At 45.7% G+C, this 569,603-nt stretch overlaps 10 protein-coding genes across 35 annotated transcripts; 3 read left to right on the top strand and 7 right to left on the bottom strand.

Moving 5' to 3' along the window:
- Positions 1-11,037: 11,037 nt before the first annotated feature.
- EFHD1 (EF-hand domain family member D1) lies at positions 11,038-51,469 on the bottom strand. The gene is made up of 4 exons (XM_084778582.1): positions 51,047-51,469; positions 26,504-26,651; positions 20,703-20,837; positions 11,038-12,185 (listed from the first exon to the last, which is right to left on the bottom strand). Exons 1-4 carry the CDS (start codon positions 51,349-51,351, stop codon positions 12,051-12,053), a joined length of 723 nt encoding a protein of 240 aa, XP_084634708.1. The 5' UTR covers positions 51,352-51,469; the 3' UTR covers positions 11,038-12,050.
- A 24,311-nt stretch (positions 51,470-75,780) lies between these two features.
- On the bottom strand, positions 75,781-104,322 carry EIF4E2 (eukaryotic translation initiation factor 4E family member 2). Of its 3 annotated transcripts, XM_084780458.1 has the most exons (8): positions 104,167-104,322; positions 98,140-98,254; positions 94,883-95,017; positions 89,633-89,737; positions 87,917-88,069; positions 87,690-87,826; positions 81,472-81,550; positions 75,781-75,830 (listed from the first exon to the last, which is right to left on the bottom strand). In XM_084780458.1, the coding sequence occupies exons 1-7, from the start codon at positions 104,184-104,186 to the stop codon at positions 81,505-81,507; spliced, it is 711 nt and encodes a 236-aa protein (XP_084636584.1). In that variant the 5' UTR covers positions 104,187-104,322; the 3' UTR covers positions 75,781-75,830; positions 81,472-81,504. The 3 variants fall into 3 exon arrangements, with proteins under 3 accessions (XP_084636584.1, XP_084636585.1, XP_084636583.1); XM_084780459.1 differs by lacking the exon at positions 81,472-81,550; XM_084780457.1 differs by lacking the exons at positions 75,781-75,830; positions 81,472-81,550 and adding an exon at positions 85,883-86,145.
- Positions 104,323-106,736: 2,414 nt separating this feature from the next.
- On the bottom strand, positions 106,737-112,564 carry CHRNG (cholinergic receptor nicotinic gamma subunit). 2 transcript variants are annotated; one of them, XM_084779040.1, is made up of 12 exons: positions 112,456-112,564; positions 112,144-112,283; positions 111,853-111,897; positions 111,606-111,715; positions 110,844-110,999; positions 110,039-110,136; positions 109,093-109,293; positions 108,780-108,894; positions 108,448-108,562; positions 107,607-107,820; positions 107,303-107,436; positions 106,737-107,019 (listed from the first exon to the last, which is right to left on the bottom strand). In XM_084779040.1, exons 1-12 carry the CDS (start codon positions 112,508-112,510, stop codon positions 106,846-106,848), a joined length of 1,557 nt encoding a protein of 518 aa, XP_084635166.1. In that variant the 5' UTR covers positions 112,511-112,564; the 3' UTR covers positions 106,737-106,845. The 2 variants fall into 2 exon arrangements, with proteins under 2 accessions (XP_084635166.1, XP_084635167.1); XM_084779041.1 differs by lacking the exon at positions 107,303-107,436 and having other exon boundaries at positions 106,883-107,019.
- Positions 112,565-116,479: 3,915 nt separating this feature from the next.
- CHRND (cholinergic receptor nicotinic delta subunit) lies at positions 116,480-124,762 on the bottom strand. 3 transcript variants are annotated; one of them, XR_014778606.1, is made up of 13 exons: positions 124,627-124,762; positions 124,243-124,388; positions 123,811-123,855; positions 123,404-123,513; positions 123,078-123,233; positions 122,745-122,857; positions 120,383-120,583; positions 119,802-119,913; positions 119,605-119,719; positions 118,238-118,442; positions 118,032-118,150; positions 117,116-117,359; positions 116,480-116,803 (listed from the first exon to the last, which is right to left on the bottom strand). XR_014778606.1 is itself a non-coding variant. In XM_084778997.1 (12 exons), the coding sequence occupies exons 1-12, from the start codon at positions 124,676-124,678 to the stop codon at positions 117,177-117,179; spliced, it is 1,557 nt and encodes a 518-aa protein (XP_084635123.1). In that variant the 5' UTR covers positions 124,679-124,762; the 3' UTR covers positions 116,480-117,176. The 3 variants fall into 3 exon arrangements, 2 of the variants coding, with proteins under 2 accessions (XP_084635123.1, XP_084635124.1); XM_084778997.1 differs by having other exon boundaries at positions 116,480-117,359; XM_084778998.1 differs by lacking the exon at positions 124,627-124,762 and adding an exon at positions 124,521-124,604 and having other exon boundaries at positions 116,480-117,359.
- Positions 124,763-126,112: 1,350 nt separating this feature from the next.
- PRSS56 (serine protease 56) lies at positions 126,113-131,000 on the bottom strand (the record flags this gene model as incomplete). 2 transcript variants are annotated; one of them, XM_084778996.1, is made up of 13 exons in its annotated part: positions 126,113-126,559; positions 126,891-126,997; positions 127,316-127,378; positions 127,475-127,639; positions 127,728-127,907; positions 128,050-128,212; positions 128,446-128,588; positions 128,809-128,968; positions 129,053-129,152; positions 129,526-129,715; positions 129,819-129,872; positions 130,226-130,333; positions 130,898-131,000. In XM_084778996.1, the coding sequence occupies 13 exons, from the start codon at positions 130,998-131,000 to the stop codon at positions 126,356-126,358; spliced, it is 1,740 nt and encodes a 579-aa protein (XP_084635122.1). In that variant the 3' UTR covers positions 126,113-126,355. The 2 variants fall into 2 exon arrangements, with proteins under 2 accessions (XP_084635122.1, XP_084635121.1); XM_084778995.1 differs by lacking the exon at positions 130,226-130,333 and having other exon boundaries at positions 127,316-127,639; positions 129,819-129,875.
- Positions 131,001-157,975: 26,975 nt separating this feature from the next.
- On the top strand, positions 157,976-166,457 carry ECEL1 (endothelin converting enzyme like 1). Of its 5 annotated transcripts, XM_084780956.1 has the most exons (19): positions 157,976-158,056; positions 158,274-158,507; positions 159,225-160,109; positions 160,682-160,750; positions 160,870-160,980; positions 161,067-161,159; positions 161,341-161,465; positions 162,142-162,364; positions 162,678-162,776; positions 162,940-163,014; positions 163,128-163,231; positions 163,499-163,557; positions 163,636-163,687; positions 164,266-164,333; positions 164,486-164,610; positions 164,928-164,993; positions 165,430-165,525; positions 165,801-165,877; positions 166,024-166,457. In XM_084780956.1, the coding sequence occupies exons 3-19, from the start codon at positions 159,324-159,326 to the stop codon at positions 166,121-166,123; spliced, it is 2,328 nt and encodes a 775-aa protein (XP_084637082.1). In that variant the 5' UTR covers positions 157,976-158,056; positions 158,274-158,507; positions 159,225-159,323; the 3' UTR covers positions 166,124-166,457. The 5 variants fall into 5 exon arrangements, with proteins under 5 accessions (XP_084637082.1, XP_084637084.1, XP_084637083.1 ...); XM_084780958.1 differs by lacking the exon at positions 158,274-158,507; XM_084780957.1 differs by lacking the exon at positions 157,976-158,056 and having other exon boundaries at positions 158,175-158,288.
- An 11,286-nt stretch (positions 166,458-177,743) lies between these two features.
- On the bottom strand, positions 177,744-211,240 carry LOC311596979 (intestinal-type alkaline phosphatase). Of its 10 annotated transcripts, none has more exons than XM_084780944.1 (14): positions 202,900-203,016; positions 200,446-200,596; positions 196,119-196,288; positions 189,620-189,703; positions 181,201-181,317; positions 180,970-181,085; positions 180,610-180,784; positions 180,360-180,532; positions 180,039-180,173; positions 179,885-179,957; positions 179,627-179,761; positions 179,361-179,552; positions 179,033-179,146; positions 177,744-178,946 (listed from the first exon to the last, which is right to left on the bottom strand). In XM_084780944.1, the coding sequence occupies exons 3-14, from the start codon at positions 196,177-196,179 to the stop codon at positions 178,570-178,572; spliced, it is 1,752 nt and encodes a 583-aa protein (XP_084637070.1). In that variant the 5' UTR covers positions 196,180-196,288; positions 200,446-200,596; positions 202,900-203,016; the 3' UTR covers positions 177,744-178,569. The 10 variants fall into 10 exon arrangements, with proteins under 10 accessions (XP_084637070.1, XP_084637071.1, XP_084637068.1 ...); XM_084780945.1 differs by having other exon boundaries at positions 196,119-196,247; XM_084780942.1 differs by lacking the exons at positions 189,620-189,703; positions 196,119-196,288; positions 200,446-200,596; positions 202,900-203,016 and adding exons at positions 210,630-210,726; positions 210,816-210,897; positions 211,105-211,240.
- Positions 202,730-208,241, top strand: LOC311596980 (intestinal-type alkaline phosphatase 1-like). 3 transcript variants are annotated; one of them, XM_084780953.1, is made up of 14 exons: positions 203,214-203,469; positions 203,819-203,855; positions 204,747-204,843; positions 204,930-205,046; positions 205,160-205,275; positions 205,497-205,671; positions 205,740-205,912; positions 206,149-206,283; positions 206,377-206,449; positions 206,553-206,687; positions 206,773-206,964; positions 207,179-207,295; positions 207,386-207,687; positions 208,111-208,241. In XM_084780953.1, exons 1-14 carry the CDS (start codon positions 203,414-203,416, stop codon positions 208,117-208,119), a joined length of 1,734 nt encoding a protein of 577 aa, XP_084637079.1. In that variant the 5' UTR covers positions 203,214-203,413; the 3' UTR covers positions 208,120-208,241. The 3 variants fall into 3 exon arrangements, with proteins under 3 accessions (XP_084637080.1, XP_084637079.1, XP_084637078.1); XM_084780952.1 differs by having other exon boundaries at positions 207,386-208,233; XM_084780954.1 differs by lacking the exons at positions 203,214-203,469; positions 203,819-203,855; positions 204,747-204,843 and adding an exon at positions 202,730-202,830 and having other exon boundaries at positions 204,899-205,046; positions 207,386-208,233.
- Positions 211,241-216,386: 5,146 nt separating the features above from the next.
- LOC311596154 (alkaline phosphatase, germ cell type-like) lies at positions 216,387-219,544 on the top strand. Of its 2 annotated transcripts, XM_084779356.1 has the most exons (11): positions 216,387-216,542; positions 216,623-216,739; positions 216,855-216,970; positions 217,138-217,312; positions 217,392-217,564; positions 217,801-217,935; positions 218,051-218,123; positions 218,300-218,434; positions 218,515-218,706; positions 218,817-218,933; positions 219,021-219,544. In XM_084779356.1, the coding sequence occupies exons 1-11, from the start codon at positions 216,479-216,481 to the stop codon at positions 219,311-219,313; spliced, it is 1,590 nt and encodes a 529-aa protein (XP_084635482.1). In that variant the 5' UTR covers positions 216,387-216,478; the 3' UTR covers positions 219,314-219,544. The 2 variants fall into 2 exon arrangements, with proteins under 2 accessions (XP_084635482.1, XP_084635483.1); XM_084779357.1 differs by lacking the exon at positions 216,855-216,970 and having other exon boundaries at positions 216,412-216,542.
- Positions 219,545-240,780: 21,236 nt separating this feature from the next.
- DIS3L2 (DIS3 like 3'-5' exoribonuclease 2) lies at positions 240,781-558,198 on the bottom strand. Of its 4 annotated transcripts, none has more exons than XM_084779161.1 (22): positions 557,912-558,198; positions 522,847-522,994; positions 522,166-522,323; positions 514,064-514,117; positions 507,154-507,255; positions 483,332-483,373; positions 449,867-450,092; positions 426,254-426,354; positions 423,168-423,415; positions 399,194-399,367; positions 357,603-357,682; positions 331,232-331,344; positions 316,299-316,406; positions 304,376-304,609; positions 272,058-272,137; positions 246,889-247,072; positions 246,193-246,279; positions 243,877-244,024; positions 243,229-243,359; positions 242,992-243,096; positions 241,876-241,977; positions 240,781-241,274 (listed from the first exon to the last, which is right to left on the bottom strand). In XM_084779161.1, exons 2-22 carry the CDS (start codon positions 522,896-522,898, stop codon positions 241,134-241,136), a joined length of 2,670 nt encoding a protein of 889 aa, XP_084635287.1. In that variant the 5' UTR covers positions 522,899-522,994; positions 557,912-558,198; the 3' UTR covers positions 240,781-241,133. The 4 variants fall into 4 exon arrangements, with proteins under 4 accessions (XP_084635287.1, XP_084635289.1, XP_084635288.1 ...); XM_084779163.1 differs by lacking the exon at positions 557,912-558,198 and adding an exon at positions 557,176-557,681; XM_084779162.1 differs by lacking the exon at positions 557,912-558,198 and adding an exon at positions 540,752-540,833.
- Between the last annotated feature and the right edge of the window lie 11,405 nt (positions 558,199-569,603).

The following is a 569,603-nucleotide window of genomic DNA, read 5'->3' as shown; positions in this document are numbered from 1 at the left end:
AAATTTTTTTTGAGACAGGGTTTCTTCATGAGCCTTGGCTGTTCTGGACTCGCTTCGTAAACCAGGCTGGTCTCAAACTCACAGCAATTCACCAACCCCCTCCACCTTCCCAAGTGCTAGGATTAAAGGCATGTGCCACCATGCCTGGCCCAGGGAGGCAGAGGCAGATGGATCTCTGTGAATTCGAGACCAGCCTGGTGTACAAAGTGAGTCCAGGGCAGCCAAGGCTACACAGAGAAACTCTCTCTCAGAAAAACAAAAACAAACAACAACAATAACAAACAAACAAAAAGGACTGGCCTATAGGCGAGTCTATAGGACATTTCTTTTCTTTTCTTTTTTTTTTAGCCTTGGCTGCCCTCGAACTCATTCTATAGAATAGGCTGGCCTCAAATTCACAGAGATCTGCCTGTCTCTGCCTCCTGAGTGCTGGAATTAAAGACATACTGCACCACGCCCAGCTAGGATATTTTCTTGATTGACAATTGATATGGAAGTGCCCAGCCCATTGTGGATGGTGTCAGCTCTGAGCAAGGTGGTCCTGAGATGTATAAGAAAACAAAGTGAGCAAGCTAAGAGAAAAAAGCCAGTTATCATCCTTCCTCTATGGGCTCTGCATCAGTTTCTGCTTCGAGGCTTCTGCCCTGTTTGAATTTCTGCCATGACTTCCTTTGATTATGGGCTGTGATGTGGAACTGCAAGCTGAAATAAAGCCTTTCCTCTCCAAGTTGCTTTTGGTCATGGTGTTTTATTACAGCAATAGAAACCCTAACTAAGACAGATAGCTGGCATCAAACTGGGTATGTAGCCAAAGATGGCCTTTAACTACTGATCCTCCCACTTGCTGGGATTAGGGACACGCCATTACATGTCAGTGCTTACTCACCCTCCTTCTCATTGTTTTGGTTTATTTGTTTGGAGACAAGTTTTCCCTAAGCAGCACTGCCTGGCTCGGAACTCACTATGTGTGTGATGCTGGCCTTGAACTTGAAGCTCTCCACTGACGCTGAGAGTCATGAGCCACCATGCACGCACAGTACCAGATCTTTGTCACTATTACGAAGAACATCAGTGGTGGTTGGGTGTAAGCGTATCTTCTATTCTCCCGATGTAACTGTCATCTTGGAGGCTAATTGTCTCCTTCAGCTAACCTAGGCCTAGTCCTGGAAGCTTCTAGCCACCAAACAAACTAATTTAGGCCTAGAATGTTTCAGCCTCTGAGACTTACTGCCGAATAAGCTCACCCTGACTAGCTCTTTCTGAATTCTGGCTGACTGGTTTAACTCAGCTGTTCTGGCTCAAAATTCCTCTCCTCCCAGCACTCGGGGAGGCAGAGGCAGAGGCAGGTGGGTCTCTGTGAGTTCGAGGCCAGCTGGTCTACAAAGCAAGTCCAAGACAGCCAAGACTACACAGAGAAACCCTGTCTTGAACCAAAACAAAACCACTCCTCTCCAGGGTGACTGACTCAAACCGCCTTCTCTCTCAGCCTCTGACTGAATTGCTCTGCTTGGCCTCAAACTAACTCTAGCACTCCGTTCTAATCTTCTGGTTCCTTCTCGTTCTCTGGCTCATTCTGTCTTTACCTGTGTCTAGCTTTTTCTCTTTTCAGCCTGCCTCTGTAAAACTTGCCACTGAATTCCACAAACTTAACTACCACAAGTTCAACTCCGCTGTACTGCCTCTTGACTCACTGACTTAACCAAGGTCAAGTCACAGAACTAACTAGAACTCAGAGATCTGCATGCCTCTGTCTCCTGAGTACTGGGATTAAAGGTATGTGCCACCACCATACCTGGACCTAAGTTTTTCTGTACCTAGAACTTGTTCTAAAACAGGCTGGCCATGAACTCAGAGATCTGCCTGCCTCTGTCTCCTGGGATTAAAGGCGTGTCTGTATTCCAGCCAGATCACAGAAACCTAGAAGGTCTTTGGATGTGATCTCTTGCCAGAGCAGCCATGTTCTGAATTAAACTACCTCTGCAGGTGGGAAATGTAGCTCAGTCAGTAGAGTGATTGCCTCACAATCACAAGCGAAGCATGACAGTGCACACGTCTGTAATCCTAGCATTTGAGATGTGGAGGCAGGAGAATCAGAAGTTGAAGGTCATCCTTGGCTACATGTCAAATTTAAGACCAGCCTGAAATACAAAAATCTCTATCTTGAAAAATAAAAATAGGGGCTGGAGAGATGGCTCAGAGGTTAAGAGCACCAACTGCTCTTCCAGAGGTCCTGAGTTCGATTCCCAGCAACCACATGGTGGCTCACAGCCATCTATATAATGTGATCTGATGCTTAGGTGTACATGCAGGCAGAGCACTGTATACATAATAATAAATATGTAACTCTAAAAAAAGAAAAGAAAAACAAAAGTAGTGGGAGTTATTATAGTTTGAAAGCAATCTCTACTTACAGACTTATGGTTTTTTTGTTTTTTGTTTTTTTGTTATTGTTTTTTAGAATAAAAAACATAAAGAGAAAAAACTTACTATCTCTCCTCACCCTGCCTATGGGACAATGGGGGGTCTCTTTTCATTGCTTTCACTTGCACGACATTCTGCATATTTGAACAAGGACAATAGCTCCTGCATTTTCAGCACTACTCTGTCCTGGGGATACAGCAGTTACCCCCCCCAAACCAACCTGGCTGCTGTTCTTGTAAAGCTTTCAGTCTTCTTGGGCAGAGACATGATTTATGCCCTTCATTTGTCCTACAAACAAAGCATATAACACTACCACATATTTTGCTGTACCCCTGACTCTTCCCCAAGATACAAGAAGTCTATGTCCATTTATGTGGACAGGCCGCCCGCTTGCTGTCAAGGGTCTTCCTGTTAGAAAGAACACTGACTGGGGAGAAGGTGGAGATGGGCAGTAGAGGGGTGGAGATGATCAAAATGCATTGTTACACGTATGAGCTTATCAAAGAATAAATTAAAATAATAGACTTTGTTGTTGTTGTTTTTTCGAGACAGGGTTTCTCTGTGTCGCCTTGGCTGTCCTGGACTCACTTTGTACACTCAAACTCACACCAATCCGCCTGCCTCCCGAGCGAGACTTTTGTTTTGTTTTTGTTTGGTTTTTCAAGACAGGGTTTCTCTGTGTAGCCTTGGCTGTCCTGGACTAAGTCTGTAGACCAGGCTGTCCTTGAGCTCACAGTGATCTGCCTTCCTCTGCCTCCTGAGTGCTGGGATTCAAGGCGTGCGCCACTACTGCCTGGCTGAGACTTTTTTTTTTTAAGAAAGAGACAATACTATATACGTGCTCTTAAATATATTTCATTTTCTACTTTTACTATTTACCTACAGGAAATAGTCCAAGGTCCAAAGTCATGAAGAAAGGCGGGATCAGCTATGCTCACTCTTATCTTAAGCACCAGGAAGGCTGGGGCAGGAAGACTGTGAGTTCCAGGCCAGCCTTGTCTATGCAGTGAGACCCTGTCTAAAAACAGCAACAACAACAACAAAACCCCATGGGTGCCTCTGTGGTGGACACCTGCTACTTTCAAGAAAGCAATATTGTTATTGGAGGCAGCAGCACCTGGGCGCACCTGTTTACCCTTTACAGAAGGAAAAAAAAAAAATCCCAACGCTACTGCTCAACCTCAACTCCTGAGCACATGACTGGCCTTAGCCTCAGAGTCTGGAGCTGGAGTAAATGACCCGAAGAAGCACAACACCACGGAGTTCTGAGCAGCCAGGACGGCACTATCCTTGGCTGGTTCCCAGGCTGTGTGCTCTTGGCCCGGGTCCTAGTTGGCTGGCCCTGTGCCCATTTTCTTAGCTCGATACTCACCCCCCCCCCCCCCCCCGCTAGTTGTTCTGGGAGCTCATCAATGTCCTCTCAATCGATTCTTTTTCCGTTCCAATCAGTCTGGTTTAGATTCTGTTACTGGTGATACAGGACTGGTTCTGTAATGGTTAGCTCCAAGAGGGCCCCTGCTGCTGCTGCTGCTGCTTCTCAGGACACCTGACCTGTGTAATCAACAGGATGCTGGGGGGAATGACAGTGTGCTTTCTGAAGCTACATCTTAAAGTCCGTAGTGACTTACACTTTCCTCCCTAGAAGTACTTGGGCTGGGTTGATATCCACCCCAGTCAGTGTTCTTTCTAAAAACCTTGATGGCAATCAGGCAGTCTCTCCACAGGTGGATCACGCATCCACACGAACAGACATTGAAAGCAAAAGACATCTTGTTGTGGTATTTGGGGTGGGGGAGGGGTGAGGGGTATGGAGAGTGCTTCGCTGTGTTGGGAAGACACTGAAGAGACCAGTGAAGTGTCCTGCCAACAGCCAGCAGCACCAACCTTTAAACCACAGGAGTGAGTCACATTGTCAACAGCTTCTCCAGCCCCAGTGCTGCCTCCGGGTGACAGCACTCCACTTGGCATTTTAACTGCAGCCATATGAGAGACTCTGAGTCAGACTCAGCCAATTAAACTGCTTCTGAGTCCCTAGCCCTCAAATACTCTGTGAGCTGATAAATGTTAATTATTATTTTAAGCCATCAAGTCATCAGACGGCTTGTTAATGCAGAAATAAGTAATAAGACAGATAGAAATTTCAATGTTAGAAAAAAATCACTAAATTGTCAAAAAGACACTTGCAATCCTGGAGAGATGATGACTCAGCAGTTAAGAGGGTGTGCTGCTCTTCCAGAGGACCTGAGTTCAGTTCCCACCACCCACGTTGCGATACTCAAAGCCACCTGTGTCTCCAGCTCCAAGGGATCTGATGCCCTCTTCTGGATTCTATGGGTACTCTCCCACACTCATACACAAACACACATACATACACATTGTTTAAAAATAATTAAAAATATAAGCCAAGTATGGTGGTGCATGCCTGTAATCCCAGCATTCAGGGAGGCAAAGGCAGGTGGATCTCTGGGAGTTCAAGGCCAGCCTGGTTTATAAAGGAAGTCCAGGAGAGCAAGGGCTACACAGAGAAACCCTGTCTTGAAAATAATAATAATAATAATAATAATAATAATAATAATAATAATAATAATATATAGGTGGATCTCTGGGAGTTTGAGGCCAGCCTGGTCTACATGCTAGTTCCAGGACAATCAAGAATACATAGAGTGGCTCTATCTCAAAATAATAAAAACAATAATATGAAAAATAAAAATAGCCAGGCAGTGGTGGCATACGCTTTGAATCCCAGCACTCAGGAGGTAGAGGCAGGTGGATCCCTGTGAGTTTGAGGCCAGCCTGGTCTACAATGTGAGTCCAAGACAGCCAAGGCTACACAGAGAAACTCTGTCTCAAAAAAAAAAAAAAAACAAACAACAAAAAAAAAACACCCAACCAAACAAAAAACCCCAAACAAACAAACAAACAAAAACCAAAAACCAACAGCAGTGGATATAAACACATTTTTGTTCTAATCCCAAATGTGGGATAGGGAACAGACTTATGAGAGAGCAGGTGATGTTTATCTACTTTGAGGTCAAACCACCTCATGTCGGGGCTTGGTTTTTGGCAGCTGAAAAACATCCTAGTACAGACTCTAAGAGGAGATGTGTGTGTGTGTGTGTGTGTGTGTGTGTGTGTGTGCACGCGCACACACCCAAAACAGGAGGCTGGGCTTTTGGGGTCTTGGTAGTGTTTGGCTGTTCATTGCTGCATTTCAAGATGCTCCAAGAGAGAATCACTCCAGCAAAGGCTTTGAGGCTCTGGGCTCTGGCTGCTGTTCCAGGTTCCAGCAGCAACTTTGGTGGAATTGCTGGTCTGCTGAAATCCTGCTGACACTTCGCCAGGGGAATCGCTCTCAGGAACTGAATTCAACAAGGTCTACTTCTCCTGTTCCCCTAAATCTCCTTTCTCTCCCATCGAGCGTAGGTAGGTTGGAAGGGAGATATAAGCATTTAAAGAACCCCAATTAAAGAGGGTTTGGAAAAGTTGGAGCCTACAATAGCTGGCCAAGCATGGCGGATGACTAACTGGTAACCCCAGTCTTCAGGAAACTGAAGCAGAACAGATCATGAGTTCCAGGCCAGCCTGGGCTATCTAAGAGTTCCAGGCCAGCCTGGGCTATCTAAGGAGACCCTATCTTGAACAGATGAGCAAAGCAGGCAATAGCAATGTATCCTGTCACTGGTAACACATGGCAAAAGGGACTGGTTTCTGAAAGAAGAAGAGAAACTGACCTTCAATCAGGTCCTGCCAGCCTACTGTGGTAGCTCACACCTGTAATCTCAGCACTTAGGAGGCTGAAGCAGGAGGATTGCCATGAGTTCAAGGCCAAATTGGATTTTAGTCTCATTAGCTAGATGGGTGGGTGGATGAATGGAAAGACAGACAGTCAGACAGACAGGTAGACAGATAGACCCATCTTCTGAACCCACCTTCATAGAACCCTAAGCTGGTCCTCTAGCACCCCACACCTATCACAGAACCTGCTAGAAAACTGTGACATGACTTAGGCCAGGTGGACAGAGAATCTAGCCTAACACACAGGTGGAGTCATCCAAGAGACAAAGCCACAGTATCGGGTCACATGATCAGGCCCAGAGGGATAAACAGTTGTCAGCTGCACAGGACATGGCAGCTAAGTTGACAGAGAAGGGCTATCTGTTCTCCCACCAAGCACCACAACAGACCAGAGAAGCTGGTAAGTGGACACCTGGCCTTGGGGCAAGGACAACAGCCAGGACTGAACTTTCCTAGGCCTAGGACCTAAATGTAGAGACCTAAAGCCCAGGAGGAGATAGAGCAGTGTGGAGGATGGCAGAAAGAAAGGGACTCTTACATTGTGAATACTGATCGAGGCGTGAGATCTGCCTGGTAGTTAATCATTCCCATTTTACAGGTAAGAATATGGAGGCTTAGTAAGGCCTGAGTCACCACTGTTTGAGTTTAAATCTCATTACATCACACAGTGACTCCTGGGCAGGGGCAAACAAAAGAAAACAAACAACCCCCCCAAAAAAAACCAAACCAAAAATAATCTCTTAGTCACTTTACTCCCCACCCTCAATGCCCCCCCCCCTTGTTTTTTTGAAATAGGGTTTCTCTATGTAGCCCTGGCTGTTCTAGACTCACTTTGTAGACCAGGCTGGCCTTGAACTCACAGAGATCCTCTTGCCTCTGCCTCCCTGAGTGCTGGGATTACAGGGATGTGCCACGGTGCCCAACTACTTTTCCTCAAAGAAGTGGCTTGGCAGTCAGACATGCAGTGTCTGCTGCCCTCACTCACTCACTCACTCACTCACTCACTCAGGGAAGGGCCACCTGTCAAAGGCCTGCCTGGGGTTTGACATGGTTTGAGTATGAGACTTGGTCCTCAGTGGGATGGTGTTGAGGTTATAGGGCCTTTAAAATGCAGACATGGCTCAAGAGACGGGGTTGGTGACTGAGAGCACTGGGTTGCTCTTGCAGAGGACACTGGTCTGATTCCCAGCAACCCATGCGGTGTTTCACAACCATCCACAACTCCAATCCCAGGAGATACAAAGCTTTCTTCTGACTTCCAAAGATACCAGGTACACAGGTGGTATGCATGCATACATACATACATACATACATGCAGGCAAAACATTCATACACATAATTGCAAAGTGTGTGGCTGAGGCTAGAGGTCATTTGGTAGAGTGCTCACCCTGAATGCTCAAAGCCCTGGGTTTGGTCACCATCATTACATAAACCAGATGTGGTGGCATATGCCTGTAAGCCCAGCACCTTGGAGGTAGAGTCTAGAGGAACAGGAGTTCAGTGTCATCTTCAGCAACATAGGAAGTGCATGGCCAATCTGAGCTACATGAGACACACAGACAGACACACAGACAGACAGAGACAGAAATGGGAAGGCCTTAGGTCATGAGAGCCCAGCGTTCTGAAGGGATTCACATCTTCCTCCAGGGGCCCATTAATTTGTTCTCCTGAGAGAACTGTTATAAGAATAGTAATTGTACCTTTCCCCCTCACTCCGGAAGTCCTATGTGGCCCAATGATTCCTCTAATGCACACGCAATCTGGCTATGCTGATAGTCTCCTGGGAGGGCCTCAACAGCGTGGACTGACACCAACACTATACTCTTCTTGGCTTTGAGTATTTCGTTATTATGACAACAGGTGCTTGGGCACTCTCTGACATCAGCGATGAGGATCCCGCCTCGCCTCTCCATCTATTCGACAAACTTGGCATATCTTTGTGAAATTTACACACAAAGCTGCCAGTTAACATGTTAGGCCTAAAGCAGCAGGCAGGGGAGACTTCCTGCCCATGCAGAGGTCCATGGTCCCGGGGCAGTTTGATGGCTCAGCAAAGCAAGGTGCTTGCTGCCAAGCCTGACAAACTGAGTTCAAGCCCAGGGACCCACATGGTGGAAAAGAGAACTGACTCTTGCAAGTTGTCCTCCAACACACCAACAGACACACACTGGAAAAAAAAAAGCAAAAAACAACTATGTGGGTTTTTTTTTTAAAAAAGAGATTCGTAGTCCTAACAGGAAGGCAGAAAAGTAGAAGAATCCTGAGGAATTCAGGATTACAACAGAGAAAGTCTCAAGGTAAAAAGGGAATCCTACGGTGTTCCTTAACTGCCCAGGAGCATTAAGAAAGCTTCTTGAAGCCCTGCGTGGTAGCTGGTAGAGCAAGCCTTTAATCCCAGCATTTGGGAGGCAGAGGCAGGTGGATAGCTGTGAGTTCGAGGCCAGCCTGGTCTACAAAGGGAGTCCAGGACAGCCAAGGCTACACAGAGAAACCCTGTCCTAAGGTGGGGGGGGGGGGGGACCAAAAAGAAAAAGAAAGAAAAGCAAGCAAGCTTCTTGAAGATACTCTGCACTGAGTCAACAAGGAGAAGTCAATTGCTACTGGGAGGGGGAGGGGTGCAAGCAATGGGAGGAAACAGTTTGTGCAAGGCTGGAGGTGTGGCTCTTTACAGGAACCTCTCCTTCATTTCAGTCCTAGGCCTTGGGGTCCCAAATGGGAGGGAGGAGGGTAGTAGACAGGCCAGGTGAGCCAGGGTCGAAGCTTGAAAGGAGATGCTAGGAACCTATTTGCATTTCAGAGAGAGTCCCAGCTGAACAGTGGAAAAACCAGTCAGGTCACTGCAGAGCCCCAAGGAAGAACCAGAAAGGGGTTGGGTTTTGGCCTTGGCCCTGGAGATGAAGGCTGGGAACCAGAGGTGACAGCTATGAAGGGAACTTCTTCAGGACACGGAGTGTGGACCAAGCGGGCACCCTTGCTCTTTGTGGTCACCTAGCTCAATCTATGTCATCTTCTGCCCTAAGAACACTTGTGGGACATTTTGTATCACTTGAGGGTTTTAGCTCATACTTTGGGTGTTTTTACAAAAAGACTTTTTTTTTTTTCCGTTTGGCTTTTGTTTTTATCTTGGTTTTCTGTTTGTTTTGTTTTCGTTTTTTGAGACAGTGTCTCATGTAGCCCAGGATCCCTCAAACTGGCTGTCTTAGGGTTTCTATTGTGATTAAAACACCATGATCAAAAACGACTTGGGGACAAAAGGGTTTATTTCAGCTTATAGGCCCAATCACCGCCCTCAAAGGGCAGTCAAGGCAGGAACCAAAGCAGAAGCCATGCATGGGGTACCGCTGACTGACTTGTTGAGCATTGCTCACTCAGCCTGACTTCTTACCCACTTCAAGGCCACACTTCAAGGCCACCATGAGCTGGGCCTTCCCACGTCAATCACAAATTAAGAAAAATGTTCCACAGGCTTTCCTGGGCCAATCTTACGGAGGCATTTTTCTCTTTCCAGTTATGTCTAGAAAAACTTTTAGGAGCTGGTTCTCTCCTTATACCACATGGGGCCCAATGATTGACCTCAAGTCACCAAGTTTGGCAGCAAGCAGTTTTATCCGCTTTGTGTCACCAGCCCTAATTTTCTTTTAATGTGGGGGTGGGGGGAGGGGTGGGGGGTGGGGTGGACATACATGTGCTCAGGCATGCACATGGAGTCCAGAGGACAGCCTGAGGGAGTTGGTTCTCTCCCTCTATCTGTCGGTCCTGGGATCAAACTCAAGTGGTCAGGCTTCTTGCTGGGTTTTTGTTTCCGTCTTTTTTTCAAGACAGGGTTTCACTGTGTAACATAGCCCTGGCTGTCTTGGGACTCACTCTGTAGACGAGGCTGGCCTTAAACTCACAAAGATTTGCCTGCCTCTGCCTCCTATGTGCTGGGATTAAAGGTGTGTGCCACCACTGCCTGGCTTTGTTGTTTGATTTCTTTGTTGTTGTTGTTGTTGTTGATGATGATGATGGTCAATGTACATTTTTCTTTTTTAATTTTAATTATTTACTTTGCATAAATTATATCCCAAAGTTTCCCCTACCTCCGCTCCTTCTATCTGCCCCCCACCCCATACACACACAGCCCCTCTCTCTTAGATCTACTTTTTCTGTTTCCCTTAAAAACAAAAGCAAAAAAGAACAGGCCCCTAGGGACATCAACTGAGCAGGGCATAACAAATTACAATAAACCCTCATAGTAGGAGGAAAAAGGTCAGCGATACCTCCCACACCCACTGTTACGGGGTCCCACAAGAACACCTAGCTATGCGAACATATGTATATGCAGAGGAAACTAGCTCAGAGTCACACAGGGTTCTTGATTGCGACTTCGGTCTCTGTGAGCCTCTATGAGCCCTGCTTACTTGATTCTGTGGGCCGCGTCCTCATGGTGTCCTGGACCCCTCTAGTTCCTAGACTCCTTCCTCTTTGGATCCCTCTTCTTTGGGTTTTCCCTGGCTTTTCCTAAAACAAGGTCTCATATAGCCTAGCCTGACCTCAGACTCACTCTACAGCCAAGGATAACCATGAACTTGAATTCTTCTATGTTTTAAAATGCCGGCATTACAGGAATGCACTGCCCATGACTGTGGTGCTGGGACTGGGGCTTCATGCATGCTGGGCAAGCACTCCGCCCACTGAGCTACATCCCAGGCCCCACCCATCCTGTTCCTAGTTCTACTCCATATTTCGGGAGCTCATAACAGAAGCCCAAGGCTGAACTGACCCCATAGAAAACACGCTCTTCCATTAAAAAAAAAAAAAAAGACCAAAGGCAGGCTGGTGTGAAGGCAAAGACCGTTTGCACATTTTATTTCAAAGGAAAATCTGTAAGATAGAAGGGCATGTTTTCTTTATTGTTAAGGCAAAAAAAGAAGTAATAAATATGTCATTAGGACTTTCTGTTTGTTTGTTAAAAAATACAACCCTCTGCTATTTGTGAGAAACCCCAAGAACTTACAAGGTACAAAAATCTGCCCCGTAGGTGACAATACTCTTTGGAGCTGATGCCAGACACAGGAAGGTTGTCATCACTTCAGAGATTTGAAGAGACCTTGGATGAGTCACTTGAGAAATTGTAGGGGTCCTCACTGATTTGCATAGGGTTAAATGACAGATATCCTTTGCTCAATATTACTACTTCTAACAAGTCTTTCATTCTTACAGTAGGAGTAGGAAAATGGCTGAAATGGGAAGAAAGGGATGGGGGGGGCGATGAGAAGGTGGGTATTGTTAGGGGCCAGGAGACAACAGTTGGAGCTAGTCCCCAGTTGGAGAGGGCATAGGTAATGACCCTCAAGTCCTACCATCACCCTCGGATGGAAGAGGGTTAAAAAGAAGTTAATGGACTCTAAGGACAGGAAGAGGCACGCTGGCCAGGAAACAATACAAGGATCACGGGGGGAAAAAAAAGAGAAGATGAGCAACATGTCCTCTGAGGACCATAGATGGACAGAACTCGCTGACGTAGAACTACGCAGGGGCAAGGATAGTTTCCAAGAAGAAACAAGTCTCGGCTGCAGATACCGGCAGAGGAGTGACGGCTGGAAAGGATGAAAACAGTCGCTGGTTATCCAGAAGCACTAAGAAACAGGCCTGGGGCCTTGAGGGGAAGGTCATCCAGGCAGAGCAGCCCTGGCGCCTTGAGGGGGAGGCCAGTCAGGCAGAGCAGCCCTCGGGCCTTGAGGGGGAGGTCATTCAGAGAGAGGGCAGCAGGGATAAAAATGTGAAAATCCCGGTCAGCTCCTCCAGCGCGGCGGTAAGGCACTGCTGTGGGCGTGGGTTGGTCAGGCAGCCTGCTATGCACTGAAAGCAGCCCTGAGCTCCCGGAAAGCTGCCTGGCGGAGCCTCCTGGCCTCCTCCTCTCGTTTTCGCTCATCTTGCTCAGCTTTTAACTCAGCTTCGAATTTACTGGAGCATGCCAAGGCCTGGGCCTAGTAGAGAAACAGCAAACAGATAAAACCGTGAGGGCAGGGAAGGGTAAGGGGATGCTGGTACCCCAAAAGCCTTTGCCGTGGCCATGCTGAGTAGGCTGGCTGGTTAGCTGGCTAGGGAGGCCAAGAATCTGTATACAACACTGTGCCTGGCTTCTTCTTTTTCAGGTAGGTTCAGGGGATTGAACTCAGGTCTTCATGCTTGCAAGGCACATGCTTTGCCAACTACATTGTCTCTCCAGCCCTATATACCACTTTCTATGGGGGGGGGGGGAGCATGTAACATTTTTACGTCCAAGGTTTCTGGAACCAACCCCCTTCATGTACACAAAAGGCCAACGACATCTTCAACTCCCCAGCTGCACTTCTGCCTGGTACACGAAGCACATCTGCCCACACCCCTCAGTAAGGCCTACTCTCGCTGACGTGATTCAGTAAGAAATCTCTTCAGTCTGGAGAGAAGCCTTGGTAGTTAAAAACACTTGCAGAGGGCCAAAGATCAGCTCCCAGCACCCCCATGACAGCCCATAACCATCCAAACCTCTAGTTCCAAGAATTCTGGAAACCCTCTTCTGGACTCTGCAGGCATGTGCTGCACACGTATGCAGGCAAAAACACTCACACAAATAAAAACAATCTTAAAAAATATAATTCTTTGTTTTGAACAAATTTTTATTTTAATTAATTTATTTATTATGTATACAATGTTTTGCCTGCATGTACACCTGAATGTCAGAAGAGGGCACCAGACCTCATTATAGATAGTTGTGAGCCACAGGTGGTTGCTGGGAATTGAACTCAGGACCTCTGAAAGAGCAGTCAGTGCCCTTAACCTCTGAGCCATCTCTCCAGCCCAAAATATAATTCTTAAAATACAAAAAAATCCCTCATAAGGATAGTTGCTAACACTCCTGGGACTTGGGATTTCTGACCAGAGCTGGGTCTTCAATGGCTTCCTTCCTCATCTCTCTCACTCTAGTCACCGGTTGCTCCCATCTCTGCCTCCTTCAACTGGAAGAAAACAGAAATGTCTTTCCGCTACCAACTGTTTCAAAATTTTAACTTGTCTGAATCTGTAACCAACTGCACCAAAAGCAAATGGTGAGTAGTGAAGGGGCCATCACCTTCTGCTTGTCTCATTACATTTTCCTGTCATCTGCCAGGCCTGTGTCCTCAGTGTGGGAATGCTGGGTAATGGCGTGATGACTCTGAACAGCTTCCTGGCTCCATGTGTGTCCGCTGTCCACTGAGAGCTTGAACTCAGTCTCAGTGTGAAAATTTACACCATGTTAAACAGCCGGCTCTACACATTTAGTCTACATGATCTTGTCATAATGCACCAGGGAAAATGTTTAAAATGCAGGTAAGGCTTGGGGTGGGGGTAGGGAGAGTTGGGGGATGGGGGGTAGGGGATGGTTGCACAAGCCTTTAATCCCAACACTCAGGGAGGCAGAGACAGGCAGATCTCTGTGAGTTTGAGGCCAGCCTGGTCTACAAAGCTAATGTAGGACAGCCAGGGAAACACAGAGAAAGAAAAGCTGTCTTGAAAAAAACAAAAATAAAGCAAATAAACAGGGCTGGAGAGATGGCTTAGAGTCAAGAGAACTGTTTGTTCTTCCAAAGGTCCTGAGTTCAATTTCCAGCAACCACATGGTGGCTCACAACCATCTATGAGATCTGGTGCCTTCTTCTGACCTGCAGATGTACATGCAGGCAAACCACTAAATACATAATAAAAAAATAAACTTTATTTTTTGCATTTTTATAAATAAGCTTTAAATAAACAAATAAAATCCTGCAGGTTAAGGCCAGGCGTGATGGCGCATGCCTTGAATCCCAGCGCTCAGGAGGCAGAGGCAGGCAGATCACTGTGAGTTCAAGGTCAGCCTGGTCCAGGACAGCCAAGGCCACGCAGAGAAACCCTGTCTCGAAAAAACCAAACCAAACCAAACAAACAAAAAACAAAACCTGCAGGTAAAACTTTAAATGTGTTGTCTGTTGCCTTTACACTATGAAGTGTCCCAAAACACTGAGAAGATGGTCTCTTGGTACTTGAAATCATTAGTAAGAAATTGCCCAGCAAGTCAAGCAATGAAGCTGAAGTTTTTCTCCTCCTCCCTCCCTTCCCCCTCTGTCTCTGCCTGTGTGTGCCTCTCTGCCTCACTTCTGCGGCAGCGGTGCATGTGTGTGGAAGTCAGAGGGCAGCCTCAAGTGCTGGCCTTTGCCCTCAGCTTGTTGGAGACAAAGTCTCTTTCTTGTTCACTTCTCTGTATCCAGGTTCCCTGGTTTGCCGCTTTCTGGGGATTGCTTCTCCCCGCCTTCTTGTCACAAGAGTACTGAGACTATAGATGTGGGCTAACGTGGCCTGCTTGACAAGGCTTCTGGGGATCTGAACTTGGGCCCTCAGGCAGCAAACACTTTAACCACTGGGTTATCTCTTAAGCTTCCCCTCCCCCAAGGTAAAAGATCTGAGTGCACTTCCTGGTTTGAAAACCCACCAATCCCTGGGTTTGCTCCAAGCTCAGGACTTGAAATCCCACCAATCCTCACCCTGGAAAACACACACACACACACACACACACACACACACACACACACACACACACACACACACACACCTATATAACCCTATCTTTTGCTCAGTCTCTGAAATAAACCCTGGGTCCTTCCCAATAAATCTCTTGTGTGAGGTTTGTTGTGCTGGGCGACGTTGTGGTATTCCCTGGCGCCTGACTGCCAGTATGGTTTTGCCCTCAGAGCTGCAACACGTCCATCCAGGACGCCCTTTCCCATAGAGGTGTATCACACACACACACACACACACACACACACACACACACACACACACACCCTGAGACACAATCACTATGTAGCTTTGACAGACCTGGTACTTGCTATGTAACCTGGGATAGCCTCAAATTTGCAGCAAACCTCCTGCGTCAGCTTCTTAAGAAAACAGGATTACAGGCACGCACCATCACACCCAGCCTGAGGTTTCGGCATTCATTCTTTCACTTTTTTTCTTTAAGAATTATCTTAAACTATGAATATTAAATATTGAAACTATTTTAAAATTATATTTGTATGTGTTTAAGCATTTTGCGTGCATGTAAGTCTGTGTGCCCACCATGCACGCCTGCTACCTGCAGAGGCCAGGAGGAATTAAAGCTACAGGCTGTTGTAAATGGCTGTGTGGGTGCTGGGAATCAAACCCAGGCCCTCTGGAAGAGCAGCCAGTGTTCTTAACCACTGAGCCATCTCTCCAGATCCAAAAACTACTTTCACTTGTGCATTGCAACCACAAGCTGGCAAAAGTCCAGAAGAAAAAAAAAAGCACCTCTCTGTGGAGAGGTGGAGTCTGTGGAGTCTGATGAACGATATAAAGCATTGTATTTATAGAAGGTATAACAAAGAAGGAGAAAGCAGTGGTTAAGAGCACTTGCTACTACTCTTGAGGTCCTGCATTCAATTCCCAGTACCCACATGGCAGCTCACAGCTGTCTGTAACTCCAGTTCCAGAGGATGCGACATACCCTCCCACAGACATACATGCAGGCAAAACACCAATGCAAATAAATACATTTTTTAAAAGGAGCAAGCATATGTAGTGTGTGGCTTTAACACAGGGTATCCTGTAGCCTAGACAGATCCTGAGTTCCTCACATAGTAGACAGGGGCCTTGAACTCTTGACCTTCCTACCTCAGCCTCCTGAATGCCACGATTACTAGTATGGTAGTTTGTTGCTAAATGTTTACCAAGGAACCACTGTCAAAGCTTCGACATCCTTGTCTTCAAGATGGGACAACGGTTGAGTCTGTTGTCAAATGCCTGGACTCCCAGCACTAGGGTGGTGATAGTAGGAGGGTCAAAAGTTCAAGGTCAGCCCAGACCACAGGGACTGTCTCAAGCCCAACACACACACACACACACACACACACACACACACACACACACACACACACACGGGACCATATCAGGTACCTCCGGGTGTTGGTGTATGAGGCTGAAGCATCTCAAGAGGGTCTGAGGCAGCACACACACTCCCCCTCCCCACCATTCCTATCTAGGACAGCAGGAGAGGGAAATGTGCCATCTCTCCACCCAGGAATCTTTTATCTCCCCCACCACAAAGTTCATCTGCTCTCTGGGTTCTATAACCCACTCCTGACCCTAACCCCACCCCTCCATGTCCTATCTTCTCAGTCATCTTGCTTTGTATTTCCACGTTTCCTAGACTGCCTCTCACTGATATGAAAACATGCTGGCTTCTCTCAGAAGCTGCAAAGTTAAGAAAAAAATGTCCTTACTTGGCCTCAAGCTAACCCTCTCACCTGTCCAGGCATCTGCAATGGACACCTGGCTCCCAGGGTTCCTCCTACCAGGTCTGTTCTTGTCCAATCCCAGTGCAATCAGCTCACGGGGTGGGGGGGTGGGGGGGGTGTTGAATCTGATCCCTTAAACGCCTCTGCTGAGGGTGTGCCAGATGGCTGGCTGCCAAATTTGGCATCCCGAGTTCAATCTGTTGGACCCACGTGGTGGAAGCAGAGAACCACTAGAGCTGGAAACATGGTTCAGGGGTCGGGAGTACATACTACTCTTCCAGATGGACCTAAGTTCGATTCCCAGCACCCACATCAGGAGGCTCAAAACCACCTGGAAGTCCAGGGACACCTGATACCTCTTGCCTCTCTGGGCACCTGCATGCATGATCACACCGACGGGTACAGGTGGGTACAGGAAATAGAAGAATAGTTTCATGATCCATCCTTACAGCAAGACACACAGACCTCTAAGGAAGACATTTTCATAGCCTCCCCCTGGAAGCCCCTGGAGGCCACTTTCACGTGGCCATGACTGAAGGACCCTTTGCAGCCATTACCATAACTGTCAAATCCGTGCATGCCGTTGCTGTGCCTGAAGTTATCTTGGACTTCACACCAAAGCCCAGTTTATTCACTTTTCCTCCTCAGTCTACTCCCACTCTGGTGAGGGGCTGTCCCAGTAGAAAAATCCCAGCTCCCCTCCTCAACGCATGCCTCATGTTGGTCTTCCCAAAACTCCCAATAGGGTGGGTCACAAACACTGTAGTTCTAAAGTTGTGTGTCTTTGTGTTGTCCCTGGTCACACTGTCACAATGCTTGACAAACTGATATTCCTCCCCACGCACCTGTGGAAACCTCACCAGGTGCATCTGCCCTCCTACCGTCAGACCTGCTCAAGCACCTCTGAGTGCTCGCCAGGCCTGGCAGCTGTGCAAGCCTAGCCTGGCTGTACATGACACTACCACCAGGGGTTCTGGATTGACCACTGTCTCCTGACAACGCCCCCTCCCCCCCACACCCAAACAAGTTTTTAAAGAGCCCTGGGTTGGGCCTGGGAAGTTGTTCTATAGATGTCCCTCAGCCTGGGGGTTATATCCAGGGACCATGTGATCTCAGAGTCAGTACCTCATGACAAAGGGTAGGAACTGGTGGCCCATCCTAAGTCTCCAGACTTGCATCTTGGCTTGCTTTCCAGCTGTGGCACCAGCCCTGCCCCCTCACACACGCCCACGTCTTCCCTAGCATCCAACCCCACTCCATGCCTTGGTGCCTTCACTTGCAGTTTCCCATGACCAGAGCACCTCCCATCCTTGATTACAAGGTGAATCCCCATTCATCTTGGAACATCTGTCACCAGTGTCATCTCCTTTATGGCCTCTCCCAAATCCAAGCCAGGCTTCCCTGCATTCATCATTCATGCAAACCTTTATTGAGGGCCATTACACACCAGGCGCTGTAATTACAAAGATAGCACGCCTACTCTGCCTTTGAGTCTAGTTGGGGAGGCAGACATATAAACACAGCAAGTAGGAAAAAGTTTATTGGTTTTTTTTTTTTTTGCGTTTCATCTTTTCTCCTTATAAAAATAACTCACACCAATTCTCCAGCACTTTAGAAATATAAAATGAGTCCCTTGACGTAATGATTACTAATACTTTCCTTTCTTACGCAATTACCTAGGCTGTTTTCAGTATTTACAATCAGGTGTCACATATTATTTTGCTTGATTTATTTTGGGCATCTGTCTACACATATTAAACAGCCTCATCTTAATCGCTGATGGCCACAAGGTGAGCAAACATATGGCCACACCATGATGGACACATCTCTGACGATGGAAGTCCAGGTTGTGCCCAGTTTCCTTCTACTCCAGCAGTGTTATAAGAAAATCCTTGCCAGAAAAAAAAAAAAAAGAAAAGAAAAATCCTTGCCAGGTATGCAAGTGCCTCAAAAAGGAGCCGTTCCTGAGGCAGAGTATTAACTGCTCCACAGACAGACCAATCAATACTCTCCTGCAAGTGTCCAAGAACACTTGGAACGGACACAAAATGGTGCCACTTGCACATGGAATGCAGGTACTAAGGAGAGGGGCCTTTCCAGGCCTGGTTAGCCAGGAGTGGGCTGCCCTAGGAGGTAGGTCCAAAGGGAACAGAGTTTTCTTCCTCAAGCAGAGTTCTTCGGGGAGAGCTCTGGGCAAAAGGAGCTACAGGTTCTGAGAATTGGTTGTAAGTATTTCCAGCAACATCTGAAAGACTGGATGAGGCTGGAGCAGGGACCACATGCAAGTCCTGCATGCACAGATTATACAGTCACAGAGGGACTCGTGGGCTTTGCTTAGGGCACTTGGCCCAGTGCACCACTGCAGTGAACTGTCCTGCCGCTCTTAGGCCTCAACCCTAGGACCTCCCCAAGGAGTCTCAAGAGATTGCAAATGTGACAGTACTGATGGCTAAAAAGACTAGATCACAGAAGAAGGAACCCCTTCTTCGTCTCTACCCCCTTGTGTCAAGGAGTCACTGGCTTTCCTCCCCGTATTGTGTGGGCCACCTGAGGAGGGCAACTGTCCTGTTCCCGTCCTCCTGGGTTTCAGAAGTCAAAGCACCAGCTTGTCCTTGCCAACACAGCCTATCTCCAAACAGCATGATAGAGATAGTAAGAACAGAGTCCTGTTTAGAACTCTAAGGAGGCCAGGATGTCACCAAGGTCACACTGGCCTTGGGCAAGCCCCTGGATGAAACTCAAAGTCCCCCAGAGGCTGGAAACTGCCTCAAGCAGCATGCAATCCTTGGCTAGCTTGGATGCCATGCTGACTGCTCCTCACAAGTGCAACTATACATCCACACTCACTTAATCCTGTTGTTACCTCAGCTGTGCAAACACAAACAGGGCCAGAGCAGCAAGTGATGTAAGTGCAAGAGGCAGATCTACTCTTGGATTATGTGGTGGGGAGGGTGTACTCCCTTCACGGCACCCTGTTCTGCTGGGCAGCAAGGTGTGGAGGGCTCCCCTGTCTGAATGTCTGCAGGTGTGCTCTGCAAGAGACAAGGATACCACAGCTAGCTTTGGGGAGGTATCTTGGTGTTCAATGTGAACTTCCAGGGCTGTGGGGCCTTCCCATACCTGGACCACTTTCAGTGATGCAAACATTGATGTGGGGCAGGCTGTAGCACTGTAGCCCTCTTCCCTGACTCTTCTACTTGTCTCTAACCCATATGGTTGTTTTGTTTTGTTTTTTTTAAGATTTACAGAAATAATTTATTTTTATTTCATGTACATTGGTGTTTTGCCTGCATGTATGTCTGGTGAGTGTGTTCGGTCCCCTGGAACTGGTGTTATAGACAGTTGTGAGCTGCCCTGTGGGTGCTGGGAATTGAACCTAGGTCCTCTGGAAGAGAAGTCAGTACTTTTTTTTTTTTTTTTTTTTTTTTTTTTGGTTTTTCGAGACAGTATAGTCAGTGCTTTTTAACCGCTGAGCCATCTCTCTAGCCCCTAAGATTTGTTTTTACTGATATTCATTTTAAAGTGTGTGTATGTGCTGGGGGCATGGTGGTGCACACCTTTGATCCTAGCACTCTAGAGGCAGAGGCAGGCAGATCGCTGTGAGCTGGAGGCCAGCCTGGTCTACAAATTGAGTCCAGGACAGTCTGTACAGAGACACCCTGTCTCAAAAACCTACAAAAAAAAAAAGGTGTGTGTTGTCCATGTCCATCCACAGAGGCCAGAAGAGGGTGTCAGACTCCCTGGAACTGAAATTAGAGAAGTTGTGAGCTGCCCAGTAAAGGTGCTGGGAATCAAACTCCAGTCCTCTGCAAGAGAGGCATCGCTCCAGCCCTCCAGGCCAATTGTTTATGCTATAAAAAGGGGGGAGCTACAGAAACAACCCAACTAGTTGTGGAGACAGAAAGGAACCCTTAGCAAAGTCTATATGGAGAGTATGTCTCAGGGCCTGGGACCAACAAACCCTCTGGAGCCTGTGAACAGGTGTCTTCTGTCCTGTGTCTATTTCCAGACAGTGTGAGGACACACCCTCACTTCCAGACAGTGTGAGGACACACCCTCACTTCCCAGGATGGGTATGGACCGCACAGCCTTGTCCTGAGGGAGCTAATGGGTCTCGGCACAAGCAGTGCCTGCCACAAGAGCAGGGTAAAAGAAGAGTGGTGACTGGGTAGGAAAGGAACAGGCTAAGTTTACCTTGGCTTCGAAGAAGTTCTTGGCACCTCTGACACCCTCCAGGGCAACATCGATCTCAGAAAGCTTGGCCAATGCCAACAGCCCACTGTCCTCCTGCAACTCACCAGCAGCGGCCTTGTGAAAGATGAGCAGGAACTGCGGGCGGGAGGACGGCAAAAGGATTATTACTATTCTACGGTTCTGTTGCTTCCCCGAGGCATCCATACCCCACCCTCTGGCCCCAGCAAACGACATCTTGCCAAGCATTTGAAAAGGGTGGGATTTTTGTCAGGCGGCTGTGGCGCACGCCTTTAGTCCCAGCACCAGGGAGGCAGAGGCAGGCAGATCTCTGTGAGTTTGAGGCCAGCCTGGTCTACAAAGTGAGTCTAGGACAGCCAAGGCTACACAGAGAGACCCTGTCTCGGGAAAAAAGGAGGAGGAGGAGGAGAAGAAGGTGGCGTTCGAGCCCGTTGAGCTAAGAGTTATTGGCAGCTATAAGCTGCCTGATATGAGTACTAGAAAACAAACTTGGATCCACTGCAAGAGCAGCAAGCATTCTTAACCATCTCTCCAACCTGGAAAAGGATGTTTATGTCTATGTGGAGACTTATTTTGTCCCTTACCAAATCATTAAAACCAAAAACACAGGGTTAAGGGCATAGCTCAGCGGTAAAGCGCATGGTTGGTATGTATAAGGATGTGAGTCCAATCCCTAATACCAAATAATCGAATTAAATATTGTTCTCTTCCATCCATTAATGCCCCTGTTGGGAATTTATCCCTTTGAAACCCCTACAGTTGGACTGCAGATTAGCCCATTTCAAAGAAAGCCTTGTGTTCAGACTCTAGTAAATACTGCATAAAATAGATATGGTGGATGTAGGCCTGTAATCCTTACATTTATTAATTTATTTTCTTGTATTTTTCTCTTTTTTGAAGATTTATTTATTATTATGTTCTGCCTACACATACACATGTGTGCCAGATCAGGGTACCAGATTTCATGATAGGTGGTGCTGGGAACTGAACTCAGGACCTTTGGAAGAGCAGCCAGTGCTCTTAACCTCTGAGCCATCTCTCCAGCCCTGGCCTGTATTTATTTCTTTGAGACAAGGTCTTGCTATGTAGCCTTGGCTGGACTAGAGCAGGCTATATAGGTCAGGAAGGCTTCAAACTCATAGAAATCCATCTGTCTCTGCCTCCTGAGTATTGGGATTGAAGGCATATGGCTAGCTCACACTTATTTGTTTGTATGAGTATAGGCAGGCACATTCCACAGCATACATGTGGCAATCAGAGGTCAACTCTCAGGCATCAGTTCTTGCCCTCCACCTTATTGAGGTAGGGTGTGTCTTGTTTCTGCCACTGCTGTCTGCTTAAGACTAGCTGGCCCTCCAACTTCCCTGCCTCCCATCTCCCTGTAGGAGCGCTGGGATTACAGATATATGCAAATACACTCAGTTTTCTACACATGTTCTGGGGCTTAAACGTCAGCTGTCAGGCTTACACAACTTGTACAGCTGGAGCACACGTGGAGATCAGAGGACAGCCTGCCAGAGTCAGTTCTTGCCTTCCACCCTGTGGGTCCCTGGTTTTGAACTCAGGTCGTCAGGCTTGACATCAGCTGTCTCTACCCACGGAGCCACTTCATCGAGCCTGCTTATTATTTTTGTTTGCTGTTTTTTGAGACAGGGTTTCCCTGTGTAGCCTTGGCTGTCCTGGGGACTCACTCTGTAGACCAGGCTGGCCTCAAACTCTCAGAGATCTACCTGCCTCTGCCTTCTGAGTGTTAGGATGAAGGGAATTCAACACCACATTGGCTCTGCTTATTAATTTTGAGATTCGAGGGTCTCACTATGTCACTGGTCTCAACTGATATTCCAGGTTGGCCTCCAGAGTAAGTGGGACCACCGGTGCTTGCTGCTATTCCTGGCTTCTTTATAGCATTTTTAAATTAAAAAAATTTTTTTTCTGGACTGGGGGGAAATGTTTACATAAAGTCTGTCAAATTCTTTCTTTCCTCTTACCACAGGCAGGCCTAGGACAACCTTCCTCAACACCAAGGTTACATAAACAGTCAGGTATGTTTCTGCCTAGTATTTTTATGGCTTTTTTTTTAATCGCGTAAATATTTAATCTCTGAAATGTATTCTGTTCTATTGGGAGGGTAATCATTAACCTTATTTTCCTCCAAATAGTTAGTAAGACCCACATTTATTGTGTAATCCAGTGTCTTCTTCCACATTTAAAACGTGTGACCCGAACAAAGTAATCTTTGAGGGCAATTGTGTAAAGGCCTCCACAGAGTAAATTCCTAAACCCCAGTCACTCTTCTTCCTACCCTTCTCTCCCAGGGTTACTTTCTGATTATTTAGTTCCCTTCTTTGTAATTTTTATAAAGCTAGCACGGCGGCTCATACGCATATGTGACAACAGCATCAGGAGGCTGAGGTAGAAGGACTGCCCACAGTTACAGGCTAGCCTGGGCTATGGTGTGAGACTCTAGCCCCCGACAAATAAAAAACCCTAGGAATTAAAAAAAAAAACAGTTAATACATTTATTTTGTATATGTGCATGCCGAGGTGTATGTGTGGAGGTCAGAGGAGACTCCGTTGGTTCTCTTTTACCACGTGAGCCCCAGGGATTGAATTCAGGTTGCTAGGCTTTGCCCCCACAAAGGGGCAAAGGGGGAGGGGAGACATGCAGCCGTGATTAGGAGCACTTGTACTTTCCCAGCACCAACACAGTGGCTCATCTATAGCTCCGGGTCCAGGCTCCAACAACCTCTTCTGGCCTCTGTGAGCGCTGGGCATGCGTGTGGTGCACATACATACATGCAAAGCATTTATACACATAAAATAAAATAACTTTTTTAAAATTACAAATCTATCTGCCTAAGACCCCGCTGTGCAATATCTATGAATACCATCATCCCCCACTTATAAACAGATGGACCCCAACCACCAAAAGGGGTTTCTCCAGGCTTTTAGCATTTACAGAAGGAAAATGTCACCTTTCCACCGCTTGTTCAATAGCCACCTTCCCTAAAGAATGCCTTATCTGAAAGACAGACACCATGACAATAGGCTCCCGGGGGTCCCAGCTCCCAAAGCTGTAGTCACCGGTGAACGCTAATCCAAGGGAGGAAGTGAGATGTGCAGACACTTGTGGCTTCTCTGAGGTCCCCCGGGGCTGTCTGGGATTAACACAAGTGCCGCGCTCAGCCACCTGTAGCTCCCAACTCTCTCACTAGAGGCCAGCAAAGACTCGCCTTGCAGCCCTTCTCAGAGCCAGCACGTTGGCTGGAGTGAAAACAAGCCAGGCCCCCAGGCCAGGAGGGTGGGGACAGTGGTGGCTGCTGAGGTTCTCAAGACTTTGGCACTGCAGATGTGAGCTGTGGATGACATAAATGCCTTCCCCGTCAGTACCTGGCTCGCACTATGCTTGATCTCTAGGCCAAAAATGTTGAGAGGTGGTAGCCTTAAGAAGACAAATAGGGCCGGGCAGTGGTAGCACACACCTTTAATTCCAAGCACTAGGGAGGCAGAGGCAGGCGGATCACTGTGAGTTCGAGGCCAGCCTGGTCTACAAAGCGAGTTCAGGACAGCCAAGGCTACACAGAGAAACCCTGTCTCAAGGAAACAAAACAAACAAAACCACAAATAGACCCCTGAAAGGGAGGATGCTTTTTTCAGGGTCTGCGTATCATGAAGGGAGCTTAGTTGTTCCCTGTCCTTCTCCCACCATGATGCTCTCTCCCACCCCGACCCCCACCCCCCATACTTTCTACCCTGAGTTCGAGCAGCACACAGCCTGCGCCAGGAGCTAGGCAGAGACCAGCACCACGCCCTTGGACTCCAAGAACTGCAGGCCAGACTTCTTTTCTTTCTAAATAATCCAGGCTGGGACGTTCTGTTACTCCGACAGACACCAGGCTGAACACCTAGCCAACCTTAAAGCATTTCATTTACTGGAGGTCCCCACGAGGAGCTGCCTTCCACAGCAGCACTTCTCAGCGACCCAAGGAGACTACTCAGGAAAGGGGGCGTGTCGTCCCAGCTCAGCATCCAGGGATTCTCCGTTCCCCAAGACTCAGTTTCCTCCCCTCTAAAGTAGAAGGAGGGCTAGTGTCACTCTGAGTGTGATACCCCACGGCCCATGTGTTGGAAGTTGCCCTCCGACCTCCACAGGTGTGCTGTGGCACCCATGTACCCCTTTCCTCAACAGAAAACAAATAAATACAACAGAGTTTTAAAAGTTGAAGTGGAGGGGGATGGCGTTGACAGATGCAGACGGGCATTGTGAGCCTGAGGCATGAGCAAACCCCTCGGGCCTTTCCACGCACTGTTTGCTCTGAGCCCTGAGGTCCAAGACTGTACAAGCTCACTTTGCCAGTTCAAAAGATGACCGACAGCATCCCCCCCCCCCACCCCCGCCATAACTCAGGGTCTCCCAACCCCAGGCAGCCAAAAAAGAAAAAAAAAATCCAGTTCAACTCGAGCACATCCAGCATAGCAGGCACTCCCATTTTACCCATTACACCCGCTCACTACCCCGGACGGCAACTCCTTCACTGCCCAACCTTGTTTGTTTTTGTATTTATAGTCCACAAAGACTGGCATGGTGTTGAGTTGGAAAACGTCCAAGCTCTGACTCTGGGGAAAGGGGGGGGGGGGTGGGTAAGGAGAGGTCGAGAACAAAGAGAAGGCAGAGGGAGCTAGCACAGCTCCGAAGCTCCTCAAGTCGCAAGCCCATCTCAGGCCATTTTGGGCTGAGACTGAGGGAATTTTTAACTTCATGACTGTGGCTAGAGCTGACTATGTGAGAGCTCTTCATTTGTAAGTGGTAGACGTAAAGTTCTTGTTTTAGAACAAAGGAAGTAACTCGCTATGAGGAAAGGGGTGTGCCAAGAACCCAAGGGTGGGCTGACCAGATGGCTCCACAGGTCAAGATGCTTGCTGCCAAGACTGACGACCTGAGTTCAAGGCCTGGACTGACATGGAAGGGGAACACTGACTCCTCCAAGTTGTCCCCTGATCTTCACATATCCGCAGAGGCATATATGCCCCCATACAATAAAGGTAAAAATTAAAAATTAAAAAAGAACTCCTAAAAAAAAAAAAAAGAACTCCTGGGGCCGGCTGTGGTGGTACACGCCTTTAATCCCAGGACTTGGGGAAGCAAAGGCAGGTGGATCTCCGTGAGTTTGAGGCCAGCACACACACACACAAAGCCCAAACAAAAATAAAAAAAATTTAAAAAACCTACATAAAGCCAGGCATTGTGGCACACATCTGTAATCCCAGCACTTGGGAGGCAGAGGCAGGTGAATCATTGTGAGTTCGAGACCAGCCTGGTCTAGAAAGCAAGTCCAGGATAGCCAATAGCCAAGGCTATACAGAGAAACTCTGCCTTGAAAAACCAAAAAAAAAAAAAAAAAAAAAAAAAAGCTTACATAAGAGGTCAGGCATAGAGCCGCATAGGCAGAAACTCATAGCAATCCTCTTACTCCGGCCATCATGTACTGGGATCACACACATAACTACCACAAAAGATTATTTTTATTTTTATTTTTTGAGTCAGGGTCTTATGTAATTCACTATGTAGCTGAGGCTAGCCTTGAATTCATGATCCTCCTCTATCTCTTGAGGGTTGAAATTATAGTAGCATGCCACCCGCACAGCTTACAGCTTAAAAGATATATTAAAAAGCTAAGCTGAAGATTAAATAGCCAACCAAAGAGCATTCTCAGGAGGCAAACCCATTAGCACTCAGGGGCTGTGGGCCAGGGCGGTCCTCCCAGGCTCGGCAGGCCAGATACCTCCCGGAAGCTGAGCTTGCCATCGAAGTCTTCATCCACCTCCTTGATCATCCTCTTCAGGCCCAGGTGGGTCTGGGGGGCCCCCAGCTTCTCCATCATGAGCTTGAGCTCCATCAGGTCGATGAAGCCATCCCTGCCAGCGTCATACCTGCATGGTCCAAGGAGGCAAGATCAGGACAAAGTGAAACCTGTTAGTTTCCCAGTATGACTTTTTTTTAAAGAAGATTTTTTATTTATTACGTATATAGTGTTCTCCCTGTATATATATCTACACACCAGATCTCATTATAGATGGCTGTGAGCCACCATGTGGTTGCTGGGAATTGAACTCAGGACCTTTGGAAGAATAAACAGTGCTCTTAACCTCTCAGCCACCTCGCCCCCAGTATAACTCTTTTGGTTTCATCTACTAAAAAGGAACTCAACTGTCTCCTGCTTTGCAAGGCTCTTCAGACTACTTCACCATAAGGGACCTCTCAAGGCTACCTCATCAGAAGAGGCTCCCTCTTTTAGTTAAAAAAAAAAAAAAAACCCCAACAGTCTGTCCTTGTGCTTTGCACACTCAAAATGGACTTCGTTCAAAATGTTGATTTTCGTGTATTTTATCTCCTTCAATTTAGTCAACCAACATGGACCCAACCCTTGCAAATGCTGGACTGGACTCTAGGAATATATAGTGGTGCATTCTCTGAAACCCAACACATGCTACACTGAATGATGTACCATTCTGGTGGTCACCCTCCTGGTGTCTCTGCCACACCCATTCCTGGCAACCCCCTCACCCTCCTACTCTTCTGTCTTGTTCGGTTGGTCTTTGAAAGCTGCGTTCCAGCCCACGGTTGGCTGTGAAGTGGGCGTGGTCTCGCCTCGGGGCCGTGTGCTTCTACTTCCAGGTCTGAGTAGTCACAGCTGTGTGAGTGGCTGCTCTCCCCGTGTAGCTGGCCCCTCTGCCTGCTGTCACTCTTCCCATGGACCCTTGCCTGGAAATAAGGCCGGTTTCACGAAGTGAGAGGTCTGTCTTTGACCCCTTCTCCTTGGGCCAACACTCAAGGAGGCAGAGGCAGGCGGATCACTGAGAGTTCGAGGCCAGCCTGGTCTACAAAGTGAGTCCAGAATAGCCAAGGCTACACAGAGAACTGTGTCGGGGGATGGGGTGGGGGCGGGAGCAAGGAAAATATCAGAGGTCCCTACACTCTGGAGGCAGAGGCAGACATATCTCTATGAGTTCCAGGGACACCCAGGCCTATGTAGAGAGACCCTGTCTCAAAACACAAATAAGATGAATAATAAAAAAAAAAAGAGGCTTGGGATGAAACTCCAGGATGGAAACTTGCTTAGCGTTAGGCGGGAGGCCCCAGTTCCACAGCCCAGGACCACACAGGTACACAGAAACAAGCAGCAAGAGTCCAGGGACAGATGAGCTGGTAAGCACAATGGGCCCCCCCATGTAGTGTAGTGTGGAATAAGCTCCAGCAATAAAAACAGAGGATGCGAAGCCGGGCGTGGTGGTGCACTCGGGATAAGGACAGGGCCAAGTTTCTGGCGTCACACTGTGTTCACGCTTAATGCCCCGTATCTGTGTCTACATAAGTGGTTAAAATGCTCATTTTCCTTCCTTTGCCTTTTTATTTTTATTATTTCTAATTATGTGCACCCATATGGATCTGTGTGTGGGTATGTGCACGTGAGTGCAGAGGCCCCCAGGGCCCAGAGGGTTCGGGAGATGGAGTTACAAGAGGTTGTAAAATACCTGATGTGGGTGCTGAGAACCAAATTTGGGTCCTCTTAAGAGTGCAGTGCTCACTCTTAACCACTGAACCATGCATGGGTCCAGCCCCTCTGTGTGTCTTCCTCCCCTTCCCCCCATCCCCCCATGTGTGCGCATATGCTCGCTCACATTTAGACTGGGTTCTACTCTGTGGCTCAGACAGCCCTCAAATTCACTCTGACCCTCCCAAGTGCTGGGTTACAGGTGTGTGCAACTATTCTACCTCCAAGTGGTCATTTTTTGTTATGCACACTTTACCATATTTTTTTTTTAATTCTATTCAGTCTTTTTCACTGTCCATCTGACCCCCCACCCCCATAAAGAAAAAGCACTTCTGTAGAGAACCACCACTGTTCACTAAGAAATGCAGCCTGTGGGCAAATGGAAATCTAAGCCGTGGGCAGTGGTATTTAAAGTCCACATTGTCGTGCTGAGGAAGGGCCCAGGACTCCCTGACACACTGACACACTCCGTTCTAGCCACAGTGGCTTACTCAGGCTGTCCCACCCATTGCTGACACAGGCACCCCTCCCTCCTCGCCTCTGTAGCCTTCCTGTTCCCCAATAGCATCCATTGTTATGTCCTCCTCTGGTGCCAAAATTCGCTGCCCTCTTCTATTGGCTATTTTTTCCTCAAGCCCTCTGAGTTCCCACTGGGCACAGCCTTGCTGCTGGAGGAGTTACTCTACAAAGGACACAGGCAAGATCTCGGTGTCACTGGTGGATGACCTCTGAGAACCCCTTAATATGAATGATCCATGTCTGGAAATTAACAGGGTGCCTCCAGGTCTCCAAATGGCCCAGCCCAGGACCTTGAGGAATCAAAGGATGATGTGTGAGTGCTTAATAACGCAGGTCCCCAGGCGGCCAATGCCTGGAATCCCAAACACTCTAGAAGTAGGAATATTCCAATGAGTTTAAGACCAACCTGGGATACATAGCTTGAGACTCTATCTCAAAATAAGGAAATAAACAATGATTTCCATGGTTTTGCCAGAGCCCAGTGTAAGCCTCATTTGCCTAAAATCAAAGCTTTGGGGCTGGGAACGTAACTCCATGGTACGGCCCTTGCCAGCACTGTGTGAGGCTCTGAATTACCCTTCTAGAGCCAGAGCCATGAAAACAGATGTTTGAAGCTGGGAGCAGTGGCACATACCTTTAATCCCAGCATTTAGGGAGGCAGAGGCAGGAGGATCGCTATGAGTTCGAGGCCAGCTTGGTCTATAAAGCGAGTCCAGGACAACCAAGACTACACAGAGAAACCCTGTCTCGAAAAAACAAAAAAGAAGCCGGGCGGTGGTGGCGCACGCCTTTAATCCCAGCACTCGGGAGGCAGAGGCAGGCGGATCGCTGTGAGTTCAAGGCCAGCCTGGTCTACAAAGTTAGTCCAGGACAGGCAAGGCTACACAGAGAAACCTTGTCTAGAAAAACCAAAAAAAAAAAAAAAAAAAAAAAGAAAAAAAAAAAAGAAAAAGAAAAGAAAAGAAAAACCAAGGAAAGAAAGAGATGTTTGAGCTATTTCCCCACCCCCTTTTTTGTTATCATAAATGAAGCCACTTAGGGGCGTGGCACAGTGGTTAAGGGCATGCATTGTTTTTGCAGAGGATCCAAGTTCCCAGCACCCACAGCAGAAAGCCTACATTCCTCCTTTAATTCCAGTTCTGGGCGACCCAGGACCTTCTTCTGGCCTCTATGGATATGAGCACACACGTGGCAGGCATGCACATACCAATAAGTAAAAAATAAGCTGTAAAAACATGAATCTTAAAACAGAAACTCTTCAGAAGTCTAACCCGTTTCTTGGAAAATGATGCCGTGCTGGAGACACCGTATGCTTGAGAACAGGGGGAGTGCAGGCTGGTGCTAACCTGGAAGCTTCATCCCTTCCCCTACCGGCTAGCTTTCACAGTGCTGGAAGGTTCTACGGCAGCTAGCGGGAGAAAAGGAATTATCAGTCTTACTCGACTGAGATCGAGTTAAATGACCTGCCTGGCAAGACTTGCCCATTAGTGCAATAGTGGCACACATGTATGGGAGTAACCAACCACCTTTTCATTGGACTTTTGGGCCCATTCCACAGGTTGAAACCTGTAGCTTAGCACCGTTATGTGGGCCAAGAACCTGTGGCTAAATAGGCCATGGACCCTAGGGAGAATTTGCTATGATCACTCTGCAAAAATGTACATAATATTAAACTGACTCCTAATGATGTATTGTTATACCCCTATCTTAGCGTTATCAGCAACTGCCATCAGGGAAGCTTCTTCTTGCAGTAGATGGTGGTTAACACAGAGACCTGCAACTGATCAAGGAACACAGTAAGAGACTACAGAATGCTCGGTCCTAAATGGGATCTCTGCATCACACCCCCTCCTCCCAAGGCTCAAGGATCACGGCAGAAAGATTGTTAGAGTCCTAGGGAATGGCTGACTATAAGGGAACACTGGGTTTGGACACAGCAGCGGGGAAGCTGTGCGTGTGAACTAAGGGTATTTTAAGCATCATGAATAAGACCTATGCAGACTCAGGCCAGACAAAATTCCAGCACAGAGAGGAGAGGTGGCCATGAAATACCATCCCTAACTAAGGAGGTGTTGGCAGTTGATAGCTGATAGTTTTCCTTAAGGGTGCGACCCCTGGCAGGTAGATCTGTCTACATATCCAAGACCAAGAGCATATGGGCAACATAAACTATACTTGTACTTGGATTAAAAAAAAAAAAGACACAAAGTTGGCTGGGTAGGGAAGTGGATCTGAAGGAGTTAGGAGAGGGAGTAAATATTATCAAATGTGCCAGGTGTGGTAGCACACACTTTTAATTCCAGCACTCAGGAAGGCAGAGGCAGGCAGATCTCCGAGTTCCAGGTCAGCCTGATCTGCAAATAGAATCCAGGACAGTCAGAGCTCTGTTACACACAGAAACCTTGCCTCAAAAGACAAAACAAAAAGCCGGGCGTGGTGGCGCACGCCTTTAATTCCAGCACTCGGGAGGCAGAGGCAGGCGGATCGCTGTGAGTTCGAGGCCAGCCTGGTCTACAAAGTGAGTCCAGGACAGCCTAGGATACATAGAGAAACCCTGTCTTGAAAAAAAAAAAAAGACAAAACAAAACAAAAATCAGAATGCGTTGTACTAATAAAAGTGATCCTGCTTTGACTCTTGGCATTCAAGTGCCCCTGTGTTCCAGTTTGCTTGGGTCTATGCCCCAGGTGAACTGCTGGGATGGCATACACTCGCCTACTTTTGAAACACAGATATCAAGCTGGTCCACTAGAAAACCATGGCCACCCTGAGGCCACTGCTCAGGTAAGCATGGCTCCCCATCAGGTGCTTGTGGGAGAGACTCAGGGGTGCATTTGCCTGAGTCATATCAAGGGAACTGTCTGTTTCTGAGCCATCCAGGGAAGGGGGTCTCAGGTCTTGCTGCGGCCTATCTGTCAGGGAGAATCTAGGCCCAAAACACCTCACTGAGTTGGTCCAGTTGAGATGGCTCAGTGGGTCAAGACCTTGTCATAGAAGCCTGACATCCCAGAAACTACGTGAAGGTGGGGGAGAAAGCCGACTCTTCCAACTTATCTTTTGACCTCCACATGAGTGCCACACACATGCACACTCATGTGCACACATGTACACACACTGAACACTAATAAAACAAAAGATATAATAAGGAGGGAAAGGAAGGAATAAGACACAGTGAGAGTCCAAGGTTCTAAGCCGAGAGTCACCATATAACCCATTCCAAAACAATTCCACTTCTTTTTCATTTTTTTTCATCTCTCAGTACTGCAGATCGAACCTAGGGCCTCACACACAGCCGGCCAGTGCTCTGCCACTAAGACACATACCCATCCCTCCTTTTAAAAAAAAAATACTTTCTGGGGGCTGGAGAGATGGCTCAGAGATTAAGAGCACTGACTGCTCTTCCAGAAGTCCTGAGTTCAATTCCCAGCAACCACATGGTGGCTCACAACCATCTATAATGAGATCTGGTGCCCTCTTCTGGCCTGCAGGCACATATAGGGGCAAGAGTACTGTGTACATAATAAATAAATAAAATATTTACAAAAAAACTTTCTGTGAACAAAGAAGCAATATCTTCATACCTTAACCAGATACTTGTATTTGAAGGCGCACCACAACACTCCCTCAACAGTTAAATGGTGGAAGGACCCCAAGTGTCCATCAGTCCATGAGCGGATATGGAAAATGGGGTGGGGATCCATGCAACAGGCTGAAAGGGAAGTTCTGACCTTGATGAACTTGAAGTAATTTCAAGAGCTATGTGAATTAACTCACGCTAAGTGAGACAAGGTGTAGGACACAACACTGCAGGACTCTACCTCTGTGAGGCACCCAAGGTGACCAAATTACAGAGACAGAAGCCCTGTGGGGGTGGCCAGCATCTAGGGGAGAGGTGAGGAAGATTTAAAAAGCTCACCATGTTGTGGCAACGGCCGCAGTACAAATGGACCTAACCCACTGAAGTGAGTGTTTAAAGCCAAGACGCTTACCTACAGTGCAAAAGGCCCTGAACTTGATCCCAAGGTGGGTGATGGGGGGAGGTTAAATTTCATATGTACCGGGCCAGCCTCTGAGCCAAACTGCTCCACGTTTATGAGTTCAGGCGGGCCTGCTTGCAAACTATCATCCAGCTGGGCTTGTGGACCATCCCCTCATAGAAACAGGGTGGGAGGGTCGCGGCATTGGCCATTAGGGAGTGGCACTACTTGACAGGGATCAAGAGGTATGTCCTTGTTGGAGTTAGGTGTGGCCTTGTTGGAGGAAGTGTGTCACTGGGGGGGGGGGTTGGGCTTTGGGGGTCTTAAATGCTCAAGCCAGGCCTACTCCCCTCCCCCTCTCTTTTCCTGCTGCCTGTCTATCTGGAAGTAGCGCTCTCAGCTACCTCTCCATCACCATGTCTGCCTGCACGCCGCCATGCTTCCTGCCGTGATGATAATGGACTAAACCCTCTGACCTGTAAGCCAGCCCCAGTGAAATGCTTTCCTTTATAAGAGCTGGCGTGGTCATGATGTCTCTTCACAGCAATCGCACGTTGACTAGGACATGAGACCTCACGTGGGATATCCCGCTACTCCTTTAACCAGTTGTGTGCTGTTATTCTGCCTGCCCAAAGGGGCTAGAATCCACAGAAGTGAAAGGAGTAAGGGACAGGGATCCGCCTACATAGCCACGCAGAAGCCTTCATCCATTCTGACTGCAGATCTTTCAGTGGGTCACCCAAACTTGCGCCCAGACGCCCTCACCCATGGGCAGCGAGTAACCCTAATAAACCCATCGGTCACCCATGATAAACTTTTGTCCTTGGGATACAGGGTGCTGTCCACAAGCCCAGCTAGGGGTGATCTTTACATGCAGGCCTAGCTGAGCTCATGGAAATTCTCTTAGCTTTCTCTCACCACAGTTTGGCTCAGCAGTTAAGAACACCACTATGCTACCCTTGCAGAGCCCAGGGTTCTGTTCCTAGCTCCCACACAGCAGCTCACAATCACCTCCAACTTCAGTCCCAGGGGATGCTCTGCTAGCTTCTGAAGGCGTTATACACTCGAGGCGCACAGATATAACACACCCATACATATACGTTTTTAATAGAAAAAAAAAAAAAAAGATAAGGTCACCTGGGTGCAGGAGCACACGCCGTTAATCCCTGCATTCCGGAGGCAGAGGCAGGCAGATCGCTGTGAATTCCAGGCCAGCCTGGTCTACAAAGTGAGTCCAGGACAGCCAAAGCTGCACAGAGAAACCCTGTCTGGAAAAACCAAATGGGGGGGGGGGGACAAGATCCTCCCCTCCACTCCCAGACCAACTTTTTAAGTGTTGGCTTCAGACAGGGCAGAGTCCAGCAGTGTGACTTTGGATATCTGTTGCACAGCAGAGAGTCCAGGGGGCTTTGGCCACAGTCAACAGTGCCAAGGGAGGCTACAAAGTCCTAAAACCCCACAAAGGCAGCCACCCTCTCATCACTCCCATGATGCTCTGGTTCCACCCTGTGCAGACCCTGAACTCCTGAGAGGCTGAGACAAAAATCCCATTCAGAGACAGCGGTAGCCAGAACCTAGGGAGGGGGGGCTAAGGGGGGGGGTGGGTATCTGACAGGGAAGCAAAGAGCTGTCTGCAGATGCTGCCCCGGAGCCCAAAGGTGACAGGAGCGTCTCTGAGAGCTCTTGAGACTGACCCTGCAAACCTAATCTCTTACAAACAGGCTAGAATGGGATGTCTCTGTTACAAAGAGCCCTGGTCAAAAGCTTCTACAGTGTGGAACTTTCCAGAACCCTGTCCATAAGGTTATGTGTCCAAAGCTTACAAGAGGGAACCAGATCACTCAGGTTTATCCCAAGCTCACAACCTTCCACATCTGGGGATTTTCCATGGGAGAAGGTGGCAATACTGTACGAGGAGGGTTGGGCCTTAGGCCTGAGGTTGTGCTTCACTGTCAAGGCACCTGCTTTGCATGTACCTACCAAACCTTAAATTCCACCCCCGACTACACAGAAAAGGCAGGGGAAGTGGCCTAGTTAGGGCCCACTAAAGTAACTTTGATGCCGAGATGAAGAGAACTGTCTTCTGTCCTCTGTTCACACTACGCATTCCAACATTTACAAAGAAGCCTGGAGCCACGGAGGATAGTGCGGTCACGGCAGAGTCAGTCCGGGCATTAACACAGAGGGTCCAATGCTGGTTGAACAGAGGAGGGGAAGGAGCAGCTGAAAGGAATAGGTGTAAGCAGAGGGGTGTGCTGGAGGATGGGGGTGATAAGTAAAGGTCAACAAACAAGGCAGAGACTTGTCTTCAGCCACTGGGGGGTGGCGGGGGGAGCCTTCCCCATGCTCACCTAGAGAGAGCTGCCAATGAGGCCGGTCTGAGCAGGGGCTCCCCATTAGACACAGAGACTGGCTCAGTAAAACAGGCCTTCTGTCTCCTCTGGGATCCTGACCTGGAAAATCTTCTAACAGACCCGAAGTCCGAAGTGCCTTCTAGGTCTAACAGAGAACTCACCTAGTTCAGAGAGGGCCCCGGGAAGCACTAAGCTCAGGTTAACACAATACCAATTTATTTTATAATTGTACGCACTTGCACATATGTGTGTGTGTGTGGGTGTATACATATCTGTGTGTATGATGTGTAACTTAGAAGACTGTATCGGGGGTTAGTCGTTGCTTTCCACCCTGTTTCGGGCAGTTGCTAACATTGGTCCCTGTGTATGCCAAGCTAGCTGCATGAGTGTTTCTGGGGATACCCCTGTGTCTCCACCCCCCCCCACCTCACAGCAGGAGGGCTATGGCTTTATATGGATCTAGATTCAGTTCCTCACATTTGTGCGGTGAATGCTTTATGCATTAGCCTCTAAATTATTTATTTTATTTTATTTTTTAAAAATTTATTTAGGGCTGGAGAGAGATGGCTCAGTGGTTAAGAGCACTGTCTGCTCTTCCAGAGGTCATGAGTTCAATTCTCAGCAACCACATGGTGGCTCACAACCATCTATAATGTGATCTGATGCCCTCTTCTGTCTGCAGATGTACATGCAGGCAGAGCACTGTATACATGATAATAAATAAATCTTTTTTAAAAAGAAAAACAAAAAAAAAATAATAAAATAATTCTAAAAATTTCTTTAATTTTGGCCGGGCATGGTGGTACATGCTTTTAATCCCAGCACTGGTTAGGCAGAGGCAGGTGGATCGCTGTGAGTTTGAGGCCAGCCTGGTCTACAAAATGAGTCCAGGACAGCCAGAGCTACACACAGAGAAACCCTATCTCAAAAAACAAAAACAAAAACAAAAACAAACAAACAAAAAAAAACCAAAAACAAACTAAAAATTATTTTTATTTTATATGCATTGGTGTGAAGTCACATCCCCTGGAACTCAAGTTAAGGCACTTCTGAGCTGCCAGGTGGGTGCTGGGAATTGAACTTAGGTCCTCTAGAAGAGCAGTCAGTGCTCTTAACCACTGAGCCACCTCTCTGGGACTTCTCCCCTCAACATTCTTTTTAAATAAGAGAAGAGAGTAGGGCACGGGGATACAAATCTATAACTATAATCCAACAGCTGGGAGGTAGAGGCAGAGAGATTAGGAACTCAAGGCTGGGGCTATATCAAGAGCTGGAGGCCAGACTGAACATAACAGAGACTCAGTCTCCAAACCAAAAACGATGATTAAAAACTAAAACAGAAGGGGCAGGGAGCTGAGATTAGAGTTCCAGCCCCTTTGTAAAGTAAGTGCTGGGAAGCAGAAGGCCACCACCTCAGAGGGTTATCCCAGGCAGGAAGAGAAGACAGAGAAGCAAGAGTGGCCAGACTCTGCTCTGTGGGAGGCCACCTGATTGACACCGGAATAAAGCACTCTGTAGATGTGAAGGGGGTATCTCTGAAACCAAGACAGCAGGGAAGAAAAGAGGCAGCAGCCAGCTGCCCTTCCCCGCCCAGGTGCTCAGTCAGGGCTGCCCTCTTTGTTCCTGCTAGAAACATCGGCCTGGTGGCATCTACTGAAGTCCCGGCTATAAAGTGACCACATCAGTGACATCCTCCTCCCCTGTGGAGCTTCAAAGTGACCCTTCACAGGAGCCTGTCTGCAAGTCACTTCCTTCAGAGACGGGGGTTTTCAAAGCGGGAGCAACAAAACTTCACCAGGCTGCTTTCATTTTCCCATTTTATCTGTTCCCTCAAAGTGGGAAGTGACTTAACCAAGCTTCGTGGTACCAAAAGGGGACTCAAGACAGCAACTCCAACTGCTGTTTTGCATGTGTCATCTCAGTGTAAGCCGTCTGGTCTTTGGGACGACCCTGTAACAAATTAATAATAGCTGCTTGCCCTCCCTGTTAATTAAGAGTTCACTGAGGGCCCTACCTCACTGGGGGAGGCAATTAGTGGCCTCACTCAATGGATGATGAAAATGGCCATGTGGATCTGAATTACGCTAATGGGCCCTCTCCTCCCTCCTCTATTCTATTTTTGGTTGTGAGCCTAGCCTTTAGCGGCTGAGCCATCTTTCCAGCCCCCTCTCTCCTCTCTTTTTCCTCTCCCCTCTCTTCTTTTTTCCCTCTCACCTTCCTCCTTAAGATTGCCTCACTAACTAGCCCAGGCTAGCCTCAAATTGGTGGGTGAGCCCCTTGAAGCCCTTCTGCCGCTGTTTCTTGAAGCTTCCATCTAGATGCGTGACGTTTCCCATTTTCTCTGTCCCTTCCCTCTTCACAGGCTCTGGGATCTGATGGGCGTGGACTCTAAGCCCTCCAGATGGCTCTGAAGACCTGGGCACCAGCCCCACCCTACTAGGCACCTGAGAGATTTGACCGTCTCTGTGGAGAAAGGCAAAGGCACTATGACGGGTGCCTGGGGCTCTTTTTAGGAAGGAGTCACTGCCCACAGACAAGACAAGGCAGTAAATGGCTTCCAGGCTTCTGCCGCAAAGAGATGCCCATACTCATCTCGGTCCCGCCTTCACCATCTCTGGCATTTGAAATAAAGGCAACCCACTGCCCTGGCCCCTGCTCTGGGTCTGAAGAGACTGTGCCAGCCCACTGGGGACAAGGGCAGGGTCCCAGAGCCACCGGCAAAGGTTCTCTGCCGTTTGCTGCTTGTGCACCAATGAAGGCTAAGTGAGAGAGGCAGACAGTTGGTTCCTAGTGTCCGCCCAATTCTGGACACCTCCTCCTCGGCCCATGAATTGCTTATTCTTCTAGGCTGCATTGCACAGAGCCCCTGGGTTTTCTTGGTTTTCACCTCACCAGGATAACCCTGACATTAATGAAGAAAGAAAGAAGCCACATAACCTTTGTCCAGAGGCTGCGCCATCAGAAACTCCCCAGAGACCGCCCCCCCTTCTCAGGAGGGTGGTGGTGCCCAAAAAGTGCCTTGGAGGTGGGGGTGGGGGTGGGGTGGGTGGGCCCTGTGTCTCAGCAAGGACAACCTTTTGACACTGCAGCATGATGTCATCTACAAAGTCATGCTTGAGAAGCTCGCAATCAAGTTACAAAAATAATTGCTCCCTCCCTGCAAAAAAAAAAATCTGTTTTAAGTAATTTTATGATTTTTTTTTTCTGTTGGGACACATTCATGGCTTCTCTTTGGGGTGCTTGTGGCGCACAGGGTACACCTGCACACCTGCAGACGCACAAGCACACCTGCAGACACACAAGTGCACCACACAGCCAGGCCTTGGTAGAAAGGCGTGTCTTTTCAAAGGAACAGAGCCAGGAAGGCAGGAGAACAAGAGCACTGTGGGATTGTCACAATCGCTGTCTGCCCCAGTCCAGCTGGAGAAGAGCCTGTGTGTCACCAGCTCCTGTGTGACCCCAAAGTCAGGGAGGGCACTGCAGGCTCCACCCCCCAGCAGGTGGTCATCCAGAGGCCCAACCTGATGGCCCCAAAGGGACCAGTCTAGATTAGCCTCGGGGACTTCTTGAGGCCACAGGCCCAGAGTCCGTCTATCCAGTTCTCTGGGTCTTCCCTAGCTATCGCATCACCTGTTCTTCCAACCTTCCCAGCCACAGGAGGCTGGGCAACCAGACTGCCAGTGTGTTAACATGGCCTCCAAAGGCAGGGTGCTTACGGTTAGAGCAGCCCTGGCTCTCGGGGGGCGAGTGCAAGGACAGAGTTAAGACACAAAACCTCAGATGTTCAGGCTGCTCAGGGCCACATCTGTCCCACAGCTCTTGGCTTTTTTGAGCTCCCAATACTCCCTCAATCACTAGGCTCAGATGTACTGGGGCCTCTCTCTCCAGGGCAGAAGGGAAACACAATGGCAGTCCCAGAAGGGATGAAGACACACGGAAGGTGGCGGTACAGAGAGTCACTTGCCGCACAGGACCCAGCAGAGAGGCAAATGTGCAGAGAGCCCAATAAGGGGACTTCTGTTGCCACATGGTCTTGGGGTACCAGAATATTCTGAAAAGGGAGAGGCAGGCCAACTCTGCACAAGGCCATCTGGAGGACCTGTGGTCTCCTCAGGGAAGGTGGCACCATCAGACGTCTGTCTCAGGAAGCCATTTCCTCTGGGTGCCAGCACAAGATAGACTTTTGGAGGGCATGACCCAGCTCATGAGGATATGCATTCCTAGCCAAGACTGGGGGAGTTGGGGAGGGTGGCCTGGATGCGTTTTAGTACAAAGCAGTTTCACCTGCTCTCACACAGCCAGTGCCTTGGGGCTCACTTCTGGCAAAGTCTGTTCCTTTTCTGGTCAAAGATCAAATTTTTTTTTTTTTTTAAAGGCTGCAGAAGACCACTGCAGGCTGAAAACCTTACCCCTTAGTTAGCCACAGCACTCTGTGCTTCTGCATATTGTGCCTAGAAATCTACAAAGAAACGTAGGAAGCAGGAGGAGCTGGGGGCCACCCACACTATCCCATGGTACTCACTGTGCGCTCATCACTCTGCAAGACTACTAGCAGTAGCTGGGCCTTCAACATTAACAGCTTCCAGCTCAGCTTTATCCAAGTGCATACAGTGACAGTGCACCCACCGCCCATGCTAGGAACTGTCCCGCGGGGTTAAAAGGAGAGGGCAGTGGGTGATCACACAGGATAGCCACTCGGTACACCAAAGTACCCAAGCTTCCTGTCCCCAAACTGGCCTCTGGGTGCTGCCCTGACTCACACAGCAGAGAAACCTCCTGTGGGGAGGCTATGTGTGAATTCTCCCACTGATATCAGGTATATAGTGTGGAAACAAGGTACGGGGGCCTCTAGGGCCACCCTAGGGGAGCATGGCAAAGACCTAATAAGTTAGCCACATGAACTGCCTCTCATGAAATGCCAAGGACCTGTCAAGATGGTGCAGAGGGAACTTCCCTGGGAAGCTAGCAATGCAAATGTGACTGGGCACAATTCGGCCTCAGTACGCTCTTCCAAAGGAAGACATGGGTTCCTGGGGGTCACTGGCTCAAAGCCCAGATACCATCATGTGCTTGTTTCTCCAGTCATCCAATCCTTTCTTTTTCCAGATGTTGCCAAGATTACAGGGAAGGGGGCTCAGCAGTTAAGAGCACATCCTTCTCTTCCGAATGACCCAAGTTTTGGGTCATAGAACCCCAATCAGATGGCTTAGCAAGGCCTGAAACTCCAGCCCCATCTTCTGGCCTCTGAGGGTATGTACACGCATGTACATACTCCCCCCCACATAATTAAAAATCACAAAAGAAGTTCTTAAGATGGCGCATGCCTTTAATCCTAGCACTCAGGGAGGCAGAGGCAGGCGGGTCGCTGTGAGTTCAAAGTCAGCCTAATCTACAAAGCAAGTCCAGGACAGCCAAGCCTCTACACAAAGAAACCCTGTCTCAAAAAACCAAAAGAGAGAGAAAAAAAATTTTTTTCAGGAAAATAAGTGTGGACAGAGAGAAAAACAAACAAACAAAACAAAACAAACTAACAAAAAAAAAAAAAAGGAAAATAAGCGTGCTGCACCCAGCACACAGAAAGAACTCCCTTTGTTAGTGACCAACTATTACTCCATGAGAAGGAAGACCCTAATCCCAGGTCCCTTTTGAAAGGGGTCTGAGTTGGCACAGGCAGGCTGGCCTGTAGTTTGGTACAGGGAACAGAAAACAAACAAACAAACAAACAAACAAACAAACACCCCCAGAGGTTTAGAGTTCCAGGTGAGTCGTTCAGAAGAAAAGGCACAGATGGAGAAGGCCGGGGCTCTGGTGGCCCTGTAGGATGCCAGCCTGGAGCAACCCCAGACCGTGGGGTGGGAGGGTACAGAGGGAAAGCTTGGGGCCTTTTCTCTCTTTTTGTTGGTCACCAGCCGTTAGCTCAGGGTCCCTCATGCAAGTTAGACAAGCGCTCTGTCACTGAGCTACATCTCCAGCTGGTCTTGAACTCAATTTGTAGCGCAATCAGGCTCTGAACTTGAGAGCTTCTTTTTGTTGTTGTTGGTGGTGGTGGTGGTGGTGGTGTGTGGGGGTGGGGGTGGGGGTGTGCCTTTGTTTTATTTTGAAACAAGGTTTCTCTGTGTAGCCGCAGGCTGTCTCCTGGAACTCTCTGTAGACCAGGCCGGTCTTTGACGTGAGAGATCCGCCTGCCTCTGCCTCAGGAGTGCTGTGATTAAAGGCGTGCACCACCACACCCACCTGGCCTTGGCTTTGGAGGAACTGGGTTTACAGGCCTGATCTACCACACTCTGTTCAGAGGGCTCTTCCTACCAGACTGGCCGAAGGAGAGGGCTGTGCTTCAGCCTAGAGGCGTCCCGAGGGGCTAGGCCCTAGGATAGAGATGTTGGAGACTAAGGGGACAACACCCCTAAACATTAGAGGCTTTCCAGGTTCCTTTAGGGCTCATCAGGCAGTGTCCACCCCTCCTGATTCCCAGGCCTTGAAATTCACGAAGAAAAGAGCCTGGGGAGGTACTGGGTGAAAGATAGCACTGCAGCCAGCTGGGGATGGGGGTGGGGTGGGGCGGGGCTTGGAGACAGCCAAGGGCCACAGCCCAGCTTAGGTGTAAGGTGAGGACTAACTTATGGCTCCAAACGGGAAGGGAGCAAGACCCAGGCTGCCATCCTCCTGTCCCCAGCCTCAGTGACCATATCTGCTCCGCACCTCCCTCCCAACAAGACCTCTTTCCGTGTCCCCTTCTAGGCTGGCACCACCTTAAACCCAGCAGCCTTCAGTGTCTAGAGCACCCAGCTAGAACCAGTGACCTAATTAAGGCCCCAGCTGCACACTCAGTGGTCACGCGATCTTGGGCACAACCTGAGAAGTGGTCATTTGCCTTTTTCCACGTCTCACTTACAGGTGTGTGCCTGAGTGGGTCAGTGGCTCTGCTGAAGGGAGCTGCAGGACCCCGCACCACAGGTTCAAGTTACTTCCTAGCAGTGCATAGGGTCCTCATGCAGCTGTAGCCGACTGAGCCCAGAACCTCTCTGGAGACGAGCAAGGCACCTGCTGTGTCTGTGCCCCATGAGGCCAGCCAAGAAGACCACAGAGAAGTGTTGGTTACACTCAACCTCAAAGAATTAAGTTAGTAGAATGCTTACCTAGCACGCATGACACCCTGGGTTCGGTCCCTAGCACCACATAAATATGGCACAGTGGCATCTATCTGTCTATAATCCGAACACCTCCACCCGGAGGGAGAGACAGGAGTATCAGTATCCTTGGCAACATACCAAAGTGAGGGCAGCCTGAAATGCATGGGACCCTGTCTTTTTTTTTTTTTAATTATTTTTCTTTTAAAACTCTAGGCAGGCGGTGGTGGCACACACCTTTAATGCCAGCACTGAGGAGGCAGAGGCAGGAGGATCTCTGAGATCAAGGCCAGCCTGGTCTCTATAGTGAGTTCCAGACCAGACAGGACTGCATAGAGAGACCCTGTCTCAAAGAGCAAACAAACAAACAAGATATATATATATATCTGACTTCCCAGGAGGAGAAGGAGGAGGAGGAGGGGAGGGAAGAGACAATAACAGAAAGATCCAAGTATTGTTGGCTAGAAGCTGATTAAAGGCCACCGCAGAGCCTATGGGGAGATTAGCCCAGTAAAGGCAGGGATAGGCTCCAAGAACTCCTGAGAGAAGGTCGGGGTGGGCCTTCATGGTTAGTGACGAGGAGTCTGGGCTCTGTTTCACAAATATTTTACACTGCCTCTAATCTGCAAGGACCTCCGAAAAGGGAAGCGGGCAATGAGATCGGAGTTCAGGCAAGGTCCCTGTGGCTACGACACGCAGGATGGATGGATGGACGGGGCCAAGTATGACATGAGGTGGGTGGTCCAGTGGGACCTGGAGTTCAGGCAGTCTGCAGAGGCAAGACGTGCGGCAATCTGTGTCAAGGGTGGCTGTGGTTTAGAGCCTGGGGCCTGGAGTAGAAGTGATACTAAAGGAAGCAGGTCTTGATACAGGGGACCATAACGCAAGCCATCTGGGGTTAAACTATGCCACTTACAGGGCCAGTCAGTCCTCTGGCCTCTCCGTGAGTCCATTTCCTTGCGGCTGGCACCCAATTCAGAGCACCCAAAGGAAGGAGTAAGTCCCCATGTGTGCGTGACCACAAACTGAGTCTGTATACGACTCCTGTGCACAGAGCACCGCTGGGACCTCCCAGCACTCAGTACCACTGGCTACTCCGCAAAGGGAAGCCTGAAGCACTTAGGGAGGGGCAGAGAAAGGCACTGCCAAGACCAAGCTGGGCAGGATCCAGGGCCAGCTTCCCCCAAGGGCATGACTGAACTCAGCAGGTCCCCATGGCCAAAGAGCTGGGGCTGTCAGCAGTGAGGTAGTTTTGGCAAGAACTTGTCCCCAAGGCACAATGGGTACACTGTAAGCAGTGTGGCAGGGAGGAGGGAGGGGAGAGACTAAGGGGGGGCGGGCTGGGGCGCTGTCCTGGTGTTTCACCATCAGGAAGGGTTGGAAGGACCAGCACACAACAGCCCGAAGGTCCCGAACATTGTTCTCCTGTTTCCTACGGTCCTAAGCCAAGTTGGCAGTAGGCTGAGGGTGGGTCTGTGACCTAACGCTGGCCTTGGGTAGGGAGAGCAGGCGGCCACCACACCCACCAGAGATGAGGGTCACTAGATTGGAATCAGACCCTAGCACAGCTACAGAGAGCCCCCTGACACTCCAGTAGGTCTCCACCCTGTCCCCCACCCTGTCCCCAAGGCCCTGCTTAGCCTAAAACCAGAAGGAAGTCTGCTGCTATCACCGGCAACTAAGCCCTAGCTTTATCAAACAAACAAACAAACAAACAAACAAACAACCCAGTCTTCATTCAGAAGCAAGGGACTGATTCCAGGCTCAAACAAGCAAACAAACGAGGCCGGTGTGATGCCTCAGCAGGTAAAATACGTCTCATGCAAGCCTGAAGATCTGAATTCAATCCCCCGGGACCCACATACAAGTAAAAAGAGCGAACCGACTCCTTGTCTTTTGACCTCCACACGTGTGTGCCACACACACAATGATAATTTGTTTCAGAAGTAATTAAAACAGCCCAGGAGTTGAGCGTCCCTCAGTGGTAAAAATACTTTCCTAGCACATACAAAGTCCTGGCCTCTATCTTCAGCACCTGGAAACAAGACACAGACAGGCAGATAGACACACACACACACACACACACACACACACACACACACACACACACGACTACCTACACAAGGCCTTTAAGCCTCCAAGCCAAGGGTTAGGGACCTTCCTAGGCGGCAAACCCACAGGCCACTGCTCTTCAGCAGGACAAGTCCCATCGCTGCAGGTTGACTCCACACACTGCTGGCTTTCAGAGGGGGAGGAAGTCAGAGGCATGCCCCCCCTCCTCAAAATGCACTTGGTACTAGAACAGAGAAGGCTGAGGGTGAAAGGAGGCAGGGAAAGGGAGGAGGCATCCCCAAGAGCAATTCTCAAGGATAGGAGGCAGGCAGGAGAGGATGTGGTCCGTCACCCAGGGCCCTTTGAAGCCAGAGGAGTGTGGTGGTCACCTGAAAGAAGGCTCAGAAGATGGCGGCCATAACATCCCACATAGCCCCACCCAGTAGCCCGTATTCTAGCCTGCCCCGTGACCTATACCCACAGGCAAGCAGAACAGCCAGGAGACTGCCATGGATTGCAGAGACAGACATGAGTACCCCAGGAGAACAACGGACTCCCAGAGCCACCCTTCCCCTTCATGATAGGATTCTCCATGACCCATTGCCCTTGCTGCGCATGCCCACACTTCCCTCTCTGAAAAAGTCTCAGCCAATCTAGAAGAGCTGAGGCTGTAGCTTCATGGTACAGGGTATGCTGGACACGCACAGGCACGAGTTCTAGCCCCAGAACCAAAACTAAGAAAGGAAGAAAACCCGGTCATCTACACCCCGCATCCCCTTTCTTCCTCCTGCCCTGTCTCCTGCTAGGCAGACTAAGGAGGCAGAAAATGAGGCAGGAGAGATGATGGAAGTCTACATCTTTAGTGGCCAGTGATGTCCTGGTGGTGGGGAATGTGGCCTTGGCAGGGCATCATGACATCAGCATTTCAGATTCTTCATAAAAACCGGCATCCTGCTGGCCAACGCTAGAGTTCCCACCCTCTCTTTGGGGAGTTGAAACCCAAGCTCTCACTGCTGTGTTGAAGAGATAAACCGGGGCTGCATGTTAAGCTGCTGTGCTTGGGCCCTGCCTGCAAGCGGCTGAAGTGACTGTCCTCATTACCTCCCCATTGCCAGGGGCCTCTGGAACAGCCTGGGTAATTAAAGTTTCCTGTCTAACCTTGACTGCACAGCCAGCTCTGATCACATTTCAGCCGCGCGCACACACTATAGGGTCAGTTTCTTCTGGGCGCTTCTCACCCTTCCTTTAAAATCAGGCCACTATTCCTCCGGCTCCAGCTATCCAATGACACATTTACACGCTTGGAAACAGAGGCAACTAGCTCTGGCCAGGCTGCTGATGCCTCTGGCTTCCCACACTCATTAGAAAGTTGTCTTTCTTCTCCGGTGCACCATTTAGGACTCAGGACACTTGACACCTACTCCAAAAACTGAGCAAGCTCCCCAGGGGGCGCGGGCGGGGAAACCACCCCCCTACCTCCCTACCCTTCCTCACTCACCCCACCCCCAAGCCAAGCTTTGAAAAACGCAAGGAACCCTTATGCCAAGTCATTTAAAACAGGAAAATAAAATATAAAAGACCGGAGAATTTTATTTTCCTTCTGCATCTGAGTGAATCTATCCAGCCTTGCTTCCTGACAAAGAGTGGTTGGGCTTTGTGTGTGCTGGACTAATCAGGTTACACCCTGCAAAGGGGCCTGGGGAGAGAAGGCGACATCAGAATGCACATCTAGAAACTACTGAAAAGTGAAATTCTGGCAGGCCGGCTGAAGCCAGAGCTCTCCTGGCACAGGTGGGGCTGGGCTCCCCCGGCTGGCTTTTCTACAGGACTTCGGGTTTTGAGAAGGCTAGTGTGTGGGCATGGAGGTGGGCTGCTGGGGCATAGCGCTGGCTTTAGGTAAGTCTGAGATTCCTGCCTTCCTATAAAGCTCAGGTCCTCCTTGGAAGCCTCTCTCCAGAGTGTTTTGAGTACTGAGTGGCTTGTCTCGCTCACTCTCCTGCGTTAAGTAGTGCCCCCTTTCCCCCTTTTCATATCCACTCAGGAACGCCACAAAGTGACCTTGGTTGGAAACAGAGTCTTTGCAGAGGTAATAAGTTAAACTATGATGAAGTTGTTTTGGGTTAGTCAGCGACTGGAAGCCTCTGAGCAGACAGACGGACAGGCAGATAGATGGATGGAAAGAGGGGGGACAGGAAGATTCCCTCTCACTTGGAGCCAGCAGCAGAGCAGGCATCATGCAGCCAACTCCTGTCCTGCAGGCTTTCAGAGCTATAAAGAATGAAGTGTGGCTGCCTTCAGCTACCTACAGTACTGAACTGAGTTCTGTAGTCATCTCAAGAAAATCTGTGAGTAAAGCCAGGTGTGGAGGCTCATTTCTGTAATCCCAGCACTTAGGCTGAGGCAGGAGCCTGGCTTTGAGTTCAAGGATTCAGAGTGAGACACTACTTGCAAAAGCCAAAATAATCATTAAAAACAATAAATAAATATTTGAAAGTCAGTGGCTAAAACCAACCCAGGAAGCCTTCCCAGCAAATGTCAGAGAACTGCTTCCCACATAACACAGGAGAAGACTGCCCCACCTGGCAGCAGAGTACTGAACCTAAACACAAAGGATTTTTAAACCAGCTGCCCAAAGGAACTCTCCTGGGATGGGAGGGAGGGGAGGGAGGGGAAAAGAGGGGAGGGGAGGGGAGGGGAGCGGAGGTTTGAACCTCAGAAGTCCCACTACAATTTTCTATTTTCTTTTAAAAGTCATGCAGAAGGATTGGAGTGTGGCTTGGTTGGTAAAGTACTCGCCCAGCATACACAAAGCCTTGGGTTTAAACCCCGGTGTTGCACAGATGGATATGGTGGTGTAAGTCTGCTATCCTGGCACTTGGGAGCTAGAGACAGGAGGATCAGAAGTTCAAAGTCACTGGGTGTGGTTGTGCATGCCTTTAATCCCAGCACTTGAGAGGCAGAGGCAGAGGATTGCTGTGAGTGCGAATTTGGGACAGCCAAGGCTACAAGAGAAACCCTGTCTCGAAAAACAAAACAAAAAAGAAGAAAGAGAAGGAGAAGGAGAAGTAGTTCAAAGTCAGCTTTGGCTACCTCGTGAGTTCAAGGCTAGCCTAAGATATATGAAATTCTCTCTCAAAGAGAAGAAAAAAGGGGGGCTGGAGAGATGGCTCAGAGGTTAAGAGCACTGACTGCTCTTCCAAAGGCCATGAGTTCAATTCCCAGCAACCACATGGTGCCTCACAACCATCTATAATGAGGTTTGGTCCCCTCTTTTGGCTTGCAGGCAGAATACTGTATACATAATAAATAAATAAATCTTAAAAAAAAAAAAAGAAAGAAAGAAAGAAAAGAAAAGAAAAAAGTAATACAGAGCCAAAGGGGCACACACACACACATACTTCTCAACACGTGGAAGGCCGAAGCAGGAGAGCAATGCCATGAGTTCCAAACCAGCTCGGTTATTCTGTTAAAAAAAGAAGACAAAACAAACAAACAAACAAAAACCCTATCTCAATAAATAGAATCAAGCAATACTGTAGGCAGAGGAAAGAAACTGCCTATAGACAGGTGGCATGGCCAGGCCAGAGCAGATCTGCAAATCACCAAGCCCCAGTGGCTTCGACAGAAGGGTGGAAGGGGGCTCAGGGCCTGCGCTTGCCTGGGAAAGGGCAGTGGTGCTCAGGCACACACCTGTAAGTGCACACAAATACCAGCTGATGGAATAGACAGAGGGGAGGACTCCAAGCCAGCTGGCCAGCCCGAGGTACCTCTGGACCCTTCAGAAAGTGAGGTCAGGGCTTTGTGTCCCCCTGGGCCACCAGGCTGGATGAGAGCTAAAACCAGCGTATATTAGGAGAGTCTAGACAGTGAAATCTCCTAGACGTGGAGGCCCTGACTGTGGGGGAAGAGAGGATGAAGTTGCTGCTGCCTCAGGAATGGGAGACCCAGCAGAAGCACCTGACGGAAAAGCGAACTCAGCTGGGGATATCAGCTTTATTGCTGGGTCTCATGGATCCTGCCTGAGGAAGGACTGAGCTGAGCAAGCCCTGTTTCTATTAGGCATGGGGAGCCTGAGGTAGGTAGGGAGAGCTGGGTGCAGATGTGGGAAAACATGTGCATCCTTTGGAGAAAGGGAAGGCACCAGGCTCAGTCCTGGCCAATGAGAGCAAATGGATTCACCCTGAACAAGTGGCTAAGAGCCCATTAAAAATAGTAATCTCTGTCTCTCTGTCTCTGTCTCTGTGTCTCTCTGTGTCTCTGTCTCTCTTTCTCACACACACACACACACACACACACACACACACACACACACACCTAAAAAGGGTACATACAAAGGCTGCTATGACTACTTTTCTCTCTGAGCTTCTCTGGACCAACTGTGGCCACATCTTCTGCAACTGCAAGGAGCCATCTGAGAGTAAGAACAGAAAAGAAAGGACAGGAAGATGGCTTAGAAACCAAGGGCTGCGCTGGCCTTGTTGGTGTACACAAGTAATGTCAACAGTCGGAAGCCCAGTCTGGACTACAGAGTGAGACCCTATCTTGGACAGAAAGAGAGGCACCGGGGACCAGCCTCAGCTACATAGTGTACTCGAGGCTGGCTTGGGCTATATAAGATGCCATATAAATCAAGAAACAGAGAGGGAGGGAGGGAATGAGGAAGAGAAGACAAATGAAACACCACTGACGACTTCATCACCCGAGCCTCACAGATCCGGCCACACCTGAGGCAGGCGCTGGCTTCGTTTTAGGAGCCAGATCACTTCCCTTTGTTGTTTATGCGAAGTTTTATTGCAGGTGAAAAAAGCTCTAACCCAGAATTCAGACGGACAGTAGAGCTCTGTGGAAACACCCTGCACAGTTTGAGCTGTCAGCTCTCCGGGGACTCCCCGGTACATACACACTGTCTTCCCCTTAGCTTGACGCTGGAGCAATGCCTGCTCTTTGCCAGGACCAGCATTGCTCCGTCCCACAAGATGGATGGATTTTATGCCTCTTAGGCAGTGGACAAACTTACCCTTCCTAAGTGTGTTTCCCAGTAAAAACAAAATCTGGAGAGACCATAGAGCAAGGTGAGGAAGAATTTGCCAGGACGGGAGGCACTGATACACCAGGGAGCATCCAGGCTAAAGCAGCCATCCCCCTCAAATGTAAAACCCACAGAAAACAGTGGGTGTGGGGAGGGGATTGGGGCGGGATGTTTGTCTGTCAAGCCAGTGTGTCTTCCTTGGTTTCTCCTGCCTTCACCCCAGTCCCATTCTTTGGTCCCAACTCCACCTTCCTCAGTTGCCCAAATCCTGCTCGGAGACAGGGACTGAGAGAGGTGGTGAGTGTTGCAGGTGCCAGCTCTTTGGACCTGGGAGCATGCGTAGCAGAGGCTGTAGCGCCTTTAAATAGAGCCTCCTTGCGGGAGGGCAAACACATTCCAAGCGCACTTAAAGACGCCCAAGCATGACCTGGCCAGCGGCCTTCGCTCCCCCAGCCATTTTTCCGGACCCGGCCCAATTCTGGAAATAATATTAATAGCTTAGTGAGGCATTTTTGGTGTACAGATTACTTTGTGGCCTTAAAAGGCAAAGGTGGGGCCCGGCGAGTTGTTAAGCATTTGCTACCAGGTCTGACCACCTGAGTTCCATCCTGACACCTACAGGGTGGAGGGAGAGAACGGATTCTCACAACTTGTCCTTTGACTTCCATGAGTGTGCTGTAGCACTTCCTCACACATGCACACTCACAGTAAATATGTTTTGTTTTGTTTTGTTTTTTTTTTTTGAGCCTGGGTGTCACTATGCAGCCATGTCTGGCCTCGAATTCTCAGATAGCATTTGCCTGCCTCTGCTCCCCAAATCCAAATGGGACTAAATGGGAGTGTCACCACTTAGAAAGAAAGCCCAAAACTAAAAACAAAACAAAGAAGAAGAGGAGGAGGAGGAGGAGGAGGAAGAGGAAGAAAAGCTAGGGTCTTTACTGCTTCTTTCCCACTTCAAGTGGGAGAAATGAGGCCAGGGAAGAGACTTCTCCCGCGCCAGGCCACCTATTGGGTCTCTGCACTCCACTTGCATCCCAGTGACTAGCAGGAGGCACCAGTCCCGAGCCAGCCGCTCTGCAACTCAACCGGCTGGAAAGGGTAATTGAATAGGCGATGCCCCCAGGAGGCTCCTGGCCCCGCATTGGTCTAGGAGACTTCCTCGTGTATTCCGAGTTTAACGCAACCAAGTTCACAGCCTTGGTTCATCTCTCAGACTCCGTGAGGAAGACAAGGGCCAACTTTCTCCTTTGTTTTAAAAGATAAAAGGACAATCCAGCTAATTTCTCCCTTGAGGCTTGATAAAGTTAAGGCTGGCAGCTGAGATGCACCTCGGCCTTGCTTCCTAGAAGTTGCTCGGAGCAAATCTCTGGAACTGTGAATGGAGGGGACGGGAACGGGGTGGGAGGGCGCGGGGGAGACAGGGGCTGGGGGGGAGGGCAGGGGGTAGGGGCAGGTTCCGCTCTGAGGAGCAGGGGACTCAAGGAAGGGGGCTTTTTAATGGGAACTTCTGAGCTCCGCCCAGGACAGAAGGCCCCTAACCTCACATCCCCCAAAGCGCGTTATGAACTTGGTGCGCACGATCTCGCTGCGCTGGGCCAGGCGTTCAGTGCACCCAGGACGCCTGTACCTCCTTCCCGCAACTTCCCACCCGCGGCGCGGCAGCCCCTGACTCTGTTCCCGATCTCCCGGTCCTCGGAGACGCAGGACCACCGCTCACATTTTGAACATGCTCTCCAGATCCTTGATTAGGCGGCGGCTGAACTCCGGGAACTCGGTGTAGGGGTTGAAGACCTTGGAGCGGCGGGACCGCGCTGCGCCTAGGTGGACGTCTAGCCTGCGGCTCAGCCGGGCGCTCAGCTCGGCATCCGCGGTGCCCACGGGCGGGTGGGCAAGCGGTACGGGCTCACCGTACCCTTCTGGGACAGCGCGGGGTGTGGGCTGGAAGCCGCCCAGGTCGGTCTCTGCCGGCGCCTCTAGTCTCAGCCGGCGCTGCAGCTTGCGGGCCAGTTCCTCGCCGGACATGGTGGCGGGCGGTGGTGGCGGAGCTGGGATGCGCGATTCGGCACGCGGACGCAGAGAGCTGTGCGCTCTTTACAGGCTCGTGGCTTTGTGACGCTTGGTGAAGACATTCGGGACCCGGCGGTTGGGTAGAACAGCAGGTAGGCGGGGCGGGCGGGGCGGGGTGGAGCTGCGGGGTGGAGCGGCTTTAAGGAGGCGCGGGAACAGTGGGACCGACCCCCTGCCAGACCGAGGACAAGCGAGTGTCTGCGCATCCTAGGGGTCGTGTCTGCCCAGCCCTCCCAGAGGCTGGGGACTGGATCCTGCTCCGTCCCCCAGTCTAGTCTTGAACCCTGAAATTAACTGACCTTGCGGCCAGAATCCGCCCTCGGGGATCTGGGGGACCTCGCGGTCCCCTGGAGACCTGTAGCAAGGACCGGGGAGTTAAGTTTGGCAACCGTTCAGGCAGTTCCATTCTCTTCCAGAAGCGCTCCAACTTGGGAGCTCTCGGCCTGGGACCTGCTTTGGTGAGAACTGGGTACTCCTGGTGACATCTCTACACCCCTACGTGTGTTAGCGACAGTCATCGCCTTGAGGGCCCGGATTAAGAGATGCCCCCAGGCAGAGCAGAGCTACTTTTCTGTAGCATTGAAATGTTCCCACAACAAACTAAAAATATTAAACACAAATAAACAAATTGAGAAACAAAAAACCTGAATCCTGATATCCCGGAGGAAAGAGACCTATACAGTAGGTATCTTGGCTTTTTCATTCTTAACTTTTTTTCCCCCTTTCTTTTAGAACAAGCGATTGAAGTAAAAACAAGTAGAGCCGCCATCATTCTCCCTAAGGAAAGATGTGGTGCAAATGGAGGTTACATCAGCCAAACGTGGTGGAGAAGGAGCTTGTAAACACAATAGTGGCTACACTAGGGACCAGCTCTGCATTTGTGGGCTGAGGACTGGGGTGTGTCTGTGGTGAGCCTGGCGGTGTGTGCCTCAGAAATGGATGATCTGGTAGCTTGTGCATCTTAAGGGCCACAGGGGAGATTCAGAGCCTGCGTGTGCTCTGATGAAAGCATAATTTGATTAGCTGGGCGAGGGGCACATGCTTATAGCCCCAGCACTTAGAAGACAGAGACAAGAGAATGCCAGGGCCGGAAGCCAGCCTGGGGTTCCTATCAAGACCCTCTGTTTGGAAACAAAGCAAAAAAGAAATTAATGGAGGGTGTGTGGCTCGCGGGCGGAGTGCCAATGCTGAGTTTGAGAGAGGGCCTTTGTTTAATCCCTAGCATGCACAAAGTAAAATATGTGTTTCTTTTTTTAAAGCTGTTCAAGAAAATGTCATTAAATAAATGTACTTTTCCTGGGCATAGTGGCTCGTGTGAGCCTGTGATTCCAGCACTTGGAAGGCTGAGGCAGGAGGATCATAGCAGCTTGGTTGGACTATATTTATACAGTAAGATCCTCTGCTTTAAAAACCAAACATGGAGCCAGGTGCTGTGGAATCCCAGCACTCAGGGAGACAAGAGGCAGGAGGATCTCTGTGAGTTGGAGGCCAGCCTGGTCTACAAAGTTAGTCCAGGACAGCCAAGGCTACACAGAGAGACCCTGTCTCAGAAGGAAAAAAAAAATCAAACCAAAAACAGTTATGTGGTGAACAGCCATGAGAGGGACAGCTCAGCAGCAGATCTTCGCGCTTGCCATGAAGGAGAGCCAGGGTTCAAGATGGAGTGTGTGTAATGGTTCAAAAAGCCATTGGGCACCCGGCAAGATGGGCTGGTAGGTAAAGGTATATTGTGTGACAAACTTTTCCTGGGGAGACAAAACACACTCATCTACTCGTCCTAGATAGGGAACCCACCACAGACCAGATACCAGCAAGGTTCAATTTGGTGAATCAATGGGTTTTATTGGAGTTACTTACAAGAGCAGAAATGACTCAAAAACAACGGCATCACCGACGCCCACCCTAGCATGGGTGACACAAAGCTGGGGACCTGGAGCACACTGCCCAGCACAACAGGCTGGACAATGTCCTCTCCAGGTGCCTCCGTCTGTCTAAACCTCTCCTAGGCAGCTGTTCTGATCTGACTCCTCTGCAGCTTTTCTCCTCTGTGAGTCTTCCTTGAAGCTCAGCTTGTCCGAGTCTTGGTAGCAAGGCTCATCTGAGAGCCTTCTTTGTAGCTGGGCTCTGTTGACTCTGGCAGGGAGGGGTCTAGTGAATCTAGTCAATTTCAGGGAGTTCTTGAACCTATCTTGTTGTTGCTTACCTCTCCCGGCAGGAGGAGCTCCTGTGGAGGGTGAGGTGTTTTGATCTTGAAGGAGACTGTCACACAAGGTGTTTGCTGCCAATCCTGACAGCCTGAGTTCCATCTCCAGGACCCACCTTGTGGAAGGAAAGAACCGACTGCAGAAAGCTGTCCTCTGACCCTCACGCATATCCACCGTGGCAAGCACCCACCCACCCACATACATACACAAAGGAATATAATTTTGTGTTTTGGAGGCTAGGTCTCACTATGTAGTTCTGATTTTTTCCCATAACTCACTATGTAGACCAGGCTGGCCTCAAACTCACCAAGACCTCGCTGCCTCTGCCTCCTGAGCACTGGGATTTTTTTGTTGTTTTGTTTGTTTGCTTGCTTTATTAGACATAGCTGAAGAGATAGCTCAGTGATTAAAAGCTCTAGCAGCTGAGGTCCCTGGTTCAGTTCCCAGCACCCACACTGAGTGGCTCACACCCACCTACCACTCCAGTTCCAGGGGATCCAACATCCTTGCTCGCTTTTGTGAGCAGCCCCCCCCCACATCCATACACACACACACACACACACACACACACACACACACACACATACACACAGATAAAAGTGAATCTAAAAAAGAAAAATAGAAATGCCATGAAGAAACATAGGGAGGGTTTAATGTTTTGCCTAGCGCAGTTGTGACTTGATTATATCATTCCATGATCTCATTTATTTTGCTAATATTTTTCTGGAGTGGCTGAGTAATTTCTCCATTTCATAGGAAAAATCAATTATGTTTCTTATTCTCTCTCTCTCTCTCTCTCTCTCTCTCTCTCTCTCTCTCTCTCTCTCATTTTTAGACAAGGTCTCATGTAGCCTAGGCTACTCTCAATCTTCTATGTAGCCAAGGATAGCCTTGACCTCCTCATTCTCCTGCCTCTACTTCATGAGCATTGTAATTACAGGCCTGCACCACCAAGCCCAGTGTAAAGCTTGTTTTAACTCCAAGGCCAAGGCCCAGTTAAGTTTCTACGTAACAAGCCATCCCCAGACTCAATGGCTTCAGACAACAATGGTTACTTTGCTCACACATCTGCACTTTGGGCAGAGCTCTGTGGAGAAACCTCAAATCTATTTCAGTTAGTATATACTAAGACAAAGGATGGCGCTTGAGGGCTGGCTCGGCGGTTACAAGCACTGGCTACTCTTGCAGAGGATCTCAGTTATGTTCTCAGCACCTTTGGGGGTGGCTCCCAACTGCCTGTGACTCCAGTTCCAAGGGATCTGACACCTCCTGACCTCCTCAGGGACCCATGCCCCGGCTCCAACCTACACACAGTCATACACAATCTTAATTACTAAAAATAAGTTTAAATAAATAAAGGACCGAGGAAAACATCCTCTGGTACCTTGGAGATGACATTTGAGTAATGATCAGCGGGAAGTGAGGGGGCCTAACAGGTGTGGGCTTGCCATACCAGTCGTTTGGAAGTAGTTGGCATCAAAATTTCCCCTTCGGTGCAAGCACACTGTTCCTCACAGTTGTGTCCTGTTTCTGACAGCTAGCCGGCCTTGCACCCGTGATACTCCTGGGCCAGCCCTTGAGGTCCAGAGCTGGCTCAGCTGCAGCAGAAGCCTCTGAAAACCGGACACCCAAATGTGGAAGCAAAAGTTTGGGGGCTCTATGCCTCAGACCTTCTAGGCCGGGTTAGCAGGTTTCAATCCCCAGAGATGCACATCTTCTGTAGATGCTCTGGCTATCTACAGCTGTGATCTGGGAGCCTAGGGACCACAGGACATACCAAGGGCCTAGTGCAGACCCAGGCTACCTGGGTGACAACAGCTGTCTTAGAAAGCCAAGAGATTCTGGGATGATGCTAAAAGAAAAACATGGGTCAGGCAGCAGTGGCTCACACCTTTAAGCACAGCACTCAGGAGGCAGAGACAGGTGGATCTCTGAGTTCAAAGACTGCCTGGTCTACAGAGAGAGTTCCAGGACAGCCAGGGCTACACAGACAAACCCTGTCTTGAAAGAATGAATAAAAGAAAGAAAGAGGGAGAGAAAAGAAGAACATGGAAAAACTCTTTTGAGGCATGGCCTCGCTGTGAGGCACAGCCTCTTGGCTTAGTCTCCCAGATGTGGAGATTACAGACATCACCACCACAGCTGGCGTCTTAGCTGGGTCTCTATTGCTGTGATAAAGACACCACTATTGGAAGCAATTTGGGGAGGAAAGGGTTTATGTGGTTTATATGCCCAAGCATAGTCCATTGTTGAGGTAAACCAAGGTGGGAACTGAATTGGGGCAGGAACCTGGAGGCAGGAACTGAATCAGAGCCCGAGAAGGAGTGACGCCACTGGCTTGCTCCTAGGGGCCACATGCCCAGCCATGGCGCCAACCCCAGTAAACGGGGTTTTCCCACATCAATCATTAATTTTTTTAAAAATGCCCTACAGCTCTTCCCTACAGGCAATATGATGGAAGCATTTTGTCATTTGAAGGTCTTTCCAGATGACTCTAGCTTGTGCCGAGTTCACAAAAAAAGGAACAAGGACAGATAGTCAGCAATGCCCTTTCCTGTCCCTCGCCTGACACAGCTCTTCCTGCAGCCTGGGCACAGCTACAGGAGGGTCCCAGCCCATTTCACAGCCGTTCCCTCAGGATCCTTCTCCTGCTCCCTCATCCTCAACCCTGTTAACCAGCTGTAGGTTCCAGCACCTAGGGTGGTTCAATCCTCCCCACCCCCTTTCCTCCCCTGAACCAGGCTTTCCCAGGTATAGCCTAGCTGAACAGATGATAAGGTCGTCATCTTCATCTCTGTCCACCTGCACACAGCACTGATGGTCAGACCATCTAACAGAAGTCTTTTTAAAAATTTTATTTTACTTTTGGTTTTTTGAAGTAAGCTATCACGTATGCCACACTGGGCCTCGAACTTACTGTGTAGCTAAGGCTGGCCTTGAATTCTTCCTGCTTTGCCTTTACTTTCTAAGTGCATGGATGACAGATGTTTTCCATCATCCTCTGCTGAGTATGTTAAACTTTCTAGTACCCAACGTAAAAGGAAGGTCTGAATGAAGTTCATAGCTTAGTGAACGCTTAGCATGCACAGGTCCTGGGCAGACCTCCAAGGCCTCCAGCAACTCTCTCTCTCTCTCTCTCTCTCTCTCTCTCTCTCTCTCTCTCTCTCTCTCTCTCTCTCTTTCTCTCTCTCTCTCTCTCTCTCTCTCTCTCTCTCTCTTTCTCTCTCTCTCTCTCTCTCTCTCTCTCTCTCTCTCTCTCTCTCTCTCTCTCTCTCTCTCTCTCTCCTCTCCTCTCTACATACACACACACAGACACACACACCCTGATGAAAGTAATTTTAATATATTTTATTTTATTTAACCCAGTATGTGCCCAGTAGTATCATCCCAACATGTGGTTGTTATGGAAGTTTTGGGTTCTCAGTTATGTAAACATGTTTTTGTTTTAATCCCAGGTGTGGGATATGAGGGTGGATCCAGACTGTCCAGCGCAGCAGACAATTGGCCTCGTGCTGGTTTTGAGAGGGGCTCTTTGCCAGCTGCAGATAGTTCAGTTCTGAGGACTCTGGAGAGGGAATAAATGCCAGATCCAGAGAAAGACTGGGGGTTCAGAAAAAAAGTGCTGTTGTCCCTCCCTGCTGCTCCCCTGCCCCCTGCTGCTCCCCTGCCCCTGCTGCTCCCCTGCCCCCTGCTGCTCCCCTCTGCTGCTCCTGCTTGCTGTTGATGCAGTTGGATGAGACGTTGGAGACAGCCTGAAATGAGGATTGGATTTACCCCCAAGGAACCCGAGGACCCTAAACATCAGGAAATAGCCAAAAAGAACTACACCCCTTCTCCCTCTAGCCTTTTTTCCCCTACCTTGTGTTGGGGTGTTGGAAGGGATTGGGGTGAAAAAGGGAGGAAGAGCTATTAAGAAACCACAACTGACCGTGGCCACAACCTCAGATGATTGTTTCATTGATGGAAAGATGATTAACATCACACATAGAATCGGTGGCAGCCTTTCCTTGTGTGTGAGTCAGGCTAGGGCTTCAGGGAACGCTAGACAAGCACTCTACCAGTGAGCTGATCCTGCCCCCCCTCCCTCCTTGCCTTCATATCTCTCTCTCTCTCTCTCTCTCTCTCTCTCTCAGAAACAAAACAATAAAACCAAAACCCAACCAACAAAAATAGGGTCTCATGTCACCCACAGTGGCCACAAAATTACTATGTAGTTGAGAATGACTTAAATTTCTGATCCTCCTGCCTCTGTCTCTCAAGTGCAGGGATTACAGGGATGTGCCGCTTCAATTAGCCCTTTTCTTTCTTTCCTTCCTTCCTTTAAGTGGCATTTGGCACATTCACACCATCGTGCAAATCCCACTTCCTTGTAGTTCCAAAAGGTTGTCATCACCCAGAAAAATACTTGCATGTCTTAGGACATCATTTCACACGCCAGCCCTCCAGCTGTTTCTATCTCCACAGATGTGGTTGGTCTATGTATTTCATTCAAAAAGATTCACGGCGCATTTGAACAGGTGTTTGGCTTCTTTCACTTTCTAAAATCATCTGCAAGGTTCACTGTCTGAAAACTACAGGAAAAGAAGACACCGGTCTTCAGGGGTTCTCTGTGTAGCCCTGGCTGTCCTGGAACTCTCTTTGTAAACCAGGCTGGCCTTGAACTCACATCCACCTGCCTGCCTCTGCCTCCTAAGTGCGTGGTGTGCACCACCATGACATGAGTCTTGTGACCTCAGTTTCTTCAACACATGGAACTGTTCTTGGGATGTGCCTTCGCCCCCGTCCTAGGTGTGGTGGATAGGAGTGAGTTTACTTCCGATTGCTTGTTATTGCTTACTGCTGTTGTTCCAGCAAAGGTTTATATGCCTCTATGGAAAAGCATGGGTTTTTTTTTTTGCCACACGCAGCTTGCCCTTGTGATTGTAGACTTTACTCTTGTGATTCTTCTTAACCCTCAAAATGAATTGTCAGATGCTCTGAATAAAGTTGGCTATTGCATGAGACTTTCATCCACCTCCTTTATTGGCTCCATTCCCCCAGGTCCCATCATCTCTAGGTGGTGACAGTTCACCTAGGTAGTGTATGCAATAGGTGCTCATCTCTCTCTCTCTCTCTCTCTCTCTCTTGTGGCAGAATACTTTTCCATTGGACGAATGTAGCATCATTTATTATTTGGTGGGATTTTGGTTTATTTTCACCTCCTAAATACAAAGAGCGAGGCTTCTATGGAAGTTCATGTTCCATCTCCATGTGGACGTTCAGCTTTGATTCTCATGGATCTGTATGATTTGCTAGGTGAGACAGTGTTCCTATACTCAGCCTTCTTAGGGACTGTTGAGTTGTTTCCCACAGCAGCTTCACGTGGTATTGTGGTGGGTCTCTAGAGGAACTGGGATGCACAGAGATGCCGAAGAAGAGGTTCCTATGAGAACTGGTTCCGGAGATCGTGGGGGCTGAGAGGTGGGCTGACTTGCTCCCTGGGAAATCAGGTACCGGGTGGGATTCTGTCCCAACGTGAGGAGCAGGAGCACTGAGGATGCAAATCCCAGTGTGAAGGAGGAGACAGACGAGAGGAGGTGGCCCAGCTTACTGAGGCAGGAGCGATTCGTATTGCCACCTCCTTCAAAGGATGCTACCCATATTGGGGAGAGCAGTCCTAGTACAGTTAGGCATGAATATTTGAAAAACTTCACACAAATTCACAAAGAGGAGAAGAAATGTTTAAAAATAATTAGAGCTGGGGCTAGAGAGATGGCTCAGTGGTTAAGAGCACTGCTTACTCTTTTTAAAGGGCCTGAGTTCAGCTCCCAGCTCCCAGCTGTCTGCAACTCCAGTTTCAGGCACACACACACACACACACACACACACACACACACACACACACACTCACATAGACACAAATAAATTAAAGTATATATAACATGAATTTATATTCAGAGCTATAAGATTGTCAAAAAACATGAACATTAACTGAAATGAATGAGCTACAGGTAGTGTTAATTAACTGACAAAATCCTGCTGAGCATAAAACTTACAAAACAATAGGGCTAAAAACTTAAAAAAACAAGCCAGGCTTGGTGGCGCACGCCTTTAATCCCAGCACTCTGGAGGCGTGGGCAGGCAGATTTCTGTGAGTTCAAGGCCAGCCTGGTCTACAAAGTGAGTTCAGGACACCCTGTCTTGGGAGGAAAAAAAAAACTACAAAAAAAATAGGACGAGTAAGGAGTAAGGGTGCAGTTTAGTAGCAGAGCATTGGCTTAACATTCAAAGTCCTGGGTCTGGCCCCAAGCAACACACACACACACACACACACACACACACACACACACACACACACACGGTGGGGGAGGGGGAGAGGGGAAAGAGGAGGAGAAGAAGGAGGCAGATTTCCCAGCATGCACCAAACAGAAAGGCGTGTACTGAAAGGCAGACACCAAACCAGAAACAATGCACATGCCTGTTAATGAATGGTAAAACTCATACAGTGTGATTCTATGCAGCTGTGAAAATGAACACATGGAAACATGACTAATTCTCATAAACGTCATGAAGGCAGATAGAAAAGAGCCCAGAAAGGCATCCTGAATGTCTGTGTAAAGTTCACACCAAGAGAGGAATGCTAGAAGGTGGGGATAGCACGTGTTGAGAGATGGGCGTGGAAGCCGGCGTAAGACAGGGGTGTATGAGAGTCTAGCACTATGTTCGCCCTCCCTCCCTCCCCCTCCCTCCCCCTTCCCCTCCCTCCCTCCCTCCCCCCTCCTTCCTTCCTTCTTCCTTCCTTCCTTCCTTCCATCCTTTTTGAATACAGACTCTCATTACTTAGCCCAGGATGGCCTCAAACCTGTGATCCTCCTGCCTCAGCTTTCTGAGAACTGAGATTAGTTATGACTTCCATGCTAAGATTCTGTGTGGCTTGGACTGCTAAAGTTACCATCTGAGCCATCCAATGCAGGAGCCACCGTGGCTGGCGCCTACAACCCCCATACTTGGAAGGCTGAGACAGGAGGATCAGGAGGAGTTCAAGGTTATTTTAGGAGACACAAAACATTTGAAGCCAGCCTAGGCTCCGTGAACCCCCCCCCCAATCACATGAAACCAGCAATTCCTTGCCCTCTTCCCCTGCCCACATCAACTGATTTTCTATGCAGTCACTAGAAATTTGACTATTCTACGTTCCTCACATGGGTTACCAGACTCCAACAGCACCCGTCCTTCCAGAATCTACCTGGTTTCTCTGAGCTGAGGTCATCATGGTTATCCCTGTTGTAGCCTTGTGTCAGGACTCCTTTCCCTCTAAGATGGCGATAACACCACTGTGTATGTGAACTGTGTTTTGTTGGTCCAGCCACCTATCTGTCCACAGAGCACCTTCCTCCTGGTGGCTGCTGGGAAGGTGGTTTGCCACAGAGTGTGTGTGTGTGTGTGTGTGTGTGTGTGTGTGTGTGAAGCCACAACAAATGCCTGGTATGATGCTGTGCTTTATTAAAAGAAAACGACCGTGCTATTAAAAGAAATTGTGTCATTCAGCAAAGCATTGCTTCAAAGAGTAGAGACATACAGACTATAAGAGAATACAGCCTCGTAACCTCTTCTCAGGAGGAACCTCTGCCCGCCCCACCCCCTACTCTCCGCCCCCCATCACTGTATAGCCTGACAGCACCACCCTGGGCCAAATCTAGACAAACAGGCCTGGGCATGGACAGACAGGCACAGGCAAGCTGCAGCAGGAGCCTCGATCTATTTAAATCCAAAGCCTAAGCCTGTGGTGGTCCATGGCTGTGGCTATGGGAGATTGCCTCAAACACATGCAGGCCAGCAAACCCCCCGCAAGGACTAAAGCAGGTGAACTGTGGTGAACATGTGTGATGGCAGCCTTGGCCTGGATGTGCATCTGCTAAAAGCTGCACATGGTGCTGCATCTACTGCTTGTGTAACAAGAGCCGCATCACACACATCTAGCTCTGCCTTTACATAGAGACTGGGCCATTAAGCTAGAGCTAAGAGCTTCCTTTAGATCGCAGGGAACCAATCAGCTGAACCACACAGAGTTAATTGTTTACTTGGAATAATTAAGACAACAAAGAAGAAAACAGAGATGGCTTAGCAGTTAAGAGCCCTTGCTGCTCTTGCAGAGGTCACGAGTTTGCTTCCCATCCCCCACATTAGGCGGCTCACAACTGCCTGTAACTCCAGTTCTGGAAATCCAAAGTCTTTGGCCTCTGTGTCTGTGTTTCTCTCTCTCTCTCTCTCTCTCTCTCTCTCTCTCTCTCTCTCTCTCTCTCTCTCTCTCACACACACACACACATACCCGAGACTCACTCTGCTGGGCCACAAGGGCACAAGGCAGGGCTTCCATGAAGAGGCCAGGGGACCAGGATAGGCCTCAGAGGTTGTAGAGTCCCTCGCTCGCTAGCTTGGCGAGAGCGAGCCTTCCACTCTTCTGTATAAGTAGAGTCACGCAGATGCACTTCTCCAACGTGGCTCCTTCCTCTCCCTGAGGAACAGCTTCCTGTTGGATGGATATACCACAGCTCGCTTATTGCTTATTGTTCATGGTGAGCACTGGAGCTGCTTTTAGTCTGGACTGTTACTAGCAAGCTGTGGTGACAATTGCTGTCTGTGGCTTTGTGTGCAGGTTCTGTTAGTTACTGAGAGGAGGGCAGCAAAGGTTCTAAATATTATGCTTCCATTTGGAAAAGTCCCACTTCCTCATGTGTGACACTTTCAGAGGTTTGTGGCCCAGGGCTTTAGTACAAGGCAAGTGCACTCAGGCCTACACCTAGCCTCTTTTTCTCCCTATAAAAATACAGACTGCTAGCTGGGTGTGATGGCGCACACCTGTGATCCCAGCACTCAGCGAGGCAGAGGCAGGTAGATCTCTGTGAGTTCAAGGCCAGCCTGGTCTACAAAGCAAGTTCAAGATAGCCAAGGCTACCAGGAAAACAAAACTAAAAAAAAGAAAGATACAAACTGCTTCATATATAAATTCTCATAACATCCTTGCTCAGGGATCACGCTAATCTTTTCTGTGTTCTAATTTTAGTATTTGAGCTCCTGAAAAGCACTGCCTGGTAGTATCTTGCTATGTAGCCCAAGCTGGCCTTAAATTCTCCATTCTCCTTATAGCTCACTCTGTCTGTCTGTCTGTCTGTCTATCTATCTATCTATCATCTATCTATCCATCCATCCACCCCCCCTCTCTCTACCCCCACCTCTCTGATAAGGTCTCTGGTAACACAGGCTGGCCTTGCATTTCTGATCTTCCTGCCTCTACCTCCCAAGTGCTAGGATTACAGGTGGGTCATCCGTGGCCAGTTTACCGTGGCCAGTTTACGTGGTGCTGGGGAACCAGAGCCAGGGCTTTGTTCATACGAGGCAAGTAATTGCCAACGGAGCCACACCTTCAGCCTCACTGTGGTTTTGAACAGCATTTCCCAGTGACCAGTGACGCTGGTTAGTACTTCATTTGTCTGTTAACCCTCCATGAATCTTCTCTGGCACTGTGTTTGTTCACGTTTTTGGGCCCACTTCTGATTGCATGGTCTCTTACCGAGATGTAAAAGTTCCTTATATAATTCTGGCACAAACCCTTTGGGCATTTGCTATTGGCCTGTAACTTCCCTTTGAATTTATTCTTAGTAACTTCTGAGGCTCATGCTTGTTTTCATGTCAATAAAAAGCTCAAAGAGGAAGAAGCCAGGTACATGGGTACCTCAAGCCCAGCTGACTTAGAAACTTCAACAGAACAAAGCTGAGATGACGTAGACTCCATGATCTCATTACCAGCTGGTGTCACTGTGCCCAAATATTGACTAGGCTGGGCAGGTGAAGAGGTGGGAGCAGGCTGGCATCAGATAGGCCCACTGGCTCTCTTCCTGAAGGGAAGCTGAACTGGGGAACCAGTACTAACCTGGGGGAACAGAGCCACCAGGAGGTCTGACAGGTCTGACAGGAGGTCCATGGTGGCTGCTGTGGGGAACAAGCTGCCAGGAGGACCCCAGGCCATGCAAGCTCTCAGCTGGCCCAGTTCCTGAACGTCTGAACAGGCTTCCTATTGGCAGTGCCCCAGTGTCTAGAACAGTTTTCACCTAAGGGATGTCAGCGTTAGCCCTGAGGTTGGGAGAAAATTGCCCCACCTGAGGTGGGGGAGGCTGAGGGGGCTGTGTCTGCTGTTGAGTAGTCACCAAGTCTTCTGCCTGCCTTAGGGCTCACAGCTGGGCTGAGTCTTCATTCTCTAGACAGCTGGAGCCCCTCGCTATGAGAGGGCTTAGCACAAAGGTAGCGTGGGTAAGGTGTGGGCGCACAGTCCCCCTCTCAAGATTCAGGGGGACTAAAGTATTGAGCTGTGGCCTTTCTTCCTCAGACTCACAAGGGACATCTCAGAAATTCCTCTTTGTGCTCTTTCTCCTCCTCCTCCTTGTCTTCCTTTAGGCTTATTTATTTTCAATTTATATGTTTGAATGTTTTACCTGCATGTATGTCTGTGTACCAGGGATGTGTCTGTCTGGTGCCTGAGGCCAGAAGAGGGCATCAGATCCCCTGAAACTGGAGTCACAAATGTATGTGAGCTGCCATGTGGGTACTGGGGAACCGAACCTAGGTTCTCTGTAAGAGCAGCAAGTGGCATCTCTCCAGCCTTGACACTGTTGTTTCCTGAGGCCCCTGGACCCACAGCAGGCAGGAGCAGGTTCCCAGCTGGCCAATGCCATCCCTGCTCTCTCAGTTTCTTCCACCTGCTGGGCACCTTGTCCATCTCCACCTGCTGAGCCTGACTGGGCTTAACAGCAGGACCCTGCAAGCAGCTGGTGACTCCTTAAGAAGCAGACAACAGCATAGGGGCCTTAACTCACCTGCTCCCTGGCCCTTGGTGGTCTCTGGTGGCACCTACAGTCTCTTTCATTGAATAGGTCTGTATGAAAAATAGTAATTTAAAAACAAAACCTGGCCAGGCATGGTGCTGCACACCTTTAATCCCAGCACTCGGGAGGCAGAGGCAGGTGGATCACTGTGAGTTTGAGGCCAGCCTGGTCTACAAAGTGAGTCTAGGTCAGCCAAGGCTACAGAGAAATCCTGTCTTGAAAAAGCAAAACAAAAACCAAAAAAACAAAAAACCAACCAAACAAACAACAAAAAAACCCAAACCACACAGGAGTATTAAACACACACACACACACACACACACACACACACACACACACACACACACATCTACAACTGCCGATCCTAGAAGGAGGTGAAGAAGAGAAAAGAAGCCACATAGGCCTGGCTGTCCAGAGCCTACTATGTCCTGGAACTCACAAAGAGCCTGCCTCAGCTTAAAAAGTGTGGAGGTTACAGGTGTGCGCACCATGCCCAGCTATACACATAATGTATATTAATATAATGCGGATGTAGCTCAGTTGGTAGGCTGCCTAGCACACAAGAAGCCCTAAGACTGCAGACTGAGCAAGGTGGTGGGCGTCTGTACTTCTAACACTAGGGAAGCAGAAGCCTCAGAAGCTCACAGTCAGCTTTGGCCACATAGCGAGTTTGGGGCCAGCCTGGGCTACAACAGACCTGTTTCAAAACAAAGCACGGCAAACGGTGCCCCTTGCTATGTTTTTGCTTTGTTTTGCTTTTTCAAGACAATGTTTCCTTGTGTAGCTTTGGCTGTCCTGGACTCCCTTTGTAGACCAGGCTGGCCTCAAACTCACAGCAATCCACCTGCCTCTGCCTCCTGAGTTCTGGGATTAAAGGTGTGCACTACCCTGCTCGGCTCCCTTGTTATGTTTTGATGCCCTAAATCTGAGACTCAGAACTAACCCTTCGCACTCCAGCCTCTCCTGGCATGTATGTGGTGGATGGCTCTCTGCCTGGGACCCACTCCTTCCTCTCTGGGCTTATTACTCTGTGTGGGGGTTGAGAGGTAGTCAGTGTTTTGAGCCCTGTTCTCTTACCCCACGGAGAGTTGAGTGGGCGACATGTGCGCCGCCACCACAGTGACCATGCTGATCACCCAAGACGTGTCTGCATGAAGCCCTTCCTTTGGGAGGCAGACCCAGGGGTTCCCCCGCCACCCACCTGCAGAGGCAACTACAGGTGCTTCAGCGGCCCACCTGGACTGTGCACCTGCTGAAGAACCGCAGGGGAACCCCTAAAGGGGAGTGCGTGCTGTGCGCTGTGTCCGGCCCCTGCTGAGAATGACCGCCGGCCTCAGGCCCACGCCCATGGGTGAGAGTGTTTCCATCCTGGAGATGACAACCAGGTTTGCTATCAGGAGGGATGCAAGGGCAGTAGGTGTGGGAAGTGGAAGGCGAAAGAAACCCAAGACGTCTTCCCTGGTCTTCCCTGAGTGACACATCTGTCCCTCCTACTGGGGGAAAACTTAGAGGGGCCTTCATGAAGTCACCTTGGATCCCTGATCCCGAGCATAGTGCCTGGCACATGTGAGCACTGAAAAATAATCCAACAAAGGTGAAAAGTCAAGAATAGTTGAAGTGAAAATTTATTCTGGGTGGGCCTATAATCCCAGCATCTGGGAAACCGAGGCAAGGATTTTGAGTTTCAGGCCAGCCTGCATTACCTTGTCTCAAAAAAATGTATATTTTACTTAATCTTAGCTCCCCTCTGAGCCCCTTACAGAGGCTGATGATATAACTTAGAGGTAGAGCACATTTTTAGTCTTTGGTTCAATGCCAAATAACAAAGATTCCAGAACATGTTTGCCTAATGGACACTTAAGATTTAAAAATAAATAGGAGGGGGCATTGAAGAAATGGCTGATGGGGTAAGTGTGCTCTTCTAGAGGGCCTGGGCTCAGGTCCCAGCGCCCACATTGGGCTGCTCACAACCTCCTGTGGTGAACTTTAGGGACCCAGTGCCCTCTTCCAGCTCCCTTGGGTACCTGGGCACACAGGGCATGTACACACGGAACACACAGGGGCACCCAGGGCATGTACACACGGAACACACAGGGGCACACAGGGCATGTACACACGGAACACACAGGGGCACACAGGGCATGTACACACGGAACACACAGGGGCACACAGGGCATGTACACACGGAACACACAGGTAAAAGTCAATCTCTACAGATAAATAATTTCTGATTACTTCTAAAGATCTATTTACTTTTATTTTATGTGCATTGGTGTTTTGCCTTGCATGTATGTCTGTGTGAGGGTGTTGGATTCCCTGGAACTGAAGTTATAGACTGCCATGTGGGTACTGGGAATTGAACCTGGGTCCATTGGAAGAACAGCCAATGCTCTTTACCACTGAGCCAGCTCTCCAGCCTCTAATTTCTGATTAAAAAAAAATATTTATGTACTTATTTATTTATTGTATATGATAATGCACACCAGAAGAGGGAATCAGATTCCATTACAGATGGTTGTGAGCCACCATGTGGTTGCTGGGAATTGAACTCAGGACCTCTGGAAGAGCAGACAGTGCTCTTAACCTCTGAGCCATCTCTCCAGCCCAATTTCTGATTTTTTAACATTAAAAAAGGATTTATTTATTACATGTACAGTGTTTTGCTTGTGTGTACGCCAGAAGAGGGCACCAGATCTTATTATATATAGATGGCTATGAGCCACCATGTGGTTGCTGGGAATTGAACTCAGGACCTCTGGAAGAACAGACAGTGCTCTTAACCTCTGAGCCATCTCTCTAGCCCCTAACTTCTGATTTTTAATAGCAGAGCTTCAGTCATGCTCGTGCATTAAAGGTCCGGTCAGTCCATTTTCTAGTATCATGAGCTTGTGCTTCCTGGTTTTTTGCTTTTTGTTTTTTTTCTAGTTACCCTGAAGTCCCCTCCATTCACTTTCCTTGTTCTACTTATCAGCAAAAGCATCCCCCCCCCCCCCCCGCACCCTGCCTTTTCCTCCTCAGGTAATTGCAAAATTATTTCACTGTTTATTTTTATGTAAAAAAGCAAGCAAATTAAACAAAACAAAAAACAAGGTGCTGGAGTGTCGTTTTGTAATAAAGCGTTTGCCTGCCATGAATGAAGTTCTGAGATTGCCTCAAAAGAAGACTGAACTACAGCCAAGTGTGGTGGCTTAAATCCTAGCACTCAAGGAGGCAGAGGCAGGTGGATCGCTGTGAGTTTGAGGCCAGCCTGGTCTACAAAGCGAGTCCAGGACAAACCAAGGCTACACAGAGAAACCGTGTTTCGAAAGGCCAAAAAGATTGAACTAATGTTATTTTTTAATTAGCAAAGTCAAAAATGCCTTCCAATAGTGGTGGCACACACCTGCCATTTCGGCACTTGGGAGGAGGCAGCACAATGACAGAGTTCAAGGCCAGCCATCTTCTACCACTTAGTGAGTTAGAGGGGAGCAAGACCCTACCCCAAAACAAGAGACAGGAAGGCAAGGATCGAAGGAGAGGGGAAGAGAGAACGTTTCTGACAGGGCCTGCTTCTGTGAAAATGGAGAGATCTGGTCCTCCCCTGATTTGAAGTCCAGGGTCAGAGTGGATGTCCAGGGATGCACCAGCAATGTCCCCCATTTCCCCAGGCGACCCCCGGCTTGGGGCACAGAGGATTAAGGTTAGAAAGCCGCCCCATTCCTGGACAGGTAAGATCCATTGCAGATTTCACTACGCCGCGGGAAGGTTGCAGGCTTTTCGGACTTCATGTTTTCAGAGTCTCTCTAGAATACTGGCCTGAGCAGACCCAGCCTTTAAAACGGTTGCAAACTGACTGCCCTGCGGGAACTGAGGTCGCGGAGTGCCCTCTAGTGGACGTAGCCGGGCACGACCGCGTGCCAGGTTGGGAACTGGACCAAAACCAACCTGGGCTGAGAAGGGGGCAATACAGACTTTGTCAAAGGTCTTTAAAGAGCACCGGCTGTACTTTGTTTGCATTTTGTGCCTCCCGTCGAAGGCGATGCCCTCCGCGCCACAGTTCTTAACCTGAAGAGAGACGCGGAGAGCAGCGGCTGAGCTATCTGTTCCCGCAGCCAGTGCGCTTCCCGAAGGCCGAACAGGAATACTTGCTTTATCTAAGACTGAACCAGGGGCTGCTTCCTCACGACTCAGTCTCACACTAGGCCTCAGTTTGTACTTTCTGAGGGAGATGATTTTACACTCACAAAAATTCAACATGCACTGCAAAAAAGAAAAAAGGAAAGAAATGGCAAGGAAAAAAAAAAGACGGGGCAGCAAGAAGACATCACAGGAGGCCAATGTCACCTCTCTGGAGGAGGTGACATTGTAATTGGGCCTGGTGTGATAGCTTTGGTAATAAGGTCACACCGCAGAGCTGACCCATTGTTGGGGGTCACTAGCAGCAGCTCACTGCTCGGTGGAAACGGGAAGCAGGCATCGAGACAAGAGGATGGATTCTAGTTCCAATTTCCACTAAGGAATGCTAGTTGAAGATTCATTTTAAATGGAAATTTGTAAAATTTGCCCTTGTTGGCCTACTTATAGCATCTGTTCTACAGACTAAGGCCATTTTCTGGTTCTTCCTCCTATGTCAAGGAATTTTTATTGGATACCAAACACTGTGAAGTTTATGGTTTTGGCAGGTGGACTATGCAGTGTGTCTTTAAAGAGCGTCGGGGCTTTTATGGCAAGCAGACCCTTCACTTCCAAATTGCTCTAGTCTTTTGAAGACTTGTTTTCAAACCTTGCAGGGGGCGGGATCAGGAACAGCCTTTACTTCTTGGGTAATGTCTGCTCACTTTCAAGGTGTGGCAGCACCTTGTCACTGTGCGCTGGCTGACTCTGGCCTCTGGGAAGGGAGCACTTCTCCCTCTTGTGAGCACTTCCGTCCATCCTTCTTGCCATTGGCTCTTGTTGGCAAGGTCTTCTCTCTTCCCAGCAGCTGTGAGGTTGAGGCAGGAGGACTGCTGAGAGTTCAAGGACAGCCTGGTCTCCATAGTGTTCCAAGCTAGTCAGGGCTACAAAAGAGACCCTGTCAATTAATAGTGACAATGGTGATAATTAATCCTCTGCATACAGGCTCTATTATGTAGCTCTGGCTGTCCTGGAAACTGATATGAAGACCTGGCTGGCCTTGAACTCACAGAGATCCACCTACCTCTGTCTTCTGGGTGCTAGGATTAAAGTAATGCCCTACCACACTCAACCTACAAATAAAAATTATTTATTTATTTATTTGGGTTTTTTGTTTGTTTGTTTTTTGTTTTTTGTTTTTTTGAGACATGGTTTCTCTGTGTAGCCCTGGCTGTCCTGGGATTTGCTGGCCTTGAACACAGGGAGATCCACCTGCTTCTGCCTTCCAAGTGCTGGGATTAAAGGAGCGTGCCATCACCACTTGGCTCAAATAAATATTTTTTGCAAGTAAAAATCAAACTGCCTCAGAAAGAGAGCATGCAGAACAATCCCACTGTTGACACTGGTAAGTGTATAAAGCCGCCCATCTCTACCTTAATGTAGGCTTTAAACATCTCATGCGCACAGCTGCTCTTAGCTTGAGAAACAAGCACAGAAAGAAGGCGGCTAGCACACTTTCTGAAGGGTTCCCTTCCACCTGTCCCTGTTAATTGTAGCCACAGGATTGGGGATCTGTGCTTTAGAGCACCTGACCTTTTGATGGGTCCACCTTGTTCACACAGAAAGAATCCATACTGGAGCCATGAAAACTAATAGAAGAGCTGGCATGGTCCTTGGATTTAGTGAGACAAAGAATAAACACTAAAATCATGACCTATAATCATGCTATAGGATCAGTGAATAAGCATGTCAGACTGACGCCTGCTGTAAGCAGGTGGTGGTCAGTTTGTATTGGATGTTTGATACAAGTAGCTTAAGTCTTTCCTTGCAGGTGGGGAGGTTGAGGCAGTCTCTGTGTAGGCCTGGCTGCCCTGGAACTTGCTCTGTAGACCAGGTTGGTCTTGAACTCAGAGATCCACCTGCCTCTGCCTCCCAAGTGCTAGAATTAAAGGTGTGCACCACAATTCCTGGTTAGCCATTTTAATACGGTAGTGAGGAGGTAGAATTTTTAAGTTATCAGTGTTCTTAATTCAGTAAAACAAAACAAAAACTACTATACAGTACAAAAGAATAAACAATAATTTGTCACAAAGGAACTTTGTGACCTTACAATCATAGTTTAAAAAAAATATTACAGCTAAGGGCTGGACAGACGCTCAGTGGTTAGGAGCGCTCACTGTTGGTGCACCTCCTGCGATGTGTTGATGAGTGTGAGCCGGCAGGGATCCATCATACCACGTCTGGAGTGCTCCAGCCATCCCCACCCCCTGCCAATGGCCAGCAACTACTCATTTCCTTCCTGTGTCCATTGCATTTTCTTTTCCATAGTGTCATGGAGTTGTAAGAGCATTCAAGGGACCGCGTCTTTTTATGGTTTGTTTGTTAGCATTTTTCTCTTTATTGATGAATTGTATCTCATTATGTGGATCTATCCGTTTTCTCTAATTTGGGGACTTTGTTTCGTTTTGCTTCAGAACGGTCTCACTGTGTAGCTGAAGCTATCCTTGCCTTTGTGATTCCCCTGCCTCGGCTTTCTGAGTTCTGGGATTAAAGAAAAAACACATCCTGCAGTTGGGCACAGTGGTTCATGCCTGGAATCACAGCACTTGGGAGGCTCAAACAAAAAGGTAAGAGAGTCAAGGCCAGCCTGGGTTACAGCAATACCCTGCCTCAAATGAAAAACAAACTCTGGAAAGCCATTTAGAGAGGGGAGACACACCTTGTTGAGGGCGGGTGGGGGGAGGACTGGTTGGGGGCCAGTCTGATGAGCAGGGATGCTTGCAGAGGGCGATCCTGTGGGCAGCTGGAGTAGGCAACGACCCGGCTTAGGAGGACAGGTGTAGCAGGTGCTGGAGCTTCTGACATCTGATGTTGCTCCTTGTTGTCCTGAGCCTTTGAGACTTCCGGCTGGGCTTTTAGGAGCCACACACCATCCCTTCTCTACCTCATCCTGGCAAGCAGTTAGGAAAGGCTGGCCAGAGGGTCATCCTTTCACCTGTCTGATACTACTGAACTTTCAAGTAGCAGGTCCATTCTAAACCCCTCAGATACCACAGCTGGATGAGGCTTCCAAAGCCATCTAGTTCACCTTTTTGACTGCTACTTGGGACTCCCTTGGCAAATCCCCAGTAGGTGATCTGTGCTGTTGTTTCTCCCAGGCCAAGCCACCCTCTTCATTTTGTTTTGTTTTGCTTTTTGAGACAGGGTTTCTCTATGTAACCTTGGCTGTCCTGGACTCGCTTTGTAGACCAGGCTGGCCTCGAACTCACAGAGATCCGCCTGCCTCTGCCTCCCAAGTGCTGGGATTAAAGGTGTGCACCACCATGCCCAGCTCACTCTCTTCATTTTTTAAAAAAGATTTATTTATTTATTACATATATAGTGTTCTGCCTAAATTACATGTATGCGTGGACACCAGATCCCATTAGAGATGGTTGTGGGCCATCGAGTGGTTGCTGGGAATTGAACTCAGGACCTCTGGAAGAGCAAACAGTGCTCTTAATCACTGAGCCATCTCTCCAAGCCCCGTCTTCATTTTTGACAGCTCAAATGCTGAGGAAGTTTTTCTGGAACCTAAAGCCTTCCCTCCTCCCTGTAGGATGCTGTTTCCCTACAAAGCCGCTCCCGTGAGCAGCTAGCTGCATAGCATTTGTTTTATTTGCATTTTTCTTGCAGTTTTATTCTTGGTAATAAAAGTTATGTTAGAACCCCCTCACCCCCAAGTAGTTTCTTCTCCGAGTCTCAACTTTTCATATGAGCTAAGTTCACAATCTTAGTAAAAAAAAGTCCCGGCCTTCGACGTGTCCTGATTCAGACGTCGCAAAACACTAACACAGGTCCACTTTTCCATCTAGACTCAGTCTCTTCGTCCTGGAAGCCGTCAGAATTTCCAGGTTCCAAGACTGAGCAGAGTTGGGGGCTCCAGCCCAGAACTCAGCTTCACAGACCTCCCCAAACTCCCGCCTTGCCAGGATTAAGGGAGTAAATTCTGCACAGGCATTTATAAGCCGTGCTCTGGCACTGGTCCCCTTCTCCAGGCCAAGTGCAGGGGCCTCAGAGGCACTTAAATCTCCTGGAGCACTGAACAGCCCTGCACAGTTCAGCAGACAGTATGCGCAAGCTTCCCAGTCTGCACTTAGGAACAACCCCATTCCTTCCGTATTTTTCTCTTTGTTGATGAATCATATTTCTTGGGATCTTTCATCTCCCAGGTTCTTTGAATGTCTTTCTGTCTTTACCCCAGTATTTCTTATCCCCAGTTAAGGATAATTAACAGCACTTTCCTGATGTTAAATATGTAATCTGAAGGTGCATACACCTCTAACCCCAGCAGCGAAGAGCCAGAGACATGAGATTCATGTAAATTCAGGGTCAGTCAGCCTGGCCAACATGGTAAGATCCTGTCCAACAAACAGTAACGAAAATGTAAACTGAATTCTGGCAATGGCTAAAGCTAACTAGAGGGCTGGAGATGTGGCTTAGTTGGAAGAGCACTTGAGTAGCACGCACGCAGCCCTGGGCTGCCCCAGCACTGCACAGACCTAGAACGAAGGAAGAGGCCTGTGTCCCAGCATTTAGAAGACAGAGGCCGGAGACTCAGACGCTCCAAGTCAACCTCTACGACATGTAAGTCTGAGGACACCCTAAGCTACATGGAACTGTTAAAAGACTCTTTCATACTGGAGCTGTCAGTGCTGTTCGCATCGTCTATAACCCCACACAGCCCTGGAATGCACTGCAAACAGAGACTAGGACAGAGCTGGTACCAACCTCCCACCCTTGTAGTAACAAGACACAGCCTGCTCTTGCTGATACTTTCCATTTATTACTGCAGTAGACAATCCTCTCAAAGTGCAACGCTACACCACTGTCACAGCCCTGCTCCTTCCCCTCCAGCAAATACTTGGAAATTCATTCTTGGAGCAAAGACAAGCTTTTCTCTGGTTGAAAAGTATCCCCACTGCCAGTGTCACAGGGAAACACACACACACACACACACACACACACACACACACACACACACACACACACACACAGGCTCTTAAGAGGAGAGGGCCATGGAGGCAGAAGGGAGACCAGCACAAACCTGACTCTCCCTTCTCTAGCAGCAACCTGTCATGCTGGTCACATTGGTTCTGGCAGGCCTCAACCTGTTCCGAGAACAGCTGATACCATAACCATAGCCACGTGGTACCTCAGCCTACCAGAGGCCTGTGAAGTCAAAATAAGTGGAGATACTTCTCCAGCTAGTTTGGGAAAAAAATGAGTGGTTTGAGTAAACTGACTAGTCAATTTCCCCCTAAGCTGTTAGGCAGAGCACCTGGAAGAACACTGGGGTTGAGCTGCTGCCAGACTGTGAGAACCCCTCACTCTAATGGGAGCAGGGACCACATACTTTAGATGCGAGGGAAAAAACCCAACTGTCAAATACTAAGAGGGTGGGGAAAGACAAGCAGCTCTAGAAAATTCAAATATCTAGGAGATTCAAATATCTGAACAAAAGATTTTTTTTAAAAAAAGCAAAACATCTAACCATTAGGCCTGACACAGGCCTCACTCAGACACTGTACACACACACACACACACACACACACACACACACACACACACACACACACACACACACACACACGAGAGATGCCCAAAGGAAGGCAAGTCCAAATGTCTGCTCTTTGGAATTTTTGAGGCGACCTGCGCATAGGCCAATGTGAGGCCTCCTGCCTTAGTCAAGCCTCCAGAGGCAGCCTCGGCCTCCTTGACAGCCAGTGATGCTCTGGTGTTGTGGAGCCCTTCACAACCACCCCAGAATACATTCTTCAGATTCCTGGAGTTTCCATCACTGCTGGACTTTCTTCTCAGATGGCTTCACCCACAGCACAAACACCTTTCCTCTTGGCCCCCGCACTCTGTTCTTTAAGGAAAGGCATCCCCAGACAGCAATGACTGGAGGAGGAGTTGGAAAGAAGGAAGAGTATGATGGATACAAGGAGATGCTGTCACCTTCAGAATTCCTGAGACCCGTGCTGAGGAAGCCCAGGCTTCAGGGATATGCTATAGAGGCCTTAATTTAAGGTACTGCCATTTCGGCTCACAAGAGCCCAGTACACAGGGCTACTTGAAATTGCTGCAGCTGCCCATTTCTTCCTTGATCTTGGGTGCTTTTTTGATCTCTCTGGCCTCAGGCTCCCAAAGTCAGATGACTCAGCTTCTCTCATGAGGCCATGCCTGCAGGAGCCTTTTGCATATGGAGGATCTGGACAGTTTGCTTACATCCAGGTGTTGAGGACCAAAAGTCTTTTCCAACCACAGCTGACGGACACAGCCATCAAATAAAAGCATCCAGCAAGGCTGCCACTTCTTCAGATGTCCATTTCAGCACTGTGGGACCTACACACTAAGTGTTAATGTGGCACTAACCAGTGGCAGCTTCCTCTTCCATGAGGGACATGCAAGCCCCACAGACCATGCTCAGCACACAAGTCCCACTTGCACGTGAGGCTGGTTTCAGTCACCGCCCTTAGCCCCAACCCTACACATAGGACCTGCACTATAATCTATCTTCTGATTGAACTGCACTCTTCTCCAGCTCTTTACAGGGCAGATACCTAGGTTTCATCAGCAAAACCTGTCCTGGCCAGGATCACAATTTAAGTGCCACAGTGCCTAAGAAGAGTCCCCACTAGAGGTGTAAGGCGCAAAGGACACAGAATCCTAGGCTCTCATCATATCCTAACAGATGTTCAGAGTGGTGGACTTGGGGGAGAGGAACACACAATAACTTAACAGTAGAGCTGGGAGAGGTATTTGGATCTCTTCAACTCTAAGCAGAGGCTGTGCCTGGATGTGCAAGCATTCATAATACTGATAACGCTCAGCTCAGACCCAACACAGGGCACATACACGTGGTCGGTCATCAAGTCCTTTGAACAGCAGGAGAGTACAGCAGGATGCCACAAGGCATCTGGACAGCACACACCAAGAAGACAGCTGCACTCCCACACAGAACCCCACTCAGAAGTGTTTGTCTATTACAAAGTCACATTTTCCCCATTCTTCCCGCTTTATACGGTCAGCAATGCTGGAAGGTGTCTAGCGGAGTCCGTCTTCCAGGAACGAGTGCAGAAAGGGAGCACGTGGCTTAGGCACACCCCTTTAGTGAGCAGACAGGACTGCCTGAGCCTCACATCCATTTCAGACAAACACACAAACAGAAAAGGATTATTGCCAGCTTGTGTACTTTCACAATGTGATTTTTGTATTTCGAAAGCTTGAATTGTCCCTGAAAGAGAAAATGGGAGAAAATAGAGTATTCAATACATGGACCACCTAGGTATAAGCACACACATACGGGGCAGGGCCTGACCAGCTCTCCAGCTCTCCATGACCAGCCCTTCCCTGCCAATCTAAAGCCAAATGGCAGCCTGCAAATCCCTGTAAACACTTCCAGCCTGTTGCTTGGCAAGGCAAAAGGTTAGTAACTCCCCCAGTGCAGGTGAAGTAGTAATGCATGCATTCTCACAATGGGACACTGCAGCTGTAAGGAGAATAAAAGGAGAAGACTTCTGCTAATATGGAGACATCTCCAAGAATAGACAGTCTCTGGTACACAACAGCCATCTCCAATGAAGGTGGAGGAGAAAAGCTACATATGAATTCATTTGCCTGTATATAACACTTTAAGAAAGGCTGAAACTAACAGTTATATATGGTAGGACAAGGACCCAATGGCCGGTGGGCAGGTGAAATGGGAGAGAAGACACGATCAGACCATTCAATAACAAATCCAACCCTACCCACAAGCCTTGTTTAAAACCAAACTGCATCTACACAGAGTGTCCTCTGGTCTGAAGTTTTTTCCTGAAAGAGGAACATGGGAACGTAAGGTGCTCCCAATATGTGTCTTATGTGCCTTCTACTGGGTGCAAGCATCCCTGACCACCTTTCTCACACTAAAAATCCAGCCACAGCTCAGCGGGTCCTATCACCCAAATCTCAAAATCTCCTTGGTTTCCTTGATGGGACTTTAAGGTCCAATCAGCTACTGCCCTAGCCCAGGGCTTTGTGTTTACATGAAGCAAACTCTCATTACTCAGGCTTCTGAAGTCAATAACCTTTTCATTTTAAAGAGACACTGCAGTGCTGTGGCCTTAACTGATCTTCCCTAACACTGCTACATTTAACTGGGCAACTGGTCTAGAGTAAATAAACAATGAAGAGGGTGTTTGTTCAGGCTGCCACCGGGCAGTTCCCTCCCGCTACTGGCAGCTGGAAGCAAGCTGACAGTGGCCATGAGCTCCACAACTAGATATCAACTGTTCTGTACACCAAGAGATGGATGAGCTGCTCCAGGGAAACTTGCAAGAAACTGATGTTATTTCCAAAGCTCACTGGCCCCTCTCTGACACACATGACCCTGTGGCTCATTTATCAACTGTTTTCATCTATGAAGCTGAACACAAGGCTAACTGGGAACCATCTTTTAAGTGGTATGCAAACCTTTCATAAAGACAGATTCCTCTGTCATCACAGAGGCCAACAAAAGATGCTAAGGATTCCTAACAGTACCAAAGAGGAAAGCAGGAGGAAGTGCTGTGTCACTAAGTCTGTGTTTCAGACCACACTGCTTCTATACATGCCACATGCTGAAGCAACCATACAGGACGTTTGCTGTGCTCTACCTCTTCCCTCTCAGTGCCACATCTGTGCCCAGATAAGGCTCAACAGAAACAAATCTGCTCTTGTGAGAAAGATGAACAGAAAGGCGGGCCAGTGGAAAGTGACAGGACTCTCCAACCCAGGAAGAGAGGCACAAGTCTGTCCTAGATAAGGAGGCGGGTATCTGAGGCTCTGGACCCAGGACAGCTGTGGGGCAGGAAGAGGAGCTCAGGAAAGTACTGACTGATGCTGTGCAGGCCCACTGCAGAGCTCAGCTCCACTTTCCTTCAGCAGTCAGGTATTGCTGGACTTCCCATCAGGGCCTCGACAGTCAGAAAGCCTAAGCAGTCCGTCCTATCACTTGACGGTCCATTGGCAAGATGGAAAATAAAGAATAGAAGAGCCAGAACCCAGGAGACCCTTCCCAGTTATCTGACAGGAAAACAAAGAGCAATGAAGGTAGGCGGCAGGCTCGGCCAGGGCAGGCTGAAGCGGGTGGAAAGTGGCAAGGGCCTATAGCTGTAGTCCAGTCTTTTTAAACACAGTAACAGTTTAGAACATTTAGTGCCAAATTTAGTCTGAGGCATCAGGCACAATGGCACATGCCTGTAATCCCAGCACTCAGGAGACAGAGGCCAGCCTGGTCTACAAAGTCAGTCTAAGATAGTCAAGGTTACACAAAAAAACCCTGTCTTGAAAAATGAAAAAAAAAAAAAAAGTACTCTGAGGTGTGTTTTTCCCTAGACTAGCTAAGAACTACATTCAGTCAGGTCCTAGCTACAGAACAAGAAGTTAGGTAACAGAGAAAGAAGAGAGTGGACAGGAAGTGTCAGAGGCTGTCAGTGGCCTCTTCTCCCTAAATCAGCTTGTCCTTTTCTTTACCTTGAATTGGAACTTGCTATGTAGACCTTGCTGGCCTCAAAACTTGTGATCCTCCTGCCTCAGTCCCTGAGTGCTAAGATTACAGGTGAGCACCATCACACTTATCTCTGTGCTTCTGCTCTTTTAAAACTAACCAGCCAACCAACCACCTGAACAACAACAAACCAGAAGCTAGTTTTGATGGGATGTGCTCAGGGCACCTCGGAACATGTAGGGCATCCGAGGCCCCAGGCCCATAACCCTAGGGGAAATCCTTCTGAATTGTTAAGTTATGCTGTTTTGAGATCTCAGAAACACCAGACCCCATTCAAACCGGTTCCTAAATTCCTATTCCCAGTGTGAAAACTGTTGCCTAAATACTCTCAAATGACTTTCTAGTTTTCTTTGCTTCAAAATGGTCACCTTTAAATTCAAGTTCTAACTTTGGAAACAAGAGGCTAAGGCAGGGGCTAACTCCTTTGGATAAAGGGGCAAAATAGTTCCTCAGAAGGATGTTTTCCTCTCTGGGAGTGTCTGTCTATACACCTGTGCTCAGTGGTGGCACCAAAGTGTGCCTGGGCCACCCAAGACTCTGCTCTGGAAAGCTGGCTTAGGAGAGAAGCTCATCATGGCCTACTACCCTGCTTGACCCTGGCCTCACCCCCGGCGTCTGCAGTTTACCCTGGTGGGCAGTTTTGGCTTCTTCTCTCCCTGAAGAGTCAGCACAGTTGTAAGATCTTTCTAGGTTCAATGGGAGTGCCTTCTAAATCTCATCTCTTACTAACCCACCATGACAGCAGCACTGACCAACGTCACACCCCCTTGTTCTGTCCATGTTAGCCCAGTCATTAGGTAACTAGGACCCTCTCCTACTGACTTAGTGGTAATTTCACTAAAAGTCATGGCTCCATAATGAAAGTTAAATAAAATCCCTAGACTATGTAAACACATAAAATAGGTAATTTGGGGAAAACATTTGTGATTTAAGATGTATGCATGTATTGTTTTGAGACAAGGGCTCATGCAGCACAAGTTGGTTTTGAGCTTGCTATGTAAGAGACAATGACCAAGCGCTATAGTTCTATGTACGAGCTACTATCTTCATTTTTTTCTTTTCTTTTCTTTTTTTTTTGCAGAGGGCGTGGAAAGACACAACCCATACAAACCTTGAAATTCAGTACTCCTGCCTCTGTTCGTATTAGGACTATAGGTGTGTGACACCCTGCCCAGGTAGAAATTTTGTTGTTGTTGTTGGTTTTTCTGAGACAGGGTTTCTCTGTGTTATCTTGGCTGTTCTGGACTTGGTTTGTAGACCAGGCTGGCCTCAAACTCACAGTGATCCACCTGCCTGTCTCCCAAGTGCTGGGATTAAAGGCACACACCATTATACCTGGCTCTGCCCAGATAGAATTATTTAAACAGAAGTTTTTCTATCAATTTTCTCTACAGAACATGATCTATTTGTATCAGGAAACAATAAAGCAAGAAAGGGACAGAAGGCTAGCTAAGGTGTTGTGCGGCAGGTGTCTGCGTCCTAGGATGCCACTCTCACCTAAAGCAAGACCCAATCAGTAGAGGTGACATATGAGGCCCTTTCAAGCTGGGTCAGATAATGTGGTAGCCTTTTAGGTTTAAATTAGAATGTTCCTCAAAGCTCCTAAACCCATGGACAGCAAGTGCTTGAGGAAGACCAGAAGGGTTACAAATAGAGAAAATCTACCATGGTAATTATGCAGATACGACCTCTCCAAATAAGTCAAGGGTATTTTTCTTGGAATAATTTAGTATGTGTTAAGGAAGGAGTCATTTTAAATTTCTAGTTTAAAGACTTTTTGCAGGGCTGACAGCAAAGGAGGACATATAAGACTGCACCATAAACCAGGCGGGCCTTGAACTCACCGTGTCACTTGGGCTGATTGCAAATACTTAGCAATCCTCTTGCGTCAGCTTTCTCATTGCTGAGAGTATAGGTATAAATCACTACCCCTGGCCAAAATTTAAATTAAAGCAGAATCAAACTATAAGGTCAGGGTGGAGAGAGGGAGCTCAGTGTGGTAGCTCATGCCTATGATCCTACCCCTCGGGAGGTAGAGGCAGGAGGATCAGGATCAGGGGTTCAGGGTTATCTCAACTACACAGTGAGTTCAAGGCCAGCCTGGGCTACATGGACCCTGTCTCAAAAAACAAAAACAAGGGCTGGAGAGATAGCTTAGTGGGCAAAGTGTTTGCTATGCAAGCATAAGACTTGAGTCTGAATTTTCAGAACCTATAAAAAGGCCAGCAGGATGGTGCAAGTCTGTAATCCCCATGCTCCTACCTGGGAGGCAGATACAGGGAAATCTCTGTAAGCTCTTGGACTAGCAAGCTTGGTATATGCAGTGCTGAACAACAGAAAGACACACACACACACACACACACACACACACACACACACACACACACACACACACTCACTCACACACACATACACACACTCACACCCACCTCCTATTTAAACAAAACAAAACAAAACCAAAAAGGGAGTTGGGAACACCATCTACTTTCAGGAACCCTCCAACAGGTCACCCTAGATCACACTGGACCACAGAGCACCCAGATGTGCAGTCACCTGCGCCTATTCCTTAAGAGTCACCTCATTTGACTCATCTGAGGGTGGCAGGTCCCCTTGTCTGGAAAACCTTCATTTCCTTCCTGGGGGAGGGCACTTCTGAAGCAGCTATCACAGAGGCACATGGTGCTTGACATCTAGGAGGAGGCTCTCACTGGAGAAAATATTCCATTTCAGCTAAACTTACCGGGTCCCTCTGCTAGAGACAGATGTGAGCTGGACACTATCTTGATGAACTGCAAATACTCAGGCAGGCAGATGCTGGAGTTGGACCAGCCCTTCCCAACTTTGGGGCCCATCTCGTCATGTCATGCAATGGTCTCTTATAGTCCTCAAATCCATCCGTTATCTTTCATTGTGGAAACCAATTTTACAATACTGTTTCCTCACAACTGACAGGCATCATCATCAGCGAGACATCTCTCTCACCTAACCCACACAGGGGTCTATGGAACTGTCCTTTGGCCACAGGAACGTTGGCAGATGGCTTAAAAATGGCTGTATCTGAACTAAACAGGAAGATATTTACTCTCATGAAATGTTAGCATCTAAAGAGATCTCAGATCTGTTGGTGCAGAGAGCCAAACAGGAACACAGAATCATAAGGGCCGGTGAGCTATACAGGGTTAATCTTGAGACACAGGGTCCAGGGAGGCAGAGTCTGGAACTCCATGTTTCCTTGAGATGCAATGCTGGCAGAACAAGGCTGGAGGCAAACGGGCATCCCCTTGGGGAGAGGGCTCCTATGGCTGAGAGGCATGTCATGGGGTTACAGAGAAGGTAGACAAGGCCCTACCCTGAGTGTGAGAGACAGAGGGGGAGCGTCCGATCAGCGGCCGCTGCTGTTCACCAGGCCATGAAACTCCTCCCAGGCCCTGGTAAACCAGAGACAAAAAACAACAGCACATTCAGATCAAACGCTTAGAACAGAGCAGACACCATCATCCCACCTCCCACTTTCTGATGCCCTCCATGCTGACTGGAGACACAGAAGCTGGGTAGAGTGAAGCTCCCAGCAGGCTTTCTTCTTAGAGGGCAGGCAGCTGGCACTTTCAGTTTGCTGTACTTAGAAGTCTAGCCTTCACTACTCCCTTGAGGCCTCGCTAGTGTTCTTTCAACAGGGGTAAAGGGGAGGCCACAGAGGTCAGAGTTGAAGCTCAGCCATGCCCACAAATGTTTCCATCTTTCTTCAGCAAAGGGCAACAGTTCTTGCCTTTGCTACCCTGGATCCGGGAGCAGGTAGTAGAAACGCGTCTTCATTGGGCTTGACCCTGGGGGGATCCAGGTCAAGGATTCACTAGCATTTTATGATGTCTAAAGACGCAACCCAGTTATGTCATTTTCTCTGCTTTTACTTTTCCAACCTTCTAGCCTTTATAAACTTGAGATTAGTACTAAATATGTCAGGCTCTATCTGCTTCTGAAAACACCCATAAGTCTTATCTTTAGATTTAAGATGTGTGGGGTCATGGTAGCTAACATATCCTGTTAACAGAGCTCAAAACAACTTCTGTTTTTTGATGAGCATAATTTAGGAACGTAATTAGGAAGGAATTAGAAGTGTGAGTAGTGGGAGTACGCACATTCAAAGCTCACAGCACAGCCACTGTTCCACAGATAGGCCCTTTGTGGCTGCTTTATGAAAAAGGATAAAATTAGATCCTCCAGTGTTCTGGAAGCTCTCATCGCCCCAAAGCTCTCATCTGCGTCTGCCTCCCTAGTACCAGGATTAAAGGCTTGTACTACCAGCCAGCCCAGGCAATTACTCTTTTCTTGGTTTAAGGTAGCAACAGCACTGAGTGACAAAACATCATGACTCTCACTACACATTTAGTATTGTAAGTACTAAATATATATTTAATCACCAGGCATTCTAAACAGTTTTCCTTTTTTAAAAGAAGGAATAGGGAATTGGGCAAGGTGGCACACAACTTTAATCTTAGTACTTGGGAAACAGAGGAAAATGGACTTCTGTAAGTTTGAGGCCAGTCTGGTCTACATAGTGAATCCTAGGATGGCCAAGACTACATTGTAAGAACATGTCTCAAAAATAAGTAAAATTACTAATTAAGGACTAGGGCAATATATGCCCCAGTTTCACCAATATTTTCCCTCTATAGCATAGCAGCATTTGTTTTCCAGAAAAACGACTAGCTTACGACAATGACTCCAAGAAAAACTAAAGACTGTTTAAGAAGTATGCTAGAACCTGTCAATTCCCAAGCTCTTTCTGGAGGCAGTGATGAGTTGTATGCTAGTTCCTAAGGATGCTGGAGGCAGCTTCACTCTTCGCTCTCAATGAAGACAAAAGAAAACTCAGTGCTTGGATAATGACCTGGGGTCCTTTCTAACAGCAAAACTTAACTTCTACTTTAAGTGAGTTAAAAGTCAACAAGGTCACATAGCAGGGTTGAAGTTCATCTCATTTATTCTTGTTTCCAGAAGGGCCTTTCCCTACTATACTTGCCTAACAACAGTTCACTGGGTGAAGACCTGGAAGGCTCCAGAGGTCTTCCTGGTGCACTCCAGAATAAACTAAGCTCAGACATGAAGACTCTGGCTTTGGAAACTTCCTTGTACAGATTCAGGAAAAATAAAGCACTTGGCCAGGGACTTTGGTGTGCTCACTTATAGTCTCAGAGGTCAGCCAGGTATGAATTTCTGGTTACTTTCCTCCACCTGGCATTCCATGTACATTAGCTGACATCAGAACTTTCTCCTTTAAAGATGTTATCCTAACCACTGTCTTAGGACCTGAGTGTCTAGAAACAACCCGGGGACTAACACAGCCTACTCAGACTTCTGAGCAGATTCCAGTGACAGCGACAATGAGCTCTTTAAGGCCAACTGATCCCATCTCACCAGAAAGCAAATTCTCAGAACTGGGAGTTCTCATTTGTGTGTAATTTCATCTTCTAGACTTCTATAGGCATTAGTGCCTTGTTCTTAGTCAGCCTTCAACACTAGACAGGGGTTCAGCCAGATGAGCACAATCCAAGGTCAGATACTTATTAAGCGTAAAGTGGCCCAGCATCACCAGAGTTTGACTGAACTAAGACAGTGACTTGGGCGGGCCCTCATCTGTATGTCAAAGTTTAATGCTGAAATACAATGACAGTCAGACCAGGTGAAGAAAAGTCTCCTCAATTTGGCCTGTATCTCTTCTTCTCCCTTATTCTCTGCAGAAAAACCTTACCAGTCTTATCCAGCACTGTGTTCCACTATGGGAAGAGGGCTCTTTTGCCATTCCAGACCCGGGCACAAGGAATACAGCGTGGCAGCTCCAAAGAGCAATTTGCTCACAAGACAGTGTTATGTTAACTGCCTTTGTGACAGTACTACCCTGGTGGTCCTAGAATTCAGAATGTGTTATGAGGTTTCTCTTCAAGCAGAGGATGCTGTGAGCCATTTGATATAAGGCCCAAACCTATGAAAACTCAACTACAAATCTGCTTCATTAGAAGAAGCCATAGGCTCCATATGAGATGGGCATGGTGGCATACACCTCTAGTCCCAGGATTCTGCTGTGAAGTTGGGGGCCAGTGTGGACTACATGGCAAGTTCCAGATCTATGACCTGATACAAACACAAGTGAGTAGGCCTTATCTTTCTTAGGGATATAGTCAGTATCACAAAGACCAAGCTAAATGGCCTCTGTAGGGCAAGGGATACTTCATGGTTCACCCAGGTGTGCGGCAGGAAATAGCAACAGGCAGGGTGACCAGGGAAGGCTGGAAAGACAAGACAGGTAAAGGACACTAGAAACTGGCCAAAATACAAGCAAGCTGGAGGAATGCGGAATGCTTGAGTGAAGAAGCTGAGCAACTCCTAAAAACATGCCCCTCACTCATTAGCAGCCCTATCTCCAGAGTACTTGGGAGACAACCATTACTACTGGCTTTTTCTCAAGTCTCAGCAGATCTTGTTCACTGGCTCAAACAAAAGTCACAAGGAACAGGCCAGGGCAGGAGCAGTGCTGACACCTCACATGTGGCTGGGATCTGAAGGGGGTCTCAGCTCAGTCTGCTGCTGAGAGGCTCTAACTCTGCAAAGTGGCATCAAGTTTATTGGCTGATGCAGCCACAATGCACATGTACCTCACAGTGAAAGATAAGGCAAAAGGCCCAAGAAAGCCAATGTTTGACAAGTGCTCAACACACAACAGGCTTTCTGCAGTCCAGCAAATCTCTTTTCTAGATATTTCAGTCAATTTAGAGAACGTGATAAAGCAGCCACAGCACGAGCACTCCCAGAACACAGAGCCTAAGGTCTCACTGAGTTTGTGAACTTCTGGACCACACAAAGACTAGAGTTACGTCAGCCAGCTGGTGTTAAGGAATGTGCTGCTGCCAGATTGGATGAGGCATTCTGGAAAGCTCAACCTTGGAGGTACCTCCCATTCTGGCAACCCAGAGTTCATAAAAATGCTTTTTAACTTTTAGTTTTGGGGTTGTAGTTATTAACAAAGCTTGCTGAAACTCTCCAAGCAGGTTAAGGGCCTAAAAGCCAAGCTGAACGCACACATAAGCCAAAGCCATAGTGTCACAATGCTGGTACATATACTTTCAGATTACCTCAAAGGCGAATCCCCCCAAGATGAAGGCACCTCTCACCCTAGACCCTGCACAGTAACTCTAGGCTGGAAGGAATGAAGGACTCTCACCAAGCAAGACTACCAAAGAGGAAGACAATCTACTCTGCAAGAAAAGGGGGGAGGTTGCCAAGCAGCTTTGGCACCAGAGAGAATACCCCATTAGCACGAAGCAAAAAGTATGTATGTACAGCCACAGACAGACAGAAGCAGGGCTTTAGCTCCAAGCAAGAGATTTCTATGAACTAAAGGCAAATAGAAGTTAGCAAAGAAAAGGCAAGGATAACCCTTTCCAACCTTATGAGACTTTCCACTCTGGACCTGAACTCAGCAGCCACTCTGGGCCAGCTGTCAGTCTAAATGGACAGAAACTAGTATACTTGAGCACTAGGCAGTGGAGTCTTACTTTGAGAGCTAGACATCACCTTATTATGTTAGACCACAACAGTCCTGGAATAAAGTACCATATGACTACATAATGGGCTTGTGGGTATGAAGCTGCATTCCCTCAATGGCCCTGCATGGAGAAGTCTGTGTGCCATCCCTTGATAATGGCGACAGTCAATCCAAAGGCCACATCTTGATGCACCATAAAGAGCAAGAGCATGAGACAAGCTGGTTTAGCACCATTTATTTGTGATCTCAGCTGTTGTAGTAGTTGCTGCTGTCAGCCTGTTCTCAAAGGATAACATGCTCTTCCGTTCCTCTTGTCCAGGACAGAAGGGTCTTCCGGGTGGCACGCCAACAGAACAAGAGACTCCGATGACGCCAGCTTCAATGATGGTGCCATCCAGAGAGGGAGAGGGTCATGGCACATTCAATCGCGGCTTCCAGAGGTTTTGAAAAAGGAGCCTTTGGGGGCCCAGCCTGCCTGGCATTCTAGTGGAAGTGCAAAAGGTAGCTCAATGGGAGAGGAAAGAGAGTGGGGAGCAAGGGAAAGTGGCGTCTGGGTCTTGAGGAGGGTGTTACAGCTGCAGGGCAGGAGTCCCAGAGGCTCCTAGGTCCTGGAAATACTGTTTATGGGATTTCACAAGTCAAGATGAACTGCCTCCAGGTATCAGAAAGGGGAGAACAGTGGGGAGTGAATGGAAACTACTCTTTCCCTTTCCTAACCAGGTTAGATGGGAACCTAATAAACAAGAATCCTAGGGAAAGATGTAACCTTTTGAGCTTTGACTACACCTAGCAGGAGGGCAGACACTACTTCTGTCCTGCAGCAGAGAGTTAAGACACACCTTCTCTAAGAAAAACAGTGCTGTACAGGATTGCTGAGACAAGCAACCAGGGCTACAGATGGCAAATGAGTGCTGGTGGCTCCAATGAGTCAGAGGCAACCATCTGATATTGGACCTGTTCCCATGGCAGTACTCCCAGTTAAAAACTGGCACCTAGCTGGTATAAGCGAACTCCACCTACAACATCGTATGTGAATGCATGGGAAAGTCTCGCATAGTCTGCCTGCCGATGAATAAAACCACTGGGCTCACCATTAGTCTTGAATAGGAATGGCACGATGATGATATTATACTAATGATGACAGCAGTAATACTTGGTCCTGTAAGAGGTTTCCTGCCCTGAGGACCTTCAGTTACAAAGTTACCACAACCATACTATTTATTCCTGTACTCCCATCTTATAGCTGGAGAAACTGATGCAGAGTTGTAGAGACTTCCCAAAGGCACATACATACTAACTCAGGGCCACAGGAGACAATAAAGAGACCTGACTCCTGGCTGGCTGGCTTTCCTTCCAACTTTGAGACAGCCTGGAAGCTCCTCCCACACCTAGTCATAATGACCTGAGCTCATCTGTCACTGTCCCTGAAGGAGCAAGCCCTCATCAGTTATTCTCAACGTGGACAGTGGGATACAAGCTTCTTTCTCCTGTCCCCTCCCTTCTCCTCTCACAATCTGTGTAGTTCCTCTAGACTTCAATTCTATACATAGAAAGTGGAGTCACCACTGCTGATAAGAAGTCAATCTCCCAAGACAAAGAAAACAGACTAAAGCTGACAGGTTAAACAGACATGCAGAGGTGGGGTCAGGGTGGGTAGGGAAGAGGATTTTATTGTTCAATGAAATCGTCTTTAAAAGCAGCCATGAAAAACCTCTGAAAGAGCTTTGTCTTTCGTTTTAAAATAGTGGTTAGTGTTAAGAAAGACAAGATAGCCTACAGAAGTGAAGCCAGCCCAGGCAGGGAAACTGGGTTCCTGCAGAAGGGCTCTCTGCTCCATAGCACCTCACAGTAGGCCCTTGGAGCCTCACGAACAAGAACTTCAACAAGTGGCCAAAGCCCTGGAGGGGGCTGGTGTGTCCCTACTTCACAAGTCAGTGTCAAGTATGACCACATGCATCTGGGCCCAACTATGGAGCTACTTCTGCTAAGCTCAGGGACCTGTACCCCCCAGCCCCCCCAACACGTACTTGATGCTGTCGGTGTGGGTTTTGTATTCCATAATGGTGTTGGGAGGTAGGTTAAGCACGCGCCGAAGAGTATCCCGGATTCGGGCTGTGGTTGCTTGGTCGCTGGCGGTCTTATTCCATATAGAAATAATGTCCTCCTAAGGGAGGAACAGAATGATTTATCAAACCAACCAGAAGCAGCAATGAGAACAGCGGCAACACAAGAACACTGGCCCAGGCTGACTCACCTGAAAGCGGACAGAGACCACAGCCCCACAGATCTCCTCCCCAACCATGAATTGCTCCCCCAGCATGGCCAGGATGAGATTCTCCCAGCAGCGGGAAGCTAAGCCCTTCCGAAGTCGAATGATCCACTTGCCACCATTTTTATTAGCATCATCCTATAGAAAGATGGAAAGCATCAAGGTTAAATTACTGGTCCACAGTGTCATCTTTGAATACCCAAGGAATACCTTGGAAGACCAGGGCAGTACGGTCATTTTCCAGTTCAAAGGAGATAAAAAATAGGGAACAAAAGAAAAGCAAGGGGGGAAAAAAAAGGTAGGAGTCCTTGATCTAAATCATTTTTAAAACAGGTTAAAAAGAATCCACTTTTATCAGAACTATCTTACAAATCAAAGTGAAATGTCACATTTCAAACACAGATCAAAATCACCATTTGCTAAAAGCTGACCGTCCCTAAGTACCAAGTACAAAAGCCAGAAGCTCAGATCATAACTCAGACGCAATGTAGTAGAGACAGACAAATCAATTATAGTTATAGCCTACTGAGTACTACCGTAACCGTGCACACAGGATGGCGAGAGAGCATATGGCTAGAAACCTCAGAGGAACCAAATAAACTGGTCTTGAGGGAAACATTTAACTTGTGAAGCAGGTGAAGAATGCTAAGGGCCCCAGGAGGAACATGTCTACAGGGAAGGGAAGAATTTTCACATTTTCTACAACTTTTTTTTCTTAGGAAAAAATGCTCTGGCCATGGAGTAGAAGTGCTGCACAAGCACAGTCAAGTAACAGCTTTGCAAAGAGATCACAGAGCTCACTTCTGGGTCTCTTGTTACTCTGAAGGTTTTTTTCTTATACTTTAATCCTCTATCTACTAAGCAAATGCATTACATATACATGTATACACAGACATGAGTTCTATGGGAATAAGGACATTTAAAAAAGTGTTTACTGCTATAATAATACCATTTGAACGACAGTACCGATGATGGTTTGAATAAGAGTAACCCCCATAGGCTCATATATTTGAATTCATAGTCTCCAGGGAGTGGCACCATTTGAAATAATTAGAAAGATTAAGAGTGTGGCCTTGTGAGACGAAGTGTGCCATTGTGGGTAGGTTTCGAGCTGTTAAAGCCCATGCCAAGGCCAGAGCCTCTCTCTCTCTCTTTTTTTTTTTTGGTTTTTCGAGACAGGGTTTCTCTGTGTAGCTTGACTGTCCTGGACTCACTTTGCAGACCAGGCTGGCCTCGAACTTACAGCGATCCGCCTGCCTCTGACTCCTGAGTGCTGGGATTAAAGGCGTGCGCCACTACGCCCGGCCCTCAGAGTCTCTTTCTCTGCTTATGGACCAGGATATTCAGCTACTGTTCCAGTGCCTGCCTACATGTCACGATGCTCCCTACCATGAAGATAATGGACTATACCTCTAAAACTGTAAGAAAGCCCCAATTAAATGCTTTCTCTTATAACAGTTGCCTTGGTCATGGTGTCTCTTATTGCAATACAATAGTAGCTAACTAAGACAGCACCATCTTTAAAGCCACTCTGCAGTCAGAACCCATCAACACATGCATCAATGTCTTTCCTAGAGGTGCAGGCTCCTAAGACTTATCAAATAATGTTACACCTTTGAGATAAAACTCCAAAACTCTTTTAACTTTGTCAGGGCTTAACAAAATCTGCTCACAAAAGTAGCTAGAAGCATTAGTCCTTACCTCCCACATAGGCTTAATTCCTTCTTTGAAGAGATGAAAGTCACTGTGGCCTGTCAGGTCCCCAGGACGTACCATATGGCTGTAAAACTTCCAGAACTGTTCCACCTGCAGAAAGAAGAGCCAAGAGCCCATGAATTTTATCTCTTCTTTGGATGCGCACAAAGCTGTGTTACTGAGAAGAGAAACACAAGAGACACTGGGCCTCATCTATCTTCTTTGGGGAGCTCATTATGTGGAGCAGGGTAGAAAGAAGAACATATTAGAACTACCTCCTGCCTCCACCTCCCAAGTGCTAGGATTATAAACATGTACTTCTATACCTGGCTAATACAGACTAATCAAATGGGGGGAAAGTAAAACAAAATAGACACCACACAACACTTTCAATACAAGGAGACACTCTGGGGCCAGAGAGCTGGCTCAGGAACAAGTACTCTGGTTGACCTTCCAGAGAACCCAGATTCTCTTCCTAGCACTCATATGGCAGCTCATACCCATTTCTGATTCACAGACCCAGGAGCTCTAATACCCTCTTCAAATTTCTTTGGGCACTGTACACATGTGGTACACATATATGTATTTAGCTAAACACTAATACAGATAAAATAAAAATAAAATCTTAAAAAAAAATTGGTGAAAACTGCTGGCCGCCTTCAACAGCTTTGAGGAGGTAAAGCCAGCCACACTCACATGTTCCTCCTCTCACCATCCTCTTTGCACAACCGAGAACCTTCTGTCTTGAGGTGTATGAGGCACCACAAGGCCTCACTTGCATGTACTTGTAGAGTCAAACCTAGTAAGTTTTTTCTTTTTGTTTAGACAGAGTCTCACACTATAGTCCAGGCTGGCCTATGGCTAATGTTTCTACCACTCCTCTCATCTGGAAATATGTTTCCTCCTAATTTGCCTTAAATTTCTGAAGAAAACTAGATTTATATTTTTCTTTCAAATGTGTTTATACACTTGTAATTCCAGTGCTCTCCCTAGGGAATGGGGATCACTCAGACAGAGCTACATAATGAGACCTGCCTCAAAAACAAACAAACAACAAACCCCCAGGAGCTGGAAACCTAGATGGCTCAGGGGTTAAGAGAACTCATTGTTCTTCCTCCCAGAGGATCCGAGTTCAGTTCCCAGCACTCACATTGAGTGGTTCACAACAGCCTGTAACTACAGCATCAGAGAATCTAATGTCCACTTCTAGCCTCTGTAGACACTTAGCAGACGCAGACACAGACACACACAGACACACAGACACACACACACACACCCCTGTGATCTACAGAAGACAGGGTAGGAACTAGCAATAGGGAGGCACTTTAGGATGTAAAGACATGGAGAGTAACTACCCATCGTAACTCTCCACACCACACTCAACAAGACTGCATAGCAGGAAACAACTGCTGGCAGATATTCAGGCCCTGTTAATTCTGCATAACAAGAGAAACTGACCTCCTATGACATGAAATAGTTGTTCTCTCCAGCTGCCTCCCTGACAGAACATTTCACATTTCAAAGTCAGAACTAATGCCACCTATAGGGTTCTAATGGAACACCTCATGTCTGCAACTGCTGAGTCTATCTGTACATATGGTAATTTGGAAGATAACAGTGAGCAGTAATCTAAACTTTTATCTACCCTAACAACTGAAAAAACTATGTAAATTCATGAGTACCAAGGCTCACAGTGAATTAGGATGGAGGGGTGTGGTGGGGACAAAGTATATTAATTCTTTAGGCAAGAATCAGTTTGACGGTTCAGTCTCTTCAGATCTTACAGGCAAAATATACAAATCTGTACCTAAGCCAAGAGAAAGATAAAATAAACAGCTTAAGAAAGAGTGTTAAGGGGGCTAAGAGAGGTGGTTTAGCAGTTAAGAGCACTGTCTGCTCTTTGAGAGGTCCTGAGTTCAGTTCTCAGCAACTACATGGTGGCTCACAACCGTCTATAATGAGATCTGGTGTCCTTTTCTGGCATGCATGTGTACATGCAAATAGAACACTTTTTTGTTTGTTTGTTTTTTGAGACAGGTTTCACTGTGTAGCCTTCTATTTTGTTTTTAAAGGTTTCTTTTCTTAGCCAGGTGGTGCTGCACGCCTTTAATCCCAGCACCTGGGAGGCAGGGGCAGGCGGATCTCTTGTGTTCAAGGCCATTCTGGTCTACAGAGTGAGTTGCAGGCTAATCAAGACTACACAGAGAAATCCAATCTCAAAGAAAAAAAGTTTCTTTCCCTTTTCTCCCCTCCCTTTTTAGAGACAGAGTCTTACTATGCTGGCCTAAAAGTCACTATGTAGACCAGGCTGGCCTTTAACTCACCAAGCTCTTCCTGCTTCTGCCACTACATCTGGCCTACAGGTTTATTTTTCACTTTTGTGTATGTATATATATTCACACATGCTTGTGGGCACCCACAGAGCCCAGAGGACATTGGATTCCCTAGAGCTGGAGCTACAAGTGGTTATGGATGCTGGGACTCAAAACTCCAGTTGTCTGGAAGCATAGCAAATGCTCTTAACCATTGAGTCATCTTTCTGGCCCCAAAAGATGTCTTTTCAAAGGTTCTACTTTAAGCCAAAAATACTTTTTACTGACTCAGAGAAGAGGCGCAGAAAAGACCTCTAAGAGCCACTGCAGCTTCTTTTCTCATCATACACTCGAGGGAAGTGCCTCCAGGAGTCCATCCAGTACAGAGCCAAGGACCAGTACAGATGGTGATACTGTTTGTTTTGAGACAGGGTCTTGCTAGACCTCAGCTTGGCTTGGAACTTGTGATTCTTTTGCCTCAACTTCCTGTGAAATCACAGCCATAAGCCACATTCCTAGCACTAGAATACTGCTCTTGCAGTTTCCAGCACCCATGTCAGGTAGCTCACAACTTCCTGTAATGCCAGCTCCCAGGAATCAGATACCTTCTGGCCTTGCGGGCATGTGCATATGTGCACAAATACACACAGATACATACACATAACTTAAAATGAGATAAATCTTAAAAAAAAAAAAAGACATCTTTCAAAAATTAGTGCTTTTTTTATTAGTATGCGCATGTGTGCCCACAGAGACCAGAACTGCAAGATGCCTCTGGAGCTGGGGTTACAGCTGCTTGATGTGGGTGCTGGAAATTGAACTCAGGTCCTTAGGAAGAGCAGTATGTGCTTTTGCTTTTAACAAATGAGATATTTCTCAAACCCATGTCCCCCTTTGTTTTGTTTTGTTTTTTGAGATAGGGTTTCTCTGTGTAGCCCAGCTTCTCTAACTCTTTAATGTTATTTTATTTTTAAGATTTATTTATTTACTTTTTTTATGTATAAGAATGTCCTATTTGGCTGAGTGTGGTGGTGCACACCTTTAATCCCAGCATTCGGGAGGCAGAGACAGGCAGATCACTGTGAGTTCGAGGCCAGACTGGTCTATAAAGTGAGTCCAGGATAGCCAAGGCTACAAAGAGAAACCTTGTCTCAAAAAACCAAATATAAGAAAAGGGGGAAAAAAAAAAAAGAACACTAAAACTACTGCTTTGGGTTTGAAAACGGCTTCATGTTATCATTACTTCTTAGAAGGAATTTAGTGTCACAGACCCTTCCTTTTTATTTATTGCATATACAGTATTCTGCCTGCATGTGAGCCAGCAGGCCAGAAGAGGGCACCAGATTTCATTAAATGGTTATGAACTGCCATGTGGTTGCTGGGAATTGAACTCATGACCTTTGTTTTTTTTTGTTTTTTTTTTTTGAGATAGGGTTTCTCTGTGTAGCCTTGGCTGTCCTGGACTCACTTTGCAGACCAGGCTGGCCTCGAACTCACAGCGATCCGCCTACCTCTGCCTCCCGAGTGCTGGGATTAAAGGCGTGCGCCACCACGCCCGGCAAACTCATGACCTTTGGAAGAGCAGTCAGTGCTCTTAACCTCTGAGCCATCTCTCCAGCCCCTCACAAGCCATTTCTTAGTGCTGTGATTTATGAAGCAGGCTTTAGGCTTTATCATTTGTCCAGGGAGTGCTGAGGGTGCGGATGACAAACTTAATACTAAAAGGGAAGAAGAGGGTATCAGATCACATTATAGATGGTTGTGAGCCACCATGTGGTTGCTGGGAATTGAGCTCAGGACTTTTGGAGGAGCAGTCAGTGCCCTTAAGCTCTGAACTATCTCTCCAACCTCCAAACTCACAATTCTTTTTCTATATAAGAGAGTAATTTAATGTCTTCACAATTCTTTTTCTGTATTCTATATAAGAGAGTAATTTAATGTCTTTTCCAGTTCCTTCTCTGATCCTAATGTTTAACCAGTTGTACCTAACAGCAGCTGCCACTGTAGATGGAAATTAGTCTAACATTCCCACACAACAGACTGTGATGGTTTCTGTGCTAGAAACCAATGGATAAGCTGGGTGTGGTAGATCACATCTGTAATCCCAGTACTTAAGACAGGACTGTGGCAAGATCTCAACCAGCCTGGGGCTACCCAGCAAGACCTGCTCTTAGAAAACTGATTCTGCACAGAGACTGAACACAGAGCATACAGGGTGTAGGAAAGCCTTTGTTGAACAAGATAACACTGGTGTTAAGTTGTAGTCAAGGTCTCCAAATATAGAAATGTAGTAAAGAGCCAGGAGGGAAGGTGAGGGTGGGCTTGGGTGAGAAGGAGCCTGAGCACTCTGTACTGATGCCATCCACAGAAACAATTTTATCAGAATCCAATTTCTTTTTCTTTTTTAACGATTATTTATTTATTCAATGTATATGAGTGCTCTGTTTGAATGTACACCTGGCATGCCAGAAGAAGGCATCAGATCCCAGTAGATGGTTGTAAGCCACCATGTGGTTGCTGGGAATTGAACTCAGGACCTCTGGAAAAGCAGACAGTGCTCTTAACCGCTGAGCCATCTCTCCAGCTCCTCAGAATCCAATTTCATGAGGACAGATAGGATATATAACATTGTCCCTCTTATGACACTTTGTATATGAAGACTGAATAAATATCTGCTGAAATAAAAAAAAAAACCCTCAAATCATAACTCTGTATTCTACCATTCTGATCAAAGCTGCCATTCCCACACTTATATTACCTACATGTTCCCTAGGGACAGCTAACGATTAACCTAAGAACAGAACAAACATGACCTTGGGAACACACCTTAGCCAAGTAAGGAAACCAGAATGTTTAACAGGTTATTAGGAAGGTAGATAAACTGCAGCAGAAATGCAGGTAGGAGTTCCATACCAAGGAATATTTCCAACAACTAAGTACTCACAGAGGCAAAGGTGCCAATCTGCTTGATGTTCTGCTCGTAGCTCTGCGAGCTGGTGGGCCGGCCAGGGGTTCTTCTAGAGTACCAAAAGGTGTAGTTGTACTGCAGGGGATGCTCTGCTGGACCAGGGACAACAGCCTGGCCAATACAGAAGGCAAGTTAATGCATGGCACGTGTCACAATGCTGAGAGCACAAACATTTTATTCTATTGTTCTTTTATTTAAGATTAATTTTTGTTACCTGCCCGCCCCTGCCCCCGTGTTGTGTGTGTGTGTGTATGTGTACATGTACTTGTGCATGTATATATGTGGGTGCTTTCAGAGGCCAGAAGAGGGCTTGTTAGCTAGCTGGCATGAATGCTGAGACCAAAACTCTGGTCCCCTGTAAGAAAAGCAAGTGCTTTTAATCACTAAGTCACTTCTTTAGCACCTTTTTTGTTTTGTTTTAAATTGTGATTATTATTATCATGTATGTGTATGAAAGACAGAGTGTGGGAGCATGTATGTCATGGTGTATGTGTGGAAGTCAGAGGGCAACTTTCAACTTTCGGGATTAATTCTTCCCTTCTTACTGTGGGACCCAAGGATTGAATTCATATCATCAGGCTTGTGCCTAATGGGCCATTTCTCTGATCCCTAGAAACATTTTATAGTGCCACTGCTACTAGATTTGGTGGCACAAATCTTTAATTTCAGGACTGGGAGGCAGAGGCAGGCAGATCTGTGAGTTTGAGAACACACTGGTTGACAGAGCTGGCTAGTCAGGGCTAAACAAGCAAACAGTGGTTTGTTTGTTTTTTTAAAGTGTAGTTCCTTACCACCTCCACAACTGAAAATAATACCATTATTTCAATTACTTGCAATATTCTGGAGCCTGATTATATAGTGCATTTAGTGGTTAGATGATTCTAAGCTGCTGTAACACAACTTTCTGCCTTTCTTATAAAACCACTGGCAAGCCAGGCGTGGTGGCGCACGCCCTTAATCCCAGCACTCAGGGGGCAGAGGCAGGTGAATCACTGTGAGTTTGAGGCCATCCTGGTCTACAAAGCAAGCCTATAAAAAATAAAGCACTGGCATTTATTATCTCAACCTATTTTCACTACAAGTACTACCCCTCAACATTCATTATTAAAGACTGGCAAATTGCTTAACTTGCTTGTGCCTCAGCTCCCTGTCTGCAAGACGGAGAAAATAACAATAGCCACCTCAATGGGTCACTGTTAAGAACAGTTGAACTAGCAGCATGAAGTGCTTGGGCACTGCCTAACAGAGTGCATGCTCAGCGAACACAGGCCCTTATTCACTGCTTCCTCACCTTTGTGACTTTTCCTTCCTTCCTTCCTTCCTTTTTTGGAGACAGGTTTTCTCTGTGTAGTCCTGGCTGTCCTGGAATTTACTCTGTAAACCAAGCTGGCCTCAAACTCAGAAATCTGCCTGCCTGCCTCCCAAGTGCTGGGATTAAAGGTGTGTGCCATCACCTCCTGACACCTTTGTGACTTCTTAACAACCTGGCAGAAAATGCTTATGTTTGGCAAGTATTTGGGATTATCAGATAAACAGTGCTATAATGCTGAAAAAACTTGATTCATTTATCTTCCATTCCGTAAATTCTATCTGAAGCCACTTTTTTTTTTTTTTTTTTTTTTTGAGACAGGGTTTCTTGGTGTAGCCTCGGCTGTCCTGGACTCACTATGTAGACCTGGCTGGCCTCAAACTCACAGCGATCCACCTGCCTCTGCCTCCCGAGTGCTAGGATTAAAAGCATGCGCCACCAATGCCTGGCCTGAAGCCACTTTCAATGTGTATTACTGTTGACTGAGAAGTCTAAAGCAGTAATGTATATGATTTGAGTTACTGAGTAGCCTTTAAAGCAAGTCCCAGTTGAGAACCCTGAGTCCTCCATCTCACACGAGGATACTGTAAAGCAAGGCAGCACCCTAAGACTTCACAAGAGGAAGTTCTAATTTCCAAAATAAAATCTAGTCATTCTACCAGGTTTTTAAATCTTGTAATTACAGATGCACACTAAGGATTTCATTGTAATATTTCCATACATGCATCCACCAGGCTTTGGCCCCACCCAGTGACCCATGTCCTCTTTCTTACCATCTCCACACATTTCACTCTGTTTTTAGTGCTAGGGATTGAACCCAAAGCCTTATATCCTTTTGTAAAAGTAACTTTTATTCTCCTGGCTCAATTGTTGTCTGGGAGGCTAATTGCCCTTCTGCTAACCTAGGCCTAGTCCTGGAAGCTTCTAGCCTCTGTACAATCTAATCTAGGCCTAAAATGCTTTTGGCCTCTGAGACTTACTGCCTAATAAGCTCATTCTTATTTGTTTTTCTGAGCTCTGGGCTGGCTGATTCAACTCAGCTGTTCTGGTCCAAACTCTTCTCCCATCTGACTTATTTAATCTGGTTTCTCTCTCGGCCTAGAATTGTTCTGCTTGGCTTCAAACTAACTCAGCTCTAATCTGCTCTAATCTTGTGACTTCTTCGCATTTTCTGTCTGCTTCTGTCTTCACCTGAGTTCTCTCTCTCTGCAACCCATCTATTACCGTCCTGGTAAAAACTGCCTCCTCTCTCTGTAAAACTGTCTCTTAAGTATCTTCCCTTTCCTTTCTCTTCTTGTGCTAGTTGGGTGTATCCTATTCTGTCAAATCTTCTCTTATTTGTCACTTTTTCTGCCACTCAATTAGACATCACTTTCAAACATGGGTGCTTCCTTCTACAAACTAACTTTACCTTTGTTTGGTATTAAAGGCATGTACCACCACGCCTGGATCTAAGTTTTTCTTTACCTAATACTTGCTCTAAACCAGGCTGGCCTTGAACTCAAATCTGTCTGCCTCTGCCTCCTGGATTAAAGGCGTGTTTGTATTCCAGCCGGATCACACAGACCTAGATCTTTGGATATGGTCTCTTGCCAGCTGTATCACATAGACCTAGAAGCTCTTTGGATGTGATCTCTTGCCAGAACAGCCATTATCTGAATTAACATTCCTCTACACCCTCCCATAGAGTGATACTCCTAGTCCCACAATCTTTTTGTGTATATGTGTTCATGTGTGCACAAGAGCACATGGAGGGAAGGCATCTCACTAGCCGCCCCATAACCTTGTTTTTAGAACAAATCAGAGATTCCAAAAGAGTACTTGCAGCCAAGCTAATCTGCTATCTTCAGATAAACAGACTCCATGAGATAACCAAGGCTCACATGCAAAAGCAACTATACCTGTATTATAACCGAAAACATACCTTCCTCTTGCCACTGCTCTGGCTCTTGTCCCGTTCCGTTTTTTCCTTCTCACCATCTTTCTGTGTGCTGTTTTCTTCATTCTGATCATGGTCTCCACTGTCATCATCTTTTAAGCTACACGGGAAAGCAAAATAATGTCATTCCACAACAAAAGTATTCTTGTACCTAACAAAACCACAAAGTCTTAGAACTACCATGTAACTAGCCCAAAGTCACCCAAATCACAGGCCAATGAAATTTATCTGTGAGAAAGGCAAAAGGGAAATCAAACCAAGAGAACTAAATAAAAACTATTAAATCAGCTAACCTGTGAATTCCAGCAGGCTCTCAGTTTCCCAACAGCAGCATAAAAAAGCAGTTTTAAAGGGTAGCTTTTGTTGTCAAAAACAAGCCAGTTATGCCCTCTACTTCCCACCTCTCTTCTAGCTGTCCTCCCGCTATACCTTAGGCCAATCTATAAATGGGTCGGACACAAATCTCTCCTTTCCACTTTCTGAATGAGAATCCATTATTTAATCTGCATCCTTAAGACCCTCAACCGTTAGCTGGACGTGGTGGCGCATGCCTGCAATCCCAGCACTCAGGAGGCAGAAGCAGGATCATTGTGAGTTCAAGGCCAGCCTGGTCTACAAAGTGAGTCCAGGATAGCCAAGGCTACACAGAGAAACCCTGTCTTGAAAAACTTAAAAAAAAAAAAAGACGACTCTCAACTGTAAACCTCCCATTAGCTAATTAGCTATCCTCTAGAGTCAACTACAGCACAAAGTGCTCTACAGAAGAGTTTAGAGGTTGGGTCTTGTCCAGTGCCATACTCCTCTCCTCCCTAGCAACTCTTCCCACTGGAAAACACCTTGCCTCCAGCCCAAGGTGCCATTTGTTTCTTCTTCAAGACAGAGACAGAGGGCTTCTTCAGAGCAATATCATACATCATCTCAGTATCACTGACACCCAAAGCAAGATGACACTAACTAAAGGTTAAATGAAAAGGAAAAATAAAAGGGATGTGGTGTCTAATAAGCAGAGTCAAATGTGAAACCTAAAACATACCAGATGCAGACAAAAACAAACAGTTTAGTACACGAAGTGTGCCATTTGCTCAATCTGCTAAGGTAGCTCAGTGGATAAAGGTGCTGGAGGCCAAGCCTACAGACCTGAGTTCAATCCCTGGACCCTACATACACACATGAGAACTTACTCCAGCTCAGTTGTCTTCTGGCCGCTCTACACATAGAGAGGGGAGAATGGCATTCACTCTAGAATCAGACCATTTACCATAGGTTTTCCCCAGAATCATCTTTTGGTTTCTATGGCAGTGTGTTTAGAATAGAATCAGGCATTTTCAAGACAGCTGCTGGAAGCACCTCAGTTGTAACTCAGACATTACCCTATACAGACACAGAACTAAGGTATACAGTGTTTTGCGTTTAGAAAGTTGTGGGGGTGTTTATTTGTTTGTCTACAGATATTTAATGCCTAACACATAAAATGCACCTATAAATATTAGGATGGATAAGCTCGTCATGTCTTGGGATGCCTGCTTTGCCTATGTGGCAGCCATATTGCAGGAGATACTCAGGTGATCATTTCCTGTGATACAGACCTCCCCATCCCCACCCTGGTCAAGACCCAACTAGATAAGGCACAGGAACAAAGAGCGTCCAGGCAGCCTAATAACCTATGCCTCAGACCCTTGTTCAAAATACAGATTCCTCTCTCCACAGTGATTTCATCCAGGAAAACAAAGACCAAGGAATCGGAAGCTGGAACAGCTTTAGGGTCCATGAAAGAATCAAGACTCAGGAAAGAAGGGGCAGCCAGTCCAGAGGAGAAAGAGAAAGAGAAAGAGAAAGAGAAAGAGAAGGGACTGATGAGCACAGCAAGTGAAGAGGAGGTGTGGTGATGCAGCCATCTGCCTGGTGTCTCAGAGGCATCATCAGGGCTCATAAAACTTCCTTCCCCTTGATTAAACTTGAATTGTTTAGTTTCCTTTTCAAAACGAGGAGATACAATATATAAAGCCTCAACTTGGTGCAAAAGCCCATTCTGTTTGCATGTCCCCAAAATATCTCCTACCCATTCCCAACAAGCCCCTCTACTCCTGCTGTGCCCACCAAAGTACAGTTCCCAATCTCTGCCTACTCTACCATTTTCAGCATGTGGTCACGCCTCCACTCCTGGTTTACAGCTCTTCAGGACTCACTGTCTCTTGGAAACAGTCCCTAATCTCTCCCAATATAGGTTAAACCAAACCTCCCTTCTGCTCTGAATAATACGAACATCTAGATTTCGTATACTGTTAAGGCCAATTTTCATCTTCTGATCAAGAACATCTCATGGATTTCTCTACTCCTTTAGCCCCAGACAACTTCCCTGTGTACAGGACATGCTGTGGGGACACATGCCCTAGTCCTTACTACATACAGCCTCTGAGGTTCAAGAAGGACAGTCATCTAGGATCTCTCATCTTTGCCCCAAGAAAAATGTTGTGTTCCTTCTTTTCTAGTGGTTTTCTTTCAGTCACTACTAGGAAACAAAAAGAAAACAAAAACAATTAAGGCAGAGAAAAAAAAAACCCAATGGTATTATCATTTAGAGGCCATCTTGGACCCCTTTCTAAGCCAGCAAATATGAACCATTTTGTGTCTTTATGATCTGGCCTTTGCTTTAGTTTTGGTGGCTTTGGTAATGGAACCCAGCACCTCCTTCATGGGAAGCAAGGAGTTTGCTAAACAACAACACCCATCCTCCCTCTCTTTCTGGCCTTATGAGAAAGGGTTTCTCTGTGAAGCCCTGGCTGTCCTGGAACGCAAAGAGATCCACCTGCCTCTGCCTCTAGTGCTGGGATTAAGGCCACCACACCTGGCTTGCTTTTACTTCTTGAAGACACTGCTCTCTGCACCTGCACCTAAGGCAAGGGGTTTATAATGTGCTTTTTAGAAGCTGCTCTTCCCAGCCTGAAGCTAGATGTGACCAAGGCACAGTCCACACTGCAGCAGGAGCACTCTATGACTCACGCTGCTCAATCATGTCGACACTAAGTGACATGGGTCAGCTCTCCAAGCTTCTGTCCAGGTACTTCCCAACACCCTCTGAAATAAGCTAATTTTTTGCAGGTAGAAAATTGATCTAATTCTCCACTATAGCTCAAGCACCAGGCACAAACATAAAATAAACATGTTTAATGAACAGCTCTCAAAAAAACAAAATGATACTAAATTAAGATAGTTTAGAAACACTTTAAAAATAGGCAAAAAGCTAATGATAGAAAGGGACCCATATAATTCAGGGACTACATGAAGCCTGGCCTCTAAAAACCTAGGACCTGAAAACCAAGTTTACCATAGTTGGGGCTGCAGTTTTTGAGAGGGCATCTTAGGTTCCACGTGTTAGTAACACGAAAGGCAATGAGCCCTAGCCGCTTGGTGAGTCTCATGACCACCCTTTAAAGCTATTACCAGCTCTGATTACACTCACAGAAGCAGAGCCCACATATTAAAGGAGGTTAGAGCTCCTTTTTAATCTGTGTCCATCAGATCACACTACTGCACTCACTGGAGACTGAACTTTGAGAATGATTCTGGGAAATTTCAGGGAGATGTGATAAAGAGTGCAGATGGCAAATATGGAACAATACTACAAACTGCAGAGTTTTCATGTGACCAAACTAAAACTAGGGACAAAGGTATTATCTTTTAATTGCTAATTTCAAATAAAAGCAAGCTTTTTTTCCCCCTACAAAGTTAGAAGGCAGGCGTTAAAAGACCCTACTCCTTACAACAGCTAATAGTCACAAGTAAATAAAACCACCAGGCAAAATGTTGATAAAGAAACTCATGAACAAAGCTGAAGAGCACACCCGAGCTGGCCTTTTAGGCTATCTTGCACCAGTTGTTTAGCTGTGGAAAGCCTCATTTTCCTTAACTGTAAGATCTCTTTTGCACGCACGTCTTTAATCCCAGCACTTGGGAGGCAGAGGCAGGCGCATCGCTGTGAGTTCGAGACCAGCCTGGTCTACAAAGTGAGTCCAGGATAGTCAAGGCTACACAGAGAAACCCTGTCTCAAGAAATCAACCAAAGAAAAAAGAGATCTCTTTTGCAGAGTTATTATGAAGACGACAGTGGGAAATAGAGGGCAATATACACATAATGGGAAAGCAGAAGTGGGAGCAACTAGAAGAAAGGACATCAGCCAGAGGACAGGTACTGTGGGGGAATACAGTGGGGGACAAACTTCATAAATACGAAGGTGTCACAATGGAACCTGTTACTTTCTATGCTAATCTAAAATAGTTTTAAAAAAATCTACAGAGATGCCTATGGTGATCATAATGAGACTGGCCCCCATAGGCTCATAATTTGAATGTTTTCTGACTAGGGAGTGGAACTGTTTGAAAGGATTACTGTTTGAAGATTAGGAGGGGGCCCTTGCTGAAGAACACGTGCCTTAAGAGCTGCCTTGGCCATGGTATCTCAAGGCCAATATGACTATCCTTACTCAAGACAGATGACTTAAAACTATCTTCTTGGGATGCAGTTTGATTTGTTCAAATAAGGAGAGAAAGGGTGGCAGGGCTGCGGGTGGGGGCTAGGTACTGCAGGGCTTCTGATGGGAGATCAAGAGCGTCCCTCTCCTGCTGGGCTCTGCAAAACAGCAAGACGAAGAAGACATCAGCTTGTCTCAAGAACTAGAGCTCACTCGGCCACCATGAAAAACCCCAAGAGCTGCCCTGGCTGCTGGAATCTCAATCCCGGTACTTCCCGAGGATGCACTGTAGAACTCGCTGTATTGAAAAACAGCAGCTTTGCCATCTATCAGTGGTTGCATTTGACCTCCACACTTCAGTCTTAGCATTATTTATTATTTATACACATTCTGCTTGCATGTGTGCCTGCCTTCCAGAAGAGGGCACCAGATCTCATTATAGATGGCTGTGAGCCACCATGTGGTTGCTGGGAATTGAACTCAGGACCTTTGGAAGAACAGTGCTCTTAACCTCTGAGCCATCTCCGCAGCCCCCGGGCTCAGCATTTTACACAGTGCCTCTAGGCACTGTAGAGTGTGGGCTGGTCCTCCCAGCCCAGTTCTAACCACTAGAGAGGTTAAAAGCAACAGTTCAGACTGGAGAACTTTTGTACTGCCAAACAGCTGGTGAGCCTAAAACTAAAACTGTAGGTCTCTCAATGGGAAGACGATAAAGAAAGGAAAGGAGGGAGTACTATAATCTATCGGAATATACAATTCTTGTGACATGCTAACTTAAGTGCTGTTAGATGAAACGAAAATTATTTTTAAATGCAGAAAGATATAATCGTTAAGAGGGGAGTGCCCCTCCCCCCACCGAAAAAAACCCACACTTTTATTTCTCTGCACTTCCCAACTGTCGCTGCTGGAGTAAGGGATGAGAGTGGATACTTGGAAAGAAGGCAGGGGAGGGCAGCCACTAAGAGTTGGAAGACAGGAACGGGTAGGGAAAGGAAGCAGGAAGAATCTCAGATGAAAAGCATTCCGTACTCGAGAGGCCACAGTACTCATCGCGGCTGCCCCATTACCTCATCGCAGCTGCCCAACTCTACGACACGGGCTCTGTTACCGTCCCCGCTTGCAGAAGACAAAACCGAGGTTCAGAAGGGAGAGGTGACCTTCCCAGGACGCAGAGCGAGTGCGGGAGGGAAGCCGCGTTCAGAGGGAAGGCAGCAATGCTGCGGAAACACCCGAAGCGCCGAGGTCCCGCCCCTCCACGCCGCCGGCAGCCCGCACCCACCAGGGCGGGGCGTCCGAAAATCTCCTTCCGGGCGGCGCGGCCTCCCCTCCCCTGGCCCGCGCCGCGCCGGGGTCCAGCGGCTCAGGGGTCCCGGAGACCTCGGCCGCACTCTTCCGGCCCCGTCGGGCCCGCGGGCGCAGGGACGCTCGGGGCGCAGCGGCCCGGGAGCGAGCGGCTCGTCTGAGTGCGCGCCCGGCCCCGGCGGGAGCGGTCCCGGGGGACGGTTGGGGGAAGGGGCCCCGGGGGCGGCCACGCGCCACTCACGCGTCGAACTTGTTGTTCATCCTCTCGCCGCCGCTGTCGCCACTGCCTCACGGAGTGACTTCCGCTCTGCTCGGTCCTGTCCCCAAAGGCCCGGCTACTTCCGGTTGGCTAGGCGCTCAGCGGAACGTCGGCGCGCAGGCCCTACGCCGGGCCGTTTTCCCAGACGGGCAGCCCAGTAAGGCTGCGCGCCCCGAACAGTCTGGGTCTAGTCCCTCTCGGCCACCTTGTGGCGTCATGGCTCGCTGTTTATGCAGCCGGCCATCTGCTTTAACCTCACAGTGGCTTCCAGGAGAAATGTCAGGCACAGTAGCCCTTAGTAAGTGGTACCAAGTGGTCATCTCTGAGAGCCGATCCTTTGCTATTGGTTTATTGAGAGGACGAGAAAGTCCAAACAAATTTGTAATCCTGACTCTTGGAAAGTGGAGGCAGTAAGATGCAGACCAGCCTGACCAACATAGCGAGTTCAAGGGCAGTCTGGGATACATGAGACCCTCCCTGCCTTGGTTGAAGCAGGGGTGGGGTCGGGTGGTGACGAACCAGGGTAACAAAAGGCATTTACTGAGAACTGAGATGGTCTCACTCATCAAATTACCTCCTCAACTGAAGTCTTTGCTCCCACATTCCTAAGGATTGTACAAAACATCACATGCACAGGAGTAAATAAATTCCCTGGTTGGTGTCATAAATCCAAAGCCATCAGCTGCACAATTTCCTGCCCCGTCTGCTGAACATGTTCCATCGTTAAAAATGTATTTTGCATCACCAGTAAGGAGAGGTAGGAACTGATGTCCGTGCCTGTGTTTATAGGTAAGGAAACACTCCCTCCCTGGACTGGGCAATAGTGGCCCCCTGGTCACTCAGCAAGGCCATGTTTTTCTCCCCAGGGTTATCCTTTTTCCTGATACACTACCACCGGAAGCTGGGGGAGCTCTCCCTTTGGTCTTAGCCCTTCAAATACCCTTCTTTTGAGAAGAGAGGGAAAGAAAGGTGCACTTGCAGGGCTAGGAATCTTTCTTACAGTGTCTTAGATTGGGTCAGAGGTGGGACTTTGGATCCTAACGGAGCATTCTAGGGAATTCTTATCCTGGATCTCAGCTTGCTCAAGTGAAACATGGGTCAGGTGAATAGTGACTCTTGCCTGTCCATAATGTGAAGACTTTCTAACAATGGACAAAAAGATAACACTCAAGAAATTTTTTGGTTTTGTTTGTTTTGGTTTGGTTTTTGGTTTTGTTTGTTTGTTTGGTTGGTTTTTTGAGACAGGATTTCTCTGTGTAGCCTTGCCTGGCCTGGACTCATTTTGTAGACCAGGCTGGCCTTGAACTCAAAGCAATCCACCTGCCTCTGCCTCTCAAGTGCTGGAATTAAAGGCGTGTTCTACCATGCCCACCACTCCTTTTTAAAAAATATTTAAAATTATTTACATGTACATTGGTGTTTTGCTTGCATTTATGTCTGTGTGAGGGTGTCAGATCCCTGGCACTGAAGTTAGTTAGTTGTGAGCTGCCATGTGGGTGCTGGGACTTGAACCTGGGAGAGCAGCAAGTGCTCCTATCCATCAAGCCATCTCTGTAGCCCCGAGTACACCTTGTTTTTAAGGTTTATTTTCATTTTATGTATATGGGTTTTCTGCCTGTGCTCATATCTACACTATCTACACGAGTGTATTGCAGAAGCCACAAAAGAGAGTTAGATCACCTGGAACTGGAGTTACAGCTGGACGTAAGCTGCCATGTGGGTGCTGGGAATCCAACTCAGATCCCTTGAAAAAAAGATATTCAGAGTCCTTAACCACTGAGCTATCTCTACACCCCACCCCTCCTCCTCCTCCTCCTCCTCCTCCTCCTCCTCTTCCTCCTCTTCTTCTTCTTCTTCTTCTTCTTCTTCTTCTTCTTCTTCTTCTTCTTCTCTCTCTCTCTCTCTCTCTCTCTCTCTCTCTCTCTCTCTCTCTCTCTCTCTCTCATTCTAGCTGGCCTCAAACTCACAGAGATTGTCTTGTCTCTGCCTTCCTAGTGCTAAGACTAAAGGTGGGCTCCACCACACGCAGCTCTGGTTCTCTTCTTTTAAGAGACTCCACATCTCTTACCACCCTTTTAGAGAAAGATCACAAGAGGGAAGATGATAGAGTTGGAGAGATAGCTCAGTGGCTGACAGCACTTGATGCTTGCGGAGAGGACATGAGATCAGTTCCCAGCACCCACCCTCTGGTTGCTCTCTAGCACCTATAACTCCAACTCTAGGCTTCTGATGCCCTCTGCTGGCCTCCAACAGGTACCCTCGTCTGGGTGCACACAACCCACTCCCAATACATACATATATGTAGCTAAAAATAATAAAAATAAATCTTACAAAAAGGCAGGAGGGAATTCTCAGACCTCAAAAGGTAAGACCTTCCCCAGCCAATGGCATCATGAAAAGCAGAGTCCTTGGGGCTTCAAAGTGGCTTTACCAGTGGTGCTCTGCTGAAGTGAGAGGAACACAGGAGGTGGAGGACTGGTGCCAGCCATTGCCACAGAAATGTCAGTCCCAAAGTCATGCACGACCACACCCATCACCAACCACTCCAGAACTCCCTCTCTGTCTCTTTATTTCCCTTGTCTCCTCCCAGGAATGTTTGGGTACTTTCCAAGGAGCGCTCCCGAATACATCAACAGCAGGACCCAGGAGTGATTGGTTCGCTCAGTCTGGCAAAGGCAGGTAGGGGCGGGGGTCTCCAGGGAATGGCAGGTCAGGCACCCGATTGTAGTGGGCCATGAGGAAGATGCCAGCGGTGCCACAGATGAACAGTGAGAGCATGGCTAGGAAACAGACGCGGTCCAGCACTCGGCCCACCAGGAACCACTCCTCATTCCCCTGAGGGCAACAACAGATTGTGCAATAGGGGGGTGACCGGGGTAGCCGCTAGCCTGGCCCTTGCTTTCACTGTTGGGTCCCCAGCTGGCTTCCATTCTCTATTCTTCAGTCTTTCCCCCTCTGTCTAGGTACCGGCCAGTCTTCTTTCCTGGCTTCTGTCCTGGTGGTCCCCCCTCCGTCCGCTTCCCAGCTCTGCTTTTTTCCATCCATGAAGCTAAACCCAGCACCCATTCACCCTGTTCTCACATTACGCTTGGGTCCTCTCCCACCCTGCCCTGCTTACACTATCAAAGTGACTCTGCTGCTGTCTGGCCCGGGCCATGAGGTTACAGGCTTCCACACAGGCTTGGATGGCTGGGGAAGCTTGCTTCAGGCTGCCACAGAACTCCTGGCTCTGCCTCGGTTCTGGACCATTCTCTGATGGGGAAACAGAGTCAGTGGAAAAGAGCAGCCAGGGGTGTGGCTTCTTTCCAGAGACCCAGCCCCCTCTCTCCAACTTGAACACTTGCCCAGCACTTATCTGCTGTGCCCAGCTCCAGCTGCACTCGCTGGTCAGGATTGTTCCAGTGACACCCCTTGGGCCTCACCTAGTTTCTCCAGTACTGCCTGCACCAATCCGTTGCGCTGCCTCTGCCTAAAGAGGAGTTCACTTCGGGGCAGACAGGGACCCCCTTCCTCCCGGTTCACGATGGGCCAGGAGGAGGAGCCATTCTGGAGCGGCAGCCGGGCATCCTGGACAGCAGCAGGGGCCAGTGGGCGCACATGCATCCGTAACAGCTGGGGCAGGAGCCGCAGGAATACCTGTAAAGGCGTGGCTGTGGTAGGGCCTGTTTGGGCAGCCAGACCATGCTTGGGAATACAAGCAGGAGCATGAAGGCAATGCCTTAGGGGCAGAACTGGGTCCTGGTACAGCTTGACTACTTTTTTTCTGGACACAGAACCTGGGCCCCAAGCTTTTGCGACCTTCAGGTTCACCAGAGCACTTACTTCAAACAAATGGACTTTAACTCTCTGCTCCCTGCTAGAATAGCCTAGGCTACCTGGCATATACCTAGGGAATCTACATTTGTAACAGCATTCTCAGCAGCCTGCTGCAGGCGGACTGCAGAGCACACAGACAGCTGGGACAGAATCCTCTCTCTGCTTTCTGGGAACTGGGTAACATTGGGTAAGCTGCGTAACCTCTTTGTCCCCCCCCCCCCTCTTAAATGGAGTCAATGCACACCAATACCCATTTATGGGGCTTTAAAAAAGTTAGCACATGTAACATTCTCTGGGCACTGATATTTTCATTTGGCAGCCTTAGGCCTGAAGATACATATGTCATAGGTGTGCTGCTGAATTTGGGGATGGGGACAGAGATGTGGAGGGGTCACATGTTATTGGGAAGGACAGATGGAATGCCTGAGTGGCAGGGAAGTGTCTTGCCTTGCGGACCCCCCGGGCCATGGAGTGCGTGTGGGGGGACCTCAAGGACACGTTGAGCACGACCACAGAGTTCACGACGATGAGGATGGTCACCACCATGAGGAAGGTCAGGTACCTGTCCAGGGTCAGGCAGGCAGGAGGCTGAATGTCCCTTACACACCTCAGACCCAGGTGCCACCCACCCTGCTTCCCTTAGGTTCCCTGGTGGAAGGTCATATCAAAAGCCCCAGGAGTGGAAGGGCTGTGCTGGGGATAGAGCTTAGCAAGGCCATGGGCTCGATCCCCAGGAAAGACGGTGGGGGGTGGGGAGCAGGTGTGAGGAGCAGCCTTACTTGCTGATGAGCGGCACTGCCTGGGAGGTCTCAGGCACCTTCTTGGCCACGAGGAAAAGGAAGACAGTCTGGGCCAGGAGCACGTTGATGGCCACTGTGCATTTCTGGCCGCCCGCTGCCCATGACCAAGATGCCCTCAGAACAGGCCCCCACCACATACACACCCACACCCACACCCTGAGGAACCCCCTTACCCTACAGGAAGCCCATTGTCCTTGCCCTAGGATTGTGGTGCCACCCTGGGCCATGAGCAAGGCCTGCCCTGGCCTCCCCATGGGCCTCTACGCTGCTGCCCTCCCCCAGGCCCAGGTACCCTTGGCAGGAAGGAAGTAGATGAGGATGGCGACAGAGGAAATGAGCACACAGGGGGCGATGATGTTGATGACGTAGAAGAGGGGCTTGCGCTGGATGAGCAGGTAGAACACCACCTTTTGATGGCCCGCTTCCTCTGCTGGTGCTACAGAGTCCAGTAGCATCTTGGCCGGTCGATGCCGGATGGCCCATTCTCCATTCTCTGTGGTGAGCACAGGGGATGTGACCTGGGTAAATGAATGGCCTGAACAACCAAGTCCCAGGGGCGGCGTGTGCTTTATTAAGGGGGTAAGCACCAGTATGCAGAGACACAAGCGGAATGGGAGACTGACTATCGATTCCTCAGGCCCGAATTAGAGTAAGTATTGTAGGAAAAGTCAGAACTTGCCTGGATCCTTTTTGTGTGTGTGTGTGATATATGAGTGCATACATATGTGCACATGTATGTGTCTATATATTCACATGTGTGGGGTGCATGTGTATGTGTAGATGCATGTGTGTGTGTGTAGACATGGAAGCCAGATGTTGTGTGTCTTCTTCGGTCACTCTTCACCTTTTATACTGAGGCAGGGTCTGTCCCTGGGACTCTCTTGTTTCTGCCTGCCTTGTGCTGGAGTTACAGGTAGGCTGCCACTCCTAACCAGCGTTTATGTGAGTTCTGGGGACCTGAATTTTGGTCTTCATATACGTGCCATAAGTGCTTTATCCCAGGGAGCCATCTCCCTAGCCCTCCTGCCTTTCTCTTTAAAGACCGTCTTACTGCATAGCCCAAGCTAGCTTCAAACTTTCCATCCTCCGGAGGGCTGGGATAGTATATGTGTGCCACCGTGCCTGGATTTCCGTCGGGATCTTTTGGAAACCATATACTATAATCCACCGTGGTTTTCATATCGGAGTGTATGGGACAGCACGGCCCTGATCTGTCAGGGGCTCCCAGCGGGGGTTACCTGTGAAAGCCTCCGGGTCAATGAAGATCCACTCAATGGCTTGCCCATCTTCCTGGCTCAGCTGCAAGTTGATCTCACTGGTGCTGTAAGTCTGGGACCTGTGGGTCAGGAGTGGAAAGTGAAGCCAGGGAGACCTGCTCGTGAGGTCACAGACACAGTGGTCTGAAGGCAGCTGTGGGCACCGGGCTCTGACATACACAGTGTGATGCTCTGAGTCTCCCATCAGGCCTTGGTAGGTGGCAGCATGCGGGACGTGGGGAACACTGGCTCTTTGGGGGCTCAGTGTGCTACTGCCTGGCCAAAGGCTTCAGGGCCACCCTGTCTCTCCCACTGCCACCAAAGACCATAGGGCAGAAAGACTAACCTATCATAACAGGACACCTGGAGTCCTGCCAGCTCCTCCCAAGACCTCCCGTCACTGCTTATGGATGAATAAACCGCGACCCAGAGGTGTCAGATGTGGCTCGGGTCACATGCTGGCTTAGGCCAGGCTTTTCTTTTCCAGGACAGCCTGCCTGTGTACGGTTCTATGTGTGTGCAGGTATGCCTGTGTGTTCTTACCCACATACTCTAGACATCTGTGTCTCCCCTTGGGACACAGACAGGAAGCTGGAGCAATGACAGAGGACGCGTGAGAGGACACATTCAGGTGTCTCCCTCAAAATAGGTACAGGTGATGGATCCAGGCCACCGGCCTTGAGGTACCTCCAATGCTGGTCTCCTGCCTCTATCCAGCCCTGCCCTCCCCCCCACCCCCCAAGCCACTGGCTCCCTGAAGCTCCCCCGACTCCATCAGTGGTCTCACTGGAAGACGAGTGAGCAGTTCTGCCAGTCGAAGGGGAAGTAGGTGACAGAGACGGAGCAGGCGGAACGGAAGATGGCAGGTGGCAGCCAGTAGATACAACCGTTGGGGGACACAAGCACGTTGCAGTAGAGGGCCACCTCGAAGACACCGTCCACACTGTGTGCAGAGGGCAGAGTACAGAGCACAGAGCTGGAGGCAGAGAGGTACCACAGCCCCAAACTGTCTGTCTGCTTTGCATGGATGGAATCTGAGCGCTACCACACTCCTGATTGGCCAGCGTCTACTATCACCCCAAACAACCTCCAGGGCATCTCCACTCCGGACCTGAGATGAGTACAGAAGTCTGGAGGAGACAGTGCCCCCACAACCACCCCCATAATCTCTGCTTCTCTTTCTCCATATTAATAACTACAATTATGGCAAAAATAGCTAACACTATCAAGCTCTCATGGAGTGCCCGACTCTGAATGAACCATTTTTGTGTGTCTGACCTGATGATCTCTAATCATTTCTTTAGCTGTTAAAATTGACTCCAGGTTACAGGGATGGGAAACTACTCCCCACCCCCGCCCAGGGGGCTAACACATTACAGGAGGCCAGGAGGACTAGACTCAAGTCTCGTGGGCCCAGGCCAGTGTCTGTACTTGAGTCCCACCCTCAGCCTGGCACCCTGCAGTACCCTGCTCTCCTGTTCTTTCTCTAACCTTCCTCGTCCTGCTGGACCCCGGCATCCTTCATTTCCTACCCAAGCCCTCTCCTCACTTGTTCTCCAGCACGATATCCGGCCGCCAGACCATAGTGGACGGCACCCTCAGTATCCACAGGCCTTCATAGTCTTGCGGGTCCCAGCGCAGGCGATAGTCGCACCATTGCTGTTCATGAAGAGGCAGTTCCTTTCTGCCCTGAGCTACACAGGGCTGGGGAATGGCATGCCAGCAGAGAGGGCCCAAGGGGTGGCGGCGAGGGGCAGCCGCAATAAGCAGGGAGATAAAGCAGGTGGGCGGCTTACCATCTCTATCCAGACATTAGTCGTGAGGGCCTCCTCTCGCTCGTTCTGGCGTGGGTACAGACGAGAGTTAGGCTAAACCCCTGAAATCTCCCCTCCAGAGGTACCAATGTCTCCACCAGACACAGCTGGACCCACGAAGCTCTCAGCCTCCCACCTCATAGCCACAAGGATTTCGCGAGCCCTGTCCTCCCTGCTGTAGGCCCTCTGCTGTTCTGGGTACTAGAGTTAGATTCTATCTGCCCCCCCCCCCCCATAAGTCTAGGGGCCTGATGATGCCCAACATTTCCCCACCAGGGAGATGAGGTTGGTCAGGGTAAGCTTCAGGCTGACGTTGACCACGTCTGAGTCTCGCTCGGCGGGCCGCAGGTGGGGGTCGTAGTTTCGCATCAGGTCGGCAAGCAGGCGCTCCTCTTGGTTGCGGCTCCGGGCCCCTACAACAGACAGAGCGTGGGAGGCACAGAGGGGCAAAGTGGAGACTCAGTGGGGCTGGGGCTAGGGAGAGCACAGATAGCTCCCAGACCCTCCATCCGCTGTAGCCTTGCACTCCCGATCTGTCCCTTCCGTGGCTCCCAACCTTACAGTCTCAAATCCCTAATGCCTCACCCAGGCAGATAGCCAGCAGCTGCAGGAGCAGCCGAGGTCCCTGGCCCCCATGCATGGTGCCTCAGTTCTGCCCGGTGATGGGTGGGACAGTAGATTTGCAGGTCCTGGGGGCGTGTGGGGGTGGGGTGGGGGTGGGGTGGGCTGGAGTGTCATATGTCAGCCTGCATTCCCATCCTAGCCATCCCTGCCAGCTCTAGCTGGCCCCACCAGCTGTCTGACCACAGCATTGTCAGCTGTTCCCAGGATGTGTACAATGCTGGGCTCAGATTACCTGGGCCAGCCATGGAATTAAGGACCCATTGAAGATGGGACACTTTCAAAACTGTCTCAAACAGAGACAACCCACTCTCAAACTTAGTCGCTTCAGATCTACACCTGTTTTTCCAGCTAGGAGACTCAGCAAATACCCAAGGACAGATGGGTATGGCACAGAGGTGGTGCTGAGGAGGCCGGTAGTGATTGATGAGGCACTTTCATTCTGTCTTGTGTGTGTGTGTGTGTGTGTGTGTGTGTGTGTGTGTGTGTGTGTGTGTCTGTGGTTTGACCTGAGGCTCTCCGTGACTTTGACTCACTCCCTCAAGCCTCTCCCACAACGTCTGGTGCCTCTGTGGTCGCTCTAGTGGACCAAGACACAGGAAGCAAGCATCTACAGGGTGTCTAACTGTTGACAGTGTCATTTCCGGTTTTCATTTGCAAGTGGGTAGGGCTTCATCTTGGGAGGCCTGCGACCTACAGGCCACAGGTTGTAGGAGGCTGCAAGTGTATTGAAGTCTATGGCACTGACTATCTCCGGACCATGGCAGCTTTTCCTGTGGCCTGAGACAGGGGACACAGACCTAACAAGCTTTAGGGGGGGCGCTGAGAAGGATATGGAATTGGGGGCAGTGCTTGTGATCGGGCCAGCTGTGTACAGTAGCTTGTCAGTGGGGCTGCAGTTCATAAAATTATCACACAGATAGCCGTAGGTCCTGTGTAGGGTTGGGGAGACCTAGGGATGTGCCCAGTTGCTTAGGAGGACTCATGGTCCACTGAGGCAGACAGGCTAGACTTGAGGATGTGTCCCCCAGAGCCAGAGGAGGAGAGCAACAGGGGAAGGGAGGCCAGGGGAGTGAGCCCCATCTACTTCTAGGCTTGTCACCATCAAAGGGCAGGGTTGAGACTGATCTGGGAACAGGGACTTGCTGCTGGCTCTGTCAATACTTGGGCCACCTGTCATGTGGCCAGCTATTCCAAGCAGTCTGGTCAGCGTGTGTGGCCCCTAAGTGCTACCACATGGGCAGCTGTCTCAGGCAGGGTTAGGGTACTGGACACCTCTGAATGCCTAGGGAAATATAGCCCCAGCCCTAGCAGATGTCTGTGGTGTTGTAGTATGTTTTAGAAACAGGAAGTCAGGCTCAGAATCCGGCCCCCAGAAGGGCCTCAAGTCCTTTACATCCCACGAGAACTCTATGGGTGGGGGCACGGAGTGGTGGCGGCACCCGTCTTCTTTCATAATTCCTCGCTTGACCCCCTACCCCCACCCCCACCCCGTTTTACTCAATTACCTTGGGGGTGGCTTGTTCTTGGTGTTAGATCTGCTCTGGGCCCCTGTTTCCTCTGAAAGCAGCAAGGCTTCACTAACTAAGAACCTCGGAGACCCAAAGCCTGGATGGCCCAAAGCCAGAAGTTCCTTTCTACCTCAGAAGCCTCTGGTCCTCCCATTTGCTCTCTGGTGTCCCCCAAATGCACTCCCCTATTCTCCCCTTTGCATGTCTCCGACTCTTAACTCCCATCCATCTACTTTTGCCAAAGACCAGGCCTGGTCCCTATGGTGAGGAAGTGTTGTGAGCAGTGGCCATCCGCCGTGCCTCTAGTCCCACCCATCCTTTCCTTGCCTCAAGTGTCTGGAAGAGAAAAGGGAGTGTGTGACCTCTTTCCCTTCTTGGCATGTTCTGTGATGGCCCCTTACCCTCTCGGTTGCTGTGGTCACCAGCCTGGCTTTCACACAGTGCTGCTGGAGATCAAACCCAGGGCTTCGTGCACACTAGATGGTTGCCCCACCAACGGAACTTACTGCTCAACAATAAAGGGAGTAATAAATGGCCAACCTTGTTCCTTCCAGAACATAGACGTAAGGCACAAGAACTGTAGCAGCTAGCTCCCGACCCAAGGCAGCAAACATGAGTAACAAGGCCAGGGAGATATGGGAGTCAGTCTAGGTGAGCAGCCAAGAATTTGGGTGTCTAGTTGCTTCCCCCCGCCCCCCACCCCCCACCAACTGAACCAGTGTAACCATCTTCACATCTAAATTCTTCCTAGGTGAGGACACCGGCTCACTTAAGCTGTGGCTCCGACTCACTGCGTTTTGTCCTGGGAGGCAGGTCCACTCCTAACAAACGTGCTCCCCACTGAGAAGATTGGCAGCTCTACTGACAGAGGGGTACAGGGTTATCTGACTGGGAAGCTGCTTAGGAAAGTGATATCCTGGTCCAAAAGGAGATGGGGCTCCAAGTCAACCATAGAGGACTGGTCCTGACAACACCTCAGGGAGCTAATGAGCTGTGCAAAAGGTATTCTTGGTTGCGTGTGGTATTTGGGGGTTTGTCACCTCTGGAGAGTCCACAGTCTCCTTAGCTGGGACAAGGACGACCCTACAAGTCGCTGGACTTGCTACATGCCAGCAGCATCACCACATGCCAGGGTTCCAACAGTGCCCCTGAGTGGCAGAGAGAAATGGCTAGCAAGGGCAGATGAGGCCCCTTCTCCCAGCCCTTGTGTCCAAAGATGACTGGGTAATTCTGGGGAGTCCTGGACTCCTTGCTTATCTGGTAGGTGTTGGATGAAGAAGCTGTTTTTTCTGAACTTCACCTTGAATCTGTAGACAGTAACTAGGGTCAGTTTTGGCTTGACACGGGTTTTCCTTTTCCTCAGACACATCTCAAGATCACTCACTGCTGTTGGGACCAAATGGCATCACCACTTCTCTCTGAGTAAATAGTTTGAGCTGTGAAGACTTTATATCTGTAAAACGATGAGGTGAACAATTGGGCCACTGGTCCCCCTGATCTTGACTCCTTTCTGTCACAGGACTAGGCTGGGATGCAGGAGTCCTGGGCACATACCCTTCTCACCCATGTCCTGCAGCCCAAGCCCGCAAATGCAGCCCTGGCTCAGAGTTCCCGAAAGTTCCTAGAACACAGGTACTTTTATACCAACAAGCAAACTCAATGTTAGCAACAACTGTGAGCGAGGCTTACTGCACACACCGTGCAGAGGAAGAGACTGAAGCTAAGGGTTGGGATACAGCTAATTGATGGGAACACTTGCCTTCCACGCACAGGCCTGTGGGGTCCATCCCAGCTATCATAAGAGAAGCAAAGTCAAGACTGCAGCAGGAGTGATGGGTCCTTGAAGAGCATACCGTGAACGGAAGCAAGTGCCACAAAATCTGTGCTCCCAAACACATTTATTATCCCCCACAATTCCTGAGGGTCCAGAACCCGGAAGCAGCTAAGCTCTCATCTGGAGGTCCCACCAGGGCAGAAAGGTCCTCTCTCTCCCCACCCATGTGGCTGTTGTTAGGTGGACCCTTCTGCAGATCCTCAGCACCGTAGCTGGCTTTCCAAAGAGAGTGGCAGAGTGGGAGGGAGATGCCACTCTGTGTGTGTGTGTGTGTGTGTGTGTGTGTGTGTGTGTGTGTGTGACTATGTAGCCCAGACTGGTTTCACACTTACAAAGATCTCTCTGCCTCTGCTTCCTAAGAGCTGGGGTTAAACGCATGTGCCACCACCACCCAGCAAGAGCAGCACCATCTCAGAAGCTGTTCTTTGAAGGACCCTAGCATCATTTCTACCCCATTTTACTCTTACTGCCAAGTGCACAGTGCAGGGACTGTTTCAAGGTGTGAACTGAGAGGTAGGATTTGCAGGTTACACTCAGGCGTGCTCTCGACAGGGCCTGGGGTAGGTCTGAATGGCCCCTTCCTTTAGGATGGGGTCGACGGCTGTGGTCAATAAGAAAACCGAATACACATTTAAATTTGAACTTCAGGCGAACAACGGATAGTTCTTTATCACAAGTGTGCTCAAATATTGTGAGGCAACCCTGGTTTAGGCAGTCCGGAGAGAAGAAGAAAAAAACTTGGGAGTACTTTACAGGGGCTGGGTCCTGGATGTGTGTGACTCACGCTGATGGGACTTTAACTGATAGTCCCATGATCCTCCACGCTAGTCTCCAGCTTCTCAGAAGGACCCAGACAGAATGACAAAGGAATCGGGGCTGACAAGATGACAATCTGGACAGTCCAAAACCGTAGACGACCTTCTTGCCCTGGACAATGGAGAGGAGGCCTCGGGTGGGACCTGGGAGCCTGAGTTTGAGTGGGTGGGTGAGGGAAGGAAGGCAAGGAAACAGGAGGTTCAGATTCTGACTGGAAGGGAGCAAGGCAGAGACGCAGCTCAGATGGAAGGACCCTCTTCCCAGTCCTGGTGTCATTTCATTGGCCCTTGAGCAAGACCCTTGCCTCTCCCCACACCCCTGGGGCCTCCTTCCTACCACATCCACTCTCAGCCCATCTCAAGTGTCTCCCTCCTTTATTTAGAAAGGAATTGCTCCCGGGAGCCGGCCTCTCCCTCCTATGACCTCAGTCCAGCCACACAGTGCCAGGCAGGCCCCAACTCACGGACAGGAACAAATTGCTATTCTCAGACTGTTGTCTGCCTGGCTGTCCACTCATGCCTGCCCTAGATGAAGCGCTTGTCTTTCTCGTCGTAGGAGAATGGGTCTCCAGGGAAAGGCTGGGGTGGAGGCTGGTTGTAGACACCCTGCAGGAAGATCCAGGCTGTGCCCACTACCATGACGGGTGTCACCACAAACAGGCAGAGACGGTCCACTGTGCGGGCCACCTGGTTCCAATTGTCCTTCTCCTACAAGTAGGGTCAAGACACCATGGGGTGAGGGAGGTTCTCAGGATCACACCCCTAAGCTAGGGACCAGTAATGGAGGCACTTAGGGTTGGTTTATATGTGTGTGTGTAGTCATCTCAGGCTTGCATCAGTGGGGGTGGGGGGTGGGGGTCAGGACATGCTGCCATTGCTCCTAGTAAGGGCCCACACCACTCAGGGGTGCTTCTAGCCACATGGATACAATGGGAGGACTGTTAAAAAGTTGCCAAAGAGTTGATAACCCAGTATGGCTGCCTTTGAAAGGCCCGATGCTTGGCTGGGGGTGTCACTCAGCTTTCCTAGTATACATAAAGCCCCAAGTCCAATCCCTAGGGCCACAAAAGTAACATAATAACAGAAGAAATAGTGACACTGTCTGGAGTATCTGAGGAGAAAGAACAGACCCTAAGAAAGACTTAGAATGTCCTGATCCGGTAGGGCTGTGTCTGTGTGTGACCCTGAGCTTGGCCCAGTGTGATGCTGTGAGGCTTCATGAAGAAATTTTGCCTTCCTGGGAGAACTCATGACAAGGGACCCTTACCCATCATGCATCTCTTCATCTAAGCAGGCATGTGTACATGCGGGGAAGACAGAATTCACTTGATCAGTAGAGTACTTGAGCATCTGGTTCCATGGGAAGCTCAGGTCACTCACCTCATTGTAACTGTTCTGGTCCCTCATATGGTTGACAATGAAGTTTGCCCCATCCACAGCTGGCTTCAGCTCATTGAAAAGCTCCTGTTGGACTTGCTCAGAGCTTGCTGGGGGCTTGCCTGTAGACACGGGCCAGAGGCAGGAGTGATGCTTATCCATGCTCACCTCCCACGTACGGGCCAAGCTCCAAGGCTACCAGAACTCACGGGCTGTGGTGAGGCGCCGGGCCAGCCCGTGCCGCTCTGACTGCTTCTCAAACATGAGGTCACTGCGGGACTTGAGTGAAAAATACTCCTCCGCCTTGGAGATGTACCCCAGGGAGCTGCTCCTCCGGATGACAGCCCTGGGGCCTGGGTCTTCCTCTCCCGGGCGAGACATGAGCAGGAGCTTGGGCAGGGTCTCCAGGAAGAACTTTGGCAGTCAAGGGGACACAAGGGAGGCCATTTCAGAAATGTGGAGTCACCTCTATACATTATGATGACCTGGTTGCCAGGGTCCCAAGGCTGACCCCATCATCTGTTTCCCAGATCCCCCCACTGACTGGCATAGAGGATGTTTTCAATGGTCCCTCATTACTCACAGTAATAGAAGAACTCAGTCACTGAAAATAAATCTTAAAAACAAAAAGGAGCTGAGGATGGGGTACGTGTCTGTAACCCCAGAATTCAGAAGGCAGAGGCAAGAGAATTAAGAGTTTGAGCATACACTTTATCACTGAGCCACACCCCGGCCTCCTTCTCCCTCTTCCTTCTCCATGAGTCAGGGTCTCATGCATCCCAGGACAGCCTAGGTCTCACCAGGTGACTGAGGGATGACCTTGAATTCTGATCCTCCCACTAGGATCCTAGGGCTGTGCCACCAGGCTGGGTTCCCATTTAATATTAGGCCTTGGGCAAGCTAGCACTATACGAACTAGCCATCACTCATGCCCCCCTCTTTTTTTTAATGAGTTGTATAGTAAGACCCTGTCTGGAATAAGTAGAAGCCCAAATATTGAGCTCAGTCTTTAAACAATTAAAGACAAAAACCATTAAAGACCTATAGAATCATCATTAAAGACCTATAGATTCTTTGTTGAAGATCTATAGAGTTGTCGCCCAGAAGATGACTTGTTCCAGCAGAGCCTGTTGGCCCTCAGTGGCTCAGTTCAAAGATAGCCTCGTCCCAAACACCCTGTCCCCTGTGTCCTCACCTGCTTACTTTTTACTTTAAAATTACATTTGTTTATGTGCACATGTATGTGGGTATATATGTGCTTGGGTGTACACATGCCACAGTGCTCTTGTGGAGGTAGGGGGCATGCTGCAGGAGTTGGTCCCTACCCCCTTAAATCACATGGGTCCTGGGGGATCAAACTCAGGTGATCAAACTTGGTGGCAAGCACTCCAATCCACTGACCCATCTATCTGGCCCCTTATTTTTTTTAAAGCTTAGTGGGGCTAGGGATTGAACTCAGGTCTTCACTCTGTACAGCAGGAACAGCGGTTCTGCGCCCAATGCTTCTGAGCACACCCATTGCTCTCATCGATCCTTCTGCCCAGGACTTGGTTTCCATCTTGGGTCAAAAGCTCACCTTCTTGACTCCCTCAGACAGCACGTGGGTGCTGGGCGTTCGGAAGTGGATGTTGAGCACGATGACACAGATCACCACCACCATGGTAACCAGCACCATGCCGAAGAGCAGGAACCTGGGGGCGCACACCGTGCCTGGAGCAGGGGACCGAGGGCAGAGGCAAGGGCAGGGCTGGGTGTGGGCAGGGCTGTACTCACTTGCCTACCAAGGGGATGGCCATGGATGTGGCAGGCAGCCTCTTGGAGATAAGCAACAGGAAGACAGATTGGGCCAGGAGCACTGAGATGGCCACTGAGGTCTTCTCTCCACCTGGGGAGTCAGACCTAGCTGGAAGCTCACGCTTAGAGTCCATAATGTCCTCCCCTCCCATGGTGGGCCCTGCTGCCACTGTTCAAAATACCATGACAAGAATCATAGGGTATGGCATCGCATGCCTGGGTTTAAATCCTGTCCCCATAGTTTATTAGCTGAGTGATCTGGAAAAGTAGCCTAACCCAAGCTCCCTGCCTGTTTCTCAAAAACATCTGGAGCACAGCACTGGGTCAGCGATCAACATTAACTGTTCTGTTTGCCAATCAAGAAAGCTCCCAGGCACCCTGGCAGAACCCCAACGTGCACTTCCTAAACCAAAGAGCAGCCAGGGCTGCCCGCCATTCCTGCCTGAGTTCTTATACACAGTCATTTCTCCCTTCACCATGAAGAGAAGGGGCAGGACCGGAACACCTGTGCTAGGTGGCCTTGGGAGCCGGGGAGCCAGGGAACGGGGCATGGGGCTCACAGTCGCCTGGCAGGTAGAAGACCAGGTTGATCATGAAGGAGATGAGCACGCAGGGAACCAGGATGTTAATGACATAGAAGAGTGGCTTGCGGCGGATGATGAGGTAGAAGGTGACGTCTTGGTGGCCGGTGCTGTCCATCGGGACACTCAGGTCCACATTATTCTTGGCTGCTCGGTGTACTATTTCCCATTCACCATTCTCTGAGGGAGGCACAAGGACAGTCTGGGATCAAGGTGGAGGAGGGGAGCCCATAGGACTAAGGAGCCTTGGGGCAGAGTGAGGGCCTGGGATGCAGCAAAGCAGACCCCTCTGCTGTCTGAGGGAGCTGAGGCACGGAGAAGTCTTGGGTGCTGTGGGGTCTGTCTAGGGGGTTGGGCTAGCAGGTTCAGTCTCTGAGGAAGAAGTTTTTCTCTGACTTTTTGTGGTTCTTTTATGGTCTTTGTTTTGTTTTGTTTTGTTTCTCTCTCTCCTTGGTTCAAATAAGGAATATGTTTTGGCTTAAAAGCTGTCACAAGGGGCTGGAGAGATGGCTCAGCAGGTAGAAAAGTCCTGGGTTCAATTCCCAGCACTCACAACCATCTATAACTGTAGTCCCATGGGATCCAATGCCTTCTAGTATGGAGATGCAAATTCAGACAAAACTCCCAGATAAGTAAAATAAATAGTAATAAAAAAAAAAAAAAAAAGAAGAAGGAGAAAAGAAAAGAAAAAAGTGGGCCTGGAGAGATGGCTCAGTGGTTAAGAGCGCTGCCTGCTCTTCCTCAGAGGTCCTGAGTTCAATTCCCAGCAACCACACGGTGGCTTACAACCATCTGTAATGTGATCTGATGCCCTCTTCTGGCATGCGGTATACATGCAAATAGAGCACTCATATACATAATAAAATAAATAAATAAAATTTAAAAAAAAAAAAAAAAGAAGAAGAAGCTATATTAGATCGCTGTGAGTTCGAGGCCAGCCTGGTCTACAAAGCAAGTCCAGGACAGCCAAGACTACACAGAGAAACCCTGTCTCGAAAAACCAAAAAAACCAAAAACAAGACAAAACAAACAACAACAAAAAACAAAAACAAAAACAAAACAAAACAAAAAACAAAAAAAAAAAAAGAAAGAAAACAAAAAAGAAGCTATAGTAATTGGGTTGTGTGGCAATTAAAGAGAGTTTTTTAAAATCACTGGCGGGAGCCTAGGAGTTAGAAGGAGAGGACTCCATGAGATGGAAGGTGTCTGTCAGGCTCGATGACCTGAGTTCAATTTCTGGGAAGGAGAGAACTGACTCGTGCAAACTGCCCTCTGACCTTGACAGATGTGCCATGGCATGCATGTGCGTGCTACACACACACACACACACACACACACACACACACACACACACACAGACAGAGTACTTTGTTTTAACTAAAATGCTCTTGGCCCTTGAGTTTGCAGTTCAAGCTGATATCATTGTGCAGTCAAGGCTGTCTCTGAACTCCTGATCCTCTTACCTCAGCCTCTGAAGTACTGGGATGACAGGTGTGCACCACCCCGCTTTTCTTTTTGTGTTGTCGGGTGTGTGTGGGGTGTGGGGTGTAGGTCAGAGGACAACTTGTAGGAGTTGATTTTCTCCTTCCACCATATGGGCTCCAGGAATTAAACCCATGCTCTCCGCTTTAGCGGCAAGTGCCCTTTACTCGCTGAGCCCCATTTATTTTTATTCGTTTTTGAAACAGGGTCTCGGTGTGTAGCCCCGGCTGGGCTGGAACTCCCTGTGTAGACCAGGCTGGCTTTGAAATTGGGGCAGTTCTTCTGTTTCTGCCTCCCAAGTGGCGAGATTACAGGTATGTGTTACCACACCCCTTTGAGTTTGCCTTCTAAGTTAAAAACCAAAGCTCTAGTGTCAGCTCTTGGCCATCCCTCCTTGGCCTAGATCTTAGGGAGAACCTTAGGTGAGTATAAGACCCATCTAGGGTATCCCTGCCCTGAAACCAGAAGACACGCCTCTTCTGCTATACAGGACTGAGCAGGGAGCCCCACAGAACTGAGCTAGTCACAGATGGGGTTGGTGGTGGCACACACCCATCCATGGGACCCCCCCTAACCACACCCCTAGGCTCTCCAGGTGCAGGAAGGCCCGTTTACATCTGCATCAGCCACATCCATCCTCAGGGGCCCTGCCATCCTCACAAATATCTACTGTGTGTGTGTGTTGGGTGTAGTGGTGCTTCTACTTTTGGAGTCTCTGTAGGTGTGCAGGCTGCATACCTGTCCCTGCCTGTATGTGTGCTGGTGCCCCCAGCTGTGAGTGTGTGGGGTGCTGGTGTGGCTGTGTACATCCAAGGATGTGTGCATCGTCAGGGCTCACCCACCATGGCTCCTGAAGTACCTGTGAAACCCTCAGGGTCAATGATGATCCATTCGATGGGGTAGGTACGGCCATCTTCCTCCTCCTCCTGCTTCAGGCTAAGTGTGATCTCCTTGGCTGTATACTTGAGTGAACTGGAGAGATCAATGGGCAAAGAGTGACCATGAGTCTCTGGATGGGGCTTCTGAGGGCAGGAGGTTGCGGCGCAGGGGGAAGGGCTAGTTGGGAAAGGATCTGGTCTGAGAAGATTTTTGGTCAGCATGGGACCAAGGCCCCTGTCTGAGAGCATTTCCCTCACCGCCTCCTGCCCCCTGGCTGGGTGCCCTGGACCAAGAGGCATTCAGGTGGACGCACCTGAATTTGAGGGAGCAGTTCTGCCAGTCAAAAGGGAAGTAGGTGACCGAGATGGGGCAGGAGGAGCGGAAGATGGCGGGCGGCAGCCAGGTCACGTAGCCCGAGTTGTAAACAAGCACATTGCAGGCGTATGAAATCTGGAAGGAGCCATCATTGCTGTGGGATGGGGGGGACCATAATCATTGTGTGCCCTGGCCAGGCAGGGACTGGCAGGACTGGAGGAGCCAGGAGAGAAAGGACAGGCAGGCAGGGTTGGAGGTGCAGGCTGAGGGGATAAGGGAGGGAAACAGGACAAAGCAGGGAGGTCTGGGAGGCTTCCTCTCAACTTGTTCTCCAGCACAATCTCTGGTAGCCACACCATGTCCGGGGGCAGGCGCAGGACAGTGATGTTCCCAAACTCATTGACATCCCATTGAAGTCGGCTGTCTGTCCAGGCCTACAAGTCCGGAAAGAACATCAGGAGTGGGCTCTGCCTCTGTCCACCCTCCCCAGTGGTCCTCACTTCTCTAGGGAAGACAAAACAAAGCCTGAGAGTTGGGACAGAGTGGCAGTTCTAGCACAGAGGAACCCTAGCCTTCAAGGACATGTCCTCGGCGCTAGCAGAGGCCTGGGTGGAAGAGGGCAGCTGGGGTCCGTGTACTCAGGCTCTCCCAATGAAGTGTCCGCAGGAGCTTGTGGATCCCCACCGGAAGTGAGCACAAGGGGCCCGGAGCCTTTGGCAGGGTGTCCTTACATGATCTATCCACACGTTGGTGGTGAGGGTCTCTTCCACTTCTTTCTGTAATCAAACAAGAGAATTGTCCCCCAAATGGTCCCAACAAAATTTCACCCAAACTCAGTCACCAGGCTCCAGGGGACCATGGCAGCTGGAAGGACCAGGGTCTCCAAGAGCAACAAATTGAGGTGGGTCTGCAGACTACAGAAGCAGAGGGCAGGAGGCTGCTGAAGTGGGGCCCGGGAGGGCACAGGGACGAGCAGTGACAGTTGGAAGGCACAGCTCAGATGGCTTTGGGTAGCTGTAACTCCATAGCGCCATCCGGTCTGGGGACTAGTTCGGTAGGTCTCACGGGGAAGAAGAGCTGGTCAGGCTGAGGAGGCCTTTGAGCAACTGTCCCTTCTTGCCTTCCTCTCCCCAGCCCGGGCCATCCCAGGAAGGTCCACTCACCAGGGAGATGAGGTTGGAGAGGGTGAGACTTAGTGCGACATCCACTCTGTCCTCCTTCCGAGCCACTGGCCGAAGTTCTCTGTCGTAGCCCTTCTCTTTGAACAGGTGCTGGATCAGCCGGTGCTCCTCATTCAGGCCCCAGCTGCCTGGGAGGGGTCGGGAAGGAACAAGGTACTAAGTCACCAGACCCGGGAGGGAAGCTTCCCTATGGTCCCGCTGGGTCAGCCCTGGGCTGGGCAGAGCACAGGGAAGTCAGTTGCTTCCTGGGAGTGGGATACCTGGGGTTAAAAAGGGCAGAGTGGGAAGTAGGGATCATTGCAGGGAGGGAACCATGCAGTGGGGAGCCCAGAAGGCCCCCAGGAAGGGAGTCATGTCCACCCTTACCACACACAGCAAGGGCAGCCAGCAGCCCCAGTGTGGGCAGAGGCCCCGCCATCCCCCACCTCGGACTGGGGCTTAGGTCTTCCCTTCAGCCAGTTGGCTACGGAATGAGGCAGGCTAGGGGACAGGTGCTGGTGGCTTGGGGTGTTTGGAAAGAAGAGGCCGGAAATGCAATCTGATACTTCAAGGCTGGTGATGAGGGGGTGGGGTTTGCCAGCTAGGGCAGGAGCCCAAAGCAGGGATTGTCAGGGATAGCTGGGAGGGTGGGGGCTGGGAGGGTGGCAGAGGATGGGGGACACATGGTGTGTGTGTGTGTGTGTGTGTATGTGTGTGTGTGTGTGTGTGTGTGAGTGTATGTGTTGGTAGCCTTGATAGGGTGGTGACACATAGGCCAGTTGCTGCCACTTGGGTAGTAAAAGACATGTTAGCAGCTGTCCTGCCTCTAGCTCTTTTGTGTATATGGTATATGTGTATGGTGTGTGTACACGTGTCTAGTTATATACATACACATGCGTGTATGTGCTTGTGTATGGGCCAGTGGAGATCAAAGTCTATAGTTCTCAATTTTGTCTGTTTTTTATTCTATTCTATTTAATGTGTGTGTGTGTGTGTGTCTACATGCCACAGTGTGTGTGGTCAGAGGATAACTCACACAGAGAAACCCTGTCTCAAACAAACAAACAAAACAAAACCTATCTGTGTGGGAAGGATTGTAAGCTTTGTCACAGGTGAAAGCAGTCTTGGTGGGCTTTGCCCTTGGACACACCACGGTAACTCCCTGAGATTAACCTTGAGGTAGACTGGGTGGAGCCATCCTGGGCCTGGAACTCAGGAAGGGGACAGAGGGACTCCACTTGGACTATTGTGTTTCTAATCGACCCTCAATGGGAGAGGGAGACCGCCCCTGGCACATGAGAGACCGGCAGGCAGAGAGGACAGAGAGGAGCAGCAGGTTGAGACCGGGCTTGAGCGCACGTGGATCAGGAAGAGGATCAGCGAACAGGCCAGAGACACCTAGGGACCCATCCTGTGGACCAGATACTGGAAGGTTCACTTTTGTTTCCCTTTAATCTTTTTTCCCTTTTGTGTAAGCTAGTTGGGTTGTATAATAAAGTTTAATTGTTAAGAAACAGAGCCAACATACCTATCTATCTGCTATCTATTTATTCTGTGTGTGTGTGTGTGTGTGTGTGTGTGTGTATGTGTATTCATTTCATGGCACATGCCTGAGAGTCAGAAGACAACTTGAAGGAATTCTTTGGAGGAGGGTTTCATTTTGTAGCCCAGGCTAGGCCAGAGCTCACTATGTAGTCCATGTTAGCTTCAAACTCTTGCTTCAGTCTCCAGAGTGCTAGAACTGCAAGCAAGAGCCACCCTTCCTGCTTCTGTGTGGTCTCTGTTAACTGTTTCCAGAGGCCTGGCCCCTGCCCTACCCTTACCTAATGACCACTCCTCCTCATCCCAATAAAGCTCCAGATTTTATGCAGATTATAAATAACATTTATTAAAGCAGCTGTGAGTGTCTGGTGACACATTTGGGAAGACATGTGAGGTCTGAGGTCCAGGACCCCCCACTCTCTCCACACATTACAAGATCAGCTGAAATAGTGAGAGCTTGTCATATCTCACATAACCTCGTTAGCCTCACAGGATAAGGCTGCCTGGCGCAGGGAACAGGAGGCTGAAGTTGGTTGTGGTACCCCTTTCCTGGCCTCTGGGGTTCCAAACCCATTCAGGGTCCCTGGGGCTCTCCTGTCAGGAAAGCCGAGCGGAAGGCCTTCAGGGCCTGCACTAGTAGCCGAGGGAGACTATGAGCCAGCGTAGAAGGCTCCAAGCCCACCAGGCCACTGAAGACCACACGCTGGTCCCCCAAGCCGGCCCTCACCCAAGCTTTGAAGAGCCCAGTCAGTGTCTTGGAGCCCAGATCCGCCAGCACCTGCAGAGGGAGGTCAGGATCCAAAATAACACTCCGGAGGGTTTTTGACCTGGGGGTCATTTCTTCCTCCCGAAGCTTAGGAATCCACTTAAATCCTTGCCCCGCCCTCTTCCTGTCATGGCAGCCCACCTAATTTCCTGATCATGTGAATGACCACATGAGCCCCTCCATTCTTACCTCTCAACTTTTCTCTCTTCAGAGTCACCTCTTATCCCAGCTCCCCCGCCCGCCCCACGCAAAAGCTGAATGCCCCTGTCCAGTCCCTGCTGGCCTTCGGTCAGGTCAGCCTTCACATGTTGCTGTGAAGGATCTTGGGCAGCCTGAGACCTACCTCGTGAAAGTTCATGGCCAAGTGCTCAGTCGGGATCTGTAGGATCCAGGCGTGTGCTCGCTGAATAGCTGCCAACTTCTGTTGCAGAGGCTCCAGGCCAGGGCAGCCTACAAGAAAGGGGAATCCCCCACAGGATCAGAAAACAGACGGTAGAGGGAGCTAAGGGCAGATACCCCTGACATCCACTGCGTGCTCCAGATGGGGAAACTGAGGGTGGCAGAGGTTCCGTGTTCATGCAAGGTATAGTGCCTCTATTTGACACCAACAAGGGCTCGGTGCCACAAATCTCCCCAAAAAGCCATCTGTTTCCCAGGGAGAGAGGCAGTGAGCAGGTTTTCTCTGTTGTCATTTGGAGTTTTCTAGCAGAAACCCGTTTCAGCCTTTTGGCTGCTTCTCTCCAGAAGGCCGGCAGGGAGCGACATTACCCTTTGTTTCCTTGCGCCGCTCCGGCTTTGGCTTCTGGAACCACGATTCTGCAACTCGCGATCCTAGGGTGGAGATCGTGGTGTTATGGGGCACGCCTGGGCAAGAGAACAGGACTCCGCGACCTTGGGACCAAGGCTTGGTTGGGGCACCTGGGATACCTGAGTACAACCGCTGTTCGCGGTCTTTGTGGCCAGGAGGCTCCCGGAGTGACGGAGCGGAACGAGCAGGCGCGGGGACTCCACGCTGCAACCCTGGCCGAGGGCCCAGAAGCTCCTGCGCGCCCCGGAGCAGGCCGAGCAGCGTGTGCGCCAGTGACCGCAGCTCTACGGGAGGGGACAAAGGTGTAAACTGTCCGCCCGGGCGTGGGGTGGGGCCCGGCCCACTAGTCAAGCCGAGGACAACCAGACTGACCGCACCGTCGCCGGCGCTGCAGACACTGTTGGAGCGCCAGTTGGGCACAGGAGCGCTCCGACCTCCTGCACCGGCGCGCGTAAAAGGCGCAGAGCTCTTGGGTGTCCGCAGAGGGCTCTTCCTCACGCGGGTCCCAAGCTAGAAGTTCTCTGCAGCTAGGCTCGCGAGTGGAGGGGGCCGCTGCAAGCAGATGCCAGATCACCCCTTTGTATGGGGCCTTACAAACCACCTATCCGCCGCGCTTCCATGGAGACCAGAGCAGCGGCATAGAAGCTGGCTTGCTCAGAACTGTCCGAGGGACCATTGGCAGGGGGATGCTCACCGTTCATCTGCTCCTGTAGCCAGTCTTTGAACACGGCCACACGGGTGTAGACCCCAGGCTTCCCTGGCTCCCCACAGCCATCCCCCCAAGAGGTGACTCCAAAGAGGACCTCTCTGGGGTGCGGGCCAGACTCAGAACAGGTTAAAGGGCCTCCGGAGTCACCCTAAGGGACCAGAGCCAACAGAGAACAATACATTCACCATGCCTCTGTATTATACCTGCCTAGCACCTGGTGGAGGCGGTGGCTTTGGCTTCTGCGCTTTCTACTTGCTTTCATTTTAATAAGGAAGGTTTAGCGGTTGGTAGGAGCCGTCAGCTAGACTCCAAAGAGAAGGGGGGCTATCTTGTCAAGGAGAGAGGCGCATCCAGGACCCCCCTGTCAGTTTGAGTTCATACCTGGCATGAGTCGATGCCCCCAGCCAGGTAACCAGCACAGAGCATGGTGCTGGGACGCAGCCCAGGCCCCAGGGCCTTTTGACAGGTGTCTGCACTGAGCAGAGGAACGCGGGCCTCCCTCACCGCCTGAGACTCAGGCCCATCTACAAGAAAGAGTGTAGAGGGCAGGGGTTTGGAGGGTAGAGCCTTGAGCCTTGAAATCCCCTCCCCCTTTCCCTTTTTTGCTTTCTTCCGGTTTGTGAAATGGAAGATCATCTTAACCTCCCCAAACTCAATCTTTCACCCACCCCCCAACCCCCACCCCTGCCCCCACTGATTCTTCCACTACCACTTGCAGCTTAGCCAGGCCTTAGCTGGTAGTACCTTCGAAGAGGGCTCCCCAGCCTGCAATGGCGCAAGGGGTGCCAGCCGGAGGTTCCCGAGAACCCTGGGGTAGGCAAACGGGGCGCGCCGGCCCCTCTGGGCTCACAGGCGTCCACAACTGTACCAAAGCCAGGTCATTGTGAAAGGTCTGCGGGTCAAACTAGAGAGAGGTGGCAGTCCAAGGTCAAGGAAGAAGGTTGGCTGTGCAGTTCCCAGCTCTGAGGACACAGGCATAGCTTCTCACCTTAGGGTGGGGCAAGATGCGGTTCACCTGCACTTCCACCGCTTGCTCCCCCTGGGGCCCCTCGGCTAGCATCACAGTCCACAGAAGCTCATTCGAGGCACTGTAGAGCAAGCAGTGGGTGACACGCATCAGGGACAGAGGTGTTGCGAGGCCCCTTGGAGGCCCAGTCCCTCATGCACCCACACCGTCCTGTGAGCCTGCAAATGCTGTGATCCTAGGGACAGAGAGGGAGGCCTGGGAAGGGGTGGGTCCTCACAGGGGGAAAATCCACAGTGTGGTGCCCTCCTGCTCTGGGTACTCTCCCCACCCCCCCACCCCCGCACCCCCCCCCCCCACCGCGCCAGCATTTTGAGGCCCGAGGCTAGGAGCCAGCTTCCCCTAGGGGGCAGCAGAGACCGGCTCTGCTCTCCTTTGGTCCATGGGTGCCAGAGTCCCTCGGGATTGGGTAGCCCTGCTGTGCCTTTCCGACGTACCCGGCGAAGCAGTGTGCAGCCGTGAGCACCCAGGACGAAGCCACCAGGACGCCGCCACAAAGAGGCAGACCCCCAAGTTGCAGCCTCACTAGCCAAGGCCAGGCCCCGGACGGAGCCGTGCTGCCTCCAACTATGCGGCCGTGAGCTCGGGTCACGTTGGCTACGCCCTGGCTCCTTTCGCCACATGGTCCTAGAATGGCCAGAAACTGTGTCATGAAGGAAAAGTTTTAGCTGTCTTCACAGTGAAGCCTACTTCACCCTCAACCCTGCTCCTTGGAGCCTTTTAGTCTCACCTGGCTCCGGTGGGTCCTGGAGGAGCGGGGCTTGAGGTCTTGGGCGCCCAGGTCCTGCTGGGAAACAAGTTTTAGATTCTCACTGCCGCCCTCTAGCGGATCCTCTACCCATTTGCTGGGCCTGAGCCCGGGCTCGTCTCTCTACCACTCCCTTCCCTGGCCCACCTTCTAGCACAGGGGAACTGTTTGAACAGCCGGGGACCTGCGACCACCTGAGCGCATACTGTCCCCCACCTCCCTGCTATGCCTGAAGTTTGCATTCCCCTTCCACTTGGACCTTCAAAAACAGTCTGACCCCAAGGAGGATGGAATCTTAAAAATAAGGGCTGGCCACGGACAAGAGAACGAATCCCGTGGAATAGTGTGAGCCTGCTGGGGCATGGGCAGGGCAGCCCTGTTGGTACAACCTTGGCAGTCATGCAGCCTGTGCCGGATCTCCATCAACACACGCTTTATGGCCCACTGGGCGCTCCTCTGGGCAGCCTGCAATGCCTGAGTCCCCTGGGCAGACAAAACTGCGTGGACATGGGACACAAAGTCACATCTCCTTGGCAGAGAGCCCCAGTCTACTCTCCCTGAAGCCTGTCTGAGGCGCCTGTAGCATGGTAGGAGGCTAGGTTACTAGGGTGGTAGAGAAAGTGAGGCCGAGCCCTCAGGGCAAGTGGTCCCACGCTCAATTGAATTGGGCTGGAATCTCTGAAAGGTTTCTTCTTTCATAGAGGAAACCCGATGCCCACCGTCACCCGGTGAATGTGGCTGAGATATCCATTTTCTGGCCTGCATTACCAAAGCCTACAGCCCTGAGTCTTCTAACTCTGTTAACGTAGAATCCCTTGGCAGCGAGCCCTTACTGTTTTTGCTTCCTGGGGGAGGACATCTGCCCCTCCTCTCCTTCCTATATCCCTATATCCCGGTTCCAGCCCCCCCCCCACCCCCCCACCCCCCGCAAGCAGGTCAGCAAAAGGGACACAGGCCCTCATAAGTTTGAATGACAAACTCATTTTCCTTGCCCTATCCTTGACCTCATTTTCTCTATGCCCCTCCCATTGCAGTGGCTTCCTCAGACAAGCCCGGCTCACCTTGCAGGGTGCTGGGGGACAGGCGCATGTACAGTGGATGCCCATGGACAGTCTGGGAGTCTGGGGACAGTAGCAGCAACAGCAGCAACATAGCCAGCAGCATGGTGACCTGGGGGCCAAGGCAGGAGACCCTGTCCTCTTTCTTCCTGAAGTCCACCCTCTCCTGTGGTTCTTCCTGGGCACAGGATTTGTGTCCCTCCAGCCGCTCTGACCGTGATGTCTTACACTAAATTACCCATTTCTAGTTAGTGGTCTGCACCTCACCTGGCCCTCACCCCTTGGGAGCCCTCAGGGAAATGGCGCTCAGGGCTATATAGAGGACAGAGGGGGTGTTTTTGCGTGGGAGGGCAGCCAGGGCTGGGGGGGAGAGCGATGAGGTAGTGGGCTCGACCCTCACCTTTGAAGTCTCATCGTCCCAGCTTTGAGTCCCCCGCCTTCTGTCAAAGCAGCTCTTGTTCTGCGGCTGCTTCAAAGGGGCTTAGACGGGGAAGGAGGGCTGACGGTTGGGCTGGGGGCCAGGCAGAGAGAGACTGGTGGGCAGGGGCTCGGAGGGGGGGGGTTCCCCATCTGCTTCTGCCACCCTGGGGAGTTCACCGCTATGCTGGGGCAGGCACTCTTGCAGGGAGGAGAGCAAGAGGTAGGGGTGGGTGTCCTGGGCACTCTTACCCCCTAAGCAAGCCATTGAACTCCCAGCCCCTCTGCCCCTAATTGCTTGGCAGTGTCCCTCCTCCGTGTGGCCGTTTCTAAAGATGATCAAAGTATTCTAATTTGCTCTGTAATTGCCGCACTGGGGTAGCGGGAAGCGGCAAAATCGGGAGATGAAAGGCCCCACTGTGGCCCAGTTCGGGGAGCACAAGACCCAGCAGCTTCTGAGTCTCTCCCAGACCCCTGTTCCTGCCCGCTCAGTCTGTCCAGCATTGTTTTCAGTTGATGTGACCCTGATCTGGCAGGAGAGAGTCTTGAGAGAAGGGCCATAAATAGGCAGCTGTCCTGATATTCAGTCGCCACCTGGGGTAGGGCTGGGCCTTTGGGTAAAAACAAAACAAAACAACCCTTGGCACCTTGATTTATGCCGGTAACAAGGCCACTTTGGTTAAGGATTTAAGTACAGGAATTGGGACATACTGTGGCCAGGGGCTATGTTCTCTTCAAACTCTCTGTTACCACTACGAGGCATTCGGGAAGCGAGGGGGGGGGGCAGGGGGGATGCTAGGTACAGACTGTGTAAATTTAATGACACCAGGGATTGGGGTTAGCTATGTATTTCATAGAGATAAATCTTATGTGGTCTCCAAGTTCTTAGCAGAGAGGTATGGCTCCCGTGTGCCGGTTGTAGCCTGGCCAGGCCAGAGTGGCCAGCATAGCCCCATCTTTCCTCACCATACTCCCCCATAGTCCAGTCTGATGGCAGGACCGGGGTAGACCCTTCTCTCACCCACACAGCACAGGGCAGGGCCTGGAAAAATCATATCATTTCCGATCTGGCCCCTACAAATTGAGAACTCTCCCCTCCCCACCCCCCACCCCACCACCTCCGGCCCCCAGTCAGCACTATCTGCCCTTCTGGGTTTGGTCATTAGCCACTTGTCTGCGTAAGGAGCAGTGCTTGTCTGCCATCCCAGTGCTGTCCCCAACACCAGTGCCGAACCTGACGCATACTGTGATGAGCAGGCAGGCTCCTGTCCTTGCTTTGAAGTATCCTTCTTTCTGGCCACAGCCACCTCTCTAAGCCCTTAGTTTCTTGGGCAGTTACTTAGAGTGTAAGGATGGTCTGCATTATGTACATAGCTGGTCTGCTGCAGGAAAGAATGTGGGGTGGTGATGCCGAGAAAGGAGGTGACAGAACAGGAAGATGAGAAATCAGGGGCCACAGATATCATTAAAGGTCCCTCTGGGTCCCTTCTGCAACCTGCACATCACTCCCAGCAATGAAGCAAATCAGGACATAACAGCAGGAGGTGGGGAAAGCTGTGTGCTCCGTGGCTTTCAGCTGCAATCCTGTCCTGTATCTGGCAGTGACTGCATGAGGAATGGTGTCTCCCAATCATAGGCCCTCAAAAAAAAAATTCCTGGTGTGATGGTGCACACCTGTAGTCCCAGGAGGTGGAGGCAGCGTGATTGTGTGACCTCAGGACTTGGAATCTAGCCTGGGCCACAAAGCAGGGACCACATCTCTTTAATAAATAAAATAAAAGGTTGTTTCTCCTCCTCTGTTCCAAACTCAGAGGGAGAGGAGTTTCCATTACTGAAGGCCTTAAAATTAGAAGACTAGACTCTGACAGCCACATGTTAGGCTTAGACACTTGGTACCAATACACCAATTAAAGAGACAGACTAAGAGCTGGAGAGATGGCTGAGTGGTTAAGAACACTGTCTGCTCTTCCAGAGGACCGGGGTTCAATTCCCAACACCCACATGGCAGCTCACAACTGTCTGTAACTCCAAGATCTGACACTCTCACACAGACATAGATGCAGGCAAAACACAAATGCACATGAAATAAAAATAAATAATAATTAAAAAAAAAACAGAGAGAGAGAGGGGGGGGCTTATTCATGTGGTCACTTTGGGAAGGGGGAACAAATAAAGGTCCAATGACACCACACCCCCCACCACCACTACCAAGTCTGTCTTGAGGAATCTTCATATGAGAATTAGGTTTAAATAGAGGGTAAATTATTCATGACTGAGCAGTCCTAGTCAAGAAGTGGGTTCTGTCCCTCACTGATCCACCGTCAGGAGAATATGAAATCTCTTCCTGGGAGATAAGGTTCTCCCTTGGCAGGGACAGAGCAATCTTTCTCTTCTCCCAGGATGAGGTTCCTGGAAATTTTAATTCTCAGGGGTAAGATGGTATTTTCTTTCAAGAGTCTCATAGCCATATGGAGAGCCACAAGTCTTCCTCATCCCCCCGAAGGCAGAAACAAGCCCTTAGCTCCAGTTCGCCCACTCTAAAAAGAGGAAGGGAGAGAGAGGAGGGACGGAACCTTCGATGTATCTAGAAAGCCTTAGTGGGTTCTCAGGAGGCGTCTGTGGGTTCAGGTGAGGAGGAAAGGACTGGGGGTGGGGAAACACAGGTGGGAGGGATGGGAGGAGTGGAAGGAAGGCCCAGGCCCTCCCCCTAGAGGCCAGTGATGCACCCTCCTTACCGATCTGCCCTGGTCACAGAAGGACCGCCCCTCCCTGCATCACAAAGTCCCCTGACTGTGGAGTGCATTTAGTCCCAGCCTAGCATCAGGAGGCAGAGGCAGGCTGATCCCAGTGGGTTTGAGGCCAACCTGGTCTACATAGCGAGTTTCAAGCCAGCCAGTAATATACAGTGAGACCTTGTCTCAAGACAAAGAGATGTGCTTCTTGACCTCCATGTTCTTTCAGGAGAAGGAGCAGAAGGGGAACAGGAGGATGGACTTGCTTAAGAACTCCCTAAGGCTGTCTTTGTGGGGCATTGTCCCTCCCTCCCTACTACAATAACGCCTGCATTGGCATCACCAGGCCTGATGGGCATAGCGGTGGCTAGGAACCAATGAGAGACTGACATCAGAGCCTCCGTGGGATGAGAGGCCACTCAGCTGTGACTCAGAGCTCAGGCCTGTGCGTCTGACTGTACTCCAGGGTGAGCTTTTCTGAGTCACTTCCTGTTGGGGCTCAAATCATGCCCCCAAAAAGATAGGCTAGAGTTCTAACTCCCTCACTCCAGGATGTAACCTTATTTAGAGTATGCAATCATGAAGACGTTTGGCTGCTCAGTCCGAAGTGGCATAAAGACAGAGGTCATAGGACAGAGGCTGTGTGGCGGTGCAAGCAGGAACTAAAGGGATGAAGGCCTAAGAATGACAAGACTCCAGAAGAACAGGGAGAGAGGAGGAGCAAGGGGACAGGTTGCTGGCAGCAGCCTGAAGAGAGCAGGGCCGTCCCGAGCCCTTGATTCAGAGATGTGGCTCAGTGTCTGTTCTAGGCCCCCAATGGGTGCTATGTGGCACCAGCCTGTCAAGGATGGATGCTCATCTGGGAGGATGGACCAATATCTGCCCTATCAGGAAGATTAGCAGAATTGACACAAGTTAAGTCTTCTTGCAAGGGGCTAGCAGGGTCATCGCTCCGGGGCTCAAGGGAGTCTGCTTACCTGAATGAACTGGGGAGGCAGCAAGGGAAATGTGGCAACCCAGAAAAGAAAAGGGGACATGGGTGGTGGTAATGGGAGGGGGCTCTCCAGGGGGTTGGGGTGGCCTGACTTTGGAGGATGGCTATGAGTTAGTTCCCTTCAGTTTGCCAGCTTCGAACTCTGACCTTCCCAATTCCCCTAGGAGGGACCTGGGGGAGTGCTGTCTGAGAGTGGGGCAATGCTAAAGCTGGGCTTCCTGCTACAGGCTTCATGGGCTGAGAGCAGGGTATTATTGGGATTTTTCTGCAGGACTCAGTGGCTGGGCAGACCCTACCTCTCCCTTCCTTTTTGCCAAGGCTGGCCTCAAACCTGAAGCAATCCTGCCTCAGCCAGCCATACGGACATATCCAGACACCACCCACATCACTGCAGGCCACTGTCCAACTTGTGATTGGAAGGGGAAAAAAAAAACCATTTCACAGGCAGAATTCAACCTTTTTCTTCTCCCTTCTTCCCTCCTCCTCCTCCTCCTCCTCCTCTTCTCTTTTGGTACTAAGGATTGAACTAGGGCCTTGCTTATAGTAGGCAAGTTACTTTCCCACCAAGCCACATCCCCAGCCTTCTGATTGCGTGCTTCTCTCTCTCTCTCTCTCTCTCTCTCTCTCTCTCTCTCTCTCTCTCTCTCTCTCTCTCTCTCCCTGGACTGGCTTCAAACAGGATCCTCAGCTATATGCCATGCCTACTACTCTCTCTTTACTTTTGGTTTTGAGGTGGTCAGTGGTCTCACTAATTTGCCTAGTCTCTTCGAACTCATTCTGTAGCCCAGGTTGGTCCCTTTTAGAGTTGCTTTTTCCAGGTACTTTGTCAAAGAGGAAAGTAACAAATTCCACCTCCTGTATAATATGTTTTTCTTTATCAGGATTCCAGATCTTTTTGTTAACATTAGAATTTTGTTGCTGTTGTTTTGATTTCTTGAGACACAGGCATACACGACAGTCCAGTCAAACTCACTGTGAAGCCCACACTCACCTCAAACTCAAAGCAATCCTCCTGTCTCAGTCTTGTGAGTGTTGAGATAACAGAGGTGAGCCATTTTGTCTGGCTTAGATGATCTTTTTAGGAGAAGAAATCTCTGGGGCTGGGGAGTGTTTGCCTGGTATGTGCAAAGTTCCGGGTTTGACTCCCAGTACCACATAAAGTGGGCCCAGGAGAGTCCTCCCAGCACTCAGGACATGGAGGCAGGAGGATCAGAAGTTCAAGGGCATCCTCGTCTACACTGGGAATTTAAGGCCTGGTGAGTCTGCGATCCGTGAGTCCCTGGGTGTGTCTGTGAGTTGGGGGGAGGCTGAGAAGAGACACACGAGTCATGAGGCTTGCTCCAGGGTCACTTCTGCACATTCTTTCCACATAAATTATAATTAAATTTCATCAATTCTATTAAAAATCTCCAGTTAGAGCCCTTCTTATAACAATATTAATTTCTATCAGTTTGTCTCTAAACTTCTATCTGCATCAATGCAAAATGAGATTTCTGGAAATAACGGCCACTCATTAATATTAATAATGCTTAATTTCTTTCTTCTCCTTCTTCTTCTTTTTTTTTTTTTTAAAGACAGAGTGTCACTGTGCAGCTCAGGCTGGCCTCACACTCCAGGTCCCCTAGCTCAGCTTCCCTCCAGGTGCTGGGGGGACTACAGGTGTGCACGCCATCCAGCCACAAGCGCCTTCGCTTCCAAAGCTGAGAGTTACCCTTACTTCAATTTTAAACTACTCATGTGTGCTTCCCTGCACTGCTGATGGTGGTGTTTTAAAAACCAGCAGGTGCCCAGGCACGGTGGCACACACCTGTAATCCTAGTACTCGGGGAGGCAGAAGCAGGTGCATCTTTGTGACTTTGAGGACAGCCTGGTCTACAAAGGGAGCCCAAATATTTATTAATGTCAAACACTGACCCAACTTCACGAAGCTCAAGGTATTATAATGTATTAAGCCCCCAGCACAACTGTTTAAGGTTGGTACCATCTCTAGAGGAGAGGACATCAGATCTGATTGTGCCTGCTCCCGAAGACTTCCGTGGCCACTGCACCTCCTCATTCTCACTTGTCAGGGATTTCCTGGGGTACCTACACAAAGGTGGAAGGTTCTAGAAAGGAAGGATTAGAGTCCACGCTCTGCCTCCTTCTCAGTGATGAATTTGGCAGTGAGGAGAAGAGGAGTTGGATGGAGAGAGAATTCAGGGAGCTGCAGTGGCATCTGGGGGCCAGGGCCTGAAAATGGCAGGTGAGATGCTGAGGGACTAGGGTCCTGGAAGGAAGAGGAAGAGAGACCCCAGGGCTACCACATTTTCTTCAGTGTCTCTTGGAAATCTTGTATCCCTGATTGCAGAATAGGGAAGAAATGACGGAGTATGAAAGCTGGTGGTCTGGGACTCTTCTGGAAGAGTTCCAGACACTCTCTCCTTTTGTTTCCAGTTTCCAGGCATGGAGCTGGAGAGGCTGCATCTATATCAAGGGCCCCTCTGCAGGCCACACCCAACTCTTGCTTAGAGCATCAGGCCCCGCCCCTAAGGATCAAGAGAGGCAGGTATCCAGGGCATGGACCAGAGATGAGGCCAGGAAGGTGTGTGTGGGGGGGGTGGGTGGGGGGGGTGGGTGGGGGGGACACACAGCCAACAAATCCCTAGAGGCAATTACAGAGAGCAAGGCAGGAAAGGGTGCTCTTGCTCTGCCGGCTGCAGCCACTATTCTTACACACACACACACACACACACACACACACACACACACACACACGCCAACCCATTTGCTGGGTAATGGCTTTGCAACAGCAGGAATTATCTGCAGCATTAGAGGCAGCCCTGATAGGTGGGGGAGGGGTGGGTGTTGCCTCTTTGCCTTGGTTTTGGGGATCCCAAAGGAACAGATAGTTGCTTGTCAATTAGGACCTGGCACTGAAGTGCCAGGGAGTCTTGGGGATGGGGTAGGGGATGCTACAGAGGGCTTGGTGAGGGAGAGGGCCAGCCCCTGCCCCTCCAGCCCACTGCCCCTCCGTTCTGTTTCAAGGCCTGTAAATGGGAGGATAACCGGGAGGAGGACTGACTCAGGATGTGTGGTAGCCTAGGTAGCCTAGCTTTTGCTTGGCCTCAGGATCTTTTTCTAGAAGCTCAGCCTCAGGCTGGCATACCCAGTCACCAGAAAGGGAAGGAGGGAGATGAGAGGGCACAAGAGGACCCAGAAAGGTGGCCTGGAGCTATGCATGTGGTGGGGGTGGCAGGCTTTGCATTAGTTGCTTGTTCCCTCCAGGATGGGCCTGGCAGTGTTGGGAGGTAGCAGCTCAGAGGAGGGACAGGGTCGGGAACCTAGACACTCCCCTCACCCCCAGTCTGGATCTCCTGAAGTGTCAAATTGAGGATTGACACTTCCTATGCCCAATTCTTTAGTCATCTTGGAAAAGATGATGGACAAGACCCTGGGGATCATCAAGTCCATGTGGGGGTGGGGCTGGTCCCTGGGTTCCCAGTGTCCTGCTCCAGGGCTTGGCTAGGTCTGGCATCTTCCATGGGGACGCTGGCTTCTGAGTCATGCCCATCACCCTGACAATAAAAACCAGGCTCCGTGACTCTGGCAGCAGGGGAGCATCCTGCCCACCTGCAGGCACACCCAGATTGCATTTACTGAAATAAATTGCTGGAGAATATAAATCCTGCACACATGATTAATGGGAGGCAGGGAGGGAGGCTGGCAGCCGCCATGAGGAAGAGCCCCTGGGAACAGAGTGACACTCCAGGCACAGAGCCAGCACAGATGCAGGGCCTCCGGGAAGGGGAGCCGGCAACTGTGTTACCAACCGCTAGGGTCACTACAGAGCTACACAGCCACTGTACAGGGGACCTGGCCCCAAGACTAAAGCCAGCCCTACCCTGGCTCCCATCAAGGCTGGTGGTACAGAGGAGCCCACCTTGAGCTGGGAGCTGAAAGCTGGAATAGATCTTCAGCTGTTGGGGTGTGTGTGTGTCCCTGAATGCCTGTTTGGGGGGGGTTGTAAAGGGAAGGTCTCAGGAGGGGTAGGGGGGCATCGAAGATCTGGTCATCTGTTAAGCTCATCAACAAATCACTTAGGTTCCCCCAGCCTCAGGCTCCACATCTGTTCAATGGAACTAAGCCCAGTCACTGGGCTGGTGAAAGGTTCAGCAGTGTCCCCTGTGCAAAATTCCCATGAGGGTGTTGGACATATAGGCGACCATCTCAAATAGCAAATGTCAGGATTACACAGCTGTACCACCATATCCAGCTTACAAATACTTAAAAATACAAAAATTTTAAGGGCTGGCCACATGATTGAGTGGGTAAAGGCAACTGCTTCCAACCGGAAGGAGCACAGTTCCATCCCTGAGACCCACATGGTAGAAGGAAGGGACCTGCACACCAACTGTGTATGTTGTCTTCCGACCTGTACACAGTTGATGCTACTCACAAATAAAAACGTGTTACTTGTTTTTTGTTTTTAAATTCAGGAGCTGTTTCCCCCTGGTAGTTTTCAGGTGGAATCTCCACCAAGATTGAGGCAGCCTAAAGAAAGCCTGGTACGCGGTGACTGTTCTCTTTGCAGGCCCTGACCTCCAGCCCGGGTGGCCCAGGCCTCAGCGTTAATGCGCCGGATGAGTCTGAACAAAGCAGGCGTGGGAACCGTTGCTCCGTGGAAGCCTGGGATGGGCTGAGTGAGGCTCAGCAGCTGTGGCCACGACCAGAGCAAACCAGGCACTGACTGACCGGCAACGGTAACTGTGCTCAAACTAAGGTTGAGAACTCCGGCAGGTGGCAATGCAGGGTAAGAGTGACCTTAGTGGGAACTGGAGATGCACTGGTGACAGGCTCATCTGTGGGACTTTCGCCACACTGTAGCCCGCTCAGCGGTGGGAGCCTAGCTGAGGTTAGGGAAAGTAACATTGGGTGTGAAAAGTAAGGGTCGTCCTGAGAGGCTCAGGGACCCTGGGTTGCTCAGAGGCTTTGATCCTCCAGACGCAGACCTTCCTCGTCTAAGCGGCCACGAAGGAGACCTGAAGGCGCGGGGCGCCTCCTGGTGGTTCTGTTTGAGAGATGCAGGCGTCGCAAGAGGCTGGGAAATCCCGGGCTGTGCCGCCTCAAGGTCTGGAACTGCGTCAAGACTCAGGACAAACCCGACGGGTCAGAGCAGGAGTGCCTTGAAGGTGAATTTCAGAAGTCCCTCCTTCTATGTCGTCTCCCCTCCAGGGGCTCCTGCAGACCTAAGCAGCAGAGGGGCAGCTACTCTGCCTCGAGATCTCCCAGGGCTGCTTTTCTGTGCTCTAGTACCCTAACACTGGACTTCCATTTTCAAATCACCCACTATCCGGTCAAGTGTAGCTCTGCTGGAGCCAGCTTCCTGAGGGTATAGGACACATTTCCTGTTTTCCCTCTGTCTCGGGAGCACTGAGGTTAACGGGCATGTGCCACCCACACTCAGTTTATGAGCTGGTGATGGAAGATAACCCAGGGCTTGGAGCATGCTTGTAAACCACTCTACCAATTAAGATGCATCCTCTATCTTTGCAGGGTACCCTGTTCAACGCGTCTTAAAGGCTTTGAGTCTGTGACATCAGAGGACTGCGCCAAGTAGGTTTCACCCAGGAAACTGGGAGATGCTGGACTGGGGTGACAGGCAATACCCATCAGTGGTGGTAGCTGGTTTTCACCTGTGATAAGATCCTAGACTTAGGATAAGCGCCGCCCATTCCCAACCCGTCTCCATCCCCCCCATCTTCCCAGCCCTCCACCTCCCTTCGCCTTTCTAGTTCTGCCTGATCATCTCCACTCTGGGAGGCCCACAGCTTTGGTTCTCTTGCAGTGTGTGTCCCTGCAGGCATAGAGAAGAGGTTGAGGGCATCAAAGCTTCAAAGCTGATGGCTGGCTTCTGGGTGACCTCTGTGACCTCATGAGGTATTTAAATTGCCCACTCCACTGAACTTCATAGGAGGCCCATTTTACAGACCAGAATACTGAGGCACAGAGCGATGGATGCTTTCCCAGGTCTGAATATGAAGACCCTCCCTCTGAGGGAGAAAAAATGGTGCTTGCTGGGACTCCCTCTGGGTTTCATGTTGGTTACGGAGACATGGTAGGAAAGAAATTCAGTGTTCACTTATGAAGTTTATTGAACCAGCCCATTCTAAGCGTCCCACAATGGGAGGGAGTCCCTAAAACTGAGCCACGATCACTAGGCTGTGCAGATGGGGGCCTGAAGGAGGCACAGCAAGGCGGTTACACACCCTCCTTGAGTCTGGCACAGGGATGGAACACCAGTGGGGAAGGCAGGCTCAGGGTGCCAAGGGAGCTTGAAAGGCAGAGAGAGTGGGGTCTCCCCCTGGGCTTTTCTGGAGCCCCTTCCGCTGTGTTCCGATAGCCTCTGTCTGTTCTGCACTCCAAACCTTGCTCACCACCTGACTCCATCTCCTCTCCCAGAGACCTCTCTCTCTCTCCCCCTAGCCAATCCTATTCAGAGACCCATTGCTGGCAGCCAGCATCTACTGAGGAGGGACCACAGGGTGTCTGTCCTAGGTACTGGCTCATGGGGACAGGGCCCCCTCCCCTTTAGTCTGGCAGCCAACACCACTTCTGCTGGAACTGCCAGGTTCACCCAGTGTCCTCCAAGAACTAAGTAGAGAGGTGCCAAAGGACAAGGCACGATGCCCTGCCTCCAGGGGGCGTTCTCCAGACAGCAAGGGCTACAGTGGCCACCAGGAGTCTAGACGCCCTTGGTGGCCAGCCTGCTCCTTCAGCCCCTTCGTACCCATGGGTTTCTTCTGTTCCCCCAAGTCCTGTCTGTCTGCACACTCTTTCTGCTACCTCTGCCTGGAGTTCTGTCTCCTTGTCTCTCTGACACTGTCCTCTGTCTCAGTGACCCTCCCTTTGGTGCCTTTCACTAGCCCCTTCCCAAGGTCCCTTAGGAACCCTCACCCCCTGGCCTTCCTAATGCTCAGACCTTTCCAGGGCTTCTTCTCAGAGCTATTCCCTGTTTTGCAGAGGCGGGGAACACGTCTCCCCCCCCCCCCCATCCCCGGCCAGGCCTAATATCTTAATGCAAGGCCATTACTCACCAGCGTCCAGGCAGGGCAGGCCTCTCCCCTCCTCGTTTGTCATCCAGAGTGAAGCCTCTGTGCTGTTCCTCTGGGACCAGATTAAGGGACTGACAGGCTGGATGAGCAAATTTAGTTGCAGCACGCCCCCGCCTGCCTCCTCACTCCTCCGGCCACAGCCTTCCATGCTCTGGGTCCCCAAACCGTGGCGCCAGCTTTTGATAGGAGGGCCTGGGGACAGTTTTATTTCTCCTTTTGTTCCTCCAGTGCCTGGCAAGGGGTGAGGCATACAGACCCATGATTCTGAGGAGGGGAGGGGACAAAAAGCTGGATCCACAGTGGTCTGGACTTTTGTGGGCTGGAGAGCATCCAAGGTAAAAAAAATGCAACGAACGCTGATGGTCCTTAGAGCCTGCCAACCCTGTCTGAAGCCTGGAATCCATTCATGCAATGCTCACAATGCTATGTGAAGGGTACTGTTACTGTGCCCACTTCATACAGGCTCAGAGAGCCTACGTGACTTGTCTAGGGTCACACAGGGACGTCCACCTATCAGGCTTAGTGCTTCGTACCTTTGTCGGTTTTCCAACACTGTCTGTGGGAGAGGGCCTAGGGTGCCTCCATTTTACCCAGCTCTCAGTGGTTTTGCCCTACCATAGTCCCGCCTTGCATTGCTCTTGCTTCCCTGGGAAAGGGCGCTGTCTATACTATTGGCCAATACCAACCATGGAAGCAGATGTATGAGGCTTCCTAACCTGGCTTGTCTTACCATTCTGCTGCATCTGAGGCACACATCCTCATGTAAGGTTCTTGGTCCATAATGCCACTACACACCCCTTTCCTCTCACTCCTTAGAACCTGCTGCCTGAGCTCCAGAACTAGAGCCCAGAGCCCAGAGCCCAGAGCCCAGAGCCCAGAGCCCAGAGCCCAGAGCTGAATGCTGAAGGTTGCCTCCACGTGAGGGGTAGGGAAGGAGCCAGGAAACCTACCTGGAGCCTTCCTGTTGCTGTCTGGACACCAACTCTTTCCACCTTCCCCATCTGCCTAGTTCCCATAGTAACCACCAGTTTGCTGTCTCCTAGCAACTAAGTGGTCCTTGGAGGGGGGCGGGGGCAGAGCAGCAGAGTGATTGACATTTAAGGCCAGAGCAGTTGAGTTCAAATCCAGGCCATGGCGTATTGCAGCTGTTGGGGTCTTCGGCCAGCCACGTACCCTCCCTGGACCTCTGCTTTCCCATCTGTGAAGTGGGAGACTGTTGTTCAAGGATCAGGCACTTAGCTAAGAGTCTGAAACTGTGAAGGGCTACACAGAGGTGGGGCCTGACAGTGCTTAGTGCTAGACCCTGGCAGAAACTGAATGAGCTGAAGTGTGGCTTCCGCTTCCGGGTGTGAGCCCTTGTCTGTGGGGAGTCTTCAACGGAACAACCCCAGTTTGTCCCATCCCAGAGTCCAACTCAGGCCCTCTGGCCCTTCAGATCAGCTCATAGGAACAGGTAATGGCAGCCCCAGCCATCCTGAGGCAGAGGCAATTACCCGACCCTAGAGTTTAGAGAATCATTCTCAGAAGTTGCAGGGGAGGGGGAGGTCATGAGGAGGGGAAAGATCACACACTTCCGGGTTGGGAAAATTTTTTTTTTAGCTGCTCCTTTTGGCTTCTCTGCACTTGCAGGGGAGGAGGGGAGGGGAGGGTGTCAACATGAGAGGACGCCCTCCTGCAGAGGCTTCTGACTAGGGCAGCAATGGTTGCTCTAGCAGGGGAGCAATTAGGCGAGGGGGCGTCCCTCCAGCCCTGGTTCTCAGAGCCTGGTCCTCAGGCAGCCCCTGGGGGCGCCTGGCCCCAGGTCCTCACGGTGCAGGGGGGAAGGGGAAGGTTGAGTGGGACATTGGCCTACATTCACGCATCACTGCGTCTCCCGCACCAGCTTAGGTGAGCCCCTTGAGCGGCCCCTCCCGTATGAGCCTCCCCCCCCACCTAGCCCAGCCCCCCACCTAGCCCAGCCCCCCGCCCAGGGGCCAGGGCCGAGGTCGCTGCGGCAGCTCAGGCCGCCTGATTCAATTAACTAATTCCCGACAAGACAGATGTGCAATTCTGCGTCGCCTGCCATTAAGCGGAGATGGAGCACTCTGCGGGAGGGGGCGAAGAAGAGAGGCAGGGCGGGGGCGGGGCAGTGACGTCACAGCCCAGAGGCTGGCGTCACGGGCGCCAGGCTAGGTGTCCCGCAGTATTACTTTGTAGTGAGTCAGTGCCTGTTTCCTACACAAGTCTAGGTCTCAGGGACTCTGGGATCTAATATGGATCCATGATTGGAGCCCAGCTAGGTGGGCTGACACCAAAGGATGTCTCCTCTCTTCAGCACCCTGAGCTGTTGAATTTGCTGCTGTCCCCATTCAACCGACACCATCACCCACCCCCAATATCTCTTACTTTGGGTAGTGTTTTCTGGGGGCACATGTTGGTGACCCTGGGGGTAAGGGCTGAGTGTATGTGTGTGTGTGTTGTGTGTACACACGTGTATACACAGGACTATACCTATAAGACTTTTTAACACACACACACACACACAGTGTGTGTGGGGGCATACCCAAAGACAAGTACACCAAGGCGTCTCCTCAGCCACATGCAAGCCTTGAGTCAGACTAGGCTAGAGCTCTCAGAGGCCCTTTGCTTTGCCAAAGCCTGAAGGAGGAAGCTCAGCTTTCCTCAGTCAGACTCTAAGGAGCATTAGAGCCCAGGTTGGGGAAGGGGCAGGAGAGGGGGAAGGGAGCCTTGTCAAGGACACCAGCAAGGAAAGGGAGGGGGGAAAAATGAAGTGGAAGAAATAAAATCAAAAGGCTTTTAAGGCTGCTCTCCCCAAGCAGTTGATGTCTTGGCTGCGATTGCCGGCAATGAAATATTGTGCTCTCTGATCGCTTAATGCACAGAGCCCAGCAGCCCCCTCCCCCTCTGCAGCCCCCTCTCCCCCTCCCCTCCATGGCAAAGCAGCCTCCTTTCTCCTAGAAGGGCCCAGGGTGTGAACTGGAGTTCACTGCTGCCCTAGGAGCAGCCCTGGAAAGCTATAGCTTTTGGGGACTTTGCCCACAGCCTGGGCATGGGAGACGCTAGCTCTAGTGCCCTCTCTCCCTGCAGTGTGCTGGCTTGGGGGAATATTTTGAGATGTGAGAGCCATACCTTCCGCCAGAGGAAAGAGGAAATCAGGACCCTGTGTGGCATGTCGGGGATCCCTTCCTACAGAGCCCTTAGGGGCTGATGGTGTGGGGTTGAGGTTCTTGGGCACTGTTGATTAGGTGGGTGACAGGGGTGGGTGAACAGCTGAATGGTGTCTGTCCTGGCTTGAATCTCAGTCTTCGGTTACAGTGGAGCCCAGTGATAGTTAGAAGGCCTGGCTTTAAGCCCCAGCTCTTCCTCCTAACTCCCATTACTTTTTGGCCATATGACCTTGAGCAAACACAGTGCCTCATGCCTAAGTTTCACATCAGGAAGGATGGAGAAAATAATAGAAATGGCCTCATAGGGTTATGGAGGATTAAAAAAGGAAAATATATGCAAAGTGCTTAGCACAGGAGGGGCCTGTAAGTGGGGGTAATTATCTCTGTAATCTCCCCAATGGCTCCACCTCCCCTTGCTGGACTATGAGGCCTCAGCCTGGAGCAGGCAGAGAGGTGGGGATGCCTGCAGCCCCTTCTGGTTCCTATCCTCCGCAGCTCTCCCACCCCACCCTACCCTCAGGCAACTGTTCACTCAGTGCGCCTTTCTGTCAGGGCCGCCAAATTGGCCAAATCTCCGTAATGCTAAAAAATTGGTCCATTAGCTGGCAGGGAACATTGACAGCCGTGAGCATGACTGCTGTAGCCTCCAGGGGTGGATGGTTAGAGTGGTGGGGGCACCCAGGCTTCTTCAGGGGAGCCAGGCATGTGTGGGTGTGTATATGCTCATGCTCACATGTGTGTGTGTGTGTGTGTGTGTGTGTGTGTGTGTGTGTGTATGAGAGAGAAAGAGAGAGAGAGAGAGAGAGAGAGAGAGAGAGAGAGAGAGAGAGAGAGAGAGAGAGACCGCCCGCCCCTGCCACGGTATGCCTAACATGCTGCCGAGAGCTTTCATTATGTTGCCTTGCATAAATCCCACAATTCCTGAGAGGCTGGCCCTGTTGAGATGCCCATGCATCTGATGGAGTATTGAGGCTCAGAGACAAGGAAAGCCCCAGCTCAGCCAGTGTTGGCAGAAAGACTCCTTTCCTAGTCTCAGATTCTGCCGGCTTCCCAGAGGCCCTTCCCCAGATTTCAGTGGTCTCCAAACACACCCTGAGCTGGCTATCTAAGTCTTTATCTTGCTCCAAGGCCTGTCTCTCAGCCCTGACCTGCCTGGAAGGAGACACTGTGTAGACACAGCACCGGCACAAGTGCCTGGCCTTCATGGCGGCTCTTCTCTGCTCTCTCTCATAGTAACCACCCTCAGATCTCAGCAAATCTTACTGCTCCCATTTTCAGATGAAGATATCAAGCCTTAAAGAGGCCAAGTAAAACCTGTTCACAGCTAGTAAATGGCAGAGTTGGGATTTCAATTAGACTATTGTTACTCTGGAGCCTGAGGTGTCAGTCAGTTTTCCCCAGTGATGGAGAGTTCCCTCACTTGGGGGTCACAACTCACTTGGGGAAGAGCTTTAATCTTAAGAAGGTTTTCACTCATTCTTTCTATGGGACACACCGGGGACACAAAGACAATTGAGGCCCTTTCTTGGCTACAGGCCACGCTGCTGCACACTAGAGAGACAGCGCCTGTCCTACATTGAGACCTAGAGAGCCCCCAGCCTCTGCTCTCCATTTCTGGACCACTTATCTAGTGACCATAGTGGACAGGAGGGTGCCCAGGTGGTCATCCTTGCATTTAAGAGGGGACCACTTGCTGATGGGCCTCAGGACCCCTGGTCCTTCCTCTACCACCCCTCAAGGATCTAAAATCCTCTCACCCCAGTACTTCCAGAAAACCATCATAAGGTACTAAGCACCTGATTAGATGCTGAAGATGCAACTGCTGTCATTAGCCTCCCTAAGTGACCAATACACCAAGGCTCACAGACCGACGAGGGTGATGAGTGATGGTTGGCAGGTTGGGAGAAAAGAGTTTTCTCTTGGCCATATCATTGGCTATTGCCTGGCTGGCCTGTTAACTGCTCTCTGACCTCACTGTCTATTATAGCCTGGCTGATAGCGCTCCCTCCTGGCTGACAGGTTGAAACCAGAACACGGATGGCATTACTGGCATGGAACTCTCGTCTCCATAGGAGGAGACATGAATGGGTTTGCCTTACCCCTCTGCTCTCTACTACGTGAGGGTAGAGGAGGGAGATTGTCATGTACAACCAGGAACAGGTCCTCGCCAGAGCCTGACCACGCCAGCTCCCTGACCTACACTCCCAGCCTCCCAAACGAAGGAATCCCAGGTCCACCATGTTTGTTACAACCACCCCCAACTAAACACAGTCCACCCTCAGCTTGGCTACCACTGGGGACAGGTGCCTCCTAGAGCTAGCCATGGCTCACAAAGCAAGGGAACATGGGGCAGCCTGGCTTCCGTTGTGCTGGAGACAGGACTGGGGAGACAACTGGGTTGGTAAACTGCATGCTATCTAAACACGAGGAGCTGAGGTTCAGTTCTCTAGAACCCATGTTAAAAACAAACCGAAACCAAAAACAGGCATAGCACAGCACTAAAGAGGGAGGGGCTCTGTCTAAAAAAAACTAAGTAGGCGGGGCTAGAGAGATGGCTCGGGAGTTACTGAGCGCTCCTTGCTCTTGCAGAGGGCCTGGCTTCTGTTCCTGGCGCGCACATAAGTATCCATCACTCTAGTTCTAGGGAACCTGATGCACTATTCTGACCTCCACAGGCACCAGGCACACCCACTGTGCATATACATACATGCAGGCAAGACACCCGTACACATCAAATGAGAAAGTATGTACAACAAAAAATAAAATAGCGAGCAATTAGGGAGACACTGGGCTTCAGCCTCCGGCTTCTGCATGAGTGCATTTGTTCCTCACCTCCAAAACAAACAAAACTCTGGAGTTCAGCGTACATATTCTTTAAAATTTTTTGTTTTAATTTTATGTGTATGAATATTTTATCTGGATGTACGTGAGCCATGTGCTTGCCTGACACCTGCAGAGGTCAGAAGAGGGCATTTGATGGTTGGGAGCCACTATGTAAGTGCCTAGGGTTGAACCCAGGTCCTCTGGAAGAGCAACAAGTCGCCTTAACAAGCCACCTCCCCCCTCCCTTTGCTTGAGTATCAATGGCTTTTCTTAGGGTCCTCTCCCCCCCCCCCCGCCCCGCTCCCCTCTCCCCCACAGCTCTTGTGAGGCACAGCCAGGGGAGGGCTGGGAGCAAGGCTGTTAAGCACTATTAGAGTGACAAGTGGCTGTCTGCTAAGAAAACTGAACTAAGTACTGGGCACACACCTCCATCTCTGCTGCTTCCTAAGTATCCCTAATGGGCGTCTCCCAACCTCTCTTTTCCTTTCCCCTTGACACGGCCCAGTTCTCTGGACTGACAGTGGTGGTATGTAGCAATTATGCCTTCGAACTTTGGGGTTAAGCAGTTGAGATTCAAATCCTGCATCGGTGGCTTGGTGGGTAAGCTCCTAGGCTGCAAGGCTTGGTTTGCCCACCTGAGAAATTAGAGCATCCTTATTCTAAGGACTCAGCGAGGTTAAACGGTTCTGGGTACCAGGTGAGCCCTGGTGATGATGGTGGTGACGACACCACTGCTGATGGGACAGTGATGATGTGATGTTGATGCTGATGTCCATGGTAGAAATGATGATGAATTGTACAAAGACAAGGGTATTAGGTGAGGTGATGGTGGTACTGATGGTGGTGGAGAGGGAGATGAGGATATGGAGGGGACGATGCTATAACAGCCCCACACTGACAGGAAAGAATTGGCGGTTAGGAAGCGGAGTGGAACAGGACAAGAAACACAGAGGTGTGCCTCCTCCTCCACTAGTGAGGCCGACGTGCTGTTAGCCCACTGTCTCCAGCCATCCTAGGAGAAGGTAGGGGACCTTTTGCTTTCTCCCCTGACTCTGGCTAGGTCAGTATCTAGGCTCTGCTCTGATTATGGCCAGTGCTCTCCTCCCTGAGGGGCCCGTCAGCAGGTAACCACAGAGTCTGGGGTGACTGGCTTGGACTGATGCCTGACGGTAGGTATTGTCATGCATCTCAAGGCTGTACCCTGTCCCGTGGGGCCCCAAGGGTAATCAGGGTAGGGCTGTGGAACCCTAGGAGGAGACAGGTGTGTGCTGGATGGACAAGTTAGCTTAATGGCTTTGGATTTAGGGTCCATCCCATTTGAATCCTACTAGGGAACTGATTGAGAAGGCAGGGGCCCGTGGCTTTTTCTTCCTCTCTCCTGGGAAAATGCTGGTATCTCCACAGGAGTGGTTGTGTTTGCAAGTTGAGCAGCCAGCAAAACACCTGCATGGAGGAGACTCCTGGGGGCTGCTCCTGACTTCATTATATGGTCTTTGTTGGCTGTGGTGGGCTCCACAGACTTTGGTCTGGACTACAGTCAGGATGCTCATGGGCTGGACCAGGGGCCTCCTGGCAGGCTGGCTGGGCTCAGTGCTTTACCCCTCTGACTCCAGCATGTGCCAGGCGCCTAGCTCTCTATTGCCTCCACCTCCTGGCTTCCCCCTGTGCCCTCTCCGCAGCCTGGCGAGGGCTCTGACGTGTGAAATAAAAAGGCATTTTAATTACCTCTCAGCAAAACAGCAATTAGAGAGAATCACAGCACAACAGCAGCCCCCCTCCGCTCCCTGCACCAGGCCCGCCTTCTGCCCTTCTCTCCAGTCCCCATCCAGCGCCAAGGCTAGATGTCATGGGAAGTCCTCCAGCTCAACTCAGCGCCTCTGTTTCCTGAACCCTGGGAGGGAACCAGTGCTAGAGGTTAGGGCTAAAGAGTCCAAGTGGCTGCATAGGGAAAGCCCCCAAAGCCTAGGGCTGGCTCTTGTGTCTACACCTTAGAGACACTGTACCTGACTCTGAGGTCCAGGTGGGTACTCTGGTCTGCTCCTAGTGCCCTGGTACCAGACAGTGCTTGTGTGGTGTGAACGGCACATGAACATACTGTGTGCTAGCAGCCTGTCAGCTACCTGGGTCAACATAACCTCAGGAAGACAGCGCTGCACTGGGTAGGCAGCACATTTCCCTCAACAGGCTTTTAAAATAATTGCCTGTAACCCTGAGCTGTGGCTCTGTGCCCACTGGCCAGCCCCACCCCAGGGCTCTGCAGCAGGGGTCACATCTCTGTCCATCTGCACAGTCTGGGGCCCCTATACTACATTTTAGGGGAGGTGGGGTGGACTGGTGGGGTGTCCCTATGGGTGGCCTGAGGCTGGGGGGGTGTCGGGTGGTGGGTGGCTGATTGAAGTGGTAATTGCAGGCAGCAGGCCCGAGCTAATGCATGTTATGATTAAGCCCATTACTGAGGGAGGCAGCTCAAGCGTGGGGCGGGGGCGGGAAGTGGGGGAGGGGACCATGGGGGTGACTGACAGCTTTTCTCATGGGGGAGGGAGCAGGTGGCCATTGCTTCCTCTGCATCTCACCTCTCTCTCCAGAACTGCCTTGCAGAGAGGAGAGAGTGTGGCAAGAGAGGCACCCTTCATAGACACACGAGTCTATCGTGGGCCTAGGGTTTTAAGCCCCACTCAGGTGTCTAGAGGCCAGACTGCATGGGTGAGCAGCAATTTCTGGCCATTAATTTGGGGTTCTTGATGCTGGAAGGCCTCTGAGCATCAATGCTGGGGGCATTGTCATTGGGTTGCAGGGTCAGACTGGCTGGAGTTGGATGGGTATCAGGGACTGGTCCCATTCATCTTATCAGGTATTACAGATGCCAGTCTAGCAGCCGCATGCCAACTGGCATTGGAAGGGGTGGGCCAGCTTGCTGGGTTTCTGTCATGTGAGCATGGACGCTGATCAGTTTGTCTATGGAGAATGTATTTTAGTGTTTTTCATTGAACAGAGGCCCAGAGTAGTTACATGATTTTCCCAAGAACATACTAGATCAGACCCTGGGTAACCCTTGGGTCTCAGCCAGGCTACTGATCAGCTGTATGTGTCTTTGTGGAATTTATGCTATCTTGATTGCATTCTCTGTAAAACAGGGAATGGTGGTGCTCACTCCTGGGGTCACCCTGAGGACTGAAGAACATAGTCTAAGAGTTCAGGGCCTGTCTTAGGCTTCTGTTACTGGGATAAACACCACGACCAAAAACAACTTGGGGAAGAAAGAGTTTAGTTCACCTTATAGTCCTTCATGACGGGACATTAGGCCAGGAACTCAAAGCAGGAACCTGGAGGCAGGAACTGAAGCAGAGACCATGGAGGGGTGCTGCTTACTGGCTTGCATGCAATGGCTTGTTCACCCTGCTTTCTTACACAACCCAAGACCACTTGCCCAGGGGTAGCACTGCCCACAGTGGGCTGGGCCTTCCTGTGCCAGTCGTTAATCAAGAAAATGCCCCCACAGGCTTGCCTATGGGCCAATCTAATGGAAACATTTTCTCAATAAAGTTCTCTCTTTCCAGATGACCCTGGTGAGTTTCAAGTTGACAAACAAACAAACAAACAAACAAACCCCAAACAACTAATCAGGTTAGATCAGTGCTCAGTGCTCATATTTTAGCATTGGCTTTGACCTTTGACTTGTTCTTGTGGTAGGATTCTATGGGGTCATCAAGGTTCTAGACCCCTCGTGTCCACACACGTCTCTCCCTGTAACTCAATCAAACACACATCTGGATACTACTCTGACTAGGTTTTGAAGATGCAATGAGGATTCCAATGAGTTGGGATGGGGGAAATATTGGGTATTGAGATGAACTGACCCAGCACATGAGTCCTTCAGAGCAGAGCATTCTCTTGGTTGTTTAGTGGGATCCAATAGATGTTCAGATTCGCTGTAAAGCAGATTCCCCATTGCTGGCTTTTAAGAAGGGGGTGCTCATTCGGATTGCAGAGATAACATCAGACCCTGGGGGGACAGCCAGCCCCAAGCTAGCAACCCGAATCATCTAGCTACACGGAAGAGAATTCTGACCCATCAAGTGAGTATGGCAAAGGACCTTGAACCTCAGGGGAGAGTGATGCCTGTGGTTGACACCTTCATCTAAGCCTAGTGGGACGTTCAGCACAAAAATATAGTGAGCCGCACCTGGGCCAGGAACGTAGGGACTGTGTTCCACTGGCTGTGTTTGGGGTAGCTTGTTAGGCAGCAACAGAAAATGAAAGCCTTCTTCGGCAACAGAGACTGAGGGATATATTTTGGAGAGGGGCTTTGGAGCCACGCTGATGCCTGTATGTGACTGGCCTTCTAAGCTGGTGCACATCTACCTAGCTGATGGCTAACTCTGTGAGGCCAAAGCGCTTGCTCTAGGAGCCAGCAGCAGAGGAAGGCAGGGCAGGAACTTAGCACCAAGGCTCTCTGCTCAGAGGTCAGCCTGGAGCTGGGGGGCAGGGGAGGGGGTGTCCTGGAACCCTGCTGCTTGTTTTGAGAGGATACTGTGGAAGACCCTCGGCAAGCCCATTCCAGTCAACACCTGGAGGGGCGGGTGCAGAGCATCGAGCTAGACAGTGGACACTCATGGCATTACGCAGCTGCTCCACAGAACTCTTATCCTCCATCCATTTTTACCAACCCTCTGCCTTCCCCAAACACACATAGGCATCCTAGAAAGCCCCGCCCATGGCCAGAGCCAGGCCTATCCCCTTAAGACTCTCCGTCCCCTCCCTTCTTGCAGCTAGGCTCTCTTTCCTAAAAGGAACAATTAGTGGCTCAGCTTTAATTACCTAACAATCCCCTTCAGCGCCAATCACTTGAAATGATGATGGAGTGCTGGTGGAGGGGACCGGGAGACCCTTTGAGCCAAGGAAGGTTTCTTTTTGGGTCCCTTTGGCTGCTTTCTTGCAGTAATGGGCAGTGGCCATGGTGACCCTGGCAGGAAGGGGGTGCTTAGGTTGTGAGGTGCAATGTCACATAGTCCCTAATCCCCTGCCTTATTTCTGTCTGCAGCAAGAGTTGAGCTGGCTGGCTGGCTTTCCATCAAAATGGTGAGCCCCAGAGGCCCACCCATCAGAGCTGCATGCTTGCAAACCCGACTTCCTAATGTCAAGTCCTTTCACCCTCTGATTGATACTGCTTTGCTGGTTCTATTGGCCTAGCACAACCCTCACCCCATGCCCAGTGCCCAAACCTCACTAGGCAGGATGGATGGTGCAATGGGAAAAATCTGCCTCCAACAGACCGAGGAAGGGAGGCTGCCACTGGGAACAGAGCAAGTCACAAGAGAATGTCAGGTGGGGACAAATCCGGTACAAGATGTACCCAGAGCAACTGATGAAAGATGGCTGGGCCACTCCAGACAGGGAGATCCAGGAAAGGCCTTTGGAGGCGGGATGTCTGGACAGGAGGCCAAGGCCCTAGCCACAATGTCTGAGATTCATTCAGAGGTTTCTGGGTAAAGCCAGCCCCTAGCACTGCCCTACCTATGCTCAACACCTGCTGCTTAGGTCCTGGACCTGAGGTTAGAGCTGGACCACAGCCACCTTCAAGATGCCCTTGCCTAAGTTTCTGGGCATGGAGCTGCTCCAAAGTAGAGTGGAGGGAAGTGAGGAAGAACACGAGCAAGGGACTCACATGGGGTATGGACAAAGGCCCCAAGGATGGGAAGCGATGGGGAACAGAATCTTCAGGTTGGCTCCCAATAAATGTACATGACTTAAATGGCTTAAAGCTTTTGAAACAAAAAGATACTCAGGTATTTACTAACATAAAACATTGTTCTAGGGGTTATGGAGATGGCTCAGTTGGGAAAGTGTCCACTGTGTGAGCATGAGGACCCAAGTTCAATTCCTAGAGGCCGGGTGTGGTGGCAGCTTTGTAATCTTGGTTGCTTCCAAGGTAAGTAGAGGTGGATTCCTGGTGCCCACTTAGTGAGTCTCCATAATGGACTCAGTGCCAAGAACAGTATGGTGGGGTCTCGGGGAGGGCATACCCCAAGCCCATGGGGATAGGCCTTGTCCAGACCGCAGGACTGATGAGGCCATCCGAGAGTGTCCCAGAAAGCCAGAAAGATGACTGACAACTGGCCAAGAGGTGACAGAGGAAGGCTGTTCCATCCAGTAAGTGCGAAGGTCCTGAGGCCCAAGAGAGCCAGCTGAGTTCTGGGAAATGGGACCTAGTCAGAATTTTGCAGGGAAGAGGAACTCAGAACTGGAAGGTCAGAGAAGGACAGAGAAGTGGTCACTTCCAGGCTGGGGGTGTTGAGATCTCAGCTGGTAAGGTGCTTACCATGCAGGCTCGAAGACCAGAGTTTGATTCTAAGAACCATTTTTTTTAAAAATCTGGGTGTGGAGTCTATGCTTATAAAACCCATACTAGGAAAGAGGGGGCAGGAAGATCCCCAGGGCTTGATGACCAGCCATGTCTACTTGGTGAGCTCCAGGCCAATTGGAGACCTTGTTTCAAAAGACAAGGTGGGATAGTACCTAAGGAAGGCCACCTGTAATTGGTCTCTGGTTTACACACACACACACACACACACACACACACACACACACACACACACACACACACCCCACAGATGGGGAGGCCATTGCCTTAAGGACTACATTAAAGTGACTAAGCTTAGTCATGAGGGGTGACTGGAGGCCAATGAGAAAGCCAAGGCAGCTGCCTAGACTAAAGGATGCACAGGAAAGAATTGGAGCTTCACGTAGGAGCTCAACTAGGGACCTAAGAGAGATCGAATGCAGGTGATTCCAGGCTTCTTCAGTCTCTGTCTCTCACTCCAGCCACCAGGGAGTGACATTTCATTTCTCAAATTAAAAAGCCATTTCATGCCAGGCATGATGGTGTACCCTTTAGACCCAGCACTTGACAGGAGGCGGCAGGTAGATCTCTGAGTTTGAGGTCAGCTTGGTCTACAGAGTGAGTACCAATGCAGCCAGGGCTACACAGAGAAACCCTGTCTCGATAAAGGGGGAAAAAAGCCATTTCATAGCCAGACATTGGCTGTCTGCTCTGTGACCCCAGTTACTTAGGAAATTTGAGGCAGGAGGATCACCTGAGTCCAGGAGTTTCATACCAGTGGTAGCAACATAGTGAGACACTATTGCAATAACTAACTAACTAAATGATAAATAAAATTGAAAAACCCAGTTGGAGCTGTGAATTACTGGGTAGGCTAAACCCTGAGAAGCCAGATGACCAGGCAGTGAAAACCAGGACTTTGAAAGGTGACAGACCAGTGAGGAGCTTGGCACAGGATCCTGAAAGCAAAAGGATGGTAGGCTTTAGCTGTTTCCAGACCTCACTATGGGCCAAGGCAGGACTGATGGGCACCCTTAACTCAATGACAGAAATGACGGGAATGTGGGTCTGGGTGGTGGGTGGGGTACATGTACCCCTGGTACCCCTAAAACCTGCTGTGGACATTCATTTTCCCAAGGATAGCCATAGCCAGCAATTTTGTGCAGCCATCTCTAAGAGCCCGACCTTTCTCCCCCACCCCTCCCTGCCACACCAGCCACTAGGGAGAGTCATTTCATTTCTCAAATTAAAAATCCATTTTGTGCTGTGAATAATGGATGGATGAGCCCAGGGAGGCCGGGCGGAGGGCAGGAAGCTGGTTGTGGCCTAAGAGCCCCCACAGAACTGCTGGGAGACCAGGGTACTGGCTGGATGAGGGGAGAGGCTGGGGTGTCTCGTAGAGCTGGCACACTGCAGGGGCCAGAGGAGTTCTATCCCACTTGGTACAGAGCTGATCTGGGACTGACCTTAGCTAGGTTTTGGATTGGCTCATCTGGCCTTAGGCTATAACCCTTTTAGGGCAAGACACACAGCACCCTGGTGAATGCTCAAAAGCTGTGAGTCCTTAGTGTGAAGACTGCTGTCCCAAGGCTGTGCCAGAGATGGGACACTGATGCTCCTTTCGTAGAACCCAGATGCAGGGAGAACTTATCAGCAGAGTAGTTGGGACATGCCCTTGGCACGTTTGGAGGCAAAAGACTACTTCCGAACGCGACTCTTCTGTCCCTTGCACCCTGAGTTCGTTCTCTGGCTGCCACCTACCTCCTCTCCCCAAGCTGGGATTCTAGAGCCTCTCTTGGGGGCTCTGCTGGACTCAGCTAGGCATGGCCGTGTCCTGTCACTCTATTGCTTATCAGTTCTGGGGTCACCTAGCAATTGAAAGAGGATCTCCGATGATCTCAGAGAGCGATGGAGCAAAGGCCTGGAGTCCAGATCCCAGGGCCTCTCTCACCTTCCCTTTTCGAAGATAGACAGGAGAGAGAAAGGGTGGGTCTTTGGACCGTTTCTATGGGCAGCCTCACCATAGGACATTTCAGGGTGACAAGGACCTGGTGGTCCAAGGACCCAATTCTAAGCTGTCTCCAGCTGCCCCTGAGGTGTTGAACACAACAGGAAGCCTGGGTGGCCCAAACTGCCTGGCCAGGAGACAGATGAATGGATCGGTGGCAGCTAAGAGTGGGAGGGGTGACCAGAAAAAGAGAGTCCAAGGGCTGACCCCAGAGGAAGGAAGCAGAGGAAAGGACTGAGGACCAGGGTGCCCATCTTCCTGTGGCTGCAGGGGATAGTCCCTGGGGAAACATGTTTGCCTCTGTGCCTTCCTCGAGTAGTCAGCTTCTTGAGACAATATCCATTTTTATATTTCTTGGAAATTTCACGGCATTCATTTCGGTGGAAAATAAAAGCTGTCATTGCTGGAGAAATGATACCAATCAGGGCCTGAAAAGGCTGGAAAATTATCCTCCTGGAGATGGAATGTTGAGGGGAAAATGCAGATTAAAAGCACAAAGAGCCACTCTGCCACCGCCCTGCCCTCCCCTCCCCCTCATGGAAACACTGCATTTTGCGTAATTCCATCTCTCCTCAGTAGAATTAATTGGCGCTGAGAAGAATGCATGGGGCAGAGAAGGACCTTAGGGTGGTCAGAGTGAGCGACATCCCTGAGAGTGGGACTTTAGAGATGGAGAGATGGACAGACTGCACAGGCAGGATAGTGGTAGAAGGCTAGTGACTGGGTAGCTGGATGAAGAACAGCCCTAGGGGAGGGTGGCAGGATACCCTCCCGTACCACCTCATCGTGGATTCCATCACACGGGCATTGGCCAGTGTCTGAAATATTGCTTAGGCCATGGCTGCAAGCTGGTGCCACAGGGTTGGAATTGCTGTGGCTGCGTAGACCTCTGCCAGAGACACGGGAAGAGATGGGTAAGGCAAGGCAGAGAAAGCAGATTTTCCCAACAGGACCAGTCCTTCAGAAAGCTCCCCAGTTCTCTGTCATATGTAGCCTTCACCCTGTGGATACAGTGAACAGGCAAAGATGGTCCTGCCCCCTGGAAGGATGGAGGTCCAGCACTTAAGAAACAAGTACAACTCAAAGGGCTGGAAGGCTGGACAAATTCACCCCAGGTAGTCCCATGAGGGAAGTTGGGCAAGATTCCGCTCTTTCCAGGCCTCTTCTTGCAGCCTCCTTAGTCGAGCTAAATGAAGGGCTTTGCACCAACCAGAACCCAGACGGGGCAGGCATGAGCATGGGGTAGAAGGACAAAGAAGTCCCAGTGCTGAAGGCGCCTGGCAGAGAGCGGGGCAAGATACAGTCTCTTCACCTGCGCCTCCCACAACCCATCAGAGTCTTCCCTAGACTGAGCTTCTGTGGGCTCGGCCCAGACGGCCCTCAGGCCTCCAGATTTCTAGCTTCAGCCCCTTTACCGCAGACTGGGAGGTGGCTCCAAGTGGGGGCACCTCATCAGAAAGGACTGTGCTTCCTCCTCCCGGGACAAATGTGGACTCCGGAGTCTTGGAGCCTGAAGCAGGTGCACAACCATCAGGAGCGTATATCGGCGGGCGGTCGCCATTCCCACCTCTTCACTGCTGGAGCTGACAGGTAGCCCAGAGGAAAGCAGGGAGAAGGAGGGGTGCAGGGGGCGGGAGGAGGAGGGTGGAGCCGCCGGCGCGCCCCCTCCTTCGGGGCTGGCGGGCGGCGCGGCGCGGCGGCAGAGGAGGCGGCGGCGGGCGCACGGGAAGAGAGCGGCAGCCAGCCCAGCTCCGCTCGGGCTGAGGCCGGGCTTTGCTCCCGACCCTTCCGTCCTCGCCCGTCCCAGACGCACACCTGCCGGGTAAGTGAGATTCGGGCCCCGCTGCTTCTGAAGCCACCATCGCAGCCACCTCCGGGGCCACCGCGGCCGCTGAGCCGAGCTTTCGGCTTTGTCTGTGTCCTCCCGGCTCTGGCTCCAGCTGCGGCTGCGGCTGCGACTCCAAGACTCAGCTCTCAAGCTCCGCTGACTGCGCCGCGCGACGCAAGGGACTCGGAGCTCAAGGATGGCGCAGCAAAAGGGGTGAAACTTCGCTCAACTTTGGGTTCTGGGGAGAACCTGTTGACGCTTAGGAATGGCCCGGGGCAGTGATGGGTGGCAAATAATGAAACCAGTCTCTGGGTCTCTGTCAGAGCCGTCGGGGGTGGGGTGAGGGCTGGAGTGGGCTACTGCTTGGAGAAGGGGCAGGTGGGCTTTGGGGTTACTAAAGAGAAACAGCCAGAGGCTGTCTTGGGAGTGGACCTGTAGACTTCCCCAGGACAAAGTTTGGGTGCCTGATCGCTCTTTAGTGCGGAGAGCCGAAGGAGGCTTCAGGGTCCGCATAGAGGCGCCCCTGACCACACCTCCTTTCTCTGGCTTCTGCTTCCCCCTCCCCCACCTGGCCTTGGCTGGAGCAGATGATGGGCAAGAAAGGCAAAGGCAAGGGAAACAGGTTGCCAGTGAAAGCCCACTTTGTGCCCGGTGCTCTTTTGCTTTGTGTCAGGGCGTCCCTACTCTGCGGTGAGCAAGTGGAGACGTGGGGAAGGCAGGTTAAAAGGCTACTATTCCCGTAAGAGCTGGTGGCGGCTGAGCCCTCCTCCTTCCTTCTTCCTTGGGTGGCGAAGTGAAGCCAGGCACAGGCTTCGGTTGTGGATCCCGCGTGGCCTCCATCTTCCTAAACTAACCTCTACCTCTTGTTTTCTGGGTTCCTTCGCTTTCCAGGGCCTCCCTGAGCCTGTTAATGTTATTCCCTTCCTACAGTGGCTACCGAGGGCCATGTGGTCGCCGACTAGAAAGCCCGCAGACGGAAGAAACCTGTAACTGACCAAACAAGGCGTGTGCGGTCAAAGCCTCGGCACAATGGAGGCTCCGTATTCCATGACAGCGCACTACGATGAGTTCCAAGAAGTCAAGTATGTAAGCCGGTGTGGCACCGGGGGCGCCCGAGGGACCTCACTGCCTCCGGGCTTCCCGAGGGGCGCGGGCCGCAGCGCTAGCGGGTCCCGCACGGGGCTGCCGCGCTGGAACCGACGCGAGGTGTGCCTGCTGTCGGGGCTGGTGTTCGCCGCCGGCCTTTGCGCCATCCTGGCGGCCATGCTGGCGCTCAAGTACCTGGGCCCGGGCGCAGCAGGCGGTGGTGGAGCCTGTCCCGAAGGCTGTCCGGAGCGCAAGGCCTTCGCGCGCGCTGCCCGTTTCCTGTCTGCCAACCTGGACGCCAGCATCGACCCATGCCAGGACTTCTACTCGTTCGCGTGTGGGGGCTGGCTGCGGCGTCACGCCATCCCCGACGACAAGCTCACCTACGGCACGATCGCGGCCATCGGCGAGCAGAACGAGGAGCGCCTGCGGCGCCTGCTGGCGAGACCCGCAGGAGGCCCCGGCGGCGCTGCGCAGCGCAAGGTGCGCGCCTTCTTCCGCTCGTGCCTCGACATGCGCGAGATCGAGAGGCTCGGACCCCGGCCCATGCTCGAGGTCATCGAGGACTGTGGCGGCTGGGACCTGGGCGGCACGGCCGATCGTCCTGGGGCGGCTCGCTGGGACCTCAACCGACTGCTGTACAAGGCACAGGGTGTGTACAGCGCGGCCGCGCTCTTCTCGCTTACTGTCAGCCTGGACGACAGAAACTCCTCGCGCTACATCATCCGCGTGAGTGTGTATATCCCCTTGCCCCCGCAACCCCGGCACCCCATCTGAAACCTCCAACCCTCTGCACTGCGTGCCTCATGCTCAGTCCCTGAGTCGGAGATACTGGTTTCGGACCAAGAGGGGAACCAGGAGGAGACGGGCGCGCACGGGAGGAGGGCGCAAGTAATTTCCCTGAAGTAATTGCGGTGTTTAGCAGAACTGCGGGAGCTGCAATTCCCAACCCTCAGGCAGGCGGGGTTCAGGGAGTGGGAGCGCAAGGGCGACAGCCCTGAAAGGCTAGGGTTGGCCAGGAATTCCAGAGGCTCCAAGTCCCAGTATTAAGAGCCTCATGGTGTCTCTACAGGTGGGGAAAGTGAAGGCTGTTGGGGAAGGAGTGAAGGGTGGGTTCTCCAAGGCTTCTTCAGGCTGGGCTAACAGCAGTGAGGTTTGGTTAGCTTTTCTAGATGGAGGGAGGGGCTGGTTTTCATGGTCCCAGAACTTGTGACAATGGTCTTCTCTTCTGTAACGTTTGAGTGGGAACGCTGGAAAACTGGCCATGCGCTTCTGACCTGGGGTCCCTGTTTCCTCGCCAGATTGACCAGGATGGACTCACCCTGCCAGAAAGAACCCTGTACCTAGCTCAAGATGAGGAGAGTGAGAAGGTGCCTGGGCATTGGGTGGGGCTTCTAAAAAAGAAAAGAGCCCCTGAAAGGAGGTTGCGGGGTGAGGCGGGGAGGGGTGTCTCCCTCGCTGTAACTGAGGCGCTCTTGTCGAGGTGCAGATCCTGGCGGCTTACAAGGTGTTCATGGAGCGTCTACTCAGACTATTGGGGGCGGACTCTGTGGAACAGAAGGCTCAGGAGATCCTCCAACTGGAGCAGAGGCTGGCCAATGTGAGCAGGAGGACCTGGGAGCCTCCAGGCCTGGGATAAGGGTGGGAACATAGGTCAGGCCTGGGTCTGTCTGGTCTCCACTCCAGATCTCTGTGTCAGAATACGATGATCTCCGTCGAGACGTCAGCTCCATGTACAACAAAGTGACTCTGGGGCAGCTGCAGAAGATCACTCCCCATGTGAGTGGTCCCAGTCCTGGTGGGTGGGCAGGCAATGGGTGGTGGTGGTGGTGCAGGACAGGCATTACAAATGTCGTTAAGTATGTCCGGGGCCTTCCATGACCCTCACTGCTGGTGCGGCTTTCTTTGACCCCCTCCCCCCCCCATTGTTGTCTATTGTTTCCTGCCTTCGGCCCCACAGCTGCAGTGGAAGTGGCTGCTGGACCAGATCTTCCAAGAAGACTTCTCTGAGGACGAGGAGGTGGTGCTCTTGGCCACAGACTACATGCAGCAGGTGTCCCAGCTCATCCGCTCCACACCCCGCAGGTAAGGCTGCAGATCCCCTACCCACCCTCACCCCCCAACTCCACCTCCCTCCCTCCCTGCCCTGGCTCCTTACCTGTCTCCATCAGCACCTCAGAGCTGTCCACTTGGTGACCTTTGTAAACCCTGTCTCTGCTGAAGTCACACCGCAGGAGGCGGGTGGGAGCACTGTCGTGGGAATCCAGATCCCCTGTCGTATGCTGGGGCTCACTCCTGCCCTGTGGGAGCCTGAATAGGCTAGGCTCCCCTTGAGCTGCCCTCACCTCCTGGGATGGTGAAGCAAATAGTTTGGATGTCACTGAGGGACATGTAGCTGAAGTCATACTGTACATGGGGAACTAACTCCTGCTAGTCGCTCTACATCCAGGGAAGGGAGAGAAGGCCAGTTGGGCAACCATCTCTGAGTGCTCCATGTCCCACACGAAAGGGAAGTGGCAAACCCTGCTGGCCCACCAGGGTCAGACTTAAGAGCTCTTGCTAGCGGCAAGTCTGTATTCTGCCGTGCAGCTGGGGCTTGGGACATATTAGATTTCTGCATGTCTAAGTTGATCTCTCTCTCTCCTTAGTTGGGCAGGGTGGGTACTGAGTCCTCTCCTAGCATGGGAGCACAGGGGGGTAGGACAGTGATAACCCACCTGTATGTCTGTCTGGCCAACCCCCTGCTTTACCTGGCCTCTAGGATCCTACACAATTACCTCGTGTGGCGTGTGGTGGTGGTTCTGAGTGAGCACCTCTCCCCACCGTTCCGTGAGGCACTGCACGAGCTGGCCAGAGAGATGGAGGGCAGCGACAAACCCCAGGAGTTGGCTCGAGTCTGCTTGGGCCAGGCCAACCGCCACTTCGGCATGGCTCTTGGTGCCCTCTTTGTACATGAGCACTTTTCGGCTGCCAGTAAAGCCAAGGTCAGGCTGCTGTGGGTCTAGGGGGCGTGCGGGGGGAGGGACTTGTATGCAGTCAGCTGCAGGTGGCTTGCTCTGTCTTTCCCCCGAGGGTCTTTCTTAACCATGCTTAGGACACATGACCTTAGGACTGTATAGAATTGTGTCGGGACAGTTCCAGGCGGGGTGTGGGCTGGGGGGCTCCTTGGTGCTCAGCATGGCACCCTGTAGTGAAGAAGTGGCACTAGATAGGAATACCTTTGGTGCCAGGTGCTGGGCAGGTCAGATCTAGGACTTCCTTAGTTGACCCTTGATCCCTGACTTCTCACCCTGGAAGGTACAACAACTGGTGGAAGACATCAAGTACATCTTGGGACAGCGCCTGGAGGAGCTGGACTGGATGGACGCCCAGACCAAGGCAGCTGCTCGGGCCAAGGTGACATAGGGTCTGAGTCCAAGTTGTTGGCTCCACAGATATTATTTGTCTGCTGGGTATCTATCTAGTCTGGAGCTTTTTTTTTTCTTCCCCTTTTTGCCCTTGAGTGCCTGTCGTCTGTCTCCTGAGGCACTGGCCCCTTGCCCTGATCTCTTGCCTTCAGCTCCAGTACATGATGGTCATGGTTGGCTACCCAGACTTCCTGCTGAAACCTGAAGCTGTAGACAAAGAATATGAGGTAGGCAGGACTTCACTGCCTCCAGGTCCCGGGAAGGCCACCATCATGGCTCCTCAGCAAATGGCTTGGCCCTCCCTCAGCTCGGGGCTGAGCACTGCCCATCCCCCATGCAGTTTGAGGTCCATGAGAAGACCTACTTCAAGAACATCTTGAACAGCATCCGGTTCAGTATCCAATTGTCCGTCAAGAAGATTCGACAGGAGGTGGACAAATCCACGTAGGTGCCGGGCCCCGACCTAGGGGGTCAAAAGGAGGGGCCGTGAGGGAAGAGAGGGTGTGCTGGACATGCTGGACATGCTGGACACATGGGCCTGGGTAGAGCATGAGTGATGACGGTATGTGGTGACCTGGCCCAGGGGAGACCAGAGGATGCACTGTTAGAAGCCAGCTGTGACATCAGGGCCAGCTGGAAGGAAGCTAGGATGTGAGGGTCCTGGGGGAAGGGACCGTGTGCCTTCCGCGTGACTCTGGCCTCCGCGCACAGGTGGCTGCTCCCTCCGCAGGCACTCAATGCTTACTATCTACCCAACAAGAACCAAATGGGTAAGGAGATGTGCCCTGGCCTGCCAGGAGGTGGGTCTGGGATTGATGTGTTTCCCACTAACCATGCCTTTTTCTTAGTATTCCCAGCTGGCATCCTGCAGCCCACTCTGTATGATCCTGACTTCCCACAGTAAGTAGGGCACTTAAAAGGATACGGCTGAGCCCATCCCATCAGTCCTTGGAAGGTTGGGGGTTTGGTGGTGGGGAACTGGGTAGTTTCAGCTACAGACCCTGGGTGCCCATAGTGCCATTTCATTTCATCTGTGGTAGGAGAAATTGTAGGCAATAGCTTCCTTCGTTGTAATGAAATACCCTGACCAGAGGCAACCCTTGCGCCAAGCTTACAGCTAAAGAGGGTCCCTCTCGGTGGGAGGTCAACCCCTTACCTATTCTAGGTCCGGCTAGGTGTTTTAAAAGTGGAGGAGTATAGTGATGTTGAAGGAAGCCCCGTCCTCAAGTGAGCTCCTCGGTTTCCTTCCTGCTTCTTTTAAGTCGCAGCCTCCACCAGCTTTGTAAGATGTTATTCCCCAAAACACAGCTAGACGTGTCACTGGTCCCTTTCATGGAGTCTGTGGGAAAGCTGAGGGATGCATACCCATGATCTTGGAGATGCTGAGACCCCTGGGGTTTCCCTGGCTACCTGCCAGGGGCAATAGGAGCCTGGGCAGCAGCAGAGGGCTAGGGCCTAACCTGCTGCTGTGCGTCCAGGTCTCTGAACTACGGGGGCATCGGCACCATCATTGGGCATGAGCTGACCCATGGCTACGATGACTGGGGTAAGGCCTGAGAGGGTCTTGTGGGAGGGGGTGGAAGATAGTGGGGGGGATCACAGAGGACCAGCTGGTGGGAGAGGAGGGGCTTAGAGCCAGCCTGGCTGGAGGGTGAGGCTCAGTCTTGGTAGGCTGGCATGCCCGTCCGTTGCCCACAGGGGGCCAGTACGACCGCTCAGGAAACCTGTTGCACTGGTGGACTGAGGACTCCTACAGCCGCTTTCTGCGCAAGGCCGAGTGCATTGTTCGCCTCTACGACAACTTCACCGTCTACAACCAGCGGGTGCGACCTCCCAGCCTTGTCTTTAGTGCCCCTTTGGTGGGCCACAAGCTGGAAGCATACACATGCTCGCGCACACACATACACACATGCCCAAGTAAGGCCATGCGTGCCCCAGATGTCCAGCGTACACCAAACAGCCACATAGTTCCCGGAGACTCACACAGAAGCTGTGTGTGTGGGGGGGGGGGTGAAGGGAGGAAAAGGCTTTCCCTAAATTCCCGGGGGAAGGGGGGAAGGGCAGCAGTAGCTCAGGGCAGCCAGACCTGTGGGAGGCCAGCGGGGCCCCATGCAGCCCCCTTCCTCTTCCTTTCTGGCAGGTGAATGGGAAACACACGCTTGGCGAGAACATCGCAGACATGGGAGGCCTCAAGCTGGCCTACTACGTGAGCCACTGTTCTCTGTCTGCTGGGGGCGGGGCAAGCAGGAGCTGATGAGGGCCCCAGGCTAGGGACACGGCCCCTCCCTTCCCAGCCTGCTGATGCTATGGCCTAGGATGGGGTACTCTGGGTTCAGGGTGAGGTGGGGGGAAGGGAAGGGAGATGAAAACAAGCACCACCTTCACTGGAAGAACAAAGAGACAAAGAGGACTGCCTGGAGGGGGTGGCACAATCCTGGGGTCAACATGCCGGAAGCAGGAAGGTGGACTGGACAGGCAGGGGAACCAGCGGAGTGGATGATACAGAGCTGGGGCTGGCAGGGGAGGGGGGCTAGTCTTCTCTTGGGAGGATGACTGAGTGAAGGAGGGAGAAGGGGCGGTGGGTGTTCAGCCCAGGCAGCTCGGCTCGTCACAGCGGCTCCCTGCCCTCCGCACCCTCCCAGGCCTATCAGAAGTGGGTCCGGGAGCACGGCCCTGAGCACCCGCTGCACCGGCTCAAGTACACGCACAACCAGCTTTTCTTTATTGCCTTTGCCCAGGTGAGCTGGATGGAGAGCTGATGGGGTTGGGCGGGGCCTAGGTAGGGAACACAGCATCCACGCTCAGGCTTAGCCTCACCCAGGCCTTCAGTGGCCATCCCCGGGGTCCAGCCTGTGTCCTATCACCTGTGTCTTCTTGGAGGCGATGTCCCGTGGCTTCACTTAGGCTGGGGCCTAAGCATGGCGGGGCGGGGGGAGAAGGATAGAGATTAGGCAGTAGACACCTGCTCCATTTCCCCCTCCCTCTCCTTCCCTTTGCCCATTGGCATCCCCAGAACTGGTGCATCAAGCGACGGTCGCAGTCCATCTACCTGCAGGTGCTGACTGACAAGCACGCGCCTGAGCACTACAGGTATGCTCCTCTGCCTTCCTGGGCAGTCCCCTCCTGGTGTCTGCATGGGAGCAGAGGGACAAGAAGGGACAGGGAGTAACCTAGAAAAAATGCTGGGGGAAGGGGCTAATGAAGCCCACATTGCTGGGGTCTCTCCCCCACCCCAGGGTCCTGGGAAGCGTGTCCCAGTTTGAGGAATTCGGCCGGGCCTTCCACTGTCCCAAGGACTCTCCCATGAACCCTGTCCACAAATGCTCTGTGTGGTGAGCCTGGCCATCTGCCTGCCTACCTGCACGTCCCCACTGCCCTGCACGGATCACCTCCGCCAGCTGCTGGGGGCACCGCGAGACCCATGCTGCCTCGCTCCGGGTCTAGCTGCCTTCCAGCCCTTATGTCTTCCCACCCCGACCCTGCAGTCCTTCGCTCAAGCAAGGGCCTGGAGTAGGGGTAAGGCTGGTTTCTGGGGGTACTCCAGGGGGAGGTATGAGCTCCCCACACCTGGTCTTAGGTGGCTGGACCCCCGCTGGGGCTGGACTGTACAGGTCCTACTGATGTGTTCTTGCTGATAAGTTTGGTCAATAAAGCTGCTGTCTGTGCTATAGCTGTAGCCTCCAGACCAAGTGGAGAATGGAGGGTCTCTCTGGGTGGAGCATCCACCCCACAGCACAGCTGGGACCTTGGAGAGGCATTCTGACTCCCTCTGGTTTTGGATGCCTCTGTTTCACCTCTCTGTTAACAACTGCTTACTCCCTACCCCCCCTTTCCTCCCTGTCCTCCACAACCATGAAAGCACCCCCACTCCAGCCCTGCGGCCTTCTGATCTTTTACTTTTAGGGTGACACAGGGACTTGCTGCCAGTGGAAAGCCAGTGTCCCGTACATCCCCCCGCCCCATCCAGTGTTTTAGGCAGGCCTTCATGTCAGCTTGTCCTCTAGAAAGGTGTCCGGGGGCCCCAGGTTCTGTGGACTTCGGGCCAGCCTCCATAGCATCTGGCGTTCTGTAACTTGGAGTGAGAAATGCTATGGGAGCTAAGTAGTGCTAGGTTATTAGTGTAGGGGCCCCAGACACAACCAGTGGCGCAAGAGATACAGGAAGGATTGCCTGGGCTGGGCATGGCTCCATGTTGGGCAGCCTGACAGTTCCAGCGTCTATAAGGAAGGACGCCAGTGGGCACCTGCCTTTCCTCCCAGGACTGGCTTTTTTTTTTTCTTCAGTGGCCCCATCTCCATTTCATCACAGCAGTCAGTCTCTTATCGGCCCAGCACGCTCAGAGAATGTGTGACCAGACTCCCCAGCTTCAGTGACATTTAAAAAGTCCCAGTTATCTATCTGAGCTTGGGCTACAGTAGTGTGACCCTGATGAGGGGGCAGGCTCTGAGAAGGACCTCCCACCCCACCTCCCTGCTCCAGTGGCCAGCCTAGGAGGGACAGCTCTTCTTCCTAGTCACCGAGGATTCCCAGGTGTTGGGAAAGACTGCGGAAGGCATGCTGCTCAGTCTTGGGCACACAGCCCATCTCAGAGCTGCTTGTCAGGGACATTTTCATGACACTCCTTGGAGTTGGATCCCATGCGGAAGTGGTTTCTAGACCTTTTCTCCTGGGCTGGGTACATATACACCATGCCCCTTGGGTATCTCGGGTAGAAGGAAATTCCTCTTGCCTTGACCTATGATATATTCTGGGGTCCTGATATCTGAGACCTCCTCATATCCTAGACTCACCCCACCCTTCTGACCCGGGTCTAGATGGAATGGGGCTCCAGACTGAACCTCCACATCTTTACTAAGATTGTCCTGAATTACCCAAGTCCAGTCGCTTCCGCCTCTGTGGCTGCAGCTAAGGAAGGTCTCCTCAGGGCAGCAGCCCAAGCTCCGTCCACAATGCCCTGCTGAGAATGCCAGTGAGGTAATGAGAGAGGCTATGGATAGCCTTAGCTAGCAACTCAGGCCGCCAAGCAGGTAGCCTAAGGCCTAATGTCATTGTGTGTCACCCACTAGTTCCCACACTGTTGTTGCAGATAGCCCCTTACAAGCACTATCATCGTAACCCAGAGACACAGACATAACAATGGCTCACCTGCTGGCTTCTGAGTCCTCTTGCATTCAGGCCTCTAGATTCTGCGTCTTCTCATACGTCACATACAGCAGAGGCCATGGCCATTGTCCAGTCACCTGAGGTGAGGAACGTGCTTACATCCCCCGCCCCCGACACACACACACACACCATAGGCTCCTTTCTGTTTGCTGAGGGGGCATCAGTGCGGCTGATAGCTCTTCCAGGTCATAATGACAGGAGTCTAGAAGCCCAGAAGGGCGCTGATGGGCTCCACTGAGCTCATCTTCACAGCAGGCATACTCCAAACAGCACACTAGGGTGACAAAGGCAATCTTCCACTAAGCATTTAATAGCAGGGAAATAAAGGAGCTGGGGACAGTGCAACGGCACTTCAGCTGCCAGGCGGCCACCTGTATGCCCACGTGCCCAGGGCTGCACCTCTTCCCCAGCGATATTTCCTGAAATCAGATGCCTGGGCCCTTCTAGACTAAATCTGGTTCTATCACCTGTCTTTGTGACTGGCCCTCACGCTCAGGGGTTACTGCTGTGTGACCAGCTACCTCCTCTGTGCTCCTAGCAGCATAAGTGTGAGGCGTGCTCCTAACAATATCTCGCTGCCACGTGCCTCTCCAGTGCTGCACCCCCATAGCACCCCACCTTCGGCCCTGCCCCATCATGGCTGCCAGGTATGGTCTACAGTATAAACTAAATTCAAGGCCAGGGATGCTGCGGTATTCCTCAGGTTGGGGTTGTTGTTGTTGTTGGTATTCATTTATACAAGTAGGGAAAGATTTGATGCTAGCTAGAAAGATCTGGAAGGGACACCCTGAAGGTCTATCCCGAATGGATCCTAGGAGTCATGTGACACCCTGAAGGGCCACTGTCCGGTGCCCCTAAGGCCCAGGCTGCTCTAACACATTCAGAGGGGCCAAGATTTAGGTCTCTATATCCCTGCAGTTGACCTTCTCAGCTGATCCAGATGTCTAGCATCCTGGGGCCAAAGACTCTAAGCATCATTTATTTGTTTTTTACTATTGAATCTTATTGCAAATGTATTGGTGAGGGTCTTCCACATAAAAATCCCCATGGGGCCTTTTTCTACTCCCCTTATGGTTAGCAGTACCCATCTTTTCTGTCTCTAGTGTGCCACTCATATAAGACTGGGACAGTCCCAGACCCGCAGAAGGGACAGTTCTTGGAAATGCTGAAGGGGTGTGGCCTGTGCAGCTGTTTCTCTCCTTTCCGAGTCCTCCCGCTATCTCCCCAAGTTTACCAGCACCGCATAAAGGCTGTGTGTGGTAACACACACCTATAATCCCACCACTTGGGAAACAGAAGCTAGGGGATCAAGAATTGAGGTTACCCTCAGCCACACAGTGTATGGTTAAGGCCATCACGCATCCAAGGCCAGCAGCGGCTACATGAGACCTTGCTTCAGAAACAGAAGGGCTGAAAGGAATGTTCTCCCCAGCTGGCAAAACTCTTGCTTCAGGAAAGCGAAGGCCTCCATTTGGATCTCCAGCACCCATGTAAAAGCGGGGCCCAGTGGCATCCTTAGAACTCCACTGATGGGAAGGAAGGCAGAGAGGGGCGGAAGTCTGCAGGCGAGCCAGCCTGCCAAATATGGTGAAGTACCAGGCTAATGAAAGAACTACCCCAAAGAAAAAGAGGATGACACCTGAGTTTGTCCTCTGACCTCCACTTATGTGCTGTGCACATATGCATGTGTACCCTCTCACATGAATGCATACACACACACACACACACACACACACACACACACACACACACACAGAGAGAGAGAGAGAGAGAGAGAGAGAGAGAGAGAGAGAGAGAGAGCAATTAGCAATTTCCTCTTTTTTCCTGCTGGCTCCAAATTGTCTAGGGCTGAGCACTTCCTGCCCATCCATGGTTCTTTGAGCCACCCGGTGCCAGGGCACAGCAGAACTATGGCTAGACTTCTGAGCCCAGCTTTCCTTCTCTTGTCATGGCCTCTGTACCAGTGAGAGATTTATTTATACAGTTAAGAACTACTCCTCTCTACCCCTTAAAAGAGGAGAGTTTCCATTTGAACTCACACTTTCCCTTTGTCCTTGGCAAAGGGTCAAGGGATTTTCCATCACCTCTAAACCCACAGGACTGTGCAGGGGCCTCCTGTGAAAGCAGGACCCTCTGGGCTTTGAAATCAGCAGCCTGCTGTACAGGTTTAGGCCACTGAGCAGCAATTGATCTGCAGGAGGTGGTCCTTGGGAGAATTCATGGAGAAAAATCCACCCTAATCGTGCTATTTATAACTCCTTCATATGCTTTGAGAAGGTCCAGGACAATGAGAAACTAAGCCCATCCTCCCCGGGGAGGTCCTTGCTCTATAAGCTCACTTGTCACTGTGTTTTGACGTCCATGGATTTGTATGGCTCGTAACTGACCGAGGGACCTGGCAGCCTTGCAGAGGACGGCAGATCTCTGCCTCATCCACCAGGCAGTCATTGGGCCCCGCCTGGAGTGTCATCGGGACTGGGCACTGTGCTTTCCTTTCCCTTGGAAATAAATGGCTGTCCTGACCCCTCCTGGCCTTTCCCGCAGTCCTTGTGATGAGTTGGAGCACACGCTCTGGGATCCTTGACGCCTCCCCCCACCCCCACCCCACCCCTAGACCCATAATTTCTTCCTCTAAGGCAAACCATGGCACCCTTCCCTCATAGATGGTATACTCCACTGCCTACCAAACACCCTCTTCCTTTGTTCTGACTTTTTCGTGTGACATGAGTTGTGACTCATTTGGAGCCTCTGGGGTCTCCTGAGGTGAGGACTCTCAGCCTTTGTTTGCCTGTAACCTACCTTTGAGGTGTCTTCTTGTACGCTCCATTGGTCATAGCCCCCATACTCGGTGATCCCTTCTGCAGTCATGGCTGTGCATTGCTTTTTTTTTTTTTAAACTGTGCCTTATTTTGCCACATATTCCCAGCTCAAATCACATTCCTACCAGACACTGTGTTCAGGTGTAGCACAAATAAATCCACTTGGTGGGTCACAGCAGATGCCTTCCTCCCCACCCTTCCCACCGCTGTAATCAGAACAGGGTTCAAGGTGCACAGAGTGATGCATGGGGCACTGGGTTCAGTCCTGAGCGGGCTAGAGTCCAGCATGAGCTCATCTGGTGGACCGCAGAGCAGGCGCCTGCCTTCCAGGACCTCAGCTGCTGCCTGGATGCAGGGGCCTCTGGCAGCCGCTCACAGCTGATTCATTGGGCCAGCAGGCAGCTCAAATCCCCAAGCTGCTGTCACATGGAGCTGTAAAGGCGCATCTCTCCTTGTCTATACTTTGCATAAATAAGGAAAAATAATTCTCCCATCTTCCTGGGAGACCAAATAGTCCCAGGGGCTGCTGTCAGGGACTTGTGAGGTGGTGTCTGAAGGTGGCTCTTTGGGGGAACATTTTCCTTTCACCTTATGAGGTAAAGAGGGTCTGAGATGCCATGGTAGCCAATGGTGAGACTCTGTAAATATGATGGAAAAGAAGACAGAGTACCACGTCAGGATCTGGAGGCCCTTTCTTAAGGGCAATGTGTGTGTGTGGAGGGGGCGGGGGATGCGGGGTATCTCACTACTGGGGCAGGAGGAGGCTGTTTCTTCCTTGAAGGGCAGCTCAGCAGGTTCCTCCCCCTTTTGGTTCCCTGGCATCTTGCCAAATGCTCAGTGCTTGCAAGCCTACATCCCCAGTGGGCAAGGTTACATCAAGGGTAACTTCTAGCTGCTTGCAGGTGCTGCGGGCTGTTGTGTGTGCTACTAGCAAACATGGAGGCTTGGAACAGCAGAAATAAGTAGGCCCTGGGGCCACCTTTGATCAGGGGTGTGAGGGGAAACCCCACACTGCTTCTGTAGGCCTCTGGAAGGTCAGAGGCTGGATCATCGTGAGGAGGCCTCCATAGCTTTTCATGCAAATGCTAACGGCTAGAGGCACCTGTTTCTAGGATCGGTATCAGATGCAACTTCAGCAGCAAGGGCAAGAGGAGGGCACACCTGGCACCTGCCTGAATCCTCCCAAGTGGCTGAGGCAGCTGTGCCCATTTCTTCTCGTTGTGGCATTTTCTATGCCAGCTGTCAGTGCTTGGAAGGGTCTGTGAGCATGGGCAGGTAGTGAGAGCCAGTAGTACTTTCTGGCCCTGCCTGGGGCAGATCTGTGCCTGGGGCAAAGTCACCACCATCACAGGGAGTTATCCTGCCCAGGGCCCTGCACATTGGGCCCCTAGGGACCTGGCTAGGGAGTGCTAGGCCTTCCCAAGTGCCCACCATGTGCTACAGTATCTTGGGACATGTTTTTGTCATATGCTTCGCCACAACCCTGCACAGGAACAGTCACTCTTCATACTCAATGTCAAACTTCAGTGCTGGGGATGTGGCTCAGTTAGAGGGATATTTGCCTAGGATGCACAAGGCTCTGGGTTCAATCACCAGTACTGCATAGACCCAGCATGGTACTGCATGCCGGTAATGAGGCAGGAGGTTCAGGAGTTCAAGACCAGCCTGGACTGTGAGACTCTGTCTAAAAACAACCAAGACAAGTCAACCCCTCCCCCAAAATGCAGTCTGGAAGATATCTGAGTCAATAAAGTGCTTACTTTGCATGCAGGAAGACCCAAATTTGATTCCCATAACCCATGTAAAAAGTACATTGGTGGCCAGGTGTGGTGGCACATGCCTTTAATCCCAGCACTCGGGAAGCAGAGGCAGATGGATTGATATGAGTTCAAGGCCAGCCTGGTCTACAAAGCAAGTCCAGGATAGCCGAGGCCTCACAGAGAACCCCTGTCTTGAAAAACAAAACAAAACAAAACAAACAAAGTACATTGGTGTACACATGTGATGCCAGCTCTGGGAGGTGGAGCCAGGAGGATCCCTGGGACCACTGGCTGGCCAGTCTAGCCTACAGATTCAATAAGAGACTCTGTCTCTCAAAACAATAAGTAACAAAAACCAAACCCCAAGCCCCAAAATGTGAATGACTTCTGAGGAAAAATATATCTAAAATTCTTCTCTGGTCTCCATATGCACGTGCACACACATTTAATTGCACACACAAGTGCACCACAGCAACATGCACTCAAGTACACACACACACACACACACACACACACACACACACACACACACACACGAGAGAGAGAGAGAGAGAGAGAGAGAGAGAGAGAGAGAGAGAGAGAGAGAGAGAATATCAGTGCTCCATACTGGAAACCTTCACCTTTCACTTGGGTCCCTGTATGAAGTCACAGGGGTCCCAGAGGAAAACAAAGGGTGCCTCAAACCAGGGTGGACCCAGTGGCTCTTCAAGTCTGGTGTGTCTACCTAAGTGGATTTATGGATTATATCATCCAGCTTTAACCAGACTAATCCTCCAGGGTGGCCAAGTTACTTACAAGATCCCTGCCAGGAAACTGCAAATAGTCCTGGTGAGCCAAAAAGAGAAGAGGCCAGCAGATGCTCCCACACATGCTTGTCGGCACCAGGTCCCACATGTGAGAAGAGTGCGGGACAGCAGACACTGGGAAAGCATTTGAGGGCTGGAGACATGGCTCAGCAGAAGATGGTGCTTGTCACACCCTAGATGATCTGAGTTCAATCCCCCAGATCCACATAGTGGAGGGGGAGAACCAACTCCCTGAAAGTTGTTCTCTGACCCTCTGACCTACAACACACACACACACACACACACACACACACACACACACACACATCAAAACAAAAAAAAAAACCCCTTATTTTTAGGTTCAAGGTCTGAAGCCTTACCAGTTGAGCTATCCAGGCATTTTTTAAAAAGCAAACAATTTTTGAAGTACTGTTTGAAACACCCCGCTCCCATCACTGCTAGTAGAGCCTCAGCCCTGGGTGTCTTGTGCCTTGAGATATTCATCAACGACAGCATAAAATCCTCATGGTTCACCAGACATTTAAAAACAGCCTTCAGAATATGAAGACAAACCCCTGCAATATTTTCCCCAACGATGTTTAAAGCTATCTGCTTCTCAGCCTAGTACTTTTGATATTTCCCTAAGCAATGATAAATATTTGGAAAGCTTTTGTAAAGTTTCTTACATAATAGCATAAGACAAAAGAAAAAAAAAAAAACACCTAGCACCAGGCAAACACTTTTTCTTTCTGCTGCAGTAAAAATGGCAGAAACAATGAACAGTAAATGATCTGTCGACAAACCGAAAGGCATATCTTTGTCAGCAAATACTCCTGAAAGATGTGGGGGGAACACTGCCGTTGATTGGAAGGAATGAGTATTAGAGAAAATTACCCAGTGTGGGAGGCTTGCTATCCAGTTGACTGAAAGTACAGATGTTTCTTAGCTCAAGGTATCTGCTGGATTCTTTTCCCCATCACGAAGCACACAAACCACTTTGTGTGTGTGTGTGTGTGTGTGTGTGTGTGTGTGTGTGTGTGTGTGTGTGTGAACCACTAAAGGCAAGATACAGCAGGGAAGATATATTGCCACAGTAAATGCCTTGTTGAATAAAAGCAACGGCCTATGGGGAACATGGTAAAAGTTACACTGATGGACGAGCCACCTGGAAAGGATTTTTCAAAAGGATTCTGGGTAAACAGTCAGGGTTGAGTGCCTGCAAAACTCACCCACCCACTCTCCAGTCCCTACTTTAAACCAGCACTGCAGGCAGAAGTCTGGGCACATATCGATGTATGAGGTGTGGAGTAAGTTTATAAAAACAAGATTGTCCTGTTAGAGCAAAATCTTTGTGAGTCCTTGGTAAGGAGCTGGGGTGTGGTTTCAAAGGCTTTCTAGACGAGAGAGAATGAGTCAGGAATAATTGTGGCAAAGTCCTAGAGAGGGATGTCATGCGTCTTCCCCATCCCTTTTCTGCCATATCGCCACTTCTGATGACACAGTCTCACTATGCTGCCCTAGCTAATCTAGGATTCCTGAGCTCAAGAAGTCCTCCTGCCTCAGCCTCCTCAGTAGCTGGACCCCCCTGGCTGCCTTCCTCCTCTCCTCCCCCCTTCTCCCCCTGTCCCTCCCTCTCCTGTTTCTTCTTCTTTTTCCTCTTCTTCCTACCTTTCTTCCTTCCTCTCCTCTTCCTCCTCCTTTTCTTTCTTTCTTTCTTTTTTTTTTTTTTTTTTTTTGGTTTTTTGAGACAGAGTTTCTCTGTGTAACCTTGGCCTCACTTTGTAGACCAGGCTGGCCTAGAACTCACAGCGATCCGCCTGCCTCTGCCTCCCGAGTGCTGGGATTAAAGGCGTGCGCCACCACTGCCCGGCTTCCTTCCTCCTTTTCTTTTGCCTCTTTTTTTTTTTTTTTTTGAAACAGTGTCTCACTATATAGTCCAGGCTGGCTTATGTAGCCCAACCTAATCTTTGAACCTGTGGCTATCCTCCTGCCTCAGCCTCCCCAAGACCTGGAAATTACAAGGCCATACCACCACACCTGGCTCTTATTCAAGATTCGTGTGTTGACATTTATTAGGGCAACACAAGCTGTCTGTTTAGGCACTTGGTGAAAAGCTTGAAAAAATAATAATAAATGCGCTTTCCCTGCTTTTAGTGAGGATGTCCTCTTGTTGAAAAAGTAATAAGGGCCTGTCTTTGGATCTTGAATAATGTCTCATAGTGAAGAAAGGGAGCTTGACAACAGATTTGAAAAGGATTTTTTTTTTTTGCATTGGTGTAGGTACCTGTGAAAGCATTCATAGTGGCCTCCTCTAGTACGCTCCACCTTCTGATCCCAGAACTCACAGGCACCAAGCGCCAGAGATCCTCTTGGCTTCGTTCTCCATGGTGCTGGGGTTGTAGAGAGCTGTGAGAGCATGTCTGAATTGTCAGCTGGGTGCTAGGATCTGAACTCTGGTCCTCATGGTTGAGAAGCAAGTGCTCTCACCACCAGCTACTAGTCCAGTTCCCAAAAAAAACCTTTTCACAAAAGCTTGATTCTGTGGCCAAGTGATGTATTTTTTTTTTTTTTAAGTTAAATTATTGTTGGGCAGTGGTGGCTGACACCTTTAACCTCAGCACTTGGGAGGCAGAGGCAGGTGGGTCAATGTGAGTTCGAGGCCAGCCTGGTCTACAGAATGAGTTCCAGGACAGCCAAGGCTACACAGAGAAACCCTGTCTTAAAAAACATAAATAAATAAATAATCCCCCCCAGTGTGTGTGTGTGTGTGTGTGTGTGTGTGTGTGTGTGTGTGTGCGCGCGCGCGCGCGCGTGCATGTGCACACATGATCAGAAGAAAACATTGGAGCTCTCCTTTTCCCTATATGTGGATTCTGAGGATCGAACTTGAGCTTCTGGCCAATAAACAGGCTCCTTTCCCTGCTGAGCCGTCTTGTTGGTTGCCCAGCAATATGTGAGTAATAAAACCCTCACACCCACACCTTGAAGGTTATAAGTAGAGACCAGTCTAATCTGCTCTTTGACATGTAGGTATAATCTACATGTACCATAAAATTCTTCCCCTTAAAGCACACAACTTAGTGGTTTTCAGACTGTCCACAAAGCTGAACACCTATTAGCCAACATCTAATTCCAGAATAAGCTGGTTTTTTAAAAAACTGTGAGTTTTAAAATGAAGAGGTCTTTGGGTTTTGAGCAAATTTATAAAACATAAACGTGTAATGCCGCCCCATTGTGTTGAAAGAGCAACTAATTGACACCCAGGAAGCCAGAAATACATCAGCTGGGGCCGAACAAAAGCCCTGCAGAATTGGTGGATGGAATTTAAAAACCAGTATGATGGTTCTGGAAGCTCCACTAACGACGCCTTCTTCCATTCGGCTCCCATATTTTCATGACAGCCACTAAAATCTAGAATTGAAATAAACTACTCCAAGAGCCAGGACTTCAAGTTGGTGTTTCACAGTGTTAAATCAAGACTTTAGCAAATAAGGAAACATATTCAATCTTCCTAATATTACTAGTGGGAGCAAAGTGTGTTTTTGTGCCTTTATAAATGTAAAAATAAATTTGTAATGTTGCAGAATTTACTAGGGACCACAGATGGTTCCACCTTTATGTAAGTCTTTCAAATGCTATCATTGGGCAGGTTGGGAGGTTGCAGACCATGACTGGACGGGGGTGGTGCTCCATCAAGTTCCCAGTGCAAGTCAGAGATGATTAGGGTCTGCGCCTCACCTCCAGCTGACCAACTCTTAGATCTACCCCCTCCTTCACCCTGACAAAACAGAAAAGAAAAGATTGCATGTTTCCGGCAATAGCCAAAGTACGACACCCTGAGCCAGGGCTGGTCTGATTCCTATTCAAAGGCTTGTGACCCCAGCACTATAGACTCCAAAGCTCTTCCTCTCCTTCGACTTCCTGCCCTCGGTTTACATCCTTCATCCCAACTGCGCTCTCCGACCCTGTCATTCTAACCCCGCGGATGGCTGCCTCAGGGCCTTTGCACTGCTGTTCTGTGTTGTTCAGGCCTTCACTCTGTTCAGAATTCTTGCTCAGCTGGCTGGCTCTCCTGGGCCTGATCTCCATCATTACCCACCCCTCCCCACCTGAACCCTGTGTTCCAGACACTTCGGGCTTTCCTTCTGCAAGGAACCTACTAGAATGCTGGAAATGTGGCTCACTTATGATCCCAGCATTTGGGAGACTGCAGCAAGAGGATTGCTGCATATTTGAGGCCAGCTTCAGCTACAGAGTTTCAGGAGGAAGAGGAGGAGGAAAGGGAGGAGGAGCAGGAGGAGCAGGAGGAGGAGGAGGGGGAGGAGAAGAAATTGCTAGAGGATGGGCACGTGGCTCAGCAGTGGAGCACTTTCCTAGCAGTCACTGGGCTCTAGTGTTGAGCTGAAGAAAAAGAAAATGAGTATTGGCGTTGCATTGCACAACACTTTATTATTGGCTTGTCTCTCCCAGCCTAGACCTTGGAAGGAAGGGACTTTCCTTAGTTCAGACGTTTAGGCGCAGCCTGAGATGACCTGGGAGTGAGGTGGGGGTGCAGCTCCTTGGATTTCCTAGCTGGGTGATAGGCATGAGAGGGCTGAGTGATTCCAGAATCTTCTCTCTGTAGATTGGTATGGCTGGGCCCATGAAGGGTTCTGAGTGTGGAGCTGGTCCAGTAAGGGTGGGGAAGGACTATGCCAAAGGCCGGCTGGGGGACCCCGGACGGCAGCCTTCTTGCCAGCATAATGGCCTGAGGAGTGATGGGAGGGCAGCCTCTCTCTGGGTTCTCTTGTGCCCTTGTCCTGGGTACCCCAGAGCCTGTATGCATCCAAGCTTGTTTGAGAGAGTACCAATGGGTGGGTGCACGTTTGGTCCTCCACAAATTATTGTTGGAGCCCTCTCTTTTGTAGGGGCTGGTGGTGAGATAAAGAAAAGAGAGTCCAGACTGCCCCAAGGGGGGACAGGGCCAAGGGTGTCGTGCTGCCTCAGGAAGGAGGAGCTCTGAGCTCTGTGGGGTCTGAGGCTGGCTGCTAGTTCAGAGGTGATTGTCCTCTTGTGGTTGCTTGGGCAGCAACCCTAGGCAAGGCTAGGGGTTGAGGCCGCTGGCAGAAAGAGAGAGGGCCCTAAGGTAGATAGGGCTTACCGCCAGAATGCAGGGAGCACTAGGTAAGGGTGCAGCCAGGGGAGGGGACCGTGAGAAGTTAGTGGGAGGTCAGGGTGGGTGAGACCTGGTGGGTGGAGCCTGGATGAGCTGGAGTTTAGGACTCTGCTGTGGTCCCTAGTAGCAGCATCAGGGTTCCGGCCAGCAGCGTCAAGGCCAGCGGGCTGGTGGCTGAGCCCAGGCTACCAGCGCTGCTCTGGGCAGGGGTGGTGGTCTGGCGGGTTGTCGTGGTGCTTTTTATGGTGGGGAGGCCGGGGGTGGTGACGCCGCTTTGGCCGACAGGGGGCGCCAGGCCGCAGTCGGTGTAGGGCTCCAGGCAGCCTGCGAAGGCCATGACGTGCGCGATGTAGTTCTGCTCTTGCACTCCGTGAAGCAGGTGCGCCTGCGGGCCACGCGCGAATATAGCCACGTCCTCCCCCCCGTGGGTCTCCGACTTCACTGGCACAGCCGCCTGCTGCCGGTACGAGGGGTCATCTGGAGGGACAAGATGTTCAGGGAGAGGATCTCTGACCTGAGTGCCCTCTGCCCGACCCTCAGGCGAGCCACTCGGCGGCACTCACTGCTATCAGCGGCAGTGACGTTGGGTCTTTCGCCAGTACCAACGTAGCCTGGGCCGTTGCCATACAGGATGGAGGTGTAAGCCTTGCCGTCCAGAGCCAAGAGGGGGGCCAGCCCTGCATGGAGGAAAAGAGACACCTTGTTCTCCCAACGACTGGTGCTTAGATGATTCCCCCACCTTTTTGCCTGGCCAGTGGGTTCAGTCGCCGCTAGATCCACACATGGCTAGGTGCCCTTTCTGTCCACTTAACAGATAGAGAAACTACGGTCCAGAGGAAGTTTTGTATGTAATTTGTGGAAAAAACACCTGCCACTGTCCCCCTGACCCACCGAAGATGGAGGTTCCTCGAAGCGTGTAACCACCAAAGGAGAAGACATGGGAGTGGTCAGCGGTGACGATGGTCAGCGTGTCCTGCTCACTGGTGAGTTGGCTAGCCTTCTCGATGGCTGAGTCAAACATCACCGCCTCAGTCAGCGCCAGATAGGCTGTGCCCAGATGGTGACCACGGTCGATTCGGCCCCCTGCAGGAAGCCAGTGAGCTTGAGCCTGTCCCCTGTCCATCATCCCCTCTTTTCATGGGAGCTGGGAGACTCACCCTCCACAAAGAGGTAGAAGCCTTTGGGGTTCCTGCTAAGCACTCTCAGGGCTGCCTCTGTCATGTCCTTCAGAGATGGGTCCATTAAGGGGTCTCGTTGGATCTCGAATTTTGTGTCTACAGGCTCAAAGAGGCCTGAGGGACAAAAACAAAAAAAATGATGGTGACCACCAAGCTTGGTAGTGGAGTCAGGGAGCACATACACACAGTGATCGCCATCTGAGAGGTGTACCAGTGCAGGAAGTGTGGGGCCATTACCCATGAGGTATGTCACTGATGGGTCCAGGGACTTCTGAATGAGTTCTTCACGGTTCCAAACATACTGAGATCCCTAGAGGGTCATAAACAACTGGTAAGGCCCACAGTCCTCCCCTGGTCTCTGCCGTGCCACTGATCTTGTACACCGCATCACCTGGTGCTGGGACAGCCATTCCTGCACCAGGTTCCGGCCGTCCAGCCTGGTTCCAGTCTCATTAACATCATTTGGATACTCGGGGTCTGGGGTTCCCGCAGGAAACATGTATTTTCGGCCCCCACCAAGGATCACCTGTGGTCAGAGAGGATCAAGGAAGGTGAACTCTCCTCCTCCTTTTCCAGCCAGTCCCCAGCTCCCCAATAGGTCTATGGGAACTACCCAGCCCTCAGAGATCCTGGAAGATCCAGGGGGCTCAGTCTACAGGATGCCTGGGACCACCCCCTCCTCCAACCTCTTCCCTGCCCTTTTAGTCCTCACATTAATGTCCATGTTGGAAATGAGCTGTGTAGCAATGTCTTTGCAGCCTTCCTTTAATGCTGAGGCAGGCATGTCGGCATCCCCATACCAGTTGCGGTTCACCGTGTGAACATACGTGCCCGCTGGAGAGGCGTGCTGCACCCTGGTGGTGGTCACCACTCCTACAGATTTTCCTGAAGATGGCGAAGGTCAGTGTGAGACGTCCTGTACACCAGGCTAGCCCCTGTCCCTGAGCCAGGCTCCAACTCACCTGCTTTCTTCGCACGGTACATCACAGAGAAGACCTCATTGCCAAATGTGGTGTTGCACTGGTCGAATCGTGCAGCCGCGCTCACACCGATGGTCTTGTAGTTGGTCTTGACCCCACACAGGTAGGCGGTGGCTGTGCTTGCACTGTCTGGGACCTGTCTGTCCACACTGTATGTCTGGGGACAGAGACACCCCCAACTGGGCTCACAGAAGACATTTATTTCTTTACCCAAGCCTGGGGCCTGCCCATTATGCCAGACCCTTAACTGGGCTCCAGGTCTCCTGGGCTCCCTCTGCCAGCCTTTACCTGGGTCCTTGTCAGCTTCTTCCCTGCATCCTAGAAATGTCACCCACCACTCACCTTGGACAGAGCCATATATGGCAAGCGGTCCATGGCTAGGGGTGTCTCAGGTCCTAGGCGACCATTCAACTGTCCCTTTAGGATCCGAGTAGCTGTCACTGTGGGCAACCCCATGCCTGAAGAAGCAGAATCTGGTCAGGACTGAACCATAGGCCTGCCCGGATCCGTGAGGGGGCCCTTGGGTGGCTGGAAAACCAGAGCCTCAGGGTGGCCCAGGCCTCACACACTTACCGTCCCCCAGGAAGATGATGAGGTTCTTGGCTGATGTCTGAATGGGCTGCAGCTTTTTGGCGACATCCAGGGCCTCCTTTGCCTTTTGGTTCCAGAAGGCTGGGTCCTCCTCCTCCGCTGGCCAAGGAAATAGCAGAGGTAGGGTCAGTGTGGAGGCCCGTGTGTGTGAACGGAGTGTACATTGATGAAGAGCCACCGTTACCTGGGATGAAGCTAAGTGACAGCTGTAGCCTGAGGCCCAGCAGCAGCAGCAGCAGCACCCAAGCTCCCTGCATGGCTAGGGCCGGTAGTGGGACTGCACTCGATGAAGAGTTGGGACACCAGGGTACCAACTAATGCCCAGTCTGCCTGGACTTAAATAGGGCAAGACTTTGCTCCTAAATGAACAACCCCTTGTCTGTCCCTCCCCTGGATCGAAGTAGCCGTCCAGGCCCCACCCCTGCCCTGTGACCTTAACTAAAGCCCTGATTGCTTCAGAGGAAAATGCCAGGGTGTGTCTAACCCAGCCTGGTCCAGGGGTCCTGACAGAGCAGGCTCCACGTGTGCCTTAGGTGTCCTCCCAGGTAGGGTAGCGTGGGAGGCTACGCAGCTACCCTGTGGGCAAGGAGCGTATGCCCAGTGCTGCCAGGCTGCCCACCTACCTCTTGCTCACCATGTCCTGTATAGACACATCACTCTTGCTCCTGAGAGGCAGGATGACTAGGCTCTCAGGTGCTAGAGGCAAGTGGGCCTTGACGGATGCAGCTTGGACGAGGGGCCATTGTTTGAACTTTTGGTACCAGGAGTCACAATGACAAAGGAGACAAAGCACACTGAACGCCCTGAATGCTGTCCAGTTGGCCTCTCATTATGCTCAGCCTGGACAAGTGCTTGGGATTTTTTTTTCTCTTTACTGTTTGTTTAAAATGGGGTTGCAGACACAGCTCTATCGTCCATGTTGAGAGAGACATCACACAGCAGCCACAGACAGGAGTAACCATGTGCTACGGTTTGGATACGGCTGGAGCTTTTCCTCCACAGATGCACATGTTGCAGGCTTGGTCCCTAGTGCGGTGATGAAGCTGGAAGGTGATGGGACACCTAAGAAGTGGAAGGCAGGGGCAGCTAGGCCATTTGGGGCTATAGTCTTAGAAGGGGTTATTGTAGATTTCATGAGATCTTACTTGAGGGGGGGTTATAATGAAAGACCAAGATTGGCCTCTCCTTCATTTCTGGCTCTCTTGGGAGCCAGCAGGATGCTACCCACCATGTGATTTAGTGAAGGGGGCCCTTATGGGATTCAAGCACATACAAGAGCCAGGGTGTTGGACTTTCAAACCTACTTAAAGAAATCTACTTTTTAAATTCAATCCTCACTACTATTGCTACATTGCTATTGCAACGGAAAATGGAATTATACCCCAAGTATCCTTGGGTGGATGAATGGGTAAGCAAACAAATGGTCCATTTAAGTAATTGAATATCATTAACCCAAAAAGGAAAAGGCATCTGCCAAGGGTAATTACAGAACTCAGGAGTTGGAGGCAGGAGGATCAGGAAGAAGTTCAAGCCAGTCATGGCTTCATAGTGAGTTAGCCAATAGGATGAGTCTGTTCCATCCTAGCATGCGGAGGCAGGAGGATCTCTGTAGGTTTGAGATCTGCCTGGTCTATATATTGAGTTCCAAGTCAGACAAGGCTACATAGTGAGTCTCAGTCTCTCTCTCTCTCTCTCTCTCTCTCTCTCTCTCTATATATATATATATATATATATATATATATATATATATGTATATATATATACACACATACATAGACACATATGTATGTCAACATATATGTATATATATAATATATTAATATAAATATCCAACATGAGAAAAGAGCAAGAAGGGTGATTGGGGTGACAGCTCAGTAGCAGAGTGCTTGCCTGGCACACATAAGGCCCCTGGGTTCAAACTCCTGTACCATGGGCAAAGCTACCATGACCATCACCAAAACAACCTCAAACCAAAATCAAAGCCAAGGGATTCCTGATTCACACTGCAGTGAGGTTGAACTGTTAGAAGATCGTGCTAAGTGTAATCCGCCTACCACAAAGGCACAGACCCTGCCTCCTTGCCCTTCTCGGGTACTACCAAGAGATGTAAAATTTTTTTTTACATATGTAAGAATGGTGAGGTGCTGGAGAGATGGCTCAGAGGTTAAGAGCATATTCCGTTCTTGCACAAGGTCCAAGTTCAGTTCTTGGCTGCCGCGTCAGGACGCTCACAGCCACCTGTAACTCTAGCTCTGAGGCATCTGTCGGCTTCCTTGGACACCGTACTCACACACGTGCATACCCATTCACTCACACACACGCATGTAGTTAAAAATAAAATAAGGGGATGGAGAGATGACTGGCTGGTTAAAAACACTGCCGGTTCTTCCAGTGGACCCAGACTAGCAGAAGGCCCTGCACACATGAGCATGCACACCCACACACCCACACACTGCACAGACATACACACCCATACATATAAAAATGGGTGGTGGTGTAAGAATATCTTTCTTAAAAAAGAAGTGTAAAAAGTTTCAGTTTAATCAAGTTCATGAAAACAAAAAAGATGCTGGGGGTGGGGGGTGGGGGGTGGTGGCGCACGCCTTTAATCCCAGCACTCGGGAGGCAGAGGCAGGTGGATCCCTGTGAGTTGGAGGTCAGCCTGGTCTACAGTGTGAGTCTGGGACAGCCAAGGCTACACAGAGAAACCTTGTCTCGAAAAACCAAACCAAACCAACCAACCAAACAAAAATTAAAAAAACAAAAACAAAAACAAACAAACCAAAAAACAAAGAAGGCTTTTGGGGGCTAGGGGATGGTAGAGATGGGGGGCTTTTGCCTAACAGATTTAGTGTCTCAGATCTTCAGCACGTCTGGCCATGTGCTGCTCAACCACGTGAGGTCCTTAACACTGCATCTGTAGAGCGGATCTCTAGAAGAGCCTGTGACCTCTAGGAGAACCTGTCTGCCGCCTCTCACCAGTGCTCTAGCCACGCCCTCTACTTCCTGTGTTGGCTTGCTGTGCTAGGAAAATGAATTTTTTTCAAGTTTATCAATAAATGATTTTATGGCCATACAATAATTACACATATTTATGGGTACAATGATAATTCAATCCATGGTACAATATTAAATGAGGAAATCAGAGTAATTAGAGTTTCCATCTCCTTAAATATGTCTTTGTACTAGGAGTGAATTCTTGGCTAAAGTTCAGGGGTGACTGTCTACAGCGCAAGCTCTTAATCAATTAATTAAAATAAAAAAACAAAAAACAAACAAACCAAGTTGTAGGTTAAAGGTTCATGACCTTGCCGTGGGTGCTCAGTCTGAAAGGCTTAGCTGTGACACACACCATTTTCTTTTAAACATTTTTAGCTTCCCCTTATCCTTCTCCTCCTCCACCACCACCACCACCACCATCATCATCATCATCATCGTCATCGTCATCGTCATATCTCTCCTGCTACCTTTATATAAAGTTCCATGGATTGAACTCAGGTCCCGAAGCTTGTGTGCCAAGCACCTTTACCTGCTGAGTCACCTTGCTGGGCTCTGTTCCCCTTTGAAATTGTAATGTTGGCACAGTTGTAGATTCCTGTTTATAGTTGTAAGAAATAAGATGAGCTGACCACCAGGGGCTAAGGGAAAGTGTGGGTGAACTTACCCTAGTTTCCCTCAGCGACACAATCCTCCGACACTGTTCTCATCTGTGGATTTGTGTGGGGATGTGATGCTCTGCTTAGCCCCCCCCTTCCTTCACTTTACGCATATTCACTTTTGTCTTTAGTTGTGTGTGTCTGTGTGAGGGTGTGCGCGTGTGAGTGCAGGGGCCTGTGTAGACCAGAGGGGGATGTGGGGTCCCTCTGAGTGTTCCACATGGTTTTAAGTCACCTAAACTGGGCACTGGGTACCACCGAGGCATCTCTCCAGGCCTCTTCCTCCATGCCTTTCCCACTTTCCTTCCTTCTTAATTCACTCAGCATTGTCTCTGTGCAGCCCAGACACCTGGAGCTTGTAATCTTGCCGCAGCCTCCTGAGCGCTGGGATTACAGGCGTGTTTCACCACAGCCAGCTTCTCCCCAGCTTTATCACCTGAGTGGGTTCATGTCTCTCTCACCACCACAGCCAAGTTCCCTCACATCTCTAAACCCACAAGAGCCTTCTGCAGCATTCACTGGATTCCCCTACCCTCTTCCTCTCTGTCCCTAACCCCTGCTCCACTAATCCAACCTCCTTGTTCTAAAATGTTGTCATTTCCCAGAAATCGTGTCAATGGAACAAAATCCTTCGCATCAGATTTTTCACTCAGTGTAATTCCTTGGAGTACCCCATCCCTCTGTGTGGCTGAGCAGTATGACCCTGGATGGATGGGATGCCTTGCCACTCTCAACCCTAAAGTGTATCTGCTCTTTTCAGCCTTTCTGGAAGACTAGAGGTGATTTGGTCAATAGTGGTGCTGTCATCTTCATATGGCCTTACCTGGGCACCTTTATCACGAGTGTAGTAGCTGAGCTCCGAGTCTCTGTAGGTTTCACCAGGAAACAAGTTTCCGGGTAGCTTGACTGCCATCATAGTGTTGGCCCTGGATGGAAAAGCTTCTGACCAGTACAAACACAACAAGTGCATGATGGGATGATGATGCATGGATACTCTGTAAGCGTCCAAATAACCCCTCAAGGGATGGAGACACACCAGCTGGGTTTTACTATATTTCCCAGGAGTAAGGGCCACTCAGGAGCAAGCGCCGGTTATAAACCACTGTAGCCGACTGGGAATAGAAAACCTACAACATGTTCCCACAATTTGTACCATTTTGTCTATTCTATGAGTTACAGAGTCCAATACTTTTTCTAGCATTTATTTATTCAGTAGTTCTTCATTTTTGGCTTATTGAGACAGGTAGTTTTGACTGGCCTTGTTGGCCTCTAACTCTTGACAGTCCATCTGTTTCAACCTCATGGGTGTTGAGGTTATAAGTACACACATTCAAAGCTGGCTCAACTTATATGTTTATTTATTTACTTACTTTGAGAGAAATGGTATCACATATCACACGCTGGTGTCAAATTTACTATGTGGCTGAAGATGACCTTGAACTTCTGAGCTTCCATACCTGCCCTCCCAAGTGCTAGCTTTATAGGTGTGTGCCACCATGTCAAGTTTACACAGAAATGGGGATTTGGCATGTTAGGCCAACACTACCAACTGAGCTACATACACAACACCTACTGATTCTTTGAGAAAGGGGCTCACATTGCACAAGCCTTGTGCTTGCGATACAGCCAAGGATGACTTTGAATTCTTGATCCTCCTGCCTCCACCTCCTAACTACTAAGATAAGGATGTGCCAGCACACTCTGCCTTATTTATATGTTTTTACTTTATTTATTTCTTTGTGTGTGTGTGTGTGTGTGTGGTGCTGGGGAATCCAACCTGGGACTTTGCACATGCTGGGCAAACACCCTGGGAGGAAGTGCCTATAACAGAGTTTTAAGGACACAGGGAGTCTGGCTTGTTTGTTGTCTTCCTTTGAGACAGGGTCTCCCTACATAGCTCTTACTGGCCTGGAACTTGCAATGTAGATCAGGCTGGCTTTGAACTTACAAAGACTTGTCTGCTTCTGTGTCTCCTTAGTGTGCACCCCCACACCTGACACCATTTATTTTTCTTTTGAATTTGGTCACGGCATTCTCGTTGCTATCATTAGCAGAAATAGCCAAAAGGTAAAGAGGCTTATTTTCGCTCGAGGCGTAAGGGATGCAAACCACCATGGCAGAGAAGTTGTGGCAGAGTTTGCAATGGTAGGAATGTGTGGTAGAGGCTCCTCACATTATGGCAGGCCAAGAAACAAACAAACAAAAAAAGACCTGAATCAGGCCTGGGCTATAAGCCTCAAGTCTCACTCCATGGCCTAGATCCATTCCATAGGCCCTAAGTTCCAAAGGTTCTACACTGTCCCCAGTCAGCATCATCAGCTGAGGACCAAGTGTTCAAACACTAGTTTAGGACTTGCTGACATAGCATGAAAAAACCTGCCTGCCTAGGCCCCCCAAAACCTAAAACAAATCAGAGGTGGGGGTACAGGAGATGTGGCTCAGTTGGTAGAGTACTTGCCCATCATGCAGGGAGCCCCTGGGTTTAAGCCCCCAACACCACACAAACCCTAGGTGTGCGTACCCGTATTCTAGAACTCAGGAAACATGGGAAGGAAGATCAGTTCCCAGGTCACCCTTGGCTACATTGGGAGTTTGATACCAGCCTGGGATACAGGATACAGGAAGTAAGATAGACAGACAAACAGAAAAGAAGAAATAAGGAAGGAAGGGAGGAAGAAAGTGGGAGGGAAAATCTACTAAAATATTTTCTTGGTATTTAATAACTTGTCTTTTAGATGTGTAACCCAGGCTGGAACTCGAGCCTCCTGTGTGCTGGGATCTGGCCTGCACCACATACCTGGCCTTAATGAATTCTTGCTCTGCCCACTTTGGGTTATTGGGTCTAAACCAATTGGTTTCTTGGGAAGCACCCTGGGACTTCTCTGTGGTCCCATGGCTCCATCTTAAAGTCATCAGGAAGTTGTCATAATTTTTTCTGAGGCTCTCCTCAAGAACAAAACATGTTAGGTTGATGGTTGCTTGGGAAATTACCATGTAAACAACCATCTGTGAATGCGGAAATTCAGTTATTTCTTCTGCGTATGCTTGAAGATAACAAACTACGGTGATAGTGCACCAGACTGTCAGATCTGTATGAATTTTGTCCAACTTTTGAGACACATATTAGTAACACACTTATGCAAATTAACTCACCAGGCTTATCATTACTTCCTCCTTGACAACTTTCCCATTTAATTCAATATATCAAGTAAGCCTAATTAGTTATTGTACTTTGTCATTGTTTGGGGGTTTTAAAAAAATGAGGTCTTGACTGGTGTGGTGGCACATAGCTTTAACCCTTGACAGAGGTAGGTGGATCTCTGTGAATTTGAGGCTAGCCTGGTCTACATATCGAATGCCAGACCAGCCAGGCAAAAAGGTAGACCCTCCCTAAAAAAAAAAAAAAAAAAAAAAAAAAAAAAAAAAAAAAGAAACAAGAAAGAAAGGAAAAGGAAAGGAAAGAAAAAAGAGAGGATTAGGCTTATTATGTGACCTAGACTGGTATCAAATTCATTGTGTAGCACAGGTTAGCCCTGAACTCAAACTCCTCCTACTTCAGCAACCTGCTGGGATCCGAGGAGTGTGCCCCATACCTAGCTTAGTCTAATTAGTTCACTTTTTCTTTTACCAAATAACAACCAGCCTGTGTTATTTGAGGCCAGCCTGTCTCAAAAGAGAAAACAAAACAAAAAAATGCTAACTCTGTACACTGCTATACTGGAGGCCAAGCCTTCAATATATTATCTTTTCAGCACCTATTATTTTATGTAGTAACAGAGTCTCATGTAACCCAGGCGGACCTTCAGCTTGATGTGTAGCCAACAAAGGATATCTTGGAATTTTTAATCCCTCTGCCTCCATCTCCTAAAGGCTGGGGTTACAGGCATGTAATATAATACAGCACTCAGTTTTATGCTATCCTGGGGATCAAGCCCAGGGTTTCCATGCATGCTAGCCATCAATTAAAGTATATTCCCAATGGATGGTGGTGGCCCATGCCACCTGAGTGGCAGAGGTAGGAAGATCTCTGAGAGTTCAAGGCCTGCCTGGTCTATAGAGTGAGTTCCAGGGCAGCCAGGACTATATCCTGTCTCAAAAACTAATACATACATACATACATACATACATACATACATACATACACACACACATACAATTAAAAATAAACTATATTCCTAGCCCTTGGGACACACTGTTGATCCAACTCGTTTGCTACCAGCCATTCTCCCACTTCTACCCCAAGCACCCAAACAAACAAACCAAGAATCCTAAATAGACACTCAGAGTCACTTACAACAATTGTTCTTTGAGTATGTGTGTGTGTGTGTGTGTTTATGCAAACACACGCACACGCATGCACATGCTCCTGGTACACATTGTGGTCAGAGGACAACTACTGTAGCCATTTTTTTCCCTTCAACGCGTGTGGGTTCCAGAGTCACACTCAGGTTGTCAGGCGTGGCAGCAACTGCCTCTACCCACTGAGCCATCCTCCCTGCCCAGTCTGTATGCTCTTGGCATATGACTTGATTTGAGGTAAAGAAATTTGAAAACCAGAAAACTTCAGAGGTTTTCTGAGTTTCCCTTCACAGATCTTGTGTTATTTAGTTTTCCATTGTTAAGACAAAATAGCTGAGAAAAAGACTACTACTGCTGCTGCTGCTGCTGCTGCTGCTGCTGCTGCTACTACTGTTGTTATTTGGGGCACACTCTCACTCTGCAGCTGGGGTAGGCTTGGAACTCACTGTGGAGTTTGGACTGGCCTCCAGTTCCTGTGTATCCTCCAGCTACATCCTCCCTGGGATTAGAAGTGTGAGCAGCCACCATTCCTAGCTGGCATAGTGGAGTAAAGCTGGTCTCCTCATGACAGCCATGAAGCACAAAGGAAAAGAGAGCAAGGATGGACCTGGGGCAGGATGCACCCCTCTCATGTACACCCCCCCCCCCCAGGACCCACCTCCTCCAGCTACATGGTGCCTACCACCTTCCAGTGAGTCCATCAAATTGTGAACCCATCAGTGGATCAATCTATTGATAAGACCTCATATATAGGTCCCGCCCACTGCCTTTTACCATTGCCACACTGGGGACCACACTGCTTTCAACTCAGGAAACCTGGAGAGACACTCAAGATACATAAATCACACCCACATCGTAGCAGTATGTTTCTATTTTCTGAGATAATATTTCCACAATAAGCACTTCTATCCTTCTGTTTGCTGTTACTGTAGTGGAATACTTGAAACTGTGCTATTTTCCTTTCGGTTTTTTTTTTAAGGTAATCTAGCCTTAAACTTATGATGTAGACCATGGTGACTTCTAACTTGTGGCAACCCTCTTGCCTCAACTTCCTGAGCACTAAGGCTACAGGTATGGGCCACTACACCTGGCACCTTGTTCACTTTTTTTTTGGTTTTTGAGACAGAGTTTCTCTGTATAGTCTTGGCTGTCCTAGACTCACTTTGTAGACCAGGCCTCGAACTCAGCAATCCGCCTGCCTCTGCCTCCAGAGTGCTGGGATTAAAGGCATGTGCCACTACACCCAGCTACCTTCTTCACTTTTAATTTTGTTCCTTTTGTTGTCTTTGAGATATAGGGCCTTACATCTCATGCTGTGCTCACTCTTGCAATCCTGCTGCCTCTGCCTCTCAGTGCTGGGATTATAGGCGTGCGCCACCACGCCTAGATCCCCCAACTATTTTATTAATGAATTCGATCTCACATTTACCAATTCTTTTTCTGCCTGCCATTGGGTTAGTGGTTTCGTAAACTCACCAATTTCTGCCAAGGAGTTCTGGAAAATTCTTCTCCAGTTGGAAGTTATTAAAAATTCACATTTCTAGAATACCTCATCCTTCCCGGCAACCTTTCAGAAGACACCGCTTGAAGGTTTTAATGCATGCAGAAAGCATCCAGAAAGACACAGAATAAAGTAATTGAGCCCAAGAAAACCAGTGATACAGAAAGATCTGATAGTTCCCAATGAAAGACACTCATTATTCTTCAGCCTACAAAATTTAACGCTGCAGCCAGGTGTGATTGTATCCCCGGCCCCTGGGAGGCAGATGCATGAGGATCATCAAGAGTTCAAGGCCAACCTAGACTGCATAGCAAGTTCCAGGTCAGCAGGGGCTACATCATGAATTCCTTTCTCAAAAAACATTAACAGAATTATGACTGTTGCCAGGTGCAATGGTGCATGCCTGTAATTCCAGCATTCAGGGAGGCAGAGGCAGGCGAATCGGTGTGAGTTTGAGGCCAGCCTGGTCTACAAAGCCAGTCCAGAACAGCCACGGCTACACAGAGAAACCCTGTCTTGAAAAACAGACAAAAAACAAAACAACACACACACACACACACACACACACACACACACACACAGAGAGAGAGAGAGAGAGAGAGAGAGGGCGTTATGACTCTCATACAAATTTGGATCATATCTTAATAATGCATTCAAAACATCATTCATATAAAAATTCATTTATATAAGTGCAAGTCTTTTGTACTCTTTTAGGGACTATCTGAAAAATCCCAAAATTCCTTGTAGACAAGGGGCCTGATGAGATGGCTCAGTGGGTAAAGGCACTTGCTGCCAAGCCTGACTAATCTGAGTTCAATCCCTGGGACCCACGTGAAGGCAGAGAGAACAGATTCCACAGAGTTGTCCTCTGACCTCTACACTTGTGCTGTATGAATGCATGCGTGCATGCATGTGCATACACACACGAATTAGAACAAGGGGGAAATTTTGATTTGGGGAAGTTTGCCAAATATATGAAAATTGTAAAGCACTTAGTTAACTAGGGCCATTTTGAAAGAACACTTATGAAGAAACCTTTAGAAGAGCACTCCAAGCCGGGTGTGGTGGCGCATGCCTTTAATACCAGGGCTCGGGAGGCAGAGGCAGGAGGATCTCTGTGAGTTCGAGGCCAGCCTGGTCTACCAAGCGAGTCCAGGACAGCCAAGGCTACACAGAGAAGCCATGTCTCAAAAAACCAAAAATAAAATAAAATAATTAATTAATTAAAGAAGAAGAAGAAGAAGAAGAAGAAGAAGAAGAAGAAGAAGAAGAAGAAGAAGAAGAAGAAGAAGAAGAGCACTCCAGGCATGGTGGCATAGCCCTGTGATCCCAGCACGAGAGAAGGGTAGAAATAGGAAGATATGAAGGAGTTCAGGGCTATTCTCAGCTAGTTTATCAAATTCAAAACCAGCCTAGGCTACACGATATTCTATTTCAAAAACAAAAGCCAGCCTGCTGTGGTGGTTCAGGCTTTTAATCCCAGCACTCCAGTGGCAGAGACAGAGGCAGGTAGATCTCTGTGCATTCAAGGACAGTCTGGTCTATATAATGAATTTCAGAACAGCCATTAAAAAGACCCTGTCTCAAAGGGGGTTAAAAAAAAGCATTACACACAAAATAATGTAACCTCAAATCTTAGATTTCAGCCATTAGAAGAACACTCCAAGCCAGAGGATGGAGTGAAATCTTAGATTTCAGCCTGGCATAGTGGCGTATACATTTAATCCCAGCAGGTAGAGGCAGGTAGATCTCTGTGAGTTCGAGGCCAGCCTGGTCTACAAAGTCAGTCTAGGACAGCCAAGGCTACACAAAGAAACCCTGTCTTGAAAAACAAAACAAAGCAAAGCAAAACAAAACAAAAAAGTCTTAGATTTCTAGGCTGACTGCTTAAAAGATTAAAAAACAAAACAAAACTGTCATAATTTCCTATTCTAAGGAGACCAAACAAGTGTGGTGGGACAGGCCCATAGTCCTAGCACTCAGGAGACTGGGGATGGATGTTAAGGAGCTTGAGACCAAGTGGGTTACATAGTAAGACCCTGTCTTGAAATATAAAAATAAAGCCACTCTGAAGGCAGAGGTAGGTGGATCTCTGTGAGTTCAAGGCCAGCCTGCTCTACTGAGAGAGTTCCAGGAAAGCCAAGACCACACAGAGAAACCCTGTCTCAAAAAAAAAAAAAAAAACCAAAAAACCAAAAACAAACAAACAAACAAACAAACCAATCAAATAAATTTATGAATTAAAAAATCAGTCTTATGGGAAAGACTAGAACATAGGGTGAACAACCCCTTTGGGTTATGTGTGTTTCTTTATCTGTCCTGTGTTTCCTCAGCTCTAGTCCCTCACAAGGCCCAAGCTAATCCATGAAGCCAAGACATATATGCAAGAGGGTAATACTGGCTGTAAGCGTAACTCAGCAGCTGGGTGCGGGCACACAGAAGGAAAGCATCTTGTGAATAGTGAGCTGCTGTCATCCAGTTGCTCCTCCCCTGCCTCCTGTGGCTGAGTCAGTAGCCTGTTCACTTGCTTGCTCAGCTTCTTCCTGATTTGAGCTGACATCCCAGTAAAGGATCTTGTCCCAGGCAGTTCATAATACACACTTGATGCTGTCCCAACTATTTGTAAGCCATCTATATAAACCACTAATGCTACTATTCTGCATTAAGGATTTAGGATTAAAACACAATTTCTAGCCTAGGACTGTGGATAAGCCAGTAGAGTACCCGCCAGGCAAGCACAGGGGTGTGGCGGTGTATCCTCACAACCCCAGCACTCAGGATACAGATGCCTGAGGATCAGAAGTTCCAGGCTGTCCCCTGCCACACAGAGAGTTTGAGGCCAGCTTGAGCTACGTGAGAAGCTATCTCAAAAAGGAATGCCGGGGCCGGAGAGATGGCTGAGTGGTTAAGAGCACTGGCTGCTCTTTCAGAGGTCCCGAGTTCAATTCCCGGCACCCACATGGCAGCTCACAACCATCTTAACAGCAATTCCAGAGGATCCGACCACATCTCACAGACATATATGCAGCTAAAACACCAATGCAAATAAATAAACTATTAAAAAAAATAAAAACTTAAAAAAAAAGGAATGCCATTTATTGTTTCTTGATACGTCTTTAGAGTCTATAGTTTCCCTTTTAAAGTGTGGCTCATGGGGCTGGAGAGATGGTTCAGAGGTTAAAAGCACTGGCTGCTTTCGCAAAGGTTCTGAGTTCAATTCCCAGCACCCACACAGTGGCTCACAACCATCTATAATGAGATCTGGTGGCCTCTTCTGGCACACAAGCATACATGTGCTGTACACATAATAAAGAAAAAAATCTTAAATATATCAAGTATACTCACTTCCCTCACATACAGAGCTGTTTCTTTTCTTGTTTTTAGCTTTGTGAAGCAGGCCTTCAGGAGACTTATGCCATATTATTAGAAATCACCCTCCCATGGGCCTAAAGAGATAGCAGTTAAGAGTTGGCACTGCTCCTGCAGAGGACCCAAGTTCCCAGTATCCACAGTTGGGAGGCCCACAACCACCTGTAACTCCAGCTCCAGGGGATCCGACACTCTGGGCTCCTCAGGCACCTGTACTCTTGTGTATGTACCCACAGACAACAACAACAACAACAACAAAAACAAATAATAATAATAATAATAACAACAACAACAGTGATAATGATTATGATGAAATAAATCTTGAAAAAAAGAAATCCCCCATCCTCTTTATTTCTTTCCTTTCTTTGGAGGGGTTTGAGGTCTAACTTGGGCTTGAAACTCACTACGTAGGTCAGGCTGGTCTCAAATGCAGCAATCCTCCTGTCCCTGTCTCCCAAATGGCCATAATTTTCAAATGTGGAAACAGAATGAATTTTTTTCTTTCTTTCTGTTTGTTTGTTTGTTCGTTGTTTTAGACAAGGTTTCTCTGTGTAGCCCTGACTGGCCTGGAACTCGTTCTGTAGACCAGGCTGGCCTCGAACTCACAGAGATCTGCTTGCCTCTGCAGGCGCCACTACTGCCTGGCACAGAATGAATTTCCTAACAAATCAAAATATATTGGTCTATTTTCCATATTATAAAAAACTAAAGGGGACAGGGAGATAGCTCAGCAGGTAGAGAAACTTTTGAGTTCAGTGACCTGAGTTTGATCTCTGAGATTTGTGGGGTGGAAAGAACCCAGACCTATAAAGATGACCTCTGGACAGCCAGGCAGTGGTGGCGCACGCCTTTAATCCCAGCACTCAGGAGACAGAGGCAGGTGGATTTTTGTAAGTTTGAGGCCAGCCTGATCTACAAAGTGAGTCCAGGACAGCCAAAGCTACACAGAGAAGCCCTGTCTTGAAAAACAAAAACAAAAAACAAACAAACAAACAAACAAACCAAAAGATGGCCTCTGGACTCCACGCATGTGCTATGGCCCTGAGGCATGCAAGCATGGATACACACACAAAACCGAAGACATGTAATAAAAAGTATAAATCTTAAACTTAAGCTTAATAATTGAGGTTTAGAATGTTATTTTTGAGATAAGACCTCAAACTCAAGGAAATTCTTCTGTCTCAGCTTCCTGAGTTTCAGGACTATAGGTGCACATGATGATGTCTGGCTAGGAATTTAACTTATTTGGAAATGGCCTAGATATCTAATTAATATGAACTTAAATTGGTATAACATAAAACATTTTTGAAACTACTTGCCCAAGCTGTCATAAAACTCCTCATCCTTCTGCCTCAGCACCCTGAATCCTGGGATTACAAGCATCTTTATCTTCCTGGTTTTGGAATTTTTTAAAATTAATTTTTATTTGTGTGTGAGAACATAAGCGTGCCCATAAAGTAACTTTTATTTGCCTGATTTAATTGTTGTCTGGGAGGCTTACTGTCTGTTTGCTAACCTAGGCCTAGTCCTGGAAGCTTCTAGGCTCCGTACAACCTCACTTAAGGCTAGAATGTTTTCAGCCTCTGAAACTTACTGCTGAATAAGCTCACTCTTTCTTGTCCTTTCTGAGCTCTGGCTGGTTCAACTCAGCTGTTCTGGCTCAAACTCCTCTCACAGTTGATTTATTTAATCTGGCTTCTCTCAGTTTCTCACCGAGTTGCTCTGCTTGGCCTCAAACTAACTCTAGCAATCTGTTGTAATCTTTTGGCTCCTTTTAATTCTGTGGCTTGTTCTGCCTTTACCTTTGTCTGGCTTGTTTTCTCTTCAACCTGTCTCTGTAAAACTCTCCTGGTAAAACTGCCTCTGGACTCCACAAGCTGAACTGCCATGAACTCCACTCCACTGCACTGGCTCTCAGCTCCCTGACTCAGCTGGACTGCCTGATCAGCACTGACTAGAACACAGAGACCTGCTTGCCTGTCTCCTGAGTGCTGGGATTAAAGGCGTCTACCGCCACGCCTGGACCTAAGCTTTTCTATACTCGGAAACTTGTTCTAAACCAGAGATCTACTTACCCCTGTCTCCAGGAATTAAAGGCGTGTCCATATTCCATCCAGAGTAGCCATGTGGCTGCATTAAAATTCCTCTGCATGCAGGTGCCCAAGGAGGCCAGATGAGGGTGTTAGAGTCCTTGGGAGCTGGAACTACAATTAGCTGTGAGCCCTCTGCTGTGATAGCCAGTTCTCTGTAAGAGTTATATTCCCTCTTAATCTCCTGCCACCACTGCTGCCCTGAAAGGGGTTTGAAGCTAAAAATGCCCAGGGGTGCCCTTTGCTGCCTCCTCCCCTGGCCCTTTCATCCCTTCCTAATGCTTTACTGATGAGAAACCCTGCCCAGATGGTGAAGACTGTAACTATCCGGGAGTGGTGGTGCATGCCTGTAACCCCAGCACTTGGGAAACAGGCAGGAGGAGCTGCTGCAAGTTCGAGGCCAGCCTGGGCTATATAGCAAGTTCCATGGCAGCCTGAGTTTCAGAGGTTGACTTTGTCTCAAGGGGAAAAAAAAAAAAAAGAGGAACTGCAGGAACTGGCTTCAAGAGGCTGGGGTTCACCTCAGTGTTCCAACAGAGGAGTAAAGAAGAGGCTCATGCCCTGTATGAACAAGACTTCAGTACGCAGCCTTCCTGCTCTGCTTCATCTCCCTATAAGCCAGTGGTTCTGGTCCCTATAACCCTGTGGGTCACGACTCCTTGGGGCTTGGATATCAGATATTTACATTACCATTCATAACAGTAGAAACCTTACAGTTATGAAGTAGTAGCGAAAATAATTTTATGATTGGGGGTCACCACAACATGAGGAACTGTATTAAGGGGTCACAGCATTAGGAAGGTTGAGAACCATTGCACACGCCTGCTTGCCATACTCCCGGAGCCCTCAAATTGAGACAATGGCCCCTCTCTCTTCTCAAGATGGACAACCCTTGAACAAGCCTGATTCGCCCCTGTCAGCTCCCAAGCCCTGAACATTGGCCTTTGAGAGGCAAGCCTCTGCCTCCAGTAACATGGTGAATACGTTTATAAATTGCTCATCCCATTTATATTCAGCTCATTTACTTGTTCTTAACAATTATGTCTAAATTGCTTCTGGAAATTTCATGGGGTATTGCACAGAGCCTGCAGGTGGCCCAGCTTCTGTCGCCCTGAGCACTGCTTCATGGTCACCCACAACCAGGACACAATGCATACAGTGTATCAACCGCCCACTGCCCATGACAGCCTTTCCTGTAGGCCGCCCCCCTCAGTCAGTCAGGCTGGGAAGGACAGAGGGGTGGCCTAGGCTCCTCCCTTGGTCACAGAAATGCATGGACAGGCCTGGCATGTGAGACATGCCACATCACAGGGATGGAAAGGTCACCACCACTCTGGCTAGGCTGAGGCCCACCCTCCCCCACCCCACTGTCTGCCTACCAGACCCCCATGTAAGGATTACCCACTCATGGAAGTAATGGAGCTGTACCTCTACCTGCGGCAGAATTGTTGCTGCCATACGATCGGGGGGGGGGGGGAGGTGGGCAAAGCGGGACTGTCACCAGTCATGTGACCCAGGCATGGAGATGTAGGCAGGAGCCTAGGTGGTTCCACATGGCTGGAGGGTATCCATAGACTTTGTGGATAAAGCATCCTTTGATCACTGCAGGTGACACACAGTGTATGCCTGCTCTCCAGCCCTGCCTAGGCACATGAAGAACATTCTCAGGGAAGCCTGGCTGATCGTGATGGAGGGTGACAGTGTGACTACAAAAGAGCACAAGAGACACCTTGGGACACCTGTCAAAATAGCTAACAACAGCAAGAGGACAGTAGCAACAACAAATTAGGGTGTGACAGAATCAAAATGAGCCACTCACGCCAGCCCTTGCAAATGTTTAAGTGCTGCAGGTCATAGGGGGAGGGGCCCAATGTGAGGTGGATCCTGGGACTCTGGCTTTGATATATTTGTCAGATCCTTTGGACTCTGGTGTGGCCAGTAAACATGATTAGAGGGTTATCTGTCACTTGGGTAGCTTTCCAGATTCTACTGCAAGGACTGTGGCGCCAACAACGCTCAGTAAGTTCTCTCTGAAGGGTGAAGCTGGATCAGAACCTTTCTACTGAGTGTCTGTCACTGTGGTAAAGAGTGTCCATGTTGTCCCTGGATAAACTCCTTAGGGGTAACTGAGACCCAGTTACAAAAGTTAAGAGACTATGCCAAATGTCTGGGTAACCAACATCTCGCCCAATACAATTCTCTATAGTTATTTTTAGGCCTGGGTTAATATTTAAAAAATGTTTATTCAAAATGAAATTTATTATTATTATTATTATTACTATTATTATTATCATTACTATTACTACTACTACAATTGCATGATCTGGTCTTGAACTTCTGCCTCTTGAGGGCTAGAATTAATGTCACCATGCCCAGCTAACTTGAAGTTATTATAATGTTAATAATACCACTTTGCATCTTCATTTCTAAAAACCTTGTTCTTTGTTCTAATTGTGGAGGCTAGCAATATTTGGGAGGCTGAGTTGGGAGGGCTGTCAAGAGTTCAAGGCCAGCCTAGGTGACACAGTGAGTTTCGGGTCAGCGTGGGCTACAGAGTGAGACCCTGTCTCAAAAGACAAAAATGCAAAAATTAAAAAACAATTAAGGGACTTGAGGGACGGCTCAGGGTGGTAAAAGTGTTTGTCATTAAACCTGATTCACCTGAGTTTAACAAAGGGTCCCTCACATGGAAATGATGGACATGGCACAGGTAATCCACACCAACAGCCCAGGAGCTTAACTAATGACATGGCCAGTGCTGGCACTCCTAGGCACCCCTTCCACAGAGTAGAAACGTGTGCGTATAGAAAACTGACCCTGCACGCTCACCGACACTTTATACATGAAGGCCAAGGCTGGAAACAAGCAGCAATCCTTCAGGAAGTGAATGCTCAGTCACACGGTGATGCATCTCAGCCATGTGTCCTGGCAATGATGACTGGCCAACTCTGAGAGAATCATGTCATGTGAAAAAAGCCCTTCCAAAGTCCACAGATAGACCCGGAGGCTATAACCTACTAGAAGCAACAGACTCTGAAGGTAATGGGTCCAAATATTAGCTCTCTGAGGTAAGGGACAGAAGATGAGGTGTGGGAGGAGGAGGGGAGGCTACAGAGGAGTCTGGAGGGGAAGGAGCTGGGTGGTAACTTGAGCAGAGTGGCAGTCATATAAGTGATAAGGTTGACTAGGGTCTCAACCTCCGCCCCCCACACAAATAATTCCTGTCAAACTGGGGAAATAGGAACGACATCCATAGACAGAGTCATGGGGGAAACTGAGTGAAATGTATATGGTTCTCTCCATATCATTTATTTTAAAAAGAATATTTTATTATTTTTTATGTGTATGAGTGTTTTGCCTACATGCAAGACTGTGTACCATGTATGTGCCTGGTGCCCATGGAGGCCAGAAGAGGGCATTGGATCACCTGCAACTCAGATGGCTGTGCCCCGCTACCTGGGTGCCTGGAATGGAACTAGGTCCTCTGGAAAAGCAGCCGGTGCTCTTAGCCTGTGAGCCCTCTCTCCGACCCTTTATCTTGTTCCTTAAATGACATGTGACTCTAGGGAGTGAAATGTCTCCACAGGAAGGCAGAAGGAGAAAACCAACTCCACAAAGTTGTCCTCTGACCTTCACGTGGGCATACCCACATTTCGGCTACACACACAATAATAATAACAACACAAAATTTAAAAAGTGGCAGGTGGCTCTGTAGTAAGGTCAAAACTTCTACCAAAGCAGGATGTGCCACATCAAAGGCTTCCTGTCTGAAGACTGTGGTGTTCTGAACCTTTAATTTATAGCCTGATATAAAACTAATTAAATGATTAAGGCTTGCTCACTAGCGAGTCATCTCTGACCTTTAGTCCAGGAATTTTGTTTCCCAACACAAAAAATGCTTAAGAGACAGGAAGCACAGTTACTCTGACTCCATTGCTACAAATCAACTGATCCAACTATCCAACATCAATATCCATAATTGGTATTTGCCAATTAAAATACTTTTCTAGTGCTGAGGATCCAACCTAGGGTATGGACTCGGTATGCCAGTTATGTACCTGTGCTGAGATAGTTCCTCAGCCCCCCCTAGGCTGGTCTAGAATTTATGGCAATCCTCCTGCCTCAGCCTCTTGGGTGCTAAAGTTGTAGTTATTAGCCTCTATGCTTTGCAATAAGCACTCTGTCAACTGCTAAACCCCTATACCTCTTGACCCTGTATCATTTCTTGACAAGCGTGAAAAACAATAGATGTACCCTAACGAAGCTTGATAACACAGCATTCCGGGTGGCAGCTATGGAGGTGGTTAAATACCTGTTGTTTTGTAGCGTTGGCAACTGAACTTTGGGCTGCGAATGCTAGGCAGGTGCTCTGCTGCTGAGCTAATCCCAGCTCTATGGTGGTGGACACTGTTAGGACTCCCCCTAGGTCTTGCTTCTGTGATTTGGAATCAGCAGGCACAGATCTGGGGTAGAGATGAGAGAGAGGGTTCTGGAAAGCTCTGCCCGAGGGAAGGCAGGGGCCATGGGGGGCACCGTGGGGCAAGTGAGGGTGAGAGGAGGCTTGGGAGTTAGGCCTGTGGCCCTGGGTAGAAAAAGATGAACGTAGCTGGGGAGGAAAACTCAAAGAAGGCTCTTTTCTTTTCCTTTAATCTTTTGAAATATGTTTAAGTGTACCTAAAAGCATATACAATAAAAAATTTCACCATCTAATTGGTTTAGCTTATATTTTATTTTATTTGAGACAGGATTTTACTTTGTAACCTTTGCAGTCCTGGTACTTGTTACATAGACCAGGCTGGCCTGGCCTCGAACTCACAGAGATCTGCCTCCTCAGTGCTGGGATTAAAGTCCTGTGGTACTATGGCCACATGGGTTTTCATTTTTGCCGGGGTTTAGCTGACTGCAAGGTAGGATGACCTTGAATACCCAGTCCTCTTGCCTCTACCTCCTAACCATTCCCTAGGATTTCAATTGTTTCTAAGAATTTGACTTCCTGGAAACCTCCTACACATAGAGTTATGCAGCACTGTTAGCTGTGTGTGGGTCTGGACCTCTTATCCAAAGAACTGAAAATAATTAACTCACATGGGCTTTCCCAAGGAGCAGGATAACTTTGTTTAGGGTGAAATGAGATTAAAGAGGGATTGCCTGGCCGGGCGGTGGTGGCGCACGCCTTTAATCCCAGCACTTGGGAGACAGAGGCAGGTGGATCCCTGTGAGTTCAAGGCCAGCCTGGTCTACAAAACAAGTCCAGGATAGCCAGGGCTAAAGAAAAACCCTGTCTTGAAAAACAAAAATCAGACCAAAAGGGATAGCCTGGGCTGCCCGAGTAAGGGTACTCAACGGCCCCACTTATTGCTTGGCTTTTTACGGAGTTCCAAAGAAAAAGGAGTTGGTCACCATCTTTGTTATGGTTTCTATGGCTGTAGAGACGCATAACTACAGCCACTGCTATCAAGGAAAACATTTAATCAGGGCTAGCTCTACAGTTCAGAGGCTTAGTCCATTATCATGATGAGAAGCATGGCAGCACGCAGGCAGACATGGTGCTGGAGGAGCTGAGAGGTCTACATCTGGATCAGAAGGCAGCAGGGAGATGGAAGAAGGAGGGCAGGAAGGGGGGAAGTGGGGGAGACAGAGAGACAGAGAGACAGAGAGACAGAGAGAGAGAGAGACAGACAGAGAGAGAGAGAGAGAGAGAGAGAGAGACAGACAGACAGACAGACAGACAGACAGACAGACAGAGACAGAGAGAGACAGAGATAGCGAAAGAGAGAGACAGAGACAGCGAAAGAGAGAGAGACAGAGACAGAAGGGGGGGCGGGGGAGGGAGGGAGAGGCTGAGAGACTGGACCTGGCTTGAGCATCTGAAACCTCCAAGCCTGCCCTCAGTGACACGCTTCCTCCAACAAGGCCACACCTAATATGTCACTCCCTATGGGCCTATGGGGCACACTTTCATTCAAACCACCGCAGTACCTAAGGGGTGTAGTCTGGTTTTTTATTTGGATTATAGGTGTCAGGTCATACATTTTCCTGCTACCCATGTCCCTTCCCACAGTGCATCTGACTTTAATCATATGCACACCCAATTATGCACAGACACAATATAGGACATACAGACTCTTCCTGAAACGTTGCTTGGGGCACAGTTTAGTTTTACTGCATGTGTACCCAAACCCGTTCAGGCCAAGTTGGCCTCTACTCTTCATGCCTAGGAATGTTGGAGAATACACTTGAATACAAACTTGTCTGAATTTGACTGTTACCAGTGGCAGGAAACTTATACGATTGGTCAAAGATGGGAGAACTTGCAGGCCAGCACAGGCGGGGTGTCAAGGGGTTCTGAGGGTTCTAGCAGGCAGATTGTGCAGAACCCACAACCCACCTAACTCCTGCTTCTTCACACTCATGAGTACTGGATTATCACTGTGAACAACACATCTTTTTTTCCTTTCTGCTGCTACTTTTGTTTGGTTTTGTTGAGATATGTCAATTGTATATTATAATGGTTTCATTATGACATTTTCATATGTGTATACAATGTATTTGATCAGATCCCTGCCCCCCCCCCCCCGCCCTTTTGAGGTAGATGACCTCTGCTGTGTATATGGAGTACATTTTGCTTAGCCATTCATGCATATAAAATGCTATTACAACAAGAGTCTTCTCCATTGCCATAAGAAGAAGCCTGGAGGTGGGTAACAAATACTGAAAAGAGGGTCACTTAGCTCAAGGATTCGGAAGGTCAAGAACTGGCGCTGACCTCAGCTCTGTTCTGCGAAGAGCCCCCTGGGGATGTCACAGGGCACATGGCAGCACAGTGCTCTACTGCATGTGAGAGGAGGCTCACAAGGAAAGCTGGGACCCAGAAAGGGCTGGGGCTCTGGTCTTACTTTTTCATTATGCCATCATAGCAGCACCCTTCTGGGTCCCAGGAGAACCACATTAACCTCTTCAGAGGACAGCGATCCCACTGACTCAGCCACCATTCACTCCTCTTCACCTGCCCCCCCACCCCCCCAACCCCCGCCCCAAGCCCAGCCTCACACTTAGGACTGGGCTTGCAACACCTCAGCCTTGGTGGGACACATCTAACCCGATCTAAGCCATAGTATGTGCTCCCTGACTCTTGGTTGCCGTGAGTCATGTGACTGTCAATCTTAGGCCAGAGGTCTAGTTGTCTGAAACACTGCCTTTTTTAAAAATCTATTTCTTCTAGCATTTGAAATATTCTATTTTAAATTATGGCCGTGTGTGGTGTGTGCAAATGAATTCGGATGCCTGTGGACACTGGAGGCAGTAGGTCCCCTTGGAGCTGGAGTTACAGAAACTTGTGAGTCACCTGACACAGGTTCTGGGAACCGAACTTGGGCCCTCTGCAAGAACAGTAATCACTCTTAAACTGAGCCATCTCTGCAGCCCCACTGAGCCGGCTCTTACATTTTTATTAATTTACAAAGCGGTTTTAAGATGGCATGTTTTCACACAACATTTGTTTTATTTATTTCTCCCCTTTCTTCCGCATTACCTCCCCCTCCCCTGTGCCCTCTCACCCCCAGTGGTCCCCTCTCCACTCCTATGTCACAAGTGACACTTTTAAACTTTGCTGTTTAATTGAGACAGTGTCTCCTTAAGTTAGCCCAGGCTATCCTCAAACTCAATCCCCGTTTTTGACTCCCCAGAGCTGAGATTACGGACAGGTGCTGCTGTAGGCAGCTGGTAAGGCCTCTGCTTTAATTCCTATTCCTATCTCTCTGAAGCATAACTGCTAAATTGTAGAAATACTTTTGAACCTGCCTCTTACTCCTTATCAGAGGCTGCTTGGGTGTGCCCAGGGCTGGTGGATAATACAGTCACCCTCAGGCCCCATCTACCTGCCTGAGGGAACAGGGGTCACTCTTACTGACACAAGCTTGAAGTCTGCTCTGAAAAAATGCAGCCAATACCACATCTAGTCCAAGACAGCAGTTCCGCTCCATCCTGCCACACACATAAAAGACAAACACTCAGGGATCTACAGGGCAGGCCCAGCACACTACCAATAACTGAAGACATGGACAAGGGTGCCCCCTTAGGTAGTGCCATCACCACTATTTGTCCCACATAGCAGTCACTTTGAGGCCACATTCTGAGTGTGCCACCTGCCTTAGGCAAAGCTAGTGAGAAGGCAGTTATATTGGTAGGGTACTCAGGCCACTCTCTGTGTTTCCTTCACTTTTACAGTGAGCATCCTGGATCCAGGAAACTAAATCCAAGTCCTGGCTTAGGCTGGGTGCTCAGAATCCCATTTACGTTCAGCTCCAGCTCCCTCCCAGGGAGTGTGAGGAATTCCTGACAAGACAGCCACAAGAAGTGGGTGGCCCAGCAGCACACAGCACAGGTTTCTCTTCCAGGATCAGTTGCCCCTAGCCTCCCATCCAACCTTCAGGAGACACAGGATCCCTGGCCTAGCCACACCCTGAGAGCCAGACTTCAGTTCACAGGACAGAGGTGGGGCCAGGGTGACTTTGCATCTAGGGGAGGGACGTGAACCCTTTACAGCCATGGACAAAGTCCTCCTTTCACTCGAGCCCAGGCAGGCAAGCTGTAGCTGGTACCTTGGTTTTCTAGCTGGGCAGCCCACCAGTAGTCCCAACCATGCAGGGAGTCTCGGTGCTGCTGTTGGTTTTGGGTCTCAGGATACATATGTCCTTTGGCGACATCCCAGGTAAGAAGGCTTCTTTCTGACTCTCACAGAAGGACTAATCTGTCACCCACACTAGGACTAACATGGCTCTACTTCCTCTTGGCCAGAGGAGGAGAAGAACCCAGCCTTCTGGAACCAAAAGGCAAAGGAGGCCCTGGATGTCGCCAGGAAGCTGCAGCCCATTCAGACATCAGCCAAGAACCTCATCATCTTCCTGGGGGATGGTGAGTGTGTGAGGCTTGCCCACCCTAAGGGCCTTACAGTCCAGGCACTCAAGGCCACTGATGGGTCCAGAAAGGCCTGGGAGCTCAGGCTTAACCAGGTTCTGTTCCTTCAGGGATGGGGGTGCCCACAGTGACAGCCACCAGGATCCTAAAGGGACAGCTGCAACAACATTCAGGGCCTGAGACACCCCTAGCCATGGACCGCTTCCCATACATGGCTCTGTCCAAGGTGAGTACTGGAACATATATCTGGGATGTGGGATGTTTGGGGAGGGGGCTTTGGGGAGAGGGGGGAGGGAGGAAGGGTGCAGCAGCATTAGAGATGGCTGGAGAAGGAAGAATCCAGAAGAACTGGAGCCCAAGTTTACAACCAGGACTGGGTGGACATGTCCCAGAAGCAGGGACAAATGTCTACCAGTAGCACACAGCTGAGAGTATCTCTGTCACCAGACATACAATGTGGACAGACAGGTCCCAGACAGTGCAGGCACAGCCACCGCCTATCTCTGTGGCGTCAAGGCCAACTACAAGACCATTGGTGTGAGCGCGGCTGCACGGTTCAACCAGTGCAACACCACATTTGGCAACGAGGTCTTATCAGTGATGTACCATGCAAAGAAAGCAGGTAGGTTGGTGTTGGGCTTGGGAGCTATGGCAGGCCTGGACCACTGGATGATCTTCCATCATCTGCAGGGAAGTCTGTGGGAGTGGTGACCACGACCAGAGTGCAGCACGCGTCTCCAGCTGGCACCTACGCACACACGGTGAACCGTAATTGGTACTCGGACGCAGACATGCCTTCTTCTGCAGTACAGGAGGGCTGCAAGGACATTGCCACACAACTCATCTCCAACATGGACATCGATGTGAGCTCCAAAAGCCAGGGGGAGGGTTGGACTGAGGGGTGAGCCTTAGACTGGCCACAATCTCAGGCATAAACAGACTGAACTCCAGGTCCTCTGGAGTACATGTAAGGGAGCATGTGGACCGTCCAAGAGAAGCATCCCCCCAGGCATGGTGTGGACACAGAGGGCTGTCTTTCAGGAGCAAGTAGAGCGCTCATAAAGCCTTAACTCTACCTGTGCTGGTTCTCTGACCAAAGGTGATCCTCGGTGGAGGCCGCAAGTTCATGTTTCCCAAGGGGACTAATGATCCTGAATACCCAGCTGACCCTAACCAGGCTGGAACCAGGCTGGATAACAAGAACCTGGTAGAAGAATGGCTGGAAAAACACCCGGTGATGTGGGCTCCAGGGCAGGGGTCAAGGCAGGGCCTAGGGCAGCACTGTGCCTCTCAGGGCTATGTGCTAAGACTGGCTGTGTCCCCATAGGGGGCCCGGTATGTTTGGAACCGTCAGGAGCTCCTTCAGGCGTCCCAGGACTCAAAAGTGACTCACCTCATGGGTACTACCTTAGCCCTGCCCTGCCACCTCTCAGATGGCCTCCATTGGAGCCTCCCTCCCCATTTCCCAACTTGGTGGTCACCATGAATTCCTGTGCCCCTCAGGCCTCTTTGAGCCGACAGAAATGAAATATGACATCAATCGAAACGCCTCAGTAGACCCTTCCCTGGAGGAGATGACAGAGGTGGCCGTGCGCCTGCTGAGCAGGAACCCGCAGGGTTTCTACCTCTTCGTGGAAGGTGAGCGGTTGTACCTGACGGAAGAGAGGAGGGGCAGGAGTCCAGAGCAAACTAATGTATCTCCCACATCACTGGCTTCCTGCAGGGGGGCGTATTGACCAAGGCCATCATGCGGGCACAGCTCACCTGGCACTGACTGAGGCTGTCATGTTTGACTTAGCCATTGAAAAGGCCAGCCAGCTCACCAGTGAGAAGGACACACTAATACTCATCACCGCTGACCATTCCCACGTCTTCGCCTTTGGTGGCTACACATTGCGGGGGACCTCCATCTTTGGTAGGACAAGGGACAGTGTCAGGTGATGTTGCCTCAGGGCTATGGGGCTAGATATCGCTAGGCCTCAAATTTCCTCAACTGTCAAAATGACACACAGAGCACCTGCCGGGTAGGGATCTGCGAGAATTTAACCATTGAGCAGGCAAAATGAGCTCACTCGCCCACCAAAAGCTGCAGTCAGTATGAGGACAAGATGTCTCCTTCCTCCATGCAGGTCTGGCCCCACTCAGTGCTCTAGATGGCAAGCCCTACACTTCCATTCTCTATGGCAACGGCCCAGGCTACGCACTTAATTCAAGCACCCGGCCCACTGTCACCGAAGCTGAGAGTGGTAAGTGCCACAAGGTTGCCTAGCTGGGGCTGCTGGCAGGGGAGACGAGGGCAGATGGATGCTACTCCCCTGAACACTCTGTCTCTCTAGCTGAACCCTCGTACAGGCAGCAGGCGGCTGTACCCCTCTCGTCAGAGACCCACGGAGGGGAGGACGTGGCGATATTCGCGCGTGGCCCGCAGGCGCACCTAGTGCACGGAGTGCAGGAGCAGAACTACATCGCTCACGTGATGGCCTTCGCAGGCTGCCTGGAGCCCTACACCGACTGCGGCCTGGCGCCCCCTGCCGGCCAGAGCAGCGTCACCACCCCTAGCAAGACTGAAGTCACAAATGGTGCAGCTGGCCAGGCCACTGTCCTGCTGTCCCTGCATCTACTAGTCAGCATGCTGCTGGTAGTAGGGACTGCCGTGGTGGCATCCTGATGGTCAGGTCCCCTGCTGGGCTTCTCTGCTTGTTCCCTTCACTCCCACTAATTGTTTCCTGTTCTCTGTCAGTTCCATGTTCACAGTTCTCCACCCTAAGTTTTCACTGATTTTTTTTGCACCCCAAGTTGGTAGTTCTTTTATGCAATGTTGAGACATCAGCTCAGCCCTCAGCTCTAGGAGCCACCCCTGAGAGAACACTCTGGCCTTCAGAATTTGCTTCAGGCTTCTGCTTCTCAACGGCTGCCTTTGCAGGGGGAGATGCCAAATGGTACCTGGAAAGCTGAGGGCCATTGCTGTCCCAGACTCCCCTTCACACCATCACCCTTCATAGGGACACAAGTAACTTAGCTTTTCAGGCCTTGACTGGTCCCTATGCTCTTTCCATGACAGGAAATCTAAGCATTGTTCAAGGAGGCTGTGGGGTCTCAGCAAGCAGCCCAAATCAGCCCTTGGCCTCCACCTCTATCCACCTCAGGCTGCATGAAGATTCCGCACAGAGACTATTTCCTACCCTTGGGGTCGCCAATCCTTGAAGAGACATAACAACAATAAAAGTAACTGCAACATAAGGCGATGTGTCCAGTACTTTGTAGTAAGAAAAGCCCTGGATGCCTGGGGTGCAGGGTACAGGTGGAGAGGTGGGTAGTGCAGATTAGGATGTCAGAGAGGCCATCTAAGGAGGGGAGAGCTGGGTGAAAATGGAAAAAGTGGAGGAGTCACAACTTCCAGGCTCCGCTTTCTGATCAAAAGCTTGGCCACACACGGCTCAGTCCTTCCCTAAGGCCCTACCACATAGCTGGCTGGAGAGGCAGGGTGGGGATGGGGTGGGGCAGGGGTGGGGCAAAGAGGTCCGGTGAGCGCAGCCAGGGCCTGCAGTGTTGGCAAAGGCCCCAGCTGAGCCTGGACTTGAGAGCTGCAGAGAACCAAGGGGCTCCCCGATCTAGGTGGAGGCCAGGAGAGGCCTGGGAGACTAGTTTAGCATCTGTCCTACCCCTGAGAGTAGCTGTTGGCCTGGTCATGGTAGACCTGGTGCCAGTTCCTGGAATTCATCACTATCCTCCATGTCTCAGGCTCAAGATGGATGGAGACCAGTTAGCTCTCCCCAAGGTGGTCACGCCTGCCCTGGAAAACAAACATCCAGACTCTTTACCATCCCAGGGTGCAAGGACAGCTCAGGAGGACCCCAGCCTTTCCAGGCTCCCATGGCGCAACTGTGGGCATGTGACCAGAGGGTCTGGTCCCCACTGCAGTGCTCCCTGTAGAGATGGGAATTTGAAGGTCACCACATAGACAGCTCTAAGATGCTGGTGGAGGGGCCCCGAGGCAAGGAGCTGGGAGTGCAGGAGTGGGGGTCTGCAACCTCACCCTGGGGTGTGGAGGATGAGCTGGGACAGCTGCTGCAGATATTTCATAGCTAGCAACACCTCCTTGTCCTAAGAGAAGGTCTTCTGGAAAATTGGATAACAGCCACTTCCATTGCGGCTGTGGGCTGAGGGCAGGAAACAAAGGACCTTGAGTGCATGGGTATCTAGAGACACGGAGAGCCTTGGATGTCCCTGAGAAGATACCCAGGGTTCCAGGACCTTCCTCATATTGTCTGTCCACCAGGTCTGGACGACCCTCACATGAGAGTTGATCTACAGCAACTTCAGAGCACTACGTTGTACACAGAGATGACGTCTGAGACAGGGCTCCTTTGTGTAGGCTTGGCTGTCCTGGACTCACTTTGTAGACCAGCCTGGCCTCAACTCACAGAGACCCACCTGTCTCTGTCTCCTGAGTGCTGGGATTAAAGGCAAATGCTACCACGCCCAGCTGAGATGACGTCTTGCTTCGGGCGTGATTATACTCTTTGACACAGAGATCTGGGGTGGAGAGCAGGTGGACCCAGTCCTTACCAGTGTGGCCTGTCCATGTCCCAGCCCTAGCTCTGGCTGCTCTCATCAGCTAGCCAATGTTCGAGCTGTAGGATCTCTGGGGGTCTCCGCTTCACAACATCTGCCCCCAACAGGCTAAGAGGATGCTCTTAGGATGCCACCAGTATCTGCAGCTGGATGGAGGCTCTTCCAGGAGGTTGAGGGAGGAAGAGACTTCTTTGGGACCCTGAGATTAGATCTAGGGACATGTGGAATTCTAAGTAACACCATGTCCATTGGGGCTATTGCCTCTCCCTCTGACCTCCTTGCCTACGTGGTAGGTATTATGGCTTCCAAGGCTTGACTAAACCCTGTGAGTTTTTTTTTTTACCTCCCCCTCCAGTGCTCTGCCTCAGCCCAGTCTAGCTCCCCTCCTAGCACCAAGCCACCTCCCAGATTTCTGACAGCTGGGGAATTCTTGGGGACAACAGGCACACTAGCACACAGTGGGAAGAGTCTCTGGTCCAGTCCCATGGTCAAGAAGAATACAACCATGCCGTCCACACCTCATTCGGCAGCTGGCTGAGGATCACAGACTTTACAGCCAATGTCACTGGCCCACGTGTTCTGAACCCACAGCAGTAACTAAGGGATCATGGCTGCAGGGGCTCCTGCATCTTTCATGGGCTTCACTCTTGCTATGACACAAAGAATCTTCCTATAAGCCCCTGGCTGAGCCTGTGACCCTGCAGATGACCAGGTTCCCACTGCTCTGTGGTGAGCGTGCCTTTTGGTCCACACACAGGGAGTACACACTGTACCTGTCTGCTCAGTGGAGCAGCACTAGCCTTGGAGGCCCTTCAGTCAGGAAGGTTGAAAAGACCATGGGTATGGCTGAACCTTTGCCCCTGGCTCCTTAAATGCATGAGCAGACTTGGCCTGAGAGGAGAGACACCATCACACAACTGATGAGAGGGCCACTGGCTGAGTGGGGGCTGAGATGACTTCTAGCCACAGCCCACCCACCCCAGTGCCCAGGTGTTTTATACTTACCAATCCTCTGCCAGTTCTGTGGGCTTGGAATCCTGATCACGCAAGGTCTGCTGCACGTGACACCCGGGGAAAGAGGCGAAATGAAACAGTCTTTCATCTACAGGAAGCAAGATGATCACATTGGTTTTGCTTGTTCCTGGCGGAGGCTCCCATGGCAGAAGGGTAGAGAGTGCTTGGGGAACCTACCTGAAGGAAGCTGTGCCCCTGGGTCTCACAGTGTTCCCTATGCATGCTGGGACTTTTAGTGGTCCACATCTATCTCCAGACGCTGCTATGTGTTCCCTGAGTGTCAAGGACTGTCAGCAAACACTTTGTGAGCTGTCCTAGTGAGATCTGAGTGGTCAGAAGCAGTCAGGAGCCACACCTGCTCCCTTACAAAGAACAGACAGACCCCTACCACCTCACCACACCCAATCCCAATGTTAATTCAGTCTGGTGTACTCCAGCCCCAGGCGAAATTAAAAACATTTTTCACCGAATATATTCATTGGTACATTTTTGTTTGTTTTGTTTTGTCTCCAGTTTTGGTCTTTTGAGCCAGGGTCTCTGGCAGCCCAGGCTTTCCTCCTCTTGAATTTTTTTTCCAGACAGGGTTTCTCTGTAGAAACTGTAGCCTTGTAGACTAGTCAGGCCTAGAATCACAGAGATCCTCCTGCCTCTGCCTTCTAAGTGCTAAGATTAAAGGTGTTCACCACTGTGCCTGGCTTTACCTTGAACTTTTTGCTTGTTTGTTTGTTTGTTTTTGTTTTTCCAGACAGGGTTTCTCTGTGTAACAGCTCTGACTGTCCTGGAACTCGCTCTATAGTCTAGTCTGGCCTTGAACTCATGGAGATTAAGTGTGCCACCACTGCCCAGCTTCACCTTGAACTTTTGATGCTCCTGACTCCTGAGCCTTGAGATGATGGGCACCCTAAAGTCTATGTGGCCCTGAGGCCTGAACCCTGGGCTTCAGCCATATAGACAAGCACTCTGCCAACTGAGCCACAGCCCCAAGCATCTTATTTGTTTATCCCAAACTGCTCTGGACCATCTATTTAGCAAGGGATGGCCTTGAACTCCCCATCCTCCTGCCTCCATCTGCTGGGTGCTGAGGTCACCAGTGTGTACTGTCACACCTGGTTCTGTAGTCTGCAGTGGAAGAACTGCAACTATTATCCCCATAGTCAGGTGACTCAGACCTGAGGTGGACACAGGGATCCAGTGGCCCTAAGTGGTTGTCTATAGCCTTTAGGTATAGATGAACATCTTTTTGATCAGTACAGGTGACAGGTGGTCTGTGCCTGGTTTCCAATCTTTTGTAGACACATGAAGAATTTTCAGGAAACTGGGGCAAACCACAGCTCAGGAAGTAAAGGTTTCCACAAGAACAGCAGGAGAGGCACTTGATACTGTGCATCTATCACAAGAGCAAAGATAATGGCAACAGCAGATTAAAAATGGAGTCACTTATGTCAATCTTAAGAAGATAAACTATCAGTCAGATGTGGTGGCGCAAGCCTTTAATCCCAGCACTCTGAAGGCAAAGCCAGGAGGATCTCTGAAAATTGGAGGCCAATCTGATCTACAAAGTGAGTCCAGGACAGACAGGGCTCAGTTACACAAAGAAACGAAAAACAAAAAAATTCCAAAAAGAAACTATTGCTGTAGGTCATGGAGGGTGTGGCCAAGTGCATTCAGCACAATTGACACTGAGGCTGTGGACTTGATTTCAGATGCAGTGAAAACTGGGTCATTCAAGCATTGCTGTGGGCATGTAAAACATGCAGCTACTCTCTGTAAAATTGTTTACCAATTTCTTCAGTGTGCTGGGGACATACTTCAGTTGTCCCAGTGTTTACCAGACATGTATGAAATCATTGCTTGATCCCCAGCACCGAGTAAAACGAGCCTTATGGTGTATGCCTATGATCCTAGCACTTTTTGGCTACATATTGAGTTCAAGGCCAGCATGGGCTATGTGAGGCCCTGCCTCAAAATATCAAAATCTCCAAATCAAATCAAGCAAATCCACCTGTGGCTGACTGAGACGGCATCTGCCAGTCATCCCAACACTCCAGAGATGGAGGCAGAAGATCAGGAGTGCCAAAGGAACCCCAGCTCCATAGTGAATTTGAGGTCAGCCTGAGCTACACGAGGCCCTGCAGCAAAGGCAAAAACAGACTCGGGGTGGTGGATTCCACCTGAATTCAAGCACTTGGGAGGTGGAAGCAGGAGGATCAGGAGTTCAGGGTCATCTTAGTCTACACAGCAGGTTCCCAGCTAGCCTGGGCTACATAAGACTCTGACTCAGCAAAATCAAGAACACAAAAGCAAAAACCAAAACAATCACTATCCAAAACCAGGCATGGACGTTTATCCCATTCATTCTACCACTTTGGAGCCTAGGGCAGGAGAACTGTAATTTTGAACCCTATCTATCTTCAGAGTGAGACCCTATCTTCATAAAATAAAATTTTAAAAGGGAAAGGCTCCCCGCCCCACTCCCCATTTGTGTATTACAGTGGTACATGCGTATAAACCTAGTTAATTGGGAGACTGAGGTAGAGGGAGCCCAAGGCTAGCGTGGGCTACATAGCAAGGTCAAAAACAGCCTGCACGACCTACTGAGACCCTATCCCAAAAGAAAATATTATAGATCATGCCCAGGGGCTCATGCCTGTAACCCCAGCATTTAGGTTTGGATTGAAGTTGGTCAGATTCATAGCTTTAAGGCTGTGGAGGCCACAGGGGTCAGCTAAGAAGAGTGATACAACCAGACAGCTTTACCAGCAGCCAACAGGAGGGTTATCAGATATAAAGCTTGCCAGCCATGCCTGGGGAGGAAGAAGCAGCTGACTCTCTGTGAGTTCAAGGCCAGGCTGGCCTTCATAGCCAGTTTCAGGCCAGCCAGGCCTAGTAAGGCCTTGTCTCAAAATGACAACAAAGGTTAAGTTTCTATCCAAGGGCCTAAGGGAGGCCTGGGTTGTTTTGGCTTTTCACTTAAATATCATCTCCATAATCCACATCCTAGGTGAGCAACTAGCCTGAACTTTCCTACTTTATTATTATTCTTGAGACAGTGTTTCCATATGTAGCCCAGGGTAGCCTGGACTCACTATGTTGCCTAGGCTAGTCTCAAGCTTATGAACTCTGGTGACCCTTCCACCTCAGCCTGGAGTGGCTGGGCCCACAGGCACATAGCATCATGCTGGATCTCTGCAGGACTTAAACATACAGACGCAGCTTCTTCAGTTCATAGGGAGCTGAGTGGGGCAGGCAGCTGCTCTGGGTAGCAAGTGAGTGGGCCCTGGACTTGGGGACCATCCTTGTAATCCAGGTATGATAAGACAGGAGTAGAAAAAGAGGCTACTGTGAGTGGGCCTTGGTGAGGAGAGCTTAAGTGAAGAGACACTAATGCTGGTTTGGCCAGATGGTTTGTTGGCTGTTGAAATAGGATCTCATTAGGTAGACCAGGCTTGCTTCTTCTGCCCAGGCCTCCCAGTGTGGATTAAGGTGTTGGGGTTAGAGTGCTGGGATTAAAGGTGTGCAGCACCATGCCCTACTCCAGTTTGTTTGTTTGAGACAAAATCTCCCTTAGGCCAGGCTGGCCTCCACTTTCCCCACAGCTGAGATTTCACACACCAGCTACCAATCTGGCTCACCTTCTTTTGACTATTTGTTCTTATTCTCTGAACCTTCTAATATAGTAAAAGAAAGTGACCATGAACTATTGATTTCTTGAGACAGTTTCTCTTTGTATCATTGTCTGTCCCAGAACATGTTTTATAGACCAGGCTGGCCTCAAATTCACAGAGACCCGCCAGCCTCTGCCTCCTGAGTGCTGGGATTAAAGGCGTGCACCCTCAGGCCAGGTGTGCCTTCATATCTCAAGTGCTAGGATAACACACACCCAGCCCTGTCACACACACTTGTCTTATGCGCTATGGGGATCAAACCTGGAATTCATGTGTGCTACCATCTGAGCCACATCCCCAGCCCACTTATCCCTATTTATTTATTTATTTGTTTGTTTGTTTATTTGAGATAAAGTCTCTGTGTAGGCTGGGCTGCCCTAGAACTCATTTGTAGACCAGGCGGACCTTGAATTCACAGAGATCTACTTGCCTCTGCCTCCTAAGTGCTGGGATTAAAGGCATGTGCTACCATTTCTGGCTTGATTGGTTGGGTGTTTTGTTGTCATTGTAGTTGTTTTGGCTTACTTGGTGTTTGGTTGTTGATTTTCAAGGCAGGGTTTCTCTGTGTAGCCCTGTATGGAACTATGTAGACCAGACTGGCCTTGAACTCACAGAGATCTACCTGCCTCTGCCTCCAGAGTGCTTTGATTAAAGGCATGCACCACCAGTCTCTGCCTGATTTGGTTAATTTTGAGTCAATATACTTGCTTTGTAGCACAGGTTAGCTTTCTATCTTCCTGCCCTGGATCAGAGGACCTAGCTTACAACCTTGAGCTACCATGCCTAGCTGGGTCACATTTCTTTGGTCCTCTCATCCATCCATAGGTGTATGTCTTGGCCTACACACCGCTTGGCCACTGGAGATAATGGTGAACTCAATGCACATAGGATCTGGGCCCCAGCTTTCCATTCTCAATTTATACTCTTGAGGCAGTATCACTACAACATAGAAATACTTTGAGCCCACCCTTAGGCCAGAGGAAACTACCAGTTTCATATTGTAGGCTAAACCTACAGATGTGCCTAGGGTCTTTGCAGAACACTCACTCTGGTGTCCTGCACAAGAGAAGAGGGGTCAACATGAAGAGTAAAACAAACAACAAGGCCTGCTCCTCAGGAAGACCCTGGCCTTGCTTGGTTTGGCTGGGGTTCTTATGTGTAAGATAAGCCTCCACTGCAGTTTGCATTCAAACACACTCAAGCGGGGCGTGGTGGCACACGCCTTTAATCCCAGCATTTAGGAGGCTGGGGCAGGCGAGGTTGCTGTGAGTTCAAGGCCAGCCTGGTCTACAAAGTGAGTTTAGGACAGCCAAGGCTATGCAGAGAGACCCTGTCTCAAAAAACAAAACAAAACAAAACAACAAAAATCAAACACACAGCTGGGCGTGGTGGCACACACCTTTAATCCCAGCACTTGGGAGGCAGAGGCGGGCGGATCGATGTGAGTTCAAGGCCAGCCTGGTCTACAAAGTGAGTCCAGGACAGCCAAGGCTACACAGAGAAACCCTATCTCAAAAAAACCAAAACCAAAAAAAAAAAAAAAAAACCAAACCAAAACAAAAAAACAACAAAACAAAAAACCAAACAAACAAACAAACAAAAAAACCCCCCCAAAATCAAACACACTCAAAAGCAGAAGGCTCTACAGGACCCATCAGCCCATCTTTCCACTTCAATATTCCTTCTGCCTAATACTCTTGGATGCCTTACCTGCCCCCAGTCTAGGGGAGAGGCAACTGGGGCCAATGCTCATGGGAACAAAAAGAGTGATGGATGCCCATGGGCCAGAGTAAGCAGAGTGTTGCTGGCTGTTGCAGCATAAGATCATAGCTCTCCACTCAAGACAGCACTCCTCCAGCCTCCCACCTAACCTGGGTGGGGGTGGGGTGTGGGGTGGGGCGGGGATGCCTGAGACTCACCCATTGTCCTAGATTCAGGACACTGGCCTAAACTTCCATTAATCCTGCCACCTTCTTACAGCCAGACAAGCTTTAGTTCATTGGCTAGGGTGGGGCTAGGGTAGAGCCTGAGGATTAGCGAGGGACCCTGAGCCTTTCAGGCGGGAACGAAGTCTTCCTCTATTTAAGCGGAGGCAGTCAGAGCCTCGGGTAGTACTGTGCTACTGCAGGTTCTCCTTCCACCTTCCACCTTCCTCATGACTACTCCCACACAGCCATGTGGGGAGCCTTCTTGCTGCTGCTAAGCCTCAAGCTGCAGCTGTCTCTTACCATCATCCCAGGTAACGGCGGCTCCTTCAGGTATTCCTTTCACATACATGGGCCCTCAGTCTGACCCTGACTCTGCTCTTTTCTTGGCCAGTGGAGGAGAAGAACCCAGACTTCTGGAACCAAAAGGCAAAGGAGGCCCTGGATGTCGCCAAGAAGCTGCAGCCCATTCAGACATCAGCCAAGAACCTCATCATCTTCCTGGGGGACGGTGAGTGTGTGAGGCCTGGGCCACCCTGAGGCCTTTGTTTTCCAGGCACCCAAGGGCCCCCTCACGGATCCGGGCAGGCCTATGGTTCAGTCCTGACCAGATTCTGCTTCTTCAGGCATGGGGGTGTCCACAGTGACAGCTACTCGGATCCTGAAGGGACAGTTGAATGGTCACCTAGGACCTGAGACATCCCTAGCCATGGACCGCTTCCCATATATGGCTCTGTCCAAGGTGAGCTTGGAGTCCCTGTAGGAGGCAGCGAGAACTGGTAGAGCAGGAGGGAGGTTGGGAAGAATTCAGAGCCAGGGCATGGGGGGGGGGGGAAGTGGGGGGGCAAGTCCTAGGAAGAGACAAGGCAAGTGTCTTCCAGTAGAGTTGAACTGAGTGTCTCTCCCCAGACGTACAACACAGACATGCAGATCCCGGACAGCGCAGGCACAGCCACAGCCTTCCTCTGCGGCGTCAAAACGAATTTCAAGGTCATTGGCTTGAGCGCAGCTGCATACTTTGACCAGTGTAACACAACATGGGGCAATGAGGTCATCTCTGTGATGCATCATGCTAAGAAAGCAGGTGGGTTGGGACAAGGCTTAGGGACATGGGCAGGGCTTGGGGTCCTGGGTGGCTCACCAGACTTCTTTGACTTCTGCAGGAAAGTCTGTGGGAGTGGTGACCACCACATCGGTGCAGCACGCCTCTCCAGCTGGCACCTATGCACACACGGTGAACCGTAATTGGTACTCGGATGCAGAAATGTCGGCCTCGGCGCTGCAGGAGGGCTGCAAGGACATCTCTATACAGCTCATCTCCAACACGGACATTGATGTGAGCTCCAAGAGTGAGGGAGTAGGGCTGGAACAAGGTGTCACTCAGTGAGGTCTATGCAGCCCACAGTCTAAGTTCTGAGTCCTGCAGGGTATCTGAGCGGTGGGTGGGGGAGGGGTAGATGGAGAAGGTGCAGCCCAAAGAGACTTCCTTCCCTCAGACCTACTGGGACCAGGTGTTGTCAGGAGGCAATAGAGGGTCATCAAGTCTGGTCCCAAACTCACCTCTGATCATAGGTGATCCTCGGTGGTGGCCGCAAATTCATGTTTCCCAAGGGGACGCCAGACCAGGAATATCCAGCTAACCCTGGCCAGGCTGGAACCAGGCTGGATGGACGCAACCTAGTTCAAGAGTGGCTGGCAAAGCACCAGGTATGGGGGTCTCAGGGGTGGGGGAAAGTAGGATTAGGGCAAAGGGCATAGCAGGAATTAGTAAGGTATTTACATTTCCAAAGTATGCATTTAGTGATTGGCTGTGTCCCTACAGGGGGCCCGGTATGTTTGGAACCGCACGGAGCTCATTTGGGCATCCATGGATCCATCTGTGACACATCTCATGGGTAATAACTCCCATTTCTTGCCCTGAAACCCTTCCATTAGGAAAGTGTGTGTGTGTGTGTGTGTGTGTGTGTGTGTGTCACAGAGAGAGAGACAGAGACAGAGACAGAGACAGAGAGACAGAGCGACAGAGAGAAATGAACCTGTGATGTCCACTATGGAATTTCTTACTCTTCAGGCCTCTTTGAGCCGGAATTCATGAAATATGACATCTACCGAGACCCATCCCAGGACCCTTCCCTGGTGGAGATGACGGAAGTGGCCGTGCGCATGCTCAGTAGGAACCCCCAGGGCTTCTATCTCTTTGTGGAAGGTGAGCGGCTGTGCCTAGCAGAAAGGAGGAGAGGGACCCAGCACAGGCTCAACCATCTTTCCATCACTGGTTTCCTGCAGGGGGCCGCATCGACCATGGCCACCATGAATCTATAGCGTATCATGCACTGACTGAAGCGGTCATGTTCGACTCTGCCGTTGACAAGGCGAACAGGCTCACCAGTGAGCAGGACACGATGATCCTTGTCACCGCTGACCACTCCCACGTCTTCTCTTTTGGTGGCTACACATATAGGGGGACCTCCATCTTTGGTAGGTGTGAACAAAGGCAGATATTGCTCCCTTGTAGGGATCTGGTGACACAAAGCGAAGGCATGCAGAAGCAGCTGTTTGAAAGCAAGTCATTCCCTCTCACCCTGCAGGTCTTGCTCCCTTCAAGGCTCAGGATGGCAAATCCTTTACCTCGATCCTATACGGCAACGGGCCCGGCTACAGGCTCCATAATGGCGTCCGGGCAGATGTCACTGATGAGGAGAGCAGTAAGTTCAGTGGTGTTACCAACATGAGGCGGGGTTGAGAATGCTCATAGAGGTGAAGAACCTGCTCTGAACACCCCCTCTTTGCAGGCAACTTCTCGTACCAGCAGCAGGCGGCTGTGCCCTTGGCCAGCGAGACCCATAGTGGCGAGGACGTGGCGGTATTCGCGCGTGGCCCGCAGGCGCACCTAGTGCACGGAGTGCAAGAGCAGAACTACTTCGCGCACGTCATGGCCTTCGCAGGCTGCCTGGAGCCCTACACCGACTGCGGCCTGGCGCCCCCTGCCGGCCAGAGCGGCGCAGCGAGCCAGGGCCAGACCTCCACCCAGCTGCTCCTGTTGGCGGGAACAATGCTGCTGCTGGTGGTGGTAGCTAAACCCTGACCACCTAAACTCACTGGACTCCACCCCCTGTGTTCCACAGCTGGCTCCAGTGCTTCCTGCCAGTACTGTTTTCTGGGCTCCAACCTTCTGCTGGCATTTTTCATCCCCACTTCCAGGTTTCTAATCTCAATCCCGCAGTCCCACCTTAAGCTCCAACAGGCCTCAACCCACTCCCCCCCCCTTCCTGGGCTCTCCATTCTCTTGGGGACAATAAAACCAATTATTACACAATGTCAGTAGCACCTGTTTGTCTAAAGCAGCTGGAAGGGTGATCCCTGGGTGGGCATGGATGTGGGCACACTAACACAAGTGATTGGTGGTAGCAGAGGGCTGGTCTCTCATGATCATGCCTCACATAGGTGAGATGTATCAGGAATGGCACTGGAGTTCACGCTCCACTGTCCTCTGGGCTGGCCTCAGGTACCTGAATAACAGCATAGGGCAGACTCAGGTGGCAAACACCACATGTTTGTCCTTCTGTCCCAGAGCAGAGACAAAAAGGTCCCTTGGGCTCCCCAGATGCCACATTGGCTCAAGTGTTTGGCCTCCCAGAACTCATAGTAGTGCACAGTCATAGAAGGCAGAGTATCTTTTGTGCCAGTGCCTAGGTGTCTTGGTTATATTTCAGGACCTGGGGCCACTGCTGCAAGATAAACCAGCAGGCTCAGAGCTACAGAGCAAGCTCAGGGCTACGGATGCTGAGAGGGCAGAGACAGTCCAAGAGCTAGAGGCTTCCAAGGGCTGCAGCAGAGGCCTAAGGCTTGGCCTCTCTGCTACCTGTGGAGGACTGGAGGGGAGTTCCAAGTAGCTGCCACCTCTTGCAACCATTGCCACATTATCAGTTCATTAGACCCTTTCCTCGTCCTGCTCACATGCCAGGATAGCACAGGGCATCCAGTCTGACCTGTGGTAGCTCTCCATTGACAGCCTGGTTCTTTTTGTCTTTGAGTTTCTTGTCTAAACTCTGCTTCACTAAGGCCAGGTATGACAGAAACAGTGGAGGCCAGAAGCCTGATGGCGGTGGTGATAGTGGCCCACACCTTTAGTCCCAGCTCTCAGGAGTCAGAGGCTGGCATAGCTCTGAGTTTGAGGCCAGCCTGCTCTATAGAACCAGTTCCAGGACACCCAGGGCTACACACAGAGAAACTTCTGTAAACAAAACAATGGAGAATGGAGATGAAGCAAGGAGCCTGTCTTTGTGACCTTGCAGCCTGTTCTCTCCCAGGTGTGATTGAGATTTTTTTTTTAATCTGGATAACCTTGAACTTCTGACCTCTCAGCTTCCACCACTCAAGTGCTAGAATGCAGGCATGGACTGCTATGCCCACTTTACACTGTGCTGGGATGGAACCCAGAGCTATGCGTGCTAGGCATGTACTCTACCATTTCAGCTAAACCCCCAGGCCTGAGATTCTCAGAAGAGCCAAGGAACAAGACTTTGACCTTTTATAAAGCTGATGGTTGTTATCCCACCTGCAAGTGGGAGCTGCCCGGCTGAGCATCCATTCTGTCTGACATACTCTTGCACCTCAAAATTTCTTCAGACTGAGTGAGACCCCTTGTGCCTTGGCTGCAGCTGCAGAGGCTCAACAGTTCGCTGAGGCTCTTTTCCGGAAAACAGAAGTGTTTCTTGCCTTGGAGGTCTCCTTTCTGTCCCCACCACAGGGCTCTGGGAAATCCTCTTTGGAGCAGAGTCCCAGCAATGACCTGCCTCACAGGCTTCCATCAGGATGGGTTTTGTCCTGGAATGAGCACCTATTTTGAAGCTGGTTTTGCACCAGACTTGCAGGCCCACTGTGATTCCAAGGCTTGCCTTTGTACTGAAGTTCACGTAAATCGGGTGTGGAGGTGCACGCCTTTAATCCCAGCACTTGGAGACAGAGGCAGGCAGATCCCTGTGAGTTCGAGGCCAGCCTAGTTTACAAAGCAAGACCAGGAGCGCCAAGGCTACACAGAGAAACCCCGTCTCGAAAAACAAACAAACAAGCTAGGTGGTGGTGGCACAGACCTTTAATCTCAGGACTCAGTAGGCAGAGGCAGGCGGATCTCTGTGAATTCCGAGGCCAGCCTGGTCTACAGAGCGATCCCAGGAGAGTCAGGGGCACACAGAGAAACCCTGTCTTGAACAACAAACAAAAACCTCCTTAGGCTGAAGCTTAGGGTATGCCCTCCTGTCTGTCACTCTACTCCATCTGCCCCTTCTCCACCACCACTCCCAAATTGGGCTGACAACAGCAAGTCTATTTAGAGCTATGAAAACAGGAAGACCTCTATCATAAGCCATGAATAGAGGGCAACTGTATTTCCAGCAGGCAAACTGCCTGTACGTTCTCGCAGGTGCCTATGTGTTAGAATGCAGACAATAACTTAAGACCTATCTCAGTCTGCTACTTGTTGTAACAAAATATCTGAGGCTGGGTAACATACAAGAAATGGAAATGTGTTCACCTAGTGTTCTGGAGTCTGGAATACTTATCAAGCTGCGAGCATCTTCCTAAGAATTTCTACTATGGGCTCCATATCCGGTAGATTGCAAGGTCAGCCACTCCCATCCCCCCACCTATGCTTGTTCTGGGAATGGAACTTGGGGGCCTTACAGTACAGAACTATAATATATTCTTAGCCCTTGATTCTGAAGAAAGTTCTACTGTGGGTAAATTGCCACCAAGTAGCATGGTATACTGGTGTGTGTGTGTGTGTGTGTGTGTGTGTGTGTGTGTGTGTGTGTGTGTGTGTTTGTGTGTGATCAATCTGGGATATAGGAAACAACTGTTAAGCTATTTGAAGAAATTACCACAGCCACCCCAACCTTTAGCCACCATAATCCCCCATGGGTCAGCAGGTATGTAAACAAAAAACAGAATCCCCCCCCCCCCCACACACACACAAAGGTTACAATATGCTGAAGGCTACGATGGCCCCTTGTACTTTTTGAGGCAAGTTCTTGCAGCATAAATTGACCTCAGTTTCAACCTTCTGCTTCCTTGCCCTTCTGAGTCTTGAGAAAGCACAGATGTGTGGTACCACACCCAGTGGGCCCAGCAGTTATGACCTAGAGCTTACTATGAAGTCTAGGTTGCCTCAGGCTCCCAATTGTGGCAGTTACAGGCATCAGCTGTCATCATCACTAGTTCTTAGCTGTTACACTTTTTTTTTCACATTGATTTATTACTTATTCTCCTTGGGCTGGTGGTCCTGGATTCTATAAGAAAGCAGGCTGAGCAAGCCATGGGGAGCAAGCCAGTGAGCAGCACTCCTTGATGACCTCTACACCAGCTCCTGCCTCTTTCCTGCTCTGAGTTCCTGTCCTCACTGCTTTTGATGATGAACTGTGATGTGGAACTGTGAGTGTAATAAACCCTTTCCTCCCCTAGGTTACTTTTTCTTGTTTGGACATGGTGTTTCATCACAACAACAGTAACTCTGTTTGGACCTAAGCTCCAAGGTACGGCTTGCATTTAATAAACATGCTATTGTCCATTATTGGTGCATGGTTTGCTACTTATGGAAGCATTCCTGCCACCCCCAGACAGAGTTTCGAGACAGGGTTTCTCTGTATGGCCTTGGCTGTCCTGGACTCATTTTGTAGACCAGGCTGGCCTTGAACTCACAATGATCTGCCTGCCTCTGCCTCCGGAGTGCTGGGATTAGAGGCGTGCGCCACCATGCCTGGTCACCCAGTTTCTATGTGTATCCATAGCTGTCCTAGAACTTGCTCTGTAGACCGGGCTGGTGTGGAACTCACAGAGATCCACCTTCCTCTGCCTCCCTGGGATTAAAGGGGTCTGCCGCCACCATCACCCAGCTGGCACTACTGTTTTTATCTTTGTCCTATTGATGAGTTCTGGGACTGCTTCCAATGTTTGGCTATTTAAAGAAGGTCACTTTGGCCTGGCGGTGATGGTGATATATGCCTTTGTTTCTTTTGTTCTTCCTTCCTTCCTTTAATTTATTTTTGGTCTCTCTTTCTTTCTTTCTCTTTGTTCCCGCCCCCCCCCCCCAGGGTTTCTCTGTGTGGCCTGGCTGTCCTGGACTCACTTTGTAGACCAGGCTAGCCTTGAACCCACAGCAATCCACCTGCCTCTGCCTCCCGAGTACTGGGATTAAAGGTGTGCGCCACCATACTTGACTATTTTTGGCTTCTCAAGACAGGGTTTCTCTGTGTAGCCTTGACTGTCCTGGCCTCTCTTTGTAGATCAGGCTAGCCTCAAACTCACAGAGATCTACCTGCCTCTGCCTCCCTGAGTGCTGAGATCAAAGGTGTGTGCCACCACACCTGGTTCATACACACCTTTAATCCCAGCACTCAGGAAGCAGAGTCAGGCAGATCTCTGAGTTTTGAGGCCAGCCTGGTCTATGAAGAGAGTTCCAAGGATAGCTAAGGCTACCCAGAGAAACTCTGTCTCAAAAAGCAAAACCAAACCAAAACAAAAGGTCACTTTGACCAGGCTGGTACATACAGCCCAGGTTATAAATATGGTAATTTTTCCTGTCACAGCCCAGCTACATCCCAGACTGTGCATGCCAGGACCTTCCTGGATGATGCTCCCTGGTCCTTCCCATATGGTGCTTCTGTCACTAGTGGTGGGGACTCATTATGCTTCTCAGGTGCTCTCAACAGGTGACATCTTCGCCATATGAAGGTCTTTGTTTTGCTTAGGTTGGACACCCTTTTCCTATGACCATTGGTTTTAGTTTCACTGTCTGCAAATCCTTGAATATTGTAGGGATCTTAAGAAATAAGCAGACAAGAGGGTCACGGACAGGCAGTGAAGAGACACCTGGGAAATTGGGGCAGAGGCAGTAGAGACTGCAATGGATTTGAATACAGCCAGCCAGGCTGCATTTGTTTGCATGGGGTGGCCAGCTGTGGACAAGAAAACCTGGGCACAATCAGCCTCCTCTAGCTCACAGTGAGCCTGGACAACAGGAACTGCTTCTCCCGTCATCTGCAGGAGCAGAGTGTGTCCCCCTTGGGCTGGCAACCTACGGGGAGGAGGAGAGGGTGGGAAGAGAGAATGAGCAATTTCCCCAAATAATTGCAGTGTTTAGTGAAGCTGCAGGAGCTGAAATTCCCAGCCCTCAGGTGGGCGGGGAGCGAGAGTGGCCAGGAATTCCCGAGGCCCCAGCTCCCAGTGCAGTGCCACCGCAGTGGGCCAAGTGAAGGCTGACTAGGGGAGGGCTGCAGTGTGGGAGGGGACTCTTCTCTATGCTGGATGGAGGGGAGTGGATGGGACTTTAAGCACTTGGTGGCTGGGAGGAAGGACTATAACTGTGTTCCTGAAGTTGTGACAATGAATGTCTTGCAAGTCACCCAGAATTTGAAAGCTGGGCCGAGCAGTGCTATGTTTTGTTTAGTGTGGGTTTGTTTTGTTTTAAAGAAAGGGTCTCTCTGTGTAGCCCTGGCTGGCCTCAAAACTTAGAGATCTGCCTGACTCTGCGTCCTGATCGCTGGGATTAAAGGCATGCGCCACCACTACCACCCAGCTTCCAGTATCCGCCGTTTCCTTCTGCTCAACCAGGCCTGAGTTGAAGCCGACTTTGGAGAAAAAAAGGCAAAGGCAAAAGAACTAGATTGTTAATGAAGACCCACTATGTGTCAGACTGAATGCCCTGTGCTTGCCTGCTTTCAACCAGGGAACTCCCAAGCCTGCAGTCTGGCATGTGTGTGCAGGATGAGGAGAAAGGGCCATGTTTGCAAGAGGTGCTATCTATGTGGAACCTCCCTCCCTCCCTGAACTGTCTCTGCACTGGCTCTCTGCTCCCAGCTCAACTCAGCCTTCCTCTGAGCTGCTGCTGCTCCTTCCTGCAGCAGTGGCCCAGGGCCTCAAGTGTAACCAAGCAAAGCACCCAAGGCACTGGCACAATAGAGACTCAGCATCCTATGACTGTGCACTACATTGAGTTCTAGGATGCCAAACACTTGAGCCAGTGTGGCATCTGGGGAGCCCAAGGGACCTTGCTGTCCCTGCTTCTTCCTTTCTTTAAATGTAGCAGAGTTGGAGTTTTACTAAAATACATTTTTACTAGAAACTTTGAGCATGGGGGCTAAGGGAGGTCAGAAAGAGGTGATTGGGAAGAAGGTAAGACACAGTGGCAAGCGTGAGTGTGAGCTTCTCAAGGAGGATTTGCCAGGTTTTGTTCTTTTTTGGGGGTGTCTCATGCAGGCCAGGCTAACCTCAAACCTGAACTTGATGACCTGGAACTCCTGATCCATGTTCATCTGCCTCTCAAGAGCTGCGGTTGCAGGCACATGCTGCCACATATGGCTCAGAGGCACCTCTTGGTGGCTGAAGCAAGAGTCAATTAAGAGCGAGCCCAGGGCAGCACGGTCCTCTGCTTAGTGGGAACTCCTTCCTAGAGAGTCACCACTAGGCTAGGCATCCCAGTTTACATGCCTCAGGAAGCCCCAGCACCAGGCAGTGTGGACAGGTCAAGGCGCAGTATGAACACGCCCTTGGGTGCCTCCTCTGGGTGAGCTGGAGTTCCCACCACCAGAAAGAGCACTGACCTCTGATGACACTCCCCATGAGGCTGGTCACCAGCTGTCATAGAGTCAGATACTCTGCCGCCTCTGTAAGACCCGAGTCCTCTATAGTTACCCAGAGTAGACTGGAGGGGCCTTTGTCTCTTTGTTGGAGACCAGGGACCTCATGTAAACAAATCTCCGATAGGGTTGACAATGTTGGCCTTTATCAAATCATCATTATAGACATGGATTGAGCCAGATTAATGACAAAGTGACACATGAACAAGTACAGCACTGCTCAGGAACGCAGAGTAATAAATAAACTAAAAGATCAGACAATATAGTTAAATCAGAGTTTGCTTAGATACTTAGGCCAAGGCATTTCTTCCAATAACAGATCACCCACTTTCATCATGAGGGAAGATCTCTGAAAAGTCTTTACGTGGAGACTTGGCTTCCTTAGTCTGACAAGAGGGGTTGCCTAGTACAGAGACCAAAATAGCAACAGATCTAAAAGGGCACAGGTCAAATGCCAGCGTTTGAAGCAAAAGACTAGAGCTCGACATACAGGGTGGACTAAACAGCTCCAGGGCAGCCAGCAGACATAGAAGAATGTTGCCCATTGTAGTATGTTCACTCATTTTTTTGTGTGTGACCCCAAAAGAGAATAAAAAAGATACTAAAGCAGTCAATAGCTTTATTAGTCAGGGTTCTCAGAGGAACAGAACTTATAGAATCTATCTATCTATCTATCTATCTATCTATCTATCTATCATCTATCGTGTGTGTGTGTGTGTGTGTGTGTGATTTTTTTAGAATGACTTACAGAGCCAGGTGATAGTAGTTCATGCCTTTAATCTCAGCACTTCAGAGGCAGAGGCAGGTGGAACTCTGAGTTTGAGGCCAGCCTGGTCTACAAAGCGAGTCAAAAACAGCCAAGGCTACACAGAGAAACCCTGTCTCAAAAAAAAAAAAAAAAAAAAAAAAAGCAAAACAAAAACAACAATTAAAAAAAAAAAAGAAAGAAAGAAAGGGAAAAAACCCTCACAGGTGTACCCAGCTGCTTGGGTTTTAGCTAATTCTAGACATAGTTGAGGTGACAACCAAAGATAGCTTGCACAGTGCCCTTTAAGAAAGGAACTGGCGGGTTGGAGAGATGGCTTAGTGGTTAAGAGCACCACCTGCTCTTCCAAAGGTCCTGAGTTCAATTTCCAGCAACCACATGGTGGCTCACAACCATCTATAATGTGATCTGATGCCCTCTTCTGGCCTGCAGGTGTACACTATAAATATAATAATAAATAAGTCTTAAAAAAAAAAAAAGGAACTGGTACGATCCTTGGGATGGCTGACATTTTCAACAGGCAGGGTCTAGAATCATGAGACAAGCTTTGGGTAAAACTGTGTGGATTATCTGACCTTATCTTGTAAGCAGCAGCTGAAAATCCACAGAGCTCAATACCTTGTGCCTGACAGGGCTTCAGAGCGGGAGGTAGCTTTTCATATATGTGGGTCTGTTGGGCTAGAGGAGAACAAATAGAACACTCTGAGAACTACATGTGATAGCCTATGCTTTACAGTGGGGGTGGGGTGGGGTGAGATGAATCCTTCCATCCATGGGTGACAGCATGAAGAATACAGAGCTGAGTGAAAAGAGACATGAGAGTTTCCTCACTCCATGCTGTGGCCAAGAGACCCTGGGTAGTGTTGGCTCAACAGGGTTAGAAAGTGGTGCCTGTGGGCTGTTGGAACCCAGTGTGGTGGTGAGAGGGGTTGTAACTTTTCCAAACACCCCATCTGATGCTCCTAATAGGGCCACAGGGAGTTAGTGGTGGTTAGAATACTGGTCCCTCTAGGCCCATATATTTGAATACTTGGTTAAACTGTTTGGGAAGGATTAGAAGGCATGGCCTTGTTGGAGGAATTGTGTCACTGGGGGTGGGTTTGAGGTTTCAATCCGCATATAAGTGCTCAGTAATTGCTCCAGAGCCATGCTAGGACTGCCTGTCACTATGCCTGCCTGCCACCATGCTTCTGCCATCATGATCATGGACTCAACCTCTGAAACTGCCATCCCCAAATCAGATGCTTTCCTTTATAAGTTGCCGTGGTCATGGTATCTCCTTATAGCAATCAAAATGTAACTAAGACAGGGTTGCATGTGAGTTCAGTTCTATTTCCTAGGGACCAGAAATTCCGAGAGTGGCGCTGAGGGCCAAGAGTGTGGGATGGCACCACAGGCTGGTGCACCTCTCCCTTCTCCACCCCTGCATCAAGGAAGAGTTAAATTTGAACAGAAGTGATGAGGGAAACATGCACATGAAGAGGGATGTGTAGCAGGAGGTGAGGAATAGGACCCCAAGTCCCCTGGTCTGGACAATTCAAATCAAATGATGGGAAATTGAAAGGCTACTGGCTGGATCTGTAAACTTGGCGCTCTTCCTTTGTTAAGTGTAGGTTTACTTTCAGTTCTGAAATTCTCCATACCTAAACTGAAAAGGTGTGCGCTTGGAGGCAGTAGGGATTTTGAAGGTCTAGAAAGATTAACAGCAAAACCTGAGACCCTCACACATCTGAACTCAAGGGAACTAGAAAGCAGTAGCTTGAGCCATTGAAAGAGACCCTTGTCCGAAAAGCTCGGCTGTTTAACTCTGACTAGCCTGGCGTCCTCAAGCCCCTCCCCCAGCGGACTCTGGGAGCACTGGGAAGACCCTGACTGGGCTGCAGATGTGTGATGAGGACAGAGAGGAGGCAGACAAGGAAGGAGATGAGATGGAGAAGGGCGAAGAGGGAGGGTTCGATGAAGAGGATGGCAGTGAAAAGGAAGAAAGAGGCTGTCAGTGGTGAGGAAGCTCTGAATCTGATGAAGATGAGGATGAAGGGTAGGAAGAAAGTGGGAAGGTGAAGAGAGAAAGAACAGATTAAGTAAAAGATGATTAAAACCCCAATAACCTGAAAACCCAGAGCTGTTCAGTACTGGTAGGACTCCTCGTGGATTTGGTGGCTGGTTTATTATTTTTAAGGGAACACATATATTTGTGAATTTTATTCAGCTGGAAGGAAAAATGAAAATTTCAGGCAAACATATGAACATATATATACTGTGTTAACCAGGCCTGAAAGACAAATGTATGTTCTTACATGTGGCTCTCAGCTTTGCTTCTTTAGTTGTATGCACTTACCTTGGAGTGCTTGCAGAAGCCAGGAAACTAGAATGTGTGTATGTGTGTGTGTGTGTGTCCATGTGCTTGTGTGTGTGTGTCCCCGTATGCTTGTGTGTATGATCCCTTAAGTGTGAGGGGATAGCAAGACACAGATAAAATGAAAGCAGAGTGGGGTAATGCTTCAAGTGGAAAGGCTTTTGTTTTCATTTCTTAAGATTGATTTTTTTTTTTTTTTTAGTTTGTATGTATGAGTGTTTTGCCTGCATGTATCTTACTGGACTGTGTGCATATCTGGTGCATGCAGAGGCCTGAGGGGGTGCTGGGTCCCTCAGAACTGGAGTTACTACTGCTGTAGGTTGCCAAGTGGGTTCTGGGAATCAAATCCGTGTTCTCTGTAATAGCAGTAATGCTCTTATTAGAAAAAGAAGGGGTGTGTGTGGTAGGGGTGGTTAACCAAAACAAGGTGTGTAAACTTATCTTCTAACACAATAATGGATACCCTGAATAGCTGGATAATGCTGTTCCTAGAAGCTGTGGGCTACTACATAAAACTCCCAGAACCAGGTTTGGAATACTATCATGTCACCTGCTGCTCAGGGATGCGCCAGAGACTCCCCAAATAGTGCAGGCTCTTCTTGCCACCTGCTTGGTTATCTATCAAAGCTATATAAGATCCACCAGGCAAGATGTGCCTACTTGTTACGGGAGTAGCCAACCACTGAGAAGAAATGTGGCTGAGTGCTTGGTCCTAAACAAGACATTTATACCACTCTTCTAAGTCTCGGAGAACAAGGTGAAGAAAGAAGAGAAAACAAGCCGGAAGGCAGGAAGAAGGACTTGGAACTGACAGTTTTTGTTGTTGTTTGTTTGTTTGTTTGTTTTTTCGCTATGCCAGTTATCACAACCATAAACTCACTGAAGCTGCTGGGGTCACAAGACAGACACTATGAACAATCAGTCAGGGATGGAGCAGAGGGACACAGCTCTACATGGTCTTCAGCTGTGTACCACTGGTGGGCCACCCAGCACTCATCAGCACGAGCCATCTCCGAAGGAAAAGAGGAAGGAAGGAGCAGGCTTGCAGCAATGTGATTGAGATGAGATGTATCTGTTTGTGCCATGGTTCTCTTCTCCATCTCAACCATCATTCTAAGTTGTGACAAACTGCTCTGTCAGGTGTCTTTTAGATGAAATGGGTTAGTTTAGCTATCACCACATAAAACATCTTAGAGCCGATACTGAGACGGAGTGTTCAAGGGACAGATCCCTTGGATTCAGCCTCCCAGGCACAGAGGCTATGGGCGTGTGCTGAGAGCATTGTTGCTCTCTCTTCCCACCTCTTTGATGATATCTAGGGAAGAATCTCAGTTGGTTCCTGAATATCTTTAATATTGTGCTAGTTTTACCATCTCCTTTGAAGCAGAGCCCTGCAGGCAAAGGGCTAGCACTGCTGTTTGCAGGCTTGGAATACACAGCTGCATTCTACTCATGGCTGGTGATGGTGGTCTTCCTGCTTTTTAATTAATTTAGTTCTTTGCCAATTTCATGCATTTAAATAATGCATTCTGGGTATTCCCCCTGCCTTCTTTTTATCCCCTTTCCTTCTGCCTCTCTTTTCTTTTCCCTCCTCCTTCTACATGATGGGCTCATGTAGGCCAGTTAGCCTGAAACTTGCTCTGTAGCCAGAGATGACCTTGAGCCCTCCCCCCTCTTTTTGAGACAGGATTACTTTGTGTACCAGAGTCCTGGATGTCCTGGAACTCAATTTGTGACCAGGCTGAACTCATAGAGTCCCGCTTGCCTCTGCCTCCTGAGTGCTGGGCCTAGAGGTGTACGACACCACAACTGGCCATGACCTTGAACTCTTGATTCTGACTCCCCTCCCGGAAGTCCTTGGATTACAGTCAGACAGCACTACACCCCATTTATGGGGTACTGAAGATGGAACCCAGGGCTTTGTGCATCCTAGGTAAACACTCTACCAACTCTTGCTACCGCCTCAGCGGGCCTTTTGTTTTTGGCAGCTATAAGTTTCCCTTTCTAATTATTTCAAGGAAAAACCTAAGCTTGTTTAATGAAAACATTAAATAAATATGACCACAGGCCATATGTGGCTATGGCAAAAAAAATCATTAAAGTGACACATGAATGGCTGGTGATTTTGATAAGTACTAATTTAAAGAAAGAAACCAGAGATGGTTAAGAGCACTGGCTGCTCTTACAGAGGACCTAGGTTTGATCCCCAGGAACCACACAGAGGTGCACAATTGACTGTATCTCCAGTTCCAGAGGATCTAAAACCCTCTTCTAGCCTCTGTGGGCACCAGGCACACAACTGGTACACAGACACACATGTAGGCAAAACAGCCACATATACACTGCTAGAATTAAAAATATTTAATAAAGAAATGAGGTAAAATTTGTGTCTGAGTTCCTGTTCACTGTCACCATTTTCTGATTACCTTTCAAAGGAATTCCTCCCCAAGTCTAGATTCTCTCACGCGAGAATGGGCAAGTGACAGGGCCTGTATTCCAGGGCTGCTATAGGGACTTAGTGGAGACCTGGTTTAGTCTGCAATGATGGGGAAGTGGGGAGAGGAGAGATGGAGGAACAGGAGGCCAAACCCTGAGCTTCAGAACAAAGAATCAAGCCTTGGAATCCTGGTATTCTGGAAGGCCTACAAGTGGAGCCCAGAGGCAGTGTTAAAGGATGTGCCTCTTTCTTGCACAGTGACCCTTCTGTCCTGACAGAGACCTATAGGGCAGAGCCTTGCTTTGATCATCCCATTTCCAGTGAGGAATATATGCACACAGCCCACCCCTGGGGAGCAGAAGCCGCCTTGATGCAGAGGAGCAGACAGAGTCCTAAGTGAATGTGTGCTGATGACATGGGCTGAGCTACATCAAGGACCCCAATGCCTCAAACCCATAGGAGTGGCAAAGCCTTCCCCAAATGAAGCTCAGATGGATGGCAAACCCTTCCCCTGGTCTGAATGCAGATTTTAACAGTAAATTCAGAAACTATCAACCTCAGCTTCCTCCTTTGGGATGACTGACACCTAAGACTGCTCCTCTACGGAGACCTCTTATAAAGATGAGCTAAATCCACCTCTTTGTTCAGCTCTATGACTCAGATATTTAAAATAAATGCTCGCAGGTTCCTGGTTGCAGTTGGTGCCCTCCATTAGGGGGAGCATAGTCTGCTAATTCCAACTCTTCTGTATTTTATGTCCTAGAGCTGCTTTGGGGACTTAGTGGGGTCAGTCTTTCGGTCCTTTCTTTGTCCTCTCATCATGCCAGTTAGGTCAATCCCTAAGCCATGCAGGATGCTGCATCCCCATGCACAGAACTTGCTGGGGCCCTGGGGTGGGAACAAGGAGGCTGATCTAACACCAAGGCAGGAGACAGCCCTCCTGCCACTTGGCCCCATGGTCCCCAGGGAGGAGACTCAACCCACACAGAGAGCCCCTACTGCAGCTTCAACCAAGGCAAGGGGGCTCAGCATGTGAAGATCTAGGAGTTCAGGAATGGGCCTGGCAGAAGTAACTCTTTCTGCTGGCACCCTTGACTGTTCATTTACCCACCAGGCATAGTCTCTTCTGTCTAGCTGTAGTGGTTGCAGCATCAAGGATAATTGGTAGGTGTAGTTCAAAGTCATCCTTTAAAAATTTATTGTGGGGGGGGGGCTGGAGAGATGGCTCAGAGGTTAGGAGCACTGGCTGTTCTTCTAAAGGTCCTGAGTTCAATCCCCAGCAACCACATGGTGGCTCACAGCCATCTATAATGAGATCTGGTGCCCTCTTCTGGCCTCCAGGCACATATGCAGGCAAAACACTATATACATAATAAATAAGTCCTTTAAGAATTTTATTGTGATGTGTATGATGTGGAGGTCAGTTCTCCCCTTCCATTTTTTTTTTAAAGTGTGAGTTCTGGGGACAAGGTCACCAGGCTTGTGTGGCAGTGCTTCATCTGCTTAGCCATCTCCCTAGCCCCTAAGTCATCCTTTTCAGTCGACAGGCAGAATCTGGATTTTGTGGTTGCCTGGTGTTTTGGGCACAGAGGAATACAAAGTCACAGCTCTCCAGGGCCACACTTGGTAACTTCTCTGTGAGTTGCTGTCATAAGCACGGGGAGGACAATCTCACCCCAGCAGCACTCTTGTTAGCTGGAGCATCGATCAAGGTAAACTAAGCTGAAGCCTTTGCTTCTCGCCCCATCCTGCATTCGTTTTCTTGGTATTTGGATAACTGCTTTCCAGAACTACACAACGTACAGTTTATGAACACTGAGCAACACAGTGCAGTTCATGAACCTGTATGAGTAAAACCACCCCTTTTTAAAAAAAAGTAAAATAAATTACTTAAATGGCTCTTATGCCCTAAAATGACTTTATATAGTAGAGAAAGAAACCCATGGTAGCCATCAAAGCTCATAGAAAGGCAGAGCAGGTTCAAAGAGATTCTTTTTAAAGATTATTTTTTATTTTTTAATTTTTCAAGACAGTTTCTCTGTGTAGCCTTGGCTGTCCTGGACTAACTTCGTAGATCCACCTGCCTCTGCCTCCTGAGTGCTGGGATTAAAGGTGTGCACCACCACCACCTGGCCAAAGAGATTATTTTATGCTAAGGTTTAATCGGCCACTTGTTTATTTTTTGTAGAAAGGAGGACAGAACTTGGGGAACTCACAGAGGCCAGGCCAACACTCCACCCTCAGCTATGCCTCCAGGCACCTCTCTCCCTTTAGTTTCTGTTTTGAGAAACTAACAGTGCTAAGATGCCCAGGCTGGCTTTTAACTCATAGGCAGCTGGGATTACAAGGATAGGCTAATAGGACTGGATACAGTTAGTTTTTTTCAATTTATTTTTATGTATATAGATTTTTTTTGTTTGTTTTTCAAGACAGGGTTTCTCTGTGTAGCCTTGGCTGTCCTAGACTCACTCTGTAGACCAGGCTGGCCTTGAACTCACAGCAATCCACCTCCTTCTGCCTCCTGAGTGCTGGGATTAAAGGCGTGTGCCACCACTGCCCAGCATATATAGATTTTTATGTATATGCCTGTATGTGTGTCACATGTGGGCCTGCTGCCCGAGGAGGTCAGGTGTCAGAGCTCAGTGGGACTGATGTTTGGACAGTTTGAACCACTGGACTCAAGCCTAGTGCTCTTTACTGTTGAGCCATCTCTCCAGACCCACAATAAGGCTTTAAAGTTATAAACAGAATTTACTTATATGCAAATTCAAGCTAATTTTCCTAGGTCCAGAGCACTCTTTTCTCTAGAATCTTTCTTTTTAAGGGGCTGTGCTGGGATTGAACCTAAAGCTCCTTACATGCTAAGCAGGCACTCTACCCTTAGCTTTTGAACTCTTACTGTTATACAAAGCATCACCATTGTCCTCACGTCCACCAAGGTAGAGTTCACTCTTCAGTCTATGTCAATTCCTCTCACCCCCATCCCAACTCCAAATAATCCTGGAAGTCTGCGATTTCACTCCACAAAGGCCTAGTGCTGTGTAAGGTCCCCGGTCAGCTCTTCTGCAACATGCCTATGCTACCTTTCTCAGGCCTCCAGTGGTCTGTTCACTCTGCCCCATACCTTGGGCTCCACACCTAGCCCTCAGCTCACACACAGGAACCTGCAAGGCCTACTGAGGCAACCAGCATTCGTCACCACCAGACTTGCTGCCTGTGTCTTTAAGCAGACCTTATGGAAGCATTTAATGGCCCTGGAACACCAGGCACCTGTCAGCAGGGATTTTATCTTAGTTACTAGAATAATGGATTGTTTAGTACACTCCTTGCTGAATGTACAGGAAAGCTTTTAGGCCAATTGTGGATCCATTCTGGCTAAATGTAAATAGCTTCCCTCCCTACTTTTAGTTTTTTAAATCCAAATTATACATAGATGTAAAGTGTCAAATGGATCTGGCAGGTTTATTAAAACAAAATGAGAGAGCACTTCCGTGCTCCTCGATGCATTTCCCATCTTGGAGGCAACCACTTTCCTGTTTCTGTATTTATTATTGCATGTGTGTGTGTCTGTGTGTGTGTGTGTGTGGTGGGCATGTGTGTGCATGTGCATGTGGGTAACATGGAGTCCCAAGGTTGACAGCAGGTACCTTCCCTGATTGTTCTGTTGACCCCGAGCTCACTGACTCCAGCTAGTCTAACTAGCCAGTTTGCCTCAGAGGTCCATCTGTGCCTCCTGAGTGCTGGGACTGCAGGCAGCTGGCACACCTGCCCTGCTTTGGTGTGAGCTCTGAGGATCAGAACTTCAGTCTGTCCCCTGTGTGCACAAAGCACTTTATCAGCTGGGCCACCTCCTTAGTCCTCCCCAGGCCGCTAGAGTGTTTGAATTTTTATAGTTATCATTGTTTGTAAAAACCACACCTCTCAGAAAAACAATAGAAAACCAAAAGCAACCATTTCTCTACTTCCAGTTTTAAGCTGTATCTACTGATATTTTCCACTAATATTGTCATGAACTATCCCTGAACAACTTACATATAATTATTTCTTTTAAAAATTGACACAAACCAAAGCAGGGTGCTGTGGCGCATGCCTTAAATCCCAGCACTCAGGAGGCAGAGGCAGGTGGATCGCTGTGAGTTCCAGGCCATCCTGGTCTACAAAGTGAGTCCAGGACATTCAAGGCTACACAGGGAAACCCTGTCTCAAAAAAAACAACGGACACAAACCTGCAGTTTGGACAGGGTTTGATGGGGATTCTGTATTTCCTCCATAAGGCCACCACTGGGGTGGTTTGCTGGGGGTTGGGAAAGCATTTCTAAGATGTCTCACATCTGGTGAAACTTACAGCTTGGCTGTGGGGCTCTCACACAGAGTGACCTGATACAGTGCAAAGTCCTCGCTTCTGCTGAACTTGAACTCTGCAGCCCAAGAGCCTGTCCTGATTCAAGAGGACAAGAGCAGAGAGTGTGTGTCATGGGTGGGCAGCGAATCTTCAGCCATCTTCAATCCCTCACAATTTCCCTCTGAAGAAAGTGAACTGGCTACTCACCTTTCCCATCTCTCCATCCTCAAAATATGGTTCCAGGGCACTTTAGACGTCACTCAGCATTTATCTTAGAATGGCCATGTAAGTGCTGTTGCCAGAAGTGAAAGGTGACAAACCAAGGAAAGCTTCTTTCTTGTGCTGTTGTTTCCCCATGTTCCGCCAAAGCCAATACCTTTCTTATTGTCACATACGTCAGTGTGCTTAGTGCCAATGCAGTCCTGGAGTCATCTGTGTCTCTGAGCCCCTTCTCTTTCCTGCTATCTCAGACAGGAACCTTCTAGACTGGATGTCTCAAACACCTGGTGATGCTGGCCCGTTCAATCCTGAGCATTCTGCCACTACTGTTTAGGTGTATGAGACATAAAATAATCCAACTCCCCCCAAGGGTGTTTGGTTAAGAATTGAGCACCATTAAAAACCATGAAAGTTAATGATGGGTATTTATTCTAAGTACCTCTTTAATGTTTATTTTTCCTTCCTGACAGTCTTGCTTTATGGCTCTGGCTACAATAGTGTTTACTGTGTACTGCAGGCTGACCTCCAATGCATGGTAAGCCTCTCACCTCAGCTCTCAAGTGCTGGGATTATAGCTGTGAGCTGCCATACTCAGCTATTTCTCCTTACAATCAGTTAAGATGGGGGCCAGGGAGACTTGGCTGTAACTACACCTTTCTCTGGAACCTACGACTAATAGCCAAGCAGCCAACTGGATAGCCCCCATGACAGCTTGGACACCCTGAGAGTCACATAGCAACCACAGTTGGCTACAGCTGAGGGGCAGCTCTGGCCCATAAGCAGTGGTCAGATTCTTTCCTTCTACCATGTAGGTCCCAGGGTTGAACTTGGGGTGCCAGGCTTGCTGCCAGGTGCCTTTCCTGGCTAGCCACCTCACCAGCCCTTTCTTTTGTGTCTAATAGCATCTAGTCCTTGTTTTTCTGTGGCTCTCTCCTTTCTTTGAAAGTGGTGGTGATAACTTCCTTTACCCCGTGTGGCCTGTTTTTTCCCCTAGGACTTGTTTTCCTTTTAAAAAGACGTTTCCAGGGCTGGAGTGATGGCTTGGAGGTTAAGAGCACTGCCCGCTCTTCTAAAGGTTCCAAGTTCAATTCCCAACAACCACATGATGGCTCATGACCATCTGTAATGAGATCCAGTGCCTTCTTGTGATGTGCAGGCACACATGCAGATTATTGTATAAATAATAAATTAAAAAAAGTTTTCTTGGCTGTCTTTGTTTACAGATAGGAGCCACAAAGTGACCAGAAGCCCAAGTACCCTAGGGACTTGGCAGACTGATTCCTCATGAGAAACCTGGCTGGGATCTCATTGGAGGAACCTCTGCTGCCACATTTGTTTCATGTAGGGACAGGATGTCCTCAGGGAAGATGCTTCCAATCTCCTGCCTGGCTGCTGACATCTTAAGGGCTGACTAGATCCTGCAACAGAGGGGCTGGGGCTGTGCTGTCTGCATCTCATGGAGTCCTGCACACAGGAGGCTTTACCAGGCCTGGTGGCTCCGGCCCAGAGAGCCTCAGCTTACCTCCCCAATGATGAATCTCTTGCCTGCTGGTGTGGGGGAAAGAGTCTAGTTTATTTTCTACAGTGGCAATATTGGTGTCTGTGGCCATTGTCCACCCCCCCCCCCCCGCCCCACATCCAGAGCAGCCTAGTCTTGTTGGATGCTGTGTAGTACTGCAACTCTGCTGTTCAGCATTTTTTTTTTTGATGGCCTAGAGTCTGCCTTTCTCAGATCTAACAGGAACTATTTTTTCATCCTTAGCTTCCTGTGCTACTTCTTCCTCTATTTTCACTCTCCTTCACAGGAATCCCTGAACACAAGCTCTTTGTGTCTTGTGGGGAGGTAATGAGAATGGATTTTTGTATTCTTCAGAAACCTATAGCTTTTAGCCAGGAGATCTGGCTCTGGATCCCACTGACTGCAATGCCCTTTTCTAGAGCCTGACTATACTCACTTCACGTCATCTAAGTCTCTTGGGATGCCCTGCATGCTCTCAGAAGTACGTCCTCTTCACACAGTCCAGCTGTTTACACATGGTCCCTCTTTCTACTTCATGGAGTCAGTCACCAGTGTCCTATAGCTCAGCCCTCTTTTACAGGCCAGCCTCACTGGAAACACTTATCCCTAGTAGGAGCTACCTCTGGCCTCTGCTGCTCCCACTCTACTCACTGCCACCTCAATTTTGGGAGACCACCCACCCACCCTACTACTTTGGTTTTTTTTTCTCTCTCTCTCTCTCTCTCAGGCCTCCTCCTCTCACCTGGACTGCCCTCACTGGTCACTGCAGTGGGCGCCTGGCATGTTACTGCAGTGCCTATCCTCACTGGCTGCTGCAGTGGGCGCCTGGCATGTTACTGCAGTGCCTATCCTCACTGGCTGCTGCAGTGGGCGCCTGGCATGTTACTGCAGTGCCTATCCTCACTGGCTGCTGCAGTGGGCGCCTGGCATGTTACTGCAGTGCCTATCCTCACTGGCTGCTGCAGTGGGCGCCTGGCATGTTACTGCAGTGCCTATCCTCACTGGCTGCTGCAGTGGGCGCCTGGCATGTTACTGCAGTGCCTATCCTCACTGGCTGCTGCAGTGGGCGCCTGGCATGTTGTTGCAGTGCCTATCCTCACTGGCTGCTGCAGTGGGCGCCTGGCATGTTGCTGCAGTGCCTATCCTCACTGGCTGCTGCAGTGGGCGCCTGGCATGTTGTTGCAGTGCCTATCCTCACTGGCTGCTGCAGTGGGCGCCTGGCATGTTACTGCAGTGCCTATCCTCGCCACAGTGGATATCTGGGATATTTCTGCAGAGGCTTTGCCTCTGCTTGGCACAAGCTCCATGTCTTACCATGTCTCCAGTGTGTGGTGCTCCAGTTCCTGTGAGTCATCATACTGGGCCACTGCAGTCTTTTCCAGGGCTCTTTCCTAAATAGGACTGTGGAGGGTAAATTACAAACTCCTGCCTTAGATCCTTCATCAATGCTGGGCCCACAGCCTGCTCCATCTTCCCCTGGGAATACATTCATCCCCTGCTTCTGAGCCTTGCCAGACCCTAGTCAGTCATGGAGTGGGATTGTGTTTGTCTTCCTTCCATGTGGACCTGAAGGGGCCCCTGAGGAAAAGCCAGTGACCTGCTTTGTGTCTTATGCTTCAGGCAGGTGTCTTGGATAGCTAATGAATGAGCAATTCTTTGTTTATTTCTTGTCATCTCTTTTGCCATCAGTTCCCTTAGTGTAGGGTGCCACCTACCACCCTCTGTGGTGCACGGACACAAGTTCCACCAGTGCACTGACTTGGGGCTGAATGGATGGACACAAAGCTCAGCTTTTGCAGTGTGGGAAGATAGTCCAGCCACTGGCTTTGAGCCTGGGAGGTGATGGAAGAGGACAGGTGGGTCCTGGCCAGGTGAGGACTGGTTGCATCACCTCGGGTGGAGACCTGAGACATCCATTTGTCAGATAGGTTGGGGGCAACCCAGAGCTTCCATGGCCTCAGAGATCCCAGTGACATGCTGTCTAACCTGAGAATGAAGCAAGTCTGTTGTAGAAGGTTCTTGTCAAATGCTTGCCCCCTAAGGAAGTCCTTGTTGACTGGTCAGCTGCTCCTCACGGGACAGGAGGGAGATATTGTCTCAGCCTCTGGGTCTTGGGAGAACCCAGTTCTTTAGCCACAGATTCCATGAGGGGCTCTGTGGGAGGCAGTGAGAGGAGGTAAGGGGGACCTGAGTTTGGCAGGGCAGAGAAGCTAGCTACTTCTCCTCAGAGGGTGCATCTAGGACTGGGAAAGAATCAGAATCCTCTTCACCCAAGTACTAAACCACCATCCCTCACTGATCTGCCCATCCAGATATGTTGGTCTGGGAATGGGAGCAGAAGGGACATCTTAGGGGTGGTAGGATGGGCAGCTGAAGGCTGTCTGAGGTTGACAGGGCATTGAGGAGGTAAGGAGCCCAGGGCAGGTGTAGGGATGTGCCTTTGGCTCTCCTCAGGCAACAGCCCACACTATGGCGGCAACATCCTTGCAGTTGTGCCAGTAACACACTGCAAAGAAGCCGCCAGGGTACTCTACCGAAGCTTTCTTTGAAGAAAATCACTGTAACCATATCAGATGAGCCTGTTAATCCTGATGCCACAGGAAACAGCATTGGAGAACAGGGCCTTGGTTGCTTTGGTTTTCATTCTAGATTCCAGTAGCTCTTGAAGCCCATTCATACTTTTCCAGTTTGGTGGAAGGAGGACAGGCTGTGGCCAGTCCCCTAGGGAGAGGCTGTCCAGTGGCCACGACAGTGGGATCTACCAGTACTTAGGATGCTAAGCCGGTGGCTGGGTCAGGTGGGATCTGGTGTGAAGGCCTCCTGCCCTCTGGAAGGCCTGGCTTCACCTATATCCATGATCCCTCTAGGATGCTAGGGTACAGGTTTGAAAGTGCAGGTTTTGAGGTACCTACTCATATCCCAGGTATGAACAGGGCCACTGGGAGCTTTGGCCTATGATATTCAAGAGGGAGAGGTTGTAGCCCCACACTCCCAGATCCCATGGGCTGGCAACAGAGAGGAAGGGTGGGGAGGGATGGCCGCAGCCACATGCACAGGGTGACTGGCAGCTCCCTGCTGTGCATACTAATTACATTTTTAATCAGCCAGAAGGAGGCTGCAGCATCAATCTGCCATACATGGCTCGTGAATCACCCTGGAGCTGTCAGGAAGGTCTTCAGCTGATGACCCCGGTTTGCTGTGCGGTGGACCCTAGGGAGCCCCTTGCCCTTGGTGCACAGGCCACTCTGCTGCCATGCTTCCCCATGGCATCAACACAGACAGCAATTCACACTTGATTTTATTCCATGACAATGATTTGCTGAAACCCCCTATTTCCTGGGCAGGGAAGGGCAGTGGGTGGCCTGGTAGAAGTGGGGCTGCCTGCCCAGGAGGACTAGGATCCTCTCTGCTCAGGGAAGCACTGGCCAGGCCTCAGCATTCCCTCCCCTGACCCCCAACCTTCCAGTTCATTTAAAAACTGAGCTGCAAAAGTAAAATAAAATTAAAAAATAAAAAATAAAAACAAACCCCTGAGTTGTTAAAAACCAAATTAAAAATCCCCTTTGGTGTTAAAAGGTCCAATTCCTAAAAGCCAGCAGGGCAGGGCAGGCACAGGCCTGGCGTGGGCTAGCTTTCAGTCCTCAGGCTCCTCATCAGACTCCTTCTCCAGGCCCAGGGAACACTCAGGGCCCGGCCGCTTCAGGACAGCACTGTACTTGAGGGCTGTGGCCTCTGCCTGCAGGACCACATCCACCAGGGTGAAGATGGTGATGACCTGTAGCAGAGCCAGGCACAGGGAGAGGACAAGGTAGGTAAGGGCCTATGATCCGAGCCAAGTTGACCACTGAGCTTCACTTAGCCCATCTGTAAATGGGAGTCACAGGGCCTGGGGAAAACCAGATAGTGCTGTGTGGTCAGTGACCATTCATAGGGATCAAGAGAACAGCCTTTGGAATGAGAGGGATACAGGGCCACAGCTTTTATCAGCTTCTCAAAGAATTCTGAAAATTGTGTCTCTATGTACACAGCAGTGATTTTCAACCTGTGGTTCAACCCTTTGGTAAATCTCTATCTCCAAAAATATTTACACTATGATTCATAACAGTAGCAAAATTATAGTTATGAAATAGCAATGAAAATAATTCTATGGTTGGGGGTCACAACAACATGAGGAACTGTATTAAAGGTCTGCAGCAGTAGGGAGGTTGAGGACCGCTGTTCTAGTGGATGCCCCCATAGGAGAACCTGGCAGTCTAAGCCAGGGCTTGGGTCTCGCCGTGGGAGCCTAGAGTGCTTAGGGTGAGATGGGGGCAGATGAGGCCTAGGGACGCATGTGGGAGACAGAGGGTGGACTCAGGACACAGTTGGGGGCTGACCTGCTGTGTTGGCTCCGCTTCAAGGTCATCAGGCTCCCAGGTGAGAGTGAGCTCTGGCTTCTTCCCCACCTTCTGGAAGTGGTAGGATCGCAGGGCCAGTGCCTGGGGGTGGATACACCAGAGCCTCAGGCCATGGGCTTCAGATGCCACTTCTGCCATGGCCTATTTCTGATTGGCTGGAGGGAGCTTTATACCTGGTGTCCTACTGCTTAGCCTGAGACATGGGCCACCTCAGCCTGTTTTAGCAGATTCTGACAAGCCACCTTTGGCCAAAGCAGAACCTGAAGGTGACCCAGGACCAAGGGACAACCTGGGAGGGACCAGGGTTCTGGTGGTGACTGTAGGGAAGGGGACAGGCTTGCCTAGGCTTACTCAACTACATGATGGCTGAACCCTCTGCTGGCGAGAGGCCTAACAGCCCCGGCTGAAAGCCAGGCAACTACAGAGCTGGCCTCAATCTGAACTCCCATCCTGCTCCATGAACCACAAGAGCCTGATGTTTCCAGCTGCACTTGGCCCTCTCCTGTTCTACCTCCTGCGTCTCTTCCAGTGTAGGGCTCCACGTTTCCCTAGGTACTCTGTGTGTAGGAGTTCAAAGCCAGGGCAGGAGCCAAGTGGAGACTTGGTGACCACAGAGCAGCTAAAGTGAAGCCCCCAACTGACATTACAGCAGGCACCAAGAGGACTTCAAATAGTCACCCAGGGAAGAAGCCAAGACAGAGCAGGCCTCTTCCTCCTCTTCAGGAACACAGTGTTCAGAGTGGTGCTGGCCATCCTCTGGTCCTTCCACATGTTCCTATAAACATCCAAGGTCTCACATATGTGCTGAGTGCCTGGGGCTTTAGGGAAGAGTTCAGACCTGATCCTTGGCCTCAAGTCCTGTCCCAGGCAGGCCTGCCTGGGTGTCTGTGAAGGGATCTGGGCCCTCTGTGGCCAGCAGTGAAACCTACTGCTGAAGGGATCTCAGTTTAATCCCACCTTCATGGGCTATTCTGGGCAGGGACACACTTCCCCAAGAAGGAAACACGCACAGGCAGGGAGCAGAGCACAATAAGTCCTGTAGGGTTGGGTCTGGCTTGCAGGTGCATGCCTCCCACTTGCACCAGGCACACTCACGTTGCAGTAGATGCGCTTTTGCACCCCAAAGCGCAGCACCAGCACATCAAAGGCTTGGTTCAGGACGCCCATCACCATGGCTTCAGACTCCAGAGGTCCACTCTCCTGTAGGAACAATGCTTTAGTCATGGCATCCTAACAGGGAGGGCCTGCACTGGTGCCCTACACAGGCTCCTGGTGAGTGTGTACCTAGGAGGTGAAGAAGGGGGAGGGGGAGGGGCCAGGCTAGACACTCACCTTCACTAGAACAGCGAAGAAGAGGCCGATGCTTAGCTCCTGAACACGCTTGGAAGCCATGCGGCGGTCATTGCAGTGGTCAGCTTGTTTCTGTAGGGTATCAGGCTCCACATCTGGCTGCCTACTGTAGCCTGGGGGAGAGGATGATCAGGGTTGCTACTGTAGGGGTAGAGAAAGGACAGCCTGGTCTACAGAGTGAGTCCAGCACAGCCAAGGCTACATAGAGAAACCCTGTCTTGAAAAACAAAAACCAAAACCAAACCAAACCAAACAAAAAGAGAGAGAGAGAGAGAGAGAGAGAGAGAGAGAGAGAGAGAAAGGCTGAATGCTGAGGCAAGGGCTTTATGGTACCAGGCTTAGAGTAAGTCCCATTGCAGCTTCCATTGTCTCAGTGTGGATGGACAGCATTCAGACTTAGGACCTCCATGGTCTGTGGTCACTTACTCTTTTTTGTTTGTTTGTTTGTTTGTTTGTTTGTTTGTAGACAGGGTTTCTTAGCCCTGGCTATTCTAGAACTCCCTCTGTAGCCCAGGCTGGCCTCAAACTCTCAGAGTACTGGGATTAGAGGTGAGTGCCACCATGCCCTGCTAGAAAGTGGCTAACTATTGACCAGCAAAGGCCTTCCCAGGCCAGAGTCATGCCCCTTACCCAGAGCAGCAGCCAGGAGGCGGTGTACTATGACATCAGCGAAGCGGCGGATGGGAGAGGTGAAGTGTGTGTAGAGGGGAACGTTGAGAGCATAATGCCGGAACTGTGCCTGGTCCTGCAGCACCCCAGAGCAGAAGTACAGCGCCATCTGGAGAGAGAGGGAGACTAAGCTTGGCTGGGTCTGGTGGGTACTGAGACCCAGAGCCTGGCCCATGGCAGGGTTGGTACAGACCTCCCCTATAAGCTGTAGGCAGCTGATCAAAGCCAGTCAGGCTCTTGGGGCCATCGTTATTCTAAGCAGATCTCAGCAGCTGCCATGGAGGACAGGTGGTGTTCAGACTCCTTTCCCACTCAGTGTACATGCTAGTCATGTCCAGGGCTGCCAGGGCTCCATCCATCAGGGCAGTAACTTGGAACAACTCAGAAAGCTATGCCCTGCTGGGTATGGAATGTTGGGAACCCTCAGGATGCTGCGTGGCCTCTGGCCCTATGGGACTAGCCACCTGGGCAGCTATGTAAGGGCTCTTCCTCCTTAAGGCCTTCTGCCTGCTGAGTCTCTGCCAGGAATGATGCAGAGTAGTTGCCTGGGGACCAGTCCTCCTTAGGATGGGTCTGAGCAGCCACACTGCATCAGGATTGCAGACAGGAAAACATGGCCCTTTTGGCCCAGGGCTGTGAATCGTCTTCTGGAGATACAAGCAGGTGAGGACGCCACATGTTCCTGGCCAGCAGAAGATGCCAACCCCCATAGGAGTGCAGCCCATAAGGAGCTCCTTGGCCTTTGGTTGAGCCAACCCCATCCCCTCTGGCCCTGATCTTTAACCAGTTGACGGACACACACTGGCCCACTGGCTCCACAATACTTGAGCATATGCCAGCCATAGGAGGCAGTTTGTTAGCCTATCAGCCTGTACCTCTTTGCTTCTGAACAACGGCCCAAGGTGACACACAGGTCTAAAAGACCTGAGCAAAAAGACAGTGAGCTGTTGTAAGCCTCAGTACAACCTAGACAAAGTCTGGCCTCAGCCCTGTCATAGCAGCTGGAACCAGCAGCTACTGCCTGGAAGGACACTCAGTGTTTAAAAGCTCCAGGGTGCCTGGTCAAATGGGCAGCCTGCTCTGGTTACTCCATGTACATAGGCTTGGAATTCAGGGTACAGACCTGCTTAACCTTGAGTTACATCTGAGGCAAGTAGCTGTAGAAAGTGGGCATAGTCTACATGGTAAGTCATGTTTATCTTTGTTTTCAGTGGTGGCTCAGTTCCTCAAAAAGGTGACATGGGTGAGGAGGAAAGAGGCCCAGGCTCCTTGGTCAGCATGGCTATCTCTGGCCAGAGCTTCTCTGCAGTGGCCGGAGAGCCTTGGGATAGCTCTGGTGTCCTTTTTCTAGCTCTCTTGGGATCTCAGGGCTTCCTCCTCCCACTTTTGTGGTTGCTGTTGCTGTTGCTGTGCCCTGTCCTGTCCTGTCACTGGTTACTCCTCGCCATCAGAATCCGAGGTGGCAGGAGCATCTCACGGGGCACAGTCCAAGGTCCTTTAGGCTTCCGGTGAGCACAGCAAGGTGCTCAGCCCCTCTGCTGTGGGCACCGCCTAGGGCAGGGCTTGGGGTGGGGAACAGGCACCGGACATTAGGACCAGAGAACAGGCAGCCAGATCCCTAGAGGCCCTGATGGCTGCATTCTTAGTAGATCCAGGAGCTGGCAGGAAATAAATCAGCTGTGGCTGGCTGAGGCCACCTGACTCTCATGAACAGATTGAATCTGCTGAGAGTGACTGACCCTTGAAAAATGGCCTGCCACTGCCCTGGCAAGTGCTGGGGCCCACAGCTGACCCCATTCGTACCTGTAGCTCCAATTGACCTGCCAATCTACTGAGATGGCTCCCATCTCCAGGATGCTTAGGCCCTGCAGGAACTGAAGTGTAGCTTGGAGGGCTGTGACAGGTTGCTAGGAGCCATCCCATCTGTCTACCTCATAGCTGTCACCTGACTGGGTACATGGTCCCAAGCAGACTGATTCTCCTGGCCAGACTCTGCAGCTGCAGTAATGGTAGAGACTTTTTCTCTTGTTTGGGGTCAGAGCAGCTCCTGAGGGCAGGAGCATGCTTTTGAGCACATGGGATAGATTCTTCTAGAACCTATGGCCTGCCTGACCCAGGTGTGCCTGCAGCTTCTCTTGCCCGGTAGTGTTCCTCAGTGCCTCTTTACGCAGCAGGCTCCAGAGCAGAGCAAGACAGTAGCAGACTGTTTACCCAGGATGCTCACTGGTCAAAGTTATGGGTCCTACTGGAAACAGGGACGGGCGCGGCCCTCTTTACCTGCATGGGTCGGGAGTACATGTTGGTGAGCACCTCTTTCCGGGCCAGAGAATACTTGTCATCTCCAAATGTTTTGGTCAGGCTTTTCTAGAAGCAAACCCCAGAAAACTGTCAGGCTTGGGAAGAGGCTTGGGACTCATTACTGCTAACTGTCTAGTCTCTAGTTTGGGGAGGGTAGAGAGGGGTTCTCAGGCTACAGGCCCAGCCTTTGGTCTATGACTACCTGCATGATACAGGTGCGTGGTCCATAGCCTGTGTCATACAATGGGCCTAAGATCTTTCATGTGGACTCAGTAGGCCAGCTCTCTAGACTGGAGGAATCCTCTGCCCTTTTCACCCCCACCTCCATCTTGGAGCATGGGTGGGAGGTCTCCTTTTTATCGGTTGAGCAAGGACACTAGTTTTGTAGTCCTATAAAGCTTAGCTCCAAGAAGGAACTTCCTCTGGTTTCCAGTCAGCCCAGCTCAGCAAGGCCAGGCCAGTCCTTGCTAGAGGACATGCCAGTAGCTACACGTTGAGTAGCATCCCTTGGTCCAGACCTGATGACAGAGCCCGCCCCTAAAAGAGCCACTCTCTCCATTGCAGGGAGGGACTACGTGGGACAGAGAAGTTACCATCTGCCCTACTTCAAGGCTTTCATCCATTTTCTCAAAGCAGCACCCTACTCCCCACCAATTACCTGCCCACCAGACTCACATTGAGGGCCCCTGCAGAGCTGACATCCATGGGAAGCCCCATCTGGTCACAGAACTCCACCAGGTCACTGAGCATCTTTGCCTGTGGTGGGGGATGCCGACGCAGCAGGGCAAGATCCGGGAAGGTGCGGAAGATCCTGTGGGCCACCGCCATGTTGGCCAGGAGCATGAACTCCTCTACAAGCCTGTTGGGGAGTGGTAACAGTAACTAGAGGGATCCTGAAAGCAGGTGACAATGTGCCTGTCCCAAGGTCTTTGCTCGGCTGGTTCTCTTACACCTTAGTTCTTGGTGTAAGAACTTCCTGTGACCTGATCAAACTTGCTCTTCTAGTTTTCTCTTTCATCTCCATGCTCAGGTTCTCCCAGAGTCAGCCTGTCTGTGACTGTGTGTGTGTGTGTGTGTGTGTGTGTGTGTGTGTGTGTGTGTGTGTGTCACTCCTGGGGAACAACCACTGAAGGAGGATGCTCCCAGGTCATGCCTGGTCCAGAGATGGTGTAAAGACTTGTGGGGGAGAGTGGCTGGGCTTCTTCTGGGACTCAGTTGTAAGAAAAGCTATCATTCTAATACCCCTTCACTTCCATGTTAGGACGTGTGGATAAAGCTCTAAATAGGGAGATGAAAGCATGTTAAGGCCCTAGTGGGAAGAAGCAGGAAATGATGGAAGATGGAGGAAGTGTGCCAAGACCAGGAAGCCAGACAAAGCAGGAGTTATCATCAACCAACCTGAGGTCAGTTACTTGTATTCTGCTTCTGGGCAGGGCACATGCTTGTTTCCCCCCCTGGCCTTGTGGCTCCCTTGGCAAGATAAGTAGATTGAACATGAAACCTTCCAGGGACTGTGCATCCTGATATTACTTTAGTCAGGATGTCCTGTGTGAGAAACACCTGCCCCTTGGGAAGACATGGGCCATTAGAGGCTTTGTTCACTTAGTGGAGATACCAAAGCTGCATGTCAAGCCTTAGGCTTCTCCCACTGAGGCAGCTCCATGGGGTTGGCAGCCTGAGGAAGCCTGGGATACATTCCCCTACTGGAGGTTGAGTAGTGTTGTTTGGTCAGACCTGTTATCTAGATAAGGTCTTAGAGGGGGAAATCAGACACAGTGAAGGAGTGTTCCTCTGACCTGCTGGAAGCTTGCTTCTGCTCTGCCAAGGTGCCTACTAGTGGAGCTGTCTCTACAGCAAAGGCTAGGTAGGTGTCTCATCAGTGAGGGCCCCACCAGGGACCCTTAGTTGACTCTTTCACTATGAAGGAGACCCAGCTCATGATGCCCACTAGTTTGTAGCCAGAGCTTCTTAGGCTCTGGCTCACCCTGCCTTCCAGTACCCAACCTGTCCTTGTGGTTGTAAGTGCCTGCCAACTACCATTATTGATCACCAAGTCTCTGAGACACAGTTTGAATACTGGTCCTATCACATCATCTTGTGGGACCCCCTAGTGAGTCACAGACCTCTCCCAATCTTCCTTCCCAAAGTAAGCCTGGGATAACATCTGATCACAGGGCTGATGCAAAGGCAGAGGAACATGTGTCCTGGGTAAGATACTAGGCAGGACTATCAACTACCCAAGACACAGTGGTACTTTCCTTTCTTGCCATCCACTACACAAATGCTTCACACATCTGGTAATCCTTTGCCCTGCCTTAGCCTCCAGAGTGCTGGGGTGCTGGCTGTTCCTGCTCCCACATCTGTGAACTTGACTACTCAACAGGCATTGATATTGTGGAGCAGGCATGTGGCAGACCCTTTCTCTTTACACAGTCCCAGAGTCCTGTGGACTAGAGCACACAGTTTGTTCCTTGTAATCTCAGGGTTGAACTAGGACTGCAGTTTATGAGTGAGGCCGGCAGGTGGCAGCAGGGCCCCACATCAGGGCTGTGAGGACAAGACAGGCAGGCAGGCAGGACCAAGAACAGGGCTTGGCTAGTGGCTCAGGATGGGGACTCTCCATGCCCCAACCTACAGGTCAGAGAGTATCTTGGGATGAGCCAGGGACTCTTCTGCTTTGCTATTCATGAGCTCGTGGGGAGGGGGAGGGAGTGAGGAAGGGGCCACTATGGGAAACAGGCACTAACAGACCCTAGGCAAGCAGCTTTTCCAGGGACATCTGCACAGCCACATAAGCTGCAGGGACATCTGCATAGCCCCATAAGCTGCCCAAGGCCTTGAGAAAAGATGCATATGTCTAGCTCTGATCACAGTCTGGCATGGCTCTGGATGCACAGGCCAGCCTTGTCCAGGCATATAGGTGTCAGTGGTTTCCATTTCTATTAGCAGCCCTTGACCGTCTGCCCATCCTCCTTCCCTCCATCCATCTGTCCTTTTCTTCCTTTCTCCATCTAAGACAGCAGCCTGTAAACTCTCCAAGCATTTTAGCAAGATCAAAGCATTAACCTAAACACCGTCACTAACCATGAGCATGGCGCAGCAATTAAGTTCCCACTCTCTGGGAAGTCATAAGGCTCATTACTGTTCTAGGGAGGCTGTGGGGACCATTTCCCCACACCTTGCCCTTAAAAATCCTCTCACACATGCAAGGAAGAGGGGAAGCAGCAAGTATGTGCACGCCACAAAGGGCTGGACAGATGCTCTGGCCCTGGAGTTCCCCAACTCCCAGGAGCCTCAGGAGATGTAAGATGGTCCCAGTGGAACTGCAGAACTGTCAGGCTGAGACATGGCCTAGCCACCATCAGCCAGAGATCCAGCTCTGGCTCAAGATTCCCTGTGGGGCCAATCACCTCATGGAGGGGTGCTGCACAGGGATCCCCACTCTCACCTGGGGCTAACCAAGGCCCCCCATTGCTGGCACCTGCTTCCCCCTGGGCAATTCTCACTGTGACCAGCAGGGGGCCATCAGACTCTTCCCTCCCAGGACTTGGGACGTGGCAGGAATCACTTAGAACCCAAGAACTCCCCACCAAGGGGAAGTGGTCAAATATGGGGCACCAGAGTTCATGTCAGAGTCAGTCCCCGCTCTCCACTCAACTGTGGAGAATGTCCTGTCTATTGGTTAGATCTGAGTAGGGGTTCGATGTTTACTGCATGTATTGCCCTTGGTTGGTGCAGTAGTTTGAGCAGAACCCCTGGGCCCAGAAGAGAAAGGACAAGCAGGCTACCAAAATGAGACTTGAGAGTCTATGATCATATAGTGGGGGTGGAGGTCCCACTCAGTCACAGACATAGGGGAGGGGAATAGGGTGAAAGCGGGAGGGAAGGAGGAACGGGAGGATACAAGGGATGGGATAATAATTGAGATGTAATCTGAATAAATTAAAAAAAAAAAAAAGAACCCAAGAACTTCTGGGTGAGAACAGCCCCAGCCAGAGTTTACAAATTTTGGCCTAGTGGCCCAAAGTCCAGGAACCCCTAAGACCTAGTTGCTGTTTCTTTCTCAGCCAAAGCTGGCTTAGGGCTGTGGGTTCTTTGCAAATGGGTAGGATGGTGGCTGTGGGGCCTCTGACAAGTGAGTCCATCAATTGGTAAAGGGGTGAGGCTGCACACATAAGTTGGCAGCCAAATTCAAATGATGCCCTATGTTATCCCAGGGCAAATGAACCAGACTGGAGCACATTAGGGCTTGGGACTGGGAAAGTGGCTGAGGGCTGTCTGGGTTGCCATGGCTTAGACTCTCCTTCTGGTCTGGGCACCTGCCTTCAGTCTTAGGGCACCTCCTCCCACAGTGACAGCATTGCATAGGCATGAGATCACTCAGCCCCGCTGGGGATGGGGAGCTGGAGCCCAGCAACTGCCTGACAACTGCTCTAAATAGGGGCTCAGGAATGGCTGCCAGCCAGGATCACCTTCCAGAACAGCAAGCCAAGCCCCCAGAGATGGGGCCTCAGTCCCAGGCCTGGCATCTGCTGAGCATCTGGAGCCCTGAGCCACTGGGGCCCCACAACTCTGGAGGTCTTGGGTGGGACTGCGCTGTGACAAGAAGCTGTCAGCCAGGACATTAGGGAGAAAGCTCCATAGCCCTCACTCACAGCATCCCCTACCTGTTGTCTGGGCCTGCAAGGCCTGGTGGTGGAGGGAATTGGGCAGGTTTGGGGCTTCCCACCTCAGGGAATAAATGAACCAGGGTTTCATCTCATAACAAGCAACAAACAACCTACATATAAGTACACACCACAGATGCACATTCCGTATCATATAAGAGGAGCTTCTGCCTAGAACTGTACTAATACCACTCAAAGATACAAATGTACGCGGGCTGCCATTTCTATTATTACAGCATTCTTCACCTGAGGAAGTGAGCATGCTCAGCACAGCTTACAAGAGGGATCTGCAGGACGCAGCACCCCACCATCTGAGGACACACACTGGGCCTTGTGTGCTTGTGTTTCAAATGTGCTTACTATTTACATATTTCTTAAGATTGCATCTTTCTCTATGTAGGGTCTTTCAGGCTGGCTTGAAACTTGTGATCCTCCTGCTGCAGCCTCCTGGAGGTTGGGATTTGGTGTGACTCGCCATGCCTGACAGGGGTCAGACAGAAGTTACAGGGGAAGCACGCCTCTGAGGAAGGCAGGTATGCCAAGCAAGCAGAGAGGCAATACATTTAAGTTCCTGGTCTTAAGTAAGTACTGCACAGACTGTGCTATGTGTACCCTGGCCTAGCTAGACCTTGCTCCTCTTGTCTGTGCACCTGCACTGTTATAACCTCCTTCTTCCTAGAGCAGCAGGGCATGCAAGACTGGCTCAAATACTCCAATTCTAGAGTTTTGGGTAGATTTCCAGAGGCTTCTCTTGCTCTCCCACCACACTGTCATCACCTTTGTCCAGGTTGTCATCTCCTGCTGATCTGTTGCCTTCACACCAAACAGGTCATGTCCCTCCCAGCAGACACCTCTGTTTAAGAACGGTGGTGCTGCTACCTGGTAAGATGATGTGGTGTGTTTGGAGCTCGTCACTCTCCGTCCCCATTCTACCGCTCCTGGGCTACTGGACTTCTGAGGCCCTTTCGGCTTCTGTCCTTCTGTATTACTGTTCCCTCAGCCCGGAGGCCAGGCATGTTGGGGCTACTCTTCTCTCACATCTTTTCTTTGGCTATCACTCAGTCTGGAGGATGGTCTGAGGAACTCTCTCTCAGCATTCTCTTGGTCCCCAGCATAGCACCTGGCCTTCATGACTGTGATGGCTCCTGGTCCTAGGTTATATCTCGTCTCCATCCCTAGTGGTGCATGCACTAGTGTGCATGTTCAACAACCTGCACAGAGTAAAGGACTCCTGGGACAAATTGCATCAGGCTCCAGTTCAGGAGGGAGGACTGCTGGGTCCCTACCACCAGTGCCCTTTCTGTGTGGTCCCCAGGTGCTTCTGACTGCCCAGTACCCACAGGCAGGCATGCTAATAATTTGGAGTCTCCTGGTCTTTTCTCCACAGCCCCTAGCCCACCTACTGAGTACCACTTTCCTAAGACACAGCAGCAGAGTTATTTACTACAGCAATGGCTGGTAGGTCTCAGCCTTCAGAGGTACTGTCTCTTTGTTAGACTTCTTACTCATCTTTTCTAGCTGTGGCCTCACTCCACCCTGGGTGCCACTTCTCCTATGGCCCTAGGATACATTTATCTTTCTGGGTTGGAGGAGCTTAATGGGTAAACAGGTAAGCAGCAGTCTGTGCTCTTGGGGTCAGCTGCCTCTGTGGCAATCAGAATGCCTCAATCCTTCCCTAAGATGCTCCCACAGGGAATTATACTCACAAGCAGGATTGACTCCAAGGGATGTCAAGGAATTAGGAACAAAACGTAAAAGCTCCAAGAGGAAAGTTAGGAATTGAGGGTAGAGGCTTGGACTCCACTTGGGAGTAAAGCAAACTGTTTCAAATAAGAACGTGGTAATGGGTGGGTCTGGGGGGCAGAAGTAGGGGCAGGTTAAGATAAGGGTTGAGGAGTGCATGGCTGGTAGACAGTAGCTAAAGCAGTAAGGGAGCAGCATAGAGCTTGAGCCAGGTGAGCAAGGTGTGTGCAATGGCCCTTAGGAGGCCAGAGCAGAGGGTAGATGTGGTAGAACGAGACAGAGGGATGTGGATGAGTTGCAGCAGGTGGTCCCTGGTGAAACACTGCAGAGGCAAAGGGAAGGGCAGAAAAGGGCCCCTGAGGCTGGCAAGTAGAGGCAAGCCACTGGGGTGGCAGGGCTGGGGAAGCTGGCTTAGACAAGCAGGGTAGGGTGATAGGTCAATGTGGACAATGCTCCATTTAGTTATGGTGAGAGTCGGCATCAGAAGGAAGGGAGCCAGGGGCCTTGTTACTATTTTCAGATGAGCTGAAGATATTCTAAGAGGTAGGAGCTCATGCTGTGAGCGAGGCTGCAAGAAACCAGCCAGCAGGCCAAGAGGAGGGGAAGGAAAGGGTCACTGTTGTGTGTCTCATCATAGAGCAGTTCCCAAGTCAGTGCAGAGGAAGGGCCCACTGGTCTTCCGTAGGAAGACTGGTTCACAGTAGCTACTGCTGTTCCGTTACAGACCCTAGAGGTCACAGAATTCATCTCTGACACCACACTGCCGCTGTCAGGAAGAGAGGACTCTTGCTCAGTCTTATGGCCAGTCAGGGACAGAGACACTAGATGCTCTATTCCCTGGGCTCCTCATCCAGCATGGTGCCAAAGGGCAGATGAGTAAATCCAGAGCACTGCTCCCTGGAACTGTTGAGCCCATTGGGCTGTGGAGAGAAGAGAAACTACCACATGTACTAGGAACAGCTGCCTCACTGTGTGTGGCCTGGGGACACGGGTCCTAGGGTAGCCACTGTTTCTGCTCCTAGACCTCAGTTTCTTGAGCGAACAGCAAGAGGCTGGCACTAACCTTGGGTCTCTCCTCAGGCAGGGATGTGGTGCCAACTCTGTCAAGGCCCAGCCTCCTCAGGCTTTGCCTTCATACTTTCTACTCCTCTCACCTGGTCTCTCAATGCTGCCTGGTAAGGGAGGTGGGGCCTATGGGATAGTCTACACTCAGATCCATTGTACCTGCTAACCCAGAAGAGGAGCTCACTCCGCCCCTTCTATACCCAGAAGGCTTGCAAAGTGGCTTCAGAAGTGGCCTGGAGCTGAGCTGGGACTGAGGGTCTGGCTGTTGCTGAAACCTCCAAGTACATTCATTTCAAAGACTGAAAGTAAGTGTGAGAAAGGAGGAGCCTCTCTGCCCTTGGCCACCAGGGCATTTGTCAGACTCTGTGGGGATCTCATGATAATGGAATTAGGCCACTCACAGAGATTGTTCAATTAGCTCTTGGTGAAAACTGCTAACTTGGAAATTTGATAAGAATTGCTCCCAGCCAGTTTCAAATTCATTTCTTCTGAAAACCAAATTTTCCCCACATGGGCACATCCTCACTGTGGGCAAAGGAGCCTTTGGGCTCCTTAGTAGCTGTGGAGGCAGCTGCTGGGCCTCTCACAGGAGCTGTGTGCTGGAGCATGGCCCCTTCTCTACAGCTGGGCAGCCCAAGGTGGGGAGGCAGCAGCCGCCCTCACAGGAGACCTGCTGCTCTCTCAGCGGCCCCAAATTGAGTGTAGTGTGGTGGAAAACTGCAAGGGAATGGGGCGTGATGGGAAGTCAGTGGTCCGATCAGCACTAAATTGAGGGCTGCTGGGGGTGGGCAAGTTTAGAGATCTTTGTTGCAGTTCCCTTTGAGGCCAGGCCAGGGCGGAGCTGGCGGATAGGGAGCTGGGAAGTGGAGGCCTGGGGGAGGGGCGATGCCTGCAGCAGGCCAAACTTCACAGAACAGGGAGGGGTGCCTGGGGAGGAAAGGCTGCAGCAGACTGACAAGGCGCCCACCTTGGCTAGACCACAGGGACACCCCACGTCACAGCTAGGGCCTTTCACTGACCCCTTTCCTCCTGGGCTCCCTGCAACCTGCTCAACATTTTGGACGTTCCCATGAAACCACAGGGAAATGAATGGGGCCTAGTTCACAGGGATGGAAAACCCCAGAGGAGAGGGCCTCTGGAGCCAGACATAACAGGCCTTGTGGGTGAGGCCAGAGCCAGGTTTTCTAGTCTGGGGAGCTGAATCTACTCCAGGCTTTTCTATAGGTTCAGCAGGCGGAGCCCTGCTGCAGTGAGGCACGTTTGAGCCATGTTTTTCTACTTCAAAAGAAGTCTCCAGAGGCTAGCTGTCCAAGTGCAGCCCTCTGGCCCTGCCAAAGGGAGGCCCAGTGGCTGCGGTAGGGAGGGGGAAGGGATTGCTCCCAGCCGGTTGACAGCACTGAAAGCCCTTTGTCAGCGTAAAGCTAGCCACAAAGCCTTGATCTTCCCAAGGTTCAGCTCTGCACATAGAGGCACGGGGGCAGGCCTGCACGTGGGCAGCGGCTCTGGCCCCTAAGCAGAACCAGGCAGCAGTTTGTGCCCTGTGGCCTTGCAGCAAGGGGTAATTGGGCCTTGCTGGCTCCTTTATGATGTTGACACATACGCCTTTCTCTAGTTCCACTGGAGCTGGAACCACTGGGCAGAAGAGGTATGGCCAAGGCACACAGAAGCACACCACCTCAGGGAGCCACTGCTTACCCACAACAGCTTTGTGCCCCCCCCCCACCCGCTAGAGCCTGGGCTCCCTCTCACATCCAAGTAGAGGAGGCTGACTCAGTAGACCTGCACCAAGAACAGAGCTTGGACAAGCTTAGGGGGAACCAACTGGGTCACCCCTGAATTTGGGAAGGATTGACTTGGGTTTAAAGCTAGAATTTGGGTGCTAAGATGTTCATGAGAGAAGGGTGTTTTCGAATACACAGGTTATACACAACTACCAAAGATAGCTAGACAGGACAGAGGAGGAGCTGGGTACGCCTGGGGATCTCAGGCTCTGCTTTATCGAAAGTGTGTTTTGCTTGCCTCCAAAAAATGCTCTTGCCCGGGCTGCTGGGGAGTGGGCCCCATTTTCCAAGGCCACCCTGGAGTGATGAAGCCACTAATGGTGCGAAGGAAAAAGAATGCAGCCAAACTCTACGTGTGCTTTGTCATCCAGCCCTACGAATCCTTTCCCAGGAAGAAAATGTAGGTCTTAATATGCACAGAGGGAAATTGAGTCTCAGAGGCTATAGACTGTGGCAGGGCCCAGATCTGGAGGTGGGTGGGTGGGTGGGCACCACTTTGACATCCCTAGGCTTTCTGGAGCTGTGGTGGCTGTGCTAAGTGGGAAGGAGATACAGAGATAAGCGATTCCCTTTGGAGAACCCTGCTCTAGGGATGGCAAATGAAACCCAAATCCTTGCAGGGATTCTGTCCGCTAAATAACTCCATGCCTTACTTGGCCTAAACCTTCCAGCTCTTTTTCTATAGAATGCTACCCTTTCCTCCCCTTGTACCAGGCAGGCTTGTATATTAGCTTACCTAGGCAGCCTACTCCCACAGCAAGTCAGAGGCAGAATACAGCTAGATTTGCATGGTGGGGCTGCCCCTGTGGGTCTGGGTCTGTATTCTAACATTGTTTGGTTCCATCCAATCAAGAAGACACTGGAAGTAACTGAGTGTCCTTTCTGAAGTGAAGGCGATCTCTGTCTGGGCAATACAAGACCAGCCTGCAGAGGCCGTGGGAGGGACGCTAGTGTTGGGAGCAAGACTCTTCTTGGAGGGAGCCCTGGACTGAGTGAAGCAAGCTGCCTGCTCTACCTCATTCCCCTCCCAGAGTGCACACTGCACCTGCAATGAATGGCTCCAGAACCAAGCGCGGACTCATTTCTGTCTGCTGGTCTGAGGCTCCTGGGGAAGACCAGAAAAGATGAGAAGAGTAGACAGGCTGCATCCTGGCACAGGGACATAGTCAGAGCTGTCTGAGTTGTCAAGCTGCTGGGTGAACTGCCTAGGGCCCCCTCCACAGGCTTCAGTCTTTGGAGGGTCCAAGGGAGATGGCCCTTCTCACTTCTTCATCCTCTTTATGGCTCTGTTGCCATCTAAGGTTGTGTGTGAGTAAGCCATAGCTCCAGCACGCATGGGGGAGAGCTCATGAACAAGCCATGGCAGATCCATTCTCAGTGACGCCCTTGTAAATGTGCTCACTCAGCTGCTCTGTCCACAGCGGTCCTGGCTTGGGGTCTCCACCTGTCTGCTTTTGATTTATTTACTGCTATTTCTGTCCCTGCTTTCTTCTGGGCCAGACACAGCTGCCCAACATCACTAACCTAGGTGGCTCAGACAACTCAATTGCCTTATTTCCCAGTACCAGTGTCCCAGTACACTATCTAGGACACAATAAGCAGCCACTAAATACTTTTTAATAATGTTAATATTAATAATAACCATTAATAATCAAACCATCAACATTATAAATAAATGCTTTAAATTAATTATTAATAAGTCATTATAATTATAATTATTATTATTTCTTATCATGTAGCCTAGATTACCTGGAACTTGCTACACTATAGACCAGGCTAGCCTCAAGCCTATGGGAAATCTTTTGTTTAGTCTCCTGAGTTCTGGGATTACAGGTGTGCACCTGCATGTAGCAGTGATTATTTGCTCTGTTTATAAAGGACCAATCAATACCTTATGATTCTAGACATGCTATTTTCACAGCAAGACAATGGAGAGTTAGCAAGAAAATTAATACCTCATGATGTGACGCATGCTGACAGGGAGGCCTGAGCCACTAAGCTGTGTCACTAAAACATACAAGAGGCTAGAGAAGAGAGAAGGTGCCTCTGGGTACCTCAGTGTAGGACTTGGGAGGTGACAGAGCTTACCAGCCCCTAACAAAAGCTCTGTTGAGAGTTGTTTAGGGGTTAAGATGTTTTTAGGTCCCATCACGGTGGGTCACTACTTTCTTTTTCCTGACTGGTAAGGGCGTCAATGAGGGCTGATTGGACCTGACTCCTGACCTTCCCCTTCCCCTGACCAGTTTCCCCTGCATGCTCTAAGCCTAGGGAAGGAAGGTGTGGGGAATCTAGGCCTGACTTGTTTGGCCACTCCAGAGCAGGTATACAGGTGGGCACTGAGGAAATGTTTGGGAACCAAGTGAACTATGCCAGAATCGTAATTTGTTTGTTGTTTCATAGAAATACTGAGTGAAAGGCACTATGCCTTTTCAAAGGGTGAAAGCAGAGCTCTCCAGAGCTAGGAGTAGAGGTGGCGGTTTCCACAGCGTTCTTTCTGATTATCCCTGCTAGACAACAGGCGCGTGAACTTAGCAGTCAGACCCTGAGTGCTTCTGCTGGCTTGATGGGACCTACTGAACTTGCCCTGATTGAATTTTTACGTGTCTGTAGACAGTTATAATTACTTAAACCCAAACAGGGTGAGCATGGTAACTAAGCTCCTTTGTGGGTGACCTGATAAATGAATACTCTTGTCCAAGGGCAGCTGCTCTACTATAAACACGAAACCCAACAGATTAAGAAAAGCCTCCTCTTGCCTGGACTGTTTCCTCTGAGCTCACACTTGTCTTATCACCCACTGGGATGCGGTCTGTTGAGTCTGGCAGAGCTCATTCGTTATGTGACTCTACAAATATTGACCCATGGTTTTATGAACTGGGTTCAGAGAGCTTTAAATGGATGTGTTCCCACCCAGCGAGTTCTAGGCTTCCCTGACGTGCGCCTGGACCACACCAGACACATATTCACAAGCGGTTTGTCCCTTTCCACCTGGCAGCACCAAGGCACCTGCTTTGTCCTCTCCATGCCACTTGCTCACAGAGCACTTGCTCCTCAGATGAGCCCCCAGCTGAGAGAAGCAGTGCCTGCACTTTCCTTCCTAGGCTGGGTGTCTCTGAGAGCCTGGATCGTAGTTCCTTTCACCCTGAATGGTATGAACACAAAATGCCCCCACAGGTTCATGAGTTGAAGGTTTGGTCGTCTGCTGGTGACACTATTTTGGAAGGTGGCAGTGTCTTTAGGAGGAACTGGGCCCTAAGGGATAGGGATTCTTGGGGTCTATTCCTTGCTCACGGCTCCTTCCTCCTGTCATAAGCTGCTTCCTGGCCAGAGCTGGGTGAACTGTGCTCATGTTCCCATCACACTGCTCAGCCTATTTGCAGGCCAGCTGACCACGGACTGATACCTCTGAGCCCAAGTATATCTCTCCCGTCAGGTATTTGTCATGAACGCTTTACATGTCTGTCTCTGGGCCTTTCTTATTTGTGTGCTCTGCACAGTGCTTGGCTCCAGCAGGTGTCCAATAAAGTTTGCTGGGCAAGCCAAGGGATGAGCTTTACGCTGGAGTTACAACACACACAGTGATAAGTCGTCTAATTTGTAGAAGCCATTTTCTAAGTTTAACAGTGGGGACAGAATTGCCTGGTATGGAATACAATCTGCAGAGGGACTTTGTGATGATTTCTGCACCTCCTGGGCTGTAGGATGAGACTACTGAGGCTCTGAACAACACTGGCTTGGTTCCCATGGTGGGCTGGCCTGAACAGGAAGGATGCATAAAAATGATGGCAGTAGGTGTGAGGGCTGTGGAGTGGTATCCTCCCATGGATGGCAGCTTTACTTCCTAATAGCCCACCCCCACCCCCACTCCCATCATCATCATCATCATCATCATCATCATCATCATCATCATCATCATCCTGGTCTTGTTAATTCAATAGGTACAGGAAGGGCATTGCTAATCCCACAGGGCCTGTAGAATCTCAGGTGGTCTACTTAACTGACCACCTCCCTCCCAGGTTATCCCAAGGAGGAGGAGGTGATTCCTCAGTTCTTATCTTAGGGACCAACACACTGCTAAGCACTCCATAAATACCATTAGCATATGCACTTCAGATTTCACTTCTTAGATTTGAGAATATTTGCAGAGACTCCCTGATACAAAAATATAAAGTTTGAAATGCTTTAAAGATGTAAAGCTTGAAGCGTATAAGGTATTTGGTTTTTGATTTTCAGATCAGGAATTCTCAACCTACATCATGAAAGCCATCTGAGTAGATGAAGGAGGCATGTTTGGAAGAGGCAGAGGCATGTTAAGGTTAAGGACTGAAGGGGGAAAGTAGGCCGTGCTTGCACCAGGAGAGGTAACCACTGGGTGTCTGCTGAGCTGTGCTGGAGAGTCTGTCATTGCTGTTGGGCACAAGGAGTCAGAACACCTGCTCATCACCCAGAACTTCATCCGTGCTACAACTGGCTTTTTCTCAACAGCCCGTGGGGGCCCCAAGTCTGTTCCCAGCACTGGGAACTAGAATCTGGAGAGAATACAGCAAAGCCTTTTGATATGCATTCTTCACCTCACAGTCAGAAGCGTCCATATTCCACTGAGTTGCACAGGCAGAGGCAAGACCCCACCTCTTGCAGTGCTCAGCAAGGGACTGGTGATTCTGAGACAGAGGGTTATGTTAACAATCAGGGTCAAGTTTGATGACATCATCACTGGAAAATACAGTGAGAAAAGTCAGAGGGAGTGAAAGGGCATTCTTTTCAGTAGCAGAAAAGTGATGAGTGGCATTTCTTACACAAAACATGGTGAGCTCCTAACTAGTCTGGCTACACTGAAGGCTGGAGGACGTCCATTTAACTTAAGCAGCGGCAGCTCCACCAGGCTCCAGGGAAGGCAGTGCTCCCTGATGGGATGGGATAGGATGGGGTGCAGTGGGTGAGTTAATTCAGCTTAGTTGGCAGATGTGGGACACAAACATATGGAGCCTCAGGGAATGGAAAACGGTGCAGAACTAGGAGGTGAGCCTCAAACGCAGCTCTGACCCATAACCTTTCCTCACCTGGGATGATAGTTTTTTAAAAAAAGTGTTATTTAATTAATTTATTCAGATTACAACTAAATTGTTATCCCATCCCTTGTATCTTCCTGTTCCTCCTTCCCTCCCGCTTTCACCCTATTCCCCTCCCCTAGGCCTATGACTGAGGCAGAGGGATGATAATTCTAACATTTGCCTCATCTCCCTAATGATTCTATGTCCCCACAAGGCCTAGTGTTCACAGCTACCACAAAGACAGTGTTGAGGAGACAACTGGTGTGACTATCAGGGAAGAGACAAAGACATATGGGACTTCGGTAAAGTCAAGTGAAAATCCTGAGACTCTGGTCACTTACTGTAAGGCAATTGGCTGTGCTGAGCACAGCAGAGCCCATAGAAAGCATTTCCAGCTGGGCATGGTACTGCAGGGGTGTAATCTCAGTTACTTGGAAGCTAAGATGGGAGCAACTCAAGATCAGGGACAGACAGGCCAACTTGGGACATTTAGAAAGGCTTTGTCTCAAAGCAGGAAATTAAAAATAGCCAAGGATGCAGCTCATGGTGGAGCTTTTGCTTGGTGTGTATGAAGTTTTAGCTTCAATCTCCAGTTTTGTAAAAGCAAGCATAACACAACAAAACACCCCCACACACTTTTTACATGATGACATAAATACTTTGAATAATCCTCAGTTATTAAAAACTCAGTTATGTTTAGCTGACGCCATTAAAAGCATAGTATATACATTAAAGGACAATGTTTTGATGCTTCACAGACTTCAACCTCTTCCAGGTGAAAGCAAGGGTCTATAGAACAAGTATACCCCTATCATTCTAAACAGCTCAAATGCTACATATCTCTGTACACCAAAGCCAAGGGCAGACATCCATGAGAAGACAGCCAAGGTGTCCTGTGAGTGGAGCACTGCCACCCTCAGGCCTGACTACAGAATGAGAGAGAGAGAGAGAGAGAGAGAGAGAGAGAGAGAGAGAGAGAGAGAGAGAGAGAGAGAGAGAGAGCACCTTTAGGTTTATGGGGTGACACACAGTCTCCACATCTAGGGCTAAACCATATTTCCCCCCCCCCCAGAATACCCCCTTCAGTGTGGTGCCATCCCAACTAGCCACCCCGTTGCTTGATCACCCTGGAGCCTGGCACAACTTGAGGTAGGGTGGGTCATCTGAGATTGCCCAGTAAGGTGGGGCTACAAGTCAATGAGTGATCTGTGTTTTGCACCTTGGACAGGCTTGCAAAGTCCTGCCTAACTGGGCTACTTCCACTTAACTCAGTGGGTACAGTTTGAGCCACTCTGTAAAAGCCCTTCCCAATTGGGTGCCCACCACAGGAAGACATACCCTCAGGACAGCTAACATGCCCTCGTCCCCTTAACTAAGCCAGGCAGCAGCTAAGTGATTTATAGCCATCAATAACCTTTGTCTGTCATCAAGCATGGCAATTCCTTCGGGCCCTGAAGGCTCCCTGCCCAACCACCAAGAAAAAGCCACAATGCCTCAGAGAGCAGGGGAGCAGCAGTGACGACAGATCAGAAACACTTCCCTATGGAGAGCACAGCCAAAAGCTGAGCAAGCCAAGCATGTCCTGGTCACCTGCCAGGTAGCAGCTGGAGGTGACGGCCATGGGCACCTTCTTCAGAGTCAGATCCAACATGTGGTTCTGTGGCCTGCTTCCTGTAGAGCTAACCTGTGAGTGTCACAGGCCTCTGGTGCCTGGGGAAGGTGTTTAGAGCAGGCACACTTGCCACTCTCACTTTCTGAATGGGCCTAGTGTCTGGTCCAGCATGCCAATAGAGAGAGGCTGTTGCTCATGATCTACTGGACAGCAGTGCTGCGGCCTGTTCATTCAGTAGGGGACAGGCCCAATGATCACAGCCTCTTCTAGAAATTCTTGAAATCTTAGAGAGGAGCCAGCTTCCTTGAGTTTGGAAGCTCCTGGATGACTAGATGCCTAAAGAGGTTTGCTCTGAAGTGTCTCTGGAGTACAGATGCGTGCCTGCACACATGCCCAGAGATGTGTGCCCGCACGGGTGCCCAGAGATGTGTACCTGCATGGGTGCCCAGAGATGTGTGCCTGCACGGGTACCCAGAGATGTGTGCCTGCATGGATGCCCAGAGATGTGTGCCCGCACAGGTGCCCAGAGATGTGTGCCTGCATGGATGCCCAGAGATATGTGCCTGCACGGGTACCCAGAGATGTGTGCCTGCATGGGTGCCCAGAGATGTGTACCTGCACGGGTACCCAGAGATGTGTGCCTGCATGAATGCCCAGAGATGTGTGCCTGCATGAATGCCCAGAGATATGTGCCTGCATGGATGCCCAGAGATGTATGCTTGCACAGATACCCAGAGAAGGCAAAGTCAGGCCAGGAAATTTAGAGAAAAGTATGGTTGTGACCAGTATAGATTCAGAGACAATAAAAAGCTGATGATCATCAGCCCTGCCACATTGCTGTAAAAACATGTCACCATGTGCTGCAAAGCATCTGGAAAGGCAATGACTGAGGGCACCAAGAGGCTCCTCAGAAAGTCAAGGAAGAACTGCAGTTCATCACAAGCAATTAAGGAGAGAAAGTAGCAGAGTTAAGCAAAGGCAATTTAACCCAAGAGCCATTTAATGCCACCTTGTGTCAACCAAGAGCATACTTTTTAAGGTCTTTGTGAAAGCTGAGAAATCTTTAGTTGGAAGAGTTCTTGGTAGCTTGAAGTTTTGTCTTGTAGGAAAATCTCTTGGGTCATCTTTAGGTAGTTATTTGGGCTGCAAAGAGAGGCATGTGGGAAGAACTGAGAAAGTTCTCAGGACCATGGCCGGCTCTTCCCAGAAGTCTCTAGGGACTGTTCGATTTGGGTCTCTGTGCTCTGTGCTCTGTTTCAGTGAGTACAGAAAGATTCTGTGCATCTACCTAAGGACGCATAAACTGCAAACAGGACAGCTGAGAGTACAAAGCACTCTGGATCTTTCCTGTAGGCTGAGCACCTGGCCAACAAGACAGTCCTCAGTTGCTCTGGACACCACTGGGCACCAGATAACAGGAGTTAGAATGGCCTAAGAGACCTGATCCTAATGGTGTGTGGCTCTTCCAGGAGACCATGGAGAGCAGCATGCGGCCCTCTAGGGTTGCACACAGGCAGGCCTGGAGGATTTCTTCTAGTTTAAGATCTATGACCATCTTGGTGATGCGTATCAGAAGATGGAATGGAGGCAGATGAGAGGGCCATAGGGGATTTGGGGGAAGGACCCACTGGAGAAAGGCGCAAATGCCAAAACAAAACAAAACAAAACAAAAACCTGGTGTGGTGATTAGTAACTGTCCTCAAGATCTCTGGTGTGATCTTGGAGGTTGCACTTTCAGTATTCAATCACAGACTCCAAAGACATTACTGCCCTAGGCTCTGTGGGCTTACAGATCTCCTGAGTACTGGCTTACCTGTAGAAGCACATGTTTCTTTAGAGTATTCATGTGGTATGTTCATTAGGAATTTCTTTACTATTTCTTGTAATGTTAAAGAGGGCTCTGAACTCATCTCTCCTGATGGGTTTCTCCTGATCTCTGCTTTATGCATTGATACAGGTTAAGGAGTATGAGTTTAAGCATAGTGACACCTCACAGGGAACAAATGTCTCTATAGCCATGGAAAGGGATAGAGGATCAGCCATAAAGTTAGGTCCCTAGGAGACACCAGGGGAGAATAGTTTACTGATGACTCTGTCTGTGGCTATCCCAAATCTGGAGAATTGTGGTTACTGAGTCTAGAATCACACTTCCGTAGCCAAAGCCTTGGAGACTAGGAACCAGAGGCTGGTGCTCTTAACTTCTCCTCCTCCATGTAAAGAGCTGCAGGGCCTTAGGCTTTGCTCCTGTCAGCTAGTCATTACTGCCCAACTCTGGTCTTATACATGCAATATATACAGCCAACAAATAATTTATATCCTGAACAGGGCAGAAGCACACACAAGGGAAAAGCCAGACAGGAAATTTGAAAAAGCCTGAACTCTCACACCTTGCTAAGTGCAATTATATATAGGATTATCAGTTTTATTCCTAGGCCTACACTCAAGCAGAATATATGCATGTGCACCCAAAGGCATATAGAAACAGAATTATCTTAATAACTTCAAAGCAAAACCAACCAAACTACTGATTGGATTAATGCAGACTAGATAATCAGGTGGTTTTGTTGTTGTTGTTGTTTTTTGAGACAAGAGTTTAAGTAGTTCAAGATGGCCTCAAATTCACTATATAGCCAAGGATGACACTGAAATCTTTTTTTTTTTTTTTCTGAGACAGGCTTTCTTTGTGTAGCCTTGGCTGTCCTGTAGACCAGGCTGGCCTTGAACTCACAGTGATCTGCCTGCCTCTGCCTCCCGAGTGCTGGGATCAAAAGTGTGTGTCACCACACCTGGTGACATTGAAATCTTGATCCTCCTGCCTCCACCTTTTAAATGCTGGGATTACATTATCCTTGGCTCTAAAAACCTTTCATAGTTTGGTTGCCTACCAGAACTTGACGATATTGCTCAAGACCCAACACCACATTTGTCACAGGTACTGACTGGTACTGACTAAGATGCTTCCTCCCTGCTGCCTAACTTTAGTATTGAAAGTTGCTATGCAGGTTGCTGTGTGGAAAGTCTTGAGTAGTTATTATTCAGCTGTGAACCCTGTGAACTACAATAAGGACCAGAATAGTAAGACACGACCATAGGTGCAACTGTTGCATAAATGTTATGGGGTAACCAATCACTTAGTAGTTGGATTTAAGGCCCATTCCACAGGAAGCAACACATCAACACATGCCTGGTACTGTAAATCTGGCCAAGAACCCATGGTTGGGGAGCTCACAGAACCCAGAGGCAAACTTACTGTTAGTACTTTGCTAAAAGAACATAGTCAAACTGCCCTTTAAATTTGTGTCTTTCTACCCATAGACTAGTGGAGCTCTCAGAACTCATCAGAGAAGTATTTTTTGTGTGCAGTGGATGGTGGTCAGTAGAGTGCTCAGCCACGAGTAGGACATCCATATCACACCCATCTCCAAAGCCCAGGCACTATCTCAGAAGGAGATAAAGGTCAGGGAGTGTTGGAGTGAAACAGTATCATTTGGGCATGACAGAATTGCTGTACTCATGCTCTCAGGACAGCCAAGGTTACCTGCATATGACCTGCACAAGATCAAGCCCAGGCAACATTCTAGCAAGGAGTGGGGAGAAGTTTATGAGCCTCCACCCCTAGCTGAGGACCTATGGGCAGTTGACAGCTTCTGGGAGAGGAAAGAAGTAATTTTATTTAGGGGCGTGGCTTCTGGTAAGTCAGCACACACCCAAAAGTATACAGACAGCACAAATTAGAAGAGGAAGGGGGAGGAGAAGAAGACAAGGAGGGGGCAGAAGAGGAGGAGGAGGAAGAGAAGACAAGAAGTTGGGGGAAGTAGGGAGGTGGTGATGGATCAGGAAGGAGTTAGAAGGAGGAATTAGAAGTGAATATGATCAAAATATAGTATATGAAATTCTCAAAAAAAAAAAAAAAAACAAAACCAAACAGATAAAAAGTCTTTTCTAAAACAACAAAAAACAAAACAAAACAAAACAAAAAAATTCTCAGCCGGGCATGGTGGCGCACGCCTGCAATCCCAGCACTCGGGAGGCAGAGGCAGGTGGATGGATCACTGTGAGTTCGAGACCAACCTAGTCTACAAAGTGAGTCCAGGACAGCCAAGGCTATACAGAGAAACCCTGTCTCAATAAAACAAAAACAACAACAACAAAAACTCTCAGTTTTTCAAACTATCTTATGTTATCCCAGTGTTAGGCATCAATCCCAGGGCCTTGAGCATGCCAGGCAAATGTTCCATTGCTGAACTATATCTCCAGCTTCTCAAGGGAAAGTTTTGTAGCAATGAAAATGAATGGAACACAACCAATACAAGAATGAAGATTAATTCTCATTAATGTAATACTCAGAAGAAAATGACTATTTACTGCATTGTTTGGATGAGTGATGGGAGGCTCTGAATGGGGGAATGGACTAACACTTTGAAACTGTAATCGAGCCCCCAGTAAAATGCTTTCTTTTCTAAGAGTTGCCTTAGTCATGGTGTCTCTTCACAGCACTAGATCGAAGACTTAGACAACTGCCTTGAACTACATGCTTAGGGACTGTAGCTTTTCTCTTATGCACATAGTGGTTCCAAAGCAAGTTTTACAAAGTGAGTTTATTGTATAAATTTGTGTTCTAGTATGCACCATGGAAGCAAACAGTGGAATTCCTACGTCATACTGCATGCTGGAACACGCACCACTCTGTCAGTGTATATGCACCGATGGGTCTGTGGCTAGCACAATCAGCTTATTTTTCTGCCCTTTGTGTTTCCTTGCTTTGGACAGTTCTGGCCTTAAAGGGGAGCAGTAGCTGAAGAGCCAAGTACCAGCTTAGCAGTATGGGAAATCTCTGGTAAAGAACTTCAGGGTTTCATCTCTTCAGCCCCACCTCTCCTGGTGCTCCCAGTAAATCTGAGAGAAGGATGCTGCTAAATACCTTGGTCATCTGTGCACAGATTACATGTGTACACACTGCAACCCTGAAGTGGCTGCATGCAATACATGAAGGTGCTATGAACTCTGATGCAGCAGTAGCTACCTTAGTCCTGCTGACTTCCCTGTCCCAGGTCCCCCAGGCAACTTAGCATCATTTCTCTATAGACCCACAGGCTGGGCCCATGCATGCTGTGCACCTCATAGAGGAAGTAGCACCCTAGGAGAAGCCTGTCTGACCGCTCTGCTTCTTAGACACAACTTGACCTTGGGCAGGACATCTCTCTGATCATAGTTTCCCTTTTCTGTGAAGTGAGAACCCTCATGATTTTTCATCTTCTGTTAGGGAAAGCAAGGGGAATAAAAACACTGTATTTTGGCACCTAACATATCCTGGTTGCTGCTACTGTCATCTCATGCTATGTAGCAAAAGAAGAAAGAGCCAAGGATACCCCTCTGTGTGGTAGGTAGTGGGGAGACATTACCCTAGAGTTTAACCCTGAAAACAGGAGTTGTGTTGGTGCCATGGAGACTCCACACTCCACCTGCTGCGAGGGGTCACAGAAGCCCACACCTGCACTGTGAGTGGCTGACTCCCACATTCGTGTTCCAGCGGCAGCTGTTCCCATGACGTCACTTCTGGCACTTCTATGGCTGTGCTGCCTCCAGCTCTGCAAGCCCTTCCTACCTTTGGACTGATTCAGCTCCTCTTTCTCCTAACCCGGGGCTTTACAAGGAACAAGAAAGCCATTCTTTATTCTGACCTGGCAGCATCTGCATTTGCAGGAGGCCTGGAGGTGCTCACCCTCTGTCATGAATGGCTCTTAGGTAACACTGCAACAGTTCCGAGCACAGACAGAAAGTGCCATTTCTGAAGTGCTGGGAAGTGCGGGTGCTGGTTTGAAGCTGTCAGGGGCTGCTGGGAAATATTTCATCTGCTTGTTCAGGGGGAAGCAAGAGGAGAAGAACCACGCAGAGGGAGGGATGAATTAATTAAACATGGGACTTGGTCCAGAAGGCCTTGTTTTCCTCCTAAGGGTGGGACACAGGGAAAGGTACATTTGGACCCTTTGTCATGGAGCATGAGCTGCTGATGGCCCCAGAAGTGGTTACTCAGTTCTGATGCTGCATCTGTCATGAAACCCTCTTCCTGCTGCCTTGTCTTGAGTCATTTCTAGCAGTTACCCCATGTGTGTGGAGTCCAGGCCCAGGCCAGGCCCTCAAGAATGAAAGTTGCCTCCAAAGGAAGGGCACTGGCCCTGGGGCGTCCCATGTGGCTGAAGTGACTTAAAAATAAGTGCAGCCAGGGAAGTCCCTCCCTGGCCCCTCCATTCCCAGATTCCTTCCCAGTGGATTGTAAGGAGGCCTATGGCTGCTCTGCCAGTTTCCTGCTTGCTTTTCCTATTGTTATGGGTGGCACATTAGACCTCTCCTGGCCTCTGCTTCCTGGCAGATGTGAGCCCACCCAGATAAGAGTAGATTGTTCTGAGAAATGTGCAGAACAATAGAGTCAGAGGTTACACCTGTAATTCGAGCATTTAGGAGTCCGAGGCTGAATGATTATCAGTTTAATGTCAGCTTGGGCTATCTACTAAGCAGTATCTTAAAACAAAACAAACAAACAAACAAAAAAAACGGAGTAAGGGGACCGAGTCATTTACTACCTGGTAATTTGTGGACAAAAAGGCCACTATGTGGTATGTGGGCAACGATAGTCTATGGGACAGTTATCCCACTGACCAGGGATGACCTGGGAAGAGGGCTTTCTAGGCTTCTGGAAGGTGCAGTACCCAGGCCTGTGGTGGCTGAAAGGCAAGAGTGGTTCTACAAATAAGAGGGCCCTGAAGCAGCTGCAGGCCAAGTGTGAGAGCCAGAGGCCTCCTTAGTCTTTCCTAGATCAGACAGTAGGGCCATTATTAGGAGGATAAAGATGTGCTGAGGCCTCTCTCCTCAGACATGCCAGGCATAAATGCCACTACAGTGCACTGAGGATGTGCTGAGTCACCTAGAGCCAAGAGGCTGTACACCAAGCGGAAGCCTCAAGGCTGGGAAGCTGTATAAAGGGCCAGGAAACAAGACTAGATGAGTAAGAATTGATTTGAGGAAGTTTTCTTGAAATGCAGGACCATCCTGGAAAAAATGCCAGGGATGGGACAGCTTACTCTGGGCGGCCCTGAAAAACCTGATAAAAATGATAGTTAAGGGCTGAAAATGATTTGGCAGATGGAAGGAGTAAAAAGGGAATAAAGTGGCCAAGGTGGAGTGAACATATTACTTAGAACTAGGAGACCCTAACAGAAGGGCCCACAGTATACCCTACCACCATTATTACCTAAATGCGCACATAACATGAGTAGTGGTGTCTCTCTTCTACAGAGCAGAGTGGAAAGCAGGAAGGAGTGCCATACAGGTGGGGAAATACGGGCTTCATTTCCTAACAGTTGCTATTCTACATTTGGACTTAGGCATTCTAGATAATAAAAATGGAAAGACAAATACAAACAGGGCGAGCATCACAGTCATGTTCATGGGTTCTTCCATGCTTCACCTCACAGTTCACATACTGTGAAGAGTCTGCTTTCATCAGAGAACATCACACACACCTGAGGCCACGGAACTACATCTGTAAGCGTCTTCCCTGATCATAACCTTGCTCTGGATCCAGATGCAGATGTTGGCATTGGGAAAACAAGCAAGCCACAGGCTGACAATTCTGCTGGGATGTGGGAAGGATGCTGTGGGCATCCTGCATTCAAGAATGGTGATGCATGGTCAGCATCTGCACAGAACACCCAGATGCCCACAGAAGAGACAAAAACTCAAGGTTTAGGGAACTGAGAATGAACCCCAAGATGGACTAAAGACAAATAAGAGTGTCAGAAAGAGGTATCGAAGCATTTGGTGTATACTTTGTAGGTCATGGCTCCTGTATGATTTCCTCCACAGATGCTTTCTCTGAAAAGCTTTGCAGGGCACCAAGGCTGACTTACACATACAACCCCTAAACGATATTCTGCTGTGGGCTCAGATCAGAATGCAGAGTTTAGCTAATTTCTCATATTCAGACAACCTACATTGTCATCATCATTGGACATAGTACCTCTAAGACATGAATTTGAAGGAAAGAGGGCTAGTATCCCTGTCGGACTAAATAAGAATTCTGCAACAGCAGAGTCGGGCCAAAACTGGGTTCCACAGAACTTTGTGGTGCTACGGCCTGTATGCCAGGGCTGTCATCTACTGACAATCAGCAGGCAGTGAGGAGAGCAGTGCTGAGCAATGAGAGGGATGCAGAATGATATGCTGCACTGTTTATGGTGCATGTATCTTACTCCCAAAGAAAGTATGTCCATCCACCCAGGAAGCTGCTCAGTTCCTCCATCTTGTCCTTGGCTTCAGAGAATCTCAGATTGACTTTACTGCTGACCTGAGCATAAGAAGAAACCATGTAGATATTTCTGACACGATGGCTTTTAGAAGCACGGGAAATACCTTCTAGGCACAGCATCATCTAGACAGAGGGGAAATGGAGGCACTGGAGGATGACTGGCTGACCTTCCCTATGATTCACGTGGTGGGAGTTATCCAATAAAAACTATAGACCCCCAGAAGGCGATCTGAGTGCAGATGTGGTCACAAGGGTACCCACTATCTACCCTTGTGTCTTCTACCCATATCTCAGCAGTGAGTATGTGAGGAAGACATGGTATTTACTTCTGGGAGGTAATGGCTGACTCTCCTGGGAGGTGTCTACTCCTTCAACTGGGTAAGATTACATAGTTTGGATAGTTATCTAATGATATAGAATACAGTGTCTTCAAGGCCAGGCTGCGCCTGGTTATTGAGTATGGTTTCCTAGAGTGGTAACAACTGTCTTCCACCTAGCCTTTCCCCAGTGTGAATATGTTCAAGTTGACTGTGTATGCAAGTTACTTGGAGTAAGCTGGCCGAGTTCCCTAGGCCTCAGCTTCTGCAGTACACAGTGATAAAGGCACACTCTCCTGTGACTAGGAATGGCACATGCCAGTCCCCAGGAGTCTAATGCAGAGCAGATGCCTAATGGAAGGTGCTATCATCATCATCATCATGGCATATTCTCTCTGCCTCACTCACTACCACTGTCCTATCTCGCTAACAACACACATTCGGAGAGTCAGGGTCTTTGAAGGAGAGAAAAGGTACTTTAAATTATGCCAGGGGTGACTTTCTAACAGGGTTACCACTTCCCATCTGTGTACACCCCAGACACCTCCCAACTACAAAAGCCACATGAACGCTACAGAAGCAGTAAGTATGGAGGCAGTGACTACAGAACCAGAACAAAGGCCAAAGTCACACTGAATCACATAAGCAGGGAAGGGATTAACCATAGAGCCAGGCAGTGAGGAGGGTGGAGCCTGAAAAGAAAGGTTTGTTTTCAAATACACTTCTTACTCATGAGCATCTCTTACACATGATTTATTTTCATGCATGTGTGTATGATATATAGATGTATATGTACGATGTGTGTGATGCATATATACATGTATATAAATGTCTATGAGTGTGTGGCATGGAGGAAATGTGGAAGTTAGAAAACAACTTCAGTGTTGGTTCTCACTTTCCATCTTGTTTGACACAAGGGCTCTTTGAACATTGGGCTAGCTGACCTGTGAGCTTCGAGGAGTCTCTTCGCTCTTTCTCCCATCTCATCATGAGATACTAGGGCTATAGGCTTGTGTTACTGAACTTGGCTTTATGTAGGTTCTGGGGGTTCAAACTCAGGTCCTCATACTTTCACAGTAAGTGCTTTGAGCCACTGTCCCAGGCTCCTGTACAAGTTCTTTTCTATTTATAGTTAAGGGCAAAAGAGACTTTGTGGGGAAATATTGTGTGGGTGTGTGTCAGACATTTTCTCACATGGTAGCAAAAAGTTTGGGCACCCTTGTAAGGGAAGCCTGAGCCAGAAAGCCTGCCATCACTACTCAGTATGTTTTGCTGAAGCTTCCCCATTGAGCAAGTGGCTTACTTGTTGCTGTCTCGGTACTCATAGATATGACATCCTTGAGGCAATCCAGTCTCATGGTCCAGAGTAAAAGCAAGCTTTAACTAAACAAAGAGAGAAAAGAAAAACAAGTGAGTTTTTGCTCAATGGAATGGAGAAATTAAACAAATCAACTCCTTCAGTGTGATGTGGAGAATTTCAGCCTTTCACCATAGGAAGAGCCCACACCTCACAGGAATTCTGACATCAGCAGATACTGTCACCACGAGGGTCATCTTATGCATTGGGTATGTAACCAGTATTCATAAAGCACCTTTTGTGCCTGCCTCTGAGCTGGTGGAGGACACAGGAGCACCACAGCAATGAGGAATCACCTTTGGGGAGCCTGTAGTTGATCACAGGAGCAGACAGCAGTCAGACCTCTATTCTAAGGAACATTCAGGTATATGTTGAAGTCTGAATTGAAGACAGTTCTTAGGTCCGTTATGAGGGCAAAATATAACTTACTATATTTCTAAGAAAGCAAATGATCTGACCTTAACAGAATAGGGAAGAAGTGGTGACAAGATCACAGGTGAGGGGAGCAAAGAGCTGTCCCAGGCAGAAGTCACAGCATGTATATAGGTCCTGGGCAGGAGCTACAGAAATTGATGGATGGCTAGGAAAGCTGGGTCCAATAGATACAAGGACCACAGTGGGTGGTGACACTGGGGAGGAAGAAGGCCATGCAAAATATGCATGACATTCTTGGCATTCTGGACTCTCTGACCTTTGCCTTTACTGCAAAGGAAGACTCCCGGTCTGCTCTAAGAACTGGGTGGATGACGTCACCCCAGCTCTGTTTGGGAAGACCCTTCTGTGCTGCCTGCAGGAAGAGGAGAGGAATGGGGAGCCTATGCAGTGCTGTTAGTGAGGCTGCGAGAGTGGGAGTGGGGGCTGGAGGGTGGTTAGGCCAGATAGAGAGAGTGGACACTTCGAGATCTAAGCAGTTGTAAGTTCAGAATCAACAGGGTTTCTTCATAGATATGGTGACATATCTGGGATTCAAGATTTTGATTTGAACAACCAGTTAGGTAAATATTACAGGAAAGAAGGAAGTTCAAAATTTGGATAGGAACTTGGAGACCCCATTAGTGGAGATGAAGACAGGAGCCTGGTGAACCTGAGGACTCTGGCAGGAGACTTCAGGTGAGCACAGAAGTTGACGGAGCTCAGGCAGCTTACTGTCTTCCTGGAGCTCAGGCCTCAGAAGTTTCAGCATTTCCACATGTGGAGCCAATTACTATCTTTACAAAATCTCTGGGTTCTTAAATCACCAGGGAAAGCTTGCCTACATTAAGGACATGTTAGGGGCACAGTATTATGATTTTTTTTTTTTTTTTGCTGTAGGGTTGTTAACATTGCCAATGATCTGCACCATTAGACACTGGACAGCTTCTCTCTCTCTCAGAGCAAAGCACACTCATGGGAATGCTCTGTCCTCTTTCTGACCCAGATCAACAGTCAAACTAGAAGCAAATCCTTCTTTACCACTACAAAGCCAGGAACCTCACTGGAGTCAAAGGCATGCTTTTCCTACAGAGTATACCTTGGCTCTAACCAGGCCTCTATTTCAGCTAAATAAAAAATAATTTAGTTCAGCTACTATGAAAATCAGTGTGGGGGCTCCTCAAGAAAAAAGAAAAAGGAAGGGAGAAAATAGCACTATCCTCTGATCCAGTTCTACCTCGTCTGGAGAGCTGCCTAAAGCAGTCAAGGTGAGCATGACACAGACATCCATACCAAGGTGCTCTTCACACAGACCTTCACACAGTTCCACAGACCCAGCCTAGATGCCATCAAGGGAAGGAGAGGAAACGCATCACATACACATAGTGGAGTTTTACTCAGCAATAAAAAAAGAAAAAGGGCTGGGGAGATTACCCAGGATTAAAGCACTTTTTGCCTAAGTATGAGGACCAGAATTGGACTAGAACCCACATAGATGCCAGTAATTCTAATCCTGAGACGTAGAGGTGCCAGCCTCCAGAGCAAGCTGGCTTGAAAGACTGGCCATGTAAATGAGTGCTGAGATTGACGAGAGAGACCCTGTCTCAAAGAAAAAAGGAAAGAAGCAACTGAGGATGGTTCCCAAGCCTCTGCATATACTCACACGTGTATATACTTATATGGAAAATGGAAAAAAAAAAAAGAACAAGAATGAAAGTTTGTCATTTAAAAGGAAATGCATATTAAGTGAAATAAGCCAGACCTAGAGAGACAGATATATTTTCTCTCATCCATAGAATCTAGATTGAAAAGGAGACATGAAGGTAGAAGTGCCTCTGCTTTGGAAGGGCAAGGGAAGCGGGGACACAGTAATGGGGATGACTAGGATCAGAGTACAAGACACACGTGTATAGAAAGGTCAAAGCGAACCCACTATTTGTATAATTAATACATGTTAAAAATCAAGAAATTCAAGGCAGGTGTGTGGTGGCACACTCCTGTTATCCCAGCACTAAGGTAGGCAGAGGCAGAGGCAGAGGCAGAGGCAGAGGCAGGTGGATCTCTGTGAGTTTGAGGCCAGCCTGGTCTACAAAGCTACATAGAGAAACTCTACCTCAAAAAATAAAACAACAAGAAACAAAAACGAAGAAAATGTTAAAAATAGGTGTGGTTGTACATGTCTTTGGTTCTAGCACTTGGGACTGAAGTCCAGGGCCGTCCTGAGCCACTTACTGAGATTCTGTGTCAGAAGGAAACTTCCTCCAAACAAAGAAAAACAATCCACTGTGCAGCAGATCAATTACAACAGCAATGTATTACTCACAGATACAACCCATTGCCCTTTATACTCACTTATTTCTTTCTAGCTGAGGCAGTGCACTGATTTTGTCCATTAGCAAACAAACAAAAATACCACCCCACCTAAAACCCTATACTCTTAGAAATGTTTGTATCTTCTGTTTCAACATTTTAAGCTACGCATTTGTGGCTTATAAAAATACTCAGAAATGTAGGGGAAAGGTTTCATTGTGAAACTGTTTGCCTCAGTATTACTTGTGCATTGATTCTAAAAGACCAGCAATGGTGGCAGGAGTTGGGGGACAATGACAGGCCCCACTGCAGTCCTGTGGGAGAGCAGGTGGTCATGAAACTGCTCTTGAAGAATTCTCACCAACCTGGGAAATTTAGGATGGGTGGCCAAAGCAGGCCACACATTTGACTGCAGACCTTGGAAACTACAGAAGGTTTGGGGGAGAGAGATGAATACAGCACAGTGGGAAGCTCCCGCCCCGAGTCTCCTCTTTATAGGCAATCTCCAGGTTCTTCATCACAAAGTGACACTATTTTGACTTGGAGTAAAGACAAGCATGCTCGCAGTCTTGCTTTGTGTCTTTCCTGCTTCCCAGGGTTTTTGGCTCCTGGGCTTGAGAGCTGGTGTGTGCTGAATGTCTCTGCCTGTCCTACAGGTCACTATACCAAGAGATGTACTACCCAGCTTCTCAACCACCCTCAGTGTTTATCACGGATGGGGGATGGGGTCAGGGAGGACTAGACATCAGGCTGTTTCTGGGAGGCAAGCTGCAAGCGAGAGTATGATAATTTACACTGTCAGAAAGGGAAACCACAGTAGGTGTCAGAGAAGAAGACACCAGGTAGCGATGGGCTGAAGTGAGGGCGAGCCTGCAGGGAGAAGGGCTTTGGGGAAGGCCATCGTGGCTGTGGCCATGGCTGACTGAAAGGATAAGGCCTGGGCCTCAGGCAGGGTTGTGGGGATGGGGGCATCCAGAGACAGCTAAGAGAGAAGATACATCGAACCATGTAATGCTCCTTCTAGCTCCAAAGGAAAAAAGGGATGAAAAAGGCACTGTGGTTCTCAGTCATGTAAACACTGGTAAGTGTGATCTTTTGGGGAGCTCTAGACACAGCTATGTAACAATAAGACAAGTCAGAGTGGTGGGAAGGAGGGGACAGAGGGCCACTCAGCTGTTGAATATCTACCTAGTCAAGAACTCATATTTACCAAATGCATACCAAGTGAAGAAGGCTTTCCTTTCTTCTGATGACAATCACTTGAACTAGGTGTTCTAACTTCCTTTCGAAAGAAGAGGAACTTGGAGCTGAGAAAAATTAAGAATTTAGGTGGGTTTAGTGATAAATGCCTAGTCTTAGCCCTCAGGACTCTGAGACAGGAGGTTCACAGTTTTAAGGACAGCCTGGGCTACATTTTGAGATCCTGTTGAGGGAGGGGTGTGTGTGGCTATGGACAGAGCTCAGCTGAGAGAGGGTAAGTAGGGAGCTTAGTAGGAAGAGTACTTGCCTTACAAGCAGAAGAACCTGAGTTTGATTCCCCTAAAACCCATGTTTTTAAAAGCTAGGCATAATGTGCATCTGTGGGCACATCTGTAATAGTGCTGGGAGACAGAGATAAGCACATCCTGGAGCACCTGTGAGCACATCTGTAATAGTGCTGGGAGACAGAGACAAGCACATCCTGGTGCACCTGTGAGCACATCTGTAATAGTGCTGGGAGACAGAGACAAGCACATCCTGGTGCACCTGTGAGCACATCTGTAATAGTGCTGGGAGACAGAGACAAGTACATCCTGGTGCACCTGTGAGCACATCTGTAATAGTGCTGGGAGACAGAGACAAGTACATCCTGGTGCACCTGTGAGCACATCTGTAATAGTGCTGGGAGACAGAGACAAGTACATCCTGGTGCACCTGTGAGCACATCTGTAATAGTGCTGGGAGACAGAGACAAGCACATCCTGGTGCACCTGTGAGCACATCTGTAATAGTGCTGGGAGACAGAGACAAGCACATCCTGGTGCACCTGTGAGCACATCTGTAATAGTGCTGGGAGACAGAGACAAGTACATCCTGGTGCACCTGCGAGCACATCTGTAATAGTGCTGGGGAGGTGGAGACAAGTGCATCCTGGGGCTTGAGAACAGCCAGTCTAGCTTATTTGAATGCCAGGACAGTGAGAGTCAACAACAACAACAACAACAACAAAATGTGGACAACACCTGAAGAAGTACCCCTGAGGTTGTCTTTTGGCTTCCATGTACAAGCACATCTGCATATACACATATGCCCACATATACACATACACACATGTGCACACACAAATCCACTCACACAAATAAAACATTAAGTAATTTGTTCACAGCACAACAGAACCAGTTTTAACTCAAACTTTGCTGGTCTGGATGTGAAGGGGGAAGGGATGTGTCACAGAGACTGTTACAGGTTCTCTGCCTTAGGAGGTGGGGCAGATGGTGAAGCTACTCCCCCAGGCAATGAGGGTTGGTAAGTTTGGGAGAAGAGTGTGGGTCCCATTTGGGATTTCTTTGATTTTGGTGGGGATGACCAGAAGGCTGCTGTATGTGCAGTCCTGAGGTTTCTAGGTGTATTTGCAGGCTTCATCTGGCAAGATGACAGCTTACTGCAGTGGGTGACACTGTCGTGAGTGGGTGAGTGGAAGAAGAGGATCCTAGTGGAGCCTAGAGAAACACCTCCATGAGAGATCTTGGAGCAGAGACTGAGAAGGGGTGGCTGTGGGTCTTGATATATGTCTTAAAGGAGCTAAAGGGACACACTTCTAAAAGGCCATGTAGGAGAGAAGTGTGTGTCCCAAACAGGGGCCCACTAGCTCTGGAAGAACAGGCTCTGGAGGGTGTGGAGGGAGTAGAGGTGGGTAGGAGACAGACTGAGAGGTGGGAAGGCAAGGAAATGGGGGCTCTAAGTGACACTTTAACAGTTGCAGGGGACAGGCAAGAGAAACTACAGTGTTTGCAGCACAGTAAGGTGAGGGAACAAGATGATGACTTTTTTTTTTTTGGTTTTCCTCTGTGTTAGCCTTGGCTGTCCTGGACTCGCTTTGTAGACCAGGCTGGCCTTGTACTCACAGAGATCTGCCTGCCTCTGCCTCCCAAATGCTGAGATTAAAGGTGTGCGCCACCACGCCTGGCTCAGATGATGACATTTTAGGTAGATGACTACAGTAGGAGAGAGAGAAAAAAGAGATCACCAGGGACTGGAGTCCAACACACAGTGGAAGACCCCTTCTCTACTGCAGAAGATGGTAAGGATGAGCAGGGGCACTGACAGATCTGTAGGCCAGGCAAGGAAGGTTTAGAGCATTTAGTGTGGCTTCTGGTTTTTGCTGCCCCCTCCTCCGAGAACTAGGAAGCCAAATTATCTACAAAGAATAGAGAGTTTGGTGAGAGGACTAGAAGTCTGAGGAAAGGAAGGTTGAAGCTGCTTCTTTGGAGGATAAGACAAAGGACTGGGGCTGGAGAGATGGCTCAGAGGTTAAGAGCACAGACTGCTCTTCCAGAGGTCCTGAGTTCAATTCCCAGCAACCACATGTTGGCTCATAACCATCTAAAATGAGATCTGGTGCCTTCTTCTGGCCTGTTGGCTCATATGCAGGTAGAACACTGTAAGTAATAAATAAATAAATCTTAAAAAAAAAAAAAAGACAATGGACTGGATGGGGCAGAGCATGAGGACTTCTGGGGAGCACCCAGGAACTGCGATTAATGAGCAACCCTCTGCAACCTTGACATTACTGTGAAGAAGAAAGACAACTTGGTCCAAAGTGGGATCTTTTCAGAAAGGTTTGAGGGACAGATAATGGGCAAGGGAGGGGCAATATGATATGGCAACAGATGGACACAGATGGACCAGTAAGTGCCAACAGACATGAAAGAAAAATGAAGCCCAGCTAAAGAAAGCAGAAGGTCTGAGTGACAGATGTTGTGTATGCAACTAATATTTATTAAGTACATCTGTTCTAAGCATCCTTCATGTGGTCTTATTAAAATCTCATACTACCTTGTGTTTGAGAGATTTGGTAAGTGTTAGGCCCATGTTGGCTAGGAAGCAGCAGAGGGAGTCTATACTACATTGCAAACCATGGGGCTGTACTGGCCTCCTAGGTATTTATGAACTCTGGGGAGGTGGGAGAACCAGGAGCTGTGGTCAGATAGCAGCCCGAGTGTGACCTTAGAGATGGACAGGTAATTAGAAGTGGAGAGGTAGGGATGGGCAGGATGGGGACAGTTCTCTGGAAAGCTTTAAACTTCACCCAGGATGGTGATACGCTGTTTCTCAGAGAAGGCAAGCCATTACGCATGACTACAGGTATGTAGGTGCCTACACGTGCCATGTTCAGTATGAATAAATGAGCACACAATTCCTGTAACAGACACAGAGGCAAAACTGGTAGGCATTTCCTTCTTCCTAATGAGATGCCATCCAGGGGCTCCAGGGCAAAGCAGACCTGATCTTGGAGGCAGACTAGACCTAACAGTGCTAAAGGAGGCCCATGGTCCTTCAGTTGCTGACCATATCCATACCAACAGTGTCTTGTCCTAGGCTCAGGCTTGGGAAGGGACGTGTGGCCTAGCTGAGGCCCACAAGCTGGGAGAGGGTGTACACTGAGTACAAGGGCCAATGCAGCTGCACCAGTACCTCCCAGCCAGAAAGCAAAAAGAGGGGTTCCCAAGGGAAGCAGGTCAAAAGACCTACAGCAGAGGACATCCAGGCAGAGAAGCTCAACAAAGACCATCTCTCCTGAAACTAGGGGCCCAAGTCCTTGGGAAGCAAGAAAGTGCTTCTATCCTGTCAACACCCTGAAGAGGAACAGTGTTTCCTGGATACCTCCCACAGCAAGCCAGGCCAGGACAGAGAGTCCTAGTTGCTGCCATCACTGACAGCCTGGGGCCCATAATTAAGGGACTCACTCAGTGGGAAGTTGGCTGCAGGAATGGTAGCCACTCCTGACACAGCTGCTACTTGGAACAGATACACTAACTGCTCTTCAGTCCTCTTGCAAGGATGGCTTTCCTTGGTAGGCACTGTCTAGATGCACAACATCCCTGGTACTAAGCGAGGGGGAAGGAGTTGAAGGCCTCCAGTTATTCACAAGGCTGTTCTCGAGGCCTCTGCCACAGGGATAAGGAGAGGCAAGACAGAGAGGCAAGACCATCACCCTGACAAAGGACAGCAAGCCTTCTTTGAGCAGAAAATGGAAGAGCTGCTGAGTGTGGTGGTATGCACCTTTAATCCCAGCACTCATGAAACAGGGGTAGGAAGATCTCTGTGAATTTGAGGCCAGCTTGGTCTACACAAAGAGACCCTACCTCAATAAAAGGAAGGAAGGAAGGAAGGAAGGAAATGAAAGAGCCTTTAATTTCTAGAAATGTAAGCTAAGATCACACAGGAGAGCAGGCTGTGGGCAGCAGAAGATAAGACTTCCGATGGAGCCTCCAATGTCCAAGCTCCATGATGGGGATGAACAAGGCATCTGGTCAAAGGACCAAGGCTGAGTTAAAGGCTGGAGCCCTCTGGAGAGGAGGAGAAACTTCCCACAGATTTTGGAAAAGTGGGTTGCAAGCCTTGCTGGGGTTGTTGAGTCTCTTGGGTTTTAAGTGTAGTAGCAAAGAAGAGCAGCAGGGTACTCTTGCAGTAAGTGGCTACCGGGGAACCACAAGACTAGTTGGCTGAGGAAACATAAGGCTTCCTTTAGGATCTCAGATTCCACTGCTTTGGGAGGAGACTTTAGCAAAACCTTAGGGAAATAAAGAACGTCCAAGGCTAAGTAAGCATGGGGGGGGGCATCTAGTTGTTCTCTATGACCAGTGACAGGCATGTGGCCTTACTCTGGATCCAATCACATTCATAAGAATAACCAACATAAGGTTATGGAACAAATGGGAAGGAGTGGCCATGCCAGGTGTCCCCTGGGCCAGTGAGCAAGTCAATCTTACACAGCTCAGGCACACAGTTGTCCTATCCAAGTGTCCCGACCAGGAGAGCACTATGGCCAGATAGCTGCTTCCTAAACCCCATCTGCTAAGGAAGATAGAGGCACAGAGCTTTTGGTGCTTTTAAAAACTACTAGTCCGACCTTGGGCAAAAGCTGAAAAACTCCATGCAGGCAGCGAGAAGGCTCAGTGGTTAAGGGGGCTTGCTTCAAGCCTGATGGCCCAACTTCAATCCCGGGAACCCACATGGAAGGAAAGAACTGACGCCCATGAGTTGTTCTCTGACCTCCACACATGGACCATTTCATTGGTACATTTGTGCATATGTGTCTGTGTACATACACACAAAGATAAATAAATAATAAAAAAAACCAAGGAGTTCCCTGTCTTGCTACAATAGCTGCAAAATGACCTCATGGGCATCAGGCCTTCTGTGTGGGCCCTGAAGGTACTTGCAGCCCTTGGTGGTATGAGCAGGCAATCTGCAAGCCCAACTCGGAGATCCCTCCCAGGGATGGAAAGATAGAGGCCGGTGTGAAAGTTGAGCCTAGTTTTCTGGCTAGAGCCACTCTAGTTCAGTCTCCTTGTTCTCCTGGAGGCTGAGGTTGCTTCAATTTGTTAGCCAGTAGGACTCAGGTTCAAGCTCAGGTCAAGGAGCAATATGGGAAGCCTCTCAGCTTACCATGGTTGATGCGTCCTCACGGTTTCTGGGTCTTGCAGGGTATATTACTCCTTATGTGGAAGGTAGCCAGTCCTACACAGGGCCAACATTTGGGGAGTGCCATTTACGGCATACTTAAAAGGGACAGAAAAGGCCCTCCCACCTGAAGCTTAGGTTTTGAAATTGAAAAATCTTATTACGAGGGAATCTTCACATTCTTTGAAGTGATCTTTAGTTTTCCTTTGTTAGTCTTCTTTGTTTGGTTTGGATTTCCTAAGCATTATTTCTTTTTTCCATCTCCCCTTTGCTTTCTTTTATAAGACAAAGATGCTGTGGGCTTTGCTTTAACTTGGTTAACAGCGATTCTATGGCAATGTATTAAATTTCTTTCTCCTAAGTCCACTGAAGTCTTTTTGGACTTGAAGAGCTTTTTAAGAAAGAACTTGCTCATTCAGCAGGATTTTCCTCCCTGCTCCAAGCTCTGGTTCTGACCTGGAAAAAATAAGAGTAAAAAAGAGCAAGAGAATCCTGCAGCCCTGACGCTCAACTTCATAAACCACAAAAAAGGCCCTCGCTCCAGTAACGTAATCACAAAGAGTTCTGGCACCTTGGTCTTTCAAGAAAAATACATCCATCTGCTGGCACAGGGACCCTCAAACCAAACCCTGTTCAGCATGGAGTTCCCAATTCATTAGTGCTGGAAAGTCTATAGCGAGGCTGGCTGCTCCCACTGGATGACGCCTCCCTGCAGTGCAGTCTGTAAACCCCACAGCTGTGTTTTCACTTAAGGCCACTTCTCCTGACTCCACTGTGTCTTGTTCCAGAAGCTTGTTCTATTCTTGTTAAAGCTAAAACCGACAAGACAAGGATTCTTCGATGTTGAGGTTTGACTTGCTCAGAAGAAGCCATGTCTGTCTTAGAGCTAAGGTCAGTCCCCAGGGAAGGCTGCTCACTCAGGAGGAACCAGCAAGCAAAGCAGTAGTGGTTGTCTTGCCCTCCTGGCTAGCTGCCTCTTCTTCTGAGGGCCACTTCTTTACTCCCCATGGTAAGATAGGGCAGTAGGGCTATCCTTTACCAGTGTGCTCTGTGGCCTCTGTCTCCATCATTGGTGAGACCTGAGCAGAAGAACCTGCTTTCCTCCCTAGGCTTTCTAGAAGATTAACAGTCCTGGGGGCCTAGAGGCTTCCAGTCAGCCTGGACACTGGGCCCTGCTTGCCTTTCTAGTTCTCAGTCAAGGTGACAACAGTAAATACAAAGTATGATGAGCAAGTCTGCATACGCACATTCAACCAGATGAGGAGGCTGTAGCCATCTGACCATCCTACTCAAAACAGACAACTGCAGAAAGAACTATTCCTCTTGCAGCTAGGGCCTCAGATCAGCCATTGTTTGGGCACTGATGCTGGCAGAGCTACTTACATAGGAAGGCACCATCGTTGACTGTGGAGGCTGTACATGCTCCTCTGAGTGCATGGAAGATGCCGTGCAGGTGTCTTGGTACACAGATATTCTTTTTCTGTATCTACCTAGCTACTTTAAACCTTGTGATCTTGCTGTGAACAGTAGAGACCTCCACCTCAAAGTGGCTGCTACAAAAAATTGAGTGTGTGACCTATTTCTTTCTTTACTCATTTGTTTGTAGACAGGGTCTCAAATAGCCCAGCATAGCCTTAAGCTGGCTACATATCGGCGGCTGGTCTATCTTGCACTTCTGATCCTTCTGCTTCTGCCTCTTACGTGCTGCAATTACAGACATCGAACCGTGCTCAGGCTGTGTGGCTCAGAACTTGGTGTGCATTTGCACTTAGTGCACCAGCACTTTTCCAACTGAGCCACATCCACAGCGACGCTCTAACTTTACCTGGAACACACGGAGGCTCCAAGAGAGCTAATGCTTACCAGACAGCATGGCCTTCCTTGAGAATGACTTAGTATAGTCCTTCATTCTCACCAAGGTTACCTCGAGACACATCCTATAAAACCTTTTTTTCATTGCTGCAAGTGCACATAATGTCCCTAATATCAAGTCCCATGTGAGAAATTGTTTAGAGTACTAGAAAAGACATCTTTCAACTTCTAGTGAAACTTGCTATTTTAAAACTTTTACCTCATTACCCTCCCTCCTAAAATCCCTGGGATAGGACTGCTTCTGTCTTTGGGGTACTGCAATAAAAAATCTGATGCCTACTCTGCACACATAGATATTGGGAGCTCACATCCCTTTTTTCTCCTCTCCTTGTTTCTCATGTCCTATCTTCCTAGTGGGCTCACTTCATTGCCTATTTCCTTTGCTGCAAGACCTCAAACTCCTTTTGGAAATAGAGGAGGGTGCACACAAGATAAGTAAAGCTCATTCAAATACAAGCCAAACATGCATTGAACAGAACCTGACTAACCAACAGCCATGATGGCAGGCCCTCAGTTCGTGGAAGAAGAAAATGGGACATTCTCACACAGTCTTCAGAGCCAGTGATCAGGCTGGCTCTCTTCTTGAAAAAACAGGAGAGAACAGAATGATCTTCCAGGGAATTGGCCTCAGTTTCCAGGGACTTGAGGAGTCAGGAGTTATGTAAGCCAAGCTGAGAGCCAGCAACTTTGGCTTGCCTGCTCTCTCCTCGAGTCTGGATAGAGGTGGGCTCTGGGACCTTAGATGCCCCACCTGTACCATGGAGCTCAGTGTCTTTGTGGTTGTCCTGAGGTTTGTTTCCTGGAGGAATGTGGAATCTTTTTTTTAGGGCTGTTGAAGGAAAGCATCTATATCCAGTCCTGCTATATCTGTTTGGAGAGAAGCTCAGCGCTTCTAGAAGAATCAGTATGTACCCCTTGAGATGTTTTAACGAGGACCAAGTGGCAGTGATGCTCTCTGACTAAGGGTATCTTATGTAAGAAAGAACAGTTGTTAGGTTCATGTCTTGATGCTAAGATAATTGGTGTCCTCCCTCCCAGAGGGCCAAGTACCTGCACAACACACTCAAAAAGACAGTATTTCCCCCTTAGGCCTCTTTGGGTCTTGGATGAACCCATCTGCCCTCCTCTATTGCCTGCTCTTTGCTCCAGTGGTTTTGGTGTACTTCCTGGCAAGAGAGACAATCCACTACCATTCAGCCATATAGGGCCTACCATCTTACAGCTGCTTACTAGATCATTCATAACTATCTCCAACGAGTGTCCAGGAGGCGAAGGCTACATGAAATTGCTATTTTTATCTGGGTTGTTACCTGTGTTTGTGCCTGCTTCCTTATAGAACAACAGACCCAGGCCTTATCTATCTGTGGTGAAAACTAGGGAACAAGTTCCTTACAGCTTAGATGAGATGCAAATAGTAAACAAAACGTAAGAGGTTTAGGGAGGGTAAGAGCAAGGGCCAGGATCCAGTAAGGAAATAAAAGCGTTCTACTGGCCTTGGTAGCTATGCGACATCATCTGTGGTGAGAGAGAGAGAGCCCTTGGCTAATCTTGGCCTTTAAGAAACTGCATATAGAGACCAGCGGGAAGGCTCCGGCTGCCAGTGTGATGACTTTAGATCCCAGGGACCTACATGGTAGTAAGAGAGAACTGAGTCCCAGAAACTGCTCTTTGATCTCCACATGTCCTGACCTTGTGCATCCCACTCACACGTATGCATGCACACAAAATAAATTAGGATGAAATTTTAAAAGAAACTATATATACTACTGAATGTTAACAAAATAAATTCACAGCCCTGTCAGGGGCCACTTGGCTAAGCAGAAACTTGTGTTCCCTCTAACTCTGTACTATATGACACAGAATCTTTGTGGGGCTCCAAAGCTATGGTTCAAGAGGCAGACCAAGCCTAACTCTGTTCTAGCCGAGATCCTTCCCCCAGTCTACTTTCTTTTTCTTTGTAGCACTCCAAAGGCATCACCCTTGTGCTTCCGGCTTCCTTTTCTGTGCCCAGGCCTTACAGCTTGGGAAGGCTATTTAGAATAGAAGGAAAGGGCATGGCTTCTTCAGGTCCTCCAGCTTTGAACCCCAGCTTTACTTTCTAATCGTTATGTGACCTTCCTTCTTTACCTCTTTGTGCCTCATTTTCTGACTGAAGAATTACAGGAGATAATGACTTCTGTACTTTTAAAAGCACTTCTGAGGGTGTTGTGAAAATTAAATGAGGAAAACCACAGGCCACCAGCTAAGACCTATCCTCGATGGTGACCCTGCAGTGGCAAGGCCTGGGGCCTGGGGGGCAGTCTTGCCAATGTGCTGAGCTCCAGATGAGAAACACAACATAGTGAGACAAGCTAATTCTGTTAGTCCTAAAGAAATGACTGAGGAATTTCTACAGCTATGGAGTTGAGTTTCATTTTTCTTTTTTTAGATAGGATCTCACTATGCAGCCCTGGCAGGCCTTGAATATACTATAGACTAGGCTAGCTTTGAAATCACAGAGATTCACTTGCCTCTGCCTTCCCAACCCTGGTGTGAAAGGCTTGTGCCACCGTGGCCCCAGCAGGGTTCAGTTTTTTAACTAGGCCTTCCTGGGGGATTTAACAGGACAGCTAGGTTTCAAACTTCAGTGGAGTCTTGTAGCACTTACACTACTGCACAAGTGGCCAGGCTGACACAGGCTCCTCTGTCATGTGGTAGCCCCAGTCTTCTTCCTTGGTGATTGGTCTTTAGGGCTGCTTCAGCCTAGGGCAGCATTATATACCCCTAGCTGAGCTACATTGTTCAAAAGCAAGGCTTCCACTAAGTGGTGGTGGTACATGCCTCTAACCCTGTCACGCTGGAGGCTAAAGCAAAAGAATAGAGAGTTTGAGGCCAGCCTGGGCTACACAGTGAGACTTTGCTTCAAAAACAAACAAACAAAACAAAAACAAACAAAAATACTAACAAATTACCTAAACAAACAAGCATCCAAATAAACACTCACCCCTTCCTCAAGTCCTCAAATCAAATAACCTAAGACGGCCCTGCTGGGTTGGCAGATGTGCCTCGCCATGGTAGCAGCCCAGCCAGCACCTTGGCTCCAGCAACACTTGTCTATTAATTGGTGCCTAGGCAAGGAAGAGGCCACAGTGACCCATTAAAGCATGGCCTGCACTGGCTTAGACAGTCCAGATGCAAGAACTGTTCTGTTTACTCTTCCCATTTATCTTCAGGCTGGAATGTGTCTGCACTGTGTATCTGCACAGCTACTATCCCATCCCAACCAGCCTCGTTCTGATACAGAAGTCCCAACTTTGGGCTTACGCAACCTTGGGTAAATTATACTAAATAAAAACAGTAAACAAGGCCAGGTGGGACTCTGAAAGGAGAAACAGGAGCCAGGCTCCTTGTGCAGCTGTAATGATGCCAAGAGGGTCACATGTCCTGTTAACATCGCCACTAGTAAAAGGAGTTCAGGATGGATGCTAGGGGAGGTAAAGTAACTTGGCTATTTAAAGGAAAGCAAATGAGCATTTGGTCAACTGGTATACAGACCCAAACCCACCTGCCTCTAAAGTCTACATTTCTCAATTGCTATCTTCTCCCATATGTAAGGGCCCATGCTACAACCTCTCATTGTCTAGATTCGGGCAGATAGAGAACAGCTAATGGCATCCAGATGTCAACCTTGTTGAGGACCACCAGCAAAGGGGCTTCTGTCTATGCCCTTGTATAGGGACATGCAGCCCCATGAATGGCTAAACACACTGGCCTCGCCAGAATCAGGAGCTGGCTGAAGATGTGCAGAGGGAAGGGCACCCTCACAGACCCTGTCAGAGGCAGGATACAATGTGGAGACTGGAGGGGCCAGCTATGCACATCTGTGTATGAGTGAGAGATGCAGGCATGCTGGCTCTACCTTTCCATTCGATGTCAGCCTTCCAGCTAACACAGCTCAACTGCACAGATAACTAGTAATGAGACCAGAACTGAAGCCAAGAGGATCTCACTCTCAGAGGATGCTAAAGGCTGAAATAAGAAATGTTAGTCAGCTAGTCAACACAGTGACTGACAGGAATCAAGAGAAAAGGAGAGGGTGGGGGCTGGGGATTCCTGTGTCTAATTTTGATTTCTTAGGGCATGGACCGAAGTATACATTGTCTGTGGCTCTGGTCACTGTGTAGATATTATGTGCAGTTCAGAGATAAGGCTGGCAGAGAGTGCTCAGCCACATGTTCTACACAGTGGGAGTTCAGAGATGGAACTAGTAGAGGAGCCTACATGGCATAGGTCTACTGGAGGTTCTGAAAGGCATGATGGGATAGACTCCAGGTGATAGGAAATACCCAGCCCTGTAGTGGCTGCCTCAGGTAATGTAGTGACTTGAATGAGAACCACAAGGCTCCTATGTTTTGAACACGCGGTTCCCAGTTGGTGGCAGGGTTAGGGAAGAGCCGGGGTGTGCTCAGTTGGAAGGTTTTTGTCACTGGGGGCAGGCTCGGAGGCTTTAAAAGACTGCTGCTATTCCCAGTGCTTGTGCTTGCTCTCTCTGTCTGTCTCACGCTTGCAGATCAAGATGTAAGCTCTCACATGTTCCTGATGCTGCCTTTGCTCCATCATCAGAGACTCTAACCTCTGAAACCAGAAGCCCATTAAATGCTTCCTTTTTAAAGTTCTCTTGGTCACAGTAATTGAAAAGAAAGAAATACATGTAGAGACCACCTAGTTACACCTATCAGTTTATCACTAGTGCCAGCCCAAATCTTCAGCAACATAGTGAGTAAAACAGTGAGGAAATAAATCACCAACTTCAGAAAAAAATAAAAAAGAATACTTCTTGCTGCTTGTCTATCTGTTGGGTAGGTCTCACTACACCATGAAGAGTAGACACCAGACTAGACAGATACTCATGACAGAACACAAGGAATCACTTTTTGTGCTGAGGGAGGGAGGGCTGGGGCTAGAGGGATTTGCTGGTCTTCTGGAGGACCCAAGTTTAGTATCCAGCATTCATCTTAAGCAGCTCACAACCACCTGTACTCAAAAAAAAAAAAGTGTGTGTATGTGTGTTCAGGTATGCACAAGTGTAGATGTCAGAGGACAATTTGCCAGAGTTAGCTCTCTCTTTACAATGTAAGTCCCAGAGATCAAACTCAGGTCATCTGCTGGTCAATGTTACTGGCGCCTCCTGGATTCTCTTACTGGCCTCTCGGGATGGACATAGCTAACACAGCTACCTGACAGCTGGGAACTGAGATGGTTATAGCATTTGAGAAACTTGCTCTGGTCCCCAACTACAGCCCTGAGGTACATAGGTCCAACCTCTAGTTTAGCACTTTCCAAAAAAAAAGAGAATAATTTCAGCTCACATCTGACTGGTGCCCTGGAAGCTGCATGGTATGAGCTACTTTAGCAGAATGAGGCTCTTGGTCTGAGACCTGGTCATCTCCCAGCGGTCATACTAGTGTCCCACACAATGGAATTAAGTAGCACTTTTGTCCTGCAGTACTTAGCAGAGTTAATAGAAACAAAAATGGGCCACAATGTTTTCATGTCCCTATCACTCAATTTCCACTGAAGGTTGCATCTTACATGGTTGTAGCCCAGGAAACTGATGTTGGCATAATGTCCAGATCGGGGCCACTCTGCACACACGGCTGGATCCCTGTAGCTGCTCCTGCCACTCAGACACAGATGGGAGGACACAGGACTCTCTCCTGGCCCCATCAGCTCTAACACCCAGCAACTATACCCCGGGTCTCCTTGTCTGGAATTTTGTCATTTCAAGAATGCCTTATAAATATACTCACATGGCATGTTAGCCTTTGAGAGTTGTCCTAAATTGAAGACGTAGTCTATTTTTAAAGTTTGTAGAGTATAAACTGTGCCATCCACATCCAACAAGACAAACGGACTAGTGGCAGAGGATGCTTCTGTAGTCCTGCCCAGTGTGTGCTCATACAATTCCTCAACCTCAAGCCTCGGTTTCTTCATCTATAAAAATGGGTATGAAGCCTGAGCGTGAAGGAAGGCAGCATGTGAAAGCACCTGGCAAGTAGAAGGCTCTCAATAAATTCTAGCTGTTTGTTATGATTGAGAAAGAGCCAAGGAAGCTTCCGAGCTTTACTGAAAACAAGGCTCTTGCCGGTCACAGATGATTAAGGAAGTGACCACACCAGCCCTTAAATGACCCCAGGTTTTTCGTTCCCTGTGTTCCCAAGACCCCAGCATGGGACCTCGACAGGGTGCTTCACATAGGCATCTCTACAAGTGCAGCCTCATGAGAACAAGTGGCCCTGAAGCACTAGATTCCCTGGGCTCAAAACATTCCGGGTGGGGGATGGGGATGGGATGGAGAAAGGGCTGAGCACTCTCCCTCCACTCACTATAAAGGCTCTTGAGCAGCCAGGCTTGTGGGAGGCCCCTGGGAGCTACTGAGCTCAGAGGAGTGGCCAATATCAAAGAGGACAGGGGTCAGATGAGTGATTGAGTTAGGTGCTGCCTGGATACCCCTAAAGCTCAGCACAGCTCAAAGGCTGCAGGGGTGACGAGGGATGATGGTCTGCATTGCACTTGAGGTCACTTCTACTCTAATTAGTTATGGAAATTTAGAAAAAAAACCCTCCCCCCCAAATCACATATGCAAAGACTCCGTTATACAATTGAGAGAGCACTCAGTGTCCAGCCTTTGAGTAGCTGGGAACCCAGCACAAATGGCTGCCTACATCTTAAGCAATATGCCCACGGCCCATTGAAAACAGGACAAAACTGGGCATTCAGGACCCGTCATGATTTACTGAAAGTGGCATTGTCTGTGCTTCTGCATGGCACCAGCAGGGGTGGGATGGGAGTGCTCCTCATGATGGCAGGGTCACTCCTGTGTCTCCTGCTCCCTGGGACTTTTCAACTTCCCTGGCCAGTATTCACTCTACTTAGTTTTTCTCCTTTGAAGTTAGAGAATACAGCCTCATCGATCACTGACACATTGGGTTTCAAAAGGACTGGGAGTGAATTCACTTTTTTTTCCCCTCTCTCTAACAAGTGAGAAAGACTCAGCTGGGAAGAGTGAGAAGGAGATGAGGAGGGAGAGGAGCAAGCCAGGACCAATAGGGCTGGCTGGGGTTCCCAATCCCACAGTGAACAACTGGGGTTGGGGTACTCCTGTAAAGTGTCCCACCCTGCTCCACTCCTAGGTGCCTGGGCAGCTCACAGTGGCCGCATCTAGATCTGCTTGCTAGTCTTGCTAGCCTAGCGGGGCAGGGAAGTATAGCACCTTCAGGGATTAAGTCCTCCTACATCTTTCACTGGAACACAAACAGAAGCAAAGATGGGCAAGACAGTTTTCATGTTCCCATCATCCAATGGATGTCTGCTTGCCCCCTCTAGCAGATGGCCTCTCCTGGCAGCACCATATGCCCCTGCTGTGCAGGCAGAAATTCATGGGTTTCCTGATGACTCCTCTACACTCTCACCTGTTTCTTCCTCTCAGCTATGGTCTGATGTCTGATGACCTCTAAATGTCTCATGTGAGTCCTATCCTGAGCCTGTCTAATTGGGTCTCTACGGAGATGGGCCCAGACATTTTCGAACATGGCAAATTAATACATTGATCTGTCTGGATCTGTTCAGAGGAGCCATTCCCGAACTATTCTCTCTCACTGGCCCTCCCTGACCAGAACTGGAATCTTCTGCCTGCCCCGTTAATATTCCAGCATGCTCACTCACACTCTGAACCCTGACACTTCCTCAAGTCAGGGCTATGTCTCGTCTGATGAACAGTGACTGACACTGCATTATCAGTGCCTTCTGAATGCTTTTTCTGCTCTGTACTTTCCCATGGATGAAGATGGCCGGCCTCTACTTAGATTGGCTGAGGGTGGTCATTTCACAGATTCCTATCAAACATTAGCTGCATATCCTTCCCAGGCAAGCAGGCTTTGGCCTCTCACCCACAGCAGGCTTTCTTCCCACCACACTGCACTCCAGCTGTTCAGAGAAAAACCTGGTTCCAATGGCAGTTGTAACCCGTGAGCTGCCTTGTTGACTGTAGTTTTTAAAGCTGCTCAGCTATGAGATTAAAGCATGATTGAGTGAGTCACTGACATGGGTGTTTGCATGTAATCGACTAAGTCTTGCCTGGCACCACTCACCATCTCCCTCTGTGATAGTCAAGAGGATTTATCTAGAAAGTTGAGAGGTTTTTCTCTTATCGTTCTGCTACCTGATTGAAAAGATACAATCCTTGGTTTTATGCCAAGTCTTAAGCCAGAGAAGATCTACTGACAAGCCACTGCTGAGGTAACTTGTGAAGCATACACTTCTTTGCAGATGGCCCCTGGAGGGCACTGTGTCTGGCACAGCTCCCAGGTCTGACTCACCCCAAATCTGCTCAGGTGTGTCCAGCTCTGTTGGTGGAATTGTTTTCCAAAAGAAACTTCTGGGCCTGGAAATGTGTTTATAAAGAAAGAAAGTAGAAATAAATTCTGAAGCTATAAAACTTCCAGAAGAAAATCTGTGATTCTAGGTTAGTCAAAGATTTCTCATGCCAGGAGTTACAGGAAGAAGCCTGTGATCCCAGCACTTACTAAGAGGAGACAGGAGGCTCTTGAGTCCAAGGCCAAGACTGTTAAAAACAAAATGAATAACAAATAACTTAGATATAGTAACATAAGGACAAAATGTAATAAACTAGACTGCTTCAAAATTAACTTATTTTCAAAAGAAGGTGAAGAAAGGAAGGCAGGCAGAAAGACTAAGGCAAGAGAATGAAAGACCGGGTCAGATAATCTGCGGTGTCATACACCTGGTAGAGGTTCTAGCTAAAAGATCAAAAAAACCTTCAAAACTTAGTACCAGGAAGCCAAATAACCCAAGTAAGAAATGGGCAAAAAGTGGGCCCGGGAGATGGCTCAGCCAGGACGTGTTTCTATGCAAGAATACGAATCCAAGCCCAATCTCCAGGACCCACATTAAGAGCCAGGCATGGTGGCGCGTGCTTGGAGCCCCAGTGCTGGGGCGGTGGAGACAGGAAGAGCCTTGGGGCTAGTCTAGCCAAATTGGTGACTCTGAGTCCCGGGGAGAGATCCTGTTTCAACAAACAAGGTAGAGGGTGCCTGAAGAGTGACATCTTAAGTTGACCTTTGCCCCAGCATGTGTGTACTCATTCAAAGCTTACCAGGGGCTAAGGAGGACAAGTGAGAAGGCCTGGCTACCAAGGAGCACACATGGAGTTTATTGGGTGATACAACTATTCTATTGTTTGACCATGGTAGTGGTCATATGACTATGTGCAGAGTCTGTGGGCCTGTACACTAAAAATGGTGGGTTTTATTGTATATAGTTCTGCCTCCACAGGGAAAAGGTGGTTATAGTTGGTCATGGCAGAGGTCTGTGCTGATGGTGTTGGAGGTCTCAGGAATGTAGCATTTGCTTTCCACAGACCTCGCAAAGAGAAGCCAGAAAGTTGATGGAGACACAGAAGGAAAAAAGGCAGCTCTAACAATGAAACACCATTTCCAAGTTACTTAAACATTAGCAGAGATAAAGCAAAGCCACAAGTTGAATTTGCTGAGAAGAGCAACAGCATAGTACTGTTCCCTGGTGGGGCAAAGCTCAATTAGTCCAACCTTCTGGAAAACACTCAGAAGCCCAAATGCTCTAATATGTATAGTATAGAGTGTTCTTACTGGGTAATGCGTGGCCAGTGGCTACCTTTTCCTTGTTCATCCTACAGTGTTTATAATGTAAATATATATTAATTTTAAACAAAATAATCAAGGTTAACTTTAAGAATTAACACAAAAAATTTCATTTTCTTCAATCTACTAATTTTAAGAATGCGCTTGTATTTCTAAGTGATTTGTAAACTTTATGTTTAAGGATATTAATTACAAAGTCATTTACAGCAGCAAAAACTGTAACCATCCCAAGTACAACAACACCAGCAAGTGTCCTGCATGCAGGTCAGTTTGTACACTGATTTGAGCACTCAGATTTGGGTGACTTGGAATGTGACATGCAAAATACCTGCTTCCCTTCCTTGCTCATGCTCTTGTTTTCCATCAAAAGGCAGAAGACCGTTGGCCCTGATGTGTGAGTCTAGTAATTCTCATAAGTTACTCTGACATAAACAAAATGAGAAAAATGATAATTAAACATGGTTCCAACAAGATCAAGCAAGTTGATATAGAAAACCTGCTTTAGGGCTGGAGAGATGGCTCAGTGGATAAACATGCCTGGTGCCAACCCTAACAACTTGAGTTCCTTCCATCCCTGGGACCCACATGGTAAAAGGAGAGAACAGACTCTTGCAAGTTGTCCTCTGACCTTCACTTGAATGCTGTGCTGTGTATCCCCCAACCTCAATAAAAAAAAATCCTACCTTATATTGTCACATTATGTATTTCCTTTGTCTTGGGGCTAAAATGTTTTTATCTGTACAATATGGTGATTCTGTTTGTTTTGGTTTGGTTTTTTGAGATGGGGTCCAAGCTGGACTCAAACTCTCGGTGTACTTGGAAGTATGGCTTTGAACTTCTGATTTTCCTGCTTCTACCTCCTGAGTGCTGTGATTTCAGGTATGTGGCCACTACACAGTTTATGCTGTGCAGAGGACTAAACCAAGGCCTCATGTTGTTAGGTAAACACTTAACAACCACACTATATCCCTGGCCTGGTGACTGACTTTTTAAAGAAAAATATCCTTGATTGGCAAAATAGAATACCTGTATCTTGTCCCTTAGACATTTCTGCCATTGATCCATGATATCCACAGGTTCCTAAGTGACAAGGCAGCATTTGCAGGAACTTAATGTGCCAATAGAGTTTAGTGCAGAAAATGACCAGAACAGAAGAGCTTTTGGCTTAGGAAACAGAGTCCCCAACACACTGAAGAATAAAAATTGAAATCAACTGGGCCAGTCCCAAGAAGCAGTCATGGTTGAAATCTAAGGATCAGCTGCAAGAGTTCCCTTTCTCTAGTGCAGGTTTTACCAACGTCAAAGAATTCCATGTTTCTTATGTAGCTGTTTGGCTCACATTCAATTGACGTACGTGTGACATGGAGGCATGGCATGGGTGTGCAGTATGTCCTGTGAATAAGAAGAGTCCCAGGGTTTCCTAACTGTGAGTATAATTGCCCAAAAGACAAGGTCCCAGAAAGGCCAAATTTCATTTTATCTGTCAAGGCCACTAAGATGAAAGAATCTCATCTCTGAGGAAATGAGGGTTCTGGCCATGCCCCATTCAAATCACAAAAGTTCTTATGCCTCTTCTGGTTAGCATGAGAGCCCTCTCTCCCTTTCATTATACCCTGGGAAGGTCAGGGACTTGTGTTTGAGTCACCTGGGTTTTATTCTAAACTCTCCTCCTTTCTTAAAAAAACCCCAAAGACGAACAGAATGTCTTTATCTGATGGCAACTATTTCCATTTCCATTCTAAGCAAAGCAGGGTGTGTGTGTGTGTGTGTGTGTGTGTGTCCTCTCAGAGACTGGAGGCTGCCATTTCTATCCAACTTGTTCCCTCCCTACCCAGGGCTGAGAGGAGCAGCTGATGGTAGCTCATCTAGAATTGTCTGGGGACAGGTATGGGTCTGGCCTTTTCAGGCCAGCACCCCTCTTCTCTGGTGGGTGGAACCTTGGGAGGTCTCTGCCTTTCTGGAGAGTCCTTTCTGATACTCCCAATGGGGACATCCCAATCTGAGAGGGAACCCCAAAATACTCGATAGCTCTGAAGTGCTGACAGCCCTAAGGATACCAAACAAAGCCTTCTGACTCCTCACACCTGTCAAGGCAGCTCTACTTGAGAAAGTCCTCACCACATCTTGTTCTACATGCTGGTTGCTCTGGCAAAGAATCAAATATCAGACAGTTTCTTCACACAGGGGAGGGCAGCCCTAGTTCCCACTGTGTAGTAACTCTCTCATGCAAACACACCCCTGCTCTATGGCCTTGGTTTCCATTCTCCCCTACTAGCAGGTAACTAGCAGCACCTTATTTAAAAGAGCAGCATGTATAACATTGTTTAGAGATCTGGAACAAGTGGCTTGTTTAAAAGCAGCACGGATCAGGGACTGGGGATACAAAGATGAATACCATGTTGTCTTTGCCTTATAAGAACTCAATCTTAGGGGAGGAGACAGGGGCACAGATGGAAGATGACAAGGCAACTGGACAATGTGGCAACGACAAGCAAGAAGTCCTAGGTGCACCCTAAAAGAGAGGACTACTCACAGGCTGCAGCAGCAGCAATGCAGCAATGCTTTGTTTTGTTTTGTTTTGTTTTTTTTTTTTTGTTTTTTGGTCTGGAAGAAATGAGGCTGGACATTGCATGTAGAAGGAACCAGAAGGAAAGCAAAAGCTTCTGGAGGTGGGCTGGAAGCCAAGCTTGCTTTCTAGAGTTGCTTAGAAAGCAGACCTCTTTTTGTTAACTGTTGATCTTAAGGCCTGGGCTGTTGGTGTTCGGTTCAGGAAGTTGTCTCCTGGTGCCAATGTATTCCAGGCTCTTCCCCACTTTTTCCTCTAACCGATTTAATGTCTCTGGTTTTATGTTGAGGTCTTTAATCCACTTGGACTTTAGTTTTGTGCATAGTGACAAATATGGGTCTAATTGCATTTTTCTACATGTAGACATCCAGTTAGACCAGCACCATTTGTTGAAGATGCTATTGTTTTTCCATTGAATAGATTTGGCTTCTTTGTCAAAAATCAAGTGACCAAATGTGTGTGGATTCACAATTAATTAAATGGGACCTCATGAAGCTAGAAGCTTCTGTAAGGCAGGAGACACTGTCAACAGAACAAAGCAACAGCCTACAGACTGGGAAAAGATCTTCACCAACCCTACATCTGACAAAGGTCTAATATCCAAAATATATAAAGAACTCAAGAAATTAAACACCACCAAACCAAGTAACCCAATTAAGAAATGGGGCTCAGAATTGAACAGAGAATTCTCAACAGAGGAATATTGAATGGCTGCGAAACACTTAAAGAAATGCTCAACCTCCTTAGTCATCAGGGAAATGCAAATCAAAACGACACTGAGATTCCATCTTACACCCATCAGAATGGCTAAAATCAAAAATTCAAGTGACACCACATGCTGGCGAGGATGTGGAGAAAGAGGAACACTCCTTCATTGCTGGTGGGAATGCAAACTGGTATAACCACTTTGGAAAGCTATCTGGCGCTTTCTCAGAAAAATGGGAATAGGGCTTCCTCAAGACCTAGCCATTCCACTCCTTGGAATATACCCAGAAAATGTTCCACCACGCAACAGGGACATATGCTCAACCACATTCATAGCTGCCTTATTCATTATAGCCAGAATATGGAAACAGCCTAAGTGTCCCTCAGTAGAAGAATGGATAAAGAAACTGTGGTACATTTACACTATGGAATACTACTCAGCTATTAAAAACAAGGAATTCCCAAAATTTGTGGACAAATGAGTTGAACTAGAAATGATCATAATGAGTGAGTTCACCCAGAAGCAAAAAGAGTCAAATGGTATATACTCACTTATAACTAGACATTAGCCTAAGGGACATGTCCCATGAAAGTCTTCACTCAGGAAAGTAGGATAGATGTGAGGACATCCTATTTGGACTCTAGGTGAGAGAAGTATGCGAGAATGGGGAAATAGAAGGATCCAGAGGGTCCTAGAAACCTACAAGAAGAACACTATGATGGGCAGATCTGGGCCCAGGGGTTCTGCTCAAACTATGGCAGCAACCAAGGATAATACATGCAGTATGCATCAAATCCCTACCCAGATCCAGCCAATGGACAGGACATTCTCTACAGTTGAGTGGAGAGTGAGGACTGACTTTCACATGAACTCTGGTATCCCATATTTGACCACGTCCCCTTGATGGGGAGGCCTGGTGGCACTCAGAGGAAGGATAGCAGGCTACCAAGAAGAGACTTGATACCCTATGAGCATGTACAGGAGGAGGAGGTCCCCCTCAGTCACAGACATAAGGGAGGGGAGTAGGGGGAAAGCAGGAGGGAGGGAGGAATGGGAGGATACGAGGGATGGGCTAACAATTGAGATGTAATATGAATAAATTAATAAAATATTTTAAAAAAAGAAAAAAAGCAGACCTCAGTGTTTTGCTGAGGCTCGGCAGAGGCCTGTTGACCAAAGGCAGGCGCTCCAGCTTCAGGCCTCACTACACTCTGCCTGGGAAGGACTCCCAGCAGCCAAGGTAATACCAGGAGTGGAGAAGTGGGGAAGCGCGTGGCTCCATCTTTGGCTACTCTTTGTCTCCTTTCATCTAAACTGTCTCAGGGGTAGATGGAGACACTTTTTTCTCAGTTTATCCAGTCTCTACTGGCTCAGGGCTCAGAGGGGGCAGAACTGCCTTGGGCTCTTCACGATGCTCATCAGTGGGCACTGCCTTCCCCTTTAACCCCTTCCAGTCCTCATCGGGTTTGAGATGCCCTCGGCCCCCTTTGCTCAGTCCCCATGTTCTCCTCTACCTCATGTGACGTCTTAGGGCCCGCCTCCCACTGCCTATGCTCCTTCCAGAGTTAGAGGAGAGAGAGCCCAAGAGGCAAGTCATCCACCCAGCATGGTCCAGTGGTCATGTGTGAGTCAACTTCTGAGGTAAATAGGATCCGCTGAAGTTTTTAGAAGTGTGGGAAATGGCTCTATGCCACGTCATAGGAAGAATGAGTGGAGCAGACAGTAATAACGAGCTGCCCAGAGGAGTTCACCTGACAAGGAAGGATGTGCACCAGTTTTTATACACCAGTTAACAAGCCACAGACAGTGATCAGGTCATATAAGTGGCTATAATTAGTTATGCGTAACTAGGTCAAGTTTCAAGGCTGTTTCCTGCCCATGCCTTAGGATGCAAAATATGACTTTTCTGTAATTCATATGAAATTAATGCATAGTAACTAAACTGATTTGTTACTCTCAGAGGAAAGTTTCGTTGAATGCTGTGTGTCCCTATCGTCTGTGGTGACGGTGCAGCTCCCCACCTTTGCTACCACCCATGAGAGTCCAGGTGCTAAGAGCTGGATCTACAAATGAAAATGGAACATTTCAGTGAAAAGTGTGCTTTCGTGAAGGCTATGAAAGTAAACGGGAAAGTAGAAAAACCAGCAAGTTGCTAACTATCTGAGTGAAGCCACGTGCGATCAGCACTTAAATGGAAGCCCTGAACATAGCAGCAGCTCACTGAACCACAGCCTCTACCCTACAGAGACGCAGTGCCAGTCTTTATGCTGGGGGGAGGGAGCCATAGATAATGGAGGGATTTTCTTTAGTCTAAATTGCTGGTTTTTCTTATAATTATTCACATCAGGCTAACACAAATGACTCCTGTGAACTATTGCAAACAGGAAGTGAAAGGCGCAAAGAGAAGATAGAGACTGTGTCTTCTGAAGATCAGAGGAGACAGCAAGCTCCTGGTGTCTTCAGGCTCATGGATGTCCTCAGGATTCTAAGGATTAGCACACTTGAGTCTGGGGCAGGAGTCACTCAGTCTCAGGTTCCCTACGGACTTCCAACCACCCCTCCATTCCTTCATTCTGGGTGGAGTCTGCCTTGATGCTTCTTATTGTCTAGTGGTTTGCTGCCTCCCTCCCCATACCTGAAATTTCCCATTCCTCATCTTACAGTCTCAGCACCTACCACACACTAGGCTCCTCCTATGTGTGTGTGTGTGTGTGTGTGTGTGTGTGTATTTTTTTTTAAAGTTTTTTTGAGACAGGGTTTCTCTGTGTATCCTTGCCTGTCCTGGACTTGCTTTGTAGATGAGACTGATCTCAAACTCACAGTGATCCACCTGCCTCTGCCTTCCAAGTGCTGGGATTAAAGGAGTGCACCACCATGCCCGGCTGGCCACGGCCTAGCTTGTGCTTTAGTATGACACAGGCACTAGGACTAAAGGAAAGCCAGAAGAATATGCCCATCCTTCTCAGCTGCATCCAGCTGCCAGAGAGAATGCAGCTATGGTGGAGAGAAGGACCGCGCTGCAGCGAGTTTAGCACTGTGGGCAGGTGCAGGGAGAGAAGCTACCCAGCTTCCTTACAGCCTGTTCTTCCTGGAGTAGTCCCACCCTCAAAGGGCCAGGGGAGGTGAGGGGGAAGGCTGCCCTGAGGCTGAGGATCCTGCAGAGGAGAGAAGAGAGTGCAGTTTCTTTGGCTTCATGCTGGTTAAGGGGCTGGACCTTAAGGAAGGCAAGAGAACTGGTGCTAAAGAGAGTCACTCTTTCACTTCCAGCCTCCAACTGGACCCACTAAGCATGGTACTAATCAAAAGAATAATTTACTTAATTGCATGGAACCATCCTGAGAACTCACTTAGCCCACTCTTCTCCATTACCTAGCCTGGCTTCCTGGGGAAGTGGTAATGAGCTGCTAAAGGCTCTCTGGGTAATAGAGCTGAAAGGCTTGCTGGTCAGTTAAGCAGGGCTCAGTGATGTGTGGGCCACAGGCTCACCTGCTTTGTGTGGCCTGGGACTAAAGAAGGATTTTTACATTTTTAAATGGTTGAAAAATAATAAAATGAAGAATAACATTTTGTGGCCCGTGACAATGATATGAAATCCAAATTTCAGTGACCTTCACATTTTACTGCTTGTCAACTCCCCCACTCAGTTGTAGCACTTGGTACTTTCACACTACCAGGCAGGGAGGACTGAGCCACAGACAGACCTTATGGGTTAGGAGCTCAAGTCATTTACTATCTGGCCATTCCTGGGAAAGCCTGCCAGCACTGACTGAAAGGCTAGACTAGGTTAGGGTCAAACATAACAGCATTGCACAGCTTGAGTCCCAGGGTATTCAAAAATGGCTTTCATTAGTAAAGCTACCTTTACAAAGAAACTGCATGGAGCTTGGGCCTCAAAACTGTGTCAAGTAGGTTCCATGGATGACAGAGCTGAGTGAGAGCTTAGTAAAGGCTCCTTTACTTTGTAGGAATTTGCCCTAAGTTTTCTTCACTTGACTTCCAAGGCCCTCTGAACTCAGAGAGTCACAGTTCTAACTGCCTGCTGAGGGACCCTGGCTGACCTCTGCAAGCCTCTGGTTTGTTTCTCATAGAAGCCTTAATCTGACTGAAGAGAAATAAGAGAGCTTCAGAAAGTAGTGGGTGGAGTTTCCTGACTTCAGCCAGTATTACCAAGATGTCTTAGTACTGAGGATCCATTTGCCACTCCCCCCCCTCCCCCCACTACCTCATCACCACATCCTTTCTGAAGGCAATAGCTAAGCTAGAAGTCCAAAGGGACACAGGGTCTTAGGCGCACCAAGCCAGGCAGTTCTAGCTTCCTCCCTCGATGGCAGCTGCTGAGGGCAGGCCTTGGGCTGGACAAGAACAGAAGCTCTCTGATGGCTTCCCTTGCATCAAACTCAGGATGTGGATATTAGAGACCACTATGCTTTCTCTCACTCCACACACAGAGAAGTCTCAGCCCCATCAGGAGAGCCCCCTTTTAATATGCAGGAGAGACATATAAACAAATAATTAAAATAAAGTGGCCATCTGTATCAAGTCCTTGAACTACCCTGCCAACAGAAAACATGGATTCAGAGACAAGCCACTTAGAAGGGACATTATTCAACTCAACTGACCAAAAATCACAAAGTAGTCTTGGAGGCCTATGTAGCATTTGGAGCAGTGGCACAGAGGAAAATTCTGGAATATAACTGTGTTAAAATCGGGGCCAGCTCTTGGTGAGCATCACTTAGAGAGTTACTCTGCCTCAAAGCAACACTCTAGAGTGCTTCCCAGCACAGGCCGGCATACCAGGCTGGAACAAGGCTGTCAGCTGGTGTCCCAGAGGCCAGAGCTGGGCAGTTGGGCTAGGCTGAAGTTCACTATTCAGATTGGGCCAGCAGCTGAGTCACTAACTGCAAACACCCCAAGCTCAAGTTGCTCTGCCCTTCTGCATTCATCAAGCCTGTATCTCCAACTCTGCAAACAGGCACCATATTAGTGCCTCGTCCTCCACCCTTGCTCATTCTCAGGGTCATCAAATACTGACTTCTTGGAAAGGCAAAGCCTCTGCATTGGCTGAAGACCTATTAATTGCTGCTGACATAAAAGGATGTGCTTTTTTTTTTTTTTTAAAGGACTGCCACCCAAAACATGGACACAGTGAACTACGGCAGACAAAGCTGCAGAGAACAATTCCAAACAGCAGGCCACTGAAAAGGCACCAAGGAAAAATGGACTTGTGAGGGCAAAGAAGGCAATAAGGACAGGAGAACAAATACAGTGGCTTCTGAATACAGCCATTTAGCTGATTTATAAATGGTCTCACCAGTGTCCTTGGCTGCAGAGATTGATGTTCCCATCTAATGTGGGGGTCTACAGACTTGTTTTCTGGGGAACTAAGGAATCAACTCCAAGGACACAAATTCATTATTTTCAAACCTTAATTAACTGGAACCTAATTAGGTTTGTGAGGGCGTTTTTCCTTCTCACTTTAAAGGCAAACTTTTTTTTCTTATGTCAGCATGGTGTAATAAATGGAGGCAAACCAAACAAGGAGCTACTTGGCTGTCTGGCAATAAGCAGCCCATTTACCTGTGGGGACCTCAGCCTTCTAATTTATGAATTAAGAGGGCCACTGAGGTATATATATCTAAAGTCTTTTCAGCCAAAAAAAAAAAACCCAAAAAACAAACAAACAAAAAAACCCCAAAAAACAAAAACCAAAAACCAAACAAACCCAAAAAACAAAAACAAAAACCAAAACCAAAAACTAAGTCTCAGACATGCCAACAGCTCATCCTTTCTCCACCAATAACCTGTGGTCATTCCTTAATGACCACACTGCTTCTAATGGGAGGGAACAGAAGTTTCCTCCCCACCCCCACCCCAGTTCACAGATGAATTAATCCACTTGAATTTGTTACAGGAATCTGACAGCTCAAAATGGTACTTCAGAAACTCCCTCATTTGCTGAGCTTGGGTAACAGTTGGTTTGTCGTTGTAAAAGTCAAGTAAACAAGGGAATTATTCAGAAGAGGCACACATAAATATACAACTTAACATTTTGTATTATAATTTAATTTACATAGATAAACATTTCTTCACCATTTTTGAAAAAAGTAAGACTTTAAAAAACAAAAGCTGGTACCTGGTGTAGGTGGCTCACACCTGTAATTCCACCATTTGGGAAGCTGAGGCAGGAGGCTAACCATGAGTTCAAGTCTAGCCTGCGCTACAGAGAGAAAACTAAATTTATTATTTTCATTTCCTTTTTCTCTCCATCCTTTCTTTTATTCTTTTTCTTTTTTGCCACAAGGTCTTGACATACACCTTATGTGGCTTTGAATTTTCAATCTTCCTGTTTTGACCTCCTGAGTGCTGGGATTACAGGTGTCAACATCATAGATTTCTATAGTCAGTCTCTCTCTCTCTCTCTCTCTCTCTCTCTCTCTCTCTCTCTCTCTCCCTCTCTCTCTCTCTCTCTCTCTGAAATTAAACTCAGTTCATTTTTCTGAAGACCTCCCTAAGCCTCACAACATTTGTAAAGTGATTTGAGTCTAGATGCCTCCTGAATTTTAGGATTTCCCAGCTTCTTACCTAAAGAAAAGAAATTTTGACGACTTATCTCATCCAGGTCTTTCCAAAACATTTATGTGTTTACAGAATAAACAGCTTCCTTTTGAGACTTGTATTTGATAAGTCTGTCTAATATTTAGTCAAAAGATAATTGCAGCAACCTATGCAAGTGGCACACCCAGGTGCGGGAGCACACACACGATGCTGCAGGGATCAGAGAAGAAGAAGATGGTAAGGAGCCCTGTGCCATGCTGTAGGCACCAAACACTCCTTTATGCAGAAGGAAGGGTGAGTGAGCACTGGCAAGCTGCTCAGGGGCAGTCGGGCAGTTATGAAGGCAGGTGTAGAGACTAGATGTGGGCTGGGGAGGGAGGGCAGAGATGGGTTCCAGCATCATTAGCATTAACTTAGCCACCTGGAACCCGGGAGGAACTGTGGGTGGAGATGATCACAAGGCAGGCTCCATCCTCGGGAACACCAAGGGTAAGGTAAGGAGCAGAGGAAGGAACCTCTGCGAGAGGACACACTGGTGGCACAAAGAGACCCACGCGCTTCATAGAGGAAATCTGGGAGTGCTCCTTCTGTTTCTACTTCATGAATAGTTTAAGTAGGCTATAGACCTTTGAAAGTCTGGTAAAATTTTGCTATGACGCCATCTGGCCCTAGACTTTTCTTTTTAGCTGGAAGTTTTGTTTTGTTTTTTGTTTTTTACTATTTCAAGCTCCTCGTTTGTTATGGGTCTGTTCAGGTTACTGACTTCTTTTTGGTTTAATTTTGGTGGTTTGGCTGAATCTAGAAACTTATCCATTTCATTTAGATTTTCCAAGTTAATGGAGTACAGGTTTTAAAAGTATTCCCTTACGAAACTCTGAATTTCTCTGGTGCCTGTTGTAATGTTTCCCTGTTCGTTTCTGATTCTGTCATTTGGGTCTTCTTTATTTCTTTTCGCTAGTTGGACCAAGGGTCTCTCAATATTGCTTATCTTCTCAAAGACCCAGCTGCTAGACTCATTGGCCTCACTGGGGTGTGCCCTGGAAAGTATATCTTGTCTCTGGCCCCTTCACATGTCTGTGTCTCTCCATCTCTCTCTGCTCATTGGCTGCTGTGAGATAAGCAGCTCTGTTGGGCCACATGCTTCTCACATGTCATGGCCCCCTCACTGTGGACCAGAAACAATAGAGCAAAGTTCCAAGTGCCTCTGAAACCATGAGCCAAAAGGTCTTTCCTCTCTTGTTTTTTCCAGGCACCTGTCATAGCAACGTCATCTAGCAAGTGAGAATTCATTCCTGGACACAGGCTTTCCAGGTAAGAGCAGCTGGGAGTCACAGAGCTACCTACACAGATACCATCTTGCCTGACTCAGGTTACCATGGTGTGGTAGAGTGGCAGGGTAAACAGGTAAAGAGGAGAAAGAGACCACCAGGCTGCATATCACCCTTGGGTTTTGGACACAAGCCAGAGTCGAGATTGAACTAAACAAAAGAGACTCAGTGACCTGATCTAAACGAAGTGCACCATCCACAAAGCGCTGCTGGCGGAGTTGCTTTGCAATGCTGTGCAGATTCAGGACTGCCTGTTGCACCTCCTCGCTGCTATGTTCTGGAGAAATGGGGGGCAGCTCCTCCTTGGGGATCTTCTCTGTTGGATTTTCAATCATGCTCTGGGCATGGTCGTAGCTCAGTTTGGTGCAGGAACGGATGATCGTGCGGCCAAACCACTCCTCGAGGATCTGCAAAGACAGATAGGAATTGCTTATTCATTTGCACACACACTCAATGGAGCACTGAGCGTGTGCTCTGGCTGGTGTCATATACATGAACAAGACGCAGAAGCTTCTCCCCTCAGGCAGGTTAGACTACCAGGCCCAGGCAGAATTCAACAGATAGGTGAGGTTACGGTTCTTGCCAGGCACAAAGCAAGGCCACATGGGAGATTTGCACTGAAGTGTTTCCATTAATTTAGATGAGTGGTCATCAGTGTCACAGGTAGGGAAGAGAAGGTGGGATAGCTACCTAAGACATGGCAGATGGGGCTCTGAGTGCCAGCTGATGGCTTAAAGAAAGCAAGAGTAAGAGAGGAGCCCAGCAGCTGTGCACACACCACATCTCCCTAACACAGCATCTACCCTGGATGGAGACAATGACCTTTTTGATTACCCTCCCTGAAAGGAAAAACTGCGGCTTTTTGACAATGACACCATGGGCACTTGCAGAACAGCAGCTGCTGTTCACATGTTTATCTACTCAGCGCAAAGACCTTTAAAAGAAGTCTGGAATCTGTAATATTAGACTTTAACTTCTCTTTAAAATTTCTAAAACTATACTTTCCAGATTATTCCAAGAACTATCTCTACTGCAAATAGTAAGAGACTCTATGAGTTCATGTCTTCTACCATGGCAAGCAGGCCTCACATCTGGCACTCATGAGGCCTGCACACTATAGGCAAGGATATCTGTAGAGCCAGTTCCAGGGACTGACAAGTAGTCTGGAGACAGATGCAGCTAAAGGCCTCTACAAGAAGCCATCCAGATGAACCAGCCTTGAGCTCCAAGCATACCCACATTTCCTTAGTGAGCCTCAGCCTGCTTAAGAAGGCCATGGCTGTGACCTCTTCATTCTTGTGGTCTCAAAGTTTCCCTGGAGCTTTAGTTTCTTTCCTTTTCTTCACTTCCTTCCATAATGAGGCTCCCAGCCCCGGACATGTGTACAAGTGTGCTGGGCAACCTGTTTCCAGCCCGCTCACAGGAGGTGGCAGCTTACATTACACCTGGGCCACCTTTCTTATTCTTATACTTTCCAGTGAGCTAGCTCGTGGCCTCTTTCCCATACCCAGGTCATGGCATATGGCCTCCTGCATCCTGCATCCTCTTCCCTAGTAGTGAAGGGGGAATCTGTTGTCACACAAGCTGGAGGAACAAGAACTGCTTTAAAATCTAACAAACATTCCTGGCACTCTAAGTATTTATGCACAAAATAATCTCATGGCAAGCTGTACATAGCTCTTAGATGCCCTTTTTCCTGTATGCCACCAAGTGTCCTAGATCTACATACCTGTTGCTTCCTTGGTACCCTTTGATTGTTGAGCCCTAACTAGGAGCCATGTGCAACCCTAGGGAGCTCTTAAAGTGTATTATATGCCTACTATTCCCCACCAAACCCTGTGCACATGGCCATGAACAGTGCAACATCTTACTGAAACACCTGTTCTTGCCTAATGAGCACTTCTGCCTCTTTGCTTCCTTCTTGGTCAAGAGAGGAATCCTTTTCCCACCACCCACAAGGACACTACCAAACTTTCTTCCTCAGTGCTGGTCCCCACAGCGCCTTCACCTGACTCCTCTCCCTCTACTTCATTCCTGCGTCACTGACATTCTGTACCAGCCTTCTTCACAAACATACGAAGGAGAGCCTTTTGGAACTTCCTTCCTTCCCCAGCCAAGGCTGCCTGGCTTTACCATGGTTCAGGACTTAGGGGAGGCAGAGCTGACATGCCCTAGAACAGTTCCTAGCCTGGGAAAAGCAGCTTTGAAAGTACCTCTGGGAAAGCCAATAGAAGGATGCCAGGAAAGGCAGCTGCCCACAGAGAAGGCAGCAAAGACCCACATGGAGGAGACCTGGGAGCAGCCAGCCACCGGGGTAAGAGGCAGACTTCTCTCAATGGAACACCTCATTAATTTCCAATCTGAAAGCTGTACTCACATCAACACCCAGTCCATAACCAGGGCCAGTGGCAGAAGACAAAGAACTTTTCATGGAATAGGCAGGAAAAAAAAAAAAAAAGGAGAAAACACATGGACAAAACCCTTGAGGAGAAAGTGCCCACCCTCCTTTGCATAACCACAGGATTCAGGCCACTCCTTTCTTCATCTATGGGGTGCCATTGTGCTGAGTGTCAGGTTAAACACAAGTGTTGCCACAGACTGAAGGCACAGAGCTGGGAAGCACATCGTCTAAGGAGGCACACACACCAAGTCCCCCCACCCCCTACTTCCTGATATCTGTAAGACCTAAAACAGCACAGTGCTGCTGGGTCCCACTGCCTTTGAGCATCACTTTGACACTTTGGGGAGGGGGGGCATTCTTTAATCAGTTTTACAGCTAAGCAATCTGGTGGGGAATTCCTAAGAATCATTCAAACTCTTAGGTTCATACCTAAAAATTCAGACTAAAAAAATCTAGTGGATAGTAGATGGACAAGGACACACACACACACACACACACACACACACACACACACACACACACACACTTGTTCATTTTTAGCTGAAGGTCATAACATAGAAGGTGAAGAAGCAAAATATACTTCAAATACATATTCATTTCTATAGTTTGTAGATAAAGGTGTGGAGAAATCTTTGGATACCCTGTCCTATTACATAAAATTGCTTTAAAAATTATTCTCTGAAAAATATCAACTAGTTGAGCCATCTTTGGTTCAAAAACTACTAATGGAGCTAATTTAAAATGTTAAATAACTAGATGTGAAATGACTTCCACACCTCTGGGCTTCCACACAGAGAACATTTAGTTTAAAAAGCCTGCTAAAGCAGCAAGAAACACTTTCCTGATTGGAATAAAAGACAGGCAGTCTGGACTGGGGTGGTGTCTGGGGCAGATAGAGTTGATTGCTGCTGCTTCTTACAGCTACTGAAGTTAAGGCCATCCTGGCCAACATGGCCAAGAGGCAAGTCAAAGGTGTCAGAAGAAAGTGTCTGGAAAAGACCTGGGCAGAAAGCAGAGAGGCTGGGGGATAGCAAAGGGCAGGAGGTTGCTTGATGACTCTATGGAATGTCCTGTGACCAACTGGGTGAAAACTGTGGAGTGGCTTCAGGATGAACAAAGGCGGGCCAGAGGGCTACGGTGACCGAATGAGACTCAGGTTTCTTCTTATAACAGGAGAAAGGCAGCAGGGTAGAGTGAAATTGTAGCAAGGCTGCCACCCTAGAGGCAGCGCTTCCCTTTATCCCACAGGCTTGCTCTTGCTGTGTGAAGGCAGTGACAGGACTGAGCCGGCTAAGGAGTGTGCCTTAGCAGCCTGGCGGCACAGGGCTGGTTCCAAGTCGGCCAGCCTGTTTGGGTTCTAAGTCACTTTGTTTACAGGCTAGAGCTTGCATAAAAAAGAAAGTGGAGTTACCTACACAATTTTAGCACTCTTCTGGCTTGTCCTCCAGTCCCAAGAGAGATCTTTAAGTCTTTTTCAATTTTAATCTGTTGGCAACTGTGTGAGGTTCTAAACTAAAGACAAGGAAGCAGAGGAAACCAAGTCTTTGCCACAAATATACCTACTGGATCAGTGGTTCTCAATCTGTGGGCTGCAGCCCCTTTAAGGGTTGAATGATCCTTTCACAGGGGTAACATATCAGATATTCTGCATATAAGGTATTTATGTTACGATTTATAACAGTAACAAAATTACAGTTATAGAGTGGCAACAAAAATAATTTTATGGTTGGGGATCACCACAACACAAGGAACTGTATTAAAGGGTGGCAGCCTCAGGAAGGTTGAGAACCACTGGCTGGCTGGAGGGAATCGAAACTCTAGCTGAACTGGAGGGTCTGGTGTGGCAAGAAGACAGGAAGTTTGTTCCCACGACAGCAGGTGGAGACTCAGGCAGGTATCTGAGGGGTGGCAGGAGGAACCTGTAAAGGCTCATCTTTGGGACTGTTTGCTGCACAGGAAGGAAACTGAAGGAGGGGAGGGAGAAAGTGAAGGAGAATGTGGGAGCAGAGGAGGGGACAGCACAGACACCTTCTGCCAGGCGAGCCTAGAACCCAGCCTTCCCTTGAACAGGTCCAATGGAAGCCAGCTCACAAAGCCCCTTGCCCTTGTAAAGACGTCCAGCATGGCTGTCTATTCTGTGTTTACTAAAACAAATGCCTCATTTCATTTCTTGAAAATGTTTCATTTTGAATTCTGATTTTCATCCCCAAATTCACAGAAAAATCAGCGTTGACAACTGAGTTCTGTTGTCCCTCTGATGTGACCTGGGTAAGCCATTTAGGTGGCTTATGCTTCGGCAGGAAACTGGGACATGGGGGATATGAGCACAGCAGTTCCTTCCACCCCTCCTGCACTGCAGAGGTCTTACCTACAGGTCTGGAATAAAACAGCTAGGTTCTGACCCTGGTAATGACTAACGGAGAGGTGCTGGGAGTGATGGCTTTATGATTCTCAGAACTGGTCTTTGGAGCTTAGTGTCCCTCCGGGGCTGCTCAGGCAAGGTATTTTAGCAGGGCGCCTGGGCATGAAGCACAGCACCCAGCATCACTTTTGGCACTGTTGGAGCCTTGCTCCATGATCTTGCTATGGACTGCAGTGACCCAGGAAGAATGTAACAGACGCCTTTTCAGGCTTTCAGTGGTGGCATCTGGCAGGCCAGTGGCAAGGCATGACAGTCCACAGGGGTTGTTAAGGGAATGAAGAGCAGCGCTGCGGGGAAGCAGGGCAGGGCTGCCTGAGACGCTGCTCAGCTCCTAGCAAGAGAACAGAATGGAGCAGAAGTGGCCCCAGATTGTAGGACTGCTTACATTTACCATGAGGGAACTTGACAGTGAGCCCATCTAATCACCCTCCCTTGACACACTGAACCCCATGCATCCCAGAACCCCACCTTTATTTGACTCAAGGCAGGCGTGCTGGTCCTTGTCCCATGGGAGCCCATCTTCCACACACACTGAGTCCTGAGCCTACCACTGCCTTCTTAACCAGGCTCCAAAACTGTCACTTTCTCATCTTGTCTGTTTATCTTTCACTTAGCCTACAAATACACTCTGATATCTTATCTGCTTATTAAAAAACAGATGAGAGAAAAAATCTCAAAATGACTTTTGCTTTTAAGTTGTAATATACCATCACTGTAGGAAATTTAAAACATGCAGGTGGGGGAAAGAGAGAATAAACAAATTTACCACCAGGAGAGAATGACTTCTCTTTTGATGGGGATTTAATCTGGGATTTTCAATACCTTGTATGGTGTGTGAACACAATCAATATAATAAATATCACTCAATATTTACCAAGTGAATGAATAACTGCTAAGACTGTCACAAAGCTTGGGTTTTGGTACGTGGCCCTGGACTTGACCCTGGAAGAAATGGCATTTTAGCTGGGTCACAAGGGATGAGCAGGTTTCCGGCTGGCGGTGGTAAGAGGAAGGGTACGTATGGAGTCTCAGTGTCACAACTCCCTGTAGGCTCAATGAACCCCTCCGCAGCAAAAACAGAAGATGAGGACCTGGGGCAGGTGACAGACGGCTATGCAGGGAGAGAGCTGGTCTCTAAAGCCACGCTTGGGATATTGGACTTGTGGGGTTTATCAGGACATGTGGTCAGAAAAGGAATCAGAGTCAGCTTCTAATGGGGAAACAGACTGGAAGGCTCCAGAATACGACAGTGTGGACTGGAACTAAGGCAGTCACTGTGCTAAGGGAAAGGACTGAAGAGAGGTGCTGCCGAGCAGCCTGGACTTGCTCCATGGAGCTGCTGAGAAGGGCGGTAGAGACCTAAGGTCTGAGAGCTCGGCCTCTAATTGATCTAGAAAACCAGGGCTTACTTTCAGGTAGCAGCTGAAGGAGGAGTGGGAAGGATGGGGAAAGAGAGAGAGAGAAGTGCTGATGTGAAAGGGGAGCATCATCTGCACTGGCTTAATCAGAGCAGAGATTTTCTTGTGCGTGCTGAAAATATCCATATTAAAAAAAAAAAAAGGCAGGGAGGCCTTCTCATAGCACAGCTTGTCTGCCTTAGGAAGCAGGGCATTTCAATAGGAAGACTGCAAAGCTTTCTCCACTTGAGCACCACCCCTTCTAGCCTTATGGCCCTATACCAAGAGAATAACCCCCTGCAAACTCAGCCTGGGGCTTCAGCCACACAGGCTTTGCATTTGTTCCTCTTCATTCACCTGGGCTCTTGAAGGGCTGCTATCTTTGCCTCTAGGGCAGTCCATGGCATCCTGACCTCCCACCTGGTCTCAAGCTTAGCTCAGGCTCTTCTGTCCAGTGTCTTGGATTAGCAGCCCTTGGGCCTGGAGTGTGGTACTGAACATTTCATTATGGGCATCTTGACTGTGGGTGAGAGAGGTCACCACATCCCTGGCTTACCAACTGAAACACCTCTCATGTGGTCACTGGGTCTGTGTGACCACAGAATGAAGAGTGTGGTTAGTGGGCCTTGTCCACAACCCCGTCCAGAGTTCCTGCCCTCACACTTCCTATGTGGTGTGGTCTGGCGGGAAGCCCAGCACCCCTGTAGACCTGTGCCTCTTTACACCTGTCTTCCAGAGCTTCTCGGGCAGAAAGCTGGGGTTCCATATGCTGCTTCCAAGAGAAACTCCAAAGCACAATGAGTGTTGGTGTTCACATTTTTCTTCTGTTTCTTTTTAGGACCTCCATATTCTAGAAGCACATTAGACCAGGCAGCTCCAATTTCTCAGGTCTGCCCTGGCCTTCAGTCACATTAGAAGATATGTATTTATAAAAATATAAAAGTTATTCATATTTTTATAAAACATTAGAAAACAAAAAAGAATAGAAAAATTACTCATAGTTTTACTATCCAGATACAGCCACTAATGGTATTTTGTTTTATTTCCTTCTGGTCTTTTTCCACTCACCTCTCCCCAAACTTGCTCCCACATCCACCAGAATGGCTGCTGGCACACTGTGCTCGTAGCTCCTTCTCTGCAGTTCAGATAATGTTTGCCTCTTCAATCTTGAAAAGGAACTTTTTACCAGATAATTAAGAGCTTTAAAAACTAAATTTAATGTGTGTAACTTTATTTGATCCAAATTTGGAACAATCAATTGGAGAGAACCAAGGAAATGCATTATGGACTAGATCTCTGGATGGCATCCTGACACCAGCATTCATTCTTAGGGTTGCTGAGGACGTTGTGGTTTTATAGGAAAATGCCCAGATTTTTAGTCACACATCAAAACACATAGGAGTGAAATGACATGTCTGTGGTCTGTTTTAAAATACTATAGTCTGGACAGAAAACAAAGTCTTGACAGTACTGACTCTGGGATACAGGGATGGGGGCTTACTGTGATGGTTTCCTTATGTTATGTATAACTATCTTTTCCTAATTAGCGTATACATCATTTTAACACTATTTTTCTCTGTTTTGTTGTATTGTTGTTGCTGTTGAGATAGGGTCTTGCTATGTAGCCCGGACTGACCTAGCACTCACTATGTAGCCCAGGACGCAGCTGTCTCAGAATTATTAGGGCTCACTGTAGCCAAACACTTCTGTATTTATGTAAACAGGAAGTGTCACTGTTTTCCCTGTATAGCTTTTTCCTTTATCAGATTCATATCTGCTTTGTTTGGTTTGCTTGATCAAACAGTAGTCTTCATCTTCAAAATTTGGTTCATTGCCTCTTGAGTCCCATTCAAGGGCCTATGTGGTCCAGTGCATTTTGCAGCCTGTTCTGGGTACTGCTGTTTATAGCAATGGTCTAGATGTCCTGTCAGGTAAATTACTTCACCTGTGTAGGATGCAGTGTCACACTACTGTCCCCTACCATATACTGGCAGTGAAGAAAGAGCTCGTTCCATTTAGAATGTTCTCACTGCACAAGTAAATCCCTTACTTTTTTGTGTCTAATTCCAAGTACTTGTCTTTGTCAATGATACTTCATGAGGCAGGAGCATGACCTTTGGAGGAAAAGCATGCGCATAGCTGGCCATGAGCAGAGCTGAGAGATTGTATTCTTATAAAAATTCCACTTTTTTTTTTTTGCTTTTTGAGACAGGAGTTCTTTGTGTAGCCTTGGCTGTCCTGGACTCACTTTGTAGACCAGGCTGGCCTTGAAATCACAGAGAACCTCCTGCCTCTGCCTTCCTGAGTGCTAGCATTACAGGTGGGTGCCACCACACCCAGATAAAATAACATTTTTTTTCCCCTGAAGGAATAGCTGACATAGAAACCATGGTTATTTAGACTGGGGTATTTAGTACTTCAAGGAAACAACTGACATTGCTTATTGACGATTCAAGTTGGACTTTCACAAAACTAGAATTTTAGAAACCCTACATCTGATACATGAGCTTGTGGGTTTCCTAATACTGAAAACGTTGGATTAATAAGAATAGCAATGACACTAACAATGTGGTTTTAAAATACTATATAATGAAATGTGCCTACAGTTAGAGATCAGCATGTTAAGTCAGTACTTTCTAAATGGTCAATAGATGTTAAAAAGTCATGCCTGGGTAAAAAGTCTATTCTCAGTAGATTTTTATGTAACCTGATTAACAAAGTTCATCTGATACTGTGTTAGTCTATTCCGGCTGCTATAACAAAATACCACAAACCAAGTGGCTTAAGCCATAGAAATTTATTTCCCACAGTTCTGAAGGCTAGAAGTTCCAGATCAAGTGCCAGCCAGTCCAATCCTGGGGAGGGCTGTCTCCATGGCTCCAGCACAGCAGCTGCTCAGCAGCATCTTCCACATGTCAAAGAAGAGACAGCAAACTCTCTGCTGTGCTTTTTTTTTTTAAATGGGAATGAACTTTATGGGACCATTGTTCCACTCTTATGATTTTATGTAGTGTCCACATGCCTATGTGCACGTACATGCAGTTGAATGTACATGGGCACTGCTGTCATGGTGCACATACAGAGGCCAGAGGCCAGCCTCAGGCGCCAGCTCCACCTTCTGGTATAGATTGAGACAGATTTTTTGGTTGTCTGTTGCTGTGCTGTGTATGGCAGTTGGCCCAGAGCTTCTGGGGATTCTCTTTGCTCTGCCTTGCCCCACATCTCAAATGGAGGAGCACTGGGATAACAGATACTCACCACTATGCTTGGCTTTACATGGTTTCTGGGGATTTGAACTCAGGCCCTCATGTCTGCATGGCAAGTACTTTTATCTACAGAGCTATCTCCTTAACCCAGAAACTTTCTTCCTCCTCCTTTCTTCTTTCTTATTCTCTTTTTCTTCCAATCTCTTTCTTATCCCTTCCCCTCCCCTTTTCCTCCTTTCCCTCTAAGCCTGCTCTCTCACTCTCTTTTTGAGATAGTTTATCTGAGTATCCCAGGCTGGCCTTCAGCTCATGAGCTTCCTGTCTCAGCTGCTATGATTACAGAGCCAACAATGAGGCCTTAGGAAGCTTCCGAAAAAAGGCTTTGTAAGTGCTGCTTTGTTTCTGAGACTTCACATGGCTGAAGATGTGCTTTTTTGATGTTCACACTTTTCTGATAGCTTAGGTGGGTGTGTTGGATGGGGATCCTACCTTCGAGATAGGGAGGCATTTTCCCTGCACTACTAGAAAGCCTCTGAGGCTGGAGTGAAAGAATGTACATTTGCTCTACCTTCTGATATATTTATTGTGTGTCTGCCTCTGGCCCTTCTTAGATGCCCTCTCGGTCTTTTCCTTGTCTCCTACGCCCCACAACTCAATAGTGGTTAATATGTTAGGGATGTTAGGAGTTGCAGTGAGTTTTTTACACCTGCAAAGTCACATCCTCTAGGAATGAATGGTTTTGTTAGCATTTCTTCCTGTTCCCTCTGCTCTTCCTTCTGGAAATGTCACAGAGATGATTCTGGGTGTCTCAGATTGGTCCTCTAAATTTCTTTTCTTTGTTTGCTCTGGAATATTCAACTTTATTTCAAACCTGAATTATAAATCCCCTGTGCTTAAGTTAGCTATTATAGCATGGATAGCTGCTGTTTAAAGTTCTCTAGGGATTCCTCTCCTTCTAAGTGTGCTTTGCTGTATTCCTTTCAGGGAAGATGCTTTCCACCTGGCTGTCTCTTCATGCACAAGAGTGAAATAGTGTAGCTGGGCATGTTGACAAGGGCAGGTGTGAGGTTAAGGCAGGTCGGTCTCTGTGAGTTCCAAGTCAGCATGGTCTACATAGCAAGTTCTAGATTAGCTACATTTACATAGTGAGACCCTGTCTGGGAAAGAAAGAAAGAAAGAAAGAAAGAAAGAAAGAAAGAAAGAAAGAAAGAAAGAAAGAAAGAAAGGAAGAAAGAAAGAAGAAACCCCAAAAGTCTCTAACTGCGCAGGTCAAGCTTACTGCCACTAAGCTCCACTGTACCTGACAGTGCTGGCTGGAAGGTCCGTAAGGGCATTGAGTTTTAAATTTTGATTACTCAGATTCCTTGGAGAAAGATGGTCTTACCTCCTGACTCACAAGGTGTAGGTCTAGCTTCTAGAAGTCTGGAGTTAAGATTCTTCACACTTGGATGCCAAGATATACCTCAATGCCCCTGAGGATCTGCACTATTAAGAGTGTTTTTGTCTCTGATTCACACATCCCTTCATTTGCATTATCTATCTATCTATCTATCTATCTATCTATCTATCTATCTATCTATCTACCTACCTATCTATCTATCTATAAAACTCTAGGTCTTCTGCTAAGACCAGGAGGGTCAATCTTTTCAATAAACTTTCCGCCAATACTGCTGTCAGCCTCATTCACACCCTCCTCTACCTCCGGAGTTATCTGGTGCTGTCAACTTCTGAATTTTTATTTCTTGGCTCCCTGCATGCCTGGCTCAGGGTTAGGCTTCCTCAGAACTGCTAAGTCCGTAACCACTCATCCATCTGCTCTCTGGCTTCCAAAGTTTTGTTGCTGTTGTCTCCTCTCCCACTCTCTTTGTCCTTGTGGGTTTATGTCTTTTTTATTTTTTTAAAATCTCTTTACTGTTGTTTTAGTGAGGTTTTGGGATGGAATAAAAATCAATGTGGCTATTTAATCTTCCATCTTTATTTGGAACCTCTTTATAATTAAATCTTTTTTCACTTCCATTTATTATTATAGCATACACATTTCCCATGTTCTTTCATGGTATTTGCAAGCAGCTTTGCAGAAACCTGCCCGAGCAAGCCCTAGGTCCTCAAACATGACCCTGTCATTTACAGTTGGTCACTTTGGAGAGGAAGTTAGTTGGTTTTCCCAAGTGTCACCTTTATCCATCTTCTCTCCTTCTTGTGTATAGGGAATGCTTGATGATGCTCTTTCTTCTCTGTGTTTTCCTTACCTCACGCTCTGATTCCTGTGGTGCTCTACTAATCTTTGCTAGTCTTCATATTTTCAACATCTCACAGGATATTGCAGCCCTCATGTCAGAGAAGCACACAATTCATTTACAGCCTGGCCTCCTATCCTGTGTCCAGATGTGTATCCACCCTCACTGAACCCATCTCCCACCCTGAGCTCCCGCCTCACAGTTAGTACTCTCCATTAACTGGTAAATACTGGCAGTGGGTAGGGTCAGTCTTGCCTTCTAGGATCTTCTAGGCTAGGGTCCTTAGACTTCTTCTGTACAGCAGCTACCCCAGACCTTCTGCATCTACCTACCATGGAACTCCAGCTTAGTGCAGGCACCCAGTGGGTACACGATACCCAGGATGGGACAGTGTTAAGTGGAGAATGAGTGACAAAGTACAATTTGCTACTACCTTGCCTTCAGGGCTCAGCTTCCAGATCACAGAGAAGGTCAGCTTGTCAGTCATGGGGTTGAGGCTGCACAGTTCCTCACACAGAAGCCTGGGAAGCATGGGGACCACCTGTGAACAGAGGAGAGCTTCTCAGCATCTTTGTCCAGTCTGCAGGAGCCTGTCTCAGGCACCCAGGCATAGCCCAGGCGCAGAGTTTTGGTGACCAGTTTGAGTTTCCAGAGTGACCTGAAGGTGAAGGAGGTTCACTGCTAGAAGCCTCTGCAGAAAGAGCACACTGTCTCCGCTCTGCCAAGGGAATGGAAACTGGGAAGTAGGAAGAGAAGGTGTTGTACAGCAACACACCGTCACTGTCTGCAGTTACTGTTCAACCTCTGGATCCCTAGGGCTCTGCCAGGGCTGGAAAGGTTTCTTCATTTTAAAAATTGCATCTGTAGGAATACATTTATAGATATTTTTCTTGTCATTATTCCCTAAGTGATAGAAAACAATATTGCATTATTATTCCCTAAGCAACAGAAAATAATATTGCACTAATGATTATGAGTGATCTGGAGAAGATCTGGAGTCTATGGGAGGAGGGAGCTGGAGAGACGGCTCGGCAGCTATGAGAACTTGCTGCTCTTACAGAGGTCTGGTTCCCAGCACCCACACAGTGGCTCACGCCAGTTCCAGGGGGTCTGGTGCCCTCTTCTGGACCCTTGAGCACCAGGCATGCACGAGGCACACATACATTCACATACATAGGTAAAAATAAATAAATATTTAGAGTATATGGGAGAGGTTTGAGGATATAACTGTTCTAATTGAATACATACTTAAGAACTCAAAGGTTCAACATAAACTCTCTAAAGTCTTATCAAAGTAAAATAATCAGTTATTTAATTTAGTAATTGAACATACAATAAATTGCAAAATTATGTTGCAGTATAAACAGAATAATAAAATATAACTATGACAAATGAAATTTATAAATTTAGGTTCAGAGATGAACCCTGGCTAACCACCCATTTTTCAGGATAAAAAAATTCGCTATTTGTTTATGTGTGAATGGTGTATGGTGTGTGTGTGTGTGTGTGTGTGTGTGTGTGTGTGTGTGTGTGTGTGTGTGTGTGTGTGTGTGTGTCATATGTGGAGGTCAGGAGACAACTTAGGACAAGTTGGGACAACTTAGTTCTCTCTACTATGTAGGTACTAGAGATTGAACTCAGATCATCAGGCTTGGCAGCAAGCAGATATCCACTGTGCCATCTTGCCAGCCCTATTTTGCATTTAAAAAAGATTTAATTATTTATTTATTATAAATACAGGGCTCTCTGTTTGTATGTACACCTGCCAGCCAGAAGAAGGCATCAGATTACATTATAGATAGCTGTGAGCGGCCATATGGTTGCTGGGAATTGAACTCAGGACCTTTGGAAGAGCAGTCAGTGCTCTTAACCTCTGAGCCAGCTCTCCAGCCCCTATTTTACAGGTTTTAAACCCTGAATTATTTCTCTTGCTTATTATTTTTAATCTCATAATAATAAACTGATCTTGCTGGATATTGTAGCTCATACCTTTCATATTAGCCCTCAGGAGGCAGAAGCAGAGGCAGGTGGACCTCTGTGGGTTTGAGGCTAGCCCAGTCTACATAGAGAGTTCCAAGCCAGCCAGGGTTTATATAAACAATTAAAAAGAACCCTAATTGTATGACATATCTCCTTAACAAAATAATCTGTCTTTACTATACTTTCAAATGATGACAAATAGCTGTCACTGAATACCATTTGTATTATCTATAATACCAGAAGCAGAATTTGCGTCCTCCCTGCTTCCCGCAGCCAAGATACTTTGCCCTCTTTCCCTCCTGCTTTCAAATATATTCCTTCTCCCATATTTTTCTTGATTATAATATCACCACCCACTCTATTACCCAATAGCATTATAAGTCATTTCTTTGCTGAGTTTACTGTGGACCACCCTGATGTATACCAATGAACCCTGTGCTGGGTTCCATTCACTGGGAAGGGGAGGCTGTTATACTATAAATTTGTAAAATTAGCAAATGTCTTTATTAGTAAAGTCAGAACAAATCCTAGTGGTTTCTCTCGCTATGTGACATTCCAGTAGTGTACCATTCCTGTAGAGAACATGCCCTTAGTATGGAAGAAATTCAAGAACACATGGCCTATATCAATAACAAAAAATGAATAGTTGTTTGGCAGTATTCTAGAGGTTTTACACCTAGGCAAAACCCAAGGGCTACTTAAAAACTTTTGGTAACAGCTTCTATATAAAAGTGTTATTGAAATTTTCTCTTTTTCTTGTCTGGTTTTTATACCATCAGCCCAAATGACACACACTATTTGCTATCTTGTTTTTTGTTTGCTTTGAGACAGGGTCTTGTATTGCCCACGCTTGCCTCAGGATGGCTTTGCTGAGGATAACTTTGAACTTCTGATCCTCCTGGCTTCATCTCCTGAGTTACAGGTGTGCAAGCCATGCCTGGTTTATCCTGTGCTGGGGATCTAACCCGGGGCTTTGTGCATGTTAGGCAAGCTAGATCCTCAGTGCTTTAGTAGAGAGTTTAAATGTGTTCTAATATAGGAATTTTCTTGTGTGTCAAGTGTTTTATAAAATACTACAACTTCATCTACACCAACACACTAAAGAGTCTCTGTGTCATACAGTTTGTGACTGAGCTACAAAGATTTTATATAATTTCAGCCTTTGAACTATGCTACAAACTGAATTGTACCTACCCATTTATATATTAAAGCTGCAGTCTCCACTTTAATATTATTTGAAGATGGTGTTTTTAGGTGATTACTAAGGTTAAATGAAGACATATGGGTGGGACCTAGTCACACAAAAACTGTGAATTTAGAGGAGGAGAGGACAACAAATACATAGCCCATCTCTCCAAGTAAGTGCAGAGGTAAAGTTATGTGAAGACACAGACATGAACCAGCCAGGAAGAGGTGGTCAACAGGAATCACACTGGCTAGCACCTGAAATGGGGACTTCTGTCTTCCGAAACTGTGAACCTAGAGTCTGCTGTGGAAGTCACCCAGTCTGTGGTGCATTATCATGGGGGCCGAGTAAAGTTCCGTTATGTTTTCTGAGTTACCTATCAGATGATGACCCCAGCTATTCTATGGAAACTCCCTGCTTAGTCAGTATGCTTACTGCAATGATTAGTCCAGAGCTCAATGGGTTTTTGTTGTTGTTGGTTTTGGACAAATATCATACCTTAAGTCACAAGACTGAGCATCTAATAATGTAATATATCTCTGGACACAACACTTCAGTGCTTGTCAAAAGAAAGTCATTGTATCTTGGGCCTAGAGTGGACCCCAAAACAAAAAACACTGATAGAAAAAATAGGTGAAATCCAAATAAAGGATGAAGTGCTGTTAACAGCAGTGTCCCAAAGGCAGTCTTTTATGTGATACATTTATAAATTATGTTATACATAAACACAAATACATGAATTTTACACATAGTAATCCTGATCTACTTTTGTAAACAAGTATGGCACTAAAATTTTATTTATAAAATGAAGACCTGGGTATGGCTCAAGGTCTTAAGACCATCAAGCAGCTGAGGGCAGTACGGTGGTGTTGGCAGTAGCAGGTGTAAAAAAATAAGGAAGGCTTTGACACAGAGATCTGAAGTCAGACCCTGGCCCAGAGCTTCTTGATGATCCAATAACTTCTGGCCACGTAGGTTTTCTTCCAAGTGAAACAGCCCTGAAATGCCCAATAACAGCTCAAGGTGTCCAAGCCCCTGTGCACTTGGCTCAGCTTTCCTTACCCAGCCCTGTGCCCAGACACTCCCCTCCAACATCCATAGCTCTAGCCCATGGCCCTTTGCAGGACAAGCCTTCCACCTGCCCTGCCTGCTCGCTACTCCAGCATGTGCACATGGTGTTCCCATTTTCTGGAACACCTTTCTGGACACTTAGCTTTGGGCAAACTTTGGCGCATCCTTCCACATTCAGCTCCTTGCCATTTCCATGGCTTATCCAGACTCCCCCAGGCAGAGAATGTACTGTTTTGTAACTTCTGATTTTTCACAGAGGCTGTGGGGGCAGTCCCAAAGAATAAGTTAGGTACTCCACCCTCCCTGCTCTTTCACACCACTTCTAAGGCCCTGACCACACTGCATCCTGATTGCTTGTTAGGTGTCCCCTCACCAAAGCATCCTCTAGGCTGTGGAACCCCAAGAACAAAGAGAGGTCCAGCTTTGTTCCTCTATCTAGTGCTCTCCCCCCCCACCCCCCGCCACAGCAGGCACTAGTAGTACACAAATGACTGACTTCTGTTATGAAATGAATAACCGAGGGTTTTCTATGTTTACTGTATCTCTCTCTTACACACACACACACACATACACACACACACACACACACACACACACACACACACACACACACACTCCTTCATGAAATCCTTGCTGACAGAATTCTATAGTAACATCTTTACCAAAAAAAAAAAAATGCCTGTGGCAATTAATACTTTCAGTAGAAAGCAAAGAATTTTGGCTGGGTGAAAAAAAAACCAATAAAACAAAACCAACTACCAGCATACCCCATGGCTGCCCAGGTTATCAAAACTGCTTTGCTCCTCCCACTGGTCAGATGCCAAATACCTCAAATTTCATGAAGAATTTGTGGCAGTGTAATTGCATTTAATTTTTAAGGGACAGTCCTTTTAATAAACTTTCTACTAGGTCTTGGGGAAGGAATCAGATGGAATCAGAGTTAACAGTCCACGCCCATCCAGTTTTGTAAATAGGTGGTTCGGCTTGTGTCTTTCAAAGGAGAAGAAATTAAGAGGTTACGATCACATTTGTGGTCTGGCACATCATGCCCTCTCATAAATCCACTGGTCCTCCAGGGGTCACTGTGCATGCATTCCTGCTCAACCCAGAGTGCAGCAGGCTTCCTTGGAAGAGGACTGGTGAGGTGAGGCCACTCTCTTAAAAGCTAGTTTCTTTAAACCCTGCCCAGGCAGGTGAGGAGGGAGAAGGGTGCAGCACATGGCCCACCACAGTACCTGAGGAGATTCTGGGATAGAGTGAAGCACAGAGCACCAAGGGTACCCAGGAAAGATCTCTGTGTAGAGAAACTCCTGCTGCCAACAGCGCAGTGCCTATGCTCCCTGGGCTCTGGTAGTTTTCTCCTGGCCCTACCTTCATCTCATTCCCTGCCTAGCATGGGCTTTCATGACAGTTTCCCAGGTGCCTGACTCCCACTGTCCTAACTGCAAGTCTTGTTACCCATCTCACAGTCTGCCTTCTTTGTTCTTGGGACCCTACTAGCCGAACGAACACTGATGCTGGGCGGTGTGGAGACGCATCAGCAAATAGTTCTAGCTCTTGCCATGCCTCGATAGCATCTTCCCCAGGCTTCACACTCGTTACTGCTCCCCTCCAACTCACCCAGCACCTTCTCACTCCTTCTCAGCAGAAAAACTCAGCTCTTCTACACAGAGAAGATAGAGTTAAGCCGGGCATGGTGGTGTGTGCCTGTAATCCCAGCAATCGGGAGATAGAGGCAGGTGGATCTCTGTGAGTTCGAGGCCAGCCTGGTCTACAAAGTGAGTCCAGGACAGCCAAGGCTACACAGAGAAACTCTGTCTCAAAAAACAAACAAAGAAAAAGATAGACTTAGGTCCTTTCTAGCATTTTTCCATCAACTTCCCTCTTGAGCCAGTTTCCCTAGCTTTTCAGGGATGCCCTGGTTCTGTTACGTCATGACACGTGTCCCCTCTCTTAAGCTTGGAGCTCTTGCTGTGATCGCGCTGCTCAGCTGGTTCAGTTCCCAATGATCAGAGGACAAGGGTGGAGCTGCCCCTAACTTCAGGCTCTATTCCTCCCCCAGCCACACCCTTCTCACCTCTCCACTTGAAGCTTCTCAAAATGGTTTATGCTCCTCATCTTCCATTCCTTTTTTAACTGCAAAAATTACATGATTCTATAAACCAGGACTCAAAAACACAAGCACCATGGGATCCCAGTTCTTAGAATGTTATCGTGATGGACAGAACTCACGCCTCTCATTTGTGCACACATGACCATATGGAAAGTAATATGGAGTTTGTTTTGTTTTTTTCAAGACAGGGTCTCTCTGTGTTAGCCTTGGCTGCGCCAGACTTGCTTTGTAGACCAGGCTGACCTCAAACTCACAGCAACACAGCTGCCTTTGCCTCCCGAGTGCTGGGATTAAAGACATGCGCCACCACGCCCGGCTCCAGTAATATGTATTTTATAGTCTATATTATATATATTTTTAAAAACATAGAACCAGTGGATACCCAAGAGTGGCCTTTCCTGTGCTCCCTTTTCAGCTGGCCCCTCACCTCTGCCCTCTGCTCTTCCTGTGGCACTGTCTCCTTCCCTCTGGATTCTGCTGCCGCTGCATTATGCACAGGCCCTATCCACTCTACATTTGGAGCTGCTTCTCCTTGGAATCTAGACTCCTCTACACTGACACCTGAATCTGGACACCGTGGATTCTTCAGGTACAGCACAAGAACACAGAGCTTGGCATTTTCCTCCCGTTGTGTTTCCACCCTCCCTGTATTGATGTTTCTGTAAGAATAGTATCCTACCCTCCATTAACTGAGCAAACAAACAATAAAGCTTCCAAAAACCACTTAAGAAACAAAACACCAAAAAAAAAAAAAAAAAAAAAAAAAAAAGAAAGAAAGAAAGAAAAGAAAAGAAAAAAGAAAAAAAAAAAGAAAAAGAAAGAAGAAAAGAAAAGAAAAGAAAAGAAACAAAACATTACCATTCCCACTGCTCTAGCCCCCCAGACAACTGGGTGTTATCTTGTGACTGCCATAGTCCTTACTCTACCCAATCAGTGCCTGTATCGAAGGCTTGGCATTTTAAACCTCTATCAAGTGATTTTTCTTTGTTTTCACTTACAGTGTTCAAATGTGGACACTTGTTTTCCCTTTTGGATACAGTCCATAGTTTCCTGGGATAGAGGCAAAGCTCTTCGTGAAATCACTGTAGATAGAACTTCTACTATAGTTCAGACATGATTTGAATGTTCCCTCACTCAAGGGTTTGTGCAATTTGAGCTAGTTTCTCAGTGGAGCAGTGTTGACAGATGGCGGACCTTTAAGAGGTGTGGCCAATACTGGCTCTTCCTTTCATCCTGGCTGCCTGTCATACCACAGGACCTTTTATTTTATTTTTAAAAATTTTAACCTTTATTTTTATTTTATGTGACTAGGTGTTCTGTCTACATGTATGTCTATATCCCAAGTGTGTGTGTGTGTGTGTGTGTGTGTGTGTGTGTGTGTGTGTGTGTTGTGTTTCGTAGGACTGGAGTTATAGACGGTTGTGAATTTGCATGTGGGTGCTAGGAATTGAGCTTAGGTCCTCTGAAAGAGCAAGTGGTGCTCTTATCAACTCAGTAATCTCTCCAGCCCTGATCTTTTCTTTTTACATAGCTACTGCCATTATCATGTCATCTGCCTTGAGGTGATACAAAAATGGGCCCTCACTAGAGATGCCCTATGCTGTCTGGACTTTCAGGCTTTAAAATTCAGCATGCGTATCTAATCCCAGTCTTGTGAGATAGAAGCAAGAAGATCAGGGCTTCAGCCACATGGAGAGCTTTTGGCCAGCCTGGGGTACATGATACCTTGTCTCAAAATCAAACCAACCAAATATCCCAAAACAAACAAACAAAAAACAAAAAAACAAAAACCAAAACAACAACAAATCAAACCAAATCAACCAATCAACTACTAACCAAACAAAAAGTCAAGACACAAAATTGGACTCAATAAACCTCGTCCCTACCTTCAGATATTTCATGGTAATAATGGAAAACAGAACAATAAGGCTTCCTTCAGTAGTCCTTATTTTTTTGAAATATAGACATTCCTTAAATTTGCATGTAAGCTTTACTCAAGGGCAGTGTTAATCTCTGCATCCCAACTTTGGCACATGTATTACTGAAGCAAACATCACCTGCCTTATTTTTTTTGCTTTTAAATTTATTTATTCTCTCTCTCTTTCTCTCTCTCTCTCTCTCTCTCTCTCTCTCTCTCTCTCTCTCTCTCTCTCTCTCTCTCTCTCCTCTCCTCTCCTCTCCTCTTCTCTCTCCCTCCCTCCCTCTCTCTCTCTCTCTCTCTCTCTCTCTCTCTCTCTCTCTCTCTCTGTGTGTGTGTGCGCGCGCGCGTGCATGAATGTATCTGGTTGTCCGTGGCTATGTGCACCTGTGCATCTCTCCTTTGAAGCTTAAGTTCCCAGTATTTTGTAAGGACACCTGGCTTGTTAACCTGGGTACTGGGATATCTCTGAAGCTTGGTCAGATTATGCAGCAAGTGCTCTTAACTACGGAGCTGTCTCTCCAGCCCATGCATCTTCCTTCTTACTACACCTCATCTGCAGATACCTTGCAATCCTATTCAGACAGGTGATCTGCAGTAATCACTACATTCTCTGTCTTAGTGATCCTGTTCGTATTAGGTCCTGTTGCCTTTACCTTTCCTAGGAATCAAGGAGTTGGATGAGCTGGATTCAGCAACTGGATTTGGGTCTCTTATGGATGAAAGGGACCCAGATACTTCTGGTTGGCGTAAGAAGTCTTCACTAAAGATTAGATCCATAGGTTGGATATGATTATAGACAGAAGCAGAAAGATCCTGAGCTACATAATGACACCTCAAGTCTACAACAACAAAAACAAAACACAAAGAAGCAGGACTGGGTCCTTACAATCAGTGGCCAGGGGTCATATGTGCATAAATTTGCCCTCTCCATTTATCTCAATGTAGGCAGTAGCAGTACATGAAGAAATAGCTTCTCCATTGCCCCACTCTTTGCTTTTCCTTCCTTTTTGCTCTGTGATAGGGATTGCTGGAATTGGAGGTGACTGGCCACCTAGATACTGTAGCACTGATAAACTCTTTGGAGAGGCTAAGAATGAGCATCTCTGCCTTTGTGGGGACAGTTACTCAAAGCTTCACAGGACAGAGATGTGTAAAGGACCCTGGTACTGACATGCTAGCCCTGATTTTGGATGAATTCTCCTTTATGCAGAGTGCTCAAGTGAGTTTCTATTTTAAAGGAAGGCCACTCAACTGTTCTCAAAACAGCATAACCTACAACCCCGAAGAAGCCCATTTTTTTTATTAATTCATTCATATTACATCTCAATTGTTATCCCATCCTTCCCTCCCTCACGCTTTCACCCAATTCCCCTCCCCTATGACTGTGACTGAGGGGGACTCCCTCCTCCTGTAAATGATCCTAGGGTATCAAGTCTCTTCTTGGTAGCCTGCTATCCTTCCTCTGAGTGCCACCGGGCCTCCTCATCAAGAGGACGTGGTCAAATATGGGATACCAGAGTTCATGTGAAAGTCAGTCCCCACTCTCCACTCAACTGTGGAGAATGTCCTGTCCATTGGCTAGATCTGGGTAGGGATTTGATGCTTACTGCATGTATTATCCTTGGTTGGTGCCAAAGTTTGAGCAGAACCCCTGGGCCCAGATCTGCCCATCATAGTGTTCTTCTTATAGGTTTCTAGGACCCTCTAGATCCTTCTATTTCTCCATTCTCCCATATTTCTCTCACCTAGAGTCCCAATAGGATGTCCTCCCCTCTATCCCACTTTCCTGGTAGGTGCAGATTTTCATGAGATCTGCCCCTTGGACTAGTATCCAGTTATAAGTGAGTGTATACCATTTGACTCTTTTTGCTTCTAGGTGAACTCACTCATTATGATCATTTCTAGTTCAATCCACTTGTCCACAAATTTCGGGAATTCCTTGTTTTTAATAGCTGAGTAATGTTCCATAGTGTAATGTACCAGTTTCTTTATCCATTCTTCTACTGAGGGACACTTAGGCTGTTTCCATGTTCTGAAGCCCATGGTTTTTATTCTGCCACTTCAGGCCTCTTTCCAACTTTCCCTCTTGGTAACCCCTGTAATTCATACCCCAGCAAGTTCATACCACGTGCTGTTTCTCAAGCACACTGCTTCTAAAACCTTTATTTATGTATTCTCTCCGTGTGTGTGTGCACTCACACACGTGTGTTTGTGCACCATCAGGAGCCAGGAAAAGCTAGATCCACTGGAACTGGAGTTACTAGTGGTTGTGAGATGCCAGGTGGGTGTTGGGAACTAAATTCGGGCCCCCTGCAAGACAGTAAGAATTCTTAACTGTTGAGCTGTCTCTCCAACCTCTGAACACACTTTTTAAAAGCTTGTGCCTGGGAGGTCCTCAGGACCCATTTCTGTCTATATAGACATTTTCCTAAAACATGAGACACTGTCCAAAAGCTGACCTCTGTGTCATCTCAACTCTTGAAGAAGCTATCCCCAAGTCCCTCCAACCCAGGTAGACATGACCTCCCCTTCCTCTCTGTACTTCTATAACGAAGGCAGCCCAGTGTACTGAAAGTGCTTGTAATGTGTCAACCTTCTCCGATCAGGACCAGGACAACTATTCCTTTCAGCTTTGCATCCCTGATTCCTGGCCCAGCAGTCCTTAGTACTGCTACGTGGTGAGAACGATAGATCTGGCAGCAGAAAAGGCAGAGAGCCGGGGAATGCTGCAGACCTAAGGCCAAAGCTCAGTCCATCAGAGCTTAAAGGCTGGCTGTAGACAAAGGAGTGATGACAGGACCCTGACTTTCTAAGCATTCTGGACCAGGGCTTGGGAGAGTTGAGGGAACTGGTCATTTAGGTCAATACACCACTGCCCAATACTGCTGGGTGGGGGTACCAACAAGACTATAAAATCTTACATGAGCCTCAGAGAGCAGAAACATCTGCTAAAGCCACAGCAGGCAGGCTGGCCAAGTTCAGCAGTGGGTGAGCCAGGACAGCCCTGTGACCAGTTGAAAGGGCCACAGAAGGGAAGAATCTATCATCTGGGTGTGGAGGAACAGGAAGGATGAGCAGTGACATCAGGCCAGACACTCACAAGTATTGGGGGTCTCCTATTATCTGAGAGGTCACACTCTTGTCTTTTTTAAGCCAAGGTATTGGCCAGCTCCCCAGGCAATGTCCTCTCATACCCTCAGTGTACTCTAGATCTGCAACATGGCAAGTTGGTGTTTTTTCCTTTTCTCAAGAATTGAAGGTGTTTATACTAAGGCATGCTCAGCTAGCTCCCTGCTCACAGAATAAAGAAACCTAAAGGAAATAGATAATGCATTTGCCAGCCGACATCTCTGCTTAAAGGGTTTCCTTTTTCACATCAACACTTCCATGAATTCAGAATTTGATCAACTCTTTGCCACACAGTTTGACATTAACAAAACAGCAACACTGACAACCTGCTGGTGTCAGGAAGGAGCATCTTAAAAACTCTTTGGCCTCTACATGAAGACAGGCTTCCAATCCCAATCTTTGATCTCTATTATAAAGCACTACCAATAAAATATCCTCGAGATTTATGGGCGAGCTTTCATTCGAGCTGTTTCACACCTAAAATAACATGCATGGCTGGGCCAGCAGACACAAAGTTTAGGTTTAAGTTTCAACTGTTTAGGTTTTCTTTTACTTTTAAAACTTAATTCACTTATTTATTTTTTCTAATTACCTTAAAACTTAAAATTAAATTGTATTTCTTTTCCAGAGAAGACATTAGCTGAGCAGATGTCATGGCCTCTGAGAAGAACAGGCTCAACTTCAGATACACAGTTGCCCCCATTCTAACAGAACCATTTTTGTCAAAAAGAAGGGTGGGTTTTAACAGTTAAATACCATTTAAATTTACCTTTCTCTTGACTATGTTCCTTTGTTAATGAGTGTTACTGAGTCCTTATACTGTGAGTCAAATCTCAGCAAAAGGAATTTCATTTAAAGCCGGTGACCTAGGGCCTGGACCCAGGGTTGGTTCCATCATATATTGTTCCACTCTCTGGGATCATTTCCCAAACCAAGCTCAGGTTGTAACTCTGACCACCAGTCACTTACAAGTTGGCATCTAAATGAAAAGAAGTCAAAGCCACATCTCCTATGGATGGGAAATTAACTGGGATGCCCATCCCCCTTCTCTGGAGTGACAGAGTTGGGAAAAATGATTTGGCCAAATGAGAGAAGAGAGAATATGCACAGGGAGAGGCAGTTCACCCAGCTTTTAAGAAGACCTTTATAGGCAAAGTAAAGTGAAAACAGCAGAAAAGTTCCTGGACACAGTCCTTTAAGAAACAAAACTGAGTAGGAAGAAAGGTCAAAGCAGAGGTTCAAAGGCATCAGAATGCACAGCTCCTGCTGTCCAAGGTTGTGGGCCAGCGCCTGGAGCTCCTGCCAAGCTGGAGGCAGGACTGGGCAGTGGAGGCTCACAGTGCCTCTTCCACCAGCTCTGCACCTTCAGAGTTTAGCAGCGGAGGGAGCCCCATGCCCCATCCAGCACTCTCAAAGAGATTCTCAGATGGTGACAGTCACAAAAACCAAAGTAAAGGGAACAGAGAGGGAAACACCCAGTTATTAACCAATTTTATTCTTTTGGTTTCTAATTTTAAAACGGAATCCTTGGTTATAAAAGGAGGCTGCAGCTGTAAGAGAAGAGAAAACCACCTGCCTGGAGGAAGAGGCTCCAATGGCTTCTAATGTCCTCAACTCATCAGAACCAAAGGGCAGAGTGAATAGAGGGTGTTGCATCATTACTCATTGACAAAGTCTTTCCATGTAAGAGAGAACTTCAAAGACTGAACTCCCCATCTCTATCCTAGAGGGACCTGGAAGCCGATCTTCCTTCTTGTAAGTCTGGACCAGGGAAAAGCTGGGTTTGGCCATCATCAATGTCAGGCAGGAAGTACATACAGATGCCTTAAGCCTGAGGTCAAGTGGAGGCACTGTTCAAGTATCAGGACTTCATTCTCAGAAGGGTCAAGCTAAGAACTGGGTCCTGGAGTTTAATAAGTCTTTTTTCTTCAAGATGCTTAGTATAGATACCAAAAGAGACAAAGGTGAATGGAAGTTACTCTCCCACAAGTGTTGTATGTGTGAGTGCAGGCACACACACACCACGGTGCATGTGTGGAGGTCAGAAGATGACCTCAAGTGGGGGTCTTTCCCTTCCAACTTGCTCGAGACAGACCAGAGTCTCTTTTGTCGGCCCCCGTGGATGCATTTGTGGTCTGCCTTAGCAGCACCTGGACAGAACAGCTACCAAGGAACTAAACTTTCTAGGGAGCTGTATGAAGCAGGAGTTCAGGTAGTTAGGAATACATGTTTTCAAGGTCTTGTTTGTCAAAGTGTGGAGGGAGCAAGAGAGGCCGGAAAGAACTAAGAGAAAGTGGGAGGCTGTCTTATAAAAAGGATAAAAAGTGCTCAGGCCCAAAGGTATGTGAAAACCTAGACCCTGGAAGACCTCTTTTTTTCATCCTCTGCAAGTTCCCTATGCAGAAAGAGACTTCAGAACTTCATTTGGGCACTCCGGTAATCATTCTAGCTAAAATAAACAGGGAGCTGGAGTGGGAGCAGCCAATTTATGAGGACACACAGTTTGTAAGGCAAAGTTCATGGCCTTGTACTCCCCTGCCAACAGTGTGGGCACACAGGCAGCTTGGAGTGGAGAGAGAATAGGAAGCTGTGCCCCTTCCCTTGGTGATGACATTTGGAAACTCTCAGAATGGAGTAGGTGTGGCACCTGGCTCGTCTCTGGTCCCTGAGAACTGGGGCCAAGCAAGCAATATCCAGCTCCCAGAATGCCGTGGGATGTGTTGGCAGGAGTAGGGGCAGACATTTTATCTTGGTACAGTCAATGATCAAATACCAAAAGTTATGCTCTAGAGCATGGGATTAGGAAGAGAAGTTTGAAGCTGTTGAGTTCATGGGAACTAGACGGGAAGTGAACATCAAGAAATAAGATGAGCCAAAATGAGCAGAAGAACAGACTGTCAGAGAACAAAAAGGGCTGGAAGAATCCATGAATTACAGTGGAAGAGAGTCATGTATATTCTTTAATTTACAGCTGTCTTCAGGCCTACTGCAATGCCTAGTAGACACTTGGTACCGAGTAAATACTTATAAAAGGGATAGATTCTCATAGTTACTTGTAGGGATTTGCTAGCTACATATGATGAAATAGATGTATCTTTCTCTACCTGCCTGTGCATGTGTGGGAAACCAAAGGTCAACATTGGGCATTTTCCTCTATTATTCTCCACCTTATTCTTTGAGATAAAACTTTTTCACCAAACCCCAAACACACTGCTTTGTTAGACTTGCTGGCCGGTGAGTTTTGGGGAACAGTCTCCCTCCATTCCCACTCATGTTAGTATTACAGATGCATGTCATCATACCCAGCTTTTATGTGGGTGCTGGGGATTTGAACTCAGGTCTTTATGCTTGCATGGCCGACATTTTACTTATTGAGTCATCTCCCAGCCTTTAGAAGGGATGTAATTTCTTCCTTTCATAGCTGAAGTGAGGAGCATGTAACAGCAGAGAATCTGTGTTGGGGGCTCCGTGGGCCACCTGAAAGTACAGGTCAGGACAGGCTTGATGGCCACATTTAGAACAATTTCTCAAAGGTCTACTGTAGATGGTAAATTGTCATCCCACTCTGTGGCTATGGTGTGAGTGCGGGCACAATAACACAAAAGATTGGATGTGGCTGGATCTTAACCAAACTATACAAAAACCAGCAGCTAGTGTGGGCTGTCCCCTAGGCCCTTCTTTGGAGCAATAGTTTGAAAGCAATTATTTTCCCTCATTTTTTTTTGAAGCCGACCACTGTTGGAGGTACTTGTGTGACAAGGCTACTCTGAAGATGAGGCCTGAGATGAAAGCTTTGGCTTCTTTCAAGAAACTTTGCAGCAGCAGAGGGCAAACATATTCCCAGTGCCAAGCCCGTATTTTAGACCTTACTAGATCTAAGAAAAGACACGTTCTTTACAAACTAAAAACAAAGAATAGTAAGTGGGCACACTTAGTGAAATCTAGAAACTCAAAGCTGATTTGTACCTTCTGAACCAAGTAGACACTTGTGGCTCTCTCAGCAGCCACCTGATCCAGAGAGGATCCCTCAGGGACGAAGTAACTCACGTCGGCAATGTGGACGCCCACTTCAAAGGTGCCTGTAAGTGAAGAAGAAGGAGTGTCAGCCCGCTTGGAGGGTCAGCAGAATTCCTCCTGGGATCCTTTCTAGGGTGCCTGTCATAGCCACAGGCTCAGGCCCTGAAGCATGGGTAACCGTTCTAGTTTTGCCAGTTACTTCCAGCTCCTGTGACTTGTGCTGGTGTCACCTTCCTCATCCTGTACCAAACAGATGGAGAGAATTTTACCATAAACAGATCAGAGGACCATTTTCACAAGCTATTTCTTATTTCTAAAGGCTTCTTTGTGTAAATCCATCATCACATTTGAAAAAGACAGGCCTAGTATAGAACCAATAGTTTGCTTGTTCCTCTCTCCTGCCCTTCCTTCCAATAGCCCAACCCCTACAAGGGCCACCAAAGAGGTAGTACCCAAGTTTGTGGGACTGTCTCTTAGGGCCACAGGAGAAGTAGTTTGTTGGTTGGTTGTTTTGAGACAGGGTTTCTCTGTATAGGCTTGGCTGTCATGGACTTGCTTTGTAGACCAGGCTGGCATCCAATTCACAGAGATCCACCTGCCTCTGCTTCCCCAAGTGCTAGGATCATAGGCGCCCCCACTGTGCCTGGCTGGAGAAGTAGTTTATAAACTTAAGATTTGCTCTGGAATGTCCTGTTAATCAACTTTCAAATATGACATGCCGTATAAACATACATACATGTGCATATGCACATATGTAATACATACATGGATATACTTATGTGCTTATGGAAATACACAAAATGGACAGTATCTTGGAACAACATGCTCATAAAATAGGCATTTAACTTGGAGAAAGGTAGATACACTGAAGATACAAGCACAGGCTGAATGTGCTTAAATTAAGTATGCACCTAACCCAATTCCCTATATTCCATCCCTGTGGACAGTGACTATTCTTGGCATAGGCACATGACACACATAGACTGAGCCTGTTTTTTGAGGACCAAGATGGGCATCATCTAAGAGGGTTTCTCCTGTGAACTCATAAGCCTGCAGTTGCTAGGAACCACCTTCATCTGCATACTCAAATCAACATAGAAAATAACAAGTTTAAGAAATAGGGGAAAACCCAAGGTGACCTCATATGAACTCCAGGATCCAGCTGAGGTTGAACCTAGTCCATTTGTGTACTTGGCCATTCCTGAGCTAATGAATACTCTTTTGGTTCTGACTCATTGAGAGTCCCATCTGATATCAAGGAGCTTATTAGCACACCCCCATTTGCTCCTTTGGTGACCTGTGTGACTGGTCCTAAAGTACCAGACAGTCTTAAATTTTTAAAAATTACATTCTTATTTATATGTACGTGTGTGCATGGGTTGGGGGTGAGCATGCCATAGTGTACATGTGAATGTTAGAGGAAAATTTGAGGGAATCAGTTTTTTTTTTTCCCTTTCACTACGTGAACCTGGGGATCGAACTTACATCATTAGACCTAGGCATAGGAGCCTTTACCACTGAACCATCTCACTGGCCCATCAGATATTTTATATGGAAATATTTATAGCTTTCACTGCTTTTCTATTCTTCTTTCAGTAAGGGGTAATTCTTACCTTAGTGTTTTTAAATGGGGGTGCTTAAAATAAGGGCTAAGACTTATTCTTCAATTGTCTGGACACACAGAGGTCCTCCCACTGAGTGTTCTTTGGGTTTTTCTACACAGCCTTATAGCATTTACAAAGGAGAGGCTAAGTCTAAGGTAGTGCGAAGGCTGCTATGGGGTGGTGCATTCAATCAGCTTATCTTCCACATGGCAAAGGCTGGCTGGGGAGCTGGGAGAAACCAGCCTAGCTCTAAGTTGGGCAGCCTCACTCTGACAGAAACACAGCAATGTTGCTGGGTCACGGGGTGCGGTGAACCCACCCGTGATGCCTGGTGCTCTAGGAACTTTACTCCAAGCGACCACAGGCAGAAGTCTCAGATGGCTCAGTTTCTAAATTCTAATATTTTAAGTATTTAAAACCAACACTTGAAGAAGGTAAAATAAAGGGTCTTCTTTTGAAATCAGGATATAATATATGGGCCTCACAGGTAAATATTGACTAAAGGAAAAGAGAGATGACTATTACATCATGATATAAACCATAATTTTAAACTCGGGCTCTGTGTTACTATACATGAACTTTCTGAACTTAGCGAAAATTGACAAACTGACAAAGAGTTCATTACAGGAGATAAAACATGGTGGAAGCCAACCAAAATATATTTGAGGTACTTGAATTTCATTCTGAATTCCCTGCAGAGCCTCTCAACCCAGCAAAAGATACGCTCTTACTCTCTACTTTGAACATTTTTTATGAAAACCCTAAATAAATATTTTATTACATATATTTTCATAATGTGAACTTGCAGAACTCTTGAGACAGTGGCACTGAGGTTTTTATTCTATGAAAGAAAATAATGTACCTCAAAAGGTCAGGCATGATAGCATCTGCTGTCAGGACACTGAGGACTAGTGTTATGTTTTTTAAAATGCTCCCTCTTAATGTCTATTAAAATAATATAAAACTATTCTTTAAAAATGAAAAAAGATGGTTTTCTATCTACTGGGGCAAAGGGGCCTCCCATGAGTTTTGAGGAGCAGTAAGAAAGACTTCCTCAAGGCCATTCATGCCTGCCCCACTTTGTACAGAGGCTGCAAAGCTTAGAGGAATACAAACATTCCTTTGAATGAACTGAGGAGAATAGCAAACCTCTTCACTCATGTAAAATACTAATAGACTAGAGCTAGGGCGTAGAGAGCAGTTTCCCAGCTGCTGCAACTACTTCTTAGCAGTGTCCTTGCCATATCATCAGGGTGGGGCCATCCTCAAGGTGAGGTTGGGAGCCGCCTGAGAGCGTTTTGAAAGAGCACATGTGCTCTTAACTGCCGAGTTGTCTCTCTAGCTTCAACAATGGGCTCTGTTGCATAAACCCATGATACACAGAATGAAGTCTCTTGTTGATGCCAGCATTAGGCATCCATACATGGACATTCCTGCTTTGAAGGAGGACTGGGCCTAACGAAAGTAGTAGATACACTGATATGACAGGGGACAAAAGCTATGGGAGTGAGTTGAAGTGTAACCGATGGGAAAATAGGTAAGTGTTTTGTAATCTATGACAACTACATTAACATAATATTAGCAATGATGTTCATAAAAATGCTAATCAGGGCTGGAGATTTGTCTCAATGATGTGTCATTTGCCTATTGTGCACAAAGCCCTGGGTTCAATCCTGTCCCTTCAAATGCTAATCAGAATAGCAGGAATAACAACCTTTAAAATATATCTCTGTGCCTGGGCCCCTGTGTACAATCTAACATTGACAAAACCACACCCAACAGATTGCAAGGATAAATCACCTGAGGCTGGCAGAGGCTGCAAATCACTGGCCCAACATAGCCCAGCCAGGAAGTGATAAACCCTAATTCCAAGGCAGCTTGACTCCTGAGCTTTTGTTTCTTTTATGTACCACCCCACTCCCTCCACATCTACAACCCCTACCCACAGTCACTTCCAGGACAAGATGAAACAACCTAATTTTCTGTCTCAATGGGCCACAGCTCAAAAGCCCTCTCTATCATTCATGACTCAAGGGAAGCCACATTCTTAGCTTTGGATTCAGAAGTCCTTTTCCTAGCCTTGTTCACAGCCACACCCCTGTCCCTGAGGGCTCTTTTGGTTCTCACTGCCAAGCTCCTTAACCACTTGTAGCAGGGCCTGATTATGGAACAACCACTAAGCCATTGACTCCAGTTCTCTTTAATTAGAAGAGTAAGTCCTGGAAACCCCAGCAGTTCCTTTCTAAATCTCGAGTTGACAGTCAGCTTTAGGTGGAAGCAGAGTGCTTGCCTTAACTACCAGAGGCTTGGCCAGCATCGAGGACTGGCCAGCAGAAGGGGGGGGGGGGGAGGGGGAGATGGAGGCATTGGCTGGCTTTCCTCAGTTAGGGCAAAACTAGGCCCTTACAGACCTGGGTCACTTGAGTGTGCCTGCACCACTACTGAGAATGGGCCTTGGTGACACAGGACCTTCCTAGCCCCAGCACAATACTCCTCAGAGAAAAATAGTACGTGATGTCATAAACTGAGTATTGTGTCCTCTCTGGACCCTAATCCCCAGTGTGACAGAGTCAGAAGATGGGACTTTTGGGGGAGTGATTGGGCCTTGAGGTCAGAGTCTACACCAATGAGATTAGGGTCCTCATAAAAGAGATCCCAGGGCCTGAGAATGTATCTCACTAGTAGTGTCTTTGCTTGGAAAGCTCAAAGCCATAGGTTTGACCCTGGAAAGAAAGACTACCTCCCCTACTCCCAAATCCCAGTATCCAAAACAGTGGTGTCCTTGTCCCTTCCACCATGCAAACACAGGCAGTGATGCTGTCTATGAACTAGGACGTGGGTTCTCACCAGACACAGGGCTTCCAGTGCCTTGACCTTGACCTTCCCAGTCTCTGCAACTGTGAGACACAAGTTACTGTCATGCATGAGCCACAGAGCACTTTGTTGAACAGAGGCATGTGCTGGTGGGTCACTAACGAGCTGTGCCACTCCATCCTGAGATTACAAGAGTGTCTGAATCCTGGGGACTTCTCCTTCTCACTCTTCCTCTGCTTGTCCCACCCATGCCTTTGGGCCATGCCTCAGAGCTTTGCCAAGCTAACTTCTCTGCTAAGTCCACTTTCCCTGCACTGTTCAATTTACGCAGTTGTGGGCTTCCATCTCTTCACCCCATTCCACCCATCTAGGCCTCTCTGAGCTCAGGTTGCACCAGTCTACTAGTAAGTGCTATTTAGCTGCCCCAAAGGCACCTCACATGACTTCTCCATAGCAAATCCATTTCCTCTTCCTGTTCCAGGTAGTAGGATCCCCCCAGCCAACTACAACAACAAAGGCACCTTGATGGAGCAACTGAACCCAGGACCCACTCAGGCCTCTGCTGACCAGTCCCACTGCACTCTACTTTCCCAGCTTCTCTCAGCTGCCCAGATCTCTTTCCCTCAGCCCCACTTTATTAGAACGACCATCACTTCCTTTAAGGAAGACCTTCCAAGTTCCTCCTTGCTCCCTGCCACTGCACACAGCCAACTGTCACACAAAAGACAGTGTGTGAAAGAAGCACAGGCCTGCCTATCACGCTGGGGATCCTGCTGCTTTGACTCTCCCACTCCTCTCAGTATACTGTCTTTTCGCTACATGGCAACTAACTGGGAACCAACAAAGTTCCTCCTCACGCTCCTCACACCTGTCTCTCCCAAGCCTGGAGCTCCAGCTTCTCTCTTCTCCCCGCTCCCCCCACACCCCACCCCCCGCCCGCCCCCGTGTGTGTGTGTGTGTGTGTGTGTGTGTGTGTGTGTGTGTGTGTGTGTACACACATCACACTCTAATGGTAAGTGAGAGAGGGCGTTCTCTGGCAGGACTGTCCTGAAGACCTAGACCAAGCTACACTGTTACCCCTTTCTGTGCCTTCCTGCAGCTTCTTACTGCCCCTCCCCCAGCACCAGTTACCACGTGCTCAGTACCAGCTGCTTCCCAGTCCTGCAATCAGCTTGAAGGACAAAGAAAAGGCTTGATGTATAGGCAGCGTTTCACAACAACTGAATGAGCAGGAAGGTAAAACAAAGGCCCTAAGGCAGGCAGGGTGGGGACAGTGACTGCTTGCTCTACAAGTTCCCCTGCAGCACCAGGTGTCCCTTGGTGGTTTGTGCACAGAGTATCCAGTCCGATCCTTCATCCTTTAGGTTGACTTCAAAGTCAGGACTTGCCAGTGTCGACTTCATCCTTATATCCAGTGGCACATATGTATTCCGCCCTCCTCTTTCAAAGCCAAAACACATTTCCCTAGAATTTTTATTTACTGCTCTAGTTCCTGCTTAAAGGCTGCCCAGAACAAGCCCATGTCCTTAGGGGACAAAAAAATCTGTCTAAAAGAAAGAGGGGAACAGGGTTGGGCAGAGAGTAGCAACAGCTGTGACTGCTGTCAGCGCATGGAGCTTCTGGAGCTCCTCCTTCAGGTGAGACACAGCTTGACTGTGATTATCCCACAATCCTGGCACTCTTTGCAACACATTCTTGACAATGACCACCACTCATTCAGACATTTGACAAATGCTGTAAAGCTCCCATGTACATGTTAAATATTTTTTCAGGGGCTATGGCATAGTCATAAAGAAGGACAACACGGTCCTTTCTATGGAGCTTGTATTCTATTGAAAAAAGAATAGCAGCAAGCAAGTCAATAACGAGATTAAGAAGTCTACCGTAGACTTTGGATGAAGTAACAACATGGGGGGAATGCTTGGCATGTCTTCACCAAATCTTGCAAGGTAGAATGGCTGGCAGGGCATATTCAGAACAAAGGGCTCAGGGCAGGATGACCTTGAGGAGCTAAGAAATGCAGAGATGGTGAGGAGGAAGGAGAAGGTAGGACACAGACATCTAGTGATGCAGATAGGCATGCTGGATCAGGATGAAGCTTGTAGCTTCCATCTCAACTGTGATGGGAAGCCACTGAGAACAGCAGCAGGAGACGAACAGATCTTACTTAACTGAGCACAACAGGTTTACATTCTCTTCGCTGCTGGCCTCACTCTGTGTACCATGGGTCTACTGTTGGGGTTTATGGTGATACAAAACTGCAAACAGTAATCCCAAAGAAGGGTTTGCTCCCTGAAGAATGGTGTTGCAAGGCAAAGAGATGAGCTGTCGGATGAGTTGTCTGCGTAGTAAGCACAAGCAGAGGATGAGTGCCAGCATCACCTGCAGGACTCTCTTTCTGCCCAGCAGCAGATGCTGGACTTAGATGGGCTCCCATCCAGCCTGTGATGAGAACACACTGCTCTTGGGGATTACCCTCCTGCTCTCATGGCCAGTGTCTCCACCCTATAAGCCTTCAGAAGGAGAGAAAAATGGCTGGAGAGCTCAGAAATGATACACTGACCAGAGGGGCTGAGAGACCACGGGCAGCAAAAACAGCTTCACTTTGGGGTAACTTATGCAGCCCTGGCCTTGCTTGGTTCTTCTGAAGTTTTGAGACAGACTAAACATCTGACAAACAATTGGGTTTACATCACCTTTAGCCACACAATAAACTCCCTCTTTTAGCTAGGACAAGGAAAGTCTCGCTGACTTTGGTGGAAACACTGACGGAGTTGCTAGGTAAGAGGGACAATTCAAACTGACGAATTCCAGTTCCATGCGGTATTTCGTTATGTAATCTCCTCATACAAAAGTTGACCACCGGGATGGCATGCCATGGCAGCACTCCATGGCTGTGACGTGGTGAGGATTTGAGGCTATTTCTTAAACTTAGAAGGAGTTGAAGTAATGAAAAATTCCAGGACACATAAATCTGAACGTAATGCAAGGTCCGTGTGCATGAGAAGGGTGCTGTCTGGCATGGCTGCTCAGGTGCCCCTCAATGCCATGCCTGGAAGGGTTTATACATTTTCTTTTTCTTAAGTTTTTTTTTTCTTTTTGCTACCCATCAAGGGGTTAAAGAGAACCTCTAGTTACAAACTCCTTAACTGGTAAGCTCACCTTCAGGAACCACGCAGCTTAAAGAACTTTTCCCCTTCACTGTTAAAAGGACTCTATCAATCTGCAATTACTCAACAAAACTGCCCACACAGCAATTTTTGTCATGTTCAATCTAATTCTCAGGAATCTCAGTTTAAATTTATACGAACAGCATGGAAGAGGAACACCCAGGTAGTAAATTCCATTTTTTTCCTTCCAAATGATTTGAGCAATGGTCTCCTTCATTAACAGGAAGGAGGACGAGGAGCTGAACATGTAAGGCTGGCACAGGCAATGTCTGGGAATTTCCAGGTGGTCTCCAAAGTGAGTGGGGAAAGCCTGGGTCATCCGGTCAGGCCTGGGACAGAGCAGCAAGCACACACATCTGATCCTTCCTCAATGCCAAGACAGTGAAGCTTAGGGGTGGGAAGGACCCTTGAAGGTGGTTACAAACTCAGAGTGTGAAAGCAACAAAAGCCAGGGGAGGGTAGGTGGCTAGGGTGGAAATGGGGCAGATTGGCCATGTTCTAAGGGGTGCAGAAGTAACTATTCTGTCAGCTGGCTCTTGTGCATGTTCACTCCCCCCCCCCCCCCATCCCTCAAACTTGCAGGTGTGAAGCCAAGGAAATGAAAAAAAAAATTGAGTAGGACAAAATACAGTTAAGCAAAACTAGGCACAAGTTTTAAAAGAAAGAGAAGTCAAAGAAACAAAAGACGGTTATAGTTTGGGACAGAATGACAATGTCCCTAATGATGACGTCTGGATCTTGGGAAAATGAGATTATTCCTGACGTTGTGGTCCACATTTGTGTTTGTCTTCAGAGACATCAAAAACAAAAAACAAACAAGCAAACAAGAAACAAACAAACCAGGCTTAAAAGTTCTTGTAGAGAGAAAGAGATGAAGACGAATGATCTCTGAGTATGAGGGCTATGGATTTCTTCATGCTTAAAAGTAATTCTAATTTTTCCACAATAAATGTCTTTCTTGTTTAAGTTTTACATTACTTTTTAAATGCACTGACAAAATACTGCATTCACCCCAACTTGCTTCCATATGACTTTGAGTCCATGGGACACACACTGCTCCCTGCAAGCCTAAGCAGGACACCATGAGCTAGGGTGCCAGCATCCTTGACAATTCTCTTGATGGACTGTGGCAACTAAACCACTTTGCCAGCAGGCTCTGTAAAGGCACCCTCAGGCACTGGCAAACCCTGTCTAAGCAGAACAACTGTTTTCAAGCCTGACATGAGACTCTAGTATCTATAGGCTTGTGACACTCACACCAAGCACTTTCAAACGTTTCTCAGGTGCCCATGTGAGCTGTCCCAGAGGCCGCGTCTCACTCTACTGTATGGTGTAGTGAGCACTGTTTGATCATCCTTCCTCCATCCTTTTCTCTCTCTGCACCACCTTTCTTGTGCTGTGGTTTCTGACAAAAGGTCTCACTTAACCCAAGACAGCCTCAAACCCAACTTGCTGTGTAGGTGTAGCAAAGTCTGGCCTGCAATTTTTGATCCTCCTATCTCAGCCTCAAAGGGCTGGGATTCCAGCAGGTTCCACCACACTCGGCCATTTGTGGATTTTTTTTTCTAGTTTCTCCTATTAACAAGATATAATTATTAGTTTCTAAAAGCAAACTTTAAAAGACACATAATTTTATACATCTCAAAGGAATATAGGTACCATTAAATATCTAGGCACTATATGCTAACTGTAATTATCCACTGCTTAATTCAATCTAAATCTTCCTTTCACTGGAAATTAAAATTTTCTTTATCACTTCAAATTCTGAGAGGCAAAAGCTCAACACTTTATATCTTAGTGATAAAAATTTGGAAGGGCTCTTCTCTCATTACAGAGACACTTTGCTGGGGAGGGGGTACGCTATTTCTAGTGATGTTAAGTAGCTTTTTCAATTTCATTCATTTATTTCTTTGCATAAAGGAGAAGCCATTTTCTGACTTCAAAGAAGAAGACAAAGCAAAAAAATTATACTCATAATTTATACATGGAAAAGATATAAATCTGCTACAAGAATAGAATATCAACTGTTCTCTGTGTATGCGTGTACAAACCCCTTCTATAAGTTTCTCTGTGGTGGCATCTATCACAGTAATATACAGTCCAGATTATAAATCTTTTCTTAACTTTTTTGGCTTTTTGAAACAGGGTCTCCTAGAGATTTGTCTTCCTCTGCCTCCCAGGACTGGGAGTACCACGCTAAACCTAATCTTTTTTTTTTTTTTGAATTTTAATATTTTTCCTTTTTTTGTTTTGTTTTATTAATTTGTTCAGATTACAACTCAATTGTTCTCCCATCACTTGTATCCTTCTGTTCCCCTCCTACTCTTCCACCCCCGCCCTATTACCCTCCCTTAGGTCCATGTCCAAGGGGGATCTCCTCCCCCACTTTATGGTTGCAGGCTAACAAGTCTCATCTTGGTAGTCTGTCTATTTGGAAAAAAGAGACCTAATCTTTTTTTTTTTTTTAAACTGTTCACTTCTCAGTGATGTCTTTATTTCATCAGCAAAAATTCAGGGTATGTTTTACAACAGTTATACCATATTTAGCTCTTATAATCAAATGCATCTCATGCTACATTTGAAAACAGTGTTTTTTTTTTTACATTTTAAAATTAATTTATTCATATTATATCTCTATTGCTAGCCCTTCCCCTGTTTCCTCCCATTCTTCCCTCCCTCCCACTTCCCCCCTTCTCCTTTCCCCTATGTCTGTGATTGAGGGAGACCTCCTCCCCCTATATATGCTCTTAGAATAGCGAGTCTCTTCTTGGTAACTTGCTATCCTTCCTCTGAGTGCCGCCAGGCCTCCCCATCTAGGGGACGTGGTCAGAAAAGGGGCACCAGAGTTTGTGTGAGAGTCAGATCTCACTCTCCACTCAACGGTGGAGAATATCATGTTCGTCGGCTAGGTCTTGGTAGGGGTTCGAAGTTTACTGCCTATATTCTCCTTGGCTGGTGCCTTACTTAGTTTGAGGAGGACCCCAGGACCCAGATCTGCCTGTCATAAAGTTCTTCTTGTAGGTTTCCAGGACCCTATGGGTCCTACTATTTCCCCATTCTTCCATGCTACTCTCGCCTAAAGTCTCAATAGGATGTCCTCTCCTCTGACCCACTTTCTTGGTAAGTAAAGTTTTTCATGGTACGCATCCCTTGGACTAGTGTTTTGATATAAGTGAGTATATACCGTTTGTCTCTTTTTGCTTCTGGGTGAACTCACTCATTATGATAATTTCTAGATCAATCCATTTGTCCACAAATTTCGGGAATTCCTTGTTTTTAATAGCTGAGTAGTACTCCATAGTGTAAATGTACCACAGTTTCTTAGTCCATTCTTCTACTGAGGGACACTTAGGCTGTTTCCATGTTCTGGCTATTATGAATAAAGCAGCTATGAACATGGTTGAGCATATGTCCCTGTTGTGTGGTAGGGCATTTACTGGGTATATTCCAAGGGGTGGGATAGCTGGGTCTTGAGGAAGCCCTATTCCCATTTTTCTGACATAGCGCCAGATAGCTTTCCAAAGTGGTTGTACTAGTTTGCATTCCCACCAGCAATGAAGGAGTGTTCCTCTCTCTCCACATCCTTGCCAACATGTGGTGTCATTTGAGTTTTTGATCTTAGCCATTCTGATGGGTGTAAGATGGAATCTTAGTGTCGGTTTTGATTTGCATTTCTCTGATGACTAACGAGGACAAGCATTTCTTTTAAGTGTTTCTCGACCATTTGATACTCCTCTGTTGAGAATTCTCTGTTTAATTCTGAGCCCCATTTTGCAATTGGGTTGTTTGGTTTTGTGGTGTTTAATTTCTTGAGTTCCTTATATATTTTGGATATTAGACCTTTGTCAGATGAAGGGTTGGTGAAGATCTTTTCCCAGTCTGTAGGCTGTCGCTTTGTTCTACTGACAGTGTCTCTTGCCTTACAGAAGCTTCTCAGCCTCATGAGGTCCCATTTATTAATTGTTGACATTAAGGCCTGGGCTGTTGGTGTACTGTTCAGGAAGTTGTTTCCTGTGCCTATGTGTCCCAGGCTCTTCCCCACTTTTTCCTCTAATTGAATTAATGTCTCTGCTTTTAAGTTGAGGTCTTTAATCCACTTGGACTTGAGTTTTGTGCATGGTGACAAATAAGGAGACATAATCTTTTAAGGATCATGTTTTTCATGCTCAGCTTTAGAAATCTTTGTCTCCCCTAGGGCTGCGAGGTTATTATTCTGCCATCTTCTTAACGTACCAGTGATTTACCTTTGGCATGTAGATGTGTCTCAGGGAGTTCATTTTTATGTGTGGTGTAAAGCAGGGCTCAAACCCACTCTTCTCTTATCTAGGCTACTCACTTGATCTAGTGCTACTTACCAGTCAAACCTTCTCGCCACTCCCCTGCAGTCAGAGCTGAGCTGAAAAGGCATGTGTACATGCACGTGCTTGGGATTTTCTATTGTGTTCACATCTCAGCTGCTTAATAGCAGCTCCACGTTTGTTCCTATAGTATAACTCTCAGTGTAATTCCAAGTTAAGTTTAATCTTTCTACTTTTGTAGTAATATTAATTATATTCATCAAACACTTACTGTTTATATGGTATAGTTCTACATCCCAGGGATTCCGGGGATTATTCAATGTTCCCAGCAATTCTGAGTAACTACTACTATGCTTGTTTCTAAGAATAGAGAATGTGGAGCTCAGAGAGCTAATTTTTCCCCTTGGAATAGGAACTCTGTTCTTTCTCATTTTGTTATAGTAGCTATAGTTATGCCCTATAAAAATGTTTCTCTCTTGATTTATTTATTTATTATGTGGGTATGCATTTTGTGCTCATGGCACACCTATGCAGCTTAAAGGGCAATTTGCAGGAAGTTGTTTCCTTCCGTCATGTTTGAGCTCTGAGAATTGAACTCAGGCCATCATGCCTGGCAGCAAGTGCCTTTACCAGATGACTGTCTTATTGTTTTTGTTGTTGTTTGTTTGTTTGTATTTGAGACAGATTGCATAGGTAATCCAGGCTGGCCTCCAAACTCCCAATCCTCTTTCCTCCACCTCCTTCTGAGTACTGGAATTGCAGGCATGCACCACAGTGCCAAGCTTGTAGTTTTATAGAAATCATCAGTAGAATATGCTACTGCTAGCACAGCTAAAGTAAGATCGTATTTTCTGCAACAACAGATATGAAGGGGAGATCCTTTATTTTAGTTTTTCATATACTTAGAAATTTGCAACTGGTAGAAACTTGCAACAATGTCTAGTTTAAACCACTACTTTATTGCTGAGGAAAGGATTTCAGGGACTCCCAGACATGCCTAAACTTCACGAGGCCATAAGGGTGAAGACAAGGTGGGCAGCCCATTCTTCTGCAACTATTCCAGTGTTCGCTTTGGCACCCTGCAATGCTCTCTTAAAATGCAATGGGAGTGTTGGGTCACTGGGCCTCCCCACTGGCTTCGAGGTTTACCTTGGTGCCAGATTCCTGACTAGTGGATGCCAGGTTATCTTGGCTTTAATGATCAAGGAACCTGGAACCAATCAGCAGAGCTGGACGCAGATGAACAGGCCAGGGTCCAAATTTGGTTTAACAAGGTGCACTGAGACATCCATGAAAAAAAGAGAATTTCCAAAGCCTGGACCCCACAGAAATCAGGCTAGCAAGATTTGAACGGAACATAGGAATAAGACTTGGAGGGGTGGAGCTGTCTCTCCACTTAATCTTTCCACTTATATCCTCTCTCAAAACAGGAGCGCATTGGCATGTATCCCAGAAACCCACTTTCATGCCAGAGCCCTTGCGTGGCTATTCAGTTATTTGGATATTTTGAGTAAAGGTACAATTAAGTAAAAAATGATCATCCATCAAGGACAGTTAGAGTTGTTCAGTCACTAGTGCCCCCCAGATGAATGGAGAAGACATGTACTTCCTTCTGAGCTGACTGGACCTACAGAATTTTCCGTTGCTCCTCCCAGATTCATCAAGGGCCTTGCTACCAAAATAAGGGTTGTCTGTGATTGAGTGCTTGAGTTGTCTGTGATTTGCCTGAGGTCAGAATGCCCTCTGACATAAGAGACTTCAAGAGGGGAAAAAAAAAATCAGTGTTTCAAAACTGGGATTAGAAATGACTTCCCATGGAAGAGGCGTAGGCGGAACAGTATTCAAAGCACAGGGCATCATGAAGATGTCAGAGACAAAGTCCAGAAGTGTATCCGAGCGGAAAATTGCCCTCAAGTGGAAATTTTCTCTTCCAAAATCTATTGAAGAGTGAATAAGATTCCCTTCTCAACACAAAGAACAGATTTTATACATAGTTTTTGGTGAAATTAAATAGTATGTGTAGGTCTTATGTTTTAGAGATGCACATGGCACATTTTCAAGAGATGAAAGATTATACTTTCCTAATTAGGGATGAGTTGCCTCTCAGCCCAGTATTCAATTTTAAGACAAGCACCCAATTGAATCACAGCATTTTAGGACTCATTTCATGGAAGTAGATGGACCAGGGAGGAGACTAGCTTGTGGGCAAAGAGATTATGGAGGGCTCAAGTCAGGCACAAACGTCAGAGGCCTAGAAGGCCCATATGGGAGAATCATGACAAGGCCAATAGATCAAAACTCAAGAAAAAAGAATTCCAGGTGAAAACAACAGGAGGGGTGGTTAGCCACTAAACCAGGCGGTAGGTAATCACATTGACTCTGAAGGGCCTGAAAGTACAGGCCTCTCTCAGAATTTGCTGGGGACTGGATACTCAAAGTTCTGTTTATAAAGTAATTCAGTAACTGAACACATTTATAAAATACAGATGTATCTGCACATAATCTATGCATATCCTTCTTTAATATCACCTCTAGGTACTTACAAAACCCAGCATGATATAAATGCGTTGTAAATAGTTATTGGCTGTATTGCTTAAGGAATAATGATGAGAGGAAAGCCTACATGTTCAGTGTGGATTCAACTTTTAAATCTGTGTTGGATGAGCTGCTAGACAAGAATGTGACAGTGCAGATGCTGAGATACACGTGTATTTGGCCCCACTGAGCCATCCTTGCAGGCAGTATAAGGTCAGTTCATACAGCAGTGCTGAGATACCGAAGACTAACTGGAAAGCTTGATTCCCATTCTGTGACTGATGTGGCAAGAGCTTGGGGCCCACCTTTCTAGCCCGTGTCAACAGAGCTTGTGAGAGGGCACTGGGGATACCTTCCAGGCATAGTAAAAGACACTGTTCATAGTAGTGGGAGCACAAGGGAATGCGGTTTCTTTCAAGCTGCTGATGTAGCAGAGGATGCTGGAGACTCAGTCTTTTACCACACAGTACAACCAGATGACCTGTTTCTCTTGTACTGCCAAGGCAGCATGCTAACAAGATAATTCATTTATTGTGGTTTGTAGAGCAGGCACAGGCACAGGAACATTCTTCTCCAAAGGAACGAGCCTCCCTAGTAATACTTTTCCCAGGAGGGATCAAGTCCTGAGACAGACTTTTCACAAAAGCTACCTAAGGTCTTTTTAGATGCTCTTAGGTCTAGACTTCTAAGGGGCAGATATGAAGGTGTTGGTGCTCACAATTTGGACCTAGCTTTTACTGCAGGGGACAGCAGGCCACTGCCTTCTCTAACTGTCTTCAGTTGTGCTTGAGGTAATGAACAAAGGTTAGGGGACCACCCTTGAAGTGAAGTGCTAACAGGAGCTGTCAACAACTGAAGCCAGCAAGCACAGGAGCATGCCCACAGGGAACAGGTACATGGGGACCAGCTGGCTGTCCACCTTTCTTCCCAGATGGTTTTTGGGGTATATAGGTTTCTTCTGCTAAAAAAAAAAAAGCCACTCCTCTTTTATGGTGTGGTCCCTTGTAATAACAGCTTCGAAACAACCCTGGGCTTACTTGCGAGGAACCAGGACAGCACAAGGTACATTCCAGAGTTAAGTGGCACTTGCATAGTTTCAGAAAAGTAGCACAAGTGGAAACCCCAAAGCCTAGAGAAGGGAACATTTGGAGCTCTTGTGTAGAAAGCTGTGATGGGATAAACAGCCACAAAGAGCTAGGTAAGACACATTCTTCAGGGCGCATTCGAGGACCACATTAAGTACACTCTGAATTGTGCCTTTCATCTGGTTGATCTTTGAATGGAGGGGAAGAAGAGAAGGAAACATGTTATAGTTAAACCTTAATATTTGACAATTGTATGATAAGAAACTTATCTAAAATTTCCAAATCTGTTTTTGTTGTTGTAATTGTTGAGCTTTTCTTAATACACTTTTTGCAATTAGTAATAAAATTATGATCTAAGCATCTGATTATATGATACTGATGATTTCTGAAATCTGTTTAATGGTTTAATTTTCTTTTTAAAAATCAATATTTATAATATTTTCCTGTGTGCTGAAAAACAATACTGTAGGTTCCAGCAGCTTCTGACAGAGCTGCCATGCATGCGGAGCCACTGTCCAGGCCTTGGCTACTCCTCCTCCCTGTGCCTGCTTTTGTTCTGGTGGTCCCAATACTGGCAAGAGAACTCAAAGTGTTCATGGCTATAGCCAGCTTTCTGCAGGAGAGCTTTGTGATAAAAGGGAGAGCCCAGTTCACCACATGGATATATACTAAGCACATTAAAGAGGGAAAGTCTATGCCAGTTGACACAACCCTCGGTTTACTAAACAGGGGGTGGGAGCCCAATTTTAATCTTTTGAAATTACACCTCAATTAATGGCTAGTAAAAATATATATCAGGGAAAATTATGTTTTTTCAAATTTCTGGTTGCACAGTAATCAATGAGTTCAGGTTTCAATTCTTCTTAGTTGTTATAGTGCTCACAAAACAAAGAAGGATATCAGCTAATTCTGTTTTTATTTTAAAAATTATATTTCTCATCGTATGTGTCTTCTGTGAGTAACTTTTTCATATGCTGATATATTCTACTTTTGTAATTACAATGTCCAAGGATTAGGGATTTCCATTCTTTCCTTTTGCAAAAGATTTCAATATTCCAATCTATTAATGAATTTGGAGGACCAAATTCTTTTTTAAAATATTTTATTAATTTATTCATATTACATCTCAATTGTTAGCCCATCCCTTGTATCCTCCCATTCCTCCCTCTTTACCCCTACTCCCCTCCCCTATGTCTGTGACTGAGGGGGACCTCCTCCCCCTATATATGCTCATAGGATATCAAGCTTGCTATCCTTCCCCTGAGTGCCACCAGGCCTCCCCATCCAGGGGACATGGTCAAATATGGGGCACCAGAGTTCGTGTGAAAGTCAGTCCCCACTTGCCATTCAACGGGGGAGAATGTCCTGTCCATTGGCTAGATCTGGGTAGGGGTTGGAAGTTTACTTCCTGTATTGTCCTTGGCTGGTGTCATAGTTTGAGCAGGACCCCTGCGCCCAGATCTGCCCATCATAATGTTCTTGTATGAACAAGAAACCTTCTTGTAGGTTTCTAGGACCCTCTGGATCTTTCTATTTCTCCATTCTCCCATGCTTCTCTCACCTAAAGTCCCAATAGAATGTCCTCCCCTCTGACCCACTTTCCTGGTAAGGGAAGACTTTCATGGGACATGTTCCTTGGGCTAGTGTCTAGATATAAGTGAGTATAAACCATTTAACTCTTTCCACTTCTGGGTGAACTCACTCATTATGATCATTTCTAGTTCAATCCACTTGTCCACAAATTTCAGGAATTCCTTGTTTTTAATAGCTGAGGAGTGTTCCATAGTGTAAATGTACCACAGTTTCTTTATCCATTCTTCTACTGAGGGACACTTAGGCTGTTCCCATGTTCTGTCTATTATGAATAAGGCTGCTATGAACATGGTTGAGCATATGTCCATGTTATGTGGTGGAGCATTTTCTGGGTATATTTCAAGGAGTGGAATGGCTGGGTCTTGCGGAAGCCCTATTCCCATTTTTCTGAGAAAGCGCCAGACAGATTTTCAAAGTGGTTCTACCAGTTTGCATTCCCACCAGCAATGAAGGAGTGTTCCTCTTTCTCCACATCCTTACCAGCATGTGGTATCACTTGAATTTTTTATTTTAGCCATTCTGATGGGTGTAAGATGGAGTCTCAGTGTAGTTTTGATTTGCATTTCTCTGATGACTAACAACATTGAGCATTTCTTTAAGTGTTTCTCAGCCATCTGATAATTCCTTTGTTGAGAATTCTGTTTAGTTCTGAGCCCCATTTCTTAATTGGGTTAGGGTTAGGGTTAGGGTTAGTGGCATTTAATTTCTTGAGTTCTTTATATATTTTAAATATTAGACCTTTGTCAGATGTAGGGTTGGTGAAGATCTTTTCCCAGTCTGTAGGCTGTCTCTTTATTCTGTTGACAGTGTCTCCTGCCTTACAGAAGCTTCTCAGCCTCATGAGGTCCCATTTATTAATTGTTGACCTTAAGGCCTGGGCTGTTGGTGTTCTGTTCAGGAAGTTGTCTCTTGTGCCAATGTGTTCCAGGCTTTTCCCCACTTTTTCCTCTAACCGATTTAATGTCTCTGCTTTTATGTTGAGGTATTTAATCCACTTGGACTTGAGTTTTGTGCATGGTGACAAATATGGATCTAATTGCATTTTTCTACATATAGACATCCTGTTAGACCAGCACCATTTGTTGAAGATGCTATCGTTTTTCCATTGAACAGATTTGGCTTCTTTGTCATGGAGGACCAAATTCAAAGGAACTTTTTGTGTAGTGAGTTCCTACTCAAGGTGTTTGGAAAACAAACTTATAAAGTGAATTTCTTGTAATGTTCTAAATATTTATCAAATAACCAGCTATTCCTATAGAAAGATGGGGTGTAGGCATTGACTTATTATAGCATGACAAAGCCATATGGCAGAGCATAGCCTTTGCTTCCATGGGTTGGGATGGGACATGAGGGGATGACACAATCTATGTGGCAGGGGTCACAGCTAGTGACTAGGGCGCCTTATGGTCTGTGATGTAGTGCTATTCATCGTTAAGCTGACACTAGCCAAATTCCTAGCAAGGGAGTCTGATCCACATGCTAGATTATATTAGTATGATTCAGGTCTCAGTTCAGTAACATTTCATGGGCTTTTGTTTTGTGTCTTAGACTAAGTGCAAAGTTAGAATAAACTAAAAAAAGGCAAATCTAATGGTTAAGTTTCCCATTTGTATTTTATTTTCCAGAATACTTTTCCTCATAGTTATTTTTAAGAGATTTAAAAATCACTGTAATTTGCACAGAAAATAATAACTGTATCTTACATTTAAGATGCATAATATGCATTTTCAAACAGTAAAGGTCTAGAAAAGCTTATTAGAGCAGATATTGGCTATGTGGCTTAAATTTTCTGTAATTTTACCAAACGTCTGGTCTGTTTAAAGTATTATTTCCTGAGAAAAGTATATGAAATTAACCCATAGCAATAAAAATTTTATTAATTCATCTTTGTATTTCTGGTAAGTTTTGTTTTATATGTTTTGAAGCCAATTGTTTATATGTATTTAGTGTTACTGTATTTTCTTGAAGTGGGCCTTTGTGACAATAACTTAGTGAGGCTTTCCATGTACTAATACTTTCTGCATTGAAGCCTGTTTGATCTATCCAAGTCCGAGCTGTCAGAGGCTATGGTACAGTGTAAGGTTCAGCAGTCCTCATTATCCTCAGAATAAGCAAACTAAATGTGTGTTACATGGACTCATCTTAAAATGCATTTCTAAGGTCAGCTACATTTTTTCTTGTATATGTATCTTGATGATGAGTACAGGTGCCTGTGGCAAGCAACTCCTCTGGAGCTGGAGTAATACACACTGGTGAGCTGCCTGACAAGGTACTGGGAACTGAACAGTACACGCTCTTTACTCTGAGCCATCTCAATAGCCACCCAGGCAGCTTTCTTTTTTAAATTTTAACTCTCAAATTTGGGTCTTAATATGTATATAAAAATATAAGACAAACTTCTGATACACTCATATACTAAGGGAATTTTATTTTGCTCAATGTTGATAACTTGACAGAAAGACTTTAGTTGAACTTCATACTGTGAAAATGGTCAAACAAAAGAAAGCCTATATCTACAAAAGACTTTATAAACAATTATGCTATCGAACAAGGTTTTTAAAACTTGCCCAATGATCCACTTCAGCACCTGAGTTTCCTTCCATCTCCTCCTCTAATTGGGTAACAGTATTAGAAACAATAAGCAAATAAACCAAGACAACTACACTACCTTACTTTAACTGTAAAGAAATGCTAAAAAAGTAGTTGCATGGGTTACAGGGAAATATGATACTCGAACCTTCAACTCTCCATAATCTCTTCATAAAATCCAACACACTTTTAAAAAAAAGAGCGTGAAGGATGGAGAAAGACATATAATTTAAACATAAACAGTTAGTTGGAGCATGTATAGCAATTTCAAAGTAGATATTGTAGATAAATGAGACACCACAGAAGAGTCAGTTTCCTGACAGCTACAAGGTAATTGGTTTCTGCACACTCTCACTGATACAAGGTTAGGGTTAGGGTTAGGGTTAGGGTTAGGGTTAGGGTTAGGGTTAGGGTTAGGGTTAGGGTTACGGTTAGAGTTAGGGTTAGGGTTAGGGGGTTAGAGTTAGGGTTAGGGCAAGGGCAAGGGTAGCCAATGTGATTCCAGGGTTGTCTTTTTTAAAACAGTAGGTTATATAGTGGGCAATGTGTTTATGACAGCAAGGGATAGAGAAGAAACAAGCTCAAAGGGAAGCCTGTCCTACAGCTCTTGTGGGCACACAGGGCAGACAGTGATGGAAAATCCAGCAGTCTCCAATACAGAACCAGGGGCAAGCAGGTCCCTTTGGATTTATGAAGACAGATGATGAGTGAGGACAACCTGGCTCACGAGGCTTTCTGAAGCCCTGCTGAGAGGCAGGAAGAAGAGACAGGGCAAGAAGCAGTGACATGACGGCAGCACAGACTGCTCCTTTATGTGCCTCAATAGAGGGAGTGCAGGTTCCTGAGCTGTGGCAGGACTGGGATAGGCTCAACAATGAAGGACAATATCTAAAGAACACTGTGTGTAGGGTCCTTACATTTGCAGTGGGGGAAGAATGTTGGCCTGGCCTTGGGGGCTGTGCTAAACATCTTCTCATGCAGAAGTTCCACGACTTTATTCTTTTCTGGTGGCAGATCCAGACACTCTAACTTGGCCTTTGGCTTTTTAAAACTGTCTCCACCCAGTCTGTGCATCAGGCTCTCTAACCTATGCCTGGTACACAGGGGTCAAGGTCTTGCTAGTTTCTACTTCCCTTTGCTTCTAAGGTTATCAGCTATGACAAGAATCTCTTGGCAAGTGTCACTCATAATTTATGGTGAAGTTGCTGAAGTAAGGAATGAACGCCTCTGTGAACACCTCACAGGAACTGCTTCTAATGCTGGCTCCTGGCTGACTGCTGTGGGCTTCCTGGGCAATCCTAGTAAGAGAATGGAATGAAAAGCTTACGATGGTTAGTGCTAATTTGCAGTTTGCCAGGACCTGGAATCACCAAGTAGACAGGTCACCAGATACTGTGAGGGATTATTTAGCCTCATGTCTTTGAAGTAACTGTGTAGTGAGAATTTTTGATCTCTTTAAAAAAACACAGAAATGCTATGGGAATATGTTTTTGTTTTAATCCCAGGTGTGGCATCTGGGGGACTGCTTCAGATTGTCCACAGCAGCTGACTACGATTTGCCTCGTGCTCTAGCAAGGGTGTGATTTTGCCAGCTGTAGATAGTTTCTGCAAGTGTATGACATTTGGAATTCTGGGACTTTTGAGAGTGTATATAAATGCTAGAGCCCCGAGAGGGGCTGTGGCAGCTGCTGCTGGTTGCTGGTTGCTGTTGCAGTTTGTCAAGAGGTCATGCGCAGAGATTAGAAGAATTTGAATATCCTGATGGCAAAGATCAAACTTGCCCCAAAGAATGCTAATGCCCCTAATCAGCAGGAGGTAGTCTAACAACGACAATGCCCCATTTCCCCTATATCCTTATCCTTCCTTCTTTCCTACCTAGTATGTGTGTTGGGGGGGGGGTAGGGTGGGGTGGAATGGAATTGGGAGGGGGGGATAAGTATAGAGAAGGGTGGAAGAGAGAAAAAGGAACCCACAAAGTAGCAAATGCTGGCTACAGAACTGTATTGATTAGATTAATTATGGTAGAAAGACACACACCTAAGTGGACAGTATCATTCTTTTGGCTTGGGTCCTGAACTGTATAAAAAGGAGAAATTAGCTAAGCACAAGCATTCATTGCTCCATTTCCTGATTGTAGATATGATATACCTTAAGCTCCTGCTGCCCTGATACCCTTGCCATGATGCACTGTGCCCTCGAACTGCAAGCTGAGATAAACCCTTTCTACCCTGAGTTGCTTTTGTCAGGGTATTTTATCACAGCAATAGGAAAATAAAAGACAGCTGGGCAATCAAGCAGCCTCGATAGGAGAAAGGTGCCTTGAGAGCAGAGGAAGACTGAACTCTTTTGAGGTATGCAGGCCGGAAGACATCCATTTCCTCATATTTTGCCAGGGGTGGGGCGGGCAGTGAGGATAGGTAGACAGGTGCCTATAAAAATGGATGGGTGTTTTGGTTTGAATTCCATGCTTCAGAAATGGGAACAGCCAGGAGGAGACAAAAAAGATGTGACTATTGGAACCCAGATGGACATTCCATTCAGATCTCTGATTAGTCATGGATAAAGTCTAAATTCTGATTTTCATAAAGCATAAAAATAATTGGATTTAGATTTGTTCACTTATTTTTCTTATTCATTCATCTTTTATTTCATTCATTACTTGCTCATTCACTCATTTTCCCCCTGTGGTTTTAATATTTTCATGAAATTATACAACTATCAACCAACTCCAAATAGAAACCAAAGTTCATTAGCAGCTGTTCCCTATTCTTGTCCATTCATTTCTAAGTCCTGACAAGGCTAACCCTGCCATGTTCAACGACAGCGCAAACATTAGAGAGTACAAATTACAAAACATGCTGTAGAATTGTGGGGATCCAGAAGCAACTAAAGTTTAAGGTCCTGCCTGACCATTTGTTCTTTGACACTTAGGGAAAAGCAGTAAGTGAGATAAAGGGGACTTATTATCCAGATGCTAACTCTTCCAGTACAGATGAACTTGCTAGAACAGCTTGCAAGCCAGGGAACCACACAGCCTAGACCTCACAAAGGCAGGAGGCTCTATGACATGGCAAATGGATTCACACCATATCGGCCACAAGACAGGAAAGAATATTTAGGATTCTTAGCTGAGATGTTGTGATGTAAAAGAAAAATGATAGCTCTTGTTTAGAAGGGGTTTCACAGGAGACACGGTATTTGTGCTGCAGGGCACCGAGGAACATTGACAGGATTGACAGATGGAAAACTGCAGAAAGATAAGAATATTTCTGATTCTTCCACACCATCTTATGGCAAAATGGGTTACCTTTAAGGTAACAAGTTAAAATACAATCTGGATATTCAAAAAGTGGATACTGCAAGGGTTATTAAGAAACCAGAGGGTGAGCTTATAACTATGGTATTCCCACACTAAAGTGGTGAGGTCAACTGTGACGTGTGTTGCAAGAAATCTGTTACAATCATAAAATACCAAACAGGGATTTACTGTCTTTAGATTCTGGGATATCACTACAATACCACTTTTTTATTAAACATTTTATTAAGCAAAAGTGAAAGAATCCACATTGCTGGAGAGCATTCCTTCCCCTTAGGTGTGTCTTGGGCTAAAGGAGTGAATCCCAGGTCAGATGAGTGGTGGAAGCTGCTTTGGAAGAGAGGTGGAGGGACACTTCCTCCTCCTTTTAGTTAATTTTAATACTTTACACAATTGGTTACCTGTATTTTGTATCTGATAGGAAAGACCGTGGCATACACTGGAACTCTATGAAAGGGAGTGTGAGCACTAGAAGGCTCTATCTATCTGTAAATTGATTTTTCACAGAATAGCCATTCAGATGATTTCTGTGAGACCAAAGGAAAACATAACTTTTATACAGTATTTTCTTTAAATAAACATAATTATGTAAATTTGGCTAGAAAACATTATTTGCTTTTTAAAACAGTAAACATTTTTTCCTCTAAGTAGGAATTGACATGAACTGGTAACTAATGGAACCTGAACTTAGCCAACACCCTCCCAATCCAAACTGGACTTGCCTTTTCACTTTTCATCTCCCTGGATAAATGATCCTGGCAGAACCAACTGTCACAATGGCCAACTGTGGAAGTGCCACCATAAAAATGCTTGACTGACTACCTCGGGCCTTTCCCAAGATTTCCCTGGTTTCTTCCTTTTGCTGCTGCCTCGCCAAACGCACAGATGTCAACTGTCTCTCTGGAATGCAAGAAATACCAAGTACATAGAAGGGTCTGATCACCTGGTACCGTGGGTGACTACTGGGCAGCTTGTGATTTCTGGCACCTCATAATTTTTTACTACAAAGTTTTTTCATTACAAAGCTACTATTACCACATTATAAAATTTGGAAAGTAGAGCAGAGAGGAAAATTGCTCGTGATCCCATCATCCTAGGAAGCTCATTCTCTGCCTTTGGGTGTGTCACCTTCCCCCAGGGCTCTCCTTTTACAGTTTTATGACATCACTTTTTCAGTTTATCTATTCTATTGTCAATAGGTTAGCAGCAACTCATGTAACTGCATATGATGAGACAGGCAACCGTGATCGCCTGGCCAAACTCAGCATGTTCTGACTTTCCAGTTTCTACCTGTGGACAGATGGTTCCCATTATCCAGGGTGAGCCACCTCTGTTTTTTCTTTCTCTATTCTGCCATTTGTTTCCACAGATTCTTCTCTTCCTCATCTCTACCTTACCTCACCCATCGTGATCCTTACCTCATCTTCAGTCCAGGTCTGTATGCCTACACTTGTAAAGTTTCTCGGTTCTTTTTTTTTTTTTTCCAATCTTTTTATAACTTATTTTGCCTGCTGTGCCTGAATTTCCCCTGAACAATGTCTGTGTGGTTTTCAAAGATCTGAAAAATAAAGAATATTTCTTGGGTGCAAAGAGATGGCTCAGAGGTTAAGAGCACTGTCTGCTCTTGTAGAGGTCCTGAGTTCAATTCCCAGCAACCACATGGTGGCTCACAACCATCTAGAATGGGATCTGGTGCCCTCTTCTGGTGTACAGGTGTACATGCAGGCAAAACACTGTATACATAATAAATAAATAAACCTTAAAAAAAAAAAAAGAATATTTCTTGCCACTAATCTGCTTTTCTTGTAGTTTTTTTTTTTGCCATTTCCTCCATGAAACTTTTGCCCACACACTTGCCTACTAGACATAAAGTAGCTCAGCAGAGTGAGCAAGGAAGAGCATATGCTAGCTTCCTTGTTCTCCCTGAAAGTTTAAGAGTTTGAGGCTAGCAGAGATAGAGAAACAGGTATTAGACTTTTGTCATAAACATCTATAAAACGGGAGGGAATATATGGAGCAGCTGTCTTCAACCACTAACAGAGAAGAGTTGTAACCCCAAGGGGAGAGAGGCCCAGCACCAGCAAGCTTCTACTAGGACAGGGGGTGAGGATGGAGGGGGTGGGGACAGGGCACTGTTCACACTGGCGCTTTGGAAAGTGGGATCTGCAGAAAGCAAGCTTACTGAAGCTGCTGTACACAGCAGAGACTGCCCAAACATAAGGCGCTGGCTGGGCCAAAGTTGGCTCTTGTAAATATGATGTTCTAATTTTAGATTATGGAAATATATAACTGAGAGTATGTGCTGAGGATACAGCTCAGCAACAGAGCGCTGCCTAGCACAGAGCAGCCTCATCCACATGATTATTGGGGGAGAGGGGTGGAAAGCTCCTACTAAAAGAGGCTAAGCAGTTTTTTGCAATGTGTTCTGTCTCTTTGCTTATGCCTACTCATTCTCACTGCTCATTGCATCAGAGAGGGAAGCACAGAGGTTTGCACCAGAAGAAGACAAGGGCTGAGTACTTTGGAGGTGGGCAATCAATGCTCTGTGGCAGAGTAAAAGCAGGATGCGCCTAACTCATTGGTATAGTATCAAAGGCCATGTTATTCCAAGGTAATTCCCAGGAATAGCCAAAGTCACTGTAATCACCAAGGCACCCCTGCAGAAAAGGGCCAGAAACACCTGGAAATGCTATCTGCATGGATGGGGGTGGGAACTGATGTTTTTTTCCTCATATTTTTCCACAGATCCTTTGAAAATCAGCTGCTGCTATTCTTCCTACTACAGTCATCCCTAACTTTTGTTTTCCCCAAAGAATGTTTAAAAGGCCCTTAACAGTCAGCCATTCACACTCTTTTTTATAGACAAAGAGCTACAAGGAACAGTGGGCTTCTGCAGGTCAGGCCTAGAGAGCCCTGAGTCAGGAGGGTGTGCCTGCTGCCCACTATACAGCATGTGTTGAGAGAGGCCCCTTCATGCCAAGCTTGAAGGAAACACCAGTCTCTCTTGAGTACAGCCCATAGGGAGTCTTCTTATTATCCCTCATACCCAAGCTAACAGGAGGGCCGAGGCCTAGAAGTAGCTCTTCTGCTTTCATGGCTACCTCTTCTAGGACCCACAAACAGCTAGTGACAGGACGTTTCCCACTCTCTCCCTCTCCAGAGCCTCCATGGGACCTTAACTTTTAGCTTGAATGAAGCAAATCCATCCTTGTCCACTAAGCTGCCTACAGAACATGAGGAAGCCTGACATGGGTATGCTGCATGTGGGCATGCAAGTTACTCTTTATACAGAGCAGCAGAGGAATGTCTGTCCTACCGTCAGCGAGCGGCCTGCAGGAGAGGGCATCATCGAGGTCTCGAGCAGTTGATGGGTCAATGGTGAAGATACAGTCTTTTCTAGGAAAGATGGAAAACAGAATTAGCACAAGTAACCCACTATCTTAGACTGTTAAAGAACAGTTTGTTTTGCACATAAGGAAGAAGAAATGTGAGACTGGGAGAGAAAAAAATGTGCTCATTCTTCTCTTCCTCTCTGTGACTTGACCCCAACTTCTCCCTGCCCTGAGAGAGAACAGGTGTCACCGGGCATCCAGGAGGTGGTTTCTAGAAAAGAAGCTTCCCAAAAAGAATTCTGTTCCAAGAAAGACAGGTCCTCTTGGTCAGGTTCTCTCTGATGTCTAATATCTAATATCTAATTGTGTCTATGTACTACAGTTTCATTATCCATTCATTAGTTGATGGACATCTAAGCTGGTTCCTATTTCTGGCTATTATAAATAAAGCAATAATGAACATGGTCATGCAATTTTCTCCGTTATAGGGTACAGAATCCTTAGGAAATCTGCCTAGGAGTGGTATAGCTAGATTATGCTGTAGATCTACTTCTAGCTTTTTGAGGAACTTCCATGCTGGTTTCCATAGTGAATGTACCAGTTTGCATTCCCACCATCAGTAAGGTGTGCCTTTTCCCTTACATCCATGCTGTCATCTACTGCATGTGTATGTATGTATGTATTCATTCATCCAGTTGTTTATTCACAGTTTTTAAATCTTAGCCATCCTGACTGGTGTACGATGAAATCTTGGATAAATAGTAATGGAAAGTTCCAGGAAGACTAAGTTGATTGTGGCTACACAGTGATTGACTGTACAAAGGGGAGAGCCTTGAACTTAGTTTACAAGATAAAGGAAGGACACATTGCTCCTTGCTCCCTTTTGTTTCATCCATAAAACCTACTCAAATGCTTCATGAGCATTACTCAATAAAAACACTTGTGTAACTAAATCTGACATGTCACATGGGATAACAGGAATGGTTTGGTCCTTTTATTTCATCATAATGATGTCATAAGATGCTGAAAGAATGTACCTCTAGGTCAAAAAAAATTTTTTTAATGCTGTTAGTTTAGGTGAGGCACAATTCTACTGAGGATTAACTAGTAAATTGTGTCTTTGTGAATGTCTGGGGCCTCCGGGGCATTCATTTCTACAAACACAATGAATGAATGCTAATGCCTACTGGGACATTTCCAGCCGGAAACATTCATTGACAAACAGTCATTGGCAATACAGTATGACCTCTGTGGTTAGTTTGTATATTTTCCCCCTTGCTTTCTAACAGTTGGTTTCTGAGTAAATTTCTAGTTTACTCCATCTTTTTCATCTGCTCTTAAACCAGAAACACAAAATCTAAATTAAAGTGAACAATGAGGGACAGTATTAAAGGGTCTTACTGTGAAGCTAAGCTGAGCGAGCGGTACTTCGGGACAGGAGTCTGCCTGCAAGCATGGCCTGTCTGTCACCTGCTTGTAAATGGCCTGAAAGCCAACGTCAACTTTATGTGTATGGGTACTTTGCCTACTTGCTTATATGTGCATCACTTGTATGTTTGAAGTCTGCAGAAGCCAGAAGAGGGTGCCAGATCTTGTAACAGTTGTGAGCTGCCATGTGAATGTGGGAATTAAACCCAGGTACTCAGAAGAGCAGCTCTTAAGTGCTGAGCTATCTCTCCAGCCCTAGTTCTACATTTTTAAATGGTTGAAAACAAATCAAAAGAGCATGATTTCATGGCACATGAAAATTGTATTAATTCATTTATGTAAGTTCAGATATTGCTTTATTGGGATAGGCTCATACTTTTTTTTTGACACAATAGCAGAGTTGGCTAGTTGTAACACAGGCAGTATGCTTAAATGTTTGCTGTTTGAAAGGATGGGATGTAGCTCAGTGACAGAACCTCAACGCTCAAGGCTTGATCCTCAACACTGAAGAACATTACTACATGCTCTAGATAGAACGTTGATGACTTTACGTTAATGTTTCTAATGCATTAAATGAAAACATTCAGTCAATGTTTGTATATGCTGGACTTATTTTCTAATTATAAGATTTCTTAGCGCCTTTAAGTTGGTAACAGCAGTTCCTGCCAGATGCATTTGCTGTCAGACTCATCTGCCTCTGGCTCTTTTCTGTCGTACAGCATCTCCCTGAAGCTGGGTTCTGCAAGGAGATCAATGACCTGCTATGGGGCATTCCATACAGACCTCCAGCACAACCTTGGCTTACAAGAGGCTTTAGCAGCACAGAAGCTTGTCCTGAGAGACACTGTAAGAAGCCAACAGGGGACTATAGTGCTCGCTGCATGAAGGCTGGTGGATACAGGAGCCAGTCTGACCATTTGGTGTTCTTTTATGAATTCTTATGTGTAAAGTTGGTACAATACAAGCAAACAGTCTTGTGAGCTGATTTCACAAATGCATAAATTTTTATGTTTTATACTTAAGTTTCTGTCTTTACTTTGGCTCCTAGGAAACTTAGAAAAACCACCTGTAACTTTCTTCTAGAAGACAGTTGCAGTTTCTAGCTTCTACCTTGATTCTACCTAATTTCCTATTCAAAGATACCTTTTGCCCCATTTCCTAATTAAAGAAAGTCAAGCTTCCCAAAGCTAAGTGGTGGTGGGGAGGTGGGTAATAAGCAAATCCATATAGTTTAAGATGCGACTGATGAGAGCCACACAGTATGAACTCAGAACAAACTTCTAGATAGAGTCAAACTCAGAATATTCCCAACAAGGATTTATTCTACAGGTGTGGAACTTGTCCTAGACTTGCCCACTCACTTTGGAAAGCAAAGCAGTAATGAACAACGAGTGTCCCTGATAACCCTCAGTCTTCAGTACTGAGACTCACTGATTTGACTGTCATCTCCACAATTAGGAACCTGCCATGACAACATGGTGTGTGAGGGCTCCTTCTGGTTGTGGGCCACAGTGGCTGAGAGCTGGTGGGGATGGATGAAGGCGCATCGCATCCTCTAGCTACTTCACTCCATAACATGCTTGAGATTTTACTGGCCCCCTTTTTGGAAGGTTTTGGTCTCACAACATGCAGGGAGCAGCCTGGCCTGCCAGCTTTTAGAACCTGTGAGACCAAATATTTAAAGAGTTCCGCAACAATGGTTAGAAAGAAGCTAAACCTGACCCACAGAAAATAAAGAGCCAGGTGGGGGAGGGAAAGAATGAGATTCCAGGAGGCTGCAGAATTCCAATTCTGGGCAACAGTTATATAACCTGAAAGCACGTGACTGAGGGGTTAGTAGAACTTTTTAAAGGGACAGTAAACTTCCAAGACAGTTTGTTTTGCTTGAAGCCATGGGTTCTAGAAAAGAACACATGAAGAATAGTTAAGCACCTTCTGTATTCCTTATGATCTAGCCAAGAGTGCAGGAAAGAACTACACTGAAGATATTTTCTGCTCCTTTGTCTTTCACATCCTCTAGGTGAGCCTGTCTCCTGTCCCTCCAAGATAACATCATCTCTAACCCTTTCAGCTGGAAGCAGTTGCCCAGTCTCCACAGCACTTGGTCACTATTTACCTCACTAGATTTTGGCCATGACTCCTACCAATTATCACAGAAATTTCCCCACATGGTCATGGTTATTGCCAGATTAATTAGCAGATAGCAAGTGTATGGTCAAAACCCTTTATTAGCTCCTTAAAGAATAAACAGAAATTCAGCTTAGGATTCAGGCACTTTTTAAGTTAAGCTTTCACATTCTCAACTTGTGCATCCTCTAATCTCTAACTCACTGTTTGTTCTATTCCTGTATGGAGACATTCTCCCTACAAATTTCCAAGTTCTAAGGCCAACCTTGCTTTTAAAGACCTAGGTAAGGGTAATGTCATCTTTCTCCCAGGGATCTCCAGGACTCTACAGAGTGGAAACTATATCCTCTGTTCTATTCTACCCATGCTTGTGACCTGCTCCTCTCTGATAGCACTGGCCACTGTCTTTGATATACTGGCATTTACATATGTAAATTAGCACTGTGACAAGCCAGAGACAATATCAGGTCTGGCAGACATTCACCTACATGCAATGAAGAGTTACTTAATGATGAATGAAAAAAATAACCAAAAGGCTCTCTTTAGCACTTTTCCATTCAATGCGGCCACTGTGCCTTGGGAAACACATTTAGGATTAGAACTCATGACTTCCTGGCACGGGCTGCTGTGGTCACACCACAGTGTTATTGTTTCCAAGGGTGTCCTTTTCTGTCTTCATCCCATCTTCTTTTCTCATAAAATAGTGTTTTACAAACTGTGGCTTATGAACCATTTCCAGAGTAACAAAATTTATAGAGGTCCTCCTCTGCCCGTGACTCTGGGTTTGTCTCCTTGGGAGCAAGCAATGATGGTGGGAAAGGTTCTGGGTCAATGGTAGTGAATGGGTAAAAAAAAAAAAAAAAAAAAAAAAGAGGAAAAAGTCTAAGAAATAACCTTAATAGGATAAAGAATACAATTTTTACTCCAACACTTTCTTAGTTAAATAGTGTCATGGTTAATAGAGAAAGCAGAAAAAAAATTTTTTTTATTTAAAACAAATCAGAAGAAGAAATAGACAAAAAGAGTACTTATCTACAGTGCTGTCTCCCTAAAAACACAGCCACAGAGCCCAGGCAGGTGAGTGGTGTGTTGTCTGATAACCACCTCACTAGCTAGAATCATCTCTCAAAGTTCAGCCTGTCCTTCCTAGTCTAGAAAGAGATGCAACAACCACTTTTTAAAATGGCAGTTGCCAAAACCTTAATACCAATTCTTTCTCTCAATTCTACTGACATAGCCGACACTTAGGAGTCTGAGACAAATTCCAAATTTTTTTAAATGGTAAAAGTCTAAGATCACCAATACTGTACTTCTATCTTCCACTCAGTAATGGAGTGACATTCAGAAAGATATACCGTGGGCAGAAAGAAATGGCCGAGCATTCTTGGAAAGCCGCTTTTTACCTAGCCAGGAATTTTTAACTGTGGGTCCATGAGAGGCAGCCTCAACTGCTGGCAAATGTTCCAAGCGAATGCGGTTCTTAGGTTCTTTGACTTTTTATAGGACAAGGATGAAATGGGACTCAGAACCACCTGAAATGACTTTTCCCTGTTCCATTCTTTCACTCGCTCACCCACTGAACTTTTCATGGCTCGGCAAATGCCACATGACAGGACTTAGCTGCTACTGTAGGAGCCAGGGAGCCAGCCCCAGTGAGTCCATGGTTTAAATGCAGAGAATGAACTCAACACAACCTTCCTCCCCAGAATCCCCAAGGACATTTAAAGAGCAGCAGTAAAGTGCTCCATAGAGACTCATCAGAGGTGACACCTGGTAGCTTAATGCTGAGGATCAAGGAGTTTTATGTCATCCAGGGTTACATAATAAGTTTTGGGGTATCCTGGGCCTTGTAGCAGAACCCCAAATCCCCTTTCCCCATAAGTGACTACTAATTAGAGGCCATCATTTAGCCATATTTGCTGTTGCTTCTGTCTCCCTCTGAATCTTCCTTTATACACCGGCTTACTTCCTTTTCGCATCTGAACTCCCAGTAGGAGTCGTGCTGCAGGGGAACTCCCCATGCCCTCTGTACTACAGCATGTGTCTGAAAGCGAGGGGCATTCCATGGCGCCACAACACTATAGTCTATGCCAAGAAGGTAGTGGTTCTACCAACCAGTTTATAAATAATGCATAAGTATCTTCAACTGCCCATCACGAGTCTCTAACGTTTTTTCTCTTCCTGTTCGAGAATCAAATCAGTTTCCACACTGTAACTGTTAGTTAGACCTCTCTTGTCTGCTTAATATCCACCCATCTTTTAACAGAATCCTGCTGTTTTAGAAGAACCAGGCCAGCTGCCTTGTAATCTTATCTATTCTGCTTTATTAGATTATTTCCTCATAGAAGGTAAAAGAGAAAAATGAAGATAAATAAATCAAATGTAAAGTGTGGCAGCCTGCCTGTAATTGTAGAAATCATTAAGTAGAAGTGAAATGTTCATGAATTTGAGGCTAGCCTGAGCACCAGGGAAGTTCCAGGCCAACCTGGGCAACAGAGCAAGAGCTTGTCTCCAAATTAATCTCATCTGTATTTCCTATAAGCAGAAAGGTTTGTTTAAAGGGTTGGCTTCCATGAAGAGGCAGCCTGGTTAAAAAGTGAGTGAATGTCTTGAGTACTTCCCAAGTGAGCGGTGGGTTTCACAAGTCATCCTATCAGAAGGCTAACACTGTCAGGCAGATTAAGGTACTAATAGCCAGACTGCTATCTGATAGCTCCCTGTTACCCAACACAAAGACAATATCTTCTATAGACAGAGACTCTCAGATCTTATGAACATACTATTCACAAAAGACAACCACTCTACTAGTGGTTTCTTCTTAGGAGAGGTTATATTAATACAAAAAATAGGGGAGAAATAGACAAAAAAGAAAGTAGTATATGGATAGATATACTTTCACTTAAATATACTACACTTCTAAATTTCATTTACAAGTTCCAGGCAAAATAGTTAACATGTAAAAATAAAACAGAAATTGTAACCAAATCTTAGTATGACTTTTTTTTGGAGACTAAACATAATAGAAAAGGCCAGAATTAAATGGATTTAAATTCTAGTGGACAAAATCAGGAATAGTAAAAAAGTCAAGGAATTAACTATGTCTAGACATCCCTCCTAGATTTCTATTTAAGGATATATATATATGTATATATTATATATTATTATTACATATTACACACACACACACACACACACACACACACACACACACACACACACACACACACCCTTGAATTCACAAGCCAGGAGTTCAGAATCTCCTGTTGAAAGGATCATCATCCTTAATTCTCAATCCATTTATCAAGCTAAAATGCAAATACAAGTGTGAATACATTTCAACAGTCTGGAACTTGGAAGGTTCTCAGGGAACATGCTGTGCTAACTGGGGAAGGGTTAAGCCACTGCTATTTTTCAGATCTGAAAACAGTTGTTTTGATATGAGAAGAATCATCACAATGGTGCCATCTCTCTTCTATAAAAGCTATACACATTTTTTGTACAACAGTATGATTGTTATGGCAACCATAAAAATGGAACTATCATTCTTCCAATTACACACTACCCATACTAGATTACCTTTAACACTTCCCCGGATTTCTTTTCAGAACATGCTGTCTGTCCTATAGATGCTTAGACGCAAGATAAAGTGATCTCTTTCAAAGGGAGATTCCGTAACAATGACTCTTTCAAAGGGTTAGCCCTTCAGGAATTCTAGGACTTTCCTGTCAAGTCCTTTCATCCCCTGGTGACTGGGAGGCCTCAAAATATTCTTCCTGGGAGGCAGAGGAGCTGCCTGGAACATGTCTTCTCAAAATGAATGTTTTATTAAGTGGGTGAAATGGAAAGACGGTGTTCAAGCACCATGAACGGTCTCACTAGGCCGGCATAGTTTTGTAAAACACTGAGACCATTTGCCAATTCCCATGTATTAAGGTAAGAGGCTGGTACAAGTGAAACATACTACATTTTAATGAACTTTGCTCTGTAAATAGTGGCAACATGCACATATATTTTTAAATGCCAAAGTAAATATAGTTATACTTTAGGATGATCAGGAACTCTATCATTATTTTCTCTAAAGTAAGTAAGATTTCAGAAACTTCAAAAGAAAAAAGTATGAACCTTTTCTTTCAGCAATGAGGAAATCCAAGCCTTGTCTTTTATGTCTCTAAGTTTTCATTTTGGGTCCAAATTCTGTTGCATTGTTCAGAACTGGTTCTATAAGTAAAAGCAGAGGTGAAAGTGTACTGACTATGAATTTCTGGCAGATTTAAGTTAAATACTTAGATTCCCAAGAGGAAAACATGCTGATAATTACTGCCTCGTGCATAGAGTTTCTAAAAAAGGATCTGGGATAGAATGAAGCATTGATGGCTCCTCTCTGTACTTGTGCTCAGGGAAGGAGAGGCTCAGGGAGCTCTGCACAGGGTTTGGGTCTGCCTACTCACTTTAAACAAAGTGATGATAGAGTTCCTGGTTGTCCTAAAGTATAACTATATTTATTTTGGCATTTAAAAATATATATCCATGCTGCCATTATTTACAGAACAAAGTTCATTAAAATGTAGTAAGTACCACTTGTACAAGCCTCTTACCTTAATAAATGGAAATTGGCAAATGGCCTCAGTGTTTTACAGAACTATGCCAGGCCTAGTGAGACTGTTCATGATGCTTGAACACCATCTTTCCACTTTACCCACTTAATAAAACATTCATTTTGAGAAGACATTTCTCTCTCTCTACCTTGGCTGACTCCACTGCCCAGTCCTTACCAAACTTTGGAGCAGCCCTGAATCACACTCCTACTCTTTCACTCCTACTGAGGTAGCTCACCATCTAGGCCCTGGGTTCTTCCCATCTCTACCTTTTTAATATGCTTCTGCATTTGACTATTGGGACAAAGTAAACTTCTAAGACAGAGTATTCAATTATACACCCTTTCTCAAATGTCAAGCGGCTTCTAGCTAGCTTTAGAGGATTGCACAGCAAGTGTCTCTCTGACTTGACTCTAATAAGGACTGTTGAGACTGTTCGAGCTAAATGTCCATGGGCCACTAAAACAAAACAAACCCTGGACCCTTTGCTCAAGAGCTTAATCTACCTATGCCTCATGCAGCAACGACTTTCCTAAGGAGACAAGGGCAGACTAATCCTGAGATAAAACTCAATTAGACTACAGTTGGGTCAAGTCTAAGCTATACATGTGTGCATTCACTTTCCTTCTACCCATTGTGGCGTCCATATAATCTGGAAGTTCCTATGCAGGACTTCTGAAGACAGAGCAGAGTCAGGGGTCCCCAGTGTCTTCTGGGTATAACTGAACTGGTTATCTCTGCTCTCCTATTGTGGTGTTTGCATTTGATTTCTGGGCAGTGGCTGAGCTGGGCCTGTTACGACTAGGATTCTGGCAACAAAAGTGCTTCCCCACCTCTACTGACCTTAGCACTTTGGCAAACCAGTTCTGCCCAAACAGCTTAAAATAGGGAGAGTAATGTATAGGAATTTGTTTTCCCTTTTTCTATACTTAATTCTCTCTAAAAAGACTGTTTCCTCACTTAAATGGGTTTTCATTCATACAGTGTCTGTTTTTTCACTTGTTTCAAATACTAGAAGTAGCATTTGTTGAATTAAATTTTCACTGGATTTTAACTAAATGGCTAAGAAGTAATTTAAATAATTCTCTCGGGCTCTTTTTTTTTAAATTTTTGTTTATATTTATGTATACTGAGTATGTACGTGTCAGGGAACAGCTTGTGGAAGTCCGTTCTCTCCTTCCACAATGTATTGAATTTAGGATGGCTGCAGTATCTTTATCCAATGAACCATCTCATTAATACATTTTTCTTTGTTTCTCTCTCTCTCTCTCTCTCTCTCTCTCTCTCTCTCTCTCTCTCTCTCTCTCTCTGTGTGTGTGTGTGTGTGTGTGTGTGTGTGTATGTATGTATGTATGTATTTTGTGTGTGGGAATATGTAGACCTGCTGAGGTATCTTGATAGCGTGTTTGGGTGTTCTTTCATCAATTCCAACCTTTAGAACAAAAGCTAGAGGTGGCACAAATGGTTTTCACCTAACAGAGCTTATACCACAAGCACCAACATATCTCTGAGAATGGAATTCTCTTTGGTGATGCGTTGGTGCTTCCAGACACTGCCTCAAAAGACTGTCTTGGAGATTTTTTGAGGGTTTAGGGGCAAATCCTTTGGATAACAAATATATAACAATGAATGATAGATGAAAAGAGATTAAAAAGTAGGAAGGAAGAGCTTCAAGGGCACAGGTAGCACAAAGTATTTATTCTCTTTAAAACTTAAATATCTTTTTGGTGTGGCATTTTATATTAATAATCTTTAGAAAGAAGGAAGAAGCAATATTTGATCAAGTATAATGGCTATACAGTTCCAAGCTAAGCACTATATATGTTATTATATTAAAAGTCTACACAATATATGGGAAGGAATATATATTAAACTAAGGCTCAGAAAAAAACTATGTGACAAGGGTTACATAGTAAGTGGTAAATGAGAATTCAAGCCAACTTTAGATTCCATATTCTTTCTAAAAGTCTGTTTTAATATTTTTTACATTTTTAATTATATATATGTTTGTGTCTTTGTGCAAGTATGTACATGTGAGTGCAAGTGCCCATGGACACCAGAAGATGGCATCAGATCCCTTGAAGCTAGAGTCACAATAGTTGTGAGCTGCCCAGCGTGGTCCTGGGAACTAAACTCAGGTCCTCTGCAAGAGCAGCACACATTCTTAACCACTGAGCCATTTCTCTAGTTCCTAAATTCCACATTCTTAATGGTTTCTATGATATCAAAATAATTTAAAGTTTCCAAATTCTGGCATGAAAATTAGTAAGTAGCATGACTAAGAAAGACAGGAGTGAGAAATTCCAGACTAGCCCAAGCTACAGAACGAGACTGTCTCAGAAAGTCAAAACTAAACAATACCTGAGTAAGCAGAGCTGTGGTTGCACACAGGTGCCTGCACTAGAAGGCCTCTCCTGAACCCAAACTGGGACAGTTGGAGCCTTGCCATTGAACTGGGGCAGCGAAAGAGAGAGGGATACAAGGAAGAGCAGGGTTAATAGGTGAGACATCAGTCGTCCTCTGGGTGGATGGGGCCAGGACTCGCAATGTCCTTCCCACTGGGGAGAGAGAGGCAAAGGAGGTAAGGTGAAGGCAACACGAAGAGGCCCAGAGGAGGAGAGAAGGTGCGGGTTCCTGCCTCACTGCACTTCCTAGCTCCCTACCCTTCGGCTCTGGAAGGCAGCACAGGAGCGTTAAACAGATTCTCCTTTCTGCTTAAGTGAGCTCCAGTAGTTTCTGTCCATTGGACCCAAAAAAGTCTTAATTAAAGTAACAGCCGCGGAAAGTTTCCTAGAATGGCAAGTGCGCCACGGCTTTCCCTCACGCTTTCTCTCTAAGGAAGCCATGACAGGGTGTTACAGTCACCACTTCCACACCGCCCACTCCAGGGAGCAGGGTGAGTAGCCCAGGTGTGGGAGGCAGGGGGAGGGCATGGATGAATTGTAAGGCCAGCTTTCCTTATTTCAAAAACAGGCAACTTGAAAAATTACTGCCTTCGTCATTCAAATTCCATAAAGCACAATGCAAGAACGCTGGCCTTTTGGCCAGCAGGAGTTTAGAGTTAAAAAGATTTCAATTTCAATTTTCTCAGTGTGAGGGAGGGAAGACACTGCTCTTTTTATCATGGACAGGGGTCATGAGGGTAGAGACATGAGGGTCAGAGGAGAGAGATGCCAGAACTGCATACCCGAATGCCAAGTTCCTGCTTGTTCCTTGAGGCTACAACAAGACTTTATACTTGTTGGAGCCATAGTTTCTGCATCTATCAAGTGGAGCCATGTGTCCCACAGTGGTGGTTTAGTGATTAGGATGACACATATGCATAAAAGGAATAAAATCGCTATAAAATTCAGCAAGTGATATGCTTTGGTGTATGCATATGATACATGGGCAAGATTAGGAGAAGTTTTGCCTTTGTTCATTTTTTTCCACCCTGGATATTTTTCTGGCCAGTTATTAACAGAAAAGATGTACCAGGGAACTAACTGATTTTCCCCCCATGGTTTATATGCCAAACACAAGAGCAGGAAAACCCAACAGGGTTGTCAGTAAGTGCCTATCGTGTGTCCTGTAAGTGCCTACTATGTGCCCTGTACTGCCTTAGGCTTGAGAGTATGTGAGTAATTTAATATTTTCAAAGTAACTATTTCAAAAAGAAACGATTAAATATAACTATAGAAAAGGATAATTGAACACACATTTAAAGTATTGTTATGCTTGTGGGAACACTCCTATCCTAGGAATTCTAATTACATCTGAAAGACCACAGGAGAACTGTTTAAACAATCACAGTTTGAAACTCTTGATTTTCGCATATATAAACTTTGGGCTAATACCACTAAGACACCCCTTGGGCAACAGAAGCACAGGCAACTTGCATGTAAGCACAGGAGGGGAACTATGTAACGGGTCAGTTGCTTCCACAGGTGACAGCTCTTCTGCACAAGGTTACAGGACTCTGTGCACCCCCACACACAGTGTCACGATGCCTAAACAGTCTTGGATTCTTGAAGAACCACTTGCTAAGCCAATTCATAAGCTTCACAAGAAAATCAGTTTCACTACTTGATAATTACACTCCTTTAAAAAATAAAGTTGAATTATCCACCTTGATCACCCACCTGATTTACCACCTTTGGCTCTGAACTTACTCAGCTCTTTCCAAAAATCAAATCCACTCTCAAAAGATGAAGCTTTGCAGTTGTTGAAAATGTGCCTCGGGCTCTGAAGGCAATTTCCAAAGAAGAGTCCAAAACTGTGCATGTCTTCTGGAGCTCCTCAGCCACCACTTGCCAGGCGCCCCAGCCCTCCTCATTCTGAACCATGCTCAGGCTCCCCTCACCTCACTGAACAGCAGAGCCCTTCAGAGAGACATCTGTGCTTAGACTTTGCCTTCCTGCCTGTCACCCACTCCTCAGTGGACTGGAATCTGGCTTTTGTTCTAGTCACTACAGAGAACAATTTTTGACACAGCTAAAAACTTGACAGCTAAGTACAGGGTTGTGACTCTTGTTTCAGCCTCGTCGCAACTGACTACGCTGCTCAGAGAACACGATTAGCACTGACACAAACTTACCTTTTCCTTTCCTTCAACTCTTCTAAGGCCTACATTTCTGTTTTCCCACGTCCACCTTGCCCTAGGAAGCTTCGGGGAAATACGGCCTGCTCTGGAGTCTATTCTTGGCACTCTCTTGTTCAGGCTCTGTTCACTGGCAGCCTTTACTAACAATCATGTGACCTGAACAGGGGTCTGATGTCCACACTTTGCACCTGGGTACCAGGCCTATTTTTCTGTCTATCCTTTTGGAATGCTAAGCATATAATCTGTGAGTTTTACTCATCTTCCTCACAGAAAAGTTATGTTGTCCATATTCTTTATCGTGTTATCTTAGATGCTCTCGAACTCCACCATGGTCTGCAGCTTTTGATACAGACCAGGGACCATGTGGCTATCTCCTCTAGTGAGGCATAGGGAAAACTCAGCCATCCAGAACTCCACTTAGCTTGAACTATACATACCCCTTTCCCAAAAAAGCACCTAGCAACCTGGGGCCAATCTCTACTGAGCTTCGGGCACACTCCTCTAAACAAAGGCTTATGGTCACTCTGACTTTTAGCTCCTTAGCAACTTCTAGTAACTCCTTTTCTGTGGTCAAACATATCCAGAAACATCCAGCCTGGGCTGAATTTGGGCGTGTGCACAGTAAGGCAAACTATTTCCTCTGAATCATCTTCAACATCTCTGTGTCCTATCTCATGCCTCTGCATAATTGGGTGAACACATGATTAAAGTCTTTGGAAACACCAGGCCTAGGCAGTGGCCAGCAGTAACACCAGAGAGAACTTCTTTAAGAGCGCGTGACAATGTTAACTGATTCTTCTTTTTTAAACACTAAGACAAAGTACACTGATATCCTATTAGTCCTTCAAAGTTAAAGTCACTCACTCTGTAAAGTTTCAAGTTCCTCACACTATATCAGTTACTCTGTCATTTGTGTTTGCCTACTGTCATTTTGAGATATAACCTTTTATTTGACGTGGTTATAGATTAATCAGCAGCTGTGAGAAATAAAAACAGATGTCATGACGTTTTACCAGGTTCCAAACAGTTAAAGCTTACAAAGCTATACCACAGTGACAAAAGTCAGATACTGACACTGACACAGGCCAACCTTATTTAGATTTCCAATTCCTACTGCATTTATTTACATGTATACACTTCATATAATTTTATTCTATGTGTAGGTTCATGGATCCATCATTTGTCAGTCAAGACCCTGAACAAGACCACTGATGAAGGACGCCTTGTTCACTCCCACCTTCCCTCAGCGCCACCTGTGCTGTCATGAGCTACTAGAATCCATCCCCTAATTCTAAAGTAAGACTTCTCAAAACTCTTCCATAAATGGAGTTACATGCTATGCAGCCTTCAGGACTGGCTTTCTCACCCAGCAAACTTTCCTAAATATTCACCCACATTGTCAAATATACCCATGAGGACCATCCTGGATACACAATAGTTTGTCTAAATTCACCAGTTGAAGGACATCTGGACTATTCTAGTTTGGGACTATTATAAATAAAGCTGCTATGAAAATTCATCTCCAAGTTTTAAAGAAAAGATACTTTCATTTCTGTGGGATAAATGCCCAGAAATGCTGGTTTGTATGATGGTTATGGTTAATTTGTTAAGAGACTGTCCAAGAGTGTCCAGAGTGGCTGTGGCATGTTGATCTACCATCTCACATCCATACCAGCTTTCCTCACCGTTTCTATAAGCTGTAACCTTGCTATAGCGAGGTGAAGAGATGGCAAGCACATTTCTTTTTACCAGCTCACCAACCCCTTTCTTTGTAAAGCCACATGTAATCCATGGCTTCCAATAAAACACTGTAAGCAAGCTAGTCGGCAGGAAGTACCCTGGAGGAAAAGGCTCATAGATGTTCACGGCAAGCTGGCCTTGTGCTTAGAATGTGGGGCATCTAGAAATTGCTAGGACTTACCTTCTAGGCTAGGAGACTACACTGGTTGCCCCCCAAAAAATATTTTACTGGTTTAAGAAGAAAGGGGTCTTGTTTTTTGATGCTCATCTTTTCTGGTATCATTTGAAGAGTACTCTTGTTTGAGTACTCCTGGTAAAATTCATCATCAATTCTTATTCACCATTTGTGGCTCCTAGCATTTTGTGATACGTTTGAAGTTCTTCTTAGAAACAACTGTAGACAAAGTACTGTCCTTTGTGGTTTTGGTACCAATTTTGGGAAAAAAATTAAGAGAACAAGGAACAATTGGAATCTGATCACTTTTGGAGCTGTTTAGACCTATTTGGGAATGTCATGCAGGAAAATTTATATTTAATGGTATGTTTTAAGCTATTTTGGATTGTTTTGCTCCTTCTATTCATCTGACAAGAAATATGAATTTGTACATAAGTAGTTGAGAAGAAATCTAAGAAAAAGCTCCAAGAGATTAACTTTCCTGGTTCTGGTATCTGCTGTAAGGCATATTCTGGCATCAAATGACACAAGCTGTTGGGAATACTAGACCCTGGGACCTTAGCTCAGGAGGTTGAAAAGTAACTTTCTTGAAAGGACCCCACCCCTTTCAACTTATGCAGCCTTGCTATTGGCATGTGAGTGAAGTCTCTGCTGTAAAGAGGACTCTAGGTTGGAACCCAGGAGCAGATGGCCCTGTAAGGACCCTTTCCAGCACTGTGATGCGGGTTTGGCAAAAGACATAGCCTGTCACCGTGTTTATGGGAATGTCCTGTGTTAGCCGTGCTGTTTTGTGTAAACACTTTCTCATTTCCTTTCATATATGCTGGGTACCTAGGTCTCTTCATCCTAACCATTTCCTGACTTACAAAGGGACTGAAGGAAATTTCGAGTGGGAATCTTGGGATAAAAGCCCGTAACAACTCAGACTGAAGAAATTACTTTTATGTCAGAAATTACTTTTAGCTCAGCAGTGATTAGCAGGCTTGGAGGCCACTGAGGATAGACCTCTCTTTTCATGGTCAACTCTGGACCACACCTCATGTTTCCCCATAAGCACTAGGTGGAAAAGCATCTGCTTTGCCCCTCCTTAGAGTTTAAAATGCCATATGAAAAGATACGGGCTTTGTTGAGGTCTATTCAGGAAAAGCTACTGCTTCCTAGTCAAAAGAATGGCATGAGGGTTCTAAATGGCCTTGGTAGAGATGTGACATTCTGGTCTTCCCCTAAGATTAGATTATTACGTACTAAGTTAACTTTGCGGGGACTGTCAATCACCTGGCCAGAAGATCACCTCTCAGGAAAGCCGATTCTTAATGAAGACACTGAGAAGATGGGAGGAATAATTATCACTTTATGAGACGCCCTGCCCGGCAAGCAGTTGCTTACAAATCTTTACTACACCAAGCCAGCCCATTTTTCTGAGTTCTAACTCAAAAAAGCATAACTTTCCCTTTTTCTTCTTTTAATTTAAACCAAGCATGCTTTCCCTGGCAGGGCTTTCTGACCTCCATGCCTAACTCAAAAGGCATGGCTATCTCTCTCCCTCTTGGCCACTTCGCTCTTTCTGGCAGCTTCAGAGATTCTTCAGCTTTCCTGCTCCGTTGTTTTTCTTTCAAACTCTAATAAAATGGTCCTCGAACTTCCTTCTGAGTCTGTTTTTAAATTCTTTTTATTAACAAGACTAGGAACCCACAAAAGGGAACCCCAATTTCCCTAGAGGCATGTGGTGTGAAAATCCAGGATTGAATACATTCCTTAGGATACCGCTCTGGCTCAAGGGACAATTTCTCAGGGGGGTCACAGAAAGTGGTCTTTGCCACATTGGATTAGAAAGCACATTGCATATGAGTTCACTGTCTTTAAAGTATAACTTCCTAACACTTTATTTGATCATTTAAAAACTCACTATAAAAGAAACTCCCATTTACAGGAAAGTTTCCCTCTTTGCTAATCAGCTATTGAGACAAGGAAAGATACTGAGTGGTCATAATAAACACAGTCTTTTGACTTTTTTGCTTGCACTGGGCTTTTGCTTAAGCCCTTCTAAGTTCTCTGTCCTGAGATGGAAATTCGTTGCTGGCTTGCAGAGAGTCACACATACCCTGGAAAATGCAGACTTAGCAATAATGAGTGCTTATTCCAATGGAGGAAGTCATTTGATCAATGACTTCAAGTTTTTAAATGACAAATGAGTATTGCAAAAATTGGGAGCTTTGGTCAATTTTTATGTATGGCTGTATCTATATATTTTAACTTAGGTTAAAATATCTTCAGGCTTATGTTTGCATACTGTCTACATGATACTAAGTTTGCTTACAAGTATATAAGACTTGGTCACATTAACTGAAATTGTGAAATTTAGCTCTACACATGCCTTAAGTAAATCTTAGACAAATAGGCTATGTTAAGATCAGGGTGTGTCCTTCTCTAAGTTATTATACTGTCTAAAACTCTTCTTTCAGATTGTGCCTTCCCTGAGAGACTTTTATTTATTAGTCTGTATGTGTGTTTGTCTCATATAAGAGTTTAAGTACTATGTACATATGGGCACCCACAGAACTAGAAGAGGGCGTTAGATCTCCTGGAACTTAAGATACAGGTTACTATGAACCACCACATGAGGATACTTGGCACTAAACCTAGGTCCTATGCAAGAGCAGCAAGTGCCCTTAACCACTGAAGCATTTCTCCAGCCCCAAGAGACTCCAGTTTATATGCAGCTTTTGACTTCATTTTGAGGATGAAGGTAGCTGTGCACCCAAATGGACATCAAACAACTCTGTCTGCCCAGCACCACCTATGTAGCACAGACTGGGAGTAGAAAGGGGCTAGCCTATAAACTTATGGTGAATGAATACTATAGGGGCACATGGGAATGTTATAATCATATTAGGAAAATCAAATCCAAGAACTTCATAGACACACCAGACTGAGGAAAGGGTGCAACCCCATAAAGAGGTAGCCCTGTCCACTATGATGGCAAGAGCCCCTACCAACCTGTTGTCATGGTCTATGTGTGAGCCAAGGTCCAACAGGCAGAGAATTCCCAACTCTTCTTGGGGTTTCTGCTCCACTCAGCTACAGCTGTTGACACTGTACTTAGCAGGCATCAGCCTGTCCTCTTTCTCACCTTTTAGACATGGATCTGTCTCTTTTGCCTTTGCAGCTGGTTTTAACTCTGCATCTTCCCTCTCAACCCAGAGCCATAGCCACAGCTTCTTTGTGGCTGTTAGGGTTCTCAGTACATCATCTTGTCAATACAGACTATTTACATTTCTATCAACCTACTTCTTAAACCTCCAGAAACCCTGCCACAGCCTCTGTATCCCTTTATAGCGTAAGCTACATACTCACAACTGAGAACGAGATATTTGTTGTGTAATGTGTGATCCAAGAGTTAATATTAGTAATTGTGATAGAAATAAAAGAACCTGTGCTCACCACTGACAGATTACCAAGGAAAACAGGAATGTCTGTCAAACTGCTGAAATAAAAACTGTTGTAGCTTATGAATTTATTCTTATTTAATAAATTCTGCTCTGCTATTAAAAACAAGGAAATCCCAAAATTTGTGGACAAATGGATGGAACTAGAAATGATCATACTGAGTGAGTTAACCCAGAAGCAGAAAGACTCACATGGTATATATTCACTTATAATTGGGCACTAGCCCAAAAGGCATGTCCCACGAAAGTTTTCACTTACCAGGAGATTAGGATAGATGTGAGGACATCTCCCTGGGTCTCTAGGTAAGAGAAATATAGGAGATAGGGAAATAGAAGGACCCAGAGAGTCCTTGAAACCTACAAGAAGAACATTGTGACGGGTGGATTGGGGCCCAGGGAGGGGGGTCTGCTCAAACTATTGCACTAACCAAGGACAATACAAGGAGTAAACATTGAACTTTTACTCTGATCTATCCAATGGTCAGGACATTCTCCACAGTTATGTGGAGAGTGGGAACTGACTCTGACATGAACTCTGGTGCCCCATATTTGACCACCTCCCCTTGGTTGGGAGGCCTGGTGGCACTCAAAGAAAGAATAAGCAGGTTACCAAGATGAGACTTGATAGCCTATGACCATACAGTGGAGGAGGAGGTGCCCCTCGGTCTTAGACTTAGGGGAGGCAAATAGGATGAAAGCGGGAAGGAGGGAAGAACGGGAGGATACAGGTGATAGGATAACAATTGAGTTGTAATCTGAATTAATTAATTAAATTTTTAAAAGATGAAAAAAATAAATTCTGATATTGTAGAAAGCAAGCATGTTTAATCTGTGTTTTTGACAGTGTATTCACAACAAGCTAATTTGATATGTCGATATAATAAAATAAAATTAAAATTAAATTGACTTTAAAACTTAACATAAGAGAGCATGGTGGGGCACACCTTTAATCACAACACTTGGGAGGCAGAGGGAGATGGACTGCTGTGAGTTCAAGGCCAGCCTCGTCTACTCCAAGAAACCCTGTCTCAAAAAAAAAAAAAAAAAAAAAAAAGACTTAACATAAGGAGCTGCAGAGATGAGATGGTTCAGTGGTTGAGAGCACTGGCTGCTCTTGCAGAAGACCCAGGTTTGATTTCTAACACCCATATGATAGCTCAAAACCATATATAACTCTAGTTCTGAGGGACTGGGTGCCCTCTTCTGACTCCTGCAGGCACCAGGCACACACATGGTGCACATACACACATGCAAGCAAAACACTCAGATACATAAATTAAAACAAAATAAAAAATTTTGAGACAGGATATCCTGTGTAGCTCTGGCTATCCTAGAACGTACTCTGTAGGCCTGGCTGGCCTCAATGCCATAGAGATCCTCCTGCCTCTAACTCCCAAGTGCTGGGATTAAAGGTATGTGCTAACATACCTGGCAATAAAATAAATTTTTAAAAAAAATTTAAAAAGACTACATATATTTCTCCTGTGTGTATATTTATACGTCTTTTATACATTTAAGATAAAACATATATAGAATGTCCAGCTATTTCAAATCCACTTTCTCGTGTTGTCTTAGTTAGGAAGAGACACCCTGATCTTTTGTTTGTTTGTTTGTTTTTGTTTTTTCAAGGCAAGGTTTCTCTATGTTATCTTGGCTGTCCTGGACCGGGTTTGTAGACCAGGCTGTCCTCAAACTCACAGTGATCCACCTGCCTCTGGCTCCTGAGTGCTAGGATTAAAGCGTGCACCATGCCCGGCTCATGGCAACTCTTATAAAAGAAAACATTTAATTGGGGCTAAATAGTCTATTATCATAATGGCAGAAGGCATGGTGGCACACAGGCAAGGCATGGTGCTGGGAAAGGAGCCAAGAGTTCTATGTCTGAATTAGCAGCAGCAGCAGGAAGAGAGAGTGACACTGGGACTGGCTTGAGCATCCTAAACCTTAAAGTCCAACCCCAGTGACACACTTCTTCCAACAAGGCCATACCTACTTCAACAAGGCCACACATCCTAATCCTTTCAAATAATGCCACTCCTACTGGGGGCCTCCAACATGGGTTTTCATTAAAATATAGGACTACTAAAATGTACTTTATTTAGTTTTAAGAATAATTTAAACAGGTGTAGTGGTACACACTTTTAATTTGAGAATTAGGAAACAGAGACAGGCAGAATTCTTTGAGTTCAAGGCCAGCATGGTCTATATACTGAGTTCCAAGATAGCCAGGGCCACATAATAAAATTCTGTCTCAAAAAAAAGTTTAATCAAGGGGCTGAGGATGTAGCTCAGTGGTAGAGTATATGTGTGCCATGCACAAGTCACCAGGTTTAATAGCAAGTACCATATAAATAATAACCATATTAATTATGTCACATTAAAATTTATCATATGCATTATATATAACATCAATATCAAAAGTTTGGAAAAACTGGTGTTAATTATACATTTTTTTGAACATTAGAAAGAAAATATTGGGTAGAAAATTTAATTTAAAACTTAAAGGTACAAATATTTGTAATTGTGGGGTTCTTGTTGTTACAGTTTTGAGACAGGGTCTCACTGTATAGCTCTAGCTGGCCTGGAACTCAATGTGTACACAAGACTGGCCTCTAGCTTGCAGACACACTGATCTGACTTTTTACACGGGCTCCAGGGATGGACTGCAGGTTGTCCAGCTTGTACAGCAAACACTCTTTCCTGCTGAGCCATCTCCCTCACCCTGCTTACGTTCTTAATGAATTTTAGATTACTGACTCCTTGATGACTCTGTGGTTGCAGATACTTTGACCCAGTCTGCAGCTTTTGTTTCGATCAGGGTCATTCTCCAATTAAAATGTTTAACCCTATGAGATGTCATGTCCTCTTTTGGGGACTGTGCTTTCTGTACCCAAGTCTAAGAGCTCCGCAGTGTTTAGCACATCCTCTGCTCTTCTCTGTAGGTTTCCAATTTCTGTATTTTATATTTAAATGTATGATTAACTCTGAGGTCAGTCTCACATAAGGCATGAAGTTTGGTTGAGGTTTGTTGGCCTGTGTTTGCTGAGTTCATCCAGCACTCCTTGTTAGAAGGCTGTCCTGCTGCCACCCAATCCATTTACCCCTTTGTCAAAAACCAACAGGGCATGTTTGCATGGTTCTGTTTATGGGCTCTCTATTTCATTTTATTCATCTTGCCTGACCTTTAAAGGTTTTTTTTTAGATGGTCATGATCAAGTTTACATTTTTCTCTTTTCCTGCCAACTAAGAAATTCCAGTATGTTTTAGTTCATTGAATGTTAAACTTTTATATTATAAATGCTTTTCTATATCAACACCCCCTTCCCCAACACACAAATACTGGTAGGGGCTGTATCTAGAGTCTCACACATGCTAGGCTCTACTATGGAAAAACATCCTCAGCCCTGATTCCCCTTTTTTGAGAAAACATCTGGGTATGTAGTTTAAGCTGGCCTGGCACTTGTTATTTTAGCCTAAGCTATCCTCAAACTGGCAATCATCTTGTCCAGTGTCCCAGGTGCTGGGATTATAGGCATGCACCCTCACCTCTGGTTTCTTACCTCAGATAAGAATGTATGATACTTTTGATATGATAGCTCATATGCATTGATATTTCATAGTAGTAATACTGAAACAAAAGTCATATACCATAAACTTCATTATCCTTGGACCCAAAAAATTCAAAGCTTTCTTGGTATTAAACAGAGCTGTATCATCATCATCAATACATAATTTTAAAACATTTTCAGCATCAAGAAATGGGAAGTCTTGGGCTGGAAAAATGGCTCAGTGGTTAAGAGCACTTGCCGGTCTTCCAGAGGACCTGAGTTCAGTTCCCAGCACTGCAACTGACAGGATCACAACCAGCTGTAACTCCAGCTCTTAGGGATCCAATGCCGTCTTCTGACATATGCATGCACTTCATACATGTAACACACACACACACCTTTTTATCTTTTTAAAGAAAGGAGCTCGATGTCCATAGTAATCACTATTTGATGGCTCCACAGCCCCTAGCAGCCAACAATAAACAAACAAACAAAAGAGTTTCTTTTTTGACTACTTTCTGGGCATTTTATAAAGCAGAGTCATAAAATATGTAGCCTTTGTAGCTGGCCTCTTTTGCTGTGCATAATATTTCCAAGATGTGTGCACACTGTGGATGTGTGTGTGTGTGTGTGTGTGTGTGTGTGTGTGTGTGTGTGTGTGTGTGTGTATGTATAGATATATGTCCTTTATCATATCCATAATTTTCTTCTTTTCCCACGTCTATTTTTGAGGGCTGTTTTTTTCCCACCTAAAACAAAACAGACTTTAGGCCTAGTCAGTATTAGCTCAGTAGAGAAATCCAAACATATCTCTGCCACTGGATGGCAACGGGGCCACCTTCTCCCTTGGCTGTAGCAACCCAATCCCCAGAGAGAAAAAGAACACAGCTCTCCCACTGAGAGGGGCACAGAACAGTTCCTTGCTTGGTTCTGCTGACCCTGTCTGGCAAGAGAATGAGTATCACTTCTGCACACACTGAGGAAAGATCAGCTACTTTCCCAGATGTACCTCAGTGGAGAAGAGGAGTGCTGTTTGTCCATGGTGAGTGGATGCAAAATTAACTCACTGCTGGACTCCATGATCACCACAGGTGTGGGAACTAGAGCATCACAGCTTGCCTTCCAATGTGAACATCTTTCTCAGCCTCATGGGAACTTTGTATGCACAGGGAAGGAGGCTTTTCAGCTGGAGGGTGACCCACATTGGGGTGGGGGCTGCCAGAATATCTTCTGTTGCTAAACCATGCCCTTCTTTCTCCTCTCCTAGAGGAGGCAGGATTTTCAATGTTACCTTTCTGTGCTTTGTGAACATCTCAGGTTAGTGACTTCTGCAGTACCCTGAGACATACAGGAAGCAAAGAGGGAATCCAAAGGAACTTTACGTTATTCTTCAAGTCCTAAGACTCCCAGGCTTCTTTTACCTGTCATGCTTCTATTTATGAGAAGGACCAGGACAGCAGGGGTATTCTATCTTTGCCAGAAACGGAAATTGCATTTAGTATTTTATAACAGTAATTTTAATCTTTTTGATGCTTTCCCACCTAATTTTCTCAGTGAACTACAAGCTCTTTGAAGACACCAAACTATGTTTTATCATCATTTTCTTCAGAGTATCAAAAGAAAATAGGATTTTCCTTTTGCTAGCGTTTGCTAAAAGCACACATCACATTGAGTAAATTAGTAAGGTTTCTGTGGTTGTAAATAAAACCTTGGTAATGTCTATCTTTCTCTTCTCCTTCATCCAACACACACTCCCTCATGTACGCTACTTATTATATTCTCAGGACTGCTAAGTTGGCTGCTATAAACATGAAGGCTTTGTTGCAAGAAGACACCTTCCTCGTGATGAAGAGTTTGTTACAGCAATAATGGCTTTCTTTGCCTTCAACCAGGAATCAAAAAGCTTCATGATTTGAGAGTGAACTCTTTCAGCTAGTAAAAACAAGGAAATCATGAAATTTGCAGGCAAATGGATGGAACTAGAAAAGATCACCCTTAGTGAGGTAACTGAGACCCAGAAAGACATGCATGGTATATACTCACTTATACATGGATATTAGCCACATAATACAGGATAACTAAACTACAATATAGAGACTGATGTACCAACCAAGGACCATGCACGGTGAGATCCTAAACCCTCTGCTCAGATGCAGTCGATAGGCAACACAGTCTGCTTGTAGGTCCCACAATATGGGGAGCAGGAACTACTTCTGACATGGACTCTGGCCTTTTGCCAGGCCACAGAGGAAGAGGATACAGGTAGTACAGATGAGACTTGATAGGCTGAGGTCAGATGTTAGGGGAGGAGGGCTCCCCTTTCTGAGGACTAGGGAAGGGAGAGAGAGGGTATGAGGAAGGGAGGGTGGGGTCGGGAAGCGACAAGGGAGGGGCCTATAATTGAGATGTAAAGTGAACAAATTAAAAAAAATTTAAAAAGAGAGTGACCTCTTCAAAGTACTTACTATATAGATGCAACAACTCTTTAAATAAAAATTATTTAACTCAATATTTTCAGAATTTGACAACTTAGCCAAAGGCTTATAAGAATGTGAGGTAAAAATATTTTTTAAAGATTTATTTATTTATTTTATGCATATGAGTGTTCTATCTGCATATGTGCCTACAGGGCAGAAGAGGGCATCAGATTCCAGTATAGATGGCTGTGAGCCACCATGTGGTTGCTGGGAATTGAACTCAGGACCTCTGGAAGAGCAGGCAGTGCTCTTATCCGCTGAGCCACTTCTCCAGCCCAAAAATATTTTTTTTAAATGTCAACAGGAACAGTGAGCTTTAAGAGGTCTGTCTCTTAGATACTCTTCTATTGTCATGATAGAACATCATCAAGGCAACTTATAAAAGAATTTAGAGTTCACAGTCCTAGAGGGTTAGAGTCTATGACCATCATGGCACAAAGCATGGTAGCAGCAGCCAGGCATGACCTTGGAGCAGTAGGGCCATGAGGCCCATACATCTGATCCACAAGCAGGAGGCAGAGAGCTATCTGGAAATGATATAGCTTTTGAAACCTCAAAGCCCACTCCTAGTGACTCACCTTCTCCAACAAGGCCACACTTCCTAATCCTTACCAAAGAGTTCTACCAACTGAACACCAAGTATTCAGAAATATAAGCCTATGAGGGCTCTTCTCATTCAAGCCGCCATAGGTCTGCTGTCCCTGCCTCATCTTTGTAGTAGCCTTGAAAATCAACAGTCTTCAGGTCAGGGAAAGATAAGCAACTCCATGGATGTTTCCCTTAAAAATCACCCATTTTAGAAATTGTTTAATTTTAACTGTACTGGACTTTACTCAACACAAAAACACTTTCTTCTTCTTCTTCTTCTTCTTCTTCTTCTTCTTCTTCTTCTTCTTCTTCTTCTTCTTCTTCTTCTTCTTCTCCTTCTTCTTCTCCTTCCTCCTCCTCCTCCTCCTCCTCCTCATCATCATCATCATTATCATCTAACTAAAAGTAAAAAAAAGAAGACCTGGAAAAGAGCTGTCCACAGAGGACTTAGGGAAAGCCTAAAATAGTCCTAAGGGTCTACACAATCATTTCAGTAGAAAAAAAATTTGACAAAATCCACTACCCTTTCCTATAAAGAAAATAGAGATACTAAACAAACTAGAACATGACAGGAATAATTAGTTTCAACAAGACAGGAGGAATTCACAATAACCCCACAGTCTGCATTATAATTAATAATTAAAAACTTAATGTTTACTGCAATCATCAGGATTAGGACACAGAAGCCCATTCCCAAACATTTTCACCCACTAATGGGTCTAGCTTGAGCAACTGAATAAGATAAGAAACAAAAGGCATCCACCAGGTTAGAAAGTAAGAAGTAAAACTATTTGCATTTGCAGATGACATGAATTCTAAGTAAAGAAAATCTTAAGTATTCAAAATAATTAGAGCCAATAAATGAGTTCAGGAAAACCACAGGTTACATAATTTACGCATGGAAATACTGATTGTATTTCTAAATATTAACAAAGACCAATTCGAAAAAGAAATTAAGAAAGCAATCTTACTTACCATATAACCAAATTTTCATAGGAGTAAATTTAGCACAAAGGTGAAAGTTTATGTATTTGAATATTATAAAACATCAGTGAAAAAATTAACAAAAAGAAAAATATCAGAGAAGTCAACACTAAGTTGGCAACACAACTGATCTTATAGGCTTAACACAATTATTAACAAGATTCTGTTTCCTGCTCCCTCAAATTAACAAGCTGATCTAAAATTCATAGGGAAATGTAGGACAGAAGCTCAGAACAGTGACAAAATCTTAAAAGAAAAAAAGTACAGAGTTGAAAGATGTGTGCTTCTCTGTTCCCAAATTTATTACAAGTAACAGTAATCCAGGCAGCATGGCACTAGTAGAAACACAGAACTGAGAATCCACAAACAAGCCTGTACGTTTATGATCACCATATCTTCAGTAAGGGTGACAAGATAATCCAATCTGGGAAAATCATTTCAACAATAAGAACACAGTATAATGATGCAAATCTCTGAAAAAACCCACAATGGAACCTATTACTTTGTTTACTAACTTTAAAAATTAACCAAAAGGGATTGAGGTGATGACTCAGTTATATAGTAAGTATTACATACACAAATATTAGGATGTGAGTTCTGATGCCCACTAGAGCCTGTGGTGAACACCTGTAATCCCAGTGTTGGAAAGGCAAGACAGGGATCCCTGGAGCACACTGGCCAGCCAGTCTAGCTGAGTTGGGTAGCTCCAGATTCAGTGGAAGATCTTACCTCACAAAATTAGGTGGAGGGCAACTGACGGAGACACCTGACATCAACTTCTGGCCTCCACACAAACATGCATACATGTACCTACTTGCACACAAACACACACCATGTACACATGAAAAACTAATAAAAATAAAAACAATAGTCAGTCGTTTCCTGTATTGCTGAGATGACTAGAAATTGGATGCTTACTGTACATCATTTACAAAAATCAATTGAAAATTTATCACAAACATCAATATATCAATACTCGAAAGCTCTTAGAGAAAGTGTGTATAAATTGTGATCTCCTGGCCAACAATTACTAAAATAAGACATCAAAAGTATCAGCAATGTAAGAAGACAGACTGGCAGTCATCAAATTAGAAACATCTGTTATTCTTTATTGTTGTTGTACTTTTTTTTTTTCAAGCTGGAAACTAAACCCAGGGTCTATCATATGCTAGGGAGGCACTATCACTGTGTTATACATGCCTAATTCTAAAACTTCCATGCTCCTACAATAAGTTAGAATAGGTGTGATTGGAAGACAAAGAAGGTACACCTGTAATTTAACACATGGTGGTGGGGGGCAACAAGGCAGCAGGATCACACAACTAAGACTAGCCTGGACACCAGCCAAGGACAATACGTGCAGTAATCTTCAAGCCCCTACCCAGATCTAGCCAATGGACAGGACACTCTCCACAGTTGAGTGGAGAGTGAGGACTGACTTTCACACGAACTCTGGTGTCCCATATTTGACCACGTCCCCTGACTGGGAGGCCTGGTGGCACTCAGAGGAAGGACAGCAGGCTACCAAGAAGAGACTTGATACCCTATGAGCATATACAGGGGGAGGAGGTCCCCCTCAGTCACAGTCATAGGGGAGGGGAGTAAGGGGAAAATAGGAGGGAGGGAGGAATGGGAGGATACAAGGGATGGGATAACAATTGAGATGTTAATATGAATAAATCAGTAAAAAATATTTTTAAAAAAGACTAGCCTGGGGTACATAGCTAGTGTAAGAAGAACCTAGGCTGCAAATAAGACCCTGTCTGAAAAAGAAGGGAGGAAGAGAGGGGAAACAGACAAGAAAAAGGAGAGAAGTAAGAGGAGTGAAAGAAAAACAAGACAAACAAATGAGAGACAATCTTCTACTTGTATATGTGATAAATGACTAGAATTTGTAATATATAAACAATCCTTAAAATCCACCAATAAAACCACAAAAAAATAAAAAATTAAAAAGCAGAGGGTTTACATAGCTATTTTATCACAGAAGATATTATGAATGGCCAAGATTAGCCTAAAATACATTCAGCATCAATAGTCATTACAATATGAAAATCAAAACAAAAATATGATAACACTTCACATCCACAAGGATAGATGGCTAAGTCATAAATAAATGTAACAAGTGCTGGTGAGAAATGGAGCAACCAAGACTGCTGTGCACTGTTGCTGGAATATAAAAAATGGTGCAAACACTTGGAAAACAGTCTGACAGACTGACCACATGATCCAGCAATTCCACAATTGGCAATACCTAAGAGTACTGATACACATATCCACAGAAAAACCCATATCTAAATCCCCAGGGCAGCATGATTCATACTAGTGAAGAGGTAGAACCAACTCAATGTTTCACTAACTGATGAGCAAATGTGGTACATTGCTTCAATACTACTCAGCATGGAGAGAGATGAAGTTCTGATCAATGCAACAAAACAGATGAAGCCTCTGTGATTCATCAGAACAGGACAGCTTCTAAGAAAGCTTCCATATAAACTGGCCCAGTATTTTAGACTGTCCCACACAGAAATTCTATTATGCCTGGAACATTTGAAAACTAGACCACAAATGCTATTACTGGCTTGATTAACCATGTTCCTTAATTTTATTTGGGTCCCTACAAAGGTACTATTTGCCCCAAATCAGCCAGAAGAAACCCTAAGAAAACGATGCCCCATTTCCCCTAAAGGAGGCGGGAGTCGGGTAGGTTTATCTTTGCCCTTTTGGGCTACAGATGCTTGTTTTTACTGGGATCTTCTTCTAAGTTATGATTGTCTTATTTGGAGAGAAAACGAGGTTGGACTCAGGGATGTCTCTCTTCCTCTATCTTTCTTTCATACATATGGAGATAGGGGTTGAAAAGAAAGAAGGGGAGTGTATAGAAATATATAGGGATGATAGGATAAAAAGTATTATTAAACCTACTCCTCAACCTAAGGCCTTACTTGTTACTAACAAAAAAGGTTATCTTTAATTCATTGGTATAGAACTTTGCATACTGATACAAAATAAGATTAACTTTGATATATTGATATAGAATTCAAATTTAAGACTATTCTCCACACACACATTATATATATTTCTACTCTAATACGAGGCACTGAACCCATACAACTCAATTATAATACAAAGCTTACTTCCAATACCTAGAAAGTGCTATTGCAGGCTGATTAGGATAATTAAGTAATACAAGCCATTTGTTAGTTGATCAAAATATGGTCATGTCAATTAAGAGCCTATTTTTAGTAACAAGAATATATATCCTAGGTTTAACAGATAGATATGATCCTATAAGCTGGGTGTAGTGGCACACACCTTTAATCCCAGCACTCAGGAGGCAGAGGCAGGTGGATCGCTGTGAGTTCGAGGCCAGCCTGGTCTACAAAGCAAGTCCAGGACAGCCAAGGCTACACAGAGAAACGAAACGAAACAAACAAACAAACAAACAAAAAAGATATAATCCTATAGATAGATAAAGTAAAATAGTTACATAAAGTCTTCAAAGCTCAGAGACCTACAGAATATGGCATTTAAGAAGCTTTTAATATCTTAAAGGTTCTCTGACAACAAGACAGGCTAACTCCTGGCAACATCCAGACTACCTCAAGAAGATAATGAGCATCAAAGATCTTTCTTATGGAGATGGCTTCAAATGTGGCAAACAAGCCACTGGGCAAAATGTCCTCATTTGTCACAGACAGAGTTCTGCCTAAAAATGGTCAAGCTTGGATACAGGCAGAGTTGATGGCCAAACTCTGCCAAGACAGGATAAGTCCAAGTCCTCAATAGTCTTTGCCTCACAAACATGTCTGTTTTTATTGGGCCAAAAGGCTGAAGATGAAGCTCCAACATTATAGAGAGTTTTGGGTGACTGTTCAGACAGTAAACTGTCTCTGTCAATTTTTTTTCCTTCTCATTTTGGAAGCTGCTGACCTGTACTTCTGGTTCACTCAAGTAATTAGCTTTCATTCCTTCTCAAGTCTTTGATGAGGTTGAAGATGAGACAGTTTAGTCTTACAATTAACCTAAAGTGTGTAGGGGTTAAGATGCTTTTAGGTCTAGATAGAGGTTTTGAGTTGGCAGTGATGACAGATGAGAGATATTGATTCTCATTCAGAATTTTAGACCCACCAAGATAGAAAAGATGTTTTCTACAAAGTTGCCAAATGCAAGTAGCCAGAACACCTTGAATGTCACATTCATATGATCCTGATTGTTTTGTAGTTCTTCTTGCTGGATGTGATATTTCTACTTCGTGTAATAATATAAATGTATATGACAAATAAAATAAAATCTTAAATAAAAAAACAAATGAAGCTTGAAAATATTATGTTAAAGAAAAGCCAGCTAGGAAACACAGAAGCCTATTTAGAACAGAGACATTGTGAAAACTGAATGTCCATGAATGGTTGCTAGGAACTGGCATGGGATGGTGGATGGAGAGTTAGTGGAGACTTCTCCTGTGTATGATAGAAATGTTATGGAATTAGACAGTGGTAATGGGTCCATGACTGGGTGACTATGAAAGACACCATAAATTAGCAATCTAAGAGGGTCAACTTCCTTGTATTTGAATAATAATCTCACTATGAAAATCAAAAAGACTTGAGAACCCTTCAAATCAGCTCCTTGCACCCTCATTTGCTCCAAACCCTAACCCATTTAGATGAAATAATTTTTGTTATCAGTGTAATTATCAACAGATTTTATTTAGAATATATACAAATTCGTCATCTTACCTACACATTTATGTTTCTATACTATAAAAAGTAATTAACTGTCTTCTCTGCCAGAAGGCATTTCTGCATCTGTTTGGGATAGAATCCACTCATCTTTGACTACTTTTCTGAGAGTAGTGTTGTTCCCCATAAGCTCTATGAGCTGGCAAACCTCTATAGGAAACACCCACTTACCACCGAGAATGTGTGATTGTGGACTCCACTGAGGATGCACTAATCCTTGGTACTACCTGTGAGTTTCCTGTTGGTTCACAAACAATAAGCTGGGACTGGCATGAAAAGAGTGCTATTACAAGTAGTTTCAAATGACACCAACAGCTTCTTCTAGATGCCAAACAATCTAATCTTTCTTCCTTCTAGTTAAGGAAGGATGGCATGGGGTCCCATTGGCAATGGACTAACTGAATTTTAAAGCCCACCCATGCCTTGGTGGGGAGAGACAATATTTATTTACTTCTTAGGGAAAAGTGGAAGGTAGTCACTATTTTCTCTCAAATGCCCAAATAAGATGTCTCTGATTAACTCAGAAAGACATTTCAAACACAAAGTTTTTTTTTAAATACATTTTTATTAATTTATACATATTACATCTCAGTTGTTAGCCCATCCCATGTATCCTCCCATTCCTCCCTTCCTCCCACTTCCCCCCTACTCCCCTCCCCTCCCCTAAGTCTGTGTCTGAGGGGGACCTCCTCCCCCTGAATATGCTCATACGGTATCAAGTCTCTCCTTGGTGATCTTTCCTCTGAGTGCCACCAGGCATCTCCGTCCAAGGGACATGTTCAAATATGGGGCACTAGAGTTTGTGTGAAAGTTAGATCTCCTTCTCCACTCAACAGTGGAGAATGTCCATCGGCTAGTCCGGGTAGGGGTTCAAGGTTTTTACTGCCTATTTTTTCCTTGGCTGTTGCCACAGTTTGCGGAGGGCCCCAGGGCCCAGACTCGCCTGTAGTTTTCCAGGACCCACTGGATCCTTCCATTTCCTCTTTCTCCCAGGCTTCACTATATACTGGGAGATTCAGAAGTGAAGCCAATCAGAGACAGCTAGCTCTCCCTGGGCCCTGGATGGGCACTGCTAAGCCCCATTCAGTGCTGTTGAAAATGTTACTTTGTGTTGAGCTTTTAAGACTGCTCTAAGTACCCACTGTGCTTTGTTTTTGTTGTTGATGCTTTCCCTGTGAATGGAATAAGCAAAATTCCCCCAGAATGCCAGTCAGGCCTTTGGATAACAGTAGAGAGAGCAGATAAGCCCTGCTCTGATGCCTGGCTACCTGGAGTGGAAAACTGTCCACTCATCAGCCATTTCTTTGGCAACTGGCAAGTCCGCTCTCAGAGAAAGCAGCTGGTTTGAATGCTCAGGATGACTCTGAGGACACTCCAGCTGCAAGAACGCTACAATAGCTATGACATCTTCTCCTGGAGGTCTTGCTCCAGTCACTACTGCTCCAAACTGCACGGCCTTGGAAGGCAGTATTCCGGGCAAATGGGCCCAAGTGGCTTTAGATGACCCTGAGCCTATCCTCACACAAGATGGGAAAAAAGGAACATGATGCATGACTAACTCAACAAGAAGCCAGCATGATCGACCTGGAAGCTATGCAATAATTGGTGTAAACACAATCCTTTATTTGCATGTTATAACCCATGCCAAACTCACCCTCTTTGCTATATACTCTAGCTGTTCAGCTCACTTTTGTCAGTCTGAAGTATGTGCCCTGCCTGTTGAAGCATTATACAATAAAAGACTATTGCTTCCTGTGATTATTATTAGGCTGAGCTGATAATGTGAAGAAAGACAGAAGAACTGGCAGCAGCAGCATAACAGCATGTGGCTGTGAAGAAGTAGCTGATGACAAGGAGTGTGTTAGAGTGACAAAGACTGTAACAAAGAAGTGATAGAGTGTTGTGAGGTTCAAAGAATACATGGGACTCTTAAAGTCAATAGAAAGTCTTTATTTGCAGGCCAGCCAACTATACAGGGAACTTGCCCAAATCATGTAGCCAAGAGCCTTACTGTTCTTGGCTTTTTATGCACAAAACCCATATCCTGGTTGACTCATTTCAATTAGCTAGAACAATTAGCAATAAGCAGAGCGATAAAAGCCAAAGAGCAAGGTTAGTGTATTTACGGACTTTCCCAGAACTATGAACTATAACGGTTAGGCTCTTGTCCTGGCTTTATGGGTGTTGTAGCCTACATGCTGAGCTCTTAGGTCCGAATGGTGTCACAGTGCCTCTAACAGGGTGTCAGTTGTGCTAAAGTCTGGGGAACTGTTACAAGAGGAGCCAAGATCTCAGACAGTAGAAGTGAGTGTGGATACTGCAGGTTCAAATAACTAGGAACTACCATACTTTGGAGGCGGGTGTCCTGATGCACAAGGCATGGAACTGCAACACTATCTACCATTGAAAGGGCCAAGTGTTTCAACACCAAAGGCTGAAAGCTGTGAGGCTCACTGACACTAAGTGCTGGAGCTAATTCTTATAGCTGAGAATTTTACTAGTTATGGAGTGCTGGGCTGCTAGCATAGGAACCCAGAAGCGTAAGCCTCTCAGAACTCAGAACTATGAGTCTGTCTTCTCAGGCCGTGAGTCCTGAGTTCTCAGATCTTGGAAGTATAAGGCCCTGAGTCTGTTGTCTCAGCCCATAAATCTTCCGCATTGAAGCCCATGACTACCAACACTGGACAAGCCACTCCTCCCCTCCACAACAATTCCATATGAACAGAAGCAAAGAACTCTAGCCAGTTTAAGGGTTACAGAAAGGTCTGAGCTATGTAGTTCAGCATTTTAAAAAGTATATTAATGAACACACAAATTCCCTGAGATGATCCAGGAGAAAAGGTTCAGAGAAATATATTAACCCATTGTTTTCCAAAAGCACTTGCTTTGGAACACTCTTCCTCTATGACCCTTACTGAGACCCCAAGGAAAACGAGAATGACTTATGGAGCCCTCTGAGACCCCAAGGAACACATGTCCTACACCATGTTCTGGAAACTCTAATCTGGACAGAAAAAAATTCACATTACAAAAGCTAACAATGACTACTCCTACCCACTCTTGCCCAAGTCACCAGAGGGTCCTCAAGGAAGGCAAACTGATTTCTAGTGCTCTTCTACGCTGCCACCTTGCTTTCTCCAAGGAACCTTTTTCTAAATGGTAATTTAATCACATTGGACTTCCCAATAAATAATAAGGTTATTAGTCATTTAATGATAGTTATGTTTGAAAGCTTTCCCACAGAAGGCTTGACCTGAAGGAGGCTTGTATTGTGTGACTCTCCTTTCACATTGCTATTTCAAGGCTGGTTTTACCTGGAGTGAGAAGAACATTTCTTTGGGAACTCTCTACCTTGAAGATATTTCAATATTTTTACCACAACACCCTTTTTGTGTTCAGTATTTTTAGTTCATTGTTTTCTATTTTGGCAGCAGAGAAGCTGCAGTTTGTAATTTTACCTCCAGCTTCATATTTCTTCTTAAAAGTGAATACAATGTCCTGTTTATAATAATAAAATCACTAGTTGGCAGAACGACATTAAATGGAAAAAGAGAGGGAGAGAGAGAGAGAGAGAGAGAGAGAGAGAGAGAGAGAGAGAGAGAGAGAGAGAAAGCAATTGGAAAATTTAGAGCAAGCAATTTTAAGTGCCAAGTTTCACATTTGTAATGGTCCAGTGGAGGTCACTGGGCTTCCTTTTTATTGAGGGAATAGTAGTGAAACAGATACCACAAGCTCTCCTGTAAAAAGCTATAGACATCATCCCTGCTTCAATGAAGCTCATGGCTTTACCAAACAGTGATGTGATTCACATGTCTGCAATAATACTAGCTATTGGGAAAACATAAAAATCAGGTTAACATGGTGCTTTCCCCTCCAATGTAGCTAGGTTTTCATTTTCTCCTTGAAGTGAATTTCTAGGCTTCAGTTTCGCATTCTAGTTTAGTAACAAAGGAAACAAAACAACATGAATGAAATAAGAAAAAATGCAGTCAGTCTTGGCAATGACCCTGGGGTTTCTCCGCCTCATATAGGACCGATTTTCAGCAGCTCCTTGGACACAGTATTTTCCTAGTCCCCAAACACTTGCAAGATTGGTGTTGTTTAACCTCAGGTGCCCTGCTAAAAAGAGCTACAAGTCTAAGCTATGCAAGTGGGGATTCTCCAGAGATGGGAGCCAAAAGTCTAAACGAATGGTGAGCCCAATCAGAAGGGCCAGATCACCCCTGCAAGTTCACACCAGCATTACTTCTTAAAAATTGCTAACCAACCATTTTTCTTTTCAAAATAAACACTATTTCTCTCAACTTCAGTTTGCAAAATATTACCCCAATTCCACTGGACTAAAAAACTGGAATTTTACTGACATAATTGGATTATGAGGTTTAAAGATTGATGGAACTTTTCTGTTCCAAATATAATTGTTAAATACCAAACCTAAACGAGTATGTAGAAGCTCTTACGTAGCTAGAGCCAGAGGAACACTGCAGGTTCCAAGGCAGGGTGACCCGAGAGAGAGGAGAGCAAGAAGCTGCAGATGGCTTCCAAGTCTTGTCAAGCATCTCACAGTCTGATGGTACATAGCCTTTCTGTAGCTAAAGTTGTCACTAAGATGGAGACAATTTCAGCCACTCCAGTCCCTAAATATTACCTCAATTCTTAGTTCTCAGTTCAAGTAACCAGCAGCCTTAACTGGATCAGTGTGTTCAAACCCATATAACACTGCCACTCTCTGCAGTACTTACCTCAGTATGAACCTGATTGTCTAAAGATAAAGTGCTAATGCCGGGTGTGGTGGCTCACGCCTTTAATCCCAGCACTCGGGAGGCAGAGGCAGGCGGATCGCTGTGAGTTCGAGGCCAGCCTGGTCTACAGAGTGAGTCCAGGACAGCCAAGGCTACACAGAGAGACTCTGTCTCAAAAAACCAAAAAAAAAAAAAAAAAAAAAAAAAAAAGATAAAGTGCTAAACCTCAGTTGTCTTCATCTTTTCAGTGGCTTGCATGCATGCATATATATATATATATATATATATATATATATATATATATACATATATATATATATACATACATACATACACACACACATATACTGCACACACGTTAAATATATGTAAGTGTTTTAGCAGAAAAGGGGGGAAAGTTTAAAAAGACACAGAAGAGTGGCTTTGGGAGCTTGGAGAATGTCTGTTAGTTATTCAATGTAAGAGACTTCTCGGGACGCACGAGGACTCAATCTGAGTTCCTTGGTCAAACTGAAGAAAATGAATAGTGCTTTTAAAAATGCCTTTGAAGACAGGGGAACCTCAGAGAGGAATGCATCACGCTATTACAAATACTTATCCTAACTACTACTCTCCAGTAAAGTTATCAAGCTATTTAAATATTTTAAGTACTTGACCGTTCCTTAATATATTTTACTCATGTTCTTTCACATGAGATTGAGGGAGAAGACCCAGAGGGGCAGAAACCCACATCTATTTCTATTAGTGACCATATTCCCAGTGTCCAGGAATAGCATATCACCAATATTTGTTGGTTGATAAACTAAATAAACCTATCACACATCAGTCAAAGAAGCTAATCAGATCCAAACACATAGACATTATTATTGTTTAAGAAAAAAGAAGAAGAAATTCCCAAGACTACATAAATACATGATTTAACCCCAATGCCCTCACTGCATGGATGGGTCAGTATAAGTGTCATGAACAAATGAAAAAGACAACATTCTAGAAAATGCATGACATGGGCTCTCTTGTTGGTTCCTGAGTCAACTGTGATCTACCAGGTATTTGTCATGCCTGCTTGCATGGACTTAGAGATCTCATTTAGTTTTTGCTAAATTAGTCTTTGTAACATAAGCAGGTCTTGAAAATATTACCACAAAGATGCAGAGCCTTAAGATACCAGTAACTGGTAACATCAGTGCTCCTAGAACCAGGAGCACCAGGAACTGGAGCACCAGGAACACAGCAAATCGGGCACTTCTTTTCCTTGTAGAAGCTCATCACAGCCCAGCTGAGACTGCACAACAATGGCTGCCAAGAGCTTCAAGGTGCTTAGAAAAACTAAACATACTGACTGTCTCTTCAAGGGGAAGATAGAACTTTAACACTGAGGGGAAAGGTTACTGAATTTGAAAACAAAGCACTATATTTATTAAGTATACAAGAAACCTCTCTTCTTTCTTTCTTTCTTCCTTCCTTCCTTCCTTTCTTCTTTCTTTCTTTCTTTCTTCAGTGCTAGGGTCAAACTCAAAACCTTGCACATCTAGATGTTTTTAACAGATGTGCTGAAATGTTTCTATTACCATATTATTTGGAGCCTAAAATTGTATCTATGTACAAACAACATGCACAGACCCAATCTACATACCAGAATTTTACAACTAGTTTTTACTATGTCACCAAATGAGTGTGCTGTGGATTTAACTTCCTTAAAAATATCTAAGGCTAGGTTTGGTGGTACATGTCTACAATTCTAGCACGTGGGAGCTTAAGGCAGGAGGACTGGAGTTTAAGCTACATAGTGAGACCATGTCTCAAAAAACAAACTCAAAGCTAATAATGCAGTACTTCCAACCAGTCCACAAGAACTGACTGACACAGGAAAAGCAGAAATTTATTACCTTTCAAACAAACTTAGATATAATTGTTGAAGAGAACCTAAAAATGAGTATTATGGATTAGTAAACTCAGCTTACATCTTTAAAGAGTACTTTATTTTAAAGATAGAAACAAAGATATAGCTCAGGAGTAGAGCACCTGCCTGTATGTATGTATGTATGTATGTATGTATGTATGTTATGATCATTAAAATCAAATATTAAAATTATCTATATATCTATATATCTAGATCATTAAAATCAAGTGCCAAAATTAACAAGACTAGGCCAGCCACAGTGGAGCATGCTTTTAGTTTCAACACTTGGGAGACAGAGGCAGGTAGGTTTCTGTGAGTTTCTTGCGGAGCATAAGATGTTTCAGGGCACCCATGGATACATATAGAGATGCTATATAAACAAATAAAACATATGGGACTTATAATAAGAAAATTAAATTTCCATGCTACAAGTTGTTAAGAGTTTAAAAATAACAATAACACCCAGTTGAACTGCTTTCACCCAAAGTAAAACTATCAATATGAAAAAGCAGGGTTTTTAATACCATTCATATGAAATACTAAAATATTTAATATTTGTTTCATTTTTATTTTTCTACTTTTGTTTAGGTTTATAATATAAAAGATTAGTAATGTATTAATTTTTCATAATTTCAAAAAACATGCATTAGTGGGAATGCATGTTTATTAATGTTTAGAGATTATAATTTTAGACATCAAGAAGCTATTTAAAAAAGTTAAATGTAAAAGAATAAATGAATCTGATCTAAATTTTAGAACATAATCTTAGGGACAGGAAGTGAGGGTGAAAGCATTAGGACATTAAAGGAGTTTTAAAACTCTAAGTTCCTCTACTTCTGGTACCTTCTTGGTGTGCACAGCCAGACTTTAACGGGAGCTTTCCACAGAGAAAGGCCTAGTCTCTAGCTCAGCCCACAAGACAATATGGGCCAAACCAACGGCAAGATGGAGCTACAAAACGATAATTTGAAGCAACTCTGGGTCCTGTGACCACTGAAATGTTTAGTATTTTTCTGTAGGTTACAATCAGGTCATTTAAAAAGTGAATATATCTATCTTCTGATTTCTTGAAGTTATTTTAAAGATTTTTAGCAATGGAATGGTATGGTAAGTGAATAGTAGAATACTTCTTCCCTGTCCCCTTCCTGCTCCCCTCAACCAATTTCCCATGTTAATCATGTAAGTGATCAGCTTGATTTACTTCCTTCCATTTTCTTGGCATACATACTTTTAATGTACACATATAGGTATACACATACATGTGATTTTTTGCGTATGTGTGTGTGTTCATATAACTCTGGGTTACTGACTTCACAAAAATAGGATCATAGTCACATTGACCTGCAGTTTGCTTCCTACACTTAACCGTATCTCACGGCCTCCCCTCTACACAGACCATATGGATCCATTCTCTCTTGTGCAGAGCTGAGGTCATGTTATCATATAAATGGACAGACTCACGAGTTGTTAAGCCATTCTATTACTGATGGACTCAGCAGTGTCAACTGTGTTTTCCCTTTACAATAAAACAGCAATGAAAATATTGGCTCATACATCTTTGTACACTTCTCTTAGTAGGATATATTTCTGTAAGCAGAAATTTTGGGTAAACGTACATTTAAAATTAAATCAGCTATTCTGAGTTTTTTGTTTTTCCATATGAAGTTCAGAATTGAACTTTCAATGTCTTTAAAAAATTGTGTAGGTATATTGTGCTTTGGCACAGTTCCCTTTGTAATTTATTTCAGGAAACTGAATATGATTTTGACAACAGCATTAGAAGTAAAGTATGGGAAGATTATTTAGAATCCACAGATATCCACATTGCTGAGTATAATTTTTTTACTGTTGCAGAATTCTCCTCTCTGCCTCTGTAAGCAACCATTCATCCACACCATTTTAAAGTAACACTAATAAACTCAGTTGTTCACCAAAATAAATAAATAAATAAATTAAATTAAATTAAATCAGCACAAGCCAGGCATGGTGGTGCATGCTTTTAATCTCAGCGTTCAGGGAGGCAGAGGCCAGTGAATCACTGTGAGTTTGAGGCCAGCCTGGTCTACAAAGTGAGTCCAGGACAGTCAAGGCTACACAGAGAAACCTTGTCTCGAAAAACAGGGGGGTAGCCTAAGTGTCCCTCAGTAGAAGAATGGATAAAGAAACTGTGGTACATTTACACTATGTAATACTACTCAGCTATTAAAAACAAGGAATTTCCGAAATTTGTGGACAAATGTATTGAACTAGAAATGATCATAATGAGTGAGTTCACCCAGAAGCAGAAAGAGTCAAATGGTATACACTCACTTATAACTAGACACTAGCCCAAGGGACATGTCCCATGAAAGTCTTCCCTTACCAGCAAAGTGGGTCAGAGGGGAGGACATCCTATTGGGACTTTAGGTGAGAGAAGCATGGGAGAATGGGGAAATAGAAAGATCCAGACGGTCCTAGAAACCTACAAGAAGAACATTATGACGGGCAGATCTGGGCCCAGGGGTCCTCCTCAAACTATGGCACCAGCCAAGGACAATACGGGGAAGTAAACTTCAAACCTCTACCCAGATCTAGCCAATGGACAGGACATTCTCCACAGTTGAGTGGAGAGTGGGATATGACTTTCACACGAACTCTGGTGCCCCATTTTTGACCACATCCCCTTGATGGGGAGGCCCGGTGGCACTCAGAGGAAGGATAGTAAGCTAAGAGACTTGATACTCTATGAGCATATACAGGGGGAGGAGGTCCCCCTCAGTCACAATCATAGGGGAGGGGAGTAGGGTGAAAGCGGGAGGGAGGGAGGAATGGGAAGATAAAAGGGATGGGCTAACAATTGAGATGTAATATGAATAAATTAATAAAATATTAAAAATAGAAAAAGAAAAATAGGGGTGGAAAAATCAGCACTTAATCATACTTCAAATAATAATTATTATTTAAATGTAATCATTCCTTATTAATTTTGGTTTATTTTTATTATTTTCCCCTAATTATTAAAATTCATTGCCAATTTCCTACATGAATACGATATATCTTCATCATATCCAACTCCAAGGTCTTTGGCTTTTGAGATAGGATCATATTGTACAGCTCAGCCTGATCTAGAACTCTATAATCTCCTGCCTAACTCTCTCCCAAATGCTAGAATTAAAAATCTGTGCCACACATTTGGCTTCATCAAAGTTTCTTATGAACATAGTCCTAAGTTCAGGGGGAAAAAAACTCAGTAAACCTCTCAATTGTACATGAGACAACAAATGTTCCAGAAAGTTAAGAGTCAAGGCCTGGGAAGAGTTAACACCCTATGTATCATTAAGAACTCAGGGGTGCAGGTTATTACTGACATCCAGGACCACACTTGAGCCAAATGAGCGCAAATACAACATATATTTACATATTTCCATCAGCCACACTGACAAGTAGGAAAAGACTATCATCTCATTTCGTTCACATACTCTCAGCAAGAAAAAAAAAAAAAAAGACAGTAAGTTCCCAAAAGATACAATCATGAGAGGGCAGAAAAGTACCCTCAAACCCGGTGGAGTACTGGACCCTTGGAGCCAAAGGCACCGTAAGTTCAGCTACAGAGCAAGCAAGTGTGGTGAAAAGACTCTGACACGGGATAACCTTAGCAAAAACCTTCCTCAGCCTCCGTGGTGGGTTGTATGAAAACTTTCTTGGTTCTAAGTATCTCCATGTGGCATCCAGAATGAATGCCAGTACTGAAACCAAATTCTGAAGAGAAATATCAGAAAAGAACTAACATCCCACAATGAAGAAACATCTTCAAAGAAGATGTTGTTATAAAAATACCACAAAAGTACTTTCCAATAAATTCCAGACCTAAAAGTAAAGCTTTAAAATGAGACTCCAAGCACAAGGTCTTGAATCCTCTGCTATGTGCCTAGAGAGGCCCATTTAGAGGAAGCACTTCTAAGCAGATGACATTGCCTTTTTGTGATGAGCGAGACTTTGGGGCCCAGCAAGAAGACAACAGGAAGAGATACCTTCATTTTTGGAAATTAGAATCATCTAGAACCATTCTAGGAACAAACTTCTGCAAAAGGCCATAGGGTCAATATTTTTGGGCCACACTAATGTTGCAATTACTTTGAAGCTGTCGTGCAGAACGGTTGAGCAATATATAAGCAAAGAAGCACGCATAGCTACACTCTACTGCAAGCTGATTCAATGTGGAATTGTGAATCTCATATCATTTTAGGAAGATTGGTAACTATTCATAACTGCTCATTATTGTTGTAATTTTTCAAACCAGTAAAAAGCTGAAATCTGCCTTCTGTTAATGAGCTCAAGCACTGGGCTGGATACAGTTGGTAATCCCTAACTTGCTGACTTCTGTTTGCACAGAGAAGCACCAGAGTTATCAACTGAATCCAAACATTGGATGAAAGAATGAAACAGCTTAGCCCAGGCCCTAGAAATATCAGGGGAGGGGACAGAGCAGGAACAGCTGTTCCCAAGCGGCCCCCATGTTTACCTCAGGTCTCTTCTCTTGGCCACCTCATCAGGTGGGATTGTCCAGGGCAGGCTTTGAGGGAGACATTCAAGAACTTCTGAAGAGAAGTCAGAGAAGTCCACACCATATTCTGTCAGAATCCCTTCCGTTTCAGGCTCAATTTCACCAGCTTGCCCAAGACTCTTAGCCAGCTGCCTGTGGACAGAGAAAAGAGTGGACAATTGTATTCATGAATGAATAAAATGTAGGCCCCTGTCTCTTTTCTAAAATAAGTTATTACTGAAAATCCTTATGAGGTCCATGACTATAGTATAACTGTACCTTCCAGAACAAATTCTGACAATAGAAAAAGGGGCAAAAGACAGAACTTCTTGGAACTCCTGCAATTTTACTCATGGAGAACTCAAATAGATCCCCATGTGCCTTTGTTATGACAATCTGATTACATAGGCTGCCCTGCAACTGAGAATTCTCCTGCTTCAGCCTCCCAAGTGTTGGAATTTTAGTCAGGTGCCATCAAGCCTTGGAAACTATAAGCCCAATTTAATGCTTGCTTTCTTTTACTAATTGCCTCGGCCACTGTGCTTTATCATAGCAATTGAAGCTCCAACTGAGACCCAGGGCACAATAAAATCCAAGTAAGTAACAGGAAAGAAAAAAAAAAAAAGAAACAATAACTAATGGACAGAAAAGAAACAACCAGGAAGAAAGAATAAAATAGATGAAATCCTACTTAAGAAAAACAGTGAGGCAAAGACCCAAATTCTTAGTGTCAGAGTTAAGAGTGGGAACAGTGTTAACATCCTACAAACACAAAAGGGTAAGGGAGAGACTTGTGACTTTTAATCCAATAAATTCAACATTGTGGATGAAACAGGTAAATTCCTTGAAAAATACAAACTGCCTAGGATTCTTCAACAATAAACCAATACGTGAATATCCCTGTATTTATTAAAGAAATTGATCAAAGTCTAGCTGCTTTTCCTGATAGTTTCTACCAAATACTTAAACCAGAATTCAGCTCTTATGTTGTATTTAAAAAGTATCATAATGAATTAATTTTATCCAGAGCAAGAAAATCAATCAACATAATTCACCCTTTGAATAATCACAGAACACATACAATCATCTCAGTAAAGGAAGAAACAGAATTTGACAAAATTGTCACATTCATTCACAATAAGAGCGTATAATCAATGGACAGAAGCTTCTTTGATTCGATTAGAACCATCAAAAACAAAACAAAAGAAACAAACAAATAAACAAAAACCAACAACAACAACCTAGAGCTGGGCCTGAAAAGATGGCTCAGCCAGCAGAATGCTTGCAGTTTGGAACCTAACACCTATGTTTAAAAAAAAAAAAAAAAAGAAAGAAAAGAACATTTTTACATCAATATTCATAAGAGAAATTGGTCTGAAATTCTCTTTTTTTGTTGAGTCTTTGTGGGGTTTAGGTGACTGTGGCCTCATAGAATGAATCTGGTAATATTCCATCCGTTTCTATCTTTCAGAATAGCTTGAATAGTATCGGTATTAGCTCCTCTTTGAAGGACTGGTAGAATTCTACACTGAAATCATCTGGCCCTGGGCTTTTTTTGGTTGGGAGACTATCAATGGTTGCTTCTATTTCTATAGGCGAAATAGGGCTATTTAATTTGTTTGTCTGGTCTTGATACAATTTTGGCAAATGCAATCGGTTGAGAAAATTGTCCATTCCCTTAGATTTTCAAATTTTGTGGCATAAATGCCTTTAAAGTAGGTTCTTATGATTCTTTGTATTTCTTCGGTGTCTGTTGTTATGTCTCCCTTTTCATTTCTGATTTTGTTTATTTGGATAGTGTTTCTCTGTCTTTTAGTTAGATTGGCTAACCGTTTGTAGGAATAACCCTAACTAAGCAAGTGAAGGACTTATTTGAAAAAAACTTTAAATCTCTGAAGAAAGAGACTGAAAATGACATTAGAAGATGGTGGGATCTACCTTGTTCATGGATCGGGAGAATTAACATAGTAAAAATGGCCATCTTACCAAAAGCAATTTACAGATTCAATGCAATCCCTATCAGAATACCTACAAAATATTTTGAAGATATTGAAAGAACAATTCTCAACTTCATATGGAGAAACAAAAAGCCCAGAATAGCAAAAACAATCCTATACAATAAAAGATCCTCTGGAGGAATATCCATACCTGATCTCAAGCTGTACTATAGAGCAACAGTAATTAAAACAGCATGGTACTGGCACAGCAATAGGCTAGTGGATCAATGGAATCGAACTGAAGACCCAGAGATGAATCCACACACATTTGCTCACTTGATTTTTGACAAAGAAGCCAAATCCATTCAATGGAAAAAATGACAGCATCTTCAACAAATGGTGCTGGTCTAACTGGATGTCTACATGTAGAAAAATGCAATTAGACCCCTATTTGTCACCATGCACAAAACTCAAGTCCAAGTGGATTAAAGACCTCAATCTAAAACCAGAGACATTAATCCAGTTAGAGGAAAAAGTGGGGAAGAGTCTGGAACACATAGGCACAGGAGACAACTTCCTGAACAGAAAGGAAAAAGCAGCTGAGGGTACGTGCCCCTGTAATCCCAGCATTTGGAAGGTGAAGACAGAGGATTCCTGGAGCTTGCTGGACAGCTAGTCTTGTCAAATTGTTCATTCAGACCCCACCTGAAAAGTAATGTGAGGAGCAACAGAAGACACTCAATGCCAGGCTTCTACAGGTACATACACATTCACATATTTGACCATGTACAACATACATACCTTCCCCCATCTCAGAGCTAATACCAAACATAACAGTGAAAGTCTAAATGTTTCCCATATGAAAAGCATTCAGGAAGAAGACAACAGTGTTCATTCTTAACACTATTCCACATTGCTTCGGGGAGCCTAGTGAATGCTATAAAGCAACAGGTAATCAAGGCATAAAATTAAAATGGGAGGACTTCACACTGCATATAGTGGGATAAAGTGAGTATAATTCCCATGATAGAAATGACTAGTATTCTAATGTATGTTTCCTATAAGACCTCTCTGTATGTATGAAAACAGGATTCAGCATACTGTATTTAAACTCTCAACCCAGGATTCCTAGTATAGAGACAGCATCCCAAAGATAAGAGAAGCTCTCAGTATTTATTCATAGCAGTGAAAACATTTTTAGTGGCTGCAGAGGCAGCAGCAGGGCTTGTGCACATGGTGTCTTGCAAGAGAAGAGGTAGGATCCACTAGCATTGTGGTCAAACAGTCCTTATAAAAAATGAAGTGTAGACTTCTCAGCTCTGCAGAATTACCTTTGTACAACTCTCTGGTGGTTGAGCCTTTGCTGTTTCTGCAATCCCTTTAGAACCCTTCCAATAAATTCCTTTTCTGAACAGAGTTCCATTCTCTTGCTTGCAACCAAGAACCCAGACAGTTTAGGATATGGGTCCCAATAATCTTCAAAATGACTAACCTGTACTCACCAGAATGAAGTTCCCATTAAAGACTCAAGGGAGCAGCCAAGCATGGTGGTGAACACCTATAATCCCAGCACTCAGGGAGGCAGAGGTAGGAGGATCTCTGTGAGTTCAAGGTCAGCCTGGTCTACAAAGCAAGCCCAGGACAGCCAAGGCTACACAGTGAAACCTTGTCTCAAAAAAACTAAAAATAGATAGATGGATAGATGGGTGGGTGGTGGATGGATAGATGGGACGGGAGGACGGACGGACGGACAGACAGACAGACAGACAGACAGACAGACAGACAGACAGACAGACAATTCAAGGGAGCTATTATTACTGCTTTTGAAGCTTAAAAGTCATAAATATCCAACACTGGGATAGAGTAAGGCTACTTAGACAAATGTTACTCAGCTTAAAAAGAACTTTATTCTAGTGATGAAAGGTAATAATTAGTCATGAAAATTGGCTAGCATTTTATAAAAACCCAATGGGATCTGTGTTATTCTCCAGTCATCTAGCCTATTTTTATTCTCGCAGGCTCCTGAGGGTCTGTTTCTATATTTTTCTCCTAATATCAATGTCTTTTGTTTTTAACTTTATGTGTATGGGTGTTTTGCCTGCATACACACCTGCTTATATGCCTGGTACCCACAAAAATCAGAAGAGGACTTTGGATCTCCTGGAACTAGAGTTGCCAATGGCTGTGAGCAGCCATGTAGGTCCCAAGAATCAAACCCGAGGCCTCTGGAAGAGCAGCCAGTGCTCTTAACAACTCAGCCATCTCTCCAGCAATCTAATAACATCTTTAACTGTTTCGGTTCTTGGTTACAAGCACAAGAAACAAATTTTGGTTGGAAGAGGTTTATTGAAAAAATACAGAGGGACTCAGAAAAACAGGCTTGGAGAATCAGAGAGTAGATAGACAAAGAGTGATAAGCCCAACCTCTGGATTCTTGATTCCAGGCTAAGAATATTATACAAAGACTTCCACTGAAGATGGTCTTGAATTTCTTACAGAAAATAAAACCAAAACCAAAACCTTCAAGCATTGGTTAATCACATCATTGAATTTAGGGTCTTACTAAGTCTCTTAAGTAGAAAGTTGGGGTATCACCGAGAAAAAGATAAAGAAGTGGACCACAGTCACAGACAAGGGAGGTAGGGAGATGAAAGAAGAGCTTGTTGTCTTCACTGCAGAGCTCCCACGGGCTCTACACTCGTGGCTCATAGTGAGAGGACGATGACAGTATCTGATGTCTCTGAAAAGGTAGTGTAGCAGAAACTGGCTAATGCATCTGTAGTCCACTGTAGTTGAAGGAAGAAGGCCTAATAGTAGCTACAAGTTTAACCAGGTGGATAGGGACCCAAAAGGACTGGTAGCAAGGGTATCTTGGCAAGAGATAAGTGATAAGAGATAAGTCTATTGAAATGAGCCTGGCAGAATGTAAGTGGTTGGTCTTCACTGTCAATTTGGCTGAAATTAGAAACATCAAGGAAACACACCTCTGTTTGTCTGAGTATGTTTCTAAAAAAGCTAAGCTAAGAGGGAAAGATGACCTACCCTGAAGGTGGATGACACCATCTCATGGGCTAGGATTCTGGACTTAATGAAAAGGAGAAAGTGAGCTGAGTATCAGGATTCGTCTTTCTGTTTCCTGACAACAGATGCAATAGGGCCAGCTGCCTCACATTCTGTTACCATGGTGAGCTGTATCCTCTTAAACTGTGATCCAAAATAAAGCCATGCTTCCTTAAGCTGTTTCTTGTAAAGTGATAGGTCATAGCAATGAGAAAAGTAACTAATGCACACCGCAAGCGAAATTTCAGCAAAATACTTCTATGTGAGGGCTGCATGGGTCCTCCTGAGAATGTCAGTGATCTCTGGTCACACTAGGGCTTCCCCGGTGGCTTCAGGAGCCAAGAAGATGGCAGCAAGAAATGAACTACTGCACAATAATAGCTTCTCATTAGTGTTGACTTGGCGCCCATCTTTATAGGACACCAGTGTGCTAACAGCCAGCCACAGCCAGCTATGATAGAGAATGAAGCCAGGAGGACATCTGACAGTAGATCGTGTCTACTGAGCTCTGCACTAATCCGGAAACTCTTAGTCCGGGATTGTGACTGCCATCTTCATTTGCTCTACCTACCATACTGGTATAAATACCACCCTGCATCCATTTTCAGAGTACTTTAAAAGGTACCGTGTAACCAGATAGTATCTCATGCAACACTGACTTTTTGAAAGAAGCGCATCTTAAGAATTCTCTGACTAGAAGAGTATAATCAGGAGATAGTTCGCAGGAGACTGCAGTGTTATCTGCCAGAGACAGCAGTGTCCTGGAATAGTATTCTAGAGCCAGTGAACAAGATCTGAGAACCCAAGATGCAAGGAAAAAGTGTCAGGCCACTCTGTGTCACAATGAAGACCTACTTATAGTTGGGGGTGCAGTTTGGTGGTAGAACATTTACAGAGTCTTGAGTTTGGTAACCAGTATTGGGGTAAAAACAACAACCATACCTTAGTTATAAAAATGTTATTCTTGTCCTTATAATGCTTCTTACTTTTATTTATTTTTACCTTTTTCAAGTCATGTATATATACATGATTTATATATCTGTATGAAATCTAGAAATCACAAATTTGAGAAAACATATGATACCTATCTCTCAAGAATGGCTCCATATCATCTCCAGTGTTATGGTATTTTATGACTATGGATACAATAACTTTTTATTTTGAAATGGAGAGCACAAGATCCTTAACTGACATAACAGGCATAAAGTACACTACTGACTTCTTTATTTACAATTCAAGGCAGCTGAGAGATGCCTCAGAAGTAAAAATGGTTTGAATAATATAAAGAGATTGCATACATATGATGCTGAGGTATAGTAGTCTGTCTTTTTTTTTTTTTTTTGAGACAGGGTGTTATTCTGCAGCTCAGGTTGGCTTTAAACTCAAGATAGTACTTAAATGACACTAAATAATTAACTATTTATTTATCAGATCACTACATAATTGCTGTGAGAAGTATGAATAATGAAACATAAAACAGTTTGAGAGAACTGCACCTACATGAAAAGATATGCATCTCCTTAGATGTGCAGGTCTTTTGGTACCAGTGCGGGTACAGCAGATCTAAACCACAATAAGCATCCTAGTCTCACCCTGGGAAGCTGGGTGCTCTGCTCCAAGACACAAGATGGCCACGATTGATAATCCTACACCTAATCTAAGAATCTGGACAAAAAGTATTTTCTAAGATTCAGCCTTTGAAGGAACACTACAATAGTCCCCTGTCCATGGTTTAATTTTCCAAGGTCTTAGTTGCCCACGGTCAGCCATGGTTAGGAATTACTAGATGGAAAAATTTAGAAATAATTCACAAATTTTAAGTTCCATATTATTCTTAGCCACAGATCTCCCGCCATCTTGTCTTATATACGGCATGCATTACTCTTTCGTCCAGCCTATTTATTCTGTTCATACAGCCTGTTCATATACGCACAGCCACCTTTGTTACCAGATCAACTTCTGAGGCACCATGGATCTTGTAATCAAGTTCTGATTTTACTTAATAACATCTTCACAGGATAAGAGCAATGGTTCTGGCCATTTTATTACAGTATATTCTTATGATTATTCCATTTGGTCAGTTACCACTGCAAATCTCTTGCTGGGTCTAATTAATAAGTTAAGCCTTATCATAAGTTCATACATATAGACGAACCCACAGTGTATGTAGGGCTCAGTGCTGTCCACTGTTTCAGGCACCCACCAGGAGTCCTGGAATGTATCACTTGCCAACAAGCGACTATTATATAAGCAATATACAACATTTAAACATAGATCATGTTCAATTAAAAAACCATATTGATTAATCCCAGCACTTGGGAGGCAGAGGCAGGTGGATTACTGCCAAGTTTGAGGCCAGCTTGGTCTACAATGCGCGTTCAGAACAGCCACGGCTATTACACAGAGAAACCCTGTCTTGGAAAAAACCACCACCACCACCACCAACAACAACAAAAACCATATTGACTGTAAGCCAGGAAGGATTGAAGGAAAGCATGGAAGAAGAGTTAAGCATCCTCCAAGCAAATAGCTACAAATAGCAAACAACCATGACCAAGAATGCACACAAGGGTACAACCAGCTGATGATCCTATGAACCCTGGGAGTCAAACACTTGAAACAACAGTTCACATACATAAGTCTCAAAGGCTTTGGGTTTGGGGACTTCAGAAATAAGTAAAAAGAATGATAGAACTACCAGAAACAAAATTCCTGTTGGCAGCCAAAAGAGGGAAAGTGACAGTATAAAAGACAATGATCACAGAGATTAAACTACACAAAGTGAGGGTAATGAGGGAGGGCTGGGGAAAAAGTGAGGGCATTGAAATTGAAGTACAAGGATTTCAGGAAAACTTGTCTGGCACATTGTGATGGGTAATCTTGACTGCCCACATGGAGGGATTTAGAATCACCATGGAAACCAATCTCTGGGCATGTCTGAGAGGGATTACTTTGACTCACATGGGCAGCACCATTCCACAGGCTGGGAAAGAAAAGTATAATTCATAGAAGTTAGTATTTAATAGCTGAGTAGTATTCCATAGTGTAAATACCAAAGTTTCTTTATGAAAGTCTTCACCTACCAGGAAAGTAGGTCAGAGGGGAGGACATCCTATTGGGACTTTAGATGAGAGAAGCATGGGAGAATGAGGAAACAGAAGGATCCAGAGGGTCCTAGAAACCTACAAGAAGGACATTATGATGGGCGGATCTGGGCCTGGGAGTCCTGCTCAAACTATGGCACTAGCCAAGGACAATATGTGCAGTAAACTTCAAACCCCTGCCCAGATCTAGCCAATGGACAGGACATTCTCCACCATTAAGTGCAGAGTGGGGACTGACTTTCACACGAACTCTGGCACCCCATATTTGACCATGTCCCCTTGATGGGGAGGCCTGATGGCACTCAGAAGAAGGATAGCAGGCTACCAAGAAGAGACTTGATACCTATGAGCATATACGGGGGAGAGGAGGTCCCCCTCAGTCACAGTCATAGGGGAGGAGAGTAGGGGGAAAGTGGGAGGGAGGGAGGAATGGGAATATAAAAGGGATGGGATAACAATTGAGATGTAATATGAGTGAATTAATGAAATATTTTTTAAGTTAGTATAATTGTAGTACAGTGAGTAGAGAGGAGAAAAGGACCTGAGCACAGGCATTTATCCCACTTTGGTTCCTGACCTTGGACGTAATATCATCTAACACCTCCTGCACACTATGATGGATGATACCCTTAAAGTGTGAGCCAAGACGAACCTGCCAACAATGATGTTGTCAGGCTTCTTGTTTTGTTTTGTTGTTTTGTCACAACAACAAGACAAGTAACCACTACACAGGTCAGATCAAAAGGATCTAATACTGGCATAGTTGAAGGTAGGCTCTGATAGGAGGACTAGAAACCATTTCAGATACATTACTAAGACAAAGTCCTGAGATGGAAGGAAGTTGAGTTTCAGACAGGCTGGATAACATCTCAGAAAGAACTAAGACAGAGAATCACCAGAGAAACATATTCTAGTAAAGTCATTCGACTTCAGAGTTAAAAGTTTCCAAATGCAAGATCTCAAGAGAACAAGGCTGTCATAAACACCTACTGAAGACCTACCAGGTGATAAAACAGAGGCCCACTAAGAGACGGAGGCAGTCTTCCTCAGGGACGAGAAGCCTGGATTTCTGAACCATATATGTTAAGGGGAAAGACGTAATAGTCAGCAAATATGGTGTCGGACCAACGGACCATAAAATGTCACATAAATCTCATGGGTCACCGAGCTATTACTAAAATGAAAGAAAAAAGCATTTCTTTTTCCTATCTTGTGCTTTCTGCTCTGCCAACAGAATTCACCAGGTTATATACTGGGGCCAAACAATCTTAATTTGTTTATGAAATTACAGCATGGCTAGTAAAGACAAAAATCATATTTTAGTTATGCCTTCCAAATGTAATGAACATCTCCGAGTCCCTATTAGTAGTAATTAACATTTATTTTACTAAGTTTTGCAGAACGTTTCTCAAGTGCCTCATTTAAATAAATTTATTATGGATTTCCACTGGAGATATGTTGGATAGCTGCACAGACTGAAGAGCTTGCCCAAGATAAAAATCTAATGGGTCAGCATGGTCAAAGAGTTCATGCTGTTGAAAAGGGGCCTTAGAGGCCCCAGAGAGACTCCCCTCTATCTACTTACACATAAGATCTGATCTCTCTAAGCATTAGAATCCCTTGAACAAAGCTCTACCAGGGAACTGACTGGCAGGCTGTGTATTTATCTTGCAAAAGTGTTTGTTTTGACATTTTAGTTTCAGTGTAAATTTCCGAACCATAAAAATAACTTTCATGTAGATGTGCTCCAGTTCAAACGGTATTGCTTTCTGTGTACTTTCATGGAGCTGGAGTTACAGGTGGTTGTGAGCTCGTGGAGGCCAGAAGAGTGGGATCCCCTGAGGTGAAGTTAAGGGTGTGGGATCCCCTGGAGCTGATGCTATGGGGGCAGGTCATGGGCACTGAAGCTGAGCCATTTCTCCAGCCCACTTTGACAACTTTCTGGAAATCTAAGACTGCTTTTGTTTTTTAATTCAGTTTATTAAAAAAAAAAAGAAAGAAAGAAAGAAAAAAAGAAAGAAAAAAGAAAATTCCCAGTACTGAAAAAAGTAGAATTTAGATTCCCAATAATAGAAGAAAAAGGAGGTAGATCTTGCCCAACAGGACCAAAAATGACTGAGAACATACCTTTGATTTTATTTTATTGTTGATTTTCTTTGTTTTAACCTTTAACTTAAAATTTTTAATTTAATATTAGTTTAAAAATATTTGTGAACTTTAAGTTTTGTTGGTCCATTGCAACTGGCATCTTGTTGCATCTATCCTTCCATTCTCTGAACCTAATATCAGTGTTTATTCTCTTGCTTTTCATACCTCTGGCCAGCATACTTTCTTTCCACTATAACCATAACTCTGCTTTCCCTTCTTCCTATTCCCTCTTCACTTCACTCCTTAAATATTGGTAGCTTTAGTTCTAGGAAAACTATAGCCCACATTTTCTTCCAGCCAGTCAGCCTATGCTCCCATCTCTGAGCCTTATAGGATACATTAAGTACAGTGCACGGGTATTTTTTCCCACATAAGTTAATAAATGCAATAAGTCACATAAATAGGCTTAAAATTACATAAATATCTCAACAAGAACAGGTCTTTGACAAAATCCAACAACACCTTCATGATAAAAAGTTCTAGAGAGACTAGGACTAGAGGAAGCATACCTCATCATAATAAAAATTATATATGATAAACTCATACCAACATCATCCTAAATGAAAAATAACTGAAGCAATTCTATCATAATCAGGAACAAGACAGGGCTGTCCACTGTCCTCACCCCTTTTCAACATAGTGCTTGAAGCAAATAAAATTTCTTTATTTGCTGGTGATACAATAATGTACATAAGTGACCCCCAAAATTCTACCAGAAAAGTTCTAGAAATGATTGACATTTTCAGCTTAGACAAAAATCAGCTTACAATCATCAGTACCCTTTCTGTAAACTAATAACTTAAACAAAGCCATGAAAACATTCTCATTCTCAATAGCCTCAATAAAATAAAACATCTAGGAATAAGCCTAACCAAGGACATGAAAGAGATCTAAAATCAAAACATTTTAAATCTCCGAAGAAAGTGACTAAAGAAGACACTAGAAGATGGAAAGACTCCCCCCCCACCACCAATGTTCATGGACTGGTAAAATTAATATTGTGAAAATGGTCATCCTTTAAAAAAAAAATAGCAACTTACAGAGTCAATGCAATCACAATTGCTATGATGTTATTCACAGAGAAGAAAAAAATGCCCTAAAACTCATATGGAATCACAAAAGACCAAGGATAGCTGAGCAATCATCCTAAGCAAGATAATCCAGACCCAAAAAGACATGCATGGTATATATTCACTCATATGTGGATTTTAAACCAACATAGACATCCTAGGAGAGACTCCACCCAGCAGGATATAGGGACGATTATAGATACTTAAAGCTGACACTGGACAGAGTCCCGAGGGTGTAGGGTGGCCCAGTCAGGACACAGAGGAAGAGTTCATAGATAGTACAAAGGATACTAGATAAACTAATCAGATGTTAGGGGAGGAGAGCTCCCCTATCTAAGGACTAGGGGAGGGAGGGAAAGGGGATGAGAAAGGGGATAGGATAGGGGGTAGATGAGGGAGGGGATGGGATCAGGAGGGGATGAGAGAGGGGGCCACAATTGAGATGTAAAGAACTCTAACTACAGAACAAGCAGGTAATCTATATTCCTAATCCCACTACATGGGAATAGTTCTGAGACTGGCAGAGATATAAATGTAAGGCATAGAGAGGCCTCATGTTGACCACAGAATCTCTGTGACTCACTATTAGAGGACACTACTAGTAAGGCAAGAAGGAAGATTTGCAAATGCCTTATGTCGACTCATACAATGACCAGAAAACTAGCTTTAATTGTTCTGTGCACCCGCACACCTCATACAATTATAACGTTATAACTGCATAATACTTGTGAGAAATTATGTTTTCAGAACAAAATAAACCAGCTGGATCAGACCTGACAGGAATCATTCCTCCCAGCACGATGGACACTGACATCCTGCATCTTCCTAGTTCCAGCCCCAGATGATTCTGTTGCTTTTACTCATCAGAGTTGGACAGCTTCCTGGACAACATTGTAGAAAACTTCTGATCCAATTTGTACCACCATTTCAATCTCCTACTAAGCCTAGAATCTCTCAAGATTTAGAAACTGAACCACAAATGCGATCACTAGATTGCTTAACCATTCTCTTCAATTTTGGGTGGCCCACTCCAAAGTATTATGTGCCCCAATTGAACCTGAAGAAACCTTAAGAGAACGATGCCCCATTCCCTCAAAAGGGGGGGGGGGTTGTGGTTGTATAAGTTGTTGTTTGCTCACTTGATCTACAAATGCTTATTCTCATCGGGAGGTGGTCATAAGTCATTATTGGTCTTATACAGAGAAAAAATTAGGAGAAATGTAGGAACGTCTCTTTGCCTTCATCTTGCATACGTAGGCAAGGAGATGGGAACTGAAAAGAAAGAAAGGGAGATTTAGGGACATAGAGGGAGGATAGAACAAAAGCTAGATGATTGAACCTACTCCTTAACTCAAGGCCTTAATTGTTACTTATAATGAAGGTTATGTCTAAGTCATTGCTATAGAATTTAGTATATTGTACAAAACATGGGCATGTCAAATACTTGGCAGATTTTAAAACAAGAATACATATCCTACGTCTAACAGATAGATATGACTCTATCGATATATGAGGTAAAATAGTTTAATAAAGTCTTCAAAAGCCTGAGAGACACACAGAATATGGCATTTAAAGTTGTTCTTACAATCCTAAATTTCTTCAACAACAAGACAAGTTAACTCCTGACAACACCCAGCCGACCTCAGAGAAGATGATGAGCATCAAAGAGCCTCCTTATGGACATGGCTTCAAAGGTGGCAAAATAGCCACTGGGCAAAATGTCCTCGTTCCTGCCACAAACAGAATCTGCCTAAAAATGGGCAACTTAGATGCAGGCAGAGTCAACAGCCGCACTCTGCCAAGTCAGGATAAGCAAGTCCTCAATAGTTCCTGCCCTGTGAACAAGCCTGGCAGAGATACTAGGCCAGAAAGCTGAAGATGAGGCTTCAACGTTATAAAGTGTATTAGGTGACTGGTCAGGCAGTAAACTGTCTTAAGCCAATTTGTACATTTTGGAAGCTGCTAACCCACACTGCTGGTTCACTCAGGAATTTAAGTTTTATTCCTTCTCAAGTCTCTGAGGGGCATTGAAGACAAGATAGTATAGTTTTGCAACCAAGTTTAGCTGATTAGGGGACAAGATCATTTTAGATCAAGATAAAGAAGGTTAAGCTATTAGAGTTGAGATAGGATAGATATTGAATCGCATTCGGAAATTTAGACCCAACAACACAAGAAAAATACTTACTTCAAACTAGACGAATGCAGATGGCCAAGTCACTATGGATGTAACATGTATAGAACTCATTATTCTCATGATTGTCACATGGTTCTCCCTACTATATGTAGTTTGCTGTTATACTTGTGTAATAATATATATCCACGAACAGTGCTGGGGGGATTACCACACTAGATGTCAAGCTATAATAAAAATAGCATAATACTGGCACAAATATAGACATGTAGATCAATGGAACAAGACAGAAGACCCAAACATGAGAACACAGTTACAGTCATCTCATAGCTGATAGAGGCCAAAATTACAAATAAGAGAAATATCAGCATTTCCAACAAACTACTGAGAAAACTGGATGTCCACAAGAATGAAATTAGATCCCTATTATCTGTTACCCTGTGTGCGCACACCTCCCCACACAAACAAAAATCAACTCTAAATGGATCAAAGACTTCAGTATGAAACCTGAAATGCTGAAACTGCCAGAAGAAAACATAGGCAGCACCTTCAAGATACAGATGTGGAAAAGGACTTCCTGAACAGAGCTCCATTCACTCAGGAAGGAAGGCCAACAATGAACAAATAGGCCCGTCCCCATAAAACTAAAAAGCTTCATATAGAAAAGGAAAGGAATAAGTGAAGAACAAGCTTACAGAATGGGGGAGATCTTTGCCAGTTCCATTTATGAAAGAGAATTAGTATCTAGAATGTGCAAAGAATTTTTTTTAAAGCAGTCAAGAAAGCAATGTAGAGAGAATCTCATAGGCACCTACAAAACAAATGACCCAATTAAAAATGGATCATGGATATGAATGACATTCTCAAAGAAGAAAGATAAATGGCTAAGAAATATCTTTACAAATGTCCAACGTCCTTAGCTAATTAAAACTATTTTGAGATTTCATTTTTTCCCAATCAGAATATCTAAGATACAAACAAACAAACAAACAACAAATGCTGGTGAGAATGTGGGCAAAAGAAAACCCCCCTTTCACTGTTGGTGGTACTGTCCACTGGTGCAGCTACCACAGAAATCAGTGTAAAAACGTCTCAAAAAACTTTTTTAAAAAATGGCAGAAATATGCAATTAGACCTCTATTTGTCACCATGCACAAAACTCAAGTCCAAGTAGATTAAAGACCTCAACTTAAAACCAGAGACATTAATTCAGTCAGAGGAAAAAGTGGGGAAGAGCCTGGGACACATAGGCACAGGAAACAACTTCCTGAACAGAACACCAACAGCCCAGGCCTTAACGTCAACAATTAATAAACGGAACTTTATGAGGCTAAGAAGCTTCTATAAGGCAGGAGACAATGTCAACAGAATAAAGTGATAGCCTACAGACTGGGAAAAGATCTTCACCAACCCTTCATCTGACAAAGGTCTAATATCCAAAATATATAAGGAACTCAAGAAATTAAACACCACAAAACCAAATAACCCAATAAAGAAATGGGGCTCAGAACTAAACAGAGAATTCTCGACAGAGGAATTATCAAATGGCTGAGAAACACTTAAATGCTTGTCCTCATTAGTCATCAGAGAAATGCAAATCAAAATGACACTGAGATTCCATCTTACACCCATCAGAATGGCTAAGATCAAAAACTCAAGTGACACCACACACTGGCGAGGATGTGGAGAGAGAGGAACACTCCTTCATTGCTGGTGGGAATGCAAACTAGCACAACCACTTTGGAAAGCTATCTGGCGCTATCTCAGAAAAATGGGAATAGGGCTTCCTCAAGACCCAGCTATTCCACTCCTTGGAATATATCCAGAAGATGCTCTACCACACAACAGGGACATATGCTCAACCATGTTCATAGCTGCCTTATTCATTAATAGCCAGAACATGGAAATGGCCTAAGTGTCCCTCAGTAGAAGAATGGATAAAGAAACTGTGGTACATTTACACTATGGAATACTACTCAGCTACTAAAAACAAAGAATTCCCAAAATTTGTGGACAAATGGATCAAACTAGAAATTATCATAATGAGTGAGTTCACCCAGAAGCAAAAAGAGACAAATGGTATATACTCACTTATATCGAGACACTAGTCCAAGGGGTACCTCCCATGAAAAACTACTTACCAAGAAAGTAGGTCAGAGGGGAGGACATCCTATTGAGACTTTATGTGAGAGAAGCATGGGAGAATGGGGAAATAGAAAGATCCAGAGGGTCCTCGAAACCTACAAGAAGAACTTTACAACAGGTAGATCTGGGTCCTGGGGTCCTCCTCAAACTATGGCACCAACCAAGGAAAATATAGGCAGTAAACTTCGAACCCCTACCCAGACTAGCCGATGGACAGGATATTCTCCACCGTTGAGTGGAGAGTGAGATCTGACTCTCACACGAACTCTGGTGCCTCATTTCTGACCACGTCCCCTGGATGGGGAGGCCTGGTGGTACTCAGAGGAAGGATAGCAAGTTACCAAGAAGAGACTCGATACCCTAAGAGCATATATAGGGGGAGGAGGTCCCCCTCAGTCACAGACATAGGGGAGGGGAGTAGGGGGAAAGTGGGAGGGAGGGAGGAATAGGAGGATACAAGGGATAGGCTAACAATTGAGGTGTAATATGAATAAATTAATCAAAGAAAAAAAAGAAAAAAAAAGGCATATGATATAACCACAGCATCAGACTCAAAGAGAGAAGCATTCTACACACTCAATGACTAGTGCTCTACAAAAGTCTCAGATTACTAGAGGATGGCCACACACCATCACAGTCACAGCGTCTTTACCATTAACTGCAACATGGGATGTCTTGAAGCAGTAAAGAACATGAAAGGGGTATCAACGGTCAGAGGGGGCAATTTTGTGGAGCTGGTTCTCTACTTCTACCTTTACATGGACACTGGTGATTGAGTTCAGACCGCCAGATTTGTACAGTGTGCCACCTCAGAGCCCCCAAATAAATATTTCTATGATAATATTATTAATTAATCAATTAATTTCTTTTTGAATAAATATCAAACCCTTAATAATGAGTTGTTGGGGGAGACTTTAAAAAACTTTCATTGTCAATAGTATATATTTAAATAATTTTAATACTCAATACTCAATGTGTATATGTTTCAAAAATGAAAGTGAAAAATATATCTGAATTTTGATGTTGCAATAATAGTTGTAAGGAAGAAGCATTTCCTCAGTAGTGAATTTATTTATAAGGATCATTACTACGAACCTTTCTCACCCACCAGAACCGCCCCCCCCCATGAATACTGGGTCCTAACATACAAGTAGCATTGGCACCATAGTCAAGCGTCTTCCAATTGGTGGGAGAAGCTATGAGAAACATCAGATTGACTGCCCTGAGTGATAAGGAAATGACAAAGTTACTAAGGAAAGGAACCAGCTACCGACAGAAGAGGTTATAACATAGACAGTCCTTCAAATCGGTCTGTTTACCTAAAGGAAAATACATTTGTATTTTCTATTTGTATTGGCAAAACACTCCCAATATTAGTGTTCTCAGTAACTTGTTTTCTTTTCTCTATTAAATATTCTTTGAATGTGAACCTTAAAGCTAGTCTGTGCACAGGCCATATACTCTTGTACATCAGCTCTATCATCACTGCCCTTAAATAAATACTCCCATGTATAATGAATGACCCATGTTCTATGTTGTAAACTCCATGCAGATAAAATGGTATCACAGGAACCAACACTGGGTGATCCAGGGGCCCAGAACACCGGTACCCATACAAAGCTGGGCTGCCACTCAAAGTGTGACAAACACAACAATGTCTATGGCTGTGTATTGTTCATACTGCTTTCCATAGTCAGGAATGGAAGGTACGCTACCGTTTCTTCTAGATCAGTCCTGTGCACAGCAAAAGGCAGCATGTAAAGAAAGGGGATATCAGGGGAAATATTTTAACACTGAAAACATACGTGAGTGGATGGAAAGTAAGTTTTATTGTTATTTTGTTTTGAATTTTGTTTTACTTTCTTTTGCTTCAGATAGAGGATAATGAAGACCAGGCTGCCCTCAAATTCAAGATGTAGTTGACAATGGGCCTTGAATTTCTGATCCTCATGCCTCCATACCTGCCCAAGAAATGAGGTTTAGCAATACAGAACAGTTTTAGGGAAGGTCTTGAAGCAAAAGTGTGAGTCAGTGTTGTCACAAAGGGAGTAGCTAGAGGCTGGATGCAAGCTCAGTGTGTAGGAAGGCTGACATTATCCAAAGCCTGCACCGAGATATGTTAAGCAGGTGCGTTAGGAGTTGTAGTGGAAATGGTGACTTTGGCAGACTTTTTTTTTAATGTATATTTTTTTCCTTTAGTAAGAAACTTGAGTTCATCAAAACCAATTTCTGAAAAGAAAAAAATTAAAATGTACAATAGCCAACATTGTCGGCGCTACAGCAGAACCCAGAGAATTCTTACAACTGAAAATTTCTGGGTGCTAGATAACTGACCTTTCAATACTAAACGACCTATTAAATTTGCGATGTGTGGTTCTTGGTGCTGAGGTCTACAGACAAACTAGCATGTCTTCAAACCTTGAGCTGAGTTCCATGAGGGTTTTCTTGGCTTCTGACTCTTGTTCTTCCCTGTCTTAGAGGAAGCAGCAGTAACTGTGCCCACCTCTGGGCAGCTTCTTATGTGGCACAATGAGCCTGCAGAACTGCCTCAGCTGCTTTAGGACAGAGAGACTTTCCGGGACTTCAGCACAGGCAGCAGCTCAGAGTTGTCTACCCAGCAGCATGCCCGTCATCTTCCCAACCTGATTAGGATGCATTCTTTGGATAAGTGGGGGTAAACATTTCCCCAGCAGACTGTTTCTGTTCCTGGATGTGAGGGTGCTGCAGCCAGAATGGAGACATGTAGGGGCTCCTGCTCCTGCACTCAGACTACAGGCTGTCTTAATGACTAGGTTCACTGGGAAAGCAACCACTTAGTAACAGGGGCCTGTATCAGGACCATTCTCCTTAATACCCTTGACTTCATAAGATTCAGGCTTTTTCCCAAAGCTGATTCCTTCAGGCCAGCAGGTGGAGCCCAATAGTCACTCAAAAGAGAGCCCCCTCCTCAGCCTGATTTGTTTTGTTGTTGTTGTTTTGTTTTGTTGTTTTCTTGCCTCTTACTCAGGTACAGCTATGAGTCAGAAAACGGCTTATAAAATCTTACTGTTTCATATAACTCAGCCTCTATCTTAGATAATTATTTAAATAAGAAATGTGCCTTGGGAAAGTGAAATATTCATTTTGTGCAGGGGGAGGGATGATTGCAGAAAGTTATTTTTCTGTTTACTAATCTTGCATTAGCATTAATTTCTCCCTTTTGCTTTTTAGTGTGGCCTGGCCAGCATTTTCTGCTAAAATTAAACAATTCACATAAAGTAATTTTAGCCACATCATCAATTTATATCTATCCCCTAAAGAAATTCATATCTTTGAAACCAAATTGAAGCCAGGTATGGTGACTCGTGGCTTTGACGCTAGTGCTCAAGAGACAAAGGCAGGTGGATCTCTTTAAGTTTGAGGCCAGCTGGTCTACACAACAAGTTCCAGGACATCCAGTGCTATATAAAACCCTATCTCAACAAAACAAAACCTTAACATAAGTATTTGCTCCCCTGTGCCGACTGAGGGCTGCCCCTTTAAGTGCAAAGCTAGGAGCTAAAGATATTCAAGCAGACCCCACTCAACCCTCTTCTCCACCACACACCACAGCAATCAGAACTTCTCTTTGGCTGCTTCCATGTTGCCTTGCCATTAGCTTCAGTGCACTTTGCTGCCCTCATTGGAGCCACCAATATGGCAACCCATTCTCTATGTCTCATTCCAATAGCCTTGAGTTAAGCCTGGACAGCCCCAAGTTCAACTATCAGTCTCAGCTTTGCTGCACCTGAACTGACCTATTCATTTCCCATCCAAGTCTCCAAAATGTGTTAAATAATCTAAGACATACATCAGTTTGCTCTAGACTAATTCCCGTCCCACATCCTCAGCCTTCAGTATTGCCAAAACCCCACAATTTGCTTCTCAGAGCAGCTCCTGTAAAACTCTTCCATTTCCTTACATTATTTGAAAAGAAACCACAACAAATCTAGGAGGAAATGACCATGAGATCTTTGTGCCCACAAAATCATAAAAGAGATGAGGCCGAGACAGAAATCATTAGAGTTCTGTAGCAGATTTCACAAAGATCTATGAAATGCCAGCACGACTGCCACTGTGGGGCTTCAAAAGGGAATGATGTTTTAAGAGAGTTGAGGAGTTCCTAAAACTGTAAATCTCATTACATAATTACAAATCATTCCAGAGGGGAAGCCAATGTGGCTCTTTGGTTATTCTGGACAAGAGTCCACTACTAAATATTAAAAGCACTAAGTATGCTGTGATTTATGACAAAAAGCAGTGGTCCCTAAATGCCAACAAAGGCTCACTAAGACTACCTTTGGGGATTTGACAGAATTACAAGACTAATAATTCACTAAAGGTGGTAGACATGTTGTAAAGAGAAGGCAAGTGAGACTCCTCATGACAATTCCAACAAGACAGAAAATAACTCCAAAGACCATAGGTCTCTAAACTGTAAAGGCCTGTGAGCTTCCCTTAAATTAAGGTGCCAAAGGGTCACAGGGGATGCCAGAGAGGCAACGACAGCACATGAGAGCCAAGACCAGTAGCTTCCTTGTAGATCCTCCCAGTGCTACTGATCTCATATATTCTATAAATGCTGATGTTCTTTTCAATCTCTTTGTTAGGTACCTCCTAACACTGGCATCCTCCATCTGATGTGTACACCTGTCTATGCTGTCACCAAGTGTCGATCTTGATGTCATGGAACTTTGGATGTCATTATTTTCCATTCCTAATTCCCCCTCATCCTCTGTATTTCCTAGTCAACCTAGCTCCAAACCTGAGGGTCACCTTCATTTCTACCTAATCATCTGAGCAGCTTTCTCCTAAGGTATCATTGGTCAAAATGAGCTCACAGCCTAGTAAAATACTGCAATCCAAACAATATCTGAGCAACAATAGTGAAACTATAAAAGCTATGAGAACACCCAGGAGGAGACCTGGGAGTCAGATAAGGCCTTCTGAGTGGCCAACTGAGTTGAATTTAAAAACTGAATATTTAAACAAGAGGTGAGAGTCACTGCTAGGAAGTACAGTGTGCAAACCCTTGAAGCCATGAGCAGACACTGTTATCTAAGGGAACAGCCAAGGTCAGGGGTTAGAGAAGGATATGGTGGAAGCCAAGGCCACTCTCAGGACAGTGTGGGTAAGCTACCACCAGCACCTACCCACTCACCTGAGTCTGAGACCTGGAAATTCATCTGAGACTCATCTCCCTCTTGCTTCACGCAAAATTCAGCTTAACTGTTTTTATCCAAACCTTTTCACTCCTCTTGTCTCCTTCACAGTTCTCCCACACCCTCTGGCTTCTTCAAACAGCCCATAATAGCTCTAGCTGTTCCTCATGCCCCTTTCTATCTACTCTAGACCCTCAGTCTAGGAGATCTTTTAGCCAAGAGTTTTGTATCTCCCAGGAAATGATCCTAGATCTCCTCTTTCTCCTATCTCCTCCAAACTTTCATAAAATTATTTTCTTTTTGTGGAAGAACTTGAGACATTTCATTCTGTAGTATAGTGGGAGCTCAAAAAGACAGGGCACTCTCTTCTGATTTCCCCATGCTCCTTCCCAGAGTCAGGTCCACAGTCCTGCACATGGGTAGAAGGCCGTGGAAGCCTGGATCCCACATCTACTTCAAGCGACTACCTGGAAAAATATCTGTCACACACTTGCTCTGCGCAATTGTCTGCCCCATGAATTCTCTCTTATGATCCAAACTTCAGTATGTGTCCCACGGACTGGCCATTTATGCTGTGTTTCTCATAGTCCCTCCTCCTGTCCCACGCCCTGGGTTTTAGGAGAACCACCAGCTCCTCACAGTAACCCCCAGTTGATTTAGTGTCAGTGGGATTTCAATTCTTAGAACCAAGTTCACTTTACTGTGCATACCGAGGTCTTCTATTAGTCACAGTTTCCAGAACTGATTCTAACATGCTCACCCCCGAGCTTCTCGGGTAGTACAGCCCCTTATACGTACTTAGGCTGTCTGCTGAACTAAACTTATCCACCAAAAAGGAATCTAAGTTTGGACTTGAATACTTGGTAACAATGTCATGGGCAGAAAAAGCGCAAAACTGTTGAGGGAAAAGATGCAGGCACAGGGAAGAAATTCAGGAGGAAACCCCCTTAGCTAATTTGGTTTTTAGGCACTGTTTATGTGGCAGCTGAGCATCCATTCCCACCCACTGCAACTACTACCTCATTCTCCTCGTCAAAGCCTGGCACAGATCAGGGAGGAAACCTAGGCCACTGTAGCACATCATGTGCAGACTGGAAAACAGTGACCTCAGTTCCTAAAGATCAGTAACTGATAGCCAGAACAAAATGGCAGGGGACCACCAACAGCTCAACAGCTGCAGCTCTCACCCTCCAGGCAACCACGCCATCTGAGAACTTCATTATGGAAAGCTGTTATGCTTTATTTTTTAAGTAAATTGTATCTTTTCACAAAGAACTTTGAAGTCATGATTTTAGGAAATATAATTTGAATGCCTTTATATTACAAATGTAGACAAATCATATTTTTTCATATAAAAGTGACTATATTCAAGCTTTACTTTGGAAATTACATAACATATGATTATTGTTTTAGAGAACCAGTGAATACACTTGCTGTTTCCAGGGCCTGAATCCCTTTGTGGCTGCTGCTGCTGAACTTAATTCCAGTCAAAGGTTTCTGATGAGATAAGGGCTACACTGTGCATGGAGAATATATAAGGTCCTTCAGAAACTCACACCAGGAAGATTTCCTGACTACACCCTTAGACTTGAATACTTAGGAAATGGCCCAATCAAGCTTGAACAATGGGAGATGGTAGAAAGGCAGATAAAAGACAGCTATATTTCCTACTTTGGCATGGCAGTCTTCACTTGTCACTTCCCAACAGAGTGTGGCCACACAATAAACAGGGGCAGGTGGCACAACCATCATCAGGCGCTTTGATTTGACAGTGAGAAACTGGCAAGCCTGTGAGAAGGGCTATTTAGAGCTCGAGAGGCTGATGTCACTCTTTGATAACGAGTTAGGTAGGCTTTAAAAATGACGACACTATAACTACGTACTTGAGAGTAGAAAAGAAAGCACAATGGTTCCTAAGTGACTCTGAGACCTTGGAAATTACTCTAATCTTCATATAACTGAAAAGGGGCACAGGGTGAGCTTTCTTAAATTGCATTAGTATGACACATACATAGATAGATAGATATAGATAGGTAGATAGATGAGAGAGAGAGAGAGAGAGAGAGAGAGAGAGAGAGAGATTTGTTTGTTGAGATGGGGTCTCATTATGTAGGCCAGGCTGGCCTCAAACTCTCTGTGTAGCTCAGAATGACCTTGAACTCAGAGATCAACCTTCCTTAATTTTTTCAGTGCTGGGATTAAAGGTGTGAGCCACCATGCCTGGCCTAGTACACAAATTTAACTTAGTTTAACTACTAAGCATGAAGAATGTACAAGTAGGATAAATCTAATAAAAGCAGCACATAGTGGCCAGTGGTCATTCATTCAGCATTGGCTCTGATAAGCATAAAAGCATCCCCAGGAGGGTCTTAGACAAGTTGGCTGAGCACTAAACTGGACTACAAGTAAATGTCCAAACAGACTCCTCTACATTATATACTTATATTTCATTTCCTGTGATACAAAAACTAGACACCATTATAAAAGATCAAAATATCACTAATACAACATTACTTTTCTTTGAAAATGAATACTAGGTATAAGAAGAAATAGGTATAGCATTTATGAGACAGCTAGGTCCAGCAGATTCTTCAAACAAAATAATCCTTCATAGTCTAAGGACCATGACATATATGTTCACGTTAGAATGATTTTTTGATAGCTTTCATCAAAACATTGTACCCTTATTCCTCCCTATAGTAGGATTAATTCTGTCTGCAATGCCATATATGAAATCTTCGGCATTGCTTAAATTGAAGATCACCATGAACAAGCCCAACACTCAAACAACGTCTTCATGTTCATATTAAATCAAAGCCAGGGATCTCCTGAATATAGTGGGACTTTTCATATTTTAATGTGAGGTCTGAAATCAGAAGACTGGCTGTTTAGTATAAGAATTTATCTGCACTAGACAGGTCCCAGTGGTATTTATGACACAGCAGGAGATGTATTTATATTTTATGCCCAGAACAATGGTGTTTGCCTAGTAATTCAAGTAGTCAATAGGTGACTCAAGGGCAATGTCTATAAGATCGGGGCCAAACTGCACCAGTACCAAGGCTTTGGTACAGAAGTGAGACAGACCTAATGCACACAAGTGGCTCACCTAAAGCCTGCCCACAATGACTTCCTCCTGTGCCCTGTCTGTAGTTTTCTGCCAGAGATCACCTACCCCAGGGCAAAATTACAGTCCTCCTTCCAGTCTATGATGCGGCAGATGAACAGCGTGTTGGCATAATCTTTAGGTCGAGTCACGAAGTCCTGGGGACAGTCCTTGAGAGGTACGTAAAGTCTAGGCACTCGGTGGTCTGAAGGAGAAAATAGGGCGTATTTCTTAAACAGGTCACTATTCTTATCGGCCAAGAGTTTGAGGACACCGGTTGCTGCTCGAGAATGCTTCTTCTCCAAAATGTAAACCACCTGAAAACACCAAAGACAAAATCACTCTTTCTCTATGAGTATCAGTCAGAAAGTCAGCAATACATTATCAGATGAGCTAGCTGCACCTAACTGCTTTAGGAGGTCACCAGGAAGAGGTGCTCTGTGATACTCTGTAACTAAGTGATCTATATATATGTTACAACAACTTGAGTATTCAGAACAGGGAAAAAACTATGAAACAGATGGATAAATTAGATGAAAATGATTTGATAATGATGCCCTTTATCTTATAAATATATGTGCTGTCGGGAGTGTCAAGATAAGCCTTTTGGAGGCCACTTCATTATAAGCATCAGTGGCTTCTAAGTCTCCTCAAAAGATCCTGGTCCACTGCACATAGTGGACTACTAGGACTCTTAACACACTAGTGAAGTCTCAAAATGGATCTGGGGCTAGGGTGGTGACTGCTTCCCCCTTCTTTACAAAGTCTCCTGATGTGGTCTTGCCCCTTCACATTTCCTCATAGCTACACCAACCTGATTGATCACTATTGGTGCTTGACATCTGTTTTCTCAAATGTGTCCAGAGAATGTGCAATGTCCGTTGAAGATCTTTACAATAGCGTCTACTGGGCTCTTGTTCAATCACACAATATCTTGGTGTTGACATCAACTGAACATCTTTTTCCACTTAATGTAATTGTTTTGGTTCTTAGTATAGTTACTAAGGAGTCTCTACTGTATTATGGACCTCTCGGCTATCACCTTAAGCAACTCTGGGTCCTACTTAACACAGACAGAGGCAGAAATCTTACTCAACTTTAATACACTCTAGCCTATTGAAGTGGGCTTCAGTTCCAGAGATAGCTCTGTTTTCAATAGCATTTTGATATGCCTTGTTTACATGGTAACACTGGACTTCTGCTGCTGTCTGCTAGTTATTCCTGTGAGACAGAAGGGACTCTCCCAGGCTATGACACCTGAAAGTATGAAAGGGCCATTTCCAGCCTTCAAGAACAGAGTTTTCCAATTTGAAGTATCTTATTAGAGCAGGGTCTCCTTTGCTGGTACCACCAGGCTGCTCAGCATCTCTAAGTACAAGAGAGGAAGGCCTGGTGAGGCAGGGCCTTACTAGCCAATGGCTAAGTCCTCTGGATGAGGAAAAAGAAGCTTTCCATGCCAGGCTGCTTACTGGAGCAAAGGCCTTTTCGCTGTGGTCTCTGGCTGCCTGGTGCCTCTGAGTTGGGTGTCTCTAGCCCATGTGAGAAAAAGACTTCTTGAGCTTTGTGCTTCTTGTTGTGGGATCTCGTGTGCTGAAGTCACTCAGATGCTTGCTGTCTCTTGGTAAAGAGAAATGTTAGAGGCCTGAGGTAAAAAGAGAGTCCTTCCCCTGGCCATTTACTACCCAGGGCTCCCAGCCAATTTCCTTTGCCAGTGCTGCCAGGACTGCCTGGTGTTTCCGGAGGGTTCCATGTTAGATGTGAGGAGTGGCTCTCCCTGGGCCATCTACTGCTGGGCTAGATTCAGAAGCACAGCCCGTGTCACTGTCCCCACACTGTCTGCCTTATCTCTAGAGTCCCCAGCTGCTTCACCCTCTACTGCTGGGCTAGATTCAGAAGCACAGCAGCGTCACTGTCCCCACACTGTCTGCCTTATCTCTAGAGTCCCCAGCTGCGTCATCCTCTGCCTCCACCATTCATGGTTCTCTGGTTGCCTCCTACTTCTTTTTTGCAGGGTTTGTGGTTACGTTTAGGAGGAGGAGAGAAGCAAGTCCATGCTGGTGTCTGACCCAGAAGTCCTTGCTTCTCCATCGAGTGGTTTATACTTCTGAAGCACAGGAAGCACCTGAGCATCACCTATTATGCACACAATGTCAGCTGCCCAGGGAATGACTCTAATTCCACAAAAATCTTGCATGTAAATGCTATTTTCTATAATCTTAGGTCCAATTCATTATCAAAAATTATGCAAAAGAGATAAGGGAAGAGATAAAAGCAAGGTTGAAAGGTGACAGGGAATTTCAGACAGACAGAAGTTCCATGGACAGAGGCCATCTTTATCTACAGTAACAGAGGATCACAGCTCAGTGCTGTCAGAGTTTGATTTGATAAGACAAGCAAAAGCCTAATTTTTATGAAAACAGTCTTTGTTTAATAAAACTATGAAGTAAAAAATTTAAATACTGCACAGGTGAGACAAAACAGGTGTAGCTTTGTACATTATGTATATACCACACACATAAATATGTAGTATATAAATACATACATATATACAGATATATGTTATATATAATACACAGCTAACATAGAGTGATAATTTAGACATCCCTCATGCCAAAACCACAGGAGGCAACCAAAGAACTGTGAGAAGAGGAAGGCCAACTGGACCCCGCCCCCCTGGGCTACCCACTCATTACAGCCATTCCCACCTAGCAAATCCTTACATAGTTATCCCAAGAATGCCTAGCGAGGTGAAGCTTTGGAGCAACAGCAGGACACACAGAGCATAACAACTTATAAACCCCTCATGTCAACAGGCAGGAGAGTTACTCTCCGCAAGATGGTTGGCGTGTAGCCCAGAGTAAATACTGACAGGTATCTCTGGTACAGGAAGGTTCACACTACGGTTTTACTTTATCTCTTGTTCTTGCAGCACATGTGACACCTAGAGGAAGAGTCAACTATGGATGGTCCTGCACCCAAAAATGGCACTAGCATCCCAAATCAAGCAAATAAATACACACTTTTATGTTTAAAGTTACAAAAATCCTAATAATTTCCCTAATTTATGGCTTCAATTGACTTTCTGACTAACTGAGCAACTACAGCTCTAATGAGGGTCTCATGTGACAAGCAGAGAAAAATCTGTGGGAAATGACCTTTGCTGATTTCTGGAGTGACTTCTCTGATGAGGCTCTTGAGTCTTGTGGCGTGGGGGTGTTCTCATCTTTCATAACGGAAGCACTAGAATCTTCTTTTCCTGAGTCAGAAAGAGAAAAAGAAGAGGGACTAATTCGCTCCATGCCTACTTGGGCACACAAGGATCTTTTACATTTGTATTAGAAAGGCTCACGGGCATCAAGCACTCCGCAGTACTCTTCTCACAAATGGGGACTGCACACAGCAGGTGCGTGATCTGGATAAAGTCATGTCATCATCTGTGCTTACACTAAACACCTGCTCTTAGCCAGCTACATTTGATCTACTTAACATTACTAACATACTAAACATCATACATGTAGAGAGCATTAAAATGAAATTTCTCACGAGTCAAAATACCAAAAAGTAAAAGATGTAGACTTTTTACACATGACTTCCTTACACAACAAAGAATGAAAGTGAAAGGCAAGTTTATCATGTTCATCTGCTAAAATTAATTAAATAAAATTAACATAAATGTTTATTTCTTTTTTTAGTTGGGCAATCTTACACACTGCAGGTAAGGGGTTACTCACAAGAACATGGGTGACGTCAAAACAATCACATTACCATAAAGTCCCACCCTATCACAGATGGCAACCTGATGGAAGCTGTATCACAGAGTTCCTGAACATAAGCAAAGTACTTTGGAAAGTACTTTGATACCAGCCATAATGAGCAGAACAATGAGCTATAAATTGTAGTTATTGAATAAATGAGTCAATGGCCTGATCCACCTCTGATTTTCCTAGATTTCAATTTTTCTTCTTTTTTGTTTGCTTGTTTTGTTTTTTGGAAACAGGGTTTCTCTGTGTAACACACAGAAATCTGCCTGCCTCTGCCTCCTGAGCGCTTGGATTAAAGGCACGTGCTACCACAGCTGGCTCTATTTCAATTCTTATTGAATCAGCTCAACACAGACGTCTACAGTTCAAAGGACAGCTAGACTGTGGCTTTATAGACAGTTTGCACGCTGCATACTTCTGTACTTCAGTACTTTCTGAGAGCAGAGGTTCAACACAAATCTGTAACTATTCAATCCACTGCTCTACCCTGCTGTGCACAAGGAAGGGACACTGTACTGTCACTAATGAGGAAGCAGAAAAGGTCTAGTAAGATACTTACAGTAGTAACCAACAGCTTGGAGACAGTGCTGGGTGGGAAAAAGCTGCCATATGGGGAAAGAAAAGAGAGACACGCTCCATGGCTGAGACTCTAGTTACTGCACAATTCTACCCTCTTCTCTCCTAATAATAAGAGTTGCAAATTTTAGCAAGGCAGCCAGGTGAAAGGTCCATGCTCTTTATGGTTTTTTTGCAACTATGCATGGCTGCCAGTTTGGGCCATAGCTTTAACCAGTAGCATGTAGGGCAAAGTACTACTAGTATCTTTCAGGAAACATCCTTAAAGTTCAGGGACCCTGCTTTCTCTTCCCTCATACCTTCTGGTAGGAATACAGGAGGTATCAGCTGCATCTGAACACTCACCTTAGTTTTGGAAGCCACATGACCTGCAGAGCAGCAGGGCAGGAGGAGGCACATGGGGCCACCCTGCAAGCCATCACCTGCCCACATCTGGTCTTCCTTAACATGTGAGAGAAATAAACTTCTTTTCACTTAAGCCATCACTATTTTAGGATTCAAAGCTATTCTCAGCAGAACATACTTTCTAGTGTACAGGTCCAGACAAATAGAGTGACAAGCTCAGACACTATCCCATAAAGCATCCTAGAAGCCAGAGACGCTTCTCTCTTGAGAGTCATGCAGCACATAGGATTATGAAGTCAGAAGTCTGGAGTTGGCAGACAAGAAGAGCAAGAGAGCTTTGAAAGCTAGAGTTACCATCCATATGAAAAACATGAATGAGGCGAGTGGCAGTGATGGCAGGCAGAAGTAATTCTTCTGAGAGGGAAGGAGGTGGGGGGAGGGGAAAGGGGCTGCTAAATATGTCTTTATCACTAGGAATGGCGTGGTCTGAAAAAGCAAGACCAGAGTAAGACAAAAAGGCCACAAAAGGCCAAATCAAAGTACTGTTTCCTCAGCAAAAGTCCTATGGACCTTTTTTTTTAACTGTCTCCCTCCCCAAGGAGCACCTGGGTTACAAGGCAAATGAAGCTGCAACAAGTGTTGGACGTACATGGCTTGGTAATTTCTTGCAAGCAGTGTGATCCAGATCCGGTCTAGTATGGCAGGAATAAGGTAGGGTTGACAGTGCAGCTAGCCTCAGACCTGAAGGAGGAAAACTGAGTAGGAGCTGGCTAGACAGACAGATCTAGGTGAAATTCCAGAAGGGACAAGAATGTGAGCAAAGGCACCTAATCAAGGATACACTGAGCAGAGGAAGGCTTTGTGTATTTAACTGAGTGTAAGGACCAGACCATGGAAGGCCTTATATGACACTCCAAGGGTTTTTTTAATCTTATACCTCAGAGATAGAAAGTCATTGAAAAATTTGAAATAACATGACCAGACATATATTACATAAAAAGTCAATGGCAGGGAGGTTGTAAAAGCCAGATGATCATGGAGTTTGATGTGAGATTGTGTCTCTTAGTAATATCAGAAGCTACACCCATAAAGTCTCACCAACATGCCTGCCCAAATGTGACCTGAACAAGGACAGCACCAATGGCATGCCCACAAGGCCTCAACCTTACACAGGAGGCAACTGAGGAAATGTGGGAGCAGGAGAGGTAGTCTTCCCCAGGAAGAACACACCAATAGGGATGCCAAATGAGAAGCCCTTAAACCATACAAATAAAGAACGCTAATTTAGGAATATATGTGTATGTATATAATATACATATGCAAGCAATAACAATTAGTGAAAAAAAGAGGCCATGAATTTGAAAATGCGTAGGAAAAGGAATATGGGGAGATTTGATGGAAAGAAACAGAAGAGAGAAATGTTGTAATTATAATCTTTTTCTTGTTTGTTTTTGTTTTGTCTTGTTTTTTGAGACATGGTTTCTCTGTGTAGTCCTCGATGTCCTGGAACTCACTTTGTAGACCAGGCTGGCCTCAAACTCACAGAGATATGCTCGCTTCTACCTCTCAAATGTGGGATTAAAAGCATGTACCATCACCACCCAGCTTATAGTCTTAAAAAAAAAAGTTAGTGATCAACCTAGCTTCTTTTAAGATTTTAAGATTTCTTTTTAAAATTTTCCACCTTACCTAAACTTGGATTATAAAAAATTTTTACTTGCAATCAGTGATCTTAAGTCTGTGGTCTGGTATTCCACCTGTTTCAGAATATCTCAGCCAATTTTCCAAAGCCACTTGCTTGCTCTTTTTGTCTCATTTCCTGCTAGGATTCAAACTAAGCTTTAACCATATCACTCCATGCTTTAGTTCTCTATTTTCTCTGTGTTGTACTACTCTGAATAACTTTTCCTTACTGTTCTCCAATTCATTAACTGTCTCTTTATTCAATTTGCAATTAGCTCTATCAACTTTTTTCTCTTCAAACTAATTACGTGATTTCAGTACCTAATAATTTTAAATTTTTTATGGATGATTTGGCTACATGTATGTCTGTTCAATACATGCATGCAGGACTCTCAAAGGTCACAGAGGGGGTTGAATTCCCCAGGCCTTGGTTGCAGGTGGCTGTGAACTGTCATGTGGGTGCTGGGAATTGAACTTGAGTCCTTTGAAGAGTGACAAGTACTCTTATGCACTGAGCCATCTCTCTAGCCCCTGATAAAATTTCTTAAAGGGACTCCTTGTTTGTGATTCCTTTCAGGTTTTAACTCTGGGCCTTTGCTTGCTTTCCTTGAGTGCCTGGGTATATTTATGTGTTGATCACTGAATAATCTTAGGCCTATGCTCAAAAACAAACAAACAAACAAAACAAAAATTTTTCTTTTAAAAGAATTTCCACCATATTTCACTAGACAGCCAGAGGCAGTGTCAGCACTTAAACCAATTCAAGAGTCTAGATCCCTTGGTTGCCCTTGTCAGTCAGCTTGACCTCAAGCTACAGATCCGTGTGAGATGTTTGTTCCAGGTCCACCCTGATGGTGGAGTCTGAAGCTCTCAGATTCTTGTGAAGAATCTTGACTTTATTTCTATCTCCACAACCACTAATCAAATCTACAATGTGATGTAAACTCCTTGAAAACACATTTTAGAATGGAATTTATTTACTGTGTATGAGTGTTTCGCCTGAATGTATGTAAGTGTATCTTGTACAAACAGGGCCATTAAGGCAAAGGCACAAGGGGCGGAAAAAAGCAAGCACTGTCCTGTTGCCTTGTCTCACCACTGACATGGGAAGTATTCCCATCTGGAGTGTTATAGAAAAGCAATAAGCAGTCAAAGAGGGGACAGTAGTGTATCCAATGGTCCAATCAAGAAGGTGCTCAGCAGAAATGGGGCCCAGAGCCCATCATGGCTCCAGTTTAGGCTGTTCCCACCACAGTATGGCAAGATCTAGAAAAAGATAGTGGCATGGATCAGGTCGAACATGTGTAGGAGGGCGGCACAAGATTCTGCAGTTCAGTTATAAACACACATGGAAGGAGCTTAAGTTTTAGAGTTATCATATGAGAGAGCCCCTGGTGTAATTTCACTACTTTCACCCACAGAGGTGACAAATCTCACTAAATTTGGTATCAGAGATGTAAACTAAAACCCAAGGCCTACTATTTTAAACTATGCAGCTCTGAATAGGTTATCCTGTCCCCGAATTTTTATCTTTGTAACTCAGAACTGAATAATTTATGTTGACATGTAGTAACCCTGGCACAAGTATGCTAACAAAAATTGCTGGGTGGTATTAATACTATTGTCCTCATCAGCTTTTACCGTGAGCTGCTTTGTTGTTTAGTTGGTTGGGTAATTTTATGACAAGAGCTTGCTACCTAGTCTAGAGTGGCCTCATATTCATGATCCTACTGCCTACTAAGTGCTGGAATTACAGGTTTGTGTCTAGCTTCTTAGAATGAACTTTGGGTGAATCTAATTCTTTAACTCAGGGCACAAGTGACTGTCAAAACTATAGAAGACAACAGCAACAATGTAAAATAAGTCACATTTCTTGTAATGTAACCTACAACCCTGTGTTACTATTCACTTTTGCAACAAAAAAATATCTCAGCTCATAGTTTCATTAGCTTCAGCTCAGAGCTGCTTCACTCCATGTGTTAGAGCTGAGCACCATGGCTGCAAGTGTGTGTGCCAGTTCACACTGTGGCAGACCAGGAAACAGAGCACCCGGAACTAGGGCTTGGCCTGCCCCTATTGACCTACTTCTGCAGCTAAGCCCTAACTCCTAAAGGTTCCACAGCTTGCCTAGAGCATAAGCCTCCACTAGGGAATGCACACTCAAAGCATGAGCCTGTGGGGGATTTTTCAGATTTAAAATATAACTTCTACCCCTAGTGCCCTAAAGCTCATGGCCATCTCGTAATACAACACCAGATTTATCCCAACACCACGAGTCTCCACAGTCTTAATAGTTCTCACAGTTTTCAAAATCTAAAGTCCCTTTCTGAAACTTGAGATAAAACCTTAGCTGCTTGCTACATTCTCCCAATATGCAATGCCACTAAGCAAACATTTCTATTCCTAAAGTGAAGAACAGGAAGATAGCAAGGATGATTTATGCAAGATGCAACTCAGCAAGTAAACAACAAATCTTGCAGCTCCCTGTCCAGTACCTGGAACACCTGGCATCATGATATAAGCACCAATGCTTCGGCAGCCCCAGCCCTATGGCCTGGCAGCCTGCACCACACATGGCCTAAGCCAGTCCCACTGAATGGCTAAAGTTTTCCTTAGCAAACATACCACAATTTTGGCATTTTCAGTATCTTGATCTCCCAATTACAAAACACCTTGGCCTCTCAGGGGCTCCTTACAAATAGAAATGATCCCATTTCTTTTGAATAATCCCAGGTTTTTCTCAGAAACCTTGGTGGAGGCCACCAGGATTTCATTAACTTTTGTATTCTGTATGCCTGAGAACAAGCACCACATGGATAACGCCGTGTTCTACTGCTAGTTTGAGAAGATGCCGGGGCCTTCCTGGGCATGGTTACACCAGGCTCTGAGTACCCTGGTGTCTTAATTTGGGTTACCATTACTGTGTTGAAACAGCATGACCAAAAACATTTTGGGGAAGAAAAGGTTTATTTGGCTTATACTTCTACTTCATAGTCTATCATTGAAGGAAGTCAGGACAGGAACTCAAACAGGGCAGGAACCTGGAGGCAGGAGCTGATACAGAGGCATGGAAGGGTGCTGCTTACTGACCTGCTCCAATTGGCTTGGGTCCACAAGTCCACAGGTGACACCACCCACCCATGGGCTGGGCCCTCCCATATCAATCACTAATTTAGGAAATGCTCTACAGGTTTTCCTATAGCCCAATATTATGGAGGCATTTTTCTCAATTGAAGCACCCTCCTCTCTAATGGCTCTAGCTTGTGTCAAGTTGACATAAAACTAGCCAGCACACTTGAAAACTGAATCTAGAATAACAACACTCCACATGCCTCTTTTCTAACATGGCACACTAGCAGCAATTTTTTCTTTTCAAAGTTAAGTCTTGCAAATGAGTTTTCATCTTTATAAAATATGAGACCTTTAATGGGCAGGTTGTACCCTACAGATACCTTTCCTATTGTCCCAGTGCAAAGTGTCTTTTCAATGGTTCTACTCTCATTAACAATTACAGCTATTTTGTCTACACGTGTATTCTTTTTCTGATCAAACAGACACTCTTCAAATCCTTCTGCTCTGCCTTTTGTTCATGAATCTCACTGCAAATCTGGCTAAAAGCAGGTAGCAATAACCATTCTAAAGTCTTAATGCTAATACTATCTTTAAAATACCTTCACCAAATTAGTTCATAACCTTTGGACACAACATCACTTGAATATTCAGGACATCATGGGTTGAATACAAAGTCTTTGCTGAAACACCTTTATTACAAGTCCCAGTTGAGTTCCTCCTCTTATTTAAGACATCATGAATCTCACCTCCACTGTCCACATTTCTATAGGCATTCTAACACTGAAAATTCCTACAAGAATGGCACAGCAAGTTCCTCTTATACCACTCTTGTAGGTATATTGTGTAATTCAAATGCTGATTTCTTTACTCCTCCCCTCCCCCACCCCCAAAAAAAATCTGGTTGTAATCCTTGTTCTGAGAATCTCCTATCTCAATATTGTTTAAACACTGCTCTTCAATTACCCCCTGATATGCCAATAAAACAGCTTACAGCTAGTCCCTGAGCAGGGAAGAGAACAGGGCTGGACTTCTGCCATCCTGGGAAGGAAGAGCCAGAGGAGGAAATGAGGAATTCAGCTACAGGAGAGGTCCAGGAGAGAGAGCCGGAACAGGAAAGCTACAAAGTGCAAGTATCTTTGGGATGTAAACTGGAAGGAAACCAGATTAGTCTAGAGGGTTAAGAATAGAACAGTAACTGCTCAGTTCCTGTGCGTGAAGCTTACTTATTTGTGTGACAGCCAGGTTAAAAGACAATTGAAAAACACACACAGTTATATACAGATAGCTTTAACACCTTCTAGGACTTCTCTAGCTTGTAATTCCAAACTCACGGCTCCTAGAAACCAGTTCCAAAAGCCCACCTAAGAACCGTACCACCAGCTTAAATCACAGAATTGATACCATTTCTCTGGTGCCAATTTTCTGTATTAGTTACTTTTGTGTCTCTATCCAAAACTCCAGGCAGAAAGTATTTATAGGAGGAACAAATTACTTTGGCTCATGGTTTCATGGGGTTCAGCCCATGATTGTTTGGTCTTATGCAACTGAGCAGATCACATCATAGTAGCTACAGCATGTGGTAGAGAACAGCTATTTTTATCACGCAAACCAGAAAGAAGAGAGTTTCTGTACCTAGGGCTCAAGTCTAACCTTTGATGCCTACACCTACTTCCATCAGCTAACTCACGCCCTGGCTCCTCCAGTGCTGTAGCCTTCCCCCAACAAATGTGGAGCAAGCATTTAAAACATGACCCTGTGAGCAATATTTCAAATTTGCACCATATTATACATTACATAGGGCTAATGGGAAGAATAAATGGTAATGATGTGTATATAAAAGTGGCCACTATATTTGATGTTTGTTTCCTTCTCCCCACCCCCTACCTCTCTTTTCACAGAGTTTCATATAGCCCAGGCTAGCCTTGAATATAACAGGGATAACCCTGAACTCCTGATCTTCCTGCCTCTACCTTCAAAGTGTTTGAATTATAGACACATGCCACCACACCCAGGTTTGTGTGGAGCTGGGGAGTAAACCCAGTAAACACACATTCTAAGCAAGTAGTCTACCAGCTGAGACATAGGCTTTCTTTGTACGCCTCATTTGTGATATGCAAAACAAGGACAGAGAAGAGAATATTCTCTGTAAATAGAGTTTGGATTTATACCAATGAGGAGTAACGGAGAATGAAGGAAACAGTCTGACATGATCTATGTGTGAAGAAATTTACACTAGTATCTGTACTGGAAAAAGAGTCAGGAAAATTGACTAGAGGCAGGAGAAACAGTTAGCAAGTTACTGCAAGAAAGCATTCTTGCAGAAGAAGTAAATGGTCCTAGAGAGGGGGCACTTAGAAGGCAAACCTAAAAGATTTAGAGGCCTATGGGGATCTGGAACTGCAGGGCTACAGCAGGGGGGCAGAACATTGTGCCTGATTTTCTTATAACAGGTTCTCAAAGTGTATTTTCCAGACTAGTAGCATAAACATCACCTAGGGGCCCATGTAAATCATAACCCCAGCTCCTCCTCATACCTGCTGACCCAAAAGCTCTGGGGACAAGACCCAGCAGTCTATATTTTAACAAGCCTTTCAGGTGATTCAAAGGCACACTGAAGCATGAGGAGTAACAGCTACCATAGGAAGAGCATGCTAAGGTAAGCATGAAAGGGCATAAACGGGAGGGGGTATTAGTGAGCTTGAGGCATCTGCTATTAGATATGTAGCTTGAGAGGAAGATTTGGACTAGAAATAGTCCGTATAAGCCACCTGCGTATAGAGAACAGATGAATGAATAAAATTGCTCTCCCTCAGAGACTGTTTAGGTTAGGAGGGGTGAGAGCCCTGGAATATCAATATTTAAGCAAACCAAGAGAAGTAAAGTTTCCAAAGGAAACTGAGGTGTGGTCAGCAAGGTAGTAGAAAAAGAAGGCTGATGTTGGGGTCACAGGAGCCAAACCCTGAAAGCATTTCAGTGGAAAAAGCATGTTTAGCAATGTGGCTACAGTAACAAGGTCATAGGTAACCCTGGTGAGACCAATTTTAATGAGTAAAACAAAGAAAATTCAGGATGCTGTGCCTGGGAAATAGAGTATGATGTGGAATATGAGGACGAGGGTGTGGGATGGGCTCAGGAAGTCTAGCTGGGAGGCAGTAGAATAACACAGGGTGGTGGCTATATAGGGAGAGAGAAACTGCCACGTAGTTTTGAATATTTTATTTTTTTTAAGATAAGAGAGGCTTGGAACGGTTAGCTGCTGATGAGAAGAAACAAGTAAAGAAGGTGTGGTAGAAATGAGCACAATTAAGAAAGGGAGGGGCCCCTAGGAAGGAAGGAACAGGATCAGAGCCCAGGAGAAAAGATTATCCCCAGGCAAAAAGCCTAAGATGCTGATTGCACTGCACTGAAACACTACAAGAGGCTATGAGATTACACATGGGCCAACCACATCTGTAAAAGAATATGTAGAGTTCAGTATTCCACAACTCTAGAAGAAGCAAGTATGAGAACGTGTCCCAAACACAGCCCTGCATATAACAAGTGTGGTGCTGGTCGCACTAAACCCAGCACTTAGTAACCCATGGAGCTGACAGCACACATGTGGCATCGTACTAGAAGATTCACATACAGCCACTAGATATGATATTCACTAGCAGCCCAAGTGAAGTAGGCAAGTAATTCTATGACAGTTTTAAGTTTTGAGAAATGAGGCTCAAAAATACCAAGTAACAGGCTCTCCAATGGACAGCAGTTAGGAAAGCACTGGGGCAGGTCAGAATTCAAGCTTGACTCTGATGAATGCCAAGTCGCATCCTCTCCCTGTGATGCCACATGATGTCCAGCAATGAAACGGCACTGATGGAAGTAAGAATGGAAAAGGAAACCATGCTATCTGAGAGATTGGCCTGGGTAATAGACAATGGAAGAGTCAACTTCATTTTGGACACTTTGAGTCTGAAGTCATATCACAATGGAACAAACGCATGCTATCCAAGCTGGAGATACAGTCTACACCCTGTGATAGAGATTAGGAATATCAAGTGGAATATAAACTAGGTAACCTGATGGAAATACATTGGCAGAGACTGGTGAAAGAAAAGCTTAATATATTAAGATGAATAAGTGAATGAAAAGAAGTTAATACCAAATCAGTAAGAGATTAAAAGCTCCAGACTCTATCAATTTCCCTGAACTATATTAATTTGAAAACCGGTAAGAGGTTAGAAAAGAGAAAAACTAATATGGTGGGGTGTTGTCACTTTCCTCTTTATGCTGACCATGCGCATACCCTCAGGTTCCCACAGTGGAGCAGAGTCCTAGTGTCTCTTTGGGGCCTCAACCTGAATCCTTCACAGGGTCATCTTCGATGGGGCTTTGCAGTGATTCCAATTCCCGGGGGCTGGCTGCATTAACTTCAGCACCCTCCTGCTTTTCTCTGAGTACTCTCTGCTCCAAATCTTTCCTCTGCCCAGGAGAAATGACTTTTAAATTCCTCTGCACTAAAACTTTAATTGGCTTTTAGCCTCATGGCTCCCCAAAGACCCAAAATGCAGACATACACACTCTTGTGCTTTCATCTCCAGCTTTAACGCACCCTTTCTGCATCTTTCTCAACAGATGAATGATTCCTCTAAGTTTAAGTTGGCTTTCACCTCAGATTTCTTAAAGGGGCCAGCCATCACATCTTACTGTGATGTCAACACTTCAGTACCATAAATGTATTCACTAAAACCTGCCTTCTGAAGACTAGTTAGGGGCCGGGCAGTGGTAGTGCACCTTTAATCCCAGCACTCAGGAGGCAGAGGCAGGCAGATCGCCGTGAGTTCGAGGCCGGCCTAGTCTACAAAGTTAGTCCAGGGCAGCCAAGGCCACACAGAGAAACCCTGTCTCAAAAAACCAAAAAATAAAATAAAGATTAGTTAGGACACTAGCAGTACAAGGGATGAAAAGGTTAGAGGCTATCTTAGGGAGTTACACAGGGATTGGTCCCTGAGCATGGAAGCTAGACCAGATGAGTTATGTCACATTTGGAGTTCACAAGCCCACAGACAGCGAATGATGCCATATACCTGTTAGCAGCCTTTTAAAGTATACTGAATATTCACCCTATAGGACATTTTAAATGTCGGCCAGATCACCACTGGTTAAAAGGGAAAAAGTTAAATGCTGCTTCCCCAAAGGCCATCCTCTTTTCAATAATAGGGCCACAAAATGATTATTTAAAGGCCAGCTAGTTTCAACAGGAATAAGTTAGTTTTTACGGATTACATAATTTCTAAGATCCATCAAGCCCCCAGTAAACAGAGCAATGCATCACTCAAACTTAGCTAGTGCTTTAAGCTGGTATTGTCTGTGTATCAGATGGACAACTGCTCTTCCTTAATAAGACAGCAGGTGCTAGCACTGCATGCAATCAGGGCAATGTGAGCAGCCATCCCAACCAGCTTACAGACAAGTAGATGAGTCACTGATTGCTACCAACTGGGAAAATCTCGAGATTTATAAAATGGATGCTGTGTAGCTGCTGAGCAAGAAGGGAGACTCAAGCGTTACACAGGAGAGTGGCTGGTCTGGTCCTTCTTCGGTTTCACTGAATAGACGGAAGGTGTCTTTTGCAGAACAATGAGACTTGATACCCTATGATCATATAGAGGGGGAGGTAATCCCCCTCAGGAACTGTCATAGGGGAGGGGAATAAGGGGAAAATGGGAGGGAGGGAAGAATGGGAGGATACAAGGGATGGGATAACCATTGAGATGTAACAAGAATAAATTAATAATAAAAAAAATGGAAAAAGAAAAAAAATATGCTAAAAAAGACTGCTGGGAGGTGCAACTGAATTCAGGATGTGCAAAAACAGTCACATGAAGGAAATAAAGAGCCAAAGCCAGCCACAAAAAATACTAGTAAAGGATAGCCAGGTAGCTACAAAGGGTCACAAAAGGGTCAATCATACATTTGTTAGAAGAAATAAGTAAAGGCTTAAACAGGAAATATCTGTGGTAACCAAGCTTACGGTAGCCCAAATCATGTCCAGCCTCTTGTTTCACATCCTTATATAATCCCAATGCCCTCAAGCATAGGTAGGGCCTGTGATTTGTTTCTAAGCAATAGAATAAAGCAAAGATAGCGGGATGCCTCTTCCATGAGTGTACCTTCCATCTTGCTAGTTGACTCTCTTATTAAGGCTCATGAAGCCAGCTATAAAGCAGAAGTGCCTGTGTAGGAAGCCGCCAAAGGCAGCCTCCAGCATACAACTAGCAAGCAGGTGGGGTTCTCAGCCCCAAACCTGCTAGGAACTGACTCTAGTCAATTCCACTGATGCTTAAAGTAGATCTTTCCTACAGTCCAGCCTTCATATGACCCAACAGCTTGACCTTGGCCCTGTGAAAAGCCCAGAAGCAAAGGAGCTATATGAGCCAAGTTCTGACTCCTACCTCCTAGAACAGAGATAACAGATGCATTGTGTTAACCTCCAAGTCTGTGATGATTTATTGCATGGTGATAGGAAACAAATACACTTCTAAAATAATAGCTCCAATTGGGAGAACAGGACTCATATTCACGGGAGAGGCTAGGACTGGGTAGCTTTCACAGCAGAAAGAAGTACAGACACAGGGCAAAAAATGAGCAGGGCGTGTTTGGAGGCCCTTGGGGGCCTGAGCAGCAGGCTCAGGAACACAAGCAGGCAAAGCATGGGACAGGAGGAATGGTGAGGAAGAGCCACCAGAGACCAAGAAAGCTCATCAATGATGCTGTGTGCAGTCTGAGAATCTCTGCAAGAGAGTCATGTGACACTACTTAGTTCAAGAGACAGCAGGCTTGAACAACATGGTTTGAAAAAAATCCCACAACGGAAGGCTAAGCTTCATCCTTTCAAATGAGCCCTCCATGCCAATAATACCTCATTTGAGTTATGAAAGAACCCATGAATGGGTTAAGGTGCTTATTACAAAGGGTTTTTCTGGATAGGGAAAATGACAACCATGATTCTTGAGTTCTTATCCTTCACAGTTTTGGCATATTTTGCTGCTAGAGAAGTAACCAGCTAGCCAGACAGACTAGGGTCCTGACCCCTCACTGCCCCAGTAGGGCCAAGGGAGCACTCACACCAAAAGCTAAAGAGGCAAGAGGACAAGACAAGCTAACAGTGCAGGTGGAATAGCGAAAAGGCCCAAGAGAAGTTGGGGTCAGATCTAGGGGGTTGGCCAGGTTGGAGCCTCTCGCTGAGGTACAGGACAGACCTCACCATGAGGCTGTGTTTCCTTCAGGGGACTAGAGAGTGGGTAGAAGGAAAGGGAGCAATATGTGCACACATCAGCATTTTGGAATATTATTGTTTTAGCATTATCTGAAAACCACAAACAGTGTTCAACTATACAGTGCTGAATGTACCCCTACTGATGGGCCTTCCACAGCCAAAAACACACAGCCTAGTTTTTCTCTAGCAGAACAAGCTGGAATCCTCACTAACTTTCTGAAAATCTCCACAACTCATAAACATCATTACACCAAGTCCATTAGTCAGGTAGATTCTCCCTGGCATGTTTCTGCATGACTTGAAACTGTCTCCAAAAGTTCTCGAAGGAGAATGGGAATTGTTCAGAATGATCCAACGGGGACAGGATGCCAACAAAATAGACCTGCAGGCACGTACAGTTCAGTGCAGTGGCAATGAATGATCTCTAAGCCTGCAGAGTGAATACATGCTAATAAGTATGCTAATAAATAAATAAATGCTTACTGTGGTTTTTTTTTTTTAATTAAAAAAAAACTTCAAGGAAGAGGGTTAAAGAACAGGTTACAAAGAAGATTTCATTGCTCAAGGGAATAAACACGGCACAGGCTGGCCAAAAGAGGAAAAGGGATGAACTACTTGACTGGCTCTTCCCTAAGGCCAGGACATGTGGCCTCTGGGGCACAGGAAGAGGCAAGCAGGAATGCTCTTCACAGCTGATTCACAGGTTTCTGGACCTATTGGGTGAATCCTGAAATGAACTTTTTCATTACCTTGTTGTAAAATAAGAGTTGGATGCAGAACAGCAACTTTCCCTGAATAATGGCTGCTCCTAAAGAACTAAGAGAATAGTTTTCCTACATGAACATAATCTTCAGCCACTTCACATCCACTAAAGGAAAGTGAGTTACACCTTCATTTCTCCAAAATAGGCATCACCTCTTCCACAAATGTTCTCCTAGGTCTTGCTCAAGGCTCTCAGTATCTGTTACTGTGCTCACCTTACCCCTGAGTTTGCTGTTTCCACCAGCTTGTTTTGCTTTAGTAGAACAATGATTCCCCTAGGCAAGTCCAAGTGCAGCCCATTAACTTGACAAGCTTGCTGGTTTCCCATAGCTTTATTAATATACACAGGCATATAATACCATCATCCCTCCCGTGGGACCACACTTCTGTTTTTTAATCACTTTCTGGGTATCACAAACAGAATGTCCTCCGTGAAACTCAAGTTCAACCGTCAGAACCTGAATTCAAAAGCCTTCTTAGCCTTAGTTTTCCTTTTCACTTAAGACTGTTAGCACCTATGAGCTACTAAGCTTGAATTCCTCTCTGCCTGTCCCACATCTGACCTGCCACTGTTACTCCTACTTCTGAATGTATCACCATCTATTCTGCATTTGGGTTAGCAGTCAGGTCTGGTTAATGGTCATCTGAATGACCACTGTCCTCACATCTCCCCTCTTTCTAACAATCGATCCTTTCCAGGTGACTCTTCTCTCCCACTATGCATCCTGTACTGGTCCCACTGAAGTTACTACTCACCTGCCTCTATGACCCTGTGCACACTCAGAATATTCTTCACCTTCTCCCATCCAGCAAACCATATCCACCCCAGGGGATATGCTATCGTCTGCTGCTCTCTCCTTCTCTTACCTATTTTACCTTATGTCTCCTTTTCTATTCATGACACTGCCTGTGGTTACTAGCAGTCTCTGCTTGTTAATGCCTTTGTTTTGCTCCTGACTCTATAAGACATTACAGCTTCAGAACCTGCAAGCTGTGGAGAAAGCATGATTGGTCTGTTAATGTGTTGGTTGTCTTTAAGTCAAAAGTCCACTTAAGACCTAAGCAGGCAGTGAGACCATTGTCCAAATACCATGCATCTACCATGTCCCCTGCTACTGTCTCTATCCTCAGCAAGTGAGTACCTGTCAAGGTCAAATATCTAGATTTTCTTTTGTATTCACCAACAAACACAAAGCATGTTGTGTGCAAATACCATATGGGCTACAAACAAGTATAATGCCCATGAACAAATAAACACCCTGGAGCCAGAGAAAAAAAAAGAAACTGCCAAGTTTACATGGTAGGCAAGTTGAGTGGAACCACCGCCTAATTCACATTGCCCTTTACAACACAGCCCTCTCCCTCTCCTATAAGGTTCGTTCATTAGCGTGCCCATCAGAGGCACTACAGATGTAGAAAACAAGAAGTCTGCAGGACCTTTGCCTCTACTTGGTTACTCTTAGCTGAAAGAACCAAAAATACAACTCATACTGGCTTACCTAACAAAGGTGACTCATTCGTTCATGTAATTGGAAGTCCACATGTAGGGAAGATTCAGGGTCAGTTGATCCAAGGCTCATTAATGGCTGTGAGGGCCCAGACTTTTTGGTTCTTCACTCTTCTATCCACAATATTTAGTAAGTCATAGGACAGCTGCCAATAGTAATTAGGGATAAATGTTTCCTTGTTCACATCCATAAGGAAACAACGTATGCCCCAGAATTCCAAGTAAGGCTCACCCTGATTAGACTGCTTGGACCACTGATCTTTAGAAAGGGGCAAAAAATATAAAGCTACACTGTCAAATAAAGAAGTCACTGCCCACATGTAGCTATCTAAAATAAAATTAAATACATTTGAATTTTCAGTTTCTCAGCCACACCAGCCCTGTTTCAAGAGGTCAATAGCCTCTGAGGTTATAGTACCGGCCTTTTAGGTTAGAAATTTTCCACTGCTGCATTAAGTACTACTAGCAGAAGGCAACTAAGTGTGCCAAGAAATTTATATAGAACAACTAAGACTTCACTCTGCAGCCAGGACCAACTTCACCCAAACTGCAAGGTATCTGGCAAGGATGTCGTTGTCCAGATAAATGTGAAGGAAAGAGAGAAGAGAAACACAAGCTTGATGGGCAATGAATGCTAATCTTACAGAAAGAATTAAACAAGTGGGCCCAGACTTGCTCTTTTCAAAATATAGCCTATTAGAGAAGGCTTCCTTGCTACGGATAAAAATAATTTTTGTTTATAAATTTATTAACTTCTTCTGGGCCCACGAGAAAACAAGTCACTAATTTGAGCCTTAACAATCTCATCTGTAAAATAAAAGAATGTACTAGTTTAGCTGTTTCTAGCCTTTTTAACACAGCAAGTTTCAGCTGGAAAATTTTTAAAATTAACTTTTGTCTAGAAGCTCACGTTTTGAGTATTTTTTAGAACAACTCTATTTATAATTAATATCCTATCCTTTTTTTAAAAAAAAAATCAAAGCATGTCACTGTTCACTACAGCTTCTGAGGGTAAGAAAGCCAGGCACTCTAGAGGGCTCCAGTCAATTGCATCAAACATGATACAGGTTTGTTTTGTAGTTTAAACCAAATGCAAACTTGTATTTTCATCTATCATTAGAAATAACAATTAGTAACGGGAAGTGCCTGACTAAAGCTAGTAGGTATGGGACATTATGAGCTAGGAAGAGTATATGCTGTTGAGGATCTGTCCAGACCCATGTTTCTGTGTGTGTGTGTGTGAGAGAGAGAGAGAGAGAGAGAGAGAGAGAGAGAGAGGGAGGGAGGGAGGGAGGGAGAGAGGGAGGGAGGGAGGGAGAGAGGGAGAGGGAGAGAGGGAGACGGAGGGGAGAGGGAGAGGGAGAGCGCATGTGTGTGTATACATGCACAGGCCACAGTCCGCATGTAGAGGTCAGAAGACAGCTTGCGTAAGTTGATTCTCTCATTCCATCATTTGGGTCCCAGAGATCTGCCATGTCAGGCAGCAAGTGCCTTCACCAAAGAGCTAGCTCACTGGTTCTGCTATGAGTTCTAAGGCAATATAATGTATGCATCAGCAGATATGACTGCCAGTCCATTTGCTGTCACTACCATGGACTAATATGACACTGAATAGGCCAGAGAAAGAGAGATCTGTGTGTAAGTGAGGAAAAAGAGTGGGGGGAGGAGGGCTTAAGTTTAGTGAGCATGGGAAGGGGGAAAGGATGTTACCACTCAGAGAAGTTCTTCTTCCTGTCTCACTGCCAATGAGCTCAGGGAACGTAAATTACAAAATAATCTAGGGAGAAGCTAAAAGGACACAGCAAGCAAGAGGCCAAGGAGCATCATATTGAGAAGAATATTTGAAGAGCACAAGGGAAGGAGATTCCAGAGCACTTGCAGATTTCAGTTCATTCAGAGAGTGCTTCCTGGGAGCAGAACATCTGCAGGGAAGACATGAAGCCTTCAGTACCTTCGCCTCTGCTTGCTTACTCATGCTAAGAACGTTAGGAACACACAACAACTGACAAGCTGCAGGACTGGGAACCCCTGTCTGTAGACAATGCTGTGAAGAATGTTTGTTTCTATTATAATAATCATGTACTAAAAGTGCTAGCAAAACTGCTGACAAGCATTTCCATGTATTGTGAGGGGGACGGTGGACCTAATCAATTACTTGTAATGTTAGAAAGATGCACTGCCACCCAAGCTGTCAGTTCTCTGTCAAAGAGAAATATGAAAGCAGGCAAGAATGACTTCTGGATTTAAAAAAAGAGGGAGGAGGGGGATGGGAAGGACAATCCTGAAAAACAGCCATCGAGCTCTAATGATACATCAACAGCTAACAGAGCTGCGCACAGCAGATGTTGCTACCATCATAATCGTTCCATAAACGCTCCGTGAATAAACAAATGGCAAGGGAAAGTGGTGCAAGCTACAGTGCTTTTCAGAGACTAAGCAGTGCTCATGGAAACTCCACGCCACTCAAGCTTACAGCCCATCACAGTCCAGCTGATTAAACTCCTACTATTACTGCAACTACTTACTCAAAGCTCTCTGACCAGTTCTCTCACTTCAGGAACAAGTGGGGGACTTCCCTCCCAGTCCACTGCCACCTGAATGCCTGCTCTGTGATCATTGAGAAATACAATAAACAAGATCCTTGAGCATAATTTTCATAAGAAGGAGGGCATAGAGTAAAAGTAGTGGCTGAAGTTTATAGATTCTAATAGGAGAAATAGTTACTACACAGTAACAATTTTGGTTATTAATATAAGGAAGTACTTATGAGAAAGATTAGAAGGTCCAGGATGTAGCTCAGTGATCGAGCACATGCCTAAGACAACCTGAATGGATAAATTTTCATTAAACTACACCAAAGTTAGCACAGAAAAAAAATCAATTAATGTGTTTGAAAACAACAATCTCATTTTTTGAACAACAGGTACAAACAACTTTACAATGCATTTTACCTAATCTTAAAAAAAAAAACAGTTAATTTGCACTTTATACAAGCTATTCTGGAAAAAACAAAAACCAAAAACCAGCTAAAAAAAACTCCTTAGGCCATTTTATGGAGCTATTATAATCTCATCTCTAAATACTAAATAATGGCAAGAAAAAGCTTACATCCTTTTTAACATGAAATGAAAAATTATACACTATACAGTGCTTAAATGAACCTTATAGTATACTCAAAAAAAAAACAGTAACACATTGGAATTGCAGAAGAGTTATTCAAGGAATTTAAGGATGGTTCAATATCCAAACTAGAAGAGAAAACCAAATGATAATCTCAATCAATAAAGAATATATGCCATAAAACACATCAAAAGGTAAACCTTTAATGAAAGATCATATGGGGAAAGACCTGATGCCTGAAAACAGGAGAAAACTTGAAAACACATAAAAATATGATTAATGTCCTAACACCAAAATAAAAGTTTTTATATTATATATACCATAGGAAAATTTTTTAGACAAATAGCTAAATGACAAAAATTTTTAAAAAGATATCTACAATGCCTAAACTGCAAGAATTTACTAAAGAAACCGGACAAGAATTTCTGCAAATCATCAAAAATAGAGTGGCCTTGACACATTAGGATATGACAAAGTAATTTACAGACTTTAACTTGGATTGAAGAAACTGGAAAGCTGGGGGTAGTTGAATAGTTTAGAGACACAGGGCTCGCCTAGCGTGTAAGAGGTCCTGGGTTCAAGCTTCAGTACTACCGAAAAGAAGAGGGTAAAAACAGAAATCTGGACACTCCTACCAATTGGCAGAGATAAGATATGAAAAGCTCAGACCTGCCAGTGGGAGGTCTGTGTGGTGACGTCACTTTGGCTTGGGTCAAGGCCTTCTTAATGAAGAGCTGTGCCCTGTCTCACTTTGTCTTCTATGCATGTATCTCTTCTGAAAGCTCGGGCAGGGAAGGCTATGTCTGGTCTGGGATAAGAGTGATGGTCTTAGGACATTACTGGCCCTGGCCATCATCTCTTTACCCAGGAGTACAACCTTATCCATCCTATCAACAAACAAACAAAGAGGAAAGCAAAAATTCCCCAACGTACCCTTCTGGACAAGGTTTTACCATTTTTAAAATCAGATTTTTATACATTGCTACAAAATTTTAGATAATAGAATTACTAGGTGTTTAATATTTCTGAAGTAAATATAACTGTCTTCTGGTAGTACTAACCATCATTATGTACAGTGGAGATGTGGAAAAAGAAGAAATTCAGATCTGAGAAAGAAAAATAGTTGGCAGACAACTTGGAGAAAAGGAAGGATCTTGGGATTTTGATAACTCAGTGAATCACATCAGAATAATCACAGGGGTCGGCTTCCCTAAGCCAGAGGGAAGGAAAGAAAACTCAAGGAAACATAGGCACTGAAAGTTCCAGCAGGCATTGGGGGAGGTTCTTCTTTTTCCCAGCGGTGACCTTGGCAAGCCTATGAAGGGTGGTAATAGACCAATTCAAATCTCAAGAGCGATTAAGGATTCCTCAGGAGTCTCCCCTTAGGAAAAACAGAAGCAGTTGGATGGGAGATAGAAGCAAAGGCATCACTTTCCTCACACTCCAAATCTACGATCAGATCACTCAGCAGGTACTGGCAGTCACCACCAGCAAGGAAACTGGAAAAGGTCTCTGGAAGACCCTGCTGAGGTAGAGGGCAGGAAACATACTTCATATGATCACCTGATTCTGAGGCCAAAGCTGCTCTTACCATCCCCAAGTGATGAAAGATACAAAGCTGTTATATCACTTGCCGAAGAGTTTCATCCTTTGGTACTTGCTAACAAGGCAACCTTTGCCAAAAACATTTTTTTCCAAAGACACTGATGCATTTAAAAGCAGTAGAATTTAATTAAGCTGCCCCAAGCTCTACACAATGGCAGATCATTTTTGCCAATACTAAGGATCAAATCCTGGGACTTGTGCATCCTGGGCAAGTGCTTCTATCACTTACCCCAGCCATTACGATAAATCCCATGCTGACAGGAAGCCATGCCTGTGGTGCAGTAAAAGCTCAGTTCCAAGAAGCCATGGAACTGGATCTTCAAGTAGGGCCAGGTCTTTGGCTCATCTTCTCTCTTATTTATTCATACATGTATATATACATATATTCATATTTTCTTCTTAGGAGAAACTCCTGGACCTGAGATGTACAAAGGCCGTTTCTCTTACTTCAATGAGTCCTTGCTACAAACAATTGACCTAGAATTGTGATCTCACTTACTAGAGAAGATAACAATAAAGTTTCCCAAACAAAAAGGAAAAAACTCTAGCAGATACATGCAATATATATAACATTTGTCTTAGGTAAAGAATCGAGAAATTTAAAATGATGCTTTAAAACATAAGCATGAACTAGGATTAATAATACACTTGAATGTACAGTACAAAGCAAAGAACCTTTCTAGAAGTCTTAGGGAACGTTTATGATGTTCTTAAGGTTACGGTTTATTTCAGTAACAACTTTCAAAACCTTAAATGATACAAAAAGTGCTAACATCTTAACTGTAACCAGATTTCGTATTATCCTAAGCAAGAAAAGCTGGTTGAAATACCGTTAAAATGTTGTGATTTCTTAAAAGAGCAAATTGTGATTTTCCTAAATATCAAGAGAGCAAGAAATGAGAAACAGCCATGTGGCTTCATGAACTCTGTTTGGAGGCAGCTGGAGAAAGGAGTCTGCACCTGACACTGAGTGAAGGATCAAAGCTGCTCCCTCAGTCAAGACTAGCAAGAAAGCAGTAGAAACAGCAGTGGGTTAGGAACATGTGAGAACAATGAGGAACATCTATAAACACACACGCCATAGATGTGTCAAGTGCTCTGTGAACTTTTCCTGTGACAGAGATGGAAATTACAGCAGATGCCACATCAAACACAAGTTTGCCTTCAGAGCCTCCCTAAGGACAAAGAGGACTTCTCAAAGGATAAAGGACAAAATAATTAATAACCTAGATCATCAATTCTGCAATTGCCTCCATCTGCCATTTCCTTGTATTTATGTTAGTGTCTCACCTATGTGCCCAGGGAAAGGAGGATACTGACATCTTCTGAGCCACCAGAATTGGATATCTTCTAAGTGGCTCTGATCAAGCATGCACCTGGTTCAAAAATGTTCCTTTCTTGATTTTGTCCTATAATCCTATAATGTCTTAGTGATCTTGAATTTTAAAAGTTGGCTATTTAGGGTCCTAGTTACAGCCCTGTTGTCTCATTAAAAAGATATAACTTCTAGTATGAATGTTGATGTATACAATATACATGCACTCTAAGAAGAAAGACAAAATTCAACTATTATTAAAGGAGGAAAGGAGAAACAACAGAAGAAAGAAATGTCAAGGAGCCGTGTGCAAATAAAGAGCCAACTGCCTGACCCTGAACAAGGAACCTTAAGTTGCCTCGGCCTGCCAAAAACCAGGAGAAATGAAGGTAAGCCAGAGTGACAGCAAAAACACTAGCCTGCTCATTCAAAGTAAATTTCAAAGCTGAGAAAGTCACTGTGAATGAGTAATCCTTACCAACAAAAGGACACACGCTTTCAGAGCATACTTTCTGGCTAAGGTCATAAGCAATGGAGAAAAACAGCAATGCTTCTTCATCCTTCCTAGGGTCAGCCCAGCCTCCAGGATTACGGAGCTGTGTTTGCCAGATCTTACCATAAGTTGTCTGCTCAGCATCCTCCTTTGGTAATCTTTTGGCATTCCTTCTAGTGTTGCATGGTGATTGGGCCAGAAATGTCCTGATAACAATGCTCATCATCTAATCAGCCTAGCCAGGTCCATGTTGCTCACTCATCTCCATTTCCAAGCATATACAAAACTCAAGTCCAGCTGAAAATATACCTTCCTTATTTAGAACCTCTTTGAAACCTAGATAATGCAATACTCAACTTGCTAATATCCCTTGCCCTTAAGTTTCCTGTAGTGTGGCCAAGTAAAGCCTTTGGGTACAGCTCTTGATCCATGTGTTTGCAATTTGACACTTCTATAATCACCAAACCCAAGGCTTATGTGCAATTCATAAAAAATACGACTGACTTTTTTTTTAAAAACATTTGGAATCAAAATACTTCCCGAGGATAAAATACTTTCAAAATTCAAAGTGATCTATGCCTACCACAAATGACAAATAATTTTTTAAATTATATACTGAACTAAAGAAAAACTGAGTGTAAAATATTTTACAAAAGGATTTTAAGCCAGGCATGGTACACACCTGAAACCCCAGCACTCAGGGAGGCAAAGGCAAGCAAATCTCTGTGAGTTTGAGGCCAGCCTGATCTACAAAGCAACTCCAGGACAGCCAAAGCAACGCAGAAAATCTCTATCTCAGAAAAAAAAAAAGGGGGGGGGGGAGAAAAAAAGGATTTTAATACTTAATTCTGGCTAGAGATATAACTCAACAGTAGAACACTTAGGGAGCATGTATAAGCCTTAGGTAAAGAGGGATGAAGGCATGGAGGAAAGAAAGAAATAGAAAGCGAGGATAATTCTGCTCTTATCAACCACAGGGTGAACCGGGACACCCTGTAGCACCTACCAACAGTAACTCAAACCTATCACAACCTTTGATAGTAGCTTTGATCAACAGGGTAGTGGCAACCACTACCACACAAAGTGCTGGACGGCAGTTCCTTCCTTCCCTTCTCTTATAAGCAGTCTACCAGACATCCCCTTCCTAAAAGCCTCCACAGAATTTGGGACTATCCTGATCATTCTGTGAGTCTCTTACTCTGTTGCAAAGAGAGGCTCCAAATAATCACCTGCTATAACAAAATGTCAAACAGTTGCCTAAGACTCACCTTTCTCAGGAGTATGGACTGACAATTGCTTAACACCATCAACCAGTTCACTGGTGTTGCCATGTCTATCTTCTGAGTCGCTGTCATCAAATTGAGCCTCTATAATGACATCAGGACTATTACAGCCTTTTGGGGACTGCTGCAGGAGGTGGTGTCCACAGCACTCAGGGACATCAGTTTCATAAGTAGCTTCTGTTTCTTTGTCATTGCTCTCTGGTTTAATTGCCTGAAGAAAGGAGAAAAAATATTCTTCTAAAACACTGCAGGCAACTGGCAACACTAGATGTTAATAACATTTGACTGAAAAAAAAATAGACCTTTATTATCCTGATGCACGGACACCCTAGGTAGACAAGTAAGGCAGCAGTGGCAGGCTAGTACTCAAGTCCTCAAGATGCCATCTTCTCAGGATTCTGATCTACATTTTCATCCCTCTCCCTTGAACATTAGGATACCAGAAAGCCCCATGCTGCTTTATGAAATTCTATCACACAGAGGCAATCAGCATCTTAGGAAGGCATAGAAGAATTCATCCAGGTATTGGATGCCACCAAGAGTGACTTCCAGATAAGATGGAGGCTCCATGCTGCTTCCATGAGCCCAAGTGAGGAAAAGACAGAATAAGGAAAGACAGACTCTGTTCCAAAGAGAGGACAGAAGGAGCTTCAGAAAGGAAATATCATAGTGATAGGCAATAAAAAGTACAGAAAAAAACATGTGCAATGCACCAAAACCAACTAGCCAAGCCAAACAAAAAAGGTGGGGTAGATGGGAGGAAGGACAGAAGCATCCTCCAAAAGCAAATTTTTTCTTCTCTGGAGGGCTTCAGGGAGTTGAGCCCTAAAGAGGAGGCTTCCCAGTAGAAAATACCCCTGAAAAAAATTTGAAGATGTATTCAGAACAGTAGATGCACAAATCACAACACAGAAACAGAAGAAATGTGAAAAAGCAAGGTAACATGGGTCCTCCAAAAGATCACAACTCCTCAAAGCACTGAAAGCCAAAGATGTGGAAATAGGTAAAGCACTAGAGGACAACTTCAAATGTTTGCTAGTGAAAACAATCAATGACCTCAAAGATGACACAGATAAACTCAATCCAGGACCTAAAATGGGAGTCAGAAACCCTGAGGGAAAAATTAGCAAAATGGATGAGATCATTAGCAATATGGATGAAAAAGTCAACATGGAAGAGAAAAGTCAGTGAAGAAAGTGAGATTTTGAAAACAGACAACAACAAAAATAGAAATGTTGGAAATTAACAACTCAGTGAATCAAATAAAAATACACTAAAAATTATCACCCACAGACTCAACCTACCAGGAAAAAAAATACTGGGAATGAAGAACAAAGCTGATGACATTCTACATTCAAACATCAATAAAGAAAAAAACAAATATGGCCATGACACTCAAGAACTCTGGGATACAATCCAAAGACCAAACCCAGAACTCACAGGAATGGAGGAGGAGCTAGGATAAGGCTAAGTGCTACCCAAGAACACAGATGTTGTGGAAAAGACAAAGTAAGATGTAAGAGATTATAAATTCTTCTCCTAAACATATGAAGCCTTGGGACTGGAGAGAAAGCTCGGCAGTATACAGCATGTGCTGCTCGCACAGAGGACCAGAGTTTGTCTCCCAGCACCCACATGAGGCTACAAAGTCCCATGCTGCTTTATGAAATTCTATCACACAGAAGCAATCAGCATCTTAGGAAAGCATAGAAGCTCCAGCTTGTAATTCTGGGGCATCTGATGCCCTTTTTAACCTCTAGAGGCACCTATGCACATGAGGCAAGTATTCACACAGACATGCACACACACACACACACACAAATTAATTAAATATTTTTAAACAATATAAAGCCTTAATTCTTCATTTTGGGTCTCAAATCAAGATACAAAACATATCAAATTATATAAATCACATCAACAATAAGAAAGAAGCAAATATAAAAAAAATTCGATCAATAATCAGTTAAGAAGTTTGATACAAGGCAGACAACATGACAATATTCTTTTCTGTTTATGAGTATGGTATAAATAAATTAAATGAATGAATGAGAGCTGCTGAAGAAAACCTGTGCCTTGATATGTTAATTGGCCCATCAATATCAGTAAAAGGTAGTAGTAGAATTTGTGGGTTCCAGATATTACTACAAAACGGCGTCCTTCTTAGGACTCTACTGATGGGTGAAAAAAAGCCTTATACAAGTTAAACATATAATAAAGACTAAAGTGACCATATATGTGTGTATATAAATACAAAAAACAAACTCAGTCACTATTTGTGGTTTGTGCCTTTCACTCTTTTAAACAAATGATGGAAAATCCACCCTTGGTGAGCACTATCTCAAAGTGCTTTATCTTTAGGGGGGTAACAGAATAATAACACATTTATGTTCATTTAAAAATGCATTCTGGAGTATTTTACAGAGCCATACACTATTTTAGGAGCCAAGAATAGAGCAGGAAACATGACAGTTTATCAGGGATATGTGCAATCAGAACTATGGGGAAATGAAAGGATTGGTTAAGATGCCAGAAGTATGAGACTGGGCTGGAGTTGCTAGCAACGGTGATGCTTTAAAGATGCTTCACCAGAAGCAGCAGGTGAAGAGAGGCCTGAAGGTGATGCTTTATCGATGCTTCAACAGAAGCAGCAGGTGAAGAGAGGCCTGAAGGTGATGCTTTATCGATGCTTCACCAGAAGCAGCAGGTGAAGAGAGGCCTGAACACAGCGCTGAGCAAGTGCTCCTAGTGCTTATATCTGTGAAGAGTTTAGCAGGGAGATTTCAAAATATGCATCTACTTTCAAAAAACCAAATTAGTAGTCTAAGTAAATCATGAAGATCATGCTTAATGAAAAATTCATCTTACACAGGGCAGAAAAGTTAATAAATTCTTCCCATAATATCCCAATGCTGTGGTTTTCAATTGCTGTAACTATCCCCAGATGATTAATGCTATAATGTTCACTTCGGAAACCAGAGTGAAATATTACAAAGAAATTCAGTCATAGTAACAAATCTAAGGACTATCTCTAAAATTTTGAAAAACAACTGGCTTTATGAAATTATAGCAACAGAAAAACTTGTATACAATGGTTAGTTTTTCTGAGAAAAAAATACATGTAAACCTGGAGTAGCAGATCACACCTATACACCCAGAATTCAGGAGACTGAGGCATGGGGATTGAATTTGAGGCCACTAGAAAATGAATTTTAAACCAGCCTGTACTGTCTTCAAAAAAGGACAGAAACCTTAAAAAAAAAATTCCCCTCAGGTTCTTTTCTGTAAGAACACAAGTAAGTGAAATTGCACTACGTAGACACTCAATTAAAAAAAAAAGCTCTTCACTCATAACATAAATAAGTCCTGTATGTTCACACATAAATGTGGCATATACCTGTAATCCCAGTACTTAAAGGGCTGAGGCAGAAGAATTAGGAATTTTAGGATGGTCTGGGCTTTATAAGAATCTAGAGCATCAATTCTCAATCTTTAAGTTGCAACCCTTCTGGAAAACCTCTATCTCCAAAAACTATTTACATTACAATTAATAACAGTAGCAAAATTACAGTTACAATTTTATGGCTGGGGGTCACCACAACATGAGGAACTGTGTTAAAGGGTTGCAACATTAGGAAAGTTGAGAAGCACTGATTTAGGGGAAGGAAGAGAGGAAGTGAGAGAAGACACAGGAAAGAGGGGAGGCCAGGAGAGAACTAGGGGAGAGAAAGATGGATAGAATGAGGAAGAGGGGGTGGAAGAAGAAAAGAGCAGGGAAGAGGGAGGGAGAGGAGAAGGTGAGAAAGAAAGAGTGGAGGGGGAGAGTAAGTTATAAAAGAAAAAGACTTTGACATCACTCAAATCAGCAGAGATATTCAACTGATTTAAGTAAACCTAGAAATTCAATAATATTTGGTAACATCTAATCTATCCACAATCATCCCTAAACGAGTACAATAGTAAGTTTGTCAGAGCAACCCATACAAGCAGATGGAGCACATGTACGGCCTAAGTCTCAGGCAGGGTGACTACAACCAGACACTGCTCTATTGTCTTATCACAAAGGAATCACCACTGGAGAAAAACAAAATGAGTAACATGGTAGACTGACTAGCAGGTCACACTAAAATATGGTCTCAATCACCCTCTCCCTTCCTCCCTTGTTCCTCTTCCTGTCTAATTTGTTTGGGGTTATGGGGGGGGGCAGAAGGAGGTGTATTTGGAGAGGGTTTGGGGGATTATTTGCTTACTTGTTTTGACAAGGAAATAGGGACCCTTAGGCACATGCCACTGTACCGAGCTTTAGATTCTTCTATGTGTTTATTTCCGACACTACTGGTTTCACAAACGAGTTGGATCTCAGAGACAACTGAGAAAATATTACACAGGGAACCAGAATTCTGACTTTACACAATACGAAGACTGACCTGTCTCACATCTTTTTTTTTTTTAAGATTTACTTATTTATTATTTATACAGTACTCTGCCCCCATGTGTGCCTGTATGCCAGAAGAGGGCACCAGATCTCATTAAAGATGGTTGTGAGCCACCATGTGGTTGCTGGGAATTGAACTCAGGGCCTTTGGAAGGAAGAGCAGCCAGTGCTCTTAACCTCTGAGCCATCTTTATCTGAATGGAAGCATATATAAAGATTCTAAAACCAGCATGGTTCTGCCCAACTACTTATTAAGAACTGTATTTTACTGGTACAATAGTGGCACAAATGTGGTGGGAGTAACCAATCACCTTTTCATTGGATTTAAAGCCCACTCCATGAGACAGAACCCACAGCCCTGTAAGTAAGGCCAAGAATCTGGATAGGTCATGAGCCCTAGGGGAAAATCTACTACATTATTCTGCTAAATGAGTATAACAATAAGATGACTTCTATTGACATATGGCCATACTCAGAGATCAGTGTATCACTCAACCCGTATCAGGGAAGCTTCTTCTTGCAATGGATGGTGATTAACAGAGAAACCCACAACTGTATAATGTATAGACAGTAAAAGACTCTGGAGAGCCCAACCCAATCTAAATGGGATAAGGCTCAGGGATCTATGCAGAAGAGGAGTTGAAAAGATTCTAAGAGCTAGAGATGATAGACCACTTCAAGGAAATGGCACTTTACAGACACAACAAGGCTGGTGCACATAAGAACTCAGGGACTGTGACAGCATACACAAGACCTGCAGACAAGCCAGACAAGTTCTCAGCAAGGAGAGGGGCAAGTGGGCACACCTGGCCAGGAACCCATTTACAACTTACAGTTTCTGGAAGGGGAACTATGTTTTATTCAATGGAGTGACAATGGGTATGGGTATCAACCACACCCCAGTGCAGGTCTCACGCTCAGAAGTACTTAGCCAACACAAATTGGACTACGTGTTTGTTGGGTGGGGGGGTTTGTTTTGGTTTGATTTGGCTTTATGGGATTTTGGGGGGGTTGTGTATGTGTGCTTTTAAGAGAGAAAGAACATAAAGTACAGAAAGTTGGGAAGGGGTAGGCTACAGGAACAGTTCAGGGAGGCAAAGAATATGACCAAAAAACTTTTTTAAAAGAATTGTGCTTTGGCTCATGTGTACATAGGCCATGAAATTGCTAATGGTAAGATATTAGTGGAAAGCAATAACAAAAATATAATAAAATTAGCTAAATGGTATTATTTTTTCATTTTACTTACAGTCTGGGAATCAACACTAGACACATACTAGGCAAGCACTCTACCGCTTTAGCCCAATCCTGCTATATAGCACATTTAAAAATTAACCCAGTTAAACAATGTTTTAGATCACTGTACTCAAGAATGAATATTTCAGGTTGGGGAAAAAGTTCATTCAGTTAAGTGCCTGCATGTATATTCAAAACTCATAAAAAGCTAGATATGGTGGCATATACTTGTAACACTAAAACTGACAGTGGGAAAAGGGGAGAAAGACAACAAGTAGATCCCTGAAACATACTAGCCACCCAGTCTAGCTAAATCAATGAGATTTGTGCTCAGAGAGAATGAAGAGTAACCATAGAAAACATCTGACATCCACCTCAAACCCCCACCATATACATCAGTACACATCAGACCAACAAGTACATATATCACACCACACAGAGAGAAGGGGGGAGAATATTTTACTATTTTAGGTATTATGTTCACTTTTGAACTACAGAAGCAAAAAATATGCTATAATGGGATTTCATGAATAAATCAAGTCACTTAAAATTGGGCAACTGAAATATAAGTATGTATTGTAAAGGGTTTTTTTTTTTTCATTCTAGTTTGTTAATCTAAGACCCATTTGAATCAATCAAGGAGCAGTGCGATGAGTCAGAGGTTAAGTCTTAGGTCGCACTGTGGAAGGATAGAACTGCATCCCAAAAGCTGTCCTCTCACCTCTACATGCATATTTTGGTGTAAGTAAGCCCATACTTACACACATATACATGCATACATAACATCAATTTAAAAAGAAAGAATAGAACAAAGGGCATGGTGGGAGACACATAATCATGAGCTCTCAAGACCTAAGAACTGCGCACTTTTGAATCCTTCCATATTACAGGCGTTTAGAGTCAAGATGCAGGACTCCTTGGAGACACAGCTAATTTAGGTCTGGCCTAGGACACAGATGAGACAAGCCTTGAACACGTCCTCTTACCAGAACAACAAGGAAACTATTAAAGGATATGAGTGTCTTATCTAGGGGACTCAGGAATGATCATGAAAGCGCTCTCTTGTGATCCTTGCTGAACTGTAAGCATTTGACCTAGCTTTCCTATACAACCTACAAATCAGAGTAATCAAACAGTTGGTGAGGTCAGGTTCTTCACTGAAGAACTGTTAGAGTTAAAATCAGAAGAAATAAAAGAATCACTGTCTTCCTGGTTTCACTTGGATGTGGGAAACGAACATTGATGATTTCTGAAACCAGTAAGTCATTAGCTGGTTGGGAAAGAGTTTTAAAGTAGAAAGGCCCAGCTGGCAATATCTGGACCCACCAAATGCTACAAAGGAAAAGGACCACAAGCTCTTCTCCACTCCTTATAAGACTATGTGCACATCACCATTTACAAAATATTTCCACAAACTGAATGTGAATCGCATCTGACAAAGGAAGCAGGAGAGAGAATAACATTTTAAAGGCAGCACCATGTCGTTACACGTGTGCCACACATATGTGCACAAATACACAATACTATGCAAAAATAAGATTAACATCTATCAAAGAACACACCCAACATTAAACTCCACATGTATGTACATAGGCATGCTACTTACTCACACATATGCAGATGGATGCACAAATTTACAAATACAAATATACATATACCACAGACACAAAAAGATATTAAATTTTTCTTTAGTCCTCAGATATCATAAAAGAAAATTTAGAAAATGAGCATAGAAATGCTCACATGTAGAACATATAAAGACCTCCTGCATATCCATGAAAGGCAGAAAACCTACCAGAACAGCAGGGAACCACTTAGGGTACTTGACAACAGAAATGCCCACAAGTCAGTAAATATGAAAGGGTACCCAGCCTCATTAGACATCAGAGAAGAAACACAAGCATGTGCATGTATCTCTATGGAACTATAGTTTGCAAAAACAAAAACAAAAAACCTGAAAATAGCAGTGTTCACATAATGCACAGCAATACACTGTGGGTAGGAATGAAAGGTGGTCCAGCCATTTCTTGGATTAGTATCGTGGGATAAAAAGCATTTCCACCTGACCCCCTAGTTTAGTCCACTGCACTACCTCACCTGCCTTGGGGTAAATATACGAAAGAAAGAAAGAAGTCCAAGCTGAGACAGAACACACTTGCAAAAGAAATGAGCTAGATTGTCCTTTAGGAATTGAGAGTAATGGTGAAATGCACAGTGAGAGTGAGGAAGAATAGAGACACCAGTGTGAAGAGCCCTGGGGTCTTTTGCTTTCAGGTCTGTAAAGCAGGGATGAGCTGCACATGCTCCAGAGACAGCTAAAGCTCTGCTACTTCCTAGGAGAGCTAACTCTGAAAATCCCACTCCTTAAGTCTCAGTCAGCCATCTTTAAAGAGGGGACAAAACTTAACTTGTCATAAAGCTGTGAGAACTGAGATAGCTCTGCGGTGCCTGCATCTAGAAAGTCTGGAGTAAGTGAATCTTTTCATAATTGTATTAAATTCAATAGGAACTTAAATTCCCAAGAAAATCTGGAGCAAGAAGCGGAAGGAAGGGTCAAACTCAACTGCCAGACACTGAATTCAGGTAGCAAAACATGAACTCTACAAACAGTTCGGTTTTGTCTTAAGGCCTGCACAGTCCAAGATGTGAAGGAGCACCCAAGAGCAGTTGGAAATGGAGGTTCAGAGGCTGGAGCACTGGGATCCACACTTGCAATCATCCACCTCAGTCTGACAGTTGGCAGCAGTGCCCCAGACTAAGTGTCAGCTGAAAAAAAAAAAAAACAGCACTGTGGCAGAACTCAAATAAAGGATCCAATAAGAGAAGGAGGGAGAGTAGATAGATAGATAGATAGATAGATAGATAGATAGATAGATAGATATAGATATAGATAGTGAACTCCCACGCTGACAAACCTTCCCTGTGCTTTACACACATTAGCTGATCTGATCTACACAATGGTTCTGTGGAAGAGGGGACAGCAATCATGGTCATACCATCTCATGGAAGAGGAAAGGGTCCAGATATGTTAGCCCCACAACTACTAAGTGTCAAGGGCTGTGACATGAACTTAGGGTTAAGTTCTAAATCTGGCCAGCATTTTTGGTGCCAGACTCCTTAGAGATATCTCCCCTTTCTGGATTAAAGACAAACAGATTTAGAATAAACTTCATGCACCTAGATACTGTAACTCATACCCACTGTGTGAACCATTTCTTCACCTTTTTTATGTGCAAATAATCAAAATTCAAAACCCAGTTCTCTGCCAAATACTCCTCTGCTGACCTCCCTCTCTGAGAAGTGTTCTTTGGCCTTCCTCTGGCCACTGCTCATCTGTTATTCCCTCACTGCAAGCTTCCTCCATCAGGCTACATCCCAGATATCTGCACATTTCACTCTTCCACAAGATAGCAAACCAAGTCATATTCATTATTGTGGTTCACAGAACTTCCCACAATGGTTGCTTATAAAGCATGCTCAGGAAATCTTTGTCTCTCTTTTTCCTCAGTAGAATAAGATTTGAATTTGCTGTTTTAAAACTTATCAAAAAATAGAAGGAATGAAAGAGCTACCATATAGTAAGAGTCACAAAATTAAAATGCATGTTCACCTGATGCTATACCATCCTGAAATGTCCTCATGACATGACACATCAGGAAAACAGTCAATAGGTACTTTACCAAAATGAAAACACACACACACATACACACACACACACACACACACACACACACATATATATATATATATGAGAGTGTGAAATTAGAAGACATTAAAATAATTTTTAAAAGAAATCTAGGCCTTCATATTTAAATTACAACTTCAGTTTCCAATGTAGTCTCAAATGTAAGTAGAAAATTCACTGACTTCCAATTTGAAAGCAAATCTTAGCACAAAAAAAAAACAAAAACAAAAACAAAAACAAAAGCCCAGATAAAGAGGAGAAAGCCTACATCTGGTGGCAGCTTACAGGGACACTCCTTGGTCATTTTCATAGTTGTAGTGTACCTTTCTAGCCCTCAAAAATGGGAGGAATTACCTCCACTGAGAAAGTAAATTAGATCAACTACAAATAGTAAGTGAAACTCACCAGAATTAAGAGGAGGAACTGGTCACTTCAAAACTGATGTATGTTAGGTTTTTCTTCCCTTCCTTTTAAAATTAATATGCTGTATTTCAAGACTGAGGAACAAACAGAAAAATTCCCTGTAACCAAAAAATTCATATGGAATCCTAAGTAACATTTCCACTATGCCGACTTACCCAAACTCCACACAAAAACATTTCATAGCTCTCTGTTTATTGATACGGGGGGGGGGGGGGAGACATTCTGTGGACACAAAGTCCATCTTATGAAAACTGTTGTTTTAAATTTTATAAAAAGAGCAAGCCTATTTCATGAAATATTCGGTTCCGGGGTGGGGGGAGAAGAGGAGAAGAGGAAGAGGTGGAAGAGCAAGAAGAGGACACTATAACATTCCCCTTGAGCACAGGGTTGCTATCAACTCAGCTTAAGAGAGCTTCTCTAAAGGACTCACACACTTCTGTCCACACATGTGCAGTAACCAGGACCACTGGGACGGTGTCAGCTGAAGGCTCTGTGCCCAGGAGACAAGCCTTTCACACTGCACTGCACCGGAGCCTCTGCTTGGCTCTAATGCATGTCAACAAGTCCAGCTAGGAGCTGCTCTTCCTTTCTTGGCTAGTTGGACTGGGCTTAAGTGACAGTTCTCAGTTGCCACACATGTTTTAACAAACTTTCAAATCCCTTAATGGCATATTTGGGATGGAGTGTAATACACTATTCAGGAAATTCTTGAAGCCAAGAGAAGCAATTGATATTTCCACAGGGAGTTCTAGAGACAATTTGGCAACAAACCTCTTTCACTATAAAATACAAGTATGAACATTATCATCTTAAAGACGTATTTATGGACACGCTAGAATACATGCATGATATAAGGTGAGTCATCACAAAAACCTTTCATCTATTTATTAGAAACATAAAAAACTACTTCCATTCTCCTACTAGTTCAGGCTTCAAACTCAGCTGTTCTCCATTCCTTACCCTCTTTACACACCTCTCACCCATCCACCAGGTAGCCATGTCAGTTCTATGTTCACTGATGCCAATTTTTTTTTTTTTTGCTTGTTTTGTTTTGTTTTTCAAGACAACTTTTCTCTGTGTAGCCTTGGCTGTCCTGGACTCACTTTGTAGACCAGGCTAGGCTCGAACTCACAGCCTGCCTCTGCCTCCCGAGTGCTGGTATTAAAGGTGTGCACCACCACCACCCGGCCAGTGATGCCAATCTTACGTACTTTCCATTAGTTCTCCTGGACACAGACAAGAGACTTGGGAGTCTCTGTGTCCGTTTTCTCTCTACTCCCAATTAGAGACAAATGCCAACTCCAAATAATGATTCAGGGACCCTGCATGATACATTACCTTCACTCCACCCACTCATACCTTCACGCTCACCCAGTAACTCTCCCTCTCAGCCTCTTTGCTATTCCTTAACACAGCCGGTATGCACCAAATGCTCCACAAGACCTCTATAAGGAGCCCATCCCTTCCTGTAGTTGTTACTCCTGTTACTTTCTTGAGCCATTTATGAAGAATCTCAACTCTCATCCCCCAAACTCACACCCTTCATACTTTTCTACTTCTTTAGTGCTTATCACTTACTGAGCATGCCACAAAGACTATCTTAGTCAATGGCATCATAGCCTCCCCAACGGAATACAAGCCCTATGAAGGCGGGGAATTTTCCTTATTTGCTCATTGCTATAAACACAACACTTGTGAGGGCACCAATCACACAGTAAGTACTCAATACCTATTTGTTGAATAAATAAATATTGATAAATTTTTTAGAATCCAAATAATATGTATCAGATGTATATTTATAGTGCCTTTCTCAAGAATAAGATGGCTAATTTTCCTTGGTTGTTTCCCAGACTTGAAAGAAAGACACTACTGTTGAAGACCCACAAACTCTAGACACAAGCATTAGAGGGATCACATTTGCCCTGACCTGAAAGCCTCCTCCATGAGATCTAGTTCTCCTGGCCTCAGAAGGTGCTGTGAAGCTGCCAGTGCAATAAGTGATGAATGTCCCTATGCAGTGTAAAGCTGGTAGACCACAATAGCCATCCAGAAATACAACAGATGGCCCAACAGTGCACTAATATCTTGGGAGTAGCTAACAACTGTCTAACTGGACTTAAGCAAGCCAAGAGGAAACTCATGCCTGGTCCTGTAAACACAGCCAAGAAGTCATGACTCAGAGAGAGATCATTGACCCTGGAAAAAAACTTACTACTGCCATTTCCCTAAATCAATTTAGCTTCCAACTGTATTCTAAGTACATATGCTTACACTCATAGGTAAATGTAGCTCTCACTACTCATCATAAAAGCTTCTTTTTTGCAAGAGAAAGAGGCTAATACTGAGATACACAAGAGGTCGAAATGCAAAGAGTAAATGACATGGGGTATCCAGCCCCAACTAATACATCTACAGTACAACCCCCATACTTATGCCTAGGGACATCAGGAAAGGGGGACTGGAAAGACTGATGAGCTAGTGACTAAAAAGATAGCTTGGCAGTTCAGAGCAGATACTGCTCTTACAGAGGACTCACATCTGGATCCTAGCACATGCACATCAGGAGACTTGCAACCTTACCTTGTCAACCTGACACAAGCTAGGGTCATCTGAGAAGAGGAAATCACAAATGAGAAAATGTCTCCATAATGCTGACCTGTAGGAAAGCCTGTGAGCCATTTTCATGATTGATGATTCATGTGTCAAGGGCCAGTCCACTATGGGTGGTACTGTCCCTGGGCATGTGGTCCTGGGATATATGAGAAAGCAAACTAAGCAAGCCAGGGGGAACAAGCCAGTACTCTCCCATGGCCTCTGCATCAGTTCCTGCCTCCAGGTTCCTGCTGTGATTTCCTGGATGATGGACTAGAAGCTGTAAGATGAAATAAACCCTTTTTTTCCTCAAATTAATTTTGGTTATGGTTATCACAGTAATAAAAGCCCTAACTAATACACATATCTCCAGTTCCCAGAGATCCAAAACTCTTTCTGGCCTCCATGGGCACTACATTCACATTCACAACTGCTCCCCCATCCCCACCCCCACCCACGTACACACACATGCACGCATGTGCGCTCTCTTTTTTAAAAGTATTTTTTTAATTGTAAAAAACAGAAGACTTGGGTCATCTGCTTCAAGATAGTACCTTCTAGGCATGACATTAAATCCTAACAATAAGGCTACCTGCACAAGACCTAAACAATGACCACACCAGTCAACATGACAACATGGATGGGGAAAAACTTCACAAGACCTCACCCCTAGATGAAGAGCTACAGCAAGCACAGATGGTGAAAGAGGAAGAAGAACCCTTTATAGGCTATTTATTCCTAAGTAGTCAGCTCTAAGTAAGTGTGTGTGTGTGTGTGTGTGTGTGTGTGTGTGTACATGTATTTGGTATGACAATAACAAAATTATTTAAAAAGAGTTCATGATCTTGAGAGGAATGGGGGAGCACAGAAAGAGTCAGACAGAGAGGGAGTCAGAAGAAGAAGCAGTAGAAATAATATAGTATATTCATGTATGAAAATCTCAATTTTTTAAGTTTTAAAAGAATAAGTTTGTAAGGATGTTTTGGATTTCATAGTCTGTGTGTGTGTGTGTGTGTGTGTGTGTGTGTGTGTGTGTACACACCATAACTGTTTTTGGCTATTCAAGGTATTTTGTGCTTCTGTATGAATTTCAGAATTCTTTTACTATCCTGTGAAGGATGATATTAGAATGTTGGTATGGATGAGACAAAATCTATGCATCACTTTAGGTGATATGATTACTTTAACAATATTAATTTTGCTAATCCATGAATTTGAGAGGTCTTTCCATTTTCTTTTGCTTGCAATTTCTTTCCTTGATATTTAGAAAATTTCATTTTAGAGGTCTTTCTCCTCTTTAGTTTTGAAGATATTGTAGTAATGTTTTCTTGATTCTTTCTCAGCATATTCATTATTGGTATACTGAAATCAAATTAATTTTGGTACGTTGATTTTGTATCCCGCCATTTTTCATATATATATATATATTACACATATACGAAATAAACTAAATACAGCAAGAAAAACCAAAAAAATCAGGAATTATACTAATGTTACATTTATAATGTTTTGGCTATTTGTATTTGGCAACCTTGAAGAAAACATCTTTTCTATCTTGGTGAGTCTAAAATTCTGAATGTAAATCAATATCTATCATATCTCATCTCTATCAGCTTAAAACATCTACCTAGACATAAAAACATCTTAACCCCTAAACAACTAAGCTTAATTGTAAAAGTAAACTATCTGGTCTTCAACTCCATCAAAGTCTAAAGAAGGAATAAAATTAATTACCTGAGTAAACAGGAAGTACAGGTTAGCAGCTTCCAAAGTAAAAAAAAAAAAAAATGACAGTTTACTATCTGAACAGTCACCCAAAATGCTCTAAAATGCTGGAGCATCATCTTCAGCTTTCTAGCCCAATATATTTGACAGACATATTTGTGAGGCAGGAACTACTGAGAACTTGTCTTGGCAGGCCATCGACTCTGCCTGCATCCAAGCTTGCCCATTTTTAGGCAGAATTCTGTCAGTCCACCACTTTTCTGAAAGGGTGTATCAGATCTAACAATCTCCTTCCCAGAGGTTCTCAACCTGTGAATCCCCACACCTTTGGGATTAAATGGCCCTTTCATAGGGATCACCTAACCCCCCTGGACCAAACAGATGTTTACATTATGCAAAATTACAGTTATGAAGTAACAGCAAAAAATAATTTTATGGTTGGGGTTACCACAACATGAGGAACTGTATTAAAGGTTGAGAAGCACTGATTTATATGCTTACTGCAAACATTCCCTTCTATTTGCATCTCTTTTGTCTCCTTCTCTTGCCTGACTGCTCTAAGAATTCAAGCATTTTGATCCAGAAATTATCATAATGAGTGAGTTCACCCAGAAGCAAAAAGAGACAAACGGTATATACTCACTTATATCAAAACACTAATCCAAGGGATATATACCATGAAAAACTTTACTTACCAGGAAAGTAGGTGAGAGGAGAGGACATCCTATTGAGACTTTAGGCGAGAGTAGCATGGAAGAATGGGGAAATAGTAGGACCCACTGGGTCCTGGAAACCTACAAGAAGAACTTTATGACAGGCAGATCTGGGTCCTGGGGTCCTCCTCAAACTAAGGCACCAGCCAAGGAGAAATAGGCAGTAAACTTCGAACCCCTACCAAGACCTAGCCGACGAACATGATATTCTCCACCGTTGAGTGGAGAGTGAGATCTGACTCTCACACGAACTCTGGTGCCCCTTTTCTGACCATGTCCCCTGGATGGGGAGGCCTGGCGGCACTCAGAGGAGGGATAGCAAGTTACCAAGAAGAGACTCGATATCCTAAGAGCATATATAGGGGGAGGAGGTCTCCCTCAATCACAGACATAGGGGAGGGGAGAAGGGGGGGAAGTAGGAGGGAGGGAAGAATGGGAGGAAACAGGGGAAGGGCTAACAATCGAGATGTAATACGAATAAATTAATAAAAAACGAATAAATTAATAATAAAAAAAGAATTCAAGCACTACATTAAATAATAAAAGAAGGAGTGGAAATCCCTTTCTTGTTTCTCATTAGAGAAGAAACACTTCCGGGTTCTACCACTGAATATAATGTTGGCAATAAGTTTATCACATACAGGCTTTATTATATTGAAATATGATCCTTTAATATATAGTTTCTGTAAGAATTTTCTCATGAAGGGGTTCCAAGCCTTGTGAAGGTTCTTCTGTATTTGCTGAGGTACTCATCTTCTCATGTGCTGTATCACGTTCATGGGTTTGTATATGCTGAACCATATCTACATTCCATCAATAAAGCCGTGATTGTGGTGTATGATCTTTTCAATGTGTTGTTCACCTCTTTAGGCAAGTACTACATTGAGAGTTTTTACATTTGGGATAATCAAAGACAGCTTTCTTCTTATGTCCTTACCCAGCTTTGACATCAGGGTAATACTAGCATCGTACAATGAATCTAGAAGCATTTCTTCCCTTCTATTTTATGGGATAGTTGGAGGATCTTTGGTGTTAGTTCTTCCCTAGAGAACTGGAAGAGTCTGGCAGCAAGTCCATCCGGTTGTGGGCTTTTCTTTCGAGACTCATGACTGCTCAGTCCAGTGCTCACTGTACTTGCGTTTATACCACTATGTCCTCTAGATACAATTTTGGTAGGTCATGTGTCTAAGAATTTGCCCATTCCTTCTACATTTTCCAGTTTATTGGACTGCTAGGTTTCCAAAATATTATCTAATAATATTCTAAATTTCCGTGATACTACTTTAATGTGCCCCCTTTCAGCTCTAATTTCATTAATTTGGGCCTTCTCTTTCTTTTGGTTACTTTGGCTAATGGTCTGTCAACCCAGTTTCTCTCTTCAAAGAACCACCTCTTTGTTCTACTGATCTATTGTATTTTCTTTTACTCTCCATTTCATTAATTTCAGCTCTGATCCTTACTTCTTTCCATATCCTAATTTGGGGCTTGGCTTGTACTTATTTTTCTAAGACCCTAAGGTTTATCATTAAGTAATTTACTTGAGTTTTCTCTGATATTTAATGTAAACACAGATAGCTATAAACTTCCCTCTTAGAAATGCCTTGGCTGTATCCCAAAGGTTCTAACAATTTGTGTTTTCATTTTCATTTGATTCTAGGAATTTTCAAATTTCCTCCTTGATTTCTTAAGTGACTCACTGATCGCTTACAAGTATACTGTTCAATCTCCATGTATTTGTAGTCTCTGTGGTTTCTCTTGCTATTGACTTCTAGTTTATTCCATATAACATGATAAAATCAGTTATTTTGTTGTCTTTTTCTTTGTTAAGACCTACTTTAAGGCCTTAAAAGATGGTCTATTTTGGACAAAATATTATGGACTGGTGAGAATAATATATATTCCACAGTTATTGCATAAAATGAGATTTCTCATAAGTCCATTTGACTTATGGTGCAGTTTAACTATAAATTTTTTCTCTCTGAATAATCAATACATTAATGGATGTAGAGTACTGAAGCCATTACTGTTATTTGTTGATTTAAGTCCCATACTGTTTGTTTTATGAAACTGGATACACCAACATTCAGAGTACATATTTTTTCAATTATTGCTGCTCCTGCTTCTCCTCTTCCTCCTCCTCCTCCTCCTCCTCCTCTTCCTCCTCTTCCTTCTTATTTTTCGAGACAGGGTTTCTCTGTGTAGCCCTGGCTGTCCTAGACTTGCTTTGTAGACCAGGCTGGCCTGCTTCTGCCTCCCCAAGTGCTGGGATTACAAGCATGTGCCACTGAGCCCACCTTTTTACATCTTCTTAATGGATTGTTTCCTTTAAAATTGTGCAATGAAACAAAGCATAGTGGTACAGACTTTTGTACTTTGATCTCTGTGAGTTTTTGATACTGGGGTGAATTTCTTTTAGACAACAAATGCCTGGATTCTGTTTGGTTTTAAATCATCCAGTCTGGATCACTTAGTTGAAGAGTTAAGACCATTTATACTTAGGTTTTGATTTTTTTTATGTTTATTATTAAGTATGTACCAACTTGTTCCTTTTTGTCTTAGAGGTTTATTGGTTTTATGAGTTTGTTCTTTTCTTCTTCCCATTGTTTATTCTCCTAGTAAATGTACTTTTGTGCAGTTTTTCTTTCTCCTCCATATGATACTCCTTTAAATACTTTCAGACATGCAGGCTTAGTGGTCATGAATTGTTTTAGTTTATGCATATCATAGGAGGCCTTCATTGACTCTTTGATTTTAAAGGATAACTGCTGGGTATAGTAGTCTTGATTGGCAGTTACTTTGCTTCAGGGCTTGAAATAATAACTCTGCACCTCAAGTCTTAAGTATGCCTGTTGATAAGTCTGCTGCCATCTTTTTTGTTTGCTTGTTTGTTTGTTTGTTTGTTTGTTTTTAAAGGCAGGGTTTCTCTGTGTAGCATTGGCTGTCCTAGACTCTTTGTAGACCAGGCTGGCCTTGAACTCATAGCAATCTTTCTTGTACCTAGACTATTCTATTGAATGCTTTCCACTGAGTTTTAAAGTTTGATTTATTGAACTCTCTAAGATTATGGGGTTATTTTTTCCCCAAGATGTCTATCTTTTTTTGTTGACTTTTCATCCAAGTTGTTGAATTTCTTGTCAAGGTCTTAAATTTACTCATTTATACCATTATTTATTTGAATCTTCTCTAAAGTCACTGATGATTTCTTCCTATTAGGGGGGGGAAGTGGGAGGAAGGGAGGGATGGGAGGATACATGGGATGGGCTAACAACTGAGATGTAATATGTATAAATTAATAAAAATGTATTAAAAAAATTATTTTATTTTATTTTTATGAGTCTTTTACCCACATGTGTGTCTGTGCACCATATGCATGCCCTGTTCTAGTAGAGGCCAGAAGAGGACATAGGACTGGTTGGAACTGAAGTTACAATCCTAAGCTGCCATGTGTATGCTGGGAATTGAACCCATGCCTTCTGCAAGAGCAACTAGTGTTTTTAACAGCTGAGCCATCTCTCTCCAACCGCACTGATAATTTCTAAACAATACTCATGATTTTTTTGTCATTTTAACCATTTCTGTACTTTTGGATTCAGCTACTGAAGAGCTGTGAACTTATGGAGAATCATATTGCTTTTCATATTTTTTGTGTGTCTAGGTTGTAATTTGTACATCTGTTGGAAGAGATATCTCCCTCTAGTTTTATTTGGGGTGTTCCCAGTGAACAGCTTTCTGTTGAAAGATCATCCTCAATACCATACTGCAATGAAGAGAAAGACAACTGCTACTTCAGCAATACCACCAAAACAAATCGCATTAAGACCAATGTCTACATCACTAGTAACTACAAAACATGAAAATAGAAAAAATAACATAGAATAAAGTACTAAGGTAAAAATGCCTGAAGTAAACATAGTAATGATAAATAAATGAAATAAAAGAGGCAAAACAGAACAAAGAGATAGGGATCCCTAAAAGTAAGAAAACAAAGAATATGAAAAGGGAAGAGATAAAAATTCCATTAGAAAATAAACACGGAAATAAAATTAGATACGGTAAAAATAATAAAAGTAAAACCAAGAGATTTTTAAAAGTAAAAAAAGGAAGAATACACTAAAAAGGAAAAATACTTTAAATGACAGAGAATCAGAGGAGGTTATTTCTGGCTCCTCTAATGCTACATACAATCTGCTGGATGAGGGGCAGATAGTGAAATGGTGTTCAAGACTCATGTAGCTCCTAATATTCAAGCTAGTGCTGAATGGGGGCTAAGGATCAGGCCAGTCAAGGGCCAGTTGTCAGCTTTAAGGCTACATTCATGGTAGAAGCTCTCCTTTGCATACAGGGAGCCACTGCTGACCCCTGTAGGATCAAGGCCACACAGGATCCCACTAGATCCAGAGCCATCTCTCCAGTCCCCCAGTATGTGCAACAAGGGCAACAGGTACCCACGATAAGAGTCTTCCAAGGGGGGCTGGAGAGATGGCTCAGTGGTTAAGAGCACCGCCTGCTCTTCCAGAGGTCCTGAGTTCAATTCCCAGCAACTATATAGTGGCTCAACACCATCTATAATGTGATCTGATGCCCTCTTCTGCAGATAAAGCACTCATATACAATAAATAAATATTTTTAAAAAGTCTTCCAAGGACACTAAATTATGAAGGAAGTGAACAGAACATTGGGTTCTGCAAGGAAAAGGGAAAAGTGGGGAGTCTAGCACTCTGCCTAAGAGTTTCAGTTTGTTCAGATCCCATGCAGGAGGGATAGGCATGGGACATGGAGGGATAGGCATGGGACAGGGAGGGATAGACATGGGACATGGAGGGGTAGAAATGGGACATGGAGGGATAGAAATGGGACATGGAGGGGTAGGCATGGGACATGGAGGGATAGACATGGGACAGGGAGGGATAGAAATGAGACATGGAGGGATAGACATGGGACATGGAGGGATAGAAATGGGACATGGAGGGATAGACATGGGACATGGAGGGATAGACATGGGACATGGAGGGATAGAAATGGGACATGGAGGGATAGACATGGGACATGGAGGGATAGACATGGGACATGGAGGGATAGAAATGGGACATGGAGGGATAGACATGGGACATGGAGGGATAGACATGGGACATGGAGGGATAGACATGGGACATGGAGGGATAGAAATGGGACATGGAGGGATAGACATGGGACATGGAGGGATAGACATGGGACATGGAGGGATAGACATGGGACATGGAGGGATAGACATGGGACATGGAGGGATAGACATGGGACATGGAGGGATAGAAATGGGACATGGAGGGATAGACATGGGACATGGAGGGATAGACATGGGACATGGAGGGATAGACATGGGACAGGGAGGGATAGAAATGGGACATGGAGGGATAGACATGGGACATGGAGGGATAGACATGGGACATGGAGGGATAGAAATGGGACATGGAGGGATAGACATGGGACATGGAGGGATAGACATGGGACATGGAGGGATAGAAATGGGACATGGAGGGATAGACATGGGACATGGAGGGATAGACATGGGACATGGAGGGATAGACATGGGACATGGAGGGATAGACATGGGACATGGAGGGGTAGAAATGGGACATGGAGGGATAGACATGGGACATGGAGGGATAGACATGGGACATGGAGGGATAGACATGGGACATGGAGGGATAGAAATGGGACATGGAGGGATAGACATGGGACATGGAGGGATAGACATGGGACATGGAGGGATAGACATGGGACATGGAGGGGTAGAAATGGGACATGGAGGGATAGACATGGGACATGGAGGGATAGAAATGGGACATGGAGGGATAGACATGGGACATGGAGGGATAGAAATGAGACATGGAGGGATAGACATGGGACATGGAGGGATAGAAATGGGACATGGAGGGATAGACATGGGACATGGAGGGATAGAAATGAGACATGGAGGGATAGACATGGGACATGGAGGGATAGAAATGGGACATGGAGGGATAGACATGGGACATGGAGGGATAGAAATGGGACATGGAGGGATAGACATGGGACATGGAGGGATAGACATGGGACATGGAGGGATAGACATGGGACATGGAGGGGTAGAAATGGGACATGGAGGGATAGACATGGGACATGGAGGGATAGAAATGGGACATGGAGGGATAGACATGGGACATGGAGGGATAGAAATGAGACATGGAGGGATAGACATGGGACATGGAGGGATAGAAATGGGACATGGAGGGATAGACATGGGACATGGAGGGATAGAAATGAGACATGGAGGGATAGACATGGGACATGGAGGGATAGAAATGGGACATGGAGGGATAGACATGGGACATGGAGGGATAGACATGGGACATGGAGGGATAGACATGGGACATGGAGGGGTAGAAATGGGACATGGAGGGATAGACATGGGACATGGAGGGATAGAAATGGGACATGGAGGGATAGACATGGGACATGGAGGGATAGACATGGGACATGGAGGGATAGAAATGGGACATGGAGGGATAGACATGGGACATGGAGGGATAGACATGGGACATGGAGGGATAGAAATGAGACATGGAGGGATAGACATGGGACATGGAGGGATAGACATGGGACATGGAGGGATAGAAATGGGACATGGAGGGATAGACATGGGACATGGAGGGATAGACATGGGACATGGAGGGATAGACATGGGACATGGAGGGGTAGAAATGGGACATGGAGGGATAGACATGGGACATGGAGGGATAGAAATGGGACATGGAGGGATAGACATGGGACATGGAGGGATAGACATGGGACATGGAGGGATAGAAATGGGACATGGAGGGATAGACATGGGACATGGAGGGATAGACATGGGACATGGAGGGATAGACATGGGACATGGAGGGGTAGAAATGGGACATGGAGGGATAGACATGGGACATGGAGGGATAGAAATGGGACATGGAGGGATAGACATGGGACAGGGAGGGATAGAAATGAGACATGGAGGGATAGACATGGGACATGGAGGGATAGAAATGGGACATGGAGGGATAGACATGGGACATGGAGGGATAGACATGGGACATGGAGGGATAGACATGGGACATGGAGGGATAGACATGGGACATGGAGGGGTAGAAATGGGACATGGAGGGATAGACATGGGACATGGAGGGATAGAAATGGGACATGGAGGGATAGACATGGGACATGGAGGGATAGACATGGGACATGGAGGGATAGACATGGGACATGGAGGGATAGGCATGGGACATGGAGGGATAGACATGGGACATGGAGGGATAGACATGGGACATGGAGGGATAGGCATGGGACATGGAGGGATAGGCATGGGACATGGAGGGGTAGACATGGGACATGGAGGGGTAGAAATGGGACATGGAGGGATAGACATGGGACATGGAGGGATAGACATGGGACATGGAGGGATAGAAATGGGACATGGAGGGATAGAAATGGGACATGGAGGGATAGAAATGGGACATGGAGGGATAGACATGGGACATGGAGGGATAGACATGGGACATGGAGGGATAGACATGGGACATGGAGGGGTAGAAATGGGACATGGAGGGATAGACATGGGACATGGAGGGATAGACATGGGACATGGAGGGATAGAAATGGGACATGGAGGGATAGAAATGGGACATGGAGGGATAGAAATGGGACATGGAGGGATAGACATGGGACATGGAGGGATAGAAATGGGACATGGAGGGATAGACATGGGACATGGAGGGATAGACATGGGACATGGAGGGATAGGCATGGGAAATTTGCTGGACCAGAGCACACAGCTCTTGGCCCTACCCTGCAGGGAACCATAGCAGAAAGGAAGCAGCTCTGGAATCCAAGCTTAGAATTCCTAGCCACAGGGTTGGCGATACTGATCATGGAGTCCTTTAGTGAACCCTCTGCTGACTACATTTTTCAGCCAGGTCATGCTCAGTTTGCTCTTCCCAACTGTCTCCTACTGAGACACTATAGCAGAGTAGACCCAAGCTCAGAGCTTTAATAATCCTTGCTTTCAAGATCCCAAGAAGCTGACTCTCAACAGAAGCTCTCTTGTTCAAGAATTTACATTGGCTTACTTGTTTATGTCTTATTTATTTAGTGTCTGTCTGTCTGTCTGTCCTGTCTGTCTGTCTGTCTGTCTGTCTGTCTGTCTGTCTCTCTCTCTCTCTCTCTCTCTCTCTCTCTCTCTCTCTCTCTCTCTCTCTCTCTCTCGTGTGTGTGTGTGTGTGTGTGTGTGTGTATGTGAGAGAGAGAGAGGGGGAGAGAGAGAGACATGCCACAGCATACATGTGAAGGTCAGAAGACCACGTGAAGAGCTAGTTTTCTCCTTCCCACAAGCAGGTTCCAGAGACTGAACTCAGATCCTCAGGCTTAGTGGTATCTTTACCCACTGAATCATCTACTCGGCTCTCAACAGATTCCTTCCTAAGATGAGGCCTAAACACTGAATTCTCAGATATAAGAATCAACAATACGAGTTTCCTCTCTAATGCCAAATTGCTATGCAGGGAGTCACCGTCACACCAAATCCCCAACTGCATATAAGGCTTTCAAGAGCAGCAGGCCTTCTGCAGAAGTTAAGGATGCCAGTGGGTTGTCACCAGTGCTGCACACCTCCCCTTGTAATTGTAGCTTCAGGTCTTTCTGGGTTGGAAAGGTTTCCTTTTCTGCATACTCTTTCTACTTTCTGTGTTTTCTAAATGTCCTATCATCTCTTTGTAATTCCCAGTGCTTTTTCTAACTTCGGAATATAGTCTGTCCTTTCTTATCGAGTCTTCTCATCATGGTGTGAAACAGAAAGCTTCTGATGTACCACCATGACCTAGAAAACCCTTGTCTTCTTAAAGCAACTTACTGGCATATGTGTAAATAAGTCACTCCCATCAGATTAGGGGTCTCTCAGCTGATATTTATAGCATTCGTTTTCTGTCAGGTGTGTGTGTGTGTGTGTGTGTGTGTGTGTGTGTGTGTGTGTGAGAGAGAGAGAGAGAGAGAGAGAGAGAGAGAGAGAGAGAGAGAGGAGGGGGGGAGAGAGAGAATGTGTCAGACCCACTCATTTTTCCTCAACATTAGCTCCCCGTTGCCATAGCAGCCCCTGTCTTCATAGAGAAGGATGAAGAACACAGATACAAGCAGTTGCATATTACATCTCATCTTCTTAACTAACCCAGCAGAAGAAAAAAATCTCTCACTAATATATTATGCAAGAGCCCCAAGGCCAGGCTCTCTGGGCCATATGCTCATTCTTGCACCAATCACCACAGCAGAGAATTAAACTAGACCAGGTCAGTGTTTCTTAAACTTTCTCCTCTTATTTCACTTAAGGCATGTTTGTATGACACTAAAATGAGGTTTACAAATTAAACAATTACTAACAAAATGTCATAAAGCACTTTTATTTTTCTGAGTTTTTTGTTTGTTTGTTTGTTTTTTGGTTTTTGTTTTGTTTTTGTTTTTGTTTTTGTTTTTGTTTTGAGACAGGATCTCAGTCTACAGCCCAGGCTGAAACTCTCTATGCAGTCAGACTGCCCTCAAATTTGCAATAATCAATCTGCTGGAGTCTCCAGGGTGCTAGGATTACAGCTAGCATGAAATTTAGTTTAAAATAATTCTGAGGTATTCATATAATTTTATCATTTACTGGAGCTTTGCTATGGGTATATTTACTTTATAGAAATAATTACGTCTTGGCTGAATATTTGATACTACAGAACATACTAATAAAATACATATAGAAATGTTGAACATTTTCACAGTTGATCAATGTTTTGATTATTAATACTGAGAACACTACTTCTCAGTAATATATATTATAAAATGATCAGTTTAACAACAAAAACCAAGGCTTCAGCTGCCTTCTCAGAAAAGTGTAAAATTAATGTAAGGTCTGAGGCTCTAAGAAGTATTTGAGGGTGCAAAGGTGTTTGAAGGTTGATAAAGGGATATAAGAATTCTTCCCCTACTGTGCTACTGTCGTATTTAGACTGTTCAGAGATTTTAAATTGCCTAACTTAAAAAGATTCTTGTAAGCTTCAGGAGATCCACTGGAATCTACAGGTCACACTCCAGATACGAATTTCCCATTTCAGAGGGTGGGATTCATCCCCATTCACTAGGTTTGGGACTCCCCTCCCCCAACCACCAAGACCATGGACCTAAAAGTTTCAAATGTAAACTCCTTAACTTTATCTTCTATTCTTGACATATACACTCTCCAGCATCCTGCCAGGTGCTGCATCCAGAACGCAGGTGTTCCAGCCTAAACCTCACAGACTGCATCAGGGAGAGCTCAGTTTCCTAGCCACAGATGGTCTCACAGATCCTGAACAGCAAATACAACAGCCTGCTCTTCCTGGACTTGACCCCCTGTTGCTGTCCTACTTCAGCCTGAAGCAGTCAAAAGACCAGATTTCTGTGCCCCTTATCCATTTATTATCAACAAAAGGCTGGGATGTTAGGTCCTGCTGCAGGGCGTGGCTAGCACGGCCTACCCTCTCCATACCTAGGGACGGGGCTTCTGCTCTCTCAGAGATTCACTATATAAGCCAGATATTTTGGTTTCAGGGTCCCCCTATTTTTCTCCACCTCCCTACCCTCTCTTCTTCCCTTCCCCCACCCCAGGATGTGCTCTCCGTGCTCTCCCCTCCTTCCCCTTCCCCTGCTGCTTCTAATAAACCTGCATTTATCTATTACTAAAAAAAAAAAAAAAAAAAAAAAAAAAAAAAGAGGCAGTGCCTGAGTAAGCTGTCATATAGAAGAGCCTAATATGAAGGTTTCCCACAACATAGAGCAAAACTAAGGACAAGCAGGACAAGCATTAAAAATCCTCAATCACATGTATTATCACAAATAAGTAATAAAATTACTCACAAAACCCAGCAGGGAACAATACCTGAACAATGCATGTGGCCACCATAACCACCTAGAATACACCTCCCCCCCCCATACACATGCACATATGCACACATGGAAGGTTCAAAAAGGTTAATAAGAAAAGAACTAGTAATATAAACAGTAAGTGGATAAATGATCTGAACTAATACTTCTGAAAGGAAAAGGTAAAACACCCAGTAAAATATAGATATTTAAGTGCTCAATATTTTTAGCCATCAAGGAGCTGCAAATCAAAACTAACTACACTGAGATTCCACCTCACCCTAGTCATAAATGACTATTCTCTTTTTAAGTAATAATACATTCTGACAAGGTTGCAGGGGGAAAAAAGGAACTTCTCTACCAGGCAAACAAGCCCATTTACAGCAGCATTAAAAACAAAACAAAACAAAACAAAAAAACACTTGGAGTAAGCTAACCAAGGAAACAAAGAATTCTACAATGAAAACTTGAAAACTCTAAAGAAATTGAAGTAGGCAACTTAAAATACAAAGACCTCCCATGCTCATGGATTGGTAGATTCAATACTATAAAAAGCTATCTTACCAAAAACATATACAAAGTCAATGCAGTCTAATCAAAACCTCCATGCCATTCTTCACAGAAATATATATTATATAATAAAAGCCAAATTTCCTGTGTCAGAGAAAGAAAATGTAAATGTGGAGCAAGGGAAACTAGAAAAAACTCTGTGGTGTTAACACTGGAACTGGAGATGTCTGCATGAACACAAATTTTAATACATGGGTGGAGGAGTGTGTGTGTATGTATGTTGCTGTTGTTGTTGTTGTTGTTGTTGTTGTTGTTTATGTGTAGTGTTTGTGTGGTGTGGAGGGGTGTTTGTGCATATGTTCGTGTGGTGTGTGTGTATATTTGTGTGGTGTTTGTGTGTGTGGTGTGTGTATACATGTGGTGTTGTTTATGTATTTTTGTGGTGTGTATGTATATATATGGTATTGCTTGTGTGTAGGTGTGTGGTGTGTGTGTGTCTGTGTGTGTGGTTTGTGTGTGTCTGTGTGTGTGGTGTGTGTGTGTTTGTTTTTGTGTGGGGGTGGGGTGTGTATATGGTGTTTGTGTGTGTCTGTGTGTGGTATTTGTGCATATGTTTGTGTGGGGGGTGTGTATATGTGTGGTGTCATTGGTGCATGTGTGTATGTGTGTGTGGTACTGTTTATGTGTGTATTTGTATGGTGTGTGTGTGTGTGTGTGTGTGTGTGTGTGTGTGTGTTTACTGGTTCTGTTCACTAAGAGGGTTTCATAGAACCAGCATTTCTTCGCTAAAAGGAAACAGGGCATCTTTAAAAAAAATGAGTAATTTCAGTGAAAGCACTACATATCTACTGCAATTTACACAAAATAAATAATGTGAATAAAGTACTCCTCAGCAAGTACTGAGAATAACCAATAACGCCTCTGAGAACTACAATGATCTACTTTAACCAAAGAGCATCTCTGCAGTCTCCTGTGCTTCTCAGGAGCTGCTAATCAAGCACTTGCTTAATGCCCACTATCACTTCCACACTTAGGATTAAGTCCTTAGTGGCTCACGAGTCATGACAACATGAGCAGCAATCTCCCTTGGAATAAACCACCCCAAACAAGCCTGACAAAAGCGGCAGCATCTCAGCAAAGATGATTACAGAGAGAACAACACATAACAGGCTCTGAGGCCAGAAGGGGCATTTGTCCACTAAACCATGGTGTACCAGCCATTGCTCAAGGTGACTCTAAGAATCTAAAGCAAGTTCCTAAGAACTCTGACCTGATTCTCAAAATACATTTGTTTGATGGTGCTTGGGTTTATGGAGGAAGGTTTTGTTGTTGTTTTTACTTCCTTTGGCCCTAGGAATAGCATAGCATCATTACTTTGTAGTGTGAGGGATGCTTTAAAACAGGATAGCTATGGAGTGAGAAAGCATGTCCTTAATAAAGTATCTTCTTTTCCACAATGGATACTATGATAAACCCAGTATTATTTCCAATTCATATTTCATATAAAGTTATGTTGCATTTTAAACTAACAAGATTTCAAATGTTCCCTAAATGCTTTGCACACATGTACTTCCATGATTCAGAAACATAAGAGGCAGCTACTGCCAACTAGAAGGCTAGTCTAGCTTCCTCATATGAAATTACTCTGGAGGGTATCTACTTCTGGGACTTAACTGTGAAAAAAACTCTAGAAAAGAACAGAGCTGTAAAATGCATCAGAAGTTCATGTACATGTGTGCTTTAGCAACATCAACGCAAAAAGCTCCTCTGCACTGTGTATGATGGCTTCAAGCTGAGACCTGTCCAGGGGTTAGCAAGAGAAGTGCATTAATTAGAAGCTCTGCAGCCGCACTGGCTAAGCCTCCAGCCATGCAGAAAATCCACCACCACCACCATCCCTTTTTTTTTTTTTCAGTATTTTCTAACTTCCTTTGCAAACAGCCACACCATGTTTTTCCAAACAGCTACTTTTCAACAAAGTAGGACAGGGAGCAAAAAAGAGAGTCAGAGGCCACAAAGTCACTGCCCAGCCCTGAACATGGACCTTAAGAGGAGCTGCTAGAACCTAATTACAAAGAAGCTGCAATGTGGCTTCCGGTAGGGCTAGTGGTACAGTTTGCATTGGGTTGGGTTGCTTGAAATAAGATCTTATTTTCTAGACCAGGTTGGCCTTGAATTCACAGAGATCCTGCCTCTGCCTTCAGAGTGCTGGGATTAAAAGTGTGTGCCACTACACCAAGACTCAGGTTTTTTTTTTAAAGATTCATTTATTTATTATTATGTATACAGAGCTCTGCTGTATGTACACCTGCAGGCCAGAGGAGGCTCACAATATAGATGCCTGTGAGCCACCATGTGGTTGCTGGGAATTAAACTCATGACCTCTAGAAGAACAGTTCGTGCTCTTAACCCCTGAGCCATCTCTCCAGCCCAAGACTCAGTTTTTTATATTTAAGCAATGATTACCTTGTAGATGATGGAGCAACATTTTTTCAAATCAACAATTTTGTTTTGTTTTGTTTTTCCAGACAAGGTTTCTCTGTGTAGCCTTGGCTGTCATGGAACTCTCTTTGTAGACCAGGGTAGCCTCAAACTAAGAGAAATCCACCTGCCTCTGCCTCCCAGAGTGCTAGGATTACAGGTGTGTGCCACCACACCCTGCTAGTAAACCACCATTTTTTTAGAAACACAATTCAAGAAAAACAACTCATATTGTTTTATAGGAATAATTTTTTAAAACTGTCATCTTCCCTACACTGACAAAAAAATGAGCTCAGTGTAAGCTGTTTCTACCATGTAACCTTAGTTTATGCTGCTGCAAAAATTCTGGAAATTACCCTGGGCAGAGATTTTTGTATACTAAGTATCAGCCAAGAACAAATCTTTACAGCTGACTTCTAAACTCTTTAAAATTACACTTTATAGTGGAAATACTGACAGATGTTTTACCATAAAAGCACTGCTTAATATTTCTAGCTTTTAAAAATACAAAACTATGAACTCAGCATCAAGGAGCCAAGAATGAAAAATAAGTCATTAAGTTATACAATTGCCTTTTTAAATAGGCATAAATAAAATATCCTTTATCACAGCCAGCAAGATGGCTTGGTGGATAAATGCATGTCCTACCAAGCCTGATGACCTGGGACTCACATAGTGGAAAGAAAGAAACCAATTCTGCTGACCTCTACATGAGGGCTGTAGCATATGCACACACACACACACATGCATGCACACGTGTGCACACACACACACACTTTATAGATCACATATGTTCACATGCCCTAACAGTTGCATTCATTTTTGCAAAGGTTCTGCTGAACCACCAAGTCAGTATTTTGATGAGTGCAGGGCTTACCCCAAGCATGCTTGCCATCAGTGACTTAAGCCATCAGCCCGTGTGCAGACAGATTCCAGTTCTTGCCTCAACACTCTGAGGGAGTATAGCATAAATTCATACTGACTCAGAGTACATCAACTTAGGCCTTGAAAAACTTGCAACATAGGAAAACATTCTCGAAGCAGGTACTCAGACAAATAAACCTACAAAGAGGACATCCCACTGGAGAGCATAAAGTCAGGCAAAGTGGACAATTGTGGCTATGTGGATTTTATTCTCTACCTTCCACTCTTCAAATTTAGCTCACTAGCTCTAGTCAGAACAAGAAAGGGCTAGCTACTCTCACTACACTCTCCACCACAGTCTACAGTACAACTCCAGCAGCATCCGCTTCACCCTCTGGACTCTAGCAATTCCATGTTATAAGAAAGCAGACACAGAACTAAGACCTTAAGAACTTGGGTACCAACTGCGTGGCTCAGCACTTAATTTAATGTCCTAATTCATCCCCCTTAAAGAAAGTTAGCAAGGCAAGTCTCTATATTTGCCAGTTTAATACGGTCTGAATTGCACAGTGAAATCACTAAGGCCAGGAAATATAAAATATAAGTAACAGCTTAGTAAAAGAGAAAGATAAAATGTGAGTTTGCTAATGAAAAGGAATATCAAAACTTTGTAGCCAAATCTGCCATGCCTATCTTGATAATTGCCACTAAAGGGCCTAGAGAGATGGCTCAGTGGTTAAGAGTGCTGGCTGTTCTTCCAGAAGACTCAGGTTCAATTCCCAGCACCCACATAACAACTCACAACTGTCTGTAACTCCTGTTCCAGGGGATTTGACATCCTCTGGCACACATGCAGATAAAACACCAATGCATATAAAAATAAAAATAAACAAATTGGCCAGGCATGGTGGCACACACCTGGAATGCAAGCATTCGAGGAGGCAGAAGTAGATGGATCACTGTGAGTTGGAGGCCAGCCTGGTCTACAAAGCAAGTCCAGGACAGTCAGGACTACACAGAGAAACCCTGTCTTGAAAAACCAAATAAATAAATAAATAAATAAATAAATAATAAAAAACACAATTATATTTGTGTACTAATTAAAAGTAGTACAAAGGAATTCCATTAAGTTTCCTCCTGTTTTAATGCCTTTACTCAGTGTAATTCAGTTTTATTTGCATACAGAAAAGTACACAAGCCACATGTGCCTAGTGTGATGAATTCTTACAAAGTAAATACACTGATATAAGCATACACAAGGTGAAGACATAGGATCACTAAAATACTAGCTTTCTTTGCTGCACTTTGCCCCACTCAATTGCTCTGGGTTCCTCCTAAATCCTAAATAACTCTCCCTACACATGCATAAAGGCTCGTGTTCATAGTTTGCATCTCAGCATGAGAATCGAAAGGTGGTAGCCTAAAGAGCAAAAGGGAGAAGAAAGTAATATGGTTTCTCTATTCAGAGATTCTCAACAACAGGGATCAATGATAAGCTTCTGGACAGAAGGGAAGAAGAGTGTAACAATGGCCACTCAAATTTAACCCATTCTCTGTAAGGTAGTGTTCCCTATCTTTGCCCAGCATTCTAAATTCTAAAGAGAAGATGAACTCAAACTGGTTGGTTGGCTGTTTTTTTGTTTTGTTTTGTTTTTGAGACAGGGATTCTCTGTGTAGCCTTGGCTGTCCTGGACTCACTCTGTACACCAGGCTGGCCTCGAACTCAGAGATCCACCTGCCTTTGCCTCCCAAGTGCTGGCATTAAAGGCATGTGCCACCACAGCCCAGCTAAGCCACCACTGCCTGGTGCACCCAAATTGTTAATGGTAGCTAGGCTGACAATCTTTCTTTCACTTTGCAGATGCCAGAACATCTGGTAACCCTGAGGTAATGCCAGAATGTTTTCACATAGCTCCTTACTTTAAGGCCTGTGCAACAAGTAACACAAACTGTGAAGCTGCTAAGGTTTGGCACCTGTTTTATACGCCATATGCATGCAGTGCCCAGCAAGGGCAGAAGAAGGTATCAGGTCCGCAAGAACTGGAGTTACAGTCATTAGTCACCATATGGATGCTGGGAACTGAGCCCAGAACCTCTGCAAGAACAGCCAGGGCTTCTAATTGCTGAGCCATCTTTACAAACCATGCTAACCAAGCTAAAGAGACTTAACTTACCAAAAAGTACTATTTCTATAAGAACTATTGGACCTATGCCTAAGAAGCCAGGTCCATGAAGAAGATTCTTCCCAGCACATGACCTTCCTGTCCACTGTCCTGGTCCTCCCTTGCCTCCCTGTAAGAGCCCTCTGTGCCCCTTTGACAAAGCTTTGAGGATAACAGTCTCTCCCTCTTATAAAACCCATCCTTGTATAATTTTCTTCCCATCAAATGGAAAGCAGTGAGACGTTGGACAGGAACAAAAGAAAAATAAGATAAAAAGTGAAATTACTTTTTACCAATTTCATTCTTTTAAAATCAGTTAAAGACTGTGCATACCTCGTAATACATTTCTTAGATAATGAAGTGTTTAACCTATTTGCTAAGAGAAAAATTAAATAATCCACTCAAGGATGCTTGAAATTGAAATTCTAGAAACACTGACTTTTCTAGAATAGACTGGTGCAGAGATTAGATTATCTAGTCAATAGCCTTTTGACATCATATGCTCATAACCTCCCAAGCAAAACATAATTCCACCAACCAAAAGGAGGAGGGAGACTTGTGAGAAAGCCTGCAGTGATGATCAATACTTGCACATGTACATCCATGCACAAACACACACACACACACACACACACACACACACACACACACCCCTAATACTTCATCTTTTCACCACCAAATCAACAAAGAACACTGCTTTTCCCTTTCTAAAATTCCTCTGCTATCAACTAATGCAAAAGGCAGATCTGAGCCCACAATTCCTAGCGTCCACCAGTTAACTACTTTTTTTTCTTTTCCAAAAGCCCAGTGACATAATATTCAGGCTTCTGTGTGCACTGGACTAAAAGCCCTTGCTCAATATTGCCTCCAAAAGAGTCACATAAAATTAAGACGGATCTTAGAGGGATAAAGGCTTTGAAATTAAGCCCCCCTGAGTTAACCCAGAAGCAGAAAGACTCACATGGTATATATTCACTTATAATTGGGCACTAGCCCAAAAGGCATGTCCCATGAAAGTCTTCACTTACCAGGAGACTGGGATAGATGTGAGAACATCTCACTGGGACTCTAGGTAAGAGAATTATAGGAGATGGGGAAATAGAAGGACCCAGAGGGTCCTAGAAACCTACAAGAAGAACATCATGATGGGTGGATCAGCGGCCAGGGGGCTCTGCTCAAACTATTGCATTAACCAAGGAGAAGTAGTAAACATTGAACCCCTACTCTGATCTACCCAATGGACAGGACATTCTCCACAGTTATGTGGAGAGCAGGGACTGACTCTGACATGAACTCTGGTGCTCCATATTTGACCACCTCCCCTTGGTGGGGAGGCCTGGTGGCACTCAAAGAAAGAATAAACAGGCTACCAAGATGAGACTTGATAGCCTATGACCATATAGTGGGGGAGGACGTCCTCTTCGGTCTTAGACCTAGAGGAGGGGAATAGGGTGAAAGCAGGAGGGAAGGAGAAGCGAGAGGATACAAGTGATAGGATAACAATTGAGTTGTAATCTGAATAAATTAATAATATTAAAATTAAAAAAAAGAAAGAAAGAAAATAAGCCTCCCATGGGTCCATTTACTACTAACAAATGATATAACTTTCAGTTATGCTCCGTGGATGTTTCTGTGTCTTTTGCAATATACTTTATAATAAACCCTAGGATTAAATCCTTAGCACTACTTAAAATCAGGCATGAGAGTACATACCTGTAATCCCAGCACTCCAGGCAGAGACAAGGTTATCCTTGGCTACACAGCAAGATTGAGGAAGGGAGGAAGAAAGGAAGGAAGGAAGGAAGGAAGGAAGGAAGGGAAGGAAGGAAGGCAGGCAAGGAAGGAGGGAAGGAAGAAAGAAAACAGAATAATTTATATTTTATATTCAAAGGAAAAAATTATATCTAGATCCCATATGCAGACGCCTAGAAAATCTGACTGAACTATTGCTGTTTTCCTCATCAATGACACTTAGTACTTAAGAAAACAAATTTCTGCTTCATAAGATCACAAAATTTAGTGAATTCACCATATGCTCATTCTTTCTAGTCACAAAATGTTACATCAAAAGAAATGAACCAGATGTTTTTCTAATGTTGTCAAATACTGAAATCGTTCAACAAATATTTATTCCCTGCCTACTATATGCCAGGTATTAGGTGGCTGGCAACAGAGACATAAAAGGAACAAATTAAACTCACATTTTAAAAGCATTATTTACTTCCTAAGGACTATCTTAGGTAACCCTAACTCATTAGTTTTCACCAACAAACACACCCATGTATAGGTGAATGCTTCCCCATACACTCCAAAGCCCAGAGCCAGAAAGGAAAGGAGTGAGAATGTAATCTCAGTCTGACTTGACAGGACTATATTCTGACAAGACACTATTACTATAAACACAAAGACAATCAGTCCTTACCATGGCCAGTTTAGACTTAAAGGAATAATCCTTCTATTCCTTTAAACACATAGTCCTTTGCCTGAGATATTTTCTTTTCTCCTAAATGTTCATCTGGCAAACTCTCACTACAAGTCAAATATCATCCATTGTAAGAAACCTGAAAAAGCTCTACTAGGCTCTCTTCTCCATCAAACTCCTGCATGTCTGTCATCTCACTGTTCAACACTCTGCTAAGCAAAATGTCCCATAGCACTGTCCAACATCTGATTTCTCTACTGGTCTGTAAGCTGATCTAAGGCAGTTAAAGATGGCAGTTACACCCCTAGGACCTAAGCCAGTGCCAAGTACAGCCATTATTCAGCCAATCAAAGCTGAGTAAACAAATGAATGGTGGAATTATTGAAATAAAAAAGGCTATTTTAAACTACATTATGTAAATAAAAGGCTATACAGAAAAGAATATAAGAAAAAGATAACAAGATTCAGGGCAGAAGCTTGGACTGTAAGAAAGGAAAATCAATAACAACAAAATAAAACTAAGAAAAATAATTTTATCAAGGAAGAACTTCAGGTACAATGTAAATGGTAGGTTACCCACTCTCAAATGGTCAGCTCTAAACATAAGAGCAACATTAAAGAGACTTAGCAGGGTGTGTGTGTGTGTGTGTGTGTGTGTGTGTGTGTGTGTGTGTGTGTGTGTACATGTGCAAATATTGATCATCACTGCAGGCTCATGTGTGTGTGTATGAGCATCTGTGTGTGCATAATTAAATTAATCACAAATCTGAGAGGGAGTAGAGGAAGTGGGGGTACATATGAAGTCATGGGGGAGGTAGAGGGAGGGGCTAAAATGTTGTAAGTACAGTACTCATGTATAAAGTCCTCAGAAGAAATAACAAACTTAGAAAATTTTAAAGGGAGGAACCACCTACTTGTAGCCTCCAAGAAATGTACCTCCTACAAAAGATGAACACAACCTTAAAGTGGAAGAATGAAAAAGGGTACTCCATGTAGTGAACCTAGGAAATAAACAGGTATCACTGGTCTAATAGCTGACAAAATACGCCTCAAGAAAAAACTAGTGAGGAAAAATGAAGGTTACTTCATACTAGATAAGGGAACACTCTGTCAAAAGAGCATTACAATTCTAAATGTATATGCCCAAACATAGGTGCACCCAATTTCATGAAATGACTACTATTAAATGAATAGTCACAGATTAGCCCCAGCACAACAGTAGTGGATAACTTCAAAGCCCACTCATAACAACTGACAAGCCACGCTGACCAGCAAGGGGGTGGGGGGCTGACATCATAGATCAAACAAACAGCCCATCCAAACACTGCATAACTCCCATTTTTCTCATCAGCTCATGGAACTTTCTCTAAAGCAGATCATATATTAGGGCTTTATCCAAGTCTTTTTCAATTCTATTCATTTATTTTATGTGTCTGAGTGCTTGGCTGCATGTATGTCTGTGCACCATGTATGTGCACACCTGGTACCCACAAAGGACAGAAGAAGGTGTGAGATGCCCGGGAACTAGAGTTGCAGGGATGGTGAGTCACTATGTGGTGCTGGGAACTGAACCTGCTCTCCTGAAAGAGCAGCCAGTGCTCTTGACTGCTGACCCATCTCCAGCTCCTTAAATGTTTTCTGTTTAATTTTTTAATGTATCTATATAGTGCCCATGGAGGCCAGAATAGGCCATGAGATCCTCTAAATGGAGGTACAGCTGGTTATTAACCTTCATGGTGGGTGCTAAGAACCGATCCTAGGTCCTCTGGAAGAACAGATGCTCTTAAACCACTGAGCTATTTCTCCAGACCTTCCAAAGACAGTCTTAACAGATATACGAAAATTAAAGTAATCCTTGTATTCTAACTGATCACTATAGACAATGATTATAAATCAACAGAAGAAAAAAAGCTCCAGAAAATACATAGAGCTTAAACAACACACAACTGAACAGTGAAATCAAGAAGGAAATAAAAAACACTCCTAGAGTGAAATGAAAATGAAAACACAACATACCAAAACTATAGGATTTAAGAGGGAAGTTTACACCTCTAAGCACCTATAGCAAAAATGAAAGAGCTTTCAAGTACTATATTTTTGGACTATAGGACATACCTGACCACAAGATGCACCTAGCTTTTAGAGCAGTAAAATAAGAAAAACAGTAAAACAGCAATTGGATCATAAGGCACACCCTAATTCCCCCACACCCATACTTTGGGGGTGGGGGTGGGGGAAAAGTACATCTTATGGTAACTTAATGATGTATCTAAAAATCTCTAAAAAGAAGAACAAGCCAAACCTCAAGTCAGTAAATGTAAAGACATAATTAATATCAGAGGATAAATTAATTAAATGGAAAGAAAACAAATATAATCAACAAGTCAAAAGGTGATTCTTTGAAAAGACAAAGTAAACAAAACTCCAGTCAAACTAACCAAAATAAAGAGAGAATATCCAAATAGATGAAATTAGAATTGAAAATGGGAGTCATTATAAGAGATAATGACAAAACTCAGAAAATCATTAGGTCTTACTTAAAATATATATTCCAATAAATCAAAAAGTCTAAAAGAACTAATTTCTAGATGCATTAAGACCACAAGAATTAAACCATGATAAGTTAATAAATTTAAATGGATCTATAATAAAACAATGAGACTAATGCAACAATTACAAATTCTTCCACTTTAAAAAAAATGCAGGCCAGATAAAAGTCACTGGTGGATTTTATCAGACCTCTAAAGAAAAACTAATGCCAACGTTCCTAAAACTATCCACACAATAGAAAAGAACATTACCAAACTTTATACAAAGCTGTATCAAACCCAGAGGTGCAACAAGAAAATGACAGACCAATCTCCCTGACAAACACATATGCAAAAATTCCCAACAAAACACTGGCCAAACAAATTTTTTTAGAAAGATTATTCACCGTGATCAAGTTGGTTTTATTTCCAGATGGATGGATGGATCAATATACACATGTTGTAAACTACATAAATGGACATAAGGACGGAAAGCACATCGTCATCTTGATATAAGGAAAGAACTTACAAAATCCAATATACTTTAATGTAAAAAGTATTGAAGAGAGCTGGGGAGATGGCGCAATGATTATGCATTTGCCACACAACATGAGAACTGGAGTTTAGCTCCTCAGAACCCACACAAATGTTGGATGGGAATGGTGACCTGATTGCAATTCCAGCCTCTGAAAGTTGAGACAACAGATGTATATAGTTGTGTGGCTTTGAATCTAAGTTCTCAATTCAATTGATCCATGTGTCTGGTTTTGTGCTGGCACTATGTGTTTTGCTTTGATTTGATTACTATGTCTTTGTGGTATAACTTGAAATCAGGTATAATAATATCGAAATAAGCAGTATTAGCAACCTGTTTTGAGAGACCCTACCTCAATGAATGTGAAAGACCTATCAAGGATGATGTATGAGCATTCTCCACCCCCTTTCTCTCTCTCTCTCTCTCTCTCTCTCTCTCTCTCTCTCTCTCTCTCTCTCTCTCACACACACACACACACACACACACACACACACACACACCTTGGAATAACCCAAACAAAAGATATGATAGGTCTCTATAATGAAAACCGTAAAATACTGAAGAATAAAATTGAAGAAGTCACTGGAAGATGGAAAGACTTTCTATGCTCATGGGTTGATAGGGTTAATACTATAAAAATGGCCATGCTACCAAAAGCAATGTACAGATTAAATGCAATTCCAATCAGAAGATCAGTACATTCCTCAGAGAAACAAAAAAAAAATCTTAAAATGTATATGGAAGCACGAACAGCTAAATTAATTTGGGACAAAGGAATGCTGCTGGAAATATCACTATACCTGATTCCAAGTTAAACTACAAAGAAAAAAAAAGTGCTGGCACAAAACCAGACACATAGATCACTAAAACTGACAGCTCAGATACAAGGCCACACTACTATAGCCATCTGATAATTGACAAAGATGTCAAAACTACTCATCAGAGAAACGACAGCATCTTCACCAAGTAGTGCTAGTAAAACTTGATGTCTGCAAGAAGAATGACCTTAGGTCCTTCTCTCTCACCTGGCACAAACATCAACTCCAAATGGATCAGTCCTCAACATAAGAACTTTAAAAGTTACATCTAATCCTGAGTCCCACGCTTGTTTTCTGCCTCCTGTCTGTCTTGAGGTCAACAACTTCCTCTAGACAATCACACTGCCAAGACACCATGCACATGGGGCCAGGCACCCATGCACTGGACCCTCTGAAACCTTGTGCCCAAAACAACCTTCCCTCCTTTAAGTTGTTCTAGCAAGCGTTTCAGCCTCTACTATGTAAGTGATAAATTTTGTAAGTTTACTTTCAATAAGATTTCAAAATATATTGAACAAAACTAAAACATGGTTACAATTGATAGGAAGAAAATAGAAAAAAGCATCATTACAGACACAAGGTAAGAGGTAATTCTTCAGGGGCGAAATGAGTGAAACTGGAGACTATTAAGAGAAATGACGTAACTACTTGAACTTAAAAGGTCTCTGAAAAATGGAAAGGAGAAAGGTTACAGAATGTTTCTTGGAAAAAAAACTGACAACAAATCAGCCCAACTTTTTGTCAATAAACATATTTTTCTGACTACAACTCTAAAAATAATGTATCTTTCTCCTTCATTTGCTGCAGCTAACTAGAGAAGGGAGGAAGGGAGAGAGGGAGGTAAAGAAGAGACTACAGGGAAATTGTACCATCACTTCAATCCTCAGAAGGCTATCCTCCAGCTAAAATAATGTGTATATGTATGCTTCCTTTCTTTAACTCTTTGCTTTAGAGGTAAAGAAGTATCTACTACATAAATGTATATGACCTGGTGAGAAGATAAAATGTGGCACAGCCACTAATGTAACAAAGCCATCAAAGAAGACAAAATACTGATGTCAAGATAAGCCTTGAAGATATTACTTTAAGAAAATAAAATACAAAAGGACATATATCATTCTGTTTTACTTAATCATCTACATCAGTACTTCTTAGATACCAATGCTCACACAGATCATACAGGGCTCTTGTTACATGCAGATTTTTATCCACTGGGTCTTAGGAATAGAACTTGACAGTGTATGTTGCTGCTGGCACATGGGCCACACTTGGAACTGGCAGCATTCAGATTAATCCAGCAGGAATGCCACACCTAACACCAAGTGCATGTTTGAGAGAAGTGGCAGAAAGCCCAAAGTCAATATATCCTAGCTGCTAATGCTCAACCTCTCATTTTCCAAAGACAACCAGATCGTATCCCAAAGGCCTAAGACAAAAGCACTTACCAGCTAAAGATGCCATCATAGAACTAGAGACACGAGACTCTACCCCCTGCTGTGTCATGTGGTCATTGACAGAGATGGGCCATCCAGAAACTGTTACAAGCCTTGGAGCAGGGTTATGTCTTTACCTGAACCACTGGTGGGTACCGCAGTTTGAACATGCCCTCTCAACACTCAGTGGCAGAGTGATGGCATTAGGAGGTAAGGCTTTATGAGTGGTCAGGTCATAGGGCCCTGCCTCCTCTAACAGTGAAGCACCCTCTGCTTGTCCTTCTTTTAGCCTTTAATAATCAAGTAAAGGTCAGTGCCGAAGGCAAGAGGCAAAGTGTAAGGATGAATGTGAGGCTCCAATTAGGAAATGAATAGAGAGGCAGAAACAAAAGATCAAACTGGAACAGAAAATTCCTCCCCTTGTCACACAGCTGAACCTGTCTGTGCTTCTGACCCCTAAACTCTGAGAGAACACGTTTCTTTTCTTTAGAAATATTTTCAAATATTTTGTTACAGCAGCACAAAATGGACTGAAATACTGGGTTTTCGTACACACTCCACCTGCGCCAGTGCCTGGAGAGAGCGAGGCCAACAAAGCTGATGACCTGTGTGTAGCTACTGCTCTTCCCCATGAAAACCATGCAGATGAATGGAAGCTCCTAAGTCTAAAGCAGCCTGAGTTCTTTTTAGATCACATCTTCCAATTCTTTATACACCCCATGCTTAATTTTCTCTGCAGTCTTTATTTCCTCCCAAAATTTCTTTCCAAAAAGCATTCCTTGGCCCTCTCCAGGACAAATTGGTAATCTTGTTGACACTCCCATCATACCCAGAATGTTCTCTGTCGACTCAGTTTTCTCTGCATTGCTTCACTAGACGAACTTTCTCAAGCTAATTCCTCGGGAGAACTAGCCCTATTACACTAAGGAATTCATTATGTCTAACAAACTCACTGCTCTACATCAGGAATAGTACTATTCACATACCATTCTCGTTCCCAGCAGTCCTCATGTCAGGTGCTATATGCTATGCTGGTATTCCTAACCAGATTTCAAAGATCACCCACAATGTCTGGTTCACTGTAAGCTCTCAACCTAAGTCCAATGGCAAAGCTGCATATGGCCCACTGCACTCTCCCTACACACATATTCCAAGCCACTGACTTGGTCATTCTCCTTTCTTTGCACCAACCTATACGACATCTCCTTTGTTCCTAATCTGTACTCACTTCATATCTGTAGCCTCAAGCCTCAAGCCTCAAGCACTGACCTTTAGTTGATGACTACTATCTGCCAAGACATCCTGTACCCTGACACTTCGTCTAAAGACACAATCAATCCCCACTTGGCTTTCAAAGGACTTAGGAGAGGCAGCATGATAGTACACGCCAGTGGTCCAAGCACTTGGCAGGTGGAGATATAAAGATGAGGAGTGCAAGACCAGCCTTAGCTACACAGTGAGTTCAAGGCCAACCTGAGCTAAATGAGACTCTGTCTCAAATAAAGATAAAAGGGATAAGTAGAGAAATACTTGTGCTTTTTCTGATTACTGCAAAGAGCAATTCAAGTTACCACTGCTAATGTTAATGATAAAGGCTTTACTCATGAGAGCAGAGTTAAAGGACAATGGAGGAGAAACAGACTGAGAACCTGGACTGAGCCACACTGAAGAGAGATCCACATCAGTTAAGGTGGACAATTTGGTCTCTGTTCCAAAACATATCACTTAGAATGTCATCTGCATGATCCATTTCTAGCCTGATCAAAAAAGGACCTAAAACAGGCCATCAATATGGCTCACAGGGGAAAGATGCTAACAATCAAGACTGAAGACCTCATTTCAATCCCTGGGACTCACATGATGGGAAGAAAGAACATGGCACATGCTCCCACATGTGTACACACACGCATGCGCGTGCGCGTGCACACACACACACACACACACACACACACACACACACACACACACACACACACACACCAAAAAAGGGGTTTTAAAGGACCTAAAACTGTGGTAAATACATCCAAAAAAATTTTAAAGACTGTCTTTTATAGCTCAAGCCTGTATTGAACTCACTCTATAGCCAGGAATGACTTTGAATTTCCAATCCTCCTGCCTTTTCATCCTGAGTTTAGAGATTATAGGCCTGTGCCACCATGGCTAGTTTTATGTGAGGTTAGGGATCAAACCCAGAGCCTGTATACTCTAGGCATGAACTCTACCAACTGAGCTGTTAATGTACCCTCAGCAACCAGAATTCTTAATAGACTTTAAACTCCATGTTCTAGCATGAATAAAGAGAAAATGCAAAGCTCAGCCAACTAATTCCTAAGAACCAACAGAAGAGACTCCTTAACAATTTCTGATATAAAATCTAAAGACTCAAAAAAATTCAAGGTTGAATTAGTGGATTTTTGAAACAGATTCAAAGGAGTCAGACACTTTCTAGCACAGTCTACATACTTCTTAGAGATGAGGAAAAGATACCTGGATCCAGGCTCAGCAGGTTCTTTATGGGGCAGAAGCAAGCTCCATCATGAGGTGTAATTACAACCTCTAGAACAGAGGCTGGCAAACTACAGCTTACAGCCCAAACCCTGTAATCTCTATAAAGCTGTGCATATTCATTTACATACTGCCTTTCACTGTTTTTAGGAAATAAAAGCAGCAGAGGCGTTGTAATACATCTGGACGGCCCATGGTCTAAAATGTTTGCTACCTAGCTTTTCAGAAGTTTGTTGACTCCTGTACAAAGTCCCTGTGCTCCCCAAAATCGTTCACTGAGTTATCTCCCTCATCCTGGCCCACTGCCCTGGGTGTGTCTGCCTTTAGCCCTATGTACTGAGTCATCCACTCTCTGACCACTTCCAGCTTCTAGCACTGTATCAGTCTATTCTCAGTGCTCTGTTCTCAAATTCTAGCTTTGGAATTCTGTTGAGATTTCCCTAATTAAATTATGAATAATGTAATAGAAATCATATATTTTCCACATAAGTTACTTGAGCAAGAATCTCATCTTAAACACTATATTTAACTCAAGCCTCTACCATCTAAAAACAACAGTACCCAGTATCTATGTGTCCCTTATTCTGAGATCACTGGTCTTTCTGGGTCTTCCCATGAACTTCTTTTTTTTAAAGATTTATTTATATATTTCTTATGCATACAATGTTCTGCTTGCATGTGTGCCTGCCTGCCAGAAGAGGGCAATGGATCTCATTATAGATAGCTATGAGCCACCATATGGCTGCTGGGAATTGAACCCAGGACTTCTGGAAGAGCAGACAGTGCTCTTAACCTTTGGGCCATCTCTCCAACCCCGCCCATGCACTTCTTGACTCAAGGTACTTTAATTCCTCCATTCTTACTCCACTAAAACTGCTCCAACAGTCAATATCATAAATGTACCATATTAACCAAACCTAACTCCCAGGAAGATTGCTCTGCATCTGTTAGCACCAGGGCAGTTATTGCTCCTGCAGATGTCCTGTCTTCATTCTCTGTACCACATTCTCTCCTGGTGCTCTCCATCTATGTGTCTGTCTTTCCCCACCTTTTACTCTCTGTCACTGGATGCTCTTACTCTGCAGATACACAGTGCTTCCATATTCCTCAGGTTCCATCCTTCTTTTATCTTTCCATAAAATCTCCATTTAATGAAGTGTCTCTGAGGTCAACCAAACATTCACTTCTAGTCAAGATCTCACACCTTAACTCAAAATCCTAAGAGGAAGCTCCCTTCTATCTGTACAACCTTACATATTCCTGTCTACGTCAAACTCAAGGCGAAATGAACTCTTCCTGCTCTAGCCACTGAACCTGCTCCCTTTTCTAGACGCTACCTTAACAGGTGATGATGCTATACCCTCATTTACCTAAGCACACAGTGTAGGATTCATCCTAGTTTCTACCTTCTGCCTCACCTACTATATCCTATCACCAGGTTCACTCAAGCCTAAACTCCATTTTTCAAATTTCTCAATGCCACTGTAGTTTATCATCTCTCCTTAAGATTCTCTGAACAAATTTTCCTGTCAATCTCCCTCTACTTTTTTCCCTTTCCTTTATGAAATCCACCTTGCCAACCAAATTATTTTAATATGTAAATATGACTGTTCACTCTCCAGAGAAGTCTATGGTTCTCCAATGCCTACATGTTAATTTAGAACTTTCTTATGCAGCAAGACATTTCATGATTTGACACCATCCCCCACTTTTTATCTACCAACCTTGCCTCTCCTCTTCTCTTGTATTTTAAGTTTCAAAGCATTATAATATATGTGGCTTTCCAATTCAACCATTATTTTCTCAATAACATTTTGTACAAAATATTTCTGCCTGGTATATATTACCTAAATTCATAAGACAGTAATGTATATGTCCTATATCATTACTGGATAAGGTAGACCTATTAGCTTTTTTAAAATGAGAATCTAAACAATAATGGTAGCAGGAAGCTACTACTATCTATCTATCTTTACTGTTAGAGATAAACTTTTATGCTTTATGAATATTACCAAATAAATTCAAGCATATTTCTTTAGCATCCCGCTTACAAAAACTATACCATGGCACCAATAACTTAATTGGAAAAACAACAGGATTACTTTGTATCACAGAATGTACTTTAAAGCAAGATTACATAACTAAGGGTGACCTTGAGACCATCTGGATCATTTTTGGCTACTTCTAAATTCTGTTTTCATTAATTAGGATGAATTTGCAGAAAGTGATGTGGAAGCTCATCCCACGAGCACTGACATATATTTTTCAAATGGCTACTCAGCATGCAACATATAATGAGTATAATTAATCCAGTGTGACAGCCCCAAACACCATTTGGCAAATAGATCCTGCTACCCTGGCTTACACACACTTGGGAGGACTGCACCTCTTGTTCCTCTTCTGGCTGGATAGAGCCAGGTAACTCACTCTGACCAACAAGTAAAAATAACTCCATCATTTCTGGACCAGGCATTTTAAATGCTGGTTTCCTTCTGCCACAGAAGTATGTGGCAAGAGAAATATATGGCAACAATTCCATCCAGTCTAGGCTCTAGAGTAAAGATAATGCAAAGCAAAAGTCATGGAGGGTCTTGCTGAGCAAGGAGAATCAGTAAGATATAAATCACTATCTCTCAGTATAAGCTTACCTACCACATTTATTTAGCATTCAGATATTCTAAGATACCAAAATTTTATATCTCCTGTGCACAATTGTTATCAGTACCAAACTTAACAGCTAGAAAAAGTGCACTTGAGTTATGTGCTCTTGGCCAAACTATAGGCTTATAGTTTTCATTTCTAGGAATAACAGTAATTAGCATCTGACACTTTTGGAGCACTTACATGCCATATTTGCTGTAACTTGATTACATTAACTCATTCACTGCAATGAATATGGATTTCATCAAACTATCTCTATAGAAATAAGGAGGAATTAAATTAATTTTAACATATAATCTTAAAATATTAATTGGGAGTTTCCCAGCACAAATAAACTACTCTACCTTTAAATGATACATTCTTTATTTCAGACATTTCAACCTGAATTACAGAGATCTGAAGACATGTTTAAAACAGGCAAGAACCTGAAGTATTTGAGCCCAGAGCTGGCAACAGTAAAAGAGAAAAGATGACTGTTAAAAATAGGTTTATGTACATAAGACTGTCAGGAAAACCTGACCATGGTAGTAGATACACTTACCCACTGGACCACTCTGGGTGGAGGTTCCCAAACCTTCCCTCCATCATCAAGTACCTTCCAAGTCCTTTCTGGGACTACCATGCAGGCCAAGAAAGCAAACAGTTCTAAGAAATTCTAATACCATTGGAATTGACAACAATCCAAAACGATAGTGGTTATGTAAAAGATTGGATTAAATATAATCTAGCATGATAGGTGCATATTTAAAGAGGAACTTGTAAGACAAAACTTTCAAACAATCACTTGAAGTAAACATTGATTGTCAAAGGAAACAATTTACTCTACCAGGCCAATGTCTTGTGACCCTGAGAAGGTTTGGAACAGCCACTGAAAATTAGGATTAAATGTAAGCTTTGATTTTTGTATTTGTTTAATTTAGAACAAGAGCAGCACTCCTATCAGCTGCTTTATTCTTTTATTCTTTTGTTTTGTTTTGGTTTGGTTTGGTTTGGTTTTTGGTTTTTTGAGACAGGGTTTCTCTGTGTAGCCTTGGCTGTCCTAGACTCCTTGTAGACCAGGCTGGCCTTGAACTCACAGGGATCCACCTGCCTCTGCCTCCTGAGTGCTGGGATTAAAGGTGTGAGCCACCACCGCCCGGCTTATTCTTTCCTTTATTCTTTCAAACTCAAGCTCTTTCTCTCTGAGCCAATCTTTTCCTACAAACATTCACCTGAGCTCTAGCAGCTTAAGCGTCACTATCCCTGCACAAAAGTAAGCTAGCTTGATAAGCACACAATAGACACGTTGGAGAATATTCAATAAGGGGCCACCATTATCTGAAACATACACTTTGCTGCACTGTAAGCTGAGTGACCCAACAGTGTCTTGAGAGAAATCTATACCTAACTAGCACAATACCTGACTGATTTCCTCCCACTTGTCCTCTGACACCAATGTAAGGGATCAACACTACACGAGATGATTCATAATAACTAAGTGAATGGGTCCCTAACATACGGTTTCCAGGAGATATCAATATATCAAGTGGACCCCAATCTGTCTTTTCATAATTTTTAATATTCGGTCAAAAGAATACAAGGGTGCCTGGCATAGTGGTACTCACCTTTAATCCCAGCACTCGAAAGGCAGAGGCAGGTAGATCACTGAATTCAAGGCCAGCCTGGTCTATAGCGTGAGCTCCAGAACATTCAGGGCTGCATAGAGAACCCCTATCTCAAAAGACAAAACAACAACAAAAGAATACAAAGCTAAGTCCCAGTGAGTAAAAAGTTGGCTTGAAATCTCTCTCTTTCAGTCAACTTCTGTTTCACACTTTTTCTGATTGACAACCTCCTTTACTCTAGTTTTCTCTGAGCTGATTACTTTGGCTACATCAACAAAGCTGCTCACCTCAGTTCCCAGCCAAGTCCACAGAAGGGCTTCCTTTTCAACCCACCTCTCAGAACCAGGATACCAGAGCTAAATCCTGTTCTCCAAGCCTCCTTTGCTGTAACCAAAAACTGCCAAAACTCTGCCTCTCAGAGTTCTACTTCTGCTTTGGACTATGTTCCCTGTGTGAATCACTGTGCCTCCAAGATCAGTGACTGCCACCAAGACTCCGTAGTTAAGTCCCACATCTCTGGAAATCTCCCCTGGAACCTACTACTTCCTACCTGAAATTTGCCTATTTGTTCTTTGAAAATCTGTGCTGTGTCACTTGCAATCTGCTGCCACTGAGCCAGGAGAGCATCTAGGTCTATCAGCCCTTTGACTCTGCTCTGACCAGGGCACTATAGCTCTTGCTTTAGGCTTCACAGTCAGGCTAGCTATCAGGCACCTGGTAAGGCTCCAAAGACCATTACCAATACCTGCTTCCACAAAACCCTGAGAGGCTGCCATACCTCCTAGTCCTCACACAGCGACTAGAGTTCTAAGTAATTTTTTCCCAAACTTTTCTGAGACTGACACTAGGCTTCAGACATTCCAACTGATAAATTCAACTTCATTGCTCATGGTGGCAACTTGAGATGACGTCTAATGCTAAGCTATATCGTGCTATTTTCTAAATCCATACTAATCCTATGCTACCAGACAATAGCCACCTACAGATCAAATAACTCCTTCACTGATGCTCCTGGATTAACAAATATCAATGAGATGATAAAACTGGGAGATGTAAATCTGAATCCAACTGTTACTCCTTAATTATATCAATATTAATTAATTAAAGTAAGATGTTTAAGTCCTACTTTTCCCATTTGTAAAACTGAGCTAGAGATAGCAGCACACTAAAGAATGAGACACCAAATACGGTACCTGCTACGAGAGCACACATAAAGTTCACAGTCATCAGGATTATATATGTTTCCTTCTAGTATCCTACACTGGAGTATTAAGAGAAGGAAAATAACAGGATAAAGTTATTATGGTTTAAAAGACAGACCAAGGGACAGGGAGACGGCTCCTTGGGTAAAAAGTGCTTTCTGTGCAAACCTGACAACCTGAGTTCGAATCCCCAGAAGCCATATTACTAATGTGAATAAAATTAAAAACCTAGTCTTGGAAGCACAGGCATCTGTAATCCCTAGGAGATTCTAAGGAAAGATGGGAATCAGAGTCAAGAGAATCTCCACAAGCTCTCCAGCCAGCCACCCAGGCTCACAAACAAGAACTGACACCTTAGTTGTCGTGTGGTCTCCACCCACCCACACACACACACACACACACACACGCACACGCAACACACACATACACAACAGCCACACACACACACACACACACACACAAGATTAAGGACAAGACTGAATAAAAGTTATGAAAGATTAATTTTTTAAATCAAGAAAAAGATGAGAAGAGGCAACAAGGATGAGAAGAACAGTGGCAATAATCAAGAAGATAGCAAACAAATATTTTACGTGTGTGTGTGTGTGTCTGTGTATGTGTGTGTGTGCTATACACATGTGTGTTCAGGTGGACCTGCTGCTAGTGGGCACCAATGTGCAAACAAAGGTCAATGTCAGACATCTTCCTATAACCCTTTCTGCCTTATGTTGTTGTTGTTGTTGTTTTCTATTCTAGAGACAGTGTCTGTCTATGTAGCTTTAGCTATCCAGGAACTATGTAGACCAGGCTGGCCTCAAACTCAAAAGATCTGCCTCCCCAGTGCTAGGAGTAAAGATGTGTACCACTACACCCAGCCCTCCACTTACTTTCTAAGACAGGTTCTCCAGCTGAAGCTGGAGCTTGACACTTCAGCTAGGCAGGGAGGCCAATGAGCCCTGTCATTTGCGCCTCTGCTGCCACCACCCCACCATCATCACCCCCACAGTAGTAGGGTTACTGATGTGCACTGCTGCACCTAATTTTTTTGTGGGTGCTGAGGATCCAAACTCAGGCCTTCAGGCTTGTGTAGCAAGCACATACCAACTAAGTCCTCTCCCCAGCCCTAGCAAACAGACATTTCTAAACAAAGCAGTATGTCATGGGACTATATGAGCTACCGGGGACACTGGTTTCCATGGTGGGTATGGTACTGAGGGATGGTAGAACCCCCTTTCCTCCTCATGTCTGGGAGAGTGAGTAGAGGGGCTTTATTTTTATTTTATTTTATTTTATTAATTTATTCAGATTACATCTCAATTGTTATCCTTTCACTTGTATCTTCCTGTTCCTCCCTCCCTCCCTCTTCTATCCTTTTCCCCTCCCCTAGGTCTGTAACAGAAAAGGACCTCCTCCCCCACCATATGGACACAGCCTATCAAGTCTCATCTTGGTAGCCTGCTTATCCTTTCTCTGAGTGCCACCAGGCCTCCCCACCAAGGGGAAGTGGTCAAATATGGGGCACCAGAGTTCATGTCAGAGTCAGTTCCTGCTCTCCACACAACTGTGGAGAATGTCCTGTCCATTGGCTAGATATGAGTAGGGGTTCAATGTTTACTGTATGTATTGCCCTTGGTTGGTACAGTAGTTTGAGCCTACTCCCCCTGGGTCCAGATCAAGAGGGGCTTTATTTAGCTAATAGTTTAACCCACATGTTCTTCTCTGAAGCCTGACATTTCCATAACCCTCTCCTGACAAAGCACTCTCATCCTGGAATAAAACAAAACAAAAGCTCTCATCCCTCAACCCTGACTTCTAACGTAACCTTATGCCACCTCCCCCAACTGCCTCAGAGAGTCTGCTGCACAAATAATGATGTGTATTTCTTCCCATGCTATAAACCTTACCAGTCATTATTTCCATCCCCTTCCAACCAGCCCACGAGCTCCTGAAGGGCAAACCTGGGACCTATTCTGTTTCTATCTCCAGGATCTAGCCCAGGGCAGCCTATGTGGGAGGAGACACTGGTCACCCAGTGCAGTGCCAAGAAGAACGAGGATCAACGCTTGGGCATGGCTCCCACCACCATCACCCTTTTGAATACCTAAGGAAGAAGGAAGTCAAGAGATCCTGAGTCTATGCCTAGCTCTGCTTAAAACTCTGTTCAAACCACACACTCCCACAGTATCTAGTCCCCCAACCGGCAATGTAAAGAAACTATCATTTGTCCCTCAAACATCCTTCAATAGATGTCTATTATAAACAAATACTAAAAATGTGAAAGAATTCTGAAATTAAAATTGTTATGTAAGAGTAAATTATTTTTATTATTGCCTCACAGCTTGACACTTTTATAGCTATCTATTTTGCCAAAAAAGCATGCTGTGAAGTAAATTGACTATTTACTACTATGACTAAAGAACTGCCTTTTTTTTCTAAAACCCTAAAGGCACTATAGTTTACATACCCAAGAGAGTGAACACAGTAAACATAAAGAAGCAAAGACAAATAATCCAATTACTTCACATTCACTTACACCACTGACTAGAGATTTCTTTGATAACAGGTTTGTATACTAACAAACCTGTAAGACAGTGGACAGCATGTTTTGAGGTACCTATAATATAGGTGTTAGGAATTTCTGATGACAGTCTGAATATTCTCTTCTTTCTAGTTTGATTCTGTCACCAACAACTGTCACCGATAGATCACAGCAAACAGACCACCAAGCCCTTCAAACCGAGACACTGTGAAATACAAAAGTATGCCCAATGGAGCTGATCTGAAAAGAAACAAAGCCAGTGTCAGCAGGCCCTGTGAAGATTCTTGGAGCTCCACCGACACAGAATAAGCAATCAAATGGCCTCCAAATCTCAGGATTCTAAAAGCTAAAGAAGCACATGTGCACATTAACACTGCCCCTCAAGAATGCAGCCTCATGTCCAGTGGTGGCACATACCTTTAATCTCAGCACTCAGGAGGCAGAGGCGGGCAGGTCACTGTGAGTTCAAGACCAGCCTGGTCTAGAAAGCGAATTCAGGACAGCCAAGATAACACAGAGAAACCCTGTCTCAAACAAAACAAAACAAACAAACAAAAAACAAAACAAAACAAAACAACAACAACAAAAAGAATGCAGCCTCTATGGCCGTATACCAGCCCTTGTCAGCAGTTACAGGAAGGGGAGGCTCCTGACAGCCAAGCCTATGGCTGTCTATGTCAGTCTGTTCATTAGGGTGCTACCAATAGACAGAGGGCACAAAGCTCTAGCCTGGGACTCAGTGGCCCAGCCACCACTGTTACTATCCACATTTCGCACTCAACAATCTTCCCTCCAAACAGAGCTCAGGTCCAAGAAGCAATGACACCTACCTGCTGCACAGAGGAAGTCTTTTAGCTGCCCAAACAAGAGAACCAACATGAACTAGGAACTTACTAGAAACATATGATTTGAGCATCACCTAAGCCCTACTGAATAAGAATTTTTATTTATTAAAACCCCCAGATAAATAATTTGCAAACTAAAGACCAGCCCCAGCTTAAGGGCTGTCATTCTCACCACCATCTTTCTCAAAGACAAGACTCAACGCTCTCAGCTCGCAAGCCTCTCTGATGAGTACCATCTCCTCTCCAGACTCCTGAACACTAAATGGGCTGCTGATAACTCACAGTTCCTTTACCCAGCCTCCTCTAACCTCTAGAGTTGTTCAGTCCCACAAAGGACACTGGCTGCTGCTTTGCCTCTTGACAAGATACCTATACTACCTTCCAGGCAAAAGAGGCAGTCTCCAAAGCCAAGGGGGCTCCAGAGGCCTCTGGCCCTTGTAAGTCAGAGGTTTGTCTATGCTGCTTGCTAACTCAATGACTGAGGCTAGCACACAGCACTCAAGATTCAGGGACTCTTATTCTTTTGACTTGCAAGATGCCACAGCTCATTCTAGGCCCTGGAATATTTCTTTGCAATATGGACTGATGACAAGTTCTGAGAGGAGCAGCTAAGTACACTTTGAGAGCTTTGCTGCTGCCTTGTTTTTAAACATGGCAGCTCTATAGTGGAAGGACGCAAGCATATCTCAGCTTACCCTAGGTAGGACCTTGCATCTAATGTCTCTTTTGGCTCTACTGCTATTTATATGCCTGAGGAAGAATACTATTGGTACCATCCTCTTTCTTGATGACTCTCCACTAAGCTTCATCGTGCCAGCCAGCCAAGAGATAGTAGAAGCAAACTAGGTATATTCAAAAGCACACATCTATAATCCGAGGACTCAGAAAGCTGAGGGAAGACAGCGACTTATCCGTCAACCTGGGTTACACAAAAGACTCTATCTCAAAAACCACAGGCAACAAAAGCACACCCTCATGTCTGCACAGACTAAGGACTACACGAGTCTCAGTTTGTTGACTCCACTTCACTGTTCATCTGTTTCCTACATCCTCACAGATGGCATCGGTCCCTTCTCTACACCAGGTGTAACTGGCCATCATGGTTTTGTCCCCATATGACAGGGATGTGGGCCTCTCTACGCTGTCCTCACCTAACCTCTAAATGGTGGCAATAATTTCATTTCAGTAAAGTTAACTGTTGCAGGATATTTGACCCCATTGTGATCCCTGAGATTGCAAACTGTAAAAAGCTGTCTTTGATCCCATCGTGATCCCTGAGATTGTGAACCTGTCTTTTGTTTGGTGCAGTTCAGCCCTGATGCACATCTTTAATCCAAGAGCTATCTGTACACAGGATTTAATAAAATTAACTCTAAGTCAAGAGGGGGAGGAAGAAGCCAGTTGACAGGGATTAAAGAGTAGGAGGGACTTTGAGTTGAGGGGTATTTAATACAGCATGTAAAAGTAGAAGGAATTCTTGGGCTTTTAGTTTTTAGATTTTAGATTTTAGCTCCTCAGTTCCTTGGCCTTTGACTTTTTGGGCTAGGCAGCTTTGGCCTTGGGTTTTTTGGCCTTTTCTTCCTGGGCTGTCAGCTGAACTAGTGAAACTTTGGGCCTTTTCCATCGGGACATGAGCTGAGTAGGAAGGTCAGCTGGGTGCTTTCTCTGCCTCTCTGAGATAACAGGTTTTCATCACAGCATCTGTCTCCTGAGTCTTTATTGGTAAAATAGAACAATTGGGATTTTCATTTAAAAGAAATGGAATGGATGGATCATATATTAGTCATATACTGAACTCTAAGATCAAAAATTGATAAATGGGACCTCATAAAACTGAAAAGCTTCTGTAAGGCAAAGGACTCTGTCAATAAAACAAAATGACAACCTACAGAATGGGAAAAGATCTTCACCAACCCTACATCCAAAAGGGCTAATATCCAAAATATATAAAGAACTCAAGAAATTAAACACCACCAAACCAAATTATCCAAATAAAAAAGAGGGTCAGAGCTAAACAGAGAATTCTCAACAGAGGAACATCAAATGGCCAAGAAACACCTAAAGAAATGCTCAACACCCTTAGTTATCAGGAAAATGCAAGTCAAAACGACTCTGAGATTCCATCTTACACCTACCAGCATCGCTAAGATCAAAAACTCGAGTTGCAGCACATGCTGGCAAGGATGTGAAGAAAGGGGAACACTCCTCCACTGCTGGTGGGAGTGCAAACACGTACAACCACTTTGGAAGTCAACCTGGTGCTTTCCCAGAAAATTGAGAATAGTGCTACTGCCAAGACCCAGTTATAACACTCCTAGGCACATATACCGGAAAGATGCTCCAACATACAACAAGAACATTTGCTCAACTATGTTCATAGCAGCTTTATTTGTAATAGCTAGAATCTGGAAACAGCCTACATGTCCCTCAACCAAAGAATGGATAAAGAAACTGTGGTACATTTAAACACAATGGAATACTACTCAGCTATTAAAAACAAGGAAATCTTGAAATTTACAGGCAAATGGATGAACACACATGGTATATACTCACTTATAAGTGGATATTAGCCCAACATAGATGTCCTCTGAGAGACTCCATCGGGGGGGGGGGGGGGGAACGGTACAGATGCTAGGCCTCACTGCTGGACTCTGGGTGGCACACTGAGAGTAGTATGGATGACAGTAGTAGGGGGGGATGGAAGGACCCAGAGGGTTCAGAAGCCCCACAAGGAGACATCAAGGCCAGTGGGTCAGGACCCAGAGAGGCCAACATAAACTGTAGCACCAACCAAGGACAACATATGCAGAAAACCTAGACACCCCACCCTACCCCATTCAGATCTAGGCAATGGACAGCTCATTCTCCACGGCTGTGTAGGGAAAAGGGACTGCCTCTAACATGAACTCTAGTGTGCCCAATTTGACCACTTCCCCTTGGTGGGGAGGCCTGGCAACACACAGAGGAATAGGAAGCAGGCTATCCAGATGGGACCTGATAAGCTGTGGTCATATGGTGGGGGAGGAGGTCCCCTTCTGTCAGAGGTCTAGGGGAGGGGAATAGGGCAAAAGAGGGAGGGAGGCTGGGAACAGGAAGATACAAGTGAGAAGATAACAACTGAGATGTAATCTGAATAAATTCTAATAAATTAAAATTTAAAAATGGAAATGGAAAAAGAAAAACTATTAAACTCCTTTCCAGAGTAATTGTTCATTTTTCCTGTCAACAGTACTAGTTACTTCATACCCACACCAGCACATGGCCAATCTTTTTAACTTTAGCTATTCTAGCGAATCTGCAGTAACTTGTGATTTTATTTAGTATTTCCTTAATTACTACTTACATTGAATATCTTGTCTCATAGTTGCCATCATATGTCCTTAGTGAAGTTGTTCAAATCTTTAATGCATTTTGTAATTGAGCTATTATTGAGTTAATATTTCTTTATATTATAAATAAAAGTCCATAATCAATCATGGTTTTTGTAATCTTTTCCCTCATCTGTGGCCTATCTCTTTATTTTTAAAATAGTAGCTATTGAATAGCAAAATGTATGATCTTGATGAAATCAAATTTACTGATTTTTTTTCTTATATTTTTCCATTTCTTTTGTTATAGTTAAGAAATATTGGCCAAATGTGATGTCTAAAGTCTGGAATTCTGAAATTTTTGACTCAGTTTTCTTCCTTCTATTTGCTGGTCCCTATTCTGACCATGGTGTAGATCGAACCTAGAGCTAAGTACAGTTGTGCTTCTTACAGTTGAGACCCTTCCTTAGCCCATGGTGTTTTCATTTTCACCCTGTGACAGGCTGGCCTTAAACTCACTGTGTAGCCCAGTTAGGCCTCTAATCTGCAATACCCCTGCCTCAGCTTCCCAAGGCACCTCTGGGCCTCTTCTAATCTCTGTATATAGTAAGGGGCAAAGTTAATTTATTTTTATATGTCTATAAAACTAGCACAGAACATTTGTTGGGAAAAGATCCCCCTTAGCAATTCATGGCATAGCTTCAAAAATGAATGAGTCTATTTCTGGGTTCTCTATTTTATTCCACTTATCTGCATGCCCACCTGAACGCTAACAGCACACCTAGCCTTGGTTACAGGAGTATTAGCAAAGGCCTTGAAATCAGATGGTGCTGTGACTCCAGTTTTGTTCTTTGTTTGGCTCTTCTAGATGCTTCATTCTTCCACATAGATCTGAAAACGCTGCTGGTAAAGTCTATGAGTCTGCTGGTTCTGGGAAAGGGCAGCGCACTGAATCAGCTTGATCTGTTTGAGAAGAACTGGAACCTTAACAGTCTTGACTCTTATATTTCTCACCATTCGCTGAATTCTTACATTCTCTTACTAATGCTTTATAGTTTTAGTGTACACTGCTTATATTTTTGGTCAACTATCTCCTTAATTATGTCATATTTCATCCTCTAGTAAATGGCATTTTCAGAAGTTTTTAATTTCCTGTTTTTTATTGCAGGATGTAGAAGTACAAATAAATGATTTTTTACATAAGCCTTCCGTCTTTCAACCTTGATAACTCACTTCTTCTAGCATCTTTTTCAATAGGCTCATTAGGACTTTCTACATAGAAAACCATGTAGTAAGACAATAAAACAATTTTTGTCAGTTGTGCTTGGTTCTACCCTAGGTCTCTGAACAATCTAGCTTCCAAATCCTGGCCATCCAGGCAGTTTTGGGAGGAGAAGGAAGGGGGTTGCAATCAGGATCTATTATATGGAAAAGAATAAAAAGGAAAAGAATATATATGTATGTGTGTGTGTGTATATATATATATATATATATATAAAATTTTGTAAAAGATCATAAAGCAATTTATTTCTTAGTTCCTTTTGGTACTGGCTTGAATCTCCAAAACAATGTAGGGAAGACAGGCTTGGTGGCAGATGCCTACATCCCGGAACTCTCTATTCTATACTCAGGAGAGTAGGAAAGGAGGACCCTGAGTGCAGTGCTAGTGTGGGCTACACAGTGAGACTCTGTCCTACCCCACAAAAAGAGGCTGACAAGAGCATCCCTACTTCCCCTCCATTTTGAGGGCAGAGCCTTTCCTCACTAAGAATGACACTGTTCTAATGTTTTCTACACAGTCTGTGCTCTCAGTTCATAACATAACAACTATTCTTGTTTTGCTGCAAAGTTTTATCCTGAATAGTTGTGCATTTTGCCAAATGCATTTTCTATGTCCACTGACTAATACTTGACTGAACTATGGGATCATATTCAGCTTGGTAAATGATGAGCTATAAGGATTGTTTTTACAGCCGGGAGGTGGTGGTGCACGCCTTTAATCCCAGCACTCGGGAGGCAGAGGCACGTGGATCACTGTGAGTTCAAGGCCAACCTGGTCTCGAAAGCGAGTCTAGGACAGCCAAGGCTACACAGAGAAACCCTGTCTCTAAAAACCAAAGTAATAATAACAATAACAATAACAATAATAATAATAATAAATAAATAAGCCAACTTTTCATCTAGGACAAGTGCCATGCTCTCGTGCTCGGTTTGTACATTCATGTTCCTGGAGTCCCACTGATAGCATTTTGTTGCATGGTTGTCTACCTGGGTGTATGAGAGGTATTCATCTGTATGTCTCTTATGTTATTTCCCACTCTGGTATTTCACAATGGTGGTCTCATAGAATGAAAGGGAAAGGGTAGCTCCTAGTGAGGTTTGCCAGCAAGTGAGACCATTTAGGGTGCTAAAGTTTTTTCTTCAGTAATACATCCAAAAAGAATATTAATAAGATCAGGCAAAACTAGTGGCTTTTACAACAAAATATGTTCTTCCTAATGACATCACACTCATTTTGCTTAAACACAAAGTTCAACACATGTCTATGGCTCTCATCTCTTCTTTGTCCTGTTCCTCAAACTTGCCTTCAATTCCTATCTGCTCTACTTCACATGCCAACTTCTCTTCCCTTAAATTGCCATGGCCACATCTCAGCCTGCACACTGGCTAGCTGGAACTTGCAGCTTGTCCCCACTATAATCCAACGTTCACACAACAGCCAGCATGATTTTGGGTTTGGTTTCTTCCATTTTTACATATAACTGTAAAAGGAAACAACAGGTTTGTTCACGAAGCCTGAACTGCACTGACTGCGGGTGCTACCTAGTTTGCCAAACTCTTCACTCCTTCACTAGCTCTAGCACATGGGAATCCACTAAGTCAGACCTCTGCCTCCGGGCTTGGTGGCACATGCCTTTATCTAAGCACTAAATGTGCACTGCTGTGTGATCCAGTACAGGTAACAGAAATCTAAAGAATACCATCATTTCTGTGGATTGTTGTCCAAGCTCTCACAGCGTGTGTGTGCGCGCGCGCACACGCACGCACACACGCACGCACGCACACAATGCTTAAGTATATTATGGAATGTACAATACCTTCCGAAGAAAATAAATGAAAAAGGAAAATTAAACTCACCTTCCACTGGTCCTCAGGAAGCAGTTTTACAGCCACAAGGTCCCCATTTAAGGCTCTATTACGAGCAACAACTCCATCAATAAAAATGTCCCGATCGCCATCCTAAATTAGAGAAAGAAATTAAAGGAACAGTCAACTTACCAAGGCCTGGAGCCAAAATATATTTCCTTAAAAGTGATCATACCCCAAATCTATCTGCTAGCTTAACAAGAATACTATTCCATAGCCTCAAACAAATCTAAAGGAAATTAAGTCTCCTCTGATAAGAAGAAATGGCGATGAAAACCTAAGAACAGGCTAGCAAGTGGTAAAATCACCAAGTATGTACAGAGACCCACTAAAGGGCAGACAAGAACAAAGAAAAGCACATAAAGAAGAAAAACTAAGACTTAGATTACTAAAATGAGAAAGATGATACTCTTGTGTTATCCTTTTTAGCTTTAGATTGGAAAAATAAAAACCTCCAAAGAAAGTAGAGAGAAGGAAGAAATAAGAACTTGAGATGAAAGCTGGGTGTGGTGTGTGTGCCTTTAATCCTAGCACTCGGGAGGCAGAGGCAGGTGGATCAGGAGACAGAGGCAGGCGAATCGCTATGAGCTCAAGGCCATCCCGGTCCACAAAGCCAGTCCAGGAAAGCCAGGGCTACACAAAGAAACTCCGTCTTGAAAAATAAAAAATAAAAAATAAAAGAATTTGAGATTAGCAGATACATATGTAAATACAGTTATATGTAATTATAAGTAAACATAAAAATAGTATGATTCCATAAAGAATCATATTTAAAACTTCAGTGGCATGAACAGGACACCTCTTTTTGAGCTGTTTGTCAGGGGAGTCCAAAAGACTCTCAAAATAACATGTACTATTGCTGTTGCCCTAAATTGCCTCCAGAAATTGAAGGTCAATCCCTACTGCTGAAGATACCACATACTTCGGATGCAGGATTTGGAGGAGCAGAGCTGGATCTGGCCTGGAAGCCTCCTCCCTGGGAACTAGCTGTCACAGTGCTGGGAGGTGCTGGGGATAGAAGCAAAATCAATACTCCAACCCAACTGTAATGCCTATGAACCACAGCACTGACCAGAACTACAAGATAACCTCAAAGGTATGATAGTGGCACTCTATCTTTGGGGTAACCAATAGCAGTCTAATTGGACTTAAAGCCCACTCAATAGAAAGGTGTTTGTTCCTGATACTGTAAACCTAGACAGCTACTGATGGCTGGTGAGGCTATGAACCCTAGAAGAGAGCCTACCTCTGCTACATTCCTAAACTGGTCAAGTTCCTAACTGCATTCTAAATATTTACCTTCTACCTCCACGCAAGTGTAGCTCTCACCGCTCATCAAAGAAGCTTCATGTTGCAGTGCACTGAGACCATTACAGAAACTCACAGTTGGTTAAAAGGCAAAGAATAACTGACTGGAAGATACTCAGCCTCAACAGACACACCTACAACACAAGCCCTGCACCTAAGGCCCAGGGAACACTGCAGAAGAGTGAATAGGAAGACCTTAAGAGCCTGTGCAGTGGCGCACGTCTGTAATCCCAGCACTCTGGAGGCAGAGGCAGGCAGAGCTCTGTGAGTTCCAGGCCAGCCTGGTCTGCAAAGGGAGTCCAGGACAGCAGGGTTATTGCACGGAGAAAGCCTGTCTTGAAAAACAGAGAGGGGGGAGGGGATTAGATACTGGCTAAATGTTGGTTTTGGTTACAGGAGCTGATATCAAAAGTGTCAGGAAAGTCACTTTTTTTTTTAATAGAGACACTCTATACTGCTTAGATTTAGCATTCAAATAACTGAGTACTATAAAATTCTAGTTAGTTAAAACTGGCATTCCAAAATCACCAACCCCACCCCAAAAAAACACAGAGGGGAGATTTTAGCCACTCAGCATGTTTTATAGTTCCCAGTTACAAACAAATTTGAGATATTTTAAAACAGACTTTCTATTCAATTTCCAATCTAGTGATGGCTGGCAGCTGTGGCCTACCCTCTGCCAAACCTGGCCCCACCTTAGTCCCTAAGGAACAGCTACCGTGTTAGCCACGAAGAATTACGGCAGTTTGACCTCGTGCTGAGCTTCTCAGAGAAACAGAGATGGCCGGTAAACAGAATGTGACCAACACAAGTGTGACCCATCACCATCAACTGTAGCCTCCTGCAATGTATTTAAAGCACTATGAGCTTATGAGCCATGCTCCAAAGAGCTGTTCAGAGGTCATCCTAACCCATTCCCATGCATCAAAACATCAGGAATGCAGAGCCGCCTCAACAAGCAGTTGTACTCATCCTTTGGCAGCTCAGAGATTAAAAGATTAAATGACTATTTTTCTGCCTCAAAGAACCAAGAAAATAATGAGTAGAGCCTGAGACAACCTCTAGCTAGTCTATCACTATTCAGTTCTTCTTCGGTTCACTCAGAAGCCTACATCTATAGCCAAATCTACTGTTTTAGAGATATTAAACTTACGCCGGGTGATGGTGGTGCCTTTAATCCCTGCACTCTGGAGGCAGAAGCAGGCATATCTCTTGAGTTCTGAGGCCAGCCTGGTCTACAGAATGAGTTCCAGGGCAGACAGGGCTAAGTAGAGAAATAAAAAATAAAACACTAAACTTAGGAACTGCTCAATACTATCCCTCTTAACTAGTTTTTAAGGCCACACAACTCAGCTCTTCACTTGGATGCTGGAAGACTTGCCTTACGCATCAGAAAGAACACCAAAAAGTGGGGAGGGGGAGAGGAGGAGGGAGACAGGAGGGGAATGATGAACACCCTTAGAAAAAATAAAAGGAGTATAGAAATATCTAACTAAAAAAAAGACAATGAGGGAAGACAATATAAGAATGTCACAATGGTCAGAGCATCCTCTATTGGTGGGATTATAGATCTTTTTGGACCAGAAATAAATTCCACAGCTGGATAAAGGGTGCCTCCCACAACAAGACACAAATTACAGAGCTTCTTAAACCAATATAATCCAAGTCAGAAACAACAACAAAAAGTTGTCCATTTCTTTTCTTTATCTCAAGTCAAATAGGATAAAAAGATATTGTAATATTATCATTTATTTTACTTGCTTACAATCTATTTCTATTTATTTTCACTTTGTATTTTACTTTTGCCAAGAATTCCAAGATACTGGCAGTTATCTAACTGACTCATTCCATATACTTGGAATCTGCCATAAGGAAACAAAAATCTGCTTTCTACCAATAGAAATTATAACAATTCCAAGTCAAGTTCCCTCAACACAAAATATTAGTCTATAACTGATGATGAAGACTTATCCCTCTGGCCTAGGTGGATATTCTCACATGGCAAATAACACTAAGTAAACATTTTTATAGTAAGAACAAACCTAATCTAAGCTTTTTTTTTTTTCTCTCCAAAAGCCTTGGAATTTGGAAGTCATGACAAACATGATATTTAATTAATTCTTCATATTACAAATAAGGAAATCTTTCTATTTCCTATGGTCAGACCAGATTTTTCTTTTTTTTTTTTTTACAATTTCCTTTATTTTATTAATATGGTACAGTACACTAATTTTAACAACTCTGCCCAGGTATAATAACTATTTATATATTACATTTGCTATATTTTATTTGATGAGTTTTGATATATACCTGTCAACTTTGATTTTTAGCTGTAAACCACATTCAAAGCTGTAGCTGTACATATTTAAAAACTTTTTGTGCTTAAAATTTGTATGACTCAAATAGTATGTGGTCACTTTAGAAAAATTTATCCTTATAGCCTTAGGAATAAAAGGAAACAACCCATCCATAATTCCAGAGCTAAATATAGTTAAATCTCAGTGCATACTCATCCTATGAGCTTCAGTTGTATGTTTTAAGTAGCACTGGGGATCTAACTCGAGGCCTTGAACAGACTCCCCCAGGCACCCTGCTACAGAGCCACATGGTTTTGTTTGTTTTTGGTTTTTCAAGACAGGGTTTCTCTGTGTAGCCTTGCTGTCCTAGACTCACTTTATAGACCAAGCTGGCCTCAAACTCACAGCGATCTGCCTGCCTCAGCCTCCCCGAGTGCTGGGATTACAGGCGTGAGCCACCACCCAGCTCCAGAATTCTTTTCATACCCTTTCTTTCTTACAGGTAAAGCATTCAAGCCCAGCATCCCACTTCCTAGTTCATAGAAGTTTGTTCTTGACATGGACATGAACTACACTTAGCCAGAAATACATACTACTGAATTCTGCTACTGTCCTTGTCAGTTCCTCTGAAAAACTGAACTGACCAAAAGAGCTCCAAACAAAAATGCAGCGCTATTCTAATGACCAAAGTTAGACTGACTGTATTCACCTACACTCGGCCCTCAGTGAGCAGCTTCCACAGCCAATCTTACCAAGAGGTGAATTTAGTTGTTTTTATCTTTCTGAGAAAATGTGGCTATTCCATTATATTCTAGATAAAAAGAGCAAATGAAGCATAGAAAAAAATTCCTAACACTGAATCCATCTGAAACTTTCTAAATAGAACATAACAGGAAAACAGTTTCAAATAGGAAAACAACCATGAACCTCTGAAACATCAGTATGTTTTGCTTTTGTTTCCTAGCTTTTCTTTAACAAACCAGACTAAAGCATACAAACACATTTACAAAGTAAAGAATATGAATGTTCAGGCTCCACACCACCCTTTTATCTGTTCCCCTGAAATTGGCCCAACCATCAAGGTGGCACCTCTGTACTTCGTGCAAGTTAAATGGCAGTATTGCTAAGAAGCACGGATATAGAACCCGGACCTATAGGATAAGATAGCCATAGATGCACACACAAGAGCCCTGGTTAAACGTAAAGGAACCAGAAGGAGACAAGGAACCAGGCTTGAGAAAGAAAGGAGGTAGAACACAGGTGAACAGTCAGCCTGAAGCTCCAAGGAATATGAATTCTACACATAAACAAGCATGGGTACATAGAGGCATATTTGTCAGAAAATATATATTTTAATATTATTTATATTTATGTGTATGTAGAAGTGTGTCTGCACATACATATAGGTACCTACCAAGGCCAGAAGAGGGAATCAGGTTAGCTGGAGCTAGAGTTAGGGGGCCTTGTGAGGTACCTGGTGTGGGTGCTGGGATTCAAATGTTCATCCTCTGGAAAAACAGCAAGTGCTTTTAACCACTGGGCAATCTCTCCACTCCATGAAATATATTTTACTTAATACATTGTTACTTTGATTTATTTATAGATGTACTTTTACTTTTTAAAGTTAAGTATGGGGGTGGTACTGTGCACCTAACTGTGGTGTTCACAAAGCATAAGATCCCCTGGAGCTGAAATTACAGGTGGTTGTAATGTAGTCACTAGGAACTGAACTTGGGTCTTCTGACAGAGCAGCATATGTCATCCTGACTCATAACTTTTATATATTTGAAACATGTGTCTCTTCTGTCCCTTAGTCCTAGGTTTCACATTTGTTAAGTGCTGGCCTAACATGGATTTAACTTTTGGGACTCAGGACGAGCACTTAGAAAAAATAAAAGCTAGTAGTAAAATTTTCAAAATGTTTCAATCCCCTTATCATTGCAGCCAGCAAGGGCAAACATCCACATATGAAGGAGATGAGAGGCTGGACCTCTGCTCAGGTTTTCGATACCTCATGGAATGAGTTCCATACTCCATTAAGTGAGATTCCCATGCTTAAAAATCAGTGGTTTTCACACACAAGGACTCTTGATTTAATCAAGCTCTTGCAATTAGAATACTTTTTTTAAAATCCTTTCTAATTTAAGAAACGTTGGTTATACAGAACCTACTGCGACAGCTCATCTTGATTCTACCATGACACACGGTATCTTTCTGTAAACTCTAGAATCTAACCTCATGTAAGCCACACTCTACACACTACTTCATAACACAACTGTTCCTGGGATGAAATACCACCTCAGAGTTGTTACTTTATAAGTCAGAATATAGACAGGTATGTTTTGTCCAAGGAAGAGAATATGATTCAGAGAAAAGAATATGAAAACGTTAGAGATGCCTTTTCCCTAATGTAATGGTAAGCCTTGAACTTGGAAGTGTATATGAATCCTTGTCTTCTGGTGGGAAAGAGAAAAAAAAAAACTGAGCAGAGCTTGAGAGTAGATGATAGGTTACTATAGTATAAACCATAACAATAATAGAGTCACCTGTGAAGAACAGAGCGGTATAAACTTGCCATTTAGTAAATGAAATATGTTAACTGAAATATTTGCATCATACTTTTATTCTATAAGCAGATATATATCCATTAACAGGGCCAGGATCTCAAGACTATTGCTCTCCCAGCTTTGCAAAGCCAAAGCTCCTTTTGCACAGACCTGCTGCTAACTACTTATCTGTGTGGAACTACTTTAACCAAAGAGGAGCTCTTAAAATGAGTCATGAATACAAGCAACAGCCTAAAAACCAAAAAAGTAAAGAGTCTTGTCTGAAGGCCTATCACCTGCATGAAAGTGAAGTGAGAAACTGACAGAAAAGCATTACACATTATTTTTGGACAAATATTCAGATTAGCTCATGCAGTAGAATGAAAGTAGATAGCATATTTGTTTAGGAAAGATTAAGTTAAATCAGTGGAAAAACCTATAAATCCTTATAAGCTATAAACCAAGAGCATCCAATTACATGAACTGGCAGGTAGTCTGCCTGGGTCCAGCTGCTTTCTGCAGCCTCAGAACAAATGTCACCCCTCTCATTTAGCATTCAATTTTAAGACTGGCAGAAGGGGTAGTGAACCAAAGGCAAATTTTACTTATTTAAATTTAAAACAAATCTTTGCCTATTCTCAACTTTGTTTTACTATTCTGCTTTTTAGTTAAAGTATATGATTTCAAGTTCAGAACAAATCTAAAATATTCAATATGACATTAAGTTTATTATAAAGTTAATAAACTTACCGGAGAAGGAATGAAGGCTTCATGAAACTTCTTTGGATTGATTCTCAATACACCCTTTAAAACAAAACAAAAATCTGTGAAAAATCTAAGTAACTGGATATTTATTATTTTTCCTACGTATGTTGTTCTCTGATAAAAAAAATTCTTAAACAATTTGATTTGGAAAACAAGTTAGATATATGAGGACATGGGTTAAGTGCATGAAAACTGATTGAATGAGGGTGGTATATAAAACACCAGGTTCCAATACTGAAGGCTCAGACTGCTGCCCCACTGTGCTGGGCAATGTTAAGAAATACCAGCACGTGGCACCGAGCAGGGCAGGACCACCACTGGTCTTCACATTTAAGCTTTGATCTTACAAAGCTATCTAGAGAGCATGCCTCACATTAGCAGCTTTTTTTGCTCTCTCAGTTCCATGACCTCTGCACGATAGAATGTTTCTGGGACTATTTTTCAAGCTGTCCTAACTGGATACCTGGCCTCAAGTACATGTTTTACTCTGGCTCCTCTGGAGAGCCGAATGAGTTAATAATTCAAAACAGTTCATAGGCAGCACTCAGTGAAAATGGCAGTGCTGGCTCCCACAGCTAGGCCACCCAGTCTGCCTTCAACTTCCTATGATTCCATCTCCAAGTCAAGGTCTACATCTATTTATGTACGGGAGTGCTGCTGGAGGCAGTCCTCAATAGCAGCTCCACACTATGGGTCTTTCCAGGAAGTTATAACCTCTCCAGGGTCTAGCTACACTCAGGCCACTGTAACACATGCAGGGAAGAACCTGCTTTGCTAACAACATAACTGAAAGGATAACTTGAGAAAGTATTTAAATAACATTTTCCACTAAAATGAATGACTCAAAGACATATAATTCACAAGATAGGTGAAGGCATAAAATTAAATGGAAAGTAACATTTCTTTCACTAGTGTTTAAATTACAAATTTCCATGCCATGGTACACATCTTAACGTACCAATCAGACTATCACAAATGATCACTCAGTCCTTAACCATTTATCAGATATTATTTGTCAAACCCCACACTGACCACATAGGGTCTGAATAATAACAAAGCTTAGTCCCTGAGAAAGAAAATGTGTAGAATGCTGTGAGGTTACAGCCACAGCATACTTCCAGCCAGGACACCATGAAAGGCCTGGAGATAGCTGGTGGACAGTCCTAAGGGAAGAGCACACGGTGATGGTGAGCCAGAGGGAAAGGCAGTGGAGGTGTAGCATGGAAGAGCAGGTGAGAGGACCAGCACTCTTCTCATCCTGCCAGCACTCAGCTGAGTCACAGAACGAGGGGCCACGAGACATGACTGACGAAGCTGTCCCAGGCTTTCGTAGTTAAGAGTGCTGAAGCAAAATCACTTCTAAAGCAACTGTTTCTTCTTGAAGGAAAGGGGAAATATTTATAATTGTTTTAAGTACTCATACACCCAACAAATATTCCATGACAACTAGCTTGACAGGCACTACACACAGTGATGGCACTACAGTAGGGAATAACAGGCAGTCTTGAGAGGAAAATGCTTCAGTAAAACTACTTAGACAGTATTTAAGCATTTCATTTTCTGATTCCAGACACCTCTTTCTAAGCTTTTTAAAAATTATTATTCTTATTCTTCTATCACATCCCTTTCAGTTCAGAAAAGTTTAGCCTCTTGGTTTGAATGTGCCTTTGCTTGCAGAACTCTGAGAGAAGCCAAGGCTGGGCTCCTGGCAAAGACACATGTTGTTCAGATCTGCTCAACTTAAAAGAAAATATATCAAAAGGACCAGGAAGCTCTTGATTCTTGATTCTCTATCCCAAACATCCGAACAGGCAAAAGCACAGAAGGTAGGGTAGAAGCCTTGCCTCAGATTAGCATTTGGAAATTTGACTTAAAAACTGATGTCAGGAACAGAGCCCAGAGAGAAGAGGGCACATGTAGAAACAGGCAACTCCACCTGGGTCCTCGACAGAGCAGAGCTGTCCCTACAGCCTTACAGAAGAAGGCAACAGTGAGGCCCATCGAGAATCCGTCTGCCAGCTCAAAGCTCATCAAAACAAAGGATCAGTCTCACGCAGAGGAGGCCAAGGCCCACATTTCTGTCTTTCCATAGTATCACCCAATACCCTCTCCTTCCTCTTTTTCTAACTTTTCTAGGCTTGGGGCTTGACCAATGAGGATCTTTTATTACCCATCCTGTTCTGAATATTTCTACAACTTCTTACGAGAACCTGGCCCTGCCCTAATGTCATGGTTCCTTTGGGATGCTATCAAAAAGAGCATCTCAAAGATGGGGAAGGCTGTTTCCTCATAGTGGATTTAAAATGAGTTTTTTCCTATATTCTTTCTCAAAACCCCTTTTGAAGCTCATGTCGTAGCTCTTTCTAGGCTTGGTAGAGCTGCCTTCTGACTTCCTGATGATAGCACTAATTTACTAACGGTTTCAGTGGAGCGTCACTGCCTTCCCTTCGGTCCCGACTCCTATAAATATTTAGGGACTTCGGATCCATATCAATGACCAAAACATTCAAGCTACCTTCATCTCCAATCATCCCAGCTACCCTGTCCACTGCCTATACCGGCTATCACATTACTTCCCAAGACAGGAAGTCTGACATCACTCTTCCTAACTGGAGTCTACTATTCTTCCATCCTACTTACCAAGAGAATTCCAATAATACTTCAGTTTCACTAAGACCTCCATGTCACAGCCCATAAATTTACCAATACTGTCCTTCAATTATGGTTACTCCCTTCCTTGGCCAACTAGTAGTCTCTGCCATTATTTCTTAGCTTCACAAACCTGAGTCTTGGGTGCCACTTCCTCTTACAAACAATCAATAAGGCCTACCTCTCAACTCACCCCAACTATCTGTCTTCTCCTTGCCTATTACCCAAGGACCAGAATGGTCCTGCGGAAAAACAACTCACAAATGGCCAAATTACTCTAACTTGGCAATCACATACATTTTAGCTGGCTTACAGTATATTTGAAAACACTTAAAACTAAGGAATTTCACACATAAAAAATGTTGCCAGATTTTCTTAAAAAAAAAATCTTAAGATGTACAACAGCAGACAGCTACCTCCTCAGGGCAGCAACCACACAGATGATCTTTAAAAACAATCTCAAATACTACTTACATGTGTAGAATATGAGCCAGGTACTTTTAAGAAATAATGAACTAATTTAAATTAAATTAGCTAATTTAAATTAGCTATGAGCTACTTTAACTCCCACAACTATGACATTGCTAATATTTTCTTTATTTGTTATAGAGGAGGAGACTGAGGCACTGAGATAAGAAAGTCTAGAAAGTCTGGACTCCCAGCTGCCTCTTTGCTATAGTCATCACCAGTGCCCCTTCACACATTTACACATCCCCAAAATCCACACATTTCCAAATCTGTCTTCTTTACCTTGACTAACAGCAAGAACAGGCCTTCACCTGCTCCACTCGGATGCTTAGGACTCACCCTGGATTCCTCCCTTTGCCTCCCTGTCCATATCTAACCATCAGCATGTTGTGTCAGCTCTAGCTCCACAGCCATGCACTCCTCTCCTCACTGCCACCACCCTTTTTTCTCTTTTCATGTCTCCATATTTTCTTATCTAATGGACTTCGAGGGCTTTCTAAGTGGACTTCCAGCTTCCATTCAGGTCTCCTCATCTCACAAAGGAGACATCTTTAAGATGCGGAACGGGCTATGTTCTTCCTACTTCATGCCCTTTGATGACTTTCCATTTCTAACACCATCTAAGTTCCTAAATGCCTTGGCTGCTGCCTAACTCTCTCTACCTTTGCTCCCTTATGTCACAAAAAGCTGCCTCTCTCTCTTTTTTCCCCATTCATTCATTCATTCATTCACTTTACAGCCTGATCACAGCCCCTCCCTCTTCTCCTCCCAGTCCCACCCTCACACATACACACACCCCATCCTCCTACTTTCTCAAAGAAGGGGAGACATCCCCCCTTATAGGTACCAACCCACACTGGCACAGCAAGTCGCAGCAGGACTAATGGCATCCTCTCCCACCGAGGCCAAACAAAGCTGCTTCTTTCTTAATCCTCAAAAACATCTAGTCTTCTGCCTGCTGTTCTCCCACTAGCTGATCTCTCTACCTGTAATCTTTTCCGCAGGCTGAAGATGGCTGGCTCACTCTTGCCCTCAGGTCTCACCTACAGGACAAGCGCACAGAGGCCTTCCCTCACACTTGCGAAGGAACTCCTTCTATCTATTCTCTCTCATCTTTCTCTCTGAGTGATGATCCAGCCTATAATTTCTTTCATTATAACAGCTATTTTTGCCAATTACTCCAGTGACTTTTCCAGTGTTCATTCCAGAATGCTCGACATTCACTAGGCTGTCAAGAAACCTTTCTTCAGTTCATTAATTACCTAATATCTGCAGAGTTGAAGTTCTCCCTTTGTCCCTGGTATCATAACTCTAAATGTCACCTCTCTTCTTCAGCACTCCATCATAATGTCACCCCTACTCTTTTCTTCTTTAATACACACCCAAGCTGACCTCAATTTTTTTTTTCTTTATGTGTGTGGGTGTTTCGCCTGTATTCTGTACGCCATGTGCATGCAGTGCCATCAGAAGCCAAAAGAGGACAGATCCTCTGGGACTGTAGTCACAGACAACTGTGAGCCTCTATATGAGTGCTGGGAATTGAACCTGGGTCCTCTGGAAGAGCAGCCACTGCTCCTAACCACTAAGCCAGCTCTCTTGCCCCCTGACCTCAATCTTTACAAAGACTGAAATTCCTAGACATAATATCACCGTGTCCTCTGTGCTACACAAGGTCTTTTCTGAGGTTGAAAACATCTCACCAATATTCTGTTCCAAAAGGAACGCTGACATCACGCCTCCAGCAGCTCTGAGGGCTTATTTTGGACATCTACTAGTCAATGCATCACCTAGATTCTGAAAGAGCCAATTCTACCATTCTGCCATCTCCTTGCCCATGTCTCTTTGGTTATTCCCTTAAACTAGAGCTCCCTCCAGGCATGTCCATCATGTTCCCACCTCTCACAGCACCTCCCATAATAACCAATCAATACTGTGCCTACACACAGAGGAATGACACACTGATGTGAGAACTTGGTTATTAAGAAAACTACAGGCAAAAACAATTAAAAATTAAAAAATAAAAATAAATAAATAAAATAAAATAAAAAAGAAAACTAGAGGCACCGAATCAAGTTTTGTTGCTATTCATTTCCAAATGCTGAAAAGAGGTTTCTTTGATTACTGTGACCTCCTCCTTCCTACAAAACAATGAAATCTCAATTTTTTTGTCCAGACATTGACTAATACTATCTTCCATTAATTTTTAAGATCCTAATATTTCTCAATTAAAAACTTTTCCCTTGATGAGGAAAAGGGAAGGCATGACATACCTTCATCTGAACACAAAAGCTGACAGATGTTTCTAAGTATATCTGATATACTTAATTTTCTCCAATGGCATTAAAATATAACTTTTTGTCTAGCTTTTTACCTTACCCAGACAGCTACACAGATCTTATCCAAGAGCAGATGTACTGTTTCTCTGCCTATGAAAATCTTATTTACAATGCTGTATATTTCTCATGGTGACTTCATATCTGGAACCCATTCCTCACCCCATCTGCAGAGAACAACTGTTCTCATATGTAGGGGGTAGAGGGAAGGGGGCCTCTGGCTGTACAGGCTTATGATGTCATAGGCCAGGAGGAATCACTTACAAACTCCTGGGAATGTGAGCAGTTATATTGATCAGATCTTTTGTTTTGTGTTAACGCCAGCAGAAAGTCACTTCAAATGCAAAAATTAAAAGGAAGCAAAACTAACACAAGTGCAGAACACTGTCCTAGCCCTGCCTCATAAAAGTGTACTTCTATACTCAGAATCCAAAGCTGCTTTTCTCTCAATTTTTAACAACTGACATCCCTCACTCTTCTTCAAAAGGCAGCAACTTTATCTCTATTCAGCCAGGAAAAAGAAGTATTTACTCAGTATGAGTTTGGTAACTCAGCCGCGTCCCAGGCACCAGACTCACCTATAGAATGTGCATGGCTGTGCACTAAAGAAACAAGCAGTCTATTTGGGGAGACAGAAAAACCGAACAAAGGTAATAGTTAACATGCCGACAAAAAAGCTGACTTCATGAAGGTAGGAACACCCAACTCAGCTTAGAGAAGTGAAGGGGACATTTAACTACAGGCTGACCAGGGACTGCAGGGCAAGCAGGCTCACACTTTACTGGGAGGAAACAATTCAAGCACCAGGATGGCAAGGGCAAAGTCTAGGCAGAGTCCTAAACTCAGTTTCATTTTGGTTTGATTGTTGTTGTTGCTGTTCATGCTGCTGCTGCTAACGGTGATGCTGGTGCTGGTGCTGGTGCTGGTTTGGATTTTGGTTTTGTGGACAAGGTCTCACTATAAAACTGACTATATAGATCAGGCTAGCCTCAAACTCGCAAAAATTTGCCTCCCAAGTACTGGGGCTATCAGCACGAACTACCACACAAAGTAAGTACAGGTTTTGGAGGAAAAATGTGGAAGTCCAAGATAATCAGAACATAGCATATTCCTAAAAAGAGGAAGCAGGAGACAGCAATGAGAAAGGCACATCAAGACCTCAGAGAGAAACAAGAAGGGCCAAGATACTTGGAGGTAAATGTCAAACCATGGAAAGCACGCAAATATATCAGCAAATGAACACATCCAAATATGGTTTCTATTCTCTTAAGAGAAACTTGTCAGACATCCAGGAGAAAAAAAGCCTAACTCAAAAAGGCCAATTGATGAGTGAGAAATTAGTGATGTTCAGTGTCTGTATCAGTCACATGTGCTCTGGACCACAGGTGATTATGGAAAGGGGGTAAATAAACAGAGATCAGAAAGGCTAATATCTACTGTTTGGATGAATCTTCTGCCCAAAACACAACTGAATCTGAGTTTTCACAATAAGAGAAGATGGGACTCAGTCACCAGTGTGCATGTGTGTATACATGTGTGTGTGCGTGTATATACATGGGTATAAAGAGGCCAGCAGTCAACATCAAGTGTCTTCCTCAGTAACTCTCCACCTGGCTGTTCAAGACCAAGTCTTTCAGTAAACCTGGGGCTAGGCAGGCAGCTAGCAAGTCCCAGGAATTCTCCTGCCCCTGCCCCTGCCCCTGCCCCTGCCCCTGCCCCTGCCCCTGCCCCTGCCCCTGCCCCTGCCCCTCCATATTCGTATCACAGGTGCACCCACTCCTCCCAGCTTTTCTCCAAGAGCTAGCGATCAAACTCAGGCTATTACCTTGTGTGAGAAGCACTTCACTGACAGCCATCTCCCCAGCCATCACTCAGTAATTGAAAGTGAGTCTGGTACAACATGGGCAGTATTTCTTTCCAAGAATTATGAAACACTCTTAATTCAAAGAAGGCATGGTCCTGCTTCCTTCTCCAACCTTGTTACGTACTAGCTACCTTAGATGTCACACTCAAGAAAACCTAATCGGCCTTATCCCATACTGTTTCACAAGTTCACCATGCAGCACTTTCCTAACAGGAAGTGTTCCTGGCTCAAAGATGGATGCTCAATGAACATCTGTTCAGCCACACCAATGAATAAATAGCCTGTGAACAGATCAGGCAAATTAAAAAGCATTCAATAAATACTGTTTACTGTTTCCTCTACAACTTTACCCAGTCATTCAGTATTGATGTGCTTCTGGCACACTGAACAACTCAGTGGTTGGTATGGTCCAACCCTATCACCCACATCCGACTTAACAGCTCACACTGACTGCTTCATTTGGAAAGCTCATTTTCTTATACTTATTTGCTCAACTGCACCAATCCCCAGCCTGGCTCACGGAGATCTCTCCTAATGTAGCACTCTTAGGCAACAGTGACATGAACTACAAAGGCTCTCTTCTCATCTCTCCAAGATTTACCTATGAGAAACTGGTGGTACAAACCACCTCTACACATGCTATAGGTCTAAGAAGCACAGACCCTGCCTGCACCATGTCAAGACACACAGCACAGACCAGGGAAAAGTCTAAAAGACGAGACTGCTGCTGTCCCACACATTCAAGGGATAAACAACCTGTAGGCTTTAAGCACCTGGATAAGCGTTCCTCTCTTCAAGCCTTCTGAAACATCCTCCTTGGACATGTAGGTTTCAAATATGCTCTTTTTCTTCCCTCGCATGGACTTGTTCTTTGATTTTTTGTCACCTGGCGAAGCACCAACAGCATGCTGGCCAACCACAGAGGACACACCTAGAAACATGAGGCAGCAGTCAGCCCTCCCTCAGGTAAACGTCTCTATTTTCTTAACTAGAGGTCTTATGTGTCACTGTGTTTTGTTGTTGCTCTTGTTACCTATAAGGCCAGCAAGAGAATGAACCTCTCCGTGAGTTCAGGCAGGCACAAGTGGGAAAGGATGGGTACAGCAGCGTAAATGAAACAGTGAGGCCTTAATTCTAAGTAAGCACTGCACTATGCACAGAGCAAAATCTGAATAATGGGTCTGGTATACTTTGTTGTTTGTAGATACAAACCCTCATAAATAGGAAATCTTTAAACACTGTCACATTTCTAGAGGAAATAAAATGGCTATACAACCATCAACTAAACAATAAGACCATACCTAATTCTAGAATAAATAACACAGAAGAATATTTAACAGTTCATTAAAAGAATTAGTCTCCCTCAGTCCAAAGAACTCCCTCCACTCCACACCCGGTCCACTTGTTTTTCAGGTCTCCAGTTGCCAAGGTGAGCTCCATTTTCTTTTTACTACCTCTGGGGGTTCCTGGAGGCCGAAAGTTCAGCTTGTAGTCAGAGTGGTTCATTACTGGTTCCAAGGTGGCCTCTTCTCTCCAGATCCAGGGACCCACTACTATTCAGCTCACAGTTCTTCCTGCCTTGAGCAGCTCAGTTGTCACGAGCTAAAATCAAAAAGAAACTGGTGACTAGAGAGTAGTTACATGTGGTTTCCTTTGTTCCCTTGGAAATTTAGTACTGAGAGGCACTTAGATGGTAAAGGCATTTTCCTGAGTCCTGGTGTCACAGTCCCCCTCACACAAGCCTTACCAAATGATCAAAGTTTTCTTTAAACCGAAACTGTTCATAACTCAGAAGAGACACAACAAAGATAAAGGTAACAGGCCACTTAGTGCTGCATGAAGGGACTGAAAGATAAAGTTAATGCAAATACAAGGAGGAAACAAAAGAGGTATGGTCACAAAAAAGAAAGGAAAAGAAGAGGAGCCTGGGCTGTCTGAGGGCTTATGCAGAAATGCACTCATTCTCTTATTAATCTAAAAAATATGGGCAATACACAAGAGTTAGCAAAATGAAAGAAAAAAGGTCAAAGTCATAGGTCATAGTAGTATGCATTGGGAAGTGATAGTGCCATGGCTTTCAAAGTGTGGATAACTTTATATGAGGAGAGAGTGTGTCCAGCTCAGGAAATCTGAGAGAACCTTGGGAAAGTTTTTAAGAAATAACTAAGACATTAAGAAGTGAGGAAAGCATACTTCTGGCAAAAGGGAACAAAAACCAGGATGCAAACAGAAAAACACAGGCAGATTCTTGCAGCATTAATTCCGTTTGGCTAGAGTCCTGCCTATATGGAGGAAGGCAGTGGCAAGGAAATTAAAACAAGTTGGAAGGGCTAGAAAACAAGCCGGGTTTTTCAAAGGCACTGGGGAGTTTCTGAAGCATGAATGAGCAGAAGAGAACAATAGACCAAAGTTGTTTTAAGAAGAACTGTCTTGGCAGAGAAGTCAGAACTGAATGGAACTGAGAGCAGCACCTGCACCTCGGGGAGAAACAGATGAGGCAGGACACCAGGAAGGGCTAGGACTGGAGGTTACAAGTGGACACTGACAACATGGCCTCTGACATGGTCTTCCACCGCTCGCCTGACTCATCTGCCAACCAGAAGGACCTGAAATAATACAACCATGGAAACTGGGTAGGTTCTTAGTGATGGGCGGGGCATCAGGGCTGGCTAAGTGCTAGAAAAAATGATGGCTTCTACTTGAGGACTACATGCCCATGTGGAATAATCTAACAAATAGTAGAAAAGTGGAATATAATCAATAGGGAGACATTGCCTAGCTTTTACATAAAGATGGCTCAAGAATGGTTACAAAGGGTCCATTGCAGCAAAGAAAGGAGTAAACTTAAGGATAATCAGGTAACCTTTACCTTCCCATGAAGCACTAATATAGGCCCTGTGGTCCTGGCAAGGACTGACTGAGCATTCTTGACAAATAAATCAGTTAGGGCAACCCCACAAATGCAAACAGGAAGAAGTAGAAAATAAGCCGGGCAGTGGTGGTACGTGCCTTTAATTCCAGGACTTGGGAGCAGAGACAGGTGGTCAAGGCTAGCCCAGTCAACAAGGCAAGTCGAAGACAGTCAAGGCTACACAGAGAAACCCTGTTTCAAAAAAACAAAACAAAACAAAACAAAAAACAAAAAAAGTAGAAAATATAGTAACAAAAATAAACAAACAGCAACAAAAGAAATATAAAGATCTAAGAGATAACAGAGTCACGTAATAAGAAAACAAGAAAAGTTTCCAAAGAAAAATTCGTGATCAGAATTTGTTCCCAATGGAGCCTAACCTAAAGCACAACAGCAGGCACCAGTGGGGTGAAAGGCTGGTGTAAATACTTAATCAAAAAACAAGAGTCAGAACTGAGAATGGGCTCTGTGATAGGATGAATAAAAATGGCCCCCAAAGGCTCACATATTTGAATGCTTGGTCAGCAGGGAGTAGAACTCTTGGATGGAATTAGAAGGATAAGGAGGTGTGGCCTTGTTGGAGGAAGTGTGTCACTGGCTTTGACAGTCTCTCTCTCTTCCTCTGTATTCTGATCAGTTTGTGCCTCCAGCACTTGCCTGCAGGCCACCATGCTCCCTGTAATACCAATAATGAATGAAACCTCTGAAATTATAAACAAGCTCCCATTTAAATACTTTCTAATATGAGTCATGGTGTCTCTTCACAACAATAGAACACTAACTACGACAGGCCCCTATCTACCAATCCTGAGGCAGTGAGACATTCAAAATTAAGTGAAGATACTACCCAATTTAAGTATCAACAGCAGAAATCACTGCAGAAACCAGATTCCTGTAACTTCTACCTCAGAGGAAGAAACATGTCTGGTTGGGTCCATCACTGCACCCCAGTGGCTCCAACAGTGCCTGGAATAATGAGCCTGAGTAGCCTTGTTCTTACATAAACAGATGAGCGTGCTTCAATGAACAAACAGTAAAAAACAGCATGTGGAGCAGGGTCATTTAGGGAAACCACATTTTTAAAAAGTCAGCAAGGAACAGGAAGAGAACACAGGATTTAGGCAATAATATTGGCAAGAAAAAGCTGACAACTAGAGTCACAAACTCACCTGTGAGCACCAAAGCAATAGAAAGAAGCAAGGAAAAATTGAGTATACATGACAGGGGGTAAAAATGACTCAACAGACAACTTTACTTTCCCTGTAGCATTGTTGTGAAGGCTCGTGAACCCTGGAAAAACCCTAAGTACTCCCCTGATAGACTAAAGGAACAAGACAATTTCCAGAGTGAGAAACAATGATCCCCTGCCCAACAACACCTAGAAAGGGCCCCCACCATGGGCATGGCCAGTCTGGGTGAGGGTAAACAGACAGTAACAGACAGCATGGCACATGCAAGCATGGCAATGAATGGGGAAAAAGACAACTATACTTGAGAAAGTAAATCTCAAGACAGCTCATGAGCATATGAAGCGATGATAGCTTTAGACCCTGTGCCCTCTAAACCTAGCACAACACACAAAGCACAGCAGAGGCTGAAAGCCCTGAATAAATGCAGCCCATTGGAACAGAAAGCAAGTTGCAGCAAACACATACTGGTAGGAAATTCGGGAAAGAGGGAGCCAAGAGCAAACCAGGTTCCTACGGCTAAAACCTGAAAAAGCACAAAGTCCCAGTGGCACCCTGAAGAGCCTGAGAATGTCTGGATTGTTGTACCTTCTCACTCACTTTAGCCTAGTCTCATCCTTCAGGAGCAACAAGGGCAGATGAAGCTGTGCAAAGAAGGGAAAGAAGCAGCAAAGTCAAGAAAAGCTTAATGACAAGCTGAACTCTGCAAAGCTGAGATGCTGACAGGAAGCAAGCCCTGGGAAAGTAAATGAGGGCAAAACTGGTGCAATAATAAAGGTGGGGAAGGAGAGAAAGTAAAACAGAGCTCACTGAAACCAAACAAACAAATATTCTTTTACTACTCAGGGACAAACAGGTTAGTCAACGAGCAGCATTAAGCTACTTACCATAGTCTCGAGAAAGCCAACAGCTTCCTACTTCATAACATATGCTGAAAAGTTCAATTTGAATCAAGTATGTTTAAAATGAAAGAGGAAGAAATGGCAGAGGGAGAAGGGAGGTAGAGAGACAGAATGAGCCAAAATGGTAGAAGAATTACCAAATATTATTCCCCAAAACAAAAACAAGAATAAAATTGTTCAAAACTATTGAAATAATACAAAGATCTAGATACTAGGAACACACATCAAACTGTGGCACTGGTTTGTGAAGGTCTACTGCTCTTGTAAGAACAGTAGAGGTGTGTGGTGTATGGCACTTCAAATGGAGGCTCTTACCACCACAGCTACTCCCGAGTTCTTATGAGGCCGAATTCCTGCAAAAGCAACACACTCTGAAAGCTGCAGTTGCAGTGCTGAGGAAACTGAGTCTATGTGGAGAAGAGCACAGTCAACTCCATACATGGGGCCTGGAAATAAACAGCAGTGATTCCAGGATCAAGGACTCAGGTAAGGCCAATAGCAAGACTAATTCAAGTTTGCAATACCAGTCAGAGCAAGCTAGAGATTGGCAGACAAGTCAGAAGTTTAACAGAAAAACAAAGGGCTGATACAGGCGATTAGAACTTCTTGGAGGCTGCAATGTAGCTCAGGATAAAGTGCTTGTTAGTATCCACAAGTCCCTAAGTCTGGTCCTTCAGTGTGGTAATGCACTCCTGTCACCCAGCACCCAGGAAGAAGAGGCAAAAGAATGAGAGTTTAAAGCAAGTACTCCTCAGTCACACAAGTTCAAGCCCAGCCTGATCCACATGAAACCATGTCTTTAAAAAGCAGGTGTGATGGTTCATCCCTCCAATCCAAGGACTCAGGAAACTAAAGCCAATCTGGCATCATGATAACATGCCTGGAATTAATAGCAGGAGGCTGACGCAGAAAAATTGCTGAGAGGTTGAGGCCAGCTAAGTCTACACAAGTGAGACCTTGCTTAGAAAACCAAAAAGGAAAGAAGAGAGAGGGAAGGGACAGAATAGGAGGATAAAAAGAAAAAGAAGGAAAGCCCAGTGCAGAGCAGGAAACTACCTGAACTTGGAAACCATTCCCCAAGCCTCAGAAGCACCTACAAAGGGTGGCAGCCTCCTTTCAAACAATCAAAACCAAACCTGTGACCAGTCACATGACAGCCACTAAGATATGCTGACCAAGGTAACTACTATAAAATCAGTCTGGAGAGAGGGGAGTAGGGAGGCACAGAGAGAGAGAGAGAGGGAGAAAACTGGCACCTCCAACTTCAAAAGGAAGAAAAGGGAAGCAAAGAACAAAATATGCTGTCAACAAAAGTCACAAGACTTGCAAAAAACCAAGAAAATAAACTAGACAGCGAAAGGAATGCAGATTTAACAAAAGGTATCTCTGGAGGATCTAGGTTTATAAGTTATCCAATAGGGTATCAAACCAACTATTACAAATTTAAGTAGAGTGACAATGACAGAATATCAACAAAGAGATAAACTTTTTAAAAATGAATTAGATGGAACTTCTAGGTTGAAAACTGAAATAACTGAAATGAATTCACTAAAGAAGCTTAGTAACAGACAAAATTTAATAAATCTGAAAATATACCAGCCAAATTATCAAACCTGAAAAAGAAAACTAATTTCATTGCAAAACTGAGGCCTGGCTTGGCATGGTGGCGCACACCTTTAATCCCAGCACACTCGGGAGGCAAAGGCAGGCAGATCGCTCTGAGTTTGAGACCAGCCTGGTCTACAAAGTGAGTCCAGGACAGTCAAGGATACACAGAGAAACCCTGTCTAAAAAAACAAAAACAAAAACAAAAGCAAAAAAACACCAAAACTGAGGCCCCCAAGTATTACAAAAGCCAATTCTTACTCTTTTAGCTTCACTTAAGCCAGCACAGACCGGCTTGTGTTGACTCTACTGGCTCCAGGGGTCTCCCGGATAGTAGTAAAGTCTCTTTCAAGTGCTCTTGGACTGTGGGGTATTTAAGTATAGACACCCCACCTGTTACATAGGAGAGGGTTCATTCTATCCCCACAGGACAAGAATAAAACAGAGGCATCCCTATGCACCATGCGGAAATAAAGGAATATGATAAATAACTAGGAGCCAATAAGAAAACTTACTTCTGGGTGGTGGTGGTGCACACCTTTAATCCCAGGACTTGGGAGGCAGAGGCAGGTGGATCTCTGTGAGTTTGAGGCCAGCCTGGTCCACAAAGTGAGTTCCAGGACAGCAAAGACTGCACAGAGAAACCCTGTCTTGAAACAAACAAACAAAAAGACACATATTACTGAAACTGAAACTGAAACTGATTCTAGAAGAAATGGTAAATCTAGGTATATAAAAAGAAACTGCATTGATAATTTAAAATCTACTAAAGAAAAGCAGAAGACAAATGGCTTTATTGGTGAAGTCTATCAAATACTGAAAGAAAAAAATAATGGGCACCTTTTAAACTTTCAGAAAAAAATGTTAAATATCATTCTATGCAGTCAATACCAAAGCCAAACAAAAATATCAATTAAAAAATCAATTACAAATCAAATTTAAAACATATAAAATAGTTGTTTAAATAACAATTTAAAAATAGGATTTTAAAACTTTGTTCTCAGGTCAGTACTGTGAATTTATTTTTCTGTATGAATTTGCCAATTTTATCTAAAGTCTGTTTGAGGGCAGAATGTTATCCAAGATATTCTCGAGCCATCTGGCTTTTTGCTGTAGTGAGGACTGAAGTTCAGGGTTTGTGTGTGTCACAGAAGTACCACTTGAAAAGATAAAAAAGTTGTTTTTTAACCCTGGCCACTCAGTACCTTCCGAGATGGCCTCAGGGCTGTTCTAAAACCACACCCTCATACCTGTCATGAGCACCTAACGACATGTGGTGTACCAAGCTGAGCTCTTGCCCCCTCAAAGATAAAATAACCAGTAACCAATCATTTTAAAGGTCAACTAACCAATCATGTTTGTACTAAGCTCTGCTTCTGTAAGAGTATAAAAGCCCCAAGCCTTGCTTATTTGGGGTCTCCAGCTCAATAGAGCTCGGCAGACCCCATCGCGATGGATCAATAAAGCATCTCTTGCTGATGGCATCGGACTGGACTCTTGTGTCTCATTGGGCTCCGGGAAGTAGGACCTAGCCCCCCAGGTCTTACATACTGAGCTACATTCCCAGCTGCCTTGAATTTGAAAATACCTTTAAGAACTCTGTTTTCTTTTTTTTTTTCCTTTTATTAATTCATTCATATTACATCTCAACAGTTATCCCATCCCTCATATCCTCCCATTCCTCCCTCCCCCCTGTTTTCCCCCCTACTCCCCTCCCCTATGACTGTGACTGAGGGGGACCTCCTCCCCCTGTATATGCTCATAGGGTATCAAGTCTCTTCTTGGTAGCCTGCTGTCCTTCCTCTGAGTGCCACCAGGCCTCCCCATCCAGGGGACGTGGTCAAATATGGGGCACCAAAGAAGAACTCCGTGTTTCCTAAAGAGATAGAAACTTGCATCTTCGTGTTGTCCAGTACAACAGCCACTTGTCTTTTGAACACCACATGGTTTCTCCTTCAACTATGTGGGTTTTGACGATCAAACCCAGGTTATTGGGTTTGGCAGCAACCATCTTTATTCACTGAACAATCTTACCTGCCTCACTTTTTGAATTTTAACTTTTCTACTAAAAATATTGACTCTTGCCTTTATCTCTTTAAATAAGGTAACTACAGATACTCTAAAGTCAGTTCCCAAAAACTGCAATATCAGAAGTCCCTGTGGTTACAGTAAATTCTGTCACTTCTACTTCATTTTGTTCATGTTACTTGAACATGTTCTAAACAAGACATAGTGACAAAATTTTTGCACAAGAACTGGGTGCCTATCACAAAGATATCATATTCCAAAAAGGACTTTAATTTGTTTCAACCAAGCATATAAGAAAAAGAAAATGAATTATAACTGTACTCATGATAAAACTGTAGTCCTGTAGGAGGGCACTATACTTATGTACAAATCACCTACCCTATGACCCTTCAGGGCCTCCATCTCAAAGAAGACTGGCTCAGCAGATCACCCACATACCACACTAGCTACTAATCTCAGGTCCTCTAAGAGGCTATCAAATGCGCTGCTTGGCTTTTCAGCTGACCTTTAAAAAATCAGCAAATATTCACTAGAGCAAAACAGTCCAAAATAATAGTCATATTTTCCTGTTTTTATAATTTCCTAGGTTAACCTCTTATATCACTTCTCAAATGTCCTTTGAGTAGATATAGGGAGTAGGAAGCCTGGCTTTTCTAGTTGATGTGTAAAGGAAGATTTGTCCCCCACTATTTTCTACACCAAAACTGAAAATACAAGCATCAGATGCTTAATTTTCATTCTCAGTATCTTGATTCCCAGTTCCTCCTATATAGACTCACTCTTCTGCCAGGACTTCTCCATACCTGTGCTATCCTTGCTTTTCTGTATCACAGGCAAAAATCCTCCTGCAAATTTAAGCCTAATCTTCTGTTTATTCATCTTCATCCTCTGTCTACTCTAGAATGTTACCACACCTACCTCTCTCTTCATAGCTGCCTTTCTAACAGCTGTCAATTAAAACTCAGGGCCTGGGCCTGCTCCCTTATGCCCACTTCAAGCTACTATGTCATTTCTCTCATTCTCATCCCTGACAAAGTTTAACAATGTGGTCTCTCACCACCTCTACTTCTTCACATATTGTTTTACTCCCTGTTTGAACATGATTGTGTTTTCCTCACATCACTATTGGGGTACACTGTGTGAAGGTGTGTCTCTGTGTATTCAATTGTTGACTGCTAGACCGGCAGAGAGCTAAGTACTAGCAGGGTCTTGGTATTGTTATTTCTACAACCCATCATCAGAGTTATAAATTTTGTAAATATTCTTCCTTCCTCACTTATCTATTGGTTGCAATAAAGAGCTGACACTGGGCCAGAAGTTGAGGGCGGAAATTCCCAGAGAGGGATGCTGGGAGAAGAAAGCAAATGGGAGCTTCACAGGCAAACACTGAGGTGAATGGATGGACCAGAGCGGCTACAGAGGTAGAGCTAAGCCACGTGGCAGGATGTAGTGCTAGGATTACTTGGGTTAAGCTAGACAGCGGACTGGAAGACTACTCTAGTTAAAAGGCCTAAGCTTTCCAATATTAAAAAGCTTTTCTGTCATTATTTATACCACTGGAAGGTCCGAAAGTCCCATAATACATCAATATAACAAAATGAAGGTTTTAGAATTACCAGAAGAAAATCCTCATTACTGAAATACTAACAGACTCAAGACTTTATTTTAGTCTTGGAATGCTTTCTATTGTTGGTTGTTGTTGTTGTTGTTGTTGTTGTTGTTGTTGTTGTGTGAATGCTGGTCAACCTTTGATTATAAGTACCTCACCCTTGGCCTGACTCTCCAACTCTCAGGGCTTCTATGGGTCCTTTTCCTTCATTTACCTCTTAGGTTCTACCACACACGAGCTTCTGTTCTGACGACTGTCTCACTTCTCTTAGACAGTTAAATCTCCATCTCTAACCCTGCTGTCCAAAGCTCTTTAACTTTCCAACTTCCTGCTGAGTAATACTGGCAAGCACTCAGAACACAACATGCTTCTAATTCGATTTAGTATTCTCCTCAAACTAAATTTTCCACCTGTGTACTGCATCCAGATTAATGACATCATTACCATCCCTCAGCGGCAAACAGTAGTTGCCTCATTGTTTCCCTCCATTAATACCCTATTACCAAATTCTGTCTATTCTAATTTACAATGTTCACATAGATCCCCTCCTGTCCAGCTTGATTTTAGCTGTCTGAATTGAGGTTATTGCAATGATGTGGCATAAAGATGACAGAAGTTTCCTAACAGATCTCTCAACCACTAACCTCTTCTTCAACAACTCATGTTTTGTTTTGATTGGTTTTTGGTTTTTAGAGATGGCTAGCTACCCTGGAACTCACTCTGTAGACCAGGTTGACCTCGAACTCAAAGTGATTGACCTGCCGCTGCCTCCTAAGTACTGGGATTAAAGGTAAGCACCACCACCACCCAGCTAACAACTCAAGTTTTAACTAAAACATAAAAGCTATTTCAAGGACAGGTCTTTCTAGATCTTCAGGCTTCCTCACTGGCTGCGACTCTGTAACCCAGCATAGCATTCCAGTCTCATCTCTAAGAGAATTTCAATATCACACCAGGTGAACTCTTGATCAAAGAGCTCGATCACACTTGACATCAAAGCCAGAAAGTGACTTTAAAGTCAGTTAGGTTACAAGTACAAACTCTAGAGATTGGGGGCCAGAAACAACTCCTCATAAGTTCTAAAGAATAAACAAAGTGACAGACTGGCTGGCAGCAGCGATCTGTTGAAGCATCTGGTACTGCAACGGCACTCCAGAAGACAGGACAACTGAAGAGAGGGTCTTCTAATTCCTAAGAACACCATCTAAGCTTCTCCCAACTGTGTGCATGTAGGAAAAACAAGGACTGAAAAATGTGAGCCATTATTTGAACCACCCTTTATGGAAAATAAGACAATCTGAAGCTAAAACAGGGGGCTTGGGGTTTTGGACACTAACTACCAATGAAATAAAAAACACCAATCCTTTCAAGAAAAACTGAGAAGAATTCAGATCCACACAAGATAGTATTAACTATATTTAGTGAACAATGGAAGCCAAGTACAGCGGCATGTGCCTATAGTCCCAGCTACTGAGTAGGCTGAGGAAAGAAGAGCTTCAACCCAGAAGTTCACAACAGCCTCGAAAAAAGAATACATTCTGTCTCTTTAAACAAACAAAAACACCACAATTCAAAAATATCTGACATGAACAGAACCAGGAAATGTGATCTATTCTAATGGGGGAAAAAATTACACATTCCAGTCAGATGTCAGAGCTTATGATTATCAGGCAAGGATTTTAAATCAGCTATGACAATTAAAGACAAGACACCTGAAATGACTAAAAAGGTAAGATATCTCAACAAAAAAATTAAGATGTGAACTTTATAACTAACTTATATACTGTAGAAAATAAAAGATTAGGTAAGTGAGTGTGATAGAAAAATAGTAAAAGAACAGAAGTAACTGTGAACTTCACTGAAGGAAATCACACAAACTGAAAAACAGAAATTTCTAAAACTGAACCACAAACATGCCTAAGCATTATAGACTTGGGATAACATCAAGAGCTCAAATATAAGGCTAACTGGAATACCAAAAGGCAGAGGGGAAATTCCCTCAAAGTTGAATAGTGACTTAAAACAGAGCAAAAGGAGCCAATTGCAGAGCAAAGGGAAAGTGCACACAACATGAGGCACATACAAAGCACTTGGGAAAAACACTCTGAATAGCAGATTTACTTTGTTCTCTTCTTCCATGACAGACAAAGACAATGGAAGACCTTTAAAGTCCTGAAACAAAAAAACCATCAACCTTGAATTCTCTATGCAATAAAAATATCTTTCAAGGGGCCGGTCCTGCAGAACCAAAGCTCCAGGATCTCCACATCACAGCAGCAGCAGGAGATCTGAGAGTGTATCTTGAGAATCTAATACTGATAATAACAGAAGCCAGAGGCCTCGAACCAGACCAATGGCTCACTGCAATGAACATCTGCAAGGAACACTGGGTAAAAGGGTGACACACCACAGCTTCCATAGGAGGGATGGTTGTTTGTTTTCTTTTAGGGGAGATGCCAGGGCAGAGGGTGAATATGGAGGGACAGGGAGATGAGTGGGATAGGGGTGCAGAATATGAAATTCACAAAGAATCAATAAAAAGTTTTTTAAAAATCCTTCAAGAATGATGGCAAGCTAGAAAACACTCAAGATAAAGGAGAAAGTCCATCCCCAGCAGTAACTACTCCAAAAAAATCACCAGGAGCAACAGGAGCTCACAGAAGTTACAATGAGCCTTAAAGAAGGGATATAATTGGGCTAGAGAGATGGCTCAATGGTTAGGAGCGCCGCCTGCTCTTCCAGAGGTCCTGAGTTCAATTCCCAGCAACCACATGGTGGCTCACAACCATCTATAATGTAATCCGATACCCTCTTCTGAAGATAAAGCACTCATATGCAATAAATAAAATTAATAAAAAATCTTAAAAAAAAAAAAAAGAAGGGATATAATCACTGGAACTCTTGTGTATGTAAACTAAACCTTAATAAAACAGTAAAGATTTAAGAGAAATTATTCAAACTTTCAACTATTCATATACTCATGACTAACAAAGTATGGAGAGAGAATAAAGACATCTCAAATGTGAAGACTTCAAAGACCTTGCATTCTTACAAAGCACAAGGATAATTCTACCACGATGAGACAGTTAACTAAAACTGATGGTGATCTGGGATTCAGTGCAGAGGATCCAGAACAAAAGAAGAGGAATTTTCTGTGAGAAAAGAGATCTCAGCGCAGCAACAATGCACTGGCATAAGGACAGCCTCTGCCTGAAGGCCACAGCTTATACTACAATAGTACCAAGAGAACGGCTTTTGGCACTAACGTCTGCTACCTAAGTGGCCACTGCCTTCTAAACCAAAGAAGAACGCCTGAGTTGGCTTGGGTTGCTTCCTGTTTGGGGCATAACATGACCATAACTCAAACACACACAAACAGACATACATACACAAGCATGTATGCTCATGTACACACATACAAATAAATATAATAAAATTAAAAATCAAAGCATACTACAAAGCTGTAGTAATCAAAGCAGTATGGCTCTGTCATGGAAACACTCAGGTTGTTGAAAGGAATAGAGAAGTTCAGAAACAAATACACGCATTTATAACCAATGATCTGTAACAAAAATGCCAAGAAGACGCAATAGGAAAAGTACAGTCTCTAACAAATAGTACTAGGAAAATCAGAACCCTGTGCACATAAGCACAGACAGCCAGGTCCTTTATTAAATGACATCAAACAGCCAGTGCCAGCCTACACTGCCCCTTTAAGGCACGCTCCACCCTCAACCTGAAGACATTCTGATGGAGAGCCAATCCACGTTCACGTTTTCCTGCATGAGGCACAGGAAAGTGTGCAGCTTGCTCCTCCCTGCTTCATACTGCCTCCCCTCCCTGCACAAAGTGGGGACCCTGCTGCAGCACCCCCATTATATGCACCAGACATATGAAGCAAGGGGAAGCAATCTGCAGGTAAGTGCCCAGCTTATAAGACAACCCCAGACTTTGGCACCGATTTTTCAGAGTTAAAAAGTTGTCTTATATGCCAAAAAATACAGTAGTAAAGACAATGTGGTATAGATACAATCCAATGCTATGGGACAAGGGGGGTTGGTGTCATGATAACATGGATGAGCCTAGAGGACATTGCGCTAAGTAAAACTGCACAGAAAGACAAATTTCACATTATCTCATTTATACAAGGAAAGGCAAAATGGTTGAACTCCTAAAAGTAGCAAGTCAATGGTCTTGGTCACTGGAGAGTAAAGGAGTAGAAGGTACAGAGGAGATAATGGTCAAAGGATACAAGATTTCAGGTAAAGGTATAAGTTCAAAAGATCTGTTGTATGCTAATAACATATTGTCTGTTTGAAAACTGCCGATATTTAAACAATCTCAGCACAAGAAAATAGGCATGTGCGTTGATACACAGCTGATTTAGTAATACCACATGGATGCATATATGAAAATGTCATACTAAATATCATAAATTAGCATTTTTTATTTGTCAATTTAAAAAAGTAGATCCCTAGAGGCAGCAGAGAGAGGCCAGTGTTTAGATTACATACTGACTCAAGTACTCTTTTCACTGTTTGTTTGCCTGTTTGTTGAGAGAAGGTCTCACTATATAGGCCAGGCTGGCCTGGAACTTGCACCCTTCCTGCCTGTCACCAAAATGCTAACATTACAAGTATGCACCATCCTGCCCAGCTTCAAGAAGCTTTTGAGCACAACCTTTAACTTAACTCAGAGGCTGAAAACAAAAAAGAAGTATGCATAAAAGCTACAAGATTTGTTTTTCACAGAGAAATAAATTGGCAATTCTAAGATAGTCTCTATGTTCTAAGATTGAACAAGTGGGTAAAAATTTGTGGATAGTAAAAATCAGGTTTGTCAATGTTGAAGAAAAATTACAAATATAGAAATTATAATGGAATTAGATATAGTATAACTCAATGGTTTGAAATAGTTTAAAAATAGAAACATGTCAATAAAAACATAAATACATACAAATATGCATGCAGATATTCTTCTATTGCCTACCTGTGTTGAATTAATTACTTTTCTGTTGCTGTAATAAGATATCATAAGTAAGACAACTTATAAAAGAAAGATTTTTACTGGCTTCATAGTTTTATAAAGGCAGAGTGAAAGCCTGTTGACAGTAGGATAGAGCAACAGCTGAGATCTCACAGCTTGATCCACAAGATAAAGACAGAGCATCCTCAAAATGGCACAAGTCTTTTGAAACCTCAAAGCCTGCCCCCAGTGACATAGTTCTAAGCCTTCCCAAACAGTTCTACCAATGGAAGGACCAAGTATTCAAAAGTATGAGCCTATGAGAGGCATTCTCATCCAAACCATCGCATCTATGTATTGAGAGCCTAGAATCAGTGATGACCCAGCAGCAAGGACTTTAGCTAATACCCATATCTAACAACCATTTACCACTAACAGGAACCAGAGTTCCTTAGAGTAAAGGCCAATTCTAAGACTGGAGCCGGAAATACAAACATGATGGACTGGGGCTGGAAGTACTGCTATATTTTAGTTGGTACAAAGTCCTTGGTTTCTATCCCCAGTATCACAGAAATCAGGCTTGGTGGCACACAAGTAAACCCAGCAATCAGGAGGTAGATGGAAACAACAGGATCAGAAATTCAAGGTCATCCTCAGCTACATAGTAACCCTGAGGCAAGCCTTGGATATATGATACCCTGTCTCTTTAAAAAGAATTAATTAAAAATACATACATACATACATACATACATACATACATACATACATACATACATACATACAAAAAAATGGAAAAGGAAAGAACAAAGGAGGGAAGGAAGGAACATACATACAAATTAGAGCCCAGAAGAGGGGCTTGCAAAGACAGGCATGATGAACCACACTTGCAGTCCCATCAGTTGGGAGGCTGAGATTAGGAGGACCATGAGTTTGAGAACAGCTTAAATTGGATAACAAGACCTTGTCTCAAAAGAACAACAACAACATTAATAGTCAGCAAACTATGGCCCATGGGCTAAATATAGTCATCCTCTTATTTTGTGAATAAACCTTTATTATAACGAAGACCACTCACTGTCTTAAAAACTATCTGTGGCTGCTTTCCTGACACAAAGCTCAACAAAAATATTTGCTATCTGGCCACTTACAAAAAGTGTCTACCAAGAACTGGCCTAGAGTAAGAAAATACTCAACAAATGATAGGGGCATATCAAAAGTTCACAGAAGCCAGATGTAACCGGCCAAATACATGATATTGTAAGTACCAAAATACTTAAATGATAACAGATAACTCATTAAATAAGAATCCATGAGTTTATACTGACAAAAAGATTAGTAAACAATAAAAGGGGCAAGACTTTCCTGATAGCAGAATCCAATTAACAAATGCAGGGAGGAATGAGAATTGAAAATTTACCACTGGCAATTATAACAACTCATGTTCCTCAGTCAGTGCTAAAGGTGATGGTGGAAGATTAAGGAGAAACAGAAAACTAAATGGTCTCAAAGTGCCTGGAGATGCTGGGCAGGTCCAAGGAGAAAATCAGACTTGGGCTATGGCGAACTCTGGCAGCCCCACTCTAAGCAAATGGTCAAAATGAACACCCACAAAATCAGCAGCAGCTGCCTCCTGGGCCGATACACTGGGAAACACATCACTTTGGAAGCATCAGCAGAATCCAGATGGATAGGCTTGCTACAAACTAACTGTTAATGGTTTTCAACAGTGTTTAGCTCTCAGGAGGCTCAGACAGGAGGATCGCCTGCTTCAAGTTTCAGGCCAGCAGGGGACTGCGCAGTAAGTTCAAGGCTATCATGAGCATGAGTAGGAGAATGTAAGAACTAAAGATTATTCACGGTCTTCAATGTGTCAGTCCTGATTTCCTGATTTGGGTTAATTACGCAATGGTTATTAAAAAAAATGATGGCTTTAAGTTTCTGTTATTGACTCTCAAGCAGCTAAAATACGGGAGAGGTGAGACAAGAGGGATATCAAAGAGACGATGGTAAAATGTTAGCAGGGGAAATGTGATTTGAAAAAAAAGAATCCAGAGTAATTCTTGGTACCATTCTTGAGTATGTTCAAGCTTGTACATGTGCCTTCATCTGAAAGCCAGAAGACAACCTCTAGAGGAATGTTAATTCAGAACATGGCTGTTCTGGCAAGAGATCACATCCAAAGACCTTCTAGGTCTATGTGATCCGGCTGGAATACAAACATGCCTTTAATCCAGGAGACAGAGGCAGACAGACCTGAGTTCAAGGCCAGCCTAGTATAGCGTTCTCAGAACTCTTAACTCAGGTCCTTGTGATTATGAAGTAAACACTTTACTGAACCATCTTCCCCTTTGTGCCATTCTCTTTTTTCTGCTTCATGTACACATGAGTGCATGGGCTGGTAGTTTCTGTTACAATCATGTCACACAAAGTGTGAGAAGGTCAAAGGACAACTTACGGAGTCCTTCTACGATATGGGTCCCAGGGATTGAGCTCAGATCATCAGGCTTAGTAGAAAGTGTCTTTGCCACTGAGCCATCTCACCAGCCCCTACTCTTACATCTTTCCTGTAGGTCTACAGTATTTACTTACTTACTTTTCAGTGCTGAACAGCAAACCTAGGACCACTATACACTATGCCCTTGTAATACTGCATTTTTCAATCTTTTTAATCTTATTTTATGTGTGTGGGTGCTTTGCCTACATGTATGTCTGTGCACTGTGTGCATGCCAAAAGAGGCCGTCAGATTCCCTGGAACCAAAGTCACAGGTAGTTGTGAATCACAATGTTGGGGCTAGGCATCGAGCCAGGTTCTCTGGAAGAACAGCAGCTGCTCTTTACTGCTGAGCCCTATGATCAGCCCTTCTGTGACATTTTAGTCATATCTGCTTTAGTGAATTAACATTTTCCTCATTCTAAACAATATTCCTAACAACTGACAATATAACAATTTTAAGCACCTCTGCATGAATGAATACATGATGCATTCATTTAAACTATTCAGATAATCAATTAAAGGATGTGGACTACAAGATCATTCCATCCTGTTTCACATAAACCAAAAACAGATTTATTAACTGCAAGTCCAAATAAAAGTGATCTCAAATGAGAGTTATGTCAATGAAACAGCCTTTTAAATGGGTCAGAAATGACTTTACTCATTTATATTTTGCAAAACATTTTGAGGAATTAAAAGATTAAATGTCCTGAAAGGGACAACAACCCAGCACTTCTGCTAACACAGCTGTTTGCTAAAGATCTTGAGAAAAGCAAGGCTCTAGGATAAACATCAGTTGTAGGAAAAGATAATAGTTACAAAAGTAGGTTTTGGAATCATACATTATTAATGTTGAGTTTATAGACATTCATTACTACATGGTATGCCTTCTTCTGGCCCTGAACGGAGAGCAATAAGCATGACCAACCACATCCCTGTTTTCATGGTCCTTACACAGTCTAGAATGATGACTCACTGAGCACACGACCAGTGAACACAATGTGGAAAGAGGACACTACCTTTATCTGATTAAGAAACACCTCTTTTCTTTTGAGAAAGTTATCTTGAGCTAAGTCCACTATGTAAGTATCTCAGAACACACCCTTCTAGGCAGAAGGCATGAGACCAAAGGAGGAACACTCCCTGCATGTTCAAAGAACTTAAAAACTCATTAATATCCTTTCTATAGTAGATAGCAACAAAGGATAGGCAACTTTGTATTAGGTACAGCAACAGTATAGTGTACATATGGAAAATACTCACATTGCTGGATGAGAGAGACAAAGAGGCAGAGAGAGTGTGTAAATGATGCCAGGGATTTTTGTAGTATGTCAGCAAATGGAAGATAAATTTTTTAAATGAATAAGGCAAATGTACCCCAAATATTGACTTTTGAGTATTTATAATGGGGTGGGGTAAATACACTGCTCTCTTTACTTCTATGTGTGAGATTTTGTAAAAAAAAAAAAAAAAAAAAAAAAAAAAAAAAAAAGTTAAACTGCATTTAACTATATCTTACAGCTAACAATGCCTCTTCTTTCTCTTATTTTACTGCCCCAGCCCAGCCCTATCTTGTTTTGGAAATTAGAAACGAAAACTTTAAGGGTTTGGCCTACACTGGGCAGATCCTATACTCTATTATAGAGAGTTAACATACCTAAGGCAAGGTTGAAACCCAAAGAATATGCTCATAAGGTCACAAAATAAATCATCACACACTGATCAACAAGTCATTCCTCCTGAGGAAAAACAAAAAAACAGGATTAGCAGAACTGTGGCAATTCTTACCCTTTCCTCCTCTTACCCTTAAGAAACTTTTGGCCATGATGTTTTATCACAACAGTAGAAGCCCTAATAAATATACCACACATATGCAAAAGCAGTAATTTAAAGTTTTTAAATAAACTTGGTGCACGCCTTTAATCCCAGCACTCCAGAGCAGAGGCAGATAGATCACTGTGAGTCTGAGGCCAGCATGGTCTACAAAGTGAGTCTAGGACAGACAAGGCTACACAGAGAAACCCTGTGTCGAAAAACCAAAATTAAATTAAATTAAATTAAAACATATTCATGCCAGGCATGGTGGCACATGCTCATAACCCCAGCACTTGGGAGGCTGAGTGAGGAAGACTACTGTAAATTTGGCAGCCTGGGCTACATAGTAAGTTCCAGGACAGCCTAGGCTACAAAGAGCCAGTGTCAAAAAAAAAGGGGGGAGGAGGTAGGAAATATTTTGAATGATTAATTATCCATATGTTCACTATCAAAACAACTATTAATTAATAGCTAATAGGTTTCACCTATCCTTAAACAAGCATACACATCTTAAATTATAATAAATTGATTTTTTTAAAAAAACTCTTTAATCTCCTTTTTAAAACTCTCAATTTTGAGTTACAAAGTCAACATTCTTTCTATCTGTCTTTGTGGTACTAGACATTTAACTTAAGACCTCATGGGTGCTTGACAAGTGCTCTGCCACTGAGCTGCAGCAACAGTCCTCCCCACCTCTTTGATTTTTTTTCTTTACAACGTGTCTCTAATACAGAGTGTCCCAAAGTTGCCCACCACAGCTGGCCTTGAATTGTAATTCTCCTGGCTAGCTTGGGTTATAGGCCTATTCCACCAGGCCCAGACACAATGTCAAAATATCCTACTTAGCAATCAACTCAATAACAACTACTGCTATTAGGCTAAGGGGTGATTGCATCAGTAAAGTGCTTGTTCGGTAAGCACAGAGACCTGAGTTCAATCCCCAGAAACCATACAGAAATACCAGGTATGGTGAAGCACATTGATAATCCCAGTGACAGGGAGGAAAGGCAGGAGGATCCCTGGGGCTCACTGGTCAGCCAATTTAGACTAATTGGTAAACTCCAGACCAAGGAGACCCTAATCCCCGGACAACACATGAAATGGTCATCCAGCTTCTACACACATACATGATTACATGTGCACATGTGAGCTCATAAAAGAAAAAAACTACTTAAGGCTTTCACTATATAAATCGTAAAGTGTATGAAGCAGGACTACCATAGGGACAAACCAAATTTCATAGTGTTAGAGAAGCAGTTACTTAATGAGAGCTGAAAATAACTCATCTATCAGCCATGTACATCATTTCAATGGTAATCTACTTCTATTGAAATGTCATCATCTAGAAAATAATAAGACATAAAGAGGACTGCAAAGCTTGCCTACACGGCCAATTTAACCATGGCAATTTGGGAAAATATGTGACTTTCATAACCTCCAATCTGCTGAACAAAATGACTAAAGCATACGTGAGTTGAAACTAGTTTTCCCCAGATTCATACCATTTCAAATAAAATGTCAGTGTTTGTCCAAACATTCTTTACATTTAACACAGACTATTACTATAAAGCTGGCTTCTGTGGGTTAGTAAGTTAACAAAAGTTGCTTCTGTTTAGGTCAGTCATCATTACTTTTTCCTTGGTGCTATAATACATTTAGCGCTCTCAGGGATGCTACTTCAAACATCTAGAATTTACTACCTACAGACTCAGCCACATTCTGGCCTACAACATAAGGTCTATATCATGTCTTGGACAGCACTCCTAGAAGAAGTCATACAAAGTCACAAACATGTATCTCAAAATGCCCAGTCAGAAAAAAAGTAAATAGTATCATTCAAGAAATATTGGAGAGTCGCTGGGTGTGGTGGCACATGCCTTTAATCCCAGAACTTGGGAGGCATAGGCAGGTGAGTTCGAGGCCAGCCTGGTCTACAAAGTAAGTCCTGGACAGCCAAGGCTAAACAGAGAAACCCTGTCTCAAAAAAAAAAAAAAAAGAAAAGAAAAGAAAAGAAAAAGAAAAAAGAAATATAGAGAAATGCAGGACACAAAATTCTAATCAATAAAGGGTCAGACATCTAGAGTTTACTATCTAGACTCAGTGAAATGTGGGCAGCTTAATGGTCCCTCGGCCAACTTGCCAATTCTAGACTGGTCTGTTCATCTTGTAGTGATGGATCTCAGAGGCCCAGCAAAGCCAACCCTGATTCTAGATCTCAGAGGCCCAGCAAAGCCAACCCTGATTCTAGATCTCAGAGGCCCAGCAAAGCCAACCCTGATTCTAGATCTCAGAGGCCCAGTAAAGCCAACCCTGATTCTAGCCTCCATTTATGTGAAGAAGTTATTTTCTACATTTGCATCTTTCAGTGTGAGTTTGGAAGATGGTGATCCTATGGTCTGCAGCTTTTCCACATTTCCTATTCGCAAAATCTACCACTTAGATCAAAGAGATTCAACTCTGCAGGGCCCTGGGACAGGGACCAGGCACTGGTAAGCCTGCTAACTACTTTCAAGGACTGCTACATGCTTTGAGAACACTAGTTTTATGTTGAGCTTTAAGTCTATTATAAATGCCCTTTTTTTCCTGTAAATGAGCAAACCACTAAAACTTCTGGGAGTGGCCCATTCAAGGCTTTGAATAAAGGTAGATAGACTATATATACTTGTGCCTGGCAGCTTGGAGTAGAGCGCCATCAGCCAGGCAGCTCTGACAACTGGGTAGACTGACCTCGAGGCAGCCCGGCTACTTCAGACACTTTATCACTCTGAGAACACTCCAGCTGCCAGGAACACTGTGGAGAAAGCCACAACTCTGGCTCCAGGAGGCCTTGTTCCCCTCACAACTGCTCCCAGTAGCTTGTACTGGCCTTGGAAGGCAGCATTCCAGTCAAGACGCAATAACCTTTAGATAACCTTGAAGTTATTCTCACTCACTCAAGTTACTCCTCAGTACCTCAGCAAGAAGCAAGTAAACACGCAAAGCCTGAGGCAGGTCCCTCTGCAGGGCCTATGCCTGCTGGAACTGGACACCACACTATGATACAAATACAATCCTTTGTTTACATGCTACACATATGCCCTCCCACACACATCCTCTCAACTATACAGTCAGACCATACAGCTTACTTTGTAATCAAGTAAGAAACATCTTTTGTGAAAGTTTCTCCCAACAGTCTTCTCTTGCCCACTTGTGACCTTTATAGTAGAAACATCAAGCTAAACTTACAGTGCAAAGAGGAAATGGCATTGGCAAGAAAGCAGATAACTTACAGAAAGCAAACGAAGACTAAAACGCTGCAGGGAGTAGGGCGGCTGAGATGACAGAGGACAGTATTAGATGATGAGGGGAAGCAGAAACCCAAAACTGTAAGAGACAGACGGTTGTAAAGCGACAACAATGAGAATTAGAATAATCCAGGAACCTGCCAAGCCCTAAGATCTAAGAGTCCTAGAAGCCACGGGTCCAGACTCTCAGGGTTTAAGAACTGTAACACTGGCCATCTTGTCTGCTGCTGCTGCTACCAGTGCCTAGCCACTGCAATGAACTGTGGTTCCCTGGCCAGAGTGTAGCACCACTAACAGTTAGTGCTCAGAACAATAAATCCCCAACTTAAATCTAAGACTGCAAGTTTCTGGCCTCCAGAGCGAGGAAGTATAGGCCTCTAATCCTTGGGATCCAGAGCCATAAGCCTGTTAGTCTAGCCCATAGGCTCTCAGCACTCAAGAGCCCAGAGCCACCAACACTAAATCAGCCACCCTTTGCCTACTCACAATTTCAATCCAGACAGAGTCAAAAATAACCCATTGGTAGCACAGTCACTCATAAGAACCAACCTATGAATTCAGTGCTTAACAATGTCGAGTACATGCAGTACAGTTAAATATGAATGAATAAATAATCAAAGAACTTAAATAATTCCAAATTTCTTGAAGCACAACTATGACTCACCTCGAATCTCCATGTCTAGGGTAGACAAAATAAACCATGGCCTATATACCCAGGGAAGCAAGCCAGTGTTTGTGTTTGTGCAAATATTGTGAGCAGAGGGTCAAAGAACAGGCCAGCTCCACAGAAAGGCTTCGAAATTCAGATGATTACTTTTAAATCTTCGGTTTGCAAGCATTCAGTCTGTCGCTGAAAAAGCTACATCATTGAGATCTTGCTGCCTCTGGGTGTATGTGAACTATACAAGCTGCACTCATACAGCTTTGGCACACAGTGCACTAATGCAGATGGGAAGAAACACAGAGACAGTTCCCACAGCAACTACAGGCTTGGCAAACCCACACACGTGCAATTGATAATGCTGCTGATGAGGAGTGGCCTCCAACAAAGCCTAGACAAGATAAAGATGAACAAACTGCCTTGCTCCAGAGAGAAGGAAGCTCGTTCTGTGAGGTATTAAAGACTGAGCAGAGCGCTGAAGGATACCTGAGAGAAATAATCCCTAACTGACCTAAAGGGCAGAGAGCAGGCATCTTGCCAGGGCCTCCTCACCTCCCAAACGCCCAAAGCTTCCTGTAGTAGCACAGTAGTAACAGAGACACTAATCAGGTGCAAAGCAGACTCAGTGTTAGCTCCATTTGAAAGAGACAAAGTGTCTAGTTATCACCAAACAGATACTCTCAAACAAATGAAGGAATACTTGTTTATGCCCGCAACACATAAAAACTAAACCATCAGTTTCTGGAAGGCCAGACATTGCTACTAGAAATTTAAAAGGTTAATGGAAAACCACACAGCTCCATGGTTTAGAGACCTTGAGAGTCAAAACCTGAGAGTTCAATGCAGCCTCTTATCTCTTAAGAGCTGTGACCAAGTGTCTCACCTCTCTTTGCCTTGGTTCCATCGCCTATAAGAGCCAATACAAATAAAATGTACTTGTAAAACTGTATTGAATAGTTCATAAGATAACATACTATACTAAAACAGGGAAAGAGAATAAAAGATACTAAGAGAGACCTTCGTATCAGTTGATGAGTAGGAGACAGTGGACATGACAGACGTAGTATCCATGTTAAATTAAGTTGATCATGTCTGTGCATATGTAAGAAAATGTCTTTACTCCTGTAAACACTCACCGAAATATTTGAAGATAATGCTTTATGCAAATTACTCACAAGCACTTATGGGAGAAAAACTGTAGTGTGTGTGTGTGTGTGTGTATGTGTGTGTGTGTGTATGTGTGTGTGTGTGTGTGTGTGTGTGTGTGTGTGTGTGTGCGCGCGTGTGCATGAGGAAAGGCAGACAGCAGAAACAAAGTAAATGTTAGCCACAGGAGAATCTAAATGCACTTTGAGCACTTATGCCAGAGAAATGAACATGTATGTTTGCACATGAATTCTCGCAGCTGCTTTATTCAAACAGCCCAAAGCAGAACAGAATGATCATGCATGCTACAGAATACCAGTTAGCAATAAAAAGGAACAAACTACTGATACATACAACAAAAGTAAAGGGTTAGTGCAAAAATACAGTTTAAAAAGAAAAAAAGATAGCCAGGTGTGGTGGCACACTCCTTTAATCCTAGCACTTGGGAAGCAGAGGCAGGCAGATCTCTGTGAGTTCCAGGTCTATCTGGCCTACATAGTGAGTTCCAGGACAGCCAAGACTACACAGAAAGACCCTGTCTCAAAAACCAAAAGAAAAAAAAAGATATAAAAAATAGAAACAGAAAATACTATAAATAATGAAAGCACTAACGGCATTCCAGTTCCAATTAGCCTAAGAACAAGCAAAGGCTATGGATGGCGTTGGTGCTTGCTTTCAGTGCAGTCTAAAGGAGCCATTACTACCTGAAGGGCGATATAAACAGTATTTTTAAATGATCAATCATAAATAGAATCTACCTATGAAATCCAACATAATCCCCATAAAAGGCATCCTAGTTGCTCAATGGTATCCAAATACAATACACAAAACTAGCCTTTAAATTATAGCCCAGAATATTTTTTTTAAAAATTATAGCCCAGAAGGGATGTTTGTGACAAAGAAATTAAAAAACTTCTAGTGATCAATCAGAAAACTCTAAAGAATGTCATTTGTACTTTCTGTCTTTGCATAGCTCACATACAGTGTTTCTACTGGATGTAATACCTGTCTCTAGCAAGTGTCTCCAAAACAGCATTCTCTACTTCACCTGCCCAAGCACATCCTCACTCCTCAGTCATTTCCATTGTTCAAGTTCTACTTCTTCCTTCACTATAGAAGTTAAAGATTCATTAGATATATTTCTACTCTAATATGAGGTATTATACTCATATAATTCAATTATAATACAAGATTTACTTCCAATACTTTAAAAGTGCTATTTCAGGCTGTTTAGGATAAATAAGGTATACAAGTTAATTGTTAGTTGATCAAATCATCGTCATATCAGTTACTAGTCTACTTTTATAGCAAGAATATACATCTTAGGTGCAACAGATAGATATGATTCTATAGAAAGATAAGGTAAAATAGATAAGGTCTTCAAAAACTTCAGAGACATACAGAATATGGCATTTAAAAATCTTTTTATTATTTTAAAGATTCCCTGACAATAAGACAGGTTAACTCCTGCAACACCCAACCTACCTCTAAGAGGATGATAAGCATCAAAGAACCTCCTTATGGAGATAGCTTCAAATGTGGCAAACAAGCCACTGGGCAAAATGTCCACATTTCTACCACAGACAGAATTCTGCCTTAAAAAAGGGTAAGCTTGGATGCAGGCAGAGTCGATGGTCAAACTCTGCCAAGACAGGGTAAGCAAGTCCTCAATAGATCCTGCCTCACAAATATGTCTGTCAGATATATTGGGCCAGAAGGCTGAAGAAGATGCTCCACTATTATAGAGAGTTTTGGGTGACTGTTCAGGTAGCAAACTGTCTCTGTCATCTTCTCATTTGGAAAGCTACTAACCTGCACTCCTGGCAGACTCAGGTAATCAAGTTCATTCCTTCTCAAGTCTCTGATAGGGTTAAAGACCAGGTAGGCAGCTTAGTTTTACAATGAAGCTTAGTTGTTTAGGGGTTAAGATGTTTTTAGGTCTAGATAGATGTTTTGAGTTGATAACGATAAGATGTGATAAAGACTGATTTACATTCAGAATTTTAGAAGCACAAAGATAGGAAAGATTTTTTCTTCAAAGCTGCCAAATACAAATAGCTAAAACACTAAGAATGTAACATTTATATAATTCCTGACTGTGTCATGGTTCTTCTTGCTATAGGTAGTTTATTGTATATATGTATAATAATATAAATGTCTATGTGAAATATAAAAAATGTTTAATTAAAAAGAAAGAAAAAAAGAAGTTAAAGATTCAAAAAAGAGCTTTAAAGATGGTTCACAGTCTTTCAAGGCCTTAAACATAGTCTTCCTACTTGGAGCACTGGTTCTGAGACCCTCATGTATACCAAAATCCAAAGATGACAAGTCCCTTATCCTAAACAGGATTGTACCTGTGTCTATGTCCACCCATCTATCTTGGACAGGGGAAGAGGGGCCTCAGTCAGTAAAGCACTTGCCTTACAAACACCTGAGCTCAGTCCCAGAACCCAAGTAACAACAGCAGCCATACTAGCTGGCGCTTGTAATCCCATCACAGGAGGCACAGACAGAGGATCCATCCCTGAAGCTCACTAGCAGCTAGCCTAGCCTAATTGGTGAGTTCCAGGCCAATAAGAGACTCTATCTCAAAGGATATAGGTGGCCTACCTACATATGATAGCAGAGGCTATCCTCTAGGCACCACACAAACATGCACGTATGTGCACATGCGCACACGTACATTCGCACGCACAGAGAACTACATTCAAACCCATGCATACAGGCATGTGAAAGAACTGTCTTTATATTCATTATAATATGCAATGCCACATAAATCCTATTGCAAATCATGTATTGACTACAGAATAAAAGAATCCACACCTGCTCAGCTCAGCGAAGGTGAGACTCTAATGACTTTGATCTGCTGTTAGTTGAAGCATTATATATAGACCCCATGGATACTAAGGACGACTGTACTTGGAACACGCCTAAGCTAGTTTTCGGAGGTGAGGATCTATGGTTTATTTTACCTCAGAATCTCCATTCTTTTCATCAGCTCTAGGAGACTCTACCAGGGCATTCTTCCTCGGGCCTCAGAAACAATCTGCCTTTGTGAGGCTTCTTTCTCTGACAAACTCCATGTTCTCAGTCACTGAAGATTAGTACATAGCAGACCCCTATTTACTCCAACTATTCCTAGTCAGGAGTCCCTCACATTAGACCCAGTTTCAAACGATAGTGGCTTCTAAACCACTACCAGCCATGTCCAACCAGCTCCTTCAGGCAGCTGAACTGTCTGCAGGAGCAAGGAGAGCGCTGTCACTATGACCTTAAATATCTCCCAAAGTGCATGTGTTAGAGGCACTAGGAAGTGGCAGACGCTTTAAGAGCAGGGCCCAGGAAAAGGTCCAGTGTTATTGGTGACAAGCCCTTGAAGAAGGTAATGGAATCCTGGCCTCTTTCCACTTCTTTCCTTTGCTCTCTGGTCATGGCATATCCAATTTAGGTTTGCCATGCACCCCCACACTAGGATGTGATACCTCACCACAGACCCGGAGCCAACAGGGTCTCCAAAATTGTAAGCCAAAGTAAATTAGTCACCTAAGATGTTTTGTTACAGTCACAGCTGACTAACACATGTTGAAGTCCCAAACCTGAAGCATCTCAGCATGTGACTTATTTGGTTTCTGCAGAAGTAATTTGCTAAGATGCTATCATATAAGAGTCGGGGCATACCCAATGATTGTTGTCTTTACAAAAAAGGAAAATCAGAACACAGACACACCCCCAGACATAACATTATGTGAAGATTAAAGCAACATCAGAATGATGTGTCTAAAAGCCAAAGAATGCCAGAGATTGCCAGCAACCTCCTGAAGCTAGGAGAGGGAGCAAGACGGAACAGAATCAACTCTACCAAAACCTAGATGTCAAGCTTCTGGCTTCCAGACCTTTGGGCAGTAAATTTCTGTTATGTAACCTATTCAGTGGTACACTGGACCTTCTAAATCTACAAATTTTACCTTGGTGGATTCAACCAACACAGATTGAAAAGAACCAAGGGGGGCAAAACATTGAATATGCATGCATTTTTTCCTTGTCATTATTTGGTAAACAATTATATAAGGATTTTGTTAGGTATTATAATTAATCTAGAGGTGATTTCAAAAGAATATGCACAGTTCACATGCAAATACAGTGTTCCAAATAAGGGACTTAAGCATCAGCAGACTCCTCCAGGCCTCCGGAGCCACAGAAACAGAGGGTTGGAGAGGTGGCTCAGCAGTTAAGAACACCTGCTGCTCTTGCAGAGGACTCGGGTTCAGTTCCCAGCACCCACACAGGGGCTCTCACAACCATAACACCAGTTCTAGAGGATCCATCACCCTCTTCTGACCTCCATGGACACCAAGCATGCATGTGATTAACATACATAAACACACACACACACAAACACACACACAGTAACATAAAATGGAAAAGAAAATGAGAGACAACTATACTTGGTTAAATTATATTTTGTTAGAACAGCAAATTAATTTACCATCATAAACAGGCTCAGGAGAGCCAGTAAAAACCTCTCAGCAACTTTTCCAAAATAGGCAAGAAAGGCTTTTTTTAAAAAGTTTATAGCAAGGCCTCATTATTAAAAACAGACCAAAGTCTAAATAGTAAAAAGAATTACTTTTTAAATTGGTTTTCAAATAACCTTACCACTGGTCACTTTTAGGAGATGCTTAAACATGCAATAAAGAAACAAATGCAGATTTTTGTATGTTAAAGGTGGTTCCTCAACAGATAAGGATTTTCACTTTATGATACTAAACAATGGCTAGCGATACCGGTAAAGGAAATGAACTCAACCCTTTGCTACTCCCCTACTTCCCACCAAATCTGACAGTGACCAGGCAGAATAGCAGCAGATTTAACTGAAAAGACTAAAATAGTAAGCATTGAATACATAGTCTATCATAAACATATGCAAAGACAAATATCTTGCTTCCTGTGTTAAGCTATTCCAAAGAACAGAAAAAGGTGAAAAACTTGGGGCTGGGAAGATATTCTATCAGTAAATTGTCTGCTGTGCAAGCATGAGGCCTTGAGTTCTAATCCCTAAGACGCTTGTGGGGAACAACAACAACAACAAAAAAAAGTTAGGCACAGCTGCATGCATCTTAAGAGGGGGTGGCGAAGATGAAAGAACCCCAAGAACAGTGAAAGACCCCGCCTCAAAAGATAAGGTGAAGAAGATGAAACGATGGCTCTGTAGTAAAGAGCACCGGCTGCTCTTCTGGAGGACCTAAGGTCAATTCCCAGCTCCCATGTGGTGCATCACAACCATCTATAACTCCAATTAGAGAGGATCTGACACCCTTTAAGTCTCCACAGGCACTGCACACAACTGGCACACAGACATATATATATATATAATATAAATAAATAAATAAATCTCTTTTAAAATACATATCTATCAAAAACAGTAAGCATAATATTTGTGGTATAACTTAGTAGCATTCCCACTAAAGATAGAATGTAATTTAGATTTTAAACATTTTTGTCTGTTTTGTTTATGTTTGTTTGTTTGTTTTTGCTTTTCAAGAGCTGGCTGCTCTTCCAGAAGATCCTAGCTCAATTCCCAGCACCAATATGGCAGCTCACAACTGTCTGTACTAGGATTCCAGGGATCCTATACCCTCTTCTGGCTTCTGAGGACACTGCACACACATGGTACGCAGACATATATGCAAGGAAAACGACAACACATATAAAAAAGTTTAATTGTTAATGAAAAAAATAGAACAGGGATGTAGTGGCACACTTTTAATCCCAGCACTCAAGAGGCAGAGGCAGGTGGATCTCTGAGGTAGAGGCCAGTCTGATCTGCGGAGTGAGTGCCAGAACAGCCAAAGCAACACAGAAAAACCCTGTCTTGAAAAACAAAAACAAAAACAAACAAAAAAACAGCTACCCAATGATTCTACAGTTGAAGTTGTATTCTAATTTCTAAGATACTGGGATACCCTTTGGGTATAGTAAATTGACTGCTGAAATAATCAATAAATGAATTAGCATAAAGTATGCTGACTTCTTTGGAAGGAATTCTATGAACACAAGATTTAAGACCTCTCATACAATGAGCAATTCAATCACAAGCACTAATAAAATAACTAAGTAACAGTAAAAAAAAAAAAACATGCTATCAATCAATCAATAAACCTGTGAATTAATTATGTGCAAGACTGTACTGAGTAATGAAGGCAAATTTTAAAAGATGCCTGCCCTGGATCAGACTCATACAGTAACTAAAGACATACCGAAAACTGTTTTGAAGCCAGACCCAAAACAAAACAAAACAAAAAAACAAAAACCTACAATTCAGTCCAACTCCTTTGTCATCTGCTTTCTCAGCCAAATACACATCCAATCCTCCTGGACTGCGCTCTCCTTGCCCCTTCCTCCCCACCCGGACACCCCTCAGATGCTTCCCTCACATCAGAGACCTGAAGAACTGCCCAGCTTCCAAAGCTTATCCCAAATGCTTCCTGCATGTTTGGAAATCTTTTATAAGCAGCATGATGCTGCACACTCTGTTATGGTGCCTCCCCTACTCATTTCCTGTTTTATTTCTGTAGTGTTTGTCTTGCTGGAATCAAGTTATACGGTTAGAAAGACCCAAATTTAAATCTGAACCACTAGCCGTCTGACCTTGACCAAATCAAACTACCAATTTTCTTCAGCTCCAATTTCTGAATATACAAAATAAGGAAATCATCAGCTTGCATGCACTCTTTATTTAATTAATGGGGATGGGAAGAAAAGACACTTGGGGTAGAAGTGCCTCGCAGTTACAACAAAGGACATGGAAGCTGTAGTTATTAGAACTACACTCTATATCTTGATGGGCTAGAGGAAAAGACAAGACAAATATTCAGAAGCTCCAAATCAGAGCTCTAGAGATTAAAAACTCTGGCACCTGTGTCTGTGAGATGGTAGCAGGCCATCACCAGCCACATCTGCCTAACAACTTGAGTTCTACTCCTGGAATCCATGGAAAGATGGAAAGAGAACTGAATCCACAAAGTTGTCCTCTGATCTCTACAAACATGCTATGCCATGTGTGCACAAGCACACACATACACAGAAACACAAATAAAAATGTAAAACTCTGAGGTCTAAGAGTAAAGACATGCTGCATGTCAGGATGACTGGATCCTGCAAAAGGAAAGGGCTAGTGAATGAAGATACAGCAATAAACATCAAATGAGAAATTAACATAAGTAGCACCAGTGAGCTGCAGAACCACCTCATGCAACCTAATATATATTTAATCAAAATCTACAAGGGTGAGGAATAGGAAAGAAAAATACTGGAAAACTTGGTAGCCAAAAATTTTACAAAATTGATGAAAACTACTAAATCACAAATCAAAAAGTTCAAACACAAAGAGCATAAGGAAAGATACCAAACACAAGGAACATACAGAAAACACCCAACACATATCACAATCAATTTGGTTTAACCAGTTTAAAGAGAACATCTTTAAAGCAGCCACAGGAAAAAGCATATATTATGTACCAAGAAACAAAAGGATGTTGGCTGCTTTCTTATCACAAACAAGTGAGACAGAAAACAATAAATCAACATATTTTAAGTGATTGATTGGGAGAGGTTCTAAAATTCATTACTTAGCAAATGTTTTTCCAAAGCAAAGAAAATACCTTTTTCAGACACACAAAAGCTAAAACAATGACCAGCAAGTTCCCATTAATAGAAACTTTAAAGGAACTCCTTAAAACAAATAAAATCATAATAGATGCAAATATGAGCACAAATAGAGAAATGAAGAGAAAATTAACTCACTGCAGGTGTAACCATAAAGAAGCGTTTTGGGTTTGGGTTTTTTTGTTTTGTTTTTTTTTTTTTTTTGTTCATTTGTTAGTTTTGGTTGGGTTGGGTTTTTTGGAGGGCAAGGGTAGGAGTTAAACAGGGTTTCTCTGTGTAACAGTCCCAGCTGTCCTGGAACTCAAAGATATAGAAATATAGATGTAGATATAGAGTGTGTGTGCGTGTGTGTGTGTGTGTGTGTGTGTGTGTGTGTGTGTGTGTAATTCAAATGGTAACTGACACTGAGCTAAAGAGATGTTCAGTGGTTCAAGCCTTGCCCTGCAAACAAGCCACGGGACAAGGGGTTCAGATTCCCAGAACCTATGTCAGTGCTAGGTGAGTGTGGCAGCTGCCTGTATTCAAGTCTGGAAGGAAGAGACAAGGGATCCCCCAGAACAAATCAGACAGCAAGACTAACCACATTAGCAATCTCTGGATTTGAATGAGAGACCCTACGTCAATAGTAAGGCAGAAAATCTATCAGGATAATTCCCCCCATCAATCTCAGGCCTCGCATGCATGTGCATACATGTGCATGTGCACCCAAACGTGTCCACAATTATACACACACACATGCACATCATACATACACTTACATGAAAGGGGAGAGGTTGGGGTAACTGATTCTATTTTTTAAGGATGCTTAATGATGCAATGTGTACTGAGGTTGGCAACATAAAGAATAAGGTAACCAAGCACAGCAGTAAATTCAACAAAACAGATAAAATTAATAAGGCCAATGAAAGGCACAACAAAAGTTCATTCAAAAAGAAACAGATATCATGAATAATTTTCACTAAAGTAAGCAGATTTTAGTAAAAAAGAAAAAGAAAAGAAAAAGAAAACTTTCCCATAAGGGTACTCCAGATCAAAAAGAAACACTAATAAATACTGACAAATACCAACTGTATAACAAATACCAACTGTATACAAACTGAAACAAAAAACTGAAGGAAAGGGACCATTTCCCAAGCCATCAGGGCTCCCCACCTTGCTCACAAACCAAAAAGAAGATTTAAAAAAAAAAAACAAAATTCTTCCACATTGGCTCTGTAAATAAAGTCTGAAGACTAGAATGAAAAGTTGAGTATTTACGAACTGACAGCACTGAATGGAGTGATGGAAGAACAGACGCAGGTGCAGTACAAAAACATATAAAGTGGCCAAGATTATGACAACAGAGAGTGGAATGTGGGTGCCAACAGCAGGCAAGAAGGCAATGAACTGCTCTGGAAATACCTTACATGGCATTAAAAAGTTACCGCCTCAAACCAATTAGGACTCTATGGATGGGCGCATGGCCCTGAAAGCTGCGCAGTCACCCTTAGGTGCTGTTCCTCAGAGGCTGTCTACCTTGGCTTTTATTTGGCATGGGTTGGGGTGGGTTTGGTGTGGTTTGGTTATAAACTAAGCTAATGCCCAGCCTGACAGTAAGTTTTATATTATATGTCTTACTGCAACTTTTTAAAAAGAGTAACAAGACACAAAAACTAGTTCCCAAGCCGTACTACTGATTAAAAATATTTCTAATCAATAACTATATAGGCCTGTTTTATATTTTCGGTTATGAGCCAACTTTTAATAGCTGAACCATCTCTCCAGCCCCAAGTCTTCCCACCCCTCCCCCAAGATAAGTACATCTTGCTAGTGGGATATGGGGACTTCTCCAACTATGATAAAGCGTGAGAGAGAGGCAGTGAGACGGCTCAGGAAGTAAATGCATTTGTCAGGAAGCCTGACAACCTGAGCTCAATCCCCAGCACCCACTTGGTAGGAGAGACTCCCACAAGTCGTCCACAGGCCTCCTCACAACCACACACTCACACCTGTGCACACACAAATAAATGTAAATTTAGATTTTTTTTTAATTAAAATTTACAAAATAAAGCATAGGGAGTAAGTTGAAGAACAAGGAATGAGAAAACAATACAAAAGCTAAACACGGTGGTAGAAACACAAAGAGGACCATTCAGACACAAACATACTGTGTCATCCCCACAGCCTAAGTCCCTAAGTAAAACCTTCCATAGAGGCTTCCCTTTATTCAAAGCACAAAGAAAAATTCAGCTTGCCTCCAAGGCCCAGCACAATCTGGCCCCATTCCAGGGCCCCAGCCCTCTGTCCTACCAGATTGTTCTACATGCCTCCAGCTCCCACTCTAATGCCTGTGTCCCTTATCCCCTCCTGCCTCCCTGCCATCACAGGACCTCTGCCCCGCTAACCACTCTCAGTAAAGCACTTCCTTTTTCCTATGCGTCCTGAATACCTCCATTTGTAGTTCGCATTTGTCCCTTCTCTACATCGAAACTACAGCTTAACAACAGCTGCTAAAGACAGGGATCACATCTGCATTCATTCTCAACTCCACAGCCAAGCACAGTGCCTGGTACCAGGTGGACAGTCCGGTATCTGTTCAATAGCTGGATTAAGCAATACAATATTAAGCAAGCAATAAGACATCCTGAAAGGGCTTAAGAGTTTATCCCTATTCGTAATTTTCTCTTTGGCAGATCTGCAAAGCAATAGCCTAAAATCCTTATGTGAACTACTGACGTCCTTCTACAGGTTAAGTCAAGTGCTGAGCATCAAAGACTGATAAACTAAACACAGGAGGTGGGGGAGGGGCTCACCACAGATAAAGCACAGCAATTAGCTGCTGAGTAACCATTGTTTTTGCTGTCTCCTGACACAGTGCCAGCCACATATGAAACACTCAAAAATATCAGTCAAATAGAGAGCAAAATTTCACAACACTCTTAAGTACCTATTAAACAGCAACCCTACGTAAACTGCTGCTTTATGGAAATATGACTGACTGTGGAAGCAAAGGATCTCTAAGAGGCAAAGCACTAGTTTTAGATCTCAAAAATACCAGAGAGGTTCGTACGTGGTGTGTTTTGAAAGAAATGGCTCAGAATCGAGTGATTTTAGAATTTTAAATAAGAACTAAAGCACACCACGTGGAAATGTTTCCCAAATCCGAAAGAATATTTTAAAAATGCATAGCGTATTTATATTTTGGAGGCAAATCAACTATTGTCTTATCCTTAAACGTATTTCTGAAAAGTTCCAGCCAACATTTATTTCTCCACCCTCTAACCACATAGATTGTATTTAACCAAATGTTGTCTTAACTGTTTTCGCAATGGTGCAATGTGTACAACCTCGTATGTCTTCTAAAGTTATTTCAAGGACATTAACACTACAGGTGCTTAATACTAACTGAAATGAAACGGTGCTTTTGAATGGTGGGTCTTCATAAGCGCCTGCATCTTACCCCTAAATAACTCCAGAAACTGTTCGCCTGTTTTCACTCCCTCATTTTATTAAGTACAATCAGTAGTTACCAGCGATGTCCAAAGATTTCTTAGTGCCACTTGTCCAAACTCAAAGGAGGTTTTCAGTGCCACTGTATCTTTTGAAGTGTAAACCAGAGATAACTTTACACCTGGCCCGACTTCAACGTAGTAAATTCGATTTTAAATCCTCCCCAAGATTAGTCAAGTCCCAGGACGGTCCTTGTGTACGGAACTGGAAGCCACCACAGCTCCTACGATACAATAAGCCATGCACAGCTCACTCAGAACTGGAACGCTAACTCCCGGGGTCAGTTCAAGGTGTACAATTAAAAAAGAGTCTCTACGGCCCCAGAGAATGGATAAAGTGTATCGCTTTTTAAAAGCTCAGACAGTCCACACGTGCTGCGGCTCGGCACTCCCGAGGCGCCGCCAGCCTTGTTAGTCTCCATCAGGACCCACGGGAACACGTCCCCAGGTGACCCAAGCCTCGGGAAGGCGCGTCTTCCCGGACACCGGCCCCAGTCCCGTCTCCCCCCTCTCACACTCAACTACACTACAAAAATAAAAAATAAAAATAAAAAAAAAGAAGGAACCGCAGGGAGCGAGGGGCCCGAGGCCCGGCTGGGGCGAACGTAAAACGACCAGAGGCGCCGGGGTTGGGCGGCCCGTGAGGGGAGGGCGCACGGCCCTGACCGCCGGCCCTGACCGCCGCCCAGCGCGGCACGGCGGGAAAGCCAGGCCGGGCGGCCGGGGCGTGCGCAGGGGGAGGGGGCAGGAGCCTCACCGTCGCTCCCCGGAGGCCGGCGCCGCCGCAGACCCGCAGTTGCTAGGGAGAATGCGCTTCCGGGTCACGAGCGAGCGTTCCAGAGAGCGACGGTGGCCGCGTGGGGCCAAGAGCGAAGCGCAGGGCGAGTGGGCGGTGGCGGCGGTGGTCGCTGCGGCAGGGCCACGGGATTGAACGAGGGGGCGGTGCGTGGTTCATCGGACCGAGCGACCGGGCGTCGCGCCGCCTTTCTGCCCCGGGGTCCCCTCTCGCGGGATCTGGATTCTGAACCCACCATCCAGCCAGAGTCACGTTTTTGCATCCAGTCCTGGCTGGTAGAACAACGCCAGCACCTTCCTTTCCGCCAAGTCTTACTAATCCACATCCGTTGACCCCTCACTCCTTCTTTGGACACGTGTTCAGAGCTAGGTGCATTGTTAGCACGTGCAGGCTGGTGACCAAAGAGGTGACACTGTCCAGCTCGCTGAGATAAGCGAAGGAAGCCGAGAAAGGCCTAACCCCCCCGCAAAAGAAGGGAAGAGCATGGAGACATCAACCAAGTGGAAGGAGCGGGAAACGTGTGTCAGGCCGTGAAACAGATGCAATGCTGTAGGTAGCCCACCGGAAGGCAGCCTGGCCCACCCCAGGGAGATGTTAAGAAGAGCTAACAGCTGCTGGTAGAACCTAGAACAAGATGGCTCTGTGAACCAAAGAGAGGAAACGCCCAAAGAGCATCCAGGGTAGCATGAGAAGGAAGAACGTCAGTGAGGGGATGCTCCTAGTTGTCAACTGTGGCGGAGATCGTGTGTCCAGTGGTGCCAATAGAATAGTCAAAATTCAAGACTACAGTGTCAAAGTAGAAGGTACTGGAATGGAGCCCACTTCTAGTGAAGAAGGCCGCTGCATTTTCCCCGTGTTGAATCAAGAAAAGGAGAGATAGCAAACCTCTGGGTTTCTTAATGCTTTTTTTTTTTAAAGCCTCACCTTAAGGAGTTGAACCTGAGGATCCTTTAATTTTTTTTTCTTTTTTCCTTTTTCTTTTCTCTTAGCTTTCTCTCAGATCCTTGCAGAACCCTCAGTCAAACTTCCATGTAAGCCAAACTTGCCTATTCAAACTGCAGCGAGTAGATAGCAGGGGTTCGGGAGTTGATTGAATAAATAGGAAGCAGGCCGGCGGAGACAGAATGGAAAAGGCCAGAAGAGACAGAGAGCAAAGGCCTAAAACAATAAAATATGGGAAATGGGGGTGTAGAAGTTGGGGGTGAGGCTGAGAACGGCAAGGACAAAAACAAAGAAAGGAGAGCCAAGATCATTAGAGCATCCGAGACCTCATTTTGACTGAACATCTGTCCCAAAGGGTGGTAACTGGTGTGAAGGCTGGCTGGAAATACCTCCATGGCTTCTAACTGTAGAAGCTGGTCTTCCTCGAGTGAGCTGAAGGAAGACCCCAGCACACTGCATAGTGGACCCTGGCTAAGAGCCTTGCTCCACATGCCTGTCTCTGCTCTATGCCTAATCCTCATAGAACAAGTGTGTCCATAAGATCTTCCAAACTATGTAGAAATAATGGTTTCCTCCGGGAAACTGTAAATCTATTCATGATTGATTTAACCAGCCATCTATAAACGTACATCAAGATTTTTTTTTAAACGTCTGACTGAAGACCATGGGAACCCGCAAGGTCTGGTCGAGAGAACTGTTTTAATCCATTCTGACTGCTGTAATGGAATACTATAGACTAAATACTCTATGAACAGATTTTCCCTGGAGGCTGGGAGACCCAAAATCAAGGCACAGACCTATTTCAGTGTCTGATGTGGACTCACTTCCTGATCGATGGTCAACAATCTGCTCGCTGTGTCCCCATAAGACAGAAAACAGAGTGGAGTTCTCTAAAGTCTATTACACGGAGTCTATCCCATCCGTGGAAACTTGGTGCCCGTGACTCCAAGTATCACTGACTCCATCTCCTAATACCATCATTGGCTGCTGGGGAGATGGGGGGGGGGGGGACACAGATGCTCACTCTATAGCAAATCAGGACCCATAAGTAGTTACAGTTTAGTAAAAGTAAGCTACATCAGTTGTTTGGTGAATAAAAGGTCTAAAGCCACCTCATGATTTAGAAAAGAGCAAGCATGAATGCACGAGTTGGTGAATCCTACTTTGCATATATCTTGTAGTATACTCTGTTAGAGGGTCAGGTGATTTACTAGGCTCCATTTGGTTGGGTTTCTGTGGGGTGTGAGTGGAATCAAAAGATACGGGAACTTACTGTTGTTAGGAAAGGCTTATTCTACTCTGCACTTCGGCATGATACGCTTCCTCCACCTTTAGTCTCTGAGTGACTTACAGGCCATTAACGATGCAAACTGCTTAAAAAATTTCTCCAAAGACCCAGCACGTGATAGGAAAGCCACTGCCGTGCCCTGCTGGGACATGAAAAGTGCCACCTGCAGCCTCCAGAAGCACACGATTTGACTTGAAGAGGCATTGCACCTTCATCCTAGTCAGCCTTGTCCGCTGGAACTGCAACAAAGTACCATAGGCTGCCGACCTTAAACAGCAGAAATTTACAGTTCCTGAAGTTGTGAACTCTTAAGATCAAAGAACTGGTACATTGTCTGGTCAGGACCAACTTCCTGTTTTCTCTCTCGAGATTGGAAAAGAGCTAATTGGCTTTCTAGATTCCCCTTAAAATACCAATCTTGTTCTTGATGGCTTCACCCCTGTGACACAATCACCCTCCAAAGGTCCCACTTGCTATCGCATTGGGACCAGCTTTCAGAATATGAATTTGGAAGGATGTAAACCTGCAATCCATGAATCTGCTACTGATCCCCACCGCACTGATGAGTTAATTAGTTGTAAAGAGATGCTCTTATCCCAAGGCTTTCCCGGCCTAGTTCATCTTGACTCCTAACTGCCACTTCCTCTGCCCAGGACTCTGCTCCCATCCCCTCCCGGCAGGTATAAAGGAGTCATCCCTGACTGCACTTTCCCTGTCACCACATCCTTACACAGTCTGCCACCCATTAGCTGGTCGTGGAAGTTGTCTCTTTCTCCCCACTCAATCCCACTGCCCTGAGAGACAGGGAAAGGAGCAGTTACTAAGCAACTTGGGGATCAATGAAAAAAAAAGTGTTGCAACCTCAAAGATGAACCCCGGGTGATGAAGGCAGAGTGTGCATCGGCACGTGTGGGAGTAAGTGTGCAGAAAAACAGTACAGTGACCAAACCAAACCACGGGAACGTCCAGGCGATAAGTCAGAATAAGTTCATTCGGCAGCATGATTTAATTGCTGTCTGTGTGTGCTGATTTCATCACACAGGAAGTGAGGACCATGGATGCAATATGAAATAGGCTGAAAGTTGAAAACACTCCAAGAAGCAAAGCAAAGGAGAGCTTGCTGGCCTGGAGGAACCTGGGGAGCCTTCATATCATGAAGACCGTATATGTGAGCTGAGTGCATGGGCCAAGGACCTGTGAGTGAGCAAAAGAGATGTCTCAACATCTTGCTACCTGGACCTAGACCTACCCAGACCACTGTTTCCAACTGGACGCCATACTCCGCATTCTGGTTTTGTTCTTGCTTTACTTTAAATTTATATAAATGCCTTTTTTTTTTTCTTTCTTGCATTGGGTTTCTCTTTCCCTTAACTTTTACAATAAAAATCCTACTAGAACATTTTTTTTATTTTAATTCTTGGGTCTTATTGTTATATTATTGTGTTCTCTTTTTACCTTATAGGTCCCATTGATTCATTTTGTTTTGTTTCAAGACAGGGTTTCTCTGTGTAGTCTCCGCTGTCCTAGACTCACTTTATAGACCAGGCTGGCTTCAAGCTCACAGAGGTCTGCCTGCCTCTGCCTCCCTGAGTGCTGGGATTATAGGTCCCATTTAAATTTTTGATCTTGCTAGAGAGATCACTCAGCAATTCAGAGCACTGGCTGTTCTTCCAGAGGACACAAGTTCTCAGCACTTACAATGCTCTATAGCTCCAGTCCCAGGTGGATATGACGCCCTCTTCGACCTCTTTGGGTATTGCATGCACATACATACATGCAGGCAAAATACCCACACACATAAGATAAAAATAAAATGAAAAAATAAATATAATTTCTATCTCTCTAACTATTTTAACTATCAACTTATCATATTTTTAATTTTTAAATTGTGGAGTGTGTGTGTGTGTGTGTGTGTGTGTGTGTGTGTGTGTGTGTGTATGTGTAAGAGGAAAGCTTCGGGAGTTGGTTCTCTCCTACCTCATTGAGACAAGAGTCTCTCATTTCTGAATGATGCTTCCCACCCTAGGCTAGCTGGCCTGGGGGCTGGCAAATGCTCCTGTACCACATCTCATCTCACCATAGAAGGGAGAAGATTACAGATTACACCTGGCTTTTTACATGGGTTCCCAGGAGAAAACTCCAGTGGTCAGGCTTACACAGTGAGGACTTTAATTTTCTCATAATTAACCCAGTATTTTGCTCTTTTTAGACTTAGTCTCTTCTTACTCGTTTTCTAATCTTTTTGGTGTTCCGCCTCTTTTTTAACTTCATGTGTGATGCTTTAAATATGGATTTTTGAGGCCAGCTACACCGTGAGATCTAGTCTCCAAAGGATTTTATTTTTATTCTCTCTCTCAACAAGCTGTCTTACCTTTCTCCAGTCTCTATCTTATGCATCTTCTTAGATTCTGAATGTTCTCTTTCAATCACAGAATGTCTCACCAGCTCCAAGCGGTACCTAATAACTGTTGCACTTGAAGGAGAGAAAGATGACAGAAAATTCCCAAAATCCAGACTGCTGCTGGGGACCTCACTGCAGAGAAATGGCTTCGTTAAACCAGACTTTCCTTCTCTCCCATACTTTGCCCCTGCTGAGTCCCAGCTCCGTCTGGAGATCAGTCAACAAGATGGAGCCTCTTGAGCTGCACTGTCAAGGGCACAGCTCTTGCCCTATGTAGCAGCCCTTGCAGCAGGGGGAGCCAAGCTTCTGGGTGAAAGCCAACACCCCAGCTGCTCCCTGGGAGCTACTTACTCACTGTGCGGTCTTGGACTAGTTATTCAGCATCTCTGCCCTTTTCCTTCCCTCTAGAGCAGTGGTTCTCAACCTGTGGGTCTCGACCCCTTTGGGCAAATCTCATAGACTTACCTGACAATTCATAACAGTAGCAAAATTACAGTTATGAAGTAGCAGTGAAAATAGCTGTAGGAACTGTATTAAAGGGTCACAGCATTAGGTAAGCTGGGACCCATTGCCACAGAATGTGGATGGTTACAATACTGTGTGTAATAGCTATAATGCTACTATAAAATGGCTAAGAGATGTAAAACATTCGTGACGGTGCCTGGCACCTGTTACATATACTGTTATCATTTAACAAGAAGTTATTCTAAATGGTAGCCACTCTCAGGAGTGTAAAATGACTATGTGTCTTATGGATGGTACCTAACAACTGAGGTAGTGTTTATATTTCTGTAGCTGGCCACATAGCCTGCCAAACCTTTTTTTTTTTTTTTTTTTTTTTTGGCACTTCTGACAAATGGAACACCAGCTGTTTTGTGATCACACATCTAGGAAGCCTTGTGGGAGCAGTGGGTCCGAGTGTGCCAGCAGGCATGTATGTTAGGATGGCAAAGAAGGAAAACGTAATGAAGAGCTACTCTCCCTTTCCACTCAACAATACCGTCTGTGTTCTAGAACTCCACACAAGAAAACAGCTGATTGCCTTAAGTCAGCCTTCGAACTAGGTTAGGGACTCTCCCAGCTGAGTCAGGGAAACAATCTCACCCAGTAGTATTGTCACTACTCAGGCCTATGATGCCTTATGGGTGAAGGTGTAAATGTGTTTTCTTAGGGTAGAGGGATGTAAAAGGAGAACAGAGAGAAAGAAATAATAACTTCATCCAGAGTAGCCTGAGCTCTCCACAGATACACGCATCTTAGTGAAGAGAAGGAATATAGTGTAAAGGCATAATAAAAAGGTAATGACCACATTTTAAAACACCTCACTGGGGGGGAAGGAGCAGGGGGGACAGTGAGATGGCTCAGAAAGTTAAAACAGATTCCACCAAGCCTAGCAACCTGAGTTTGATCACCAGGACCCGTGTGGTGGAAGGCGAGAACCCCTTCCTACAAGTTATCCTCTGACACAATGCATGCTCAGGACATACACACATAATTTTAATTTAATTTCTTTTTGCTGAGAAAATTTTTCGTAGCAAACCAAGATAATTTGATTAATGAGGATTTGTAGAAGCAAGCTTTCTAAAACTTGACTCTATGTATAAGAGAGAAATGCTTTTGAGTTCAAGTATGTCTAAAAAAAAAAACAAGGGATATTTTAGTTAGTTTAGATAATTGAAGGTGGTGAGTAAAGCTCCAGGAAGTTAGGTTCAGAAACATTACATTTGATCTCTAAATGAATCTCAAAAAGGCATCTATTAGAAACCCTGTGTTAAGTTTAGACGAAAGCCAAGAACTTTATGAACTGAGAAAATGTCAGGTAACACAATTACAATTATAAGATTACATGTAAATGGACTAAATTCTCCTACTTAAAAAAAAAAAAAAAGAATCCCAGAGCGGATTTAAAAATTCACATCTATGCATCTTATAAAATACATATATCAAAAAAAGGAGAGAAGGAATGAAAATTTGGCTCAGATAAACCACACTTATACAAAAGCAAGCGTTGCATGCGCCAGCTTGACTGGCAAAGCTATCTTCATCCCAGGAATGCAGCAAACCTTGGCGCGCCCAGCACACCAGAAGGAGACCCTCCTCAATGTCCATGAGAGGCTCCCCCCTAGGGGAGAATTCCTTCTTCAGCCAATGTCAGAAAGAGGACTGAGGACAACAGGTCACCTGGTTCTTGGCATGGCAGGGAAACTGGAAGAATAGAGGTGCTCACAGTGCATGCCATCTGGCCAAGGGCAGCCCTGCCCTGAGGGGTTTCAACAGAAGGATCGCTGGCAAGGGAAGGGTGCTGTTGGAGCACGTTCCCCCACAATGCTCCATTCATGAGGCTCAAACGCAGACTCTGACCCACCTCCACTGAGGAATCACTAGCAAGTCCCCACACCTCAGCTTCCTCCACTGCAGAAAGCTACGGGAGAGGCTTTCCCAGAGGAGAACTGGGACATGAGAGCTTTCTCCCAATATAACCGTCATTCTTTTATTAACATTACAAAAAAAATAGTTACAGATTTAAAAACAAAGGCATTCTTAGTAGATAGTATCAAGACTCAGACATTCAACCTCTGTTAGACTGCAATGCAGTAAAATTAGAGAGAACACCGGGAAGCTATGTGCCCCGTGTGACAAGGTGACGTGGGAGTGCTCTGGAAGGGAGCACCTGAGTGGCTGGGCTGCAGTGTCTTAAAAGACAAAGATTACACCAGGCACACAGGTCAAGCTGTGTTGGAGAAATGCGTATAGCTTTGAACACTATTGTAACAAGAAAGAAAAGAACAAAACAACAGGACCTACATCTAAGTTTTTGTTTGGGTTTTTAACATAAAAGTTTAAAGAAAGAGTCATAAAGCTGGGTGTGGTGGCATGAGCCTGTGATCCCAGCACTTGGGGAGGTAGAGGCAGGTGGATCTCCGTGAGTTTGAGGCCAGCCTGGTCTACAAAGCTCCAGGACAGCCAAGGCTACACAGAGAAACCCTTCCTCCGAACACCAAAAACCAAAAATCCAAAAAAGCTAAAGTAAACAATCCAGTGTTTCTTATCATAGTCATGATGTATTATAATAATAACCACAGTCACTGTGATAATAACAGCCATGATGTATAAAAATAGCCAAGTGTGATTAAACATCCACTATCACACTAAAGAGAGACCCTGTACCCATTAGCAGTCCCTCCCCATTATCCACCTATCCTTGAAGCTCAAAGTCACGTCCAATCTAGCCTTCTCTCCCTACAGATCTTCCTATCTTGGACTTTACTACAAATAGAACCATATAGTGTGTGGTCCCTTGACTGGCGTTTTTCACTTAGCGTAATATTTCCAAGGTTTTGTTCATACTGTAGCACAGATCTACTTCATTTCTTTTTAATGGCTGGATTGTGTGGATATACCACATTTTGTTTATCTATTCATCACTTCTTGATAATTACAAACAATGTACTGTGAACATTGACATACATATTTTTGCGTGGAAATAGTTTCCAATTCTTTCAGTTACACACTTACTTGGAATTTCTGAGTTATGTAAGTTGTGCTAAATAATAACTGCACCATTTTACATTACCGCCAGTAGTGTGTTAACATAATTTCTCTACAGGTTGGCAGTATTTTTGTTTGTTTGGTTGGTTTGTCGAGACAGGGTCTCTCTGTGTAGCCTTGACAGTCCTGGACTCGCTTTGTAGACCAGGCCAGCCTCGAACTTACTTGATCTGCCTGCCTCTGCCTCCCGAGTGCTGGGATTAAATACATGCACTACCACCATCACCTGGCAAAGAGGTACTTTTGTTTGTTTGTTTGTTTTGTTTGTTTTGTTTTGTTTTGTTTTTCAAGACAGGGTTCCTCTGTGTAGCCTTAGCTGTCCTGAACTCACTTTGTAGACCAGGCTGGCCTTGAACTCACAGTGATCTGCCTGCCTCTGCCTCCCGAGTGCCGGAATTAAAGGCATGCGCCACCACGCCTGGCCCCTGCTTATTTATTATTGTGGACAAGTGCATGGTGTGTATGTGATGGTGCATGTACAGAGAACAACTCTGTAGAATCAGTTCGCACCATCTCCATGTCCCATTGCAGAGATCCCAGACTTGAAATCACTTCACCAGGCTTACATAACAAGTGTCTTTACCCACAGAGGCCAGAAGACAACTCATAAGGACCAGTTTTCCTCTTCCACCATTTCCAATCTGTGGGTAGGCTTTTCACTATCTTAACAGTGAAATAGTGTGGTTCCATTTTTTTTAAATAATTCTGGTGACATCTAAATAATCTGTTTTCTTGGGTTGTTTGTGTTTCAATATCATAGTGAAAATCTGCTGCCCACTTCAGAGTACCAAGATTCACACCCAAGTGTATCCTTTTAAGAGTTTCATGTCAAAATCTTGGTTCTCAATTTAGAGTTAAGTAGATTTCTTCCTTTTTCCTTCTTTCTTTCTTTTCTGTCTTCTTTCTTCCTTTCTTTCTTTCTTTCTTTCTTTCTTTCTTTCTTTCTTTCATGTGCTATGCAGTTAAGGCTTTGTCTCCAGTCTTTTACACGATGCCTGGTTACCCAGCACAGCATATTGAAAAGACCTTTCTTTTCCAATGATTTTGGTGTGCTTGTTGGTATCACTTGGCCATGGAGTTGTATGTTTCCTGTCTCTATTCTATCCCACTGGTCTGTCTGTCTGTCCACCTGCAATCCAGTACCATGCTGCCACAGTGACTGTAGTCTTACAGTAAGTGTGTAAGTGGAGAATTGTGTTTCCCCTGTATGGGATATAGTTCAAAGACCTTAAAAATCAGCTCTAACTTCACATTTTTGACACATTTTCATGTGTATGTACACGGTAAAATCCTACAGCATCAATTTAAAACATGTACATCCGTGTGTGACAAAACTTTTCCCGGGAAGAAGCAATACCCACACCTATTCACCCCAGATAGGCCTCCCATGACAGACCAAAGATTGGATACCACCAAAGTCCAGTGAGTTTTATTGGGGTTACCTACAGGAGTATGTGTGAGGGGTTACTTACAGGAGTATGTGTGAGGGGTTACTTACAGGAGCAGAAATGACTGCATCACCCGAGCCCACCTAGCATGGTGGCAGCACGCTGAAGCTGGGGACCCGGAGCACACTGCACAGCCTGCAGGCAGCTCAGTAAGTTGAACAGTGTCCTTTCCAAGTGGCTCCGGTCTAAACCTCTTCCAGGCAGCTTGGCTGGTTTCACTGCCTTCCAGGCAGCTGCTCTGATCTCAGAATCTTCTTCGCACTTTGGCTTCACTTCATCTGGAAAGAACTCCAGTCCTTTTTTATTGCTTACTCTGGCAGGGAGGAGTCTGGTGAACCTGCTCAGCTTCAGTAACTTCCTGAATCTCTCTTGACTTCTTTGCCTTCCTGCTTAAGGAGCTTCCCTGCGGGATGGAATGCCTTAATCTTGGGGGAAACTGTCATACAACCACATCATACATCATTAATTTTTTAATATAGTGTTAGCTTATTATTAGTTGTTTAACAGAATTTATTTTAATTATTAGACACATCAGTAATTCCACATATTTGTTATAATAAACAGTACTTAAGAACATCCAAATAACAATCTTTCACATGCATGACATTTCCTTTAGAAGTAATCATTTTTTTAAATCGTACAGTAGTTAAATAAATTTGTATATAGAAATTAAATTACGTTTTAACACTGAGTAATGAGCTAATTATATCTGTATATTTTGTTAAACTTCATTTGGACCACTTGCATAGACAAACAGATTTATTAGTCACAGAATATAAACATTTGTATGGTAACTGGCCTGTATCAAACATATATTACACCAGTTGAATTATCCTTCAAAATATCACATTTTAATCCAATGACTTTAGTGACTGAAAAGAACGTCTTCCAACAATAATTGAAATATTGTGCTGTAATTACATTTGGCTTTTAATTTTTTTTAGTTAATTCTTATCTTACATGCATGTGTGTATTGCCTGGATGTATGTCTGTGCACCATATGTCTGGGGCCTGCAGAGACTAAAAGAGGGTGTCAGCTGCCATGGAACTGGAGTTACAACTGTAAACCACTATGTGGATGCTGGGAACCCAGCCTCTGTCCTCTGCAAGAATGACAAGTGTTCTTAGCCACCAAGCCATCTGTCAAGCCCCTTTAATTATATTTGTATCATTTTCTACATATGTTTTAACATCTGGGTCCTAGGCATATATTTTCTCCTGAATATATCTATTCTTTTTATTACGAATACCTAATTGTCTGCTAAGGCCTTCAGTCCTCTTTATTCCTAAAGTCTCTTGCCAGAATGTCACAGTACAGCCAGGCACGGTGACACATACTTGTACCTTCAGCACTCAGGAGGTGGAGGCAGGAGAATCAGAAGCTCAGGATTGTCCTCAGCTGCATAATGAGTTCAAGGCCAATCTGGGATACATGAGAACTTGTCTCAAAAAAAAAAGTGTCAAGTTGCAAATTAAAACCACAGTAAGAGTAGTCTCAAAAAAAAAAAGTGTTAAGCTGAACATTAAAACCACAGTAAGATTACCTCATCGCTGTAACAATGCCGATTAGCACAAAGGCAGGGCAAAGGACTGGCCAGCATCTGAAGACAAGAGAGCCCTTAAACATTGGTGAGGGGGTGTAAATCAGTTCAGCCATTGTGGAAAACCTGGAATTTTCTCAAAAAATTATACACTGATCGACATTATGATCCAGCAATTCCTCCTCTGCGTATCTACCCAAAGGAAATGAAATCAATGTGTCAGAGACATCTGCTTTCCCGTGTTTACTGCAGCGCTCTCCACAGCAGCCAAAATATGGAGCCAATATAAGTGTCTATCACTAGAAAATGCATAAAGGCAAGTGTGTGTGTGTGTGTGTGTGTGTGTGTGTGTGTGTTAATGAGGGAGTAGGAATATAAGTGGACTTAAAAGAAGCCAAAGAAAAGGTCTGCTTTTCTAGACACACACACACACACACACACACACACCGTGACCCACTTTTTGACACCTCCTGCCTTTCCCTGC

Source organism: Acomys minous, assembly GCF_964271855.1.
Source record: "Acomys minous genome assembly, chromosome: 4".
Taxonomy (NCBI): domain Eukaryota; kingdom Metazoa; phylum Chordata; class Mammalia; order Rodentia; family Muridae; genus Acomys; species Acomys minous.
The sequence above is the reverse complement of the archived record's forward strand: the minus strand, read 5'-3'. Positions and strand labels throughout refer to the sequence as shown.

What these genes read in the sequence shown, in the direction of transcription:
- EFHD1 (XM_084778582.1), bottom strand. Translation starts at nt 51,351, where the DNA reads ATGTCCGGCGAGGAACTGGCCCGCAAGCTGCAGCGCCGGCTGAGACTA. An exon ending in GCAAGCTCAGCTTCCGGGAG is followed by an intron (nt 20,838 to 26,503) that starts GTATCTGGCCTG and finishes TCCCGCCCGCAG; the next exon opens with TTCCTGCTCATCTTTCACAA. An exon ending in AGAACTTCTTCGAAGCCAAG is followed by an intron (nt 12,186 to 20,702) that starts GTAAACTTAGCC and finishes TTTCTCTACTAG; the next exon opens with GCCCAGGCCTTGGCATGCTC.
- EIF4E2 (XM_084780457.1), bottom strand. Translation starts at nt 104,186, where the DNA reads ATGAACAACAAGTTCGACGC. An exon ending in AGATTGGCACCTTTGCCTCT is followed by an intron (nt 89,738 to 94,882) that starts GTGAGTACTTAG and finishes TTCTTTCTGCAG; the next exon opens with GTGGAACAGTTCTGGAAGTT. An exon ending in TGGTCTCTGTCCGCTTTCAG is followed by an intron (nt 87,827 to 87,916) that starts GTGAGTCAGCCT and finishes TTCCTCCCTTAG; the next exon opens with GAGGACATTATTTCTATATG.
- CHRNG (XM_084779040.1), bottom strand. Translation starts at nt 112,510, where the DNA reads ATGCATGGGGGCCAGGGACCTCGGCTGCTCCTGCAGCTGCTGGCTATC. An exon ending in AACTGCTCACTCGTCTTCCA is followed by an intron (nt 110,137 to 110,843) that starts GTGAGACCACTG and finishes CCTGACCCACAG; the next exon opens with GTCCCAGACTTACAGCACCA. An exon ending in GCAGTGCCGCTCATCAGCAA is followed by an intron (nt 108,563 to 108,779) that starts GTAAGGCTGCTC and finishes GACCCTGGACAG; the next exon opens with GTACCTGACCTTCCTCATGG.
- CHRND (XM_084778997.1), bottom strand. Translation starts at nt 124,678, where the DNA reads ATGGCGGGGCCTCTGCCCACACTGGGGCTGCTGGCTGCCCTTGCTGTG. An exon ending in CCGGCGCCTCACCACAGCCC is followed by an intron (nt 118,151 to 118,237) that starts GTGAGTTCTGGT and finishes CCGTGTCTACAG; the next exon opens with GCAAGCCCCCAGCAAGCTCT. An exon ending in ACCAGAACAGTTACAATGAG is followed by an intron (nt 117,360 to 118,031) that starts GTGAGTGACCTG and finishes CCCTACTTGTAG; the next exon opens with GAGAAGGACAATTGGAACCA.
- ECEL1 (XM_084780958.1), top strand. Translation starts at nt 159,324, where the DNA reads ATGGAGGCTCCGTATTCCATGACAGCGCACTACGATGAGTTCCAAGAA. An exon ending in AAGATGAGGAGAGTGAGAAG is followed by an intron (nt 160,751 to 160,869) that starts GTGCCTGGGCAT and finishes GTCGAGGTGCAG; the next exon opens with ATCCTGGCGGCTTACAAGGT. An exon ending in TGCAGAAGATCACTCCCCAT is followed by an intron (nt 161,160 to 161,340) that starts GTGAGTGGTCCC and finishes TCGGCCCCACAG; the next exon opens with CTGCAGTGGAAGTGGCTGCT.
- LOC311596980 (XM_084780952.1), top strand. Translation starts at nt 203,414, where the DNA reads ATGCCTGTGGACACTGGAGGCAGTAGGTCCCCTTGGAGCTGGAGTTAC. An exon ending in AGCTGGAGTTACAGAAACTT is followed by an intron (nt 203,470 to 203,818) that starts GTGAGTCACCTG and finishes TTGACTCCCCAG; the next exon opens with AGCTGAGATTACGGACAGGT. An exon ending in GGTGCTGCTGTAGGCAGCTG is followed by an intron (nt 203,856 to 204,746) that starts GTAAGGCCTCTG and finishes TTGGTTTTCTAG; the next exon opens with CTGGGCAGCCCACCAGTAGT.
- LOC311596979 (XM_084780942.1), bottom strand. Translation starts at nt 210,884, where the DNA reads ATGTGGACCACTAAAAGTCCCAGCATGCATAGGGAACACTGTGAGACC. An exon ending in CATCATCTTCCTGGGGGACG is followed by an intron (nt 181,086 to 181,200) that starts GTAAGTGTGTGA and finishes CTGCTTCTTCAG; the next exon opens with GCATGGGGTTGCCCACAGTG. An exon ending in ATCAGTGACATACCTCATGG is followed by an intron (nt 179,762 to 179,884) that starts GTAATGGCCCCA and finishes TTTGTCCCTCAG; the next exon opens with GCCTCTTTGAGCCTGTAGAC.
- LOC311596154 (XM_084779356.1), top strand. Translation starts at nt 216,479, where the DNA reads ATGTGGGGAGCCTTCTTGCTGCTGCTAAGCCTCAAGCTGCAGCTGTCT. An exon ending in TAGGGGGACCTCCATCTTTG is followed by an intron (nt 218,707 to 218,816) that starts GTAGGTGTGAAC and finishes CTCACCCTGCAG; the next exon opens with GTCTTGCTCCCTTCAAGGCT. An exon ending in TGTCACTGATGAGGAGAGCA is followed by an intron (nt 218,934 to 219,020) that starts GTAAGTTCAGTG and finishes CCCTCTTTGCAG; the next exon opens with GCAACTTCTCGTACCAGCAG.
- DIS3L2 (XM_084779161.1), bottom strand. Translation starts at nt 522,898, where the DNA reads ATGAACCACTCTGACTACAAGCTGAACTTTCGGCCTCCAGGAACCCCC. An exon ending in AGAGAGGAACGCTTATCCAG is followed by an intron (nt 514,118 to 522,165) that starts GTGCTTAAAGCC and finishes TTTGTTTTAAAG; the next exon opens with GGTGTATTGAGAATCAATCC. An exon ending in AAGCCTTCATTCCTTCTCCG is followed by an intron (nt 507,256 to 514,063) that starts GTAAGTTTATTA and finishes TCTCTAATTTAG; the next exon opens with GATGGCGATCGGGACATTTT.